This window comes from Lissotriton helveticus, chromosome 5_1 (assembly GCF_964261635.1).
Source record: "Lissotriton helveticus chromosome 5_1, aLisHel1.1, whole genome shotgun sequence".
NCBI lineage: Eukaryota > Metazoa > Chordata > Amphibia > Caudata > Salamandridae > Lissotriton > Lissotriton helveticus.
In genome coordinates, this window is record NC_136065.1 from 1,916,192,698 (window position 1) to 1,916,769,413 (window position 576,716).

Genomic DNA, 576,716 nt, shown 5'->3' on the forward strand with positions numbered 1-576,716 from the left:
GGCATTCAGTAACTAGCCGCACCGAAATTAGTCTCTGTAGTCCGAAAAGAACATTTAACTACAAATGCGGGAACTTAGACCTCAAAAGCAGGTTAATTAGACGAGCGCTCAATAATGCGTCTAACTGCTCAAATATGACAGTTGAAGTGCGCTGTTCAGAATGAACGAGCGCACGAAATGGCGGACATCAAGAGGGCAACTAGAACGCTAACCCCTTGGGCAGACTGGCACAATCAGGAAGTGAACTCCAACCTTCCCCCTGACTGTCGTTTAAAGCCTGTCTCTGCATTAACCCCCAAATAGGGAACTGTGATGAGGGTTTATCATAGATCCTGAAGATTGGACTTGGGACGGATCTGACAGTACCCCCCACCAAAACCCCCTCTCTGGGCTTCTGTGGATGTGTCTTATGGAATTCTGAAACCAATCGAGGAGCATGAACATTGTCACTGGGCTCCCAAGACCGATCCTCCGGACCATAACCCTTCCAATCCACTAAGTAATAGATCTTTCCTTTCTTACTCTTAGAGTCTAGAATCCTCTTGACTTCAAATTCTTCAGTGGATTGTACTACTATTGGAGCTGGTGGCTGATTCTGTCTAAAATTGGGTGGGTTTCTTTTAAGCAAAGAGACATGAAAAGTTGGGTGGATTTTCAAAGACTTAGGTAGCGCTACTCTTACACTAACTGGATTCACCATCTTAATCACTGAATATGGACCCACAAATCTCGGCTGAAACTTCCGATTCCCCCTCAATCGCATATGTTTTGTGGAAATCCATACCTCATCCCCAGGCTCATAAATGGGACTCTGTCTTCGCTTCTTGTCTGCCTGAACCTTATATGCCTCCTTAGCCTTACAGAGGTTAGCAGAAGCTGTCCGATAAGCCCTGTGCAAATGGTGAATCACCTCCTCAGCTGCTGGTACATCTACCTCCACCCTCCCAACCAACATGTTAGGGTGACGACCTGAGTTCAGAAAGAATGGGGAAAAACCAGTGGCAGAATGGACTGAATTGTTATAGGCAAACTCCGCAGTACTCAACAAAGAAGGCCATTCCCCTTCCTGATCCATCAAATACATGCGAAGATATTGTTCTAAATCTTGGTTGACTCTTTCCGTCTGTCCATCCGTTTCGGGATGGTAACTGGTGGACAGGCGAGAGTCAATTCCCAGACCCTTTAAAAAGGACTTCCAGAAGCGGGAAACGAATTGCGAACCCCGATCTGAAATGACCACCTTAGGAATTCCGTGTAATTTAACTATGTGTTCAACAAAAAGAGTTGCCAACTGAGAAGCTGTGGGGAGTGTCTGTAAAGGAATGAAATGACTCATTTTGGAAAACTGATCCACCACCACCCATATCACGGAATAGCCTTGACTGGAAGGCAGATCCACTATGAAATCCATGGAGATTGTGTGCCAGGGAGATGGAGCTACGGGCAAGGGCATGAGGAGACCCTGTGGGGATTGTCTAAGACTTTTTCCCTTAACACACTGCTCACAAGTGGCGATGTACTGTCTCACCTGAGAGTCCATGTCAGACCAAATGAATGTTCTCTTGATTAAGTCCAAAGTCTTCTTGACTCCTTTATGACCAGCCAACTGATGATCGTGAAATTGCTGAATGATCTCTTGCTGGATCTCATCACTGGGCACAAATAGTTTCCCTTGTAAAAATGGTTTCCCATTCTTCACCTCTCGATCTGATCCTTCCAAAACCCAGTTTGAAAACTCCTTCTTAGCAAATTCCTCTTGAATCTGATTCTCAAACTTATCCTCAACCGTGACTGCCACAATCTTTTCCTCTGGAATGATAAAGCCTTCTACTTGAGTTTCCACTTCTTCCCCCAGACTCAAACGAGAGAGTGCATCCGCCTTTCCATTTGCAGCTCCAGGCTTATAAGTCAGAACGAAATCATAATCTGCAAAAAAGAGAGACCACCGCAGTTGTCTAGGTGTGAGTGTTCGAGCTGACTTTAGGAACTGTAAATTTCGATGATCAGTGAAAACTGTGATCTTTTGTCTCGCACCAAACAAATAATGTCTCCATACCTTAAAGGCTTCCTTAACAGCCAAAAGTTCCTTATCTGCAATGGAATAATTCACTTCTGCAGGTGACAGTTTCCGAGAATGATAGGCCACTGGGTGGAGCTGACCGGTGTCCTTCTGACGTTGAGATAAAATGCCCCCGATTGCCAAATTAGAGGCATCAGCTTCGATGAAAAATGGTTCCTTCAAATTTGGATGTTGTAGAACTGGAGCTGTAGTAAAGGCTTCTTTTAAGAGCTGAAATGCCTTCTCAGCTTCCATTCCCCAAGTGAATCGAACATCTTTCTTGAGTAATCGGGTGATTGGACTAACTTTTTCTGAAAAATTCTGAATGAAACGCCGATAAAAATTGGCAAATCCCAAGAAACTTTGCACCTCCTTGACAGATCTTGGAGCAGGCCAATCCTTAATTGTCTGAAGCTTAGAGTTATCCATGGACACTCCCTCTGGAGATAAAATAAAACCCAAAAACTCTACTCTAGACGAATGAAAAACACACTTCTCCAACTTCACAAACAATTGGTTCTCCAGCAGACGCTCCAAAATTGCTCGCACATGGAAAACATGTTCTTCAAGGTTGTTTGAAAATATGAGGATATCATCAATGTATACCACTGCACATCGATCTAAAAACTCACGCAGCACATCATTCACAAAATGCTGAAAGGCTGCAGGGGCGTTGCATAAACCAAAAGGCATCACCTGATATTCAAACAACCCTAGTCTGGTCCGAAATGCGGTCTTCCACTCCTCTCCTTCTGCCATGCGCACCAAATGGTAGGCCCCTCGTAAGTCCAATTTGGTATAAATTGCAGCATCCTTAACCTGATCAAGGAGTTCTGAGATCAGAGGTAATGGATAGCGATTCTTTTTTGTGACTAAGTTTAATGCTCTATAGTCTATGCAAGTCCTCAGAGTTCCATCCTTCTTCGGAATAAAAAACAGAGGCGAAGAGACTGGGGATTGAGACGGGCGTATGAAACCTGAGGCCAAACTTTGCTCGATGTACTCTTTTAGATGGACGTTCTCTGGTTCCGACAGGGCATAAATTCGACTGCAAGGCAGCGAGGCTCCCGGCTCAAGTTCTATCCGACAATCGTACTCTCGATGAGGTGGCAATTTTCGAGCTTCTCTTTCGTTAAAGACTTCCTTTAAATCGCGATATTCCTCTGGAACTTCCGGGACTTCCAATGCACAAATCATCTGAGTTTGATTAACCAAGTTAGATGACAGAGTGGATTTCAAGGCCTTAGGCTGAGACTGGAAGCAATGCTCAAGACAAAAATCTGAGTTCATTTCTACGGTGCGTCTAGCCCAGTCTATTTGCGGATTATGCTCAGTGAGCCAGGGCAACCCAAGAATGAGCTGAAACTGTGGGGCGTCAATGAGGTTGAAATGAATCTGACTCCGATGTTCTCCTGGACCCAACACCATTATGGCTTCTGTATCGAAGACGATTGGTCCAGAGGATAAATTGGTGCCATCCACTGCCCGAACTGGTTCTGGTCTCAATTTCTTTTCGAACTGTATTCCTAAATTTTTTGCAAACTGAATGTCACAAAAATTTCCAGTTGCGCCTGAGTCAACCATAACCGACACTTCTTCGATGCGAGCTTCTCCAAAAAGAATCCGACAAGATATGATCAAATGTGGGGCGGCCGACTGCAGAGTATTTGCCAAAAATTGTGATTCTGGAGTTGTCTCTCCACTCGCTTCCACCAGTGCAACTCCGTCTACTGGTGGAGCCTGTCTTTTACCCATGAGCTGACCTTTGGTTTCTTTGTGCATTCCTTGACAAAATGGCCCGACTGACCACAATACATACACAATCGTCCCACACGACGCTTTTCTCTTTCCTCTTTAGTAAGAGGACCCCGAATGGTTCCCACTTGCATAGGTTCTTCACTAGTATGAGCTTCTTGATTCTTAATCGGTTCAGTCCTGATCCGATCAAACCTTGGTGGGAAAATTCTTACATCTTTTCTCCGTTCACTACGTCGTTCTGCTTGCCGTTGGTCAATCTGCAAAACTAAATCAATCAATTCAGATACATCTGTGGGTCTCTTGGGAATCTGGGCCAACCCATCCTTAAGCTCATCCTTTAGACCTCTGTAAAAAATTGCAGCTCTCTTAGCCTCTGGCCAACTTGTTTCTACGATCAGCTTGTTGAATTGCGCTAAATATGCCACCAAATCCCTGTTCCCCTGTTTTAAGTCCAAGAGCTCATTGTCGGTAGTTTGGGAAATAGTTCTTCGATCGAAAATGCGCAAGAATTCAGCCTTAAAATCCTCAAATTTGTACAACACTGGATCATTACAGGCAACTAGTGGTAAAGACCACGCTGCCGCATCGCCACTCAGGTAAGACAGCACAAACGCCACTTTGGACTGATCCTCCTTAAACAGAATGGGCTTACAGAGGAAATGTAAAGAACACTGTGTGAGAAAGATCTGTGCCTTATGGGGATCTCCTTGAAATCTCTCGGGAGGGGCCAAAGGAATTGTAGGGGACATAGCATGTACTACTTGTGTGGTGAACTCAGAGGAAGAAGAGGAAGATGGCGCGAAAGTGGGGGACTTCATACTCCCAAAATTTGGACTGGGACTCTCGGACAGCTCATCTATCCTCCTACGCAAATAACTAGCTTCCTGATTAGATTTCCTAACTTCCTCCCTGGTTTCACTTAATTGTTTTTGTAATCCCTCTAACACTGAGGCCAAAGCCTTAAGATCTAATCCTTCAGCCATCACGCTCAGACGGAAGGTAAGCACGGGCACTTCAATCTGTCAGAAGCAGTACCTGTTATTTCCTTCTGAATCCGTAGGAGCGGATGACCGAGGACCTTGCGTAGAATAGTTCCCAACTCCCAAACACTCCTGCTCCCGGATTTCTCCAAGCTCAGAAATGGAAGGGAAAGGGGAAGTGGATAACATACAAGAGAGACTGCCACACTGGTCTTCTTCAGCTATCTCTGGTGTTAAGTACTCTGCTGATGACCTGCAAGATTAACACAACATTACTACAGTTCTCAAGGGAAAAAAACTTGACTTTTACTCTAGGTCTTTTCTCCCCTCAGATTGGCTAATACCTGTTAATGTGTGGAGATTTGCCCCTCTCCAAATAAGATAGTACTGGTAATTTGACTTTCTGTGCTGAGTATATGATACTATCTTGTGTAGACTTGAAGTTCTGCAAAGTCTATATAAGATGGTAAATAACAGTATTTCATATGCATATAATTAATACCCCTATTTACTTGATGACATCTTCAGCATTCGTTATGAGGGCACAAAGTCATTGAATGTAATTTCTACTTCAGTTCTGCTTCTTAATTTATTCTATACTGAGAAACAGCTGCACCTCACAGAAGAATGATGACGGCTTTGAATGATAGTTTCCTGTCTGAATGTAAACGACAGATACTCTTACCGCCGGTCTTCTCTCACTTCAAGGAAGGGATTCACTGAGCTCGAGGGCGGAGAATATCTTCATTGGAACTTCTCACTGATAAATTGGGATAGCCGCTGCTGACTCTGCCGCACTCCCCGAATTCACACCTGAGGAGCTGCGGCTGAAGAAGGCGCGGCTCAAATGCTGGAACGGCAAACTCCACACTCAGCGGAATGCTAATGCTGAGCTATGGCGTACTGACGAGGAAGTTCTGAAGCCGCTGCTGAAAAGTCGCACTCCCGGAACACTAAGCGGAGCTGCGACAGAAAAGGGCATTCAGTAACTAGCCTCACCGAAATTAGTCTCTGTAGTCCGAAAAGAACATTTAACTACAAATGCGGGAACTTAGACCTCAAAAGCAGGTTAATTAGACGAGCGCTCAATAATGCGTCTAACTGCTCAAATATGACAGTTGAAGTGCGCTGTTCAGAATGAACGAGCGCACGAAATGGCGGACATCAAGAGGGCAACTAGAACGCTAACCCCTTGGGCAGACTGGCACAATCAGGAAGTGAACTCCAACCTTCCCCCTGACTGTCGTTTAAAGCCTGTCTCTGCATTAACCCCCAAATAGGGAACTGTGATGAGGGTTTATCATAGATCCTGAAGATTGGACTTGGGACGGATCTGACAGAAGGTCTCTTTGTGTTGGTTTAGGGCGTGCCCATACTTTAGTGTCTTAGATTTGAAGGAATCACATCAGCATACACCAGCTCTCTCTTCATGTGAACCGCATCAACTGTTGTGTATGTGTGTTCGGCAAAGCAATATAAAACCCGCCTCATGCCCAGAATTGGCAGAAGTTGCACTTATGTTATGAGTATGAAGTCGTGGAGATCAGACCTCATAACAATTCTGTATCGTGTTGTTCTTGAAACTTTAGCACTCGCTGTACAGATATAGTTTAACAAGCAAAGCAGATAGTAGAGCAATAACATATTATTCTTATGTAAACGACGATGAACTACTAGGTGGAAAGCTAAAGCAACAACTAAGTGTCGTGTGCAGAAGTTGCAAAAAAGGAAAAATGGCGTTTAAACCGGTAATGAGCCCATGCTAACTTAACACTGTGTAAAGATATCCAGGACCTAGATGACACCTCCCCATGATCCGGAAACGAACTGAATAAGATAATAGAAGTGCCATCTCATGAGAGCAGATTGCAAGTTTATATGTGGACGGTCCGCAAGGTAAAGCATTAAAAACTAGGAAAATTTAATGCTAAAGAAAAATAAAACAGCCAAGTACTTTATCGAGTCTTAAGCCAATAGGCAAGGTAAATAATAAAAACTTGACAAATAAGTCAATGAATTGTCAATGAAATGCTAGTACTCAGCATATCAAACATGAAAAAGGTCTATGACATAACTGTGTATGCAAAATAAGCTGCAACAGCCTCCAATAGGAAGTCACCGTCTTCATCCGAAAACAGTTCAGCCATCCAATTTAAAAGCGGAAAAGAACATACGTGCTCTCCCAGCACCGGATCCTCTATTACCATCAGAGGACAGCTCGGTGGGTTTTCAAGAAAGCTCTGTTCCAAGAAAGACTGTGCTGCCGCCAGTAAATTCCAGGGACCAAGTAGTCCATGCATCAATGCCACAGCCATAATCCTTTCGCCAGGACAAACCAACTCGTGAGTAATGATAGGAGTCATCAGCTGATTAAAGTCGACGTCAGGAGAAACCGGTCCGCAGAGACACAAATCAATGGCCCAATCGAAATCACAGGTCAGGCAGTGAAATACAGGCTGGACACAGGTGAAGTAGGAGAATCGAAAAGATAATCCATATGCCGTGCTTAATATCGCCAACGGCATTGTGCCATAATATTCTAGCATGCGATTGCGGAACAGTGTCAGCAGCTGCAGGGTGGGAGGTTGCATAGGAGGGACATCCATATTTAAAAATGTAAAAAAGCACAAGAGCGTCCGCTGGTAATGCAAGTAAAAATGCCAATCCACGAAGCAGAGTGAAGAAAATAGAATGAAAGAAAGCAGGGATGACTCCAAAGATTTTCTCAAATGAAGTCACGAGACCACTGGTAACAACTTTAAAAAAGTGCGCCAGGGCCTTTGTGGAGGATGCGTTAAAGACAGTCCGAACCATCTTGCTGAAATTGAAAGGCAAATCTGAATTGAAAAGGGTCTGCACCTCTGTACGGGTGTTCGCTATGTGAAGCACGAAAGTTTCACGGGCCGAACTCAAGGCCACCTCTCTCTGAGACAAAAGAGCTCTTATTCTTGCCATGCCGTTGAAATGTGCTCCCAAGGTTGGTATTTGTGGCCAGATTGAAAACTCCCTATGTTCATGTGTGGGAGGAAATAGAACATTTCTGCAGCAAATAACCCGTTCACTTACTGTTACGATAAAAGGAATACTTTTAATTAACTCAGAACAATCTTCATTATTGAGCATCAAATAACTACCATTTTCCAACAACTTGAACGTGGGGATGATAGCAGGAACTGGCGTGCCTTGCAACACGCAAGCCATATTTGGTCGGTGTTTGTTGCATGAACCGTGTAACTGTATGTGCCTACACATTAGTGAATGATCTGGCGTCTCAGTGCATTCCTCTCCATTCAGATAAACTTCTTGATCATCTTTGAAACATCTGTATGTGTATGGAAGCGACCAGACCTCATGAAGAAAAGCACTACCTAAAGGTTCATAACGACCTATTGGTATATATTTCATACAATTTGAAAACTTATATAAAGCAAAAGGCAGCGTTATTAAACCGTGGATAAGGCACGTTGCCAAAAAACCCGCAATCCTCTGCTGATGATGTCACTGAGCATGTCATGAATGATGTAATATGTGACATCATCAGCAGTGGATTACGGGTAATAGTATCTCTAGTTTACTCCCCTATAGCTGTCTTTCTTTTAACATAAGTGTCTGTTTCCTTCCCTTATACTTACTGTTTTTGGTTCGCTTCCGGTTCGCGTACCGGCGAGCGAACTAGGAAGCGAACTAAGAGAAATAGAGGTTGGCACAGTTCCAAATATTGTACCAATTTTTTAATAACGGGGAGGTAGTTCTGAAAAGAACTTTTTTTAAATTGTTTTTGTTGTTTTATATTTTTTTTATTATTTTTCAGAACATTTTTTTACTTTTTTTGAATTTTTCTGAACAGTTTTATATTTTTGGGGGTTTTTCTTGGAGGGGGCAATGAAAACGATTCATTGTAAAGGGCTCAACAGGAGCAACAAAACAAAAAAAAAGTATTTATTATTTTGGGCGTTTCGTACAAACTTGCATATGATAGTCAATAGCTCTGTTGATCAGAGTGATGCTTCTTTCTCCGTAGCAAATGAATCCATCGCAAAATACGCAGATGTGTTTTACTTCACCAAATCTCATTTGTATATTTGGCACCATCTCCCTGCCCTCTGGTCCCGTTACTTCCGGTACAACAGATCTTCTGGCCATAATAGGGAGATTATCTAGGTCGTTCCGAAACTGTGCAGCACTGTAGTTGTTAGGATGCCACCTAGTCATATGGCGATGCATTGTGTAGTTTCCGAAACTGTATTTTTTCTCGGTTCCTCTGGACAGTCTATCTTGACATATAAGGCAAGTTACGTATCTTGCATTTACTTTTTTCTGACCTTTGGGAATTTAAAAAAATTGCCAAATGAAGTTTTCTTTCCGGTGAGACGTCCTGGGTTCCTCAGGCAAAAACTGCCTCTCTTCCTGCTCTTCCTCGTCTTCCTCTTCTTCCTCTTCTTGCTGAATTATAACTTGAGCAGGTGGTCCACTCTTCCTTGGATGTGGTGGAGGTGGTGGGGAAGCACCAGCTGAAGCTACTAAAGAAGCCATTGCTCAGTGATCACAAAGGGTCTTTCTCTCACAATGATGAAAGTCAGAGTGAGGAAAGAAGGAGGGATTTTCATCATTTGGGAAAAACAAGAGTTCTCAACCAATGAAAAGTGTTCATTTTAGATTATATGACCTACTCTTACATCATTAGGAAACCAAAAGTGAAATGAACCAATGAAAAGTGTTATTACCAAGTCACATGACTTGCTGTGTTTACGTTAAGCGCTTTGCAGGGCCTCCCGGTTTGCTTCCAGAAACCTGCGCTTTGCGACTCGCTTCGCGTACCAGTTCGCTAACGTAGCACGTCATATGACGTATCACGCGACAACGTGAAACGTCATGCGGACGGGAGGCGTCACGATGTTGTTTTCTAACGCGGCACTTGCGGTAAAGAAACGTTTACCGGCTCGCGGTCTATTTCGCGGCATCAAGGTCAGCTAACGGGAAGCTTCCCGATTCGCGAAGCGGGAACGAAGAAAAAAAAATATTTTAAAAAAAAATTATTCATAAACATATAAAATATATTTTTGGATTTAAAGAAGAATACATTTTACAGCTACAGATATTAGCTGTTAAAAAACCAATGAAATTCACTGAAAAAACCATAGGTTATAGACCATATATAGTTAGGAATTAGCATTTACAAAACCTTGAAAATTCACTGAAAAAACCATAGGTTATAGACCATATATAGTTAGGAATTAGCATTTAGAAAACCTTATTTTACTCACACAAAACCATTGAAATTCCATATATAGTTAGTTGCACTAACTATATATCGCGCACCCGCAATCCACTGCTGATGATGTCACATATTACATCATTCATGACATGGTCAGTGACATCACTGATGACATCACTGATGACATCTCAAATGACATCACTGATGACATCACTGATGACATCTCAAATGACATCACTGATGACATCATGACACACCAATACCAGTTACTACATACGCACTCACTGATTCCTACGTCTACACACACATTCACTCATTCACCCATACAATGACTCATACATACAGTCACTTATTATTACAACACTATCATATGCACTCATACACCTATGCAGACAGTCACACACTGCCACTCATCCATGGAGTTACTCACACACCAAGTCAGTCCTGTAAAGAATCAATCACACTTCCATTTCTTCATCTACACAGTTAAACACAGAACACCATACTTCAGTGACATCACTGATGACATCACTAATGACATCTGAAATGACATCACTGATGACATCTCAAATGACATCACTGATGACATCATGACACACCAATACCAGTTACTACATACGCACTCACTGATTCGTACGTCTACACACACATTCACTCATTCACCCATACAATTACTCATACATACAGTCAGTTATTATTAGAACACTATCATATGCACTCATACACCTAGTCAGTCCTGTGAAGAATCAATCACACTTCGATTTCCTCATCTATAGTTAAACACAGAACACCATACTTTTCACACATATACTAACACATACTTACTCTCTTATACAATCACTGATACAAGTACACATTGATATGCACAGAGTCACACACCTCCCAGCCAGCCACACACACACTCAGTCTTCCATACATCCAGTCATTCTTCAATATGTAAAACGTATTTAAACTTTACAAAAACACACAGACACTAGATGATGTCATCAGTGATGTCATTTGAGATGTCATCAGTGATGTCATCAGTGATGTCACTGACCATGTCATGAATGATGTAATATGTGACATCATCAGCAGTGGATTGCGGGTGCGCGATATATAGTTAGTGCAACTAACTATATATGGAATTTCAATGGTTTTGTGTGAGTAAAATAAGGTTTTCTAAATGCTAATTCCTAACTATATATGGTCTATAACCTATGGTTTTTTCAGTGAATTTTCAAGGTTTTGTAAATGCTAATTCCTAACTATATATGGTCTATAACCTATGGTTTTTTCAGTGAATATATATATACTTATGATTAGTTGAGGGTACTAATCGAATCGAACAGGGTGAACAACATTACCTCGGGGCTCAGACCTTACCAAGTGTGATAATTACCTCTAACTGCCTTTAAACATGCCTCTAAACATGAAAATGGGGAATGACATGCAGAATTGTTGACTTTAGCGGCTCTGTTAGAACGTCAGCAGTCCTGACCTGAAATTTACCTATGGAAAAATGCAGAGTATGCAGTAACTGTTGCAAAACATAGAATTCTAATCACTGTACAAACTGATATTCCTGCAGGGGCCAGAGTTGATCAGGCAATGGAGGCTGTTTGTATAATGCGCTTTGAACCAAGGAACTGACCATAATTAGCTGATACTGAGAGGGGATAGTAGGAAATATCACCCGCAGACGTGGAGGCTGAAAGAAAAAGCTTTGTACTGCTACACCTGTCTGGACTTTTATTTTCAATTCACAATCTAATTTTACCACCAAGTTGTTAACATTGTTCTTAGGCGTGGAGCCTGATCAAGTGGTTCAGGCGGAGTACCTCTAATGATAATATTGGAAAGTTTGCTTTTTAGGTTGAAACAACCTACTGACATTCTTCCAGCTGCTGATTTCAGCAACACAGTGTTGCAGATCTTCATACTTTGTCTCATCGTTGATGTATAATCGAGTTTAGGAGAGACTCCCAGTAACTCAGGCCTTGCTAGCGCAGCCACAGTGACCAGCTGTATCAGGAGCATCCTTTAGTCTTTAATGTTACTGCTGCAGAGAGATCTAGTAGTGAGCTGCAGGGTCTCTCTGTGTCCTTGAGAGACAGGTATCTAACAGTACCAAAGATAGAGTCTCTTGAGGGATTGACCCAAGACGCTTGATTTAACATTCTCTTGCCTATATTGTACAGGTACCACAATTCCTAATAACTTTGAGCAATTAATTAATAAGACAAATGTATTGCTTAGTTGTATGTGGAAGCACAGATACACTAGGTATTGAGTATCACAAATACATTTTTATGCAGAAACTATGCCACATGATACACTAAAATATTGTTTACAGTATTCATTATCTAGTCCAAAAACACAAATGAGGAAAATTCCTTGAACTATTTCATCTGGCCATAAGCTCACTATTTAGTGCAAAATTTTCGTGCAAAATGTTCGTGCAGTTAATGAACGCTGATTCACCAAAATACTAGAGGTAGCGGAAGTGACATCACACACACTTTGACCTTAATGACATCATAAGACGTGACATCATATGACCAATATTCCTTGAAACATCCCAGAGAATGATGTTACATTATCTTACCCCCGAGAACATTAACATGACACAGTTAAAGTTCCATAATAACTGCCTGAGTAAGATAATAACACAACACAAATGTCTATTTCAGATAGCACCCATACTGTGCTGCTGACGTGATCTTTGAAAGTGGTTGTACATAATACTTGTCCTGAACTGTAGGGCACGGGTAAAGCAAAAGTGACAGAGCTCTTTTATGTGAGTTTTGGGGAGGCTCTTCCCCCTGAAAATACTTTTAAGAAATGGGGATAATGAACAATTTTCACATACATTTGCTAAAAATGTAGATGTTTTGAAAACCTGCTCATTAAGGGCCAGATGTACAACCAAAGAATTTGCGAGTCGCTTATTGCGTCGCAATAGCGACTCGCAATTTGCGAGTCACAAATTGGTATGTACAACAGTGTCTGCAACACTTATTGCGATTCCCAATGGGGTTGCAAATTGCATGCAACTCGCAATTTGCGACCCCATTGGGAATGGCTGGACTCAGCAGACCTCCATGTCCGGGACTGCTTTTCAATAAAGCAATAAAGCAGTTTTTTTTTAATGCAGCCTGTTTCCTTAAAGGGAAACGGGATGCATTTAAAAAAAGAAAAATGAAACGTTTTCATTTCATTTCTTAAAGGCAGGTAGTGGTCCCTGGGACCACTGCCTGCCCTTAAAAAATATTTTTAGAGCCAGTCACAAAGGGGAAGGGTGGTAAACTGCGACTGTTTTGCGACCGCAATTAGTAATACATGGCATTTGGGGTCGCTATTAGGAAGGGAATGCCCCTTACTAATAGCGAGTCTCAAAACACTATTTTGTGAGTCGCAAATTTTTGTGACTCGTAAAATAGGGTTTGTACATGGCCAAAAGGATTTTTGCATGCGCAAATGGGTCTAACACCTGCTTACGCATGCAAAAATCCATCGTACGTCTGGCCCCAAAATATTTAAGTCCTTTTATGTGTGCCAAGCTAATGAAACCTGATGCTCCCCACGAGTCAATACAATTTTTTCAATTTTTTTTCAAAATGTCAAAAATTACCTTCATTGTGCCTGGACTACCATTCTTTTATGGGAATTCACAAATGCCAAAATTACGTACAATATGCCTGAGCCAGAATTATGCTATTAATGCCATGCATATAAAATGAGCTGCCCTTATTTCATAAAATCTCTCTAGTATGTCAGCGACACCATTTTAGCATGGTTGAACCTTCCGTGTGCTACAGTTTTCCTACCTTATGATAAGAATTTCCTTCAGCATGCCAGTAGCTGTACTTTACCCTGGGTACCCATCATGCTAAAAACAAACTCCAGTATGCCAGTATTGTATCCCAAGTACCTGTGATCATAAGAAGTGCTTGATTTATGCTTATGTCAGTATTTTTCTGTGGGTGCCTCTGTTATCCAAAATCTACCTTCAGTATACCAAGGACAATGGCAAATTCAGATGAAATACACCACATTCATGTCACACTCACTTACTGTTGGAAAATGAGGCATTAGTTGTGTGGACCGTCCAAGTAATGGGTCTACATTTGTCCTCCAGTGGGAACCAAACACCCCATTGTAGAGCTTGTCTCTCATAGGGTAGCGTTGCAGAGGAATCCAAGGCCTGCTCTATAGAGGTGGTGTGGGCTAGTAATCCCCATTCACAGAGACACAATAATAACACTCAATAAATGACTGTCAAGTCTGTGCTTTTCATTAGAAAAAAGAAAAGTACATTCGTTACACACACACTCCTCAATACTATGCAACAATTTACAAATATACATTAGCTGACGATAACACTCCTTGATGACACTGCGTAAACAGTCACACCCCTCCCACAGGAGGGGGGTATAGTACACCAACTCGCATGTATAGACATTATTCGGTACCTAAATGCACAGGATGACCATAACTTGGAGTGAGGGCCCTTACCACTTGCACCAAACAAGTAGCTGGTCACAACATTATTTCAACAAGCATTCCATAATGGGAACACCTGCAAGAGTTACATATAACACTGACCAAGAGCACCAAATACTGACAATAAAGCATAAAACTTTAATCACAGTCTCCTTATTCAACTAAAGCATTTGCAAGAATAAATGGCTAAGCATGACTGGGAGTGTGGTGTGCATATAATATCTGCTGGCCTGAATAAGGCAATTCAATCCCAGCCCCTAAAGGGCATCACATTTATAATTACATGACTATGCAATTAAAGTCAGACACACTGTCAAGCATGCTAGCAACAAAAAATCAATAATCACATTATGCATAAAACAAGGCATGCAAAACTTTGTCCCTAAGGAACATCATTAGTGTAAGTACACATCTCTGCAATTAACCCCTTAAACCTCTAGAGCAGAGGTCTTCAAACTTTTCGGTGCCTAGACCCCCCTGTCAACAATTTAAGTCGTAAGGACCCCCTCCTGACAAACATTTCTAAGCCTGTAGGCAGGGCTACTAGAATTATGAGGCAGGTGAGGACCAAATTACACAACAGGCTTGACTAAATTGTGTGGGAAGAAAATTTAAATAATGTTATGTGATGCTGCGTTATTTTGGGATAGAATTGCTTCATTATTTTGACATTATTTGCACACAGTAACACTGAGGAAAGATTTCACCCCATCAGTACCAGTTTATAACCAAAATGCAACAATTAATATCAGAAAGATGTCTAGTCAACCTTTGTGATGGGCCTTCCACTCCACATGAATACGTGCTGCCACATTAGAAGCTTGCCTGGCCCTGGGCAGGAGCAGCAGGGGTCCCTTAAAACCCTGGCGGTCTTGTGCAGAGTTAAGCAATTTACCCATGCCGCTTATCTCTCACCCCTCCCTTCTATCCCTCTCTCCTCTCCTCTCCTCTCCCAGTCCCAGATCTCTCTCTCACTTTGCAGGCCATTTTCTTTCACCCCTTTTTACAACTTCTGAACTCTTCCCATTCAACTTCTCACTTCACCCTTAATCACCACTTGCCATTCTGTCTTTTCACTGCCCTCATCTCTAACAGTCTCTCGCATTTATCTCATGGCCTCTCTGGCCCCGTCCCCTCCTGTGCCCATCTGCACTTCTCATTCACCTCAAGTCTCTCCATTCAAATTGTTTTCTATTTGTATCTTACACCTCCCCAGTCCCCCATTCATCTTTCTCATCTCTCCTTTGTTCTTCCACACCTTCTTGAACCAATGTCCCTCACCCCTGTTAGCTCAGCACCAGTGCTTGATTTGAGCAGGTGGTTTCCGGTGCTCCGCACTGGCACCTAATTGTGTGCACTGGCACTATGACCCTCTGCACATGGTGGCTCTGTCTGTGTAATTTAGAGATGAGCAGAACAGCTGTTTATTAATTCAATATACATTATAAACTCCTGACATCCATGCCATTCTTATAGCTTTGGGGGCTTGAAATAGTCACACTTGTACAAGTGTTATGGTTGGTAGTTGCATAGGTATTGTCCTTGGCCGCACAGGCAAGGCAATGGGTGGGTGGTTAAAGTTGCAGGGGCCTACTAATGAGGTCCCTGGCACATGTTTTATTACAAATTAATCACTGCTCAGCACCCACCCCAGTACTCCCTCTCTTCCCCTATCGCTGCTGTCCCTCACCCATGTTGCATGAAATTACTTTTTAGGTCACAGATCATCTCTCAGCTATCTTCTCTCACAGTTTAACAGTAGCCCTCCTCTGTGCCCTCAACTTTCCCTCACACTCACCTCTTGCGTGTCTGCACTTCCCTTCGGCACTTCACATTTCTCCTCATCCCTGACCTCTTCAATCGAATTCTCTCACTCCCTTGCAGTCCTTTCTCATCCTCTCATCTCTTCTCACCGAGCACACGGGTTGGACCTGTATGCTCCTCTTGGCCTCCGCCACTCTGCTTATTGTTCCCTAATTCAGGAAGGCACGAATTGTCTCTCTTGCTGTTTTGGTGCAGGCCACACAGTTATGGAACATGCACCCTCCTTTGCTTCGCTCCACCAAGAATCTATTATCCTTTAAGAAGATATAAAAACCTGGCTCTGTGCTCTGTAGGCCACCCCATTTGGCTGGTACTCCTTCCGCTTCTGAGTGTTTCTCATTTGCCTTCGGGCAGCAGATGGCTATTAGCCCCAGGACACCTTTTGGTAACAGTAGCACACTACCAATGTAAATAATATTAGTAATAGGCAGAAGCAGGGGAGCCACTCGACCAAAACTTCGCAGGGCCTACACTTCCAGGCAGGGCTGGCCCTAGCACTGATTTTGGAAAAAGGGGGTGGTGATGGACAGAGTTTCTGAATGATGCAGAATACTCTTACCAAGTCAAGAGATCATGGTTTTAATCCATCACCTAGCACACGGTGCAACAGTCTTTTTTGGTGCCTCCTCCCCAGTTTCCTCCTTCTCCTTAAATTCCCTCACTACCACTCACCAACAATGCACCTCATCTCTCTGTAGCACCTTTCTGACAAACATTAAAACGTTTTTTATAGCGCTACTCATAGTTTACTCACACTCAGTTCTGTGATCTGCATAGAACATGTTCTTTGTAGCAGGCGCATTAACCCTCTGCACTCTGTGGATGACAAGAGTGCCCATGTGAGTGCACGGTGAGCGATGCAACAGTGTGAGAGTAGGGAAAAAGGAGTGACTGCAGGATGAGTAAGGTGACCATATGAATTTGGGTGCGGTTGTAATTGCAGAGGGGGACGAATTAATGCATTGTTAATGATGGGCTTGTTTGAGTGAGTTGCAAATTGAGCAGTGAGGAGGCAGGTGAGTGAGGTGTCACATGAATGCAGGATGAGTGCAGATGAGTAGTATCACACTAATCATCTGCACTCATTCTGCACTCATGTGTCACCTCATTTACCTGCAGGGTGAGGTACAGGGTGAACAGCACAAGTGCATTGTGAGTGCAGAGTGATCACTGTGAGTGCAGGGTGAGAGGGTGAATGATGTGAGTGCATGGTGATCAGTGTGAGTGCATTGTGATCGTTGTGAGTGCAGGGTGAGAGTGAAGGTGAAGTGCGAGAATGAAAAGTGAGTTCTCTGAATGCAGGGTGCATTCCCAGACACTTGAAGTAACTCAGCATATTATTGACGGTGGAGTAGGGTTTAAGATATAAGTTAAACTATTACTATTATTGCATTAATCAGGGATCGAGGGTGGAGGAAATAAATAATATGCTGATCCTGCAACACATTTCTAGTCCTATGGATAGGGTTGCCTGCTCATTATTTTGATGTCCCATACACAAATAAGGAGTCACCTAAAGCTGTATATTTCAGCACTCATCTGTGCGTACTTGGAACAACAAATATAAATAGAAAGCACTTTTAATTGTGTTCTAGGGCTGTCTTAATGATCCATGACTGATAATTAAAGGGAACAAAGACAGAAAAGTCACATTACGAATGAATGCATATGATTTTATTTACAATCCTATTTAGTGTCAAGGGGAGGCCTTTGCAGGCTCTTTAAACATCAAATGGGTGGTATTTTTCTTTTGGCAACCCTACTTTATATTTATTTTCATGAAATGCATTCTCACACTACTGCAGTAAATGTAAAATACAAATGTAAGGAATAGGTAGAGTGGGGGTCAGGGGGTACTGGAACTGGAAAAAAAATAAGCCTCAGTAACCAGTTTACAAAAGGTATGCAAACATGCAAATGGTCTTTAAAGACTTGTGAAAAACTCAGCCGTGCCGTGCTGCGCTGGATTCAAGATAGCCTGGCTGATGAGGATTATGAATCCGAAACCGGTCCCAGGATGCTTGTTTCCGGTCCAGGGAAGACATGGCTTGGCAGTTCGGGCTGGACTGTTCCCATAAGGCACAGGGTCAGACTGATTTGCATATAGCCCTGTCTGAACTGGGGTGGCTGAGTGAACTAAAGAATGGTGATGGATTAAACCCAGATCATTTGACTGGGGTTGAGTGTTTGATTTGTTCAAACGCTCCGTCCATCATCCCCTTTTTGTATCGCTTTGTTCGCCCTAAGTGTGGCAGGGTATACTCAGACGTGAGTCCCTTGTTCACTTGGCCACTGGATTCAAGATAGCCTGGCTGATGAGGATTATGAATCCGAAACTGGTCCCAGGATGCTTGTTTCCGGTCCAGGGAAGGCATGGCTTGGCAGTTCGGGCTGGACTGTTCCCATAAGGCACAGGGTCAGACTGATTTGCATATAGCCATGTCTGAACTGGGGTGGCTGAGTGAACTAAAGAATGGTGATGGATTAAACCCAGAACATTTGACTGGGGGTGAGTGTTTGATTTGTTCAAACGCTCCGTCCATCATCCCCTTTTTGTATCGCTTTGTTCGCCCTAAGTGTGGCAGGGAATGCTCAGACGTGAGTCCCTTGTTCACTTGGCCACTGGATTCAAGATAGCCTGGCTGATGAGGATTATGAATCCGAAACCGGTCCCAGGATGCTTGTTTCCGGTCCAGGGAAGACATGGCTTGGCAGTTCGGGCTGGACTGTTCCCATAAGGCACAGGGTCAGACTGATTTGCATATAGTCATGTCTGAACTGGGGTGGCTGAGTGAACTAAAGAATGGTGATGGATTAAACCCAGATCATTTGACTGGGGGTGAGTGTTTGATTTGTTCAAACGCTCCGTCCATCATCCCCTTTTTGTATCGCTTTGTTCGCCCTAAGTGTGGCAGGGTATACTCAGACGTGAGTCCCTTGTTCACTTGGCCACTGGATTCAAGATAGCCTGGCTGATGAGGATTATGAATCCGAAACTGGTCCCAGGATGCTTGTTTCCAGTCCAGGGAAGACATGGCTTGGCAGTTCGGGCTGGACTGTTCCCATAAGGCACAGGGTCAGACTGATTTGCATATAGCCATGTCTGAACTGGGGTGGCTGAGTTAACTAAAGAATGGTGATGGATTAAACCCAGATCATTTGACTGGGGGTGAGTGTTTGATTTGTTCAAACGCTCTGTCCATCATCCCCTTTTTGTATCGCTTTGTTCGCCCTAAGTGTGGCAGGGTATACTCAGACGTGAGTCCCTTGTTCACTTGGCCACTGGATTCAAGATAGCCTGGCTGATGAGGATTATGAATCCGAAACCGGTCCCAGGATGCTTGTTTCCGGTCCAGGGAAGACATGGCTTGGCAGTTCGGGCTGGACTGTTCCCATAAGGCACAGGGTCAGACTGATTTGCATATAGCCATGTCTGAACTGGGGTGGCTGAGTGAACTAAAGAATGGTGATGGATTAAACCCAGATCATTTGACTGGGGGTGAGTGTTTGATTTGTTCAAACGCTCCGTCCATCATCCCCTTTTTATATCGGAGATAAGACTGCAGACACATCCCAGCGGAGCCCACAGCAGCTCGAGCTGAGACACACTACGGGGGAGGATGGGGGCTGAATCCCTTGTAGTCCTATGGGCCTGGGCAGAAGTGTGACCGGGAATGCGCGACCCCCTTTCCATCACTCCACGGCCCCCCTGGGGGTCGCTGCCCACACTTTGAAAACCCCTGCCCTAGAGGATGTCACCAATATGATAACTCATATTAAGCCTCTCACATCTGGGTGTAGTCCTAATCTTCAGCTGTCCAAGCTGTAGAAGAAAAGTTTGTGCATTAGATAGGCTTGTGGGGACTTTCTAATTCTTTGATGGGGGATTCTGTGCAGCTCCTGCCGCTCCCTTCACACATTTGCTTCACAATGGTGGTGACCCCCTCCTCCAGGGGTCACCACAGGTCACAAAAGTGATTTCCCCTTTAGGTATGGGCCCAGCCCAGTAGGGCATTATGGGACGCTCCCTTGGGATCGTGTATACTTGAGGGGTGGCTGCCCCGCTGCTCTGGGAAGAGCTGCAGCGGGTTTGCTGGTGGCCCAGCTACACCTTTTCTCAGGGGACCAGGTCCCACCCGGACACTCCGCAGGCAGGTAGGACGCTGGAGAGCAGTTCGGAGAGCCAACCCATGGAAGAGGTGTGGCACAGCGGCCAAGGTGCCTGACTCCGGACCACGGGGTTCATGGTTCGATCCCCGGCGCCGGCGGCAGGTCAGCCAAGCACCATGTGACTCTGGGCAATAGCTTGCTTAATCTTCCCGGGGGCCCCAGCGCTGGGAAACCACTTTGGAGGTAGCTGTGCGCTTTACAAATTCAAGGTAAAAAAAAACTTTTAAAACCCCCCGGCTGCTCTCGTTGGCTTTCCGGGCAGCCAGCACATTTGCGAGCTGCAGCAGGAGCCAGCCCCAACTCATCTGGCCTGACCGCACCTGCATACAAACGCGCTCTGGGCTCTGCTCTTCTGACACGAACTGGGCGGCCAGGTCAGCGGCCGCATGGATTACTTTGCAGAGAGTGCGACCACGCTCTACCTCTCTGGGGTCTAGGGATGGGATCCTGTCCTGGGCTCCTTGGGCACCTTCAAGACAGGCACAACTGCAATATCCAACTTTCCTTCATCAGGGCCCAAGGATGGGATCCTGGACCCCTTAGGCACCTTCACGGGGGGGGGGGCAACGGCGCTTCCCATCTTCACTTCGTCGGGCCTAGGGATGGGATTTTTGGCCCCTTGGGCACCTCTGTTGCGCCCGATTTTTCCTTGGCGTTCTTCCCGGCTCTGTCTTCTTCTGGGGTCAGTCCCCAGGACCTATCCAACCCCAAGGGCCCATTGGAGACCGGTGGCAGAGCCTCACAAGCTTTGTTGTCAGTTAAGAAGAGGTCAAAGGTCACCTATCTTCTGGGGGGCATATCTCGCCCCGTTGGGCCGATTTCGAAGATCTTGGCCTCTTTTCACTCCTGGTGGCCAGCCCTAGCCACCAGTAGCTGTCTCCTTCTTCCTCCTTGCCTCCCAGAAGATGTACTCAGCAGAGAGCTGGTTTCACTGGCTCCCTGCGCCAGCCGCTCACCTGCTTTCCTCTTCTGGGCTTCTCTCCATGCGCAGAAACCCAGGATTTCTCTCACTGGTCCAGGACTGATGCTTCAGCTCGGGGAAGAAGGTAATTAATCCAGGCTGGCATGGACACACAAGGCCTGGGCTCTGGTTCTGAGCTGAATCAGAGGAATATGACATTTCTTGATGACCCATAAGCAGTACCGATATGCTTTTTGACATAGTAGAAGGGTTCTTTTCACACAATTTACAGTGTACAGTGTACGTTCGTGCATGTCTGGAGTTTGTAGGCCCAAGGGAACTGAAAAACACCCTGTGTCGTCTCCTTTTTTATAGGAGTTTAAGGGTGTGTTCCTACAGTAATGCAGTAAAGAACACTGACTATCCCTTATATATGTACCCCCACCTTATAAGGCCTACTTCAGGCCACCACCCATAGTCCCTTCTATGTCAGTCTATCTGTACCCAGCTCCTGGGTAACACACAATATGAATCGCCCCCGCACAGCCCTTACACAAGTGCACACACATGTGCACACATGTCCACATGTAAACAGCCTGGTTCCCCTTACCCTGACTGCATCGCAGTGGCCTTATCTCACAAGGCGGACACTGGCAGAAAACCCATGCAGTCCATTTTACCATGAGTTTACCATGATGACTCTCAGGTTACGGGGCTCTCCCGCAATAAAAAGTCAAAATTAGGTGATCAAAATGCAAAAAATCTAGGCAGCTTTAATATTCAGAACCACCTTCTCAAACTTACATTCAATCACTCACCCTCATTCGCATTCACTCAGACTCACTCATTCATTTGACTTCACGTGAACTCATTAACTCTCAATTGCTCTCTTATACTCGCTCACTCTTTCACACCAACTCTAGTTCATTTCTTACTCTGACGACTCACTCATTCTTTCTCACTCATTCATGCTATCTTGTATTCACTGTCACTTTCAATCTGTCATTCTCAAACACTCACATTTAGTCTCACTCATTCATTTACTCTCACTCTCACTTACCACTCTCTTGTTCTCACACATTTTAACTTATTCTTGCTCACTATGACTCACTCATTCTCACTCACAGTTACACTCACTTAGTCACTCATTCTCATGCATTCTGACTCAGACTACTTAACACTCCCAGACATTCATTCTTAACCATTCATTCTCATTCACTCATTCTCACTCACCTGCTACCACTCTAACACTCATTCTAACTAACTCAAGCAATCTATAAATAAATTCTTTATTCGATCCATTAAATACAGATCATAAAAGCACAGTTTAATAGAAATACAATAGCCAACATAAAACTCCAATTCAATCCAATAAAATATCATTAGAATGGGAAGTCTGAAGGGACACTAAGGTCTTAAAAAATCTGTATTGAAGAATTTGAAGCCGGTCTGTGACCGCCATTACCCCAGACACCTGCCCCGTAAATAGCTGCTTAATTTGTCTTAGCCTGGTAGATCTTTTTTATGGAGATTTGGGGTCTGGCGCCTAACTTTTTGGAGAAGGACATAATAACTGTCATACTTCTCTCCATTCCTAGAGCCCCACTCTCCACAAGGTTTGACCATATTTGATTTTTATCAAAGAGAATGCCCAAGTAAGGAAAGGTATTTACCACTTCTATTTTACCAGAGTTAATGTGGAACTGCTGGACTGTATCACATTTGCTAGCCCCTGCTATAATCACAAAAGATTTCGTTTGGTTAACTTTCAAACCAATGATACCATGAAAGACGCATATGATGTTATAATGCGTTTGAGGCCTAACCCCGCTCTGGTGATTAACACAGCATCGTCAGCGTACGCCAGAATTGGTAGAGAGTGAGAGTCAAACGCAGGGACGTCCAGAGAGGCACCCAACAGAGCTGCTTCAACAACGTTTGTTTAGATGGAAAAAAGAAACGGGGCAAGGACGCCTCCCTGCCTTACTGCCCTGGCGATCTTAAAAGGGTGGGTACATTCCCCGTTTTGGCATAACGGACACATGCGGTGACATTAGAATATAATTGACGGATAAAGTTTATTGTAGCTGACTCAATCCCCATCACTTCCATTGTATGCCGTGGCTTGGAGTGGCTCAAGCAGTCAAATGCTGCTGACAGGTCCATAAAGGCCATGTACATTTTGCCACCCTCAGCTCTGGTATATTTATCTATAGTTAGTGATAGATTTAGGCACTGATCTATTGTGCCCTTTCCCCGTTGGAAACCATACTGCGCCGGCATTAGAATATTCTTCTGCTGGACCCACCCCTCCAAGCCATATAAAATGAGTCGGCCCTTGAGCTTGGCAGTTGTGTCCAACAGGGAGACTGACTTATAATTCTTTGGCCTTCCCCTGTCCCCTTTTTTATGTATCGGGACAATTACACTGGTGTTTGAGGAAAGCCGGGGGTCGGCTATAGCTATATTATTTAAAACATTGGTTAGTAGTGGGGCCCACAGATCTTGATCTACCTGAAAAAAGTCTATCGGTACCCCGTCCGGGCCCAGAGCCTTCCCAGCACTGCATGCCACTGACTCTCTTCTTACTTCTAAGAGTGTAAAAGGCAAGTTACCCTGAGGCGTAAGATCTGTGTTAGTGAAAAGTGGCACAGGAGAGCTACTTGAGGTAAAGATGTGTTCAAAATGTATCACCCATGCTTCTTTGCCTACATGAGTATCCAATGTAGGATCCTCTGGATTTTTGAAGCAGAGTGCATTCATTACCTTCCAAAAGTCGCTACTATTGCCCATCCTGGCTGCATGATCAAGTTCGACCCAGGGCTCCTCTCTTATTTCCCTTTCTCTTTTCCTTCTTGCTACCTTATAGTCTCTGCGTAATGATCTTATTTGCTCCGCATTTCTAGGATGGAGTTTCAGGGCTTTATTGAGAGCTTTTCAGGATTTTGTACAGGGAGAATCGATGTTAGGCAGGTCTCTGATTTATAGCGAATGAGGGCCATTTTTACTTTGCCTAAGAGATCTATACAATGTGGCACTATTAGTGCTAGGCTAGAGTATAATTCTAGGCATTTAAGAATGTTATCCAAAGTATTCTGTACAATTGCGGGGACTAATTTAAGATTGTCAATTTGAGCCCACTTTAATTGGAAACCATTCCTTTTTGAGAGAATTGGGGTTTCTATTATAGCCTTATAGCCCACCATAGCGGGATATACTGGCTATTAAAGGCCCTCTCCAGCGTTCTTTAACAGGGGAGAGGGACTTTAATGGCTGGTATAGCCCAGCTACGAAGGGCTATAAGGCCATTAGAGCATTCTGCTACTAGAGGGTAGAATGTTCTAACAAATAAAACAAAGCCTTAAGGGAGCGTGAGGGGATTGGAATTCCCTCAGGCTCCCTGAAGCTTTTGTTCACAGCCAGAGCTGTGAACAAAGAAACATTGGAATGTTGGAGCTCCAGACTTATACCAGCCATTATAAGCCCAGAGCACTCCATTGTTTTCAATGGAGCTCTCAACATTCCAATGTTCTAATTCCTTTTATTTAATTGCTCCCCTAATGGCCAAACACATCTGTATAGTTAAAATGACGTGGTTGCTAAAACTTGTGAATAAGTTATCTGCGTGGGTAATCTTATCATTAAAAGGAATAGTAGCTCAAATAAAATCAACCATAGATTCGTATCCATTTTGCCGGAACTATCTAATTTTTAACTTACCTGCGCTGCAGGCGAAGATTTCATTCCAAATCCAGGCGCTCCATTTTTATTACTCTAAGAAGGAATTCTAAACTATTATTGACTATTAGTATATGTAATAAACAGGCACAAGAGCGAGCAGCATTGATTCCTCCACATCGTAGGGCAGAGGACACAAAGTCAGTGCTAGGGGTCTCAAAAGTTAAGCGACCCTCCCACCCCTTATGACCCTTACACTATGTCTGGGAAGGAGTCTTTAAAGCAGTGAATAAGACTATCTGCTGGGGATCCTCATAGACATAATGTTCTTTTATCATTTCATTCCCTTCAGGATTTTTGCCTCAGTTTTGTGTCATTTGAAATTATTGGAAAGGCCTCCTCCAAATAAAACACAAAGACCTTACTCTCAACTTGCATAAATGAAGGCATACGGAAGATCATATCTGAGGCAAGCATTATGACACCTCTCACATCAAAGTTTTTCATCATTTTATAATCAGTGCCTGGCACAGAGCCAATCCCTTTATACCCTGGAAAGGGTCTAAGTATGCGTGCGGCCGCTATTTTTGCGCTGCGCGGCTTTTTTCTAAAAAGCCGCGTTACATGACGAGCTGAGCTCGTCATGAGCGTGCGAGCGGCACAACTCATGACGAGCTCAGCTCGTCATGAGCGCAGAAGGGGTTAATATCCAGCTGCTAAGTGCCCTTGTCGCCCTTATAAAGAATTAATCAGGATCCCATGTTGACCTGTTCCGGCTAGTGAGTCTATGCCTCTTCTCCTTCCTATTACTAACCCAAAAACGGCCTGGATATTGCCTTCCACTCTGCTTGGTGTAGGACATGTTACTAGTAATCCCAGTTCAGTTGCACCAGAGGCCATTATTATACAAAGTATCCTGGTAGTGAAAAGGTCATTTTTGCATGCTTCTTCCACCCCTGGGGTACTATATTAATGTAGAAGAGGCTGCAGGCATTTAAACAGCCCCTTCTGTAACGTGGCTCATGCTGGTGTGCTACCTTAAGGCACAGCCCTTATATGCATGAGGTGCAGCAACATGCAAATGTGAGAATCCTTAGCCTTTGCATCTGCACATTAATAGAGACGTGGACACCTATGTAAAGAGGCCATCAGGAGGTGCACTGATTGTGCACTACGAAGAGGTATACAGGCTCCTGCAACTAAACATATGGGTCTCAGGGACTAATAGACACACCCCTGGCGGTACATGCAATCATTCACTGCACCCACCTGCAGAAGGATCTTTAAAATAAAAGCTGGATTGCTGCCTCCAATGAAATGCATACCAGCAGCTTCAAACAGCCAGCCCGCTGTTCATTAATGCACTGTACCCAGTGTAGGTGCAGGTTAACTCCTAGACTAGGAACAGTGCATTTGTTGTAATAGGGTGCCATGTCCTAGTCTACACCCAACACAACCACTTAGAGGCAGCAGTGGCTGCTCCCTTTGGGTTGAGAGGCTGCACTCTTTATGTGCCATCTACATTGGTAAAATATTTAATCACATAGCACGCTTTGGATTGTGATTATTTAATTATTGGTGTGGATGCCACATAAAACAGGAACACTTATAGGCGTCGGGTGTCTGCAAGGTGTCATACTGCCAGTGACTGCTGAGTGCTCACAGTGTTGGCACCATAACGTCAGAGTCAGGAAGACAGGCACTGTGACATGCGCTTGTGAGCATGTGCCGACAATGGTGGAGGTCCAAGGGCTTAAGTCATTACAGCGGTACAGCCCTTGCCTGCCATTATCTGCTGCCATTATCTGGGTCTTTAGTTTCCACCCCTAGATGACGTGTAGTAGCGTCACGTTTTTCAGGAGCCCTGGGCCGCAATAGCATCAGCTAGGGGTGTGGCTGCATGCCAATCATTATTGCATTTCCACCCCACCCCTCCCAAAGTCGTCATAGGGAAGGGGTGGGGTCCATAAGCATCATGGACCCCGCCCTATGAGGCTGTGGGAAACGGTTGGGTTAACTTGCCAAATTTCGACGGACGATAATGAGGGGGAATTAAAGAAATAATGTATTTTCCCTCGTCAGTCTAAATCAGTCAGTGTGTTAGTGCATATCAGGAAGAGGGAAGTGCAATGGCGTGTATGTGGCCATTTTTGCTTGGGACACCAAAAACATGTCTAGGGCCTGGCCTTGTTTACCCTGATCCATATTAGTGCAAATGGAGTCTACCATGTTCAGGAGTGCCAAATAAGGGCCTTACTAGCTTAGCAGAAGTGAAATCCGAAAAATATGTGACAGATGTCTCCTCTGTCATATTACAAGGGCATTGTATTCTATGGCACTTTTGTGATGATGTATCCTTTCAGCCAAACTCTGAATAAGGCCTTTAGTCAAGAAAGGCAATCTGATTGAACCATTTCCGAGAGCTTCTTGGTCTCCCCTGGTGCTTCTGCAGCTGGATAGTGATTGCTTTTTCCAGTATCCTCCTTGTGATGAGCAATCCTATACTTGGTCTGCCCCTTTCGCTTACGAGGCGCTTTTTTCAGCAGAAGAGAGATGGCAGTTTTCTTGAGACCACAAGGGACTATTGGGCATATGTACAAGGAAGTGACGGAGAGCAGTGTTAGCCTTCTTGGCTTAATGCCACGCTCTGCCACTTCTGAAACGCAGGGGCTGCATGGTATCTACAACAATACGGTGCAGTCCTGTTTTTCCCCCTGCGCTGGCGCTAAATTTAGCTGCCTAGTGCCAATGAAGGCACCCGTGCACCATAGTGCAAGGGTGCTTGCGTAGTGGGGAATGACTGTTTATGAGCAGGAAGGTGTCCCTTAATGAACATAAACGATCTTAAATGCAATTTGTAACTTCATAGAAGTTGCAACTCGTCATTTTTAAAATGATTGTTTATGTGCAGGACGGGAGACCTTCCTGCTCATAAACAATCATGCATGGCGTTTGCTGTTTGCGGAGGAACGCCCACCACAACACTCATTGTCTACCCTTTCACACTAAGTATAGCGTGAAAGGGGGGCTTATTTACAAGGCAGCGTTAAGCCACATTTAGTTGCCTAATGCTGCCTTGTACATAAGGCAAAGCCTATATCCCCACCTCAACGTTAAAAAAAAAGTGACGTTATGGTGGCGATAGAGGCTTGTAAATATGCCCCTATGTCTGTCTGATGACAGGAGGCGACCAAAGATCTGTTTAAATAGCCGTTGACATTGGCTAGTGGTTGTGTTGATAGTTGTGTCCAGTTCTGCCTTATGGACTTGATAATAGCTTAGAATCGACCCCAACCCGTTCTTTGCGTTTAGTTTTATATTCTAGATCATATTTATGGGTGCCAAATATAAGTCAGCTTGAGTGTTGTCTCCAGATGGATACCACAACAGCGATCACAAATGTTCCGGTGTTCTCGCACCTAAGCTATACTATCAGAAAAAGCCACCAGTGCAATCATGTGTGCAGGTGTAATGGGCAGAAGCGCAGCCTGAGCCCACCCAACCTCTTGCTGAGTAACCAGTGTAGCTGTCCATACTCTGTAACTGCCTCTACCCCCAGAAAAATCGAACCTCTTCTCACGACAAATACCTGAAAGAAGGCCTCGGCCACAAGGGTAGACCTGGGGGAGCAGGCACCTCCCAGTTCAGCTAAGCCATATGCTGCACTGCAGATCCCTGTTCGCCCCGTACACCACTACCTGTCCCACCAGCCTCTCCACAGCCCTCATACCCCTTTATCAGGTTCCCAAAGCAGGTAGTAAATGGGTGAGGATTTTGGCCCAGTATTCCTGGGCCCACTTGTTATTCATGTTTATGTGTAAGAATAACTTGCAGTAGCCAGATTCCGTTGTGGGTATGTTGTCTAGAAACAATAGTTCTACCCTGTCAATAACCCAGCACTTTAGCCCACCTTCATAACAATCGTTGCCTTAGTTTCGTGGAGTCTGGTTACTACTTTTATTGTTTTTTTAGTTCAAGGATGATCCAGGAAACAATATGGTGTTGAGTACTTTTGGAACACTTTGAATCCAACAGGTTTGTCGTGGTTAAGCATCATTGTTCCACATTATAAGCAAATGTTCAGTGTTGGAATCTGAGGGAACAGCTGCTAGGTTGGACAGGCAATGTTTGGGCAATAGACTGGGGCATTTAAAAGGGAGATGAGGGTGAGGCTTCACCATACATGCCAATAGACACAGTTCAAGAGGGAGACTTCAGATTTTTGAAGCCAAAAAAGCCTTAAATTGCCTCAGCTTCAATAAAAGTCAACTGGAGAAATACATTTCTGTGATTTTTCTTCAAAATCTCACAATTTCCTGTTCTAAAATGTTGGAATGTATCATCATTAACATTTCAATATTAGCTGATATACAATATCTATCCTTTAAGAAGAAAAATCCAACTCCTGTAAACAGAGACTATGTAGCTATCAGGTCTCAGTGGGCAATGGTATTGTTTTTATTTCTAGTAATGGTGGTCTGATGTGTTCCATACAATGAAAGACCTCAAGCTAGTTGATGTAGTGTCTCTGCTGCTTTGGAGTCCACGCATTCTGAACCGAGTTGGGGTTGAGGTGAGATCTCCCATTCAGCTTTAGGAAAGGCCTGCCCTGCAGCAAGTTGTTGCTGTTCCACCACTGCAGAGAGCAATGGGCACTAGCCGCTACCAACATTAGATCTTCCACATTACTCACCGCTTGGGACCTTTGTGATGAGAGACACAGCTTGAACGAAACATGAGTAGCCACAAATTGGATACAATAGAGATAAAACAATCCCATGATGCTCAAGAGTCTCCTTACAGTTCTTACAGTAAGGCAACATTGTGGCTGAAAAAGAGGTATAAGCTGGCCAAATGCCTCAATCCTTTGAGGACTTACGTAGAAGTGGCCAATAACTGAATTCAGAAAAGCCCAACAAAGGGTTGGATGTGGGTGGGTAGGAGATGGTGCTTGGCTATGTTTATGGTGAACCCAAGACTGTGAGGAAGTGAGATGGTCACCTGTCTGTGTTGTAGGCACTGCTGGTAGCTTGTGCTCTTGATCAGCCAATTAATTCTATAGGGAAAGATATGGATGCCCCCCTTCCTAAAGTCAGTGGCCACCACTGCAAGGCACTTGGTAAATACCCCTGAAATGATAATGTCAGCCACTTGCCATAAAATGAAGGTAGCATCAGTGGGCTGAGTGAATGGGGATGTGGAAGTAGTTGTTCTAGAGGTCTAACGCCGCCATGTAGTCGTTTTACTAGAGTAGAGGTATCAGGGCCGGACTGGCCATAGCGGGCACCGGGCGTTTCCTCGGTAGGCCGCTAGGGTTGGGGCCGGTTTTGGGCCCCTGGGGGGCCGGTTTTGTTACCGGGGGTCGGCAATGTCTGCCCCCCGGTAACAAAATCGGCCGAAACCGGCCGTCGCAAACTGCTCAGCTGCACTCCCCCTGACCCCAGGGGGGGGTCAGCTGAGCAGTTTGCCAGGGCCGGTTTCTCTTCTCAGTCCGGTCCTGAGAGGTATGACATCCTGCAGCATCACCATGTGGAAATTATAGCGAGTAATCGCCTGTAGCCTGTTGGTGGATGGGTACTGGCTCAATGGGGCCCTTTTGAAAGACCCCTTGGGCCTCTTCTTGTAACAGATGGAGGTGTTTGCTGATGACAAGGTGTTTGTGGGGAAGAATGTTGGGAGATAATTTGAGACGTTCTAGGCAGTAGCAGTGCTAAATTATGTCAAGCATCCGCTTGTCTGAAGTGATTTCCTATAAGTGGGGAGAAAATCTTGGAGCCTTCCCCCGACAGGTGTTGTGTGGTGGTGGTAGGTGGTAGTAAGGGGAGTCACTGTTGAGCAAATGAGATCCCTTTACCAGAGCTCCCTTGGCCTCTCCCCTTATTGTTGTTGTTTTGATAAGTACTTAAAGAGTTTCCCTTGGACACTGCTGATGGTATGCCTGCTGCTGTCTTTGACAGGAAGATGTGGTGTCTGGGAGGTGGTTTTACTGCCTGCCCTGTACTGCTGCCTCTGAATGGAGCTGCTAGTTGTGGATGTCGACAAGGCACCCATGGCCTTGGTATCTTTGAGTCTATCAAGCATTTTGTCAACCTGTGAACCGAAGAGGTGTTCGTCGTCAGAAGGCAGGTTGAGCAAATGTTTTTGGACTTTTAGTTTAAAGCGAGGTGTGGCATCTTATAAGGATGCTAGTGTTGATACCACAAGTGATGGTGTTAGCAGCATCTAAGACACAGCGAATGGTGATGTTTGAAATAGTTTCCCCTCTGCCACCAACTCTTTGCCCCTCTATCTGTATTCCTCAGGGAGATGTGTGAGGCGGTCTTGAATCTCATGTCATACAAGAAGAGAAAACTGATAGAGCTTGTGATTCTTTAGTATATAGCTGCCAGCAGCACTGTCATCTTTCCTACCACATTAATCTTTTTGCTCACCTTTTCTGGAGGGGGCGTATCTCTTGTAGCCTGGGTATTGGGGCACCGGCACACAGCATGCACGACTGTGAAGTCAGGTGGTAGCCCATAAAGGTAAACAGAGTTGTTAGGAGAAGTTTTGTACTTCTTGTTGACTTGTGGGGTGAGTAACTTATCTTTAACAGACTCCTTTAAGGTAGGTGTCTGTGGCGGTCTTAAGCATCCCTTTACGCTTCAGGAGGAATGGACTGTGTGCTGTGTTTTGGACAACATCCCAACCACAAAGTCGTCGTCTTCCTAGAGAGCATACATATCCACTTTATGGTAAGTGGCTGCCCTCTTTTTAACCTCGTATTAAGAGGGAGTGTCACCTTGTTTGATTCAGATCAGGATCTGTCATGGGAAATCAACGTTATAATACTATGGGTCGTCTGAAGGCATTGGGTCATAAGGTGTGTCATATGGATCAGTAAGGTGCATTGGGCTGCCTTCGCCATATGAGGAATGAGGTGACCCTGCAGGAGAGTGTGGAAGAGGGGTCATGTGTGAGGGAGGCAGTGGTGGTGGAAGAGGAGTTGAGGAAGCAGGAGGAAGAGGGAGAGGAGGTGGAGGAGTATGTGTACGGCGGAGGGGGCTGGTGTTCATGTCCTTATGGTTTTTGAGCTTTGAAGTTGGTGATTTCCTCCACAAAGGTAATCTCTTGTTCTGAGGGAAAGTCTCTGTCAGTTTTGGGGAAAAGTCTCTGTCAGTTTTGGGGAAAGCTTTGTAGTGATTTTGCTTGTACAGGTGTATGAATAGGCGCTTCTGTCTAGTCTCTAACTCTTTATTAAGGAGCTGAGTCTTTGGAACCTGTCGAACAGGGTGCTTTCAGCACCAAGTGGGCATTGGTTGATGTAGGCCTTATTGTTGTTGCAGGCTTCGGTGGCACAGCAGGTGTCGGTGCTGGTGCTAAAGGCCCTTTAAGCTTCAAGGGCCTGTGTAGGATCATCAGACTCAAAGGACAAGATTTTTTGCAGTAGTGTGTGGCCCAAAGTCTTTGGTTGATTTATTTATTTATTTATTTGCAGAGTTTTATGCTTTCATAGGAAGTGGTGGACAAACTCACAGTCTTTTAGGTACTGGGCTTGGAGCTCAGCTCTTTCAGTATCAGTGCTTGGCATCAGCTTGGGGCTGTTGGGGTGTATCAAGCCAAGTTTCAGAGGACAAGGTACTCACTGTTGACGTCTTTACCCATGTCTTCAAGAAACAAGTGTCCCGCTGCTGTTCCTCCTCAGACTTCAAGAAGAATGGGGCCTCCAGGCTCAGGGATGATTAGATGAGCTGTGCTCTTCAAGATCTGACTTCCTCTTCCTCCCTTGTTACGATGCCATGCTCCAAAAAGATTGTTAGGGGTAATTTCCAACTCCTGTCTCTGCAACCTCCGATGGGTCTATCTCAGTAACAAAGTGTCTTTTTGGACTGAAAGGTGGGAGAGGCCATGCATGTGTTATCGGTATGGTCATGAGAGGGACAGAGATTGCAGATGGTGGTTGGTCCATGGAAACGTGAAATTACACCGAGGGCAGCATTGAAAGGGCTTCCTTTCCATTACTGTTGATGCATTTTCATTGAAGTAAATGGTGGAGTGAGGGGCAGAAGCCAAAAAGAGAGGCAGTGGGCCCGTGAGGCATCAAAGATGGTTGCCGTCCATTACACTGCTTCATCAAGGGAACAAAGGTCATCATGCAGATTGTCTTCCAGTGTCGAAAAGAGATGAAGTAGCCCAGAAGGAATGCACTGAGAGTGCCAAACACAGAGCCCCATCAATACACGTCCGAGCCCATCTGAAAAACAATCTAGCTTGGGGTGGATGACCATCATGCACATTGCCAACTAAGGGAAGAGTCCCTATACCTCATGACTCAAAAGCATTCTTCAAAGAAAAGCTACTTGCGAACATCTGATCCCAACATTAGATTGCAGGATTGTGCAACACATGCTATAAACAAATATATATCCATGTCTCATCTGCATTGCTCCAACCCACTGCACCATCCCAGCACTGCTGGGACTGCAGTTCATATTTTGCCTACGATTTAACTACGAATCCTGCAGCTGTGGTTTTCTTTGTCCCTTGTGGATTACAGGCTTCATCCATCACTGTTGTCGAAGGCTGGAGCCAGACCAGAGACTGTCTATACGATGTGTTCCCTCCACAACCCCAATTCCCAGATATATATGGATGAGTGAGGCCTTCCTAAGTCTTAGGCCAATCCTGTAAAATATGACTCTTTGCCCGTTTTGTTCTGTAACGTATAATGTTGTACCTCGTAAGGTCTCAAGGAAGACTGCGTGCTGTTTCCTTGGTGAGGGTAAACTGTATTTCCCTGGCTGGCCTAATAAAAATATGTGATTAAAAATATACTCCTTCTGTTCCTGAGCAAAATCCGGTGTCCCATGTGGTTCTTTCGTATCTCCTGTGATTGTAATTTCTGGACCTCGACAAGGAGTAGGGGAGAGCATGGCATGCGGGCAGAGCATGGCGAGAAAGCAGAAAACAAAAGTTAGAGAAAGTAAAAGTGGCAAAGAAATGCAAATAAAAGTGGCAATAACTGGAAAATAAGAGTGAAAGGAAGCACGAAAAAGTGATATAAAGAAAGGCAAAAGTGTGTGAGAGATAAAGACAGTGCAAGAGCAATAGCGTGAGAAGAACGGTGCAAAGGGGTAAAAAGCACTAAAAGTCACAAAGAAAAGAAAGGAAATGTGGCAAAAAGAGAAGCAAAAGGAGACACAAAAAAAGGAAAGAGTATGAAAGCAAGTGAAAGATTGAAAGAGTGAGAAGAGCAGGCAAACAGGTTGAAAAAGAGTTAAAAGGTGCAGAAAACATTAAAAAGTGCCAGAAAAAGAGGGGCAAAAGGTTCTGAGAGAAAGAGAGAGAGTGAAAGCAAGCAATGTGAGGCTGGTGCTCCGGGTTAGCAACAGCAGTATTTCTGGGTCCGAAAGGGTGGTGCATCGACGGAGGACCATCTCAATCAAGCAAGGCAGTTAGCCAGGGTCACACATTACCAGAGGCTTGACTAGACACTAACCCCCTCCTCATAGAAAGGTCATAAAGGTCATTAAAAGCCTGAGGTGACATCAAGACTGACGTACTACCTGCTCTAAAACTTAGGCATTGTATACAGGTATGACTGAATGTACCCAATTAGACAATCAATCAAACACATTTATAGAGCGCGCTACTTACCCGCTAGGGTCTCAAGGCGCTAGGGGGAGGGGGGATGGGGTGCTGCTAATGCTCGAAGAGCCAGGTCTTGAGTTGCTTCCTGAAGGAGAGATGGTCCTGGGTCAGCCGTAGGTGGGTGGGGATGAAGTTCCAAGTCTTGGCCGCCAGGTAGGAGAAAGATCTTCCTCCGGTGGTAGTTCTGTGAATCCGTGGGACGGTGGCAAGGGCGAGGCTGGCGGATCGGAGCTGGCGGGTGGGTGTGTAGAACGTGAGGCGGTTGTTGAGGTATTTGGGGCCCATGTCGTGGAGAGCCTTGGGTGCGTGGGCGAGGAGCCTGAACGTGATCCTCTTGCTGAAGGGGAGCCAGTGCAGGTCTCTCAGGTGGGCAGAGATGTGGCTGTGACGGGGGATGTCCAAGATGAGTCGTGCAGAAGCGTTCTGTATGCGTTGGAGTCTTTTCTGTAGTTTAACTGTGGTTCCAGCGTAGAGGGCGTTCCCGTAGTCCAGTCGGCTGGTGACGAGGGCCTGGGTGACCGTCTTTCTGGTTTCGGTGGGGATCCACTAGAAGATCTTTTGGAGCATGCGCAGGGTGTTGAAACATGATGACGAGACTGTGTTGACTTGCTTGGTCATCGCGAGGGAGGAGTCCAGGATGAAACCCAGGTTGCGTGCGTTGTCCGTGGGAATGGGGGCGGTGCCCAGTGCAGGGGGCCACCAGGAGTTGTCCCAGGTGGAGGGGGATGGTCCGAGGATGAGGACTTCCGTCTTGTCCGAGTTCAGCTTCAGACGGCTGAGCTTCATCCATTTCGCGACGTCTTTCATTCCTTCCTGGAGGCTGGCTCTGGCAGTCGCAGGGTCGTTGGTGAGGGAGAGGATCAGCTGGGTGTCGTCAGCGTAGGAGATGATGTTTAGGTTGTGTTGGGGTGCGATGGCTGCGAGGGGGCTCATGTAGACGTTGTAGAGGGTGGGGCTGAGCGAGGAGCCTTGAGGAATGCCGCAGATGATCTTGGTGGCCTTTGAGCGGAAGGGAGGGAGGCGGACTCTCTGAGTTCTGTCGGAGAGGAAGGAGGTGATCCATTCCAGAGCTTTTCCTTGGATCCTGGCGTGGTGGAGGCGGGTTGTTAGGGTGCGGTGGCAGACTGTGTCGAATGCGGCCGATAGGTCAAGGAGGATGAGGGCAGCAGTTTCCCCATTGTCGAGCAGGGACCTGATGTCGTCGGTGGCTGCGATGAGGGTGGTCTCGGTGCTGTGTTTAGCTCGGAAGCCGGACTGCGATGGGTCGAGGGAGTCGTTTGTCTCGAGGCAGGCGGTCAGCTGTTTGTTGACAGTCTTCTCGATGACTTTAGTGGGGAAAGGGAGGAGGGAGATGGGGCGGAAGTTCTTGAGGTCCGTGGGGTCCGCGGTGGGTTTCTTCAGGAGGGCGCTGATCTCTGCATGCTTCCAGCTCTCTGGGAAGGTGGCAGATGCGAAGGAGTTGTTAATGATGTTCTGGAGTTGGGGTGCGATGATGGAGTCGGCTTTGTTAAAGATGTGGTGTAGACAGGGGTCGGTTGGGGAGCCGGAGTGGATGGTGTTCATCACGTGGGTGGTGTCTTCAGTGCTGACGGGGGTCCAGGTGCAGAGGGTGGTGGTGGGGGGCGTTGGTTCGCTGGTTGCGTGCGTGGTCTGGGTGCCAAAGCTGTTGTTTATGTCGGCGATCTTGTGGTGGAAGGACAAGGCGAGTGAATCGCACAGGTCTTGCGAGGGCGTGATGTCGTTGTTGCTGGCGCTGGGGTTGGAGAGCTCTTTTACGATGCTAAAGAGTTCCTTGCTGTTGTGGGTGTTGTTGTCCAGTCGTTCTATGAATGCTGTCCTTTTGGTGGTGCGGATCAGCTGGTGGTGTTTGCGGATGGCGTTCTTGAGGGCTGTCATGTTTTCTGTTGACTAGTCGTGGCGCCAGGCTTTCTCGAGGGTGCAGCAGGATTTCTTGGAGTCTTTGAGTTCGTTGGTGAACCACGAGGCTTTCTTGCTTCCGGGTCCGCTGGGGGGATTCTTCAGTGGTGCAAGGGCATCGGCACAGTTGGTGAGCCACTGTGTGAGGTTGTGGGCTACTTCGTTGGCGTCAGTGGTGGTGGTGGGAGGGTTCTGGCTCAGCGAGGTGGTGAGCTGGTCAGTGGTGATCTTGCTCCAGCATCTTCAGGGAGCCTGTTGCGGGTAGTAGTGGGTCGTGGTTTTTCTGAAGTTGAAGTGGACGCAGCTGTGATCTGTCCAGTGTAGTTCGGTGGAGTGGCTGAAGGAGATGTGGTTGCTGGAGGAGAAGACTGGGTCAAGTGTGTGGTCGGCGTAGTGGGTGGGGGTGTTCACCAGTTGTTTGAGTCCGAGGTTGGCGAGGTTGTCCAGCAGGGTGGTGGTGTTGTTGTCATTGTTGTTTTCCAGGTGGAAGTTGAGGTCCCCTAGGAGGATGTAGTCAGGGCGAGCGGGCTGATGAAGTCTGCGATGGCTTCGCTGAATTGTGTGCGTGGTCCCGGGGGTCTGTAGATGAGGGTGCCTCTGAGGGTGGTCTTGGGGTCGGTGTGTATCTGGAAGTGGAGGTGCTCGGTGGCGGTGAGGGTGTCGTCGGAGTTGGTCGTGATGCGGATGGTGTTTCTGTGGATGATGGCGATGCCTCCTCCGGTTTGGTTGGCGCGGTCCCTCCGGGTGATCTTGTAGCCATCCGGGATGGTTATGGCCATGTCGGGGGCTGAGGAGGCGTTCATCCACGTTTCCGTGAGGAAGGCGACGTCCGGCGATGTTCTGTCGAGGAGGTTCCAGAGTTCGACGGCGTGCCTGTGGACGGAGCGGGTGTTGAGCAGGATGCACTTGAGGTGGTTGTTGCTGGTGCCTGGTCTGGCGGGTGCGGTGCAGGTCCGGAGGCAGGTGAATTTGCAGGCTTTGCAGGTGAAGGGTCCGTGGGTGCGTTTCGGGGTGGCTCGGTGGCAGGCGGGGGACCGGCCGGTGTTGAGTGCGCGGAGGGTGGCGGCGGCGGCGTAGTTCCGTCGGGTTGGGTGGCAACGTCGAGGGCCAGGGGTCCTGGCGTTGGGCGCGGTCCAGGCACGGACGGGCGCAGGCAGGCTTGCCTTAGGCCCGCCCGCTGCGGTCGCTGCGCGGCCTCCATATAAGGGGGAGAGGGAGGGAGGAGCAGCTGGGAGGCGGGAGCGGAGCGGCCAATGGGAGGCGAGGGGGCGGGGCGGCGGGGGATGCGAGTGGCGGGAAAAAGAGAGTCACAGAAGGCAAGAGGGGCGGGGGGGAGAGGCGGGCACAGCGGCACAGCTAAACAAAGATAAAAACGGTGGTCACAAGTGGAAATGAGGGTGAGGTCAGAAACCAGCCAGAAATTACAGACAACAGGGGGCAGTGAAAACCGAGCAGCAGACCAGTCTGCAAGGCAGCAGACAACAGGAGCGGTAGCAGCGGTGCACAGGGGGTCTGCGCGGTGGCAGAGGGAGTGACCTGCCTGGTCACAGGGTCAAGGGTCTCTCCTCTCACCACCTCGCGGCCTCCATATGAGGGGGAGAGGGAGGGAGGAGCAGCTGGGAGGCGGGAGAGGGGCGGCCAATGGGAGGCGAGGGGGCGGGGCCACGGGGGATGCGAGCGGCGGGAAAAAGAGAGTCACAGAAGGCAAGAGGGGGCAGGGGGGTGAGAGGCGGGCACAGCGGCACAGCGAAACAAAGAAAAAAACAGGGGGCACAAGTGGAAATGAGGGTGAGGTCAGAAACCAGCCAGGAATTACAGACAACAGGGGGCAGTGAAAACCGAGCAGCAGACCAGTCTGCAAGGCAGCAGACAACAGGAGCGGTAGCAGCGGTGCACAGGGGGTCTGCGCGGTGGCAGAGACAGACTAAAACAAGCGAGTTTTCAGCTGTTCTATTAAATTAAATTCAGAAGAGATGGCTCTAAGTAAGAAAGGTAATTTGTTCCAGAGTTTAGAGGCGAGGAAAGAGAAAGAACCTCCCCCTTTCTGGATCTACGCACTTTGGGAAGTTTCTTCAAAAGCATGTTGGTGTTGCACGGTGCTCTGGTTGGATGATGATGGACAAGTCTGTCCCTCAAGAGGGTCCTGCATATAAAAGGATCTTTGTGTCATAATCAGTCATTTAAAAGGGATTCATTTTTGTACCAACAGCCATTAGAGTCTCTTCAAATGGGAGTAATTGATTGTCAGTGAGGAGAAATGTGGCCCTTATTTATGAGGTCCTTATGATGGAGCAGATTTCATCTGCAGTCAGGCATTATTTTATTATTGTGCTTCAGACAGACTGCATTTAAATTGCCATGCACATTTTGGTACAAGTTAAAAACATGGCACATGAAAAATATGAAAGTGAGGCCTATTCAGTCTGAAATACTTTTGCTGAATTAACATGTGTTTTTGCAATGTAGAGAAAAGTGGCCTTTTTAGCTTTGAAGATTAATAGAATATGTTTCTCTCTTTCCCAGCTCATCCCATATAATCTACATTCACTATTTCTGTCTTAATAGACTTTGACTTGTTGCATATTTTGATAAATATTTTCAGTTAATAACACCTCTTTTTATAATGTGTGCGAATTAATAATGCACAAACACTACACAGGGGGCTAAATGCTTTTAGCATGAAAAGCTATCTAAAACACTAAAGCATGTTGCTGTGTGCGCTGTATTAACTATGTGTGCTTTTAAATTTTACACTAAAGCATGAAAATGCTATGTTGCACATTTCACATTTATTTTGCATGTTGTCATAAATAATAGAAAAGCTGCTTTTCACTAATAGCTTGGCTAGGTAAACATTTATAAGGGGTATTAGTATGAGGGAGGGAAACATAATGGGCTGATTTACATGAAATTAATATTATCTTTGTGTTTGTTTTATTTTTGGGGCCTACACAAAACATGGCTGCCTGTGAATCCATCAAGGCAATGGCTTGCAATTTAATGAGAAGGGAGCATGCGCAGACTGTGGCAGCTTTCCTCATGACAAGAAGTGAAGGACATCTTGAACTGTAGATTCTTGTGACTGTGCCAATGAACCAGTTAGTTAAAAGTATCCATCTGATTGCGCTGAGAAGGGAAGGAAGAGAATTAGAATGAAACATTTTTCCTAGTAAATGTTGCAAATGTTTATAAATGTAGTTATTCATGTATGCTTCTTTTGTTAAAACTGGTAAAGTCAGGATTTTAGAATGAGTCAGGGAAGTGAGAACTCATGCCATCATGGCTGACCAATCACGTACAGGTTTTCCTGAAAGATGCTACATCTTTGTGTAGTCTGCCAATAATTAGAGTATAAAATAATGTCCTCTCTGGATGGGGGCTGGCTTTCTCAGCTCAGCTGGCTTCTAGGCTCATTAGGGGGTGTGTGAGCTCTTGAGAGAAGGAACAGATTAGGCCAGACATCCTATGGGTTAGGTACGAGATCGTCACGGGTGCATGGGTGTCCGAGGAGAGTCAGGGGGAGGTTACTTGCTTCCACGTCATATTTTGGCACTGCAGGCCACATTCCTTTGAGGCCTGTGAAGGGCGGGCTGTCTGCTCCTTGTTTCCTCTTTAGACACAGAAATGCACAGAGCAGCAACAGATAGAAAGGCTCTTTAGATTTAGATGCTAAACTTTAAGTTTATGCTTTGACTAATTAATTAGATCTGAAAAGATTTATTTGTCTTATGCATTTATTTCTCTTTATGGGAGATTTTTGCCAACTATTTAATTATTGATTAGCTTTGCAAGACTATTTTTTTAGAAACTCTTTAAGAATTTTGACTGATATTTTGCGCCACATTTTCTTTCCTACATGTAATGCTTATATGCATACTGTAATATGTTCTGTATTAATGCTATTTTTCCTGTTTTACAAATTCTGTAACCTGATTGATATTTTACTAATGAATAAAGGGTCAGAGAAAAACTTAACTTTTGACTAGAAAATAAAACCCTTTAAATACTCAACAACTCTCTTTATTGGCTTAAAAAATAATAATTGCATTTTTGACTGTTCAGGTTTATTTAAAGTCTCCTAAAGGTAATACATGGTGTGAAGGGCCCAACACCTTTTGAGCGGTAAATTAGAGGTAGCATGAGGGTTTTACATTGAGAAACTACCAGAAGAAATTACCGCCCCATCAGTTTTTGGTAATCAGAGGATGGTTATTATTGATTAGTTTGGTGATTAATGATTATTGATTTCACCATCAACTATTCAACTAATGGATCATTGACCTTAGGAGGGAAGAAAAATAATTACCCAAGTTAGATAAATGTCCAAGTCCTGATTCCTGACTCCAATGCTCAGAACCTGAAGACTGGCAAAGCAGTACTGGCAGGTGATGCAATAAGTGGTGTGAGTATCAATAGGGTTGTGAAATGTTGTTAATATGCTAGCATGTATTTTTGAAGTGTTGAAAATATTAAGTTTTTTTACTGTTGGTAAAATTTTGCTCATTTTGAATTTATGGTGTTATTGATTATATTGGTAATTTCATAGGACATACTTTTTTGGTTATTGATAACATGTTTTAACTCTTCATGTTAAGTTAGTGTCTTGTTCTATGTTGTCTGGAACACGCAGGTATGCACACCTGTGGAATCCCGGGAAGGAATAGCGGGTGGTAAATGGAAGCCACACTGCACTGAGGTTACTCGTCTGTTGGAATAATACTGAGAAGCTAGGTAGGGCTGGCAGTGTTAAATTAGAGACTATTTTCTGTGTGAGTGATTAATAGCAAAGAGTTTGCTGGTGAAACTTTGGTCTGATATCACCTAGAAAGGGTCACACCAAAGGAGTAGCACGTTCTTCTGAGCTTGATTGATAGCAAAAGGGTTGGCTGGTGAAACTTTGGCCTAAGATATATCCTGAAGGATAAGTCCAAAGGAGTAGCAGGTTCTTCTGAGCTTGATTGACAGCAAAAGGGTTCGCTGGTGAAACTTTAGACTAAGATATATCCTGAAGGATAAGTCCAAAGGAGTAGCAGGTTCTTCTGAGCTTGAGTGAAAGGTAAGCGGAAGGGATTTACCTGTAGTGTTTAAAGAGTAAACGGAAAGTCTTACTTTGTGAAGGGTAAGCGGAATGTGTTACTCGCAGTGAATATAAATCTATCCTTTATTTAGCACAACAGACAGAGTAGCAAATGTATTTATGTTGTTACTAATAGAGTTATTGATTAAGAAAATATTGCAGTAAGTTTTTGTGGAGGGTCAGTGGTAGGAGTGAAACTGACTAAAACTGAGACTGACAGCTTTGGAAAAAAGAAATTGCATTGAACTATTGCAAAAATGAAAATGTTTGAAGGTTTAAAGAAGCTGTTAGGAGGTAAAGTGAAAAATTCGTTTTTTATTGGTGATGCTCCTGGAGGAACACCTGTGCATTTTATGTCTACCAGTTTGGGACAAAACACATGTATGTGGGTTCACCAATGGTGCAAGATTACCGAAAAAGAAGGTGCTTTGAGGTTTCCAAAAGATGGTACTTTTGAATTGCAAATCATTGACAAATTAAGGGAAGTGTTATGTGAAATAAAGACACCATCTAAAGCTGCACAATTTGAGGCCTTAAGCATATGGGAAAAGACAGCAAGAGAGAAAGCAAGTGAGGATAAGAAGGTAAAGCACCAGATACAGGAGAAGAGAATTAATGAAGATAAAGAGCTTCAAATAAATATGATTCAGGGGATGAAATAATGGATGCATTGATAACTGAGTGTCCACCACTTTATGTGCTTCCCATGAAAAATACTGAAAATAGTTCACCAGTAAATACTACAGCGGCTACTGCTTCTGTTGAACAGAGAGAAATACAGATTGAGAGAACTGTGCAGACATGTTATATTAACCCATTACCTGTTGATTCAGCACTGACAGTGATACCTCCAGGTGTTACTGCTTCAAATGTGCCTGATTCAGTTCAAGAATTACAAACTGCAGATGCACAGATAATGCTTAGAAAAATTATGACTGTCCCAATTAATATGGTCCTTACTGAAAAGGTTCAAAGAGCTGCAGAATCAGTGATTTTGCAAGGGTTTATTTCAGAAACTCAGAATTCACAGATTGAACAGAAATTACCCCAAGCACTGAAACGTGAGGGAAACATGGTATTTACAACATCTGAAGCCCAGGATAAAATAAATATATTTGAAAATTGGATTTTTCAAACCTGCTCTGAGGAAGCAGCAGTAATTAAAAAGATAGAGAACATGGGAGAACATATTAACACAGGCCCTGAAAAAGAGAAACAGCTTAGTGTTTTACATTCAACATTTGAACATGAAGAAATTAACAGTCCTTGCTGTTTAAATAATGAAAATGTGAACCAGTGTCAGGAAAAAGAATTCATTTCCCTGAGTAAGGAAACATCTGTATGTGCATTAACTACACATAATGGACTGACAGATTTGGCTCAAAATTATGAAACTGATGGTTCAGGAAGTTTTTCATTTCAGAAAAGTGTCAGGGTACACATGGATGATGAAGCAAATGAGAAAATGTGTTCTTCAGGAATGCATTTGCACATTGCAGAAATAAAATACATTTTCAAATGCAATGGGTTTGAGAAATTAGGAGACAAATGGGCAAGAAAACATGAGAAGAAAAAGAAACCACCAGACCTAGCAAGGAAACTGGATAAGGAAAAGAAGCCACCAGATCTAGGTGAGAAAAATAATAAACAGAATGCTGGAGAGGCTTTTGCTTACTCATTGAGAGAAAAGGTGGGAGAAATGTATGTGCATATGCCACAGAATAAAAGTGAACTTGCAGCATTTCTGAACATAATCCCACAATTGAGAGACAAAAGTATGCTATGGTACCCACAATTTGATGGATTTGTTGAAATTTTAAAAGAGTTGTGCATTAATTTGGAAATGTTCTTTTATATTGCCATGCTGACTAAATTGTGGTTTGAATCTAAAGTTGTTGTTCAAGGGCCCGGTGAGGAGACAGTGAAAAGGGTTTCCATGAATGCACCATCATTTTCTGTTGTTATGGAGGAAAATATAGCAGTGAGTACTTTCCTGAAGGGCAGAGTGCCAGCAAAGGATGTTGATTGGGTACAGATTAAAAGAACACAGGATGGAAGTAAAGGTGTTTTGGTTTGTGCAAATTCAGGTATGGATGTTGTACTGCTGGAAAATGTGTCCTTTTGCCATCTTTATAACAGATTTGAGCATTGGAAGAAGAAAAATAAATTTAAACATGCTGCACAAAAACATGGAGAAATGCAGGTGCAAAATATGCCAGTTAAGAAAATGCAAATGTCAGTTCAGAAACAGGTACTTATGGCAGGAATTTTTCAAGCACAGATGGTCCCACAAAATATGGAAAATGCTAAAATTAATTTAAATAAGTTGTCCAGAGCAAATGTGAATTATTTCCAGAGACAAAATCAGAACCCAGTCCAACAGGTTGCTGTGTTTGAATATGAGAGTTTTAACACTCACAATTCTGAATTTACCAATTCCATTGTGAAGGCAGTGGAAAGTCCAGATTTAGTTGCAGGAGTTTTAAACAAAGAAATTACAAACCCAGTTTTAGAAAAAGTTGCCCCAAAATTAGGCCCATATGAGGAAGATTGCAAAACTGTTGTCTGTGACTCAGGCCTACCAGGAAAACAATTGTTTTGCAAATCAAGCAGCACAGATTACTGTACACCAGATAATGTTCTTTTTCAGATTCCTGATGAGGATGTACATTTTAAAATGGCCCAACAAGAGACAGCTATAGCATTATTTTCAGAAAAGACAGTTGAAAAATTACCTTCTGGTTTGGAAAAAATAATAAACACAGAAATAAGAGAGTTCACAGAGAAGGATGACAGATTAATAACATGTGCGGAACATGTCTTATTAAAATTTGAACCAGATGACATGTATTCAGGAATACAATCAGTTGCAGGAATTTTATCAATTAAAGGATTTTTGATGGAATTGATTAGAAGTTTGTGTAACTTTCTGATCATAGGTTCAGAGAAAATAAATGAAAATAACAGAATAGTGCAGGAGATTAAAAGCATATTTTTTCCAAGTTGTCCTGTGGTACCGAATCCAGCCTATATATTTTTTCACATTCCATGTGGTGAAGAATGGCTTATTTTTATTGATTTTTGCAAAGTTCATGTCACAGTGCCATTGGATGAGAATAGTCAGGAGTACTGTCAAAAAGAAGATGAATACCTGGGACACAAAATTGGAAAGGGAGGTAGAAAGGTGTCACCAGAGAAGGTGGAAATGATTTCTAAGAAAAATCCACCTCAAATTCTGAAAGAAGTCAGGACATTTTTGGGAATGGTTAGCTGCTGTAGAGAGTGGTTACTAAACCTTTCCCTAGTGGCTCAGCCTTTACTGAGGCTGACACACTCAGGTGTGTCTGATCCGCTTCTATTGGACAACAATTGCACAAAAGCATTCCTAGAGTTGAAAGAGAAAAAATGTTGCGCCCCAGCACTAGGAATGAAAGTTTATTTGAAAGAAAATACACCAATTTGCAGTGAGAGGGAGGGCTGCGCTTTCTCATTGCCTATTGAAAAAGATGACTGTGTTCAAAGGTCTATGATGTATTGCCCAATGACCTTTGACCCAAACTTCACAGAAATGTCAGCAAATGAATTGGATTGTGATGAAACTGAATATGAGTGTCTAAATATCATGAAAATATGCATAAAGCCAAATTCAGACTTTAAGGATGAACGTCTGAGTCAGCCCAACAATGTCCATTTTGTAGATGGCCCATGTTTGAAAGGTGACACATTAAAAGCAGCACATGCTGTGCTCCTTATACATTATGTTGTCAAAGCTTCATGGCTTTTAGTAATTACCCCAGCCCAAAATTCGAAATTGATTGCCCATACCATAACATGCAGTATATCTGCTCAATTGAGAGTCACTGTTGTCATGGGAGAGAGAAATGCTAATTCAGTTGCACAAATTTGTGTTCTGTTAGCACATACATTCAATAGAATCTTCACAGTTGAATTAAAAGAGGCTCAAGAAAATGTTTTTGAAGCAGCACAACAGGGTTGTATCAGAACTATTTTTGAAAAAAATGACAACTGCAAAGTGACAAATGTGTTATTGCAAAGACTGATGCCCAGGTATAGATTGCCAGTTTCTCTGAAATCAGATCAGAATGTGATCTCAAAGATAATGAGTGCAGAACAACAGATTGGACAAGGAGTGGATTGTAGCTATCTGCCTGAAGTGTCAAGCATAATAAAGCAGCACAATGGCAGCACAGAGTTAACTTTTGCAAAAGACTGTGTTTCAGCAACACCAAAGTGGCTTGAAAATACATATGCAAATGCACTTGCGGAAAACACTGATGAGAACACTAGCCATTGCTGTGTAGGTCTGGTTGATGTACAGTGTGCAGTTTCTCACCAGATTGCAGCTCCTACACAAGATCTGCATAATGGATGGTGCAACGGCTTTGGTCTGAGAGATGCTGTTGTGAAACATCTGAATCTGATCAAAGTGAAAATAAGAGTGAAAGGCCTTGGTTGAAAAAGTGCAAAGGATTGATGGTGCTCTGTCAGAGTTTCTCAGCACCTAAGTAGTCTAATTTGCATGGAAAAAGGTACAGAATGCCACGCTGTATGAGCCATACACCCTTGAGTCATGAACAGCGCTGGGATGCCCGAGGGTAACCGCGCGCTATACAAGATTCCAAATAATAATAATAATACTGATGGCAAGCTGATGACAATGAGCAAAGAAATGCTGAAACTGTCCTGTTGAATTCCTTTTTTATTATTTTAGTTACTTGTTTTAAAGAAGACTAACTGTTCCAAGAAGCTACTTACAGATCTCTGCACTAAAACATTTGAGCTTGGCTATATATGATCTGATTACAGACCAAACTTGTATTTGCCTTAGAAATAGAAGTAACATTGTTATATGCTCAGCTTTTGCAATTTATAAATGTTTACCTAGCCAAGCTATTAGTGAAAAGCAGCTTTTCTATTATTTATGATGACAACATGCAAAATAAATGTGAAATGTGCAACATAGCATTTTCATGCTTTAGTGTAAAATTTAAAAGCACGCATAGTTAATACAGCGCACACAGCAACATGCTTTAGTGTTTTAGATAGCTTTTCATGCAAAAAGCATTTAGCCCCCTGTGTAGTGTTTGTGCATTATTAATTCACACACATTATAAAAAGAGGTGTTATTAACTGAAAATATTTATCAAAATATGCAACAAGTCAAAGTCTATTAAGACAGAAATAGTGAATGTAGATTATATGGGATGAGCTGGGAAAGAGAGAAATATATTCTATTAATCTTCAAAGCTAAAAAGGCCACTTTTCTCTACATTGCAAAAACACATGTTAATTCAGCAAAAGTATTTCAGACTGAATAGGCCTCACTTTCATATTTTTCATGTGCCATGTTTTTAACTTGCACCAAAATGTGCATGGCAATTTAAATGCAGTCTGTCTGAAGCACAATAATAAAATAATGCCTAACTGCAGATGAAATCTGCTCCATCACTTACGCCGCCAGTGTGTCACTTTTTGTGATGCTGCAGCGGCATAAAAAACACACCATACTGTGCCATATTTACAAAGTGACGCATCAGGTATAAGATATGAAGGGTTGGCTTACCGACACAGGAAAGCCAGGTAGAAGTGATGCAGTGAAATCGATGATATTTCACTGTGACACTTCTATGCCATCAGTGCATCAAATCCTTATGCCAGCTTGAAGCAGGCAGAAGGGGTAATGCTGTGCCTTTCACTTGGGGCTTGCCCCATTCGAAATGACGCACTACTGGAGCTGCATCTGTTTTCAGACACACTCCAGCAAATCGACAATTTTGTGCCTACAGATACGTCAGGCATTCTGACGTATCTGTAAATCCTTGCAACAATGAGCACCATACAGTAAATATGGCACATCCATGGTGTCAGAAGGATGGCACTATGGAAAGTGTTGCATCGCTGATTTCCCGCAGCGATGCAACACTTTTCATAAATGAGGCCCTGAGTTATTAGCCTGATTGCCGTATTTTGAGCCCCCTAAAGCAGAGTTCTTCAATCTAGGGGGTTCGACACCATCTCAGGGGGGGCGCGCACTCCACCCTAAAATCTTATCTTTGTTGTTTTACACTGTCCCCTGCATCTCAAGTCTTCACCCATTTCAAATGAGAATTGTTTTCCATTAGAGAACTCTGGTAACAGAGGGTCGGAGGGGGGAGGGCGGGGGAAGTCATGGGGCACGATGTGTCCATGCTTTTGTCTGTTAAGAGCTAACAGTTCACGGTCCCAGGAGGGGGTTAATTGGTAAAGCTGAAGTGCTTCAGCTGCAGTGGGAGGCAAGAAGTCTCCTCTGCTAAAACCGAAAGCAAACGAACAGACAGTCCTGGTCCTTCGTTGATGTCTTAGCAGAGGAGACTCCTTGCCTCCCACTGCAGCTGAAATGACTGATACTTTCTTTCAGTTTTAGCAAAGGAGACATCCTAGCAAAGGAGACATCCTGCCTCCCACTGCAGCTGATGCATTTTAGCTCTACCATTTTAACCCTGTCCTGGGAGGGTTAGCTCTTAGCTGAAAGGAGACAAAGTTTCTTTTAAAATTACACAGGCAGACGTGCAACGCCACAGGGCTAAAAGGGCTTCAAGTTGCCAAAAGAAAAATGCCAGCCAGCCATGTGTTGTTTAAACAGCCTGCAAATTGCTAGTCTTGACACTGAACATGGTTATAAATAAAGAAGTATGTATTCATTTGTAATGTAACTTTTATGCCTTTGTTCCCTTTTATTATCAGTCATGGATCATTCAGGCAAGCCCTAAAACACAAGCAAAAGAGCTTTCTATTTATATTTGCTGTTCAAAGTATGCACAGACACGTGCTGACAATATAGCTTTAGGTGACTGCTTACTTTTGTACGGCCTGGGACATCAAAATAATGAGCTGGCATCCCTAATCATAAAACTGGAAGTCTGTTGCAAGATCAGCACATTTATTTTCCCCACCCTGATCCCCGGTTAATGCTATAATAGCAATAGTTTAACATATATCTGAAACCCTACACCACCCTCAATAACCTGCTGAGTTACTTCAAATGTCTGGGATGCGCCTTGCATTCAGACAACTCGCTCCTCATTCTCGCCCTTCACTTATACGCTTACCCTGCAGACACAGGAATCACAATGCCCTCACACTAATTCCGATGCCCTCACACTAGTCACCCGCTCACCCTGCATTCACAGTGATCACTCTGCACTCACAGTGCACTTGCGCTGTTCACCCTGTACCTCACTCTGCAGTCACACATGCAACTACTCAACCTGCATTCATGTGACACTTCACTCACCTGTCCCCCTCACTGCTCAATCTGCAGTCTGACTCAAATAAGCCCATCACTAACCATACATTCATTCGTCCCACTCTGCACTTACATCTGCACGCAAATTCATGTGGTCAGCTCACTCACCCTGCAGTCACTCCTCTTACCCTACTCTCACACTGCCGCATGGCTCACCGTGCACTTACATGGGTACTCCTGCCACCCACACAGGAGAGAGGTTTAATGTGCCTGCTATCAAAAAGCTGAGTGTGTGTAAACAATGAGTAGTGCTATTAAAAAAATTCAATGTTTGCCAGAAAGGTGCTTTAGAGAGATGAGGTGCATTGTTGGTGAGTGGTAGTGAGGACATTCATGGAGAAGGAGGAAATGGGTTAGGGGTGCCAAAACAGACTGTTGCCCTGTGTGCGACCAGTGCTAGGGCCAGCCATGGCTGGGAGTATTAGCCTCCACCCGAAGTTCGGGTCTAGTTGTGCCCCTGTACAAAAGTATGGGCATGTTGTGCCCCATCAAGGTTTCGTCCTAATTTACAAAAGGACACATTTATACGCACTGCAATACAGCCCTTCAGGGGACCTCTTGATAGAGGCATCTCTCTTTTTGCCCTGATTGCCTGGAATAATTCCTAAACAGATTCTTGTAAATACCATTTTGTTTCATTTCATTTTAATGTGATTAATGTGAGAGGCTAATACTATTTGCAGAGAAATGTGTTTGCTTCATGCAACAACCATAAAAAAGTTTATTTTAGATCAACACGGGTCCTCACATATGAGAAATTGATGAATATTGTAGATATTATTTGCTATAAAATCAGTGGACTGCTGCTTTGTTACAACAGTGAAAACACACATCACCATCTCTGAATATTAGATGTAAATACTTTTTGAAATTCGACCATAGTGCCAGTGCAACGTTAGTAGCCTTTCTAAAGAGGGTATGGCAGAGATGAAAGTGAATCATTTAAACTCAAAGCTGTTCTGAACAGGGGCCCCCAAAATAGTTTTGGCCCAGGGTACCCAACATTTTTAACATGTCCCTGCCACCACAAAGTCTGTCAGACAACATTGCTCTGAAGTAAAATAGGCAACATCATTCATTTATTATCAGTTCTATATTTTTTAAACATAATCCCGACGTGTCCTAAACTCCCACTGCTTCAGGCAAGCAACTTATCGTGCCACTAAGGAATTTTCAATTAGGTGTTCGTTCAGCGCCCTCTCTGTGGACCTTAACATTTGTCTTTGGATCAATAACTGGTTGGTGGGCAATTATTAGGGGTGGGCGGAATATGCGTAATCGCGTTACGTAAATCTCCGCAAAACTGTAAAAATTCTCCGCGAACATGCAGAAATTCAGCGAACACCCAGAATTGCTTGTTCAAGATGCTTTTTTACCGTTTGCAATTGCTGTTTGCGTGCTCGGGGGGAAATATCTCGCGAACACGTATTTGAGAACGCGAGCAAGCAAAAAAATTTGTGAAGTTGCAGAACGCACAATTTTGGGCAATTTTGCGTTCTCCGCGGAATGCGAAATTACCCAAATTCCGCAAACGGAACGGAATTTACCGCCCAGGCCTAGCAATTATCCCATTATAAAGCGGCCAAAATGTTTGTTAATGATTTCTAAAGAAGAATTGTTTCTCGTGTACCAACTCTGAGCTAGGGTGTGCTCGAAAAATCTGATATTACTGCTTCCTTTACAGTCACTGTTTTGGCTGAAAATGTCTGCAGAACATTCAACTTTGAGAGAAACTGCTAACAAAACTCTCTTGCCTTTCAGCTCATCCTATTAATGTGAGATTGCGTTCTCAGCACTTGCTGTATTAAAGACCTAGGGCCAGATGTAGGTAGCCCAATACCGGTCGGTAGCGGCCGAAATTACTGATTTTCGGCCGTTACCGACCGGTATTGGGCATTTGGGATGTAGGGGACCCAAAAACATCCGAATCGGTCAATTTACCGAATCGGTAAAGTTTCCGAATCGGAAACTTTACCAATTCGGAAAAATTACCGATTCGGTAAATTTTCCCAATCGGAAACTTTACCGATTCGGTAAATTTACCATATCGGAAATTATTAAATGGAAAAAATTAATTTCGAGATGTAGGTAACCTTTTAAAATATCGAATTTGCATGAAATTCGGTCTTTAAGAGTGGGTATTTACCATGGATTGAAATCCGGTGGTAACCAGGTGCAGGCTATAAAAAAGGCCCTAAAATGCAACAGTTTCACCAGAATGGCGGCATTCTATGTCATTGCGAAGCGGCTACGGCTACAGGCAGAAGGAGAGAGGGTCTGGAGGAGGGAGGAGCAGGTGTACAGGCAGAGGATCACTCTATTCCAGCTAACTGAGCCAGAGATCCTACAAAGGTACAGGCTGGCCCCCCAAACTATCCTGGACCTTATCAGGGACCTCCACCCACTGTTGGACCATCCAACCCAAAGGCCGCACGCCATCCCACCCCATGTGCAGGTGCTGTGCAGCCTAAACCTGCTTGCATCACTACATTAGTTTCCCTGCAACGCATGCAGAACTGCTCAGGACAAAGACAGACTTTTATCAGATGGCGCATTTCCCAAACATCATTGGCTGTATTGATGGTACCCACATACCAATATGCCCACCTGCTGCCACATAGTACATTTATCGGAACAGGAAGTCCACCCACACCATAAATATACAGGTGATCTGTGATTCCAAGTACATGATCACTGACATAGTAGCCAAATTCCCTGGGAGTACCCACGACTCTTACATCTTCCAAAATAGTGGGATCTACGCACGCCTGACAGCGTGGGAATTCGGCGAAGGATACTTGCTAGGTAACACACTGTGTGAATCTCCCTTGATACGTATTGCAGATGGATGTGTGTGTGTGCATGTGAGTAATGTTTTTTCTTCTTACAATTAGGGTACAGTGCATATGCCCTCCGGTCCTTCATCCTCACACCCTACCTCAACCCTACAACACCAAGCCAGAGGAGATACAACAGGGCACACAAAACAACCCAAAATATTGTGGAGCGCACCTTTGGTATGTGGAAGAGCAGGTTTCGCTGCCTACATAAGAGTGGAGGGGCCCGCCAGTACACACCAATCACCTGCTTCAAAATGATTGCAGCCTGTGCCATGCTGCACAACCTTGCGGTCAAGAAGGGCACCGAAGTGGATATCTCTGATTATGAGGCCCATGATGACGAGGAAGCAGTGCCTGAACCACACACATCTGGAGGTGCAACACCAACTGATGGCAGACACAGACGGGAAGAGATCACACGCAACTTCTTTTAAGTAAGTAAAGAGACACAGACAGGTGGAGTATGCACCCAATGTGGTTTAATTGTGTAATGACGTAGTTTTCTAAAGCACAAATGTGCAACAAAAAGCATTTAACTTCAATGATGTCAGTCCTGGTTCACTTCACCATGAACTGTAATAGTCATTTTTGTCCTCGCTACCCAGTGCCACTTGTATGGTGCTCACCGTGCTCACTTTCTTGCTGGCCTGTGGCTTCAGTGTGGCGCCTGCGGCTCCTCCTTGTCTCTGGGACAAGGGAGCTTGCCATGCTGCTCCTGATTGTGCTCTCCTCACTCACAGGCACATCCAGAGCAGCTGTCTGTGCAGTTTGGGCTTTTAACAGCGCCTCAAGAGCACTGGTTATCCTGCCCATGCCCCCTAGTGACCTCATTGCTGTTTTGTGTCATAGCCTCCTGCATGTTACTGCTTCTCCTGCATAGCAGGGATGTGGCAGAGGGCAGGCGGTTGACCGCTTTATTTTGGCCATGAGCACGCTGCCTTTCCTTGCGCCTTGACTCAAAATCAGTGTCTAGTTTGGTGCATAGCAGCTGCACCGATTGGCTCATTTCGCGCATCCCTGCTGCCATCTCTTTGTTCACTTCTACAAGCTCCCTGATGCCCTTTCCTATGTCTCCTATGTTATTGTTCAGGGACCTCATTTGGCGTTGGCATGACTGGATGGCTCTTCCATGCATCCTCTGGATTCTCACCATGCTCCCCTCCAGGCCACGGAACACACTTGGACCCTCCACAGGTGCATCTGCTGGCCTTTCTACGACTCTGCGGCGTCTTGCACCAGTATGGCCCACCCCTGCACTGGAGTGCAGTGTGCCAGAGCTAACATCCACAGGCAAGTTGTGCGTTTCGTCCCCCTCCATGTCAGCTGCTGATCACTCCATTTCTAGAAGTGGGGCCACAACATGCCTCCTGCTTGGTTGTGATGCAGGTGTTGTGTCATGCTGTGATGCTGGCATTTCTGGGGAGGACAGCAACAGAGGGGATTGAGATCTGCGAGGGGACGCCTGCAACTCTGGAGCCATTTCTGAGTCTTGTGCAGGAGGATGGCTACTTGGTGCACCTGTGTCCTGTGGTTCGTTCTGGGTAGTTGGACCTGGCTCCTGACTCTCCTCCCTCTCTGGTGGTGTGTCTTCAGTCTCCTGCGAACGCCTGCGAGACGTTTCACCTGTGGACATATGAGCGTACATTAGCTAAGCGCTACTGTCTCACAGTCACTACAATTAAATATTTCTCACTTTAGCTTTATTCTCTCTGCAATCATTTCCCTAACTTGGTGGTTGCTGTGCTGTATGACATGTTCTTACATTTCCTGACTACATATACCATGATGCATTGCTCCTGTATAGTGCTAGCAGTACTGGACTGGGGTTCACTTGGCCACAAAGGGTACAGGTAAGGATGATGGTATGGGGGGGAATGCTGTGCATTTGTCTTACCTTTTTTGCTTGCAGCTCTGGCTGAGCTGTCTACTTCTCCCAGTCCGTAGACGCTGTCTGGTTCAATGGTTGAGGCCACTATCTCCTCCAGGTCAGTAAGGGGGGGGTGCTGGGTTCTTGCCTCCGCCAGTTTTTGTTGGCTGCTTGTGGTGGTCAGCCAATTGTTTTTTGGTTTGGCTCCTGAGGTCGTAGAATCGCTTTTTCAGGTCCTCTGTGTCTCTGGTAGTCACCCCAACTGCATTAACTTTGTCTAGTATGTCCAGCCAGAGTTTCCTTTTGGCAGATTCTGCCACAGTGAGGGACTGCCTGCCAAACAGTTTTTGGTGCACCTTCACCACCTCCTCAACAAGGACTTGCAGCTCCATGCTGCTGAATTTGAGTTTCCTCCTCCTCTCTGGCTGCTCTTTTTCTTTGCTGCTTGCCATTTTGCAGTTTTAAAAGTGCTCAAAACTATTTTTGCTGCTCAGGGACTCAGCTCAGCTCCAACTGCCTTTCCAGAAGCTTCTAATTAGTTGCAGCTGCCTGTGTAGCCATTTCCTGGTAGGGAGGGGGAGGGTGGTAGCACCCGATTGGCTGCCTACTTAAGTTTCACTTTTGTTTGCTTTCCGATTCGGATTTTACCGAGTCCGTATTTACCGAATCGGTATTTCCTATTCATTCCTATGGGCCAAAAGGCCCATAGGAATGAATGGGGAATACCGAAACAGTAAATACAGAATCGGTAAATACCGATTCGGTAATTTCCGATTGTCCGATTCCGAATTTTACCGAATCGGTATTTTTTACTGATTTTTTATCTACTTACCATTTACCGATTCTAAAATACCGATTCGGTAAAATTCGGTATTTTAGAATCGGTAAAATCGGATTACCTACATCTGGCCCTAAGTACAGTTCAAGACTGGATGAGGAGCACAACCTGAGTATGGCAGTAGCAAAAATCCATCCACAGATGAGGTGAAAAACAGGCACACCCGTCACATTTATGTTGGTTGTGTTATTATTAATCTATGTCATGTGTAAAACAATGCATCCTAGGAAAAACTATTTGCGCACATTTTATCTTGGAATATTGTGTTTTGAGCTGTGTAATAAACCTCTGTCATTTCACCACACCCACTCACAAACCTGCAGTTTACTAAACACTCTTATTGTGTAGAACATTATTTGCCAGATATTGTCCGTGATATGAGCGTGGCGGTCCATTATGTAGTGTACCAGATTCCAGGAATTTCTGTCAGGTGGTGGGGGGCCCAACATCTAAACAAATTCAGCAGGAGGGGCTCAACCTACAAAAATTTGAAGACCTCTGCCCTAAAGTGATCGAATCAGGCTGAGGGCAAGATGTTAAGTACTGGCACAATCCAGCCTGGTTGAGATCAAAGAAAGAACAATGGTTTGAGGGTATAATCAGGAACCATATCCAGATTTTTCTTCAAAGATCGTAAGAGAGCAAAACATGTGTCAGTTACTGTCAATACTTGTGGGCAGAAGGAGAGATCTTAATCAAATGTAATCCCCAAATTCCTTGCTTTCGTATTATGAGAGGGTGACGCACCTGATTTCATAAGCAACTATAGAGCAAGGTGACAAAGATCTGCCTAAAAAGAGGATTTCAGGTTTCTCCAAGCTTCAAAGAACTTGGTTTGTTCCAACTCACCACTCTATTGAGACAGTCTTTACAAGCTCCTCGCCAGCTTTTTGGGAAGAAATTATGAGCTGAGTGTCATTGGCGAACGACACCACTTTGAAGCCAAAACGACTGGATAATGGGCAAAAGGGGAGCCATATGTACATCAAATAACATTGGTCTTATTGAAGAGCCCTACTGTTTCTAAGTGGGTTGGTAGCCAAAACAAACGGAACAGATGAATCCTCTAGCATCTGTCCAACAGAAATGACTGGAGCATGCACAGTGCTGAAACATAATTTATCATTTCCATAAAAGGTCTAGGAGGATGGTATGAGAAACAGTGTTGAACGCCACTGATATATCTAATTCAACCAATATGGCTGATTGACCTTGATCCACTTCCATCTAGATGAAGTCTGAGCTGAATCTGTGCTGTACCCTGGTTAAAAGACTGGCTGGGGGCTGTTCAGTAGATCACTATCTTCAAGGTAAAGCAAATGCTTTTTGCTCATCATTTTCTACACTATTTTGGAAACAGCCAGGAAGAGCAATAAATGCCTGAAATTACCCAAATTTGTATGGCCAGCATTTTGTTTTATTAGAAAAGGTACTTAATCAGCAGCCCAGAGAGGTTAATTAATCAGGTTATTCAGAGTAAGATTGACTACCTGTAGGGCTTTAGTGAAAATATACGAAGGAAAATGATATGAAGGGGAGCCAGAACAGTGACTGATTTATCCATAGAGATAAAATTAAGCTCTGCTAAAGACTGACCTGTTAAAAGGATAGCCTTGTGGTAGCTTAGATGTATTTCTCTACACTAGCCAACTTCAGGCCTGGGATACACATGCAGAGTATCTGTACCAAACCCACTCAGAGCACAATCTGCTAGTCCTACCAGTTCATAGGGGGGAACCATGAGAACGCATCCCCACTTGAAGACTTCAGGGGTTGTATTACGAAAGTGCCCGGAGGCCTAACAGCCTTTTAAAAGGTGCGCCCAGAGCAAACAATGAAATTTCACCATATTAGCATGCATGTGCTCCCCCCAGGGCCGCTGCGAAGTTGCCTTGAGGGCAGCGCATTCCTGTAGAAAAAGGAAGCAGCTGCTTTAAATCCGCACTGTGCTTTCCCAGTGCAGGCAACACTCGCCTGCAAGGAGATGTCTGGGGGGTCATTGGACCTCCTTTCCACCCTCCAGAAGGCTGCAATCGGGGTGCGCTGAGAGTGTGCCACTCTTATGATAGCACACTGTGCGCCTCGTGAGTTCTTCTTTGTATCTGCGCCCGCATCGTAATACGGCATGGGCACAGAAGCAAAGGCATTCCCTCATTTGCAGGTGGCACATCCCCTGCAAATGAGGGAATGCCCTCTGAAGATGGCGCTGGCACTTTATGTGCACCAGTGCTATCTTTTTTACAGAAGGTGCCGCACAATAATCTGCAACCCCGTCTGTGATACCAAAGTGCCCCGGGGCGCGCAAAGTGGGCGCAAACACTGGTTGCGCTCCCGGGGTTCTTGTAAAATACAGCCCCAGATGTGCTTAGAGCGTGGAATGAGTTAAGTAGGAGAAGAGACGAAAAAGGGATGAACACATAGACAGCGCACAAGAAAGGAGCATAAGAAATAAAATATTGGGATGCATTACACAGCGGGAACAGGGGGCACGGGCCAAGAATTAGGGAATCGCTGAGGCTGTGGGGAGACCAGACACTCTGCCAGAAGCATAGGATGGAAATTGTGGCCTGGACTGTGACGCACCCAATGCGATACGTACAGTGGGCCGGGGCACATTGTCATTTGTGAGGTAGATAGACATTACACGGTATACCTCCCCGTTCAGACACACCAGACAACAGTGCCATTGTTGGTTCGGAGTTCCCCTATAAGCTAACAGGTGGATGGTCATCCCTTCAGTCAGAGATGTTATGAACTTGGCTGCGATGTGGAAAGTGTGGGTGGTTGAATAGTACCCATGGAAAATCTGCACTGATTTTCGTTTTGAGTTCTAAATATCCGCCCCATGGTACAAGTATCGAGGACAACTGTTGCGCGCTCCATCCAGTTATTTGCTGTCTTGTTGTACCAATGTTCATGCTAAACTCAATGAAATGTGTTTAGAAATGATTATGTCATTTTAGGTCAACCACCATCTAAAGTGGGGCGATATATTTTATCTGTAAAGGCATGTCAACTGGTGAGCAACCAAAAGACAGGCTGATAAATGTAATTTCAAAATGACAAGAACATGTGTATTCCAGAGTTACATACTTGTCAACAACTCCTCTGTTGATCTTAGATCGAGTGTGCCATTTGCTTTAGCAGAGGGACTGGTAACGGCCTGAGAGATGGCAGAATAGAAAGAAACGTGTGCACTGTCAGACAAGATAAAATTAACACACAAAATAAAATCACCCTGGAGTAATAGTTGACTTAAAGAACTAAGGAGTTAGGATATATAATCCAAAATAACGTAATTGAACTTGGCGTAAATAGTATTTTAGAGAGGATAGTGGAGTCCGACAGTTTGACACATTTAACAGCTTAAATTGTGAACTATAAATGTCACCATTGCCATCTGAGAGAGTGGTCACTCCACCAATAAACACCTCCAATGCTGTCCATGATCTGGTCATTTTTGCAAAATTTGGTGGATCAGGAATAATCTTAGCGATAGCAGAGCAGACCCGCAGCCAAATTTGAGTGATAGCAAAAAGATCAAGACCAAATTCAAAGAATATATGTAAAACATGTAAGGAATTAGTGGTCAATGGGAAGCATGAGCTGGAAACAGATGGAGAAAGAATAAAGAGGATAATTCATACGTTGGAGGATGCCATATGAAAGCAGATAACCTGACTGACAGCCTTGGGGTTACCCCATCCCATTTAGAGTTGGGAGCACTGCAGGGTTTCTTCTGGTGGAGCCTCAGTCAGCTCAGGCAGCAGAAACCCTTGACATGATGATCTGTCTGTCACTAGACACATTTACTAAAAAACTTTGGAGCGCTGTGTTATGCCATGCAATAGATGCAATTACCACAAAGTGAGCAATTGCCATTTTGCATTACACCATTTGATTAATGCTTCACAAAGGAAAGGAAAAAAACATAAACAATGACATTTACAATGCCAATAGCTAAAAATATTTTGATTGCGAGACCTATTGCCTTGTAAATGCTTGTTTCAATCAGCGTCCCTACTTCTGGAACTCCCTTCAGAATGTGCCACTGTTTATATAACAACTTAATGACCTCATGGTGCTTTATTTTAGAGTAGATGGTGATGAAGGATAAGAGGTCCCTGACTTCTGTTTGGGGTTTAACCTTTAGTGTGTTGGCCCTTTCTGTACTTCTGACAGATTCATTTTTAGTTATCTAATTAGAGGGAATGTGTTGTGCTGGTACACACAGTATTCTGCTACATACAGCCACAGCTCCTGAGAGTGGAGCTGGTCCTATCCTAGCCTCGAGTTGCCATTATCTGTCTATCTAATTGAGCGAATGAGTGTGCTAAGTGCTAACACTCATACAAAGCACAACAATGTTCGGGTCACCTCTAGGGCTCTGTATTGAGTATTATCTATCCAGCACTATAGCAAGGGGGGTAGTCTAGGGGCTTTGGTTGTTAGGTGTTCTGAAGGCAGAGCTCATCCTTTGCAGCTGTCCTCTGAAGAAACTACATCCTCTGAATGGAGTCCCATAGGGGCACTGATGCAATTCACTTGTTTCAGGATGTCTTTTTAACTGGATGATGCATCCAAGAACTGATCAATCGGGGGACAAAGGTCAAGCACCAGATTTGTCCTGGTTTGAAGAATTAGCCCCATGTGAGTCAAATAAAACCCACCTGTAACAAGGTGACAAGCCGCTTCTACAATCAGGGCAAGAGTGAGTGCGGTTGCCACATAGTTCATTCCAATGTAAAGTGAAAGGGGTGGGTATGTATGCTGAACGTTTGCACATCCAGCAATGCGAGTTTGATATCCAAGACAACGTTTGTTTGTTCACAACAGGGGGGCAGACGTTTTTGTTATTGTTAAAACAGCTAAATAGTTATTGTACGTGTATAACCAAGCCAAACCCAAATAATAGTCCAAGATGTCCCAGTCTGCAGGAAGATGAACCACCATGAGTGGAGGCTGTTTGGTCTATGATAACTCAGTATACCTGCCCTGCCTACGACCAAGTTTTACCTGCCTTCGGTTGTCGATGTGACAGCTCGGCATTGATGGGACTGCAAAATTGTGGTCCACGTAGGGCCGGACTGGGAACTACAACCGGCCCTGGCAAAGTGCTCGGCCGGCCCCCCTCCCCACTCGGGGGGCGGGGGGGCGAGGGGGGTTGGAGGTGCCACCGAGCTCTTTGCCAGGGCCGGTTTTCGGCCGATTTTGGTACAGGGACGATTTTGCAGCTATGCTGCAAAAACGGCCCTGTAACAAAAACGGCCCCCTTGGGCCCAAAACCGGGCCCCACCCGTGCGGCGTACTGGGGTTTGCCCAGTGCCCGCTATGGCCAGTACGGCCCTGGGTCCACACCCCCGGGAATATCTGTAAACATACTTTATGTCACAGCTCACAGAGAGGGTTGACTTCGGAACGAGGTTCGAGTCTCGGCGTCGCTTCAACATCCTGTGATTCAGGAAAATTCACTTAATTTCCCTGTGTCTACCAAAAAAAAAATATATATAATAATGAACAAAATATCCTTGAGTAATGTAACTGGAGCTCATGTAAAGCTCTCTAGTACCTTCTAGTAGAGTTCGCGCTATATAAAACTGGAAAAGAAAAGTCAACAAGCATTGGCATAGCCAATAGGTCGCGCCTTTGGGACCTTATAAGTGCTTAGGCATGCAACAGTTGAAGTTGTTGCACCAAGGATATTGTGCTGCATAACTAAACACTTATAAGGTCCCAAAGGCGAGACCTATTGGCTATGCCAATGCTTGTTAATTATTCTCGAAGTTTTACACTTGCAAGTTAAGAGTTGTTGTCGATTTGTAAATATGTATTTTATGCATACCGCCTTTATGGTCCTAGTGACCGAAAAAAAGTGTTTTACTGACAGTAATAGCACAGATATAGAGTTATATATCATATATACTAAACAGAATTTATATCATATTTTTTTCAACGCAAAAATGTATTTTGTTCAGTGCATTTTTAAATACCACTGCACATAATGCAAGAACTACAAGCACTAAGAAAATTAAACAAACTACTATTAAGAGGTTTGTTCTAACTTCATACAAACTTCTTTCCAAAGCAAAATGCTTCTGATGTAGCACTGTCCCTGCCTATTAAACGCCTGTGGATGGAATCTTATGCTGTCCTTTAGCGTACTGCAGGGCATCACTTTGTCTACTTGTGAATGGAATGGCAGAGACACAGTTTTTCTTCCCTGCTGGGATGTCACACCTCTCCCATAGACATTTTAAGCACTCCACATCAGTGGTCATTATGGTTACGCTGAAACAATTAAACAGAGGATTCAGAGCAGCACCGGTCACGGAAAAGGTGAGAATGACAACACTCGTCTCCGAAAACAATAAAAAACAAGTGGTGGAGGATAGAGCTGCCCATTGTTCGTGATGCCCGGGGCATTATCTTTGTAAGCCACGGCCTTTGGAGCGTAGAATAAAGACAGCTGCATCAATGATGGGCTGAAAGGAGCACATTATGAATAGTGTGCTTTTTGATCACCTAAATATTTGCAGTAAACAAGGCGTTCATAAATTAAGTACACATAAAGAGTGCACAACAGTGTCTGTACTGGGCAGCGCGTTATGCCCAATTAAAGCGATCACAATATCCCCTCTAAGAAGAAAGTTACTTTTACTAGTTAGACAATCATGACAACTCCGTCGCTCCTCCCTCGCAATCAGACCTGTCCGCTAAGTCAAGAGTTGCGTACGGAAGAATGTTTGCGCTCAGTATCGCATTACTTACCTCATCAAGTCTGCCAGTCTAGATATAGTGTGTAAGTTTGCATTAGTTCAGGGTGAGGAGTAGTATGGGAATTCACAACTTGGGCAACTTTAAAGCGACAATTAACACTGTCCGTGCTAGGCCATGGTTGAAGTTACTGGACAGACAGGTCATGGTTGAAGTTAATGGACAGACAGGATTTAATATATCATACTGTCATGATTAAAAGCACACCCTATTGGCTTGGAATGCTGTTAATGGAGCCAAAGCAGGGGAGATCCCACATATCTTCTTTCTGGTAAAGCATAAATGTGTCATTTGTACATGGCGTTGCATTTCTAAGGTTTTAGTTGATGCCAACCTTTCTCAGTTATTAGGAAACGGACGAAGAGGTATAACAAACCCACACCACTTCCTGAAAATTATACATTGCTATGGATTGGATTGCAATTACATTTATATACCGCTTATTACCTTCGAGGAGGTATTGGTTGCACTAGAGTTGGGAGAGCTCACGAAGTCAAAAGGTGCAAAGGAAGGTTTCATACACATATAGAAATTTACATAGGTCCGGGCAGCCCTTGAAAACTTGTGCAGGGGTCTGTAAGAGAGCATTATGCTGTATGGTCCCTTTATGCAGCAATGCAATGGCAAAGATGTACTGAAAGTTGCTCCGAGAACTTGGGAGGTGCAGTACTTAGGTGGGGATGCACTACCCACGCCTCAAGATGAATACTTTGAATTTGCATTTAGTGTGCATGGAAACACAATAAAACTGCACGGAAACATTAGACAAACTGGATGCTCACCACCAGCTCAAGAGGTGCACCTTCATAAGGCCAAAGCTGTCAAATCCCCGAAAGGCGGGAGCCAACCCTGCAAAGGGCACCGCGCATAAAGCTACCCTAGTGACACAGAGATGCAGCCCCGTCCACGTAACTCCCACTTACCTGACACACAGCGGCTCTGAAGTCCCGGTAACCCCTACCTCCGCCACCTCCAGCGCTGTCGGTTTGTTCCATGCGACGGTCAAAAACGAACACCTGAACGCCTCTAGAACCCCATCGTTCTCCTGCAGCCTTGTTTACTAATAGTGGCGCCGGCGACGCGGGCTCGAGAACCTGCGCTACCTCCATACAGGGGGAGGGTGGTGGGAGGCTCAAACTGGGGAGGAGAAGACGGAGCACTGGGTGTCAGACCCAGGGCTAGCACGAGCCTTCTATGCCACGCCTTCTTGTGCGCACTCGCCACAGCCCCTGTCAAGTGACCCAGCGACAGCGCACATGCACACTGCCTAGACTCCCATGTCTCGTTGCACGCTCTCCTGTGCTGAAGAGACCCGGGAAATGATTCAAACGTCGATGCAGGAATTTGGGCAATTACCCGTCTAGCTGTCGGGAACGCGCACACTTTCACAGTGGCAAACATAAATCATGGTGGTGTTCCAAGTCCTAAAACACGCGTGCGAGGCAGCAGGCAGAGGGCGCCAGCTGCTCGCTTCCGCGAGTGAATAGCCAGACGTGCATGCGTTTCCATAGGAGGCAATGCAACCTGTGCACGTTTTTCATGGGAAAGCTGTGCCGATGGCTACAGGTCTCTTTCCTAATCAGCGCATGCGCGCTGCGTTGGCGAGACCTAAAAAGTGCCACCTTCCGAACACTCCCTCCTATTCAACTAAGAAAGCAGCTCAAATAACAAAGAAGATACTGGTGTCGAGTTGCATTTAGTTTTAGAACTCTGTTTGTGAGTAGTCCTGCTATTATGTCTTTGTTGTGTCTTGGTATTAGGTTATCAAAACCTGGTCTCCCTGACCTGCCTGGACGTGGAGAAGGCTGGATGTCTGAAGAAAGCAGCGAAGGAGTACAGCGTCCTGAAAGGTATTCTGCACCCCGCCCTTCTCATGTCCTAACATAACAAAAAAGGCCTGGGGCAGGGGCAGCGGCGCACACGGGGAAGAAACACGTATGATTAATAATGGATATAATTGATCCTTTAATGAGCGAGAGATAAGCTGGCAAACTCTGCATACTGATATGGGAAACAGCACCCAGTGAGTTGACACACCCTCTCCAATTTGTATATAACGAGTAACCATTTAGCCAGCAGCCAGTCACCACCTCTGCTACCTTTCTTGAGCTGGTGCACCTGCGATAGTACAGCATGGCAAGTTTACACAGCTCTGGGGGCATGCAAGCTCGTAGTGTTTCTTCTCAGAAAACTAGTGTAAGACAGGGTGCTAGCCAGGGTAGCCATGCTGGGGGTTCTTTCGGGGGCTTTACAGGTGGCAGCTATTTTGGTGGTGCCGGAAGTAGCTTGGCTGGTGCTGCAGTAGGTAGGTTTGTTGGTGGTCTTGTTGGCAGTGAACATGGGGGCCAGTGGGGCCAATCGAACCAGTGGGGTCAGGCTAGCCATGAGGACCAATGGAGCCATGCTAGCCAACAACATAGTGAGGGCCTTCTCTCCGCTGGGGAGAAAGCAACCATGCAGAACCTCAACGACCGCCTGGCTACCTACCTGGACAAAGTCAAGGAACTGGAGAATGCCAACGCTGAGCTTGAGCGTAAAATCAAAGAGTGGTACGCAAAGCACCGTCCAGCTCCTGGAGAAAAGGACTACAGCAAATATTTTAAACAAATTGAAGAACTTAAAGCTAAGGTGAAGTATCATGTTCAGCTCAATTGATTCCTTATTTTAGACAATGTTCTCACAGGTCAAAACTAATTCTTTAATTTTCTCTACAAAATGTGAAGGTACTTCTTTCTCTTCCTCTTTAAGAGTTTGCCTAAACCTATATCGTCCATATGTCTCTCTATGTACTTCTCTTTCTCTAATTTTTTCGATTTTAATCCTAATCTAATCTAAACAAAATTGAATAATTTAACATTACCATTTTCGCCAGAATGCAATAAGAGGTTTAAACATAAACAACTGTCTATAGCTCGTGTAATTCTACTAATGTTCGCTGCGATCTATGTGCCCCATCTTATTGGCAACCTCCCAAATATACCCGAGTTCCTCTGTATAGTATCAAGTACCTCTCCTGGAACTGCACCCTAAACCTTTTCCTCACTAGCGTTCTTCTCTTGATTGCAGGATAAAAATCTAGGAATTTATATCTGGATTCTAGAAAAACATGTTAAATGAAAATCACAAAGTTTGAAAGCAAATGTTTAGAGATAAAGTTGTCCGTGATGGTTAAGCGTTTTTATGTTTTTTCCTATCTGAAGCACACATCAGTAAATACATTGGTACTAATTGCTCTAACAAAGCATACACTGACATCAATGTATACATACTCTTACGCAGCAAATAGCATACAGCCAGAACAGAAGTTGTAAAACAGGTGTCATGCAGTTAAACAGGTAGACACTCGCATCATGATAGAAAAGTATGATAATAGAGATAAGTTAACGGAGAAAACATCAATTTATTTTCTTGCATGGGTAATTGGAAAAAGCTACTTTAAAGCACCGGAAGCAAGCAACAACAACCACAGAAGGAGATGCTAGAGTATGTTTCCCATCCCTGTTCCAACCCAGCATTGGCTGATAAAAAGCAACAAAACAAACAAAACAAACGTTTTCCAATTCAGATTCTTAGCCATTTTCTAACCTTTTTTGGCGAATGACCAGATCATATTGGAGTGCAGCTTCTTACAACAGCCTGACTTTCCGATACTGAACGCCTCAAATAAAATGTTTTCCTTGAAGAAACGTCCCATATGCCTTATCGAACTAAGGTTTTAGAGAGCAACATTGAACCAAAGAACATCTCCGCATGACTCTAAACAACTTTTTAGACCAAGAACAACTCATCAAGAGAGAACGCTGTTTCTCACAGGTCCTTGCAGTTTCTGTGAAATTACATATAACCTAAGGTTCACAACCTCCTCTGTACCCAGCCCCGGGATCTTTACGTAATAGTCTTTGGGAGAGCTGCTCTTGCAGCAGCTTCGTACACTTGAATGTGGATTGTGGCATCGGAAACTGAAAAAGTGACCCAGAAAAGTTATTTTCATCAAGTCCAGAGAGAGAGTCTGTTCAGCAGACCTTGTTAAGCAACTAGTAACAATTACTTGTCTTTTGCAATAAGACTGTTTAAGTTTGTAGTAGCCCTTAAGACGGAAATTAAATTTGTTTACACGTATGCAATTGCTAACTAAATACATAATGTAATTACTTTGAAGTACAACAATAATGTAAACTAATCAGTTGGGATTGAAAAGCAACTTGAAAAATCATGTTTGCATTATTTATTTAAAGAAATCTTCGAGCCAAAAATCCTAATGTGGCAGTTATTTTTATTTCACAGCCTACCAAGGAAGTTCCTGTGTCTACCCAACTTTTGAGCTGATTTTAATATGCTAAATTGGTGAATCATTTACAGGTGATGAGCAGTAGAAGAAGTAGTTAGAAGTCTATGGTTACAGAATTCAACACAGTACTCATTACAGATGACAAAAACATGTCAACTAGAATGTGGAATTTAAGTGAACTAGACTGCAGCCAAATGAAGTGATATTCTGTCTTTTGGCAATGTTCACCAGCACTAAGACCACGACGTGCCAAGCTGATAAAGTGCTGAGATGCAGTTTTTCATGTTTGTATTTGAGAGTGACAGTCAGCACTTTAGGTAGTAGACTTACCCAGTAGCTCAGCACTCACAATAATGGAGGACACCGCTTAGTTAACATAATATGTAACATTGTAATTCCCATTGACAATAACAAGCCCAACTTGCAGCCAATGTTAAATGTAACATTATATGAACGAGTAGGCCTTAACTCTTCCTTATGCCAACTTGTGTTTGCAGATCCTGCAGGCCCAAGTGGCCAAAGCCAGCGTCGTCCTGCAGATCGATAATGCCAGGCTGGCTGCTGAGGACTTCAAACTTAAGTGAGTAAACACAGTAGTGACGTGTCGCATATGGTTCATAGCAGCACACTTCCTATTCAAATTCAGGCAGCGTGGAAGTTCAAGAAACACTGATGCCTCCTAGCAGACCTCAGAGTCTTGTGCCTAAGGCAGATACCTCACTCACTGGCAGCCATGTTACAAGGGTTATACAGGGGTTTTTACAGGTGTCTTCTCTTGTGCATTGAAGGCATAGATGCATGGCTCGGGTAAGTCATCCACTTTACTGACAATGTTCCTAATAAAGTGAGAATTGTCAGTTTTAGCTGCTCACTGTTGTATGATTAAGGTCTGACATGTAGAAAGAGAGTAGGTTAATGTAGAGAACTTGCCCTAGCAATGTGCCTTTATCTTCAACACAGTATTAGCAGCTGGTGACAACCCACCAGAGCAGGAACTCATTGGAGCTCCCTTCCAAAATGCCTAATCCTTACACAAGGCATTTATGTTTTATAATTGCTGCGATATAGCAAAGGAAGGAGCAGTTTTACATGACTACACTTCAAAGAAAACGAGAAATGGGGATAACTCTAGTAGGGGAGGAAGCACTGGGTCCACTGTACCACAATTTCCAGATTAAATAGAGTGGATTAGTACTGATGCAATTTGGCACCAATGTTTGCAGTACCTGACAAGTAGAAAAAAAGATTTTAAATGTTTGACCAGTGTAAAAACAACCATTGGTTCGTGCCAATGTTTGTACAGATGTCAGATGTCCAGAAGTAAAATCAAGGTGATAAAAGAAACTTGGAAAAAACAGCTCCTGAAAAACCGTACTGCCACTTATGTAATATATGTAGCCATGCACACCAGTAATTCGTGGATGCAAAATAACTCCCATATTATGAGTGATTTCCTCTGGAATAGTGATTATCATCACCCAAAATTAGCATTTCCCTATGTCATGCTCAAATGCTGAGTGAAGTTCCAGGAACATTTTCTCATGGTTTCACCTGGCACATTTATCCCTGAAAACACCATAGGTAATTCTGTACATGAAATTACAACATCCATCGTAATTCACTATTCAGTTGGTAACACCTGTTACTGCCGATTAGAGACTAAGGGACCACTCAAAATGAAGGTTTATAAAGTGTTCCTTGAGAAAGCCTTGGGATTTTCTGCCCCAAAAGACACTCAATGATTGTTCTGATCACTTTTACTTAGGCTCGTTCTATGTGTATTCTGTGGTAGCTGACACCATATTTGGCTGGAATGGGTAAAACTTGCTGCGCCCCATAAATCTTCACCACTAGTGTGCCTGTGATCAGACAGCGCCAAAATAATGGATAGAACTTGCTTTATCAAAAGGCCTGAGGCTTTCATTAACATTAACATGTTCCTAGGTTTGAGAATGAACTGATGCTTCGCCAGAGTGTGGAGACTGACATCAATGGGCTGCGTCGGGTCCTGGACGAGCTGACCCTGGCCAAATCTGACCTGGAGTCAGAGCTGGAGAGCCTGACTGAGGAGCTGGCAGCACTCAAGAAGAACCACGAGGAAGTAAGAGATAGCAATGCGTTTTAGAACAGTCTTGGAAGTGATGAATATGGGATAAACCCAAAGTACCAATAATTTTCAGGACCAATCTTTTAGAGGCACCAAATGTTTACATGTACTATAGACCATTATTGTCCGATGGTGGTGCAGTAGGGCTGAGTCCATGCCAGATTTACTGGATAGTCAATGACTATTTAGATTAACCGTATGCTAATTTGTGTTATGAGGATATGCTGCAAATCTGGCATGGATCATAGAGTCTCTCTTAAACATTTTTATGGGACCCTCAACAGCAATGCTCGGTCAGTGGCATACCAGTAACTGGTAGCATCATCATCTAGTCTGTTTTCCACCAGTAGGATGTGTCTCAAGCACCAGAGACAGTGTGGAATCCCTGACATAGATACTGTGTTCTATATTTATCTCCCGCCCCAGTGAAAAATGAATGTATTTATGATAAGGCAGGGGGTAGGTTAAAAGAAAAAGAGATGTGGGTAGGAAAGAACTAGATATTCCGCACACTATTCAAACATATTGCCAACATGTTTCAGCCTACTTGTCCCTGTCAAGATCCGTAAGGACCATAAGGTATGTAACTCGGATCCCTTTAGTAGGACAGAAGGGACACTATCACTTGGTCATAGGAGTCCCAGTTATGTTCTTTCTATGGATATACAGGAGAATGCAGTGTCCTCCCCATCATGATTCATAGTTGGGTCCCCATAGGTGCCGGGGGGTAGGAGGGAAGGTGGAAAAGTTACGCTCAGTTGACAATGGCTCTGCATGCGGATAACAGTCCCTCACATCCCGCATGATTTGTTACGAGAGACTCCTTGATGTAACACTGTGTTTTCCCACTCCTTTTGATGTCTGTTGATACTCTGTTGGGAAGCTGAGGGGGATACTTTCTTCTCTTTGCTGCTCTCTCCCCCTACCGATATTTGTGATGGATGTTAGATCAACCTTAGACACTCCTGTTTAAAAGTGTGTTGATTATGATAGCATGCTGAACATTACTTAGTGGTCAACAGTACTACAAGCAAAACATTTTTTTACATAACCCAATTTCTATTGTTGATCTTCTATTTTTGCATCTTTAGTATGTAAATTAGGTTAAAATTTAGGGTTCATGTCTTATTTTCTCTTTGTAGGAGATGAAGGCTCACCAAAGTGATAGTCAAGGAGACGTCAGCGTCGAGATGCATGCTGCTCCAGGCATAAACCTCCTTGCCCTCCTAACCCAGACAAGGGAGCAATATGAAAGAATGGCGGAGGAGAACCGCAGACGGGCTGAAGAGGAGTTCAACCAAAGGGTATGGACTCCTCTTCCCACTATGTTCATTGTCGAAACAAAACAGAGAAGACCACATCAAATAACCCTCATTTGTCTTTCAGAGTGCTGAGCTGAAACAACAGATCTCATCTGGGGTGGAGCAGGTGCAATCAAGCAAGACTGAGGTGTCAGAACTGCGACGGACCTTGCAATCGCTGGAGATAGAGTTGCAGGCCCAACTGGCAATGGTGAGAGAAAGTGTAGCCCTCAGAAGACATCCGCACTATTACGAACATTAAAAGTGTTGTGTAATAACATAAGTCTTTTGCCAGTTATATAATCATATTAATGATTTATGCAACTGCACGTTTTTTTCTCTAAAAAGAAAACGCCCTTCCATCAATCTTGGAGGGTTTAGTACTCATTTCCTATTCAGTACAATGACCAACTCATGCCTTTGACAGAAGTACATCTACAGTCATTTACAGGATGGGACTGGGTGGGGGAAAATTCTGCAAATATTCACAAACTCTCAAGACTCTGGGTGTTCTGCAATTTTCCAGGGAATCCGTGTCCTGGAATTCCTTCCCAGCCCTGGTATAAGTTTTAACCATGTGGAATATCGCATCTCAATAGTGTATCAATATACCTAGGGAAATTGATTTTCGAGTGCTAGTCCACTTTTTGTGAATTCCTTTAAATCATACATTTTACTATTTGTACACACACGAAGCACGAAGATACAACTTGGTGAATTGAGCTCCGTGCGTTTAGAGACATAGTGAATGCAAGAACAGCCAGCCCATATTAATTCAAACCCTTGTCCTCCACTCTTAAGCACTTTTGGATCATTGCGGTCTATATCTTTGCCATTATTCCAGCTTCTTCTTGAATCTTTACCTATGCGTATGTTTGTTTGTAGACGTGGTTCCTCAATAGGTTTGTCCTCTACTCTCTAACTGTGCTGTTTTTGTTGATCGAACAGAAAAGTACTCTGGAGATGGACTTGGCCGAGACAGAGGGAAACTATTGTTCTCAGCTGGCAGAGCTGCAAGCCAAGATCAGCATCGTAGAGGAGCAGCTGGTCGAACTCAGGGAAGAGACAGAGCGCCAGAGTGATGAGTACAACCTACTCCTGGACATCAAGAGCCGGCTGGAGCAGGAGATTGCGACCTACCAGCGTCTGCTCGAAGGCTCAGGCGGGTAAGAAGGTGGCAGCAAGCTCCATTAAGGAATTCCTTCACTTCCCTTAGCAAGACACCCTATGTAGAAGGATCTTACAGTAGAGAACTATCAGCTAGATTCATCAAGCTTAATTGCGCTCGCAAAGGGCTAGATTCTCAGAATCTGGCCCTTTGCGAGTGCAATTTTAGCATTTGGGATTCACCATCCCAAATGCAAAATTCGCTAATAAAGAATTCGCACATTTGCGAGGAATTGCATTTAAGGAATCTCTATTTGAGATTCCTTAAATGCAATTCATGAACCATTTTGAAATTGCGAAATCGCAATTTAGGACCGCTATTTACCACGAAGTCAAACCTCGTGGTAAATAGCTAAAACTTAGAAAAATGCATTTAAATGCATTTTTCTAAGTTGCATGTTACAGACACACATGTCCTTTGGACATGTGTGTGCACAACATCAGTGTAAATTCACATTTCAGGGGTGCTCCAGGGTGTCCTTTGGACACCCCTGCACCCTTGAAATCGCATCCTTATTTGCGATTAGCAAATTGCTAATCGCAAATAAGGAATAACTCCCCATTCATTCCTATGGGCCTTTTGGCCTTTTGGCCAAAAGGCCCATAGGAATGAATGGGGAGTTATTCCTTATTTGCGATTAGCAATTTGCTAATCGCAAATAAGGAATGTTTAGTAATCGCAATTTATTTAGCAATTCCTACATGAATCCCGTTTTGCAAGTCCTTAATAGCGATTCCTTATGAATCGCTATTAAAGACTTGCAAAACGGCCCTTTCATGAATCTGGCAGCTAGTGTAGTGTTACAAGGCAGTCAGAATGAGGTTAAAGAGGATTCAGCTCTCTTGATAAAGATTCCCTTCACTTTTCAAAATGCGGTACCAAACCTCCTATACTGCGTGCAGTTCTGCTGCATGAAAATCTGTATCGCTCTGTTGTGTGAACAATAAATATTGCAAAGCAGCAATTTTATAAAAAGTCGTGCACTGACTTTTGTCGTCTTCGGTTAAAAAAGCCTTTTTAGAGCGACTTTAGACATTATGTAAATGTACAGGAATTTATATAGCGCAAATCACCAAGCGGTTTCTAAGCGCTTGCTTAGGGAACCCGTCCTGGTATTCCCCTGTAAAATAACCCCGGCAGGGTATCCGCAAGGTGAAAGCCAGGCATCCCGCCGCGAGGGGCCGTTGTGGAGATTAAGCAAGCTATTGCCCAGAGTCACAGAGTGTGACCCCGTGAATCGAGTAGGCACCGGAGCGAGAATTGTCGAGTCCATGGACATTTTAGGACTCAAGACCCCGCCGAGCTGGGAATTGAACCCTGGTCCCGGGCTGACCTCTGCTTCCAGGTTTGCCTCCTCTAACCAGTGAGCCACACTTCTCCACAGGGTGCTAATTTCAGCTAGTGCTGCTTTGAGTGAAATTTGTACTTGAGATATACCCATCAGCATACATTTAAATACAAAGGTACTTGCCTAAGTGTATGCTGTGTAAAATGCGAAATTACATATGTAACGTAGAGGAATATAATGCAATATTCTGCTTGTCCCTTGTTTGCGCATCGTTTCAGTTGGTAATGGGATTTCATGCAAAGTCAATTTTTGCTACTTCGGCAGATTCTGCTTTTTATGAAAACCTATGGGTGCTTTGTGCTGTTCTCACTCTGTTACATTTCCTCAGAAAGAATAACTGAGGGGTTAGTGGTTCGTAATACAAAGCAATTTTGGAGTCTTCTGTTGTCATCTTCTGACACAAAATACTTTTTGTGCATAAAGGTTGATGGTTGCTGCGGTTTGCGCCATTTTAAACAAGTCTGGGCCATGCTAGCTCCAGTGCTAACTGTTAGTAATTCTATATCAGAGATTATAAAAGTCAATGGGTTGTAAAAATGACTGCCACTGTCTCATCTTTTATATTTGCTCGGCGAACGGCTTGCTTCATCAACATGGTTGTGTTCATGGTTGTTTTTTCTGTTGAATGGAATGGGGTAAGCAATGTGGAAATCGAAATTAGGCCCCAGTTGCTTCAGTTGCCCCTAGTCCCAGAATATGCGCAAGGAGTAAGTTATAGTTTGTCAGATGGGTGCTCCGCCACAACGTAAAGGATATCCTGTCCATCTCATTACAACTGCCATAGGACATAATGCACTCTTAATAAGGGGGATGAAATATCAGTCATATTTGTGGTAGAGTAAACAATCCTTCAAACCCTAAATCAGGTCCTAAATCTTTACTAGACTGTTTGTAGATGAATGAACAAATGAATGACGATTTCTAGAGCTCTACCCAAAGGGAGTCTTGGTACTGAAAAACGATTCCAGCCTAAGCAAGAGGTGTGTCCTAGTCAAGAATATGGAAGTGGAAAGAGCCAGGATTTAAGTTGTTTCCTCAAAACACTGTTATGAATGTTTTTCCTAATCTGCAGAGGGAGGGAGCTCCATATCTTAGCTGACAGATAAGGGAAAGCTCTTCCATCTTGTCTAGATCATTTGATTCTGGTATCGTAAGAATATAGAGTGAGGAGGAGTGAAGAAAGCTCAGTGGTTGATGGTGAATGAGCTTTTCCAGATATGGCTTGACCAGACATCTGCCAGGCTTTTGTGCATTAGGCAGACTGCCTTAAGCCTTATCTAGAAAAGCTCAGTCACCATCGACCGCTGCACCATCGGGATTTTAACGTTTTCTTAGGGAGGTATTCAATTGCATTATATTTGTACACATATAGAGGATGCATACTCTGAGAAGTTATATAAAGGTCTTTTAATGTCACGGAAGTGTTCAAGTGGCGTGCACCTGTCACTGGAGATGTTTGCCATTACTCACTGTGACGAAGTTGTAATTCCTTCGTTCCTCAAGAGGGACATTGTTCAAGTGCCAATCCAAAAGGACAATATAACATTCATTGTGTTTCTGGAAACAGGTCCTCACAGGTCTCGCAAACTAAACATCAGTCAGACTCTGGCTCTAAAGGATACGACCTAGGAGAACGCAGCAGTTATAGTAGCAGCAGCCGGTACGACAGAGGCTCTGGCACCGGTTCTTCTTCCAAAGGTAAATGCTTTCTTGTGATACCCAATGTCTGCACAGTTGTACCGCACTCTCACAATAAACAGGCTCTGACATCATCACTAGCATTCCACACAGTCCCTTACACAAGAGTCAAAGCGCTGGGTTGGATTCAGCATGTGGAGGTTATCTTAGAACATATGACTAAGATTCAGGCTCAGACTGGAGCTTTGTAATGCTGATCTTGTATTCTGTCAGTAAGTTCCTTCCTCCATATGGACAAGCCTAGATTTTCAAGAGGACAAGGTAAGACAACAACCTTAAGCACATCCCCTTCAGGTGGTACCAAATTGCTGAAAAAACCCATAATTAAACAGTTGTCTCTATAGTTTGCTGGTCTCAACTAGATTACTTTAGCTACTGTACAGGCTTCCAGATAGAAATACATTATATTTATCACTGAATTAGACTTATGCCAAACTTTATAATGCTGTGTAGATGTAGTGAGCAAGTTTTTCTAAACCTACCTCAATGGACAGTGGATATCATTTTTCTACTTCTTACTGAGGCCCTCAGCACTATCCAAATGGTCGACCTAACCAATGGTGTGGTATTTGAATCTGAGAAAGATGCAGCGCTGCTCTCTCTGTATCAGAAACTGTTCCAGGATCTGAATGTTTGGCAAGGAAAAGAGCTTCCACAGGTGGAGGGTTTGTTGGGAGGCCACCCTGGTGTGACAGGGTTCATAACACTGGTGACATTACTGCATCAAAAGGGAAATTCTACACGGAGTATAGCCAAGTGTGTTAGAGGCCAGAACCTTAAAAGGAACTCTTAAGCTCCCAGTAAAACACTATGGCCCTCATTTTGAGTCAGGCAGAGAAACTCAACAATCTCAACTTGCTGAACTCCCATATAACGTTAGTACTTGGGTCAACATACCTACCTCTTTTCTAAGCTGTAGCATATGTGTGACTCCAGTAACGCGGCATACAAAGAGTGATGAATGGGATGCTTGATTTAATCTCACCCACTCGGGCCACATCCTAATCCATTGTTACTTTGCACATAATGCCACCTCAGTTTTGACCCAGTCATATGCAAATCAGTATTGAACCTGCTCCAGTGGGAACAGTCAAGCCCGTATTGCTAGGCCCGGTGGCCCTCCCTGAGCCAGAACGCAAGCAACCCAGGGCCGTTTTCTCCCTCTCTAATAAGGGCTCATCAGCCAGATATAGCTTAGTTCCAATTACATAGTGTCCACAGGACCCATATCTGGGCTCTGTTCTCATATGAAAAAATCAACTTGAAATGCAAACACGAGAAACTTTCTATATAATTAGATGCCCTGTAGGAAAAAAGACACAACATTTTATGGCAAAAAAGTTTAGAACATTTTGGGAATTTCACATAGCGCAAAAGTTGGCAATTTCACTGTTGTAATTTACATTTCACCTAGGGCTAACTCACTGATATCAGGGCTGAGTCCCCTTAACTTACTGGTAGAAAGCTCCACTGGATGGCTGATTCAAACCCCCATGTTGTAATACACTATTGTGGATGCATTTTAGATTGATCTGCTTTAACTTGCTCCATATTTTGTTTTTCAGACCCTGCCAGAACAACACGGTCATAACAAGTACAGAGGATTTCGTTGATGGCAAACCAGTCAGTGCAAAAAGAGAGATACATGACTAGTAATGAATGTTGAGGAGGAGCTGAAGGTTGTGGACCCAACCAATGGAATATGTGAGGAAAGGATTCCAGATAATGGAGAATGTCAGAATTATTATACTCTTTCTGGACTGCTTGGCACTTTATCCACATGCTTACAGTAGACCCCATGTGTACTACTCTCTCAAAAAAAGTCCCTTTTCCAATTTTCAACTTGAAAAAGAGCATCCAGTGCAGAGCTGGTGAAATCACAATTTCTGAGCAGTTGCCACAACAAAGTTCATGGATGTCACTAAGTTTCACGGAGAATCATACATAGTTAATGTTAAATGTATTAACAATAGAAACCATAGGTACTAGGAGCGGACCGTGCAGGTAAGAGCGGTGAGCCGTTGCGGCCAGGTTGGGGGAGGATTCAACAGACAACCACGAAGGAAAATCAAATAAATAATAAATTTTCCCTTGGTGGCGTCTGTCGAAATCCCCCACCCTCACCACCACCCAAATCCACCCCTCCTACCTGCACAGGCCGCGGCTGACCATGATAATAATGCATTCATTTCACTTGGAGATATTGTAAGAGAGCATACAAGAAAGAAACTTCCATCTGGAAACATTTGATATGTGGTTCCTTTTCAATTCACAATTAAACATCTATTTTTTAAGTTGTGGGGACAGTCGCCTCTTTACATCTGCCTGCTTTGTTGTTCAATTCAATAAACTTTCTCTTTGATGCAAGGTACTATATGTCTTTTCATTCATTTGTGTTGCTGCAACTAACTTCTCTCCAAGTTTCAGAGATGTTTTGCTTCAGAACTTCTTTGCCACTGAAAAAAGTTGCATTTACAACAAAGTTCAACTCTGAGGCAGAAGGACCTATAAGGACAAAAGATGATTTGAGGGTTAAATAAATGGATGGATGATTTGGATACATTTATACAGCAGACAATATATATTGTGTTCTTTTGTGCTGATCTGCATTATAATCTACCAGCCAGAAACTGTAAGTGTTCATTAAGTTCACAACTAATTTAGAAAGACAGATTTGATTATAGAAGGGAATCTGAGCTAGAGGGTGTCCTGACTATTATCCCTGGAAAGGCATTACAGTATCTGGGACCTACGTAAGAGAAAGTCCATCTTTCTCTATCCCTGGCACCTAATGATGAACAGTAAAAAACATTTTCAACAAGAGTGCAGTTGTCTGCTGTGGAATTCAAGGTGAACATTTGGGAATAATATATCCAGGTTTGCTAAAAAAAATTACATCAGAAATAGGATTTTGTAATTTAGATTGTCCTCCATTTGAAGCTGGTTTAAATATTTTCTACGATGAATTGCAATCAAATTGTGGAAAACAGGGGCATGGCAAGCCAAGACACTCAAGTGGACGTGATCCACTGAGGCTCCGTTGCATCAGGTGAAAAAGATGGGGAAAACCCATTGAAGCTGTCAGTTTATCACCTGCGCTTGTTAAAGGGAACATGATTGACAGGGTTAGGGCATTCCTTGGACTGACTGGGTACTATAAAAGATTTGTTCAGAACTATGGGACCATTGCTGCTCCCCTGACAAAATTGACTTCTAAAAAGAGGCCCAAGAAAGTTGATTATACATCAGAGTGTCAGTAGCCTGCTATGTGTTCAGCACCAGTGTTACTGGTCCCTGACTAAACAAAGGAATTTGTTTCTTCGGAAATATTCTTCAGATCAAGGGATTGGGTTAGTGCTGGCACAGGTAAATGAGGAGGTCTTTGATTAGCCACTTGAATTCATTAGCAGACGTCTTCTCCCCCGAGAGCAGAGATGGAGTGCCATTGAGAGAGAGGCCTTTGCTGTGGTTTGGTACCAGAAAAAGCTGAGACCATATTTGTTTGGTACTGATTTTCGTGTTCAAACTGACCACAAACCTCTGAGATGGCTCATGAAGATGATTTGGGAGAAACCCAAGCTATTGAGGTGATGCATTTCCCTACAGGTAATGTACTTTGCAGTGGGACACTAACCTGGGGTTGCACATGCCAGTGCAGATGGACTTTCCAGGTTTTTCCAATTAGCTGACATGGACTACTAGGGTGTAGGTTGGTGACCCATTGCCTTCCATTGGGTGGGCGGTGTGCTATGTTGCAAAGTTATCCTGAATGCCCTGTGCAACCCCATGTTTTGCTGGCCGGTACTGGTGGTAACTGACTGTCTTTGGGCTCTGTCTAAGCAGGAGCAGGGCCAGTGCTCTGTTGAAAACACAGTGAAAACGCACACATCCATGAGGGTACACTATATATTAGGGTAAACGTACAATTGGCATGACCTACTGTATAAGTCCTTAGTATATAATACGGTATGGCAGTCGAGAGGCCAGCAGCCTCTTTCTGCACTTGCATGTGTACACTGCCGACAGTCTGAGGTCATTTTAAAAACAGGCTTACGTAGCAGCACTGATTTAAATGTAGCTAGTGCCCAAACTCAACTTTGGTGGAAGGGACACATAAAAAAGTGATAAACCACAATATTCTAGTAGTTTAGGTACCCCCAGGGTCTCACCTAGGTATCACAGGTGTAGGGGGCATGGCATTATAAGGAGGGGCCTTATAAAAGAAGTTTTATATGCCCTGGAGAGAAAGAAATTGCACATTTCACTTTCCCAATTGTAGTAAAGTGCCTCACAAAATCAGCTTTGGTGCTAAGAGCAGTGTGGAGTGAGGATTTATCCTAGTTGTGCATATTCAGCACCCCTAAAGTCTCCCCTTGGTGTCCCAACGGTGAGGGGTCATGTAACTATAAGCAGAGCCTTTATAAAAGATGTTGTATATGTCCTGGTGATGGAGAAATTGCTCATTTTGTTTTCCCCATTGTAGATACCTGCCCTATAGGATAACATTCCAATAGTTTATGAACGCATAACTATCACTAGGAATTGAATTAGGATATCATTCAAGGACTTAGGAGAATGGTATTGATAAATCCAGCATATGCCAATTCGGAATTTTTCCAAAATTCGACAGAAAATAAGTTATGACTTTCTTGTCTGTAAGCCATAATTCAGCATTCCTGCAGTCCTCCCCGATTTGTCATAGTTAACAGGATTAGCCAGGCTGCTTTGATCAAATGATAAGTGGATCACCCATGGAAAGGCTATCTGGTGGAGAGAGCTCTGCTACACGGGAATGCCAGAGGAAGAAGGGGGGAGGGGATGTAAAGCATAAAGCTTCAAAGGAGGAATGACAGGCAGGGAGTGCCAGGTCCAGCTACCCTCATCCCCCCATCTCCTTTGACTCAGCCAGATGGTAGGCTTAAGGAAGGAATCCACAGATGGTAGGGGAGTAGAGCTATGGAAATTATCCATATTGGAGGTTGGTTTAACTAGTTCTTGCTCCTCTGCTGAGATTTAAGCCGTACAGAATTTTGGAGGACTAGTGCTGTCTGGGAGAAGATTATACCACACTTTGGAGAAAGTGGTCGTGCTCTGGGGTGTTGCCAAGCACCTCATTGGACAGGAGTGCTCTCTAGCTTGACCCCAGAGAACAATAAATACATATGTGAGAGGAGAAGAGGCTCTCAGATCTGCTGTTTGAAACTAAGAGAAGAAGAAGGATTGCCAAGCTGGAAACTTGATTTGTACCACCAGGCCTTGCATTCCAACTGACTGCGCCTACTACATTATCTGAAACTACAGCCCTGTGATGTACCCTGCTTCAAGAGGAATATAGAGTGGACTCCCTGCAAGCTACAGGATAACAGAGCTCAACCGGGCCATTAGCACCAAGAATCCTCTACCAGGAGTGCATCAAGTTGATTTCTAAGGGTTTAGTCCAGGTGTATTGTGGGAATTCTGGTCCCAACCTTTCAAGGACCATCTTGGAGATTCCAGACCATTGGACTGTGTTTTGTATGTCAAGGACCTTCAAGAGGAACTTCAGAGAGAAGTTCCAGAAGTTGTAAGAAGTTGGCAGCAACATTTGGAGAAAAGCTCCATAAGGGGGCGGACTCAACTGCGAGAGCCAAGCTGGCCACCTTCGACCGTGAGCCGAGCTGACCTGCTGGTTCATCCTGTTGAAAAGCTCCGAGGTCTGACTTACAGGGTTTGACTGGAAGCTTCCTGAAAAACAAGCCGGCGAACCCTCACCGAATCCAGACTGGTGAAGAGCATCGAGGGACCCCCGGCAAAAAAAACTCCAGAAACATTTCTAAGTCTGAAGGTAAAATTTGGACCGCGGCCCCCCACAAGGGGGATCTGCACAGGGCACCATCACAGACGACCTGAAACGTTGACTTTGTCCTAGTCAAGCACGACCGGAAGTCCCAGGGTGGCGCTATAGGTTTTCAGGCACTACATAGTGTTAAATCAATAAGTATTCATATCTCCGTTTCCCTATGTAAGATTTTTGTCGTTTTGGTGTCATTTTAAAGATAAAAATATTTCAATTTTTTTTTATAAATTTGTGTTCGTTTTTTATTGTGTTATTGTGTATTAATTATTTATTGAGTTGGTGACTGGCTGACTATTGAATTTGTGTTTTTAAATGCTTTACATACCTGTCTCCTAAGTTAAGCCTGGCTGCTCGCAGCCAAGCTTCCCAGGGGTGAGCATGGGAAAAATTTGTTGAAACCTGTGCTGAGCCCTAGACTGTGTTAGTGGCCCTATTGCCAGTGGTAGATGCCTATGTACCACTACCAATAACCCACTTCCTAACATTCTTTTTATCTTCCTGTTTATTAATGTACCTAAACTTAATGTATCCCTCTTCAGGATTGCAATCTTAAAATCTTAACATAAATATTTCACAAACCATTTCAAAGATGACTTTTCTTATATATGCCAACAGAACCTCCCTTTCTTACATTACACACTTCATATTTACCGACTCTTAAATATTACCGACTCTTAAAAACCGAATCGGTAAAATTCGGTATTTAAGAGTCGGTAAATATGAATTACCTACATCTGGCCCAAAGATCCTTACTTGGTTACCTTTATCCTGTTCCATAATAGGTTCCTGTAAGTAAGTGGATTATTAATTGGGGTTGGTGACTACCCACCTCAAGACCTAATCATAACCCTTGGTAGGGTGAATCTGCACAATAACAAAAAATATCTGAGTTCAACCTCATAGAAGCAGTGGCTTAGAGCAGACAGTTGTTTAACTAAATGTGTAAAGTTTCTATGCAGTACCCAAACGTCAAATGAAAATAAAAATTCCAAACCGAATTTTAAAAATAGAGGATAGTTTAATAAACAAAATTGCACCCAAAATTATATAAATACAATAAGGGGAACCAGAGATATTAATTTTAAGGTTTAAATAGGAATAGCATTAAAAATCACACAGCACCAATGATAGTTAATGGTCGAAGTAAGCCAACTGCGATGGAGTGCAGGTCTGATTTACAGCAGGAGTGTCCTGGTCAAAGACTTTATCTTCTGATTTAGGGCCCTTTTTATATCTTGGCCATAAGCATATTCAGTCACAACAGTATGCTCACTGCCAAGCTAATTGTTTACATGCGGGCAGGCCTTATATTTATTCATGGCGGAGACGACTCCGTCTACACCCTGATTAAGCAGTCATGTAATTCCTCCTACTAATTTAGATGGGTGGAATTATAGATCAGTTTTTGCTGCCTGTCACCGCCAGGAAAGCTCTGACGGATAGGGGTAGTGAAAACTGCTAAATGTTACCCTAGCCATGGTAGAGAACTCCCATGGCAAGGGGGAGCATTGTTTTTTTGAGATTTTATTTTTGAAAATAAAAAAATAAATGTTACTTGTTGATGGAGCCCTGTACCAAACAGCAAACTGCATTGACAAAAAAACGCTGTGACAGTGGTTCCTAAGATGCTTTATAAATGACCGCAAGCTTGGCAGTCATTTATACATTTGGGGGCAGTCTACTCACGAGGGTGACTGAGAAATTTACTCTATAGGCCTTCGGTTCCTTCAGTTTACCTGGAACGATCAGGTGTTCGAGTTCCCTGCCCTTCCGTTCGGACTTTCCTCAGCCCCTTGGTGCTTTACCAAGCTACTGCATCCGGTGGTGGAAGTTCTGCGGAGCCAGGGTATCAGGATAATTGTATATTTGGACGACATCCTCTTGATGGCTCAATGCCCCGAGAAGCTGAACCTTCAGCTTTAGCAGACGATCTCCTTGTTACAAGGGCTAGGCTTTGTCACCAACAAAGACAAATCTGTGTTCTCTCCGTCCCAGAGCGTGGTATTCCTCGATTTTGTCGTGGACTCGCTCAAATCCTCCTTGAGTCTTCCGTCCCGGAAGGTGGCGAAGATTCGACATGTGCTGCGGCAGACAATGGCCAAAACACACACCTCCCTAAGCCAGAATGCCAGTGTGGTGGGGCTTCTTTCCTCCTCCTTCCAGGCAATCTTTCCGGGGCCCCTCCATTATCGGGCCCTTCAATGTCTCAAGGCACACCACCTCAGGAGAGCCGTGACTTACGATCAGTTGGTTCCCCTTTCAGAAGAGGTGAATCGAGAGATGGCCTGGTGGCTCTCCCATATGGAGGCATGGAACGGCCGGGCAATCTTCGGGTCAGTCCCAGACCTTGTTATAGAGTCCGACGCCAGCAGGTTGGGCTGGGGCGCCCGCTGCGGGGAATTCTCCACAGGCGGCGCTTGGTCATCAGAGGAACAGGAGTTGCATATAAACTGCTTGGAGCTCCTGGCAGGGTCCTTCGCAGTTTGTTGCTGGACCAGGGAATCAGCGAGCTCCTGTGTTCTCCTGAGAATGGACAACGTCTCAGCAGTTCGATATGTAAACCACCTGGGCGGTCCACGGTCTCGAGCGCTAGCGAACGTAGCGAAGGATTTTTGGGACTATTGTCTCGACCATCATGTATCCGTGACAGCGGAATACTTACCAGGGCGGGCCTATCAGGTGGCGGATTGGCACTCCAGATATCTACGGGACTCCAGCTTGTGGAAACTGGATGTTCAGGTATTCCGGCGGCTGAACGATCTTTGGGGTCCTTTCTCGGTGGACCTGTTTGCGTCCTGCTTGGATTATCAGCTCCCATGGTTCTTCAGCTGGAGGCCGGATCCTCTCGCGGACGCCATGGACGCTTTTCTCCAGGATTGGAGTTGGGAGAGGGCTTATGCGTTCCCTTCTTTTTCGATGGTAGTGCGGATGGCAGCCCAACTTTCCCGCCAGAGAGCGGAGGTGGTGGCGGTGACGCCTCTTTGGGGATCTCAAGTTTGGTTTCCAGTTCTTCTGGAACTTTCCTGGGATTCTCCGATCCTACTCCCCCGCTTTCTTCATCTTCTTCTCAATCCGGACGGGGAGCCGCATCACCTTCTAATGCAGGGTTCTCGCCACCTCATGGCATGGCGGCTTTCAGGCGACGTTGGTCGCTCCCAAGCCTTTCGAGATCAGCTGAGGATCTTTTGTCAAAGGCATGGGCACCCAGTACCACTAAGAGATATCAATCCGCTTGGACCAAGTGGGTGCGTTGGTGTCTTCGGCGGGATCTGGATCCCTTGGTCGCAGGCGTTGTGCCCATTCTGAATTTTTTGGCGGAATTGGCGTCAGACAGCCGGGCATATCGCTCCATTAACGCAATGCGTTCGGCGATTTCGCCAGCTCACCAACCATTAGAAGGGGTCCCAGTCGGAGAACACCCCTTTGTGTGTCGGCTCCTGCGGGGTATTCGGCTTTCGTTGCCCCCGGAACCGCGATATTCTGTCCTTTGGGATGTTAACGTCATTCTGAATCTTTTTCTTTCATGGCAACCTAACAAATATCTTTCTTGAAAGAATTGTTGGCCAAACTGGCCATGCTTTTGTGTTTGGTGTCTTGACGGAGGGTTTCGGATGTGCGTGCCCTGGACATTTTGGTGCGCGTTTTTTCGCAGGACGGTGTTACCTTTACAGTGGGCCGTCGCACAAAGTCTGCATCAAGGACGATCTCTTATCCAGCTTTTGTAGATGCTCCCAAATTGTTCGTGGTGCAATGCCTAAAGGCATATGAAGACATGACGACAGAACTTCATCCTCCGGGCAAAAGATAATTACTCATTGCCTTGCGAAAGCCACACAAGGCGGTCTCCTCCCCCACTATTGCCAGGTTGGTGCAATGGGTCTTACAAGAAGCAGGCATTGACATTAAGCTATTTGGGGCTCACTCGGCTAGAGGAGCAATGGCTTCGAAAGCTTTTTCTTTAGGCACTCGATTAGAGGATTTGATGCGTGCTGCAGACTCGTCCTCAGATTCCACCTTTAAGAGGTTTTATTTCAAACCGGTGGTGGACATTGCACATTTAGTGGTAAGTAAGCTTTGAACTAGCATAATCTGAAGCCTCCGGTCCTGACATAGAATCGAAATTTGCCTAGCTTAGTAATGGTAAATTTCAATTCTATTAAGGACACGGAGGCGAGGATTATCCCTCCCAGGTCTTCCTGGGGTAAGATTTCCGCCCGTAATGCAGTAAGTAGTCAGGTTTTTTACTTTTCTGGGGTGAATTCAAATTGTTCAAGTGTCATTAAGTTTTGCGTTGGTCTAAGCGTATAGTTTGGTTTACAACGTTTACGCTGTTGTGTCTCTTCGCAAGGGAATGAAGGTTCCAAACAAGACCAGTGAGATGTTGGCGTGACTCGCGCGAAGAAAGAGGAAGATGGCTCAAGGTAGACGCCCTATCTAGATGTTATGGACACTGTGAAAGGACTGATGCTACATTTGTTATAATGGACTGATGGGATTTGTAGTTTTGTCTCTATCAAATTCACGTTTATTTCTTGGATTAATGCTTTTTTCCCTGTATTTTGGGGATATGTAAGCATTTTGTGGGGCTTTTCTGGGCTGCTGTGAGTTTTGTGTTATAATAAACAGCGAAGAAGGAAAAGCATAATCCTCGCCTCCGTGTCCTTAATAGAATTGAAACTTACCGTTACTAAGCTAGGCAAATTGTGATTCAGCAGCACTTACTGCTGGCAACACCATCCTCTTATCCTCATCCCGCCAATCAGAATAATTGATCCTTGACCTGCTAAGTACTTTGCTACAATGACAAGAGGTTGAAATACAGCAATACAATGGAAAGCATGCTTTCTTGTCTACTACCAGCCTGTATCTTGTAAATTGTCATAGTTTATGGTAATGCTCTGCATTTAAAGTATTTGTAGAGCACAAAGCTAGCAATACAGAAAAGGAAGGCATTACACAACTTGGAGCCGGGATATAGATTCATCATCATTTACAGTAAAACAGTATGGGCCTGATTCACAAAAGTAATCTGAGCCAACATCCTAACTTTACGACTTTCGGTATTCACAAATAGCATTTAGTAGTTGTAAAGTTAGGAATCCTAACTTTACTACTATTAAATGCCTTTTGTGAATACCGAAAGTCAAAAAGTTAGGATTTTGTCTCTGTATAGCAGTAGTAAAATTAGGAATCCCAACTTTACTACTACTAAATGCCTTTTGTGAATACCAAAAGTCGTAAAATTATAATTTTGTCTCAGATTACTATGTGAATCGGACCCTATGTTCGTGGTGATGAAGTGTTTTCTCACGGAGAGAGATGACTTCAGCTCCTTTTTCACTGACTGAGCAACATTCAATTCAAAATATATTCTAATGAAACAGCTAGAAGTAATTGCACCTATTTATCATTCTTATAAATAGCTACGGTAATTGTATGTTATTGTTAATTAAAGATTCTCTGCTGACGGTTTAGAACACTGGCCAACGCTCCACACACTCCCATCATGATTTGACAAGAAATCTCTTTTGATTTCGGCTCTGTGATTTGTCAAAATGTTGCAAAAATAAACTTGATTATTTGAAATCCACCAAGGAGGCAGATCAAAGCCTCAAGTTCAAGCTCCTAAAGGCACTCTCAGATAAACAAAAAAAGTAAGAAACTTTTGAATGAGCAATTCTTATCCAATAGAAATTGTTGTGAGGAGAACTGTTTTCCCATAATTTTGTAATTCATCTGTGCAATTGCTAAAGAGGTGCAACTATTTAAAAACAAGCATTTGCAATGCAAAAGGTCTTGCCTTAGGGACCTTATATTATTTAACTATGCAGTACATTAGCTTGGGTGCTGAAACAGCTACTGTTCTTTAAAATGGAGGGAAAGTAAGCACCAAACTGTGTTACACGCCAGGTATGGGAACACATGGAGAGAAATATTGCCTTTCAGCGCGAAATGGCAAATGGTATAGTCCAACACTCTTTTTTAATATAAAATCAGGGCCTACAGTGGTCATACCACTGAAAATACAAGTTTTGAAAAAAATATTATTGTCTACGGGTGCTCGTGGAAGACAATTTCTATGGACTGGAAGCTAGAGAATGCTAAAGTGATTCTGGTATTTTACTAACCTCTGCTGTTCGTTTTCTATCAAGAAAGTTAAATAGAGACAGTTGCCAGAAAAATTTGAAAACTACAGTCCTGCAGCAGAAAGCAATTCTGGTATTTTACTGACCTCTACTGGTCATTTTCTATCAAGACAGTTTAATAGAGGCAGTTGAACAAGCAGAAAGCAATTCTGGTATTTCACTGACCTATACTGGTCGTTTTCTATCAAGACAGTTAAATAGAGGCAGTTGAACAGAAAAAAGCCCCTAAGCGGAGCAGACAAGTCAAAGGGCTAATCTGCAGAGCCCACAAAGTACATACACTTATAAGTGTACACTAAAGTACATACCAGAGGTCTTGAATGCTCGATCTAATCATTAATTGCTCTTGTATTAAAGTAGCAGCCCAGTTAATTGTCATGGTGAGCAAGGGATCTATGCATGACTCAGCACTTAAACTTAGGGAAATTAATTGAGGTAAGTAAATATGATGGATGCAAACATATGCGGTAACACTTTTTTTAACCACTGAAAATTCCTCTTGTTAGCATTCCATTTTATCGTTCTGTGGCTCACTTGTGCTTCTGCAGAAGATGAACATTTCTAAATGGCGCAGTGTACAAGAGTTTACCAGCAAAATAATCCAGTGAGTTACTGACTGCTGCTGAAATCTGCTATGATCTGCAGGTTTCATGTTCAAATCTTGACAGGGAGAATTGGTAACAAGAGCACTGGCATTTACAGCACTCAGAAACCACAAAAATGTGGCATGAAATGCTATTCCTTTGAAAAAAGCCTTACCTTTACAATGACTATGCATGATGAAACCTGCTGTATAATCGGAGAATTCCATTTTTTTCTGCAGAGGGTAAATCAGAAGAAGATAGGAATTTCCAAAAGATGAGGAAAGGCAGCAGCCTTTAGCACTACCAAATAATTGCCTGCAATTACTGTAGAAGAATTTTCAGTTCTGGTGTTAGCCAAGACCTTTTGATTTTACGAAAACTATACATATAATAGGCTTAATTTAAATATAGCTTTCCGCCCGTTCTCTTCATCCATTGGTATTTCTTCTACCCATTCCAGCATAAATCTTGGGAGGGGGGCGAGCCTAATTCAGTCATTGTATATGTTCACATGAAGCACATCCATGCATAATTTCACTTCGGTACCAGGAACTACTGTAGCAATGTGTGCTTTTTAAGGCCAAAAATGCTTTTTGCTTCGAACAATGTTTTTTTAGTATTTGGTGAGGGCCGGCCAGGCAGTTCCTTTAACAATACAGTTTTACATAAACTATTACATAACAAAAAAGGAATTGACAAAGTCAAAAATCAAAGCCCTGGGAAGGAAAATGTTATTCTGCCTCAAGTCATGAGACACCGTGTACAGTTTCAAGAAAATATACGAAAGAGGCAAAAAGTACTACAAGTTATAGAATTCTATCGTTACCTTTGGCAACTGCTGAGCCCGTAGTTGGGTAAAGCTGAATGTGTTAATCACATTGGTATGTCCCTTGTCTCTAAATTGTTCCATCAAAAAGAAAACTCCATCTGCATACTTCATGAACTCCTCCCGGTTTAACTGGACTGCATCACCATAAGGAAGGCCTACGTCAGGGCACACACACGACCCATGTTAACCCATGACAAAAAATTTCAGGGGTCCAAATATCAATGCACATCTGTCAAAATGCAGGGGGTATTTTCCATTACAACAGTACAACGGCACAACGTCAACATGACAATCTCATCATACACATCAATAGCTATATGCCACGCACAACAAGTCTCATGTATCAGAGGTAATCAAATAACAAGATATCTAGTCCATTCAAAGAATCCCCCCAGGGACAGGCTATCAATTTTGAGTGCCTTTGGCTCAGGAAAGGAGGCACACACTTTATCCATTTAGTTGGCTTCCAATTGTGTCAAGTTGGACTGTAGAGGAGCCCAAACTAAAGGTCGCTGGCTCTTGACACTACTGGCTAAAATGTGACATACAATTCAGCATGCATATTACAAACTAAAATATTTCTTAACCATCCAGTTCTAGTCGGTACCAAACCCTAATGAGTGGCAATCTTTCTTTTGATAGCAAAAACAGTATAACAGTCAAATGTCTTATAATTTTAGGGACATCCGCAACATTCCCCTACATCAAGCAATCTAGGCACCTCCTAGTCCACCATTTTGGATATCCTCTCAGATTTCCTCGCAGAAACCTGTAATATTCCATCATGCCCATGCCAAATTGAGGAAACCTGATGGAGGTTTATTACGACAGCATTAATGTGGTCTAGTACTGTAAAATGTAAATGTAAAATGTATTCAGTCTTGCAGGTGTGTATTACAGCCTATGCAGAAACTCAAAATGTATACATGCGTATCTCTAATTCATTGACACCGTGTCCAATTGCACACACTAATGTGGCCACTTACAAACATACCATAGATCACCCAAGTCTTTTCCTACAAATCCATTGCTGGTGTGTGTGGACAAACCAGGCGCTCCTCTATGGTAAATTTACCGAACCCCACCTTTTACTATATTCAATCCTAATGTTGTTTGTAAGTGTCACACAACCCTTTGGATACTGTAGCTACACGGTATAATGCACATTCACTTCATATTTCAGCGTATGCTAAATAAATGTGTCAAAAACATTGCCCTTTATCTCAAAATTGTTTCATTGACAAGAAAACTATGTTTGAAAACATACATGGCCCGGCATAGTTATGTTTTGTTTGTTAAGTTAGATTACCACTAGTTTTTCATGAGTAGCCAAATTGTTTTTAATGGGTGCATATGGAAAGTTGGCACTGTGACAGCAACAGTATCTATACCATCACAAGAGAACGATATATATTCCTAAATAGGCAAGTCTAGAAAGATTGATTGAGAGATGTAGTGTGTGTTTGAATAATGAAAAGGGTTAACAAAACAGGGTTCCTCCCCATGGCTGAGGTTGGATGTCCCAGCAAAGTGTGGGAAACATTGAGCCATATTTACAAGCCCCGATCGCCACAGGAACGTCACTTTTTACGATGTTACTGTGGCGATAGGGGCTTCACCTAATTTACAAGGCCATTTAAGCCACTTAACATGGCTCAACACTGCCTTGTAAATAAGGCACTCTTTCACGCTATAGTTAGTGTGTAAGGGGTGGGCAATTGGTGTTGCGGTGGGCATTCCGCCGCAACACCCATTGATTTTGAAGCTGCCCCAGGGAGTACCAGGTCTTAACATGGCGAAAAGAGCAGATATGCTTCATTTCTCCTTGTTTTTGCTGTTTCTATGTATTGTGCAGCATACATAGAAACAGCAAAACCCCAGGAGTGATTGTTTATGTGCAGGAAGGTGTCTCTTGCTGCACATAAACAGTAATTGTAAGTAGCCAAGCAGCAAAATCACTATTGCATAGTGGTTTGAGCTTCTGCCCAATGGGTAGGGGAGATAATATTAGCAAGGCCAAGGTTGATGTGTTTATATTTGTCACACGCCTTAAAGTTAAAAAACACTTTGCACTTTTCCCATGTACCAATAAAAACAGAATCACACCGCAAATCAACCTTTCATGGGATGATTTGACAATTCAGTATGTATTGGATACTAAGTTGTTAATGTCGATCTCTGAATGTGAGGGGGACTCAGTGACAGTGGATGGACTGCTCTATGAGCTTGATGTACAAACAGACCTGAATATTAGCAGTGGACTTAAATCCGAATCGACATGGACTCCTCCAATGCCTTTTGACAATAAAATTGACATTTTTTTATAAGTTAGTCATGTCAGACTTAGACAAGTATGTAGATTTATGACACTCACACCACAACTGTATAGACAGTCTCATCCATACAGAATTGGAAGCTCTGAACCAACTGATGTCAGATGACCGTATCAGTATTACAATACATGAGGCTGACAAAGGGGGCAGTGTGGTGCTTATGAACCAGGTTGGCTATGATAGAGAGATCATCTCACAACTCAATGACATAGATTATTTTTCTTACGGAGTTTTATATCCCGCGAACTTGACCCAAAGGTATCGGGTATCAGAGTGCTTTACACGAGCACCAGTTGCGTTACATGAGGACACATTCATTTTTTTGTTAGGCACGGGGAGATTAAGTGATTTACCCAGAATCAAAGGATGTTAGGTGTCCCTGCCCACTCAATCCTGGTTCCCCCGCACCAAGGTCGACCGCCCTAGCCGTTAGGCCAACTCCCGTACCCACTTTACTATGAGAAACTATCCTCGAACCCCATCTGGACACTAACTAGTCTCATCAATCAGAAACGTAAAGGTTGGCACAAACTATGACTCTTAGACTTTAATGAGTACACTTACCTCAAATTAGAATACCCTAGACACCCATGCCTGTATACACTACCTAAAGTGCACAAAAATCTCCCTAACCCACCCGGCAGACCCATTGTTTCTGGAATTGGTGGACCCATAGATAAACTATCTGAGTATGCGGATTTATTTATCCAGCTGTTGGTAGCTAACTTACACTCTTACATCAGAGACACGAAACACATACTCTGGCAGACATTACTTGGGAGAATACTATGGGCCCGATTCACAGAATTAACTTAAGACAAAATCCTAAACTTACTACCATTTTGGTATTCACAGAAGGCACTTACTAATTTTGGTATTCCAGAAGGTACTTACTCATTTCGGTATTCACAGAAGTGAGGAGTCCTAACTGTAGTACTCCTAAATGCCTTCTGTGATTACCAAAAGTCTTAAAGTTAGAATTTTTCTCAGTTTAGGAGTAGTAAAGTTAGGACTCCTAAATGCCTACTGTGAATACCGAAAGTCTTAAAGTTAGGATTTTTCTCAGTTTAGGAGTCCTAAATTTACAACTCCTAAACTGAGAAAAATCCTAACTTTAAGCCTTAAAGTTAGGATTTTTCTCAGTTTATGAAGTCCCATACCGAGGTCCAATAAGAGGCGATCTTCGGGCACCACAGGAAAACATGTAGATTATGTGCTAAAGGAAGCCTACATCTTGGGGAATAATAGATGTTACCTGTTATTTTTGATAGCTTTGTTGGAAACCAATACACTGTAGGTAGCAAAAAGATGCTTACTTTTAAGCGAGGCAGGTTTTACAACTGATCGTAAAATGGAAAAGGAATCAAGCCAAAGTTGCTTCACGTCATTATCCCCAAACTCATCTGCCCATAAGTTTGGGATTTCACTTTCCATGCCACCATCCACCTCCAGTAAACCCAATGCCAATATGAGACTTCCTTCGCCCATCGATCAGTTCTCATAACCTGGTCAAGTCTCAAGTCGTCTTCTTCATCTACCCAGTCCTTAGTTGCCCACAAAGAACGTATTCGGTAATACTTGAATCTTGTCAATTGTCTCCTTGTGAGGTTGCTTAGAACTTCCCAACTCACTAGACTTGATCCTGATTTGAGATCTGCCCAATAGTGTAGCCCCCCATATTTTAAGGGCTGACTCAGTTGATCTTTCAGGCATTCTGGGGTTTCCGGGGATTCCCAAATTGGAGCCCATGTTGAAAAGTAAGGGACTTCCAGCCTTTTCCGCAGATTAACCCACATTCTTAAGCCAGATCTCAGAATCTTCAGCCTCACTTTTTTAGAGAATTTTGGGTCTCCATACTTTTTTTTAACACAATTTTATTAGAGTTCTGAGACACATTTCAGATCACAGTATATAGCTTCATTTTTGGTTACATTTAAGTGATCAGATCTTTTGCATATGTTGTTGGACGTCCTTATGACAATGTATTGCTGATTACAGTCAAAAGGTATGTAAACTAGTATTCTATAACACCATTCTTAACCACAGTAATTTGTTTAGAACAATAGATCTTTTATCTCTGTACATCATCAGTTTCTTCCCTCAACACCCACCCTTGTCATACCACTCGCAACTCTTCCCTCCCTACTAACTGTTAACAATAAAGTTAGCTGCTTTATCCCAATCGTTTCCACCGGGACAGGCTCCTGAGGACCAATCATGCTAATGTTAAGCCAATGTGCTCCTGGGCGGGGGGGGAGGGGTGGGGGAGGTGGTCGGATCTCCATACTTGAAAATGATGTTGACCAACAGTCTTAAAGTTAGAATTTTTCTCAGTTTAGGAGTAGTAAAGTTAGGACTCCTAAATGCCTTCTGTGAATACCGAAAGTCTTAAAGTTAGGATTTTTCTCAGTTTAGGAGTCCTAACTTTACAACTCCTGAACTGAGAAACAACATTGCCTCAAAAAGCAGGCCCATTGATGATCCATCTTAAAATGGAAGGCGTAACAATATACCAATAAATCAGGTAACGCCAACCCCCCTGCCTCTAGCATCCTCCTTATCTTTTTCCATGCTATCCTCTGACCCTTTGAAGCCCAAATAAAACTCTCAACTTTTCCCTGAAGCTACCCTACATCCTCTTTCTGAAAGGTTAATGGAATTGAATTGAAATGAAAAATGACTTTGGGGAGGATAATCATTTTTATAAGGTTCACCGGACCATAGAAGCTTAATGAACAAGTTACTTACCTTTGGTAACGATATATCTGGAAGAAACAGTAGTTAGTATTAGATTCCTTACCTTAGAATACCCCCAGGCGTCAGACTGAATCCGGAAACTTTTGCGTAGCAGTACCCCTGCGCGTCGGTAGGCGCCGTCTGCGGCTCCGCGTCCCTCTTCGGCGTCGTTTGCGCCGGGATGACGTCACCGGAGTACTTAGACGCCGCCCTCGAGTGCTGACATCAGTTCTTATACACAGCTTTTCCGCGCCAGAAACGCAGAGCCATGATAAAACCAACACTGGTGCCATGAAACTAACGCCCTGAAAGGGGATGACCTTAACCCTAGATATCAGTTTGCAGAACGGGGAGGATGGGTGGGGCGGTAAGGAATCTAATACTAACTACTGTTTTTTCCAGATATATCGTTACCGAAGGTAAGTAACTTGTTCATCTGAAAGAAACAGGTTAGTATTAGATTCCTTACCTTAGAGTAGATACCCCAGCAATACCAACCCCGGTGGTGGGTCTGCGAACCAATAATCACACCAGAAAGTCCTGTAGGACGGAACGGCCAAAGAAGCCATCCCTCCGGACTTGACTGTCCAGGCAGTAGTGTCTTGCGAACGTGTGCAGCGAGGCCCACGTAGCTGCCTGACAAATGTCCTGCAAGGGGACTCCCCGACCCAGGGCAGTAGTAGCCGCCGTGGCCCGAGTGGAATGGGCCCTCAGCCCAACAGGAGGTTCCTTCTTAGCCAAGGAGTAGCCTGCCTTGATACACAACATGACCCACCGAGAGATGGTCTGCTTGTGTACCGCCCGTCCCTTCTTAGCGCCCACGTAACCAACAAAGAGTTGGTCATCCACCCGGAACTGGCGTGTGCGATCCAGATAAAACAAGAGCACACGTTTTGGGTCCAGGCGGTGGGGCTGCTCTTCCTCCTTTGAGGGATGCGGAGGCGGAAAGAAGGTGGGCAAGGTGATGGACTGCCCGATGTGGAAGGCTGTGACAACCTTGGGCAGGAAAGAGGGTCTTGTCGGCAACACAACCTTGTCCGGATGGACAGAAAGGAAAGGAGGTTTGGAAGAAAGAGCCTGGAGCTCACTCACTCTCTTGGCAGAGGTGATGGCAACCAGGAAAGCAGTCTTCAGAGTAAGAAGGCGAAGAGGACAGTTATGAAGTGGCTCAAAGGGAGCGCACTTCAGATAGGTGAGAACAAGGTACAAGTCCCACTGAGGCATCACGAATGGAACAGGGGGAAACATGTGTGATGCCCTTCAAAAACCTATTTACAATTGGGGACTTGAACAAAGATGGCTGATCAGATAGCATTAAAAAGGCTGAAAGGGCAGAAAGGTAGCTCTTGAGAGTGCCCAGAGCAGAGCCCTGCTGGGCAAGAGAAAGAAGGAAGAGGAGAACCTCAGAAAGAGGGGCAGAGAGAGGATCCACAGCCTTTGCTGTGCACCATGCCACAAATCTGTTCCACCTGCAGGCGTATACCGACTTCGTGGAGGGACGCCTGGCTGCCAGAATCACAGTACAGACTTCAGGAGGCAAGTGAAATGGCCTCAACTGCCGCCGCTCAATCTCCAAGCATGTAGGTGGAGACTGAACAGGTTCAGGTGGAGGACCGTCCCCTGCTGCTGCGACAGAAGGTCCTCCTGAAGAGGCAGACGAACCGGGGGACCGACAGACATACTGAGTAGCTCAGGATACCAGTACAACTTGGGCCCGGTCGCGCTTGATCTTCTTCAGCACTCTGGGCAGAAGTGGTATAGGCGGAAAGGCGTACAACAGACCGCAACTCCACTCGCGATGAAAAGCGTCTCCGAGCGAGTGCCGCCTTGGAAATTCCAACGCGCAGAACTGATGACATTGCACGTTCTCTTCTGTGGCGAATAGATCTAACCAAGGCTCTCCCCACTGCAGAAAGAGGCCTTGCGCCTCGTCCGAGTTCAGACGCCATTCGTGATCCATCATGCACCGTCGGCTGAGTTCGTCCGCCCTGGCGTTCTGAGAACCTGCCAGGTGTTGAACCACCAGGGTCACGCCCTGATGTTCCAGCCACTGCCAGAGGCGTAGAGCCTCCTGGCAGAGGGTCCACGACCCCACCCGCCCTGTTTGTTGGAGTACCACATGGCGGTGGTGTTGTCCGTGAACACCTGCACTACACTACCCCGGACAGAGGGGAGGAATACCTTCAGTGCTAGACGAATTGCCCTCAGCTCCAGAAGGTTGATATGGAGCCGGGACTCCGCCGGAGACCAGAGGCCTCTGATCTCCGCCTTTCCCATGTGGCCTCCCCAACCTAGGAGGGACGCGTCCGTCACAACTACGTGCTCCGGTTGGGGTAAGGAGAGGGACCTGCCGCTGACCCAATCGCGGTCCGTGAGCCACAACTGCAGCTGTCTCGCAGTGCCCTCCGAGATCAGGACATGTTCGGACAGGTTGCCCTGATGCTGGGCCCACTGAAACTTCAGGTCTTACTGCAGAGCCCGCATCCGCCACCGGGTGTGATGCACCAGAAGGATGCAGGAGGCCATCATACCCAGAAGGCGCAGCGTCAACCTGACCGAGATTCGGGATAAAGACTGAAAGATTGGAATCAGAGCCTGAATATCCCGAACCCGCTGTTCGGGAGGATAAATCCGAAACTGCGCCGAGTCGAGAACCTCTCCGATGAAGAGGAGCTTCTCAGAGGGGCACAGGTGTGACTTCGGTACATTGATGGAAAACCCCAGCTAGTGTCACATGGGCCTGAAAGCACGGACTAGGAGGCTTTAGAGGCGGATGCCGCGTGGGAAGGTGTGGACTGGCCTCACCGTTGTCCCCGACCGCCGCCACAGCGGTTTCAACAGCCGCCACCGCGTTGGATGTTAGTCTGCGGTGCGTGGCTGGCAGCACGTGTGGAGGCGCCACTTCCTTGGCCACGAAAGGAGCGAAAGGCACCCGTTTGCTGGCGTGGGGCCGAGAGGCCCAAGGACTTGGCCGTAGCCCTGGAGTCCTTAAAGCGCGCAAGCGCATGGTCTGCCTTATCGCCATAAAGGTGACGGCCATCGAACGGCATGTCCATAAGAGTGTTCTGGGCATCGGTCGAATCGCCACCGTCGTTGCCATCGCTCTGCCCAGTGAGTCGGTGGTATCCAGCCCACACCGGATAGAAAACCGTGCTGCATCTCGACCCTTCGCAAGGGTTTGGGTGAGTTTAGTCCTGACCTCCGCCTGACATTCTGGCAGCACGCCCGCAACCGTGTCCCACAGAGAGTGGGTGTAGCGGCCCAAGAGGCACGCGGTGTTGACTGACCGCAGTCCCAAACTCAGGGAGGAGAATACTTTCTTACCGTATTGCTCGTACCTCTTGGATTCCCGATCGGGCGGGGCCATCGGGAATGCGGTCTGGGAGTTGGAGGCCTGGATGACCAGGCTCTCGGGGGTGGGTGGACTGGAAGCAAGGGTCGCCCGGAGCCGGGCGGTGGCGTCTGGCCACGTTCCTATCTACAGGCTGACCTGTAGCGGGCTTGGACCAAGTGCCCAAAAGAACGTCTGACAAGGCCTCCTTAAACGGCAGCAGAGGCTCAGCCGAGCTTGACTGCGGTTTAAGGACCTCAGTGAGGAGGTTAGTCCTCACGGCCGTGATGGGGAGCTCCAGGTCCAAGGCCTTGGCTGCCCACATCAGCACTACACTGTAGGCAGCCCCCTCCTCCGAAGCCACGGTGGGAGGGGAGACAAAACCAGTGTCTGGCGAGGTGTCCAGCCCACTGGCATTCCCAAGCTCACCTGTCCAGTCCTGCTGAGAGTGACACTCCCGTGCCAGAGGGTCCTCAGACCCCTCCCATCCCCCTTGTCACCCATCTCCTGGTATTCAGGTTCAAAGGATGGGGCCGGTTCGTTGAAGTAAAAATCTTCAAGCGACGTCGAGAGCGGCGCCTAGCGGCGCCGCTCCGGCGCCGGAACCGAATCGAGGGTAGGATCGGGGACGGCGTCGCCGGGGGTGACTCCCTAGGGGCCGGCGCCGGTGAGGTCGTGAGGTCGACTGGCGACAACCCGGATCCGGATCCAGTGAGGGCCTGCGGCGCCAGGACCGAAGTCGCCGGCGGCGCCGGGGCGGAAGCACCCGACGGCGTCGGAGCCGAAGCACCCGACCCGCTAGGCCCCCCAGCTGGGGCCGCTGGGCCTGAAGGCGCCGCGGAACCCGGCGGAGGAGAGAGAGACCTCATGGCCATGAGGTAGCACTCGATCTCCTACGGTGTCGCGTCATACCCGTGACTCCGTCTGAGCCGCGTGGGTGGTGTCACCCGAACCCCCGCCGCATCGCGCGAGCGTCGGGGTGGGTCGGAAGAGCGATGACGCCTTGCCGACCTCTCATGCCTCTTACCTGAGGATCTTGATCCCGAAGACCGATGCCGACTCTCTGAGCTATGATGGCTCCGACCCCGCGACCGGTCCCTCGACCTCCTGTGGGACCGGGACCTCGACCGGCACGGGCCGACTGCCGGAGCTCAAGCCACTTGCGGGACCGCTCCCGCTTAGGCTTGGACATCAGGGCCCGGCAGTCGGAGGAGGCTCTGTCGTCGTGGTCGAGGCCTAGACACTGAAGACACCGGCGATGTAGGTCGGTAACCGGCATCAATCGGCTGCACTTGGAGCAGGGTTTAAACCCGGGCATCCCTATCGGCACCCTCGGAGTCAATCGACTCCAAAAACAGATCAAAAAGATCAAAAGTTTAGTCAAAAAATGACTAAAGGGTACTACTTCTCCGGATCTGCGCTTAGCAGCCGCGGAAAAAAGAAGAACTGACGTCAGCGCGCGAGGGCGGCGTCTAAGTACTCTGGCGACGTCATCCCAGCGCAAACGACACCGACGAGGGACGCGGAGCCGCAGACGGCGCCTACCGACACGCAGGGGTACTGCTATGCAAAAGTTTCCGGATCCAGTCTGACGCCTGGGAATATTCTAAGGTAAGGAGTCTAATACTAACCTGTTTCTTTCAGATGGTAAGTTAGCCCACTTTAACAACAAATTTCCAATCTCTCAACTGATTTTCCTCCAATTTGTTTAAGGAACCTCCTCTAGTTTCTGTGTAATCTGTATTTCTAAATACCGTATTTGGGATCTAGCCCCCGCCATGAGACGTAATGTTACCAAGTTGAAAAAGTTTCTATCTCCATGTGGTCTTCTGACTTGCTTGTGATGTGATCTTTATCTTACTACTACTGTTGAGTTCGAACTGAAGTTTTGAAGTCTGCTTCCATACGCTTATGTGCAAGCTTACCTAGGACTATATGTGCTAACATGGTTTTGATTTCCTCAGCATTATAGGCTGTCACTTGGGTAGCTCATGTGTTCACTAACCATCTATCATGCTCCTTATGCCTTTTCTCATATCCCCTCGGATTTAGGATTCTACTGTCACAACCTCTCTTCTTTATTGTGGAACCATTATGCTTACTCAGGCACCAATGTACTTCCTGTGTATGTTTAACTATCTTAAGGTGACCCACAGGATTATTATGTTATGTTATTTAAATTTATAAGGTGCCCAGCTACCCCAAGGGGTTTCCCAGCACCGGCAGTTCGGAGTGAGAGAAAAAAGTAAGTATGACAGAATTACTGATTGAGCAACCAGGTCTTCACTTGTCTACGGAAACTAAAAAAGACAGTTTCCTCCCGAATAGAAATATATAAGAGAGTTCCACAGGGAGGGGCCCAAGAAAGAGAAGAACCTACCGCCCATCCTGGTCAGTTTGATTCTAGGGATAACAAATTTAGACTGTCCAGCAGAACGCAAAATATAAGAAGGAATGTACAACTGGATAAACGATTGCAAATATTGCGGTGCTGTTCCGGATTTGATTCTAAACATAAAGCTCAAGGCCTTAAATTTAACACGGTTCTTCACTTTTAGCCAGTGTAATTTGTGAAGAGAGTTGGTGCCTGACACCATCCTGCACACCTGACAAAGCAGTCTGGCAGCTGCAGTTTGCACCACCTGCAACCTACCTATTGTAGCTTTATTGGAACCTAAATATAAAATGTTACAGTAGTCAAGTCTAGACGTAATTAGGGCTTGAACCATAGTACGTTGAACAGAGAGGGTTAACATCCACAAAATATTTCTCAGCCATCTCAGAATGGTAAACCATTTTGCGGCCACCTCAGTGATTTGTTGCTTCATTGACAGATGGTCATCACTGATAATACCCAGGTTACAAACTTGACATACTGGTTGGGGTAACAAGCCAATTTCGGTGGGCCAATGTTCCGGTCCCCGGAGGTCTTGTTCTTTTCCTAAAATCATAACCTCAGTTTTATCTCAATCTAGTCTGAGTAAGTTGTTCTGCATCCAAGATGCAATTTTCCTCAGACCAATCTGGAGAGCAGATGAATCATATACTCTAGATGAAGTAAGGGAAAAGATCATCTGCGTGCCATCCACATAGGAAAAAGGGGCCAGCCCAGCCTCTTTGGCAATATATACCAATGGGTGCATATAGATATTAAACAATAGTGGACTCAGCACAGAGCCCTGGGGAACTCCCTAAGGAGATCGATGAATATTAGAACTAGCCGAGGTAGAGAGAACCTGAAAAGTTTGATCAGCTAGGAATAAGCTAAACCATTGTAAGGCTGATGCTCCAAGTCCTAAAGAATGCAAGGCTTTCAACAAAACTGTGTGAGACACTATGTCGAAAGCGACACTAAGATCAAGTATAATGAGAGCCACCATATCACCATGGTCCAAATGCCGTCTAAACATTTCAGTTACCCCAAGTAATGTAGATTCAGTGGAGAAACCTGCTCTAAAACCAGACTGAGATGGATGTGAAGAAAACCCAAAGACTCAACCAAAGAAGTCAACTGAAGATTGACATGCTTTTCAAGAAGCTAAGAAAAAAACAAAAACAAAGAAATAGGATGAAAATTAGATGGCATAGAAGGATCAGCATTAGGCTTCTTTAAGAGTGGGAGCACCATGGCATGTTTCCAGTCAGGAGGAATAAAGCCTTCCTGCAAGGAGGCATTAAGAAGATCCATGATCAACCAGAGCATCGGTGCCTCAAGCTGTTTCAGCACGGAAATGGGAAGAAGGTCTCTGGGAGAGCCTGATTTAATGCTAGCCAAGAGCCTGTAAAAGTACTCAGTTCTAACAGGGGCCAAGCTTCCACCCTAATGTTGTATTTTACACTATCCTGAATCCCAGTAACTTCTGCACTCACAATAGTGGGTGCAGCATTGGAAGTCTGAGGGGAACCAAGCTGGTTGTCATAAGTAAGAGTAGAATTCATTTACTCAACTTTCTACCCAAAAAATCAAGCAAGATTCTCGCATTGTGTAGCAGTTAAGGCACAAGGAGTAGTCAGAGTATTAGAACCAGATAGTTCTTTGACTACTTTAAAAAGGGTTTTTGGACAATGCTGAGCTCAGGAAATTTTAAGAGAAACGAACTCAGCGCAAGCTAATTTACAAGGAAAATTATACTCCTTTAGAGCCTTTTTATAGGCTGTCATAACATCTGTCTTATAATATTTCCTCCATTGCCTTTCCAGATTTTTACACTTAGATTTCTCAATCTTGAGATTGTCTGTAAACCAGGGTGCAGGCAGCCAATGGTTGCGTAAACGTTTATGGGAAAGAGAAAGGCAGATATCTACTGCATGAGAGATCCATTTATAATGGAACCCAAGTCGGAGGTAGCAAGCTTTTTTATAGATGGTCTAGAATCATCTAAAAAATTATTTAAGGCACTAACATCAAGTTTGGCCCAATGTCTGACTTTATGTTTAGGTACTGCCATAACTGCTATGGTGCAGGTAGCAATCTTAAGCGGACATGACCCCAAAAAATGGTCAGACCAGCACAACGGAAGAGCAGGAGGGCAAAAGAAAGTAACAGAGTAGAAAAGATAGGATCAAGGATTGTGTATGTAGATTCTGTGGGCATACAATATATGTTATTTAGATTTATGATAGCTATTATTTTGTATCGTTCTATTTAGGGAGTTGCAGTACACACTGAACTCGGTAATCCCTTTCCCTTGACTCTCCTTTAATGTTGCCATAGAACTATACCACTAGAGACTGCCTTTTTCTTAGAATCAAATATTAAATAACTTATTGTTTCAGGTAATTTATATCCAGATGGATCTGCTACCCTAGCGATGGTTCCCTCTCGTTTCGTTTATTAAAATTGCTGTGGACACACTACAGAAGCACCCATAACTAACTGAATGTTCTCTTGCAATAAGCTGTACAGTGCCAATTACCCTAGATACAAGCATCTGCATTTGGGGGTATCTTTTAAATACTCACCGAGGGGTCAATCTACTTGTGGAAACGTGTAATATTTTGTATTAGCATAAGCAACAGCCATTTTGGCTGTGGCTTCCATTTTGTTTCCTTCATTCTCAGCTGTTCGCCTTTTCACCCTGCTTGTGTCATCTATTTTAGTTGACCTCTTTCGACATGGCTCAGCAATGTACATGCTGGGAGGTTTGTAGTTGCCGGTGCACCTGGTCTTGGATGTTATCTGTGACTGTTTACTGCCGCCATAAGCATTCCTGCTCCCCCTCCCTATTTGCTGACCGAGTGGTCATCCATCTGCCCTTGTTTGCTGATAGCTATTTCTAAACTTGTTCTTTCCATTTCTGTTCATATCCTTACATTGCAACAAAGCTGTGTATAAGGACGATGGTTTGTGAGTTCAGTGTGCCTCCTCCTACAATACTTGAGAGTGTTGTGTGGACGTGGTCCCGCTCATGAGTGATTAATAAACTTGTTGTTTTAGTTTGACTCCAGTGCTGATCTCTGTCTTTGTTAGTGTTCAGGACCCGTGGACGAGAGGTTGACCCTGCACCAGTGTGCTCACTTTTGGGTACATTTCCACGGTTGGTGCCCAACGTAGGACCCAATCGGAGACGCAGCAGTCTGAAGGAGTGGTCTCGACGGAGGATCGAAATATTACTGAGGATGCACACTGCATGAGGAGACCCTTGTCTTTGTAGGCCGAAGTGACTTTTCCGGTTTTCCCGATTCGGCCCCTCCGGGTGGTGGCCGGTCACGACTGGGGCTTTCTTTGGCATGCAGTGACCATTAGGTCGACCAGAGATCGGCAGGTGGGAATTGAAGACTTCTGTTTGGTAAGGTTGCTGCAGCGGCACTCTTGATTCGTTTGGTTTGGTTTTGGTATTCATTCTTTGCAAAGACTGAAAGTAGGTAATGAGGATATTTTTCTCTGTTTGGAATATTTGTTTTCGGTGTAGTGATATTTTACATATGCTTGTTAAAAACATGCCTGTTCTCAACACACTCCGTAAGTGGTGTTGCTGCTCTTATGGTACTAATAATACTTTGGAACAAAGTCAGCCGGCTTCTCCAGAAGGGAAGCCCAATACAGAAATGTATATTAAATATGGTATTTGTATATGGTATATGTATATATATGTATATTGTATATGTATATATATTTGTATATGGTATTTGGTGTCCTAGACCCTAACCTAGTTAACGCACATGACCGCCAATTTTTTGTTGTTGTTTTTTTTGCAGAGTTTTATATAGCGCGAACTAGACCCAAACCGAATCAGGTATCAGAGCGCTTTACATATTTTCCAGTTACGTTACATGAGGACACATTTTCATTTTAGGCACAGGGAGATTAAGTGATTTGCCCAGAATCACAGGAGGTTTTGGCGTCGTTACCGAGACTCGAACCCAGATCCCCAGGTCCGAGATCGAGCGCCCTAGCCGTTAGGCCAACTCCTCTCCCCTCTCCCTCTCTCCTCTCAAGCCAATTGCTTGACCTACTGCTCACCCTGGCCTGTAAAGTAGTTTTATGTAAATGGAAGAACGCCTCTGAGGTGTTCTTTAAGATATGGCAAGAATGGTTATCCTTTCTAAGAGGAGCTGACAACCCTACGCTGCATTCCTCCCCATGGCGCACATCCCATAAGAAGCTTTGGAAATCTCTTGATGCATCATCATTTTCATTTGATCCTCCGTGATGTGCTATGGTCATGTGTAATATTCTGTAGTAAAGTGGAGCTTATGTATTTTGTAGTGTAAATTGGTGTGGCACATGGGTGAACGCCCTCCCCAACGGAACTCATTGTCGAATGAGTACACGGAATGTTGGAATTGGAGATCCAGGGACCTGGACAAGGACATTGTATATTTAGCATTCACTTTAGATTCAGACTTTTACATTCGGACCTCATGGTATGAGTTTTTATGTAACGCCACGAAACTGTGTATTACCCTGCCTTAATTTGTTTTCTTATGATTTTGTTATGATCTTGTATGCAACTCATTTCATGTATTGGAGATTGTGTATCTTTTACTTTGCATTTTCTTTCTTTCTTCCTTTTCTTCTATTTCTTTTTCAATAAAAATGATTTGAATACAAAAAAAGAAATATGGTATTTGTCCCATAATGTACGGTTCATTGTGGAACAAATACACAAAGAAAGAGTCCGATTTGAAATGGCCGTGAATGGGTCATTCGATTCTAAAAAGGTTCAATATGTAGAACAGTGTTTATTTAAAAGAAAGAAAGACAGGAAATGTTTGATTGTGTATGAATGTGGGATAAAGAAGCGAGAGAGAGAGAGAAGAGAGTGAAGGCTATAGCAGAGAAAGAGCAGCGGAAATCGACATAAAAAAACGGTGGAATTAAAAGACATAAAAATTAAGGAAAGAATAGATAAGGAAGATAGGGAACGTTGATTACAGGTAAATGGCCAGTACCCTATTAGGCGCCCTATCTATCGCATACTTAATAAACCACAGGATGATTGCATCCTATTAGAACGACTCCCACCCCAGTATATATTTCCCGCTCCAAGTGCTCCTTAGATGGATGCCTCTGATGAGGAGGTCTCTTCCTCAGAGGGTAAAGATAGAGACAAGCAAGTTGGGCAACAGTCTCGCTCTACTTTGACTAAAGCAGAAAAAGATACATTAAAAAGCATAGCTAAAGAGGAAGCTCGTCGGACTGCTACAGCGACGATCCTCATACATATGGTTCAACCTTGAAAAGATATAGACCAGTTATATTTCGTAGAAAAGTTCTGTTCAGAGGTAATATATGGTTGGTGGCATATTTCTGACGAAACAGAACCAGCTGATCTAAACATTAATTATAAGCGGTTAGTAGATAGAACTTACCTTTTTTCAAATATACCTGATATGATTAGGCGAATAGTTAAATTACTAAATGAAACATTACTTTTACAAAAGGAACAAGAATTAGTTAAAAAGAGTAAAGTCGTAGAAACAGCTCAATCCCAGGCAGAGACAACAGATGTTCCGACGGAAAGAGACAATTCTGTCTGTTATAAAGTTACTATGAAACCAATGCGTGAAGCTGCACCCTTGTATGTTCCCCCGGAGGGTGTGGGAACAAATGATGATAAAACTACGGATGATGCCAAGGGATATTTCATATATAATTGGGTGTACACTCCTTGGAGTAGAGCAGATGTTATGGCTCATAAGGCTGCTTTGCCCGACCCCCGGAAAAATCCCGCCGCCTTCTATGAGGCGGTTGAAGGAGCCATCAGCTTCTACACTATGACCTTGCCAGATATTGATATGTTCTTCAGGCTTATTTTGCCCCCTGATATGTAGAGAACAATACGTAAAATAGATGACAAAGTGGCATTAAGTGATACCTGGGAACATTTAGAAGAAATAGATGCGGGAAGGGAGCCTGCGCAGAAACCTCAAAAGGAGATATTAGATCACCCTAAAGCTATTGTGACTGAATTGAAGACTCTCATACCCCTAAGAAAATAGATTGGACTATGTTAGCTTCTTGTATACAGAAAAGGGATGAGTTCATTTCAGATTTTTTTTGAAGATTTGAGGAGACATTCCATGATTTTAGCGGCCAGTCATTGGCCGATGATACAGGTAAGCATTTGTTTGTCGACAAAATTGATGCTAATAGGTTACCAGAAATATCTAGTTGCTTAAAGGCTAGTGAGAGTTCTTGGACCACGTCTTCTCCAGTTTCCCTTTTGACCATGGCCCAATATTATGAGGGACAGGAACAGGAAGCAAAAGGCAGGGAGGATAAGAAGGTTAAAGCCTTAAAGACAAAAGTTATGATGGCCCAAGTATATGGTCCACCATTTAGGGGAGGTGGAAGAGACGGACTAGCAATGTATACACCTGGAGCGCTACCTCTTCCTCGAGCTAATTTGTCTCCTGATCAGTGTGCCTATTGTAAAGAGACTAGGCATTGGCATTCTGAGTTGCCCTCTTTTGCGAGGTCAGTTGTACCAGCGGGGAAGGGGACGTATGAGAGGAAGCCCAGAAAATTCAGGAAACAGAGGAGGTGCAGGTGCGCGTCCCAGGTTTGAGGCAGTTGAACAAAGACCAAATTACTCTAATACTTTTTATAGACAAAATCAATACCAAATGTCTGATTGTTCTGCTGATGCACTTGCAGATTCCGATTATGCTTAGGGATGCCTAGGATGGGGTAAGGGACCGGTTGAGGTGCCAGTAGATCAAATTGGTCCTAATGTTGATGCAAATGTCTTGGGATTTACTGATAGGTCTCTGGCTGATACAGGGGCTACCCATAGTGCTCTGTCTAAAAGATTGGTTCCTAGGGCTCCCTTGTCCAGCACAATGATAACATCGATAGGGTTCGATGTAACACCTACACCTAGCCTGCTTTCACAGCCACTTGAATTCGGACTTGACAAATTCACTGCAGCATGTCCATTTGTGCTTTCCCCTAACATGCCGGACAACATTGTGGGTATCGATATGCTTAAATATTTTCGTGCTACAATACGTTGTTCTCCGGAAGATATGTATGTTATTTTGAATGACTATCATCCAATGGTTGAGAGGCCCTGTCTCATCAATGAGGATGCCACTCTGGCGTCCCTACCTTGTACACTGTGGGCCACATGAGATATTGACGGGGTCAAATGGTTATTTCACCTGTGCATATTCAAGTAAGGGAAGGTGTCACACTGCCTCGTTTGCCACAATACAAAATATCCAGAGAAGGTGAAGAAGCATTAGCACACATTGTTCAGGATTTGATCAAAGTGGGGGTAGTGGAAGAAGGCCCCTATAATATTTGCAATAGCCATATCCTTCCTATTTTGAAAAAAGACACTGACACTAAAATGTAAAGATTCCTTATTCATTTACGGGAGGTTAATAAAATTGTAGTCCCCCAATATCTGGTAGTTTCTGATATCACAACCCTACTTACTATGGTCCCTCCCACTGCCACTACATTTTCGGTGATCGACTTGAAAAACACATTTTTCTCAATACCTCCTGTCTAAGGAGGGACGTGCACTCACACCAGATCGCATTCAGACCATTTTAGATACTCCTGTGCCCCGTACTCAGAAGGATGTCCGTGCACTGATTGGCCTTACTTCTTTTTGTAGACAGTGGATCCCAAGTTTTTCACACATTATTAAACCTTTGTTATCCCTTTTGACTAAAGACACTCTGGTGTCACTACCATGGACTGCGGAATGTCAGAGTGCCTTCCAAAAGTTACGCCAAACTCTTTGCTCTGCACCAGTATTAGGAAATCCAGGCTACACTAAGACTTCCACACTCTATGTACACGAGAGGGAGGGTTGTGCTCTCTCGGTGTTAACACAGATATACAGTGATAAACAACATCCTTGTGCATATTTCTCGGCTGTCCTTGACCCAGTCGCTCGCGTGCTGCCTGGATGTTTCCGAGCAGTGGCAGCAACGGCTGTATCTATACGTCAGAGTGAATGAATAGTTTTGTCACACAAACTGCTTGTGTTAGTACCCCATTCAGTTGATGCCTTACTAAACCAAACCAAGAAGCAGCATTTGACCAGTGCTCGCTTGACAGGATATGAATTGACACTTTTGGCCCCCCATATCACATCGAAAAGATGTTTGACACTAAATCCTGCTACACTACTACCATTTCCAGCTACACAGCCTCAGTCCCAAGGACCACATGATTGTATATTTCTCACTGAAGATCAAACAAAGGGTTGTGTTGACCTACAGGATACTCCTTTCTCTATTGTTGATTGGGAGTTATGGGTTGATGAGTCGTGTTTGAAATTAACCCATGGCACTACATCTGCTGCCTATGCTATTACGACACTTCAGACAGTAGTTGAGACAGCTCGCATCCCACAGAAGTCAGCCCTCGCAGCTGAACTGACTGCACTAACTAGAGCATGTGAGCTTAGTACAGACTTACTTGTCAATATTTTCACTGACAGCCAGTACGCATTTGGGGTGGCACACAATTTTGGCCGCTTATGTAAAGAAAGGGGTTTCCTCACCTCACATGGGACACAGATAGTGCACAGAGGATTATTACATAATCTTCTTACTGCCCTAACCTATCATAAGAAAGTGGCAATTATTAAGTGTAGTGCACACAAGAAAGTGACTGATAAAATAGGAGCAGGCAATGCCTTTGCGGATCACACAGCCCGCTAGTCCACAATGCAGCGAAGCACCACATCTATGTATGTGGTTAAGTCACAGGCTGAACGTTGGCATGATGCCAGGCAGGAAGTGCTGGACATGCAACAATCTGCCTCTGCTGACGAACTAGACCAATGGTCTAAGGAGGGAACACTGGATGATGAGGGCTGTTGTAGGAATAAAGATATGACCAAATGGAGGTTACCCACAGCATATTTACACGCCTCGATTCACATGGCACATGGGCCGGCACATGTTGTTGCATCCTCAATGGCAAAACAACTCATGCAAGTTTGGATCATCCTGATATTGCCGGCACTGCTAAAAAGATAGTCCAGTCTTGTCTGGTTTGTCTCTATTATAATACTGGAAAGGGAACGCGAACTCCAACAGGAGAGTTTGCAACACCATCTGCACCTTTTGAGGTCCTGCAAACGGACTGCATTCGGTTTGAGTGGTGTAATAATCTGAAATATGTCCTAGTAGTGGTTTGTGCCTTCAGTAAATGGGTGAAGGCGTATGCTATGAAGGATAATACATCTCTCACAACAGAAAAAGTTCTCTTAAAGGAGTTCTTTCCCCGCTTCGGCGTTTATCGGGTCCTATGGAGCGACAATGGACCTCATTTCATTGGGCAAGTTGTAGAATATGTCATGAAAGGGTTGGGGAGTAAGCAAAAATTTCATACTGGTGAAGCATTATAACTCCACCCTGAAATGGAAATTGGCTAAAATACAGGCCTCCACGTCCTTGAAGTGGCCTGATGCGCTACCTCTAGCATTGCTGTCCACCAGATCAATAGCACATACACAATCTGGACTTACTACGAATGAGGTAGTCTTTGGAAGACCTATGAATATTTGGGGGATCCCTAAGCCTCGCCCTATTGATGAGTGACTATTTATCTCAGTTAACTGACAGCTTGTCTTCTATTTATCAGCAGGTGCTGGAAGGTCTTCCAGACAGGTCGCAGGGTGATGGTCATGATCTGCAGCCTGGAGACTTTGTCCTTACAAAATCGTTTCAACGGACAAGTTGTCTGGCACCTCGCTGGCATGGCACACAGCAGGTCCTCTTGCTACCAGAACTGCAGTCTGAGTGACCAACAGGAAGAACTGGGTCCACGCCAGCCACTGCTGAACGATTCTTCATACCTTCGTGAGCCCTGCTGTGTTGACAGATCACCGCAACATTCTGGCCACTGAGAAAGGATGAGCTGCGTCACCTGAAGGGCCTGAGAACGTTTTCCCGGACCACACAATCCCTGGTTCATCTAGATATCTGCTTCGATAGAAGGGGACTTCATCGCAAAAAGAGACTGTTTGAGCCAGACCAGGGTAAATTCATTGAAACGTCACTGCACAGGTATCAATAGCCATCCAACAAAACAACCTTCAAGGCAAGCAGTCCAATTAGACTGGTGAGGTGCATGGAATCAGCATTGATTTCCATCTGGGCTGACCTTAAGAATTATGTTGACAGCTGAGAGGTTGCTGGTCTGCTTGCATTGAGATTTAGATAAAGTTGAACACAAACTACTTGCTGAAAGGTTGCATGACACTTGGATAGAGGATAGAGGATATAGTCCAGAGCTGGATAAAATCCTTTAATGATTTATATTGTTAAGCTATCACAATTGAATTCTTTACCATACTTCACTTCAGGTGATGTTCTATAGGGTTCAACTATTTCAACATAACTCTTAAACTGGTGTATTTTTCATCCTCACCTGGTATAACTTTGCTGATGATACTTAGGTCATCTTAAAACATGGCCAACTCTTGTTTCAAATACATTAAGACTCAGTGATTGTCTATTAGCTGTTGAAGAATGGATTCTAGAGAATCATTCCATGTGCTTTGTGGTAAAACTATAACCCAATATCTTCTTGGCCAAGTCAATGGGACAGCCACCTACCACTACAACTGAAGTGAAAAGCTTTTTACTATGGACTTAACGCTCTCTCTTAAAACCAATCTAAAACAAAAAGGGCGATAGAAACAAAAACTCCCTGTAGACAACATTCGTTTATTTCTACCTAGGGATCTCTTATACGGCACGGACGATAGTAGTACAGGTGAACTTGTTCCTGGATTATGCAAACAGATCCACTTCTAGCTCATCAGAAAACCAACTGCCAAAAATAATGAATACAAAACACTTCAACCAGCTAGCTACTCAACTTAGACAGTGTCCTTAAAAACCTGTCCTTAAAAACCTACACCAGTTATGAGTGGCTAGAATAGTATCCTTCAAATTATGCTGTGATGCACATCGAATAATATATAGGCTCAGACTTAATTTCCTACAAATGAATTTCAGACTATACAAAGAAGAAACCTGTGATGCGATGTAGATTTGTAGAGCACACTATCACCCAGAAGGGTATCCTGGTGCAAAGCAGGTGAGTCTAGCCAAAACTAGGGGCCTAGTGCGACTACTCAATTCAAATCAATTCAAATAAACTTTATTCGGTTTCACATAGATAAAACCATAAAAGTTGCAAAACATCCAAATTACAATTAAAAACATGAATCCCTAAAATAACAGGCCGAGTTAAACATTATTAAAATTAAAATACATTGCACCACCTTCCATAAAAAAACTCTGGCAGTAAAGTGCAAAATTCAGGATCAAGCAGTGTTCCCCATGTGATCAGCACAACCCTATGATGTTATCCTGATCCTCATAAGCATTTATCTCCTTAGTAGGGACTAAAATCATTAGTCTATGTAGCTATTAATAAAGACAAGCCCTGGTCTTCACCGTGGATTTCAGGTAGCAAACAATAAAGAAAATACAATCATCCTTCAGGAGTTGGAGGTTAAAATTCATCTTTTTTAAAATGGGGACTAAAAAATACTTCTTGGGCACCTCATAAAATTTACAGAAAAGCATAAAATGTAGCAGATCCTGTGTATATCAAAGTCCATGAAACACGGAGATCCTGGGAGAATCTAACATTGGCCTTAGTTGCCCTATGAAGATCCTTGAGGAAACTGACAATGTTACTGTGTACCCCCATGTCCTTCATGGACTGCCACAGTTTTGCCCTGTTCACGCAATCAAACGCGGAAGACAAGTCCATGAAATCTAGGTAGACAGTACCAGAATGTGCACCCGTATATATACTGAGTACCATGGTTAAGTTAAGGCACTGGCCACGGTTCACAGACCCGGGCGAACTCCAAATTGGACATCAGAGATTATATTTTGATCCTCAGCCCAAGTGGGCAATCGTTCCAGTAGTTCGTGGCCCACAAGCTTAACCACTGAGTCCAAGAGTGAGATCTATAGCAGTGCATGCTGTTAGGATCACCCTTCTTTAAGACAGGTACTATAGTTGAGGTGGCCCAGGGCTCAGGGCAACCATTCCTGGCCACTGCATTTAAACACAGCCCCAAGGACCGGAGCCCAGAAGAGTGGATCAGACTTAAAAAAAATCCGGGGGAATGCCCTCTGGAGTCAGTGTTTTATTGCAAGTTAACCCGGCAATACCAACCTCAACCTCCGCCTGCTCAATAAACACTACGGGGGGTCCCCATCACGGCCAGTCTGAAAAGTTTGCTCCAACGTGCTTTCAAACATGGTTTTAAAATGGAGCACCCATTCATCCTCAGTGATGTGCAAAACGGTCTGTTAACAATGCTCAAAAACCTGGAGCTACTCCTAAGAGTACTTGACCCAATCAACTCTTTCCAAGCCTCCTCTTTCAGGACACACTTGCATTTTGCCAATGCCTGTTTGTACTCTTTACCAGAAGCTCTAACCATGGTTTGATTTCTCGGGGTAACATTCAGGGCTTCCCTCAACTTTCTCGCCGCCTGAGAGCATGATGTGTCAAACCATCTAGGGGTCGAGGTAACTATTCTGCATGCCGGAGTACTTAAAAGCTCACCTACTTTAGTGGAGATGATATTATAAGCACTGATAACCTCCCCTGGGAATATACCTGAAGAGGTACACAGCGCTAATTCAGTAGCACAAGATTTTCTTACTGCAAAATAAAAAGCATCTGGAGTAATCTATGTCCATTTAAGCCGTCGTCTGCCCTCTGTTGGTCTTAGCGTCCCCTTGTTCACCACACTTCTTTTTTAAACAATAATGGGCCACACATTTGTACACAGAGTGGATTATGGTCACTGTAGATGCTTTCCAAAATAGTGAAACCATAAAATAAAGACTGTAGAGAAGATGAAATTAAAATATAATCTATAAAAGAACCACTACCTCTCACAGTAAAGGAAGAGACAGGTGCTTTGCGGTGCGGGTCAGATAATGACATGAGGGACATGAGATCAAATTCATTTAATAGATTATTCAAAACTCTGAGCAGAATGTTCAAAATGAATTCCCCTCACCCGAGGGCAGCCTAAGTCAACAGTGCTAGAGATCCTTGGGTCTCCACACAGGTGTATATTATATCACCCAAGACCATGAGGTTTTGCAGTTTGGTAATACAAGGCTGCTTTATAAAAGAACCCAGCAATGTAATATTAGAACCACCTGGAGGGCATGCCACAGAACTATAAACACTTATTAAACCTAATTTGTGCCCCCCCGACTTAAAACCAGGACCTGGAGACATAGGCTCCAAGATGACAAATCCTGCAGCTGGCAGTCTACCGTCAGAGATATATATAGATAACACGCCCTCCCTTGGGTCTGCCAGCCACAGAAGGAGAGGCCTTATAACCTTCCAGGAATAAGCTACAATCCACCAACCACGTTTCTTGCAAGCAGATCACACTATATTGTTTCACAAATTGCAACCAGTTGGGATCATGGATCTTGTTGGCCCAACCTCCGATATTCCGCAAAAATATATTATTGTCAGATACACAAGGGCCCCCCTTGACTTGCAAAGGGGGATCCTGCTGTTTTGGCTCTAACTCAAGGGCAGACAGTGTGGGGCTTAGAGATTTTCTCTATTAAATCTAATAGAGAAAATTTGTTAAATAACTCCAAACAGGGAGGAACAATAAACTGACGACCTGTGGCTCGCAGTATTGAGTGAGCTGTGGATGGGGGCAATTATGGATAAACAAGAGGAAATCTCTGTGACCAGCCATCTCGGGGGGCCTCAATATTGGTGTTCCAGTAGGTATACCCTGTTGTATCAGGTGTATAAAAAGAAAACAGTGGTAAGGCCCTAACAGATGACCTGGAGCTTATAGGAGCGGAGTATGGGTCCCTAAACAGGATCCTTTCGGCTATTAAAATTTACAATGACACAATCATCCGTACCTGTTTTACGTGAGCTACCTATCCAGCTAAATCTGCGCAACATGATGATATTTTTTTCTATCCTAGATCCCAGAGTGGTGTTATTTGAAAAGCAGTGAAGTAATTTGTTCTTTAACTGGCCAAAATCCTCTTTAGTTCCCAGGGGGAGAGATGGAACATTTCCCAAAACCACTACATAATGAGTAGATTCATGCGGCAAATTGATAACTGGACTGGACCTCTCTACTCCCCAGCTTCCTACTGACTTCCTTCCATGCCCGGCGCCTGTATAGGCGTATCCCTGCTATTACTTTGTCAAGGAAGAAGAGTCCCTTGCAGCACCCTGTTCCGGATTAACCCTTAACCCTTCTAATAAAGAAGGTAATTCAGTGTGGTTACAAGCTGTTAAGCTTTTCTCTATCAGGGTCAACCTCTCCAGAATGGGTCCCAATTTTAAGTCCAGCAGACTTGTCATCGCTGCCTGGAAGGTTTCTAGGGCAATCAGTAGATCTGTCGTAGGGGATACTGAAGAGGGTACCGAGGATTTTGGAACCAAGTTGGGTTTAGATTTCTTCGCTTTGCCCCCAATTGCTTGAGATTTCCTTTTAGTGTCCACACCTAGCCGCAAACCATCCGTGGCGGCCGGGTGTAAATCATCACGCCTAGTAGCTGGGGATGTTACCGGTTGCTTAGTGATTGAGAAAACCGGATTCCCTTTTAATGGAAGATTTTCCCTACCCCCCTTGTTGCTGATTATGACAACAGGAGAAAGTGGTCGTGGCATAGGTTGAGGGAGGGCTAATGGCTGACTAGAAGTCCCCACACAAGCCTGCGAGCCCTCGTAAATCCCAGTGGTGATGAACAGGCTCAAAAGTTCATCATCACCCTCCGCCAGAGACATTTGAGTATCAGCAAGCGGGGGATAAGAGACAATAGTTGGTGGCTTAGAAAGGCGTCTGTTAACCAACTCGATCTCCTTATCTAGCACCGCTGATGCCTGATGTAAAATTGAATCCATGGAAGATACTGGAGCTGTGGTACCAGTCTTTGCCCTTGCAGTGACAAGTGCTGTCTTACGCCTAACCATAGCTCAGCAATTGAGAGACAAGAGCAGGAAATACAGCAGTCCTGCAAAGTCCCAGATAGGGGTGTCAAAAAAGTCAAACCGGGGCACACAGGGCCCAGCATGATCACTCCAGGCACAAGCTCACCAGCATTCCGTATTAATAAAATCAGTGCAAAGATAAGCCAAAACCGATCTGCAACTGCTATCAATTCATACCTCCTCAGCCGTTGAAGATATCACAAGGAGGTGGCAGCAACTGTAGAGGGACCAAGCTCCTATAAAGGACGAAGCCGCTGTGATCTATTACAACAGAGATTCTAGTGGAGGCCCAAGTGGGTAGGCCCAGCCCACCTTCGGCCAGCCTGGGGCGGGGGCAGATGGGCCAGCCCTCGGCTCGGGCACGCTCACACGGATGTATGACATTACAACGCATGCTTTTATATCGCATGCCGTTACAACGCGGTTTTTACAACGCAAACCTTTATAACGCATAGCGCTTTGGGGTGCTGGATAGTGAATAGTTTAATTTACTATTCCAACTCCAGTCCCCGTGGACACTAGGGAAGGTGTTGGATAGTAAATTAAACTTATTCCCTATCATAGAGCGCCCCCCAGCGCAATGCGTTGTAATGGTTTGCGTTGTAAAAGTTGCGTCGCAAAGGCACTGCGTGGTAAAAGTTGCGTTGTAAAGGATGTTTCCCCGCTCACACGCATCCCCTGCTGGGGGAGCCCTGGCCGCATTATAAGTTCCTACGGGCGCTCTCTCCTTAGGTTGATGTCGTGCCCGCTGCTTGTACTGCTGAGTAATGTGGTCCGTGACAAAGTGGGAAGCAGCGGGTTATAGCGAAGCTTCAAAGACTCCGGCTGCAACAAAGTAACAAGCGGCAGGTTGTAGCAAACTCTTCAAAGGCTCCCGCGCTGCAGGAGCCCTGGCCGTGTTATAAGCGCCTCCGGGCACTCTCTCTTTATGTTGGCGGCGCGCGAGCAGCGTGTACTGCTGGGGAATGTGGTCCGGTGACAAAGTGGCAAGCAGCGGGTTATAGCGAAGCTCCAAAGTCTCCCGCGGCAATAATGTAACAAGCGACAGTTTGTAGAAAACTCTTCAAAGTGACTACTCAATACAAGCAGGTCTTCAGCTTCTTATGAAATTCAAGAGGTGAGGAGGAGACTCTTATGTGTAGTGGTAGGTTGTTCCACGCTTTAAGGGTGATGTTGGAGAAGACTTGACTGCTGGATCTGATTTTCCCTGTGCGTGGGAAGCAAGAGTCTGGATGACCGCAGGTTGCTGGTAGGTTCACGAGAGCAGATGCAATTGTTGCGGTATGCTGAGCCACTGTTATGTAGTGCCTTGAAAGTGTGGATGAGGAGTGTGAATTGTGCTTGTTTGTGTATATGGAGCCAGTAAATATACGTCAAGTGTGGTGTGATGTGAGTGTGGCATAGTAGGCTGAGAGTGGTTCTGGCTGCTGAGTTCTGAATGGTCTGTAGGCCTTTTATGAGTTTATTGTTAATCCCAGCGTACAGGGTGCTCCCCTAGTACAGCTTGCTTGCAGTACTTAATTTGTAAAAGAAGGAGTACTGGTGCCAAAAGTGCAGTCCAGAATCCCTTGGCTAGCGCTATTAAATGTTGTGCAACCAACACCAAGGCTGTGTAGTCCTGAATCCACCTCAGGCCTTTTTAATTCACTACCAGACACTTCCTGCTGCTTTATCTTACTCTTGCAGGTTCCTGCGTTCACCCTTGGTGATCGTTTCACTTCTTTCTTGTCCTCCTTTCCTCTATGTGACTTTTTCCCTGATGAGGGCAAATAAGTAATGGCCCCAGAAATCACTGCTTGTGGCCCCCACTAGCAAACTCCTGCTCAAATTAAGCACTGATTGCTTGTGACGAGGGTGTGCATGATAGTTTTTCAGTTGCTGATTGGCAGCTTTTGAAAATCTTTTTCAGCATCTTCAGTGTGGAAGCATGAGGTGGAGATGGCATTGACTTTGGTGGTCATGTCGAGTTTGCTGTCGATAATGATCCTCAGATTATTGGCGTTGATGGTGGTTGTCGTTCAGAGCTCTGTTGGCCACCGGACGGAGTCCCGCGGTGAAGTGCTCTTTCCGAAGATCACAATTTCGGTTTCATCGGTGCTCAGCTTCACACTGCTAGTCTTTATCTATTGAATGATTTTAGTCATACAGGCCCTGAACCTGATATAAGTACTGGGTGTCTTGTCTGCGAGGGAGCAAATGAGTTGCATGTCATCAGTTTAGGAGAGGGCATTGATGTTGGGACAGTAGTTGATGATGGCTAGAGAGATCATGTATCATTCTCTCCTCATGGTTCAGCTTTCGCAAAGGGTTAGCCACCCCACCCATCAAGGGGGTCATATCTTAGACCCTATCTGCACGAACTTCCCTATCTTGGTTGCCAAGCCCTTGCCTGTCTCTTGGTCGGATCACTTCCCTATTTTCTTTTCTTGGGAAGTTCCGTGGCCCTCACGACCGGCTCGCAGCCTACGCCGCTCAACTTTCAATAAAATTGATCCTTTGCAGTACACTACCTCGTTGGTTGCCTCCCGGCCCTCTCTCCATGAAAACCTTGAGGAAAATGTGTCCCAGTTCTCTGACTGGATTGTGGACTCGGTTTCTGCCCTATCTGCCTCGCGTCCATCTAAACTGTTAAGAGATTCACCCTCTAAACTCTGGTTCACTCCCGAGCTGAAGGTTTTGAAGCATGACTGCAAAGTGTTGGAGAGAGCTTGGCGCTCCAGTGGCTACTGCTGTAAAGCTAAACTTGCTCTTAGAGCTAAACAAAAAAACTATTATGCTGCCATTGTGGTCGCTAAAGGCCAATATTATACGTCACATATTGACCTGGCCAGTAATAACTCTAAAGAGATATTTGCGATTGTGCAAAGCTTCATGCCCCCTACTACTCAGGCATATACCACGCCTGTCTCGGAATCTTGGTGGAACACTCTCTCCAAGTTCTTCCTGGATAAAATACGCAGCATTCAAGATACTTTTGCGGCCCCTGTCACTGGGCCAGTTGCGGCCTCCATAGAGCCGCTGGGGGCTAACCAGGCCAAGTGGTTTTCTACTTTTATGCCAATTGATCCTGCCGGCTCACTGAAAATTCTTAAGGGCCTTAAGTCAGGCTCCCCAAACGACCCTTGTGCTGCTAAACTCTTGGCTGCTGCTGCTGATGTCACCAATCCGGAAGTCAATGCTTTGGTCAATATGTCTCTCCGGGAGGCCGGGGTCCTGGCATCTTGGAAGCAGGCACTTATTCTTCCGCTTCTTAAGAAGCTCTCTCTAGATCCGCAGCTTCCAGGTAATTATCGCCCCATCACGCTCCTGCCTAGATTGGCTGAGGTTTGTGAAAAGGTGATCACGATCCAACTTGCCAATCATGATTAGTCTTCGGGGCTCTTGCATCCGGCACAATCCGGCTTCCAGCCTTTACATAGCACAGAGTCGGCTTTGCTGGAGGTGTCGGAAGCGATCCGGAAGTGTCTGGACGCCAGATGGGAGAGCAGCTCTTGTCATGTTAGACCTCTCTGCTGCGTTCGACACGGTGCCCCACTCTTTACTCCTTGACCACCTCCTGATGATTGGGGTTTCGGGGGCGGTGCTGCGTTGGATCAGATCTTTTTTGCAGGGTCGATCTCAGCAGGTATGGCTTCCTCCATTTGCCTCGGTACCTCAGCAGGTGGACACTGGTGTTCCGCAGGGGTCATACCTTAGTCCCCTTCTTTTCAACATCTATATCACTCCCCTGATTTATCTAACAGAATCATTAGGGGCTAAGGTGATGACCTACGTTGACTACACTCAGCTTTTGTTCACTTGGGGCAGGGATGACAAATCAGTTCTTGTGGCACAAGACTGTCTTTCCTCTGTGTTTCAGTGGCTTGCTCAGGCACAACTGAAATGCAATGAGGAGACGTCCGAGGTCCTTCTCTATGGTTCATTTACTGTTACCTTTAGAGAGAAATTATGGCCCCCAGGCTTCCCCCTGCCTAGTGCAGAGAGAAAGGTTGCAAAGAATTTGTGCTTCTGTTTCAATGAAAATTTTAACTTTTCAACACAGATTAAGAAGCTGGCTGGGAACTGCTTTGGCACCTTGAAGTCATTGAGGAAATGTATTCCTCTTCTTCCTAGACCTGCCAAAGAAACGGTGGTCCGGACTCTGATTCTGTCCCGTCTGGACTATGCGAACACACGTTTTGTGGGTATCCCTGGCTACCTCCTTAAGAAATTGCAAGTAGTCCAAAACTCGGCAGCCAGACTCCTTCTGGGTTTGTCAAAGAGGAGTAGTGTGCGTGCACACCTGTACTCCCTGTATTGGCTCCCAGTGGAGTCTCGGATAAAATTCAAAATGCTGAGCACTGCTCATAAGGCTTTATATGGTCTAGGTCCTGTCTACCTCCAAAAGAAATTTGCTATTTACACATCAGCGAGACAGCTGCGTTCTTCCTCTCAGTTTTTGATGTAGACCCCCAGATTTAACCGCCAAAGGTTGGGTGGGTGCTCATTTGTCAGGTCAGCTGCTCTAGCCTGGAACCTACTTCTGCTGTCACTGTACAGCCTTCCAGACCCAACAATCTTTAAGAAAAACTAAAAACCCTTCTCTTCCAGCCTCATCCAGGTCTTTGCCTCCTTTTTCCATTGCTCGGGCTGGGAGTCTCATTGAGTAGCCATGCGCGCTATGAATAAATATAACATAACATAACATTGAAGAGTGTCGAGCTCAGGAAGGATCCTTGCAAAACTCAGCAGATGAGGTTGAAGGAATCCGAGGTGTTGGGTGCCAGGCAGACTTACCGGGTCCTTCCAGTCAGGAAGGAGCAGATCCATTGTAGTGTGTGTCCATGGATTCTGATGTCATGTATGAGTTGGATGAGGATGGGGTTGGAGACCGGGTCAAACTTAGTGGAGAGCACTACGTCTGTTTTATCGGAGTTAAGCGTCAAACAATTCTGGGCCATCCAGACTCCCGCAGCTTTCATGCATTCCTGCAACCTAGACACAGTATCATGTATGTCTCCTGGTAATAATGTCACCACAATTTGGGTGTCATCAGCGCATGGCAAGGAGAACGATTTGGCTTTGAATTCATCCAAGGTCACTGTTTGACTTCTGTCAGTGAGAAACGATTTAAGAAGATTTGCCGCAGTGTCTTTAATCCCTAACTTGTCCAACAAAGCGTGATGGACCGTATCAAAAGCCTCAGGCAAGTCTAACATGATCAGTACAGCCTTTCCCCATTGATCCAGGATGGTCCTAATTTCTTCTGTGGACTTTAGGAGTGCCGTTTCTGTACTATGGCCCTCTCTAAACCCATACTGTGTTGGATCAAGGGCTTGTGAGTCCTGCAGAAATTTGTTAAGTTGGGTGTTCAGATTACTTTCTATAAGTTTGGCAGGAAGGGGTAACCTGGAGTTTGGTCTAAAGTTATTAGGATCTTTCACATCTAAGTTTGGTTTTTTAAGAAGAGGCAGAATTGAAGCATGTTTCCATTCTATGGGAAAGTAACCTTCTAGAAACATGTTGTTAAAGATATAGGTCAGTTGTTTTGTGACAGGTTCGGCTGCCAATTTTAAAATAGAGCTTGGACAGGGCCCCGTAGGAGAGCCTGATTTAACTTTCTCCAGTAATGTGGGTGTCGGATACGTTGAGGCAGGCAAAGGTATTAAAGGTCAGAGTACCAGTATTATTTATCTGCTGATTCTCTATCGAACCGGTATTGGTATTGGAAGCGGAACCTGAAAAAGTTTGGTAGATACTGTTAACTTTATCAAAGAAAAATTGAGCGATATTGTTACAAAGCTCTTGACTGGCTAAAATGGGAGGAGTACAGGGATGAGCTAAAGAGTTTACTATTTTAAAGAGCTCTTTAGGAGAAATTTTGGCTGGTTTGATTTTACTACAAAAAAAAATTGTTTTGTGTTTTTAAGTAATTGTTTATAAAGTGCCAGACCAGCTTTGTATTCCTTTTGATCATTTTCCTTATATCCCTTCCTCCAAGTTCAGTCCAGGTGTTTGCAGGACAACTTTTGGTCCCTCAGCTCCCTCAAATACCATGGTGAGGAGGGATGCTGTCTAGTGTGACTGAGGCATTTTAAAGGTGCTAGCTTGTCCCCTGCAGCTTCTAGCCATTTAGTGTATGATCTGGTTGCCTCATCCATATTGCCGGGAATGGGGCTTATAGTATCAATTAGCATTTTCTGTAGATCCTCTGCTTTTATATTGTTCCAGGCTCTTTTCTCAGAGTACTTAAGGATACATTTGGTACTGTGCGGTCCGGCACCAAGAGCTCAAAAAAGAATGCTAAATGGTCTGACCAAACTAATGGCAAGATCCTAGTAAAGAAGAGCTGCAAATTATTTGAGAAGATGCAGTTTAGAGTGTGACCGGCTTGATGAGTAGCACCCTTAACCATTTGCTCGAAATGTCTACCTTTTATCTGGTCAAGCAGATTGAGGGTGTCTGGGTGAAGGGGCATTTCAAGGTGATAGTTAAAATCTCCTAGAATGATATATGAGTTGGTACAAATCCCCCTTTCTAGTATACTACTTAGTTGTAATGGAAAGCGGCCTCTAGTGCCTGGTGCTCTATATAAAAGAGTGCCTCTAAACGTGTAATGGTGTGAAAGAAAACAAGTTACTTACCTGTAACTGTAGTTCTCCAGTATTGGAAGCTTTCATAGATTCACATGCCTGAATCATTCCCCGTAGTCGAGACGGGAGTCTCCGGTACATAAAAAAGCAATGCTTAGTAGTATAGCAAACTGAAAAGAGGCCTAGGCCCATTTCCCTTTTGCAACCCATAACCTTTGCTATATAAAAGAGACCAAACTTCTCCCTGAACGAATCAGAGCTCCTCACCCTCTAGAACCCTCCTGAGAGAACCTTTTGCCCCTCAGATTTTCGCGCACTTGTGCCATAAACACTCTTTGTGCTAAATCAGAGGTGAGCCTCTCAGGGGAGGAGTTTGGGTCGCATGTGAATCTATGAAAGCTTCCAATACAGGAGAACTACAGTTACAGGTAAGTAACTTGTTTTCTTACTCCAGTATTGGAGCTTTCATAGATTCAAATGCATGAATCAGAATAGCGAGCAGTAGTATAAAGCACATTTTTTTTCTAATCTAGTATAGTTACCGAAGACATCATCATTCTATACATATTCAATTTAGAATTCTGGATATTATTATTGTAATCACTCTCACATAGAAATAGAGAAAATGTGCATTTGTAACCAAGAAAAAAGGACGGAGGGATGTAAAAGAGGGCTCACCGATACTGGATAATGTTTCTCAGCACCGCTTCTCCCACCACCACCTCTCTCTCCGCGGCTGCTTTCAAGCAGTAATGACTGGTGAAGGTGTGCGTATTTTTCCAGGTCACTGCCCTGCAGATATCCTGGATCGGCACCCCCGCAAACAAAGCAGTGGAAGTGGACAATGCTCTCATCGAATGGGCACGAACTCGTGCATTCAGAGGTTTTCCAGCTGCTTGATGACAGTATTCTATTGCACTGGAAATCCATCGGGCAATTCCACGTTTTGATAAAGGAAAGCCCTTCCTGGGTGTGTTGAAGGCGACAAAAAGTTGTGAAGACTTGCGGAAGGGTCTAGTCTTTTGCAAATAGAATTTGAGACAGCACTGGACATCCAGGAAATGGAGAACTCTTTCCGACGCTATTGTTGGTTGAGGAAAGAACCGTTTTAGAACCAGTGGCTCATTCAAATGAAAGACAGTTGGTACTTTTGGAATAAACTTCGGATTAGTTCTGAGAATCATTCTGTCCTCCTTAAATTGCAAGAAAGGGTCTTGAATAGTGAGAGCCTGTAATTTTCCCACCCTCCTGGCCGAAGTGAGCGCGATGAGAAGTGCCACTTTCCATGATAGGAATTTGAGATCTGCCCTGTGTATTGGCTCAAAGTGCTGCTTCATCAACTGAGAAAGAACTATGTTTAAGTATCGGAGAGGTGGTGGAGGCTTTATTGGAGGAAAAACTCTGAACAATCCCTTCATGAATTGTTTAATGATTCTTGAAGACCATAGAGACGGTCCTGAGGACGTCCTTCTGTAGCGTGATATTGCAGCTAAATGTACCTTTATAGATGCATGAGCCAAACCCGACTTAGCCAAAAGTAAAATGTATGGAATAATCCCATGCGCTGCCGAATTCAGAGGGTGAATGTTACATCTTTGGCACCACAGACAGAATCTTTTCCATTTCATTCTGTAGGTCTTGTTCGTACTATCCGCTCTGGCTTTTGATAGAATGTCTTTGCATTCCTCTGAGAGTTTTAGATGTTGAAACTCACAGTGCTCAGGAGCCAGGCCGCTAAGTGAAATGATTTCGGGTCCGGATGGAGCACTTGTCCCTGGGACATCGTCAGAAGCAACGGTATTGGCAGGAGGCGAATCGGATGGACCTCCGACAGTAGCAGAAGCTCTGTGAACCAGTGCTGCCTGGGCCACCATTGGGCTATTAGGATCATCCTGCACGGCTCCTCCTTGATCTTCATAAGAACTCGTGGCAGGAGGGGAATTGGAGGGAAGGCGTAGGCAAAGACGTCTGACCATGCCATCAAAAACGCATTCCCCCAAGATCCCCGTTGGGGAAGCCAGCTTGCAAAGAACCGGCATTTCCTGTTCCCTGCTGATGCGAAGAGACCTACTGTTGGTTTCCCCCATCTTTGGAAGATGTTGTCTAGAACCCCTTGGTCGATCTCCCATTCATGGCAGGTGGATTTGAGCCTGCTGAGAGTATCTGCTTTGACGTTCTGGTCCCCTGGGAGATGTTCCGCTGTTATGGATATCTCGTGTTGCAGTGCCCATTCCCATATTTTCTTGAGACAGTGAGAATGATCTTGTTCCTCCTTGTTTGTTTAAGTAGTGCATCGCTCTTGTTTTGTCCGTTCTTATTAACATAGCTGATCTTTTTATCTTTGGTAGGAGCGCTAGCAATTCCACGTGGACGGCTCTGAGTTCCAATAAGTTGATGTGCATCTTCTGCTCTTGCAACTTCCAGCGGCCGCTGACTTGGAGGTCCTAAAGGAAGGCTCCCCATCCTTCTAGGGACGCATCTGTAGTAATTATCTGTGGGGCTGGCTCTGTAAGGAATGAAACACGAAACACAAGACGTTCTGCTTTTGGGTCCACCATAGCGCCGCTTGAACCATGATTGGCGTCACCTTGACTATGTCTTCGAAGGATCCCTACGCTTGATGCAAGAGATGTAATTCTCAGCTGCCTTTCTTCGGAGGGGAACGCCTTGTTTACCTCTGTGTCCAGGTGATGTTTCTTGTCGGTTGAAGGGATGATTTTTCCTCTTTTAAAGTCAGCCCTAACCTGGAAAACAACTCCACGCAAGCCGCTGTTGACGATCTGGCTGATGCTGCTGATGGTGCCTTGACCAACCAGTCGTCGAGGTAAGGAAATACTTGTGGGCATATTAGCAAGGACAATATCGCAGCTTTAGCAGGACTTTTTCCCGCTAAAGCGGCAATATTTTTATCGCCCTATTAGCAAGCCGTCGCTAACAGCAGTTAGCGACAGCTTTTAGGTGATAGCTACAGGTTTGGGGCCCGCTTTGCATGTCAGCGATATTTATCGCTAATGACATGCAAAGTGGGCGTACCCAGACTGAAAACAGTCGCTAACACAGCTATCACCTATTAACAAGGCAGGCGAATCGATAAACAAAATCGCGCTAAGCGCAATTATCGCTATAAACTAACGCCTGCTAAAAAGTGGGGGGGGAGTATCAGATTAAGCCCCCATTGGCGATAATGCGAGAATATCGCTGGATTTCCAGCGATATTCTCGCATTTCGCCGCTATCGCTGGATATTTTAGCACAATGGAGAAAAACGTTGCTAATAGCATGTTTTCTCGGCTAAAATATCCAGCGATAAAAAAAAATTCTAACCACGTTTAGCGATAAATATCGCTATTTCTTGGTAATAGGCCCCTTGGTGTTTCTGTTTTCTTAGAACAGCAGCCACTGGAGCCAGGCATTTCATAAATATTCTTGGGGCTGATTTCAGGCCGAACAACAGTACCTTGAATTGGTAATGTTCTCCGGCTACCGAAGGTACTGCCTGTGGGAAGGATGGATGGGGATGTGAAAGTACGCATCCTGTAGGTCTAATGTGGTCATATGATCTCCTGGGTCCAAAAGCAGGAGGATATCTTGAAGAGAAACCTTTCTGAAAGATTGCTTCTTGCGATAGGTGTTTAGGGATCAGAGGTCTAGAATAGGACGGTATTGGAGAGCGTTTTTCTTGACTAGAAAAAATCGAGAGTAAAACCCCCTTCCCCTCTGGGAGTTCGGCACCGGTTCTATTGCTCCCTTACGGAGCATTGTCCGAATCTCCCGACGCATCTGAAGAAAGTGCTTGACCTCTTGATGTTTTGGCGGTGTACAAGGGGGCGTTTGTAGAAGTGTGACCGAATTGAATTATGTTGTTGACCCACTGGTCCGTAGTTATTTGCTGCCAATTTTGGAAATAATAAGTAATCTTTCCACCCAGGGGAACATGTGACATAAGAGGGATAGGTGTAGCCGGATCCTGAAGGTTGTCATTGTCGTCGAGTGTTGTCTTTCCCCTGACGACCCCTTTTACCTCTAGTAGATTTTATGTAGCCTCCTGACTGGCGTTGTGTATACTGCTGACGGTAGGGCTGAGATGAGGTGGAGTAAGACGAATATTTTCCCTGCTGGTATCCTCCTCTGTAAGATGGTTGGCCTCTACCTTTAGAGCCTCGAAAAGGAACTTTCCTATATTGTAGTGTTCCTAATGATTTTGCTCTATCCGTTTCTTTTTTGATACTTTGTAGTGCCTCATCTATATGTTTCCCGAATAAATCTTCTTCATTGAAAGGAAGGTCCAAGATCTTATTTTGGACTTCCGGCCTAAACGCTGTTGCTCTCAGCCATCCTTACCTTCGTAGGACTGCCGCTCCTCCCAACGATCTGAAGGCTGTTGTTGCGAAGTCCATGGCGCAATCTATGACTTCAGCTGAAGTCCTCTCTCCCTCTTGCAGATTTTTCCTGGCCTCCTGTCTATCAGCCTCAGGGATGCGGTCTATGTAAGGCGAGAGGTCACACCACATCTGCCTATCGTACCTGCCCAGAATGGCCAGGGCATTCGCAGCTCTAACTAAAAGGGCAGACATAGAGGAAAACCTCTTCCCCCCATTGTCCAATCTCCTACCCTCTATGTCCGGAGGTGTCGTAGTAGGAGCTGATGGATTCCTTGACTTCTGCTGAGCCGCCTGGGTTATGACTGAGTCCGGCTTGGGGTGGCCTAGAAGACAAGCTAGTGCACCCGAAGGTGCTTTATACTTTTTGTCCAGTCTGGCAAGTACTCGAGTCACCGTTGCCGGTGTCTCCATGACCTTCAGGCCTTCTTTACATAGATGATCGACAATCGGCAGGGACCAATCTGTTTTACGATAAGGTTCCTTGAAGTCGTACAAGGAACATTCTGCTTTGTCAGTGGACATGGTGAGTGTGAATCTGTTTGTGGCTCTCTCCATTAGATTATGAAAACCACCGATCTCCTCTGGTGGTGAATCGACAGGCTTCGGTGAAGGCGTCGGAATGAGATAATCGTCCCACTCTCTGCTAGGGTCCGCTATCTCTCCCTCCTCCTGATCATCATCAGTGGTCACTGGTTCTTGTTGAGATCTCGCTGGTGGAGATCTAGGCATGGGCTCTGGTAAAATCTCTCGCCTACGCACTGGCGTACCTGGTATAGAGCATGGTTGAGGTGTAGCCATCGGTAATTCTTTAGAGGTATGAGGTACAGGATGTCTTTTTATAATCCTCCAGCATGAACTGCAGATCCTTTAGCAATGAAGATGGAACACTCACCATCTCCTCCTGATACTCTTGGCGGTATTGTTGCTGGGGACGATTCTGAAACTCCTCATATTCGTCCTCTGAGTCATCCGTTTGGTACTTCACTTGTAACTGCGACGGGCTACTAGCGTAGCCAAAAGGACCGCCATCATCCTCCCCTTCTTCTGACTCCTCTTCCTCCAAAAGGTGAGATGGTACCAGAGGTGTCATCTTGCTTGGAGAGGTAAATTCTGGGGTAATTGTCCTCTTCCTGGCAAAAACCAGTTTTTCTGGGTTTTTTTCCCTCATCGACGAGATCGTCGCCGAAACCGCCGGTGTTATCATGGTCATCGACGCTACTGTCGACGTTGCAGTTACTGTCCTCGTCATTGCCGTCGATGATCCCGTGGTCACTGTCGTCGTCGATGCCGTCGTCGCCACAGATCTCAGCATCGACACTGCCGTCGAAGGTGCTAAAGTCTTAGAAGTAAGTTTTACCTCAGATTTTGATGACATCGACGTAATTTTCTTCGTCGACGCTCCTGTCGACGGTGTAGATTTCTCCAATCTTCCCGCAGGAGGTGTTGAGGCCGGCTTCTTGACTGAATGTTTGACCTTAGGGAGTGATTTTGAGGGCTCTGAACTTGTTCTTTTGGTATGTTTTACTCCCGAAGCATGACCCTTGCTCTCCTTTTACTTGCTTGGAGGAGATTTAGAGGGACTGCGTCCAGAAGAACCTAGGGTCTTTTTAAGGGCCTTCTCAGGTCTCTCCCCTGAGGTATGAGCCTGAGGAGATCTGCTTCTTGAGATCTCCTGGAAGATGAAGACTTCTCCTTACTGTCACTAGAGATGACTTCCTTCCTGGCTGTAAGCTTTTGAAGCCATAGTAACAGCCTTCATTCACGATCCCTCAACGCTTTATTTGAAAAGGTACAACATACATTACAATCCTTTGCCTGATGGTCTGGATAAAGGCAGTAGATGCAATCCTTATGAGGGTCGTCTGTATAGAGCCTTTTCTTCTAACAGGTGGCACAGGCTCTAAATAAACCTTTTTTCTCCTTGTCAGCCATTGTAAAAGTTGGAGAAATAGTAGGTAGTAATTCAAATAATTAAATCTGAAAAATAAACTCTGAAATCCAATCCAGATTGAGTAGCAAATGAAGAGTTTGAGCAGAGCTCAAAGGAGACTCCCTAGCACAACGTGCAGTAGAAAATCTGAGGGGCAAAAGGTTCTCTCAGGAGGGTTCTAGAGGGTGAAGAGCTCTGATTGGTTCAGGGAGAAGTTTGGTCTCTTTTACATAACAAAGGTTCTGGGGTGCAAAAGGGAAATGGGCCTAGGCCTCTTTTCAGTTTGCTATACTACTAAGAATTGCTTTTTTATGTACCAGAGGCTCCCATCTCAACGATGGGTAATGATTCAGGCATGTGAATCTATTAAAGCTCCAATACTGGAGTAAGGTGGAAACTAATCTCAAGTGCTTCACAATCCTCAATGACTAGAGGATTAAAAAGATGATGTGATAGACTTATGGTAGATGACCGCTAGACCCCCCGCGTCTCTGTTGTCTGTTGAGTGTATGACATAAATAGTCCAGGGGTGTGGCCTTTGCGAGATCGGGTCCGGACACCATGTCTGTTCACGACTCAGTAATAAATGTTGCATGTATTTTCTCCTCACTAATGAGGCACTAATGAGGGAGGCGATTTCTAGACTGTGTTTGACTACCTATCATTAAAAAGAGCAAATTTCCATGGGCGGGTGGGGACAGCCCTTCTAATAGGGGAATGTTCGAGTCTTCTGTCTACTATGGGCTGTACAACAAATTGAGGTATGTTGACGTTACATCCAGAACAATTAGAAAGCCCCTAGGATGTGCCACATCAAGAGAGTAAATGTGACAACTATGATTGGTATTATTTAAATTAAGCTTTCTCAAACTCTCACCTGAGTATCTTATTTTGTTCATATCTGAGCAATTTGGTGCAGGGGGGCTAGCGCTGAGCGCGTTACGAGTGCGGACGGGCGCAGACGGGCTTGCCTTTGGCGCGCCTTCAGCGAGCCGGTGGCGCACCCGCTGCGCGCTTGCCTCAGCGTGTGCCTAAATATCGACAGGGGCATGGGACATAACCCGCTTACCTACTAACTACATGAGGACACATTCATTTTTTTGTTAGGCACTGGGAGATTAAGTGATTTGCCCAGAATCACAGGATGTCCAGCATCATTTACGGAGACTTAAACCCAGTTCCCTAGATTCGAAGTCAAACACTCTAGCCATTAGACCAACTCCGCTCCCTGACACAGCAGTGTCTGTTGATGATTTTCTCATACTAGAGCTTTTCCGGGAATGGTAGCATGAAGATCTGTCTTTAGTTAGGGAGCATTTAGAGGTCCATAACGGGTTTCTTCAGCAATGGGAGGACAACTGTGATTCCTACGGTCTAGGAAAGTTGGAGAAGAGGTGGAGGCATTCAAAATGGCTGTGACCATGGCGCTGATGAGTTGCTATCCTTTGGAGTCGGCGTGGTGAGGGCTAGAGTCTGACTGGATGGACTTCATGGTGACAGTGGTTTCTTCAGGGGATATGACAGGCTAGTGGAAAGCATTAGTTATTTGGATAAGATCAGGAGGCATTTCTTTGCTTGAGCTCCAGTTGTTTGCAGTTGCATTTCATCAGTCTGACTGCCTACGTATACTAACTGGCCTGGGATCTAGATCTAGAATTGCTCTGTTTGAGGTCTGCCAGGGGGTGGGTCAAGGAAGTAATCCAATTGTTGAAATTCTTGATGGCTTTGAGGAAGGTCAGTGAGTGTTGAGAGCAGTGCTCCAGTTCTTGTCAGTCATGCTGTTCCAGTTTGAGCAGGCTGGTCTAGTGGTGGTGTGTGTGTTCTGGAACTGGATGCGGATGTTGAAAGTGATGACGGTGTGGTCTGTCCAATAGGTTGATGTGTGCTCATCAACTCAAATGTTGCAGAAGGTGGTGAAAACTGGGTCCAGGAGGTGTCTAGTAAAGTGGGTAGGTTGCTTTACTCGTTGGGGGAAGTCACAATTTTCAAGGTCTTCGAAGAGTGCTTTTGATTTGGTGTCAGTGTGGTCTTACAGGTGGCAGTTCAGGTATTTGTGAAGGTTGTGAGTGAGTAGTCCGACAAAGTCTGTGATAGCATCGGTGAAGTTGGTGCATAGTCCCAGTGGTCAGTAGAAGACATTGCTGCTTAGGGATAAATTGTCTGTGACGTCGAGCTTGAATGACCAGAGTTCCATGTTGGAGGATGACGCGACCATTGAGGTTCTGCCAGTGATCATATTCTTGTGGGTGATGTAGATTCTGCCCCTGGACTTATGTAGCCTGTCTCACTTGGCCATCTTGTAGCTGGGTAGGAGGGTGGCTCCGGTAATGTCAGGTGCTGATGCGGGCTCATCAGGGTTTCCATGAGGAAAATTAGGTCTGAGGTGTTGTCGTGCAGCAGGTCCTAGATCTCGGCGGCATGTTTGGTGAGTGAGAGTGTGTTGATGAGCATGCATGCAAGTGCTGAGTGTAATGTCGGTGGCTGCAGGATTGTGAGAGTGTGAGAGAGTGCGGTGTGCTGTAACATTGTGCGAGTGCAATAACTGTTGGGTGTGGGTAAATACATGGAATGACTCCATCAATGAAAACTCCTTCTCCTGCTTAAGACGTATCTGCTTCTCAGAACAGACATGAAAACTATGAGCTATCAAAAATTCTTTATTATTCCGAAGTGTTAGAAATGGGGGGGTCTCTAGTTGGCAGAGGTATGCACCCTGCCCAATGAGGGTCCTTTACTCTAGTCAGGGTAAGTAAGCTACACACCAAAGATAACCCATGCTCAACCTCTTGGTAGCTTGGCACAGAGCATTCAGGCTTATCTTCTGAGGCAATGTGTAAAGTATTTGTGCACACATGTAACTACACAGTAACACAGTAAAAAAACACCCAAAAAGTACTCCGCAGCAGTTTAATAAAATAGCCACTATTTATCTCAGTAAAGAAAGACCAAAACAACAAAACTCCAACATGCACAATATATGAATTTTTCAATATTAAATAAAGTTATAGGTCTTAGAAAAGAATAGCTCCAACTGGGGCTATATGGTCATTCTTGACCGGGACAAATCCACTTGTTTAGTGAGACCGCGATGGAGCGCAGGCTGGCTACAGGAGTCATGCAGACTCCGGTACAGTACCTTGGATGCGTCGGAAATCAAAGACATGGTGCAGGAAAGGTGGGAAATCGCTGAGGCAGGTGCTGCACTGGTTCCTTACTGCTGTGCAGGTTGTTGGCACGTCAGTGATTGAGGACAGTGCATTGTGTAAAGGAGGTGAGGCAACATTGAAGCAAGTGAGGTGGTACAGGGTTATGGGGTCATGGACACCCAGGGACGATACGAGGTGCAGGGGAGGTGACCCAGCAGTTGCAGGTGCAAAACCTCACTTCCTTACTGCTGTGCGGTGTCAAAGAGGAAGTCAGCACCAAGGGATGATGTGTTGAGCATGGGAGGTGATGCGTCGCTTTCAGCCAGGTGTCGGTACTGATGGCAGTGCAGCGTTGATGAAGTATTGAGGATCAAGCCACCTGGCATCCACTCCCCGGAATCAATGTCGAAACACTGGGCCAGAGGCGCTGTGTCGGAGTGAGGCGTCACAGACTTCGTTGATGGCGTTGGAGTTTGCTGAGATGTGCCGGATCCAAATTGATGCTCTGAGTCAATGTGTTGGTTTCTTCTTTTAGCACAGAAACTCACTTCCATGGGCCCAGGAAGTGGATTTGGCACTAAAGGTCTTTGAAGTGCACAGGACCTTGCCCTCCCTTGCCCTGGCTACAGTCACTCTACAGCTGGGTACACAGCTCTTTGTGTGGGGACAGGCACCCCCCTATTCAGGTGTAAGTGTCAACTCCTCCCAACATTCTAGCTCAGAAAGGCCCATCAGCCTGGTGATGGGCCATCACCATATCCAGGGCACAACTCAGCTCCATTTGCGGGAGGGGCTAGAGTGAATGCACAAAACCCAACTGTCACCCTGACCCGTACTCAGAGGCACAGAATGGTTACAGTACCCTATTCAGGTGTAAGTGTCAACTCCTCCCACCATTCTAGCTCAGGAAGCCCCATCAGCCTATTTATAGTACTCCATCTAAACAAGGAAATATTTTCTCAATGCATCTAGAGTTAAACATAAAACAATAACTTCATCGTCTTTTCTTCGCCAAGCTTCCTTTTATTCTGAAGCGAAATTCGTGAATTGTGTACAGCTTCAATCTGTAACATGCGTCTTCTTTACAGTCATGAAGATAATGAGTCCCTGCCAGTCTACCACACATAGCACATTTGAACATCTCATAATTACATGACACACAATTAAACTATAAATAATTTAACCCTACAACATTCCATACCACATAATTACAATCCTAAAAATAAAAAAACACATATTTCCACTTCACTCCGTACCACATAATTCCACATCACATAATAACATTTCACACAACCTAATAACACTCCAAACCACATAAATATACTCAACACAACACAATTAAACTACACATAATTCCACTACAACCTATATAATTATACTTCACACAACATATTTACACTCCACTCCAAAACACATAATTATCCTCCACAAAATACAACTCTGCAACATGCTGCATAACTCCACTCCCCATAATTATACACCACGCCATGCCACATAATTCCACACGTCACACAATTCATGCCCACACAATTCATCACACAACATAATTACACTCTACATAATACCACTCAGCACCACATAATTTGCCTCTACATAATTACAGTCCTGTCAAGTATCACGCAACAGCCGTGACTCTAACGCATTTCAGTGTGGTGATCCGCATCAACGCGCTGAAATGCATTGTCACGCATTTTAATGCCTGCCACTCACTGTCTCAATCAGCTACCACCGCTGAACAGGCTGCTAGCGCGTGTGCCCATGCCTGTGACAACCTGTGAGCCGGCGGCGGGCTCTGCATCTCCCCACTGCTGTTTAGTGCCTCAATGTAAACTTGTTTTAGCCCTGCTGGCTCCATTCATTGAAACGCCCGCCCCGGCGTAGATGTCACGTCACTGACTCACTGCCCAATAGTACGGAGACCTGGGCAGTGGTTACGTCGTGGCTGTGACCTCACGTCCTAGTCTGGAAAGACGTGAGGTCGGATATTCAAGAAGCCGTGGGACCCGACTGAGTGAGTGGTGTGCTGTCCGCGTCCTGCGGCATTATACTCAGTGCGCTGCCAGTGCCTGCGCATATTTACGGGGGAGTGGACGGCAGAGCATCACTCAGCATCATGGCCGCGCCTGAGTCGAGGCGGGCGATCAGCGGGGAGCTGTGCTGCGACCGGTGGTGCAGACCGAACTCACGCTCAGACAGTGCCAGAGCAGATTAGAGAGCCTGTATAGAGGCGGACTGTGTCTTGACAGTACGGGCGAGAAGATATACTTGGCTCAATGACACCAGCAATCCTGATCTAGCAATTGCTATTCCAGCGGGCTTCACTATCTTTAGGCAGGATAGACAGATTGGTAGAGGGGGAGGGGTGGCATTGATCATTAGAAGCACCCTCAAATGCCACACATTCAACTTAGGCCCTCTGAAAGGGGCAGAGGGAATAGGCTTTTCCATAAGGTTGAATGCTTCAGTCCCATTCTCCGGAGGTTTGGTTTACCGTCCTCCAGGTAACACTACCTCATTTCTTGACTCAATAGGAGAATGCCTAGGACAACTATTGGTGCGTTACCCTCACTTTACGCTTATGGGGGATTTTAATCTCCAACTGGAAACTAGAAATGATGCGCAAGCCACTAATTTCTATCAGACTCTAGACATATTCGGGCTGTTCCAATTGGTTGAGTCATCTACCCACTCTGCAGGGCATACACTGGACGGTGTCTGTTCCAATTTTCCGGCACTATCTACTCTTAACCCAGTCCCCCAAATTTGGACAGACCACAGTCTTATCCCGTTTAATATTGATCTCTTAGGTCAGATAAAAACATCTAGGGCAGATGTAGGTAATTCTATTTTACCGACTCATAAATACCGAATTTTACCGATTCGGTATTTATGAATCGGTAAAATAGAAGGAGGGAGATGTAGGTAAAATCGGTAATTGAATTACCGAATCTGTAAAAATCGGTATTTACCGAATCGGTAAATACCGATTCGGTAATGCCCATTGATTCCTATGGGCCTTTGAAGCCCATAGGAATCAATGGGCATTACCGAATCGGTATTTACCGATTCGGTAAATACCGATTCCAGCAAGGGTGCAGGGGGTGTCACTTTGACACCCTCTAGCACCCCAAATACAGGCATGTGTGCCATGTGGCACACAGACATGCCCTAAGGGCATGTCTGTCTGTCACATGGCATAGGTGTGCAGGCACACATGTGCAGGCATGCCTGGATTCGGTATTTTACCACCCAATTGGATTGGGTGGTAAAATACCGAATCTGAAAGGCCTTTGGGACTCAGAAGAGTCCCACCTACATCTCGAAGTTACCGAATCGGTAAAAATACTGATTCTGTATTTTACCGATTCGGTAAATTTACCGATTCGGTAAAATTGGCCCCCTACATCCCAAATACCCATTTACAGGTCGGTAACGGCCGAAATCGGCCGTTACCGGTCGGTAAATGGCCATCTACATCTGGCCCCTAGTGTTTCTCAACAGTCAACTGCTAATATCAATTGGAAGAAAGTGGCCGAGACTATAAAAGCTTGGCCCCCACGCCAGTTACAAGCTCCCAGGTTGTTAGGTGACGCTTCTTACGATTCTAGAAATTTCCACTCCTGGATGCATCAAGTCATCACAGAAAATGCCCCGTCTAGAGTACGGCAACATAAGGGCACTAAGTCAAAAACGCATGCCCCCTGGTTTTCACAGGCGCTGGCAGAAAGTCACCTACTATGTAGGAAAATGGAACGTAAATGGAGGAAATCCTATGACCAATCCGCGAAAACTGCCTATGTTCAACAACGAAAATCCTACTTGGCAAACATCGAGTTGGCCAAAAGAGAATATTATATTAAGGCCATTAATGACGCCCAACATAAGCAAAAAACGGTCTTTTCTATAGTCAGATCCTTTACACACCCTAAAACTCTCCAGCGAATATTCCGCCTTCTGAAGCCTTCTGCAATCAAATTGCCGATTTCTTTGAGGAGAAGATTGCGCTTATCCAGAAGGACTTTTCTAGTCCTACCTTGGTCTCCCCTTCTAGTCAACTGGGGAAGGGTGACAATGTGACTCATATTCTGAGCACTTTTCGATCTGCCTCCCTTCTTCAAACAAGAAAAGTTATTTTGGCCTGTAAGTCAGGAGCACCCTCCGACTCGTGCCCGCCTCAGATACTCCATCAGTTTATCGACGCAGTCAACCCCACTATTAATGCTATTGTCAATGCGTCATTAAGTTCAGGGGTAGTACCCCGTGACTGGAAAAAAGCGATTGTCAAGCCGTTAATGAAGAAACGTAACAAATCCACTACTGACTTGTCAAATTTTCGCCCTATATCACTCCTTCCAGTCCTAGGTAAATAACAGAGCAGATAGTGTACCAAGAATTAAAGGACTTTGTAAATACTCACAACATTCTACATCCGCAGCAGTCAGGTTTTCGACCTAGACATTCGACCGAAACTGCGCTCATTGAGCTTTCTGACTCCATCAAATTTCTGCAGGACGAAAGGAGAAGGGCTGTCCTGATTTTGCTTGACCTCACGGCAGCGTTTGATACCATCTCCCATGAAATTCTGATAGATAGACTAAGAGGCATAGGTATAACAGACGTTGCCCTGTCCTGGATAGTATCCTTCTTGACCGATAGATCTCAATCGGTCTCTTTGTCCCCTTTTCTTTCCAATGACAAAAAGGTCTTATCGGGGGTCCCTCAGGGCTCGATACTAAGCCCCTTATTGTTCAATATTTATATGATCCCACTTATTGCATTAATTGAGTCATACGGCATATTAGTAACATCTTATGCCGATGACACCCAACTTGTAGTCTCTCTGGAAAAAAACTCCATCAAAGCAGAACAAAATCTTAAGATCTGCCTGACGGATGTATTCCGCTGGATGGACAACAATCATCTAAGATGTCATGCTAAACCGAGATTCTACCTTTGGGTAACAAAGCCCTCTTTTGTTCTAAGGACCGGTGGCCTGAGGAGTCACCTGCCCCGACTCCCTCAGTCGAAACTGCAAGAAATGTAGGGGTCTTGTTCGACTCCTCTCTTTCTTTTGATCAGCATGTAAGGAACACAGCAGGATGCTGTTTCAGCATTATCAAATCTCTCAAGAAGTTCTTTGACTTCCTGCCTATAGACTCCCGAAAATCAGTTGCAGTGGCTCTGATACTTTCGCGATTAGATTACTGCAACGGCCTAATGGCCGGGGTAAAAAAATCCACGCTAAATAAATTACAAAGTGTCCAACATGCGACAGTTAGACTTGTTCTTAAATTACCCAGAAGATCTTCTGCCTCCACTGCGCTTCAGACCTTACATTGGCTGCCCCTACATAAAAGGATTATTTTCAAGATCTTGTTAACCGCCTTTAGATCCCTCAACAAGACGGGGCCGAAATATCTTACGAGACGTTTCACTCGTTACGATCCACCGAGATGCCTGAGGTCATCGGGGGTTAATTTAATTAACATCCCTAGATTCAAGCTTAAAACGAAAGGTGGAAAGACGTTTACAGTACTGGCCTCTAAGGCCTGGAATGCCATGCCCTTGAACCTTAGACTTCTTGTCCAGGAAAATGCGTTCAGGAGACATTTAAAAACCTGGATCTTCGGTCTATCAGACGGTTTTGTAATGGCGGCCATTTAGAACCTATTACTCTGTTTGCACACATGTTCTCAGCGCCAGGATGCTCCTTCCGGAGCGACAGTTTGCGCTTTAGAAATACCCCATACAAAATACAAATACAAAATACAAATATGGCGTAAGTCTGTTTTAAAAATGACAAACGGTTTCTCTTTGCTACACAGGCAGTTCTCTTAGTTTTTTGACTTGTGAAAGTAAGTTAATTGTGTAGCTGCGCCAGTGCGCCAGTTCCCAGGACCGCTCACTTTACTGGTATTTCATTTTGAAACCATACAGCCTGCCTGGCTGTGACCGCGATGTGTCTCACACAGCCTCTCCTGAGGCTTGCCCAGCAATCATGCTGTCTTGACACTGCTAACTACGGTGGCCGGAGTCAGTCCGTATTCTGACTAATTCGTTCATGGTATCCGTACGAGGCAGCTGAGCTCTCTGCTAGGGCCTCTCACAGCCTGTTATAGAGTACTATGGTTCTGTAGTCTAAAGGCAAGTCTCTATTTGGTGTTAGCAGAGCCATGTGACCTGCTTTCTAGATGTAGGCTTTTTATTTTTTTCTACAGGTGACATCTGAGGCTGATAGTAGTAACTTCACAAGTCTTACTTTCCTGCTAACAGCATTCCCTTATGAATAAGGTGGCCCCTGCAGTAGCAGCTTTACTAAATAAGTTCATCCCACTCCAAGTGATAAACATGTTTCAATCGCATTCATTTTTGCATGACCTCGTCTTGGACAACAAACACCACCTGGTAAAAGTGATTTGTGTTATTCGCCTTGTGCCACCATGCTTCTTATCTTTTATTTTTTCCCAATTGGCATAGTTTCTGCCTTTTTATTCATATTAGTCAATACATTATGCCATCCAAAATTCACAAGTTTATTTTATGATCAGCATTGTACAAGAGAAGCAATGTAATAAAACACATAGGGGCAGATTTATGTTAACTGGCGCATCCCCAGGGATGCGCCAGTTAATGTGCGCGACAGTGCGCCACAGCTCCGCCACCCATGGTGCGCCGCATTTATAATGCGGCGCACCATGGGGCAAAAACGGCACAGATGCGTGACGCATCTGTGCCGTAAAGGTGGCGCATTGCTGGAGTTGTGTCGCAAGCGCGACGCAGCTCCAGCAAGGCTCAAGGGTGCCCCATCTTCACAATGCTGCGTCAAGACCTACGCCTGCTTCAAGCAGGCGCAGGGTTTTGACGCAGCATTGGCCTGAAAGTGACTGAGTGAAATCTTATAGATTTCACTCAGCCACTTTCAGGAGGCGGTCCAGCGCAGAAACGCCCCCCGCCTGCGCAGGAACGCCTCCTTATGGCGCAGGGCTTTACAACGTGACGCATCTCCTAGATGCGTCACGTTGTAAATAGGGCGCATTGTTTGCGCTGCCGTTGCGTCAAATAAAGTGACGCAATTGCGGCGCAAAGAGGCGCAAGGGCCTCATAAATCTGCCCCATACTTCCTATCACTTTTATGAAATATGTAAGTAAAGAAAACTCGGTGTCAACAACAGAAGTATGGGCATGGTCTTCAATGCTATGTCATGTGAAGTGATGCCCGCCCTCTTTCACAGCTGCCAAGCTTTCAGATTGCTATGTGTGATATTTTGATAATTTCGTTATAATTATGAGTCAGCCAACTCAGGCATTTGCAGCAGTTTTAAGATCTTATAGTTTCTTGTTGCTCAAATGAGTCAAATTTCTGACATTTATATGTTTCCCTCGTCTTCATTGCTTGATTTTCTGCTTGCAAGAAAGAGTCACTCATAGTCATTGAAATGTCACTCATAAACACTGAAATTATGAAAATGTCACACATAGCAATTTAAAACCTTGGCAGCTATGTAATTATGCTCTACTCCATATTGCATAAATAAACTCCACATAAATTCGGTGATGAACAACCTTTACAACGAAACTTTTACAACACACTACCATTACAACGCGGTCATTACAACGCAAACCATTACAACGCATTGCGCTGGGGGGCGCTCTAGGATAGGGAATATATTTAATTTACTATCCAACACCTTCCCTACTATCCACGGGGACTGGAGTTGGAATAGTAAATTAAATAAATCACTATCCAGCGCTTAAAAGCACTATGCGTTGTAATGGTATGCGATGTAAAAACCGCGTTGTAATAGCCTGCGTTGTAACGTCAGACATCCAAATCCGGTCTATTCCACGTAGCAACATTCCACATAACTACACTTCACACCACACAAAACCATATATTGCAAATGCGTGTTTACCTCCCAATGCGTCCCAGTAGATCCTGTTCCTGGAGGGAGCTGCAATTCTTCTCCTGCCCCAGTCAGCATTGAGCTGCCTCATCCCTTCTCAGAGGCTGTGCCCTGTGGGGAATGCTGTCTCTGGGGCCCCCACCCCCATCCCTTTGCCGGGCCTGGCTTGTGACTCTGACTGAAGAGAAACAATGTAACTTGTTACTTTGTTTCTCTTTAGTTCTGGGTCAGCATGAGGAGCTCAGAGCAGGCTGCAGACTACACCTGCTTTAGAGCAATTCTCTCTCTCACAGCTCTCTGCAGATGAGCACAGGTGGCCCCCTTCACAAACTGAAGACAGCCCCCCCCCTGTTTGTTACCCCCTGCCTCAAACACTATAAATCCTTTTTCTACTCCAGCAGGAAAGGGGCTACAGAGTTCTCTTTTTTTATTGTTCATCTCTATATAATTTATAGTATCTAGTGTGTGTTAAAGAACTCTATCTTTTTCTAAAAATAAAGCACTGACTGGACATTGCTCTATTAGGGAGTTTACAGCACTTTACAAAAAAGCAGCACATTTGTTAAAGCACTCTGCAAATTGCAAAATATTACTTCAGCAGATGGCCCGGCATCCTAGTTCTAGGACTGGACGCTGACTGAGAAACAATGTTACTATGTTTCTCTTCAGATGGCGGAGCTCAGGGCAGGCTGCGGACTGCAGCTGTTTTAGAGCAAGCCTCGCTCTCTACCGATAGGCTGAGGGGGCCCCCTTCAACTACCAAAGACTGGGGGCGCGCCCACACCGCGGGGGCTGCGGGGGTGTTTGTTAGGCCCCTGCAATCACCAGTGCGGCCGCCATCTTGTGAGACGTAGGTGTCGGGCTAAGCTTCTCTTGCCACTAGGTGTGGGGCGCCGACTCTGCGGTCTCATCCCCGGGACCCTTAAGTAGTACCCCAACCCGCATGCAGACTCCAGGGCCCCAGGATGACTGCAATTGCGGCCTCGACGCCGGAGATCGGCTCTCATGCTGCTGACCCCATGCAAGTCAGGCGGTCACGCCCCACCTGCAAATAATTTTGGTATATTGACAAGAGGGAGGAAACCACAATAGAACTGGTGCAATACAATGCAAAGCATTTTTTGTTGTCAAGTACCTGCCTGTATCTTGTACACGTTCATAGTTTATGGGAGTGCTCTGTATTTTGAGGTATTTGTAGATCACAAAACTAGCTAGACAGCAAAAGAGAGCTGAACACAAGCAGGAAACCTGAGATGAGTTTCAAGTTCACTTACAGTGAAACAGTAAGTTTGTGGAAGGTGAATCCTTTTACACGAAGATGCAGTGTTTGTTGAAAAACAATGTCTTCAGCTCCTTTTCTAATTAATGCACAGCATTGCTTTCGAAATATATTGTAATGAAACAGCTAGAAGTAATTGTTACCTACTTATCATACTAATATATCCCTACACATAATTGAATTGTTACTGTTAATTATAGATTAGTATCTGTTGACTGACTAGGAGACCTGCCACACCTCCATACACTCCCATCATGATTTGCCCAGAAATTCCCTTCAAGTTTTCTGTTCTATTTCCCACAATGTTGCAAAAAATAGCTTGCTTGTTTGAAGTCCGCCTCAAGTGCAAGCTCCTAACAGCATTCTGAGATAACCACAATAAAGTAAGAAACTTTTAGAATGTTCAATACGTAGGCAGAAAGGATTCCTGTGAATTAAATTGTATTTCCATCATTTGCTAACTCGTTTGCCACTACCAAAAAGGAACAACTATATAAAAACACTCTTTGTTCTTGCCCCAAAGGAGCAGCCCATCCTCATTTGCAAAGCCACATTCCCCAAGATGATAATGGGCATCGAGAGTCAGGGGACTCGACTTCATTGTAATGATGAGTATCACGGTGAGCAGGGGATACACAAATTGGCCTTAGCACTCTGGCTTGGGTTTATTTCACTGACGCAAAAACATGATAACTGGAAATTTATGAGTCAATACTTTTTTACAACATGGAATTCTGCTATGTAGTAATCCATAAATCTTGACACATGCCTGGCTTAGACATGCAACAGAGGAGTTTCTCACATCCATGGAGCAGCACCAGAAATTGTATGATGGAACACCTGTATTACAAGGAGCAATACAAAAGCCTATTTGTGGAACTGAAGACTCCTGTCTCCTTGATTCTTTTGTTACGTCATGGGGCGGGATAACACACATCAATCATGTCAAGATTGAGTCTGATGGTAAGGATTGTACAGCTGGATAGGTGGTCTTAAGTTCTCCTGTCGATATGATGTGCATTTTTCTAATTTCACATGTTTTGTTGCATTATGCAATTCATGATTTGATTTCAGCTCTATGCCCACAATTACATATTAGATGCATATTTGTAGCGTATGCATTGACCCCAAGTGGTATCTCTGCGTTTCTGAGAGATAATATAGGTTTCATGTTGCCCTCTTCAAAAGCACATATTTTTGCTAACTTAGAAGCGTAAAAAGTTGAGTAGTCCTACTGGAGTTTGAACCATTGCTCATTAGGTCAAATACACGCTGATGTAATAGTCCACTGAGCTATCTGACCCAATGCTTCAGTACTTGAATTGTTCAGTTTATTGGACAGATTAATTGTTAGACATCTAATGAGAGAGAGGGAATGTGTTATGCTGGTACACACAGTATTCTGCTACATCAAGCCAGAGGTACTGAGAGTGGAGCTGGTCCAATCCTAACCTTGAGCCCTCATCTATCTATCTGATTGAGTGAATGAGTGTGCTTCATACTAACACTCATACAAAGCACCACACTGCTCGGGCCACCTCTAGGGCTGTATATTGAGTATTATGTATCAAGCCCTATAGCACGAGGGGTAGTCTGGGTGCTTTGGCTGTTGAGTGTTCTGAAGGCAGTGACATCACCATTCATCCTTTGCAGCTGTCCTCCGCGGAACCTACATCCTCTAAATGAAGTCCCATAGGGGCACTGATGCAATCCAAGATGGCCACTTGTTTCAGGTTGCCTTTTTAAGTGTATGATGCATCCGGGTACTGACTAATCAGGGGAACAAAGGTCAAGCACCTGATTGAGCCTTGGGTGGGTAACTAGGCTGATGTAAGTAAAATAAAACCCTCGTATAACAGTGACAAGCAGCCCATAGAATCACGGCTAAAAGGGTGTGAGATTGCCACATGGTTCAATACAATGTAAAGTGCAGGGGGAGGGTATGGGGGCAGGGTTGTGGCAATGTACCAATCTAAAGGGGGATAAACCACCATGAGTGGCGGCCGCCTGGTCTCTGGCAAGACAGTATACCTGCCCCCTCTAGATACTCAGCAGTACGAGGGGCGCCTGTCCATCTATTTGTTTACCAGCTGCGCTCTCTAGCCTAGTCAGTATCCCTTGTAAGCACTGTCCCATCTTCGGACAGTTCCACAGTGTGTGGAGAAAGGTTCCACTCCGCCCACATCCTCTCAAGCACTAATAATGGTCTGTCCACCCTATTTTGAGTAGTAATATCCTAGTGTAATAGATCCTGTGCAGGATTTTCAGTTACATCAGATAGCTACCTCACGGGGACATTGTAGGGGGTCCCTCGAGTCTTCGTAGTCGGTGTCCCCCAAGTTTGCCTGCCAGTGCTCTCGTAGCTTGCTCTGATCTCCCAGTGTGTTCACCATTAAGGTTCTAAAGGTGGGAGAGATTGCCTTGGGTTGCGCAGGTCTAGGTCCAACTCTGCACCCCTGTCCTGCCATGCACCCTAGCCGCGGGCTATCCTCCCCACATGTGTTGCGATCAAGTTATACCTGCCTTAGGTTGTCAATATGCCATCTCGGCATTGCTGGGACTGCTCCGATTTATTGTGGTACCTGGCAATTTCCGCAAACATACTTTATGTCCCAGTTCTTAGAGAGGGTTGACTAAGCACAGAAGGAGAGAGTGTTTTGTGCAAGGGTATAGAGAACTCAAAAGGCGCTTCCTTCCGAGCTCCCTCTCTTCTTCAACTCATAAGGAAGCAGCTTAAGCAACAAAGAAGATACCGCTGTCAAATTGCATTTAATTCCAGAATTCTATGTTTGTGAGCAGTCCTGCTTTATGTCTGTGGCGTGTCTTGGTATTAGGTTATCAAAACCTGGTCACCCTGGCCTGCCTGGACGTGGAGAAGGCTGGATGTCTGAAGAAAGCAGCGCAGGAGTACAGCATCCTGAAAAGGATTCTGTGCCTCGCCCTTCTCAGGTCCTGAAATAACAAACAGCCCTGGGGCAGGGGCAGCAGCACATGGGGAAAAAACATGTATGATTAATAATTGTTATAATTGATCTTATAATGAGCGAGAGATAAACTGACAAAAGCTGCATACTGATATGGGAAACAGCACTCAGTGAGCTGACACACCCTCTCCAATTTGTATATAACGAGGAACCATTTAGCCAGCAGCCAGTCACCACCTCTGCTGCCTTTCTTGAGCTGGTGCACCTGCGATAGTACAGCATGGCAAGTTTACGCAGTTCTGGGGGCCTGTCCGCTCGCAGTGTTTCTTCTCAGAAAACTGGTGGTAGACAGGGTGCTAGTCAGGGTAGCCATGCTGGGGGTTCTTTTGGGGGCTATTCAGGTGGCAGCTTTGTTGGTGGTGTCGGGAGTAGCTTGGCTGGTGGTGCAGTAGGTAGCTTGCCCGCTCGTAGTGTTGCCTCTCAGAAAACTGGTAGTAGACAGGGTGCAAGTCAGGGTAGCCATGCTGGGAGTTCTTACGGGGGCTATGCGGGTGGCAGCTTTGTTGGTGGTGCCGGAAGTAGCTCGGCTGGTGGTGCAGTAGGTAGCTTTGTTGGTGGTGGCGTTGTTGGCAGTGAACATGGGGGCCAGTGGGGCCAGTGGAACCAGTGGAGCCAGGCTAGCCATGAGGACCAATGGAGCCATGCTAGCCAACCACATAGTGAGGGCCTTCTCGATGCCGGGGAGAAAGCGACCATGCAGAACCTCAACGACCGCCTAGCTAACTACCTGGAGAAGGTCAAGGAACTGGAGGATGCCAACGCCGAGCTTGAGCGCAAAATCAAAGAGTGGTACGAGAGTCACCGATCAGCTCTTGTAGAAACGGACTACAGCAAATATTTCAAACAAATTGCAGACCTACAAGCTAAGGTGAAGTATCATGTTCAGTTCAAATGATTGCTTGTCTTAAACAATGAACTCACCGGTCAAAAGTAATTAGTTAATTTTCATTGTAGAATGTCAAGGTACTTCTTTCTCTTTTCCCTCTTTTAGAGTTTGCTTAATCCAAGTTCTTCTGTATGTCTCTCTATGTACTTCTCTTTCTCACAGTTTTTTTCTATTTCAAGCCTAACCGCTTTATAAAAATTGAACGTAATATTAAATATTCTTCACATCGTCACTGACAGGTAAAAAGAGGTTCAAATATAAACATCTGTCTATAGCATGTGTTGTCAGTGATGGTCTAGTATTTTTATGTTTCTTCCTTTCTGAAGCAAACATCACTAAATAGATTTGTATTAATTTCTCTTACAAATCATACACTGAAATCAATTAATACACACTCGTATGCAGCAAATAGCATACAACCAGAACAAAAGTTGTAGAGCATGCTGTGTCATGCAGTTAAACAAGTAGACACTCATATCATGATAGAAAAGTATTTTAATAGAGATAAGTTAAGGGAGAAAACATCAATTTATTTTCTGACATGGGACTAAGAAAAGGCTACTTTAAAGCACAGGAAGCAAGCAACAACAAACCACAGTAGATGCCAGAGTATGCTTCCCATCCCTGCTCTAACCCAGCATTGGCTGATAAAAGGCAACAAAACAGACAAAATAAACGTTTTCCAATTCAGATTCCTAGCTATTTTCTAACATTTTTCTGAGAATGACCAGTTGAAAATCTTATTCTGTACAGAATGTTTTCTCCTGTAGTCTTGCAGCACCCTGGTTTACCCAGAGGACACATCATACTTGAGTGCCGCTTCTTACAACAGCCTCACTTACTGGTACACAAAGCCTAAAATAAAATATGTTCCATGTAGAAACGTCCCATTTGCATTATCGAGCTAAAGTTATAGAGAGTAACACAAAACCTAAGAACATCTCCACTCCCCATGACTCCAAACATGACTAATTAGTGAGACCAAGAATAGCCCATCAAGACAGAAAGCTGTTTCTCGGGGGTTCTTGCAGTTTCTATGAAATTATAATCCCAGGTTTCACAACCTCCTTTGTTCCCAAACCGGGCCCTAAGTAACTATCTTTAAGAGAACTGTTCTCGTAGCAGTTTCGCACACTCGAATGTGGATTGTGGCACCGGAAACTGGGCAAGTGACCACGAGAAGAGTTTTTTATCAACTCCAGGGAGAGAGTCTGGTGAACAGACCTTGTTAAGCAGTTCGTAACGTTTACTTGCCTTTTGCAATCAGACTGCTTTAGTTTGCAGTAGCCTTTAAGAAGAAAATTAAACTTGTTTCCACATAGGAAATTGCAAACTAAATAAATAACGTAGTTACTTCGAAGTACAAAATTAATGTAAACTACTATCAGAAGTTTTGATTCAAAATCAGCTTGGAAAATCGGGTAAGCATTTGTTTAGGAACTCTTTGAAAAAAAATCCTTATGTGGCAGATATTGTTCTTTCCCAGCTCACCAAGGAAGGCCGGAAGTCTAACGAACTTTTGAGCTGATTTTAATGTTAAATTCGTAAATCAATCACAGGTGATGAGCAGCAGAGGACGTAGTCAGAGTCTAAGGTTACAGTATTCAACACAGAGCCCAAAGTACTCACAACAAAAGGCAGCAAATGTTTACAATGGCAGCAAACATGAAATCGGATTTTCGGAAAGAGACCTAGAATGTGGAATTCAAGTGAACGAGACTGGAGCCAAATGAAGTGATATTCTGTCTTTTGGCAATTATCACTAGCACTAATACCACGATGAAAAACTGATAAAGTGCTGAGCTGCAGTTTTTCATGTTTGTATTTCAGTGTGACAGTCAGCACTTTAGGCAGTAGAATCACTCCGTATTCCAATTCTCAAAAATATGAGGGCACCACTTAGTTAACATAATATGTAACGTTGTAATTCCCATTAACAATAACTGGCCCAATTTGCAGCCCATGTTAAATATAACATTATATGAACGAGTAGGCCTTAACTCTTCCTTATGCCATCTTCTGTTTGCAGATCCTAGAGGCCCAAGTGGCCAAAGCCAGCATCGTCCTGCAGATCGATAATGCCAGGCTGGCTGCTGAGGACTTCAAACTCAAGTGAGTAAAACACAGTAATGTTGTGTCGCATTTGGTTCATAGCAGCACACTTCCTATTCAAATTCAGGCAGCGTGGAAGTTCAAGAAACACTGATGCCTCCCAGCACACCTAAGTAACTTGTCCCTAAGGCAGATACAGCACTCACTGGCACCCATGTTACAAGGGGGTTGTACAGGGGTTTTTACAGGTGGCTTCTCTTGTGCATTGACGGCATAGATGCAAGACTCGGGTAAGTCATCCACTTTACTGACACTGTTCCTAATAAAGTGAGCATTATTAGGTTTAGCTGCTCATTGTTGAATGATAAAGGTCTGATATATAGAAAGAGAGCGGTTTAATGTAGAGAATTTTCCCCAGCAATGTGCCTATTTCTTCAGCACCTATAGGAATGAATGGGAATTACCGAATCGGGAAATACCGATTCTTAATTACCGAATCCTACCGATTCAGTAAAATTTACCGAATAATTATCTACATCCCATTTAACTATTCTTAAATAACGAATCTGTAAAATTTGGTATTTAAGAATAGGTAAATTGAGATTACCTAAATATGACCTTAAGGAAGCACCCAGAATGAAGGGTTATAAAGTGTTCCTTGAGAAAACCTTGGGATTTTCTGCCCCAAAAGACACTCAATGATTGTTCCGATCACTTCCACTAAAGCTCGTTCTATGTGTATTCTATCGTAGCTGACACCAATTTTTGGCTGGGATGGGTAAGGCTTGTTGCACCACATGTATCTTCACCACTAGAGTGACTGTGATCAGACACCAGCTAAAGTAATAGATAGAACATGCTTTATCAAAAGGCCTGAGGCTTTCATTAACGTGTTCCTAGGTATGAGACTGAACTGATGCTTTGCCAGAGTGTGGAGACTGACATCAATGGGCTGCGTCGGGTCCTGGACGAGCTGACCCTGTCCAAATCTGACCTGGAGTCAGAGCTGGAGAGCCTGACTGAGGAGCTGGCAGCACTCAAGAAGAACCACGAGGAAGTAAGAGATAGCAATGTGTTTCAGAATGGTCTTGGAAGTGATGAATATGAGATAAACCCAAAGTACCAATAATTTTCAGGACCAATCTTTTAAAGGCCAATGAAAGGCACTAAATGTTTACATGCACCATAGACCATCATTGTCCAATGGTGGTGCAGTAGGGCTGAGTTCATTCCAGATTTACAGGATAGCCAATGACTATTTAGATTTACCGTATTCTAATTTGTTTTATGAGGATATGCTGTAAATCCGACAGGGATCATAAATCAACATCGAATACTCCTGGTGTAAAGTATTTGGCTTACACTAGCATGCCGAACATTACTTAGTAGAATAAATAACACAATTGCCCGACCCACAATTACTCAACAAATCGTAATGTTTCTTATAATGTTGTTTGTGATGTATTCAAAATTCTTTTGTAATGTTTGATGCTGGAATTTTCATTGATTGCGTAAATAATGTGTTTTTTCTATGTGTGTACAAAGTATATATAGGTGTGTAAATATTTAATGTTTTCTGTCATAAAGTTTGTGCTAATTCGAAAAAGATAAAAAGATTGACATTGAGTAGGATGTCGAGGGTGATCACAATAAATTGATCTCTTCCCTTTCAAAAAATATTTGTTGAGTAATTGTGGTTCGGGCAAATTGTGTTATTTATTTTATAAAGGGTCTAGCCCCCACCACATGTTAATGGACCGATCCCCTTTTGTTCTTAGAACATTACTTAGTGGCAGAGTGACAATCAGTAATTTCTTTTAAAATTACATCACCACAAGAACAGTTTTTTTTTAACATAGGCAGATTTCTATTGTTGATCTTCTATGTTTCACACCTCTTGCATGAAAATATTTTCAAATTAACGGTACTTGTCTTATTTTCTCTTTGTAGGAGATGAAGGCTCACCAAAATGATAGTCAAGGAGACGTCAGCGTCGAGATGCATGCTGCTCCAGGCATAAACCTCCTTGCCCTCCTAACCCAGACAAGGGAGCAATATGAAAGAATGGCGGAGGAGAACCGCAGACGGGCCGAAGAGGATTTCAACCAAAGGGTATGGACTCCTCTTCCCACTATGTTTATTGTCGAAACAAAACTGAGAAGACCCCATCAAATAACCCTCATTTGCCTTTCAGAGTGCTGAGCTGAAACAACAGATCTCATCTGGGGTGGAGCAGGTGCAATCAAGCAAGACTGAGGTGTCAGAACTGCGACGGTCCATGCAAGCGCTGGAGATAGAGATGCAGGCCCAACTGGCAATGGTAAGAGGAAGTTCACCGCTCAGAAGGCATCTCCACTATTGGAAACCCTAAAAGTGTTGTGTGATAATATAATATGAATTTGTTGCCCTTTATGTAATCAAAATAATGATTTGTGCAGTTGCACGTTTTTTTCTCCAAAGAGAAAATGTTCTTCCACCTATTTTGGAGCGGTCACTACTCATTTCCTACTTTGTACAAGGACGTACTCCTGTCTTTGACAGAGGTTCATCGACAGCCATTTCCAGGGTGGGACTGGGTTGGGGATACATCTGCAGACATCAGCCCGAGAATAAGCCTTACCCAGCCGTGGCCCGTGCAGGTAAGAGCAGAGGGGCAGTAGGGCCGGGTCTGGGGGATTTCGACAGAAGACGAGGGAAAACAATAATTTATTTAATTTTCCCTCGTGGTTGGCTATTGAAATCCCCCCCATCCCGACCGTTCCAACACTCTTAAGTGCAAGGGCTGCAGCAGCTTAACCCATGTGGAATCTCGCACTGTAATTGGGTAACATTATACCTAGGTAAATTGATTTTCAAGCCCAAGTTCACTTTTTGTGAATTTCTTTAGATCATACATTTTGATATTTGTACACACACAACTTTGTGAATTGTGCTTAGTGTGTTTAGAAACATAGTGAATGTAAGAACAGCCAGCTTGTATTTGTTCAAACCCTTGTCCTCCACTCTTAAGCACTTTTGGATCGTTGCAGTCTATATCTGTCCCAGTATTCCAGCTTCTTCTTGGATCTTTACCCATGCCTAGATAGTTTCCTTTCACCTTACTTTAGGGTTGGGTGAATGTTGGAGCACTACCATTCGACAGCCCCCAAAACTGCACATTAAATGTCTATAAAGGGTCAAGAAACACAAGAACCCAACTCAAATTCACTGAACAGTCATCACTGAGCTACTAATAGACAACTCACTACTCTATAAACAGCTTATGCAAAAAGTTGAGTCTGAATGAGATCCTTTGACTGTGAGAACACTGGCAATGAGATGCAGAAACCAAAAAAACAATGTTTGTAGACATGGTTTCTCAATAGGTTTGTCCTCTACTCTCTAACTGTGCACTTTTTGTTGATCGAACAGAAAAGTACTCTGGAGATGGACTTGGCCGAGACAGAGGGAACCTATTGTTCTCAGCTGGCAGAGCTGCAAGCCAAGATCAGCATCGTAGAGGAGCAGCTGGTCGAACTCAGGGAAGAGACAGAGCGCCAGAGTGATGAGTACAACCTACTCCTGGACATCAAGAGCCGGCTGGAGCAGGAGATTGCGACCTACCAGCGTCTGCTCGAAGGCTCAGGCGGGTAAGGAGGTGGCAGCAAGCTCCATTAATGAATTCCTTCACTTCCCTTAGCAAGGCACACTATGTAGAAGGATGTCACAGTAGAGAAGCATGTGTAGTGTCACAAGGCAGTCAGAATGAAGTTAAAGAGGATTCAGCTCTCTTGAAAAAGATTCCCTTCACTTTTCAAAATGTGGGCCCAAACCGCCTATACTGCGTGCAGTTCTGCTGCATGAAAATCTGTATCGCTCTGTTGTGTGAACAATAAATATTGCACAGCAGCAATTTTATAAAAAGTTGTGCACTTGTGATGCCGTCATCAGTTCTTAAAAGCCTTTTTAGAGCGACTCAACACATTGTTCTAGGGTGCCAAATTCAGCTGGGCTGCTTTGTGTGAGATTTGTACTTGAGATATACCCATCAGCATACATTTAAATACAAAGGTACTATGTGCTGTTCCCACTCTGTTTACATTCCCTCTGGATAGATAACTGAGGAGTTGGTAGACTGTCATCTGTTGTCCTATTCTGGCACAAAATACTTTTTGTGTATAAAGGTTTATGGTTGCCTCTGTTTGCACCATTTTAAACAACTCTGGGTCATGCTAGCTCCAGTGCTAAATATTAGTAAATCTACATCAGAGATTATGAAAGTCAATGGGTTGTAAAAATGACTGCCACTGTCTGATCTTTTATATTTGCTGGGCGAACGGCTTGCTTCATCAATATGGTTGTGTTCATGGTTATGCATGACAACATGTTTTTCTGTTGAATGAAATGGGGTAAGCCATATGAAAATTGAAACTAGGCCACAATTGTTTCAGTAGCCCCTGGTTCCTAGAATATGGGCAAGGAGTAAGGGCCTAATTTATAGTTTGGCGGATGGGTGCTCGTCACAAACGTAACGGATATCCTGCCTGTCTCTTTATACGTGCCATAGGACAAATCTTTCAAACCCTAAATCAGGTCCTAAGGGGCAGATTTACATGAAACTGACGCATCTCTGCGTTAGAGCCGAGATGCGTCAGTTTCCCTGCGCTTGCGTGCAAAACCCTTGCACCACCATGGATGCATCATAGTTAAAATACGGTCCACCATAGCGCAAGGGTTGACAGATGTGTCAGAAATTCTGATGTTGATGTATCTGTTGGCAAAAAATCATGCATTGCTGGAGTCGTGTCGTAATCACGACACAACTCCAGCAATGCAAAGGGAGGCCTCTTCCCAATACCCTGCGTCACTCCTCACACCTGCTCCAAGCAGGCGTGGGGTGTTGACGCACTGGCGTCCTAGAAGTGCCTCAGTGAAATCTTTTACATTTCACTGCATCTCTTCTAAGAGGCTTTTTTGCGTGGGAACGTCCATCCTGCATACATTATACCGGACGCAGTTATAATCCGCAGAGGTAGGGTGTTCCACATTTTAGCTGACAGATGAGGGAAAGCTCTTCCACCTTGTCTAGATAGATAGATTGTGGTATTGTAAGAAGATGGAGGGAGGAGGAGTGAAGAAGGCTCAGCGGTTGATGGTGAATGAGCTTTTCTAGATATGGCTCGTCCCGATACTAGGCTTTAGTGCATTACGCAGACTGCCTAAAACATTATGTGCTTATGCACAGGAAACCAATATAAGGTGGTTACTGATCGATGTGGATTTTGGGATGCAGAGCAGTAGCATAGCTGCTGTATTTTGCCTGAAGGCACTGTATAAGATACTAGGAGATGCCCAGACATAGGTCATTTGCTTTAGAGAAATTTGAGGCTATTAGTAGCTGCACCCCTGTCTTGAGTGAGGCCAACAAAGCATCTCAGGTGCAAGGCTATTGGCAAAACCTTTGAGTAATCATTTTAAGTTATGCCTAAGGCAGTCCACGTTGCCCAATTAGTGAGTTTATAGCCGAAATACATGGCTAGGGATTTGAAGTTTTGCTAAGACAGTATTCAATTGCATTATATTTGTACACATATAGAAGATGTATACTTTGAGAAGTTATATAAAGATAATTTGGTGTCATGGAAATGATCAAGTGTTGTGTACGTGTCACTGGAGATGTTTGCCATTACTCGCTGTGAAGTGCGTCATTCCTTCTGTTCTCAAGAGAGAGACACTGTTCAAGTGCTAATCCAAAAGGCTCTTTATTCAGGAAAATATCATTCATTGTGTTTCTGGAAACAGGTACTCACAGGTCTCGCAAACTAAGCAGCAGTCAGACTCTGGCTCTAAAGGATACAGTTCAGGAGGACGCAGCAGTTATGGCGGCAGCAGCGGGTACGACAGAGGCTCTGGAACCAGCTCCTCTGCCAAAGGTAAATGTTTCTTGTGATACCCAGTGCCTACACACTTGTACCTCAGTCTCACAATAAACAGGCTCTGACATCATCACTAGCATCCCACACAGTCTCTGGCACAAGAGTCACAACGCTGGGTTAGATTCAGCATGTGGGGGTTATCTTGGAGCATGTGACTTAGATTCAGCCTCAGACCGGAGCTTTGTAATGCTGATCTTGCATTCTGTCAGTAAGTTCTTCCCTCCATATTGACACGTCCAGGTTTACAATAGGACAAGGTAAGGCAACAGCCATTAGCTCATCACCTTCAGGTGGCACCAAATGACTGAAACATAATTAAACTGTTTTCTCTGTAGTTTGCTGGTCACAACTAGACTACTTCAACTACTGTACAGGCTGTCAGGTGGAAACAAATTATATTTATCACCGAATTAGGCTTATGCAAAACTTTATATTGCTATGCAGATGTAGTGAGCAAGTTTTTCCAAACCTACCTCAATGGACAGTGGATAGCACTTTCCTTCTTCTTATTGGGGCCGTAAGCACTCTCCAGATGGTCGACCTAATCAATATAGTGGTATTTGAATTAGAGAAAGATGCAGCACTTCTCTTTCTGTATCGGATATTGTTTACGGGTTAGAATTTCGTGGAAAGGGAATGAGTTTCCACAGGTGGGGGGGTTTGAAGGAGGGCTACCCTGGTGCGACAAGGGTCATACACTGTTGGCACTGCCCAACCGAAGGGAAATTCTACACGAAGTATAGCCAAGAATATTAGAGGCCAGAACCTCAAATGCACTCTTAAGCACCCATTAAAACACTATAGCCCTCATTCTGAGTCAGGCAGAGAAACTCTACAATCTTAAATTGCTGAACTCCTTTCTAGGATCCTCTCTCTTCCCCTACCACTGCTGCCCCTCCCTCCTCCCTCTACTCCTACTGCTTCAGCTCAGTCACCCTGTAAAGATGTATTAGAAGACTCAGGCACTCAGACAATAGGGGCATCGCTTTAATGTTTTTGTAAGGGATTTATATTTCAGGGGTGTGAATGGGAGAAAGCTAGAGTTATAAAACATAATCACCTGAAAAGTATATCCAGATATTTGTATGTAAACCTCTCATTACGCATACAAATGTGAAAACAGTACTGCAATGACTGTCTGTTAAACATGTACTTGTACCAAATCTTGAAATTATTGATGTTGCAGACGATGTAACCACTGACAGATGTAATATGTCTATACATACACTGAAAACTAAATAAAAGTTGTGTTAAAACTTGATGAACTTACTTCTAAGGTTAGTACTTGGGTCAACGTACAAATCTACCTACCTACCTCTTTTCTGCCCTGTAGCATGTTTGCCACTCCAGTAACATGGAATACAAATCTCTGCCACTGGTAATTATTCGGGCCACATCCCAATCTATTGTTATTTTGCACACCATGCCACTTCAGGTTGGACCAAGTCATATGCAAATCAGTTATGATCCTGCTCCAGTGGGAACAATCAAGCCCGTACTGCTAGACCACATCCTCCCTGAGCCGGAATGCAAGCAACCTACGGCAGTTTTCTCTCTGATTCGGGCTAATCAGCCAGATATATCTTGGTTCCAATGATAGATTCTATGGGACTCATATCTAGGCTCTATTCTCATATGAAAAAATGTACTTGAAATGCAAACACAAGAAATTTTCTATGAGATTCAGTGCCCTGTAGGAACAAATACACAATCTTTCATAGCACCAAATTGTAGGAAGTGTTGTGAAATTCACATAGCACAAAATGTATTTGGCAATTTCATTGTTGTAATTTACATTTCACCCAGGACTAACTCACTGGTATCAGAGCTGAGTCCCCTTAACTTACTGGTAGCAAGCTCTACTGGATAGCTGAATAAAACCCCCATGTTGCAATACGCTATGGTTGCTGCATTTTAGATTGATCCGCTCTAAATTGCTCCATATTTTGTTTTTCAGAGCCAATCAGGACAACACGGGTAATAACAGTTACAGAGGATTTAGTTGATGGCAAACCGGTCAGTACGAAAAGACAGGTACAAGACCATCAATGAATGCTGAGGAGGAGCTGAAGGTTGCCGGACCAAGCCAATTGCATATGGATTCGAGATAATGGAGAACGTCAGAATTATTATCCGCTTTCTTGACTACTTGGCACTTAATCCACATGCTTACCGTAGATCCCATGTGTACTACTCAATCAATAAAAGTATGCTTTCCAATTTTCAACGTGAAAAAGAGTATCCCAGTGTAGAACTGGTGACATCACAATTTCTGAGCAGCTACCACAACAGAGGGTGCTCAGTTCATGGATGTCATAAAGTTTCACAGTGAATCTTACATAGTAACTGTCAAATGTATTATCAATAGAAACCATAGTGACCAGGAGCAGGCCGTGCGGCGGGGTAAGAGCGGTGGGGCAGTGGGGCCAGGTTGGGAGGGAGGAGGGGATTCGACAGACAACCACCAAGGAAAATTAAATAAATAAATAATTTTCCCTCTGTGTCGTCTGTCGAAATCCTCCTCCCCACCCTGCACGGGCTGTGGCTGATAGTGAAGATTACTTGAAGATATTGCAAAAAAGGATACAAGAAAGAAACTTCCATCTGCAAACATTTGATGTGTGGTTCCTTTTCAATTCACTAAAGAACGTTTACTTTTTAGGTTGTGGGGACAGTCTTCTTTTTACATCTGCTTGCTTTTTTGTTCAATTCAATAAACTTTCTCTTTGATTCAAGGTACTATACGTCTTTTCATTCATTTGTGTTGCTTCAACTATCTTCGCTCCAGGTTTCCGCGATTATTTGCTTCAGAACTTCTTTGCCACTGAACAAAGTTGCATTTACAGCAAAGCTCAACTGCGAGGCAGAATGATCTGTAAGGACATACAATGATTTGAGGGTTAAATAAATCGATGGATGATTGGGTTACATTTGTATAGCAGAGAATATATATTGTGTCCTTTTGTGCTGATCTACATTATAGTCTACTAGCAAGAAAGTGTAAGTATTCATTAAGTTAACAATTAATTTAGAAAGAGAGATTTGCCTATAGAAGGGAAACTGAGATAGTGGGTCTCCTGACTAATATCCCCTGATAAGGAATTGCAGTATCTGGGACCTACATAAGAGAAAGTCCCTCTTTCTCTATCCATGGCACTAATGAAGAACAGTAAAAAATAATTTTTAGTGAGAGTGCAGTTATCTGTGTGGACTTCAGGAAAAAGTTTGGGAATAATATATCCAGGTTGGTAACAATTTTTAAATCAGAAACAGGATTTTGAAAATTAAGATTGTCCTCCATTTGAAGCTGGTGCAAATATTGGCTACGATGGATTGCAGACAAAAACAAGTGTAAAATATTTGGGTCTATTTTGTGCAGAACAACAAAGAAAGAATATTAGTGAGTAAAGAACTATAAAGAAGCCACCAACTATAACACACAGACCTAGCTGTGGGGAATTCCCTTTCAGGACGAAATCCCTCACTCACCAAAGGTGACATGCTTCATCATTTGGGCTTCTCCTCTCAAAGGAAAAACCTAGTTCCTTTGAGGGCTACAACCCACTCTCCGAGAGGGAGGAGTTCAGGGATGTTCTTCAATATCTACTCTATTGGGATATTCTAAATACACATATGATGAACAAAATAGTGTGAGCGAGGGTGCAGCGCAAAGAAAATGTAAAATGTGCAGGAAGTGAAAATAAAACTAGGTAGAGGGCGAGAATGTAAGATTTATTCAGGTGCACCGACTGCCAGAATTAAAAACAGTGCACCAGCGACATGGATTTAAGCCGCAATGGTATGGTGGAAGGTGGTGGTCATCATGTTTCATCCTAGATGCCCCTCAATTGGGCGAGGCTTTTGTCAGGACCTATACGGATGCTGCTGCTTCAGTGCTCAAGTGGATAAACAAAAAAAGGATATGAGAACCAGAGACGCTCATGGTCCGTCTGCTAAGGAAGGTGACTTTACCTAATGTAAACAGAACCATTCATTCAGATTGGTGCAACCTGTAAGAAGGTGGTATAACTAGTGGCTTGAAAGAATTATCAATAGAAAAAAGAAACAAGAAAACTCTTACCTGCTATTGCTGGGTAAGGAACTCCACCTCAACCTGGTGACAGCTCAGGATGGGGGCACCGCCCTGGAGGAAAGAACAATAATAGTGCATCTGTCATTTATACGGTATGTACTACCCATAGTCTATTGGCATTATGGATCATAAAACTAGGGTAGGCATGAAAACAAGGAAAAAAGGAAAACCTGATAGAATCGCAGACAGAAGAACCAGGTGTCTGGCGTGAGTTGTCTCTCAATAGTTAGATCCTCACAAACGTACACATACATACCATGGTTACATGTATGGCATAAAAAAGTGTAGGATGTCAGGGATCTACACTTCACCAAGGAAAAGTCAACAGCTAGCCCAGAAAATCCGGGCATTATGGGTAAGAGACTTTAAAGGCAACACCCTTCTGGCCGCTTCTACCCATTACTGATTATAAACTGTCATGAAGGTAGGGAGACCCTTAAGCGGTCTACGTTAATATTGTTATCTTAAAGGAAGTATATTCCATAGTGATAAAAGGCCTCTAAATAAAATTTAGACAAAGCCCCGCCGTGATACTCACCTCTCCGTCGATAACCCGTGCTCAAAATGAGCCTGCAACCGGACGTGAGTGTCTACGGCAGGAGCGTTCTCTTTTGTTGTGCCCAAAAGAGATGAAAATGAAAACAGTTGACTACCCCATTCTCATATGCACTCTGGAGTCTCTAATGAATTATCTGGCAATGTCCTTCAATTGCTCACTTCCTACCCTTCATACACATTGGCATATCTAGGTCACAAATGATCCCTATCAGATCTGGAGTCCCCCAGGATGAAATACTGTTTCCATTCATCTTCAACCTATGCATGGATCTTCAACCCACACATAGACCGACTGGGTGCATTACTTACAGATAACAACATAAAAAAATCACCAATATGTCAATGATACACATATCTACTTGAAAGTCTTCTGTGCTTCAGATATTCCAGTCATCAAACACTGCTTACATATCATACAGACCTGAATGTCTAGCACATGACTAGGCTTTCCTGTTTTCAGTTTCTATTTTTTGTCAATTCTGGTGGTTTTTTTTCAGGGTTTTCAAGTGATTTAATTACCTTTAAAAAACTGTGGATATCGGTGGTTACACATTTTTTCGCCATTAAAAAGAACAGAAACAGTGTTTTTCAGGTGTTTATGGAACTTTTTCCTTTTATTATTGGTTGCTTTCTGCACTGAGTGTGCATGGTATATAGACGGTGTACGTACAGTGCATTTTTACAAATGAAACTTATCATAGTACACCATACAATAGTTCTTCAGTGAGTCGTTGGTCATGCACGCTCCCTCTTTCATTCTCATGTAAATTTTTATCTGTGAAAAAGCCCTCTCAACATTGTCACTTGAGATGGGCTACCCCAAAGCAGCCAGTACACAATTTGATAACTCTGGCCACTGGCATAGCTTTCCATGCCAATACTGGTGCATCTGAAGATTGTGATTCTCTGCGACAGGTTATGCAACATATCCGTTGAACTGGGCGCATATGCTCTCAGAGTTACTGAAGCGGTCAAAAATGAGTCAGCACTTTTGAAACACCAGAGAAAAATTCCCTTTATAGATGGGGTCTAAAGCTTGTGCAGAGTACCACAGTAAGGCTTCATTGACTTCAAATGCCAGGGTTGGTGAAGGGCTATTTCTCATACTTTGTAAAATGAAAAATGTCCTTGCTTACCATGTGGCAAGCACTCTAACATGGAACATGTTGCAGTGCCAAAGTCACTACAAGTATCACCCAGCTTACTCTCAAAGAGATATTTCACATCTACACAAATGTTGTTGAACACTTAGCTGACAAGGGTGTTTTCAGACTCTGTTTTTTTTATTATGTCCACTACAGCAGTCATGCTTTACTGTAAAAATCTAAAAATGCTATAGAGTGTACTTTTTTTCACATCACTCTCAATATGCGACTGAAGATCCTCACATTTCTTGCCTTTGGCATCATCACTCAGCGAAAGTTCTGTAAAAGGTTGCCACTCCGATAATATAGCATTTACAGGCTCTAGGGCTGAGAACCACCAGCTAAGTGACATAGTTGGGATGCCTCTTCCTTTGATGGCACACACAGCATAAAATGAGACATATTTGTGATTTAGTTCCCATGCATTACAAAACAGTGCACCAGAATGGACTAAAAAGTCAATAGCATTCTTTATTAACTCTGAATATTGTAAAGATGCTTTCAGGATAACATCTAGCAAGTGGCAAGGATCTCTTACAGGGAAGCGCTTCAGCTCAGGTATCGATCTTAACAGGTCATCACACAACCTTTTCATATACGTAGCTGAATCACTGCAAATACAAACAATATCACACCAATCTTTGTTGAACTTGGTAAGTACTTTTTGTAGCATCATTCTAAGTGACACTGCATTCCATGTTTTCCAAAAGTCTGGTGTCATGTTTTAACCATTATCCCAGATGCTTTGTGACTGCACTCTTTTCACATTTACATGTCACTATACCTTGCATTGAATGTTTAAAGCCTGGGGTGTTTGGCAATTTACCTACAATCACTACTGACTCATTAGAAAAGGGGGCTGATGCATAAAGGATTTTTACCCATTATCTGTGGGTAAATGTGATGGTAATTATTGTGAACGATTCTTATGACACCTACAATTTTCCTATCAGTGAAAGACTCAAACGAAGCCAAAAAATCAAATATGATTTAGATATTTCCTGATTCTCTAAAGTTTATAAAATAAATAAACAACACCTAAAACATGCTTCTAACCCATGTATCTTTAGACCAAAGACAACAAAACTGTGATCAAATATAGACATCCCTAAACAACAAAACTCAAGCAGAAAAATGTTACTCCAGTTTTTCTTACTGCTATCTTTATAACAAAGTTACATTGTATTGGCCCATTCAGGAAGACATAAAAATGACTCTTTCACTCTACTTTTCCTTTCTTTGAATGGCATTTAGTTTGTGGTTTTGCATGGGCTTTTTCAGTGTTTATATGTTTACACTGGTAAGGGCTATTTCCCTTCAAGTGGGGTTTTATCAGTTATTATAGGTTTAAACCTAAAACCGGACAGCCTACACATAATTGAAGCTCAATGCATCCAAGAGACAATTCTTGTTAATTGCTGAGAACAATAACCAAGATACAGTACAAACCTGACTCAATGACATGAACCTTGACAGCTTCATACCCCTACTTCCACAGAATGTCAAGTCACTTGGATTCACCCTGGAGACCAACCTCTCCCTCAAGGAACACAGTGTCAAAAAAAAAAGATGGCCTGGTATTTGCTTTCTTTTCTCAAAGAAAGTCTAAGTCAAGTGACTCCGGAACTGCTGTTCAATCGCTCGTATTCTTGCAGCTGGATGCTGGTAATTCCCTACTCCATAGCTTCCTAGACAACACACTGGTACCCCATAGGGACATCTTATTTTCTACAGCTCGTCTCATCCAGGGCCTGAAAAAATATGACATATTACCTGCATCTTGATGGAACTCCAATAGTTCTCTCTACTGGCCCGCACCATCTTCAAAAACAGCTGTCACGCGGGTACACGAGGTCCCGTTAAGAAACACCATTTTATGGTTTAGATTCTCAAATGGCCTTCTCCCTAAACATGATGACATTTGACACACATTCATTTGTGTTTGCACGCAGGATAATGTTCCTCGACCTTAGTTTTGCTTACACTACCAATTTGTAGGCACGCTATCAAAACACCTTTAACATTTTGTACAAGGGCTAAGTTCAGTATTTTTCTCAGTTTAGGAGTCCTAAAGTTAGGATAACTTTACTACTCCTAAACTGAGAAAAATCCTAACTTTAAGACTTTCGGTATTCACAGAAGGCATTTAGGAGTCCTAAAGTTAGGAGTCCTAACTTTACTACTCCTAAACTAAGAAAAATCTTAACTTTAAGACTTTAGGTATTAACAGAAGGCATTTAGGAGTCCTAAAGTTAGAACTCCTAACTTCTGTGAATACCGAAATGAGTAAGTGCCTTCTGTGAATACCAAAATGAGTAAGCGCCTTCTGTGAATACCAAAATGTTAGTACGTTTAGGATTTTGTCTTAAGTTAGTTCTGTGAATCGGGCCCGTTGATTTCTCTCCTTGAGAGTAAGGGCTGGCTAAACAACCAAGGGTGAGCTAATTTCCCTTAATACTCCCTTTCCAGTCATCCTACACATTTCATTCCTGGGGCTGCTTTCTGGCTGGAAGGTACAGGAAGAGGGGGTAGGCTTGTCTGCCATTCCCTACTGTCCTGCTCTCTTTGAAGCCCAGTTTGAGTTACCCATCCCTTGTCCTGCCTGGTCGCTGCAACAGCAGAGCTTCCTCCATAGGATAACCTCCGTCTCTGTGCAAGCCTCTTGTCAACTCATCAAAGCAGTTTGGCTAAGCCTGATAAGGGCTGGCCAATCAGGAGAGACTGCTATAAGGCTGGATTTCGGCACACAAAAAAGAAAGTCCTATAACTTATTTTCTGTATTAGTTATGCTAAATGCAACAGTGGCACGTTGTTGGAGTTATCATTACCAATATTGTAAGTCCTTGAAATGTTATTTTATCTCTCTCATGTCAATAGATATGCATTATTACAGTATTCCCATGTTAGCCAATAGACCTAAAAGGCTACAATGGGGGGGAAAGACATTGGTAATTTTTCTGTCACTAAGGCATACAAAACATCTTTTAAAATGCCCCTGCTTAATTGTACAAATCACCCCACCCTGGGTGCACCTATTACACATCAAGTAAGGTCGTTTCTTAAAGGCAGTTACCTTGAAGCACTTGGGTGAGTGCAAGGTAATCAGTGTATGTTCTTGTTAATACTTTAGGTAGCATTTGTTTGTGCAGAAACAGACTTTGTATATCCTTGGACAAATAACTCAGATGCTCTTTCTTTCTTCGTGTCTATGTTGTTTATGGCAAAACTGGGGCAACTTACCAGATGTCTGAGAATCATACTAGGTGACCTATCTGAGAGACAGTACCGTGAACAGCATATAGGTCCTGAGCCAGCTCTTCCTTTTTTTCCCCAAATCTCTCTTTTCCACAGAAGATTATTCACTGACACTTGTTTTTGATGTGCGAGTGTTGAGGTCAATCTAGAAGGGCTTGAGAGAACTAGCTTCACTCTTACAGAAACCATGTGCTCAGTTAAGTGGATCTAGAGAAAGAGCTGTGAGATTGTGGTGGAATGGTGGTTGTGTGGTCAAAGTCCACACAACCAAGAGAAGGGTCCTGTGTTGCTCAACAATGTGCGGAGGGTGGAAAGATTTACAAATCTCCATGTGATTTTTGTCATTCATTAGATTTTACTGCTAATGTGCATTACTAATCTTACCCAAATTAAGAGCATTCCAATAATCTGCAGAGCCAAAAGACTCTAGGAAGGTTTAAAGACTTTGGACCCAATTTAGAAGTTGGCAGTCAGGCTGTCGACTACCAGGGAAATGGAGTATTATACTTTGTTGCCCTGGCAGAGGTCGTTACTGCCAAATTTCGAAATGTCTGTCTGACCGATGGATATTTCTAGCAATCACAGGAAGCACCATCAAGACGGTTCCTATGGATAAATTGTTACTTTGACGTGTGGCTCCGTCAAACATGACAGAGCCGTACGGCAAAGATACAACGTTTTTTATTTTTATTTTCTATAATAAAACTCCCATGAGCGATTGTGTTTTTTGCAATACCACCCCTCATATTAATGTTTTACTGTCCCTTGCCGCCAGGCTTTTGTTGCAGTGCCAGAGGGTAACAACTGCCAATATATCTGCTTATATAAATTGGGTCGCGAACACATAGCCAATTCTCTTAACAGCCCTTACTCTGTCGGGATGTCAGAGTAGTTTGGCCACAGCGTAGACATAGCAGTCTCCTGCGCCCGCACGCTTTTAAATTTGGCGGGCAAATCATTTGTTGGCGGTAAGGATATTCCATTGCGACAGAGTACCCTTTACACCAACATTTAAATCAAGCCCTGTGTTCTTTAGTGACTTTGCTAAAATAAATGTTATTTACTGACTTTACTGAAGGGACAGCTGTTTATATTTTGGTTTCTTATTCCTTAATAAGTTTGTTTTCATGTTTTTTTGGGATATGGTAAGAAGCTGTTGTTTTGTTATGTTCTGAAAAAAGGGAGGTTTGATATAAGCACTAGGTTTCCTTTCTCTCACTCAATTCTGCCAGCCACATTACAATGCTGAACAGTGTGAAGTCATATATTCTAGGTAAGCAGAAAGCAGAGAAACTGGATGACTGGACGCCACACTGGATGAGTGTTCCCATATTTATTTCAGTGGTTTGTTTGTCCTTTGTTTTTTTTGTTTTTTATATTTTTATTGTCATTTGTGTGATAACAGTACATTTCGAAACAAGCATATTACAACACATACAGTGTTCTTGTTTACAGTCAACAAGGATCTATGATCAGTTAACATAGACTAATGGTAATTTAATTTCTTAACTCCGATCAGTATCACACAAATCGCATATGTCATTATCACTTTTTCAACCGTGAATACAGTGAACTTGCCCCCACCGCCACCGCCCCCGCCACACCCTGGTCATGGGTTGCTATGCTCATCTGGGGGCTGGAAAGCCATCTATCCTATCGCTTACCTCACTCATCTAAGCTGTTATCTGGCTCAGGGGGGAAACTCAGTTATAGTCGATATAGCATTCCTTTACTGAGTGGAGTGTAATGAGACCACCTCCCTCTCCGAAGGGTATTTTTCTATGGTTAGATCTATAATCATGAGCTACCAAACCCTTGCGTCTTCCTCAAGTTTGTCATCCCTCCTGACCTATTTCATCCAAACTAATTCCGCGTTAACTCACTCTGTCAGATCCCTAGTCCACATCTCAAGGTTGGGAGAATTTGGACTCAGCCAGTTGATTACGGACGCCTTTTTGCTAAGACATGGCCCAGTTGTATAAATTTCTGTTGTAATCTCATCCTGTTTAAGTGCGCTAACAATTGCTGTTAATGTTCATGTTAGTTATATGCTAATGGTATGTTCCTTTTCCCCCTACTCCCACTATTGCCATTGTAGTATCCCATGGAATGTTGGTAGGGCGTTTGACATAGAACGTTCACTGAGGTGAGCGCAGTGCGAGAGACCAGACGTTAATAAACTCAGCTCTCCTGAAACATCGTGTGGCTGATTATTATCTAACAAATTGGCGACGAGGGTGGGATACTACAATGGCAATAGTGGGAGTAGGGGGATAAGGAACATACCATTAGCATATAACTAACATGAACATTAACAGCAATTGTTAGCGCACTTAAACAGGATGAGATTACAACAATTTCCTAGCAAGTTTTTTGGCTTTTGGGGTGGGTAGCAGTCCCAACACCACCCCTGTAATAGTGGCTGGAATGGTCCACCCCATGACAGTCTGCAGAGTATCTATCACCGCTCCCCAATAGCGCACCAGCGCGGGGCAGTCCCATACCATATGGACGAAGTGTGCGTCCAAGTATTTACATCTGGGACATGAGTCCGCACAGTCCGGGTATATTTTATGGAGTACTCGGGGAGTGAGGTATGTCTAGTGCACCACATTAAACTGGGTTAAATGAAAGTGTGTATTAGAACTTATATGCTTGAAACCTTCATGGACTTTCTGCCATTGCGTTGCTGTAAGGGGCTCGTCTAATACATCGTCCCATTTCGCGTGTACTGGTAGGTGATTAGTGGTCATATCTTCCCGGAGTGCTCTATATATGTGTGAAATTAATCTTCATCCCCCCGCCAAAGTAGTTACCATCTGTAAGACTGTTGTGATCTCTGGCCACCGCAAATATCTTAGCATAAGGCAGGAACTGTCCTTTGCCTAACTGAAATGTATTCTCTGCTTCCTCCCTCGTCATGAACTGCTCCGCAGTGTATAGTTCTCCCATCATAAGACAGACACCCTCCTTCCATTTGGTAACATTCATTGCTTGCCCTATCCGTTTGAAAGGTGTTACCGCCCACAGCGGTGTCTCCGGGGCGTATGGTGCTCTTTTAACTACCTTCTGCACACCTATTTCCCAAACCGATGCAACATGTCTTATGATATAGGGAAGAGTCCCCGGTACCCTGGATCCCATCATAAAAAGTTCTGGGAGGGGGATCTCCTGGTGCATGCCCGCCAGTATTCACCTCTCCCAGTTGTCTTGGTCATCAAACCAATGTACTGCATGTTGTAGTAGTGTGGCCATGTAGTAGCGGTTTAAACGCGGAACCTTCAGACCCCATGACCCCATCGTCTCTGCAAGGTGCTCAACTTAATTTTCTTACGCTTTGGCCCCCACAGCAATTCCACAATCAAGCTGTCAAGTTGGGCAAGAAATGTTTGCAGGACCATATAGAAGGAATTCTGTAGAGTATACATACATCTCGGTAGGATGACCATTTTAGTCAATACCACCCTCCCCATTAATGACAATGGGAGTTCCTTCCAGGAAGCAACCAACTTTCTAATGCCTTCTACTCTCCGCAGCCCAACCGCAGCCCCCAACCTTCCATTTTTGTTCTAAGAGTAACAGCCAGAGGCAACATCGCGATGGCAAACAGGAGCGGGGACAGGGGCCATCCCTGATGAGTATCCTGTTGCAATACAAACCTTTCTGAGACCTGTCCACGTAAGCGCACCCTTGCGGTCGGTCTGTTGTATATGATTTCAATCCATTGTATAAACGGTTGTCTCACTCCTGTTTTTGCCAGTACTTTCCACATATAATCCCATTCCATCCAGTGCCCAATTTTCAGTCTCCAGGCCAGAGTAAGACCTACCCTCGGTCTAGGTCCACTCTCTCCCCGCAGCTCTGCTGTTCCGTCTCTTGCCTCCAGACCCGGACCTCTTCATTGGGAGGTTCGAGGCTGCTGCCCACTCCTGCACTTGCTGCCCGCTCCAGCTGGGACCAGACTGCCTGCAACCACCGGAACCTTTCTCAGCCATTGTTTTTCTTAATTTTTCCCTGTTGTGCCACTGTTATTGTGCCCATCTGTGTCTTTCTCTAATTCGACCAACATTTTTATTTTCTCGTGCCTGCCTGCTCCTTCCACCTTTTGGCCCCTCCCCCTGGAACCACCCCGGGAATTCCCCCATGAAATTCCCCCTGGAATTCTCATGCTCCTGCCTCCCTGCCTCTCCTCCCTCCCACCTCCCCTACTTAATGGCGGCCACTGGGCGATCACTCTGCAGGCACGCCAAAGGCAAGCCTGTCTGTGCCCGTCAGTGACCCGACTGCGGCCAGTGCCAGGAACCCTGTACCTCCCACTACCCATCGCTACGACACCACCACCCTCCTCGTACTCAACCCTGGAAGACTTAGAGAATACCAACAGGCCTCGCCGAACATGACCCACGCCCAGTTCTCCTGCCTCCACTGCCAACAGACAGTCACCGCCACACCGGCCTCCAACATCGTCCACGCCAGCACCAGCGACACCCTAAAATGCATCCTCCTCAACATACGCTCCGTACATAAACACGCCATGGAAATCTGGAACCTAATCGACTCTCTCTCGCCCGGAAATGCCTTCTTCACAGAGACCTAGACCAACGCATCCTCCGCCCCCGACATCAGCACTGCCATCCCAGACGGATACAAGGTCCAGAGGAAAAACAGCCCCAACCACCCAGGATGGGGCCTCGCCATTGCCCACAAGAGCACCCTCCACCTCACCACCTCCAGCGAAACCTTCTGTTCTGCCGAACACCTGCACTTCCAGATCCAGACCACCCCCAAAGCCACACTCGAAGGAACCCTCATCTACAGACCCACCGGCCCCCGAACAACCTTCGCCACCACCATCAGCAACTTCATCGCACCCCACGCCATTACCTCAACAAACTACAAACTCATTGGAGACCTGAACTTCCACCTCGACAACCCCAGTGACCTTACCTCCACTATCCTTCGTGACAACCTCGCCAGCATCGGACTTAAACAACTCATCAACACACCGGCCCACAGAGCAGGACACACCCTAGACCCCATCTTCGCGACAGAGAACAGCGTCCAATTCAGCCACACAATGCAGCCGCCATGGACCGACCACCACTGTGTACACTTCGCCATCAACAAACCCAAGGCACCCAAACCAGCCCCACGCCCCCCATGAAGAAACTGGAGCAAGGTTACAGGCAAGCAACTTCACTCCACCCTCACCCGAGACAATCACACCTGGGCACCCGACGCATACGACGCAGCCAGAGAACTCCACACCTGGATCTCTGACTGCGCAGACGAGCTCGCCCCGCTGCACAACCCCGACAGACAACGCCCAGAAAAGCCGCCTGGTTCACCACCGCTCTCCAAGAAGCCAGACGCACCTGCAGACACCTAGAGAAGAACTGGAGAAACACTAAGACAACCGAAAACCACACCACCAAAACCTCTGCAACAAGCTTGGAACCCAATTCCAGCTCAAGATCAAAAACATCTACGACAACTTCATCGACCATGCACCAGGCGCCACAGACGGCCCCCGCCCCCCAGAAACACCAGCCAACCCACCATTTCCCACTGGACACCGATCACGGCCGAAGACGCCACCTTGACCATGAAAAGCATCCACTCTGGAGGCCCCCACCGACCCCTGCCCCCTCACATCTACCACAGAGCCACGGCCGCCATCGCACCTGAGCTACAATGCACCATCAACACCACCTTCAAAACAGGCACCTTCCAAGACGACTGGAAGTGCGCATAAGTCAGACCTCTGCTCAAGAAGCCCACAGCTGACCCCACCGACCTCAAGAACTATCGGCCCATCTCACTCGCTCCTCCCCTTGTGGAAAAGTAAATTTTGCCATGTTCTGTGTCACTACGTGTCATCCATCATATGTTATGTGTGCATGATTAAATATGCATATGCATTCCCTATGTTCGATTAATGACGCAATTACAGTTGTGTCCACCTCTAGTATGCCAGTTTCCAGTTCTCGTGAATACTACGAATATCAGGCCTATGTAAAGCTACGTTGCCACGTTTCTCAGTGTGCACGTTATTCTATTGAAAAGTCCCCGTTTCTAGGCCTCAAAAGGGCCCGGACACCAGATTCAGCTCCTGTCTCCTGAAGCCTCGCTGAGGAGCGATACAGCCCCCACCTGTATCCTCGACCCTTCACTTACTTCCTGCCTCGCAGTGCCCGGCTCACCCTGGCTCTGCCTCTGAGTCTGCCAAGAATATGTTATGATTCCAGTTATCAGTTCAGTCCTCCTTCTCTGCATTCCTAAAGCTACTGAATCGCATCAATAGTTTCCGTCATTGTCTAGCCTTCACGTCTCCACGTTAGAGAAATACTGCATTTAATGGTCATTTAATATTCTTCATCACGCACTACATGTAGAATAATGCATGGTCCAGTCTTAGAATCAAGTTAGCCTTTCCCCTCTTGACTTCTAGTTTATATCAACATGTTCTCTAAACATCAGATACTAGATACTGTTTAGGTACATGTCGCCCTGACTCTCCAGACTTCAGTCTCTGCTCCTAGCACAGAGTTCATAGCCCCCAGCTTCTCCTAGTAACACGTCATTGCTAGTTTGCGCGCACCCTCAGGTTAGAGGTCCCGGCTCCTCAGGTAGCCCCCTCCATGGTTTCCGCCCCATTCATGACATATTCTGTTACGTTTGCATCACATGTCTATGTATACGCCCTGTTACACCTCTTTTCACCCTTATCTTTCGCGACTGCTACGCGCCACGCCTTTTGCTCCACCCACTGCTACGCCTATTGCAATGTAATGCTATGTGTTTGCGTTATGTATATATGCTCATGCACTGTTATTAAAAAGTTATTCCCTTGTCCCGATCCTGACCCCGGCAGCGCTGCTGGGCCTTGCCATCCTATTCCTGTATTTGCTGTATTAAACCTGCAAAACTCCTACTACCTCGAATCTTGACTCTTATTTATTGAGCTATCTGTTATTCATTTATTCATTCAAAAATAGGGTATTATTTATTTATTTACCACATAATGGCGCCCGAATAGGGACTTGCCCTTTCCCCACGCGTCGGTGAAGCCACGCCGACCCCCTGACCCTCTGCAGTCGTGACGGAACTCTTCTGCGCACCGGCAGATATTTCTGCTTCAAGTATCCCTCAGGCCCACGGAGGAGACGGAGGAGGCGGTCCAGCATCCAGACGAGACGGTGGAGGAACGCGGCGAGTCCCGACCAGAGCCCAAGCCGAGAGTCCAAGGTCCGAGGTATCCGGAGGCCCACCTGTAACAGAAGTCCGAAGTCCGTCCGTCCGGCGTCGAAGCAGTCCAGTCCAGTCTGAGGCCTTCCGTTCTTGCTGCCCGGTGAGTACCGTTACTGGGGTAGTATCTAGACAGGGTCAATTTAATTGACTCTGGTCCGTGGGTTGGTGGTACACAGACCCACAAACGAAGTGTCCACTTCGGTGGATGCGGGTCCTGACGTGTCTCTTTATGAGACCGGTAAGTTTCGTACTGTTTCAGCAGTGCACCTAGTTTCTGTTCCAGTCAGTTCTGTTCTCGAGAAAATTCATGTATTCTGTGTTCCGTATTCCAGGTAGTATTCTGTTCGAACTGTTATTTTTAAATGTTCTTCATGTATTTTAATGTCGTGGTATGAATGGGGAATAAGTATCGTGTTCATTGTGTATTGTATTGTGTCTAGATTACCGTCCAGTCATGCCCTTGTTTTCTAAGTTACGTCAGTTAAAAACTAGAAAGGGTCTGCTGGAAGCAGCAGTTCCAGTTCCGCCTAGGGACAGTCCAGGTCATTTTATGTATCAGAAGCATGGCATAAGTGCCATACTATATCTAGATTTATGGGTAGAGTATACCAAACAGTTAGAAGAAAAGTATAGATGGCCCGTATCGGGTACATGGGATGCCGAGTGCATCATGCGAGTAGAAGAGGCATTATGGAAAAAGAAAGCCAGACAGTCACAGAAAGATGCCATCGAGTTATGGCGCAAAGAAGCTCATAAAAGAACTGAAAAAGAAATCAGAAAGTCAGAATTAAGTAGAGAATCCTTGGAACGAGCCCATGAAAAAGAATTAATCGAGATAGGTGAACAAGTCAAAGCCGAACAGTCAGACAGACAGAGGCATGCCCTTATTAGGGGTATGTATCCTCTCCTTGCCGAGGGCTTGCCAAAAGCGACCCCAGAGGCATCCAGTAATTTCCCGCCACCATTAGTTCCGACCAAGCTACGTCACAAACAGACCGCAGCTGATATTTTTATTTCGTCCTATTTGGACGACACAGTCCCAGAATATGCAAATCCTGTTCGCGCTCCGCCAGTCCCTGTAAATCAGGCACTTCCTGCTCCTCCAGACACCGGAGTACCTGTTACGGTACCCCCGGTCCAGCCCGCCATACAAGTCCAGCCTACATTTCCATTTCCCACTCTGCCAGGACGAAGAGTCTCAGTAGACGACTCTAGTTTAGGGGCCGCAGGGGGAGGTACTCCTCAAACCCCGCCGCCACACAAGCGTTTAACGACAGCCGAATTACATATGCAAGCGTCACAGCGTACGCCCAGACATCAGACTGTAGCAGAAATAAGAAAATCCCTTGCCGAATGCGGCTATGATCCAGTCCCAGGCGAGGATAATATGGTTTTATATTCATTCCGCGTAAGAAAGGTGGCCGAGTATCTAGTCACCTTACCGAATATGAAAGAAGATCTAGACAGAATATATCGTTTCATCCGTACAGGGGATGATCCAGAAAGCATTGGCGAGGCCATGTCTCAAAGGAAAGCTGAGACCCAGCTCATGATATTAAAGTTTCTGATCAATTGTCTAATAAGAGAACAAGATTACCCGTCTAAAGATCCGGCTGAAATGAAAACCCTGACAAGGTGGAGTGATAATATAGCCGAGGGTAAGCACAAGACCGTCGGTGCTATGGAGAGTATGTACAAGAAAATCCGTAAAGAAATAATAAAGTTACACGAACAGCGTAAAGCAGCACAAGTAAGCGAGAAAGAAAGTAACTCTGATCCTGAAGAGTTAGACGACGAGAATCCCGACAGAATAGCGTATGTAGGAAAATCTAGATTTCCAGATCGCCATTTACGCCTAGAACACAAGTCTATTTTTCATCATCCAGCACCAGAACAAGGTTCTCTAGAACAAGTGTTTCAAGCTACCGATCACATTCTGAAATCACGAATCGGTTACAGTGAGTTGAGTACCATGCATGAACAAGAACTAGCCCGATCAGCAGTCCGATGGATTACTGATTCTACCACTTTTCCAGACGAAATAGTGGCACAAATGTTTCTGAAAATGCCCCCAGCCGAGCAACGACTGGCGGGTATGTATATGATTCAGCACCTCATTACATTGTATGAGGGTCAGCACTCTGATCCAGGCCCGTTACACGATATCCTGAACGAGTTACTCCAGTATAGATGGAAAGGTTTAGGTACCGATTTAATTAGTGTCATTCTAGAACAGCGTCACAAATATAGAACGTTTTTGAATCCGCATTTTGTTCATGTCTCACCCCCAGAAAGTAAACCATTTTACATAGAGAGACAGAATCCGTTACGAGAAGTCCACCCAGTTAGAGGAACGGGTGGCGAACTAGAACGAGTGTTTGTTTACACTCCGATTACAAAGATGGAACTCCTAGAGATGAAGAAATTAATTCCCTGTCATGATAAAGATCCAGCAGGGTTCCATAGAGAATTAAAAGACATGCTCCGTATGGGAGAATACACGTATCCAGATATAATTAAAATGTTAAAGGTTCTGCTGCCCGCAGGGGTGTATGAAAAGCTCAAGGAAAAAGAATGGGAGGTGGGAGAGAAGAAGATCGATTGGGCAGTTCTAGAAGCTGAAGACAAGGCACGAGTACCAGGTACCGGTCTTGGAGCGAAATGTAAAGAATTACCAGAATTATTAATACAAGTTTTACCTAGATTATTGACAACTAGAAAAGAAGACTGGGATGCAATCTCAGCCTGTAAACAGAAACAAGACGAAGATATTAGTGATTTTTATTCTAGATTTGAGAAATGTTTTAGCATCAACAGTGGCCTCAAGACAAGTAGTGAGTCATACCCTCACCTTTTTGTTACTAAATTAGTCGAGAATTCAAGTCCACAAATTAAAAATCGAGTTTTGAAAGTCGAAAGTACCTGGCAAGCTAATACCCCGTCCCAGATGTTGCAGATGCTCCAATACCACCAGAATAGGATCAGGGAAGAACAAGAACACGAGAGAAAACGTATGAAAGACACGAAAATGAAAGTACTAGTTGCACAATCTGTTCCTCAAGACAGTCAGAAGAGGGGTTCGAATCAAGCCAGTCATCCTGCAGCTCCCGTTAAAGGGAACTGCAATTATTGTAAACAGCCAGGTCATTTTATAAACGAGTGTGCAGTTCTGAAACACAACATAGCTACTGGTAAGACTAAAGAAAGACCACGTCCGCCTAGACAAGAACAAGTTTCACAGACTCCTCAGCCACAGAATGCACCACAGACAGTTACAGCACCGCAGCCTATTGCTGCAACACAGCACGTTACACAGCAGATGTACCAGTATGCACAGTCTGAGTATCCAGAGTACCAGCAGTATTCATGAAACAGCCTAGAGAGGGAGGTAGGCTTGCCTCTCATCGAGATACCTGTAGATCAAGAAGGTCCCTATGTTCACAGTCAAGTATTAGGGAAAGACAGAAAGTTTTTGATTGATACAGGGGCAAGTAGGACCACAATTAGTCACGCCGAAGTTCCAGGGGCTCCGCTCTCAGGCTCAAGAAATGTTTCCCTTGGATTTTCAGGAAAACCCATTGTAAATGAAATATCAAAGCCAGTTACTCTAGAAGTAGGTCCATTGTCCCGCACTACTGATCTGTTACTTACTAAGTCATGTCCAGAGAATTTATTAGGTATTAAAACACTGAAAGAGTTAGGTGCAGTTATATGCTGTTCCCCAGAAGGAATACGATTGTTCCTACGTGACTTTAAGGGTCACTATGTATTACGAGATTTTGATCCCAGATTGTCTAATGTTCCGCAGCATCTATGGGTGCAAGGTCCAACTGATGTTGGTTATATGCAAATCACACCCTATCGTGTGACTCTCAAGCCAGGTGTGGTGTTACCACGAATCAGACAGTACAGATTGCCACCTGAGGCTGTAGCAGCCTTATCCAAAATTATTGACGAGCTCATGGCTCAAGGAGTGGTTGTAGAAACTGACTCCAATGTATGCAATTCCCCGATCATTCCAGTCATGAAACGTACTGATCCAAATGCACCCCCAGTATATCGATTAGTGATTGACCTACGAGAACTTAATAAATGTATTATTCCTCAGTACCCAGTTGTTCCAGATATCTCTTCCCTATTGACAGCCATTGATTCCGAAGCCACGTTCTTTACTGTAATCGACCTCAAGAACGCGTTTTTCAGTGTCCCTATTCATCCAGACAGCCAGTTCCTTTTCGGATTTTGTTTAAATGGAAGGAGCTATATGTTCACACGCGCTCCTCAAGGTTTCACAGAAAGCCCTAGCATTTACAGTCAAGCGCTTAAAAGACAACTAGACAACATTCACATGCCAACTGACACTGCCCTGCTCCAGTATGTCGATGATCTCCTGATCACAGCCCGTTCTGAACGTGCTTGCGAGCGAGCATCTCTTACAGTCTTGTATTTCCTAGCCGAGATGGGGCACAAGGTGTCCCCTTCTAAGCTTCAATTCTGTGTCCAGCAAGTGGTCTACTTAGGACACTTACTGTCCAAGAGGGGTAGGCAGTTGACACCAGACCGTATCCAGTTAATAGCGAGTCTTCCTCAGCCCAAGACCCAGAAGGAGGTACGTGCTTTTATCGGCCTTACTTCTTACTGCAGACAATGGATTCCTCAGTATGCATTTCTAGCCAAGCCACTGATACAGTTAACGACACAGGAGGCAGCCGTATCGACTGTCCTCCCTTGGACATCTGAACATACACTTAGTTTCAATGAGTTAAAGAAAGCCCTATGCCAAGCTCCAGTTCTAGCGACACCGAACTACAGTAAGCCTTTTACACTTTTCGTCACTGAACGCGAAGGTACAGCATTATCTGTTCTCACACAAGATCAAGCAGGACAATACAAGCCCTGTGCTTATTTTTCGAGCACATTAGATCCTGTAGCCCAGGCTCTGCCTGCGTGCCTCAAGTCAGTTGCAGCCACAGCACTAGCTATCAGACAAAGTGATTCCATAGTCTTAGGACACTCCTTGTCAGTACAAGTTCCACATTCCGTGGAAGTTCTTTTAAACCGAACACAAACTCAGCACTTGACAATTGCACGTTTAACAGGTTATGAATTGACACTGTTCCAGCCACACATAGAAATCAGACGCTGCAACATCCTGAACCCTGCTACACTGTTACCATCAGTTACTCTGAATTCTGCCACACATGACTGCGTGGAAGTAGTTAACATTACGACAAAGCCAAGACAAGATCTGACAGATGTTCCGTTACCAGACCCCGACCTGACACTTTATGTGGATGGTTCATGTATGAGAACAAGTACAGGAGAACTAGTCGCCGCGTATGCAGTGACTACCGACACTGAAGTTATTGAAACACACCGTATTGACACCCTGTCCGCTCAAGCAGCAGAGCTAGTTGCTCTGACACAAGCCTGCATACACGCCAAGAACTTGAAAGTTAATGTTTACACAGATTCACGCTACGCATTTGGAGTTGTACACGACTTCGGAGTGCTCTGGCAGGAGAGAGGTTTCATGACTTCTCATGGAACCAAGATTCAGCATGGTCTCCTTATTCAAGCTCTGTTAGATGCCATACATTTACCGACATCTATCGCTATCATGAAGTGCAAAGCACATACGAAAGTTACTGACACCATTTCTCAAGGTAACGATTTAGCAGATCGCACAGCCAAGCTTACAGCACAGACTCCAGACATTCCAGTTAATCCGACACAGACACACACTCCAGATCCGATTACATGTATGACAGTTAAAGACCCTACACAAGATGTCATAGACATACAGTTACATGCTACTCCTGAAGAAATCAAGAAATGGTCCGAACAAGGAGGGGTCCAGACAGATCAAGGATGGTTAACGAAGGGTAGAGCCACATGGTTTCTCCCCGACTCTATGGTTCAAGTCATTATTAATACCGCACATAGTCCAGCACATTTAGGAGAAAAAGCTATGTTAGACAGTATCCAGAACATCTGGTTCAACAAGCATTTACGAGCTGCAGCCAAGCAGAAAGTCCGTACCTGTATGATATGTTGCCAGTTTAATCCAGGTAAAAGTGTCCCGGTGGAACAAGGTGGATTCCAGCCCCCTGACCACCCTTTTGAAGTCCTCCAGATGGATTATATTCAGATGGAACGATGTCGAGGTTTCAAGTATGTCCTTGTAGTTGTATGCGCTTTGTCCAGGTGGACAGAAGCATATCCAGTCCCAGATTACACAGCCGCGACCACTGCCAAGCAGTTGGTTCGTGAGTTCTTCCCCCGTTATGGACTCCCTAGAGTCGTATATTCTGACAACGGCCAACCATTCTCATCTGAGTTAATGAAGCATGTTTCCCTTTTGTTGGGGTACCAGTGGAAGTTTGATTGTGTACGCCATCCTGAAGCAGCCGGTCTCGTAGAGAGACATAACCAGACTCTGAAAATCCGTATTGCAAAAGTATGTAAAGAGAAAGGTGTGGACTGGCTAGTAGCTCTGCCAGTCGCTTTATTTTATATGCGCATGGTCGCACATTCCAGATCAGGTCTGTCCCCGTATGAGGTCGTTTTCGGCCGCCCCCCTAACATGTGGGGTACTCCTAGACCCCGAAGTATTACCGATGTTTCAAGTAATATGCTGACAGATTACCTAGCTTCCTTGATGTCTGCCCTCAACTCTTGTCGTTCACAGGTTGCCGCCGCATTTCCAGACAATACCGAGGTGGCACCGCATGAAATCGTTCCAGGATCCATGGTCTTGGTTCGCAATTTTGACCGCTCAAGTCCGCTGGAGCCACGCTGGAAGGAGCCCCGACAGGTCCTCCTCGCCACCCGTACAGCCGTGAAGTTGGAGGGTCGCAAAGGCTGGGTGCACCTTTCACATATAAAAAAGTTTTATGGACTGAAACCCGTCTCAAAGAACATTTCCCAGGATTTGAAGGATTGCCAAAATATTGTTCTCAAGGACTGTCCCGCAAAAGACATTGCTACAAACCCTCCCCTGTTAGAGAAAACTCCGCAACAGGAGTATAAGTTGAAACTCCGGTCTAGTAAAATAAGTCAGCCAGTTTGATTGTCTAAGTCCTCCCCTAGGTGAAACGGTTAGACTGTTTCTGACATGTATAAAATAGACCCCCATAGTGAGAGAGTTAGTCAAAACTCAATTCGATGTATCGTTTTTCTATGTTTCATATTATTTCTCAGTATTATGATTTCCTGCACCAGTTATGCATTTTTCTTGTATTTCCCAGTTCTTCATGTAAATAAGTCTGCTAATGCTACAGTAGAGCACACGTTTAGTGATCTGCCTCCTCATGAACTCTCTTACCGCCTCGCTATGAAAAATAATTCTTTCATCCGCATGTTACATTACTCACATCAGACCAGCAATGCCACTAATTGTTGGGTGTGTGGTCGACTCCCCCCTTTCCAGATACCGAAGGGAGTTCTGCCACTTTTTCCTTATCCATTTTCACATAATGGTTCGTGTGGAGCATGGTCCACGTTAACGTCATCCTCAACAGATATGTCTTTTCTTAACAGTACATGTTTCCCAGACAAGCAAGGTCTTCCCCACAGAACCGGGTTAGATCTAGAAAATGAAGTGTATAATTTAGGTAACTATTCTTCGAATTTTATGGTCCTGAATGTTCAGTCTGATACTACTCCAGACTTACCTGCTATTTCAGTACTACCAGTTAAAGGCGAATTATGTGTCCGAAATAATGGTTCCGTACATGTAGGACATAGTGATTGTACTACTATTGTCAAGTATAGTGACAGTGGGAAATCCATTTTCAAAGCTTCACGTCATTCTTATTTTATTTGTGGTCAAACTGCATATGTTCGTCTGCCCCTCGATTGGGAGGGAACCTGTTACATTGCCTTCCTACTGCCACCAGTTTTCCTAGCCCCACCTGATTATCATAGAAACACACATCTAGTACACATTAGACATAGAAGGGAGTCCCCAATTGTCGATTATACCAGGCACCTGGACATGGTCCGGTTGGTTCTGGAATATAATTTCCGCCTGGGGATGGAAAGTCTTGTCCTTTCTAGGTATTGCAGTAGCGATCATATTTAGCTGCTGCCTCTGTATACAATGTGGCCCTGCGATTTGCGGCATCTGTGCTACCTCTTGTATTCCTAGTCCCAAGCCCCGTTCTAAATCCCGTTCCAGGATAATTCGAGACGAGCAAATGATACTGTATGAAATGATAGATGGTATCATGAATATTGATGTTTCCTGATGGAAACGTAGTGACAAGGAGGGAATGTGGAAAAGTAAATTTTGCCATGTTCTGTGTCACTACGTGTCATCCATCATATGTTATGTGTGCATGATTAAATATGCATATGCATTCCCTATGTTCGATTAATGACGCAATTACAGTTGTGTCCACCTCTAGTATGCCAGTTTCCAGTTCTCGTGAATACTACGAATATCAGGCCTATGTAAAGCTACGTTGCCACGTTTCTCAGTGTGCACGTTATTCTATTGAAAAGTCCCCGTTTCTAGGCCTCAAAAGGGCCCGGACACCAGATTCAGCTCCTGTCTCCTGAAGCCTCGCTGAGGAGCGATACAGCCCCCACCTGTATCCTCGACCCTTCACTTACTTCCTGCCTCGCAGTGCCCGGCTCACCCTGGCTCTGCCTCTGAGTCTGCCAAGAATATGTTATGATTCCAGTTATCAGTTCAGTCCTCCTTCTCTGCATTCCTAAAGCTACTGAATCGCATCGATAGTTTCCGTCATTGTCTAGCCTTCACGTCTCCACGTTAGAGAAATACTGCATTTAATGGTCATTTAATATTCTTCATCACGCACTACATGTAGAATAATGCATGGTCCAGTCTTAGAATCAAGTTAGCCTTTCCCCTCTTGACTTCTAGTTTATATCAACATGTTCTCTAAACATCAGATACTAGATACTGTTTAGGTACATGTCGCCCTGACTCTCCAGACTTCAGTCTCTGCTCCTAGCACAGAGTTCATAGCCCCCAGCTTCTCCTAGTAACACGTCATTGCTAGTTTGCGCGCACCCTCAGGTTAGAGGTCCCGGCTCCTCAGGTAGCCCCCTCCATGGTTTCCGCCCCATTCATGACATATTCTGTTACGTTTGCATCACATGTCTATGTATACGCCCTGTTACACCTCTTTTCACCCTTATCTTTCGCGACTGCTACGCGCCACGCCTTTTGCTCCACCCACTGCTACGCCTATTGCAATGTAATGCTATGTGTTTGCGTTATGTATATATGCTCATGCACTGTTATTAAAAAGTTATTCCCTTGTCCCGATCCTGACCCCGGCAGCGCTGCTGGGCCTTGCCATCCTATTCCTGTATTTGCTGTATTAAACCTGCAAAACTCCTACTACCTCGAATCTTGACTCTTATTTATTGAGCTATCTGTTATTCATTTATTCATTCAAAAATAGGGTATTATTTATTTATTTACCACACCCTTCACAGCCAAAGTTTCAGAGAAAACAGTCAACAGGAAACTGACACGATTCATCAAAGAGAACTCCGTCCTCGAACCGTCCCAATCCGGATTCCGAAGCAACTCCAGCACAGAGACCTCCCTACTCGCTGCCACAGACAACATCTGTACCCTCCTGGACCAAGGCCACTCTGTAGCCCTCATCCTACTCAACCTATCAGCGGCCTTGAACACTGCCTCCCACCGCACACTAGTCGCCAGACTACACAATGCAGGCACACAAGGAACAGCCCTGGACTGGATCTGATCATTCCTCACCGGAAGAAGGCAAATGATCAGACTCACACCGTTCCTCTCCAACCCCAGGAAAATCACCGGCAGAGTCCCACAGGGTTCATCCCTGAGCCCCACCCTCTTCAACATCTACATGGCCCCCCTCGCAGCCATCATCTGACAACACGGCCTCAACATCATATCCTAGGCCGATGACACCCAGCTCATCCTCTCTCTCACCAAAGACCCCACCACTTCCAAACTCAACTTCCAGAAATGAATGCAAGACGTCCCAATTTGGCTGACCAATAGCTGCCTGAAGCTCAAAGCGTGAGATCACAGAAGTCCTTGTCCTCGAAAACACCCCTTCTGCATGGGAAAGCACCTGGTGGCCGACCAACCTCGGAAGCCCACCTAACCCCCTCAGACCACGCCAAGAACCTCGGCATTGTACTCAACTCATCGCTTACCATGTACCGACAGGTTAACGCCATCACCTCCAGCTGCTTCAACAGCGTCCGCATCCTCCACAAGACCTTGAAGTGGATCCCCCCTGAGTCAAGGAAGACAGTCACCCCGCACTCCTAACCAGCAGACTGGACTATGGAAATGCACTCTCCGGCATCAACAAGTCCCTACTCTGCAAGCTCCAGATAATACAGAACACCACGGCCAGACTCGTCCTCGGCATCCCCCGACACGAACACATCAGTGAACACCTACGTAGTCTCCACTGCCTCCCCGTGGAGAAAAGAGTCACTTTCAAAATCCTCACTCATGCCTACAATTGCCCACACAACAACCCAAATACCTCAACGACAGAATCAACTTCCAAGTACCCAAAAGAAACCTTCGATCTTCCAACCTCGCACTAGCCAAAACCCCACGCATCGACAGAGCTAGAGGAGGCGGAAGATCCTTCTCTCACATTGCAGCCAATACCTGGAACGAGCTGCCGGCAGACATCAGACGCGCCCCCTCCCTGAACAACTTCAGGAATACCCTCAAGACTTGGCTCTTCGGCTAAACAGATCTGCAGACCCCCACACCCTCCAGCGCCTTGAGACCCTCACGGGTGAGTAGCGTGCTTGCAATTCCCGGATTGATTAATTTGCAGGCTCGGAGCATGCCAGACGTGCGCGAGGTGCCGTAAATTATGTGTGGTATTCCATTTAGGGATAAACCCAGCCTGATCTGGGTCGATCAACTGGGGTAAATACAGCAACAGGTGGGACGCTAATATCCCACTTAGTATTTTGGCACCTACATTTAGGAGCTTGTGGAGAGGGCGTCCCTGTCTGGCTTAAGGAGCATGGATACGATTACTTCTGACATAGTGTTTGGTAGCGTCTTACGATCCAGAGGCTCATTTAACACCTCCAATAAGCATTCCACTAGCAAGGGAGCATATTTTCGATAAAACTCCGCTGAGAGACCATCTCTCCCTGGACAGTTCTCCGGCTTCAATTTACGTATAGACAATAGGATTTCCTCCTTGGAGATTGGTGCCCATAGACCTCCGCATCTGTTTTGTCTAGTAAGGGTAGAACCACACCTTCTAGAAACTCCTGCAACTCCTGCAGATGAGGCCCCCGTGCACGTAGAGTCCAAGTGTGACGCAAATTCCCTTAGGATCGCCCTTTGTGTTTGTAATAGGACCCTGTCACTAGTCTGTAATTGCATTATGGGTGTCTGTTCATTTTCTGTTTTAATTAGCCTCCCGACCCATGCCCCAGATCTGTCCCCCTGCATATGTAACCTCTGCCTATATGCCATATATGTGAATTTTTCCAGACAATTCAGAAGAAATGTGCAGCACACCCATATGTTTACAGTAACGGCCTAAGTAGAGACCTTAGATCTATGAAATCAGTTTTTCATCTACTCATCTCATTTCATGCAAACAAAAATTCTAATGGTCAAGTGAGTTCAAACAAAAAAGCAGAGTCCACATCAGTCAATATCTTAAAATGGCGTTTTTCTTTTATTATTCTTGTTTCTTTTCTCTTGTGGTATTCAATCCAGACAAAAATTCCAATTCAGACAAAACTGCCAACATGTGTTTCGTCTACCAATAGACTTTGTCAAGGCATGAGGTGTAAGTAGATTTAAAAAAAAAGGCCCGGCGGCTCAGGTGCAGCAAATTTCTATGACTTGTCTTTAGTACTACCGTCAATTTGTTAAAATCTCAGTATTTTCATAAGCCGTTGAATATTAGAGATCCAAGGAATGAATCAAACCGGACCCCATTCATGAAATATAAATGGTTTTCAAACTTTTTGCCACCTCGCATGAATAATGTTTGGAAACTCCTAACAAGTCGTAAATTATTGAATCCAATAGTAATAATCTTATAGACCCATGTATGATGAGCTCCACTAGTTTTTAAAAGCTGATGGCATTTAAACCGTGATAAGTTTCAATCCGAAGTATTAGCGGAGCGTCCGTAAACTCCTATCCCTCAGCGCGTTCCATCTCTCTTGTGTGAATCTTTCTAGTCTGGCCCAGGGCTCCAAATGCTCCCCACGTATCCTAGTCCATTCAGTCAGGTGTGCCTGCGTATTATGTATGGTGTCCTCCAGCTTCTGCAGCTGGCTCTCGAGATTTGAGATGTCCCTATTCAATTGTCGTTTCACCCCATAGGTGGTTTTCATGCATACCCCCGTATAACTACCTTCATGGCTTCCCACTCAGTTGATCTGTTGGCAGTTGACCATTAATTCACTTGAAAATAGTGTTGCACGGTCTCTGAGACTACTGCAGCATAGGGTGGATCCGATGGCGCTTCCACTCTGAGCCTCCATAGCGGGATGGCCAGACGGCCCGGCCCGCTCTTCAGAGTAAGCAACAATGGTGCGAGCTCTGATATGTAGCGGGAGGTATGAGATGCCCTCCACATCTGCAAACAACCCAGGCATTGAGACAGCAATGATTAATGTGGCTAAGTGTATTTGCCGCTGTGGTATAGCACGAGAACGCTGTCATCGTTGGGTTTCTAGCCCTCCTCTCATCTCTGAGTTGCATACCCTGCAGCAGCATTTCTAGTGATCACAGCATACGTGGCTTAGTATTGGCTCTTGGGGGCTCCCTATCTACATTTGAATCAAATATACAATTAAAATCCCCCAGGAGGATAAGCTCAACACCTGCTGATGGTATTGCTGCTTGCAGGACAGAGGGGAAAAATCAGGGCAGTCCCCATTCACACCATACACATTGATTAAACACAACTTCCGACCTTCCCACCTGCCATGTAGGATTACGTATCTCCCTTTGGGGTCCAATACATAATTCAAGTGCTGGAATGGAACTCCGGGAGCCACCCATATCAAATCCCCTCTTGCAAAGTAGGATGTGGTATACATCTGCCCTCTCCATCTTTTACGTATCTTTTACGTATACTCACAATAGTGCCCCTATACATGGTACTCCTGCAATCGCTACTTTATACCTTTTCAAAAAAGTGTACACCCTGTGTCGTTTCTACAGACCCGCCATACCCCTAATGTTCTAACTGAGTAATTTCAAAGCTTGTACAGCCATTGGTGCCCGTCTGTTCGATTTGTTGTGCCAGTATAATTCCACTCCATACATCGTGGCCCATTGTGCATTGCCCAGTTACGAGCTCCCCCCCATGACCATATACAAAACCCCTCAACCTTGAAAACATTGAAAACTTAACTGTCCCAAGTCCTTTCCCTCCCCCCTGGACAGTGGCGTGATTTCCGCTGCTAGCAATAAATCCAGTGCAAATTTCAGCACACACCACCGTGAATCTACCCCCCCCCCCCCCATCCCTCAGAATACTGTTCAGACCATTGCATGAATAGCTGTGGCTAAGACAATGTTCCAGCCATGATACAAGCCTTGCGAAATTATATAGAACCTGTTGCCGTGCAAGAGATCTGAACCCGACAAAGGAGCGAGATTGCTCTCAAACGTCCCAGTGGGGTCAAACTCTGTTGGGGGGCGTCACTGCCCCGTGGCAACCCACTCCTGCCCAACCATTCAAAATAAAGAGAGTCCTTAGTAGTGAGTCTGTTGTAGCACTCAACAACCGCACGTACCATATTTATACTAGTTATGTTATGTTATGTTATGTTATTTATTCTTTTATATAGCGCACGGCTACTCAAAAAGAGTGTCCCGGCGCTTTATTGGAGAAGGAAGGCTGCCATACAATAACATAACACAGATAAAAGAGAGAACAGGAATACAGGAAACAAACAAACAGAAAAACCGGCTACTGAGTAAACAACCAGGTTTTCAAACCCTTTCTAAAAGCAAGGAGACTAGAAGCTCCCCGGAGGGCAAGCGGCAAAGAATTCCACAGCTGTGGTGCCAGCAAACCAAAGGAGCGGCCTCCCAGGCGCGCTCTCTGTACACGCGGGACAACCGCCAAAAACAGAGATTCTGACCTCAAGGACCTGGTCGGTTGATAAAAGACCAGTCTCTTTTGAAGGTATTTAGCTCCCACCATGTGGAGAGCTTTGTAGGCCAGAGTCAAAGCCTTGAAGGCAATCCGTTTCCGGATGGGAAGCCAGTGCAGAGTTATCAGCAGGCCAGATGCACTGGCCCGCCTGTTTAATCCAAAGATTGCTCTCGCGGCAGCGTTCTGCACCACTTGGAGCCGCTGCAGCAGGTACTCTGGAAGGCCCAGGTAAAGAATGTTGGAATAATCCAACCTGGACCCAATCAGAGCCTGCACTGTCACTTTCCTGTGCTCCTCGGACAACAGGGGGAGGAACCTCCGCAGCATCCTGAGGATGCCGAAGCAGGTGCCCGCCACCCCCAGGATCTGGGATTTCAATGTTAATCCATTGTCCATCTTGACCCCCAGATTTTTAGCAACATGAGAAGAACAGGATGGGGGAAACATATTAATCGGCCACCAGGCCTGCCAGTCTGGCTCTGTGTCACACCCGAAGAAGAGTACCTCGGACTTATCGGAATTGCACTTGAGGCTGTTCAGATGGAACCAGTGAAAAACAGCCCCAAGGCAATCCCGGATACTCTCCTCCACAAAGTCTCCTCCTCTCTGACAAGAGAAGAGGAGCTGGGTGTCATCCGCGTAAGACACGATCCGGGCGCCATACGACTCCGCCAACGCCGCCAATGGGGTCATGAAGATGTTGAAAAGGGTTGGGCTCAAAATAGAGCCCTGTGGAACCCCGACTCCCAGAGGCGGCATCACGGCGGAGTCTGGTGGCGCCCAGACCGTTTTCCGGCGGCCGGCTAGGAAGGAAGAAAACCAATCGAGCACCGTCCCCCGTAGACCTATCTCAAAAAGTCTTGCGAGAAGGCCGTCATGGGGGACGGTGTCGAATGCCGCCGACAAGTCCAGCATCACCAGCATGACTTTGCCCCCCGAGTCCAGAACACCCTTAATGGTTTCTGAGACCTCAAGGAGCGCAGTCTCTGTGCTTAGATGGGGACGAAAACCAGACTGGGTAGCGTGCAAGATCTCATTGGTTTCAAGAAAGTTGGAAAGCACAGCCTGAACGTGCTTTTCCACAATCTTCGAGAAAGCCGGCAGCAGAGAAATAGGCCTGTAATTGACCGGGGCCTTCGGATCCAGGCCAGATTTTTTCAACAATGGAATCACCATCGCCTGTTTCCAGGTTTGCGGGACCACTCCCCGACTCAACGAAAGATTTAACAGCGGGTTTGCCAGAGGGTTAATCACCTCCGCAACTTTCGCTAAAAATTTAGCTGGGCAAGGGTCGAGGGGCGACCCCGATTTAAGATTGCCCATTATCGCTAAAGAGTCCAAGACAGACATCGGTGGAAACACATTCAGCGTCGCAGCTGGCAGAGCCGGCGGGAATAAGGTAATCTCAGGATTAGTCTGGACCGAAGGTCCAGGCGATGGAAAAGAATCCTGTATGCGTTGAATCTTGCTCGTAAAGAAATTAGCAAGGTCCGAAGCCCAGGTGCCATAAGGTTTATCATCCGAGGTATTAGACCATGGGGAGATAAATTCTCTCACAATGGAGAAAATCTCCTTGCAGGAGTTAGAAGCGGCTTCTATTCTCCTAGCACGATATGCTTTCTTTTCCAGGCGAATGTCCCGGTGATAAGCTTTGACTACCGTCTGATAGGCCAGCTTGGCTGCCATATCATAATGCGCCCGCCAAGCTCTTTCGGCTACCTTACACTGCTGCCGCGAAGCCGACAGTGCAGCGGTAAACCAAGGCGCAGAGACCCGTTTCGGTGTCAGGCGTGGTGTCAATTCCGGGGCCAGATCATTTAGCCTGTCTAGAAGCCAATCTTGCAAGGTCTCCAGATCCCTGTCCAGATCGCCCGAGAGGGAACACGGGTGATCCACAGTGGCCAGGGCCAACGACTCTGGGGTCACTCGGTGATAAGCTCTATGGACACGGCCCTGTTGCTGTGCCAAGGCAACCCTCGGTTTAGCTATGCCTTTGATCGTATATTTGGCAAGCAGATGGTCTGACCAGAGTACAGGTGTAATCTCAATCTCCTCAAGAGGGGAAGACGAGAATACCTGGTCCAGAGTGTGCCCCTTCTTGTGCGTAGGCCCCAGCAAATAAGGGGTCAGTCCCAACGGGGTCATTGCCTCGGAAAGTTTGATGGCCGCAGGGTCGGATGGATCATCCATCCGGAAGTTAAAATCTCCTGCCACGATGCAATGTTCCGTTTTCAGGGCCAGCCCCAACAGCACGGAGTCCAGATCTTCAAAGAACGTGCCGGGTGAGCCCGGGGGTCTATACACGAGCAATCCCTTAACAGATTGGTGTGGAGACAGAGTAATAGAGAAAGCAAGGCTCTCCGAACCTCGAATGTCCCTTACTGGCAAAATCGCACACGGGGTGCCCTTCCTGACCACCAAAGCCACTCCACCTCCCCTGCCCTTAGCTCTATCCTTCCTGAAGATGTTGTAATCAGGCGGAATTGCCGTAACGACATCAGGGTTGGAAGAATCACCCCACCACGTCTCAGTTAGCATAAGACATAGCGGCTTCACGGTATCTAAGAGCTCGAAAATGTCCAGCGCATGTTTGCCCGCTGACCTGGTGTTAAGTAGTAAACAGCGGTAGCCCACACTAAGAGTATTATAGGTAGGGCAAGAAAGCTGAGAGCGATTAGGGCGCCAGCCACAACCCGGGCAACAGGATTTCCCGCGATGACGTCCGGGAAAGACAGTGCAGCAGCCTGTGACCCGAGTGTCAAAAGAGCGAAGGTCCGCAGAGGAGTAGTGCAGCACCAGTCCCCCAGGAGGACACATCCCTAGTGGAAGAGACCCACCCGCCGCTCCGATCGCCTCCGGGACGCTGACGGGCGCAGACGGGCAGGACTCTGGCGAGACTCCGGCGTAGCGAAGGCGCGACCGCTACGCTAGACCGCTACGCTGAGAGCGAGCATTATATAGGCGAGTGGCGGCAACAAGCGCTAGCGCGCTAACCCCCGGCAAGGAAGGAACCAGCCTTCCCAAGATGGCGTCGTCGTCACGTCGAAACCACGTGATCCAGGAACCCAGGAGCCCGGACCCGCTAAGCAGCGGTGCTGGAATTTATATTATATGCGGTAAGGGGTCAGGGGGGGTCGCGGCGATGGCGAGTTAAAATCAGGGCAGAATGCAACACAAAACAACAAAAATACAAAATGGGATTTTAAAATGTGCAGCGCAATCCACAGCACAGCGCTAGTAAAGGTATCGCTCTAAGCGCTCTGAAACGCGGTGGTCACCTTCTCCAGGCTGACCCCGTGTCTAAGCTCACCTTATGTAGGCGAGTGGCGGCAACAAGCGCTAGCGCGCTAACCCCCGGCAAGGAAGGAACCAGCCTTCCCAAGATGGCGTCGTCGTCACGTCGAAACCACGTGATCCAGGAACCCAGGAGCCCGGACCCGCTAAGCAGCGGTGCTGGAATTTATATTATATGCGGTAAGGGGTCAGGGGGGGTCGCGGCGATGGCGAGTTAAAATCAGGGCAGAATGCAACACAAAACAACAAAAATACAAAATGGGATTTTAAAATGTGCAGCGCAATCCACAGCACAGCGCTAGTAAAGGTATCGCTCTAAGCGCTCTGAAACGCGGTGGTCACCTTCTCCCTGTAGTGCGTGTTCGTAATTACTGCCACTTATCTGTACCTCCGTTCCTCCGGAGTCAGAGCACCCTCATTCTTGTCCTCTCTCCAGTGTCTGTCTCTGGGTCCTGTGTCACCACAATGGATTCTGGTACTGTCTCTGCGTCGGATGTTTGCAATGTGCCATCTTGAAGCACTTTATTCCATCCCTGGCTGTTCATTGAGTCCTTCCAGTGTTGCCTTTTGGACCGCCGACGTTCTTGTAGTGTCTCTGTCCCAGTGTGGCTCCCAGAGGACTCCGTGGATGAGGCCAAGCGGTACCCCCCTGATCCCCTGGTATTCAGCCAGTCATTGGCATCCCCTGCCGAGTAGCAGAATAATGTACGTCCTTCATATTCAACTCTCAATTTTGCGGGAAACATGAAACTATATTTCTGGAGGATTGGCTCATTAAGGTGATCGCTCCCAAGACACTCGTGCAGTCTGCGTTTGACCGCGATGTAAGATTTCTTTTGGTCTTGCACCCTCTGAGTACCGCGGATATATTGAAATGGAGTGTCCCTCAAACAGTAACTGGCCTCGGTTACATGACAACTGCAGCAGGAAGTCTCTGTCCCTATAATTGAACAGGCGGGACTAGCGCTCTATGTGCGCGCTCAGTAATAAAAAAAACTTGGAGAATTTCTTGGGAGCAATCACCTTAGTGAGCCAATCCTCCAGAAAGAGTTCCAGGAAGGGGTCTTCTGCTTTTTCGGGAAATCTAATAAGGAGTAAATTGTTCCTCCGTGGCCTTCCCTCGGAGACCTCCACCCTCTCATCCAATTTTATTACCTGCTTTTTCAGTTCAATCACTGTGGCGCTGAGAGATTTGATGTCGGTCTGTAGTGCACTCACATCTTTTTCAGTGATGGCCACTCTGTCCGATACTTTCCGTAGGTCGACCCACAGTAAGTTGACATCTATAGCCACTGCATCAATTCTGTTGACCATCGCGTCCCTGATCATCTGAATGGCTTGGATTACATCTGCCAGCGTGGGGGGATCTTCTTCGACTCTCTCCGGAAGTGCTGGGCCACCAATGGCATTATCCTCTTTCTGCTCCAATCAGTGTGGTATTGGTTGCGCATAGTTGGAGATCTTATTCATCTGTGCCTTGGGGGCCCTGTCGTTCCCCATGTTAATTAGCGTCTGGTCAATCCACACCCCTCGTATGGGTGTTTTTCGTTGCCCCAGTTATGGAGGTCTGAGTCCCAATGCTCTTTCCAAGGCAAACAAGACCTACAAGCAGCCTAGTAGGGGGCCCAATTAGCTTTCTGCACCAAGTGGCCTCTCACTGGAAATGACCGTGCCACTACTGCAATGTGGTCTGGGCTGCCACCCGCATGGACCCCGCCGTGAATCAAGTTGTCACCAGTCATATAGCCACGAGGGTCCATAGCAAATCGGGCTGGGACTTGTTACAGCATTTAGCCCCCACGATGTGCCAACGTGTTTATTGTCCTCCTGAAGAACTCCGCCCCCCCCCCCCCCGGATTGGCATCGAGCTTTGCAGTATTGTGGATCCAGGACCACCTTCGTAACCCTTCCATGGGTCGACTAGTCAGGGCAAATCCTCACCTGTACTATGGCCAGAGTACCCCAGCTCCTACTGTTTTCCTCAAAGGTACATCGAGGCAGATTTTATAGTCCCACACTCACCTGACTGATCGTCAGTGTGAATATTTCTCCTTATTTCGGTGGTGGAAAACCTTCCTTAATAGCCCCTAAGGCGTGATTTATTTTTAATGCGCCAGCCTCTTCGCTCCTGAAGCGGGCCGACCGCCAAGAATCGGATCTCCCCTGCAGCCACCTGCTATCTTCAATATAGAGCCCAGGGCCTTGGGGGAAGCCGCTGCGTGTGTTAAACTGCCCGCTCCCCTTGGGGCTCACGGTCACGCAGCTTCATGTACCTGGTCCCTCCCTGTGATTGCACCCCCGGCGCACTTCTCCACTTGCCAGTCCTCCCCTTGGAGGCTGTCTGAGCGCACCTCAAACAAACACTCTACCGGGGTCCTGGAGCTGGGTTGCAACTCCTGCCGGATCTCCTTCCCCGGCGTCAGTCCTCGGGTATGTCGGGAGCCCAGGCCTCAGTCCCCTGGTATCAGCTGTACAGCCGCGCTTCTAGCCGCGCTCCCGCAGTCGCCAGATAACTCCTCAGAGCCCCGACAGCCTGTTCGAGCCTTGGGTATCCCCAGCGCTTCCCAGCCCATAGAAGGTCGCGCTGTAACCTCCGCTCTTCTTGTTTCCTGGGATGTTGCGGGCCTGAATCACCACTACCTCATTCTTCAGGTGTGATGTTTAGGGCGGGCAGGATCAGTCAAGATTATGAAATTTGTGGGCCGCCGCGAGGAGCTCGGGTGAAAGACGTCTACGCGGCCATGTTACTAAGCCACACCCCTTGTTTGTCCTTTGTTGCAAAATCATCCCATGTGGCCTGTGCACCTCCATTTTCTGCTAACTGGTACTGGTGGTAACCGACTCTGACTGTCCCTGGACTCTGTCTAACCAGGCCCAGTGCTATGCTGAAAACACAGTGAAAGCACATGCATACATAAAAATACACTATATATTAGGGTACAATTACAATTGGCATGACCTACCCTATAAGTCCCTAGTAGATAATAGGGCAGGGGATTAAGACTACCTAGACATCCCTAGTATATAACAAGACATGGCAGTTTAGAGGCAAGCAGCACTTTCTGAACTTGCATGTAAAATAGTGCTGGGAGCCTGAGGTCATTTTAACAGCAAACTTGTGTTGCAGAACAGCTTTTAAATGTGAATTGTGCCCAAACTCGACTTTGGTGGTAGGGGCAATTAAAAAGTGATAAACTACAATATTCTGGATCCCAAAGAGGACAAGATAGGCCGGCCCCTTCAAGGAAACCTGGAACATCTTGGCCTAAGAGCCCTAAATGGTTGAATACTCCCTGATAAACACCTGGACTTAATAATTGCTACACCTTTGTCGGTCTTTGGTGAAACAATGGACAGTGACCTTAACATCGGGTTAGACATGTATGATGTTGCAGTAAATGAAGGGTCTGAAGGTTTCACAATCAACGTCAAACGCATCGAGTGTACCACTAACTCCCTCTCAAGCCTCGTCTCAGGAGCCAAACTACTACTATCTAACACTTAGAAGCCAGAGGGAAACGTAGTTTCCAGCTGGGCAAGGTGCACTGAAAAATGTGCAGGCAAGCACGCAAAGCTGGCACTGGGAAAAACAACGAATTTTAAAACACAAAACTGGCATCCCATAAAAGGAGGGAGAACCAACCACCTAATAAGGATAGCCAAATAAAGGACCAACCAGTAGTGAAGAAGCCTCAAAAGGTCGCCAATGGACCCAAAAATAATATGTAATTTAAGGGAGGCTAGAAAACACCTGAAGGCAGCGAAAAGGACATTAGGTCAAACAACTCTGCACATTTCTGGTGTACTGTAAATGGACTGGATGGCACGATTCCAAATGTGGCTTCCTCCAACATCTCAGAGCCACCATGGTATAATTTTCTGTATGACCACTTTAACAAGCAGCTGTAACTCGATCAGTTCCTTACTAAGGGGGAATGTTTGGAAGCTGGCAATCCCCCTGAACATCTTTCATAGAGCTTATACATACAAGGTCCAGAGCACACGTAAAAGGTCTTTGAAAATGTAGTTACATAAGTAAAAGAAACAAGATCGACCATCAATAGTTAGTGTCTTTTTTTGTTTTTATATAAGTGATTGTGGTTCTCCTTCAAGAGGAGATCCAAAGAGAAAGAACCAGCCGACACGTGTTTCGTCGAACGGGTAGTTGCCCGTGACTCTTCAGGGCTGGTGGTGATACAAAAAGAAATTGTACAGTATAGGTTTGTGAAAAGGAAACGTATAATCAGCAAATGCTAAATGTAGTGGCAGGAAAATTGCACCTCCAAGTGAGTGGAACCCCTATAAGAACAAGTGTAAAGGGCAACAAATGTGACATCAAACTCTAAGATAGAAACTAACCATGGTGTGTGTGAACAACATTGATTCTCAACAATAAATTCAAAATATTGTGATCAAGTAAGGTACAAAAATGACAGGAGAATCCAAGGGGAAGGTAAAGAAAAGGGAAGCAAGGTAGTACCCTTTTTTCGAAATATGTAATTTTGGATATAATCTTATTTTATTTATATGTAACACATGGCACGGGTTTTTATTAATCAAGCAATAACGTCTTTCTTCAATATTCTGGCAGTTTAGTTACCCCCAGGGTCTCCCCTAGGTGTCCTAGGGGTTGGGGGTCATGCAACTATAAGCAGGGCCTTTATAAAAGATGTTTTACATACCATGGTGATGGAGAAATTGCCCTTTTAATTTTTTCAATAGAAAGGTAGATACCTACCTCATAGGATAACATTGCTATAGTTTGTGAACGCATAAGTATCGCTAGGAATTGAATAAAGATATAATTCAAGGACTTAGGAGAATGGTATTGATAAATCCGGCAATATGCCATTGCTGAATTCACCCTAAATTGTACAGAAAATAAGTTCTAAGACTTTCTTGCCTGTCAGCCAAAATGCAGCCTTCCTAATGTCATTTGAAGATGAAGTGTGACAGGACCTTTGAAAGTAGCTGTGTCTCCTGTACTCCCAGTCTAGTGTTTACTAGGCAATGATCTCAAAGCATCTGAGTGGTCAGAGATGGAGACAGGGCTCAATATGAGAACATTGGAGCTCCCTGAGTGGCTATGTGATGTGACCAGGTCACAGACTATCCGGGAGGAAAAATGCTGGATGCCTGGACCCTGGAACAACGGACCAAGCATCCGAGGACAACAGCAATGGGTCTGGTGAGCCAGCCCAGGGAACTCAAGAGGTGAGGGAGGAATTTGACCCTCATAGGGAGGATCTGACCTCTGAGGAAGGCAGTTCATCCATGCCAGAGCTGTCAGGGGGTGCTAGGTGGCGCACATCCAAGATGGCCGCACCGCTGTGAGGCTCCGGTAGCTCGGCCCTATTATCCGGCATTTTTCCTTCTTGCACCATGGAAAGGTAGTCTCAAACGCTCACCACCTGCAGCGATACTTGCCATCCTGCTCCGGTGCAAGTTTTGACCCTCCTGAACCTCCGTAATTGCTCCGTAATTGCTCCGTAATTGCTCCTCGGATGACCTCTTTTCTGCACGGGGCAAGAGTTGTGGTGCGCTCGGAGCCTTGCGTGGCCGCCGGCATTACGCCAGTCCTGAGGTCTCTATGTGGCGCTGGGCCCCAACGGATATCTCGGACAGCAGACACGCTCCGGACCATTATACTGCTGCCTGCCTGTTGTTGGTTTATGTGGCTGATTCTGGATAATCCTTGCCTGCTGCCCATGGCCGAGTGCTGAGGACTCAAGTGTAGAGGTGGGTCTGCCGCGCGTTGAGTCCTCGGACCTGATAATTCTCGCCTCGGTGCCTATTCTAATCATGGGTCCCACTCTGCAACTCTGGGCAATAGCTTGCTTAATCTCCACAACGGCCCCAACAGCGTTGGGATGCCTGGCTTCACCTTGGGGGTGCCCAGGAGTGGACATTTCACAGGGAAAAGCAAGGAAGGGTTCCACAGCGGTATGAGTACAGCACCAGTACGCCCCTTTGCTGGGGCAGCAGTGCGCTTTACAAGTACAAATTCATTCATTCATTCATTCATTATCAGATTTGCGCTCCCCAGCTGTTGAGGGCACTAGTGGCACAGAGCGCTACTGCTCCGCTTCTCACCTGGTTCCCCTCTTAAGCCTTTGGAACATTTGTGGCTTACCGCAAACACATTAGCGGCCTTAAGGCAAACAATAGGGGAAAAAAAGGGTCAAACACAAACAAAAAACACTGATACAGATACGCGCTGTCACATTGGCCTTCACTTTATGCTGACACTGCTTTCATACATTGCATTGAGGCCACTGGGTCTAGCCTATGGTTGTGAACTGTGGCATACTGACTGCCGGGATACCTTGCCTGTTGCTGCCCGGTTTGGTTGGGTCGTCTCTCCTCCGGCTCTTGCGCTGGCCTGCCACCTACCTTAATACTCACCATTACTTGGCTCCTCTACCAGGCTTACGCCACAACAACGCCACCTTTGTGCTACCGCTCATTGCTCCGGCGTGGTGCAGACTGTGATCTACATACGTCCCAGGACGGCTCATCTAAATTTGCTGGTCACATAGTCAGATATAGAGGCAACATTGACTACAGTCTGCAGCGTGTTCTCTGTAGTGCCCTACTGTGCTGCCATGGGGAAGCCAGATGGTTGGCAGCCCAAACTGGTCTTTGAGGCCAAAAAGACTGTCACGCTCTCCTGCACGGAAGATCCTGTCCAAACCACTGAGGAACAGTCGCAGCCACCATCATCCACCCCGGATGATGCAACACAGTCTTACGGCCTTGTCCAGTATTATGGACACCATGAACAGTCGCCTAGACTTCCTGGTCCTCAAAGTGGATAAGCATGATGAAGAGCTCAAAGAGGCGGAAGCCGTATGTCGGATACGGAAGACACCACAGCCCAGATGCAACAACAAAGACGAAAAATGGACAAACTGCTGAAGGTGATTGCCGCTAAAAACGAGGACCGCGAAGCTCGTTGCCACCGTAATAACATATGCGGCATAGGCATTTCAGAAAGCACCAACACTGGGCACATGGAAGACTTTGTTGAGCACCTCCTGCGAGATGCCTTTGAGAAAGATGCCTTCTCTCCCCAACTTATCGTGGAACCCGTGCACCGATCCCTCCGCCCCAGGCCTCCTCCGGGTGGTGTGCCACATCCTATTGTGGCCCTTCTCCTTAATTATCGGGATCAGGACACTGCGCTCTGGCTGGCACGCGAGAATAAAACACTGCAGTACAAAGGCATGGAATTCACCATCTATCCCAACTTCACCATTGCTGTACAGGAGGCTCGACGCAAGTTCCATGTGGTGAAGCAAAAGCTCCGGAAGGTGCAAATTGACTATGCTCTCATGTATTTAGCACGCCTGAGAGTCACTTATCAAGGCAAGCAAAACATCTTCCTGAATCCACAGCAGGTTGAAGACTTTCTTAAAAATATCAAGAGCCGTTCACCTCGACACGATTCCGACGACTGCAACTCCAGATCCCAGTCCCCTGGCGTGGATGGCCCTCCGCAGTGAGGGAAGACACCGGGCAACCTCTGAACTGTCTTGATACTGAGCGGCATGGTGAATAGCCTCATCTTCGCTAGAGGCCTGAACTGCATGCAGCTAGACGGCACCAGCTAAGTATACTCAGCATCTTCAGTACATCATGTTTTAATGTAGTGGGCTAAATGTATGACTCAGACATTTGTATTTCCTGTTTCACCGTATGATGCCGAGCACCCTCCCTCTGCCCTCCCTCCATCCGCCTGCTGCTGGGGTAGCTGCTGCACAGCTTTGGGAGAAGGGAGGTCTTTGTGGCCACCAGCGATCCCCCTCATATGGGTGATCACCCCCATAACTTGTTTCTAGGTTGGTCATATTTGACCTGGGTTGTACTGTTAGGACTCTTTCAGGCTTTGGGTGGGCGATGTACTTCCAGCACATTTGGGGTGCTGTTGTGGGAGGTGGTGGCTTTTTTTTTTCTTTCTTGATGTCAATTTTTTTGTTCAGCAACAGATAGACATGCCAATGCATGTCGGACTTCTTACACATAGGACTTCACATGTGACAATACATACTAGCACTTTCCTCCCTCAACATGTCCCCACCTACTGAAGCTTTGCGCATAAATTTGCTCACGTGGAACGTCAGAGGCCTTGGGGATCTGCAGAAACGCAGGTAAATTCTTACATACCTTGACAGTCACCAGATACATCTTGCTATGCTGCAAGAAACACACATGGATCCTGTCGCCCCGCTCACTTTGGCAGCAAATGGGCTGCAGAGCGAGTGTTCTTCTCCTACTCTACCTATTCAAGGGGGACGCTGATTCTAATAAAAAAGAACACACCCTTCCTCTTAGGTTGGACGTATGGCGACTCTGCTGGTAGGTGCAGTATGTTATGGGGTACACTGGGTACACAATCAGTCACGCTCATCTGCTGTTATGGACCAAACATTAATGATCCCGACTTCTTCACCACGGTCTGGGGGCAGATTCCCAAAGTAGGGTCCACGCATGTCATTTAGGGGGTGATTTTATTACTGCCCTATTTCCTGACACTGACATGTCTAACCCATTTCCTCATCATTATACCAAGACTCAAAACACACTCGCACATGTCCTCTCTGACCACGGACTCCTGGACGCATGGCGTTATACACATCCTGATGGGAGGGAAGGCACATATTACACTGCAATGCCCTCCTCCTGGTCCCATCTGGACTTTTGGGTAGTCTCCAGAGGGATAGCCTCCTTGATACTTTCGGCTGAACATCTGGTCAGGACCTACTCTGATCAAGCCCCTGTCCGTCTGGTGCTCTTCCCCCACATATTCCATCGCTACTCCACGATGCTAGAGGCTCATACCGGAGGCGTTACTAGATACCATCTTGAAGGTGGAGCTAGGGAAAGAAATAGAGGATTTTTTCATGCGTAATAGGGGATCAGTCACACAGATGGGCACGGTATGGGAGGCTTTTCAAGTTACAATGTTCGGCTTGTGCATTTCAAAAAGCTTTTGAAAATTGCGCCGTAATTTGCACAAACTTGAATGAGAACTGAAGCAATTAGAAATGGGCTCGTGGCAGGACACAACTGGGACTCATGAAGTCACACTGAAAGACAAACTTACTGATTTCAAAGACACGGCGGAACCTGAAGCCCGCTTTTGTGGTAAATACCTTACCGCTCGGAAATATGGGGAGGGAGTGAGACCTGGCAAAGCACCCGCGGTGGAATTATGCCTTCCTCGTTTTTCAAATTATGTCCTGGACATAGTCGATAGTATGGGTGTACAACACAGGGATAGCCTCGATATATTGCACACTTTCACCAAATTCTACACTGACCTATAGAGCACTCGAAGAACTGAGCCTCCAGACCTTTCTCGATACCTTGGGGATATCAAATTGGAGTGGCTTGGGGATCACCACAGAGAATTCCTGGCGGCACCGTTTGAAGATGATGAACTTCGTGCCGCAGTTATGCAGGAGAAATCAGGGAAGACCCTGGGCTCTGATGGGCTCCCTATTGAATTTTCCAAAAACTTAACTTGACCAGCTACTCCCTGTTTTGAAGGAGGTTTATCTAGATGCACAGTAATTACAGATTTTGCCTGGCTCGATGAGAGAGGCTCTCATTACCTCACTATTGAAGGCCGGGAAAACTCCGGATTGTTGCGATTCGTATCGGCCCTTGTCCCTTATTAATACTGACACCAAGATTCTTGCCAAGATGATAGCCAATTGGCTCAGCCTGCTGATGGACAAACTGGTTTTGCCGGATAAGGCTGGCTTCATCCCTGGCAGGGCAACTTCCCATAATGAGCACACTCTCTTTTCCATCTTACAAAAGGTCGACCCCCAACTGAAACCAGTGGTGGTATTTTTAGACGCCACGGAGGCATTCGATTCTATAGAGTGGGATTAACTTTTCACCATTCTCCAATGCATGGTGCTTCCCATAGGTTTTATGCTTTGTACAACTCTCCCTTGGCCAGAGTTCTCATTAATGGGCAAATCGCCCTTCCATTTGCCATCACCCGGGGTACGTGGCAGGGATGTCCGCTGTCTCCGTTTCTCTTTGCCCTGGCCGTGGAGCCTCTGACTGCCAGGGACGATAGCATCATAATGACAATGCTTTTTGCTGCTTCTTACATCCCATCCTTGTCTCCCTCTATGCAGATGATATTACTTTATATGTCCGTGAACCGTCGCAAAATCTTAACCCACTACTCTGTGAGTTTGTTCATTTTGGTGGCCTCTCTGGAATCCATATTAACTGGGCTAAGTCCCAACTTTTCCCACTCATTAATTCTGTATTGCAATTTGCCCCCAATTACCCGATCGAATGGTGCAGTGCAGATTTCAAATATTTGGGGATCCATGTTACCACCGATCAAGATGACCATATGAGACTCAATTATGAGAAGACGATGGGACATATCTCCACCTGCATCTCACAGTGGATTGCCCTCCCACTCACTATGGCAGGTCGTATCTCCCTCATTAAAATGTTTATCCTCACCAAATTTTGACATGTGTTTTTAAATATTCCCTATGACCCCGGGTGTCATTCCTTCTCCTCGCTGCGTTCGGAATTAATCAGATTGATCTGGGGAGGTAAACATCTGAGATTACAATGGGACACATTTGCCCGCCCCTATTCGCATTGGGGATTTGATGTTCCTAATTTCGAGCTGTACTACCTTTGTGCTCAGGCGCACTACGCCCATTATTGGTTCCACCCCTCCAGGTTCACACCTCATGTGGCGACCGTACATTGGTTGGCAGACCCTGCTCCATTGGATGGGGTTATACTGACTGCTCTTACCCCACGCACTCGAATCCCAACCTCTGTGGACTGCATGGTAACGGCCCGGCAGCGCATCTCTTCTCGACTGCAGGCCCCTATGTTATATTCGCCTCTGCTTCCCCTTACTTATCATCTGAAATTGCTAGTTCTTCATGAAGGTGCTTTTAAAAAAAGGTAAGGCCAAATATAACATTGCGTGCTGGGGCGAGCTCTATTTGCATGGAAATGTTCACACGTCAGCACGGTTGTTTCTAAATCACCACCCTCCCCCATGGACATTTTCATGTACGTCCGCCTGCGACAAGGCCTCAAAGAGTACAACACTACATATCCACTCCAGCCCCCGATGTCTTGCCTTTATGCCACATACTGTGCACTGGCAGTGCCTCGCATTTAGTTTCCATCCTCTATCACAGTGTATCTACTGAAATCACATATTTGCCCTGCACTGCAAGGGACAGCTGGTCCTTGGAGCTGGGGTATGCTCTCTCTGAGGTCATAGAACACTCATCTAATTAATACAGTGCAATTCAACACAGTGACAAATGTGCATAATTCATTATAAGTATGACCACCTACAAATAAATAACAGAAAGATCTGCCCATGCCTTATAAATTATGAGCAGGGGAGCCGCATCATGATCAGATATTTGTGGAGCAGCTTGGCCATCATACGCCTCACGATCATATTACCATCAACCCTCACCGCTCGTCTTCGCTTCTAGTTAGTATTAGTCATTTAATTGACACCCCTGATAGAATATGTATGATGAATCGATGCTGCGTGTACGAACATGTATTGCTTTTTCATGTATGATAAGCAAATATCGTGTTCCCATTGTAAGGTATTGTTTGAAAACTTTCAAAACCATCTCTAGCTGCCTTTGAATAAATAAAAAATACAGAGCCTCGTCTTCATCTGGAATGTGCAAAAACGCAACTGATGCTTGCAGAATGCAGACCAAGTACTTCATAACTCTTCAAATAAAATTAAAAAATAACTAGAGCATGGTATTTCTAGTTTCAATGTCTTTTTTAAGCGAGGGAGACAGAGAACAAAATATTTCAGCTAGAAAAATCACACACTAAGAAAAGGAGTGTTCAAATTATAAAGAACGAGACAAGGGTTGTTTACATGGATGTCTAGTCAGTGTGGAAATATATTCAGGTTAGACAGCCGTTAGCTATGTCACAGAACTAGGAGCAGTATTTACAAATGAAATAGAGTGAAGCCTAATTACAGAGTTTTGTAATAGTCACATTTCATTACAGTTTGTGCGGGAGGTGTGTAGTGGAAGCACTAATTCTAATTCATTCAATTGGGGTGTTCGGTGGCATAAATTCTACAGATAATGGGAGAATGTGTGAATGCACGAGGCACAGCAGTAGCACGCATTCAGAAGAAGAAGTTGAACCCGCTTTCTCTCTGTTATGTCACCAGTGCCAACAAATGAAAAGAAGCGACAAGGTGCTCCCTCATCAGGCAAAACTGCTGCCATGCCCCCAGTACACTCACTGATCTGCTGGGCAGCCACGATCATCAGCATGTTAGCAGTGGTGGCTGGTGACATTTGATAATGGTGAGGCGTAAGTGTGCTAGATGAGTGCCCAGTGGGAAGTGAGCGAGCCCGACCACCATAAGCAGGGTTCGTGAGGCTTCTTTACCCCCTGCAGAGCAACGTGTGGGGAAAAAGAGTGGCAAATGGTGCATTTCCAAGGAATTATGGAAAGCAAAAAAGTTGATAAAGCACTTGTGAAAGTGAAGTTATGACATTAATAAAGAGATTTCATATGATAATGACATAGGTAGCTGCCAACATAAAGAGTAGGGATTCGCATAAAAAAAAACTTTTCATTAATCAGAAAATAAGTTAGTTCACTTGGTTTTAAACAATCTTTCAGGTGGGACTCTTCCAAACGTGTGAGTGACACAGCTATGTTGTGTTTGTATGTCTGTGACACACATTAAACATATCACTTAGGATACAATGAGAGCATATGGCACCCAGCGCCTGCACTCCACAGAGGAGGGAAGCGGTCCAGCGGAAGGAGGGCAGAGGTGGAGAGGGAGGGCAAGATGGAGGTGGGGTGAAAGGAGGAAAAAAAGTAAGAGGAAAAGAATTGTAAAGGGAGTAACGATAAGGAAGAACGAGAAATAAGAAGGGGTGAGTAATGGGAGACATCAAGGAGACAGAGAGAGGAACATATACTTAGAGATGGTAGCGGAGTGGGAGAAAGTAGATAGTGGGGGAAATCATTTGTGAACTGAGAAATGGTCAGGAGAGCAAGGAAAATAGAGAGAGGATTGGAGAAAAAATGAGCAAAAGGGAAGGCCAGCAGTGATGGGGAGAGAGGAATCTGGTAGAGAGTAGGGTGACCAACTGGCACAGGTGCAAATTCAGGACGGTGATTGTAAACATTCAGGACAAAGGGACAAAATTCAGGACAAAACTTCAGGACAAAAGGTCAAAATTCAGGACAAAACTTTGGGACAAAAGGTAAGTTGTACAGACACGTCAGAGGTGGTCACACAATAGTATATACGTAAGTAAATAGACAACTACCTAAGTACAAGTCAAAATAAGTTTATATTAGGTTGGGAAAATCGTGCACTTCACGTTTTTTCAATATGCCCGCAGCTCGCTACCTTAGACGATTCAAAATTCGCATCTCGCTCCAGCAGGTACATTAGTCACCAGACAATGGTGAACCACACCTGAATATAAGTGAGGCCGCTTTTATTGTCGATTGAAAACTACTGGCTATACACGAACTTTGCAGTGCCAGCCCCCCAGTAACAAAACAGCTCCCCCCCTGCTTTCCAGCCTCCCAGGGAAACACCCGATGCCCGGTCCGGCCAGTCCGGCCTTGCTACCACCCTAAAATGGTGCCCCTCATCTTCACTTTGACCGTCTCTCATGTGCATATCCTAAGTATGTAGAGCAGGGTGTTGGAGTGCATTACATCACACACACATTACATAGAGACAATGACTCATATTAACATGAATGTCAATGTATAGGAAATGTTATTTAAGATAATGGGTGCTACAAGGTGTAATCCTTCTTTCATCTACCATTCAGTCTTTCACCATTCATTCTGTCCTTCCATCTGTGTGACCATCTATATCCGAACATATTCAACCATTTGCAAACCTATCCACCAAATATCCTTCCATCCACCCGTTCACTCATCCATCCATTATTCATCTACCCACCCTTTCACCCCATTCATCAGTACAGTCATCCATCCACTCTTCCACCCATCCATCTATTCACTCATCCATCCAGCCATTTACCCTTTCACCCATCCATTCACTTACTCATCCATCCACCCAGTCACTTATCCTTCCACCCATTCACCCTTTCAGTCATTCATCCTCCCTTTCTCTCTCCATCCCCCTTTCACTTATCCATCCATCCACCCACCCATCTACTCATCCATTCATAAATACATCCATTGATCCTATTACTCATCCATCCTTTCACTCATCCATCCGTTCTCTCATTCAACCACCCTTTCATTTCTTCACGCATCTATCCACCCTTTTGTCCATCTACCCCCTTTAACTCACTCAGCAATCCTTACATTCAGCCTGTCACTCATCCATCCATTCACCCTTTCAAGTATCAATTCATCAATCCATCCATCCTTTCACACACCCATCCACTCTTTTACCCATCCATCTACACTTCCACCCATACATCCGTCTATTTACCTGTTCTCTCATCCATACTTAGACTCATTCACTCATTTATCCATCCTTTCTTTCATTATCTATCCATTCCCCCTTTCATTCATCCATTCAGTAATCCATCCAGCCATTCACACATTCCTTCACTTATTTACTCACCCACCTTTTCACATTATGAGCTGAGCCTTTGTCTGCAGAGTTGTAGACAGAAGAGGCCAGTCAAGAACTTCACCACTGCTGCAGTTCCTAAAGCAAGGGGTGGGGTGTGGTGGGGTGGGGGAGAGTTCACTATGCCCCTGCACATAGGCAATTTTGAAAACGTAGAAGTCATGGGTCATGCATGATGCACAGTGCCAGGATGTGAGGAGACTGTGACATGGTGTTGTTTCCAGGGCCTTAAGTGGGGTTAAAAAACTGGGGGGTCTCTTCAAAGGGGGTATTCTATGTAATTAAGGGCGTGGCTTAAACACCTATAGGAAAAATCTGCGCTTAGCATAATATCCCCCCCCAACTGGTATTATGTTTCTGTCATTGCATCCAGATATATAATACAGCAAGTGTCATTACACCAACAACAAGCCAAGGCTATTGGCTTTGTCAATGGTTGTTAGTTGCTTAAAATAAAAAAGCAGCAACCATGGCTTTGTTGAATATAATATTGAAAATACTTCAGTTCTAAAATGATGAGACTGAAAGAACGATAACCCTTCTTTTTTTATTTTTCAAACACATTTTTATTGGCCTTTACTTCTAAATCCATCAGGAGCCTTAACATTCATCAGTGCATATCATAGCCCAAAGGAAAACCCATCCAAAGCATATTTAAACGTTTGCTTGCTACTGTCCAGCCGTTTATATCATCCCCCGTTTCAAATAACAGAGCTGCACAGGAACTGTATATGCGTTAGATTCATGCTATACTACGGCTCACTTTTGCTTTTCTTAGTATATTGTTGGGGTCATATTCTATAAATGGTCACATGAAGGGTGTCTTCAAATATGCGGTGGCGTCGAGGCTATGTAGTCTTGCCATTGATGCAGATTGATTGCCCGGGGAACGTGGAGTTTAGGGTGGGCAGGGGCGGGCACAGGTCAGCTGACACGCCAGATTTCAAGCCATTACTGCACTCCAATCGTATGCTATTATCGCGGGGGGAGGGGGGGTTAGGTGAATGATATGTAGGGGCAGTACCCACGTGTAGCCTTTGTCTTTCAGAAGGGGTTACATAATAAGAAGAAAATGTAAGACCCTTCCCCAAAGTGTCTTTTCATGACGTCAAGGTACACTATTTAGATTCAACGATGGATTCTTTATTGCCTAGGTAATATGCTTTTAGGAAAAACTACATTTGCATCCATATCTAAAAGAATATCAAATTACTTCAATACTGAAACTACAGACTATCCAGAAAAATTATGAACTCAGATATAGGGAAATGTATAGGGAAGTAGCAGATGAGAGAAAGGGTACGTTTGCAATCGAGCGGAATAATTTTGCATAAACTAGACTTGAAGCTGATCAAAAAGATAAACCTACCATATTTAGACATGACAGTCTAACCTCTTCCAGTGTCTTCATCCTTCGTAGTATTAAGATACTTAAAATGAGTTACAGTTACTTCCATGGTTATACAGAACCTTTGTTTCACAGGCTTCTTTATATGAACTGTATTCTCACATTGCAGCATGGGCGTTTTACCTTTTATCGAACCGAATGCCCTGCTGTACACTGATGCAAAAACAACAGTTGATGGACAGAATGCAGAACAATGTCATACATTCACCCCAGTACAGAGATCTGGGCCTAAATCCATCGTTTTTTTGCTCACCACACCACCCCAATTCATACATGGCCATATGCAAATCAGCCTTGACCCTGTGCCTCATGGGAACAGTCCAGCCCGAACTGCCAAGCCATGTCTTCCTTGGACCAGAATCAAGCATCCTAGGACCGGTTTCTGGCTATCAGCCGTCTTCAGCCAGGATAGCTTGATTCCAGTGGTGTGGAGAGCACGGGACTCACGTCTGATCATACCCGTCCCACTCGGGGTGACAAATGCAAAAACAACAGTACACTGAGGCAGGAGGAGGCCGCCACATGCTTTAACACCCCCCATACTGCCCCATTGACATTCTGTACGTGGCAATCAGCGGCATACAGAATCACAAGGGGCGGGTGGGGCTGCTCTTGTACTCCAGGAGGAGTGTGAGGCAGCCCCATCAGGGGGGGTGAGGCTTCTCACAGGGGAGCAGTGCTGCTCCCTCTGATGGCCAAAATTACGGACAAAAGGCGTCCATAAAAGGGATTCTCACGGACAACGGACGTGAGGTCCAAATTTCGGACGGCCCGTGAAAATTACAGACGGTTGGTCACCCTAGTAGAGAGGTAAAGAATGTGAGTGAGGCAAGAGAACGAGAGGTTGAGGTGAGAGCTAGACCAGCAGAAGAAATGGAATTCGAGAGAATACAAATGAGATGGAGAACAGGAAAAAAGAAAATGAGGGAGTGGTGTGTGGTGCAGAGGACAGTGTGAGAAAGACAGTATAGTCTGTATTATACATAAATAACGAAGATGACTTTCTCCTGCTGTGCTGTAGGAACATAGGATGAGCAGGCTGAAGCAGGTAACAGAGGAATCAGGAGTCCTGAATTTGAATACACTCTTTCGTACTTGGATCAACAAATGTGTGATCCTGGGCACATTACTCGGATACACTGTGAATTGTGAAACATAGTGCCCTATGTTTGTGCAACCCTTGGCCCTGCACCTGCTGGCATTCTTAAACCAGCCAGTACTGCAAAAGTACAACTAAGATAGCGAGCACTGGCAAGTCCAGAGTGCTGCAATGCACAGACTGTATTATGGCAAGGTACGGAAAGTCTGTTTACTAGGCATTTGTGTGGCAAACAAGCCATAAAGCCCACAGTGTGCACACTATGGTTTAGTTAGACAATTACTAAACGACCCACTAGCCAGTAGGATTGCCCTGGACACAAGAACAAATACAACATTGTAAAAAAACTGTTTTTCTGTGATAACATCTTGGTGTTGCAGTTAATGGAGTCTTCTTTTTCAGCATCTTAGACGGGGCGGAGGGTGTCATCAGAGCTGGAGCTTCGTGCGAGTAGAGCACTAAGAGGGAGCAGGGCCGGCTGCCAGCCTCCTCCATGAACAATGCGAGGAACCGATAGCAGCTAGGCAATGGAATAAGTGACCGAGGGGCAGAGAGAGGGTGTAGGGAGAGGGCGATGATCTATGCCAATGAGTCAGCACCACAGACTGATGCACGAGTACGGATGAGCCTTACCCCCAGCGGACACCACGTCTACCCGAGCTGCGGTCTGTTTTGTCACACCCATGGTCAGTTCTGTCCCGTCCTCCCATGGGTCCTCTGCCATAGCACAGAGCGGTGTAGGCTGCGCACAGCCCCCTGCTGCTGCTGCTACTGCCGCCGCTGATGAAAGCAGTGGAATTAAATGGGAGGACATTATGGTGGCTAGTCAGTTTGGCCTAGCTTTGCAACTGCATTATTGTAGTGTCAAACTTCTGACCAGCCGTCAAAGTATCACCTGTGAGGTATGCAGTGCTTAATTTGAGCAGGTGCTTTCAGGTGCTCAGCACCGGCACTTCTTTCACAGGGCCGTGGCTCCGATTTCTGGTCCTGCAGGTGGTGGTCTCAATATTAATTGCCCAATTTAAAATAAAAAGAACCACATACCTTGCATGGTGACAGGCTGGTATGTTTTCATAGGGAGGCACACATCTGTTCAGGCAGGCATGATTGTGTATCATCACTTTAGTGATGATGTCATCATGCCTGTCATGAATCCAAGAAGTCATCATTAACAAATGGCTTGCATTCTATTCCTGGAGCCTGCTGCACCCTGCCACTGCCTGAGCCTAAGCCTCCCATTGGATAATTGTAGTGGGGGCCTGCAGCCCTGCATTGCTACTATCCTCAACGTGTTTGATGTGGAGGTGGCCCACTGCAATTTGTGTGCGCTATGGAGTCACCTGCAGTTTCCGTGCGCTGCCTCCAAGCATTCTAGTCGCTGGGTGTGCTTGAGCCCAGTAGGTGCCATACTCAAGTCTCAAAGGCATTGCAGCATTGTGGCTGGGGACAGTGCTTGTGCTTTAGTAGGCAGGGTCACAGCAAGCTGAGCAGTGGATGCCTATGCCGTCATCATAACTGGACCAAACTAATAACAGGCAGCACTAGCAGTGACATGACCTGCTGTGCTCAAGCAGCCTCCTCACCTGCAAGTTCAAGTTCAAGTTCAATATAGCTTTATTCGATTTTGATTTAAAAATCATAAAAGCGTACAGTTAAAAACCAGTTATAAATAAAAACATACATTTAATGACACAAAATAGCTGCAGGTTGAAAAAACTTTTACCCAACATGTGGGAATTAATATCCTGATTATAGCGTACTTTTCACAGGCTAAGATTAAGTCAAGCAGCAATTATTAGGGGTTGAAATACTTGGGACTATAAAACGACGATTCATGTCAGATATAAGTGGGAAGGCTACGGCCACTCAATACACGATGTCCTCTGCCCATTAACATGTTGCACCCTACCTTTAGACTAGGTGAGGGGATGTGCGGCGTTCTAGGGTAAAAGTCATGCAAATCACATACGGAGATTGGGCCATCTCCCACTTGGGGTGCATAGGTACGCAGGTAAGGGACAATGTGTCTCTGCCTAAATCTAACGAGTACTAGGTCGCCAGCAATATTTTTTGGGAGGGAACCCAGCCAACCCACCTTCTAACACTCATTATTGTGCCCTCGAGGTTCGGTGGCAGGGGTCTATTTTTTGTGAGCCAAAATTTGACTTTGTTCAGCAGGTCGTGTTGTCTTTCGGTTTTTCCCGGAATAAGAACTGGCTCTCCCGCTAGGACACACACAAATGGGGCTGCCTCCGGTGGAAGTTGCATAGGAAAAACTTTGTTACGCTGTGCTCTACGGGCAACGAGCTGCGGACAAATGGGTTTGAAAGAAGTTTTGAGAGCTAGTGGGACTGATGCGTTAAGGGCTATTGATTGTGATGGAACCCTTTTGTCTTGCGTGACTGGCTTAGGATCTTTGGGAGTAGAAGGTGAATGGGAACAATTAGGTGTTAGAGAACATTTATTCGCTAGCAGGTTGGACTTGATAGTTTCCTCCATTTCAGTCAGCCTGTCCCCTAATGCATTTATTTTTTCTATTAGTGGTGAAATAATAGAACTGACCAGTTGTTCAATAAGGGATAGTAAACCCAATTGCATGGGGGATGTTAGACCAACTACTTTCTCGACGGCCTCAGGAGTCGTAGTAGAGTTACTGGTTGGAACTGTGGGGCTTAAGCACAATTTTTGGATTTTTGATTGGTTCCCGATGTTATTGGCCCCATTACATTTCCTTTTAGCGGATGGGAACTGGGTAAATGCAGATCTTTGGGTATTTTCAATATTGACTTTTTTGAGTAGTGGGAGGGGTTGCAAGGGGCTACCTGTGTCAGGCAATGCACAGAAGCTATTAGCAGGAAGCGGTGATTCCACTAAAACATGTGTGGTTTTACACAGGATGTTTAACTCATCTAACCATGAGAAAGCTAGGTCTGTGTCTACTGTTTGTTTGGGCAATTGCTTGGTCCATCTATTTTGTGTGGGCTGGGAAGATGTGCCGTTATTGACGTCTCTGGCAATGGTCCTTGTTGTGCTATTTATATTATCCCCCTTGTCAGTCATAATGTGGTTTGGGTGTAACAATATGAATATCAACAAATAATAAGAATCAGTAGTGAAAATGTCCTTGGAGTAAGGCAAAGTCAATGGGTGGAAAACAAAAATGAATCAAGTGTCTTTCGTTACCTCCTCCTAACAGAGAACCAAGAGGATGGCCCCGTCACATCCTCCTCATGCCTCTGAGGGCCACAGAGGGCCCGCCCTTTGCCCGGGCTTAGCCCGGCGCGTCCCGCGCTTGTCCACGCGGGACGAGGAAGTGGGCAGTGCTTTATGCGCCTCCTGGCGCTGTGTGATGAGGGGGGCGGCGTCCTGCACACGAGGCTGGTGGGAGGTGTAGTCCTGACCGGCGGACCCAAGCCCGGCCAGTCAGGAAGTCCAGTGCAGGTTACTCGGCGGAGCAAAGCCCGGCCGCCACGCTAAACAGGCGACAGGAGACAGATGCGAACACCTCAGCGGAGCTGAAGAGCTCAGCCGGCGTGGAGACCCCTTGACAGCCCACACTTGGTCCTCGGCAGTGGGCAGTGCTTTATGCGCCTCCTGGCGCTGTGTGATGAGGGGGGCGGCGTCCTGCACACGAGGCTGGTGGGAGGTGTAGTCCTGACCGGCGGAGCCAAGCCCGGCCAGTCAGGAAGTCCAGTGCAGGTTACTCGGCGGAGCAAAGCCCGGCCACCACGCTAAACAGGAGACAGGAGACAGGAGACATATGAGAACACCTCAGCGGAGCTGAAGAGCTTGGCCGGAGTGGAGACCCCTTGACAGCCCACCTGCAACAAACCCAGTCAGACTGCACTGATTAATATGTTCAAAAAAAGCATTTTCATTTGGTGTACATTTTGTTTTCGCACTCATCTGTCGGTGTAGGTAAAGAAGTAAAACGCATGTCTTACGGGACAGACAGTAGAGCATGGTTACAGGATAGAGACTGAGGCAGTGCGGGTGTAGAAAGTTGGGCACATGGAGGTAGAAGTGGGCTGCAGCCTCCTTGACAGCATTTTCAGCCCCGGCACTTCATTTTTTACAAATTAAGCACTGGAGGTATGTGTGCTGGCTAGTGCTGTGCATTTTTTACTGCCACCACTTCAGCATGGAGAGGAACAAGCACGTGTTTATGTAGGTCCATGCGATCTTTAGGGACCAGCCCAGGCCTTTAACGAATGCTTGGCAGGTTGAGGTTAAGTAACGATATCTGGACAACACCTAACTGCGTGCTACTCATCAAATGAGCGGGTGAGTGCCCCAGCTAGCTCCACGTATTATGTAATGAGTTCCATTAGTGAGATGGGCAAGTAAGACTGTGAGGTTATAGAGCATGACGTGTTTGCCTGTGTGGGACCCCCATATTCAGTGCTGGCACATGTTGTAAACGTTAAATGTGAAACTCCACTCACCCTTCCATTACCGGACATGAAGGTGCAGTTGAGGATATCGTGCCCTGTTTAATGAGTGTGCAGCCGTTTTGTCATTCGGAAATTATACGTTTTCGGTAGGTATTGTGCCTCTTAAAGTCGCGGCCGTCATGACAGGCGGGTGGCGGGTGGGGAGGGTTGAAATTGGGTCGTCGCGGGGGGAGGGGGGGATGGGACGGGGTGAGGCGGGAGGAGTTTTTTGAATTATAAAAGAATATATAAAATTAAACTTACCTTCCTGCGCCACCACAGCTTCTGCATGGCTCCCGACTCCCGCCGTCCTGCTGCGTTTTCCAATGCCTTCTCTCCCTCCCATCTGCCAATCACAACGCTGCAATGGCAGCGTTGAGTTGGTGAGGCGCAGCGGAGAGCGCCCCAGCCAGCACATTTTCTCTAAGTAGGCTGCATGCAGAAGCCCACATAGAGAATATGGGAGAGTGGGCAGCCCTGCTCGAGGGCAGGGGGGAGTGGCTTGCCCACTGTTGTGAGTATTGGCTGTTTGGTCGGCCTCAGTGCCGACCAAACAGTCGGTACCCACAACAGCAAGCAAGCCACTTCCCCCTGCCCTCGAGCAGGACCGCCCACTCTCACCAGGCACTTCCGCTTTCTCGCAGTGCGAGAAGCAGAAACATAAATTGGTAGTTATTACCATTTATGTTTCTGCCTCCTCGCACTGCGAGAAAGCAGTGGGGCGACGCCCCATGCCCCAATGGGGGAGCCGCCACTACATGTTAGGGCTGCCTCTCCGAGCAGAGCTTCTTGTGTTTCTCCATTGCTCAAACCAAGAAGTGTAAAAAAAAAACAATATACACCAAACACATTTTCCATCGAAAAGTAGCCCAAAACAAGCATATTCAAAACTGAAAGAGCTCTTACCCCTCCCCGCATCCATCCCCATGTATATGAGAGACAGACAGACTTCTGGCCGTGCTGTTTTGAAACTCCCTATGTCTCTTTAATGGGGTTGGTGCGGGTGAACACCGCCACGCAGCCTAGTCTGAGTACTTACTGAACTCTGCGCTCCAAGCAGAGCGATGAGTTGCAAAAACTCTGCGAACTCTGCTGGCGGGGCGGAACTTTCCACCCAGCCCAAGATTTAATGCAGTCACAAAGGCTGATGCTCACCCCATAACTAAAGTTCAATAACAGGTTAGAGGCTGCTAAGTACATGATTTGACTTCAGGCTACTGGCAGATTTCCCTCACAGATGGAGCAAAGGAGAGGTCAGCATTCTCCACCCCAGAGGAACATTATCAGTTCATGGTAATGCCTTTTGGTTTATAGGATGCTCCTGCCACCCTCCACAGTTTGGTGAACAAGGTCCTGTCTGGGTTGTAGCAGCTCAATGCAGCATATATGGATGATATAACTGTATACAGTCCTGCCTGTGACGATCACTTAAACCACCTGAGGGAAGTGCTTCAGGCAATGCATGAGGCAGGCCTGACAATTAATGCCAGTAAGTGCCAAATAGGACAGATTTCTGTTGTGTAACTGTGCCATCTTGTAGGTGGAAGCCATCTATAGCCTCTCCAGGCCAACATTCAAATAATTTTGGATTGGGCAGCTCCTGCTAATCAGACCCAGGTTAGGGCATTCCTTGAACTGACTGGGCACTATAAAGGAATTGTTTTAGAACCATGGGACCATTGTGGCTCACCTGACAAAGCTGACTTCTAAAAAGAGGCACAAGAAAGTTGGAATGTACACCAGAGTGTTAGAAGTCTGCAATGTGTTCAGCATCAGTGTTACTGGACACTGACTACACAAAGGAATTTTTTTCAGAAAGATTCTTCAGAACAAGGGATTAGGGCAGTGCTGGCACAGGTACATGAGGAGGCCCTTGATCAGTGTTGTATATTAGTTCTTCATGTAACATGACTGACAGTGGTCATTAGCCTTTCCTTTGTGTTCTTACCTCCTCAACCTCTCAGAATAACTTCGAGTGTTCTAACTTGTACCGAAGTGTTCTACGCTTGTCAGTTGATGGTCTAGTCAGCTGGCAAAGTGTGTGCTCAGCTGTGTCTACAATAAAGCTATCTGTAACTTAACTAGAATTGTCCTGAGATCTACTTACAACATTTTTCTCGACGATTTGGCTGACCAGAACCAGAGAAGAAGTCATCAAAGCTTTGAGCAGCACCCCGCACCAAGAACTCACGGCGGTCCACCTATCTGCTGCCAGTAATCTGGTCAAAAGAAGCAAGAAACCTACAAAAAATGAGGAAAAACTAAAAAAAAATAAACGAAGGAAAGGAAATGAAGAAGCAAGTACCTCATATGTCACTCGCCCCAACTGTGAGTCAATTTAAGGAGACAAGCTGTTGATGACTATCACAGAACTTCCATTGAGTCATGTTTGGGAGGGGAGCAGCTTTGGGGAACACTCTGGGACAATAACCCACCGATTCCCAGCAAAACGAAGTCATCCGGGAGATGTATTGAAATTTATTATTTAGAAAACGATCCAGAAGAAGCACGGTGATGTCGTCTCTAATTTTAAACAAAAACGTGTGTTTGTTGCTAAGCAGCACTAAGCTTGTCTGTCTTTCTGTCAGGCTTAGAATAATTTACAACAAAGCGCAAGTCAGCGGTGCAGTGATTGTCCCCACGTCATCGCGCCACCGCGTAACGTCCGACGGTCATGTGCAACTTCAGCAAAGAAAAGATCGTTAGTGCAACGTGTTCCAAGTTAGATGCTTATCGGGCGTTATCATCTTCAGGTGCCCGCATCGTTGTTAACAGTTTCCTTTCCGCAATTTCTATTAACTGTGCCTCCACACACAAAGTGTACACTCCTGGCATCTTTGATTTGTCACGAGTGCGCATGCTACGGTAATGCGCACACCACTTTAATCTCTTGTTCAAGTTCCAGCGTAAGTTCAGCTTTACCGGTCCTCCCAAATCTGCCTTCCAATTTAAGGCTGCTATGTGTTCAGCATCAGTCTTACTGGACCCTGACTACACAAAGGAATTTGTTTCTTCAGAAAGATTCTTCAGAACAAGGGATTGGGTCAGTGCTGTCACAGTTAAATGAGGAGGGCCTTGATCGGTGTTGTATATTAGCTCTTCATGTAACATGGCTGACAGTGGTCATTAGCCCTTCCTGTGAGTGTTCTAACTTGTACCAGTGTGTTCTACTCTTGTCAGTTGATGGCCTGGTCAGCTGGCGAGGTGTGCGCTCAGCTGTGTCTACAATAAAGCTACCTGTAACTTAACTAGAAGTGTCCTGAGATCTACTTACAACAATCAGCCACTTGAATTAATTCGCAGGCGACTTCTCCCCAGAGAGCAGAGATGGAGTAACATTGCGTTAGAGGCCTTTGTTGTTGTTTGGTCCCTGAAAAAGCTGAGACCATATTTCTTTGGTACTCATCTTTGTGCTCAAACAGACCACAAACCACTCAGATGGCTCATGAAGAGAAGAAGGGAGAAAGCCAAGCTACTGAGGTGGTGCATTTCCCTACAGGGAATGTACTTTGCAGTGGAACACTAACCTGGCGTTGCTCATGCCAATGCAGATGGACTTTCCAGGTTTTACCACTTAGCTGACGAGGACTACTAGGGTGTAGGTTAGTGACCCATCGCCTTTCAGTGGTGGGGGGGGGGGGCTAGTTGCAATCTCATCCTGTATGCCCTGTGCAACCCCATGTTTTGCTGACTGGTACTGGTGGTAATTGGCTGTCTTTAGGCTCTGTCTAAGCAGGCCCAAGGCCAGTGCTAGGTTGAAAACACAGTGAAACACACACATACATGAGAGTACACTATATATTAGGGTACACTTACAATTGGCATGGTCTTCTGTACAAGTCCCTAGTATATAATTGGGCAGGGCAATCATACCTACCTTTAAGTCCCTTGTATATAATAGGGTGTGGCAGTTTAGAGGCCAGCTGCTCTTTCTGCACTTGCATGTGTACACTGCTGACAGTCTGAGGTCATTTTAAAAGTGTTGCAGCACTGCTTTAAAAGTAAATAGTGCTCAAATTCGACTTTGGTGGTAAGGCCACTTAAAAAGTGATAAACCACAATATTCTAGCATGTTAGGTACCCCCAGGGTCTCCCCTAGGTATCCCAGGGGTAATGGGCCATGTCATTAAAGGGGGGGCTCTCCTAAAATATATTTCATATGCCCTGGGGATAAAGAAATTACACATTTCACGTTCCTAATTGTAGTAAAGTGCTTCCTGAAATCGGCTTTGGTGCTAAGACTAAATATGGGCCAAAAATCCATTCCGCTCGCGGAATTTGCGGATTTTCGGCAATTTCGCGATCCGCGAATCTCGCAAAATTGCCGAATAATTCGCAAATCCGCTCGCGGGCGGAGTTTAAATTTTTTTTTGCACATGCCCACTATGATGGGCAGCTCACTCAAGGGACCTCGGCACCTTTTGGCGCGGTGGCAAAGTTACAGGCACACACGGTCACTGGAGACAAATCTTCTGGCCTTTTACGCAGCTGCAGTGTAGGAAAAGCACTATACATTTCCCCAACGAGGTAGCACTTACTGATTAGCCAGTAGAAGTATAGAAAGTACAGTCTATTTGTGCAAAACTGCAAATCTGCAAGTTCGCAACATTTTTTGCGAACTCGCAGATTTCTTTGCAATTTCGTGCGAATTTGCGGGCCGCAAATCCGCAACATTAACCCATACTTAGCTAAGACATCCCCATTTTTTGCATATTCAGAACCCGTAAAGTCTCCCCTTGGTGTCCCAAGGGGTAGTGTAACTATAAGCAGGGCCTTTATAAAAGATGTTGTATATGTCCTCGTGATGGGGAAATTGCCCATTTTGTTTCCCCATTGTAGATGACTAGCCCTATAGGATAACATTGCAATAGTTTATGAACGCATAACTATCACTAGGAATTGAATTAAGATATCATTCAGGACTTAGCAGAATTATATTGATACATCGAGCAATGTGCCATTGCTGAATGTTCCCTAAATTGTACAGAAAAGAAGGTATAAGACTTTCTTTTCTGTAAGCCACATTTCAGCCTTCCTGCAGTCCTCCCTGTTTGGTCAGGATTAGCCAGGCTGCTTTGATCAAGTGATACATGGCTCGTCCATGGATAGGTTATCTGGTAGAGAGAACTCTGCCACATGGGAATTCCAGAGCAGGGGTGAGGGGTTGTCAAGCATGAAGCTTCAAAGGAGGAATAAGGCAGGCAGGGAATGCCAGCTCTGTCTACCCTCATCCTCCCATCCCTTTTCACCCAGCCAGATGGCAGGCTTAAAGAAGGAATCCACATAGGGTAAAGGACGGAGAATTATGGAAATGAGCCATACTGTAGGTTGGTTTAACTAGTTCTTGCTCCTCTGCTGAGATTTTAGCCATACTGAATTTTGGAGAAATAGTGCTTTCTGGAAGAAGATTATACCACACTTTGGAGGAAGTAGTCATGGTCTGGGGTGTTGCCCTGCACCTCATTGGACAGGAGTGCTCTACTGCTTGACCCTAGAGAACACTGAATAAATATGTGAGAGGAGCAGAGCCTCTCAGATCTGCTGTTTGAAACTAAGAGAAGAAGAAGGATTGACAAGCTGGAAACTTGATTTGTACCATCAGGCCTTGCATTCAGATGACTGTGCCTGCTGCATTATCTGAAACTACAACCCTGTGGATGTACCCTGCTTCAAGTGGAATATAGAGTGGACTCCATGCAAGCTACAGGATACAGAGCTCAGCCAGGCGATTACCACCTAGAATCCTCTGCCTGGAATGAGTCCAATGGATTTCTAGGGGTTTGTCCCGCTGCATTGTGGGAATTGTGTTCCCAACCTTTCAAGGACCATCTTGGAGATTCCAGAACCTTGTATTGTGTTTTGGACACCAAGAACCCCCAAGAGGAACTTCAGGAAGACGTTCCAGAAGTTACAAGAAGTTGGCAGCCACTTTGGAAAAAAGCTCCATAAGTGAACTGACTCAACTGCGATAGCCAAGCTGCCCACCTTCAGCTGCAAGCCAAGCTGACCCGCTGGTTCATCCCATTGAAAAGTCCTAGAGGTCTGACTTATAGAGTTTGACAGTAACCTCCCTGAAAAGCAAGCCGGCAAACATTTACCGAATTCAACTGGTGAAGAGCATCGAGGGACCACGGCTGAAAAAGCCCCAGAAACTTTTCTAAGTCTGAAGGTAAAATTTTGACCAAGGCCTATTGCAAAGGGGTATCCGAGCAGAGCTCCATCACAGTCGGCCTGAAACATTGACTTTGCCGTGGTCAAGCAGGACCAGATGTCCCAGAGTGGCGATATACATTTTTAGGTACTATATAGTGTTAAATCTTTGAACATTCATACCTACGGTTCCCTACATTGGATTTTTGTATTATAAATGAATGTTTGGTTTTTATTGCGTGTTGTGTATTAATTAATTATTGAATCTGACTGACTACTGCATTGATGTTTTAGAAGTGCTATACATACCTGTCTCCTAAGTTAAGGGTGCCTGCTTTCAGCCAAGCTACACAGGGGTAAGCTTGGGAATAATTTGTTGAAACCTGCACTGAGCCCTAGACTGCATTTGTGGCCTTATTGCCAGTGGTAGATGCATATGTACCACTATTAATAACCCACTTTCTAACATCCTTTTTTATCTTCCTGTTTATTAATCTACCTGAACTTAATGTATTCCTCTTCAGATGTGTCATTAGCACAAGTGATTCAACATCTTAAAATCTTAGCATAAAGATTTCACAACCCCTTCAGATATGAATTTGTCTATATATGCCAACATAACCTGAGTTTATTACATTATAACATACACAAACAGATCCTCACTTGGTTATCTTTATCCAGTTAAATAATAGGTTCCTGTAGGAAAGTAGATTATTAATTGTGGTTGGTGACTACCCACCTCAAGAAATAATCATAACCCTTAGTAGGGTGAAACTGCACAATGACTAAAAGACTAAAAATATCTGAGTTCAACCTCATGGTAGCAGTGGCTTGGAGCAGGCAATGTTTAATTTAGGGCAATATGTTAAGTATGTATGCAGTACCCAAACATCAAAATAAAAATAAAAATTTAAAACCGAATTTTAAAAATAGAGGAAAGTTTCATAAACAAAATTGCACACAAAATGATAAACATTCAATAAGGGGAACCGAAGCTATACATTTTAAGGTTTTACATTGAAATAGCACAACAAAGCACATAGCACCAATGATAGTTAATGCTCGAAGTAAGCGAATTGCAATAGAGTGCAGGTCTGATTTACTGCAGGTGTGTCCTGGTCAAAATTTGAATCTTCTGATTGAGGGCCCTTTTTATATCTTGGCCGTAACACATTCAGTTGCAACGGTATGCTTACCACCAAGATAATGGTTTAGATGCAGGCGGGTCTTAGGCTTAATCAGGGTGGAGGCTACTCCATCTGCGCTGTGATTAAACCCCTTGAAAGCAGACCTGTAATTCCGCCCACTGATTTAGTTGGGCGGAATTACTGCATGTCACTGCCAGGAAAACTCTAGCAGTTAGGTGTAGTGAAAATTGCTAAATGCGACCCTAGGCATGGTAGAGGACTCCCATGGCAAGGAGGAGCATTGTTTTTCTAATAATCGGGATTTTATGTTTGAAAATAAAAAAAGAATTGTGTCATGTTGATGGAACGCTATACCAAACAACAAACTGCATTGACAAGAACCGCTGTGACAGTGGTTCCTAAGATGATTCATAAATGACTGCCAGCTTGTCAGTCATTTATAAATTTGGGGGCAGTCTACTCACAAGGGTATCGTAGAAATTTACACCATCCGCCTAGCGCAACAATGTCCCATCCGCCAGGAAATACATCTTTTCTTAGTCTTTTAAGTTGCAATCAACCACAGGACTAAACTTCTAAGGCCACCAGGACTTCAGGGTACCCAGTTATAGACTTACAGGGTGTCAGGCAGAGACAGTCAGGAGGTTCCAGTCCAGTCGAGTTGTCCTTGGTCAAATGGGTACTTCAAGGAAAAGTCCTCTTGCAGCTTGTTGCCTCCGTGTAGCCACAAAGGTTACAGCTGAACCTTGGAGTGTATTTCTTTGCTTTGGGTACAAGAATGAGCAGATCAACTCTTTCAGAGCTCCTCATGGGCTACAGACACCAGGCCCAATCGTCTTTTGCTGGCCCATAAAGTGTTCTCTAGAAAGTACCTGGTGTTGCACCTTTAATGCCTGGCACTACCAAGACAGTGGGGGTAACATCTTGCCCTCCCTAACAAATATGGTAAAAATTCCTGAAGCCAGTCCAACCCACTTTTTCAGTGGTTACCGTCTGACTTACTACAAACAAGCCCAAAAGCCATGTCTCTTGGCATTTTCAAGACGGTGTAAGTCTTCAGCCAAACTAAACTTGGATTCCGAAGTCCGAGGCTGAGGATGTGGATAGGAAATGCCCTATGATAATCTTAGTGTCCACCCACGTTTCACAATACAATCATGTTAGAAGCTAGCACTGTACTAGCAACAAACCCAGAGACAAACATCTGGAAGGACAAAAGCAGGGTCTTTCAGTAAAATGAAAGGTGATACATGAGAATTACCTTGGTATCCTGTTTTCTCTCTTTCAAGCATGATCCAAACATTACCTGTGGCTCCTTAGATCTGGCAAGCAGGATGTGACACTGTGCTCTCATAAGGAGGCACACAGCCCCCACTCTGCATATTCTGTTGAACTCGGATGAATCATCTCTGTCAATTAAGGTGAGCCTACAGTTTGCTCCTGGGAGGCATTTCCAACCTTCTTCACACCTATTCAAGGCTACTCACTGGCTGGGAGAGGCCACAGGCTTATGATAATGTTCCTTTTAACAGTTCAGGTAGGTAGAAGGTAACTTTCTAAAAGTTACTTTTCTCTAATATTTATTAAAAATCTGACTCCACCATTGAATTGAATGTTTAATACCAATTGTTAATAGCTGTTTAATTATTAATCTAGTAGGACCAATTCAAGAGGTCTAATATTGGTTACTAAAATCGCTCCCCAGTGTTTCACTGTGTGCCTATTTAGGAATGATCTATTAATATTCAAAACACATAATTTTAAGAGGCCCTACTGCAGATTTTAATCTGCCACTGTTAGGAAACGCAGGGTAGGCTTGAGCAATACCCGCTCTGCCACTTCAGCACAATAGTGGCACAGTAGGTGTTGCAACTCAGAATTGGCATTTAATTTGCTATCCTTGGGTGCACTTTGTAAACCATATACTAGGGTGTTATAGGTTAGTTAAATAGACCAGTTTGGAGTATGTCAATTCAACCACGTTTGCATTTAAAGGGGGAGAACATGCACTTTACTACTGGCTAATGGGGGTAAAGTGAACAGAGCTCCAAAGCCAACAAAAATATAGAGTCTAGCAACAGGTGAACTATCCAGAATGACCACACAGAAAAGGCAGATTTTCTGCAGATCACTTTAGCACAGTTTCACTGGGGACAACAGAGTCTTGCTTGGTTACCTTTTAACTAGTCTAGTTTGAGTCTCCCTAACTTAATGTTTCGTCTGTCCTAGCCGAACTTACCTTCTCTTACCTGTTTTCACCAGCCCAGCGAAAAATCCATCTTATCAGAGCCACACTCGCACCCCTTTTCACCCATCCTCCTCCTGCACACTCATTTTATTTCATTCTCTTTCTCAACCCAATTCTATCTGCTCCTTTAATCAGTCAAACCAAATTAAATCTCATACATTGCTTGGTGAACCCCTCTTGAATTTTCTCTGATCCTTTCTTTTGTCCTCCCTTAAATCTTGTATGCCCCCTCCTTACACTAAACCATTTATCTTGTATCGTTAAAGATTCCCTATTCATTAACACCTTCATCTCCTCATGAAAAGACTTCACCATCATCTCCCTGTTTACCTCCATTTAATCGTCTTGCACTTCATACTTCAGACACCATCCAATATGGCTTGAAGTATGCTATGGTGTCTTTAATAAATTCCCTATCCTGCTGGCCAGATAATTACAACACCTCCAGTTTTTACCTGCTCGCTCACACCATTTCCATTTACATATCAGTGGTTCCATACTAGTAACACAACACAACTGTTACCAAACAACTGAAAAAATGTCCTTTCACTTCCTTGCAACCTTCTGCTACAATGCTGTCTCTCTGTCTCTTAGGACAATTATCTAATCCACACTTATCAAAAGACTGCTAAAAAAAATCTCCTCCTCCAGACAAGTGTAAAACAGTGACAGAGAATGCCACAATTTACAAACATTTATAGAACTGCCATCAAAAAAGCCAAGAGACCCCACTACACACAAGAAATCTTGGAGGATACATGTTCAACCAAAGAGCTCTTTGTAGCGGTTAATTAATTCTGCAACCCCACTAGTACATAAATAGAAAATATGCTTAAGACCTCTGTTATACCCTTGTACGTAACATCATCAAGAAAGCCAGCAACATTGAAGCTTACTTCCTTAAAACCATGCAACACCCTCCCAGGACCCGTCACGAAATTAGGCCTCCTTTGACCCCCCCATCATACTGTGCTCCTTAAACATACAAACATATAAAGAAAGCACCAACCTACTTAAAGCCACATGCATGGATGGTCGACAGATGATCCTTGCTGGACAAACATTATCAAATCATACTCGAGTCCTCTGGTGCTATAGAGAGATCATCAGTTCCTACCTAATAATTGGTGAATTCTAAGTGAACTGCAAACATCATATAATGAACCTACTGTAAAACTCAAACAAGCTGACCTAGCTGATTACAGACCAATAGCTAATGGACTAGTCTATGGTAAACTCACTGAAATGGCAAATTTTTTACCCAGGTGACAAAATTCATCCAGAAAAACAACACACTGGCAAACAGACACAATGGATTCAAACTGGGAAGACACGTGGAAACAGCACTATTTTCCATCTGGGCTGTGCTTAACGCTGTGGGAGTGGCAATCTACTTGGCTTGGATTGAGCTTTTCATACAGCTGTCCAAAAACTAAACTACCTAGTCAAAGGCGGCATGACACTTAGATAGAGGCTCCAGGCCTCAACTGGATAAAATCTTTCAAGGACAGACCCCATATCGGTGCACTATTACTATTCAATTCTACACCCCACATCAGTTAAGGTGTGGTTCCCCAGGGCTCAAATAGAGCACGTTTGTACTATTGAATTGGGCTATTCTTTAAACCTCCCCTGCTATTACTATGCTAATGACACTCAGATCAGCTTAAAACTTGGCCAACACTCTCAGATCAAAACTTCAAGACTTATAGTCAACGTCTATTAGTTGTAGAGCAATGAATTCTAGAGAATCATCTCAAACTCAACTCTACAAAAACAGGAGTTGGCCCCTGTGCATTATTGCAAATCTATAAACCAATATCTTCTTGCCCCAGGCAAAGGGGTCACCACCTACAATTTCAAATGAAGTGAAAAATCTTTGCGGATTATGGGCTTCAGCATCTCTCTTCATTCTAATGTCAACAAAATGATGAGGAGAGAAAAACTCATTCTATACCATGTGAATTGTATGACAAATGCATCTCTACGCAAGCATCTCATATGATATGGGCAGCACTGGCCCTGGTGAACACATGACTGGATTATGCAAAAAGACTCTACTTCTGACTCATTAGAGAACAGGGAATACAAAAACACTTCAGTCAAATAGCTATTCAACCTAAACAAACTTAATTATATCACATCTGCCCTCAAAGCACTACACTGGTTACCAGTGGCCAGAAGAGTACCTTTAAATCGCATTGTGTTGCACATTGAGTAATTCATGGACTGGGATCTAGCTTTCTACAAAAGAATGTCAGACTTTACAAAGGAGAAACCTCAGATCAGGAATGACTCAATAGCTGATAACTAAAAACTTAGGAGGCAGCTGTATCTCAGCACAGACATGAAAACTATGAGATAAACTGACAAAGAAAATCAGATCTTCAAAAATCCTTTTTATTGAGAAGAGTCTCAAAGTCTTGATTTTTCCCATAACCTAGACTTGAGTACCTCTAATGCCACAGCCCTGACTGGTTTGTATATAATCCACATGACTCTGCATGAAGTTTGGAGCACAGTCTCTGTACATCATAAATGATCCTTTACTCAGTACTTACTGCTGGCAACACTCTTATCTTATCCTTCTCCCTCCGATCACAATCATTGATCCTTGGCCTGCAAAGTACTCTGATACCTTGACAAGAGGTAGAAATACAATAATACAATGGAAAGCATGCTTTGTTGTCTACTACCAGCCTGTATCTTGTACACTGTCATAGTTTATGCTAATGCTCCGCATTTAAAGTATTTGTAGAGCACAAAGCTAGCAAAACAGAAGGGCTAAACACAAGTGGGAGCTGCAGGCTCAGATTCAAGATCATTTTGTTCGTGGTGGTGAAAAGTGTTCTCATGAATAGGCAGGGTTCTCTGAAGAGAGATGTCTTCAGCTCCTTTCTGACTGAGCAACATTCCGTTCAAAAAGTATTCTAATGAAACAGCTAGAAGTAATTGCTACCTGTTTATCATTCTTATAATAGCTACGCTAATTGTATGTTATTGTTAATTAAAGATTATCTGCTGACGGATTAGAACATTGGCCTACGCACCACACACTCCCATCAGGATTTGCCCAGAAATCTCCTCCGATTTCTGCTTCGTAATTTGCCAACATATTGCAAAAATAAAGTTGATTGTTTAAAGTGTACCAAGGAGGCGGATCAAAGCCTCAAGCGCAAGCTCCTAAAAGCACTCTGAGATGAACAAAAAAAGTAGGAACTTTTTGAATGAGCAATTCTTATCCAGTAGGAATTGTTGTGAGGTAAAACGTCTTCCCATCATTTTGTAACTCATCTGTGCAATTACCAAAGAGGCGCAACTATTTAAAAATCACTCTTTGCTCTTGTATCAAAGTAGCAGCCCAATTCATTGTCATGTTGAGGAAGGGATCTACACGACTCAGTACTTTGACTTAGGGAAATTCATTGAGGTAAGTAAACATGGTGGCTGCAAACATATGCAATAACACTTCTTTTAACCACCAAAATTTCCTCTGGTTAGCATTTCATTTCATCGTTTTGTGGCTCACTTGTGCTTCTGCAGATGATGCACATTTCTAACTGGTGCAGTGTGCAAGAGATTGCCAGCAGAATTATCCAGTGCGTTATTGTTAGAAAGTGGTTCTGACACTCTGAGCCGCCCGTATTTTTGAGCAGCTATTTGTTGATCTTTTACTGTGGGAGAGCCTCATAAGTTGGGACTCTCCCACAGTGAACTCATGATGAAAGAGACTGCATGTGGATTTTACTGGTGTCCCACTAGATTGATTAGGCCGCTGCGCAGCAGCTGGAGTATGGGGCACCGGGCAGGTTACATGCAGACACATGTGTACATGCGTGTGCACACATGTACGAGCTGAGCAAGGGAGATTTCTGGCGTGCGCAGTCCAGGAGCAGCTTCAAAATGAATGGTGTGGCAGGACTTATGCAGAATTGGGGGGTGACATGGAATAGGCTTTATACAGTGGGAAGAAACATGCCAGGGAAAGTCAGTGTGCTTTACAGTGTTTATTCCATTATTCTCTTATGGGGATAGGGAGCACATGGGTTAGTTTTACTTTCCTAGGGCCTACAAATTCTAGACACAAACCAAAGTCCACTGTAAACAATGGGCAGATTTACAATAAGTGGCGAATCCCTGTATATCAGCAGGGATGCACCACTTATTGTGCGCCATGCCTCCGCCACCATTGATGCGCCACATTTACAATGCTATTTACAATGCGGCGCACCAATGGGCTAAAACGGCACAGATGCATGACGCATCTGTGCCGTAAAAGCAGCGCATTGCTGGAATTGCGTCGCAGGCGCGACGCAGCTCCAGCAAGGCTCTGGGGGGGCCCTATCTTGTTAATGCTGCGTCAATCCTTACGCCTGCTTCAAGCAGGCGCAGGGTTTTGATGCAGCATGGGCCCCAAAGTGACTGAGTGAAATCTGGTAGATTTCACTCAGCCACTTTTAGGTAGCGTTCCTCCGCCAGAACGCCCCCCGCGCAGGAACGCCTCCTTCTGGCGCAGGGCTTAACAACGTGACGCATCTCTCAGACCGGGAGCAGAGGCAGAGAAGTGATGTGTCGATGTGTAAGAGGGCAAACAGAGACTTCCTGCCAGCCCCTTCCCCAAATCTTTAAAATAACTTTCACAGGAAGAGGAGCTCTCTCTGGGGTGTGGTCTGCTGAGGCAGAGGGTGCTGGAGCCTGGCGCAATGGGCAGTTGGAAGGAGGAACCCCCTCACTGTCCCAGGATCTTGAACAACGCCAGGAGAAGAGACCAGGACCAGTGCGCAGAAGCTAGGGCCTCTGTGCAGAGAGAAGAGAGGCCCAGGAGGAGAGCCATGTGAAAGGCTGGCGCAGGGAGCCAGTGAAGACAGCTCCCTGATGAATCCACCCTCCGTGTGACCAGGAGGGTAAAGGAAAGTGCTCCCAGTGGCTGAGGTGCGCCACCAGGAGCAGGAAGAGGCCAAGGGGCTGAGAGATGCCCCCCAGAAGGTAGGCGACCTTTGACCTCTGGCAGACCGATGACAAAGCATGTAGGGCTCCACCGCCGGTCTTAGATATGCCTCCGAGGTGGATCAGGTCCTGGGGGCTGCCCCCACACAAAGCAAAGACAGAGAGTTCTGTCACGCCCCTATGAAAATGACCTTTTGAGGGCCCAGGATCCCAACTTCGGGCCCCAAAGCAAAGCCGGGGAGCACTGTCTCGCTATCCGTGAAGTAATGCCAAAGGGGGGTGCCGGGAGCCCACCCTGGCCCCCCAAAGTCACAGAAGGAGGGAGAGTGCCATCGCGCTACCCGTGAAGAAGGGGCAGAGGCCCAGGATCCCAACTCCGGGCCCCATGCGTGAAGCGGTGGAGGCGGGGTGCCAGGAGCCCACCCTGGCCCCCGCAGAGGAACCCTAGTTGGGGAGGGCTGTCGCGCTCCCTGTGAAGTTAGAGGGGGAGGAATGGCCCAGGTGCCCAGGACCCCATCCCCGGGCCCCGAAGAGACAAGGAGGAGGAGGGGGCGTGCTGCCGCACTCTCCCAAAGCAGGAAGGAGGAGGGGGAGTGCCGTCGCACTCCCCTGAGGTCCGCCTGCACTGGCGGGAACCTCTGTGTCTGCGTGCAGGAGCAGGCAGATGTGAAGAGGAGTGCTAGCTCCCGCAGCAGCTCGCAAGGGTGCTGGCTGGGCGGGGAGCCAGCGGGAGCCACCGGGGTGGGCTCCCAAACTGTCTCTCCACCGAGCCAGCAGTGAGGGGCCCGGGCCCCTGAAGATAAGCAAGAGCGGCCGGGGGTGGGCTCACCAAGCCGCAGGCACTCACCTGTGGTCCAGGATGGGACCGGCCCCCCCAACGGTCAGAGGACGCGGCCGGGGGCCCACATCGTGGCTCTCCCCAGCACAGCGGGAGCCGCTGTTCCAATATGCACGGGGGAAGATGAGGAAGCGCCCCATAATGCCTTTGCAGGCCCGGACCAGCCTGCAAGGGCAAACTGAGTTTTTCTCTGCTTGTGGTGGTCCCAGGAGGACGGGGTCACCACTACATGGGAGACAGGGTGCAGGGGGAGCTGCAGGAGCAACACAGTCTCCCCCAACACAATGCGAAGAAGTCCCTACCTAAGTATCATGGGGACCAAGAAGAACAACCCCTCAAGGGCTCAGCAAGGAGTCATCTTTATCCCCGTGGCTGGAACTTTTGTTCAACAGCTGGGGGTGCTTTAGGGACTGCCTCAAGTAATGAAATGCTGAGTTGGGGATGTCATGAGAAGGGCATCCCCTGGAGGTGAAGAGGCGTAATTGCACCCGTAGTGCCTTTACTAATGTTATTTCTTCCAGAGGGACTGAAAGTCACATGTGTAATGTGAAGTACCTGTGTAAAGTGAAGTACATGTGTAAGGTGATGTCATAAGCCAAATGGGGTTATGTTGCTCGACATTCCTGCTAGGGTGTCAGGGCTGTATATGCTTAATCCTGTGATCCATCTATGATGCCTTTAAATGATGATGCTTAAACATGTGTTCTTGCTGCTACGCTTAGGTGAAGAACCCAGATTTGTAGCCCTTAAGATGTAGAGGTGTATACTACATGGTCAGAAGGGAATGCTCCGTCAGGGTTGTGTGTCACCAGGGCAGGTGTACCTATTTTAAATGCTTGTTGAGGTTACGGGGTGGGTCACCGCTGGGATGATGCCAGTGCGCAGGGCCCTTGCTCCAGGTTAGGTTCAACTGACTGCATTTGGGGGCAAGATAATGTGAATACATGGGAGTGGTGGTACTAGACTCCACCCCCCTGCAGGAGAGGTAGAGATGTTATGCAATGTCACAAAGTAATTCCAACAGCTTATGTATATTTGTAAATTGGTGCATAGTATTGAGTGGTCTGTGGGTTTAATAAATGTACTCACACTTTTATAGAGCAAAGTATAGACTGGACAATCAATTGTTGAGTGTTATTCCTGCGCACCTGTAATGGTGCTTACTAGCCCACCACACCACCTCTATTGAGTAAGCCTCAGACTGCTCTTCAACACTGCCCTCTGAGAGTCAGATGCTACAATTAGGTATTTGGTTCCCAGTGAAGGACAAATGTAGTCATGTATTTTGGGCAGGCCTCACAGACACTGCCTTGTTTTCCTACAGTTATTGACTGATGCTGACATCTGCTATGATCTGCAGGTTTCATGTTCAAATCTTGACAAGTTGAACTGGTGGGTAAATTGGGTACCATTCTAATTGGTAACAGCTGCGCTGACATTTAGAGCATTCAGAAACCACAAATTTGTGGCATGAAATGCCATTCCCTTGTAAAAAGCTATACCTATGCATGAAGAAATCTGTTGTATAATCGCACAATTCTCAATTTTTCTGCAGAGGGTAAATCAAAAGAAGATAAGAATTTCCATAAAATGAAGAAAGGCTGCAGCCGTTGGCACTACCAAGTAATTGCCTAAAATTCCTGTAGAGGAATTTTAAGGTCTGGTGTTAGCCAAGACCATTTGATTTTACAAAAAATTATACATATAATAGGCTTAATTTAAATATATCTTTAAGCCCATTCTCTTCATCAATTGGTATATCTTCAACCCATTCCAGCATACAGCTTGGGGGGTGGGCCAGCCCAATTTACTCATTGTGTAACTTCACTGTGAGTAAACACAGTCGATCATATTGTCAAAGCCAAAACTCAAAGCTCTGGGAGGGAAAATGTTATTCTGTCTTAAGTACTCAAACAATTTTCACAGTTTAAGAAAATAAAGGAAAGAGGAAAATAGTACTACACGTTATAGAATTCTACAGTTACCTTTGGCAATTTATGAGCCCATAGTTGGGTAAAGCTAAATGTGTCAATCACACAGGTATGTCCCTTGATTCTAAAATGTTCCATCAACAAGAACACACCATCTACATACTATGTGCACCGCTTCCGGTCTAACTAGACCACATCACAATGAGGCAAGCCTCCATCATGGCAAACTCACATGACCCATGTTCACCCATGACAAAAAATCCTTTCAGGGGTCCAAATATCAATGCCCGATGGTCACAATGCAGGGGGACTTTTCCATTACTACACTACAACAGCACAATCTCAACATGGCAATCTCATTATACACATCAGCTTCAATATGGCATACCCAACAAGTCTCGTGTATCACAGGTAACCAAATAAAGAAGACGTCTAGTCCATTCAAAGAATCCCCACAAGCACAGACTACCAATTGTAAGCATCTATGGCTCGGGATAGGAGGCACTCACTTTATCCATTTAGTTGGCTTCCAATTGTGTCAAGGAGGACCACTGAGGAGCCCAGAGGTTCCTGGCTCTTGAAACTAGTGGCTTTATATTCACACACATTTCAGCATGTATTTCACAAATAATAACACTTTTTAACCATCCAGTTCTAGTCAGTATCAGACCCTTCTACCAAAGAGTGGCAATCTCTCTTTTAGATAGTAATAACAGAACAACAATCAAAATGACTTAAAGATTTAGGAACATCCACAACATTCCCCAACATCAAGCCATTTAGGCACCTCCTACTACACAATTCGAGATATCATTCCCAGAATAACTTCTCATAAACCTGCAATATATCAACATGCCCATGCCAAATTGAGGAAATCTGTCAGGGGTTGATTACAATGACATCAAGTATGTGGTCTAGAACTGTAATAAGTATTCAGTCTTGCAGGTGTGCATTACAGCCTATGCAGAAACTCAAACTGTATACGTGGGTATCTGTAATTCATCGAGACAGTGTCCAATTGCACACACCAATGTGACCACTTACAAACATACCATAGATCACCCAAGTCTTTTCCTGTGTTAGAATCGGGGACCCCTGGTTGGCACAGGTAGGTACTTGTGACAAGCAGGGACCCTCTCCTCTAGTCAGGGCAATGGAATTACCCTCTTAAAATATCCCCTGCTCACCCGCTAGGTTGCGTGGCGCGAGCAGCCAAGGCTTATCTCAGAGGCGATGTAAGTTAAGCAGTTGTAATCACACACAGCAATCAAGTGACAACACTACAAATGGACACCACACAGGTTTTATATCAAAAATAGTTAACTTTTATATAAGACTTAGCACAAGACCAAATAACAACAAAAATAACCCACAATACTGTTAGCAATAAAGAGTTTTTGTTAAAATGCTTGGTTTTAGAGTTCTGTATGGTTCGTACTCTTTGTCCGGCTCGCACGGCACTAAAAATAACACAAAGAGTCTATCAAGCGAAGCGGACTCTCCGGTCCGATGAGTACGGCATGTTTGTTCGAGTCGTACAGTACCTTTACTTGGATGCGTCCGGCACAGACGATGCGTTGCAAAAAGAAAGTGTTGCACGATGCGTTGTCCTCCAGTCACGGTGCGAACTCCGGCTCGTTGAAGTCGTCGATACGAGGCGTTGAGCGTAGAGCCGCATTGATCGAGGCGGACGGTGCTTGATGCGGTGCGTTCATCCTACCTTGCGGCGTACGAGCCGTACTGCGGGAGCAACGATGTCCTGTATTTGATGCGGTGAGAGGCGGTACGATGCGAACGTGCGAAGCGTACCCCTCTCCAGGTGTGATCGGTAGACTCCAACTCAGCGGCAGTGGACGTGTCTTTCCATCCAGGATAACTCGATGCGGGGAGGCATTGTACGATGTGTTGTCGGCCAGTCACGGTGCGAGCTCCGGCTCGTTGAAGTTCGTCAGGACGAGGCGTTGAGCGGAGAGCCGCGTTGATTGAGGCGGACAGTGCGTAGTACGGTGCTTGGCGGGATGCGGGTCGATCGTACGAGGCGTACACAGCTCCCGGCCTCGGCAGATACTGAAAACGGAGTTTCCAGCAGCGATTTGAGAGGGGATGAAGTCCACTGGTCCTGGGACTTCGTTCAGGGGGCAAGCTCACTTCCAAGCCCTTGGAGATCTGTAAGCACAAGTTGAAAGTAAAGTCTTTGTAGTCTTTCTCCTCTCCTTCAGTAGCAAGGCAACCACTGCAGGCCATTCCCCCAGGTCAGGGACAGTACTCCTCCTTCAGCTTTCCCAGTTCCTTCTCTTCGGGCAGAGGTTTCGTCTTGTTAATTCTGGATCTAATTTCTTGGGAGCAGGGTCCCAATACTTATACCCCTAAATCCTTTGTTCCTCTGGGGTAGAGGGGCCTGTGCCCAGGCAAAACCAGTTCTTGAGCACTTTGTTGACATAACTCTGACTTTTCATTCAGGGAGCAGGCTAGATACATCAGGCACTCCACAGGAGGTGGAGTCAGCATTGTGGTGGAAAGGCACAGTTCTATTCAGAGTCCAGGTGCACTCCTCCCACCCATCAGGATGTAAATCTCTCTATTCACCACCAGGCTACCTAGCCCTGCCCTCTGGAATTCCCCAGCCCTGTCACTCACAGAACCCAGACAGCAGATACACATCCTAGCAGAGACGGGCTGAAATTGTTAGGCAAGCAAATACCTACTTTCTAAAAGTGGTATTTGCAAACACAGAATATTAAAATAAACTTTACTAAAAGATGTATTTTTCTATTCTGAGTTCAGGCATACTAAACTCGAATTTCTACCATGTTCCCTGAGTCTGTTAGGATCATAGAATGTAACAATTCTAACAGCCCTTTCTGGCCTATGAGAACAGGTAGCCTTGCAATAGTGAAAAACGAAAATGGCTGTAATTCACTATTAGGACATGCCACACACATCAGGGTTTGTCCTACCTTATACTTACAATGCACCCTGCCCTTGGGCCTACCATAGGGGTGACTGATATGAAGAAGAAGCATTTGCAATGAAATAGGTCTCGCATTAGGAACGTTTGAGCTATTGGTACTGTAAATGACACATTTTTTGATTATGTGTTGGTTTTGAAAATAGCGAAATTAATAACTTTGTCATTTACAATGCCAATAGTTTTAACTTTCGCAAATGTGACACCTATAGCATTTGTAATGCAATATGTGTTGTATTTACGTGACTTAGATGTATTGATATTACAAATAAAAATGGCTTTTAATTTTTTAAAGAATACTTAAAAGTTATTGTAATTTATAATGGCAATAGCTTTTGTAAATAACTTTTGTGAAGATTATGTTCATTGTATTTTATTGTGACGAAAATCCAAGAACAGAAGTGAAATATTAACATCTTTTTGTGACATTTGTAATAAAGCTTGAAACATTGAGAGAACATATTTGAACCAGTTGTTGTTGAATGGTTGCACATATTGATGCTGTGGTGGCGCTGAGTGATGTGGTGGTGACGAGTGATGGTATGGCGTTCAGTGATGCTGTGGTAGCGCATAGTGATGTTGTAGTGCCCCTGAGTGATGCTGTGGTGGTGCTGAGTGATGCTGTGGTGATGCGATGGATAGATAGAGTGAGTGCGATAGACAGATAGAGTGAGTGCGATAGATAGATAGAGGGAGGGCGATAGATAGATAGAGGGAGGGTGATAGATAGATAGAGTGAGGGCGATAGATAGATAGAGTGAGGGCGATAGAGTGAGTGTGATAGTTAGACAGATAGATAGAGTGAGGGCAATAGATAGATAGACAGATAGATAAAGTGTATTTATGTTGCATTGAGTAGAGTGTAAGTATGAGGTTTGCAATTATATGGCACTGAGTGATATTATGTGGCGTGTATTTACGTTGCATTGAGAAGAGTGTAATTATGTGGCATGTAATTATGTAGCACTGAGAGGTAATATGGGGAGTGTATGTTGTATTCAGTAGAGTGTAATTTTGTGGCGTGTAATTATGTGGCACTGAGTGGTATTTGGAGTGTATGTTGCATTGAGTGCAGTGTAATTATGTTGCATATAATTATGTGGCACTGAGTGGTATTTGGAGTTTATGTTCCTTTGCAGAGTGTGTGAGGGTGCAGAGTGTGTGAGAGTGCAGAGTGTCTGCGGATGCAGAGTGTGTGCGGGTGCAGAGTGTGTGCGGGTGCAGAGTGTGTGCGGGTGCGGGTGCAGAGTGTGTGCGGGTGCGGTGTGTGAGGGTGCGGTGTGTGAGGGTGCAGTGTGTGAGGGTGTGGTGTGTGAGGGTGCGGTGTGTGAGGGTGCAGTGTGTGAGGGTGCGGTGTGTGAGGGTGCGGTGTGTGAGGGTGCGGTGTGTGTGTGGGTGCGGTGTGTGTGTGCAGTGTGTGAGGATACAGTGTGTGTGAGGGTGCGGTGTGTGGGGGTGCGGTGTGTGAGGGCGCGGTGTGTGAGGGTGCGGTGTGTGAGGGTGTGGTGTGTGTGAGGGTGCAGTGTTTGTGAGGGTGCAGTGTGTGTGAGGATGCAGTGTGTGTGAGGGTGGTGTGTGTGAGGGTGGTGTGTGTGAGGGTGTGGTGTGTGAGGGTGTGGTGTGTGAGGGTGCAGTGTGTGTTAGGGTGCAGTGTGTGTGAGGGTGCAGTGTGGCTACAGACATGATCTATCAGCAATAAACAGGACCAGGCAGCTGTGTTCAGATTTTAAAGGGAGCAAACTTTCCGATGAATGAAGAAAATAACAGATAAGATGTGTGTGAGGGTGCAGCGTGTGTGTGAGGGTGCAGAGTGTGTGAGGGTGCAGAGTGTGTGTGTGCGGTGTGTGTGGGTGCGGTGTGTGTGTGGGTGCGGTGTGTGTGTGTGCGGTGTGTGTGTGGGTGCGGTGTGTGTGTGTGGGTGCGGTGTGTGTGTGTGGGTGTGTGAGGGTGCAGTGTGTGCAGTGTGTGAGGGTTCAGTGTGTGTGAGGGTGCGGTGTGTGAGGGTGCAGTGTGTGTGAGGGTGCAGTGTGTGTGTGAGGGTGCGGTGTGTGTGTGAGGGTGCAGTGTGTGTGAGGGTGCAGTGTGTGTGAGGGTGCAGTGTGTGTGAGGGTGCAGTGTGGCTACAGTCATGATCTATCAGCCATAACCAGGATCAGGCAGCTGTGTTCAGATCTTAAAGGGAGCAAACTTTCCAATGAATGAAGAAAATAACAGATAAGCTTTGTGTGAGGGTGCAGAGTGCGTGAGGGTGCAGAGTGTGTGAGGGTGCAGAGTGTGTGAGGGTGCGGTGTGTGTGTGGGTGCGGTGTGTGTGTGTGTGGGTGCGGTGTGTGTGCGGTGTGTGTGTGTGTGGGTACGGTGTGTGCGGTTTGTGTGGGTGCGGTGTGTGAGGGTGCGGTGTGTGAAGGTGCGGTGTGTGAAGGTGCGGTGTGTGAAGGTGCGGTGTGTGAAGGTGCAGTGTGCGAAGGTGCAGTGTGTGAAGGTGCTGTGTGTGAAGGTGCGGTGTGTGAAGGTGCAGTGTGTGAAGGCGCCGTGTGTGAAGGTGCAGTGTGTGAAGGTACGGTGTGTGAAGGTGCAGTGGGGAAGGTGCAGTGTGTGAGGGTGCGATGTGTGAAGTTGCGGTGTGTGAAGGTGCGGTGTGTGAAGGTGCGGTGTGTGAAGGTGCAGTGTGTGAAGGTGCAGTGTGTGAAGGTGCAGTGGGGAAGGTGCAGTGTGGGAAGGTGCAGTGTGTGAAGGTGCAGTGTGTGAAGGTGCGGTGTGTGAGGGTGCAGTGTATGAGGGTGCAGCGTGTGTGAGGGTGCAGCGTGTGTGAGGGTGCAGTGTGTGTGAGGGTGCAGTGTGTGAGGGTGCAGTGTGTGAGGGTGCAGTGTGTGTGAGTGTGCAGTGTGGCTACAGACATGATCTATCAGCCATAAACTGGACTAGGCAGCTGTGTTCAGATCTTAAAGGAAGCAAACTTTCCAATGAATGAAGACAATAACAGATAATCAGGTGCGGTGTGTGTGTGCGGTGTGTGTGTGTGTGTGCGGTGTGTGTGGGTGCGGTGAGCGTGTGGGTGCGGTGTGTGTGTGGGTGCGGTGTGTGTGGGTGCGGTGTGTGCGGTTTGTGAGGGTGCGGTGTGTGAGGGTGCGGTGTGTGAAGGTGCGGTGTGTGAAGGTGCAGTGTGTGAAGGTGCAGTGTGTGAAGGTGCTGTGTGTGAAGGTGCAGTGTGTGAAAGTGCAGTGTGTGAAGGTGCAGTGTGTGAAGGTACAGTGTGTGAAGGTGCAGTGGGGAAGGTGCAGTGTGTGAGGGTGCGGTGTGTGCAGGTGCGGTGTGTGAAGGTGCGGTGTGTGAAGGTGCTGTGTGTGAAGGTGCGGTGTGTGAAGGTGCAGTGTGTGAAGGTGCAGTGTGTGAAGGTGCAGTGGGGAAGGTGCAGTGTGTGAAGGTGCAGTGTGTGAAGGTGCAGTGTGTGAAGGTGCAGTGTGTGAAGGTGCAGTGTGTGTGAGGGTGCGCGGTGTGTGAGGGTGCGCGGTGTGAGGGTGCGGTGTATGAGGGTGCGGTGTATGAGGGTGCAGCGTGTGTGAGGGTGCAGCGTGTGTGAGGGTGCAGTGTGTGTGAGGGTGCAGTGTGTGAGGGTGCGGTGTGTGAGGGTGCAGTGTGTGTGAGTGTGCAGTGTGGCTACAGACATGATCTATCAGCCATAAACTGGACTAGGCAGCTGTGTTCAGATCTTAAAGGAAGCAAACTTTCCAATGAATGAAGAAAATAACAGATAAGCTGGCCAGCTCGACAGGCGTGGGGATTCCTTGCACAATAAGTGTGAAGAAAGCTAATTGCATTATGAAAGTTAAAAACACGTGGTGGTTGTGGGGTTCATTTGGCTGCTGTGCAGGCGGGCAACTAGAGCCAAATTTCGGGGGGTGGGGCTGAAAAAGATTTGGTGAGGGGGGCTAATTCTGCACCAACACACCAATGTCTAGTGCAGGCCTGATCCTCTTTGGGCTAGGATTTTGGGACCATTTACATTGAATGGAGTTTTAAAACTAGGTTCCTTACAGTCCATCAGGCATCTATCTATCAATCAATCATGTGGCTTGTAAAGCATGACTACTCACCCGTAAGGATCTGAAGGTGCTGGGGGTGGGGGCGTGGGGGGATTGCTGGCCCTTCGAAGGAGCGGTTCAGTCAAAGAGGTTTTGATATTTCCATGTCCAAAATTCTGCCCAACTGCTCTGTTGTTCCCTTACTCTCTAAGCATGTCCTGCGGCTGCCAGTGGGACACGCTCATTCAAGAAATCCAGGTGTTCTACCAGTGACTTTGTTCAGCACAAGTTTCTTTTACCCATTTTCAGGACTCAGTCCACGTTGGGCAATGCCCCCAGAGAAAACAGGGGTGTAATGCCAACCCCTGCAGCCTCTGGGCTGCAGGATGCCCCTCAGCCCTGGTCCCATTCAGCCTAAAGTCACTGGATATCTATCAGATATAGAAGTCTCAGGGGTCCCTCAGCATATTCTACAGTTAGACCCCAATAATGTGCGTAATGCCACTGCGAGAAATGACAGCATCAGGGGAGGGTCTCATCCCTTATGTCTCAGACGTGAACAACCACCTGGATAATTCAAGCAATTTCTGGTGCAACCCTGACGTAGCACAGGTACATTAATTCCCAAATGTCAGAGTGTGTTCAATGAAGGTTCCTAGAATCAAGGCACTATGGATCCCTCCTGCGGTTACAGTGGACAATACACACATGTCTTTAGGATGTCCCCATTATGAAAGTAATATTCAGGACAATATTCCCCCAGAACTGAGCGGACTGAAATGATTCTCAAACATATAAGGATGCCTGACCAGCTTAAGCCCCGTTCTGTGGTTTCCCTACATTTCGACTAAAACTGTGACTTGTCACAGCAAGTTGGAAATGGGACTGGGAACCTATTATGATCCTGTTCTGCCTGCACCTGGCCGCTTAAACGGTAGCTTCCGCAGACTATCACGTTCATAGATCAAGTGATAAATGTACGAATGCGATTGTGTGTGAATGGGGGTTGAATCATGCACTCTAAATGGGAGCGAACGTGTGAAGGGATGATTTGAACACTGGGTTGTGAAATAACAAATAAAATACACGTGCAACCAAGCGTACACATACAGACAGATGCGCGTGTGCGCACGCGGAAACAGACACGAGAACAACAGAGGATGCAGAAGCATAGTTTGCGGCAGGAGTGGACAACGGACTCAAAGAATAAAAATAAAAAAAGAAGCAGACTGAACTCCCTCCCCCTCGAGGGAGGGACAGGTCTTTTGCTCCTGCCGGAATTGTTCTTGGGTGGGCCCCCCTTCTTGACGCCACTGAGCCAGGTCGGGAAGTTCGGGGGGCTGTGCGGACCCCTCTGGGGTTGGTTCCGGGTGGTCGGTATGGATGGAGTCTTCTTCGGGAGCGATCGGGGGAGGAGGTGCTGACCATTCGGGTTCTTCCGGTCTAGGGATGGTGCGGGTGGCCATGGACCGGGTGGTCACGCACGCCCAGTCCGGGAGACCCAACATCCCCAGATGCTCTCTTCTTTCAACAGCTGCCCACGGGGAGCTCTCGAGATCGTTCCCCAGGAGGCAGTCCACGGGGGCATCGTCGCGGACAGTTACTTTTAGCATGCCGGACACTCCTCCCCATTCGAAGGGGACGCAGGCCATCCGACACAGGCTCTCCGAATTGTCTGCCGATCGGACGGGGCAAAGAACGTTTGGCAGGATTTGTTCTGGGGTCACCAGGTGACAGCAGACGGCCGTCACACTGGCCCCGGTGTCACGCAGGGCTTCGGCCTTGCGCCCATTTATGCTCACCCATTGGCTGTACTTCCGAGTGTTGGCTGGCAGGGGAGTCCGCGGGACCATGTCTCTTCCCCCTAGGCAGGCCAGGGTCATGGCGGCAGGTTCCCACTCGAACTGCTCTGACTCGTATGCTTCAGTGTCTTCGGAGACTTGTTCTTCTCCTAGGACGGCGGCCGCCACCTGGCGGGGCCCGGGCGCCGGGTTCTTCGGGCAGGTCGGGTCACTGGCGTAGTGGCCGACTCGCTGGCATCGGTGACACGTAACGTTGGCTCGGAACCCCGGGCGCATCGGGGGGTTTCCCCGGCCGGCTGGGGGCGGGGTGGTGTTGGCGGGAGTGACCGGGACAGCGTCTCTGCCTCGGCCCGGTCCTCCTCCTCCTCCTCGGGGACGATGATGACCTTGGTTGGATCTGTTCTGCTCATTCGGCCCACTCCGGGCCACTCGGGTGCTCTCCCACCGGTCCGCCTCGGTGGCGAGCTGCCGTGGTTCAGTCAATTTACTGTCGAGGAGGTGCTGCCTGAGTTCGACGAAACAGTTGTTGGAGAGGTGCTCCCACACAATGAGATTGAAGAGTTGTTCGTAGGTGGTTACGTTGTTACCCTTGATCCACCCCTCGAAGGCTCGGCTGAAGTAGTTTACGTACTCCAACCAAGTTGTACCTGGGATCCGGGTGCAGTTGCGGAACCTCTGGCGGTACATTTCGGGCGTAAGCCCATATCGGCTGAGGAGGGCGGCCTTCATGTGGTCATAGGATGTCATTTGATGGTCCGGAAGCTGCAGCAGGGCATCACGGCCCTCATTGACGAATCTTCCCCATAGCCCAGCTCCCCAGTCACTTCGAGCGATCCGGTGGGCCGTCATGGCGATCTCGTAGGCCTTGAACCACTGCTGTATGTCGTCGTTCCGGTGGTATTCTCGGACCACATCCTTGGGGATGTGGACCTTCTGTTCGGTAGTACCCGGGGAGCGCGGTGGCTCGGGCACCCCTAGGTTTGTGTTCAGTTTGCGTATTTCTATCTCTGCTAGTTTGCACTCGTGTTCGTATGCCAGTCTTTTTTCTTCGAGATCCCTCTGTCTCTGTTTTTCCTCTCGCTCTTCTCTGAGCCGTAAGTGTTCTAAGTTTATTTTCTGTTCCGCCAGCTTCAATTCTCCGTCTAATTTGAGCCGTGCCAAGTCTAGATCGTGTAGTCTATTTTTTTCCCGCTCCTGGATCTCTTCTCGGGAGGGACCTGTTCTCCGTTCTTCCGTCAGGGTGGTGTTGACTTCCGGGGCTTCGAGGTCCCGGGGTGTGGCGGTATTCGTCTCTATCCAGGCCTCTAGGGCGTTTTTGAAGTCTTCTTTTGTGCTTAGCCCGGTGGTAGCAATGCCTAAGTCCATGCAAAATTGTTTTAGCTCTCGGTGGCTGTATTCCTCCAGCTTTTCCATCTGGAACTTCTCTGCCGATCCGCTCTCTTTGGTCGTCATTGTGGTTTAGTCGTAGGGTGAGTTACTATCTGTACGGTACGCGTTGGTTCGGATCGCGCCGCTGGCCACCAATGTTAGACGGGGACCTGGAGGGTCGGCCGAGCACAAGGGGAGAGGCCTCCGGTGAGGGCCGTCCCCAGCGATCGTACAGACAAGTAACTTCCCCCCCACAGATGGACACCACACGAAGATCAGATTAACACCTTTTATAGGCAGTTCTTGAAGTAAGGTAGTACGATACAATGAGATCAGGACACGATGATCCTCTCAATTCTAGTCTCTATTAGGGAAGGGGGTAGCGGGACAGTCTTGGTACCCGTAGGTACGGCGGTGGAACGGTGATAGCTCACAATCCTCGAGCTCGGTGTTCGGACGGGTCAGACCGCGGCAGCGCCAGCAGGTCCCGAAGAGGTCGTAGGTGGCAACGGGCCGCGGCAGCGCCAGCAGGTCCCACGAGGATGAAGGTTGCAACGGGCCGCGGCAGCGCCAGCAGGTCCCACGAGGATGAAGGTTGCAACGGGCCGCGGCAGCGCCAGCAGGTCCCACGAGGATGAAGGTTGCAGAAGGCCGCGGCAGCGCCAGCAGGCAGGACAATAGTTCACAAGGCAGGGCTGCGGCAGCGCCAGTAGTCCGTCAAGGATGAGTGCGTCGCGGTGTCTCTCGACTCCAGGATACAACTGCCTTCCTGTTCTGGGGCTGCCTCAGTTATAGGTCTGGCACTCTTTGATGTCCGGACCCTCGCTCTTGGAGGTCGGGAGGTCCGGGATGAGGGAGTCCAGACACCCAGCAGGGGGGTGGAGCCAGCGCCCGGGGAGGCTGGGGGTGATCGGCACCTGGCGGGAGAGAGCCATCGACACTTTTTACTCCCATTGACCGGCCAAGTGGTCCGTTCACCTCCTGGGTGGATGGTGGTGCCGGGATGTCGGGGCCTGGCCAGGCCCGGGGTTGGGGTCGAGCTGAGGCCACGCGGCCTCGTGGCGCAGTGTCTAAGATGGCGGCTGGCCCGGGCAAGGGTGCTGACGGTGGCCCAGGCCAGGGACCACGGGATTCCCAGGAGCAGACGTCCCATGGGGGACGGGTTGGGGTTTGCTTCTGCGGGTAGTACCTGGAAGGCCGGTACCAGGGCCCTGTCATGCGGGGAGGGAGCGAGCCCTTCATGGGGCCTGTCCAACAGCATCATATTTAACAAAGGCGAAGGACTTAAAGGCCTTGCACACTGTATGCAGAGGCTAGTAACTGATTATGCACGGAGCAAGGGTGGCCTCATCTTTCCAGCAGAGAGGCCACACACTGAATGGACACGACCCCATCCTTCCAGCTACAGAGACCAAGGGCTAAATGTACACTGGATTCCTTGCCGTGCAAGTAATCCCTTCAGAGATTTATAGCAGCCTGCCCCTCGCTAGTGTTGAATAAAATGTCATCATATTATTTTTTATGAGAATATTCGCCCATGAAATTGGTGCCTGCCTCGCGGGCGGGCTCAGGCGCAGTCACGGCCTCTGTTTATGCTCGGAGCTCCGACGGGCCTCTCTCAGCACGGGATCAGGTATGACTGCAGCTAATAAGCTTTGGTCGCACCGACCTCGGCCCATCCCCCCCGGCAGCCCGTCTGTGCACCGCATACGAGGACGGCGCGTGGACAGGGATCCCTGGCTAATTGAGGCAGAATTCCCCGGGAGTTGGCAGAGGCTGCGTTAATTTCAGTAGCAGATTGGGAGCACCGTTTCCTTCCGTCAGAGTCAGACCATCAGCCCACCAATGTAGCATGCTCTTTTCATATAAGGCTTACTTCAATTGCTGTCTCATTTTATAGCGCTGTGCATATGTTATTGACTTGTATCTACAGCCTCACACAACTATACAATCTATAGACACAAGAATGATTTTAAATGCTTTTTAACATGCACGATTTCTTTACAAATGAAACTAAATGTATAGCCATTGAAAGAGCAACTAGCTTCTGCCAGAGATTCTAACCTGTGTGACCAGAACACTACACAGGCCTGGGCAGATTGTAAATTGTAAATAAATTGTAAATTGATACTTGTATAGCGCACTACTCACCCGCAAGGGTCTCAAGGCGCTTGTACGAATACCGCTGTGGAACCCATCCTGGCTTTCCCTGTGAGGTGTCCACTCCTGGGCACCCCCAAGGTGGAGGCCAGGCATCCTTAGCGTTGTGGAGATTAAGCAAGCTATTGGCCAGAGTTGCAGAGTGGGACTCCATGATTGGAATAGGCACCGAGGCGAGAAATATCAGGTCCATGGAATTTTTTAGCCCAAGACCCGCCAAGGCAGGGAATTGAACCCTGGTCCCGGGCTAAACCTCTGCATCAGGGTCTGCCGCTCTAACCATTGAGCCACACTTCTCCAGATGTTCAGTCTACTAAGCTACAGTCTCCAACTCCGATCTAATTTCCGAAGCTCCCATTGGTGGACTTTCACCAGATAAATATCCTTGGACAAGACATATGCACCTGCCCTGTCCCATTGCGTCCGTGATGTAGCAAAAGTGCCCACCGCTGGTACAAATAAGGAACATTACCACACTACAGTGCTTGGGAAGTAAAACACAAGGTGGGTCCCTAACATTCTTGGAGCCACTACACCTGCTGCACTGTTTGTAGTTAGTGTCTAGCCCAGCACCATAGCCAGCAAGCAGCGAGAGGGACGCTTGAACTCAAGACCTGCATAACAATGCCCTTTCCTCGATTGTAGTGGCTGGAAACGTATTATTTTATACAACATCTGTTCTTAAAAAATAAAAGGAGGGACAAAAATAACGTGAGCTGCTCTTAATCGAACGCATCGTGCCCTATAATAATAAGTTCCTTCCCACGGCGAGGCACCAGCATGGAAGAAATCACAGAACAAGGCTTCCTCCGAGCTGTTGCTTTTCAAGGCCCAGAGATTCTCTCTGCCTCGCTCGCCCCCACCCAACCGGCTCGTCGGTTGTCTGCATGTAATCTCCCTTTCCCTATGTCCCCGGACCACCCACCGAGTTCCCCAGCAACCCGGACACACTGTTGGCAACACAACTGACCTGCTTCTGGGAGCGCGCTTGTGCCCGCCGCTGCAAGAGAAACAAGCATTGGCCGCACGGCAGTAAAGCGCGGCCGTGAAAGGATCGTCTGCATTTAAAAATAAGCTATAAAAAGAAGCATTACCCCTTCCTCCGCCTCCGTTGCTGCTCGTTGTGGTTCCTCCGCCGCTCGTCCACAACTCCCCGCTGCCCTGCTCCTCTTCACACCGGGTCTCTGAGGTAAAAACGAAACCGACGAAACCGAAACTTAAGAAGCTCACGCAGCTCATGCGCGCGACCAAGTCCTAAGGCGCGCGTCGTAATCCGACTCTGCCATGCTGTTCCAATGCTGCGCGTGGTGCGCGTGGCCAGCTCCTGTCTCCAGTCCTTGTCGGCTGAAGTCGGCTGAAATGACAACTATAGTGCTCTCAGCGAGAGCGCGCTTTCGCGCGCTTTTCGCAGCAAGCCCTAAAAAGGAAGGTTTAGGGACTGGGAAGTGGGTGCACTTGCCCAGTCAGCATGACAGTACTAGACTGCATGAAGGCTCTGCAATGACAGGCCTTAGACACATTTTACCGGGCCACTTCTGTGGGTGGCACAACCAGTGCTGCAAGCCCACTAGCAGCATTTGGATTTACAAGCCCTGGGCACTCCTGGTGCACTGTACTGGGGTCTGACAGTAAACCAAATAGGCCAATCATGGAATCCAGACAACATATACAGGGAGCACTTGCACTGTGGCACTGATTGGCAGTGGCACAGTGCTCTGAGCAGCTAACACCAGCAAAACACATGAGGCACAGTAACAAAAAGTGGAAGGGAGACCCACGCCAAGGTGCCAGGTCTAACATCCTGCAATTCCATTGCTGGTGTGTGGACAAACCGGGTGTATCTTCTATAGTCAATTTATATATCAATTTATATATCTCCGAAACCTACCCCTTACTATACTCAATGTTAATGTTGTTTGTAAGTGTCACACAACCCTGTGGCTACTGTAGGTACGCAGTAATGCACATTGACTTAATTTTCAGCCTATATTAAATACATTTGTCAAAAACATTGCATGTATCTCTAAATTGTTCCATTGACAAGGAAACTATGTTTATATACAAATGCCCCAGCATTGTTAAGTGAGATCACCACTAGTTTTTCATGAGTTATGGGCAATGCCAAGTTATTTTTAATAGGTGCACATGAGAAATGCAGTTGGGGTTGTGGCAGCAACTGTATCCATACCATCTCCAGAGAATGATATATTCTTAAATATGCAAGTCTGGAAAGATGGATTGAGAGCTGTACTGTGTGTTTGAATAATGAAAAGTGTTAACAAAACAGGGTTCCTCCCATGGCTGAGGTTTGATTTTCCTGGAAAGTGTGGGAAATATTGAGGCATAGTTACAAACCCCTATCGCCACAGAAACATCTCTTTTTACAATGTTACTGTGGCGTCAGGTCTTCGCCTGATTTACAAGGTGCGTTAGGCCACTTAACATGGCTTAAAGTTGCATTGTGCAGCACACATAGAAACAGCAAAACGCCATGAATGATTGTTTATGTGCAGGACGGTGTCCCTTCCAGGAAGGTGTCAGAATAGCACAATAGGTGTTGCAGTACACTAGTGAAAATTAACTTCCAGGCCCTGGGTACACTCTGTACATAATATACTAAGGACTTATACGCTAAATAAATACACCAATTAAGAATATGCCAACTCAACCAAGTTTAAAGGGGGAGCACAGGCCCTTTACTACTAGTTTGCAGGCATAAAGTGCATAGAGTTCTAAAGCGAGCAAAAATATACAGCCCAGCACAGATGAAAAATCAGGGGTGACATCACAGAAAAGGCTGATTAGCCAACAGTTCCCTTTCTCACATTTTCACTAGTGGCTAGTGCCATAAAGCGTTCCTTGGTTTCTAGTTAATCAGTCTTTTATGAGTCTCTCTTCATCTATCTTAGCAGAATCTCCCTTTTTTAGGTCGAGCCTAGGCAGTGCTTGCGCTGTCGCTTAGCGACCTGTGGTATTTGCTTAGTGGAGTTCCAACTCCACGCATTGCTTGCTCGTTTGTCTATGTCAGTGTCCTTCAAAAATCCTTGCTTGCCAGTGGTCAGTCCTGCCTCTTTGCCCCTCCTTTTTCCCTTCCGTTCCTCCTATGCAGGAGGGACTAAGTACTGTCTTGTCGTGCAACAGTTCTTTATCTGTTCTTTGGGGGATTACTTTTTTCTGGGTTTTCTGCTCTGTTTCTGTTTGCCTGTCTGTACTTTTGGCACCATAGCTGATTACATTTAAATATAGTTTTTCTCCCTCCCAACTCCTCTTAACTACACAGTTGTATTGGGGGTACGTCTTGCACCATGCCTCCTGCTTTGTTGGTTATATTATTTAGGCTTTTAGCTATTTTCAATGTCAACTGTCATTTGGGCATTTTTAGAAGGATGTTTGTTTGGTTTTGGGCTTTGTTTTAAAGAGGATTGGGTTTGTTGTATTTTTTTATATTGGACAGAACGTTTTAGAACTGTTTTACTGCAATGTGAAAGTGTTTACATTTAATAATTTGTATATTTAAAAGATGAGCAGTTATTCTTCCCATGAAAGCAGTGCGCTTTGTGTGCAGGCAGCATACATTAAAGGTGCGCCTACTTGGCACCAGGGGATGAGAGCGTACCCCGCCCCTTTGTTTCTGTGCACGGGGGTCGCAGTAGTTAGGCACCAGGGTGTTTTAGCACCTTAGCGGCCTTGCCTGCTTTGTTGTAACGAGTGGAGAGGAGGTGCCATTGCACCTCACAGTCTCTGACCAACTGGAGTGTTCATGTGTCAGCACTCACTGTACTGTCCACTCGGAGCAAAAGCGCACCTTTTCTGTTTGGGAAAACTGTGATGCTGAGGGGTTTCCCTGACACCAGCGTCTGTTCCAAGGACTTGCGCTGCATGGATGGTGCGCGCTGAGTCCTCCAAGCCGCCTCCAAACATCACAGCCACATTGGGGAAAAGGTATTTTTTTGTTATATTTAATAACTGTACGTTTTTTTATATGCCCTGCTGTGAGCCGAGCTGACCTGCTGGTTCATCCTGTTGAAATGCTCTGGAGGTCTGACTTAAAGAGTCTGGCCGGGAGCTCCCTGAAAAGCAAGCCGGTAAACCCTCACCGAATCCAGACTGGTGAAGAGCATCGAGGGACCCTGGCAGAAAAGGCTCCAGAAACGATTCTAAGTCTGAAGGTAAAATGTTGACTGAGACCTACTGCAAGGGGTATCCGAGCAGGGCTCCATCACAACCTGCCTCAAACATTGACCTTGTCCTGATCAAGCATGACCAGATGTCCCAGAGTATAGGTTTATAGAGCTATAGATTTTTAGGCACTATATAGTGTTAAATCTTCAACATTCATATCTCCGGTTCCCTAAATTGGATTTTTGTAGTTCTGGTGTAATATCAAAGATACAAATATTTCCTATTTTTATAAATTGGTGTTCATTTTTTATTGTGTGTTGTGTACTAATTATTTACTGAATTGGTGACTGACTGACTACTGAATTGATGTTTTTAAATGCTTTATATACCTGTCTCCTAACTTAAGCCTGCCTGCTCACAGCCAAGCTACCCAGGGGTGAGCATGAGAATAATTTGCTGAGACCTGCACTGAGCCCTAGATTGCGTTTGTGGCCTTATTACCAGTGGTAGATGCATATGCTACACTACTAATAACCCAGGGCCCGCTACACAGAACTAACTTAAGACAAATCCTTAAACTTACTTCCATTTTGGTATTCACAGAAGGCACTTATTCATGTTGGTATTCACAGAAGGCACTTACTCATTTTGGTATTCACAGAAGGCACGTACTCATTGATGAGTAAGGGCCTTCTGTGAATAATGAAGTACTGGGTTTTTAAGAACCCAGCGGTGCCAGGGAACACACCCAAAGACTTCTAGTTCTCCTGTCTCAGACTACAGAAACACAGAGTCTTCTTGGTGAAGTCAAAGATCGACTTTATTGGCTGCAGCCAGTAACAGGTATCCTAGAAGTACAACATGGTGTATATTCTCAGGAGACTGCTCAAACTTACAAAGCCAGCCATCCCTTTTATACAAAATATTATGCTTCAGGCAAACATTCCTTATTTACAGTTGACCATTCACATATTTTCACGACAAAGAAAAAGCAGAATCATGATGACAAGCCCATATTTCAGTTTGTCCAGCCCACAATCAATTACCCGGCAAGGCCCAACATTTTTCATCAGATATCGGACGGACCCATAATAAAAATGGGCAACTCCTCCTCGTAAATACGTCATAAAGAAAGGAACAGAGACAGGGATGTGTAAGATTAGACATGGTTGTGTATAATAAAGGGTTTATGGCATGCTGTGCCTTGATCCCTAATCTCGACCGGCCACTGGTAAAGAAACTGGTAGAACAGGTTTGGCTTCGGGCAGTGGAGTCAGCTTGCCCAGGTCACACAAAAGTCAACAAAGGTGTACGTGTCCCTAAGACTCGTTTTGGCCTTAGTCATCGGCCTATGTGAGGGCAACCACAAAATGGCTACCATGCACAAAATGGAACCCGGGGGTTCAGGATGGAATCTCCGATTTCAGGGTGATCTTGTCACTCGAACACGCCGGAAATACTTGTATATAGTATACTCGTCATTTTCGGTCTGCTGATACCAAATTCGTTATGCTACGAACATGTTTATGACATGGGTCCAGAATCCACGGAACCACAGACCCTCCTTTTGGCCTTACATAGGCAATAACCTACACTCACGCTAATCTGAGTCCCGGTCTATATTCATAAAATCATTGAGATGTCGCTGTAGCATCATCCTATTACTTAGCTCGTCTCTCGATACAGGTTTCCTTACACACGATGTAGCACAGAGGCCACATATAGTAGGAGCACACTGTACACAAAGACAGAACAGGAAAAGAATGGCTAAGATCATCCCAATGATCATTAGAATCTTCCATCCCCAGGCGGATAACAGCTCCCAAAACCATCCCATCAGTGACCACTCTCCTTTATCCACGTGTATAGATTCGGAGATCTTATGCAGTTTGGAAATGGCCTGGTACACTGTCGGAGCATTGTCTGGAATGAAAACACAGCAACTTGATTGGATCACTTTACATACCCCACCCCGATCTGCAAGTATGACGTCTAACGCAACCCTTTTCTGAAGAGTCATAAGACGATCCGACTGGAGCTCAGCAGTCAAGTTACTAAGGGCACCGGCAGTTTTAACTACGGTGGACTCCACCACTCTCGTCAATTGCCGAATGTTCCTGCTGTTCACCATAGGTCCCCAAAACGGCAGAAAACCCTTTAAGAAATCTCCCAATTCTTGTCCTGCAGTATCTTCTTTACTGAAGACACCTCTAACTACCCTTGTCTTGTGGTAATCTGCCGCAGCGGTGTAGGTGGGAGGCAACAGGAACGAAACAAAACATGTGCCAGAGAAATCAGGGGGCAACCATGTGTATGCTTTATCGTAGCAGATGAAATAGGTACCCTTAGCTGCTAAGAACGATGGGGAAGTCTGGGACGCAAAGACGTATGTCTCATTGCAGATACTCTTCCCTAGCTGAGCTCTCAGATTCTTGCCATTACCCTGCAGACAGTAGTGACCCTGATGGGGTACAACCCAAATCGGGGAGGATATTTTCGTTCGCTGGTTCTCACTCAGACTAACTCCATATCCGGTTACGTTCCATCCAATATATGCTAGTGTCTCATCTCTCGGGATAGTCTCATAGGGAGTAGTTCCTCTGATCATATCTTCTATACCCTTAACTAGAGCACTATTCTTTGGATTATCTTTTAGAGAACGTAGGGGATGGACTTCACGAGCATAGATGAACATCGTTCTGTATGCCCACACAGAACCATTGTAGCTGAATGGCAGGACCAGATAAGGGATACCTTTATCAGTAGTATGAGGCATAAGACCACACACCCAACAGTTAGTCGTGTTCACTACTAGTTGGTGTTGGTGCAAAAGCTGAACGAAGGAGTTATTGACGAACTCTAATCTTCTAACGGACTCATGTTCATGTAAAGGGTGAAAAGAATGCGAGGAAACAGTAGAAGGAGGTATGGGCTGTGTAGTGGGTGAAAATGTCACTCGAAAATAAAATAAAACATATCCTATTAAAAACATCATTACACAAAGCAACATGAAAATGCATAATATCAGAAAACGTTTTCTAGCCATTATCATACACATTTTGGTTTTAAAGTTCATCTCTTTGACAGGTCTCTCCATCTCAAGAAACTCCATCCTCTAACCTTGCTGCTCGCGGAGGTAGGGTGTTCCGTGCTAAGGAATGCGCCTGTCAGTCCAAGGGAAATGCCCAAGAACCAACCAGAACCGTCGACCTTGTGTCTTCGGCTTGCACTCCAAAGACTTGTCGCCCACGACCCTACAGCTGAACCCGGATGGTGGTTCGAAAAACAAAAATAAAAAAATTTCTCGGATGGGAGAGCTGCACTTTCAAAAATAGCAAGGAAAAGAAATTAGTTTTTATTTGTCCATAGTTCTCGGCCTCAGATTATAACGGCTTTTTCCTGGTAATGTCTGGTCTTGGAACAAAAGTTGAGGCTCTGTAGTGTCCAATCGAATTGGCGGTGGCACAGCTTCTTCCAAAAGATTGTCACTTTCACGTTCAGAATTTGTTCCTTTTACACGTGCATCGCTGAAAGGCAGAAAACGAGGCACGGTCTCAGTCTCAGAGTCAGCAATACCTTCCTGGACCCACCGGTCGTACGGCAGAGGCAAAGGGACCCTCTTACAATGTACGCCGTGGATCCAGTTCTTTTTTCCTTCCACTCGTACTGCGGATCTCGTTGATAAAAGGACTAGGTAGGGGCCGGTCCAACGGGGCTGATCATTCTTTGTCCGCTGGAAGTTTTTAACTAGGACCCACTGTAGAAAAAAGGGTCAGGCAGATCAGGTCGATTACCCCTTTTCAAGGTTTGCCCGGCGTTAGCCGCCTCTCACCCAACTCACGGTTACCAAATAAAGAGGCAGGCGCTGGAGACTGGAAGGCAGGAAACAGGAGTTTATTCCGACGGAGCAGAACACGTCAAATCAGACAACAGGGTATCTTCTCGAGGTGCTCTAAACGCATCCTTGAGGCCTGGCCTCTTATACACAGGTTTATTGCTTTATTACATGAAACACATTCTTGTCAATACTTTGATGTACGGAAAGACATCCTCGGAATCCTCACTTTGGGCCTGTTCCCACACACATTTACAGTAGAAGTCCCCACCCCGGTCACAGTAGGTGATGACTATCGCACACCAGGATATTCCGTCGATTCCCGGAATGTGTGTCTGATCGGATCTCATGGGGTGGGGGGGGGGGCATTGATCAGTCAGAGATCCTTTGAATCGGGGCAGCTGCTTACTGTAAGGGGGCCAATAAATGGTATCCGCAGGGCCAGGTGGCGCCCTGGGAACGGGCAGGAAGATTGGGCACAGAGGAAAGGGGGGTTCATCAAAGGATGGGGAGGTGTTGGCTGGGAGCGGAATGCATTTCCGAGGCAGAGTCGCGCTGGAGGGGAGTTTTATGGTTCAGGTATGAGAGAGCGGGGGCTATCAGCGCGCGGGGGATGCTTGCGAGGTCAGAGGGAGAGACGCGCTAGCTAGCGGCGCTGGGCAGGGAGACCATGGTTTTCAAAATGGCTGCCACTTACGCGCACGAAGGGGCCTAAAAAGGGACAAGATGGTGTGGCCAATGTTTCATGATTTTCACTTTACGCTCAACAGTGGCTATGGTGAACATAAATGAACGCCGCTTATGTATACCGATTTTAGTCATTTTCCACAGTCCCCAGTTTTTATCATGAGTTAGTTCATTTCTGTTCATGTCTGAGGTAAGGACGTACAAGCTGACATTTAGTTATACTAATAAGGGAAGTATGTGGCTGGGCTGTCTATTGAGGTCTTTGGTAGCCCATATGCATTACGGGCAGATGGAAATAATCCTGCTATCAATGCTGACAGAATCGTACATAACCACATGTAGTCAATGCGATAGGCGAGGAGGCAGTGCATACAAAATTACATTAGCTGTGTCATACGTTAGACCTTGGAGACGGGGACATTATTTAGACGATGTAGGAAATTCGTTCGAATACAAACATGATGTCATACAAAAATGTTCTGGCAGAATAAGGGCTATTATTACTTGAGGTCTGGACTCCATGGGGATCAAAACTAGACAGTATGCTCATGTGCATAACTGGTGTTCCACAATCATCATGATACAAAGTTAACGCTTTCTTAGTTATCCATGTACAGTTGAAAGTGACCGATGTAAGGTTTCGAAAGCTCAATTGGGTGATAATCAATACAAGTGGTTGGGAGAGGAATTCAAATTAATACAAGTGTCAGTCAAGGGGTGGCAATGTTCAAACAGGGTTCGTCTTTCCAGTGTCTTATTACAGCGAGCCATCCCTGGTAGGCTCTCATTGTTCTTCTTCTTTCGTTGGCACTGTTGAGCACCGGCGGTGGAGCTATGCGTCCAGCTCTAATTCAGATTTCGCGTTGCAGGGTGTGGCCACTCTTTGCTCTCGGACCACAGTCCTGGTTGTCCTGTTCCCTAACTAATCTATCATAGGTACCTTAGGCGGGGTACCCGCATTCCGTTCTTCTTTCGTGACAAACCCTACTCTATCTTTGTGCTGTGCTTCTTCTTCAAGTCAAGTTCAAAGAAAAACTCCGTATGGAAAAAAGGGGCGATAGGGGCGTGCTTTGGGAGGCCGAGGGAAGAGAGGGTGGAGTGGGATCAGATCTGAAACGGGCCAAGGAGGGCAGAAATTTCAAGCAAGTGGGCCCATCAATCGGGCACAATGGGCTGGGACTTTCGGCACGAGCTCATCAACATGCAGGGGCTTCTGGACAGCCCTTCTTTCCTTCACTTTCTGCGTTGAGAATGGTGCCTTGTCCCGCAACTCTTTGCTCTGTGGCTCCACCTTGGTCGAGGTCATAGATATTCTCTGATCTGCAGCCAATCTGTGCGTCACGTCCGGCCCCTCTCCTCCGACGACCGCATGTTATCCTTAAATGAGTACAAGAAAAACAAGTCTTAGAGAACTGGCAGGGGAAGATGTTTACACACTTTAATTTCTCTCCCAACCCCAAGTAGTTGGGGTAACGTTTATTGGTCACGATAGGGTGGATGCTTAGTAATCCTTACATCGGTGTATGCTGTTAACTCATGCATCATTCCTGTGGTGCAGGTCTGCAAGTATCTTTCTATTTTCAAACATTATGTCTGTCTGGTGTCTATTCCTGTTATATTTGCGAACGTGGCAAGAAGTCTGATATCCAACAATTACATGGTTCATCGAATTCAAAACCGGCTCCTCTAGGAGAGACTCGTGTTTTTCTAAAACAAATCCTGTTGAGCTATATTTTTCTTCAAGGTCTGCTAATTTATAAAAAGTGTGAAGTGCTATCTTCATGGGCCTGCAGCTACTTTTTCCAGGGAAGGACATACGTTAAGCATTTTTTTCTTTCTTTTCTGACAGCAACGGCTAACTTTTATCAGTTTTTTGGACGATTTTTCTTTAAAAACAAGTTCATCAGCTACAGTCTTTAAGATTTTCTGGGACGGCTGGTTACAGAACTGGGACCATTCTGGAAAAACGGGGACGTTTCGGACATTCTACTTTTGTGCAATGGGCGGTGGTAATCTGAATGAGGAAGGTGGTGTTACTAAAGCACTAAAACAAAAAGCCACTAACATATAGTTCCCTTTTAAGGGTCAAATTAGGGGACATCAGTCGTCTTACCTGTCCTTTCTTTCTCAGCCAATTAAGTTTCATCATTTTACAGAAAGGAGAGGCAGTAATATGGCAAAATACGATTGTTTTGTTTCTGTCAATATGTTCAAACACTGTCGTGTCTAAAGCCAATTATGCCTGTACCGGCGAGGTACAGTGTCACCATTTATTAAAAAGGGAGCCCTCAGAGGGAGAGAGCGTCGTGCGCACCAAATAGGCCATTAGTACACGTACAACATAAGGAGAGAGAGAAAAACGTGTATGATAATAGGTTATTCAGTGCACACATATATAGAACAATACAGGTTGGTTTCACGTATAAAACACAAGCTGAGAGAAAACATAAATTCACAGTTTACGTACACACAAATTCCGGATAGGGTGCGACAGTACATACATCAAGTGCGAAAACCTAAGACAAAACACAGAGCTATTTTGGGCAAAAGGACTTTTTCATGCGTGTTGCGCATTCTCAGTATTCCATTTAATTAATTAGGGGGTCGAGCTCTTTATTCTCCTTCCTTCCTAATAGTGGACAATTTTTGTTGGTAACCTCGTTTTTGAAAATACTTACTCCCTCTTAGTTGGTCGGACACTAGTCCAGTCGTGCTTATACTCACGGTGGGGCCTTCCAACATCTAGCAAATGATGATCCAAGCTGAGGTAAAGGAGGGGTGTCAGTCGGACGTGTAATGGTACAATTCTGATTTTCCTACGAGGATGGAAGAAGAAGGGATAAATCTAAAACATAACAATATCCCTAATTTCTGGGCTGAGGGGGATTTGGGATGAACCCCAACCCGGGGTACCATTGACTTCTCTTATTTAGTCAGCACGTAAATTGACTCACTGGTGCGCATTATTTTGGGTGTACATTTGGGATATCGGTTCGGGTCCGAGGTACTACAATAACCCTTCAAGTTTCTGGTGTAGGCCACTCTCCCATTCACTAGCTCCAGAGAGGGAGAGAGTCGTTCCTAGGTAAAGTAAGTGCTATATTCGTTTTCGTCCTTCACATGCAGGTACCATGTTCGGGCTTATTTTTCTTATTCCATTAACCGCTCGATCAACACCTCCGTCATACAAAAAGCATTCTTTTATCGACCCAGACGTGCGCCACACATACGCATTCATACCGTACAAATCAGGGCCCATGCGCACATTCATACCATACAATTTTTCACGCTCCCAGAGATAGCTCCTTCATACAATGTACCGTCTCACAGAGCTAGCCTATTTTCCTCGCGTGGAACACGGTGCGTTTTAGGTCTTCTCCATATTTCAGCTGAAATTCCGATATTAATCCTGCGGAAAAGAAAAAGAGAGGGGGGGGGGGGGGTGGCAGCGTTCATAGCATATCAGCGCGTATAAACACAAAAATGTTTTTACCTACCACGTACCTGACTTATCTCTGTGGGATGCAGTCCCTTTTATCTCGACATTGAAGCCCAGAGGAACCGGTAGTGCGGAAAAGATGACCAATGGTAGTCTGTTTATTACATAGATCGCCCGAGGGCGGTAGTACAGACCGCGTGTAGGAGAGGGTCAAAGGCCAGGGGTATTCAGTATAAGGTGGGGGGGGTGACGGATTCATGTTTTCATTCGAGGAAAAGAAATGGTTTACGGTGGTATAGGGTCGTTCTTGTTCGCAGAGCATGGTATTTTAAAAACCCTATCAGTTTAAATGGCTGTTATGATGCTAGTTACATATATATTTTTCTTTTAAAACCTTGATTAAAAAAGATGTCAGCATTCAAATACGGGCCTCCAACCATACAGGCTGGCCACGGGGCAGACGGGAAATGCATGAGGCAAGGAGAGATTACACTTGTAGTATAGGAGTACGTAATGAGCGAGCCATTTTAATTGGAAAAACTAAACGAGACAAATGGTTGCAGGATCAATGAAGGTTGATTTTATAATTGAAAGTAAAACAGGATCAGTTACAATAAAATCGTTCATACGCATACCATGGGCGAGCATCATGAGTAACATTACTTCGAAAATACAATAATCAATAGTGAATAAGAACCAATATCAGTAGGGTTGTCCGCATGCCCAGTCAGTACCCTTCCCCGCCCGCCACGTGCTCAAGGGCCGTATACATATCCCATAACATCAAGGCTACGTAACTAAAACGTCATAAGGAGTTGCAAGTCTCGCCTATACTGGCGCCATTTTGGGGCGAGGCCGGGTGGGTCCAGAGTATAGTCCAAATGCCTCCAACAACTAGCGGCCGGACCAGAATCCCTTTCGGCAGTTCAAAAAAAGTTCGTTAGCGCCAACAGAAAGAACAGGCTGCATGAACCGTGACTCAAAGGGGAGGAAGGCAAAAATCTTCCCTACCGGGTCACGCTGAGGTCCCACCGGAGCTGATCGAGTGTCTCTTGGTAATTCAGACAAAAGCTGGCGTCATCATGAGAGCACCATCCTCTCGCGGCAACGTCGCGGCCACTCCGGAGAGCGGGACAGCAGGCGTATCCCTCCACCGATGCGCTGAATCAGCCTCTCTCACGGCACCAGATGGGGATAAGGCGGTGGTCACCCGGGGCAGTGGCATATCCATGGGGGATAGTCGAGCAACAGTGGCGGTTGCCCCCACCGGAAGCCCGCGGGAGTCGAGGGCCAACGACTCTCGTAGAATCTTTAAAGCTTGGACAATGTCTTCAAGAGTGTGGCTCATGCCCGAGCAGGCAAGCATTCGAGTTCCAGAGTAGTCCAGAGCCGTTCTAGTGGACCAGGCCCAAATCCAGGGAGCCGGCCGCCATTTTGAGCGTTCCGCAGCAGCAGCCGCTCTTCACCCCGGCCACCAGAGCGGGTCCTCCGGCCATCCAACCGAGTGGAACGCCAATGGCAGTCCTGGTGCAGCTGACCGGCGAGTGAAACGCTAAGGGTCGCCCTGCTGCAGCTGACCGGCGAGTGAAACGCTAAGGGTCGCCCTGCTGCAGCTGCGGAACCTCCCCCTGGGGAGGTGGGGGAGGCCCGTTCGCGTCGCCTCCCCCCCAGGGCACCCCGCGCCGTCTCTCGGTGCAGCATTATAGGATGGCTGGACCAGGCAACAAAAAAAAGGGGGGGGGGGCGTCAGTAAGGCATCCCCTGCCCGCAACTTGTTGGACACTACATCTGGATGATTTGGGGACGTGTCTCTGCATGTTGTGTCGTCTCCGGGCTATCCGCACAACGACTTCCTCGGCAGCTTCCTCCCTCCATCCCAGGCCTCCACCGATGCCACATCGCCGGCTGATGGATTTTGTAGGCTTTCTATAGCCCAAAGCCTACTAAAAAGTAGCCCAAAGTAGCCCAACATTGCTACAGCGTCAAGCAGACGGCGAATGTATTGAGATTGACGTTGCAGCCGGCTGCCATGTAAATAGTTGAAAAATAGTTGTATAATAAATAGTTGTATAATAAAACATTTTAACATGTTACTTTGCTGGAGTGTTGTATATATTTATAATATTTGCATAGGGTTTGTCGTTATTTGGGCGGGGTGGGCGGCGGAGCCGAGCTGTCTTGCGGCCATCATGGCGTCGAGTTCGGCTCTTCTCACCAGTTTCATATTTCTCATGAGGGGTGTTCCTAATGTTTCTATTTTAGCGGGGTCAAAAAGATCCCATCAGTGGCCTACTGATTTTGTTCGATTCCTTTTGTTTTCCCTAACGCTTTTTATGTTATAGTTTGCTAGCACGATACAGCGGCTAATCCGCATTTTTAAATATATGTCCTTTTTATTAGGGGTGTCCTCCAGTGGAGCCGGATGGTTCACCTCTAATAAGCGGTCCGGGCTGAACCAACTACCAACAAACGGGGCAAAAATAGGCATGACGGGTTACAAAGGGGACAAAAGTCTGCACTACCTCTCCTTCACTATCCGCAAAGACTAAACAGAGTATTGCGACTCTGTGCTTATTTGTGAATAGAGAATAACCCAAAGAGAACCAATTCCGAACGATCAATGTTCGGTCAAACAATCAATCAAATGAGGGATAAAAATAGGCACGACGGATTACAACGGGGGCAAAAGCCTGCGTTACCTATCCTTCACTATTCACAAGGACTAAACAGAGTATTGCGACTCTGTGCTTATTTGTAAATAGAGAATGATCCAAAGAGAACCAATTCCAAAACAGTAAATGCTTGGATAACAATCAATCAAATGGAGAGGGAAGTAGGCACGACGGATTACAACGGGGGCAAAAGCCTGCGTTACCTACCCTTCACTATCTGCAAAGACTAAACAGAGTATGGCGACTCTGTGCTTGTTTGCAAATAGAGAATCTCTCAGAAACAATCAAATGAGTAATACTAGTATTTTCAAACAATCAAACAATCAATTCGCAATTCGTCGTGTTACACGACCTTACCCGGACCGCATGGACAGTTTCCTGTCTTCCGAATCCAGCGCCCGATCGTCCTCTATCTTCTGTCGTGGCACTCCTGATGGTTCCCAGTCAGGACCGTAGATCACTCGAGAGAGGTCTGCTCGGAACCAGTGAAGTTCGGATGATCGGCTGCCAGACGAGGGTCTATTGGGCAGGTGCACTTCCCGATCGTTGCAGTCGTTCACTCTGTCGTTGGGACCTCTCCCACTGGATCCACGTGTCACTGATGGGCCCCACGTTTGGGACGCCAATTGTAGAAAAAAGGGTCAGGCAGATCAGGTCGATTACCCCTTTTCAAGGTTTGCCCGGCGTTAGCCGCCTCTCACCCAACTCACGGTTACCAAATAAAGAGGCAGGCGCTGGAGACTGGAAGGCAGGAAACAGGAGTTTATTCCGATGGAGCAGAACACGTCAAATCAGACAACAGGGTATCTTCTCGAGGTGCTCTAATCGCATCCTTGAGGCCTGGCCTCTTATACACAGGTTTATTGCTTTATTACATGAAAAACATTCTTGTCAATACTTTGATGTACGGAAAGACATCCTCGGAATCCTCACTTTGGGCCTGTTCCCACACACATTTACAGTAGAAGTCCCCACCCCGGTCACAGTAGGTGATGACTATAGCACACCAGGACATTCCGTCGATTCCCGGAATGTGTGTCTGATCGGATCTCATGGGGTGGGGGGGGGCATTGATCAGTCAGAGATCCTTTGAATCGGGGCAGCTGCTTACTGTAAGGGGGCCAATAAATGGTATCCGCAGGGCCAGGTGGCACCCTGGGAACGGGCAGGAAGATTGGGCACAGAGGAAAGGGGGGTTCATCAAAGGATGGGGAGGTGTTGGCCGGGAGCGGAATGCATTTCCGAGGCAGAGTCGCGCTGGAGGGGAGTTTTATGGTTCAGGTATGAGAGAGCGGGGGCTATCAGCGCGCGGGGGATGCTTGCGAGGTCAGAGGGAGAGACGCGCTAGCTAGCGGCGCTGTGCAGGGAGACCATGGTTTTCAAAATGGCTGCCACTTACGCGCACGAAGAGGCCTAAAAAGGGACAAGATGGTGTGGCCAATGTTTCATGATTTTCACTTTACGCTCAACAGTGGCTATGGTGAACATAAATGAACGCCGCTTATGTATACAGATTTTAGTCATTTTCCACACCACGATCCAGGATCGATGATGTGCCCTGGATCTTCAGACACCTGAGGCAAAGTATCGTGAACCTGTTGGTGTAAAACACGCAATTTAGCCGTCAAATCATACAGGTAATCAAGCAGTACAGGGTGTTCAATCTCACTGAATTTTGTCGGCCTTGGCACTCCCCATATGTTGGCCGGGCGGCCGAACACAATCTCCTATGGACTAAGTCCCACTCGAGAATGCACAGTCATTCTTGTCGATAGAAGTGCTAATGGTAAAGCATCGGGCCATTTAAGGCCAGAGCTTGCTTGTATCTTGGCCAGTTTAAGTTTTAGAGTGCCATTGTAGCACTCTACTAATCAGGCTGATTGGGGGTGATTTGCAGCGTGGAACTTTTGCCGGATTCCTAGCCCCTCACATACTCTCTTCATCACTCGACCCACAAATTCACTCCCATTATCACTCCAGACCATTCTCGGCAAACCAAATCTAGGGAAAAATTCTTTGACACGGGCTTTAGCTGTGGATAAGGCAGTGTTATCTTTCAGGGGGTATGCTTATACCCATCTTGAAAAGGCACAAACAACAACGAGTACGTATTTCAAATTGTTGCACCTTTCCATGTGGATGAAATCTAGCTGCAAAACCTCGAACGGATACGCTGGAGGCGCAAAATGACCAGCTGGAGTTGGGGTTCCCCTACCAGGGTTGTATTTCAGACACACCATGCAATTCTTGACCACATTCTCTGCACACTTTGGAATTCCAGCATTTTGCCATACTGGAGCCTACAACTTACAAATCCCTTTCACACTGATATGAGCCATTCCATGGGCCATTGTAACCACTGCAAGCACGTACGCATCGGGTAACAACCATCGCTGATGCTCTGACAATTCAACCCAACAACCATTTGCATCCAATTTACCCGTACTCTCTCCCCACACACTCAACTCTTTCTCTGTAGCTTCAGCTTGAATAGACTTTACACTCTCTATCGTATCTTCACACATTCCAACGTCACCAACCCATCTTGCAGGGCCTGCAACATACTTTCGACTCATCACATCTCTTGCTGTTTCTTTCGCCACTTCATCAGCAAACGCATTGCCGCGACCAACGTCGTCAGTAACCTTCTTATGTGCACTGCATTTCACAATCGCGACTTGCAACGGCAAGGTAAGTGACTCAAGAAGCTCATTCACCAACTGACCATGCTGAATCTTGGCTCCATGCGAAGTCAGAAACCCACGCTCTTTCCACAATCGTCCAAAACTATGAGCCACACCAAACGCATACTGGCTGTCAGTATATATGGTCACTTTCATTCCTTTTGATAATACACACGCTCTCGTAAGTGCAATTAACTCTGCTGCTTGAGCTGAATTATGTGGGATACGTGCAGCTTCAACAATCGTATGCAAAGTCGTAACAGCATATGCCGCAGTCGTATCACCATTCGGAAGCTTGAAGCATGAACCATCCACCCATAAGGTACCATCACACTTCACAAGAGGAGTGCCCTTAAGATCTATTCTCCCTTTCGTTTCTTCTTCTGTCCTAAGAAAACAATCATGCTGTTCAGAAACATCTGTCTCTGCTACAATCGGCAACAACGTAGCTGGATTCAACGTGTTGCATCTCTTTATGTGCACATGACTTGCTAACAGTGTCAACTCATATCCTGACAATCGAGCACTAGTTAAGTGCTGTGTCTTAGTCCTGTTTAACAAAGTGTCCACTGCATCTGGAACCATTACAATCAATGTATTATTCATTACCAAACCAGCAGACTGTCGAATAGAAATAGCTGCTGCCGCCGTGGCTCTCAAACAACTCAGCAACGCTCTAGCTACCGGATCCAAAGTCGACGAAAAATACGCGCATGGACGCTGCTTGTCCCCAAAAGACTGTGTCAACACTGACAACGCACATCCTTCTTTCTCATGGACATACAGTGTAAAGGGCTTACTGTAGTCGGGGGTACCCAACACAGGAGCCGAACACAATGCATCACACAATTCAGAAAAACTTTTCTGACAATCTTCAGACCACGGAAGGGGGTTTGGTGTATTTTTACAAGTCAATGCCACCAAAGGTTTGGCCAACAGGGAAAAATTCGGTATCCATTGTCTGCAATATGACGTGATACCCAAGAAAGCGCGTACTTCTCTCTGTGTCCTTGGCACACTCAATTTTGCAATCGCTTGAATTCTTTCTGGGGTCAATTTCCTTCCTTCCTTCGATAAGAGATGACCTAAGTAGGTCACTTCTTGTCGACAATATTGCAATTTTGAAAGAGACACTTTGTGATGCAAATCAGACAAATGACGCAACAACGACAACGTGGCTTCTTTACAAATCTCCTCAGTATCTGCAGCTATCAACAAATCGCCAACGTACTGGAGAAGAGCAGCACCATCAGGTAAAGCAATTGTATCAAGCTGTGTTTTCAAAGCCTGACTATATATTGACGGACTCTAACAATAGCCTTGGGGAGCGCGTTTGAACCGGAAGATTCGACCTCCTAAAAAGAAGCCGAAAATATTCCTGCTCTCTTCGGCAATCGGGATGCTGAAGAAAGCATTCTTCAAGTCAATCACCGAGAACCATGTGCCTGAAGCTGGAATCATGGTCAGTAGGGCAGTGATATCAGGAACAACTGGAAACGGTGGCACAACTATCTTATTCACCTCTCTAAGATCAATCACAAACCTGTAAACAGGTGGCTGAGAAGGGTCGGTACGCTTCAAAACAGGCAGAACAGGGCTATTGCAAACGTTGCCTCTTGTTTCTTCAACTACATCTTTTTCAATCAGATCATAAATGATCGCTAGCAACGCCTTTTCACCTTCACTAGAGATCTTGTATTGGGGAATGCGTGGCATTTTAACATTTTTCTTTAACGTCACAACATATGGCGGTATTTCCAAAAGACCCACATCGTTAAGACCAGTAGGCCACAGAATATCAGGGAGGGACGACAATTCTGCCGGAAGTTTATCCTTTGACAAATACATCGAGGAGACCACCTTCTTACCCAGTGTAAGTTGTACTCCCGAAGGAGAACAATACAATGTTGCATACAATCTTTTCAACAGATCCAATCCCAATAAGTTCTCACCACAACCTGTCGTCAGAATAAGGGGTGCTTCGAATTCACAAGGTCCAACAGAAAGGCACATAGGACTAGAAATCGGGTTCCTAACCCGGGTGCCAGAAAAACCTACTGAAACATTCGTCTCGCCAGACAAAGGTGCGCCAGGGAGTTTAGAGTGCATAATAGAACTCTTCGTAGCACCAGTATCCAACAGAAAAGGCTCTGACACACCTGATGTAATCACCTCAACATAAGGTCCACTCTGATCTACTGGAACTGAAACGACTCCCTCTCTTTGTCTATGGCTGTCCTAGCAATCATCACCTTCCATATTCTCACCTTCTGCATAGTAGTCATTAGCATAGTACTGAGTCGTCCTGCCAGACGCGTTATTCTGCTGATCAAAACTATTCATTGAATTTTGAGGAGGAAAGGAACGCGCGTTCTGGGGGAAATTTCCACGTCCTCTACCTCTAGGAGCTTGTGGAGCACCTCGACCTCTTGCGCTAGAAACACCATTCATACGCTGTGACAAAACAGGGCAGCTACTTTTAAAATGACCCTCTTCTTTGCAATATGCACATTGATTAGGGCCCACAGCAAAACGTGGTTGAGAAAACTCGAACCTTTGCGAGCTTCTCTGGAACTGCTGAGGTTGCTGATAGTCACGCTGGCCACCACGAGGCGGATACGCCTGCTGTAAAGGAACCTTCGTCTTCAATTCTTTAGTTTTCTTGTCTGCTCTATCCTTCTCATCCTTATCTCTATTTTCATAATACTGTGCCGTAGCCAATATCTGTGCTGATGAGGAAACGGCCCAAGAACTCTCTGAATCTTTCAATTTCTTACACAACTTGGGAAGTAAATTGTGCACGAACTTGTCAACGAACATCCGTTGACCACCTTCTGTACCCATGTCTTGACCACTGTGGTCGATAAACGTCTCTTCAAACCTAGTGAAGAAATCAGATACAGTTTCCTCTTTCTTCTGCTTACATGCAGACAATTTATCCCAATTTACACGCATCGCGGGCATTAGTCTTCATGTAAGTAACGATCCTACCAGGGAGTTCTGCAACTAAAGGCTCAGGTTTAGCACCACCAACTTGTCGGCCGTCTGCAGCAGCAATATTAACCCAGGTATCACCTAACTCCTGCGCATGATCCGTATGTCGAATCAATCCCCACAAAGGCTGTGGAACCACATTTCCAAACAACATGTCTATATCAGCTAAATTCATAATACATGAGTCTGCGGTTTGTGATAATTCCTTATAATACCCTGCAGGATTTTTACGGGGGTCAGGCAGTCTGCTTAAGAGCCAAAACTTCAGCCCGTTTCCATGGAACATGTACCCAAACACGTTGAAAATGTGGCGGAACAATTGGATTAGCGTTTGGGTCCCCTTCTCTCCAAACTGGGGGAACTTCTCTCATTGGATATTGTTTCACTTTCCTCTACACAGAAAGATCAGGCTCAAACAGCGGTTGAGAAATAGTCTCACTCCTAAATGACAACAATGTCGCAACTGCTCTCTCAACATCGGAACCCACAATTGTGCCTTTTGCAAATTCGAACCGTACACGGCACAACTCAGGCGGATTAGATTCCAAATCATTATCTTCCAATTCTTCACAAAGAAAAGCACACATTTTATCAAAAACATATCTCTGCTTCGGTGCTTCCCATTGTCGGAAGACATCCATAACAGACTCTAGCTCATATCTTGTAGAATTGGTAACCCAATTACGTGCCAAATGATCCAATACTCCCTTCTCTCTAGAATCAGGCAGTTGGCTACGGAACTGTTTACGCTCTGAAACGGGGGTCGTAGTTAATGACCCAAAGAAAGGAGACAAAAGATTAGTAACAGTATCCGTCATTCTCTGTCGGACAGAAGGAGAAGTCGACAGAACAGGAGATAAAGCAGATTGAGAAGAAGCTAGTGTAGGAGCAGTAGCAGAGGAGGTAGCAAGAACAGGTGAAAAAGTCGTCGGAATTAAAGACGGAGCAGGTAGCAAAGTCGGCGGCCCTTGAGAAGGCTGCGCCATAGCAGTAGGAGCCAACTGAAGAGGAGTTGGCAGCTGTGGATGAACCTGAGGCAAAACAACCGGAGGTTGCACATCTAAAGGTTGTGGAGGTGCTGTAGCACTCTGCGCATAGGGGGGTGGCGAACTCAATAAATGAGACATTAAAGGATCTTTTTCAAGTTCTTTTGCTGCATCTTGCTGGAGAGGCGGCAAAACTGGATAACATTTATCCATCGCCATTTTACGTTGCCTGTGCAACTGTTCATTTGCTTGTTCTACTTCATTATCTTTATACTGCATAGCAGCTTGCATTATCGAGATACCCTTTTCTCTTTTATTCCTCTTTGTTAATTTAATTTCTTTCTGTTTGGCTTCCTTTCGCCATAGGCGGAAAGAGTCAAACATCGCCGGCCGGGCTTTCTTCTTAAAGAGTCTAACCTCTAGATTATCTAAAATCTCCGTGTCAAAACTACCATATCGGGGCCATTATAGTACACCGTCCTTTTTTGTGTAACAAATCCATACTTCGTTATATGCGATGGGGCCCACGCCATGCTTCACATACAGTTCATAGGTTGGAGTTCCAATCGGAGTGATGAAGCAAAGCTTCGCATTTGCGACTTGCTTTTGTCATGAACCTCGCTCATGTGTAACCAAGTAATAATTTGTACGTCTTACTAACCTTTATTTCATGTTTGAAACGAAAATGAATGAAGCTTGCATATGTGTATTTCTAATACGATTAATTCGAGTCAATAAAATGGCCGCTGCTTTGTAATAGCTTCTGCGCATGCGTCAGTCACACTCACGTGTCCTGACGTGTTTGCAGGTTTGGAGGGTAATAGTTGCGCATGCGTAATACATAGCTTTGGCAATAACGTGGTACTGCTCGTGCCATTGCTCTTGTGCCTGTGTATATGTAGCTAACAGTTAGACTGCATAAGTATATTTTATAGTGATAAGTTGAAAGTACAAAACCAATGATGTGTTTTCATATCGTTATTTCTATGTATTAATTTGTTCTCGCTTACTTTTCATGTACCGCGGGAAATGGGGGTCTGACTGAGCCGAAAGCCATCTTGGAGGTCCTTACTGCGCAGGACCGTCCGCCTGGGGAGAAGTCAACCTTGGCTGGTGGAACTCAGCCAGCTGGCAGGGATGGGCAAGATGCTCCTGAGAAACTGACCTGCGAACTCAGCAGGACGGAGTCATGTGTCCCCATTCTGAAACAATGTAAACTTGTCATTGTATTTCCCTGGACTTTCTCATGAGAACCCCAATCTCGCTAGGCGGTACCCAGAGATGCAAAGTAGGCATCGAAATAGTGTGTTCTGATTGGTGTGTTACCCAAATCCTATCTTAGGACCAATCCAAATTGAGGGATTCTGACACTTTGCAACATTGGGGGATGGTACACCGTCCCCAAACTGTATATCTACCCTGGGTTCACCTAGGGAAATTGTCCGACTTGTCTGGTTTAGCTGACCTGTCACTGACCCAACGCACTCAATAGGTGACTGAAGACACAGAGCACTGCGGAGTACTCTGTGCGAAATTGACCATAGACTAAGGTTCTACTGAACCTTAAAGTGCTGGCGAAGCACTTTGCTGGGAGTTCGCTGACCCAATCGGGGTCTTGATCGATAGCTGCAGAGAGGGTGGAGCGCAGGCGTTGCTTCCAAACTGCGGGTGCGGTCCTGTCCTGAGGGGTTTCCTGTCCTGAGGTCCTGTCCTGATTCCTAATCTGAGGGTTTCCTGTCCTGTCCTGGGTGTCCCTTCTGCACCTGCTGTCCATTGAGGGGTATCCTTCCTTGAGGGTTTCCTGTCCTTAACTGACCCGTGGCCAGGGTTTGGTTTCCACACCAGTCTAGGTAAATATTGCTCTAAGTTCTTTAAACTTGCACCTTTCTATTTTTCTGTCTTTTGCTTTAATAAAGACACACCTTTGCATATGTTGATTTTTCCATGCTTTTGCCGTAATTATTGAAACGTAAAGACATTGCATATTTTCATAACGTGTTTCCATGTTACCCTACCTGTTAGAAATCATATTTTGCATTGCAGTTTGTCACTTTCTGATATGGTCTAGAACGGCCTTTCTTAAACTGTCCAAAGAACTTTTGCCCTAAATGTATAGCGTTTCTTGTTGTATCTCATATTAGCATTTCCATGATTACCCTGACTTTATTTCTCTATAGTTATGTACTTTTCATTATCTTGATTATTGATTGCCTTATTCTTGTAAATCTAATGCTTACTGAGAACGAACTTTAGATAAAGAGTTTAAAACTTCCAGTTGTCCGTGGTCATTTTACAACAGTATTGAATGTCATTTTGAGTGGTATTTTGCTGCCTTTCCTTTACAGCTAGCTCCCTGATCCATTGTGGTCATAGGTACCCGTGTCGGTGGATAGTAAGTCGGGTACGCTGAGTAATAACAGTAGGGAATTCACACAAATTGGTAGCAGCCCGTGAAGTCACCCGGTCAATGTATATGGTGAATTGAAATATATGGGCCCGAAGCCGGAAGCGGCGAAATTATTGGTTGGGTGACCTCGCGCGCTCTATCAGTTTTTCTGGTAGCAGAGGTATGGTTAGGGACTAGTTAAAGGTTAGGCAGGACTAGTTAGACTAGTTAAGTCGGTAGCTGCTAGTATATTAATGCTGCTATAAGAGCGGCCGTTCCGAGGGACCTGATCATTCTCTTGAGAATACGCTGCTTTGAAATTTATGAATTGTTTTATCATTGTTATTCTTGTCATTATATTGTTATATGTATTAATCCATGCATTTGTAAACCGTCTCGTTAATTGTTGTCAGAACTCCCCGGGGAATTGAATGGCAAAGTGGTGAATAGAATCCATTTGCCTTGAGGTCGCAGGCTCAAGGAAAGTTAGGTGCAGGTACAACCGGGAAGCACTAACTAGGGTTTTTCTGAATACGTGTGTGAATAAATGTCAGTAACGAGGTTCATTGGCAAAATTCCCATAGTGGCGTAACCTAGTAAGGGTCACATCGGAAGAGTAGCAGGTTCATCGGAGCTTGGGTGAAAGCAGAGGGGTCCGCTAGGAAACCTTAGACTCGGATATATCCCGGAGAAGTGGATGAGTTTAGGGGAATAACAGGTTCACTGATGCTAGAGTGAAGGGTAGGCGGAAGAGATCTACCCGCAGCGTGTGAAAAGTAAATGGAAGTAGTTTACTTGCAGTAAAATAACTCTTTTTCTGTCTAGACACTTGAGCACTGTGGCGAATGTGTATTCGTTGTAAAATAACCAAGCACTAGCACTTTAGAAAGAAAGAAAGTTTCCGTTACCTTGTGAAGGGAGGGAGTCAGCCGCGAAGCGTCTCTGACGTCACTCCGTGCCGCGCTGGGATTGGTAGAAACAGCGGGCGGGTAGCGGGGCTGGAATTGTGAAGGAGGGGTGAAGCGCCGGAGCGTGAAGACTGTCTCACGAAGGGGCCGCGCACCTATTGGTCGAAACTATTTGAACGCGTGCACCCATTGGTCGCGTGGAATTGCAAGGCGCATTCTGATTGGAGGTAACTTTGTAAACAAAGTTAAGCGTAGAAATCGTATGTGGCACTCGTACTGTCCAGAGACTAGACCCGATCCAAGAAACCAAGGGTTCGAAAGGGATCAGTGGAAAGCAAATAGATACGATATTATGTACGGAACTAAGAGAAAAATGTCCCTTGTAAATAAGGTAAAGAATTACTTCAAAACGGACAAACCGATTAAATCCAGAGAGGGCGTTATTGTCCCACCACCCAATACTCCCGCCTCTTTCATGATGTTTGATCGAGGGTACAATACCTGTGTGTGGTTGGAAAATTGGGTAAAGTACACAAAAGATGACGGAATATTGGCTTTTCCGTTAAGACGGTACTTTCAATGGTAGGATTTTATTTAATTTGAGAACCCGAATGAATGAATTGCATCCCAGACCGAGACTAACGCAGTATGAGGCATTAGAGGAATGGGAGATTGAGGCTTTCGAAAGAGAGAAACCCCGAATGGACAAAGGTCTGACCAAGTGGTACCCGAGGCTGAAACAAGAGACCAGGGATAAAAGGATGAAACAGTGGAGACAGAGCATGATTGTTGAGGGTCTGTTTCCCATGATGCCAGCATGTACCCCTTCTGCGGGAGAGAAAAGGACAGAAAAGAGTAAGCATTGGGGAGCTCCTGGGGAGTCAGACGATGAATTATTAGATGACATCTTTACGCGAAGTCCGCCCCCTTATAATGAGGGAGCCCGACCTTCCAGTACAGGAGAAAATCCCCAGCGTCCATCTATTAAGGAGGAGGACAGATCCCTAAGTAGGGGGGAAGGTTGTCAGATACCGCCCTATTTTGAGAATCCCGGACTCGCGGAAGTAAGAGATATATATCCTAGAGTGCCTGTGAGCCCGGAGGAAAAATATTCCAGCAAGGGAGCCTTTTTCCCCAGACCTCTTTATGAAAACGAAGAAAAACCATTAAATTCAGGAATGCCCTTTTTACAGCCTCCGTATGGGGAAGAGCGCAGGTCCTTTGGCACAGGAACTTTGTTCCCAAAACCAAATTATGGTGGAGGACCAAGTGAAACGCATCCTACTGCCCCGAGTTTTACCCCTCACCTGACCCCACAGATGATACCTGACCGAACATTAGGAAGAGTACTAGATGAAAGGGAGCAAGAGGCCCTAGCTAGACAGAGAACAGAAATAATTCAGAAAATCTCCCAGTTAAATAACAGTCCTGAAGCTTTGACTATTCCGGTAACAATCGGACCAGTGGTTCCGTTGTATGGGAATAATCAGGGAAGTCCAAACCCTCCAGTTATTAACCCAATCATGGCCCCACCAAGGCAAGAGCCCCTACTGATAGACGATCAGTCCAGTGAGTGCGAGTCCGAAGTTGTGTTCTTGGACCTGCCAAACAAACAGACCGGGAAGGGAGTGCAGAAGAGGCATAATCCTTTTATTGCGAAAGAAATTAAATTAGAATCAACGTCAGGTACTAGGAGTGTCTCTCTGGTAACTCCGGAAGAAATTGAAAATTGAAGTCGTGAATTAGAAAAACAGACTCCGCAAACGAAACCTTTAGACCTCTACAAACTGAGGGTAGAAATAGAGGAATTAATGGCAGGAAATGTGGGATTAGACAGATTAAATACCTACTCTGAAGAAGAGTTGTTGTTTATGTGTAAAAGCCTTACCAGAAGTACCAGAGTGCTCCACGAAAAGCTGACAGACACTGCAGCTAGTATGGGGGTAGATATTTCAAGATCCAAGCCCTTGCAAAAACCTTACAGAGCTGAATTCTCAGACAAAGATATAGACAACTTGAATGTGTCAGGGAAAAAGTTGCAGATTAAAGAGTTGCTAGCAATTTTGCAAAAATGGGGAGACGTGGAAAAATGGAAAAGCAGGTGGGCACGAAAGAAAGATGAGGCTCGATCCAGACAAACGACCCCTGAGTTCGCTTTGAGAGAAGTAGACAAGCCCGAACAGTTATGCCCCATGCGTGAAGTACCAGGTGGGAGGTATGTGCACGTTCCATGGTCCAGACAGGATATTGTGTCCTTTACTAACGATTTCCCGAAATTGCGCGAAAAGCCAGTTGACTGGTACCGGCAGGTGGAAAGGTTCGTAAAGGTGCAAAAATGCCTGTGGAAAGACCTGGATGGATTTTTCGATATCGTGGTCCCGGTAGATCTATGGACTGAGTGTAAAATAGCCATAGCCTGGCCTAGTGAGGAGTACCCGAGGGACTCTAACACAGGGGAGCCGTCGATTGAAGTGATGAAAAAATACGAACAAGTAATTCAGCATTTGAAAAATAAGGTGCCCGCAAAGGAAACTGATTGGACCAGGATAGATAGAACGACGCAGGAAAGAGACGAGACAGTGCACTCTTATTATGAAAGGCTGTTGCAGGTGTTTAAAACATACAGTGGTATAGATAACATCGAGATGAAGGATATGACGCATTTCATTTACAGGTTTGTAAACGGTTTAAGACCCGAAATTTGTCAGTGGATAAAGGATAATAAGATCTGTTGGCATACCAAAAAGGTAGATGAGGTCCTGCGGTACGCAAAGTACTGCGAGGACGAGATGGCAGAAAAGAAAAAGGCTCTCAAAGAGAAGGTCATGTGGGCTCAAGTGAAGCTCGCAGAACAGCAGGAAAAACAATTGAGTAACATGACCAAAAACACTCAGAACCAAGGTCCTGGGGGTGGGGGAGGAGGTAAGCCCCGGCCCAAAATGAGCAGAGAAGAGGCTATGAAGAAATGTCCCTGTCACCAGTGCGGAGAAATTGGACACTGGCGAAACGAGTGTCCTTATTTGCCTGACGATAACCCCAAAACACCTGATTTAACTCCACAGACGCAGAAAGAAAGACCAAGAAAGACTCAACCACAGGTAAAAACGATTCAGGTGCCCCGAGCTCCAAAGCAAGTATATAAGGGAAAATCCACAGAGGGTGATCAGGTAGAAGTATGGGAAAGCAATGAGAACAGAAATGCAGCAACTTCGCAGTATTTGTTAAATGATACCTTCCTTTGTGATGACCAGTACTGACGGGGCCTGAGAGGGGAGGACGAGGAGTGCGTACTTGGCGCCTCCTTGCCGGTAGACCAGTCCGGACCATACATTGAAGGAAAGGTTGACGGAAATGATGTCACTTTTCTGTTGGACACTGGCGCTACCCGTTCTACTGTGAGAACAGTGGACGTTCCAAACCTACCCCTCTCGGGAGAAGCCATCCAAGTAGTGGGTGTATCTAATCAATTGATTAGTACACCTGTTACCAAGCCCATGGAGATCTCAATCGGAAACTTTAAGGAAGTGCATAGATTTGTCGTTTGTGACACCAGTCCAGTGAACTTACTGGGACGTGATTTGCTGTGCAAAATGAACTGTACCATCTTTTGCACACCAAAGGGAGTTGAAATTCAGACCCCAGATGAAGATGGCATTTATAAATTAATGTTAATCAGACCTGACTCAGAGATTAAACAAATGACTATGCAGGATTTGCCCAAAGAACTCCAAGAAGCAGTGAAGCCAGAAGTATGGGACTTTACTGGGAAAGATGTAGGGTTAATGAAAAACGTGGACCCCATACAGATAGCAATCAAGGACAATGCAGTATACCCCAATACTAAACCCTACAGGATGAATGCAGAAGTGAAAGCAGGTGTCACTCTGGAAATACAGAAATTGCTAGAAGGAAACATCATACAGGAAGTAATGAGTAGCCCATGTAACTCACCGATTATGGGCATCAAGAAGCCTAGTGGCAAGTACAGAGTAGTGCAGGACCTACGCAAAGTCAACAAGATAGTGGTCCCCTGCTGCCCTATTGTCCCGAACCCAGCAGTGATTCTGTATCAGATTCCCTGGGATGCTGAGTGGTTCACTGTGATAGACCTATGTCATGCATTCTTTTCCATTCCCTTGCATCCAGATAGCAAATTTCTTTTCTCATTTGCCTTCAATGGTCACGTGTATGTCTGGAACAGGGTCCCTCAAGGGTACACAGAGAGCCCCTCTATCTTTAATCAGATCTTGAAAAAATGTTTGGAAACTTTAGTCTTACCTGGGAACTCTGTCCTAGTGCAATACATTGACGACCTCTTGGTGGCGTCTAAAAGTCATAGGGATTGTGTGATTGACACCATTGCCCTACTGAATCACCTGAGTAAGAAGGGACATAAAGTGGCCCCTGACAAATTACAGTTCTGTGCAAAATCAGTGAAATATCTGGGGCACCAGATAGAGAAAGGTGTCAGGAAAGTGACATCAGAAAGGGTGAGAATAATACAAAAGATGCAGTTACCCCGTACTCAGAAAGAGATCAGAATGTTCCTGGGAGTGATAGGATACTGCAGGCAATGGATTCTGGGGTTTGCAGTCCTAGCTAGGCCCTTGATAAAAATGACCAAGAGAGGAACACCGGATGTAGTACAATGGGATGATGAAAGCTTAACAGCCTTCACCAAACTACGAGATTGTCTGTGTACAGCCCCTGCGTTGGGAATGCCAGACTATACTCAGGAATTTGCCCTATTCTGTGACACTCGCGATAATTGCGCGTTGTCAGTCCTGACACAAGAACATGGCACTACCAGAAGGCCTGTGGCATATTTCTCTGCCACCCTGGATCCAGTGGCTGCTGGATTACCAGGATGTCTGAAAGCAGTAGCTGCTACCTGCGCAAGTTTAGAGCAGAGTGAGTCCATTGTCATGGGACATCCTGTAACTGTGTATGTTCCACATGGAGTGGTAATTTTACTGACCAGAACCAAATCTCAGTACCTCACCCCTAGTCGGCTGACTAAATACGAGAGGATTCTTGTGGGTGCTGCAAATGTAAACATTGTTAGGTGCAGTATTCTGAACCCCGCCACTTTGCTCCCCGATCCAATGGATATGCAAGAGGGGGTGGATGATGAGCATAATTGTATTGATTTAACAGAATTGAGCACCAAACCACGTCCAGACATTAAAGAAACACCATTGCCTGAGCATGACAAGGAATTATTTGTGGATGGTTCATGTCTAAGACATGAACAAGGAGGCCTGAGTGCTGCCTATGCGGTAGTCTCCTTAACAAAAATTGAAGAAGCAGGTTATCTATTTGACGTAAAGTCTGCACAAGTAGCCGAATTGATAGCTATGATAAAGGCTTGCAAAATTGGGAAAAACCTACGCATAACAGTGTATACTGACAGTCAGTACTGTTATGGGGTTGTGCATGACTTTGGCCAGTTGTGGCTACAGAGGGAGTTCCTGACTTCATGAGGTACCCCTATTCGAAATGGAAAAGTTGTTCAAGACCTTTTAGAGGCAATCCAGTTACCAAAGGAACTGGCAGTGGTAAAATGTGTTGCTCATAAGAAGGGCATGGACACTGTATCACTGGGAAATGATTTTGCTGATCGAGTGGCCCAATGGTGCGCCAGAGATCGATATATCATAAATCCAAAACGAGGGGGGCCCGGAACCAGCTGCCAACTTCAAGTGTTTGAAGAAGTGCCTACATGGGATGAAGTAAAAGAGTGGCAGCAGGCGGCACCTTGGCAAGAGAGAGAGAAGTGGAAGGAAGATGGGTGTAGACCAAGACGTGTGGATGGTGTCATCTTGGGCCCAACTGGTATGCCTGTGTTACCTAGACACTTACTTGGCACAATAGCGAGATTGATACATGAAGGATCACACATTGGTAGGGACGCCATGATTCTAGTGTTCCAACAGACTTGGTACAGTAAAAAGTTCAGGAAAGTAGCAGAGTCCCTCTGCCAGAGGTGCCTGCCATGTCAAAGGATGAACGCAGGCAAAAGAACTGCGGTGGAACTGGGAAAAATTGGGAGGTCCGGGGGTCCCTTTGTGAGAATACAAGTTGATTTCATCACCATGCCACGTTGTGAAGGGAAACGATATGTCCTTGTAATGGTCTGCCTATTTTCGAAGTGGGTGGAAGCTTTCCCTACGCCCCAAAATGACGCACTGACAGTAGCTAAGTGTTTATTAAAAGAACTGATACCTAGGTTCGGGGTTCCAGTCACTATTGAATCAGATAGAGGCCGACATTTTCAGAATGAGGTGATCGACGAACTCTGTAAGGCCTTTGGAATCACGCAAAAGCTTCACTGTGCGTACCGTCCAGAGGCTTCTGGAATAGTGGAACAAATAAATGGAACTATCAAAAACAGACTAGCAAAACTGTGTGATGCATCTGGTATGACCTGGGTGAAGGCCCTGCCCTTGGTCCTGATGGGACTCCGAAGTGTTCCTGACCGCAAGACAGGCCTAAGTCCCCATGAAATCCTGATGGGAAGAGTGATGAGACAAGCATGGGTACCAGGAAGCAAACTGTTGAGTATTACTGATGATTTGGTGCTTGAATACTGCAAGAGATTAGGTGACCAAGTGCGTTCTATCTCTCGCCAGGTCGGAGAAGACGCCATCCTCAATCCAACGACCCCTCTCCACAAACTGGTCCCGGGGGACTGGGTCAAGATAAAGAAGCATACCCGGAAGAGCTGCCTGGAGCCAAGGTGGGGAGAGAAGCGTCAGGTGATCCTGGTAACCACCACAGCAGTAAAGTGTGCAGGGGTTCCACATTGGATACACGCCAGCCACACCCAGAAGGTATTACCAGACGAAGAGCTTGATGAAGAAGGGCGCCCAGCAGAGGACTCTGCAGGAGCCAGACCAGAAGTAGCTGACGACGTACAGCCCAGTACCAGTCAAGCTGCGGGATCAGCAGACGTTGGCCCAGGAATAGTTGATAACGAACTACCAAGAGTCCAGCCTGCTGGAGAGGTCCAAGAAGCTGAGCCAGAAGTAGCTGAAGACGAGCTGCCGAGCATATGGCCAGAGGAGTGGATACCATTGATTGATCTTACCGAAGACCCCATCAGAACAAGTGAGCGACTTTGGGACGGTAGAGAGTGGACTAGAGAGGAAAAGCAAGGCACAGGCGAAGAACCTCAGGATCTTGAGATTCACATCAAAACTGAGGAAGGAGAAGGTCAGACAGGGACAGAACAAGTGATTGATACTCCTCCACTGACTCCTGATGTCGAGAAGGGACAGACTAGACATAGCGTAATAGTTCGAGCAGAAGAAAATCCAGAGATCGAAGTGCTTGAACAGGATCAGATAGGATTAGAAGAACGTGTTCAGGAAACAGAAACAGAGACATTTGAAAAACAAACGCAAGACTGTTCTGAACAAGGCCAGATTAGTAACCAGGCAGAAGAAATAGCTGCTAGCCCTGGAACTAGTCAGATAGAAGAGGGAGAAACTGAAGCAGAATTGCCACCGACTAACGAAAACAAGAGGACAAGAGAAGAAAACGAAGTCTCAGTGCCAACTAAAAGACTTAAGAAAAGAAAGCACATTGAGCCTGGATACATAAAGAAATTGAGACTGAGAATAAAAACAGTAGAAGAAAAACGTGCAGAAGAAAGGAGAAGTGCTCGCATAGCAGAACAACCAGAAGACACTTCCAAAAGAAGGAGTGATCGAATAAAAAGACAAAACAAAAAGTACAAGTCTCCTGAATGGACGCTCGTTTTGGAAGAATTTGAAGATCTTGATATAACTGACGAAAGCGACGGGGAACCAGTCCCTGTGTACTCTGCCGAAGAAGAAGACGAGCCACCGTGAATTTGCACAAAGTAAGCTACTGGTGTAAAGACACAAAGAGGGGTCGAGAAACTTCTTCTGAGCCAAAATGTCTGATTCAAACGTGAATGGTAGACCTAGTTGCAGTCGTTGCAAAACATGCTGCAAAGTATGTGTATGTAGTATAGTTATAGTGATATTACTCTGGATAGGACTAACAGTTTTCATTCCTTTTGCGGTGAGCAAAAATACTAATGTTGACCCTACTGAAAATGTAAATACTGAGACTGAAGAACTAACAAAACAAAGTGTAGCAATACATGAAAGAGCACTCAGACAAACAAAACGAGACCTAGAAGCATCAGATGGAGTAAAGAATAGAACGCATTTAAATGTTTTCGCAAACTTGTTAATACACTATGTAGAGACTATGGAAATTGAAGATTGCTATGTCTGCATGAAGCTACCTACCTCTGTGGCTGAAGGCGTGACATACCATCACCTGCCCCTGACCTATGGAATTTCCTGTAGCATTTTAGCTAGCTTATTTTACAAAAGAGGACCGTTACAGTACTATTACTCAAACAATGACGTGATATTTTCTGAACTCCCTATACGTGGGAACTTGAATCCTGTACATACTAAAAGTGACGTTACTCGCTATATGGGCGAATACTTCCTGACTATAGGTAATATAGACATAGGTGACGCACACAGAGATAACTTGACTTGTTCTTTGCGTGAGCAGGAAAAGATGTTCCTGAACATGGCAGAGAAAAGGAGGATAAAAATAAAAAGAAAGGCAGATGACGAAACACAGAAAAGGCCAAAATGGGCTGAGAACATGGAAGGCACCTCAAATGGTGGAGCGGGTCCTGCTCTGTTGCTGGATTTTGAAAAGAAAGGAAAGTTATGTCTTCACCGAGAGAAGACTAGCTATTATAATAACATTTTCATTGGTTCCAGTGAATGCGAACATAATTACAAGGTAATTGGAGGTTGGGGTTTCAAAAATGGGTCAGAGCCTGTGTTTCCTGGAATCTATTATATATGTGGAGACAAGGCTTATTTCAAATTGCCGGATCACTGGTATGGAAGCTGCTACTTTGGCATTGTCTTCCCGAAAATATACCATGTGAACAAAGTTGCTGGAAGCAGTGAAAATACTAATGGCTTAGTGCGTAGTAAAAGAGAAAGCATAGGTGAAATAATGGGTAGTATTTTCAGTGCACTGATACCTGGAGTGGGAGTGGTTCTGAACACTCACAGAATTTGCAAATTGTCCACCATAGTGGATGTGTTGTCTACTGACACAGCTCATGGATTTCTGCTGGTCAATACCGAAATGGTTGCGATCAGATCAATGGTTTTACAGAACAGACTTGCTCTTGACACCTTATTAGCGAAAGAGGGCGGAGTCTGCCGGATGTTGAAGGCGCAACATTGTTGCACTTATATTCCGGACAAAAGTGTACAGCTCAAAAGATACGTGAAAGACATTACTAATTTGGAAAAGGAACTCAAACCACTCGAGGTTGACAGTGCCTGGAAGAGACTGGTAGATGGTCTCTCAAATGTAGGTCATTGGTTTGCTAGCTTAGGTAAAAGCTTATTGTTTAAGGTACTGATGCCAATTGGAATTATAGGGCTTATCCTATTCTTCATATTTGTCTGTTGCAAATGCCGTAAGCACACCAGAAAACATCAAGTGAATGCGAGAGGAGTGAAACGAAGTGTGGATGAGCTTGAGTTGGAGGAAATGAATAATCAGATATACAAAAGGGTGAAGAATTCTCACCCTACCAAAAATGAAAGAGAGAAAATGAATCGTTTGCTGGAAGAGATAGAGCTGTATAAGGTGTGAAAAGTTGGCATCTGGTTCCATCTATTTTGTGATGATAGTAAATATCATCAAAGAGGGGATTGATGAAGCAAAGCTTCGCATTTGCGACTTGCTTTTGTCATGAACCTCGCTCATGTGTAACCAAGTAATAATTTGTACGTCTTACTAACCTTTATTTCATGTTTGAAACGAAAATGAATGAAGCTTGCATATGTGTATTTCTAATACGATTAATTCGAGTCAATAAAATGGCCGCTGCTTTGTAATAGCTTCTGCGCATGCGTCAGTCACACTCACGTGTCCTGACGTGTTTGCAGGTTTGGAGGGAAATAGTTGCGCATGCGTAATACATAGCTTTGGCAATAACGTGGTACTGCTCGTGCCATTGCTCTTGTGCCTGTGTATATGTAGCTAACAGTTAGACTGCATAAGTATATTTTATAGTGATAAGTTGAAAGTACAAAACCAATGATGTGTTTTCATATCGTTATTTCTATGTATTAATTTGTTCTCGCTTACTTTTCATGTACCGCGGGAAATGGGGGTCTGACTGAGCCGAAAGCCATCTTGGAGGTCCTTACTGCGCAGGACCGTCCGCCTGGGGAGAAGTCAACCTTGGCTGGTGGAACTCAGCCAGCTGGCAGGGATGGGCAAGATGCTCCTGAGAAACTGACCTGCGAACTCAGCAGGACGGAGTCATGTGTCCCCATTCTGAAACAATGTAAACTTGCCATTGTATTTCCCTGGACTTTCTCATGAGAACCCCAATCTCGCTAGGCGGTACCCAGAGATGCAAAGTAGGCATCGAAATAGTGTGTTCTGATTGGTGTGTTACCCAAATCCTATCTTAGGCCCAATCCAAATTGAGGGATTCTGACACTTTGCAACATTGGGGGGTGGTACACCGTCCCCAAACTGTATATCTACCCTGGGTTCACCTAGGGAAATTGTCCGACTTGTCTGGTTTAGCTGACCTGTCACTGACCCAACGCACTCAATAGGTGACTGAAGACACAGAGCACTGCGGAGTACTCTGTCCGAAATTGACCATAGACTAAGGTTCTACTGAACCTTAAAGTGCTGGCGAAGCACTTTGCTGGGAGTTCGCTGACCCAATCGGGGTCTTGATCGATAGCTGCAGAGAGGGTGGAGCGCAGGCGTTGCTTCCAAACTGCGGGTGCGGTCCTGTCCTGAGGGGTTTCCTGTCCTGAGGTCCTGTCCTGATTCCTAATCTGAGGGTTTCCTGTCCTGTCCTGGGTGTCCCTTCTGCACCTGCTGTCCATTGAGGGGTATCCTTCCTTGAGGGTTTCCTGTCCTTAACTGACCCGTGGCCAGGGTTTGGTTTCCACACCAGTCTAGGTAAATATTGCTCTAAGTTCTTTAAACTTGCACCTTTCTATTTTTCTGTCTTTTGCTTTAATAAAGACACACCTTTGCATATGTTGATTTTTCCATGCTTTTGCCGTAATTATTGAAACGTAAAGACATTGCATATTTTCATAACGTGTTTCCATGTTACCCTACCTGTTAGAAATCATATTTTGCATTGCAGTTTGTCACTTTCTGATATGGTCTAGAACGGCCTTTCTTAAACTGTCCAAAGAACTTTTGCCCTAAATGTATAGCGTTTCTTGTTGCATCTCATATTAGCATTTCCATGATTACCCTGACTTTATTTCTCTATAGTTATGTACTTTTCATTATCTTGATTATTGATTGCCTTATTCTTGTAAATCTAATGCTTACTGAGAACGAACTTTAGATAAAGAGTTTAAAACTTCCAGTTGTCCGTGGTCATTTTACAACAGTATTGAATGTCATTTTGAGTGGTATTTTGCTGCCTTTCCTTTACAGCTAGCTCCCTGATCCATTGTGGTCATAGGTACCCGTGTCGGTGGATGGTAAGTCGGGTACGCTGAGTAATAACAGTAGGGAATTCACACAAATTGGTAGCAGCCCGTGAAGTCACCCGGTCAATGTATATGGTGAATTGAAATATATGGGCCCGAAGCCGGAAGCGGCGAAATTATTGGTTGGGTGACCTCGCGCGCTCTATCAGGAGGAACCGGACACGAGTCCTCCAATCGGGAATCCCTATTACAACCAAGACAAAACAAATTTCCAAGTCTGCTAAAACCAGGCATCTTCGCTCTCTAGTCTAGCTTCAAACTTCAAAGGATTATTGAATACGATAGTCTCGTGAATACACGAATCCCTCGGCTTTGGTACTTGCAAGTTCCAAAACAAAGATCCCAAGGGGATACCCAAACTAAGAACCAAACTAAGGACTGGGAGACGCTCCACTCATACTTAACTGAGGTATCGATGATGTCACCAGAAGACTCGTCTATCGTCTCGCTCTACAAATCATCAAAGGGTCCAAGACAGGGCGATAGTCAGGGCAGCAGTCCTTCGTAGCCGTTGGAAAGCGGGGAACCTCGCAGCAAAGACTTTCAGACCACGACGACATACAGGGGTCGATGAAGTGGTTGGCCTTCCTCCAGAATTTCACACGAAGCTCCTCACGAACCTCTGGCTTGGACCGGTACCGCTGAAATCGCCCCACGTTGGGCGCCAAATGAAGTACTGGGTTTTTAAGAACCCAGCGGTGCCAGGGAACACACCCAAAGACTTCGAGTTCTCCTGTCTCAGACTACAGAAACACAGAGTCTTCTTGGTGAAGTCAAAGATCGAATTTATTGGCTGCAGCCAGTAACAGGTATCCTAGAAGTACAACACGGTGTATATTCTCAGGAGACTGCTCAAACTTACAAAGCCAGCCATCCCGTTTATACAAAATATTATGCTTCAGGCAAACATTCCTTATTTACAGTTGACCATTCACATATTTTCACGACAAAGAAAAAGCAGAATCATGATGACAAGCCCATATTTCAGTTTGTCCAGCCCACAATCAATTACCCGGCAAGGCCCAACATTTTTCATCAGATATCGGACGGACCCCTAATAAAAATGGGCACCTCCTCCTCGTAAAGCAGGTCATAAAGAAAGGAACAGAGACAGGGATGTGTAAGATTAGACATGGTTGTGTATAATAAAGGGTTTATGGCATGCTGTGCCTTGATCCCTAATCTCGATCGGCCACTGGGAAAGAAACTGGTAGAACAGGTTTGGCTTCGGGCAGTGGAGTCAGCTTGCCTAGGTCACACAAAAGTCAACAAAGGTGTACGTGTCCCTAAGACTCGTTTTGGCCTTAGTCATCGGCCTATGTGAGGGCAACCACAAAATGGCTGCCATGCACAAAATGGAACCCGGGGGTTCAGGATGGAATCTCCGATTTCAGGGTGATCTTGTCACTCGAACACGCCGGAAATACTCGTATATAGTATACTCGTCATTTTCGGTCTGCTGATACCAAATTCGTCATGCTACGAACATGTTTATGACATGGGTCCAGAATCCACGGAACCACAATACCAAAATGAGTAAGTGCCTTCTGTGAATACAAAAATGAGTAAGTGCCTTCTCTGAATACCAAAATGGTAGTACGTTTAGGATTTTGTCTTAAGTTAGTTCTGTGAACCGGGCCCAATGTTTCAAACATCCTTTTTATCTTCCTGTCTATTAAAATGAATAAACTACCTAAACGTAATATATTCCTCTTTAGATGTGTGATTAGCACAAGTGATTCAAAATCTTAACATAAACATTTCACAAACCCCTTCACAGAGGACTTTTCTTATATATGCCAATAAAAACTCCCTTTCTTACATTTTAACTTACACAGTCAGATCCTTACTTGGTTACCTTTATTCAGTTCCATAATAGGTTCCTGTAAGAAAGTGGATCATTTAAATGGAGTTGATGACTACCCACTTCAAGAAATAATTATAACCCTTGGTAGGGTGAAGCTGCACAATGACTAAAAATATCTGAGTTCAATCTCATGGTAGCAGTGGCTTAGAGCAGACAGTTTTTTAACATTAGGGCAATGTGTAAAGTATGTAAGTAAGCAGTACTCAAACATCAAAATGAAAAACAATAAATATTCCAAACCAAATTTTAAAAACAGAGGAAAGTATAATAAACAAAATTGCACACAATATGATATAAATTCAATAAGGGGAACCAGAGATATTAATTTCAAGGTTTTAAATAGAAATAGCACTTAAAAGCACGTAGCACCAATGATAGTTAATGGTCAAAGTAAGCCAACTGCGATGGAGTGCAGGTCTCATTTACCGCAGGTGTGTCCTGGTCAAAGATTTTATCTGGTGATTTAGTGCCCTTTTTATATCTTGGCCGTAAGCATATTCAGTCGCAACCGTATGCTTACCGCCAAGATAATGGTTTAGATGCAGGTGGCCATAGGTTTAATAGTGGTGGAGACTACTCCGTCTCCGCCGTGATTAACCCCTCTGATGGCCATGTGGTTGTTGGAAGCAGACCTGCAATTCCTCCTACTGATTTAGATGGGCAGAATTATAGATCGGTTTTCACTGCCTGTCACCGCCAGGAACACTCTGGCGGTTAGGGGTAGTGAGAACTGCTAAATGCAGCCCTAGCCATGGTAGAGGACTCACATGGCAAGGGGGAACAGAGGGGCATATTACCAAGCTATAGTGATAATTATCGCTAAGCTTGGTTAGCCGGCAAAAAAATATCGCCGAGCTTCGCCTATTTTTATCGCTTAGGAGCCTTGATATTATCGCGATTATTTCCAAAAGTTGGTAATAGGGGATGGCGATGTTAGCGACTGTTTCCAGTCGCTAACATCTTGGCACGCCCACTTTGTATGTCATTAGCGATAATTATCGCTGACATTCAAAGTGGGCCCCTAAATGCCTGCTATCGCCTATTAGCTGTCGCTAACTGGTGTTAGCGACAGCTAGGTAATAGGGCGATAAAATTATCGCCGCTTTAGCGGGAAAAATTCCCGCTAAAGCGGCGATAAGGCCCTTGGTAATATGCACCATTGTTTTTTTTAATTGTTGGAATTTTATTTTTGAAAATAAAAAAAGAAATGTGTCAGGTTGATGGAGCCCTGTACCAAACAGCAAACTGTATTGACATTAACTGCTGTTACAGTGGTTCCTGGTAATGCTTCATAAATGACCACCAGCTTGGCAGTAAATTTAGGGCAGTCTACTCACGAGGGTAACAGAGAAATTTACTCCATCGGCCTAGCACAACAATGATCCACCCACCAGAAAATACATCTTCTCTTAGTCTTTTAAACTGCAATCAACCACCCCATCCATTTCTAAGGCCTCCAGGACTTCAGGGTACCCATTTATAGACTCATAGGGTGTCAGGCAGAGATAGTCAGGAGGGTCCAGTCCAGTTGTGCATGGTCAGCTGGGTACTTCCAGCTAAAGGCCTCTTGCAGCTTATTGCCTCGCAGTAGCCACAAAGGCTACAGTTGACCCTTGGAGTGCATTTCTTTGTCTTGGGTACAAGAGGGAGCAGCTCAACTCTTTTCAGAGCTCCTCTTGAGCTACAGACACCAGGTCAGTCATCTTTTGCTGGCGCATAAAGTGTTCTCTAGAAAGTGCCTCGTGATGCACCTTTAATGCCTGGCACTATCTAGACAGTGGGGGTAACTTCTTGCCCTCCCTAACAAATGGGGTAAAAATTCCAGGAGCTGAGCCTACCCACTTTTTCAGTGGCTCCTGTCTGACTTACTATAAAGAGGCCCAAAACGTTCAAGGCAGTGCAAGTCTTCAGCCAAACTAAACTTGGATTCTGTAGTCTGAGGCTGGTGATGTGGGTAGGAAGTGTCCTATGTTAATTCTAGTGTCCACCTACATCTAACAATATAATCATTTTAGAAGCAAGCACTGTACTCACAACAAACCAAGAGAAAAAAGTCTGGAAGGACAAAAGCAGGGCCCTTCAGCAACTAGAAAGGTGATAAATGAGAATTGCCTGTTTTTCTCCCTTTCAAACGTGACCCAAGAATTACCTGTGGCTCCATAGATCTGTCAAGCAGGATGTGACACCATGCTCTCATTCTGCATTTTCTGTTGAACTCAGGTGAGTCATCTCTGTCAGTTAAGGTGAGCCTACTGCTTGCTCCTGGGGTGCATTTCCAACCTTCTTCACACATATTCAAGGCTACTCACTGGCTGAGAGAAGACACAGGCTTATGCTAATTTTCCTTCTGATAGTTCAAGTAGGTAGAAGGTAACTTTCTAAAAGTTACTTTTCCCAAACATTTATTAAAAATCTGACTTCACTATTGAAGTTAATTTTTAATAACAATTATCAATAGTTGTTCAATTATTAATCTAGCAGGCCTAATTCAAGAGTTCCAGTATTAGTAACTAATATCGCTCCCCAGTGTTTCTATGTGTGCTTATATAGGAGGGATCCATTAATATTCAAAATGCGTAATTTTAAGAGGCCCGACTGCATATTTTAAACTGACACCGTTAGGCTACACAGGGCAGGCCTGAGCAGTGTCCGCCCTGCCATTTCAGCACAATAGTGGCACAATAGATTCCTGCACCCAGTACTGGCATTTAATTTGCCATCCCTGTGTACACTTTGTAAACCATATACTAGGATGTTATTGATTAGCTAAATATACCAGTTAGGAGTATGCCAATTCAACCATGTTTAAAGGGAGAACACAGACACTTTACTACTGGCTAATAAGGGTAAAGTGAACAGAGCTCCAAAGCCAACAAAATATAGGGTCTAGCAAAAGGTGAACAACCCAGAGTGACCACACAGAAAAGGCAGATTTTCTACAAATCACTTTATTGCAGTTTCACTAGAAACAACAGAGCCTTGCTTGGTTACCCTTTAACTAGTCTGGTTTGAGTCTCACTAGCTCACTCTTACATCTGTCCTAGCAGAACTTACCTTTCTTACCTGTTTTCACCACCCCAGTCAAAAATCCATCTTATTAGAGCCACACTCGCTTACCTTTCTACCCATCCTCCTCTACACACTTATTTAACTTCCTTCTCTTTCTCAACCCTATTCTACCTGTCCCTTTAATCAGTCAAAGCAAAATCAATCTGATACATTTCTTGGTGAACCCTTCTTGTACTTCATCTGATCCTTTGCTTTGTCCTCCATTAAATACTGTATGTCCACCCCTGCTTACATTAATACAGTTATCTGGTATCTTTGACGATTTTCTATTCATTAGCACCTTCATCTCCTCATCAAAAAACGTCACCGTCATCTCCCGGTTTACCTACCTTTAATCTTCTTGTATTTCATACTTCAGACACCATTCAATATGGCTTGAAGCATGCTTTGGTGTTTTTAACAAATTCTCTATCCTGATGCACAGATCATTAGTACGCCTCCAGTTTTTACCTGCTTGCTCAAGCCATTTCTATTTACATACCAATGGTCCCATACTAGTAACACAGCTGTTGCCAAATAACTGAACAAATGTCCTTTCTTTTCCTTGAAACCTTCTGCTACAATGCTGTCTCTTTGTATATTAGGACTATCACCTAATCCTCACTTATCAAAAGACTGCTCAAAAAGAATCTCCTCCTCCACACAAATGCAAAACAGTGACAGATAACACCACACTTTACCAACATTTATAGAACCACCAACAAAAAATCCAAGTGACCCCACTACGCACAAGAAATCCTGGAAGATACATGATCAAACAAAGTGCTCTTTGTAGAGGTTAATGAAATCTGCAACCCCACTAGTACTTAAATATCAATATGCTTAGGACCTCAGTTATACCCTTGTACGCAACGTCATCAAGAAAGCCAGTAACCTTGAAGTGTACTTTCACACAACCATGCAACACCCTCCCAGGACCCGTCACCAAATTGGGCCTCAATTAACCCTCCGATCATACTGTGCTCCTTATAAACATACTAACACATAAAGAAAGCACCAACCTAATTAAAGCCAGAAGCATGGATGGTGTACAGATGGCCCTTGCTGGCCAAACATTATCAAATCATACTATAGTCCTCTGCTGCTATGGAGAGATCATCAGTTCCTTCCTATTAATCGTTGAATTCTAAGTGAACTAAAACATTATATAATAAACCTAGTGTAAAACTCAAAACAGCTGACCTAGCTGATGACATACCAATAACTCATGGACCCTTCCGTGGTAAACTCACTGAAAAGACAATCTTTTCCCAGGTGACACTATTCATCCAACGAAACAACCCACTGGCAAACGGACACAATGGATTCAAACTGGGAAGACACGTGGACACAGCACTATTTTCCATCTGGGCTGTCCTTACCTCTGTGAGGGTGCCACTCTACTTGGCTTGCATTCAGCTTTTCATACAGATGTCCACAAACTAAATTACTTGTTTAAAGGCGGCATGAAAAACACTTCAGTCAATAGCTATTCAACCTAAACAAACAGGCCTATATAACATCTGCCCTGAAAGCACTACACTGGTTGCCAGTGGGTAGAAGAGTACCTTAAAATCATATTCTGTGGCACATTGAGTAATTCATGGACTGGGATCTAGCTTTCTACAAATAAACGTCAGACTATACAAAGGAGAAACCTCAGATCAGGAATGACTATAGCTGATAACTAAAAACTTAGGAGGAAGCTGTATCTCAGTACAGACACGAACACTATGAGATAAACTGGCAAAGAAAATCAGATCTTCAAAAATCCTTTTTATAGAGAGGAGTCTAAAAGTGTTGGTTTTTCCCATAACCTAGACTTGAGTACCTCTAATGCCACAGCCCTGACTGGTTTGTATATAATGCAGGGGCGTAACGGATACCCCCGCAGCCCCCGCGGTGCAGGGGGACCCCACTCTTCTATTTATGAAGGGGGGCCCCCTCAGCTTGTTCGGCCGGGGTGTGTGTCAGACACAGTGTCTCATGTAAAGCAGACGAAGTTTGCAGCCTGCTTTGAGCTGCTCTGCATGTCACGGGCTAACTCAGAAGTGAAGAGGAAAAAAAATAACTTTCTTTCTCTTTCACTCTGAGCCTGCCGTGCCCCTTAGAAGAGCAGACCCCCCCCCACCCTCCCTCCCCCACTCCTCCTCACAGAAAGCGTCTTCCACTGCTTGTCAAAGAGGGGAAGAGGCTGCACAGACCTTATTAGCAGGGGTGTAACAAACGCCCCCCCCCCCCACAGTGCAATCTTCAGGATATGAAGGGGGGGCCCCCTGAGCTCCTCGCAGTGGCGTAACGAAAGTTGAGCCCCCCCCCCTGCAAAGTACACGGAGGGGGCTCCCTACCCAGGCCACCACTAACCACTTTTGCAGAGGAGGCCCCCTGGAGCTTGAGGGCCCACCCTGCACCGAGGGGGCTGCGGGGGCTTATCTTACACCACTGTGAAGATGCCAAAAATGCCTTTTATTTCAGTTATGGAGCTCTCTCATTAGAAAAACAACAGACCTGCAACTTCGTGCCATTAGACATCCACTTTAACACCAGGTAAAAAAACAGAACAAGTTCATTTTGCACTGACATAGCAACAATAACTAGCCCATAGTAAGTTTATTCTATTTTGGCCACAGCACAAAAATAGAAAAACTTTCTCATGTGCCCCGGCGGCGAGGTCTGTGGGGCTGGCAGGTTTCTGTGCCTGGGGAGGTCTGTGGGGCTGGCAGGTTTCTCTGCCTGGGGAGGTCTGTGGGGCTGGCAGGTTTCTCTGCCTGGGGAGATCTGTGAGTCTGGCATGTTTCTGTGCCCGGGGAGGTCTGTGGGTCTGGCAGGTTTCTCTGCCTGAGGAGGTCTGTGTGGGTGGCAGGTTTCTCTGCCTGGTGAGGTCTGTGGGACTGGCAGGTTTCTCTACCTGGGGAGGTCTGTGGCGTTGGCAGGTTTCTCTTCTTGGAGAGGTCTGTGGGACTGGGAGGTTTCTCTGCCTGTGGAGGTCTGTGGGACTGGCAGGTTTCTGTGCTTGGGGAGCCTGTGGGGCTGGCAGGTTTCTCACCCTGGAGATGCCTGTGGGGGTGGCAGATTCTGTGCCTGTGGAGGTCTGTGGGACTGGCAGGTGTCTGTGCTTGCGTAGGTCTGTGGGACTGGCAGGTTTCTGTGCCTTGGGAGGTCTGTGGGACTGGCAGGTTTCTGTGCCCTAGGAGGTCTGTGGGACTGGCAGGATTCTGTGCCCTAGGAGGTCTGTTGGGCTAACAGGTTTCCGTGTCTGGGGAGGTCTGAGACTGGCGGGATTCTCTGTCTGGAGAGGTCTGTGGGGCTGGCAGGCTTCTCTGCCTGGGGAGGTCTGTGGGACTGGCAGGTTTCTCTGCCTGGGGAGGTCTGTGGGACTGGCAGGTTTCTCTGCCTGTGGAGTTCTGTGGGGATGGCAGGATTCTTTGCTTGGGGAGGCCAATAGCACTGAAAAGTTTCTGTGCTTGGGGAGGTCTGTGGGGCTGGCAGATTTCTGTGCCCGGGGAGGTCTGTGGGGCTGGCAGGTTTCTGTGCCCGGGGAGGTCTGCGGGGCTGGCAGGTTTCTGTGCCCGGGGAGGTCTGCGGGGCTGGCAGGTTTCTGTGCCCGGGGAGGTCTGTGGGGCTGGCAGGTTGCTGTGCCCGGGGAGGTCTGTGGGGCTGGCAGGTTTCTGTGCCCGGGGAGGTCTGCGGGGCTGGCAGGTTTCTGTGCCCGGGGAGGTCTGTGGGGCTGGCAGGTTGCTGTGCCTCTGGAGGTCTCTGGGGCTGGCTGGATTCTCTGCCTTGGGAGGTCTGTGAGTCTGGCATGTTGCTGTGCCCGGGGAAGTCTGTCGGACTGGCAGGTTTCTCTGCCTGGAGTGGTATGTGGGGATGGCAGGTTTCTGTGACTGTGTAGTTCTATGTGAATGGCAGGTTTCTGTCTGTGCTTGGGGAGGCCTGTAGCACTGGCAGGTTTCTGTGCTTGGGGAGGTCTGTGGGGCTGGCAGATTTCTGTGCCCGGGGAGGTCTGTGGGGCTTGCAGGTTTCTCTGCCTGGGGAGATCTGAGGGGATGGCAGGTTTCTCTGCCTGGGGAGATCTGAGGGGATGGCAGGTTTCTCTGCCTGGGGAGATCTGAGGGGATGGCAGGTTTCTCTGCCTGGGGAGATCTGAGGGGATGGCAGGTTTCTCTGCCTGGGGAGATCTGAGGGGATGGCAGGTTTCTCTGCCTGGGGAGATCTGAGGGGATGGCAGGTTTCTGTGTAGGTCTGTGGGACTGGCAGGATTCTGTGCCCAGAGAGGTCTGTGGGGCTAGCAGGTTTCTCTGCCTGGAGTGGTCTGTGGGGATGGCAGGTTTCTGTGACTGTGTAGTTCTATGTGAATGGCAGGTTTCTGTGCTACGGGAGGCCTGTAGCACTGGCAGGTTTCTGTGCTTGGGGAGGTCTGTGGGGCTGGCAGGTTTCTGTGCTTGGGGAGGTCTGTGGGTCTGGCAGGTTTCTGTGCCTGGGGAGGTCTGTGGGGCGGCATGTTTCTGTGCCCGGAGAGGTCTGTGGGACTGGCTGGTTTCTGTGCCAGGAGAGGCCAGTTTTGACGGGAAGTGGGTACCACATTGCCTTGACAAAGTCGGGCGAAACCGGGAAACTTCTCCCAAAGTCACAGACGAAGGTGTAAATTCATAGGTGAAGGGTACATTTTCTTGCACCCACAAACTGCAATGACGATTTATGTGTGTTCTGTAAAATCCGCAAATCAACATAAATCGCAGGTGAAACTAATGACACGCACTTTTAATCTTTAATGTGTAACATAACCCCTCCCCCCTCTTTTCCAAACAACCTTCATGTACCAAAGGCACCTTTCTTTTACTAAATCCCTTAACTCTAAACTGGAGACCATACGCAAACAAGTTGTCGCAATGAATTTTGGGTGGGGTGCACTTGTCTGCAGGGGTTGGCATAGACTGGGGGGACAGACTCATCTACGCGGGCAGTAGAAGACAGGGCAAACAAGGCTAGCCAGAGAAATAATTAATTTATGGCCAGCAGTCACCGTAGCACGTTACCTCTCAATTGTCTCCACTCTGGCCTCTGGGATGCCTCCTCGCTTCACCAGTCAGCAATGCGCATGACAATTGGTCACCAGCCCCACCCTGAGGCTGAAGAGTAAGACCGCGCAGACGCGGCGGCGGAGACATCTGCACGCTGCGCAGTGTGCAACATTACAACTTTATTTTATTTTACCATTTAAGTTATGAAGGAAAGCCTAGAGTGAGCGTAAGTTACATAACCTACCTATCCTAATTCATTACCTAACCCAGATGGTCACGGATGTGTAGTGCTTGCTGGCATCGCTGAGGGGGGCCCTGGAGCGCAGCTTCCCCCCCCCCCAGGGGCTGCAGGGACCTGTGTTATGCCCATGGGGCCTGTATCACGCCCCTGCTTATAATTCCACACCACACAATTCAACTATAAACGATTTAACCCTGCAACATTTCATACCAAATAATTACAATCTTAAAAATACACATATTTCCACTTCACTCCATACCACATAATTCCACATCACAGAATAACATTCCACATAACTTAATACCACTCCCTACCACATAATTATAGTCCACACAACTCAACTACACATAATTCCACGTCAACCTATATAATTACACTTCACACAACATATTTACACTCAACTCTAAAACACATATTTAACCTCCAAAAAATACAATTCTGCAACATGTTGCATAATTCCACTCCGCATAATTATACACCACACCATGCCACATAATTCCATACGTCACACAATTCTACAATTCATCCCCACACAGTTTATCACACAGCATAACACTCCACATAATATCACTCAGCTCCACATAATTATCCTCCACATAGTTATGCTCTACTCCATACGGCATACATACACTCCACATAAATCCAGTCTATGCCACGTAGCAACACTGCACATAGCTACACTTCCCACCATGCCTCATAATACCACTCAACATAATTTCACTCAACACCGTAACTTCCACGTCACATAATTCAACCCTACACATTTCCATTCCACACCACATAATTCACAAAATACTACATCATTCAGACTAACGCCACAAATGCACAACACACCACATACATCCAATCTACACCACAAAATTCCACATCATGCTACAATATTTAACAGCACACCACATAAGTAAACTCCACTACATACCACTCCACAACACAAAATACCATTCCAGATAATCCCACTCCAAGACACACAATCCCACTCCACTCAATACCACATAATTACACTGCACACCAGGCCACATTATTTCACTACACAGATCCAATCCACGTAACACAATTCCACAACCAACAATTTCAATCCAAACCATATATGTCCACTTGGCACCACACACATTCCCTCCACTCCAAACAGAAAACGCATAGGTAAAATACATTGTCCATTACAACATCAATAGCTCTAACTCTCACCTTCCAATGCATCCCCGCGGATCCTGTTTCTGGAGCTGCAAACTTTCTGGCTGAAGCCAGCTCAGTGCTGCCTCAGAGGAGCAGTGCTCTGTGGTGAATGCTGTCTCTGGGGCCCCCACCTCAATCCTTGTCCTCTTCTTTCTCAGAACTGTGCCCTGTGGAGAATGCTGTATCTGGGGCCCCCACCCTTGTCCTCATCCGGCCTTCTCATATGAGCATTGCCCTTGAGAATGCTGTCTCTGGGGCCCCCACCCTCATCCTTTTGGGCCTGGCTAGTTGCTCTGACTGAAGAAAAACAATGTAACTTGTTACATCGTTTCTCTTCAGTCCTGGGTCAGTGAGAGGCTCAGAGCAGGCACACTGGCTGCAGACACTGCAGCTACCTCAGCTGCCTTACAGCATTCCGTCCACAGAACCCCCCAGGCAGAGAAGCCTGCCAGTCCCACAGACCTCCCCAGGCAGAGAAACCTGCCACTTCCACCGACCACCCCGGGCAGAGAAACCTGCCAGTCCCACAGACCCCCCCGGCAGAGAATCCTGCCAGTCTCACAGACCTCCCCAGGCACGGAAACCTGTTAGCCCAACAGACCTCCTAGGGCACAGAATCCTGCCAGTCCCACAGACCTCCTAGGGCACAGAAACCTGCCAGTCCCACAGACCTCCTAGGGCACAGAAACCTGCCAGACCCACAGACCTCCTAGGGCACAGAAACCTGCCAGTCCCACAGACCTCCCAATGCACAGAAACCTGCCAGCCCCACAGGACTCCCCAGGCAGAGAAAGCTGCCAGTCCCACAGACCCCCCCCCGGCAGAGAAACCGGACAGTCCCACAGACCTCCCCAGGCAGAGAAACCTGCCAGTCTCGCAGACCTCCCCAGACACGGAAACCTGTTAGCCCAACAGACCTCCTAGGGCACAGAATCCTGCCAGTCCCTCAGACCTCCTAGGGCACAGAAACCTGCCAGTCCCACAGACCTCCTAGGGCACAGAAACCTGCCAGACCCACAGACCTCCACAGGCACAGAAACCTGCCACCCCCACGGACCTCCCCAGGCAGAGAAACCTACCAGCCCCACAGACCTCTCCAAGAAGAGAAACCTCCCAGACCCACAGACCTCTCCAAGAAGAGAAACCTGCCAAGGCCACAGACCTCCCCAGGTAGAGAAACCTGCCAGTCCCACAGACCTCCTCAGGCAGAGAAACCTGCCACCCCCACAGACCTCCTCAGGCAGAGACACCTGCCAGCCCCACAGACCTCGCCGCCGGGGCACATGAGAAAGTTTTTCTATTTTTGTGCTGTGGCCAAAATAGAATAAGCTTACTATGGGCTAGTTATTGTTGCTATGTCAGTGCAAAATACATTTGTTCTGTTTTTTAACCTGGTGTTAAAGTGGATGTTTTATGGCACGAAGTTGTAGGTCTGTTGTTTTTCTAATGAGAGAGCTCCATAACTGAAATAAAAGGGATTTTTGGCATCTTCACAGTGGTGTAAGATAAGCCCCCGCAGCCCCCTTGGTGCAGGGTGGGCCCTCAAGCTCCAGGGGGCCTCCTCTGCAAAAGTGGTTAGTGGTGGCCTGGGTAGGGAGCCCCCTCCGTGTACTTTGCAGGGGGGCCCCCTCAACTTTCGTTACGCCACTGATATAATGCACATGACTGCATGAAGTTTGGAGCACAGTCTCTGGACATCAGGCATGACTCCTGTACTCAGTACTTACTGCTGGCAACACTCTTATCTTATCCTCCTCCCTACGATCACAATCATTGAGCCTTGGCCTGCAAAGTACTCTGATACCTTGACAAGAAGTAGAAATACAATACAATGGAAAGCATGTTTTGTTGTCTACTACCAGCCTGTATCTTGTACACTGTCATAGTTTATGCTAATGCTCCGCATTTAAAGTATTTGTAGAGCACAAAGCTAGCAAAACAGAAGGGCTACACACAAGCGGGAGCTGCGGGTTCAGATTCAAGATCATTTACAGTGAAACAGTATGTTCGTGGTAGTGAAAAGTGTTCTCATGAATAAGTAGGGTTCTCTGAAGAGAGATGTCTTCAGCTCCTCTTTAACTGACTGAGCAACATTCCGTTCAAAACGTATTCTAATGAAACAGCTAGAAGTAATTGCTACCTATTTATCATTCTTATAATAGCTACACTAATTGTATGTTATTGTTAATTAAAGATTATCTGCTGACGGATTAGAACATTGGTCTACGCTCCACACACCCCCATTATGATGTGCCCAGAAATGTCCTTCGATTTCTGCTCTGTGAGTTGCCAAAACGATGCAAAAATAAACGTGATTGTTTGAAGTCCACCAAGGAGGCGGATCAAAGCCTCCAGTGCGAGCTCCTAAACGCACTCTGAGATGAACAAAAAAAAGTAAGAACTTTTTGAATGAGCAATTCCTATCCAGTAGGAATAGTTGTGAGGTAAACCGTGTTCCCATCATTTTGTAATTCTTCTGTGCAATTACTAAAGAGGCGCAACTATTTAAAAATCACTCTTTGCTCTTATATCAAAGTAGCAGCTCAGTTCATTGTCATGGTGATCCAGGGATCTACACATGAGTCAGCACTTTGATTTAAGGAAATCTATTGAGGTAGGTAAACATGATGGATGAAAATATATGGGATAAAACTTTTTTCAACCACTGAAAATTCCTCTGGGTAGTATTCCATTTCATCGTTGTGTGGTTCACTTGGGCTTCTGCTGAAGATGCACATTTTTATATGGCGCAGTGCGCAAGAGATTACCAGCAGAATAATTCAGTGCGTATTGACTGCTGCTGACATCTGCTGCGATCTGCAGGTTTCATGTAAAAACCTTGACAAGTTGATCTCAGCCTGGTGGGTAAATTTGGTACCACTGAAATTGGTAACAGGAGCACAATTCTGCATTTTATCTGCAGAGGGTATATCAAAAGAAGATAGGAATTTCCATAAAATGAGAAAAGGCAGCAGCCTTTGACACTACCAAGTAATTGCCTGAAATTACTGTAGAAGAATGTGTAATGATCAGATCCACAAGTGATCATGTAGTTTAAAGATGGTTTATTTCGGGATAGGTACAAGATGAAAAGTAGATAAGAACAAGACCACAGGGAGACCCCACCAGGAGCAGCCAGCATGCTGCTCAGCCCAGCCAACTGTCATAACTCTCTGCAGATTCTCAACATTCTGACAGCATCATCACATTAACATTCCACTGGTGGTAGAATGGCATTGCATTAGCATTCACAGGATATTACAGAATGTTTTTTTTTTTATAAATCTTTTTATTATTTTAAGACAAGAAAAAAAGGAATAGACATATCTGGTGCCATATATACATATATGATAATAGGGTGAACAGGAACAATAGCAGGATAGACATGGAGCAACAGAGGAATCCCCGAGAGGCCCGCGCTAATGAATTCGAAATATGACTTGCAACATTAAAATCGATAAACAGTTTAAATGCGGACTCTCAAGACCCTCCCATCCGTAGAACCATAACTGCAGAGATTCATGACAGCTAGATACTAGAATGTAAAAAACACAAAATCAGGATATTTCGACAATATTGCTAATAAAGGAAAAACTAAAAAGAGATCGAAAAAAAGGAAAAACCATATGAGCAATAACAGAAAGAAAACAAAAAACCCATCCCCCCACCCTGCACCCCTGCAACGGCTATCGCCTAACCCCCCAAGCAGTGTGCCTGTCGCCCCAACTAACTAGGTTCTAAAAGAAGAAAAGAGAGACTGTGGGGGAGGGCATTTCCATATAAGCTCCCGGTCCCCTCTCCCCTGCCAGAAACAGCACCCCCTATGATGAAAAGTCAATAATATCTATAGTTACCAAAAATAAATTAGGGGGAGCCGTGACGCACCGCCCAACCTCCCGGGAGACAAACAGCCACGAATTCCACATCCATTAGGGCCGTAATACCAATTACAGTTGATCATTCTCAACCCTGGCCCTTCTGAACCATTATGTGAACCCCTCCCATCACTTCAGCAGGAGAATCAAAGTGAAAAAAGAGTCTGAATAAATGCAGTACAATACAAGTGGCCAAGAACTTCAGCAGCATAGGAACACTCCCTCACGGACAGATAGTCCCAATGTAGTTTTCTCCAAGATCGTAAAGTCACTAAAGCGGGAGAGGATGAGACAGAAGTCCAAGGACAATCACACAAAGGATTCTCCAGGGAGGGGACGCAAATCGGTTTTCCCAAAGTCAGCAATGATGGTACGTATGTCAATACGTTCAAAACACTGGGTTCCGGATTTTCCAAGAGACCAACCAAGGGCTGCTGCTCCTCTTGTCGCACGGTGTTCTCGTCGAGAATCAAGATGGTTGTAGTTGAAATCGCAGCTCGTGGTAATACCCGAGATGTAGCAGGGTCCGGTTCCACGCACTCCATCACCAATAAGCCCGTCATCATTTTGTGAATCAGGGCATCCACATGTAAATGAAATGCCCCGATGGCTGCCATTATAGTCTTTAGCGACGGCTCACTCTCCGTCCAATCCATTTCTCCACGCTCAACAACGATCATGTTCACTTCCCCCGAGGAGCCGGCTTCCCCGGGGGGAACAGACAGGAGTGGAACGGACGGCTTTGGAGGGGACTGACCGGATTCTGCGGCAACAATATGCAGCTCGTTTGCACGAGCGAAGACCCCGACCCACCGAACCCCGGCCGGGTCACACCGGGCCCACGGGTCAGGGACCTCCACACACAGCCACTGTCGTGCCACGTCACTCCTCCCTCAATGTTGGTCAGGCAAAATGAGCGCCGTCGAGATCGGGTAAAGAAAAAACCTCCACTACGGTAGACCCTGACTGGCTCCCAAAGGCCGATGTTGTTCAACTACGACACAGGCAGATCAAAACTCGAGGCCCGGCACTCCTGCTGGATTAGGCCGCAAACTTCCACTCAACGCAGCTCCGTCGCCCAAGCGAATTAAATCTTCGGAATTGCACCATCGGAGTGAGCAGCGGTTCATCTACACGGAGGTCGGGCGTTAAATCAGGATTATCGGCAGGATCTTCTGGCAGGATACGAGGTCGGCAGAGCCGGGAGCCTAAGCGGCCATCTTGGTTGCTAGCGTAGCTCCTCCTCATATTACAGAATGTTAACGTGTAGTGTCAGCCAAGAGCATTTGATTTTATGAAAAATATATATATAATACGTATAATTTAAATTTAGCTTTCAACTCATTGTCTTCATCCATTGGTATTTCTTCCACCCATTCCAGCATACAGCTTGGGGAGTAGACCAGCTCAATTCAGTCATTGTGTATCTTCACCATGAGTAAACACTTTCAATCATATTGACAAAGCCAAAAGTCAAAGCTCTGGGAAAGAAAATGTTATTCTGTCTAAAGTACTGAAACATTTTGCACAGTTTCAAGAAAATATAGGACAGAGGCAAAGAGTACTACAAGTTATAGACTTCTACAGTTACCTTTGGCAATTGATGATTCCATAGTTGGGTTAAGCTAAATGTGTCATTCACACAAGTATGTCCCTTGTCTCTAAATTGCTTCATCAACAGGAAAACTCCATCTACATACTTTGTGCACCCCTTCCGGTCTAACTAGACTGCATCACCATGAGGCAGGCTGACGTCATGGCAAGCTCACACGACCCATGTTCACCCATGACAAAAAATAATTTCCAGGGATCCAAATATCAATGCACGCCTGTCACAATGCAGGGGGACTTTTCCATTACAGTACTACAACAGTACAAACTCAACATGCCAATCTCATTATACACATTAGTTCCTATATAGCATGCCCAACAAGTCTCATGTATCACAGGTAACCAAATAAGAAGATGTCTAGTCCATTCAAAGAATCCCCACAAGCACAGACTACCAATTGTAAGCACCTTTGGCTCAGAATAAGAGTCACTCACTTTATTCATGTAGTTGGATTTCAATTGTGTCAAGGAGGACAGTAGAGGAGCCCAGAGGTCACTGGCTCTGGCAACTATTGGCTGAATGTTCACATACATTTCAGCATGTATATCACAAATAATAACACTTTTTAACCATCCAGTTCTACTCAGTATCAGACCCTTCAGCCAATGAGTAGCAATCTCTCTTTTAGATAGTAATAACAGTATAACAGTCAAATATCTTATAGATGTAGGCACATCCACAAAATTTCCCAACATCAAGCAATCTAGGCACCTCCAACTACACAATTCGGGATATCACTCTGTGACCAGGAGGCGGGGGCGGGTCCCCTTTCCCCAACACCCCCTCGATGTCTATTACCTTCTTTGTCTCAAATGCAGCGAAAAGAGGACTGGAAAAGTGAGACTCCTTGGGCTCCAACCGACCCACGCGAGGAGGAAGGGCACTGTTTCTTTAACTGGGCGGAGTTCGAGCCCGGACGCGCCCCCTGGTCAGCTGGGGCAGCGGAGGTAAATGCCGGCTCGCCCGAGACTCGAGTGTGTTCATCACCCGGAGGAGAAGAGGTCGTGTGGACCGGATGCGGAGGTGTGCAACGTGGCAAAGATCGAGAAGGCGAACAGCGAGAGACCGAAGGGGACACGGCAGCAGAGACGAGACTACTGACGGGAGAGCCAGGAGGCCAACAACAAGGCGTTTCGCCGAGCCACACTTCAAGGGAAGTGTGGCTCAGCCAGGTACGTGATCGTATCGTGGGCTGGGCGGGTAGACGAGGTCTTAAACCTCCGTAGAGCACCCGACAGCGATATCCCTACACTGAACTCCCTTCCCTCTTTCACCACCGGCACAACGCAGTTGTTTGATGCACGCGTGTTATCCTCACTCTCTGTCCCTTATCACGCTCATAACCCGAGTGCTTGCCTTAAAGCGGGTTTTCTTTTCTTTTGTTGGTTCCCGAGACCCGGCGACCACGACGGACGCGAGAAGGACTACGACTCCACGGGAGGGAGGAAGACCAGGCTTGGACCAGAGGAAGGAGAGGAGTTCGCCAGCGCATCGAGACACAGAACCCCCCCTACTGTACTATAGAAACGGGACACGGCGAAAGCGATTGTTAAAAGCAATAAAACCGGGGTTACCAAAACCACAAGCCTACGTGTATTCATCCGTCCTGCCACACACTCCCAGAATAACTTCTCATAAACCTGCAATATATCAACATGCCCATGCCAAATTGAGGAAATCTGTCAAGGGTTGATTACAATGACAGCATTCATGTGGTCTAGAACTGTAAAATGTATTCAGTCATGCAGATGCGTGTTACAGCCTATGCAGAAACTCAAAATGTATTCTTGGGTATCTGTAATTCATTGAGACAGTGTTCAATTGCACACACCAATCCAACCACTTACAAACATACCATAAATCACCCAAGTATTTTCCTACAATTCCATTGCTGTTGTGTGGACAAACCGGGTGGTCTTCTATGGTCAATTTATATATCAATTTATATATCTCCGAAGCCCACCCCTTACAATACCCATTGTTAATGTTTGTAAGTGTCACACAATCCTTTGGCTACTGTCGGTACATCGTAACGCACATTCTCTTCATTTTCAGCCTGCAATAAATAAATGTGTCAAAAACATTGCCCTTTATCTCTGAATTGTTCCATTGACAAGAAAACTATGTTTATATATATATGCCCAAGCATTGTTAACTGAGATCACCACTAGTCTTTCATGAGTTATGAGCAATGCCAAGTTATTTTTAATGGGTGCACATGGCAAGTGCAGTTCGGGTTGTGGCAGCAACTGTATCTATACCATCTCCAGAGAACGATATATTCTTAAATAGGCAAGTCTGGAAAGATGGATTGAGAGATGTAGTGTGTGTTTGAATAATGAAAAGGGTTAACAAAACAGGTTTCCTCCCATGGCTGAGGTTAAGTGTTCCAGGAAAGTGTTGGAAACATTGTGGCATATTTACAACCCTCTATCACCACAGGAACATCACTTTTTACGATGTTCCTGTGGCGATAGGGGCTTCGCCTTATTTACAAGGCGCGTTAAGTCACTTAACATGGCTTAAAGCGGCCTTGTAAATAAGGCATCCTTTCACGCAATACTTAGCATGAAAAGGGTGGCCAATCGGTGTTGCGGTGGGCGTTCCGCGGCAATACCCATTTATTTTGACGCTGCTTCATATTTGCAAGGGTGACATAAATATGGGGCAGCGGCAAAATTAAAACCAGGGAAAACCTGGTATTAACGTAGCGAAACGAGGAGAGATGCTTTATTTCTCCTCTTTTTTGCTGCTGCACACATAGAAACAGCAAAACGCCATGAATGATTGTTTATGTGCAGGACGATGTCCCTTCCAGGTAGGTGTGCTTACCTTCACATAAACAATCAGTACAAAAAGGATGATTTGCGATTAATGCAGTAGCACACGCTGCACATGCAGCACACATAGGAGTGACAAATTGCCATTTGAGATGGTGAATGTACAGGAAGGCATCCCTTCCTGTACATAAACAATCATTCTCCCCAACGCAGGCACCCTTGAACTATGGTTGCCACTTACATTCAGAGAGGTAGGGCATGGTGTTAGAAAGTTTTGCTTAATGCCACCCTCCGTCATTTTGTATTGACCTTTCCATTGTGTGCCTCAGTGCTAGAAACGTCCCTTTGTTCATGTGGACTAGATGTGAGATTTGTCCGGGAACCAGAGCCCAGGAGTCTTTTGGTTTTCTTCACAGATGTATTTGCTAAGGAGGAGTTTTCAGGTGAACTTCTCTCTGATAAAGGAGTGCAATTCGTCCCTTTTGGGAGATTTTGGGGGGGGGCAGGGATTAAGCACAAGAGAAGTAGATTGTATCACACTCAAAAAATGATCTGGTTGAAAGAATGAACAGAGTAGGAGTGTGAAAGAGGTGAAGCTGACTGAATGTTGAATGATGTCTTAATTCTATGCTATGGGCTTACCACAATGCTCCAAATAGTGTCACAAGGGTTTCGATTTTCAAAGCACTGAGGTGGAGAATCACTTGTGAAGCTTGTATCCCGAGTCGTTGAACAAATTTGTGAGAGTTGCGATAGTGGAGGGTGAGGAAAAAAGAGAAGAGATGCTAAACATTAGGAAAGAAAAGATTCTATTAAACCAAAGTAAGAGCAAGACTAGGTTTGATGTAATTAAAGTGGTAAATGTGAGAAGCATTAGGAGACAGGATTTTGTGTGTAGTAAGTTAACAAAACCCAAGGTAGGGAAGGAAGAAAGAAGGCTTCGTCCTGCATGTGAGGTTGAGGATGTGAGTAAGGATGCAAGAGTTGTGGGATTGCCCAATGGCCAGTGGTGGAATTGTGGCTGAGTGGTCAAATTCAGAAGAGAAGTCTCCTGAGTTGCTAAGGGTGGAAGTATTTCCTAGTTTCCCTGTGATTGATGTCACCCAATTCTTCTGCTAATGTGCAAAAACAATGTGAGCTGATTTGACACCATTCAAATAATCTGCAGAACCAAAAGAGTATGCTCCTTATTAACTTTGGTAAAAGTAATGTTATTTATTCACTTTTCCGAAGGGGCAATGTTTTCTGTTGTTCTGTTTGAGTCTCTTATTCATTTGATACGTTTATATTCATTTTATTTTGAATACGGTAATTAACAGTTTTTTTGTTATATGTGGAAAATATGGACAAGTGTTATGTCCACTAACTTTCCTTTCTTCCACTCAACATTTTAGAATGAACCAGTGGGAAGTCATACATTCTAGGCAAACAAGGAGTGGGGAGACTGGAGGCTAGAGGCCACAATGGATGGGTGTTACTCTATGGACTGCAGTAGTTTGGCAGCACTTTTTATCTTCCTGGTTATTAAAATAAATCAACTACCTAAACTGTATGTATGCCTCTTTGGATGTGTGATTATCACAAGTGATTCGACATAATAACAAACATTCAGAGACGACAAATCCCATCAGAGACGACTTTGCATACACTTTCTTTTATGCCATCAGAATCTCCCTTTTTATATTTTAGCATGTGAAATCCGATCCTTACTTGGTTACCTTCTACCCAGTCCTAACATAGGCTCCTGTATGAAATTTGATTAATAATTGGGGTGGGTTACACCCACATCAAGAAATAATCACTTCCCTTGTCAGGATGAACCAGTAAAGTCAGTAAATAAATATGGGCTCAACCGCCAGTAGCTACGTCACTGAGGGCAGAGGTTGAACTTAGGGAAATGAGTAAAGTATTTATGCAGTACCAAAACAAAAATAAAGTGGAAAAGCAAAACAATATAAATCCCATACCAAATTAGAAAAACCGAGTAAACTTAATTAAACAAAATAACACAAAGATGATAAAGCCGTATGAGGGGAATCATAGATATTGATTTTTAAAGTTTTAAGTAGAAATAGTGCCAAAGATCACAAATCATCAATGATAGTCAATGGTTGCAGTAGACCAGGACCTGGGAGCATTTTGAGGCCCACCTCAATTGAGTATAGGTCAGATACACCAACCAGGCTTGTCCTGTTCAAAGATTTTACCTTTGGACTCAATCTATTAAGTCTGAATTAACTACAGGACACTTCTAAGAACCTCAAGCGATGCACAGGTTGCCAGGAGGAGGCCAACACCAGTGTCCAGTCTGGGTCCAGTTGCCGCTGGGCAGCTGGGTACTTTTAGGAAAATGTCTCCGGGTAGCCACACAGGAGCTCTGACAACTGACACTTGGAGACCACTTCTTTGTCTTGGGTACAAGAGGGAGCAGGTCCACAGGTTTCAGGTTACAGGCAGCAGAGCCAGTACTCTTCTGATCTTCCACAGGTACAAACAGTGTTGTGAAGAGGGTGCCTGTGGATGCTTCATTTACACCTGGCAATAGCTTAACAACTGAGATAACTACTTGCTCCTCACTAACATGGGGTAACGGTTACCGAAGCCAGTCCTTCCCAATTTTTCAGTAGTTCCTGTTTGACTAACTGCAAAAAGGCCTAAAAAGCCACGTATAAGGGCATTTTCAAATCTTTGTCCACACTAAACTTGGGTTCTGAGGCTGGAGGTGTGAGCGGGGAGTGTCCAGTGTCAATCCAGGATTCCTCCCATTTCAATTCTAAAATCCAGTTTGAAGCAAACACTGTACTCAAAACAAATCCAGAGACAGAGGTCTGGTAATATAAAAGCAGGGTCCTTCAGCAACTAGACACGTGATACACAAGAAGTGTCTTGGTATCCTGTCACCCAACCTTTCACGAGCATCCCAAGTGTTACACGTAGTTCAACAGACATGTCAAGCAGAATTTGACACTCCTTTTGATACTCTGAGGAACTCAGATAAGCCATCCCTGCCCATTCAGGTCAGCCATATTGCTTCTGGGAAGCATATACAACCCTATTCACACCTATTCAAGGCTAATCACTGTCTAGGAGCTGGCAGAGGATTATACTAATTAGCCTTCTGACAGCTCAGGCAGTTAAAGTGTATCTTTCTAAAAGTTTATTTTTCTTAATATTTATAAAAAATCTGGACACCATTAAATTGTATTTTTAATAACTATTTAAAATAGCTGTTTAATGATCTTTCTAGATGGTTTACTTCCAGGGATACTTTATTCATAATTAATATTGCTTCCCAGTTATTCTCTATGGGTTAGCCAGCCTTACTTCAGTGAAAATAGATTGTGGGTTTAAGTCACTGGAAGGACATTAACTTTAAATGTGTACATGTTCTGCTTTAAAATAACATGTACCCTGCCTTATGGGCTGAAAGTCTTACAAATGTGTCACTTATTAATAGGGTTTCTCCTGATAAAATGGGTTAACTTGACAGGCCAAGGTCCAGATTTTACACTGCCACAGATAGGCTGCACAGGGTAGGCATGAAGCCATATTTGCTCTGCCAATATAGTGGATGACACAATAGGTGTTGCAGTCTACTAGTGGCAAAAAACTTTCAGGCCCTAGGTATACTAGTACACGATATACTAAGGAATTATAGACTAAATAAAAATACCAGTTAAGAATGTGCCAATTCAACCAAATTTAAAGGGGGAGCACGGGCCCTTTACTACTAGTTCGCAGGCATAAAGTGCACAGAGTTCTAAAGCAAGCAAAAATATATAGCACAGCACAGGTGAAAAATCAGGGATGACATCACAGAAAAGGCTGATTACCAACAGTTCCCTTTCTCACATTTGTACTAGTGGCTAGTGCCATAAAGCCTTCCTTGGTTTCCAGTTAACCAGTCTTTTCTGAGTCTCTCTTCATCTATTCTAGCAGAAGCTCACTTTTTTAGGTCGAGCCTAGGCAGCACTTGCGCTGTTGCTTAGCGGCCTGTGGTAATTGCTTTGTGGAGAGCCAACTCCACCCATTGCTTGCTTTTGTTTTTCATTTGTCTATGTCAGTGTCCTTCAAAAATCCTTGCCAGTGGTCAGTCCTGCATCTTTCTCCCTCCTTTTTCCCTTCCGTTCCTCCCATGCAACAGGGACGATGGACTGTCTCATCACGCTACAGTGCTTTATCTGTTCTTTGGGGCACTACTTTTTTCTTGGTTTCCTGCGCTGTTTCTGTTTGCCTATGTGTACTTTTGGCTCCATAGCTGATTACATTTAAATATAGTTTTCCTCCCTCCCACCTTCTCTTAATTTGACAGTTGTATTGGGGGTACGTCTTGCGCCATACCTCCCACTTAGTTGGTTATATTTTTTTAGGCTTTTAGCTATTTTCGTTGTCTACCATCATTAGTTTTTTTTGGTAGGATGTTTGTTTGGTTTTGGGTTTTATTTTAAGGAGGATTGGGCTTGTTGTACTTTTTTATATCGGACGGAAGGTTTTGGAACTGTTTTACTGCAATGTGAAAGTGTTAAAATGTAATCATTTTTATATTTAAAAGATGAGCTCTTATTCCGCAAGTGAAAGCGGCACGCTTTGTGTGCAGTCAGCATTCATTAAAGGCATGCCTACTGGGCACCTGGGGAGAGAGTGTGCCCCGCCCCTTTGCTTCTGTGCACGGGGGCCGCAGTGCTCAGGCACCAAGGTGGTTTAGCGGTATAGTAGTTTCGCCTGCTTTGATGTAACGACAGGAGAGGAGGTGAAGTTGCACCTCACACTCGCTGACCAACTAGAGTGATAATGTGTTAGCACTCACTGTACTGTCCTCCCTGGGCACAAGCCTGCCTTATTTTTGTTCGAGAAAACCTTTGTGCTGAGGGGTTTCCCTGAGACCAGGGTCTTTTCCAAGGGCTCACGCTGCACGGATGATGCATGCGCGCTGAGTCTTCCAAGCCGCATCCTGACAATACCGCTGCATTGGGGAAAAGTTTTTTTTATATTGAATAAAGGCAAGTTTTTTGGTATGCTCCGCCCTTGCCACCACACACTGAGCCAACATATACCAGGTGTAATTTTACAGAGTACAAAATTAGTGTACTTAATTGTGGTCATTTTAAAAGGAAACACTATGGAGGCAGATTTACAAGCCCCTTCCGCCTCTTGTACGCCGCCGTTGCGTCACTTTTGTGACGCAGTGGCAGCGCAAAAGATGCGCCATGGTGCGGGGTATTTACAACGTGACGCATCTGGGAGATTCATTACGTTGTAAAGCCCTGCGCCATAAGGAGGCTTTCCGGCGCAGGGGGGGGCGTTCCTGCGCAGGAATGCCTCCCAAAAGTGGCTGAGTGTCAGTCAGTCAGTCAAAGAAACTTTATTCGGTTATTTAAAACCATAAAAGCAAGACATGGTATACAAAACAAGTTTAAAATTCAATTAAACTTATAAAAAAAGACATTACTACACCTTCATAAAAAGCACAAAGAACCGAATATTATTAAAAATAAATGACTGTAAGAGCAAATTTACATGGTGTCCAACAAAAGTTATACAAGTGTCAAAATTTGGTTGTTAGAAATAGCAGCCATTCTTAGTTTATTTTGTCTGGCAGCTGCTGCCAGAAAACAAGCTACCCCATATGTTGTCTGTACCGAGTTCAGCATCTGTAAATATAATAATGCTGGCCGTACCTAGACAAAGTTCAATTTTTTCAGGATAGGTACCAGGAATTTTTTGCGAGCCACCAAATAATGTTCACAAAGCATAACTAAGTGGAGGGTGTCCTGTATGGAAAAACAGTCGCAGGTACAGAGGGGTAAGTTCTCTGGTAAGCCCCACTTTGATTGTGAGCCAAGCACAAGATGTATTAGATTGAACCTGAACCTTATGAGTAAAAAGCGATGGTAAGGCTTAGTAACATATTTCAAGTAAGGTTCCATGGCTAAAGTTGAGGAGAGTTGAAAAAGTGATCGTACCATTGGTTTACCTAATTCAACCGTTTCCCTTTCAGCCTCCAACAGGTTTTGGAAATGCAGCTTGACCCACTTTACATCCTCTTTTTTTAAATTATGGGGTAAAGAGTACATTTCTGGACGCCCAAGTCTCGCGCATGCCGCTCTAACATACGCCAGCCACGGGATGTTATTGGCTTTATCCAGAGACAGACAATCTTTGAGGATGCAATGATTTAGACTGATTTCCTCGTTTGTCCACGTTTTAACCCAATATATCACTGGGGCCATTTTTAAGAGGTCAGTAACGTGACCCAAGCCTAATTCGTTATGAATTGTGTGTATAGGGGAAGATTTAGGTAGTGATAATAAGGCTCGCAAAAAAATATTTTCTGCAATCTGAATGCCTGGGCATGAAACATAGCCCCATATGGCAGCCCCATAAGAGGCAATTGCCAAACATTTAGCTTTATAGATGCGGGTCATAGCTTCCCAGCTTTGATCCCAGTTTTTTAGAGAAGTGCAGGAGGGCTGTAGTGGATCTAGTAACTCCATTCTGTTTTAATCTCATTTGTGCACCCCATGTTCCTTTCTCATCGAAGGTGACGCCCAGATAGCAAAAGAAAGGGACCCTGGAAATTGGTGAACTATTACAGCTAAAAGATCTGATCTTCGTGTGTTTTTTCCGTGAGCCTGTAACCATAACATGGGATTTGGTCGAGTTGATTTTAAGATCGAGAGCTTCCATGAAGAGGCCAAAGTGATCTAAGAGTTTTTGAAGGCCTATGCCAGTCCGAGCTAAGAGGACGGCGTCGTCCGCGTATAGGAGGACCGGAATAGGAACCCCCCCATACGCGGAATATCTGGGGTGACTGAGTTCAAAGAATTACCTAGGGAGTTGATGTACAATGTGAAAAGGAGAGGTGCCAGAATGCAGCCTTGTCTGACACCTCTTCCAGACTTAAACTTTGCTGTGCACCTTCCCTCCCTGTTCACCCTAACAGATACAAATAAATTTAAATGAAGGTCGTGCAGAAAATTAACCAAAAATGAAGGTCGTGCAGAAAATTAACCAATCTACAAGATTTCACTAAGTCAATTTTAGGCTGATGCTGCGTCAAAACCCTGCGCCTGCTTGAAGCAGGCGTAAGGCTTGACGCAGCATTGGACAGATAGGGCCCCCCGAGCACTTGCGACGCAACTCCAGCAATGCGCCGCCTTTAAAGCACAGATGCGTCACGCATCTGTGCCGTTTTTGGCCCATGGTGCGCCGCATTGTAAATGCGGCGCATGTTGTGCTAAAACTTAGCACAGTTGACATTGTGCCACAAAGCTGTACCGCCTGATTTAACACAAAACAATAAATGAGGGCAAGAGACTTAAGTTGTGCCCGATTTCCATTTTTAAACTCTGGTAACTTTAGGTGTGAACCTTTGGGGACAAAAAAGAAGTAAGGGAACCACTGTTCATGTGCGTGACCAGCAATTGTGGCACAGTGACGCTACTTCTAGCACACAAGCCAGGTGTGTTGTGATAGGTCTGCTTTCTTATCACAGCAGCGATGTGGCATAAAGGCCAGAGCTGCTGACTTTGGAGCTGGGGGAACCAGGTTTGAGCATCGGCTCAGCACCCAGTGATTCTGGGCAAATCACTTAATCTCCCCGTGCCTACCAAAAATGACACGTGTCCTTGTGTAACATATCTGGCGCTCATGTAAAGCCCTTCAATACCTTCGGGTCGAGTTTGTGCTGTATAAAACTGTAAAAATGGTGCTGAGGATTGTGCTAGTTGGGGGTCTCCTCATAAAGAAAACAAACTTGCTGGAGGGGATAGATTATATAGGTTCCGAGGAAGTTTTTCTTCATTTCTTGTTAGCTGCTTGCCATCTAATAAGTAGGGTGTTTCGCACGCTTATAGGGAGTAGTTATTGCTAAGTAGATATGGTCGTTGTGTTTCAAGCATGAACAGAGATGCATGCTTGAAACATGCCACCAAACAGATGTGCACTCCACGCTGCTTCGGCGACTCTATGTGTAGTTGGAGAGCTACTGGTCGCTCACGAGCTACTCATTGGGGAAGACTGGATTGGACAGACACTTTTATTTTTTAGTAGATAGCATTCATCCCCCATTTTGGGCTAATATTCACACAAAGGGATGTTTGCACTAATCTGTGGGCAAACCAAAATGTAATCCCAAGTAGTAATTGTAATAGTTAATTATCATTATTTAGTCTGGTGTTTGTCATCAGTCCAGAGGGTCCTAATTACCGTCTGGGGTGGATGGTGGGGAGTGGTTTCTGAATTTCACAAACTGGACAGTAAGCATCTTACCTGGCCTGCAGCCATATTACCATAGACAATGTCAGCAACCAGAAACTGGCAGCATGGGTGGTGGCGAAGTTAAAGTGGCTACCCCTTAATGCTAAAGAGTTGGGTAGACCAGTTTAGAGTCTCCCAAGTCTCGAAGAGACACTAGCAGTGTCCCCAGGGCCAACTATATTTTCTTTATGCAGGAGCCAGGGTTACGTTTTGGACCCAAGCTACACAATCAGAAATACAGGGACATGGGAAAAAATTATGGAATGGAACATCTTAAGAGAAGAGCTGCAGCCCTTTGTTCTTACACCACCACTCTCTACTTTCTGCTAGACTCCTACATTGCTCTCTACTCTCCGGGTCCTGCACACAAGTGGAGAAGCGTGGCTCAGTGGTTAGAGGCGGCAGACCCGGAAGCTGAGATCGGCCGTGGACCAGGGTTCGATTCCCCGCCTCAGCGGGTCTCGGGCTCAAAATTCCACGGACTCGACAATTCTCTCTCCGGTGCCTACTCGACTCACGGGGTCACACTCTGCGACTCTGGGCAATAGCTTGCTTAATCTCCACTACGGCCCCTCGCGGCGGGATGCCTGGCTTTCACCTTGTGGATATCCTGCCGGGGTATATCACAGGGGAATACCAGGACGGGTTCCCTAAGCAAGCGCCTTGATACCTTCGGGTGATACGTGCGCTATATAAGTCGCAATACATACAATACTCCATTTATACAAACTCCTTAAGCACTGCCTCCAAACATTCTGGATACATGCAGTGCCTCCTCATATCAAACGCTAGCATATTTCCCTCAGTGGAACACTCCATCATTTCTGGATTCTAGTTCTCCATTCATTAACGCTCCTGCGGGACCTCATACAGATTTGTGTGCATTCCCTTTTCCCTAGCTCCGGCAGCTCTCCCTTCCTCTGTCTGATAGAAGTATTCCCCTTGTCAAACACTTGTAATTCTTCTTCCGTTCATATGCCTGCGTCCCAATCTCCCTTCAAATTCCAGTAGCATCCAGATTAACCACTTGGATGCTAATGACAAGGGTAACTCGTCATGGAGTGCCCACTCATTTCAATGGAAATTACATTGAAGTGCCAGAAGATGCTTAGCATCCAAGTAGGTTCCTGCTGCTGTGTCACCCTCCAGGCATTCGCAGCACTTGCCCCCTTTGGGTGTCTGTAGCACTGCATCCCACCTAGGTCATGCAGGACTACCTTATTTTGGATGCCACTCAGGTGCATGCAAAACTCGCCGAACCCTCTCCCTTCCTTCAGTCTTCAGCAGTAACTACATGAAATGCAACGGAAGCACTCCTTCCCTCCTGAATTGTTCCACCTAGATGCACCATAGCTCTAAAGCATGTATGACAACTGCAACCAGTCCTGGCCTTTTAGCCAATGCCACTTTGGATTACGAGGTTTGTAAATTTCATTTTACTGTTATTTGTATCGGGAGCAAAATGATACATTTAGGAGCACTTGGCTGTTTTGCGGCCAGCACAGATCATGCAGCATCACTCGCTGCTGTTGTTAGGAGTAATACAGTTCCTAAAACATTGGTAGAACAGTGAAAGAAAGCAGACAGGCTACCTCACTAGGACCAGGCCCTTACAAGTTGAAGGAGGGAGTTACCTCTCCTTGGACTTTTTTGAATACTATTGTGGACTTCCTTTGTCTTCATATTTAGGCAACATCTACCCATACTCTCTTCCTTCATCCTCACACTTTAATACAAGTTTGCCAATACGTTTTTTTGTCCGAAATGTGATTATGGTTGTCTGTTGGATCGCCTGTTTGGGTCATCATCTTTTCCTGGCTTGGTCCGTTTCAGAAAGCCATTCCATGGCTTAGTCTGGTGGTTAGCGGCATGAGCCAACGGTTTGAGATATGAGGCGGTGGAGGGAACATTTAGTTATAGATGACTGGCAGGCTTCCTTTACCAAAGTATGACTACCAACCCCCCCCCACCCCCCCAAATCCCCTGTCTTTTTTGTGCTAAAAAAAACAGAACATTCCAATACCTCAATATAGGAAACGTATTGTGAGTTTGTATATCTGTGTCTGCCTGTACCGGCTGGCATGGTATAATTGTTGATTTCCAAAAAGGGTGGTTCTACAGCGCAGTAAGAAAACAAGCATTTGCAATGCAATATGACTCACATTTGCGGGCGTTTGAGCTATTGGCATTGTAAATATCAATGCCTTTTATGTATTTAAAAACCTGCAAGCTGTGCGTAAACACACACTTTGTACTTATAGTCAGTGCTTATGAGAAGCATTGCTGGCAGTAACTACACCTCTTTTACTGCCAGTCTTCCTTTTCGTAAGCATGGATTATAAGTACAAAGGGCGTGTTGATGCACGGCTTCCAGCTATTCCAAACACATAAATAAAAGGCACTGTCATTTACAAAGCCAATGGTTAACACTCGAAAAATGCAAGACCTATAGCATTGCAAATGCTTGTTTCCTTTTTTCACCAGTCAAGTCAAAACCTCACTGGGTTATAATTTTGTTCAATCTATCATGGCCACACTTGCTTACTTTTTTAATAATCTACTTCTAACACACTCATTTTGTTTCTTTTTCTCCCTCAGCTCTATTTCATCTGCCACTTCAAACACCCAAACCTAATTTAATCCAGGTCATTGCTCTGAAAACTCCTTGTGGACTCTCTTTGATTATTTGTCATCTCCCAAATAATGTATCCCGACCTCCAACTTACACTAATATATTGATCTTGTGTCCTTGCAGATACCCTATTGATTAGCGATTAGCACCTTCATCTTTTCATCTCAAGGCTTTTGTTGTCATCATCTTCTCGTTTATCCCCATTTAATCCGCTTGTACCTTTTCATTCTGACACCATAAAATATGGCTCACAATATACAATGGTGTCCTGATCAAATTCCCTAGGCTGCTATACAGATTATTCCATGGCCTCCAGATATCCCCTGCTAGCTCAAGCCATTTCCTTCTACATAGTGGACCCCCATTAGCAACACCACACAACTTCTGCCACACTCATGAATAAATGTCCATTCTCTTCCTTTCAACTCTCTGCTAGAACGCTGGCTCTCTGTACCTAGGAATATTATCTCCCCCTCACGTATCAAACAACTATTTAAAGTGCATATCTTAGTGCATAAAGGTGTTAAATAGTGACAAAGAGCTCCAACCTTCACAGAATCAGACACAAGAGGCCCCTACACACAGCACATCTTGGAAGATACATGCCCAACAAAGGAGCTCCTTGTAGCAGGTAATGAATTCTGTAACTTAAACAAAGGTAGAGGTACAGGTAGTGCTACATTTAACGGGGTCCAGTGTACATGCCGAGAGACTATGTAAACAATACGAGGTACGCTGTTCCCCAAGTTGAAAGAAAATTAATGAACCGGTCAATGAAAAGAGGCCCCAACAAGGGATGGGAGGGAGGGGGAATCCTCCTTTTCGGGACTAAAACCCTCACACACCCAGCAAGCTAGATGTCATGCAGGGCCAGACTGGCCGTAGTGGACACCGGACAATCCCCCGGTGCGCGGCACGGGTGGGGGCCGGTTTTGGGCCCCTGGGAGAAGCTTTTGTTACAGGGCCGTTTGCAAAGTAGGCCCTGTAACAAAAACGGCGGAAAACCGGACCTGGCAAAGAGCTCGGCCGCACCCCCAGCCCCAGGGGGCGAGAGAGGGGGGGGGGATTACGGCCAAGCACTTTGTCAGGGCCAGTTTTTGTTCCCAGTCCGGCCCTGGTGTCATGCTTCATCATCTGGGTTTTGCTCCTCGTCAAACTGGCGGTGCAATGTCTGACGGACACCCGAAAAGGGGCTCTTCATCGGAGTTCTTTTGTCCCTGCCAGTTGGTGCTGTGGGTGTGAGGGCTCTAGGGGAAGTGTAGATGTCAGGAAGTAGTGGTAGTTAAAAAAGGTTAGGTAGTACACAGGGATACTTTAATGATGTGGCTAGCTACCTTATTAAAAACAGTGTGTAGAGGCTACTACCTGATGTAATGATCCAGGCTGGTACGCTCTAATTGTTGGTCAACATGTTTCATGCTAAGTAATCATATAGATTCAGTGCAATTCATCAGGACCTAAACAGTGGTACGCTATCTACACGCCGTGGTAGGTCGAAGTACCTACATCACAGGAGACTGAAGGACAGACCAAGAGTCCTGCCACTTCTTAGTGGGACCTATGATAGGATGTCAAAAACAAAGGGAAGGAGAGTCACAGGAGAATATATTGTGTAATCCAATTATCAACCAGGTCAGTGGGTCGCGAGGGCTACTAAAGCTGCCTCAAACGCGGGTACTTAAAAACAAGCATAAAAGGGTCAGTACTTTAAAAACTAAAAGGAGTCTACACAAGAATAAACAATGCACATTGTAATGGTAAGGGGAGAAACAACCAGAAACTGGATCTCACCCTACTGAGTGGAGGAATGTAGCTTCAACGGTCTTCTCACGTGTCGAGCACCCCAAGAGTAGGTACCCTAAAGGAAATTAAGTTAAAAAACATGTACAGTTCTAAGCCCGGGTGCCTTGAGGGTTCATTCCTGCTACAGAGAGGTTTGGGGGGCGCCTGAGCTTTACGCAGTCCTGCACGCGGCCAGCGGCGTATGCTGAGCATGGCTAGTCCTGCGGTGGCCTCGCGCAGAGGGGGGGATTTACCCTGTGGTGCCCTGGCACAGGGAGTGGGTTTACCCCTCTCGTGGCCTGGCGCAGAGGGTGAGTTTACACCTCTGGGGGCCTGGTGCAGGGGGGAGGGGGTTACCCCTCTTCTGGAAGCACTGGCCTGGTGCAGGGGCGTCATGATACCCTCCTGCTGCATGAGGCGCATTGTGGACTCTGTCTTTATGGGTCCCTTCACATGGCCGGCGTCGGATGCTGAGCGTGGCTCGAGTCTCCTCCTTTCCTTGAGAGGCCGTCAGTAGCTCACACGGAGTGCATTCAAACCTGTGAACTGTGAGCTTCGAGGACATCCCCGCAGCGCAGCGCCGAGACTTTGAAGAATAACTTCAGTTTACCTTCCCTGGACCGGGACTGCGGAGTGGCCGCTCGGGCCTGCTGGGGCCTGGTCCTGGCTGGGGGGCAGGGGGGCAGTGGAGCGCGTGAAGGGGGCATGGGCCTGCAGGAGGGCTTCAGGGATGCGGCTGGAGGGTCCTCCCAGTGATGGAGTGGACAGGGGAGAAGAGAAGGGGTGCAGCAAACAGGGAGGGGGGAGGCTTAGGTGCCAGGGTTTCTAAAGGGGGGGGGGGGTGTTGGTGAGTCTGGGCTGCTGGTGCCAGGGGGATAAGGGGGTTCATGCGAGGGAGCGCCTGGATCCCGGTTTGGATGAGCTTCGAGTGGTGCCAGTGGAAGGGGGATCCTGGAGAGGGGGCCTCTGGCCTCCAGGGTTGTCTGCACTGCTGCTGGTAGGGCTGGGGCCGGCCCGGGATCCACACCAGAGGAGACAGCGTTGAATGTGCAAACACTCGGTGTTTTTCTAATCTAGAAACACATCTCTCTGATGTAATTCACAAAGTCCAGACTGTCCAGGGCTTTAGATCACGGAGACAACAGGCTTTGCCTAATTCCCGACGAATCTTGCGGTGACTCGCGCTGAGGCCCTTTTAATGTGTTTATTTCATGATTTACTCCAGATGCGCACCCTTTCCATGCACTCTGTTGCGGATGTTTATTCTTTAAAAAATAACACAAAAAAAAAGCTTTCATTTTAACACGATTTCTAGTTTTGAAAGTCTCTTGCCATACATTTTTTATACGTGTGTGCGCCAGTACGTGAACTAATTTATTGGAAAAATGTTTTAATTCAAAAATTGCAAAGAGCCTCACCTAGGCCTCAAGAGAGGGAAGTTGTACTTTTGTCATGCTGGTATGGTAGATGAACTAGGGGTTCACTTTGTCGTCGCCAGTCTTCACACCTCGGTGGTGTTACCAAGCACCGTCGCCTCCTTACACACTGGGCAGTGGCGTAACGAAACTTGAGGGGACCCCCCGGCAAACTACATGGAGGGGGCCCCCCTCCCATTCTCCGGGCCAGGCTAGAGCTCTCAGGCCAGCGACCCGCCGTACTGCAGGGGATGCGGGGTTATTGTTATGCCACTGTCACCATTCCAGCCGTTATAAGTAACACTGGATGGTGGAGTTAAAGGTTGGGCTTAGTCTGCCAGCAGGCTATCATAGGTGGCGGTCCATTCATTACAGTCTCACTCTCTATGTCAGCCAGTCTCTCTCTCTCAGCCAGTCTCTCTCTCTCAGTCAGTCTCTCAGCCAGTCAGTCTCTGAGTCAGTCAGTATTCAGTCTCTGAGTCAGTCAGTCTCCCTACTCTCTCTCCACTCTCTCTCTACTCTGTCCACTCTATCTCCACTGTCTCACTCTCTCTCCACTGTCTCTCCACTTTCTCTCTACTCTCTCTCCAATCTCTCTCTACTGTCTCTCCACTTTCTCTCCACTGTCACTCTCTCTCCACTCTCTCTCTCCAACCTCTCCTCTCTCTCTCCACTGTCTCTCTCCACTTTCTGTCTCTCCACTCTCTCTCTCTCTCCACTCTCTCTGTCCAACCTCTCCACTCTCTCTCTCTCTCCAACCTCTCCACTCTCTCTCTCCACTTTCTGTCTCTCCACTCTCTCTCTCTCTCTCCACTCTCTCTATCTACTGTCTCTCCATATCTCTCTCTCTCCACTCTCCACGCTCTCTCTCCAGACTCCACTGTCTCTCCGCTCTCTCTCTCTCCACTGTCACCCTCCACTCTCTCTCTCCACTCTATCTCCACTATCTCTCTCTTTAGTGTCTCTCTCCACTTTCTGTCTCTCCACTCTCACTCCACTCTCTCTCTCTCTACTCTCTCTCCACTCTCTCCACCGTCTCTCCACTCTCCCTCTCTCTCTCTCCACTCTCTACTCTCTCCCTCCCTCCGGTCTCTCTCCACTCTCTCACTCTCTCCACTGTCTCTCCACAGTCTCTCCACTCTCTCTCCTCTCTCTCTCCACTCTCTCTCTCCACTCTCTCTCTCCACTCCGTCTCTCTCTCCACTCTCTCCCTCCACTCTCTCTCTCTCCACTGTCTCTCCTCACTGTTTCCTTCCACTCTCTCTCCACTCTCTCTCCACTGTCTCTCCACTCTCTCTCTCCACTCTCTCCCTCCACTCTCTCTCTCCACTGCCGCTCCACTCTCTCTCCACTCTCTCCCTCCACTCTCTCTCTCCAATGTCTCCCTCCACTCTCTCCCTCTACTCTCTGTCTACTCTCTCTCCACTCTCTTCGCTCTCTCTCTCTCTCCACTGTCTCTCTCCACTCTCTCTCCACTGTCTCTCCACTCTCCCTCCCCACTCTCTCTCCACTCTCTCGCCACTCTCTCTCTCCACTGTCTCCCTCCACTCTCTCCCTCCACTCTCTCTCCACTCTCTCCCCACTGTCTTCACTCTCTCTCTCTCCAATCTCTCCACTCTCTCTCTCCACGCTCTCTCTCTCTCTCTCAACTCTCTCTCTCCACTGTCTCTATCCACTTTCTGTCTCTCCACTTGCCTCTCTCTCTCTCCACTCTCTCTCTCTCGCTCTCTCTCGCTCTCTGGGGGGGCATGGGTAAATTACCGGCAAGGTACGCAGGCCATTATGTTGCACCCTCGTTCTGGTTAATTATAATGTTTAGAGGAACAACAGTTGTTGCGTAAATATGATAATTTTAGGACGTCAATCACCTTGACATAAACCATTGCTTGCTAAATGAGATAAAATATATTTCAATATATATATATATATGTATATCTATATATTTCATTCAGGTATGTGATTCATTTTGTAACACTCACTTTTTGTAAAACCCTTTATAAATATAACTTTCAAAAGCAATGTTGAGTAACAGTGACTCAAAAGGCAGCATTATTCTTATATAAATAACTTTTTGAAAGCACACTGTCGTCCGGAAACATTTTAAATTCGTAAGCCCAATACAATACCTCACAAATATCTATGTATTCTCAGATGGAAAATCCCTGGTGGCAAATCCATCTGGCTACTTACTAATGTTTTTACTCGGGTCAGTTACAGAGCGTGAGATTTAAAAGGAAGTACACTGGAAAATACAACCCCAATAACCAGTTGCAGGATTGCAGGTGTCAAAAAACCAATATGGTAGCTACTATGTCTAGCAAAAACTCTATGCAATCGGCCAACGGGGATTGTCACTTGGGTTGTGAAGAGGCACCATCAGGGTTCAATCAATGCAGAGCAGAGAGCATGGAGGCCACGGGCTCTAAAACACACACAAATTAAGCTTGTATTAATTATTCTACCCTGTCGAAAGTCACGTGCATGTGCTATATAGCTCAAGGTTAGGGGGTGATCAGGACACCAACTGTAAACACTTTACCACACCAGGGTTTTTCAATTGTAGCTATCAGGGTATTTTGAAATGCTTTACATATGCAGGACATTGTAATGCGTGTGCAGACCACCGTGGCCGCCCATCAAATACTAACTCCACACAATATCTGCTACACGAGCAAATAATAAACACAAGTGTTTGTTCACACTTCCTAAACGGGCCAATCCCAGCTGATGAGGCACAGTTAGACGAAGGGGCCATGCAGACTTCAAGGTCACAGTGTGCAAATTCCAATAGGGAACTGAAGGACACACTAAGCTAGAGCACTTACTATGAGGGTTACTTGTAGTTTTGCAACATATAAATGTCACGCTCGACTGGTTTTAGCATCCACGATTTACACAGTACACAGACCAGGGAATACATTCACGCCTATTTACCCCACATAGCTCCTTCCTCCCTCGCTCCCCGAGGTACATATGCACCTTATTTTGTTTCTGCAATGCTGTTTTACCAAGATTGCATGCCTGTGGATTGCATGCCTATGGATTCAGTACATGGTGCAGAATTCATTAAAAAACTGATACACGGACATTCTGCACATATAGATCGAACGATCCATCCATCCATCACACATCCTCTCTAAGTTGCTTACATTTATTTTTTGACGTTTTTGTTTGTGCGCTCAGTTTAAAATTGTCACTTCAGTCACACAAGTTTTATATGTCTGGCGTTTTTACCCTTTCCCCGATCTGCGCCCTGGAGGGGCGGAAAGGCTGTGTCTCAGCGCTATAATTCCACATCGAAATGAAATAAGAACCGTACTGAACCGGATTGAAGAGCCCAGACCTCAGGCATCCAGAACAGTCAGCAACCTTCGCAATTCGCGCTACAATTTTTATTTTATTTTAGATTTTTATATAGCTCGAACTAGACCCGAGAATATGGGTATCAGAGCGCTTTAATGAGCAACCGTTTCATTACAGATGGACAGACTACAGACACATTCATTTTTGTTCGGCACGGGGAGATTTGATTTAGCCAGAATCACAGGATGTTGAGCGTGGATGCCAAGACTCGAACCCAGGTCCCCAGCTTCGAGGTCGACCGCTCTAAGTTCCACTGACCGTTTCCATAAATACAATAACTGAGTGTAGCCGCTGTGGTCACACGGCAGTGATTGCCCGGTGTGTAAGGAGGCGCCGGTGCTTGGTAACACCACCGAGGTGTGAAGACTGGCGACGACAAAGTGAACCCCTAGTTCATCTACAATACCAGCACGGCAAAAGTACAACTTCCCTCTCTTGAGGCCTAGGTGAGGCTCTTTGCAATTTTTGAATTAAAACATTTTTCCAATAAATTCGTTCACGTACTGGGGCACACACGTATAAAAAATGTATGGCAAGAGACTTTCAAAATTAGAAATCGTGTTAAAATGAAAGCTTTTTTTTCTTGTGTTATTTTTTAAAGAATAAACATCCGCAACAGAGTGCATGGAAAGGGTGCGCCTCTGGAGTAAATCATGAAATAAACACATTAAAAGGGCCTCAGCGCGAGTCACCGCAAGATTCGTCGGGAATTAGGCAAAGCCTGTTGTCTCCGTGATCTAAAGCCCTGGACAGTCTGGACTTTGTGAATTACATCAGAGAGATGTGTTTCTAGATTAGAAAAACACCGAGTGTTTGCACAATCAACGCTGTCTCCTCTGGTGTGGATCCCGGGCCGGCCCCAGCCCTACCAGCAGCAGTGCAGACAACCCTGGAGGCCAGAGGCCCCCTCTCCAGGAGCCCCCTTCCACTGGCACGACTCGAAGCTCATCCAAACCGGGATCCAGGCGCTCCCTGGCATGAACCCTCTTATACCCCTGGCACCAGCAGCCCAGACTCACCAACAACCCCCCCACCCCTTTAGAAACCCTGGCACCTAAACCTCCCCCCCTACCTGTCTGCTGCACCCCTTCTCTTCTCCCCTGTCCACTCCATCACTGGGAGGACCCTCCAGCCGCGCAGCAGGGCCTCATCCCTGAAGCCCTCCTGCAGGCCCATGCCCCTTCACGTGCTCCGCTGCCCCGCTGCCCCACAGCCAGGACCAGGCCCCAGCAGGCCCGAGCGGCCACTCCGCAGTCCCGGTCCAGGGAAGGTAAACTGAAGTTATTCTTCAAAGTCTCGGCGCTGCGCTGCGGGGACTTCCTCGAAGCTCACAGTTCACAGGTTTGAATGCACTCCGTGTGAGCTACTGACGGCCTCTCAAGGAAAGGAGGAGACTCGAGCCACGCTCAGCATCCGACGCCGGCCATGTGAAGGGACCCGTAAAGACAGAGTCCACAATGCGCCTCATGCAGCAGGAGGGTATCATGACGCCCCTGCACCAGGCCAGTGCTTCCAGAAGAGGGGTAACCCCCTCCCCCCTGCGCCAGGCCCCCAGAGGTGTAAACTCACCCTCTGCGCCAGGCCACGAGAGGGGTAAACCCCCTCCCTGTGCCAGGGCACCACAGGGTAAACCCACTCCCTGTGCCAGGGCACCACAGGGTAAATCCCCCCCTCTGCGCCAGGCCACCGCAGGACTAGCCGTGCTCAGCATCCGCCGCTGGCCGAGTGCAGGACTGCGTAAAGCTCAGGCGCCCCCCCAAACCTCTCTGTAGCAGGAATGAACCCTCAAGGCACCCGGGCTCCTTCCAATGCTCTTTCAGGGATGATGCCAAGCAGGGAAAGGACTCATTTAAGAAGTGTTTATGGGGACAATCCTGTTGCATAACTTTAAATATCTGTGCAGAGCACAGCCTTCCGACACATCGACAACTTTTTTTTTTAATCGCTCCAAAGTCTTATGCTCAGACGTGAGTCCCTTGCTCACTTTGCCACTGGATTCAAGCAAGCCGGGCTGAAGATGGCTGTAATGCCAGAAACCGGTCCTCAGAAGCTTGTTTCCGGTCCAGGGAAGGCATGGCTTGGCAGTTCGGGCTGGACTGTTCCCATGAGGCACTGGGTCAGACTGATTTGCATATAGCCATGTCTGAACTGGGGTGGCGGAGGTGGCTAAAGAACGGTGATGGGTCAAACCCAGATCTTTTGACTGGGTGTGAGTGTTTGATTGGTTCAGATGCTCCGTCCATCACCACCCCCTTTTGTACCGCTTTTGGCCGCCATAAGTGTGGCAGGGTATGCTCAGACATGAGTCCCTTGCTCACTGGACTCAAGCAAGCCGGGCTGAAGACGGCTGTAATGCCAGAAACCGGTCCTCGGAAGCTTGTTTCCGGTCCAGGGAAGGCATGGCTTGGCAGTTCGGGCTGGACTGTTCCCATGAGGCACAGGGTCAGACTGATTTGCATATAGCCATGTCTGAATTGGGGTGGCGGAGTGGGCTAAAGAACGGTGATGGGTCAAACCCAGATCTTTTGACTGGGTGTGAGTGTTTGATTGGTTCAGATGCTCCGTCCATCACCACCCCCTTTTGTACCGCTTTTGGCCACCATAAGTGTGGCAGGGTATGCTCAGACGTGAGTCCCTTGCTCACTTTGCCACTGGATTCAAGCAAGCCGGGCTGAAGACGGCTGTAATGCCAGAAACCGGTCCTCGGAAGCTTGTTTCCGGTCCAGGGAAGGCATGGCTTGGCAGTTCGGGCTGGACTGTTCCCATGAGGCACAGGGTCAGACTGATTTGCATATAGCCATGTCTGAACTGAGGTGGCGGAGTGGGCTAAAGAACGGTGATGGGTCAAACCCAGATCTTTTGACTGGGTGTGAGTGTTTGATTGGTTCAGATGCTCCGTCCATCACCACCCCCTTTTGTACCGCTTTTGGCCGCCATAAGTGTGGCAGGGTATGCTCGGACGTGAGTCCCTTGCTCACTTTGCCACTGGATTCAAGCAAGCCGGGCTGAAGACGGCTGTAATGCCAGAAACAGGTCCTCGGAAGCTTGTTTCCGGTTCAGGGAAGGCATGGCTTGGCAGTTCGGGCTGGACTGTTCCCATGAGGCACAGGGTCAGACTGATTTGCATATAGCCATATCTGAACTGGGGTGGCGGAGTGGGCTAAAGTACAGTGATGGGTCAAACCCAGATCTTTTGACTGGGTGTGAGTGTTTGATTGGTTCAGATGCTCCGTCCATCACCACTCCCTTTTCTACCAATTATTAAACAGGCCTGAAGGCAGGCGCAAAGTAGTGTGCCTTCTAGCAATTGTGCTCACCTGAGGGCACCGACCATTTTGCTGCCTCGTCCGTTCACATATGGGCATTGCCCTATGGAAAATGCTCTCTCTAGCGCGGGGCCCCCACCCCCATCCTTTTTCCGGTGTCCTGGCACGCGCTGACTGAAGAGAAACATTGTTTCTCTTCAGTCCTGGGTCAGCGCGAGGAGGTCGGAGCAGGCTGCGCACAGCAGCTGCTGCTTTAGAGCCTGTCTCTCTCACAGCTCTCTGTAGATGAGCTGAGGGGGCCGGGGGCCCCCTTCATGTACTGGACCCTGGGGGTCCCCCCGCACCGCGTGGGCTGCGGGGGTGTTTGGTACGCCCCTGACACCGGGCAATCACTGCTGTGTGACCACAGCGGCTGCACTCAGTTATTGTATTTATGGAGACGGTCAGTAGAACTTAGAGCGGTCGACCACGAAGCTGGGGACCTGGGTTCGAGTCTTGGCATCCACGCTCAACATCCTGTGATTCTGGCTAAATCACTTAATCTCCCCGTGCCGAACAAAAATGAATGTGTCTGTAGTCTGCCCATCTGTAACGAAACTGTTGCTCATTAAAGCACTCTGATACCCATATTCTCGGGTCTAGTTCGCTCTATATAAAAATCTAAAAAAAAAAAAACATTGTAGCGCGAATTGCGAAGGTTGCTGACTGATCTGGATGCCTGGGGTCTGGGCTCTTCAATCCGGTTCAGTAAGGTTCTTATTTCATTCCGACGTGAAATTATAGCGCTGAGACGCAGCCTTTCCGCCCCTCCAGGGCGCAGATCGGGGAAAGGGTAAAAACGCCAGACATATAAAACTTGTGTGACTGAAGTGACAATTTTAAACTGAGCGCACGAACAAAAACGTCAACAAATAAATGTAAGCAACTTAGAGAGGATGTGCGATGGATGGATGGATCGTTCGATCTATATGTGCAGAATGTCCGTGTATCAGTTTTTCAATGAATTCTGCACCATGTACTGAATCCATAGGCATGCAATCCACAGACATGCAATCTTGGTAAAACAGCATTGCAGAAACAAAATAAGGTGCATATGTACCTCGGGGAGCGAGGGAGGAAGGAGCTATGTGGGGTAAATAGGCGTGAATGTATTCCCTGGTCTGTGTACTGTGTAAATCGTGGATGCTAAAACCAGTCGAGCGTGACATTTATATGTTGCGATACTACAAGTAACCCTCATAGTAAGTGCTCTAGCTTAGTGTGTCCTTCAGTTCCCTATTGGAATTTGCACACTGTGACCTTGAAGTCTGCATGGCCCCTTCGTCTAACTGTGCCTCATCAGCTGGGATTGGCCCGTTTAGGAAGTGTGAACAAACACTTGTGTTTATTATTTGCTCGTGTAGCAGATATTGTGTGGAGTTAGTATTTGATGGGCGGCCACGGTGGTCTGCACACGCATTACAATGTCCTGCATACGTAAAGCATTTCAAAATACCCTGATAGCTGCAGTTGAAAAACCCTGGTGTGGTAAAGTGTTTACAGTTGGTGTCCTGACCACCCCCTAACCTTGAGCTATATAGCACATGCACATGACTTTCTCTGCTCTCTGCTCTGCTCTGCATTGATTGAACCCTGACGGTGCCTCTTCACAACCCAAGTGAAAATACCCGTTGGCCGATTGCAAAGAGTTTCTGCTAGACATAGTAGCTACTATATTGGTTTTTTGACACCTGCAATCCTGCAACTGGTTATTGGGGTTGTATTTTCCAGTGTACTTCCTTTTAAATCTCACGCTCTGTAACTGACCCGAGTAAAACATTAGTAAGTAGCCAGATGGATTTGCCATCAGGGATTTTCCATCTGAGAATACATAGATATTTGTGAGGTATTGTATTGTGCTTACGAATTTAAACTGTTTCCGGACAACAGTGTGCTTTCAAAAAGTTATTTATATAAGGACAATGCTGCCTTTTGAGTCACTGTTACTCAACATTGCTTTTGATAGTTATATTTATAAAGGGTTTTACAAAAAGTGAGTGTTCAAAAATGAATCACATACCTGAATGACATATATAGATATACATATATATATATATATATATATATTGAAATATCTATTATCTCATTTAGCAAGCAATGGTTTATGTCAAGGTGATTGACGTCCTAAAATTATCATATTTACGCAACAACTGTTGTTCCTCTAAACATTATAATTAACCAGAACGAGGGTGCAACATAATGGCCTGCATACCTTGCCGGTAATTTACCCATGCCCCCCCAGAGAGCGAGAGAGAGAGAGTGGAGAGAGAGAGAGGCAAGTGGAGAGACAGAAAGTGGATAGAGACAGTGGAGAGAGAGAGTGGAGAGAGAGAGAGAGAGTGTGGAGAGAGAGAGTGGAGGGAGTGGAGAGAGAGAGTGGAGAGATTGGAGAGAGAGAGAGTGGAGACAGTAGAGAGAGAGTGGAGAGAGAGTGGAGGGAGGGAGTGGAGGGAGACAGTGGAGAGAGAGAGTGGCAAGAGAGTGGAAAGAGAGTGGGGAGGGAGAGTGGAGAGACAGTGGAGAGAGACAGGGGAGAGAGAGAGAGCGGAGAGAGAGTAGAGAGAGAGAGTAGAGGGAGAGAGTGGAGGGAGACATTGGAGAGAGAGAGTGGAGGGAGAGAGTGGAGAGAGAGTGGGGAGAGAGAGTGGAGAGAGAGAGTGGAGAGAGAGTGGAGAGGCAGTGGAGAGAGAGAGAGGAGGGAGAGAGTGGAGAGAGAGAGTGGAGAGAGAGTGGAGAGAGAGTGGAGGGAAACAGTGAGGAGAGAGAGTGGAGAGAGAGAGTAGAGAGAGAGAGTGGAGGGAGAGAGTGTAGAGAGAGAGTGGAGAGAGAGAGTGGAGAGAGATAGTGATAGAGATAGTGGAGAGAGAGTGGAGAGACTGTGGAGAGACATTGGAGAGAGAGTGAGAGAGTGGAGGGAGACCGGAGGGAGGGAGAGAGTAGAGAGTTAGCGAGAGAGAGAGACAGTGGAGAGACGGTGGAGAGAGTGGAGAGAGAGTAGAGAGAGAGAGAGTGGAGTGAGAGTGGAGAGACAGAAAGTGGAGAGAGACACTAAAGAGAGAGATAGTGGAGATAGAGTGGAGAGAGAGAGAGCGGAGGGTGACAGTGGAGAGAGAGAGCGGAGAGACAGTGGAGAGAGTGGAGAGAGAGTAGAGAGAGAGTGGAGTCTGGAGAGAGAGCGTGGAGAGTGGAGAGAGAGAGACATATGGAGAGAGAGTAGATAGAGAGAGTGGAGAGAGAGAGAGAGAGTGGAGAGACAGAAAGTGGAGAGAGAGTGCGGAGAGATTGGAGAGGTTGGAGAGAAAGAGAGAGTGGAGATAGTGGAGAGGTTGGACAGAGAGAGTGGAGAGAGAGAGTGGAGAGACAGAAAGTGGAGAGAGACAGTGGAGAGAGAGAGGAGAGGTTGGAGAGAGAGAGTGGAGAGAGAGTGACAGTGGAGAGAGAGTGGAGAGACAGTAGAGAGAGAGTGGAGAGAGAGTGGAGAGAGTAGAGAGAGAAAGGAGAGACAGTGGAGAGAGAGTGAGACAGTGGAGATAGAGTGGACCGAGTAGAGAGAGAGAGAGTGGAGAGAGAGTAGGGAGACTGACTGACTCAGAGACTGAATACTGACTGACTGAGAGACTGACTGGCTGAGAGACTGACTGGCTGAGAGACTGACTGAGAGAGAGAGACTGGCTGAGAGAGAGAGACTGGCTGACAGAGAGAGTGAGACTGTAATGAACCACCACCTATGATAGCCTCCTGGCAGACTAAGCCCAACCTTTAACTCCACCATCCAGTGTTACTCATAACGGCTGGAATGGTGACAGTGGCGTAACAATAACCCCGCATCCCCTGCAGTACGGCGGGTCGCTGGCCTGAGAGCTCTAGACTGGCACGAAGAATGGGAGGGGGGCCCCTCCATATAGTTTGCAGGGGGGCCCCCTCAAGTTTCGTTACGCCACTGGGCAATAGGACCCTAAGTCAGCGACAGGGCATGGGCCACAATACTCATAGCCGTTGTGGGGTGGGTGGTGAGGAAGAAAAACGTCATGTTACCAGCCAAAGGAGACTCCGTGGTCAGTAAACCAAAACGGAGTAGAAGCCAATGTAGCACACATCCCTGGACGCAAGACAAGCTAGAACGAATTGGGGAACCACTGGGGCCACGGTGAAACGGGCATAGCAGGAGTGAACCATGGTCCTGTGCCCCTCGTTTACGTGTCCAGGAGCCTTCACCCTACTTCACTTCAGGTGATATTTTCTAGGGTTCAGCTATTACAACATAACACTTATACTGGTGTATTCAGTCAGCCTCACCTACTATAACTTTTCTGAGGACACTCAGGTCATCTTAAAACATGGCCAGCCCTCTTGGGTCAAAAACTTCAAGACTCAGTGAATGTCTATTAGCTGTTGATCAATGGATGCTAGAGAATCATCTCACGCTTAACTCTATTAAAAGAGAAATACTTCTATGTGCTTTGTAGTAAAACTATAACCCAATATCTTCTTGGACCTAGTCAAGGGACAGCCACCTGCCACCACAACTGAAGTGAAAAGCCTTTGACTATGGACTTAACGCTCTCTCTTCAACCCAATCTAAAAAAAAAGGGAGAACTCCTTGTATACATGAATTTTATTATTTGCTTATTTCTACCCAGGGACCTCTTATATGACACAGACATTAGTAGCTCTGGTGAACGCATGGCTGGATTATGCAAAGAGAGTCCACTTCGAACTAATCCAAAAAGCAATTGCCAAAAAACAAGGAATACAAAACACTTTAGTCAGATAGCTTTTCAACTTACACAGTACAATATTGCAACTGCCCTTAGAGCTCCACACTAGTTATAAGTGGCCAGAAGAGTATCCTCTAAATCCTGTTGTGACGCACATCGAATAATACATGGGCTCAGAACTAGCTTTCTACAAATGAACTTCAGACTATACATAGAAGAAACCTGTGATGTGATGTAGATTTGTAGAAGGGTGCTAAGCATGTGTGAATCTAGCCAAAACTAAGGCCTAGTGTGACTACTCAAAAAGCCGGGTCTTCAGCTTCTTCTTTGTGCATGGGAAGTCTGGATGAATGTAGATGGCTGGTAGGTTTGTGAAAGCAGAAACCATTGTTGAGGTATGCTGAGCCACTGCTATGTAGTGCCCTGAAAGTGTTTATGAAGAGTTTGAGTTGTGCTCTTTTGTGTATAGGGAGTCAGTGAAGTTACTTCAGGTGTGGTGTGATGTGAGTGCTGCATCGGAGGTTAAGAGGGATTCTGGCTGCTGAGTGTTGAATGGTCTGGAGCCCTTTTATGAGTTTATTGTTGATCCCAGCATACAGGGTGCTCCCCTAGTACAGCTTTCTTGCAGTGCTTAGTTTGTAAAAGAAAGAGTAGTGGTGCCCAAAGTGCTGCCCAGAAACCTATGGCTGGCACTATTAAATGTTGAGCAACTAATACCAAGGCTGCATAGTCCTGAATCCACCCCAGGCCTTTTTAATCCACTACCAGACACTTCCTGCCACTTTATCTCACTCTTGCAGGTTACTGCTTTCTCCATTGTTGATCGTTTTCCAGTCTTTCTCTTTCTCCTTTCCTCTTTGAGTGTTTTCCCTGATGAGGAAAGATAAGTTATTGTCCCCCCAAAAGTTAGTGCTTGTGGCCCCCACAGGCAAATGCAAGCTCCAATTAAGCACTGCCTGCTTGTGATGAGGGCGTGCATCATAGATTTTCAGTTGATGATTGGCAGCCTTTCAAAATGTTCCTCAGCATCTTCAGAATGTGGAAGAATGAGGTGGCGATGGCGTTGACTTGGGTGGTCATGTAGAGTTTGCTGTTGATTATGATTCTCAGATTGTTTGCGTGGGTGTGAGGGGGTGGTTGTCGTTCAAAGCTCTGTAGGCCACCAGGTGGAGTACCACAGTGAAGTGCTCTTCTCGAAGATCACAATTACGGTGTTATCAGTGTTCAGCTTCAGACAGTTGGTCTTTATCCACTAGGCGATTTCAGTCATACAGGAATTAAACTTGATACATGTGCTGGGTGTTTTGTCTGTAAGGGAGAAAATGAGTTGCATGTCATCAGTTTAGGAGAGGACATGAATGTCGCGACAGCGGCTGATGCTGGCTAGAGAGATCATGTATGCATTAAAGAGTGTTGAGCTCTGGAAGCATCCTTGCAAAACTCAGCAGATGAGGTTTCAGGCATCCAAGGTGTAGGGTGCCAGGCAGACTGTGTTCTTCTAGTCAGGAAGGAGCAGATCCATTGTAGTGTGTCCCCATGGATTCTGATGTATTGTAGGAGTTGGATGAGGATGGAGTTGGAAACTGTGTCAAACTTAGCAGAGAGGTCCAGCAGAATGTGCCCTTAAGTCTCCTGCATCCAGAGTCATACAGATGTAATCCGTAGCTGTATTTGGGTCAAAAACTAGACTGAGTAGTGTTGAGGAGTTGGTAGGCGTTGAGGTATTCGGTGCAGCATCTATTAAAGATTTTCTCATCTCGAAGACCTTGCCCGGGAATGGTAGCAGGAAGATCAGTCTTTAGTTAGGGAGCATTGAGGGGTCCACTATGGGTTTCTTCTGCAAAGGGAGGACAATTGTGTGATTCCAAGTGTCTAGGTAAGTAAGAGAAGAGGTGGAGGCCTTCAGAATGGCTGTGACCATGGCACTGATGAGTTGCTATCCTTTGGAGTTTGCGTTGTTAGGGCAAGAGTCTGATTGGATGAACTTTATGATGGCAGTAGTTTCTTCTGGGGTAATGACAGGCTATGTGGAAAGATCAGGAGGCATTTGGAGAGATCTGTCACACCCAGTTTAGGGTTGAAGTTGCTGTAAATGACTGTAACTTTGTTGCTGAAGAATTAAGAGAGATTGTTGCAGACATCCTGAGAAGGGGTGATCGAGCTGGAGGCTCCATCTGCTGAGGGAAAATCCTTCAAAATAGCAAAAAATGTTTTGCTTCTGATGGTGTTGACATCGATTCGGTCCACCAGAGTGGCATGTTTGGTGGTTGGGATCATTAGGTGGTAGCTGTCTGTCTGCCTTGCCCATTCTCCTTTTGCACTCTTAGTTGTTTGCATTTTGACTGCCTCCATATACCAACTGGCCTGATGTCTAGATCTGGTATTGCTGTGTTTGATGGCTGCCAGGGGGTTGGTAAATGAAGTGATCCAACTGTTGAAATTCTTTATGGCTTTGAGAAAGCTGTTGCTGTGTTCGTGTCAATGATTGTTGAGAGCAGTGCTCCAGTCTTTGTCAGTGATGCTGTTTCAGTTTGGGCAGGCTGGTCTAGTGGTGGTGCGTGTGTGCTGGAATTGGACGGGGATGTTGAAAGTAATGAGGCCGTGGTCTGTCCAATAAGCTGATGTGTGTTCATCAACTCGAATGTTGCACAAGGTGGTGAAAATTAGGTTTAGGAGGTGTCCAGTAAAATGGGTATGTCGCTTATCATGGTGGGGGAAGTCACAGCTTTCAAGGTCATCGATGGGTGCTTTTGAGTTGGTGTCAGTGTAGTGTTAGAGGTGGAAGTTCAGGTCTTTGCGAAGGATATAATTGCTAGTGTTGAGAGGGAGTAGTTGGTGTATAGTCCTGGTGGTCTGTAGAAGAGATTGCTGCTTAGGGAGAAGTTGGCTGTGACGTCGGCCCTGAATGACCGGTGTTCCATGTTGGAGGATGACATGCCCATGGAGGCCCATGGAGGCGGTGCAGTTGATCGCATTCTTGTGGATGATGGCAATTCTGCCTCTGGGCTTATAAAGCCTGTCTTACCTGGCCATCTTGCAGCTGGGAAAGGGGGCAGAAGGGTGGGGGTGGTTCTGGTGATGTCAGGTGCATATTCGGGCTCAGCAGGTTTTCCATGAGGAAAAATAGGTCTGAAGTGTTGACGTGAAGCAGGACCTAGATCTCTGTGGTGTGTTTGGTGAGTGAGAGTGTGTTGATGAGCATGCATGCAAGTGCTGAGTGTTGTTTGGGTGGCTCCAGTACTGTGAGAGTGTGAAAGAGTGGGGTGTTTGGTGGCATCAGTGAGAGTGCAATGAGTGTCGGGTGTGGGTAAATACATGAAATGACTCCATTGCTGATAACTCATTCTCCTGCTTAAGACATAGCTGCTCCTCAGTGCAGACATGAAAACTATGGTATAAACTGCCAAAGATAATTGAGCTATCCAAATTCCTTTTTTATTCAAAAGTGTTAGAAATGGGGGGTCTCTAGTTGGCAGAGGTATGCACCCTGTCCAATGAGGGTCCCTCACGCTAGTCAGGGTGAGTAAGTTACACACCAAAGATAAACCAGGCTCCCCCCCTTGGTAGCTTGGCACAGAGCATTCAGGCATATCCCCAGAGGCAACGTGTAAAGTATTTGTGCACACACACACACACACAGTCAAACGGTGAAAACATCACAAAAGTATTCCACCGCAGTTTAATAAAATAGCCAATATTTATCTCAGTAAAACAAGTCCAATACAACAAACTCCAACATGCACAAGTTAAGATATTAATTTTTCAATAGCAAATACAGTTACAGCTCTTAGAAAACAATAGCTCCAACTGCGGCTATCTGGTCGAGCTTGACAGGGACAAATCCACAAGTTCAATGCAGCACCGATGGAGCACGGGCTGGCTACAAGAGTCACGCAGTCCCAGGTACAGTACCAAGGATGCGTCAGAAATCAAAGAGGATGCGTGACGCAGTGAAGGTGGAGAGTAGCGGAGGTGGGTGCTGCATTGGTTCCTTGCCGCTAGGCAGGTTGCTGGCTCATCGGCGATCAAGGACAGTGCTTTGTGTAAAGGAGGTGAGGCATCAGTGAGGCATTGGTTCCTGGATGCAGTGCAGGGTCATGGGGTCGTGGATGCCCGGGGATGATGCGAGGCGCAGGGGAGGTGATAAAGCAGTTATAAGTGCAATACATTGGTTCCTTACTGCTGTGTGGTGTCGATTATGAGTTTGGCGCTAAGGAACGATGCCTTGCGCATGAGAGGTTATGAGTCGCTTACGGAGAGGTGTCAGTTCTGATGGCAGTGCAGCATTAATGAAGCTTCGAGTGTTAAGCCATCTGGCATCAACTCCATGACGTCGATGTCGAATCACTGGGCCACAAGTGCTGTGTTGGAACGGGCGTGTCAGACTTCGGTGATGCAGTTCTTGAGACTCATGCAGTGGCGATTCTTTAGAGGAGCTGCTGCGATATCAGAGCTTGTGTTGTAAATCTTGGTCATTGCGTCAAGCAGGGACCACGGATTTGGTGCAGGCAGCAGCGCAGCATTATAGTGTGCCCAGATGTGCCGGATCCGAAGTGATGCTCAGAGTCAATGTGTTGGTTTCTTCTTTTAGCACAGAACAGGAGAGGCCCATGCAGGTAAGAGTGGTGGGGCCAAGTTGGAGGGCATTTGAAAGATGACCACAAGGGAACATTAAATAATTAATTTTCCCTCGTGGTCGTCTGTCGAAATCCCACCAACCCTCACCTGGCCCCACCGCTCTTACCTGCATGGACCGTGGATTTATTTATTTATTGAGCTTATAAAGTGCGACAGCTACCCAAAAGAGTTTCCCGGCGCTAACGAGACAGTGAGCTAAGAAGCTAAAAAATTACTATCATGCAAAAACAGGGGGAATTATTGATCAAACAACCAGGTCTTGATGGCTCTGCGAAAGCGGACATAGCTTGATTCCATTCGGATAGTCAAAGGGAGAGAATTCCACAGCTTAGGGCCCAATAACGAAAAAGACATGCCTCCCATCCTGGAAGGTCGGATCTTAGGCAGGCTAAAGAGGACATGAGATGAGGAACGCAAACAACGAGCAGGAGTATACATATGCACCCAAGATTGTAGGTATCTCGGGGCAGTACCCCATTTTTTTTGTGCATATAGCTGAGAGTTTTAAACTTGACTCTACTCTCGACCCTTAGCCAATGTAATGCACGGAGAGGTCCTGACATGTGTTCCGTTCTATGACATTTACATAACAGCCTCGCGGCGGCATTTTGGACAAGCTGAAGGCATCTAATGACCACCTGTAATGCCCCTAGGTAGAGAACATTGCCATAATCTAACCGTGAGGTAATCATGGCATTATTTACTGACTTCTGTGTGTCTACTGGCAGCATCCAAATGATTTTCCTTAGCCAACGCAGGATGGTAAAGCATGAGGCTGTTAACTTCCTAACCTGGGGCTGCATAGTTAGGCCTTTGTCAATGGTCACCCCCAAATTTCGCACCTGGTCAGATGGAATGGGGAGGGCTACCATTTCTAATGGCCAGTGTCTGGGACTCCAGAGGTTTTGCTTGGGACCCAATATAAGGACTTCCGTTTTTCCACCATTCAATTTGAGCAAATTATCACTCATCCATTTGGCAATTTTCCTGAGACTGGATTGAAGGGGGGAAGTAGATGTTTGATCTGAATTTGACAGTGAAAAAGTAATTTGAGAGTCGTCTGCATAAGTGAACATATTCAGACCTTCCCGTTCAGCAATCTGTGCGAGTGGTGTTACATATAAGTTGAAAAGCAAAGGACTGAGTACCGAGCCCTGAGGTACCGCATGCGGAGAAAGATAAGTATTGGAGGAGGCCGTATTGGAGAAGATTTTGAATGTTCGCTGAGTTAAAAAGGATGCAATCCAGTCCAGGGCTAGACCACAGATGCCCATTGCAGAGAGGGACTTTAATAGTATGGTGTGGGAAATGGTGTCAAATGCAGCGCTGAGATCAAGAAGTATCAGCGCAGCTGTGACACCTCTGTCCAGCATGTGGCGTAGATTCTCTGTGACGCCCAGCAATGTTGTCTCAGTGGAGAAACCTGGGCGGAAGCCTGATTGGGATGGGTGGAGTATAGCATTCGCCTCCGAGAAACTGGGCGAGGTGATAGTGGACATGTCGCTCCAAAATTTTGGAGAAAGCAGGCAGAAGGGAGATAGGTCGAAAATTGGCAAGAATCTTCGGATCAGCCAATGTTTTTTTCAGCAGTGGTGTTACCATAGCATGTTTCCACATGGCTGGAACATTGGCAGTTTGTAGCGACCGATTGAGAGCTCTACAAATTTCAGAAAGCTGAGGAATGTCCAAGAGTTTGAATACAGAGATTAGGAGTGGATCAGCTGGTGATCCGGGTTTTAGTTTACCTAAGATATCTTTCAGGCCTTGCACATTAATCTCAGGCCAGGAATTAAGGGGCTCATAAATCAGACATGGTTGGGAGGCGGTGCCCAGATAGATATTATTGGCATCGGGCGCCTGATGCTGATTTGATATGTCCAAATAAATAGTATCAATCTTCTTAGTGAAGAACCGGGCAAGTTCATCACATTGGTCACTGCTCAGAGGCGGTGGTCTGGCAATCGTTGGGGAGCCCCAAGTTCTTTGACTACTTTAAAAAGTATTTTAGATTTGTTTGTTGCCTCAGAAATGGTCCTAGCAACGTAGCCAGCTCTAGTTGTCGTACAGGCCTTGTGATATTCCTTTAGTTCATTCCTGTAAGTGAGCCCTGCTTCTGAGGAATAATCTTTCCTCCAGATGCGTTCCAACCGTTTGCATTTGGATTTCTCCGCTTTTAATGATTCATTAAACCACAGCGCAGGGGATTTGTGGACATTAACTTTTTTATGTGACAGGGGAAGACAAGTATCAATCGCCTCCGTAAACCACGTGTTTAACTTGAGTGACACTGTTTCCATGTCGTCGGAATCTCTGACGTCGCACGGTGGTTGGGAATCCGTGGCATACTTTACGTGATTCATATCAAGCTTTTTCCAATCTCTTTTACAGATCCTTAATGTCCTATTAAAAGGAGTAAAGGCAACAGGGGCGACCATGAGCTAAATGTAGATAGAAAATGATCTGACCAGTGTAGAGGCAAAGAGGGAAAACAATGTATATGTGGGAGGTTGGACAAAAGTGGGTCCAATAAATGGCCACCGTTGTGGGTGGGTCCCGCATTCCACAGCGTTATGTTCATTGCCGCAAGGTAATCGATAAGATTTTTGCCTATATTATTCTTAGAATCTTCAAGGTGAATATTGAGGTCATCCAAGATACAAAAATTACTGGAGTTTACCAAGATTGATGCAATAATGTCAGAAAATTGTGTTACCCATGAATGTACAGGGCCAGGCGGCCGGTAAACTAAGAGATCAGTAAGAGTAAAGTTTGGAAGCAAAGTAAGTTTAAAAAGAGCAGCCTCACAAGTGCTCAAGGAGATTGGTTAGAGCGTACACTGCAACGAATTTTTAAATATGATCGCAATGCCCCCTCCCCCCCCGATTTTATTCAGTCTATCCCTCCTGAAAATCGCATAACTCGAAGGAAGAGCTTCTGCGATGTCCGGACCAGAACTGTCATGCAGCCACGTTTCTGTAAGAAACAAGGCATCAGGTAGCTCGTCAGATAAAAGATCATAGATGGTTCTTTTATGCTTGCTTAGAGATCGGCAATTCAAAAAGCCAAATAGCCAATTTGGAGAGGATTTAGGGCCCAGAGAAAAACGTCAACATAATTGGGGAACATCAAGATGGAAATGACAAGTAAGGCAAGAACTAGGGCTTTGCCGATTGCTGGGGGAAAGTATCACAATTATGATTCACCTTAGTTCGTAGTGCATGCAGTGTGTCCGAGTAAACCGTACGAGTCGATGAATTTTGACCAGAGGTCATGGGCCCAGGGCCCGGCCTGGCGTGGACGGGCGCAGACGGGCTTGCCTTTGGTGCGCCTTCGGCGTGCAGTCGGCGCACGTCCGCTGCGCGGTCGGGTAATGATGGCCATATTATGCAGGTGAGGGCGGGAGGGGCGAAGAAACTAGAGCGTAGCCCCTGTCAGCTTCCCCCAAGATGTCTGCCACCCTGACTGTTCCCAGCACCAGCGCCTAGTCGGCTGAGCAGGGAAAACTAAAGCGTGTTAAGGTGGGTAGAAACTCCAAAGAAAATAAGAACAGTTTTAAAAATACATTGAGCAACAAGTAAAATTCCAGCGAACTCGCTTTCCCGACCTTCGCCTCAGGAAAGGTGCATGCTATTTCGCAAACGCGCGAGGATTCAGCCTCAATTTATATGCAGGTGAGGGCGGGAGGGGCGAAGAAACTAGAGCGTAGCCCCTGTCAGCTTCCCCCAAGATGTCTGCCACCCTGACTGTTCCCAGCACCAGCGCCTAGTCGGCTGAGCAGGGAAAACTAAAGCGTGTTAAGGTGGGTAGAAACTCCAAAGAAAATAAGAACAGTTTTAAAAATACATTGAGCAACAAGTAAAATTCCAGCGAACTCGTTTTCCTGGCTTCCGCCTCAGGAAAGGTGCATGCTATCTCGCACAGAAACTCACTTTCAAGGGCACAGGAACTAAATTTTGCACTAAAGGTCTTTGAAATGCACATAACCCTGCCCTTCCTGCCCTGGCCCCAGATACTCTACAGAGCGGTAGGCAGTTCTTTGTGTGGGGCCAGGCCTGCCCTATTTAGGTGTAAGTGTCAATTCCTCCCACAACTCTAGCTCAGGAAGGTCCATCGGTCTGGTGATGGGCCATCACCATATGCAGGGCACACCTCATCTCCCTTTGCGTGACTGTCTAGAGTGAATGCACAAAAGCCCAACTGTCACCCTGACCCAGACGTGTATTCAGAGACAGGCAGAGGCACAGAATAGTTGCAGTAAGAAAATGCAAACTTTGTAAAAGTGGCATTTTCAGACCTGGAATTTAAAAAACAACTTCACTAAAAGATGTGTTCTTTAATTGTGAGTCCAGAGACACTAACCTTTAATTTTCTCTCCGCTCCCAATTGGGAATTTACACTTAAAAGTTGTTTCAGAGTAATCTCCAGGTTACCCTATGAGAGACATACAAAAGTACATACCCTACTTTTTAAATACACTGCGCCATGCCCTTCGACCTGCCTAGAACCTACCTCACGGCTGTCTTAAATGTATTAAAAGAGAAGGCTTGGGCCTGACAAATGGGTGTACTTGCCAGGTCGAAATAGCAGTTTAAAACTGCACACACAGGTTCTGCAGTGGCAGACCTGAGACATGTTTGCAGGGCTACTCATGTGGGTGGCACAATACGTGCTGCAAGCCCACTAGCAGCATTTAATTTACAGGCTTTGGGCATACATGGTGCACTACACTAGGGAGTTACTGGTAAAATAAATATGCCAATCATGGAGAACCCAATTACTATCATATTTTAGACACAGGTCACATAAACCTTAGCACTTGTCAGCAGTGGTAAAGTGCCCATAGTCCTAACACTAGCAAAAACGAAGTTCAGCACACAGTCAAAAATAGGAGGTAAAAAATAAAAAGGCTGGGAAAACCATTCCCAAAGATGCTAGGTCTAACAAGAAGAATCACAGTCCTGGCTTTTCCCATAACATAGCGTCAAGTACTTATATTGCCACTACCATGAATCGTTTGGACATGTGTAGTTTGGAGCACACTCTCTGGGCATCATGCACAACACCAGAAGCCAGTATTAACAAATGACACTACTGGTAACGCCCTTATCTTATTCACATACCTTAAAATCAGAATTATTGATGGCTGTTTTGAAAAGCATTTTAAATTAAAATGTTATTGATTTTTAAGTATTACATTGTCAATGGCAATGTGGTCACCATGAAGCTGTTTATCAAAGCAACACAAAATACAACTATAAACCGTGCATTGTCCCACCCCATCCCTTCTCCCCCGTGAGTCTACCTCAACTCTGGTTACCACAGCATCTCTTTAGTCCCTTCAGGCATAGATCCGGGTGGCAATCAGTCTCTACTGGTGGATTGACGAACATAAGCAGTTCATCCCAGGCTTTGGTGCTGTCATGCTTCTTGCTGTTGCAAAACACCCACGCTACCCCACCCTTCCTGGCTGTGCTAGCCTTCTTCCATGTCCCAGCTATCCCACATTTTCCCAAACCTCTTGGGGAATCTTCTGCCCTCATAGAATATACGTTCTAATAAACGCCATTTATTTATTTCCTCCACCCAGTCATGGATTCATGGTATATATATCCTTCCCCACTTCTGGAATATTTCCCTTTTTGCCAACAGCAGCTCCAGGTTAGTAGCACAGTTTGGTAGGATGTAATGTCTGACACCCTCCAGATACTCAGCAGTACCAGGGGTGGCTGTCCATCTATTTGTTTACCAGCTACGCTCTCTAGCCTATCAGTATCCCTTGCCAGTACTGTCCCATCTTCGGACAGTTCTATAGTGTGTGCAGAGAGAAAGGTTCCGCTCTGCCCGCATCCTCGCAAGCACTAATAATGGTCCGTCCACCCTATTTTTGTAGTAGTGTCATAGTGTGATAGATTCTGTGCAGATTTTTTAGTTACATCAGATAGCAACCTCACAGGAGAATTGTAGGGGGTCCCTCCAGTCTGTGTTCACCATCAAGGTTCTATAGGTGGGAGAGATTGCCATGGGTTGCGCACATGCAGGAGCAGGTCTAGGTCCAACTTTGCACCCCTGTCCAGCCGTGCACCTTAGCACCGGGCCATCCTCCCCACAAGTTTTCCCTCCTTCCCAGTCACTGCCCCTCATTTATTTATTTATTGAATTTATAAGGCGCAACAGCTACCCAAAAAGGGTTTCCCAGCACCGGGACGGACTGGGTGCAAGACATAACGGCGGTGGGGTGAGATTATTGGTTAAATAGCCAGGTCATCAGGGAACTGCGGAAACGAGTGTAAATAGTTTCTTTGCGGATAGCGAGGGGAAGAGCATTCCAGAGGGATGGGCCGAGATATGCAAAAGATCTTCTGCCCATCCTGGCGAGTTTGAACCTGGGTACCGTGAAGTTTTTAAGAATTGCAGACCGTAGATGGCGAGTGGGAACGTAGGGGCAAACAAGGGATTGAGGGTACTTAGGTGCCGTGCCTGTTTTGATTTTGAACATGTAGCGCAGGCCTTTGAACTTGGTACGGTTCTCCACCCTGAGCCAATGTAAGTCACGAAGGTAGCCAGAAATGGGAGAGGCTCTGGGAACCCTGCAAAGAAGTCTTGCTGCAGAGTTCTGTACCAACTGTAGTCTACAGATCACTGCCTTGTTGGAACTTAGATACAGGACGATTCCGTAGTCCAGCTGTGAGGTGATAAGGGCACGGACCACTGTTTTTGGGTGGCATCTGGCAGTATCCAGATAATCTTCCTAAGCCAGTTCAGGATGGTGAAACACACGGCTGTAACCTTGACTGCTTGATGGTGCATGGTCAATGAGTCGTCAGTGGTTAAGCCCACGTTACGGACATGGCTGGAAGGTTGCGGGAGGGCACCCATCTCGGCTGGCCAGTGTAACGGGCCCCAGAGATCTTTTCTCTTACCAAAGATCAGAAACTAGGTTTTTTCACCATTACGTTTGAGATGGTTGTGATTCATCCATGTTGCAATTTTCCCATGGCCCAGCTGAAGGAGAGATGTTGATCAGGGGTCAGTGTTAGAGAGAGAAAAAATTATCTGGGAGTCGTCGGCATAGGTAAAGAGTGTCGGACCAGCCTGTTCGGCTATATCAGCTAATGGCCTGACGTATAGGTCAAAAAGCAACAAGCTAAGGATAGAGCCCTGGCGTACCCCATAGGGTGATAAGTGGATGGTGGAGCTAGCCGTGGCAGAGAATATTTGAAAAGTGCAGTTGTCTAGAAAAGAGATGATCCAATCTAAGGGCAACGGATGCCTACAAAACCTCAGTGTATTGTTGAGTAGAGGATGGGAGATAGTGTTGAACGCCGCGCTGAGGTCCAACAATATGAGCGCAACAGTCTCTCCAGCATCAAAATGATGTTGCAGCCTCTCTGTGACACTCGACAATGTACTTTCTGTGGAGAATCCGGCTCTGAAACTGGATTGAGAGGGGTGGAGGATTTTGTTGGTTTCAATGAACTGGGAGAGATGGGAGTGAATATGTCTCTCAAGAATTTTGGAGAAGGTTGGCAGCAGAGAAATCGGTTGGTAACTAGAGAGTACATCAGGCTCCGCGGTGGGCTTTTTTAGGAGGGGGGTTCACCATGGCATGCTTCCAATATGAGGGGACTGTCGATTCAAGTAAGGAAGAGTTAGGAGCATTCAGGATGACATGTAAATTGGGAGGGTCAAGCTGTGTCAGTACTGAAATTGGTAGAGGATCTTTGGGGGAACTGGACTGCACTTTATCTAAAACTAGCAGCCCACCCCAGCGTTGCTTGGGGCAGAAAGGGGCTGGGGGCAGCATTTGAGGCTTGCGTGCACTTCTGCCCCCGGCCCCCTCCCGCCCCCTCCCGCCCCCTTCCCGCCCCCCTCCCGCCTGATCCTTACCTCAGCCGCCGGTCCCGCTCCAGGAGCCCCGCCCGCACAGGCCGCCACTCTCCAGACGCCCCGCACGCACAGGCCGCCACTCTCCAGGCGCCCTGCCCGCACAGGCCGCCACTTCGCCCAGCAGCAAACAGGGCCGCGGCAGTCCTCCCAGCAGGTCGCGATCTTCGGTGCCATTTCCGGAAGTGTTGCCAGGGAGCGCAAACGCAAATGATGTCATCACGCAGACGTCGCGGCCGGCGCTACTTGCAAGGGACTACTTTATTTTTATTTCGACATTTTTTAAACAACGTATATTTTTTATTTTTAATAGCTTATGTCCTTCTGCTTGCCCTGAGGTTTTCAAAGATGTCTTGGGTGTTTTGATTGGTGGTGTACTTTTAGAGTTTACCTGGCTCAAAGGTTTGTGTTCTCTCTTTATAATAGTAGTATAGATGATTTTAAGGGAGTCTATGTTAAGCGGGGGCCAGGAGTCTAAATAGGAGGTGAGGGTGCTGGACTCCATAGAGGGTTCCGTGTGGGGTGTGACCATCAGATAGGGAGAGGGTGTTTTCTGGGGTGAGATTATGGATTGGGCCTGCAGGAATGTGAATTAGCGATTTCTAGATACATTTTCTCTATGTTGTGCATGAAAAAGCGGGCGAGATCTTTGCTCTGACATTTATTTAAGGGCAAAGGATTTGCTAGGGTCTCTGAGCAGGTGAGTTCTTTAACTAGTCTGAAAAGTGTTTTTGAACAGTTAGCAGCTTCAAAGATGGTTTTAGAAACAAAACTGGCCCTAGCAGAATTACAGTGGTTATGGTATATTTTGTTGCCTTATTATAGGTATTTTTGGATTTGGGCGCAGAGTCTCTCCTCCATCTCCGTTCTAATGCTATGCATTTAGATTTCTCCTCATAGGGGGTCAGATGCCTATGGGCTTCAGTCGCACTCCACACCCTCGGACTGGAGACCTCCGAATATGCAGTCTTTCCCCTCTCAGGCGGGAGTCACCAGTGCCGCGTGCGGCCGCCATCTTGTGCGTAGCAGGTGCCAGGCTAACTTTGTTTCTCGGGCCACCAGGTGAGGGGCTGCTGACTTTGTGGTCGCCTCCCCGGGCCCCTCAATCCTTATGTAGTCCTGTTGTACACAAATGATGATCCGTAGTCCAGGTGTAGTTGTAGACAACACTTTATTGACAGGATAGGTTAGTCCAAGAAACGTCGTCAAACTGTGGTACACAAATGATGATCCGTAGTCCAGGTGTAGTTGTAGACAACACTTTATTGACAGGATAGGTAGGTGGCAAGATAGCAGGAGAGAAGAGACGAGGAAGAAACCCCACCAGGAGCGAGCTACCAGCTGCTCAGCCTGAGATGACTAACTGACAATCTAGCTCCAGAAAGGCACTCAAACATTCTATGATGTCACAGGACATTCTGATGAAGTGGTAGAGAGGGAAGAGACATAGAAGTCATTTACCACAAGTCCCCCCCCACCTGCAGTCTCACCAGGGCCCCTGGGTATGCAGGATGACTGCAATTGCGGCCTCGGGCGGCGTAGCTCGGTTCTCAAGCTGCTGACTCTATAAATGTAAGGCTACGTCCCTCCTGCAAAGAATAGTGGTATATTGACAGAAGGGAGGAAATCACAATAGAACTGGTGCAATACAATGCCAAGCACGCTTTGTTGTCTAGTACCTGCTTGTGTCTTGTACACTTTCATAGTTTATGGGAGTGCTCTGCATTTAGAGGTATTTGTAGATCACTAAACTAGCTACACAGCAAAAGAGAGATGAACACAAACAGGAGACATGAGATGAGTTTCAAGCTCACTTACAGTAAGTTCATGGGAGGTAAATCCTTTTTTAATGGAGTTGCAGTGTTTGCGAAAAACCATGTGTTCAGCTCCTTTTTCAATTAATGCACAGCATTCCTTTCAAAATGTATTCTAATGAAACAGCTAGAAGTAATTGTTACCTACTTATCATACTAATAAATCACTACACATAATTGAATGTTACTCTTAATTGTAGATTATTATCTATTGACTGACTAGAAGACTGGTCAAACACCCATCCACTCCCATCATGATTTGCCCAGAAATTTCCTTCAATTAATTCTGCTCTGATTTTCCATAATGTTGCAAAACAATTGCTTGCTTGTTTGATGTCCACTTGAAGTGCAAGCTTCTAACAGCATTCCGAGATAACCACATTAAAGTAAGAAACTTTTAGAATGTGCAATACTTAGGCAGTAGGAGTTCCTGTGAATTAAATTGTGTTCCATCATTTTGTAGCTCAGGTGTGCCATTACCAAAAAAGGAACAACTATTTGAAAAAACACTCTTTGCTCTTGCCCTCAAGGAGCAGAACATGCTGATTTGCAAAGCCACATTCCCCAACCTCATAACGGGCCTCAGGAGTCAGGGGACTTGACGTCATTGTAACAGTAAGCATCACTGTGAGCAAGGGATCCACACATGGGCAGAACACTCTGGCTTAGGAAATTTTCCTGAGGCAAAAACCTAATAAATCGAAATGCATTAGCCAATACTTTTTTACAGCTGGGAATTCCGCTAGGTGGCATTCCATTTAATCGTTTTATGACACTAGCAAACCTAAATCGAGAAATGTCTTAAACTTCTCAAATAACAAAAATTGGGTCTTCTAGCACAAAAAAACTTGACGCATGCCTAGCTTAGACTTGCACCAGAGGAGTTTCTCAAATCCATGGAGCAGTACCAGAAATTTTATGAAGGAACACCTGTATTACAAGGAGCAATACAAAAGCTTGTTTGTGGAACTGAAGATTTATGTCTTCTTGATTCTTCTGTTACATCATGGGACGGGAGAACCCACGTCAATCATGTCAAGATGGATTCTGATGCTAAGCCATATTTTGGAGACTTGCAGTAGCTAAACAGACTTTTAGAACAGGATTTGTACGGCTGGATATGTGGTCTTAAGTTCTCCTGTCGATCTGATGTGCATTCTGCTAATTTCACAATGTTATGTTGCATTATGCAACTCATGATTTGATTTCAGCTCTATGCCCACAATTACATATTAGATGCATATTTGTAGCATATGCTTTGACCCCAAGTGGTATCTCTGCGTTTCTGAGACATAATATAGGTTTCATGTTACCCTCTTCAAAAGCACGTATTTTTGTTAACTTAGAAGCATAAAAGGTTGAGTAGTCCTACTGGAGTTTTAACCATTGATCATTAGGTCCAATACACACCTGAGAGTGGAGTTGGTCCTAACCTAGCCTTGAGTTGCCATCACCTGTCTTTCTGATTGAACGAATGAGTGTGTTACGTGCTGACACTCATACAAAACACAGCACTGGTTGGGTCACCTCTATGGCTGTAAATTGAGTATTATGTATCAAACACTGTAGCACGGGGATAGTCTAGGGGCTTTGGTTGTTAGATGTTCTGAAGTTAGTGATATCACCACTCATCCTTTGCAGCTGTCCTCTGAAGAACCTACATCCTCTAAATGGAGTGCCATAGGGGCACTGATGCAATTCAAGATGGCCACTTTTTCAGGTTGTCTTTTTAAGTGTATGATGCATCCGGGTACTGCCCAATCAGGGGAGCAAAGCTCAAGAACCTGATTGAGCCTTGTGAGAGTAACTGAGATGATGCAAGTAAAATAAAACCCTCCTATAATAAAGTGACAAACAGCCCCTAGAATCAGGGCAGAAAGGGTGTGGGATTGCCACATGGTTCAGTACAATGTAAAGTGCAAGGAGGGAGAGGGGACAGGGTTGTGGCAGGGTGCCCATCTACGGGGGGTGAACCACCATGAGTGGCGACTGCCTGGTCTCTGACTACAAAGTATACTACCCCGCCTGCGACCAAGTTATACCTGCCATAGGTTGTCAATATGCCATCTCGGCATTGCCGAGACTGCTCCGATTTATTGTGGTACCTGGCAATTTCCGCAAACATACTGTATATCCCAGCTCTCAGAGAGGGTTGACTAAGCACAGAAGTAGAGAGTGTTTTTGTGCGAGGGTATAGAGAACTCAAAAGGCGCTTCCTTCTGAGCTCTCGCTCCTCTTCAACTCATAAGGAAGCAGCTTAAGTAGCAAAGACGATACCGGTGTCGAGTTCCATTTCGTTTTAGAACTTTGTTTGTGAGTAGACCTGCTTTTATGTCTGTGGTGTGTCTTGATTTCTAGGGTCAGGGTGACCAAAACCTGGTCACCCTGACCTGCCTGGATGTGGAAAAGGTTGGATGTCTGAACAAAAGAACACAGGAATATAGTGTCCTGAAAATAATTCTGTGCCCCGCCCTTCTCAGGTCCTAAAATAACAAACAGTCCTGGGGCAGAGGCAGCAGCACATGGGGAAGAAACATTTATGATTAGTAATGGTTATAATTGATCTTATAATGAGCGAGAGATAGGCTGACAAATGCTGCATACTGATATGGGAAACAGCACCCAGTGAGCTGACACACCCTCTCCAATTTGTATATAATGAGTAACCATTTAGCCAACAGCCAGTCACCACCTCTGCTGCCTTTCTTGAGCTAGTGCACCTGCGATAGTACAGCATGGCAAGTTTACGCAGTTCTGGGGGCCTGTCCGCTCGCAGTGTTTCTTCTCAGAAAACTGGTGGTAGACAAGGTGCTAGCCAGGGTAGCCATGCTGGGGGTTCTTTTGGGGGCTATTCAGGTGGCAGCTTTGTTGGAGGTGTCGGAAGTAGCTTGGTTGGTGGTGCAGTAGGTAGCTTGCCCGCTCGTAGTGTTCCTTCTCAGAAAATAGGTGGTAGACAGGGTGCTAGTCAGGGGAGCCATGCTGGGGGTTCTTTCGGGGGCTATGCGGGTGGCAGCTTTGTTGGTGGTGCCGGAAGTAGCTTGGCTGGTGGTGCAGTAGGTAGCTATGTTGGTGGTGGTGTTGTTGGCAGCGAACATGGGGGCCAGTGGGGCCATTGGAACCAGGCTAGCCATGAGGACCAATGGAGCCATGTTAGCCAACCACATAGTGAGGGCCTTCTCGATGCCGGGGAGAAAGCGACCATGCAGAACCTCAACGACCGCCTGGCTACCTACCTGGACAAGGTCAAGGAACTGGAGGATGCCAACGCCGAGCTTGAGCGTAAAATCAAAGAGTGGTACGAGAGTCACCGATCAGCTCTTGTAGAAACGGACTACAGCAAATATTTCAAACAAATTGCAGATCTGCAAGCTAAGGTGAAGTATCTTGTTCAGTTCAATTGATTGCTTGTCTTAAACAATGAACTCACCGGTCAAAAGTAATTAGTTAATTTTCATTGTAGAATGTGAAGGTACTTCTTTCTCTTTTCCCTCTTTTAGAGTTTGCTTTATCCAAGTTCTTCTGTATGTCTCTCTATGTACTTCTCTTTCTCACAGTTTTTTTCTATTTCAAACCTAACTGATTTATAAAAATTGAACGTAATATTAAATATTCTTCACAGAGACACTGACAGGTAAAAAGAGGTTCAAACATAAACAGCTGTCTATAGCATGTGTAATTAGACCAATGTTGGCTGCAATGTGTGTGCTCCATCTTATCGGAGACCTCCCAAATATACATGAGTTACTCTGTGTCGCACCAAGTGTCTGTCTTGGAATTGTGTCCTAAACATTTTACTCACAAACGTTCTTCTCTTGATTGCAGGATAAAACGCTGGTAATTATATATGGGTTCTAGAAAAACGCATAAAAAGCAAAACACAAAGCAAATGTTTAGAGATAAAGTTGTCGGTGATGGTCTGGTATTTTTATGCTTCTTCCTTTCTGAAGCACATGTCACTAAATCAATTGTACTAATTGCTCTAACAAATCATACACTGCAGTCAATTAATACACACTCTTATGCATCAAATAGCATACAACCAGAACAGAAGTTGTAGAGCAGGTGTCATGCAGTTAAACAGGTGGACAATCCTATCATGATGGAAAAGCATTATAATAGATCAAAGTTAAGAGAGAAAAAATCAATTTATTTTCTGGCATGGGAATTAGAAAAGGCGACTTTAAAGCACAGGAAACAAGCAACAACAAACCACAGTAGGAGATGCTAGAGTATGTTTCCCATCCCTGCTGTAACCCAGCATTGCCTGATAAAAAGCAAACAAAACAGACAAAATAAACATTTTTCAAATTCAGATTCCTAGCCATTTTCTAACTTTTTTTTCGAGACTGTCCAGTTGAAAATCGTATTCTGTACAGTATGTTTTCTCCTCTGATCTTGTAGCCCGCAGGTTTACCCAGAGGCCAAATCATACTGGAGTGCAGCTTCTTTCAACAGCCTCACTTACTGATACACAAAGCCTCAAATAAAATGTTTTCTATGTAGAAAGAAACGTCCCATTTGCATTATCGAGCTAAAGTTATAGAGAGTAACACAAAACCTAAGAACATCTTCCCATGAATCCAAACATTACTAATTAGTGAGACCAAGAATATCCCATCAAGACAGAAAGCTGTTGCTCGGGGGTCCTTGCAGTTTCGGTGGATTTATAATCCCAGGTTTCACAACCTCCTCTATTCCCAACCCAGGGCTCCCAAGTAATAGTCTTTAGGAGAACTGTTCATGCAGCAGCTCCGCACACTCCAATGTGGATTTGGCACCGGAAACTGAACAAGTGACCACGAAAAGAGTTTTTCATCAAGTCCAGAGAGAGTGTCTGGCCAGCAGATCTTGTTAAGCAACTCGTACCATTTACTTGGCTTTTGCAATCAGACTGCTTTAGTTTGCAGTAGTCTTTAACAAGAAAATTAAACTTGTGTACACGTATTGTAATTTAAAAACATAATGCAGTTACTTTGAAGTACAACATTTAAGTAAACTAATCTCAGCTGTTTTGATTCACAATCAACTAGGAAAATCATGTTCGCATTATTTTAGGTCATCTTCGAACAAAATTCCTTATGGTCCAAGCTAATTTTTCTTTCCCAGATCACCAAGGAAGGCCGGAAGTCTACCGAACTTTTGAGCTGATTTTAATATTTTAAATTCGTAAATCAATCACAGGTGATGAGCAGCAGAGGACGTAGTCAGAGCCTAAGATTACAATATTCAACACAGAGCCCAAAGTCCTCTCTAAAGACGGCAGCAAATGTTTACAATTTTCGAAACATGAAATCGGATTTTTTGAAGGAGAACTAGAATGTGGAATTCAAGTGAACGAGACTGGAGCCAAATGAAGTGCTGTTCTGTCTTTTGGCAATTGTCACTAGCACTAAAACCACGATGTGTCAAACTGATAAAGTGCTGAGATGCAGTTTTATATGTTTGTATTTCAGTGTGACAGTCAGCACTTAAGCAGTAGACTCACTCACCAGCTCAACCCTCACATATATGGAGGACACCACTTAGTTAACATAATACGTAACCTTGTAATTTCCATTATGAATAACCTAGCACAACTTGCAGCCCATGTTAAATGTAACATTATATGAACGAGTAGGCCTTAACTCTTTCTTATGCCATCTTCTGTTTGCAGATCCTGCAGGCCCAAGTGGCCAAAGCCAGCGTCGTCCTGCAGATCGATAATGCCAGGCTGGCTGGTGAGGACTTCAAGCTCAAGTGAGTAAAACACAGTAATGTTGTGTCGCATATGGTTCATATCAGCACAATTCCTATTCAAATTCAGGCAGCGTGGAAGTTCAAGAAACACTGATGCCTCCCAGCACACCTAAGTGCCTTGACCCTAAGGCAGATACACCACTCACTGGCAGCCATGTTACAAGGGAGTTGTACAGGCGTTTTTACTTGTGGCTTCTCTTGTGCATTGAAGGCATAGATGAATGACTCGATAAATAATCCTCTTTACTGACACTGTTCCTAATAAAGTGAGCATTGTCATGTTTAGCTGCACACTGTTGAATGATAAAGGTCTGATGTAGAGAACTTGTACCTATTTCTGCAACACAGTATACGCTGCCAGTGACCCCACCGGAGCAGGAACTCATGGGCACCCCCCTCCAAAATGCCCACACCTTACCCAAGGCACTTATGCCACATTAGATGAACATACTTCCTTAAAGTGCAACATATATAAGGGATTAATTGCTAGAATATAGCAAAGGAAGGAGCAGTTTTACATGGACCACACTTCGAAGAAAAGGAGAAATGGAGATAACTCTATTAGGGGAGGAAGCAGACACAGTGCACTGGGTCCACTTCACCACTATTTACGGATTAAATAGATTGGATTGGTACTGATGCAATCTGGCACCAATGTTTGCAGTACCTGACAAGTACAAAAACAAGTGTGAGTGTGATCAGGCAACAGCTAAAGTAATAGAACATGCTTTATCAAAAGGCCTGAGGCTTTCATTAACATTAACATGTTCCTAGGTATGAGACTGAACTGATGCTTTGCCAGAGTGTGGAGACTGACGTCAATGGGCTGCGTCGGGTCCTGGACGAGCTGACTCTGGCCAAATCTGACCTGGAGTCAGAGCTGGAGAGCCTGACTGAGGAGCTGGCAGCACTCAAGAAGAACCACGAGGAAGTAAGAGATAGCAATGCGTTTTAGAACGGTCTTGGAAGTGATGAATATGGGATAAACCCAATGAACCAATAATGTTCACTACCAATCTTTTAAAGGCACCACATTTTTACATGTACTATAGACCATCATTGTCCAATGGTGGTGCAGTAGGGCTGAGTACCTGCCAGATTTACTGGAGAGCCAATGACTATTTAGATTCACCGTATGCTAATTTGGGTTATGAGGATATGCTGCCACCTGGCATGGATCATAACTCAACATTGGATACTTTTGTTGTAAAGTGTCTGGCTTACACTAGCATGCTGAACATTACTTAGTGGTCGGATGACAATCAGTAAGTTCTTTTAAAATTACAGCACTACAAGATTTTTTTTTTTAAAACATAACCCGATTTCTATTGTTGATCTATTTTTTTACACCACTTGTATGTACGTTATTTTCAAATTAAGGGTACTTGTCTTATTTTCTCTTTGTAGGAGATGAAGGCTCTCCTAAGTGATAGTCATGGAGACGTCAGCGTCGAGATGCATGCTGCTCCAGGCATAAACCTCCTTGCCCTCCTAACCCAGACAAGGGAGCAATATGAAAGAATGGCGGAGGAGAACCGCAGACGGGCCGAAGAGGATTTCAACCAAAGGGTATGGACTCCTATTCCCACTATGTTGATTGTCGAAACAAAACAGAGAAGACCCCATCAAATAACCCTCATTTGCCTTTCAGAGTGCTGAGCTGAAACAACAGATCTCATCTGGGGTGGAGCAGGTGCAATCAAGCAAGACTCAGGTGTCAGAACTGCGACGGTCCTTGCAAGCGCTGGAGATAGAGATGCAGGCCCAACTGGCAATGGTGAGAGAAAGTTTACCTCTCAGAAGGCATCTCCACTTTTACAAACCCTTAAAGTTTTGTGAGATAATAAAATATGAATCTGTTTCCATTTATGTAATCAAATTATTGATTTGTGCAACTGCACGTTTTTTTCTCTGAAGAGAAAATGTTCTTCCACCTATTTTGGAGCAGTCACAACTCATGTCCTACTCTGTACAAGGACGTACTCCTGCCTTTGACAGAGGTTCATCGACAGCCATTTTCAGGGTAGGACGGGGTTGGGGGGAAACTTCTGCAAACATCCACAAACCCTCAAGCTTCTGGGTGTTTTCAAATTTTCGGGGGCACCAGTTGTCCTGGAATTCCCTCCCAGCCCGAGAATAAGCTTTACCCAGCCGTGGCTCGTGCAGGTAAGAGCAGTGGGGCAGTAGGGGCGGGTCGGGGGATTTCCACAGACGACAAGGGGAAAATTAATTATTTATTTAATTTCCCCTCATGGTCGTCATACCGTTCCACCACTCTTACCTGCTGGGATATGTGGAATATCACATCGCAATGGTGTAACATTATACCTAGGTAAATTGGTTTTCAAGTGCCAGTTCACTTTTAGTGAATTTAAATCATACATTTTGCTATTTAGACACACACACACACACAACTTTGTGAATTGTGCCCAGTGTGTGTAGAAGCCTAGCGAATATAAGAACAGCCAGCACATATTTATTCAAACCCTTGGCCTCCACTCTAAAGCACTTTTGGGTCATTGTCTTCTATATCTTTCCCGGTATTCCAGCTTCTTCTTCTTGGGTCTTTACCTATGCCTAGGTTTTTTTCCATTCACCTTACTCTAGGGTTGGGTGAGTGTTGGAGCACTACTATTTGAGAGGCCCCAAAATTGCATATTAAATGTCCATAAATGGTCAAGTGACACAATAACTCAAATCATCTTCACTGAACAGTCATCGTTGAACAACTGATAGACAGTTCACTACACTCTAAACAGCTTGTGCATAATGTAGGGTCAGAATGAGATCCCGTGACCATGAGAACGCCGGCAATGAGATGCATGAACCAAAACAAAACCAATGTTTCTACACGTGGTTTCTCAATAGGTTTGTCCTCTACTCTCTAACTGTGTCCTTTTTGTTGATCGAACAGAAAAGTGCTCTGGAGAAGGATTTGGCCGATACAGAGGGAATCTATTGTTCTCAGCTGGCAGAGCTGCAAGCCAAGATCAGCATCGTAGAGGAGCAGCTGGTCGAACTCAGGGAAGAGTCAGAGCGCCAGACTGATGAGTACAACCTACTCCTGGACATCAAGAGCCGGCTGGAGCAGGAGATTGCGACCTACCAGCGTCTGCTCGAAGGCTCAGGCGGGTAAGAAGGTGGCAGCAAGCTCCATTAATGAATTCCTTCACTTCCCACACACTATGTAGAAGGATCTTACAGTAGGGAAGCATGTGTAGTGTCACAAAGCAGTCAGAATGAGGTGAAAGAGGATTCAGCTCTCTTGAAAAAGATTCCCTTCATTTTTCAAAATGCAGGACCTAGGGGCAGATGTACGACCATATTTTAGCGCCCGCAAACTGAAAATCGGCCAGTTAGCGACCGCAACATTGGTCTGCCCCATGTACAAACCCTATTTTGTGAGTTGGTAATCTATTACAGACTCGCTAAATAGGGTTTGCCACCCGCTATTAAGAAGGGGAGTGCCAAGGGTGTACCTTCCTAATAGCTAGTCTCATTTCAATATATGATTGTTTTGCGACCGCAATTCAGGTTGCAAAACACTCACAGTTTACCACCTACTTCAAGTAGGTAGTAAGCCACTCGCAAATGGGAAGGGGTCCACAGGGGAACCCTTCCCCTTTGTGAGTGTGTGTGAAATTTTTTTTTAAGATCAGACAGTGGTCCCACGGGCCCCGGTCTACTCTTAAAAAATGAAACTGAAATGTTTCATTTTTCTTTTTTAAATGCATCCCGCTTTTCTTTGAGGAAAACGGGCTGCATTTTTAAAAAAAAAAACTGCTTTATTTAAAAAGCAATCACAGACATGGTGGTCTGCTGACTCCATCAGGGCACCATCCCTGGGAGTGCTAGCCATTCCTAATCGGGTCTCAAATTGCACCTGACTCATAAATATTAATGAGGCAGGCAATTTGCAACCTCATTATGAATCTCAAACAGTGTCTGAGACACTAATGTAAATTCCTATTTGCGAGTCTCAAATTGCGAGTCGCAAAATGGCTCAATTTACGACTCGCAAATTGATAGGGTCGTACATCTGGCCCCAAATCTCATAAACTGCCTGCAGTTGTGCTGTATGGCAATCTGTATTGCTCTGTTGTGTGAACAATAAATAGCAGCAATTTTATAAAAAGTTGCGCACTGGTGAAGTCCTGGTCTGTTCTAAAAAGCCTTTTTAGAGCTATGCTACACATGGTTCTAGGATGCTAAATTCAGCTTTGCGTGAGATTTGTACTTGAGGTATATATCCATTAGCATACATTTAAATACAAAGGTACTCGCCCAAGTGTATGCTGTGTAAAATGCAAAATTAAATATGTAACGTGTAGGAATATCATGCAATATTCTGTTTTCCCCTTGTTTGCGAATGGTTTCAGTTGGCAATGGGATTTCATGCAAAGTTTAATTGTGCTACTGTAGCAGATTCTGCTTTTTATGAAAACCTGTGGATGCTTTGTGCTGTTCGCACTCTGTACATTCCCTCTGAAAGAATAACTGAGGGGTTGGTAGTTTGTAATACAATGTAAGTTTGGAGAGTGCTGTTGTCATCTTCTGACCCAAAATACTTTTTGTGCATAAAAGTTGATGGTTGCTGCTGTTTGCGCCATTTTAAACAACTCTGGGCCATGCTAGCTCCAGTGCTAAATGTTAGTAAATCTACATCAGAGACTATATGTGAAAATTACTGACACTGTCTCATCTTTTATATTTGCTGGGCGATCAGCTTGCTTCATCAATGTGCTTGTGTTCATGGTTACGCATGAAAACATGTTTTTTTTCTGTTGAATGGAATGGGGCAAGCCATGTGAAAATTTAAACTAGACCAGAGCTGTTTTAGTCGCCCCTAGTCTTCAGAATATGCGCAAGGAGTAAGGGTGGCGGATGGGTGCTCCGCCACAACCTAATGGATTAGATATCCTGTCCGTCTCATTACAACTGCCATAGGACATAATGCACTCTTAATAAGGGATACAAAATATCCGTCATATTTCTGATGGAGTAAACAATCTTTCAAACCCTAAATCAGGTCCTAAATGTTTACTAGACTGCTTGCAGATGAATGAACAAATGAATGACAATTTCTAGAGCAGGGACAACTATTCAAAGGGCGTCCTGGCACTGATAAACCATTCCAGCCTAAAAGAGAAGTGTCCCCTAGTCAAGAATATGGAAGCAGAAAGAACCAGGGTTTAAGTTGTTTCCTCAAATGACTGTGAGGAGGTTTTTCCTAATCTGCAGAGGGGGGGAGCCCCATATCTTAGCTGACAGATAAGGTAAAACACTTCCTCCTTGTCTACACCGTTTGATTCTGGTATTGTAAGAAGATGGAGTGAGGAGGAGTGAAGAAGGCTCAGCAATTGATGTTGAATGAGCTTTTCTAGATATGGCTTGGCCCTACATCTGTCAGGCTTTTGTTCATTAGGCAGACTGCCTAAAACATTAGGTGCTTATGCACAGGAAACCAATGTAAGGTGGTTGTTGATGGTTGTGGATTTAGGGATGCAGAGCAGAAGCCTAGCTGCTGGATTTTGTCTGAAGCCACTGTATAAGAGGCTGGGGGATGCCCAGACATTGGACATTCGCTTTAAATGGGTTGGAGGCTATTAGTACCTGCACCCCTGTCTTGAGTGAGGCCAACAAAGCATCTCAGGTGCAACGCAATTGGCTAAACGTTTGAGTAACCATTTAAAATTATGCCTAAGGCAGTGCACGTTGCCCAATTAGTGAGTTTAAAGATGAAATACATGGCTAGGGATTTTAAAGTTTTGCTAAGGAAGTATTTTATTGCATTCTTTTTGTACACATATAGAAGAAGTATACTTTGAGAAGTTATATAAAGGTTTTTTAATGTCATGGAAGTGTTCAAGTGTTGTGCACGAGTCACTGGAGATGTTTGCCATTACTCGCTGTGAAGTGTGTCATTCCTTCGTTACTCAAGAGAGACATTGTTCAAGTGTCTATCCAAAAGGCTCTTTACTCAAGACAATATCATTCATTGTGTTTCTGGAAACAGGTACTCACAGGTCTCGCAAACTAAGCAGCAGTCAGACTCTGGCTCTAAAGGATACAGTTCAGGAGGACGCAGCAGTTTTAGCGGCAGCAGCGGGTACGACAGAGGCTCTGGAACCAGCTCCTCTGCCAAAGGTAAATGTTTCTTGTGATACCCAGTGCCTACACACTTGTACCTCAGTCTCACAATAAACAGGCTCTGACATCATCACTAGCATCCCACACAGTCTCTGACACAAGAGTCACAGCGCTGGGTTAGATTCAGCATGTGGGGGTTATCTTGGAGCATGTGACTTAGATTCAGCCTCAGACCGGAGCTTTGTAATGCTGATCTTGCATTCTGTCGGTAATTTCCTTCCTCCATATTGAAGCGTCCAGGTTTTAAATAGGACAAGGTAAGGCAACAGTCTTGAGGGCATCACCTTTTGGTGGTATCAAATTACTGAAAAGGCATAAATAAACTGAGTTCTCTGTAGTTTGCTGGTCTCACCTAGACTACTTCAACTGATGTACAGGCTTTAAGGTAGAAATAAATGATACTTATCGCTGAATTAGGCATATGCAAAACGTTATAATGCTGTATAGATGAAGGTAGAACGTTTTTCCAAACCTACCTCAATGTACAGTGGATAGCACTTTCCTACTTCTTACTGAGGCCGTAAGCACTCTCCAGATGGTCGACCTAACCAATGGTAGGGCATTTGAATCACAGAAAGATGCAGCACTGCTGTCTCAGTATTGGATACTGTTCCAGGGTCTGAATGTCTGGAAAGGGAATGAGCTTCCACAGGTGGGGGGTTTGGTGGGAGGCCACCCTGGTGCGACAGAGTTCACTGCCTAGTCAAAAGGGAAATTCTAAATGAAGTCTGGCGAAGTGTGTTACAGGCCAGCTCCCAGTAAAACACTTTAGCCCTCATTATAAGTTAGGCAGAGCAACTGTACAATCTTAAGCTGCTGAACTCCCTTCTAAAGTTAGTACTTGGGTTCACATACAAATCTACTTCCCTATTTCTTTGCTGACATGTAGTATGTGTGCCACTCCAGTAATGGGGTATATACAAACAGTGACAAATGGGATGTTCAAATTAATATCGGCCACTGGTAATTACTCGGGCCGCATCCCAACTCATCGTTGTTTTGCACAGTATTGATGAAGCAAGGTCTCGGAGAAAAGAGACTGAGGGGCATTTTGAGCCATCACTATGCCACCTCAGTGTGGAACCAGCCATATGCAAATCAGTCTTGATCCTGCTTCAATGGGAACAGTCCAGCTCGAACTGCCAGCTCAGGTCCTGCCTGAACAGGAACACAAGCAACCTAGGACCGGCTCAGACCTGATTATGGCTCATCAGCCAGTATAGCTTGGTTTCAATGCCACAGTGTGACACAATGTTCACAGGACCACTGTCTGGGCATACATGTCTCACTTAGAGAGACACACTAAATTATACAGAGATTGATTAAATGGAATGCTTGAATTAATCTGAGACACTGGTAATTACCCAGGCAAATACCTATCTATTGGTATTTTGCACACCATGCCACCTCAGTTTGGACCCAGCCACATGCAAATCAGTCTTGATGCTGCTCCAATGGGAACAGCCAAACCTGAATTGCTGAGCCAGGTCATCCCTGAACCGGAACACATGCAGGCTCGGACTGGTTTCGCCCTGGTAAGGGCTCATCAACCAGTTATAGCTTGGTTCCAGTGACACAGTGTGCATAGGGCTGTGTCTGGGCTCTATTCTCATATGAAACCAGTCACTTGAGATGCCAACACGAGAAGTGTTCTCTGCAATTTAGTGCCCTGCAGGAAACAAATGCAAAAAAAATCTAATAATACAATATTTCAGGAAATGTTGGGAATTTCACATAGCACGGAATTTGGCAATTTCACTATTGTAATTTACATTTCACCTAGGCCTAATTAACACAGTACACAAAGCCAACTCACTGGTAGCAGGGCTGAGTCCCCTTAACTTACAGGTAGCAAACCCTACTGTATGGCTGATTCAACCCCCCTTGTTGCCATACTCAATGGTCGCCGCATTTTAGATTGGTCCACTCTAACTTGCTCCATATTTTGTATTTCAGAGCCAGCCAGGACAACACGAGTCATAACAATTACAGAGGACTTAGTTGATGGCAAACCAGTCAGTACGAAAAGACAGGTACAAGACCATCAATGAATGTTGAGGAGGAGCTGAAGGTTGCCGACCAAGCCAATGGAACATACGAGGAAAAGATTCAAGATAATGGAGAATGTCAGAATTATTATACGCTTTCTGGACTGCTTGGCACTTTATCCACATACTTAAAGTAGAGCTCTTGTGTACTACTCTCGTAACAAGAGCGCCTTTTTTAATTTTCACCTTAAAAAGATCATCCTAGTGCAGTACTGGGGACATCACAGTTTTTGAGCAGCTGCCACAACAGAGGGTGCTCATTTTATGGATGTCAGTAGATTTCACAGTGAATCACACATAGCTACTGTTGAATGTATTATCAATGGAAACCATAGTGATACTGCATTATCATCACTGGAAGATATTGTGAAAGAGGGCACAAGAACCTTCCATCCGGGAACGTTCGCTGTGTTGTTCCTTTTCAATCCACTATTGTATGTTTCTTTCTTAGGTTGTGGGGATGGTCTCCTTTTTACATCTGCTTGCCTTTTTGTTCAATTCAATAAACTTTCTCTTTGATGCAACGTACAATATGTCTTTTATTTCATTTGTGTGGCTTAAACTATTTTATTTCCAACTTTCAGAGATTTTTGCTTCATAACTTCTTTGCCAATGAACAAAGTCGTATTTACAGCAACGCAGACTTTAGTGGCAGAAGGAACTATGAGGACATAAGACGATTTGAGGGATAAATACATGAATGGATGATTGGGATACATTTATATAACACACAATGTATATTGTGTCCTTTTATGCTGATCTCCATTACAGTCTACCAGCCATAAATTGTTCATTAAGTTAACAATTCATTTAAAAGGAGGGATTTGATTATAGAATGGAATCGGAGATAGTGGATCTCCTGACTAGTATCCCCTGAAAGGGCATTCTAATATCTGAGATCTACACAAGAGAAAGTCCCTCTGACACCTAATGATGAAGAGTGCATTTCTTTAAGTCAGAGTGTAGTTGTCTGGTGTGGACTTCAGGGTGAATTTTGGGAATCAAATATCCGATCCCCGGGTTTTGCAAAATATTTTAGATCAGAAATAGGATTTTGAAATTAAGATTGCCTTGAATCTGTAGTTGGTGTCAATATTTGCTACTATGGATTGTGATCAAAATCATGGAGAACTATGACTAATCATGCCACCAGATTTTGAGTTGTACACGGATTCCTGCAAAGGTCCTCATTATGAGTGGCCAGGGTGAGTCTGAGGCAACAATCGCACCAGATGAAAACCATTATTTCAGAGTTCACAACTTACACGGTGTGATAAATACCACTAATTACAAATTGCTCCACTGAAAATGGAGAGTGACATGCAGAATCTTGCACTTTAGCACCCCAAGTCAATTTCAGCAAGCCTAACTTGCCAAGAATTACCTGCGGAGAAATATGAGGATGCAGAAATTGATGCAAAACCAATCATTCTACTGTCTGTGCGAAGTGGTGTTGGTTGATATTGAGAAGGGAGGATATTAACTATCAGCTGCCGAAGAGAAGGTTGTAAGAAAATGCTTTGTGTCCCTTCACCAACCTGTGCTTTCAATTCCAATTCACACATTTTACCCCCTAGTTTTTAACATTGTGCCTAGGCTTCGGAGCCTGACCAAGTAGTTCGGGTGCAGTACCTCTGACGATAGCTTTGGAGAGTTTGCTGTTTAGGCTGAAACAAACAACAGGCATTCATCCAGTTCTTGATTTTAGTAAGACAGTGATGTAGATTTTCATACTTTGTCTGGTCATTAACTTAGATCGGAAGCAGTTTAATTGGTGTAGAATAGAAACAACAGCCTTTTATGTCTGATCACGTTTAGAAGAGGCAGGTTGTATACATTAAGCAACACTAATGACAGTGTTCAGCCCCACATCTTTGGTATTCTGGGGTGAGCTAAAGATCTTTCTTTCACTGTCTACACAGTATCTGACAGTAAAGAGTGTAACGACCAAAACTCGGATTTTTTTTAGCCCACAAACATTGACCAGCTGTGTCAACAGCCACCTTTGTTCCGCAATCTTAAATGCTGCAGAGAGATCCAGTAGTGAGTCGTAAAGTCCCCCCTAACTCTTCAGAGATGGTGACCTGACAATAGCATACAGTCTGTCGAAGAAATTCATCAAGAAGCTTTGTTTAAAAGTACCTTGCCAATAATTTTCAGGTAACAGTTGCACCGCTATTATACATTGGACCAATTATTTTATGTAGCAAATATACTGATGAGTTGTATGAGGAAACAAGGATAGGCTGGAAAGGCTCTCTTACTCCTACTTACCATAGTCAATGCCATACTCAATCAAGGCATCTTCCCAGAAGCTCTCAAGATAATCTAGGTTTTTCCCCTCCTAAAAAAATCTACAATAGACGCTGATGACCTCGCCAACCACTGGCATTCAATCACTCACCGACCATTCATTGGCAATGTTAGAAATGGGGTCTCTAGTTGGCAGAGGGAGGTAGCTATGTCCAAATAGGGCCCTTGCTTCTAGTCAGGGTAAGGGGGATACACTTCTAAAATAATCCCTGCTCACCCCCTTGATAGCTTGGCATGAGCAGACAGGCTTATCTAAGAGGCAGTGTGTAAAGCATTTGTGAACACATACAGTGATACAGTGAAAACACTACAAATGGACACCAAACCAGTTTAGAAAAATAAGTAATCTTTATCTAAACCAAACAGAACCCAAAACGGCAAAGTTCCACAATACAGTAATAAAAGTATGACTTTCAATTGGTAGAAATAGCTCAGTTCAGAGCAAACTGCAGATGCAACACTTTTCACACAAAGTACCTTGTATGCGTCAATCAAACAAACAAAATGGGTGGCAGGGAAGGTGATTCATCTGTTCCTTACACTCATGGAAGGTGATGCGTCGGTTCCTTTCTCCGGGCGAGTTGATGTTTCGGTTCCTTACTGCTGCGCAGGGGAGGTGATACGTTGGTTCCTTACCGGAGAGGAGGTGATGCGTCGGTTTCTTTCTGCGTGGGGAGGTTATGCGTCAGTTTCTTACTGCGTCCCCAACAATGTGAAAGACTTGGTTCCTCGATAGGATGTGACGATCAGGGACGATGCATGGATTCTTGTAGCCGCACAACAGGGCTTGCATCGGAATCGATGCAGTGATCTTGGACTTCGGAGATCATTGCATTCGATGCGATGTGCGGCGATTTCTCAAGCAGCGGCAAGCGCTGCAACGTTTTTTTCAGCGATGCATCGAAAACAGGTACAGATGCATCACGCTTCTCGATACTGCGTTGATTTTACAGCTCCCAGCAGAAAAGAGTCTCTAGAGGTCCAAAACAACAGCAGGCACCACTTGGCATGTCAGAACTCAAAGCAAAGCAGTTCAGAGGAGCTGGTGGTGAAGTCTTTGTGTCCCTGAGACTTCAGAAGAGGCAAGCTCAGTTTCAAGCCCTTGGAGATCTTCTTCAGAGGGGTAGGTGTGGCGCAGCAGGCAGGGCAGCTGCCTCCGGAACCAGAGGGCTCACGTTTCAATCCCCGGCGCCGGCGGTAGATCAGCCCAGTACCATCTAACTCTGGCCAGTAGCTAGCTTAATCTTCCCAACGGCCCCCAGCGTCTTGACATCCCCAGGTAATTGTTCGCGCTTTACAAATACTGGACATTCACATTCATTCTTCAAGCAGGGACAGAGCAAACAGCAAAGTCCTATTCTCCTTTCCTTGGCGGCATGTAGCCACTGCAGGTTAACCCCAGACAGCAAATAGCACGGGACAGTATTCCTCCTCAGCTTCTCCGGCTCTTCTCCTTGACAAAGGTTACTCTTGATTCCCAGAAGTGATCTAAAGTTCTTGGGTCTGGGCCCCAATATTTATACTACAAAATCCTTTGTTCACTGGTGGCAGAGAGGCCCTGTGCTTGGTCAAAACTGGTTCTGTCCTCTCTGGTGCAGCTTCCCGCCAGGAGGTGGAGACAGCATTGTCCTTGGCAGACCAGACCCATTCAGGTGAAAGGAAATCTCCTCCCCCTACTCTAAATGCAGCCCAGGTCTATTCAGCCCAGCTCTGAGTCATCAGGCTCTCTGGAGCCACTGCTACTCCCCAGCCCCCGTCATCTAAAAGCCAGACATGCAATACACAATCCTAGCTGAGGCACACTACAAGGCTAAGCAAGAAAATACCCACTAACTAAAAGTGGCATTTTCAAACTCTGAATGTAAAAATCACCCTCACTAAAAGATGCATTTTAACATTCCGAGTTCAGACATACTAAACTTTATTTTCCTACCTTGTTCCCAGTGGTAGTTATGTTTATAAGATATTATAAGCATACTCCCCATTCTAACCTACGGGAACAAGTAGCCTTGCAATAGAAAAACTAAATTGCAGTATTTCACTATCAGGACATGCCACACACACCAGGGCATGTCCTACCTTTCACATACACGGCAACCTGTCAACAAGGGTACATTGGGCCTACCTTAGGGGTGACTAATAGGTAAGAAAAGGGAAGAGTAGGGCCTGGCAAGTGGGTGCACTTGCCAGGTCGACATGGCAGTACTAGACTGCACACAGGCTCTGCAATGGCTGGCCAGAGTTACATTTACAGGCAGCTTATGTGGGTGGCACAATCAGTGCTGCAGCCCGCTAGCAGAATTTGATTTACAGGCCCTGGGCACACACAGTGCACAGTACTAGGGACTGACTAGTAAATCAAATCAGACAATTATGGAAACACCAATCCATACATATAATTTACAGGGAGAGCAAATGCACTTTAGCACTGATCAGCAGTGGTAAATGTTCAGAGTCATAAAACCAACAAAAACAGGTCAGAAACAGGAGGCCAAAAAGCAAAAGGTATGGAATAAACCCGGTGAAAAATCCAGGTCTAACAGGCAAGATCATTGAAAAAGCAGACCATGTTTAGTTCCAAGACCACATCAGTGTTAACCATTTCCGCACAGCTACCAGTTTGGCTTCAGATCAAACAGCAGCATGGAGACTGCTACCTTACATATCACAGGTGAGGCTTTCTACCAAAGAGGAACATGACTCCTGCTTTCTGATACAGCTGGGTCTCTCACTTGCCTTTGACACAGTTAACTACCCCATCCTCATACACACCCTAGAGTCACTAATGGAATTTACTGGCAATGTCCTACAATGGTTCTCTTCCTACCTTTCCTATGAATGGGAACATCCAGTTCAATAAAGATCCCTATCTCCTCTAGAGTCCCCAAGGATGCCAAACTATTTCTTGTCATGTTTAACCTATACATGGATCTTCAACACATACATGAGCCGACTGGGTGCTCTACTTATGGAAAACAGCATAAAAATTCACCAATATGTGGATGATACATACATTTATTTGAAAGCCTCCTCTTATTTAGATATTAAACTCCTCAACCCCTGATTACACATCATTTAGACCTGGATGTCCAGCACGCCATTGAAGCTCCTAGGCAGAATTCCTGTTATTTGCTGAGAACAATGGACACAATACAGTACAAGACTGACTCAATGACAGGATGGCTTCAAACCCTTACTTCCACTGAATGCCAAGTGACTTGGATTAACCATGGACACCGCCCTCAAGGAACACAGTTCAGCTTTACTCTTTCTCCCTGGCGCAGGTCCTGACTGCCAAATTTAGAAATGTCTGTTGAGTGAACAGACCTTTCTAGCATTCACAGTTCCTCGGTGGTATACCAAATGGAGTTTACAGGCACATATGTACCAGCCCCTTCAAAAAATGCACCACTACTGGTGACTTGAAGAGAGATAGGTGGTCAGGTTAACGTACACAGGCCAAAAGGGCAGTGAGGTAACTTTTAACTGTTGCCACAGAAGGTCTTGCTGGGATAATGACTTAACAGAACAGGAAAACCTCCAATAGCTGCACATTGGTTCCATTGTTTGGGAAGACCACCAGACAACAAACTTCTCCCAGCATACTGCATTAATTGATTTGATTGAAGGACGTCCGGCTGCCAAGATGACACCCACCACCTCTAGAGAAAGAGCGTTCGCCATCAACTGTAGGAGCAAATTGTACAGGCTCAGCTGCATGACTAAGCCCTGTTGCTGCAACAGGAGGTCTTCCCAGTGCTCATGGTCAGAAGTTCCAGGTACCACACTCTCCTTGAGCCACTAGGATGACTTGGACCGGGTCTTTATTGACCTTCTTGAGTACTCTGGCAGGAAAGGGAGGCATGGAAAGGCGTACACAATGCTAGCAGAAGGCATCTCTGAAGAAGCACTGCCTTGGGAATTCCAACGTGCAAAATGAAGACAGGGTTCTTCCCATTCCTGGATGATCTCCTGTGACACCTTCAATTGTAACTTCTATCTTAGACCCACTAGGCAATGTCGGATGAGGTGGTCCACCTTGACCTAACCCTACCAGGTGGGAAATCAGTGAGATGCCCTGAGAGTTTAACCACATCCAAAGGTGCAGATCCTCCTCTCACTGGACCAACAACTCCACTCTACCCTGTTTGTTTCAATACTACATGGCAGTAATGTGGTTTGTGACCTTCTTCCCTTTGATGTGAAGAATGCTTTCAGTGCCAATCAGATCACTTGCAACTCCAGAAAGTTGTTGTGGAGGTGAGCCTCCATCGGAAATCAGAGTGCTCTGATCGCCACCTCTTCCAGATGTCCTCCCCAACCGAGCAATGATGCATCCGTCACAACCCTAAGCTCTGGATTGAGTAGGAAAAGGGGTCTGCCACTGGTCAGCTTACAGTAAATCTCCTTTGACACCTGGAAGGACTCCAACAGGTTCCCTTGAGGTTGAGCCCACTGAGACTTCAGATCCACTGTAGAGCCCACATGTGCAACCCTGCATGGTCCACAAGCACGATGCAGGAGGTCAAGAGTCCCAGAAGCCTCAAAGTCACTCTAATAGAGACGAAGGTTAAGGGTCAAAACATTTGAGCAGAGCTTAAATGTCCTGAACTCGTTGAGGCACAGGGAAGGCTAAAAAAAGCACCATGTCCAAGATGGCTCAGATGAAGAGGAGCCATTGTGAAGGAGTCATGTGTGACTTGGGAACGTTGTCTGGAGATGGCTTGCAGATATCTCAGGCAAGTCTGTCTTCAGGAGCCAGTCATCGAGGTACGGGAAGAGTGGTATTCCCAACCACCACAGTTGGGCTGCGACCACTAATATCACCTTTGTGAACACCCGAGGTTTGCTGGTGAGGCCAAAGCATAGTGAAATGAAAATTCTCCTGGCCTTCCGGAAACTGCAGGAAACATCTGTTGGACAGGGATCTGAAAATATCTGTCCTGCAAATCCAGCGTTACCGTTCAATATCCTGGATCCAGGGCAGATAGAACTTGGGGCAGGGTATGCATTCTTCCCTTTCCGGATAAAAACAAGTTCTGAGGGCAAAGATCTAAAATGGGACAGGGTCCTCCATCCTTCTTCAGCACCTGAAAGTAACTGGAGTAGCAACCAGTCCTGAACTCTGACTTCAACACCCTCTCTAGGTCTCTGTTGGCCAAGAGAGCTTGAGCCTCTACATACAGTAAGGACAAGTGACCCCCAGGATGAGTTATGGTGCAGGTGGCATGTCTATGGGTTCATACAGAAGAGGTAAGAAGTATACCCCTTGCATGATCTGGAGCACCCATTGATCAGCCACGAGGCTCCTTCAGCCGAGAAGGTGGAGTGTGGTGTGACATCCTAACGGCTGAGTGTTTACCGCCAAGGGAAAGGGAATGTGGCTTTGCAGTGGCAAAGGGGAGGCATTGAGGTTTGGTTAGCACATTGACCCAGGGAGCCTGGATGCTGTCGGCTAGATCCTCGGTCCCAACCTCTAAAGGAGTGTTAGGCCTGTTGCTTCTGAGGCGGGTATTATCTCTGCATCTACTGGTTGCCTCGAAAGAGGTACTGCTGGTGGAGGAACCGCAGTGCTTGCGAAGACAAGCCTAGAGAGTGGGCAGTGACCTTTCTCTCTCTAAACCTCTCAAGGGCTGAGTCTAAATGTGCTCCAAACAAACTAGATTATGACACCAAACAGGAGATTCAGGTGAAGAAGTCAAAATAAACAATCAAACTTTAAACATAGAGAAAATGAAAAGAAAAGGAAAGAAACCTATATACACGGATGTATGACGTTACAATGCATACTTTTACCACGCATGCCTTTACAACGCGGTTTTTACATCGCAAACCTTCACAACGCATAGCGCTTAGAGGTGCTGGAAAGTGGTAAGTATAATTTTCTATTCCAACTCCAGTCCCCGTGGACACTAGGGAAGGTGTTGGATAGAAAATTAAACTTTTTCCCTATCCTAGAGCGCCCCCCAGCGCAATGCGTTGTAATGGTTTGCATTGTAATGCCTGCGTTGTAATGGTAGTGCGTGGTAAAAGTTTCGTTGTAAACGTTGTTTACCATATACACACATGGGCAAATTTACAAAAAGAGTTATAATTTATTATGCATATACTTTTTAAAAAAGGTTCCAAGAAAGAACAATAACGCTCAAGGAAAATGTTGGCAAAACAAAAACAAACAATTCACGTGCCAAACAAGTGGCAAACAAACATAATATGTACAGAGAGAACAACAGAAACAAAATAATGTGTCCTTCACAAATTATTGCCACAAAAAGCGTCGACGGCGTTTCAACCGCTAGGTTACTGTGCGGTCATCATCAGGACAGGAGATTATTTGAGCAATAAATTTCTATATAATAAAAAATAAAATTGCTTAAATTGCATATGAGGAGTAGGCTTCTTCAAAGGAAAAGACGGGGGGGAAGGAAACCACCAAGTGAAAATTCAGAAAAAGGAGTGGATAAAAGTTAGAATTAAGACACAGAGACAGGGGGAACTAGCACCACACCGGTCGTGATTCCATCAACCACAAAGATAAAAAATAATGATAAAAATCACCTTGATATAAGACAAGCCAGTCATAAATGGAATGGCGTTTGGACAGAAATTCCAGCTCTACAAATAAAGCGGATATGCACTTAGTAATAACCCGCCAATGCACTAAAAGCAGAAAGCCACAGTGATAAGTTTAAGAATTAGTATCATGAACTTACTCGAAACGGTCAATGATTAGAGCAATCCCATGCTATAGTTCCTGGCGTATAAATACTGCCTTCAAATGTCTCCAATCGAGTGGATGAGGTGGTTAGCCTGTAAGTTGCGCCCACCAGTATGCCCAGTGAATCGGCTGCAAAACGAAAAGAAGGATAAACTAGCTAAGCTTGTACAGCGCATAAGTTAACTTAAAAACAGAAATTTTAAGACATGGAGCGCTCAAGCATTGGCTCGATAATAACCATGGAAAGGCCAATTACTCACTTTAAAACTTCGATTCTCCAGAAAGGAGGCACGTCGCTTTAAGGCATTTCCCGTAATGCCTACTTCCTTCAAAGGGTGGAGTAGGATCTGATAGGCGCAGTATCAAATGCAGCACTTAGATCAAGGAGGATCAGAGGCGCTGAGCAACCCTGATCAAGGACCATTTTAAGATCTTCAGTGGCCTTTAACAACCTCACCCTGAGAGGACACCTATTTGAGTGAGGGGAAGGATGTTATCGGCTTCCAGGTATTCTGTGAGATGCCTGTTTATTGTCTTTTCTAAAATCTTACCAACTCCAGAGTGTAATGACATGGTTATGTAGTTTTCGGCCCCCTCAGAGTCCAGCATGGGCTTCCTAAGCAGAGGGCGAATTATAGCATGTTTCCATTCTTCTGGGACACTGCAATTTTTCAGGGGCAGATTATATATATCTGTCAAAGCGGAAAACGTAACATCCCCCTTTTAATGGAATATCCATTGGAGCAGGGTCAAGTGGCGAACCTGATTTAAGTGAACTTGTCACTTCAATAACTTCCTCTTTAAGCAATTGTGAAAATGTAGGAAGTTTGGTCTACCGCTATTAAATATAAGCATTCCTTCTGGCCTGTCCTTGTGGCCTACTGAACCCGATAGAGCATCGTAAATGTTCCTCACTTTTAACCAAGAAAGCAGTTTGCAAGTGGTTCACAATGTTCTACTGATGAGGGCGGAACGGCCTCTGGTAACTCGGCTTTATAAAGGAGTTTACAATATTGTACATTTCCTTAGCTGAGTTTGAGGATTGCTTAATCCTCTCTGCAAAGTCATTAATCCTGACTCTGCGAACAGCATGCTGATATTTTTTCAGGGATGCTTTGTAAACCTGTTGTTTTTGCATTCTTTTTTAATTCATGAAAGACAATTAAACATTTAAATTCATAATGGGCAAATTGTCTCGGGCTAGGTGGTAGAGCTGGGTCTACGAATCCAAAAGCATAATTGATTCCACCTTCAGGGAAAGTTAGGTCGGGATTTGCGTTCATATGTGCGCCGGTGGTGTTGATCATGGAACTAAAAGGGTAAACAACGTTTACAACGAAACTTTTACCACGCACTACCATTACAACGCAGGCATTACAACGCAAACCATTACAACGCATTGCGCTGGGGGGCGCTCTAGGATAGGGAATACGTTTAATTTTCTATCCAACACCTTCCCTAGTGTCCACGGGGACTGGAGTTGGAATAGAAAATTATACTTACCACTATCCAGCACCTCTAAGCGCTATGCGTTGTAAAGGTTTGCGATGTAAAAACCGCGTTGTAAAGGCATGCGTGGTAAAAGTATGCGTTGTAACGTCATACATCCAACTAAAAGTGGTTTCGTTCATGGAGAGAGCGTGTGGCTGTGGATGGCATGGGGCTGGATTCGCAGGAGCCGAAGTCAGGGACAGATTCAGAGTCATAGCGAGGTCAAGGGGTGCAGGAAAGGACAGATCTGCTCACTTCCTACTCCTAAAACTGTTTTTTACAACATTGACAAACGGGAGGGGGTCCTTAAGGGACCTCTTTCAGTTATAGAGTGGGTTACCGCCTCATTTGAGTAGTTAGTAACCTTTCAATTAATTGCGACTGAAATTACGGTTGCAAACCATTGATATATACCATAAGAAATCGCAAATAGGAAGGGATCTCCTTACCACGCACCTTTCAATTTGTGATTCGGTGTGTAGCTGCAAGCTACTTTTGCATTTCGGTAATGAGTTATAAATGTAGGTTCTAAACATACCAATAAGTTATTTTGTGGTTGCAAAGGCTCCGATTTTGTGAATCAGTGGTATTTGCAGAATCTCAAAATTGGATCCTTTAAAACCGCAAAATAGAGGCGCGCGACGCGGCAAAACAAGATGGCCGCTCCCTGACGAGCTCCGAGATGTCGAGCAGCGCTCGTTGAAGAAGGGTATTAATTAAGTCGGCGTTTCTTCGCTAAAACGGCGGATTCCTCAATCGGAAGCACCCCTCCACATATGGGTATGATCACAGAGCACAATATGCCGTTTTTCATCTGCATTTTTGATGGATTGCTCCTTACTCGATAACGGCCGCCATTTTGTTTTTTACACACAGCGTTTTTTTTTCTTTTCTCTTTTCCCTGTTGCTGCTTTACTATATGGCTAGCCTTTGAGTTGCCATTTCTGATGCAATTGTTGCCTTTTGTTTGCTGAGCTTATTCCTTATATGAAGCTTCGCCTGCTCATGTGTGTTTTTCAACTTCCTCAAGTTCACACATGCGTCATGGTCTCTACCTTCATATGATTGTTCTACCAGGTACTGTTATGTATCCTCAAGATCAGTAGAGGTACTGTTTTTTTTTTTCAGCTGGGATTTATTTTCATTTGACTCATGCCTCAATTTTAAGTCGCTTTTATCGGCTCCTCATCTTGACGGCTGCTGCCTCCTGTGCTATTTCGCTATCGCCCCACGTGCTGGTGGCTCCTTCATAACTCTTTTTCTTGTCATCATTTGATCCTACTGGTATTTGCTGCACAATGTAACAAGTACATACTTCTAAGGCTCATGGCGTCGCCTCTGCTACACGTAAAGACTCTGTTGCTGCTGGTAAACGCCTTAAAAAAGACCCCCCATCTCCATCAAAGTCTTCACTTCCTGTTACGCTGGAGGATATTATGGAAGAATTACGCCTTATACCCCTTTCATGAATGAGACCACTACTACTCTTCAGAGACTTGATGATAAGTGGTCCAGTCTGGATAAGAGAATAACTGATGTGGAGCAGGAAGTTAGTGATGCTCAAGATTTTGGAGATAGGGTGGCTCGTCTTACTAAGGAGGTTTGAGCAGCTCAAGAAAACCTCTGAGGATTTAGAAAATCGAAACCGGCGTAACAACCTGGGCATTTATGGCATTACGAGAATTCAGAGGGGTCTGACATTATCCAGTTTTTGAAGTCTCAAGTCCTTCCTATTACTGGTATTCCTAAGCACCTGGATGTCAACATTCAAAGGGCTCACCGTCTTGGACCAAGGAATTCTTCCTCCACTTCAAAGCCAAGAGGCATCATTGCTTACTCCCTCCTTTACTCAGACCTCATGACTATTCTTCATTCTGCTAAGCAGCACAAGCAGCTGCTTTGGTAGGGCCATAAAGTATTCTTCACACAAGATGTCTCTCGACCAACTGCGGCGCGACGGAAGGAGTTTTTGGACTTGAGGCCCACTCTCAGATCAATGACTGCTCGATACGGCCTTATCCACCCCTGTTTTTTCAAAGTGACTTACAGAGAACGAACTTATAGTTTTGATGATCTGGCGGATCTTCGAAAGTTCATCCACACCCATAAGGAGGAATCCATGGAGCTCAGCAAACCCTAACTTTTATGTTTTCATGTTTATTGTCTTATTTTATTCGGCATCTTGTCGCTTGTGGTAATGCTGTTCCTGTTCTTCTCTTTTTGTTTACAAATCTCCACCTCGTAGTTCTCGTTGTCCACTCCATGTTCTGTGCTGCCCCGATGTTTGTACTTTACATCCGATATGCTGCCTTTCCTTCCCACTTTCTGGTAAGTTCCCTTAATTTGTCTTCCATGGTCACTTTTGGTCTTCTTTTTTCTTGTGTAATTGGCGTTGGTGTGATCATATTAATTTTTCTTTTCTCCTCTCGTCTGCCTGTGCGGTTGTCTTATCCTTCGCAGCTCCCCCTCCCACTTCATTGTTCTTAGTTTCCACGTTCTGTCATGGCTAAAGCTTTTCGGCTTGCTGCCATCTTTTTTTTCACACTTTACCTCTTGGGAGTTTTGGTCTCCCACCCTTTTCTTCCTGTCTTCATTTACCCTCATCTGTTCACTATTTCTTCTCCTTCTTTTCTCACTTCTTTCTCTTTCTCTTTTCTGGATTTCTTTCCTCCTATCAACTTTCTCTCTTTTTTCAAGGCACTCTTTGTTTTATCTTGTTCCTTTCACTCTTTCTTCCTTTGTTACAGATGTTCTGACTTTTTTTTCTCTTTCCAACCTCTCCACAAATTGCTAATTTCTCTTCTTTTCTCTAGGGTGGTTACGGTTTCTACTGTTTCATTTGCTATTTTCCCTCCAATATTCTTTCTTCTCTCTTCTCTATCTTTTTTTATCCTGTGTCTCCCTATTATGCTACAATTCCTCTTTCCTATGCTCTGGCCTATTCTTCTATGATTTCCAGTGATGTTTGGTCTTCGTGTCATTTCCTGGATTGTTAAAGGACTCCGCAACCCGGTTAAGAAACAGCGAGTCCTCTCTCATTTAGCTAGACTGAAATGTCAAGTTGCTCTGTTGCAAGAAACCCACCTCTCCCTTAAAGATTTGTCTTCTTTATGCAAACAATGGGTGGGCGACATTTTCTGTTCCCCTTCAGTTGGCAACAAAAATGGTGTTATCATCTTGTTTCACAAGTCGTTATCTATTCAGTTAAAACATGAGTACTCAGAAACTAATGGTAGATGGTTGGTCTTGGATGTACAAGTTAATAATATGGATTTATCCTTTTGCAATGTCTATGGTCCTACAGGTGTAGATTTAACCTTCTGGAATTATTTCTCTACGCTTCTCTCCTTGCATGCATCTGTTGATTTAATTGTAGGTGGCGACTGCAATCAATTGATGGATCCTTTTCTGGATCGCAAGTCTCAATCTAAATTTATTACCAACAAGCTGCAAAAGTCCTTTTACAAAGCCATATCCTCTAGAGGCTTAATTGATTCCTGGAGGTTGTCCCACCCTGATACTTTGGAATGTTCCTTTTTTTCTCCCGTACATGCATCACACTCTCGCATAGATTACATTTTTCTCACCCAACACACCTTACAATTTATGACTAATGCGGAAAATGGCTCCATCCTTATTTCAGACCATGCCCCCATTATTCTTGATATTGATCTACCCTGTCCCACCCCCAGTTCCCGTCGTTGGCGTTTCAACAACTCCCTTCTTTTGGACCCTCAATTTACTGAACAATTTAATCTTTTCATGGAAGAATTTTTCCACAATAACCTTAATTCGGCCTCTCAATTTAATTTCATATGGGATGCTTTTAAAGCAGCGGCTAGAGGGTATATTATTGATTTTGTCTCTCGTAAGAAGTAACAAGCCCTTTCTAAATCCTCCCTTATCCTCAAACAAATAAAGGAACTAGAACATCTCTTCTATACCTCCAATTCTGCAGATGCTCTTTCCTCCCTTGTAAAAGCTAAAATTCTATTTAATAAGCCTTCTTGGGATTCGGCTTGCAATAACCTCCTTAAATTCAATTCCAAAATGTACGGCGGGCGTAATAAAGCTGGCAAATCTCTCGCTAATTATCTCAAAATTAAGAAACAGAAATCCAAAATTGCTGTTATTACTGATGCTAATGGTAATCGTCATTCTTCAGATGATAAGATTCTTGACTGTTTTGTTCAGTATTATTCCTCCTTATATACACCTGAATCGACTCCGACTTCTGCTCAAATCGATTCATTTTTCCAGTCTATTCCCAAATCTTTGAACTCGGATCTTGATTTCTCTTCCCTTGATGCACCCATCTCCGAAAAGGAGATTCTTAAGGCCATTACTCTGTTACCTAAAGATAAGTCCCCGGGCCCTGATGGTTTCACTGTTCGTTTCTATTTTCACTTCAAGAATGTTTTAATTCCATATTTATCCTCCTTGATTACTAATTTCCTGTCCATGTTGGAATCCAAAGGTTCTTTTTCACAAGCTATGTTATGTTTACTTCCTAAGAAAGATAAAGCTCCATCACTTTGTAAAAATTATCGGCCCATTTCCCTAATTAACACTGATTGCAAAATATACGCCAAAATTCTAGCCTCACGATTAAATGTTATTATTCCCGACCTTGTTAATATTTATCAATCCGGTTTTGTCAAGGGTAGATCCATCACAGATAATTCTAGAACCCTTCTAAACATTATTCACCTTGTTTCTAAAATGACTTCTCCACTCGCCGCTATCACCCTTGATGCTGAAAAAGCTTTCGATAGGGTTAGCTGGGATTTTATGTTTGGTGCCCTCCGTTGGCATGGTTTTAGTCCTCACATTATTAAACGTATCCATTTTTTGTACTCAGCTCCCTCTACCTCAATTTGGGTTAATGTTGTTCAATATTCTTATTTTCCTCTTCACAGAGGCACTAGACAAGGTTGTCCCCTTTCCCCTCGCCTCTTTATTTTGGCTTTAGAACCCTTCCTCAAAAAAATACGTCGTTCCACATCATACTCTGGTTTCGTACATAAGAACATTGATATTAAATTCACTGCTTATGCCGACGACATTCTACTTTATATCTCTAAACCTAATACATCTTTACCTGCTCTTTTCTCTTTATTACACAAATATTCCTCGGTCTCTGGTTATAAGTTGAATATCGATAAATCCAAAGTATTGCCCCTTAATAAATTTTGTCTCCCCCATAGGTTTCAAGGCTCTGGCTTTGAATGGAACCCACTGCACATTAAATGCCTGGGTGTTATTTATGCTAACAATAATAAAGAAACTATTAAAATTAATCACAAAGATATTCTCTCTAAGCTTTCTGCACTTATAGACCGTTGGTCTCCATTATTCTTATCTTGGTGGGGGAGCTTGGCAACCATTAAAATGATGCTTCTCCCTATTGTCAATTTCTATTTCTCAATGCTTCCAATCTCCCTTCCTGCCTATTTTTTTATGCTCATCAACCGCATTCTTATTCGGTTCTTATGGAATAATCGCAAGTCTAGGATTTCTCTATCTCGCCTTCAGCAATCAAAGAATTTGGGAGGGGTTAACTCTCCCAACCTTTCCCGTTTTCATTCCTCCTTTACTTTAAAACAAATATGGCCCTTTTTAGAAGATTCCTCCCCTCTTCCTGTTACAGCCTGGAGTGCCATAGAAACGGCTCAGCTTTCGCCTTTCTCTTTTCTTATTGCTACTCGCTTGTCTCAACCCCCCAAAAGATTTCTTTCACCCATATTTAAACATTCTAGGGCGCTCGCACTCTCTTTATCTCGTTCCTACTTTTCTCAATCACGCCTCTATTCTCTCACCCCGTTATGGTATAATCAATCCCTAAAGATCAATAATAAAGCACTCTTTTGGAAAGAATGGATTGATAAAGGCATTATCTATGCGGATACACTCTTCGTTGATAATTCCTTGTTGGATTTCTCCGTTATCCGTACATCCTTCAATCTATCAAACACGTACTCTTCCCAATACCCCGCTCTTAAATCAGCCCTCTCTACCCTCATGTCACATCACAATTCCCTACCTGATTCTGTTCCGTCAGATTCCTCTCCACCAGACTTTTCTACTCCTCTCAAAGCTGCTGTTATTTATAAGATTCTTTCCCGTTCTACCTCAGATCGTCCCAAATCCAAACCTGAGCTTGCATGGGAAAGAGATTTATCACAAGAATTTTCCCTTCCTGTCTGGGATTCCATTTGGTCTAAAATTCACACTGCCTCTCGCTCTGCTAGCACCACACAGACCTTATATTTTTTTTATAATCGTCTTTTCCTGACCCCCTCAGATTTATTTCAATTCAAATCTTTGGAATCCAGTCAATGTTGGTCTTGCCCTCATGCAGATAGTGATCTTTTTCACATGTTTTTGCACTGTCCACTAGTCAAATCCCTTTGGCAACAAATATGGTCCAAGTTGAGTGATATTTTAGGCTTTCAATACAATTTTGATATTGTTCATATTTTCCTTGGTAGTTCCTCCCCCATTTGGAATGTTGCAAGCAATGTTCGTAACTTTATAGATTTGTTTATAGCTATTTCCTTGCAGGTGATCACTACGAACTGGAAGGATACATCACAGATTTCTTACAATGCTTGGTGGAATTTGATATGTCATCACCATAGACTTGATCGTGCCTATGCTACCACTACTCCCCTTTTGATTAAAAGGGATTTGTTATGGTTACCTTTAACTGATTTTCTTTCCAAACGTTTGCCTTAATTTTTGTCTATATATTGTTAATATATAGTTTATGACTTGTTTGCATTTTTTCTTTTCTTCTCTTTCCCCTCCCCCTCTCTTTTTCTCCTTCTCCTCTTTTCTTTCTCCCTTCTCTCCTTCTTCACAAAAACCTTTTTTCTTGATTTCACCTTTATACTGTATATCTTAATTGTTTTTTTCTTATTGCTAGTGATTTTGTACTGATGTTTTACTTGGTATACTTGGTTCAATAAAGCTTTCTAAACTAAAAAAAAAACGCAAAATTGTTTTAAACATAAAGTCTCATGTCATATGTTGCTCTTCTGTTATAGAAAATAGAGTATTTTCCATCTCCTCAGTTAAGTGCCGTCTTTTAATCCATTATTCTTTGGGTAATAGTCAGGTTGTAAAGATCAAAAGTCACACTATCATTTATGAGCACCCAAGGCATTTACCGGGTTATAAGGTTTGCAGCGCCCATTTAGCTGTTTAACAGGGCGCAAGTGAGCATGTCCATCTAGTAAAAGACCTGGTGCCTCATTTATGAGAAATTACGCATTGCTGCGTGAAAGCAGCGATGCGTCACTTCTCAGTGCGCACTCCTTGCATCATGATTGATGCGTCATATTTATAATATGACGCATCATGTCGCAAGGAGTTACAGATACGTCAGTATTTCTGACGTATCTGTAGGCACAAAAGTGACGCATTGCTGGAGTGTGTCACAAAAGTGATGCAACTCCAGCAATGTGTACTTTCACATGGGCAAGTCCCATGTTGTTAGTGCCTGTGTCAGTCTTACGCCTGCCATGATGCAGGCGTAAGATTTTGACGCATTAGCGGCCAAAAAATGGCGCAGTGAAATCTTATAGATTTCACTGCGTCACTTCCATGACCCTTTCTTGCGTCAAAACGATCCCCCTTGCATACATTATACCTGGCGCAGGTATAATGTGGCGCAGGGGTTTACAAAGTGACGCATATACCTAGATGCGTCGCTTTGTAAATATGGCGCAACAAGGCGCATTTTTTATGCCACTGGTGCGTCACAAAAAGTGACGCACTGCCTGGGTAAAAGTGACGCACAGCCTCATAAATGAGGCCCTAACTTATTTTAGAAGGCAAAGGGCTACTGACGTTTCAGAAGGAAAAGGGCTGATGACGTTATTGAGCTAATAGTGTATACTCATTTGTGAGTGTTTGCATGCTATTGTGAATAACGTGGAACGTAGTTTGCATTATTTTGCTTTAAGTTTCTCTAATTCGTCAAGAAACCTCTTTTTCTGAGTATTTCTGCATTCCTGTATAAATAACATAATCTACTGCAAATATGATTCGCCTAACTTTGGTGGGATGTGGTCCCATGAGGAAATTATTAAAATCAATATCTTCACTAATCGTGGACAGATGTTCCATCACAGCCACTGGGCTGGCATATGACAGCCAACGTTGGCACACTGCATGTGGTAACAGGTAGAGGTGTGAGTCTATTATACGTGGCGTCTGGGTGATTACCTAACGGACGTTAGGCCAGATGTACGACCATAGCGTTTTACGAATTGCGTCAAATTGCGAATCACAAGACTGGGAGTCTGAGACACTGTTTGCGATTTCAAATGGGGTTGCAAATTGCATGCCTCATGAATATTAATGAGGCTGTCGCAGTTTGTGACCCCATTGGGAATGGCCAGCACTCCAAGGGATGGTGGCCTGCTGGGGTAAGCAGACCACCATGTCTGGGACTGCTTTGCCAACAACGCAAATGTTTTTTTAAATGCATCCCGTTTTCCTTAAAGGAAAACGGGATGGATTTAAAAAATGTAAATGAAACTCTTCAGTTACATTTTTTAAGGGCAGGCATTGTGTCGCCTTTGGGTATCAAGTAGTGAGCCATGGGGTGGGGTATTGGAGGAAAGCAGACAGTGGTCTAAAAGTTTCATCGCAAAATTATAGGCAGGTCGCAAAGCCTTGGTGCACAACTTACATTCACTGTTTGTGATCTACATTTACGTACAAAATGCCAATAGTTCTATAAAATAAACAGTCAATTAGGGATCTGCAAAGCTGCATAGTATTTCAATGGCAAAATTAATTTAAACTGTGGGTAATAAAACTCAGCAAAAGTATGTTTTTCAGGAAATACAACTGAACAAAACTTCATCCGTAAAAGGAGACGTCTCTCTCAAAATGTTTGAGAAACTTTTCATGTCAATCTATTTCTTCAAGGATTTTCTTGCACAAGCAAAGTTTTTCAAAGTTTACAAACACTTGCAGCCTATGGAAAACACATTATTTGTAAACTTCGCCCAACTCCCCAGGAGAAGTCTTAATTTTTCCCACCCCTACTGTCAAGATATACAATCTGTTTTTACTGGAGTGGAGAAGCGTGGCTCAGTGGTTAGAGGCGGCAGACCCGGAAGCTGAGATCGGCTGTGGACCTGGGTTCGATTCCCCGCCTCGGCGGGTCTCGGGCTCAAAAATTCCACGGACTCGACAATTCTTGCTCCGGTGCCTATTTGACTCACGGGGTCACACTCTGCGACTCTGGGCAATAGCTTGCTTAATCTCCACTACGGCCCCTCGTGGCGGGATGCCTGGCTTTCACCTTGTGGATACCCTGCCGGGGTATCTCACAGGGGAATACCAGGACAGGTTCCCTAAGCAAGCGCCTTGATACCTTCAGGTGATACGTGCGCTATATAAGTCGCAATACATTTACATTTACTTGAGTGCAGAACATCTGTTTTGACTCAACAGGAGTATTTCCCCTTATTGCCACAAGGGATTCACGATCCCCTGTTCTCAATACAGGTTAATACCCACAATGTGTTATGTTCTAAAGAAAGATGTCATACCAGCTCCAAGATCTCTGGTCCAAATACACTAAAGCAGATAAGGTCATAGTGTGAGAAAATGTTTTGTTCAGAAGAGAAAACAACCATCTCGCCATTATCCTCATCTTTTACCTCTGCGCTGTCTTTAACACTGTTTCCAAACTCGCCCTAAATAACAATGTGCAGAAGGCCACATGAGCCTCTGATCCCTCTCTGAAGTAGTATCGCATATTACTCTGTGAATGTGAGCAATGACTAAAAACTGACACCATTAAAGTCGATCACACAGATCAAGAAAGTAGAAAAATTTAACACAATCTACAAAGTGCAAATTAGATTAAAAAAACACGCCTGCTGTTGCCATAAAACAGATAACATTATTAAGACAAAGTAGGGCATTTTATAGGCTAAACACATTTACAATTTGCAAAGCAATCCACTAGTTTCATCTCTATTATAGCTGCTCAGAGGTGGCTACCACATCTTATGAGCACTTGGAGCGTCTTATCTAGGATGCCATGAAAAACGTTGCACACTGAAAACATGGGACCCGAATGTACTGTTACTCAAAATTCTAAAAGCAAAGTGGTATCTCCTAGTATCAAGATTCTTGCACAGTAGAACAATCCACTTTGCTTGCAAACTACTGTACGGAGGGCAAAAGTACAATAAGTATTCCAGTGACCCTTCCCCCTCCCCACACCCCTTCAACATACCCGACATTGGCCATCACTATCCTCACTCCCTGCAGACCAATTAGAAATGAAGGACTTGACCAAAAGGATACCATATCTAAACAGCAGATAACGTTTGTGTGCAAGAGAAGGTTCAATTTAATCGATTGATACATCAAAACTCATAGATGATTTTAAATCAATAAAAGACAATGTGGGCTGCATGTGCTATTGGTCACTATATCCATAGCTGCTGCTTCCCAATAAATATTTTTAATCTTTTCTCTAGCTAACTATCACAATTGCTCCGGTAAAAACTAGTAAACATTTAGACTCAACCTTAGAGGGTTTTACTAGTATGAAACCAGGGGATTTTAATTACACCCGGACGTGTCATCAGATCTCTGACATCTTCACAATAGGGTTTAAGATAGGCTGTAGACTACAAGCGATAACAAAACAATAACATTCAACATTAAATTTTATGCAATAGCTTCCTCTGGGAAAGGTCTAGGTACAGGGGGACAAGAGGCTTACTTATTGGGAGTTAGAGGATAGACCTCATAGACCTATGCTCAGCAATAGCAATGCTATTATTGTTTGATGAGCCCGATAATGGAAAATTTCCTAGTACCCATGATGGAAAGTTTCAATTCTATTAAGGACGCGGAGGCGAGGATTATGCTGTACTTTCTTTATTCCTACAGCCAGCAGTATTCAACTTGAACAACTCTTTCTTTTTTTGTTTTGTTTAATTAACAAAAAAAACAAGCACCTGTATTCCACCCATCATTCTCTAAGTACTTTATTCGGTTAAGATTATTAACCATAAAAGCGTACAATATACAAAATTCATTTACATTAAGATAGCAATAAAATTTTAGATAAAAATACATCAGATTTCCTTACAATCAAACAATACAAAGTTGATAGGAGTAATACCCTAGGTCTATCAGAGTAAGATATCTGGGCCAAGGGGTAGGTTCTAGTAGTTATAGGGGGTAACTGCTTATATGTAGTTGGTTCAAGACCCCTCCTACCCTCCCGGTGGTATCCCTCTACACTCCACCTAGTGCTAGGCGAGTATGCAGTTCTTGGGAAGAAATCGCACAGTTCATGTGTTGATATAGGCCCGTCTCCTATTTGTGGCTCCCAGCTTTGCAGATAAGGGACAACCCGGTTGTCCCGGAAATTGAGAATGACCAGGTCTCCCGCTATGTTCTTAGGACGGGAGCCTATCCACCCCACCCTTCTGACATTTAAGATTGCCCCGTTGATGTTGGATGGAAGTGGTCTATTTTTTGTCAGCCAAAACTGGACTTTGTTTTTGAGATCCTGGTGACCTTGAATCTTCCCGGTGGCAAGCACGGGCACTCCCAAGAGGACAGATACGTAGGGTGCTGCCTTTGGTGGTAAACTTATGGATCTATTACTCCCGGCAAGCCCAACAGAACATTTACCTACTTTCGACCGCCCAGCTCTGGAAACAGAACTATGTGCCAATGTCAGTTCATTGGCTACCTCCTTATTTTTAATAACTGATAGTACAGGATCAAAAGGGTTATTCTGGGCAGTTTTGCTGTGTGCAGTCGTGTCAGAGATTTCTGAGGCAGCAATTCTCTGAGATTGCTTGTTTGACTTAGTTAGCTTGGTATTATTGTCTATTGTTGAGAGCTTTTCCCCAATTCTCTCTAACCTTTTGATAAGCGGGGATAATAGGATTTTTACCAAATCTTCAAAGTGGGCCAACAAAATAGATGGTAAAAGGGATATAGGGGTTTCCAGTATTTGACCCACTTTAGGTGTCACGGGGGTGGTGGTGGCGGTAACAAAAGAGGGGTTTAAGGTTGTTTTTCGGTATTTCGATGGTTTCCCCTTATATTTCATACCTTTACGTTTTATGCTCTGGGTGGGAACATTAGGATGTACTAACCCCTGAGTGGTAATTTTATCTGTTGTTACAACTGGGATTTCCAGTGGACTTTTATTAGGTTGGTGCAGATTCCTAATCGGAGGGCTTCCAATACCCATGGGGCATGTTGTGAGACTGGGTTGTTCAATTCCCTGTTCAATGGGGATATACCTGGTTTTGCAAATAGCGTTTAATTCCCTCCGTAATAAAGAGTTTGGCGAGTCAATTAGGATTGGAGGGGATCGTTTGCTACCCATGGTGTCTTTAGGGAGACTATGTTCTATTGACTCAAAAGCCAATGTTACCCTAGTTAAATAAAGGTCAAGTGTTCCCTTAAGTGACCCTCCTTGCGAGGCAAATTGTTTGGCTGATCCTTTAGAGCTCATGATGCGACAAGCTAACGACCCAGCTGCACACACCTTCTGTGAGGCCAATGGATCGCTACAGAGACTAAGGAGGACTAAGGGGCTGCGGAATAACAATAAACAGGAACATTCGTTGGTAGGCTCTAAATGGTTGGTCTCTAGTTAGGCATACCTAGTTCATGTCTTTAGTCCCAAAAGACCAGCCAAGAGGAGTGACCCGACCTGACCTCCTCTGGCCTCTGAGGGCCACAGAGGGCCCGCCCTTGTCCCGGGCTTCTCGCGAGGCGAGGGACCAGGCGTGGTTATATGCGCCTCCTGGCGCGCAATGAGGGTCGTCCTGGCGCAAAGGATCCTGGTTGATGGAGTCCCCAGCAGTGCCGGCGGAGCCAAGCCTGGGTGGACACCAGCAGCAAGACTGAGGTAGGATGCGGGAGGGGGGGAGGAACAAAGCCCGGCCGCGAGGGCAGCAGCAGCGGGAGAGTCACCAGCTCGCCTCAACCCCCAGCTCGCCTCGAGCCCCAAGCCCCAGCCCCAGCCCACGTAGCTCCCAACAGCGTCTTATGCTGTACTTTCTTTATTCCTACAGCCAGCAGTATTCAACTTGAACAGCTCTTTCTTTTTTTGTTTTGTTTAATTAACAAAAAAAAACAAGCACCTGTATTCCACCCATCATTCATTCTTGGCTCCATCAGATCCTGAAAGAAAACAGAGACCATGACTCTGTTCCCATAGCAAACAAGTAATCAATAAGAACCAACATCATGACGATTACCAAGAGAACCTGCAGTTCATGAACACAACCAGCAAGAAGGTTAAATATACTTATACCATACGAGGCCTCGCTCATCCAAAGAAAACACACCCGGGCGGGAAACAGGAGTTCGTTAGAGCCCTGGGCGGGAATAATCCTCGCCTCCGCGTCCTTAATAGAAATTAAACTTTCCATCATGGTTACTAGGAAATTTTTCATTCTGTGGCAGGATCGGAGGCGACGTTTATGCTGCTTCAAAGCTTATCCACCACCAGCGAGGCCATATCCACAACTGGTTTGAAATAAAACCTCATGAACAAGGAGTCCGAGGACCAGTCGGCTGCGCTCAAAATGGCCTCCAACCTGGCCCTCAAAGAAAAAGCTTTGGACGCCATAGCTCCTCGCACTGAATGGGCTCCAAACTTCGAGACATTAATGCCCACTTCCAGCATCACCCATCTGACCCAGCGCGCAATAGTCGGTGGTGAAACCGCTTTGAAGGGCTTACGTAAGGAAATCAACAATTGCCGTTCATCCGGCGGTCGCGTGTCTTCCGTCATGGTCTCATATGCCTTGAGGCATCTGACCACACACACAGCTTAGGGCTACGATCGAAAGCCGGATAAGAAATGATCATGGAATCGGATTTCGCCCTACGCACCACATAAAAGGTAACTCCCTGAGGAGTATACACCCGGCCTGAAATATCTAAGGCCCGAACATCCGATACTCTCCGACAAGAGATCAAGCATAAGAGCATCGCCAGCTTTGCTGAGAGTTCTTTTCGAGACAAGAATCTATTGGCCTGACAGGACATAAACAAGCGAAGGACCTTGTTAACATCCCAAAGAGATGAATGCCGAGTCTCCGGCGGAAGAGTCAGACGAATACCTCTCAACAATTTGCACACCATAGGATGTTCCCCGACAGGATGGCCCTGAACCGGCATGTGCCCAGCGGAAATTGCAGAACAATAAGAATGAATCGTTCTGGACACCAAACCTTGGGCTGCCAGAGAAGCCAAAAAATTAAGAATGGCTACCACCTCACACTCCATGGGATCATGGTCGTTCCGTACACACCAACTAACCCATCGAGCCCAGGCCGATTTGTACCGCTTGTTGGTGCTGTCCGCCCATGCCCCTCCCAGCAGTCGTTAAGCATCCTGCGATAGGCCACCGACTCTGCAACGACACCTGAAATCCGCCACGCCACCAGAGGCATTCGTCCTTGCTGGAGGAGCGGGTGAGGGAGACCTTGAGGATCCTTCAGAAGAAGAGGATCTCGGGGTAGAAGGATTGGAATGTTCCAGAAGAACTGAAAACCAGACTTGAGACCTCCAGTAAGGCGTTATCAAGACCACTCGCGCCTTCTGTCTGTGGACCTGAGTCGTGAGCCTCATGATCATCGCAAAGGGAGGAAAAGCGTAACCCACGTCCATGGACCAATCCTGCAGAAAAGCATCCGTCGCCGCTGCAAGAGGGTCCGGCTTCCAACTGTAAAACTTCGGAAGTTGGTGATCCAACCTGGATGCAAATAGGTCCACGGAGAATGGGCCCATTGTGTCGTTCAACCGCCGGAAAACCGAGGTTGAAGCTGCCACAAGCACATGTCCATCCAAGTCCTGGAGTGCCTGTCCGCCACCACATTGGACGCTCCTGGGAGATACTCCGCTGTCACCGAGATATTGTGGGCAAGACAAAAGGACCATAAATCTTTGGCCAAATCTGCCACAGCCTTGGACTTCGTGCCCCCGAGGTTATTGATATAGCGCACCGCGGAGACATTGACCATTTTTAGTAGGACATTGCACAAGACCCTTTTCTTGGTCCAATACCGAATGGCGAAGGACCCTGCCATCAATTCCAGACAATTGATGTGCAATTGGCTTTCCTCGGCAGACCACTTTCCTAAGGAAAAGGAGTCCCGCAACGAGCACCAAAGCCAAGTTTGCTGGCGTCGGACTCTATGACCAAGTCCGGCTCGCAACCGAAGATGGCTCTGCCATTCCAGGCTTCCATATGGTCCAGCCACCATCTCATTTTGTTGCTCACCTCCTCCGTCAGGGGAACCTGATCCGCGTACTGGAGACCTTTGCGGAGGTGGGCGGCCTTGAGGCGCTATAGGGCCCGGTAGTCATCGAGAAGACCGTCAACAAGCAGATGGCCGCATTCCTCGAGACGAACGGATCCCTCGACCCCTCACAGTCCGGCTTCCGAGCCAACCACAGCACCGAGACCGCCCTCATCGCCGCCACCGATGACATCCGAGCCCTGATGGACAATGGAGAAACAGCGGCCCTCATCCTCCTAGACCTCTCCGCGGCATTCGACACGGTCTGCCACCGCACCCTAGTGCAGCGCCTCAGCAACGTCGGAATCCAGGACAAGGCGCTGGAATGGATCATCTCCTTCCTCGACGGAAGAACACAGAGAGTCCGCCTACCACCGTACAAGTCAGAGGCCTCCGAAGTCATCTGCGGCGTCCCTCAAGGATCATCTCTGAGCCCCACCCTCTTCAACGTCTACATGAGCCCCCTCGCGGCCATCGTACGCAAACACAACCTCAGCATAATCTCCTACGCCGACGACACCCAGCTGATCCTCTCCCTGACCAACAACCCCGCCGCCGCCAGAGCCAACCTGCACGAAGGGATGAAGGAGGTAGCCGAGTGGATGACGACCAGCCGCCTGAAGCTGAACTCGGACAAGACGGAGGTCCTCATCCTGGGCTCCTCACCCTCCGCCTGGGACGACTCCTGGTGGCCTCCCGCCCTGGGCACCGCACCCAAACCGACAGACCATGCACGCAACCTGGGCTTCATCCTGGACTCCTCCCTCTCCATGACCAGGCAAGTCAACGCCGTCTCCTCGGCATGCTTCAACACCCTACGCATGCTACGGAAGATCTTCTGGTGGATCCCCACCGAGACCAGGAGGACCGTCACCCAGGCCCTCGTCACCAGCCGCCTGGACTACGGCAACGCCCTCTACGCCGGTACCACCGCCAAGCTCCAGAAGAGACTCCAGCGGATCCAGAACGCCTCAGCCAGACTCATCCTCGACATCCCACGAACCAGTCACATCTCCGGACATCTCAGAGACCTGCACTGGCTCCCTGTCAGCAAAAGAATCACCTTCCGCCTCCTCACCCACGCACACAAAGCCCTACACGACCAAGGCCCGAGCTACCTCAACAGCCGAGTCAACTTCTACGCTCCCAGACGCCACCTTCGATCAGCCAACCACGCCCTCGCCGCCGTCCCCCGCATCCGAAGAGCAACTACAGGAGGAAGGTCCTTCTCCTACCTGGCCGCCAAGACCTGGAACTCCCTCCCGACCGACCTGCGCCTGACCCAAGACCACCTCTCCTTCAGGAGGAAGCTGAAGACCTGGCTGTTCGAGCAGTAGCGGCACCCCCCCCCCCCAGCGCCTTGAGACCCTACGGGTAGGTAGCGCGCTTTACAAGTGTCATTGATTGATTGATTGGTAATGAAGCGGCCCCAGGAAGATGGCCTGTATCGACGAGGACAAGAGGCCTACCACCCTTGCTATCTGACGAAGCGAAAGTACGCCTGAGTTCCTATCGGATCTTGACAATTTACTGGGGGAAGACTCAGGGTACGCGCCACTGAATTGATGGTGAACCCCAGAAAGGTTACCTGCCTGGACATAATCAAGAGACTTCTTCTCGCTGATGACAAACCCCAGGTGTTGGAACAAATCAGACGCCTCCTTGAGACGGGCTGCCAATTGTAAAGGGCACTGTTCCAAGAGCAGAATATCGTCCAAATAGACAATGAGCCGCAGGCCCCGAGCTCGGAGCGTCTCCACGACCGGCTTCAGAACCTTTGTGAAACACCACGGGGCGGAGGAGAGCCCGAAGGGCAGAGTTGCGAACTCGTAAACCTGACCGTCCCAAATAAATTGCAGAAAACGTCTGAGAGGGGGATAGACCAGTACCGTGCGGTACGCATCCTTTACATCCAAGCGCACCATCCATTCGTTGGGCTGGAAGAGATCGCGGAGATGAAGAATCCCCTCTATTTTGAAATGGCGATAGACAAGCCATTGATTGAACTCTTTCAGATTTATGACAGGGCGCTGACCGCCATCCGCCTTCTCTACCACGAAAATATTGCTGATAAAGCCCCTCGGGTGTAAGAAGGTGGGAACTATTGTCCCTTTCCGCAGGAGATCGACCACTTCCTTGTCTATAAGGGCGGCCGGGTCTCTCGCAAAAACCAGCAGCCTGGGTCGAACTACCTGCGAGGGAGTCCCATAGAAATCTATCTGAAAACCTCTCACCGTCTGTAAGACCCAGGCATCTGAGGTAATAGTCCTCGAATTGCTCTCAAAAAAATGCCAGCCTGCCCCCCGTTTGTACTGCCCCCCACCCAGGGCAGATGTGAAGGAGAAACCCTCACCTGTTGCGGCCATGTGCTGGCCCCGGCCTCTGCCTCCTCGACCTCTGCCACCAAAGCGGGACTGGAAGAACTTCTGACGTTCGGAGTCCGCGGTCTTTTTACCGCTCCTCTGAGGGCCTTGTGTGAAGAACTTGCCGGCCGAGCGCCCTCTGCCACAGCCGGCACCGACAAAAACACGCAGATTAAAGACCCTCTTTATAGAAGATTGCGCCTTATCGATGGAGGTGAAAGTAGAGACAAATTTGGTGAACTCTTTAATAAACGGATCACCAAATAATCCACCTTGTGCCACCGAGCCCGCCTCCGAAGAGGCCAAATCCCCGAGTTTAGGATACACTTTCAGAAGGAAGGAGCGGCGCCTCTCCCTAGAGAGGGGGCAATTTGCATTTCCCAAGAAAACTATAGCCCGTTGGATACACAATCCGGGTACAAGGTCGGACCAGACTCCTTCGCTTCTTCAGTCAACTCCAAAATCTTCTTAGAGGCCCAGTCATATCCAGGAGTTTATCCTGGCAGTTCTTCCAGGAACAATCTATGCCCTTTGTCGGATCCCGGACATATTTTTGCAAAAAGGTTGCCATCCTTGAATCGTCATGGCCACTTTGCCTGGGAGGGATGGTCTAGGGCACTCCCCCTAAGGCAGGCCTTAACCTCCTTCTCCAAGGGCTTGCGGAGTCTACTAGCCACAAACGCTGACACCTTTGCAGAGGGAACCCAGGCTGAGGACCTGGGATGGACCAGGTCTTCCGGGACCAGCATATCTGGAGGCACTGGAGGCTGAGAAGAGGGCTCCGAAGAGGGATCAGGCGGACACCAAGGAGCAGACGGGCCTGCTTCATCTAGAGATTCCCTCGCTGAATAATCATCATCACCTTCGTGTGGAAACTGCTCCTCCGGTGCTTCAGGGGCGGGATCTTGCTCCATATGCTGAGATTTCACCAGGAATGCCAATTTTAAGCGTTCAAACGCATCCTGCGCCGGCGTAGCGGTCAACTTACGCTTTCCTGCGCGTTGGGTCTGGTCGGCCTGCTCGGCCTGAATGGTGAAGGCGTATTTCATTATACTACGCTCAAAGGGCCCCAACGCCGCTTTAACTGCCCAATGGATGGACGTATCCACCGCATCGCAGAAGTCATCATCCAAGGGAATGACCTGGAGGGACTCCTCTTTGTGGTATTCTGCCTCCATAGCAATACAATGGCCCTTTATGACACAAAGCGTGTTTAAAAACAAAACCAAAAGGCAGCGATGGCAGACTTTGAAAAGCGCAAAGCGCGAACTTATTGCACTGCCCGGCAGCTGGTCAGAATAATGGGGCAACTCACCCAGAAATCAGAGGGTGTCAAAGAGGTCTTGGCCCGCCCCACCACAGCAATCAAGCGTAGATGGCAAGCTTACAAATAGAGGAAAAAAGTGCCTCACGGCAAGTCATCTGACCCGATCGGGTGTCCTGCTGTGGTTTGTCAGCAAATCCGACCTGCGAGCAGGTGTCAGGGTTCCTCAGACCTTTTCGCGTTCAGGAGCGCAGAAAACCCCCAGGGAGTCGAGGGCGTGGACAGACTCGATGATCCCCGCTTCAAGAGCGGCACGAATCAACGAGTTTGCACCCGCGCCCCCCCACGAGCCGACGCGCACTGCAACACAATCGGGGCCGCGAGCAGAGCTAGTTCGACGTTGATCCCGCAGCCCCGCCAACATACAAACACCAAACTCAGCACCCCAGAAGAAAAAGCTGCCCGAGGCAAATAAACAAGCGCAGGAAAGAAAACCTGAAAAGAAACCACTGCGGGAACCGCGTTTAGTGCGGCATCCCGCCCGAACACCAGAAACGCTGAGCAAAGCAGCAACAGTCACAGGCAACAATCAAGAGCCCCAATATCACATACCAAGCACAATGTAAAGTAAAACATTACATATATTTCAAAACAAATCCTGAGAGAAACGAGAAAGCTACTTAACTGACTGGCAGCAGGAAAGAAAGAGGAGGATGACTTAGGAAGCACACGCCTTCGGGAGGAGTGGAGAGACGTGATTGGTGGAGATTGTGGACTGCTTGAAGCACCATGGGAGTGCTAGTTTTTTTGTTAATAAAAAAAAAGAGTTGTTCAAGTTGAATACTGCTGGCTGTAGGAATAAAGAAAGTACAGCATAATCCTCGCCTCCGGTCCTGCCATAGAATTCAGCACCACACGACACAGACCTGTTAGAAATGGGGGTCTGTACTTGGCAGGTAGGTACCTTTCTCCAAATAGGGACCCTTGCTTCTTGTCAGGGTATGAGGGATACACTCCTAAAATAACCCCTGATCACCCCCTTGGTAGCTTGAAACGAGCAGACAGGCTTATCTCAGAGGCAATGTGTAAAGCATTTGTGAACACATACAGTAATACACTACAAATGGACACCACGCCAGTTTAGAAAAATAAGTAATCTTTATCTAAATCAAAACAAAACCAAACAACAAGAATCCACAATAAGGTATCAAAAATATCCTTAAGAATAGGTTATTAACTCAAATCAAGCTTCTAGCAACAAATAACTCCACCTGGAGGTATTACGACGTCGTGACAGATGTAAATCCCAAAGAACACCGACAGGCCCGGAGTCAAGCAGACCCACAAAGAACAGTACCTTGGAATTGATGAAAGCAAAGACAGTGCACGGTGTCGGGGAGGTGACGCTTTGTTGGCGTGTGCGGCGTCAGTCCCTTATGACCCATGTGGAGGTGATTCCTCTTTTCCTTACTGCAGGGGAGGTGTAGTGTAGTTCCTATATTCCCAATAGGCTCTGCGCATTGGAATAATATATACTGTAGTTTAGACGTAGGACTGAGGTCGACTAGGTCTCTACCGAATATATTAGACTTAATTGTGAGTGCCAGCTAGCTCAGAGGTCACTAGAAACTTTCTCGAATAAACAAGGAGGAATTAGTCTCTGACAACCATATAACATGACAACTTTGTTTCCCCAGAATGAAACGTATCTCTAGAGTCGCGGAAACAATAGATGGGTATATTACTCAGTTAATCGTGCATGCTTAGTTTCACCAGAATTGCTTTAAAAATAGAGAGACGGGCATTTTCAATAAAAGTATTTATTGAACAGTCTTATTTCTTAAGCATAAAAAATGTACTGCTACAATTGAAATGCTAGTTAAGAAGTACGAGGCATATAATACGAATGGTATTATAAAATAGTACTGTAAGAGCATGATATGGTTTCTAAGCCATAAACATAAAATGCATAAAATACATGCAGTGATTAAATGATGGCTAAAAGTACTCAACTGGTGCTTCTAACGTACGCCTACCCCAGTGTACCTAACCTAAGCCTAGTACGAGGAAAGAGTAAGTGAGGAGTAGTTTAAGTTTTAGTATTTCTCTGCCAAGAATCTGTTCAAGAATTCTCTAGGGATCTAATCAGCTCCGTACCTTGGTTTTAGAATGATTGAGGTCTGGTATCTATCTCTCGGGACTCGATCTCCCAGCAACCCGCAAGGGTAGCCTGTAAACACTGGAGCTGGATTTCTCGGCAGGAGAAAAGACAGCGTCTTTTCAGTGCGTCAGTTGGAGGGTCGGCTTCCTTCAGCACTTGCATCAGCAGAATGTCGGGCAAGTAGTTAGTCGATCTGCTCTGGAACCACCGTGTGTTTGACTGGGCAAATGTAGGCCTATTTATACCCCTGAAGGTGCCGAGTCTGACGTAAGATTGGACATAATGCACAAGTTACTACTTGTGTAACGATATATCTGTAAGAGACATTAGTTAGTATTAGATTCCTTACCTTAGAATATCCCCAGGCGTCAGACTGGATCCGGAAACTTTTGCGTAGCAGTACCCTTGCGCGTCGGTAGGCGTCGTCTGCGGCTCCGCGTCCATCGTCGCCGTCGTGGGCGCCGTGATGACGTCGTCGGAGTACTTAGACGCCGCCTCCGCGTGCTGACGTCAGTTCTTAGACACAGCTTTTCCGCGCCAGAAACGCAGAGCCATGTTAAAAACCAACAATGGTGCCATTGAAACTAGGGCCCTGAAAGGGGACAACCCTAACCCTAGATATTGGTTCGCAGAACGGGGAGGATGGGTAGGTCGGTAAGGAATCTAATACTAACTAATGTCTCTTACAGATATATCGTTACACAAGTAGTAACTTGTGCATCTGAAAGAGACACGTTAGTATTAGATTCCTTACCTTAGAATAGATACCCCAGCAATACCAACCCCGGTGGTGGGTCTGCGAACCAATAATCACACCAGAAAGTCCTGGAGGACGGAACGGCCAAAGAAGCCATCCCTCCGGACTTGGCTGTCCAGGCAGTAGTGTCTCGCAAACGTGTGCAGCGATGCCCACGTAGCTGCCTGACAGATGTCTTGTAAGGGCACACCCCTGCCCAGGGCAGTGGTAGTCGCCGTGGCTCGGGTGGAATGAGCTCGCAATCCAGCCGGGGGCTCCTTCCTAGCCAAAGAGTAGCATGCCTGGATACACAAGATGATCCACCGGGAGAGGGTCCTCTTGTGCACCGCTTTCCCCTTCTTAGCGCCCACGTAACCAACAAAGAGTTGGTCATCCACCCGGAACTGGCGTGTGCGACTCAAATAAAATGAGAGCGCACGTTTTGGGTCCAGACGGTGGAGCAGCTCTTCCTCTTTGAGGGATGCAGTGGTGGGAAGAAGGTTGGCAAGGTGATAGACTGCCCGATGTAGAAGGCCGTGACAACCTTGGGCAGGAAAGAAGGTTTGGTACGTAGCCCCACTTTGTCCAGATGGACAGAAAGGAAAGGTGGAGTACAAGAAAGAGCCTGGAGCTCACTCACTCTCCTGGCAGAGGTGATGGCAACCAGGAAAGCCGCCTTCAAGGTCAGAAGGAGAAGAGGACAGTTGTGAAGTGGCTCAAAGGGAGCGCACATCAGAAAGGTAAGAACCAGGTTCAAGTCCCACTGAGGCATCACAAACGGAACAGGAGGAAACGTGTGTGTGATGCCCTTAAGAAATCTGTTTACAATAGGGGACTTGAACAAAGAAGGCTGATCAGGTAGCCTGAGAAAGGCCGAAAGGGCAGAAAGATAGCCCTTGATAGTGCCCAGAGCAGAGCCCTGCTGGGCAAGAGAAAGAAGGAAGAGAAGAACCTCAGAAAGAGGGGCAGCAAGAGGATCCACAGCCTTTGCTGTGCACCATGCCACAAATCTGTTCCACCTGCAGGCGTATACCGACTTTGTGGAGGGACGCCTGGCTGCCAGAATGACGTTACAGACTTCAGGAGGCAAGTCAAATGGCCTCAACTGTCGCCGCTCAATCTCCAAGCATGGAGGTGGAGACTGGACAGGCTCGGGTGGAGGACCGTCCCCTGCTGCTGCGACAGAAGGTCCTCCTGAAGAGGCAGACGAACCGGGGGATCGACTGACATATTGAGTAGCTCTGGATACCAGTACCTTCTCGCCCAGTCCGGAGCCACAAGGATGACTTGGGCCCGGTCGCGCTTGATCTTCTTCAGCACTCTGGGCAGAAGTGGTATAGGCGGAAAGGCGTACAACAGACCGCAACTCCACTCACGACAAAAAGCGTCTCCGAGCGAGTGCCGCCTTGGAAATTCCAACACGCAGAACTGATGACATTGCGCGTTCTCTTCGGTGGCGAATAGATCTAACCAAGGCTCTCCCCATCGCTGAAAGAGGCCTTGCGCCACGTCCGAGTTCAGACGCCATTCGTGATCCATCATGCACCGACGGCTGAGCTCGTCCGCCCTGGCGTTCAGAGAACCTGCCAGGTGTTGAGCCACCAGGGTCACGCCCTGGCGTTCCAGCCATTGCCAGAGGCGCAGAGCCTCCTGGCAAAGGGTCCACGGCCCCACCCCGCCCTGTTTGTTGCAGTACCACATGGCGGTGGTGTTGTCCGTGAACACCTGCACTACGCTCCCCCGGACAGAGGGGAGGAATGCCTTCAGTGCTAGACGAATCGCCCGCAACTCCAACAGGTTGATGTGGAGCCGGGCCTCCGCCGGAGACCAGAGGCCTCTGATCTCCGCCTCTCCCATGTGGCCTCCCCAGCCCTGGAGGGACGCGTCCGTCACAACTACGTGCTCCGGTTGGGGAAGGGAGAGGGATCTGCCGCTGACCCAATTGCGGTCTGTGAGCCACCACTGCAGCTGTCTCGCAGTGCCCTCCGAGATCAGGACATGGTCGGACAGATTGCCCTGATGCTGGGCCCACTGAAACTTCAGGTCCCACTGCAGAGCCCGCATCCGCCACCTGGCGTGATGCACCAGAAGGATGCAGGAGGCCATCAGCCCCAGAAGCCGCAGCGTCAACCTGACCGAGACCCGGGATAACGGCTGAAAGATGGGAATCAGAGCCTGAATATCCCGGACCCGCTGTTCGGGTGGATAAACCCGAAACTGCGCCGAGTCCAGAACCGCTCCGATGAAGAGGAGCTTCTGAGAGGGACACAGGTGTGACTTTGGCACATTGATGGAGAACCCCAGCTGGTGCAGGAGATCTGCCGTAGTCTGGAGGTGGCTGACGACTGTCAGGGGCGAGCCCGCCTTCAACAGCCAGTCGTCTAGGTAGGGGAAGACTGAAACCCCGAACCTGCGCAGATGAGCTGCGACCACCGCCATCATCTTTGTGAACACCCGTGGGGCGCTGGTAAGGCCGAAGGGGAGCACGGTAAACTGAAAGTGCTCGTGGCCAACCGTGAACCGCAGGTAGCGCCGGTGGGCCGGCAGGACGGGGATGTGGAAATAAGCGTCCTGCAAGTCCAACGCTACCATCCAGTCTCCTGGGTCCAGGGCAGCTAGGACCTGAGCCAGTGTCAGCATCTTGAACTTCTCCTTCCGGAGGAAGCCGTTGACGTTCGTAGATCCAAGATAGGACGTAGGCCCCCTTTGCCCTTCTTGGGTACCAGAAAGTAGTGGGAGTAGCAACCACACCCTACTTCTGGCCCAGGAACGCGCTCGATGGCCCCCTTGGCCAAGAGGGCCGTAACTTCCTCCTGCAGAAGTCGCAAGTGATCCCCCGATACACGGTGGTTCTGCGGTGAAATGGCTGGAGGAGTCGCCTCGAAGGGGAGGGAGTAGCCCCTTCGGACGATTTGCAGCACCCACCTGTCCGAAGTGACAGTGCGCCAGTGGAGGTGGTGATGGCGAACCCTGCCCCCTACTGGCGTCACATGGGCCTGAAAGCACGGACTAGGAGGGTTTTGAGGCGGATGCTGCGGGGGAAGGTGTGGACTGACCTCGCCGCTGCCCCCGACCGCCCGGACGGCGGTTCCCACGGCCGCCACCTCGTTGGGTATTGCCCTGCGGAGCGTGGCTGGCGGCGCGTGTGGGCGCACCCCTTCCGTGGCCACGAAAGGAGTGAAAGGCAGCCGATTACTGGCGCTTAGCCCGAGAGGCCCAAGGACTTGGCCGTAGCCCTGGAGTCCTTAAAGGGCTCAAGCGCATGGTCTGCCTTGTCGCCAAAGAGGCGACGGCCATCGAACGGCATGTCCATGAGTGTGCTCTGGACATCAGCCGAGAAGTTGGCGGACCTCAGCCAGGCGTGGCGTCTGACCGCCACCGTCGTTGCCATCGCTCTACCCAGCGAGTCGGTGGTATCCAGCCCACACCGGATGGAATACTTGGCTGCATCCCGGCCCTCCACAAGGGCTTGGCCGAGTTTGGCCCGTACCTCCAACGGACACTCTGGCAGCACTTCCGCGACCTTATCCCACACAGAGTGGGTGTAACGTCCCAAGAGGCAGGCGGTGTTGGAAGACCGCAGGCCTAGACTAAGGGATGAGAAGATCTTCTTCCCATACTGGTCATACCTCTTGGATTCCCTGTCCGGCGGGGCCGACGGGAATGCGGTCTGGGAATTGGAGGCCTGGATGACCAGGCTCTCGGGGGTAGGGTGGGAGGACAGGAAACATGGGTCGCCCGGGGCTGGGCGGTGGCGTCTGGCCACGTTCCTATCTACGGGCGAACCCGTAGCGGGCTTGGACCAAGTGCCCAGAAGAACGTCGGTCAAGGCCTCATTAAAGGGCAGCAGAGGCTCGGCCGAGCTTGACTGCGGTTTAAGGACCTCAGTGAGGAGGTTAGTCCTCACGGCCGCGACGGGGAGCTCAAGGCCCAAGGCCTTGGCAGCCCTCATCAGCACCACACTATAGGTTGCCCCCTCCTCCGAAGCCACGGTAGGAGGGGAGACAAAACCAGTGTCTGGAGAGGTGTCCAGGCCACTGGCCTCCCCAAGGTCTCCTGTCCAGTCCTCATGAGACTGACACTCCCTGGTCAGAGGGTCCTCAGACCCCTCCCAGTCCTCTTCATCACCCATCTCCTGAAACTCAGGGTTCTCAACTAATGGGGCCTGTTCATAAAAGTGAAAGTCACCCAACGGCGTCTGGAGCGGCCCGAGGACGGCCCCGGAGGCGACACCTGCGGGTCCGACGCCGGGGAGGTCGTAAGATCCACCGGCGACGAACCAGATCCCGAAGGAGGGCCGGCGGAGTCCTGCGGCGCCGGGACAACTGAACCCCCCGGCGCCGGGCCCGAAGGCGCCGGCGGCGGCGGGATAGAGGGGACCTGCGGCGCCGGGCCCGAAGGCGTCGGCACCGAAGCACCCGACGGCGTCGGGGCTGGAGCCGCCGACCCGCTAGGGGCCCCAGACGGGTCCGCTGGGCCCGAAGGCGCCGCGGAGCCCGCCAGAGGAGAGAGTTTCCTCATGGCCATGAGGAAGCGCTCGATCTCCTCCTGCGACGCGTTCAGCCCAGGGACCGGAGGGTGTGGAGCTGCACGTGGTGTCACCCGAACCCCCGGCCGCATCGTGCGAGCGTCGGGGGGAGTCCGAAGAGCGATGATGCCGCTTGGACTTCTTGTGTCTCTTACCTGACGACGACTTCGACCCGGAGGAGAGCGGCCTACCCTCGGAACTGTGGTGGCTCCGAGCCCGCGACCTGTCCCTCGACCTTCCATGGGATCGGGACCTCTCGCGGCGCGGGACCGACTGCCGGAGTTCGAGTCGCCTGCGGGACCGCTCCCGCCTGGCTTTCGAAGAGAGGGCCCGGCAGTCGGAGCAGGCCTTGTCGTCGTGGTCGACGCCCAGACAAGATAAACAGACGCGGTGAAGATCCGTGACCGACATCAGGTGGTCACAATCGTCACAGTGCTTGAAGCCGGGCATCCCTACGGCACCGTTCGGAGTCGAGAGACTCGAAATACAATCAAAAAGTGATGCAAAAAAGTTAGTCAAAAATTGACTAGGGTTACTGCTTTTTCCAGATCTGCGCTTGCTGGCGCGGAAAAAAGAAGAACTGACGTCAGCACGCGGAGGCGGCGTCTAAGTACGTCTACGACGCCGACGACGGACGCGGAGCCGCAGACGACGCCTACCGATGCGCAAGGGAACTGCTACGTAAAAGTTTCCGGATCCAGTCTGACGCCTGGGGATATTCTAAGGTAAGGAATCTAATACTAACGTGTCTCTTTCAGATATCGTCACTAGTGCCTTAGTTCCTTGAAAACTCCTGGATTTCTTGGAAAAATCAGTATTCAAGCAGGGGGAGGTTCCTGACTGCTGAGGGCTGGTTTTACCACGAAATCAATGTGGATTCTCGGAGTTTAGTGGAAGTAGCCATGCCGTATTAGGGCTGCGCCGGCTATAACTAAATAAGGCAATGATTCTTTATGCCTATATAAGGGCTGGATGGTTTATACGTATATATGGGCATGAATCGGGAAATGTTACACTAGGGTCCTAGATTCCCACATAACACCCACCCCACGAATGTTAAGTTCAATAATACACAAGCACTGAACATATTTCAAAGCAAAGTGTTTACAATCCCACCCCAAAATACAAAAAATGCAATAGACTTGCCTTCAAAAATCATAGGCATCATGAAATCAAATATAAAATATGAGCATATATCTTCAAATTATATAAAATGAAAGTACAGTCATTAATCGATACATGAGATCAATCCCATAGCATAATTGTCTAACTATCTTTGTAATCGAAGTTGAAGCCAAATATTGTTAATTAGGAAGTATAGACATGAAATCTTGTTCTCTAAGAATAGTTCTACTTTAAGCAGATTACTCTGTGCCAAAAGTTCTATTTTGGAAAAATAGTTCAAATTGATGGATTTGTTTTGAAAAAATGAAAAATGAAGGCCGAATTGCAGAGTTCAGGGAACGCTGTGTGAAATAATCAAAAGTTATTCTCAGGAGTGTCAGGAGAAAACATCAGATCATCTAGGGCTCGCAAAGAAACCATCTACCGTGGTAGGTGAAAGTGGAACCACTTCAGTTAGCAGATCAAAAGTGCAGAAGTGTGGATCATCGCCGTCAGCGTTTGATGCATTAGCAATGTCCGTAGTAGATGGTACCTGTATCCCTGTAGTTTCTCGTATCTCACCCTCAGTTAGACTTGCCGGTGAGACCTCAATGAATGCCGTCATCAGAATTGGAAGCCGTTGGGGGCAACACGATGCATGAGCCGGTACTGGACTTAGCAAAGCGTCAACATCCGATGGCAGTACTGATGGAAGTGTAAGACAAATGCCCAACACGCATTCCTGTCCGCAAAGCAGGCATCGAAGAACAGGTAAGATGCAATCTTGCCAGATTGGTCTGAACGAAAGAAATCTGTGAAATCCTTTCACGATATCTCATTGCAAGGAGGCATTGTTCCATTGTTGTTTTGGTGTTGCTGGTGACCGGACTTGCCATATCGGAGCAGAAGGAATAAAAATAGGATTCCTGCTACTAGTCCCAAGATGAGAGGCAGGCCGCCGAACAAAGAGTGCACGAAATTAGGAAAAATGCCGAGGACTGCTTCAAATGGTGTTAATAGTCCCAAATAAACTGTCTTAAATACATGTGCGATGCCGTTGCTATCAGACATGTTTAAGATTTGGTGTAACATTTCTGCGAAATGCACTGGGCAGTTTGTTGATAATAATGCATGTATCGCTGCAGAAGACCTTGCTACTTGCAGATCATACGTTTCTCTAGACGAGGTCAGTGGGACATTGTTTTGTAAAAGAATGGCTTTCATTCTGCTTAAAGTATCAATTTGTATAGAAGAGATATTCAGTGAAGGCCATATAGCCGTCTGCCTCTCTGTCTCTGTTTTTGGATACAATACTTGCATACAATAAGTGACCGTGGACGACAAAGAGATAACTTTTTCCTGGCAACATGCCACAACAGCTGTGATAATTCAACATAACGTAACTGCCATTGGCTAGCTGCCTGAAAACCGGTATTATCGTAGGAGAGGGCGAGGCGTGCAGGTGGCATGAGAGGTTATTTGCAGAACCGTCACAGGCCCCGTGTAAATTAACTTCATTGCACAGAAGTGTACCACTTAGTGACTTTTTGCAATTATTGGGACTAAGGAAAACTTAAGTTCAAGTTCAAGTTCAGGCATTTATAAAGCGCACTACTCACCCAGAGGGTCTCAAGGCGCTAGAGGGAGGGGTTCATTGTTTATCGAATAGCCAAGTTTTCAGTTCTTTTCTGAAGGAGATGTGATTCTGAGTAAGGCGGAGGTGGGTGGGGAGTGAGTTCCAGGTCTTGGCAGCCAGGAAGGAGAAGGATCTGCCACCCATGGTGGTTTTTCGGATGCGCGGGACTGCGGCGAGGGCTTGAGTGGATGATCTTAGTTGGCGGGTGGGATAGTAGAAGGACAGTCAGGAGTTGAGGCATTCTGGTCCTAGATTATAAAGGGCCTTGTGTGCGTGGGTAAGAAGGCGGAAAGTAATTCTTTTGTTGACGGGAAGCCAGTGGAGGTTTTTTAAGTGACCGGTGATGTGCTCTTGGCGCGGGATGTCTAATATGAGTCTCGCTGATGCGTTTTGGATGCGCTGGAGCTTTTTCTGCAATTTTGTTGTAATTCCGGCGTAGAGAGTGTTGCCATAGTCCAGTCGACTCGTGACCAGTGCATGGGTGACAGTCTTTCTTGTTTCGAGGGGGATCCAGCGGAAGATCTTTTTGAGCATGCGAAGGACGTTGAAGCAGGAGGACGATACGGCGTTGACTTGTCTGGACATTGAGAGAGAGGAGTCTAGAATGAAGCCAAGGTTACGTGCATGGTCAGTGGGTGTGGGCGCTGATCCCAAAGCGGAAGGCCACCAAGAGTCGTCCCAAGCTGAGGGGGAGGATCCAAGGATGAGCACCTCAGTTTTGTCTGAGTTGAGTTTTAAGCGGCTCTGTTTCATCCATTCGGCTACTTCTTTCATACCTTCGTGAAGGTTGTCCTTGGCGGTGTTGGGGTCTTTGGTGAGTGAAAGTATCAGCTGGGTGTCGTCGGCGTAGGAGATGATGTTGAGGTTGTGTCGACGTGCGATGGAGGCGAGGGGACTCATGTAGACGTTGAAGAGGGTGGGACTGAGTGAGGAGCCTTGAGGTACGCCGCAGATGACTTCGGTGGGCTCTGAGTAGAAAGGGGGGAGTCGGACTCTCTGTGTTCTCCCGGCTAAGAACGAGATGATCCAGTCCAAGGCTTTTCCTTGTATGCCGATGTTGTTGAGGCGTTGTATGAGGGTGTTGTGACAGACAGTGTCGAAGGCGGCGGAGAGGTCGAGAAGAATGAGGGCCACTGTTTCACTGTTGTCCAGGAGTGCTCGGATGTCGTCGGTCGCCGCGATGAGGGCGGTCTCGGTGCTGTGTTTGGCTCGAAAGCCGTTCTGTGAGGGATCCAGGGAGTTGTTGGATTCAAGGAAGGCTGCGAGTTGGCTGTTGACGGCTTTCTCGATGACTTTGGCCGGGAAAGGGAGGAGGGAGATGGGTCGGTAGTTTTTCAGTTCTGAGGGGTCTGCTGTTGGTTTTTTCAGAAGGGCGCTGAGTTCGGCGTGTTTCCATGTTTCTGGAAAGGTGGCTGAGTTGAAGGAGCAGTTGATGACATCGCGGAGTTGGGGAGCGATGATGGAGTCAGCTTTGTTGAAGATGTAGTGGGGGCAGGGGTCAGAAGGTGAGCCAGAGTGGATTGAGTTCATGAGGCGAATGGTATCTTCAATGGTGATTGGGTTCCAGGAATTGAGGTAGTTAGTTGGAGGGGTGAGATCAGAAGGGGGTGGGGTGAGTTGGTCATTGGGAGTGTTCTTGAAGCTGTTGTGGATGTCGTCAATTTTGTTGTAGAAGAAGGAGGATAGCGCGTTGCAGAGGTCTTGGGAGTTAGTGATGTCGTTGGATGCTGCGGGAGGGTTGGTGAATTCTTTGACGATATTGAAGAGTTCCTTGCTGTTATGAGAATTGTTGTCGAGACGGTCCTTAAATGCTGATTTCTTGGCGGATCGAATCAGTTGGTGGTGTTTGCGGGTGGCTGTCTTGAGGGAGGTCATGTTGTTTGAGGTTGGTTCTTTTCTCCAATTCTTCTCCAGGGTGCAGCATGTCTTCTTGGATTTTTTAAGGTCATCATTGAACCAGGGAGCCTTTTTGCTGAATGATTTCAACTGGTGTTTTTTCAGGGGTGCTAGTTCGTCCGCACTGTGTGTAATCCATTGCCTGAGGTTTGTGGCCGCTTGGTCTGGGTCCGTTGTTAGGGTGGGAGTGTTTTGGCTGAGGGATGCGAGGAGTTGGTCGGTGGTGATTTTGTTCCATTTTCTTCGGGGAATGGGTTGTGGACGGTTGTGGGTCAGGGTTGTTTTGTAGCTGAAGTGAACACAACTGTGATCCGTCCAGTGGAGAGCTGTAGTGTGATCGAAGGAGATGTGCTTGCTGGAGGTGAAGATAGGGTCGAGCGTGTGTCCGGCTGTGTGAGTGGGGGTGTCAACCAGTTGTTTGAGTCCGAGATTGGACAGGTTGTCCAGGAGGGTGGTGGTGTTGTTGTCGAGAATGTTGTCAAGGTGGTAGTTGAGGTCTCCTAGAAGAATGTAGTTCTCGGAGGCGAGGGCGTGCGGGCTGACGAAGTCAGTGATGTCGTCGCTGAATTGAGATTGGGTGCCTGGGGGCCTGTAGATGAGGGTTCCTCTAAGGGTGGTCCTGGGGTCGGTGTGGATCTGAAAGTGGAGGTGTTCGGCGGTTGCAAGATTGTCGTCAGAGCTGGTTGTAATTTTGATTGTGTTTCTATGGACGATGCCTCCTCCAGTTTTTTTAATGGTGCGGTCTTTTCGAATGATCTTGTAAGTGTCCGGTATGGCTATGGCGATGTCGGGGGCAGAAGATGTGTTCATCCAAGTTTCAGTGAGGAAGGCGATGTCAGGTGACACAGTGTCAATTAGGTCCCAGAGTTCGGTTGCTTGTCTGTGGACCGAGCGGGTGTTCAGTAGGATGCATTTTAAGTCGTTGGGTTCGGAGCTGAGTGTGGAGGAAGTGTGTTTGGTGAGGGTCCTGAAGCAGTTGAACTTACAGGAGAGGCAGGAGAATGGGCCGTGGGTACCTCCTGGGGTAGCTACGCAGCATAGTGGGGTGCGTCCTGCGTTGAAGGCGAGGAGAGTAGCGGCATCATAAGTTACTCTGGGGGGTTGGGAGCGGCATAGGGCAGGGGGTCTGGCGCTGGTCGCGGTCCAGGCGCGGACGGGCGCAGACGGGCTTACCTTTGGCGCACCTTCGGCGCGGCCGTAGCGCGTGGACGCTGCGCGTGGGACCATCTGATTCAAATGGATGGGGGGGGCGGAGCGTGGGAGGGTCAGCTGGGAGGCGGGATCGTGGAGGCGGGCCAGGGGATAGCACAACAACAAAATGGAGGGCAAAAATGAAAGTTAAAGCAGCGAGGGCACAGCACAATGCTCGTCAACAGGCAACCAAAGGCTCCCAACTCCAACAGAATACCTCCTGCCAAAGCGCCACTCACATAACAACCAACGTTGAAAGCACAACACAGCAATGATGTCCAAATGATAAACACAGAGCGCAAAGCAGATAAGTACAACCAGGTTTCAAAAGTGCCAAACGACAATCAGCTCCAAAGCGCAACTGCAGAAGCTAGGATACACGCGGTTTATTTCGCAGTGAATGAGGCACAAAGCGCGATGAAAATACGTGAAAGTGAAATAAAGTTTTCAAAGCGCTGCGCGAGCAAGAGCTTCAAAGCGCGATTATTCTCTCAGAGGCTACAATACCAGGCGCAGTCAGGAAGTCGCGGGTGCAAGGGGCTTCAGCTGCGGTGCAGGTGTTGTTAATGAATCTAGCAAGAGAGCGTGGGGGAGCGACCATTCAGGAAGGAATCCCAGCGGTCACAGCTAGGTACGGGCTGAGGAGAGTCTGCTCTTCGTGTGTGGGAGGGTCAGCTGGGAGGCGGGATCGTGGAGGCGGGCCAGGGGATAGCACAACAACAAAATGGAGGGCAAAAATGAAAGTTAAAGCAGCGAGGGCACAGCACAATGCTCGTCAACAGGCAACCAAAGGCTCCCAACTCCAACAGAATACCTCCTGCCAAAGCGCCACTCACATAACAACCAACGTTGAAAGCACAACACAGCAATGATGTCCAAATGATAAACACAGAGCGCAAAGCAGATAAGTACAACCAGGTTTCAAAAGTGCCAAACGACAATCAGCTCCAAAGCGCAACTGCAGAAGCTAGGATACACGCGGTTTATTTCGCAGTGAATGAGGCACAAAGCGCGATGAAAATACGTGAAAGTGAAATAAAGTTTTCAAACTTCATGCCCCCCATTCCCAACACTTGTGTGTATATGGTAAACCCAGGTCGACTTAATGTATTCTTTACCCAACCTTTCATACAGGCCTGCTGGTACATGCTCTAGACAATACTGAAACTGGAATGTCATGACTAGAATATGAAATGGAGCCATGAATTATCCACTCAATCACAGGCTTCTCAGAAACTGTTAATTGTAATCTAATCTTTCGAGTTTTTCAATGCTCAGCACCGTATAGTCTGCTCCTCTTTGTGCCAAAGACGTTGTATTGATTAGATGCCATGGCACATAGCCAGAACGCAGATTTTGCAACGTCCAGCCTAACAGCATGATACAACGTAATTGAGACTGACCATGTTGTAACTTTAGTAAGTCTTGTTCTATGATGTCTATAGCAGATGACACGATGCTGTCCATAGAATATATTCTGGAGGACAGAGTCGTTAACCCATTGTCCACTACAGAAAGTGCTTTCTCCAAATTAATACGATCAATTTCCCCTATTTTTTCTGCAGTTTCTATTTGTGTCACTTTCCAAGTTTCATTGTAAGCCGCATATATACCGGCGTATATGAAATGTTTTTGCCTTGGCTTGCGAGGTCCCATTAAGAAATCTCGCAAATCATTGCTTTCTTTAACACCATCAATGCTACAGAGATTCATCCCCCATGCTGATCATCGATGAATCCCATTGTTCATGACGAGCTCAGCTCGTCATGAGCACACAAGCAGTGTACTGCATGATGAGCTGAGCTCGTCATGAGCATGGAAGGGGTTAAGTAAAGACAAGTGTTGTTTTATTTCTGGAAGTGTAGATTTCTGAAGCCATTCAAGCCAAACCTTCCCTACACTGTAAGTAGTACCATCCCTGGATGTTGTCTCTGGGAATATCTTGGATCTGGCCTATTCCATTTGAATCCTTGTGTTTTGTTCAGGAATCTTTCATGACAGTCTGTTTGCCAGATTACCCACCTTTTCCAGTTAGGTTTAGTTCTGTTCTGTTTTAATATATAAGTTACGTCTACCTCCTCATCCGAATCGTTATTACCGTCAGGTGCAGGTTTTGGTAAAGACGGTTTATTTAAATCTTTTATCTTAGCTAAGCCAAGATTGTTGAACAGTGTCATTCAAAAACAAAATTTGTTCTGGTATAATGCAGGCTCTGAATAGTGCTTCTAAACCTTGTACCTGCCAATCTTTCGTGCCCCAGACAGTTTTTGTCTCTATGTAGTCTTCCCAAAAGTCAAAACCTAATGTAGACAGCTGAGCATACAAGTTTGCAGAATACATTTGTTTAGTATTGTTCAACATTGTTTTCATACCTGTGTTATTTATATATTTAAAATAAAACATTTTTGGATTTGTAACATTAAACCCTGAGAAGTACGGAAATTTTTCCAAGAATTTTTTCGAACTGCATTTTGGAGGTGTTGGACAATGTTCCCATTGGTTGTAATATAAAACATCTCTAGGGCTTGCAGATCTATGCAAATAATGATGACCATAATGATTTAAACAATACATTTTTTCATAATTCGATGACCCTTCTAAGTAGTCATGTTCTGTAAATTTAGCTGATATTTCCACATTTTTCATCATGTTGTTAATAGTCTCAAAGTCCCAATCATCAGAAAATTAACTGGGTGCGACAAAGTCACTCAAAGAAACCTTAAATTGGTGTAGAAGCTTCAGAAGCTCAACCGGACCATAGATGTCATAATCAGTTCTGTCCCATGCTATACCACCAGGTATAGGAACAGCTGTGATGTTCACTGCTGACAGTCCTCTTTTTTCACGATGAGTTGATTTGTAAGGTTTCAGGACCAAGTATATTTTCTTACTTGCTGTGTCTATAGTACTGTATGTTCCATCAATCATCCTTCCCAAGCTCAATACCAGCACAAGCCAGAGCAGGAGGAAAAGTACACCCAATCCAATCCAAAATTCCACCCATGGTGAAACCAGATATGTTTTTTCTAGTAGATACAGGAGTTCTGTTACTTTTTCCTTGATAGTTTTGTTTACTGGCTCATCTTCAGGTTCACTGGGATCCTCAGAAAAGTTATCGAAGTTGATAAAGTAGCCAGAAGCAGTTCTGTAAATTGTTGGGATTGCATCAGGATTACTTGAAGTCACCGGAGCTGTCTCTTTCCTTGTCATATTTGTATACTCAGACGGTACATCATTGTAGACAGGTGTTTCTTGACGAACTGTTATTTGGGTTTCCAGAGGTACAAAATCCATGGCTTGGTTGCATAGTTCTTCTTTTTTTCTGTTGGATTATCAAATGTGATAAGTCTTTCAGTTTGAACCTCTTGGATTGTAGCAAGGTTTGGTCGTCTGCTACTTCTCTGGAGACCACTGGGCCTACTACTTATTATTGGCCACATGATGGTGGTTTGACCAAGTCGATAGATACATCTCTGTTCTCCCTTTTACCAGCAAGGGGCGGTAGTACAACTGATCTAGTTCCTTGGACGGCCAAGACCGGTACTGCTTTTCTGTAAGAAGGCCCAAATTCCTTCTTCACCGCAATTTTCTCCCTGACCAGATCCCCAATTTTTGGAATCCAGACAGGCCTTGCAGGGACAGGTGGTTTTTCTTCAGTGGGCGTTTGCTTCTGTTTGGTATTACTCAGACTTCTTCTTGTTTCATTTAAGTCCTGTAAAACAGTCAAACGATCTTTGACATCAAAGGGTTTTTCTTTCACCACTGAAGTCTGACTATCGAGGTCTTCGATTATCATTCTAGTACCAAATAGTAATTCATATGGAGTGATTCCACCCAGAGAATTTCTTGGCAGATTATTAAGACTACGTTGGACACTTATTAGATGTTTGACCCACCCATCACCCGAACCTAATACCTTAGCTGTTATGGATTGCTCTATGTCACGTTTTTTTCTTTCCACTACCGCATTACCCTCAGGATGGAAGGGACTAGAATACCGCAATGCAACGCCCAAGCTAACCATGGCCTTTTTGTAAGCTCAAGAGCTAAACGCAGGACCCTGGTCAGAATGTAGTGTGCCAATTGCGTATGTGCCGATAAAGACTCGCAAATCCTTTATAACAGTTCTGGCGTCAGCCTATTCCAAGTCCAGCGCTTTCCCTAGGGCAAGTTGTTTTAATGACTCGTATACTAATGGAACGAGTGGTAAAGATGCAGTCATTGTTCAGACTGCGTTGTTAAGGTATGTGTGGTAAAGGCATGCATTGTTCTGTAATACAACCTACACTAAGTGTTCACCAGGTGGGAGGCAACCTGGTAGCCCATTGGCTACCAACTGATTCCTGTCCAAGGGGCATGTTCCGAACATAAGAGGGGCACTCCTGGCACCCAGACCTAAACTGACTTGGAAGAAGAACCGAAGAAAGACTGCCTTGCTGAATCAGAAGACCAGCAAAGAGTGGCTGCACTGTCAAAGTCTGCGCCTGATGGCTAGCGAATAGAGGGACTGTGCCTGCTGGGTCCTGCACAAGGGGAAGCTGTCTCCACAGCCCAGTCAAGCCAAGAGAATTCCAAAGTTCAGCTGACTGGCATCCTGTTCAAAGCACAGCTGAAGAATCCTGCTGGGGAAAGCTGGTAGCCAAATGTCTTCAAGCCGCTACCACCACTGCTGTGCAGCACCAAGACCCATTGCACAGAGTTGTACCCAACTCTGGGGACAAATGAAATACCAGATGAATTAGATCAAAGCTATGCAGCGTCTCTTGAACCCAGCTGCCATGTATGCGAGAGTCCTAGAGAGTGGCTCCCACCCAGACCATACTAGGGAATCACTTATAGTTTGGTCCTCCAACCCAATGGTGATTCCCTTTACTTACAAGCCTTCTGCCAGCTCTCTATGTTAAATTTATACTACAAAATCCTCAGCAAAGTATTGTCTACCCAGCTGCTGCCACACCTAAATACATCGGTCCACCCTGACCAGAACAGCTTCATCACTCATTGCAGTACCTCCCCCAATATACAGCAACTGTTTAGGGTCCTGAATGATACCCCGACCCACACTGGCAGCCCTCAAATTTTGAACAACTGCAGCACTCAACCTGGGATTGCACAGTACCTGGTGCGCATGAATTCAAAATCGTTTAGAAGAGGTTGCCACTTTTAGATCATGATTAGTTGTCTATAGTGCACAAGTTCCAAATATCACTGGCCTAATAGGTGTCATCTACTTCTCCATCTCAGTACATGAAACATGAAACAATCAACACAAACAGCTTGGTTCCAACTGATGGCAGCCTTTGAGAATGATGACTTGGAATATCAACCAATCGTGAATGTTTTCAATCTTGTGCATTCACTCCCTCCAGTTATATATTCATCGCAGTAACTTGAGCACCCACACCAGAGATCTTTTTGTAACATATCTCACTCATGCCTTAACTTAACGTGCACTCTGATGCATGAACTCTCTTTTCAGTAGGACATTGAAGATTGAACATATTGCCTTCTGTTAGAGAATTAAGCTTGCTTTGCCAATTCCACACAGTCTCAGTTCTGTGAGGAAGTAAAGCTTGCAATGGTGCTGCCCAATTGCATCATGTCCTGTGACAAGAAAGGCTTGCTACCCTAGCTGTACCTGTCATCTGAAGTTGGGATGCTTGCACTGTTTCTGACCAAACAGTACTTTTTTTACAAAGTGGAATATTTCCAATTATGTTGTCCCAGCTCATATAAATACAAAAAATATGTTGAATGTACTTGCCTAATAGGCCCAGGCCAGTCGTAAGCTATTGTTGGATCCAGGGCAAAAACTAGTTGTGGGGCCCTTACCCTGCCCTTGGTTTCAGTCCCAGCTTTCCAGTTGGATCAAACTGCGTAATCCTGGGCAATTACTTTTCTTCCCTCTGCTGCCCTTTCTGTGACCAACACATTTGAGAGCACCTTGAAATAATTCAGTTCTCTGTTATGAGTTTTTTTTTGTTATTGTCTTTTTAGTAAACAAACGTGATTGTACAGTGGTGGGCCACAAAGCCACACAATACTAGTACACAATGATAAAGGCTCATAAACATGTTCACAAATTGAATCCTGTCTCAACACATCTCTGTTATAAGGTTTATTAGACAATAATGTTGCTTCATCCATAAAAACAATAAGGGCTTTGTGTAGGTGGCACAACACAACTGCCTCTTGGGTTGGGTCACTGTTAAACCAGGCATAATTGGTGTCGCTTTCCGTGACTTCTTGCCTTCAGACCTCCTGTGTTTACTGTTTTTGTTGACTTGGTTTTTGCTGGCTTTTGGAACTGGGCACTTTACCACTGCAAATTAGTGTTAAAGTGCATATGCTCTAAACTTAAAACATGGTAACATTGGTTTATCCACAATTGGCATATTTAATTTACTTAAGTTCCTAGTACAGTGCACTACATGTGCCCAGAGCTTGTAAATAAATGCTACTTCTGTGCCTGCAGCACTGATTGTTCCACCCATTAAGTAGCCCTTTAAACAAGTCTCAGGCCTGCCAATGCAGAGCCTGTGTGTACAGTTTCAAACTGCATGTCCATCTAGCAAATTACCCCACTTACCAGGCCAAAACCTTCCTTTTATTACATACAGGTTACCCCTACAGTAGGCGCTGGACAGCCCATGGGCAGGCGCAGTGTATTTAAAAAGTAGGACATGTACTTTTAAGATTTACATATCCTGGTAGTGAAAAATACTCTTAATATTGGTTTTTCACTAAGGCAAGGCTTATCTCTCCTATGGGATACCATTGGGTGTGCCTTATTACATTTTATAAGTGTAATTTCCAAATGGTAAGAGATCGGACACCAATATTTGGTGTCTCTGGAATAACAATTTGAAAACACAACTTATGGTGAAAGTGGATTTTAAATTGCAACTCTGAAAATGATAAAAAGTTGGCATTTTCTTACTGTAATCATTTGTTGCATTTGCCTGTCTCTGACTACAGATCTGGGATGGGAGGCAGCTGGCTTTGTCCATTCCCTTTTGACTGCCACACACAAAAGGAGCTTAGGTGTGACTGATGGCCTATCCACATCCTGATGGGCCATCCTGGGCAGGATAAAAGGGAGGATCTGACACACTTGAAAGGGCTGTGTTCTGTCCCCACATAATGGGCTGAATCACCCCCACCCGCCCAGTGAGTCTGGAGCCAGGGAAGGAAAGGCACTGCCTTATTCACTTCGAAGGCATCTATTTAAAGTCTGCCCCACTTAAAAGGCCCCTCTGGGTATAAGTACTGGACCTCTGACACCACCATCTCAAAACACTTCTGGAACTAAGGACATTCTACCAGGAAAAAGAACTGCTGTGCTGCTGGAGGGACTGCCATGCTGCTGGCCTGCTTTGCTGTGCAGGCCTGCTGCCCTCTGCTTAGGAGGGAAAAGGGCTGGACCTGCATCTCTACATCCCAGTACCTAAGTATCTCCAAGGGATTGTTGGTTTGCCTCCTGTTCTGAAGTCTCAGGGATATCAAAGACTACTCTTCAACCTACATACAGCACATGGACCTTGCTTGCTGCAAGTCTTGCTCAGCCAAGTGGTGTCAACCCAGTCCTAGGGCCCTTGGAAGTGATTATAAAGTGCTGCATCTGCCAGGACACACGCATCAATATTCTTGCGCTGATCAGTGTCAACATATCACCGCCACTGCGGGAACCAGATCAATGCATCACACTTTGAACTACCACATAAGTTCCGGAACCACTGCTTTGGAACCGACACATCGCCCCCACTGCGGAGAAGATTGACGCATTGCCTCTCCAATGTGGGGAAATCCAGAACTTCGCGTTCAGAACCACCGCAACTCGGATACCTGGGCATCACTCACGGAACCGACAAATCACCACTGTTGCATGGAGAAATCCAGCGCATTACCTCAACTGCGTGGGGAACAGTGACGCATAGCTTAGCTGCACCCTGCAACTCATTGTTTGCAACCAGGATCAAGGTACTTGTGCTCAGCGGGCCCTGGGTGGGTCCTGTACCGGCCCGCGCTTCATCGTTGTCGGACTGAACTCTTGACTTTATGTCATAATCCGAAATCAGAGGTCTCATATGGTATCCACCCTAACAAGGAAGTCGCCAACTTTACAGTGCAGAAACAATCCAACTTGCAACAATTGGAAGATGTAGGTCCGATCGCAGAATTCCAAGATGGCCGCTAAACTCGATTCCGAGTTAGCGGTCTAGTCTATTGAAAATCCTCAGGTGTTTGAGCTAAGGTGAAGCGCGCGAGTTCAACTGTCAGCGCACTTCACCTGAGATATTACCGTGTTTGGTCGTGTGTTTTGAGGCTCTAGAAATAGAGTTTACCTTTGCTATTTTCAGTGCGTTTTAGCGCATTCTAGAAAGAGAGTGCACCGGAGGTTTGCGGAGGAGAAATCTCACCCGAGAGAATCCAGTTATTCTTCACTTGAGGTGACACATATCCAGCGTCTCCAAGAGGCCTCCAACGTTGGAAGAGTAGACAATTTAACCCGAATAAAGGAAGACTGCAAGGAAAAGAGATAAGTTAAAGAGACATGTTATAAAAGTGTAGGAAATTTGCGAAAGTATGATAAAGCTCATGATAAATTCTTGCGCACTTACCTGAATATAAAGACTACTTCTATTTCCTTAGAAGAGAAGAAGAAGATACCGAAGAAGACTAGTCATATAGAGATAATAATTAAGGGCACCTTAGTATAGGAGTTAGTTAGAAGTAAACACATAATAAGAGTTCATTACTAGGTAGGTTACTCATAGGCACATATTAGTATTTCTTAGTTATAGCATAGGGCGTATTTACTAAGGAGAGTTTACATTGGTACACAACTTCAACTAGTGGGAAAAAGTTAAGGAGAATACTTAACTAAGGTACTGAAAACAAAAGAAGAAATAAATATCACAGAATACCACATTCTATTTTCACACAGAAATCCACAAGGTTGAAGGGCTGAAAGTTAGTAAGACGAATAGGAGAGAAGAAAGAGCTTTGTTAAACTGGGTAAGGAAAAAATCAGAAATTAGTAAACACCTAGAAGATAGAGTAGTATAGGGAACTTGATTAATCTCCTGTCATTGTTGCTTCAGGTTCTCTCTGAATACGGAGTCTGCGGGTCGGACGCTCAAGATAGCCCAGGAGGAAATATAGAGCTGTCTCTTCTTTGTCAGTTTATTATTTTATCCACTCCCCTTTCCCCCTTGAGGGTTTCCTTGAGCCAAGTTTAAACAACTGGCTCGGGGGGAGCTTTGAGAGGGAGTTGGGAATTATCAGCTTCTGTTCCTGCGTTAGTGGGAACTATCAGCCTCTGCTCCTGCGCAAGTTCATCAGTGGTAAGAATTCAATTGGGGCTCTTGACACTTTATCATGGTGCACGGCAGCCTGTTAAGTCTTTCCGCGCTTACTGCTTCTAAGCACTGTTTTTGTATTTAATCTCTAAAAATTAATCTCGACTTCTATTGATTGGATTTTTATTGTTTTTGCCTTTTTTTATAAGTTAAATTATTCTCTATTTTTCTAAACTAGGTGTGAAGTCTTATCTTTTTGTGTTTTTTTTACTGTGTTAGGGTATGATGTGTTGCGCATATACTTTACACATTGCCTCCTGAGTTAAAACTGACTGCTCGGTGCCAAGTTACCGGAGGTGTTAATTTATGGTGTGTTTGTGATCTATATTGACTGGGATTATGGTTCCTACTTGGACAGGGTGAATACCCCTGCCAACTAGAACCCCAATTTCTAACAGTCACTAATAAAACTGTCATCAGGGCAGAAGAGGGAAAGAATGTGATCTAAATCCAGGATCAGAATTGCACAATGTCTAGTCAACAATCGGATTTCAATCCTGGCTTCTAAGCATGACTCAATAGTGTAATCCTAGGTAATCACTTTTCTTACCTTTGTCTCCATTTCCATAATCATCACACCAGAGAGCACCTTCTCATAATTCAGTTAAGGATGCACAGTGAACAACAATCTCTTCTGTGTACAGTGTAATAGACCAAAATGTTGCTCCAATTATCAAAATAAAGACTTGTATAGTAGAAACAAGACATTTGACTTGCCTCTTGTGTCAAAAATATATAGATCATGACAGAAAGGGTGTGGTTTACTAACTAACAATAAAGTTCACTCGGTGCCTGATATAATCTAAGGTTCTAAAGTGTAACAGGGCAAAAGAAAAAATGATATGCAAAGGTTTGTACTTCAACTATTAAGTGGAAGTCACCAACACTTTCATAAGACCATGAGGTCCAGGATGAGCTAGGAGCTTGTACTGCATGGATCTTCTACACATGATGCAACATAGACAAGGTTGCAGAGAATTATGGGACCAAGCCATCACTGCTTTACTAACTCTACCCTATTGGCGCAGGTAGTTAAACAGGAGATGCTTTGGTATGGGTGCTTGGTTCACAGTCTCAATGCTTATGCACTCTAGCTTGCTACACCTAGTCTGCTGAGAGTATAGCGAGGTAGCGATGGCATAGTCTGTTCCATAGCACAGACTAGGATTACAGTGACTCGAACTGTGAAACATGCTGCACATGTGGAGAGCCTTGCATATGGTACTCTATAGCTCAGGATACCAGACTCTCCATACCGAGTCTGGAGCCACAAGGATGACTTGGGACTGGTCATTACTTATCTTCTTTAGAACTCTGGGCAGGAGGCATTCAGGAGGGCTGAGCTCCACTTGAGATGAAAAGCGTCTCCGAGCGAGAGCTGCCTCGGAAACTCCAGAGCGCAAAACTGATTATATTGTGCATTCTCGGCAGAGGCAAACTGATCTAACCAAGACTCTCCCCACTGCTGAAAGAGACCTTACCCCACCTCCAGATGTAGACGCTACTTTTGATTTGCTGGGTATCAATGGCTGAGCTTGCCTGCCAGGTGTTGAACGACCAGGAATATGCTCTGTTGTTCCAGCCTTGTCCAGAGACTCTCGGCAAAGAGTCCATGACCCCACTCCACCTTGCTTGTTGCAGTACCACATGGCGGTGGTGTTTTCTGTGAACACTTAAACTAGCCTTTCTGTGATGCAGGGTAGAAAGGCTTTCAATGTCAATCGCATCTGTCGGAGCTCCAGCATCTTGATGTGAAGTCAAGATTCCGCTGGAGACCAGAGTTATCTGATCTCCACCTCTCCAAGATGGCCGGCTCATCCCAGAAGTGATGCATCTCTCACTACTGTGAGATCTGGTTGGAGAAGGGAGAGGGGTATGCCACTGACCCAATTGCGGTTCGTCCGCCACTTCTACAGGTCTTGTACACAGGGCCGGACTGGCTACTGGGCATTTGTGTGTGCTGCCGAGCTAGGGGCTAATTTCTCTGTGGTGGGGGCTTATTTCGTTGATGGGGACCTGCGTGCGATTTGAAATAAAAAAAGCAAAACGAATTTCGTTTTGCACACGCAGGTCCCCATCAACGAAATTAGCCCCCAGCACGGCAGCACACATAACTGCCCCGTAGCCAGTCCGGCCCTGCTTGTACAGTTCTGGACCATGTCAGAGAGATTACCCTGATGCTGCACCCACTGGAACTTCAGGTCCCACAGCAAAGCCTGCATATGCCATCAGCCATGTGTCACTAGCAGGATGCATAAGTCCATGAGGCCCAGCAGCCTGAGTCATTCTCACCAAAATCTAGGATAGAGGATGAAACATCAGTATCATAGCCTGAATATCCTGGACTCGTCACTCGGAAGGATAAGCCCAAAACCGAATTGTGTCCAGAACGGCTCAGATGAAAGGGAGCGTCTGAGATTCAGTCGGTGTGACTTCGACACATTGATAGCAAACCCCAGCACATGCAGGAGGTTCATCATAGTCTGGAGGTGGGAGACGACAGTCTGGGATGAGCCTACCTTCAGCAGCCAGTCATCGAGATAGGGGAAGCCTGGCAAACCTGATCTGCACAGATGAGCTGTAAAGACCACCATCACCTTAGTGAACTCCTGAGGGGCACTGGTAAGGTCAAAAGGGATCACAATAAACTAAAAATGCTATTGGCCTATTATCAACCGCGGGTAGCGCCAGTGGGCAGGTAGGGCAGGAATATGAAAATAGGTGTCCTGCAAGTCCAAAGCTACCATCCAGTCTCCAGGGTCCAGAGCAGACAGGACTTGAGCTAATGTGAGCATCTTGAATTTTTCCCTTTTGAGCAAGAAGTTGAGGGCTCGTAAGTCTAGGGTAAGAAGATGGCCCATGTCCTTTTTTGGAACCAGAAAGTTGCGAGATTAACAACAAGAGCCTACTTCTGGCACTGGAAGTCTTTCTACGGCTCCTTTGGCCAAAAGAGTCATGGAGCAAAATCAAATGATTCTCCATCAGCCGGTCAAAGGATGGAGGCATGGAGGGAAGGGTGATCTGGAAGGGGAGGGAGTAGCCCCTTCGGACTATCTGGAGAACCCAACTGTTCTATGTGACAGATTACCAGTGGTAACGGTGATGGCTGATCCTGGCACTAAAGGGATGCCCATGATCTGGAAGTGCGAGACTAGGAGGGTTTGGAGGCTGAAGCTGCCAGGGGGTCATGGCTTGACCGGACCATTGGCCGTCCAACCCTCGTGGTAGGAAGGAACTACACCCTTGGCCGTGCAGGGATTGTGGAACATGCGTGGCTCGGTGGCTGGGATATGGCTGGCGTGGCTGAAAACCCCTTCCGTAGCCACGAAAGAGACGAAAGGCAGACTGGGGACGTGTGGCCACTGAAAGGCCCAAGGATTTGGCTGTATCCTTTGAGTCTTTAAAGTGCTCCAGAGCCATATCTGCCTTGACTCAGAAGAGCTGGTTGCCTTCAAAGGGTATGTCCATGAGCAAGGCCTGGACATCCCCTGAAAAGCCAGAATTTCTCAGCTTTGTGTGACATCAAATAGCCACCGTCAATTAAATTCCTCTGCACAGCGAGTCGGTCGTGTCTAAACCACACCTAATGGGTAACTTTGCTGCTTCTTTCTTACAGATACTGCCTGGGAAAGGACGGCCCGGGGCTGGTCCGGAAACTGTGGCAGCACTTGCACAACCATTTCCTACAGAGTGTAGGAATAACAGCTCAATAAGCATGTGGTGTTCAATGACAGCAATGCAAGGCTGGTGAAAAAGAAAACTTCTTACCCTAACTGTCCAGCCTCTTGGATTCCCTGTCCAGGGGAGTGGAAAGGAATGGGTTGTGGGATGTAGTGGCTTGGACTACCAAGCTCTCCGGGGTTGAATGGGTAGTGAGGATGTTTGGGTTGCCCGGGGCAGGGCGGAGGCAGCTGGCTATTGTCCTATTCACAGGATCCCCTGTGCTGGGCTTGGACCATGTTCCGAGTAGGATGTCCGTGAGGGCATCATTAAATGGGAGTAAAGGTTCCAAGGAGGACACTTCCGGCTGTAGCACCTCTGTCAAGATATTAGTCTTGACCACCACTGAAGGAAGCTGAAGGCCAAGGACCTCAGCCACCCTTGGCAACGCCGTAGCGTAGGATGCTCCCACCTCCGTAGTCACAGGAAAAGGAGAAAGCATTCCAGTATCTGAAGAAAACAACTAGTCCACTGGTTTCACCCAATTCCTCAAACCAGTCCATTTCTTTGTAAAGCTGGTCTTCTAGAGGGTCCTGGGACCCCTCTTAATCTTCTCTCAACCCTAGCCCTTCAGAAGAGTGCTAGGACTGTAGGTCCTGTCGGTGCCAGATTCGGCATTGGTCGATGCAGTACTGGCTCCTGATCATCTGGAATCACAATAGAGCTGACATCACCGGTCGCTGCTGGCGGCATCAGGAGCATCAGCGTCGGGGCCAACATCGCAATGAAACAACCGGTGCTGGGCTGGATCCATGTCCGGGAGCCATCAGAGCCAGGGCCAAAGCTGCAGGTGCGGAACCAGATGGGCCACCCACCAAACCCACCGGGCCCAAAGGCATGCCAGAGCGTTCGGACCGTTCAAAAATGAGACGCAAGGCCTCATAAAATTCTTTAATTTGAGCTGGGGTCACTCTGGCTCCTGGAAAAGTGAGGAGGCGCTGAGTCAATCTAGGCTCAGGTTCTGGAGAACGAGGCTTTGAACGTCGATGCTCCTCTGTCATGTCGGTCAACAGATGGGGAGAAGTTGAAGCACACTTCTACTTCTTGCGTTTTTTATTACCCTTATCTGAATATCCCAACTATTTCAAATGGGGCAAAGAGGACTAGAGACCTGGAGCCATGTCAGGACCTTTCTCTCGACCGTGACCTCTGAGAGAAGCACGACAAGGAATTGACTGCCAGGCCGCAAGCAGCTTTAGGGAACGCTCCCTCAAAACCTTCGGACCAATGGCCTGCCAGTGAGAATAAAACATGGAGTTGTGGTCGAGCTCCAGACACCACAAACAAACCAAATGCGGGTCCGCCACTGGCGTGGTGACAGGCGCTGCACGGCTTGAAACCTGAAGTCTTCCTCGACATGACTTCCTACACACCAAAAAGAGGCAGCAAAAAGTCTAAAAAATCCGGTCAAAAGGTGAAAGAGGGTAGCTCTCTTCACAGATCGGCGCTTCAATGACACAGAAAGAAAAAAACTGACCTCAGCTCACCGAGGTGGCGCCCAAATAGGTGATGCAGATATCAATTTTGGGGCGGATGACGCCTTTGACGTCACACGGAGCCGATTGACACCACCTTCCGGCATGCAGGGGTATTGCTCAAAGAAAAACCTTCCGGATCCAGTCTGACACCTGGAAAATTCAAAGGTAAAGAATCTGTGGCTAGATGTCTCAGTCAGATACAGTTGTATGAAGGAAGGGGATGCCTGAAGGAATGGGAGGAGGCTTGGGTCCCCTGGCAAAAATACAGAGTTATTAGCTTAATTTCATGAATAGCAACAGAAAGGGGAAAAAGTGTGAGCTTGGAGGGCGGGTGGGGATGTGAAGGGGGGACAAATGGGCTCCAGAGGGGGCAAGAAAACAAATTCTGCCAACGTGGTGTACTATATTTTGACAATACTGGTTGTAATAGAGGCTGTTTATGTTTTTTCATGTTGTAAATTCAATACAAATATTTCAAAAATAATAAATAAAAATACAGTGCATCCAGTGGTGATCTCCATGTCCCAAAATCAACTCCAAATGATGCCCATGAATGGAGACTTCTACATGATATTTTATGTTAATATATTTTATAGCACAAGATTACGAAAGAGGCGTCTTGGCACTAGTGTCATTTGAAACCAAAGGAATGAAATAAGCAAAGGGTTTTGCCAGCAGCTAAAAGAACTATTAGACTATGGTATACTAAACAAAAAAAAATTCAGTTCCTTCCTCAAAGTTAATAGATTAGGCTGACTTCTAAGATGAGTGGGTAAATAATTCCACCATTTAGCGGCGGAATAGGAGAAGCTTCTTCTTTTTATTCTGGGTACACATACCTGTCTGGCATTGCTAGACCACAGAGTACGTGAAGGGACGTACCATTTAAAATAATCCTGAAGAAAGCAAGGGCCAACTTGATGCAGTGCCTTATGGGCCCAGCATAGAGCTTCAAATTTGATCCTTTTGAGTGGGCAGCCAATGAAGATCTTTAATGGCTTTAGAGACGTTTGCAACTTTTTGAGAAGGCGTAATTGGGAGCCCACATTAAGAGCATTACAGTAATCTATTTTAGATATAACACAAGCTAGCGTACGATAATGTCCACCTCAAAAGGTGGTAAGTAACGGTATGCATAGCTACTTTTTTTACACTCTCTGCAGCACCTATGGTTATGTATACTGACACACAGCATAGTGTGCCCCCACCACCTCATGGAACCTCATCTGGAAGACGATGCAAATGGAAAAGATCAATAACTTCACCAGTGTTATGCAGCATGATGTGAATAAATATATATATATATAAGCAAGATCCTGGCTCACCACATATTCTTGTTGAGACCACACAGCCACACAGGTACGGACCACAAGGCGTTCTCGTCCATTTGTAACAGTACTTTATTTCAGAACAAAGAAAGCACATACACCCAGATTCATCAAACTAAAATCGGCTCGCAAAGGGCCAGATTCTGAGAATCTGGCCCTGCGAGCGCTATTTTTGCATTTGGGATTCATCATCCCAAATGCAAAAATTGCAATTCTAGAAATCGCAAAATTGCGATTAATTGCATTTAAGGAATCTCAATTTGAGATTCCTTAAATGCAATTCATGACCCATTTTAAAATTGCGAATTCGCAATCTGGAGCCGCTATTTATCGCGAAGTCTACCTACGTAGTAAATAGCAAAAACTTTGAAAAATGCACTAAAGTGCATTTTTCAAAGTTTCATGTTGCACACACACATGCCCTAAGGGCATGTGTGTGCGCAACATATGTGCACACATCAATTTCAGGGGTGCAACAGGGTGTCCTTTGGACACCCCTGCACCCTTGAAATCGCAATCTCAATTTGCGAATCGCTAATTGCGATTAGCAAATTGAGATGGTCTTTCCATTCATTCCTATGGGCCTCTAGGCGCGTTATATAAATTTCAATACGACACAATTTGATATGCACCACAGCAAAGATGCGAGAATTCTACAATAAAACTAGTCAGTTTTTAGATCATAAATTATGAAATTACAACTGAGCTACAAAGATGTATAAGTGCACCGCTGTTTAAGAAGCAGTAAATCAAATTACATTTTTACGCTTTGTTTGACAGTATCTTTCCACATACGACCAAAAATCCCTTCTTGCCTAGTTCAAACCGAAGTGCTAGATTAGCATTCTGCCACCGCGGACGGGGAATAAAATGGTGATGGGGCGCCCTCTACAGGTCAATTGTTATAGTTATTACGGGAGCCTGGTCAAGGAAGTGATTGAGGCTTGCTGCGGGATCTCCCACCATCCTGCGGAAATACATTGGACCGTGAAAAAGGGAGTGGGCAGCCGTAGCTAGAGGAAAGAACGCCTGGAAATTACACGAGTCTGGGCTACGGTCGATTATGCGACGCCTGAATGAACATTTTAAAGTAGTGCTGAGAAATATACGAGTGAGAAAATATAAAAGTAAAAGGGAGGTATGAACGGTATTTTATTTATTTATTTATTTATTTGTGCGATTTTATATAGCGCGAACTTTAACCGAAGGTGTCAGAGCGCTTTACATAGGATCCAGTTGCAAACATAAGGACTGAAGGTTACATGCGGAAAAAAATTGCAAATTTTTGACTTACATAAGAACCAGTTGAAAACATACGGATTTAGGATTACATGCGTTATAAAAAAGGTACAAACAGAAAAAATTGCAAATGTACAAGAGATAAAGTCACACAAGGAGGAGATACAAATGGATAAACTCTAGGCATATACTAGTGATATCTCTATCTACTTAGGGAGGGGATACACATGGATATACTCTAGGAGTCACATAGGAATGGTAGAGAGCACAGCGGACTCCTAACTAGTGATTAGAGTTATCTCTACGTACGGGAGAGTTCTGCTCCTAGAAGCAAATTTGTATGCCCCATTTTACGAGCCCATGACAGTAGTTCTGCTAGAGAGTCTGACATTTTTGCAGGGTCTACCATCTGTCTTTGTATGTCATGCAGTCATTCGTGTTATACGCTCTTCTAGTAGGATTAGGCAATAACAGCCTGATTCATGAAGCTAAATTGCGGGCGCAATAGCTGCGAAAATGGCATTGCGCCCGCAATTACCCAAATCGGCATTCATGAAGAAAATAACCAAAGCGCTAAACACAGATTGCGAATTCGCTAATAATTTGCGCCATAGCACGGAATTAGAGAATTAAGTTAGCGAATTCGCAATACTAGCGCAATCGGAATTCATGAAAATTCTCTAATAGCGAAAAACCTCAAAATCTCCATTAGCGCCGCGCAAATTAAGGACAACCCAAAGCAGGTGGTAACCATAAAAGTGATTTGCGAAAATTTTGAAAAACTGTTGGCCAATCAGGAACAGGGACAGGGCTGACCAAACACACATAAGGAGACACAGCAGCAGCAGTTGGTGTCTCACAATGCCAGGAATGTACATGGTGGTCAGGCGGCGAAGGCTACAGCGAGCAGCACGGAGGAGACGCAGAATACAGGAGAGGATATTCCGCCAGCGGATCACCCTGCTGGGACAAACCAGGGAGCAGATCTATGCGAAGTACCGGTTGAATGGGGCCATGATAATTCAACTCATACACGACCTTGACCCCCTGATGCAGCACCCAACAAGGCGGACCAATGCTGTGCCTACACATGTACAGGTATTGTGTAGCCTGCACCTCCTGGCCTCTGGTAGCTTCCAGGGGATAGTAGCCGCAGCAGGGGGGATATCCCAGCCCACCATGTCACGCTGCCTCCGGAGTTTTGTTGACGCAATGCTCACACAGCTACACCGACACATCAGATTCCCCACCAGCCAACAGGAACTGGACTTGACAAAGTTACACTTCTACAATGTGGCCCATTTCCCATCTGTGATAGGATGCATAGACTGCACCCACATTGCCATCTGCCCCCCAGCTGCGACGGAGTACATGTACCGGAATCGGAAGTCATACCACTCCCTCAACATACAGATGGTCTGCAATGCCAAGACTATCATAACTGACATCGTGGCCCAGTACCCAGGGAGTACCCATGACTCTTTTATATTCCGGCACAGCGGCCTCCACACACGACTGGCCAGGGGAGAATTTGGGGAAGGACACCTACTTGGTAAGTACACATTGTCAACAATTACACATTGCAATGATGTAGCTGCGCAGCTCAGGCACTCACCCTCTGCTCCTCACATGCAGGTGACAGCGGCTACGCCCTCCGGGAATACCTCCTCACCCCATACCTCAACCCGGCTACACCACAGCAACGGCGGTACAATGTTTCTCACATACGGACAAGGAATTGTATAGAACGGACATTCGGCCTACTCAAGAGCCGGTTCCGCATACTGCACAAGACAGGTGGGGCCATGTACTACAGTCCTGATGTGTGCTGCCGCATTGTGGCTGTCTGCGCAATATTACACAACATTGCAACCAAGCGCCGGATACCAGTCGAGATCTCTGGCAGTGAGTCTGAAGGGGACGACCGTCCACCAGCACATGTGCGGCATGCACGCGGGGAGAACCCTGCTGAAGGACACAGACGGCGCAACCACATCACTATGAAAGTTTCTGAAGGCCACAATCCACTCATCCAACATTCACTCCTGCATGGCAATGTAAAAAATGACAGGAGGCCCATGTATGTTGCATGAATAAATATTATTGTTAAATCCACAATAATAACGTTAAGTATACATTCATAATATTGCAGCAGTATTGCGCCATACTGCTCCTAACTAGCCACTGGACATGCTTGTATCATCAGCATTATCTAGGCAACTTGCAAGGAACTCAATTGCGCCTCCGCCGCGCAGCCCCCAAACGACGCTCTGGCTCTTCCTCTGGGACGGGACGTGTCCCTGCAGTGGGCCTGGTGCTGCGGCGTAACACGCCAACCATTGAGGCAGACAAGCTGCTGGCACTGGAGGCGCACTCACTGGTGTCGTCCCTCCCCACATTGCCTTCACCAGTAGGATGGAGTGCCAGTACGGCAGTGGTGACCTGCTCCAGCACCCGTCCAACATCCTCGACACATTGTATCAGCTGCTGCTGCTGCGCCAGGCACCGTCGTGATAGCTGGGAGGTGGCATTCCCCATTATGTAATTTGAACGGGTGTAGGCTGTCAGGCGCGTTAGGAGCTGCCGGTGGCGTCGGCGGGCGGAGGTGCGCTGCGATATAACTGCAGCAGTGTTGGCCTCCATGGCCGCCGCCATGCGCTCAACACTATCACCCACATTGGCCACATTGCGGCCAATTTTATGTAGTTGCAGCTGGATGGCCGCTTGCCGTCGTGCCTGCTGTTGGTGAATGCGTAGCATCCGGCGCTCAGTGCTCATGCCTGGCTTGCGCACAGCCATCCCCCTCCTGCTGCTGTGTGATGTGTCATGGTGGGAAGCCCTGACATGGCTGCTCTGCTGGCTGTCCACAGTGGGTGTGTGCACAGTCACCGCAGTTGATGCACCAGAAGTAGATGGTGCCACGGGTGGTGGAGTTGTGCTTGGCAAAGGTGCAGCACCTGATGGTGCTGAAGCTGTTGGTCTGGCCCTGCCTGCAGGGTTAGGTGCAGCACCTGATGGTGCTGAAGCTGTTGGTCTGGCCCTGCCTGCAGGGTTAGGTGCAGCACCTGATGGTGCTGAAGCTGTTGGTCTGGCCCTGGCTGCAGGGTTAGGTGCAGCACCTGATGTTGCTGGCGCTGTAGGTCTGGCCCTGGCTGCAGGGTTAGGTGCAGCGCCGGATGTTGCTGGCGCTGTAGGTCTGGCCCTGGCTGCAGGGTTAGGTGCAGCGCCGGATGTTGCTGGCGCTGTATGTCTTGCCCTGGCTGCAGGGATTGGTGCTGCCAATGATGGTGCTGGACCTGTTGGTGTTGGCCTGGCTGCGGTGTGTGGGGCTACGCCTGATGGTGCATGAGGTGTTGGTGTTGGCACCTCCTCCGCATCCTCTTCTGACTCAGCGATCTGCAGCATGTCGCTGTCGCTGCTGTAGTCGCCGCCACCTGTGAGGGGAATTGGACTTACATTAATGCCATGTATCTGTCACACGTACAGCTTAGCGATAGCTCATTTTGGGTTACGTCTGGCTGCTTTGGGGTTATTTTACATTATTTTTTTACATTATGGGCAGTGTACATGTCCGACATTGCTTGTGGCCATGATCTCATGTGCATTGTTTGTATGACTTGGAATGCATATGGGAGGCTATAGGGCCATGGCCATTGGTAGGGGACAGGGTCGCAGTCGCATGCCACTTACCTTGGCTGTCTTGGCTGGGTCGGGATGAGTCCAGGTTGGTGACACCTATGCATGCCTCTGTCTCGAGGGTGTCCTCCACGCGGTCCTCCATGGGGGTATTGGGAGGGACAGTAGGGTCTCCGCCCCCAGTACCAGATGTCTCGCCCAGCCTCTCTGCCACCCTTTCCTTGGCACGACCTCGGAGGTCGTACCACCTCTTCTTTAATTCGTCCAGTGACCTGTGTGTCACGCCCACAGCGTTCACTTTGGCAGAAATTCCTAGCCAGATGCGACGTCTCTCCATCTCTGGCACCCTCCGGGAGTCCTTTCCGAAGAGTTTAGCGTGGTTTTCAACCTCTCCCTCGATGAGGTGCTCCAACTCCGGCTCGGTAAACTTGAGCTTTCTCTTGCGCCCGCTGTCACTGGGCCCGGGTGCAGTCTCCTCTGTCATTGCTACTGTCGCTAAAGGGTGACTAGCGCTACTTTGGAGGTGTCCCGGTAGGAGCTCTCAGTTTCGCTGCAGACTCGCGGTCAGCCTCGCAGTTCAGAATGGGTGTGGCAACTGGCTGCTTCCTGGTTGCGACGTCATCACGGCGCTCGTAAAGCGACTTCCCGTTGGTGAGTTCTCGCTACTGGCGAGATGTCGCAAATGTGGATTTGCGTGGCGCTAAATAGAGACGGAATATCTGGGTTTTTGCGACTTTTTCGGCGATTTCATTTTCTCGCTATCGATTTTAGCGCCCGTGTGCGAATCGCTTAGATTACTCGCTATCTATGATGAATTCCGATCTGCGCCTTTCCATTTGCGATTCGCTGTGATTCGCTAGTTGAGAGTCGCTGTTTCCTTTCTTGATGAATCAGGCTGTAAGTGTCTTTGACATGTTTTTCTTTATGGCCTTATGGCAGAATAAAGTTACTTGAAAGTGCTACTCATCAAATCACCATTTTTGGTTTCTCTGCAAATATGATATTTCTGTCTACATACTGATTTTGAAATAGTGGTATATCATTTAATTTCAATCGTTACATATCGTTGATAAACAAGATCCAAGTAAAAAATTAAAAATACAAACAAAAAGAATATGTCAAAATCTGACATTGCAAGTTTCGTTAAAACACGAAAAATAAAGTTGAAACAAATACTAAAAATGTGAGTTCCTAATTTGGCTTAACAGTAGGGATCCTAAAAAGTCATGTTCTTTGACAACATATTTCCCAGCAAAGCATAGGTCGTGCAGAAACACCCACGTTTATCAATTTTAAACCATAGTTGAATAGCAGCATGAGAAACTCACATTCTGTTTTTAGTTCCCTGCACACTCGTCTCAAATTGTGGAATTATTCAGCTTAATTCAGTGGGTAAATACATTTAAACATATTATTCGTGTTTGAAGTGCTGGATTATCTAGATTTTTTGCATGTGACTCCTATTTTCTTACAGCTGTACCAAATATCATGGATATTTGCAAAGTAGCTGGACCTGTGGCTATTAAAGAATACCAGTTCCTGTCAACGTTCTCTTATGATTCTTCTATTATCTATAAACAACAAGCATTAGCATGGCCAATAGGTCTCGCATTTGCGACCTTATAAGTATTTAGTTATGCAGCACAATATCCTTGGTGCAACAACATCAACTGTTGCGTCGCTAAACACATATAAGGTCCCAAAGGCAAGATCTATTGGCTATGCCAATGCTTGTTTTTTCAGTCCACTTAAAGCCCTGCCAAGAAGGATACCTTATTCCAGAGAGATGAACACAGGACTAAATCTTGCTGAATAAAAAAAAACTGATCTGGGAGAAAAATCAGCACAATATCTGTCAGACAGAAACACCCTCAGAGACTGAAAGGGCCCAGGTAATGCAATAAAGCAGTCTTGAAGTTAGAGCATATAACAGAGAAAGAGCTAGAGAGAGATATAGGGGGGGTGTGCGTGTGTGTGCATGTGTGTGCGTGTGTCAGAGAGAGAGAGCGTCTGTGTGTGCGTGTGTGAGAGAGAAAAAGGGGGTAGAGGGGAAGGCAGAGAAAGGAAAGATACGGAGAGAAATCACTGGAGCAGTCATATGAGAGAGTGGGGGGTATTGCATTAAAATTACAGCAGAGCCCTTACCCCTGCTATGCACCTTTTTGCTATAATGATTATTCTTTACATTCAGTGCACCAATTATCTCATTTATTTCCAAAGTCCTTATTTCTCTGACTTCTATAAATATATTTGATTTTCTTTCTGTTTTTTTCATGACAGTGGTTCAAAGTATGATGTATCATCATTGTCAATATCATCCATTGAACGTTCCATCAGAGGTACCTCCTTTTTAGGTTTTGCCTGGCGAAAAGATGCGCTCTGCGCATCTTTTTCGCGCAGGCGAAATCCTGATGAGTTCTGTAGTGTGGCTTTGGGTCGGCCCTCGTCATTCATTGGCTGGCTCCATAAATGGAGCCTAGCCATTGGACGAGGGGCCTGTCCGTCAATGCCGGACCAGATTCGGGGGCGTTCCCGCGATTCTTTGGCTTTTGCCGACGTCACGCGACGTCAGCCGAAAGCCGGGAACGCCCCCGAATCTGGTCCGGCATTGCCGGCACTTCTGCGTCTCTCCACCCCCCCTTTCCCGCCCCCTCCCTTTTGCAGCCTCCCGCCCCTCGGTCAGGAAACTGGCCTGGCAGGTATGAGGCATGTCCCTGCAGAAGCAAACAGAGCGAGGTATGTGGGAGCAGAACCAGACGGGGAGGGGCACGGTGCGGGTGCACAGAGACTCCCTTCCGAAGGCCCAGTGCAAGAGCCTGGAATCCGAGCTCGCTCCCGAGAAGGTACCTTAGCCCTGAATCATCAAATGAGTTATGCGAGTATGACACACGCAAAACATCTCCCAGATTTCACAATCCTCTTTATGTGTGAGCAGATGCTTCTTCAGTAGAAAGGCGGGGATGGCTTCCGGACTGGGAGTGAAGGCCCAATGCCATGTTATTGTAGAGTTCACTTATAAACAAACGTAAATATATGGCGTAATTAGTACTCGAATACCTCAAGGGTGTGTGAAGTATACCATTCCACCGGGAATTCATACCAGTGACCCATTTTAGACTAGAGACAGCTCTCTACTGCAAGACGCAACCCACTGAGCATTATTTTGAGGCAGTTTTCCCGCTGGTGACGTGGTTGTACCACTGACACGTTAAATACATCAGAAGTACACACGGGTTCATGTTTCCAAGTTTAACATGCTTCTTGCACGTATTCTCTGATAGAGGTGTTACGTCCCGTCCCAGTAGCTGCTGCAGGTCACCAGCAGCGCAGTAACCCCCGGTGCAGCGTCTGCTATCTCTGTGCTTTCTTTATTTGGCCTCCATTGGTAGTTGCTCCTCTCCTTCCGAAAGACCTTCCCTCGAGCCAAGCTCTCTGTGCTTTCCTTCGTGTTCGAGTCTTGCCGTGCCTCGGCCCCTCCCACTTCTCTTCCGCTTTGTTTGAATTGGTCAGTGACTGTGTGGCCACAGGGTTCTCTGTCCCTGATGTTATGTCGCCATCCACCCCCCCTTTCGTAAAGCAAATAATGCAACCCCCACATTTTTTTATTTTCTTTATACCCTCCCCTTAACCATTAGGCTATGTCAGGGCTCGAGTCGGGGTACCACGCGGGTGGACGGCGCCCCCCCACTTATTTTACCGGGGAACGCCGCCCCCCTGCCAAACAGCTGGACTTAACTCTTTGGCCTCTCTGGGACGAGGAGCTCGGCAACTTTCGTGACGTCACTTCCTGTCGTGACGTCACTTCTGGTGACAGCTTCCCCCCCCACTTCTATTTTTTACGACTTGTGCCCTGGGCTATGTACAGTACTGGATGGTTGGCGCAGTGTAGAAGGCTGGGCCGGCTTCTTGCTTTCATTGTAGACCACTGGAGATGAGTCGCATTCTTCTGGGTCAGAGATGTCAGACATGTTTCTTCTTCTCCTTCATACTTTATGAAGTGACATGCATTTCTCGTGATTGCACTGCTGTTACCTTGCATTTTCACTTGTGTTACCTTGAGCGGTTGAGTGTAAGATGGGACGTCTGTCTTCTTCCTCTGCAGCTGATGCACCAGTATCAGAGTTTTACCTAGAGGCCTCTTTATTTCGCTCACCAAAGCCAGTCAGTACATAACTTCATCTTTTCTCTCGGTGCACTGTCCTCATTGGGATCCTCGTCTGGGCCTTCCCTCCAAATACCAGGTCAGCTGGTCATTTGCTTGCAGTGCTGTGTCTGGTCGTGCTTCTTGCTTGCAATTAAGACCACTGGAGTAGGGTTGTGCAGGTCGCACATCACATCGAGAACTATGTGCGGTCTATTGGTGCTCTCCTTAGTGCCCCCCCCCCCCGATCTCTATGTTGTAGTATTGGCTTGTGGACACAGCTGTGTTATCTTCTGATAGTAAATGTCCATTTAGTCCCTGAATATTTCAAATTCATTTCTGTTGAATGCGGATCCATTGTCTTTCTTGGTGATTTTGAGAATGATGCATGTAGGGAAGCCATCCTGTAGTACCAGGATCATCTTGTTTACACTGATGTTTGGGCTCGCAGTGTGGTGGTGCTTGCAGTGTGTGTGGGAAGGGCGCAGTGTGGGTGTGTGTTGGGGGCTCTCTGTAGGTGTTTGTGGGTGTCATTTGCAAAAGATAAAGCTAGTGCCATTGCAAATAACAATGCCATTTAGTTATGTTAAAAAAAAAAAGGTCAAGAGCTTTGCCAACAGCTCAAACTTTAACAAAGGCAAAACCATTGCATTGTAAATGCTTGTTACATATCTCATCAATACTAGGAATGTTTGATGATTACGTTCCCCCAAACAATGTACGTGTAGCTTACAACTTCAGAATATGGCAAAATTCGTTGACTTTCCATAACTAACGCTGTATGCAAAATTCCTCAAAAATAAGAATATTTTCCAGCACATTTTTTGAATTTTTTATAGAATAAGGATTTTAGGGCAAAAAGAAGCTTTTACCAGAAAATGTGAGCTTTTTTTAAAATGACTTTTTTTTAAAGTACTTTGTCTCCTGAGCTCATTTGACAATCAATTAAAAAGCCTTACAGACTTCATTCACACAACGTATGTTTTTCTGTTCCAAAGGACAATGGTATATAGAAAGTGGCATTCTAAATATATAACATTCAAATATGTCAAATGCATTATAATATTGGGCAATTGAAGAGAATGTGTCCCCATAATTAATATTACTGCCCACCAGCTACTAAAGCCCTGATAGTGAGTTGCAGCGTGCTGGTGGCATGCACACTCCACCCAAGTAATTACTAGCACTCTGATGTAACACCTGTTGCAAGGTGCCAGGAATCTTGTGGGGTGGGTGTCTAGGAGCAAGTTGTAGGCAGAAAGGGGTGTAATGCACCCCCCCCTTTATGCCATAGCAAGAGATCGAACTCAGGGGCCCATTCGGATGTCGGGCGGATCGCCACCGCCATGCAGGCGGGGGGAACCGTGGCGGAAGGAAACACCGCCGCTGCTTTTCCGCCAAGGTCGCTTTTGCGGCCGGGGCGGAAAAGGGTTCATATGCCTGGCGGTGTCTTCCAGACACCGCCAGCCATATTAGGATGGCCTCATGCAGATGCCTTTCTGGCATGCGGTCTTTACTTTGGGGCCCCCTACGGGCCCCCATGGTGAAGGCGAGAGGTGGGGTGCACATGGGGGGTACCTGTGGTACCTCCATGCATTTGCATACACAAATTTGTGTATGCAAATGCATGCCTGCATTTTTAACATTGCGGCGGGCAGTGCTGAAAGCACCGCCCGTCGCAATGTTAAAAATGCATGATGCGCCCGCCAGTGTGGCCGGCGCATCATAATTGGCATGGCGGGACCGCCGCTAACTTGTTCTAGAAAGTTGTTCCTTCAGTGGTCATATGTATCTATAAACAATATGCTTCAAATAATTAAGAAAGGTGACAGAATTATATAAAGGTGTTTACTTTATCATAGTTTTTATTTTCATTTTTACTTAAGTTTTTTTCATTTCAGTTTTTCATATACAAAATACATAATTCATCATAAATACATTTTTCAAACTCAGAATTTTTTTTTTGCTTTTTAGAGCACACATTATTAGTAACACATCAATAATAGAAAGAAACTTTCTTATACACGATTATAATAAACAATTAATTTTTAAGAAGGCCACCTGATATTTACATATTCGACTCAATTCACAAACATACACACATGCATACCACAACCACACTACCAAAAGGGGAAAAAAGGGAGAAACTAAGTATTAATTGACAAGTTCACAAGTTGTCAAATTCTAGGGTCTCAGAAGAACTTGAGGCCCCCGCACATGATCGGTCGACGCGCGTTTCGGTGGTTAAACCACCTTCCTCAGGACCTTTTTTCTCTCTTGTGGATCAAAGATATCAGGGGACCTAAAAGGGTTTATTTACAAGAAAAGAAAAAAATATATCTGTCACCAACCCTTCTCATAGTGATTTACAAACACAAACCAACAATATAACACATGGCTTAGATCTAGCATGGCTACTCCTCACATGACCGGTAAAGGAAGAATATACTGGAGACAATTACTACAACACAAGTAGATCAAATATGATCAATTTACTGTGGTGTTGATCGAAAATCATTTGGATATAGGACTCTAGTTGCATGAGAATAAAAAACAGATATTGCCCGTGTTGTTTATCTAAGAACCCTTAGTGCTAATTTAAAATACAAGGGACGTTGTCATCCAAACCAAGACATAGTGCTACTCACAAGAAAAGATAAGCCGATTTAATTTCCTCTGGTGCTCTGTTGCTAAATTTTAGGACCGGATACTTGTTGAAAGACACCTATATGGAGGATACAATGCTCCTTACTTTATCATTTATAGCTAAATATGCGCAACATATAATACTCAGCGGACAGTCAGTCTTACCGATTTTCATTGCATGACAGGGTACAGTTACTCCAACCTGTTCTGAGATGGTTATCCGTTCTCCAGGGAGTCAATTAAAAACTACAAAGCAAAAGAATATCTGTATATAATATTTGGTTTCTTCTTGAAATTTTTGAATACGCTATATGAGCGGGGTATAACCTGCCTAGATGGTGTGGTGTTTAGCAATATACCTTTTAGTGGCTGATAATGCCCTCAGCGGTACAATACGGATCGATAGGACGTGGTCTCAACAGCTACGGTCTACACGGGTAAAAAAAGGAGGAAACACAAAAACCCCATTTCGTCAGATATATTCCACTTTAGTACAACAAGTACTACCAGAGAATGCTAATAAGATGGACTTACGTCTTGTTAGTGGCGCAGATGAGGAAAGCATTCCTTTCTTTAGCTAAAGATATGACATCATTCTCCAGACAGGGGGTAGAGATATTACTTTCTTCAATTCGGTAAATGACCCCGTTCTTTATACTGCATCCATCTGATGGGTAAAGAGGTTGGAAACATTTGTACAGACAGTACGGTGAATTTAAACTACTGTGCCGTCTATGGTCTCTCCAATTTGTAGCAGGAAAGACTCCGTGTGATTTGAGCGCTAAGGTTGAACGGTTGCAGCAAGCTAACATTCAGGTTTTAATCGAGTAAGATTTTTAACAAGGTAGTCTCCCCTGCTTATGGAACGAAGACCGCAGTAAGGTTTAACGCGTTAATTTAGGGCAGTTGATGCACGATAACATAAGGACTCTAGTCGTGTAAGAGTTTAAATGAGGCGAGCGCAGTGCGGTTTAAGCGCTAAACTGAGACAGTTAATGCACGATAGCATGAAGACTCTAGTCGTGCAAGATTTTTAACGAAGCGAGCGCGGCAGAGATTTTGATCGAAGTAACACTCAGACAGCGTCTCAGATGGCTACATACCTGTGCATACAAAGTCTCGGAGTCTATTTTGATCTTCTTCAGCAGTCGGCGGTGAAAGACGTACAATGTCACCAGTCCGGTTTATAACGCCTCCCCAGTATCTCGCGAGAAGACGACTCTCAGATAGTAATTAACATAGAAGATGGACTCTTGTTTTGAAGTATCAGCAACATAAAGGATGGACACTCGTTTGTTTACTCAGCTAAGCGGGACCGAACACAAAAGATGGACACTGATTTCTTATTTTGGTCGGATCCACACAGAGGTTGAACGATCATTTATTAATCAGTTTCAAAAACATTTCAGCATCGCCTATGTTCTAATAAGGCGAAATAGCCATGATTGTTAATGACTGTAACGCTAGTACTTGATCGGGAAAGGAGTTTAAAAATTAAAAACGATAAGCCAAAAGAGTTGACACGATCAATTGAAAGTCGGTGATAGGAATCAAAGGATTTGGTGGATACACACAGCATGGTCCGCCATAAATATAGCATGAGTAAAGTATCATGCGGGGAAGACCCTTTATATACAATTTAGGCATAATTCTACACGATGATTATATGTGCATAATAACACAGGGGAAGAAGAGGGTACAAAATAACGCAGAAAGGGAGAGAGCCAGGGTTATAAGGTGTGATCAGTAGAGGGGCATTCGGGCTAAGTACTAGAACACGGATATCGGATGAGAATGAGGTATGTATATGTTTATTTTGTTACATACCAGGAAATTTCCTCATTCAGTCCATGTTTCACACTGTCAAGATGGTATATCCAGAATGTTTCTCGTTTCTTGCGAGTCACTTCATTGGGTTGACCTATTTTAGTGATTACTTTCTCCAATATCGACCATTTGATGTCTTGCTCAGAGTGATTTTTATTCAAACAGTGTTGGACCAAGGGTGCCAATACTTTTTTTGTCTTAATGGCAGACTTGTGTTCGCTATAACGGACGCGAAATTCACGACCCGTTTCTCCCACATAGGCCAGGCCGCAACTGCAGAACAGAATATAGACAATGTTGCTACTGCGACAATTTGTCAGATGGCGTAATTTAATCTTTCTGTCATTATAATTTATGGTGTCAGAGGTAATCGCTGCATCACATGCGTGGCATGAACCACATCTGTGGTTGCCTAGAACAGCCGGTAAGCCAGTAATCGAACGTAGGTTTTCTGAGGGGACAGTTTTGTTTTGTCTAGTGTGTACTAGCATGTCCCTAAGGTTTCTATTTCTTCTATAGGCTACCAAAGGTGGTGGTAAGGAGGGAACGTTTTCATCACAATTTAGGATTCTCCAGTTTTTATTAATAATATTCCTGATTTTGAAATTCAGGGTGGAGTGATTGATTACACATGTAATTCTATTCTGTTTCATCCTTTTGGTGCCTTGAAGTAATGCTGACCTGTCATAATATTTTGCTCTTTTATAAGCATGCCGCACCAAACGGTGGGGATATCCTCTTTTGAGTAGTCTATCCTGGAGAGCATCTCCATGCTTATGAAAGGATTTCATGTCCGTACAATTGCGACGGATGCGCAAGAATTCCCCAAAGGGGATGGATTCCCTTTGACAGTTAGGGTGAAAACTGTCAAACTTAAGAATAGTGTTCTTGGCTGTGCTTTTTCTGAAGAGGCTTACTGTCAGGTTGCCATTGGTGTCCTCAATACTGATGTCTAAGAAATCCACTTTATAGTTGTTAAAGTTCGCTGTAAACTTCAAATTTGTGTCACTGGCATTCAACCAAAGAATAAATGATTGTAAAAGTTCTTCCGGGCCTTTCCAAATAAAAAAAATGTCATCTATGAAACGTTTCCATACGGAAACACTTTCAAAGAATGGGGCCAGTTCGTTGTAGATGTTCTTGAGCTCCCATTCTCCCATGAAGGCATTAGCCACACTAGGGGCACAAGAAGCCCCCATTGATGTCCCTTTAATCTGTTTGTAAAGGCGGCCATTACACTCAAAGAAGTTGTTCAGTAAGACGACCTCCAGACATTGTAATATAAACATGTCAGGGCGGTCCGACGGGTACCTCTGTAAAAGATCTGAGACCGCCTGTAACGCTCGACATTGGGGAATGTTGGTGTATAATGCCTCAATGTCGAGCGTCACTAGGATGTCTGAGTTAGAATTAAATGGTAGGCCCTCTATCTTATTGATTATGTCCCCAGTATCTCGGATGTAGGAGGTATACTTCTGAGTCAGGGGGCAGAGGAATCTATCCACATATTTTGATAGTGGTTCCGTGCAGGACCCAATGGTCGATATTATGGGTCGCATAGGTGGATTCACTTCTGATTTGTGAGTCTTGGGCAAACCATAAAGGGCAGAAGTCACAGGGGAGGATTTATTCAAAAAGACATATTCATCATCACAGATGAGCCCATCTGTGAATGCCTCACGAGTTAGTTCTTGAATATGCTTATCTAGTCTTATCAATTCTTTTCGTTGAGCTGGTCTATAATGGTCTGTCACTGACAACATCTCCGACATTTTCTCATCATAGGTGGTTCTGTCAAATATAGCGATTCCCCCACCTTTATCACAAGGTTTAATAATGACTGAAGGATTAATTTTCAAGTCATTAAGAGATGTAGTTTCTGAACTGGATAAATTAGGTTTGGGTTTGTATGGGTTTTTCACAATCTTTGCAATATCCTGAAGAACGGTTTGCTCGAATATCCTAACGTCAGTACTAACCATGTCCAATGTCGGGGTGAAGGTCGATGGAGGTTTGCAACCTGAGAGATTATTATCTTCCTCCGGTTGAGGTCGATCAGAGAAGAATTTGTTTAATCTCACCTTTCGGAAGAAGGAAAACAAATCTTGATGTAGTTTAAATTTGTTCAGATATGTGCTTGGGACAAAAGATAGTCCTTTGCTTAGAATTTGTATATCCTCAGGTTTAAGAGGTAGGGAAGACAAGTTGTAAATGGGTAGATTCTCTACAGTGGTGGAAATAGGGTCCTTTATGTTACCTACCACCAGTACTGCTGATTGCGTGTCCTCACGTATTGTTGTGGAGGTTGAGGGCTCATTTGGGCTTGTGCTTGGTCCTGCCATCGTACGTTCCTCCCTCTGTACTGGCCCCGGGGTAAAAAACCCCTTCCATTAAACGGGCGTTGAGTGGATCTACCTCTAAATGGTCTGGAGTTGTATTGCCCATTGTTCATTTCCTGATAGTTATCTCCATCTGATCCCGAGGAGCCAGAGTCTGAGAAGTTAGTATATCTCCTCCCAGGGTGACTATTGAAGTGAGGATTGTAATTACCTTGTGCTCCTTCCTGGTAGTAGTTGACAGTAAGATAAGGATAGATTTTTTCCTTGGTGAACCACCTAACATCCTTTCTCAACTTCTCCGTCTTTTTGTTAGTTAAGTAACCCTCAAAGTCCTTCATTTCGATTTGTATTTTTTCTAGGCTGCTCTTAGCCTCATCCACTGCTGTAGATGAATTAAGTTTAGTCTCCAAGTCATTAATTTCCTGTGAAAGTGTAGATGCTATATCTTTAGCTGTTTCTATTATCAGCATCATCCAGTCCCTGGAGCAGCGGTTGGAAATGAGGGACCACCGCTCCAGGAACTTTCTGATGTCGACAAATAGGGCTGGGGCATTACGTACTCTCAGTCCTGTAGGGATTACTCCTGCCTTTAGGTACTCAAACATATAAAATGCATGAGACTCTATCCGTTTTAATTTTTTCCGCATATTAAGGAGATTTTGCCAATCGCTATTACCTAATTGATGCGAGGAGCCGGGTACATCATCACCCGTAACCGCCGCTAACGTCGCGGACGGTCCTGTTTTCCACAGGGATGGCGGGCGGGCAAAGTCCGTCCGCCATCCTAATCAGCCCCTCAGTTGGGTTTTTGTCCACATCCCTGGTCTTATACTTAAGGGATTTTAGCAACCAGATATTCCATTCAGTAAAATCAGATGTGGTCTTCTCACAACCCAAAAATCTAGATTACAGTAATATCACCCAAAGTTGACCAGCTGTAGCTCCAACTAACTTGTAATTAAGTCTCCATTTTTACTGATTTTTACAAACAAATAGACATAAAACATTTTTTTCTTGTCTGTATTTATTTTTAAATGTGGATATAAAAACAGAAATTGGGTGTTTTTTGAGTGATTCTAAATACACTTTGCCATGACTGCCAGGCCAATACCTGTATGGATTGATAGGTAAGAGATTAAAAAACAAAAAAAGAATTTTAGTAAAGAGGCTTAAACAACAGTAGACATGCACATGGTTGATACTGAAATGTCCGTATTTTCATATAAATGCATTGATTTATCTTCTGCGGGTGTTCATATCACTGAAACAGGCATTCAAGCATGACTACATATTTATTTGTTAAATAAATGTGGAAATATACCAGTTTCAAAAACCCATAATAAATATGGATAAATACAGAAAGTTGACAAAAAATAAATATGGATAAATACAGACGGTAATGTAAAAAAAGAAATACCATAAAACTCGGAGCCCTACTTGTAATTCACCTACCACTCAGGCTCTATGCCGTCTATAGGCCATGGTGGTGCTCTTCCCCACAGTGCCAAAGTATGGATGTCATTATCCTTAAGCAAGAAAGGCAAACATGTGTCTTAACCTTTAGTTGGGTATTAAAAGACAAGACATAATGGAGGGCAGTAATACTGAAGCTGCTGCATCAATCATAGCTACGCCCTTTCTTAACACAAAGCTACACTCTGTCCAGCACTTGTGGTAAATAGCAATAATAGCACCTGTCCAAATAAGCATTGTTCACTGTTTCACACACATCATGTCATGGCTTAGCACTGTCACTAATCTTTGAATTCATGCAAACATCATTAGTCAGTACCTGCTTTCTAAGTCCTCTGATTAGCTGACTCAAGCTGCACAATCTATGCAAAACACTAATATCTTCATGGAGTTTTCAAATGATTCACCTTTTCTTATAAAAGGCTACTATAAGTAATAAAACACAAAAAATGAAATATAGTAACACGATTTACTATCGGTAGAGTTTGAAAGACAAACAAATGTCCAAACACAATAAAACAATTAACTTAAATCAGAAAATTAAACATATAAAATTGGCAGACAAGACTAAAATAAAAATCAATACATCATTTTTAATAAACAATAAATTGCCGTTCCATTCTCCACTTAGTATGCTGTACGCCTAGTAAACATACTGAAGGATTTACTTGTATCACAATACCATACTTAACAAGCACAGACATCATATTCCCAATTCTAGTACTAGAAAACTCTAGAAAAAAAAGAAAATGACACACCTTACTATGAGTGTTGAAAACACAACTGCAGTTTTATAGGTTTTCAATATTAACATTCACTAATGCGTAAAACAGGTGCGGAACCCCTTCAGGCCATCAAAATTATGCGGAGCATTATCTAATAAGGCACTGTTTAGTACCCTTCAGAACACGATTGTGCCTTAGATAGTTTAAGCCATTGTGAATATCCCTTTTTTCAACATAACTAAATCTACTTATAAAAGAGAAGTCTTCAATATAATAGTAATGTGTTGTTTACCAAGATTGAGGCATGAAGAACACAAAAGAGGACACATTTACAGCGTACCTCTTCTTTGCAGTAGCCACATTGCTTCCAAAAATTGCTCAATACACAGGGCAGCAATTGAAGGCAAATCCTCTCCAATCAATCTTCCTGAAAGCCTGTTTTGGAACAAAACCAGATTTGCGTATTCTCACAAAATCACCTACAGTAAAAGAAGGTACTCTAACATTCCATTTAGCATCATGATATGATTTCATTTTATTCTGGTACTGTTTAACTTTTAGAGAAGTACTGTGACAATCGTTAGAAACAACCTTACTTAACTTTTTCTTAATCCACCACGGACACAACTTAGAAACAGGATCTCTACCCCTCAGAAGACAAAAAGGGCTAAGCTCAGTGGCCGAATGAGGAGTAATTCTATACATCCACAATCTTTCTCTCAGAACTGCTTTCCACTCACTACCAGATTTTCTGGCTCATTCCACAAACTCCTTAAGGACACATTTGAATTTTTCCACTTGACCATTACCTTGTGGTTCGTAAAGCGGCTAGTAATATGTTTAACACCACACAAGCAAAGAAATTCTTCCATATCATGAGAAATCAACTGCACATGATTATCTGTAATAAGGGTTTCCGGAGTACCTTCACGAGAAAAAACCTTCCCTAAGAAATTCAGTAATAGTCTGAGAAGTCGCTTGGGAGACAAATCTTACTTCCGGCCATTTCGAGTGATAATCAATCAACACAAGGGCAAAACGAGCATCTTTTGGCAAAAAATTCAACGGACCAGAAATCTCAAAAGCTAACTTTTGCCAAGGGTTCTTTGGCCAAGGAACAGGAATCAAAGGAGCGGAATGAGTTCTCAACATATTGTCACTGGAAATGCACCTAGAACACTCTCTCACAACTCTATCAATCATTTTATCCATGCCACCAGAAACTAGATCTTACCAACCTCTTCATTGAAGACATACCAAGATGACCTTCATGGGCAAGCCTAAGGATTTCATCTTGCATAAGCTCAGGCGAAACACATTTACCGTCATTGAAAATTAAATCCCCTTCTACATCAAGATCATTAGACACTTGTAGAAAAGGTCTTAACTCCACGGTCACATCACTTGCCTTTGGCCAGCCTTCCAAAATATATATTTTAAACTGATTCCAATATTTGCCTTCCTAAATTCTGTTCTTCCATGAATCCTCGGACAGAGCAGAAAATTATTTCACATCATGGTCTTCTAAAGAGGTTACAAACTCAACTTCATCACTCATAACAGGTTTCTCATCAGCAGGGCAAGGTAAACGAGAAAGACAGTCAGCAGTTACATTACTCTTACCAGGAAGATACTCTGCAGCAAAATTGTACTCGTGTAACTTGGACATGAGTCTCCCAATACATTCAGTAGCATTCCTTCCACCTCCAGGAGATAGAATGGAAACTAACGGTTTGTGATCTGTTCTCAAAAGAAATCTGTTACCCCACAAAAAGTTACGAAAATGTTAAATTCCTCATACACATCCAAGGAGCTCTCTTTCAATAACCGAATATTTTCTCCCAGTGTCACTAAGTGTGCGAGAGGCAAATGCAGCACACCACTTATCCTTACCGCATCTTTGAGAAAGTACTCCACCTACACCATACAAACTGGCATCAACAGTAACAATGCACAATTTGTTTACACAAAAAGGCCTTAAAGTGGGTGCTTTTAAAATCTCATCCTTGATCAACTCAAAAGCATTCTGTTGTTTGTCTCCCCAAAGGAATTCAACATTTTGTCTAGTAAGTTCTCTAACGGGTTCCATTTTTGTAGCAAATCCCTTAATGAATTTGCTGTAGTATTCACATAAGCCTGCGAACGACAGAAGTTTATCTTTGTTGTCTGGAGCAGGAGCTTTGACAATAGCGTCAACAAGTGATTTTTTGGGCACAACTCCATCTCCACAAAGAGTGTGACCCAAATAATCAACAGAACTACAAAACATCGTACATTTGTTATCCTTAAGAGTCAAACCATTCAACTCTAGACACTTGCAAACTTCTATGACATGTTCTCTATGAATGTCATTGTTAGGAGAAAACACAAGAATATCATCTTGGAAACATTTCTCAAAGGAATATAGATCTTTGAAAATGTGATGCATGGCACGTTGAAAAACGGACACCGCTGAGGCTAATCCAAAAGGCATCCTCTTATATTGGAAAAGTCCCTCATCCGTAAGAAAAGCAGTCAATCAATCAATCATGGACATTTATATAGCGCACTACTTACCCGGAGGGTCTCAAGGCACTTGGGGGGGGGTGCTGCTACTGCTCGAACAGCCAGGTCTTGAGCTTCTTCCTGAAGGAGAGGTGGTCTTGGGTCAGGCGCAGGTCGGTCGGGAGGGAGTTCCAGGTCTTGGCGGCCAGGTGGGAGAAGGACCTTCCTCCTGTTGTCGATCTTCGGATGCGGGGGACGGCGGCGAGGGCGTGACTGGCTGATCGGAGGTGGCGTTTGGGAGCGTAGAAGTTGATGCGGTTGTTGAGGTAGCTCGGGCCTTGGTCGTGTAGGGCTTTGTGTGCGTGGGTGAGGAGACGGAAGGTGATTCTCTTGTTGACGGGGAGCCAGTGCAGGTCTCTCAGATGTCCGGAGATGTGGCTGCGTCGGGGGATGTCGAGGATGAGTCTGGCTGAGGCGTTCTGGATCCGCTGGAGTCTCTTCTGGAGCTTGGCGGTGGTTCCGGCGTAGAGGGCGTTGCCGTAGTCCAGTCAGCTGGTGACGAGGGCCTGGGTGACCGTCTTCCTGGTCTCGGTGGGGATCCACCGGAAGATCTTTCGTAGCATGCGCAGGATGTTGAAGCATGACGAGGAGACGGCGTTGACTTGTCTGGTCATGGAGAGGGAGGAGTCCAGGATGAAGCCCAGGTTGCGTGCGTGGTCTGTCGATGTGGGTGCGGTGCCCAGGGCGGGGGGCCACCAGGAGTCGTCCCAGGCGGAGGGCGAGGAGCCCAGGATGAGGACTTCCGTCTTGTCTGAGTTCAGTTTCAGGCGGCTGGTCGTCATCCATTCGGCTACATCTTTCATCCCTTCGTGAAGGTTGGCTCTGGAAGCGGCGGGGTCGTTGGTCAGTGAGAAGATCAGCTGGGTGTCATCGGCGTAGGAGATGATGTTCAGGTTGTGTTGGCGTGCGATGGGCGCGAGGGGGCTCATGTAGACGTTGAAGAGGGTGGGGCTCAGCGAGGATCCTTGAGGGACGCCGCAGATGACTTCGGTGGCCTCTGACTTGTACGGTGGTAGGCGGACTCTCTGTGTTCTTCCGTCGAGGAAGGAGACGATCCATTCCAGTGCCTTCTCCTGAATTCCGACGTTGCTGAGGCGCTGCACTAGGGTGCGGTGGCAGACAGTGTCGAATGCCGCGGAGAGGTCTAGGAGGATGAGGGCCGCTGTTTCTCCGTTGTCCATCAGGGCTCGGATGTCATCGGTGGCAGCGATCAGGGCGGTCTCGGTGCTGTGGTTGGCTCGGAAGCCAGACTGTGAGGGGTCGAGGGATCCATTCGTCTCGAGGAAGGCGGCCAGCTGTTTGTTGACGGTCTTCTCGATGACTTTGGCTGGAAACGGGAGGAGCGAGATGGGGCGGTAGTTCTTGAGTTCGGTGGGGTCCGCTGTTGGTTTCTTAAGTAGAGCGCTGAGTTCGGCGTGCTTCCAGCTCTCCGGGAAGGTGGCGGTGTCGAAGGAGGTGTTGATGATGTCCCGCAGGTGGGGTGCGATGACAGCGTCGGCCTTGTTGAAGACGTGGTGAGGGCAGGGGTCGGTCGGAGATCCGGAGTGGATGGAGTTCATCATGCGGACGGTGTCATCGGTGCTGATCGGAGTCCAGGCGCGGAGGGTGGTGGTGGGTGGCGTTGCTGCGGTCGTTGTGTGCGATGGTTGACTGCTGGAGCTGTTGTGTATGTCCGCAATCTTGTTGTGGAAGTAGGAGGCGAGGGAGTTGCAGAGGTCTTGCGATGGGGTGATGTCGTTTTTTCCGGCGTTGGGGTTGGAGAGCTCTTTCACGATGTTTAAGAGTGTCTTGCAGTTGTGTGCGTTGTTGTCCAGTCGGTCCTTGAATGCAGTTTTCTTGGTGGCGCGGATCAGTTGGTGGTGCTTCCGGGTGGCAAGCTTGAGGGTGGTCATGTTGTCCGGTGTAGGTTCCCTTCTCCAGACTTTCTCGAGGGCTCGGCAGTTCTTCTTGGAGCTCTTGAGTTCGTCGGTGAACCATGGGGCTTTCTTGCTGCCGGGTCTGCTGGGCGGGGTCCTCAGAGGGGCGAGTTCGTCCGCGCAGTTGCTGATCCACTTCGTGAGGTTGTCGGCGGCCTGGCTGGGGTTCGCTGAGCTGGCGGGAGGGTGCTGACTCAGGGAAGCGGCGAGCTGGTCGGCTGTGATCTTGTTCCAGCTTCTTCGGGCAACCTGTTGCTGGTGGTGGTGGGTCGTCGTTCTTCTGAAGGTGAAGTGGACGCAGCTGTGGTCCGTCCAGTGGAGTCCTGTGGCGTGGCTGAAGGCGATGTCTTTGCTGGATGAGAAGACGGCGTCGAGTGTGTGTCCGGCGAGGTGGGTGGGGGTGGTCACCAGTTGCTTGAGTCCCAGGTTCGCGAGGTTTTCCAGCACGGTGGTGGTGTTGCGGTCGTCGTTGTTCTCCAGGTGGAAGTTGAGGTCCCCGAGGAGGATGTAGTCGGCTGAGGGGAGGGCGAGCGGGCTGATGAAGTCGGCGATGTCCTCGCTGAATTGTGTGCGTGGTCCCGGGGGTCTGTAGATGAGGGTGCCTCTGAGGGTGGTCTTGGGGTTGACGTGCATCTGGAAGTGCAGGTGTTCGGCGGGTGCGATGGTGTCGTCGGTGTTGGTCGTGATGCGGATGGTGTTCCTGTGAATGATGGCGATGCCTCCTCCTGTCTGGTTGACGCGGTCTCTCCGGATGATCTTGTAGCCGTCCGGGATGGCGATGTCGGGTGCTGAGGAGGCGTTCATCCAGGTTTCCGTGAGGAAGGCGACGTCTGGGGCTGTGGTGTCGAGCAGGTTCCAGAGCTCGACGGCGTGTCTGTGGACGGAGCGGGTGTTGAGCAGGATGCACTTCAGGTGGCTGCTGCTGGAGTTCGGCTTGGTGGGTGCTGGTGCAGTGCAGGTCCGGGTGCAGGAGAACTTGCAGGCCTGGCAGATGAAGGGTCCGTGGGTGCGTCTCGGGGTGGCTCGGTAGCATCCAGGGGTTCGGCCGGCGTTGAGTGCGTTGAGGGTGGCGGCGTCGTACGTCCGGCGGGTGGGCTGGGGTCTGCGGGGGCCAGGGGTCCTGGCACTGGGCGCGGTCCAGGCGCGGACGGGCGCAGACGGGCTTACCTTTGGCGCACCTTCGGCGCTCAATCGGTGCTCCTGCTGCGCGCGTCCGCTGCGCGGTCGCTGAGGGGGCGTCATAAGAGGGGAGCAGGGAGGGCGGGTCCGCTGAGATGCGGGAAGGGGTTAACCAATCGTGTGGCGGGGGGGCGGGGCCGCAGGCAGGAGGCGCGGGAACGGGACCGGCAGAGCGGGCGGCCCAGCGGCGGCTGGGGCGCTGCTGGCGGCGTCGGCGAAGGAACTCTGTCAGCAGGTAAGCAGGGGCTGCAGTGGCAGGCGTGGAGAGGAGCAGGGGGGCGACCAGGCCAGAGGCGCAGTAAGTTCTTTAGAGTAATTGGTTAAGGCAATCTGATGGTACGCTGATCGCAGGTCAAATGTGGAAAATACTTTTGCTCCCTCTAGCATACACACAACTTCATTTATTTTCGGAAGAGGATGACAATCTAGTACAAGGTTAGCATTTAATGCTCTCAAATCCACACAAAGTCTTAATTTTTTATCAGCCTTTCTTGCCAAAACAATGGGAGAAACCCACTCAGAAGATTCTATCTCCTCAATAATGTCATCCTCAATTAATTTCTGTAACAAAAGTTTCAGCTCTCCTCTCACATTAATTGGTACATTCCTAAATTTTTCTTTAACTGGAACTGCACCTTCCTTCAATCTAATCCTATGACTAAAATTATTAAGTATACCTAAACTTTTAGAAAACACCTTAGGAAAAGAACAAATAATATCATTAACAACATTTTCATCTTGAAATTCATTTGTTATTATCATCACAGGATCAGATTTCCTGGGATTAAGGATTATTATTATTATTATTATTTAGCATTTGTAGAGCGCCTGGCTACCCTTAGGCATCCCCACGCTATTTGACTACAAGTAAGGACCAAGCCCATGATCAACCTTATTGAGGAAGATTCTGGAAGAGCCACGTTTTCAACTGTTTCTGGAAGGATAGGTGGTTGACAGTTGCACGCAATTGCTCCGGGAGGGAGTTCCATAACCTAGCTGCATTGAAAGAGAACAGCCGACCCCCTGATCAGGCTCTCTTTATTTTGGGGAGGGGATTGAAGCCAAAAGCTGGTTGGCTGATTGGAGGCATCTTGAAGGCTGGTGGAATTTTATAAGAGGCTGATTTATCTCGGGGCCTGTCTCCCAAAGTGTTTTGTGTGCTATACATAAAGGTTTAAACTTAATCCATTCTGCGATTGGCAGCCAATGGAGTTTCCCAAACTCCACTAGTCTCTCCAACCAAGTACATTCACACTTTATCGCAACATACAATTTCACAAATGCAACCCGTCCTTTAAAATACATATCAACTCAAATATAACCAGCTATATCAATAATGGTACCATCAAACGCCTTGGCAATTATGTCAGATTTCCTTAAATCTTGTAAACTCACAACACCTTTGAAAACATCCAAGAAATAATCCTTGGTGATGATAGTTCACGGAAACCCAGAATCTGCCATAAGGTTTAAAGTTAAACCTAACACAATAACAGAACATTTAGGAGATTTCAGACAAAACAAATCTTCTTGGTTATTATCATCAGTAATGCTTCCATATCTGAAACAATGAACATTTTTGTGAAATTTCTTAAAATTTTGTTGGCCAGAAGAAGTGGAAGTATCAGTTTTCACAGCGCAAACATCTTCAACTCTTTCTTTGGACTCTTTATTAAGAGACTTCATCCATTTATCGGACTGTTCCATGGCTTTGGCAGTAGTAATGACATCTTTCAAATTCAGATCTCCCATGATCCATAACTGTTCTTGGACTTTTTTGCTTTTAGTGTGCACAATGATTTGGTCCCTAATCATCTCATAGGTAATGGGACCAAAGTTGCAATTGATGGATAAGTGATGTAAAGCTGTGAGAAAATCGTCAGAAGTTTCAGAACTTTCTTGGGCTCTAGTATAAAACTTGAATCTGTTTAAAGTGACACTTAATGTAGGTTTGAACTTAGCTTCAATACGAGCCATAGCATCATCAAAGACATTTCTATCTCCACTTCCATCAGCTTGAGGAAGAGTTCTGAAAACAAGTTGACCATCTGAACACAAAGAGTGTAACATAATGGTTTTTTTCTCTCTGCAGAGAACTTATCCCCATCAATGGCTTTGAGATACGTAAACAATTCTTCTCTCCATCTGTACCAGGGTTTAGGGGTTCTCCTTTTTCTTGGAGAAACTTTGAAGGAGGATCAAATTGCATCATCCCAAGCAAAAATCCACAATTAAGAAGAACTGAAGTGTCATTTATTTATAATGGAAAGGTATTGAGTTTCATAGAATGTCTCATAAAACAAAGCAAAGTGAAAATAGAAAAAATAAAACAAAACAAAAACTTTTCACTTACTTCTAGAAATAGAACACAAATTGCTGCATCAATGTACACATACTTGAATACATTTCGTTTCCTTCGAAAATTGCAGGAAGAACGGTGAAATTGTCCGGTGACTCTGGTTTTTCGATTGCTATGGAAACCTAACTCTGTAAGAAACACAAGATTGCTGCTGCGTAGGCGTGAAAATGTCACTCGCAACGTCAGGCAGCATTAGAGGACTTCAGAGAGTAGGAGTTGCAACACACGCGCTGCGAACGATTGAAAGAGAGGGCTCGCGCTCGCGCTTTGTTGTTGTTCAAACTTCCTACAGAACGAAGACAAACTTAAAACAGGTACAAGAGAAAAAATAATAAAAGGTACAGTTTACCTTGAAGAACGGCACTGATGAAATGTTCTCAAATATTGATGTAGGCATTCAATGAAACAAAATTTCACCATAGATACTGTTGGTAGACACAAACTGCAAGCACGATGAAAACATCCCAAAAAATCGGCCAGAGTATATACTAAAAAAAAAAACCATGAAGTAAGTGAAACGAAGGAATGAATACATACATTCACAAATGAGTAAGATTAAAAATAAAATAAAAACAATAACTGCAGTCACAAAATTGAGGTTCATGAAACTGGTTGCTCCTGTGCTGGAACATAGCAGTCCAGTAAAATCGTCGCCAAAATTGTAAGAAAAAGATATCCAGGCAAAGGTATAAAAATATTTAAATGTTGGTTTATTTAAAGACAGCACAGTACGTCTGCCCAGGAGAAAATCCTCAGGTAGTCTGTTCATTGGAACATGGAATCCCATGCACCATAGCAACAGGATACATCATTTGAAAGAAAGCATTAATGCAATACAGGAATTAAAGAAACATGGGGATGAGAATATAACAGCCTGTCAGGCCTAGCCGCTATCGCACACATTTAATACTACCCAACATCGGCAAGTGTAATGCTTTCTGTAGACATTTCCCTCGTTGTTTAATAAAACTAGGACTGCAGTCCAGATGAGAGCTGCACCACCATGCAGAGCAATTGGGGTACGTTACTGCTTGTCCACCTTAATGTGTAATGTATGAAATAGCCACCAAAGAAAATATGAAGGGGCAGATTTACAAGGAACTGATGCATCTGCATAGATCCATCAGTTGCCTTGCGCCAGCGACAAATGTTTGTTTCCGGTCCAGGGAAGACATGGCTTGGCAGTGCGGGCTGGACTGTTCCCTTGAGGCACAGGGTCAGACTGATTTGCATATGGCCATGTCTGAACTGGGGTGGCGGAGTGAGCTAAAGAATGATGATAGATTTAACCCTAGTCAATTGACTGGGGGTGAGTGCTTGCATTGTTCAACATTCCGTCCATAATCCCCTTTGGTTTTGCTTTGTTTGCCCTAAGTTGCCAGAGTATGCCCAGACGTGGGTCCCTTGCTCACTTTGCCACTGGATTCAAGCTAGCCTGGCTGATGATGGCTGATTAGCCAGAAACCGGTCCGAGGATGCTTGTTTCAGGTCCAGGGAAGACATGGCTTGGCAGCTCGGGCTGGACTGTTCCCATGAGGCACAGGGTCAAGGCTGATTTGCATATGGCCATGTCTGAACTGGGGTGGTGTGGAGTGCAAACAAACTATGGATTTAGGCCCAGATCTCTGTACTGGGGTGAATGTATGACATTGTTCTACATTCTGTCCATCAACTGTGGTCTTTGCAGCAATCCCACTAGTAGCATTTAATTTACTGCCCCAGGGTATATGGGATACCACTGTACAAGGGGCTGGTAGGAAAATTAGATATGCCAAACAGGTGTAGACAGATCTTACCAAGTTTACCATAGAGAACACATGCACTTTAGCACTGATCAGCAGTAATAAAGTACCCAGAGTCATAAAACCACAAACAACAGGTCTGAAAAAATACAGGATTAAGGCAAAAACTTCTGGTATGACCCTGCAAAAAGGGCCAAGTCCAACACAACCCCCTTCCAGCCTAAAGCCAGTGTAGACCAATCAATTCCTTGATGGGCTTCCCTGATTGGTGCGATAGTACATGGACGCAGGCCCACAACTGCAGGGGCACACTCCAGTTCTACGCCAATCTGAACCCATGTGGATCCCTCTGTCTAAGCTCTCAGGACTAACTAAGCTACCCCACTGGGTCTCCTTAACTGTCCACGTTCAGGACTAGGCCCCAGGCCATCCAGAAGTTTCTGGTCCTTGCCATCTCACAGAGTGGGGGGCGGTAGCCCCAACTACATAGTATCCATACCTCTCATCAGTGCAGTTCTTCTCTGCCACTGTTCCCTCAACCCAGGGGCTGCACCCACAGGCTGTCCAGGGGTCATTGGTGAGGCTATCTCCCCTCTGCCCCGCCCCCTGGAGTTCCTCACTCTCCTCCTAGGAGAGGCACCCTCAGAACATAAAACTGACAGTATCAGCACTCCCACACAATTCTCCCTCCAGTTCCGGATTTCTACCCTGCAATTGGTCTCCCAACCCAGGGACCAAACCCTCAAGATAAACCGGAGCCAGGGGCAAGTACTCCCTCCCTCTGTACCCCCTTCCAAAGTTCTGCACCCTCACACTTGGAGTGGTACACCCAGAAGAAAAAATGGTAGGGACACTGCAAGCAGATGTTCTTCTCTGTAGGTCAGGCATTACCTCCTGAACCTGGCCTCCCAACCCAGAGACTAAACCCTGCGGTTGAGCATTTGCCTGGCAAGCTAGGACTTCCTGGGGAACACGCATGCCCCCCAAGGGTAATACATATCATATGTGTTGCATGACAGTCTGCCTGGGGCTGATTTCCACTCGCCTTGAGGTTTTCAGCGTTTGTACTCTGCCCTGCGCTACAGGAGTAGCCCGTCAGCTTTCCAGCTCTTTGTGCCACGGAGGGAGGAGAAAGTTATCTGCGAGGCCGCAGAGGAGGTGAGAGGCGCGGCCCCGGGACTGCGAGGTACAGCGTTCAATACCACCAGCTGTTGCCTCTTCCCGCGTGAGCCGCGCCCCCTCCCAGTGCCCGCCCCCACCAAGGTCTTCATAACCTCTCGCGGCCCCCGCTTCGCGGGAGCCGCTCGCCTTGAGGTTTTCAGCGTTTGTACTCTGCCCTGCGCTACAGGAGTAGCCCGTCAGCTTTCCAGCTCTTTGTGCCACGGAGGGAGGAGAAAGTTATCTGCGAGGCCGCAGAGGAGGTGAGAGGCGCGGCCCCGGGACTGCGAGGTACAGCGTTCAATACCACCAGCTGTTGCCTCTTCCCGCGTGAGCCGCGCCCCCTCCCAGTGCCCGCCCCCACCAAGGTCTTCATAACCTCTCGCGGCCCCCGCTTCGCGGGAGCCGCTCGCCTTGAGGTTTTCAGCGTTTGTACTCTGCCCTGCGCTACAGGAGTAGCCCGTCAGCTTTCCAGCTCTTTGTGCCACGGAGGGAGGAGAAAGTTATCTGCGAGGCCGCAGAGGAGGTGAGAGGCGCGGCCCCGGGACTGCGAGGTACAGCGTTCAATACCACCAGCTGTTGCCTCTTCCCACGTGAGCCGCGCCCCCTCCCAGTGCCCGCCCCCACCAAGGTCTTCATAACCTCTCGCGGCCCCCGCTTCGCGGGAGCCGCTCGCCTTGAGGTTTTCAGCGTTTGTACTCTGCCCTGCGCTACAGGAGTAGCCCGTCAGCTTTCCAGCTCTTTGTGCCACGGAGGGAGGAGAAAGTTATCTGCGAGGCCGCAGAGGAGGTGAGAGGCGCGGCCCCGGGACTGCGAGGTACAGCGTTCAATACCACCAGCTGTTGCCTCTTCCCGCGTGAGCCGCGCCCCCTCCCAGTGCCACGCCCCCTCTCCCCTTGCACAGTCTTATGCAAGGCCTTTGACGCGCATCGCGGGACGCGCGCGGGTCGTAGCCCGGGGCGAAGCCCGGGCCAAGGGCGGGCCCGTTGTTGCCCGTTCGTGCCCGGGAGTGACCGGACCGGGCCACCCCCCTTGGTTTCCATTTTCAACCCCCACCTGTTCCAACTGTTACTGCTGGTAACTCTTGGAACATAGGCCTCCTAAAACATGTCCACCATGCATGGTAGAATATCTAAAATTGATAGACTGACGTCGCTAATTAATACAAAATGGGCTAGCATGGCAAGTGGGAATGTGCCTATCCAGACACACGGGAAAATTAAAAATGTACCCCCGGCTAACCCATTGGGTAGCAAGCCTCCGAGAGATTCTCCTACCAAGGCCAAAATCCCATCTGATAACCGAGGAACACTGACACAGCATCCGGTTCAACCAGGGGGCAAATCTGTTGTATCTCCCCCAACCCTTAGCGTGACTGGTCCCTCCTCGGAGTTGCAGACATCCTCCAACCATAAAAAAGTGAGCAATCAGCCAGCAAAGGGTCCTAATGGCTTGGATGCAAACCCAACATCAACTTCTTCCTCGAATAAGTCTCAGAATTCAGGGGCAAGGCCGGCCCGTTTCAAGACAATCAATTTACCACCTGAAGTCTCCCCCTTTGTGGTTGTCTTGACGGGCGTACCCCCACTGAAGGAGGGAAGAAGAGAAACCTTCACTGAACTGAGAAATAAATGTGCCCAGTGGCTCCAGTTGCACAAACCTCTACCTGTTCATATGAGTGGTGAAATCCTCACAGTGCGCAGAGGTGATTGGGTGGGTAGGAACACTAAGACCATAGCAGGGGATGTTATTACTGTCAAATTTAGGGACATAGGGGCGGTGAATTATATATGTAATGCACCCTCTTGTGGACCTCCTACCCAAATTAATTCTTTTCCCCTGTCCTATTTTCTACCTATGCCCCCAAGACAAAATCCTCCTAGATTTAGCTTTCCAACTACTAGATGGTACACGCATGTTCCACATCATATCACTCACCAGTGGCAGCAACCATGGCTTGGTCCACCTCCTCCATTTGACCCTTTTCTTTCCCAGTTTGCCCACTGGAATAGATTCTGTGCACTGGACGAAGTTGACTGACTCAATTCTGACGAAGCTTCCTCCGCACACCTTGGTATTAATAGAGGTGAGGAGGAGGCCTCCCCGGTCACATCCCACCCCTTACGCCCTAACCTCCCAGTTGTGGTGGGTACCAGTCTGACCAAGTCAACGCCCCCAGTTCTAGATGCAGTAAGCACAGCTCCCTGTAATCCTAGAGACACCAACGGTACTGGAGGAGAAATCACTAAGGACAAAATAAAAATTCTTAGTTGGAACCTCGCGGGGATTTACAGGAAACTAGGTCTGCCTGAGTGGAGCGATTTGGTTGAAGCACACAAGATATGTGTGTTTCAGGAGACCTGGAGCATTGAACCACTCCATCGAGTTGGGTTTGTCACCTATTTTGTTCCAGCAGCAAAACCCAGGCAAGGGAAGGGGCGTCCCTCGGGGGGGCTAATTATTTGGGTAAGTGTCTCCCTTAATTGCCGGATTACCTCTAAGCAGACAAATAACCCAGACATCTTGGGTATTTCCCTGTCTAACCACTGTAGGGGCCTGACTTTAGATCTCTACAACGTCTATGCTAGAGGCACTAAGAATGGGTGCACCTCGTCTGTGATTTCTGACCTTGAAGTGCAACTTAGGGATTTCAAAGAAGCTGACCACACCATAGTAGCAGGCGATTTTAATTGCACTTTTGAGCCACTTCCACTGGATGGAATTCCTGACCTAGGCGAGGAAGACAGCAGATGGGGTATCCCTACACTCTCCATCCCCCCGATCAAACGGTGGACTCGTAGTGCAGTGCAGTTAAATGCACTGACCTTGGAGTTTGGGCTAAGAGCCACCAATGGCCGTACATCTTCTGACCGGACGGGCGCCCCAACGTTCAACAGGGTTGGTCATACCTCAAGGATTGACTACATCCTGCTGGACTTGGGGCTCTGGGGATCGGTCGATGATATGGTAATTACTCCGACTGTGGAGAGCGACCACAATTCGCTCTCCTTAACCATCACGAACCCTTGGTCTAATGGAACACTCTCGGCATCATCTAAATGTAGACAAAAGGAGACCGTCTCCTCTTGTGGGAGACGCCTAAAGTGGAACAAAGTTGCCTGCAATGCTGACAAACTTTCTACTATAGAAGAGGTCCTTATATCCTCACTAGCTGAGATCGATGCCATTGACTTAGCCACGGTAGTCGATAGGGCAACACCCATTTTCGAGGCAGGTGTAAAGACTATAGGAGAAGTCTTTTGAGCATACCCTTCCACACTTGTGGTGGCCAAAATATTTCAAAAAGGGGGTGGTGATGGACAGAGTATCTGTGTTAATCAGAACACTCCTACCCAGTCAACAGATCAGGGCTTGATCCATCACCGTTTTTTAGCTCAGACATGAGTCCCTTGCTCACTGCACCATCAGGATTCAAGCAAGCCGGGCCGAAGACGGCTGTAATGCCAGAAACCGGTCCCCGGAAGCTTGTTTCCTTTCCAGTAAAGAATTGGCTTGGTAGTTTGGTCTGCCCTGTTCCCATGATGCACTGGGCCAGGGACAGACTAATTTGCATGTAGCCAGGTTCTGAACTGGGATGGTGCAGTGAGCTAAAAAACGGTGATGGATCAAGCCCTGATCTGTTGACTGGGTAGGAGTGTTCTGATTAACTCAGATACTCTGTCCATCACCACCCCCTTTTTGAAAATATTTTGGCCACCATAAGTGTGGAAGGGTATGCTCAGATGTGAGTCCCTTGCTCACTGCACCATCAGGATTCAAGCAAGCCGGGCCGAAGACGGCAGTAATGCCAGAAACCGTTCCCCGGAAGCTTGTTTCCTTTCCAGTAAAGAATTGGCTTGGTAGTTTGGTCTGCCCTGTTCCCATGATGCACTGGGCCAGGGACAGACTAATTTGCATGTAGCCAGGTTCTGAACTGGGATGGTGCAGTGAGCTAAAAAAACGGTGATGGATCAAGCCCTGATCTGTTGACTGGGTAGGAGTGTTCTGATTAACTCAGATACTCTGTCCATCACCACCCCCTTTTTGAAAATATTTTGGCCACCATAAGTGTGGAAGGGTATGCTCAGATGTGAGTCCCTTGCTCACTGCACCATCAGGATTCAAACAAGCCGGGCCGAAGACGGCTGTAATGTCAGAAACCGGTCCCCGGAAGCTTGTTTCCTTTCCAGTAAAGAATTGGCTTGGTAGTTTGGTCTGCCCTGTTCCCATGATGCACTGGGCCAGGGACAGACTAATTTGCATGTAGCCAGGTTCTGAACTGGGATGGTGCAGTGAGCTAAAAAAACGGTGATGGATCAAGCCCTGATCTTTAGACAAAGTTTTGAGAAATAATTATCAGCACTCCTATGAACAAATAATCATAACAATTAGGGCATAAGTTGAAGGCCCTGCCAATCTCAAAAAAAAAATTCTATATCAGACTCTATTAATTCTAGAGTTGTTTAAAGATATCAGCATGTGTTTTTATCAAGACAGGGAGTCCAAAAATGTATAGTCCACTTATTTGTTTTTTCTTCAATCTTTATTCTTTCAATTAAACAGGTATTTCCAGCAACAAGTAGAGATCACCAGAGATCACCAACACGTGTTTCGTCCTACACAAGGACTTTTTCAAGGCTGGAAAATATATAAATAATGTGCATTGTGAAATCAGTTCATAAAATAAATTCTACAAATATATACATTTCCTACACAGATTCCTAAGCATTAAAAAGGAGCTACATATGTACATACTCTAATCCATATAAACCATATTTACAGTGAGACATGGCACAAGATTGTTTGTGATGTACATTTGAGTACACAATGTAATAGCTCAAACTGCAATGAAAACAATTAACACAATAGTCTAAAATTATACAGATTAGAATAAACATTCCCACCATAAGTGAGACAACCCACCATGAGTGGGGCTTCAATAGTTTTGTGAGGCCAATCTTACTAAACACATAGAAGCTTCATATTAGAGGAGCCAACATGCAGTAGAAGGTGAGTACGAATCATAATTAAAAACCTATGTCAGCTGATGCCTTTGTCAGAACCAAACAAACGCTTGTCACTCTCAAGGCCATGCAATATAATAAAATGCAGAAGGCCAAAACAATCACTGTATAGCGTGGACTGAAAGTATGCATAAGCCAAACAGCCTAAGAAGTGAAGCGAACTGAGTGGAGAGACGATACGCAAATATACGCCAACTCACCAAAATCATAAGTAGTAAGCAGGGCTGGAGATGCGGGCCGTGGAGTATGGAGCAAAAGGATCACCACGTGTAATGGCTGACCTTTAAAAGACAAGTAAGCGTGTCAGCATAGTGGTTTAAAGTAGGCAAATGAAAAAAATGAACAAACGTGAGCAATATATAAAGCTCATACCATGTTTTCAGCTCAGATAGCAGAGGAAACTGCCCATAAGCATATGAACCATTACAGGTTACCAGTATTAACCTGACCAGGTTGTAAATTAAATGGAGACCAAATGAACCAAATATCACGACTAATGTAGAGCGATATATAAGTAACGACTATATCAGCATCCATGTATGCAAGAAAGCGGGCTGCACAGAAAAAACAATTTATCACATGGGACTCACCTAATTATAAGTAAAAGGTTGACAATTACGCATATAGAGTGTGCTACCGGAATCCGAATACGGACAAACGGTGCCAAGTAGTGGTTCAAACAAACAACCATGGTAAGTTGTAACGCTGAAACGACAAAAGAGACCCAAATAAAAATATTGTCAATGAAAAACACACAAGGCCCCCTAATGTCAAGCACACGCGAGCATTCACACATGCTTACCATAATATTTTCCGTCACGAATATAAGATGTGCTACCGGATTCCAAATGCGGACACTCGGTGCAGACTAGTAATTCAAACAACCAACCATAGTAAGTTGTAGAGCTGAAACAACATGAAAGACAACATACGATAATTGTCAAATTGGACACACCTAGCCCACTAATGTCGAAAGGACGCAAATATTCATGCGTGCTTACCATTATAACTGTTATAGCTGCCGTCACATCTCAATACCCCAAGCCGTCTTGGTAACGCGAGGCGAGGCCTCGTACCTACCGCATTAAATATCCCAGCCAATTATCCGGCAACGCCCAAACCCGCGTGGAGACAAAATCTCCCAGCGTTTAGATGACGGACTAGCCCGTTGAAAATCGAATAATTTCCTTAAATAGCGGGCTCCATGTTTGAGTGTCAAGAAAGAAATGCACACGCCTGTACGAAATAATTAAAAGCGTGCCATGGGGGCTAAAAAATACATCTTATAAGATGCTTTCAATAATATAAACACAAGGAGTGTGATCTCAGGGCCAAAAATATGAGCCTAAGCACCAAATCACGATCATTTCGTTCTAACACTGGCAACAGCGGACATCAAGCACTCTATAGTCTGTCACAATAATCAGACAGACCATAGTAGACTGAAAACGTAGAGGAAATAGCGAAAAGCACAAATTTATCCAGTTTGACATCATGAAAATACAGACAAGGCACGAAACAAATATCATAGCTGTGTCGCTCATTTACACGAAAATGATACATGGATTGTACATTGCTAATTTCAATGGGGTTGGTAGAGACAATCCTATATATTTCTGTGACAAATAAATATTTCATCATAACAAAAATATAATTCAATTCTTCAATAAACATACTACAGTACAAATCAACACTAAGTTAGTCTTTAAGAAAGACATGAAGCTCACGATCAGAATTAAGCCCCATGTCAACCGCTCGTAGTTTGATAAGCCATTGGGATTCACATTTGCGTAATGTGAGGGTTCTATCACCTCCTCTCGGGTTTGCTTTTATCTCAGTGATGCCATGAAACTTGACAGAAATTACTTCAGAACCAGCATGGACTGTATTATAATGAACGGCTAAAGGGTAACTTTGATTGCCGTTACGAATGGCTCTTATATGTTCTTGAATTCTCTCTTTGAGTGGTCTGGTGGAACTACCAACATAAATAAGTCCACATTGACAAACTATGCAGTATACAGTAAACTTAGTGTTGCAGTTCATAAATTGATCAATTTTATGAGTTCTTTGTGAATTATATTTGAAGCTTTTCTTTTTGTCATCTGCAAATTGACAAACACAGCACTGTGTGCATTTGAAGAAACCCTTCGGTTTGTCTGGAAACCACAGGGGAGGTTTTCTAATTGGTGCGGGTTCCTTGATTATCGATGGACTGATCTGATTTCTGAGCGTTTGTCCTCTCCTGTACACAATTCTAGGATTACTCGTTAGGTATGTTCCAAGATCCGGATCCATCCTAAGAATATTCCAATGCTTTCTCATAGTTTTATATACTTGATTACTATGAGAATTGAATTGAGTGATTAATGCAACCTTATCTGTATTTTTGTTTTTTCTCTTAGATTTTCGTTTAAGGGTTTCAGATCTTGTCACTTTGTTAATACGATCCTGTGCTTTATCTAGTAATGCTCTATCATATCCTCTTACCATAAAACGTTGTTTCAGATTACTTATTTCATCTATAAACTCCTTATCACGACTGCAATTACGTCGTAATCTCGTCATCTCTCCAAATGGGATTGCATTAATTTTTGCAGAAGGATGGGCACTGCTGGCATGTAGCACTGCATTGGACGCAGTGCTTTTGCGGAATAGCTTACTTTCTAATTTGTCATTGTTCACAAATAAAGTAATATCAAGAAAATCTACACTGCTTTTACTGTGATGAGATGTGAAACTCAAATTATAGGAGTTCTCATTGATATACATAACAAATTCGTTGAGGGATATCTCGTCTCCTCCCCAAATTAGAAAAATGTCATCTATGAATCGACACCAAAAAATGATGTGATTCGACAAATCTGGGGGGCCATTTTTCCAAATATGGAATTCTTCAAAGAATCCCATATATATATTAGCGAAGGACGGGGAAAATTTAGCCCCCATAGCAACACCTGAGTGTTGATGAAACCATTTTTTATTATGAACAAAGTAGTTGTTATTGAGAGCAAATCGAGTAAATTCCAAAATCATTTCAGTGTGGTAGTACAAAGTAGCATCACGTTTAGCAAGAAAATATGTAAGGGCCTCCATACCTTTATCAACCGGAATACTGGTGTACAAGGCACAGACATCTAGTGTTACCAGTATCGCATCATCCATCCATATCATATTTTCAAGTTTATTGAGAAGATCTTTAGTATCCTCTATGTAAGAGGGCAAGTTACGCACAATGGGTTTGAGGGCGATGTCTATATACACAGAGATGTGTTCAGTTGGACAACCAATACCTGATATTATGGGTCTTCCAGGAGGCTTAATCATGCTCTTATGCACTTTTGGGAGCGTATAAATATACGCTGCCATAGGATTGGGGTTGAATAGATATTTGAGTTCTAGATCCGATAAGACACCTGTACTATGCCAGTATTGCAACATTTTCTTTAGACAGGAATTAACTTCAGAAGTAGGATTATTTGCAACACAGGTATATGAAGTAGTATCCATGAGTTGTCTATCTATTTCAGCAAAGTAGTCATTCTTGTCCATAAGGACAATATTTCCTCCTTTGTCAGCTTCTCTGAATACTGTATTATCATAGCCCTTTAGTAGTTTAAGAGCTCTCCTCTCCTGAGAGTTTATATTGTCACATTTGATAGTGGAGGACCAATTAAATTTGTCCTCCAATTTATAGAGTTCTAAAGTGACTGCTCTATAAAAATTATCAATCAAGTTGTCATGTGGAAGCTGTGGGACAAAAATAGACTTTTGTTTTAGACCGCTGTTAGTTGTAAAATTATCCTCAATACCCAAATCTGTCATAATGTCATGAATACCTGGTGGATGCTCAATACTATCATCAAGTTCTAATAACATCTGTACATTCTGTAAATCTTTGATCGATTGTCCACTTTCAGCTACATTATACACAGGAACGGATGACACTTTTTTATTTGTTTCAAAAAATTTCTTTAATTTCAATCTTCTGGTAAATCTAAACAAATCAATATGTAACGAAACAAAGTCTGGTTTAGTCATTGGACAAAAATTTAAGCCCTTCTTTAACACACTTAATTCTTCAGTGCTTAATGTAGTTGAGGATAGATTAATAATAGACACATCATTAGATTGCACAGAGGATGTCACCATATGACTAGCACTGGTGTTGTCAGTATTCTCCACTATTTTCTCTGTACTCGTGAGGCTGATCTTGTCACACGTTTGCTCTCGTCTGAACCGGTTCTTCCTCCCACCTCTTCTGGTTCGTTTCCTGTGTTTTTTCGGTTGTATGTCGTTTTGGTTCCCTTGCGGAACCTCTCGAGCTCTAATAAAAAAGCCGAACCAGTGTTCTCAGTATTGGGAATTGCATCATTGGGCATGATCTCACTTCTAGTTTCACTACATCCACTAGCACAGCTAGAGAGATCAGAATTACTAGTTGATGTGATGGTATCAGCTCTTTTTTCAGTTAAGGAGGCTGTACCGGCTCTGGGTTTCACTTCATCAAACTTTTTTGCAAAAGTGAAGATTCTCCCATTGCGATAATCATTTTCATCTCTCTTCATTTTTCGGAATTTCTTATTTCTAGTGTAGATCTGGTGAGCGTTAAGTATTCCCTTTAGAACATTATAATTTTTCTCTGTATTTTCAGGAAGGTTCAATGATTTAATCTCCTCTTCTATGGCCTCAATTTCAACCAATAATTTAGCTCTTTTGCGTTCTGCATGCCGGATGAGAATGTCAATCATCCCAAAGGATGAGCCAGATATTAACTTTTCCCACTCACTAAGAAGATCTGGGTCAAGATCCTCAAAGGTGGGAAAAATTATTACACGCAAGCCCCTAGGTATTTGTTTCAGTTCTATGTACTTAAATATTTTGGCCACCATAAGTGTGGAAGGGTATGCTCAGATGTGAGTCCCTTGCTCACTGCACCATCAGGATTCAAGCAAGCCGGGCCGAAGACGGCAGTAATGCCAGAAACCGTTCCCCGGAAGCTTGTTTCCTTTCCAGTAAAGAATTGGCTTGGTAGTTTGGTCTGCCCTGTTCCCATGATGCACTGGGCCAGGGACAGACTAATTTGCATGTAGCCAGGTTCTGAACTGGGATGGTGCAGTGAGCTAAAAAAACGGTGATGGATCAAGCCCTGATCTGTTGACTGGGTAGGAGTGTTCTGATTAACTCAGATACTCTGTCCATCACCACCCCCTTTTTGAAAATATTTTGGCCACCATAAGTGTGGAAGGGTATGCTCAGATGAGAGTCCCTTGCTCACTGCACCATCAGGATTCAAGCAAGCCGGGCCGAAGACGGCTGTAATGCCAGAAACCGGTCCCCAGAAGCTTGTTTCCTTTCCAGTAAAGAATTGGCTTGGTAGTTTGGTCTGCCCTGTTTCCATGATGCACTGGGCCAGGGACAGACTAATTTGCATGTAGCCAGGTTCTGAACTGGGATGGTGCAGTGAGCTAAAAAACGGTGATGGATCAAGCCCTGATCTGTTGACTGGGTAGGAGTGTTCTGATTAACTCAGATACTCTGTCCATCACCACCCCATTATTGAAAATATTTTGGCCACCATAAGTGTGGAAGGGTATGCTCAGATGTGAGTCCCTTGCTCACTGCACCATCAGGATTCAAGCAAGCCAAGCCAAGCCAACCTCAGTTCAGACATGGCTATATGCAAATCAGTCTGACCCTGTGCCTCATGGGAACCGTCCAGCCCGAACTGCCAAGCCATGCCTTCCCTGGACCGGAAACAAGCTTCCGAGGACCGGTTTCTGGCATTACAGCCGTCTTCAGCCCGGCTTGCTTGAATCCAGTGGCAAAGTGAGCAAGGGGCTCACGTCTGAGCATGCCCTGCCACACTTATGGCTGCCAAAAGCGGTACAAAAGGGGGGTTGTGTGGCAGGGTATGCTCAGACGTGAGTCCCTTGCTCACTTGGCCACTGGATTCAAGATAGCCTGGCTGATGAGGATTATGAATCCGAAACCGGTCCCAGGATGCTTGTTTCCGGTCCATGGAAGACATGGCTTGGCAGTTCGGGCTGGACTGTTCCCATGAGGCACAGGGTCAGACTGATTCGCATATGGCCATGTCAGAAATGGGGTGGCTGAGTGGGCTAAAGAATGGTGATGGATTAAACCCAGATCAGTTGACTGGGGGTGAGTGTTTGATTTGCTCAAACGCTCCGTCCATCATCCCCTTTTGTATCGCTTTCCAGACCCTTTGGCACTCACCCAGAGGTCTGCCTCCCCTGCAAGTTACTTGGGATCAGAGAACTCACACTCCCAACAGGGTTTGGCGAAGCCTGTAAAACAACAATAGAACATGTGCTCTCTGACAATCAGATTGAACAACCCTTCAAAATTGTTTGCTGTGCTACCCGTCACCCAACCTTTCAGTGCATCACAACATTCACCCACAAACTCCCCCCAAGAATGGTGAGACAGTTTCCTACTGCCCCTAAAATGCAACCTATACCTTTCAGGTGCGACACCCTCTTCCTGGGAACTAGGTACCATGCTCCGGGATCTGGGAGTGGAACTTCCTACACTAGACACAGCATTGCTCTCACCACTGGACTCCACCCTCACTGGTGAGTCCCAACCACTGAAACTACACTCAGGGGACAATAAAGTCCACATTTGTAAAGCGCACAATCACCCGTAAGGGTCTCTAGGCGCTGGGGGCCGTCGGGAAGATTAAGCGAGCTATTGCCCAGAGTCACATGGTGCTGGGCTAACCTGCCGCCGGAGCCGGGGATCGAACCGTGGTCCCCAGATTCCAGCGTCAGTCGCCCTGGCCGCGGCGCCACACCTCTTTCTATCCACACACAATCTATCCTCAAGAGCTAGTTTCTCTCTGGTGAAATCCCTCTCTGCCTCTGCCATCCTCTCCTGCGCTAGGACCCTTTCAGTCTCTAGATTTTTCTCCTCCACCGCTAGCTGCGCTAATTCTGCACCCAGCTTGGCATGCTCTAATTTGAGCTTCTCTAACTCCAGCTGGTGCTCCCTTTCCTTCTGCCTGTCCACCAACTCCTCTGGGGAGCAAGAAAGGGATAGGGAACTACCCCTGGCACTAGACCCAGCAAGGGACTCCCTCTCTACGGGGTCCTCACTACCTACTGGCATCCCTGCTCCGTCATTTCCATCCTCCCCTTCAGACACTTCAGGATCTCCCTCAAAACCACCACTTCTTCCCTACGGCCAACTTGAAAAAGGAACAGTTTTCTGCAGAAGTTGCCTTCTAGTGGTATTCCCCTTTCCCTACAGAAACCCTTTAACTCCTCCTCAGTGTACTCCAGTAGGTCATCTTCATTATAGACTAACCCCAGGAGTACACAATTAATAGTGACAATTTTGGGGGGCATGGCCTGGCGGCAACCAAGATGGCCGCATAACATCGCGGCGCTGCTGAGGGCGAACCGAAGGCCCCGAAAATCCTGAACACATCCAGCCGTTGCGTCTAGTTAAACGGTGGATTCCACTGGAGGGAGTGCTCCGGAGTAGGGGGAGTTGTCCCGGTCCCTCTCCGACAACGGACGGCACCACAGCGGCGCCCAGCGGTGAGGAGTCCCACAGGGCCTACGCGAGAGGCGTGATTGGCAAGGAGCACCGGCCTTGCGTGACAGAGCGTGCCGGGCGCAGCAGGGGCGCATCAGCGCCAGAAAGCAGGAAGCGCGGAGGCCCGGGGGCATGGAGAAGCGGGCCCAGTCTGGACAGTGGCCTCTCCGAGCTAACGCTGCACTGAGCCTGCCAGCGGAGGGTGGAGGCCGACCACAAGGCGCACACATCTGAAGGGCGGAGGACCCATGGGAAAGGTCTCTGATCTGCGTGGCGGCGAAGAGAGGTAGCCCGAACCGGCCAGGAACCGGGGCAAGCACAGAGACTGAAGATCACGGGATCCAGGCGAGCCTGGTGGCTGCTGGAGCGTTGCGGTGGACCCCGGTTCCGTGAATACAATGGGTGAGTCGTGTGGATTGCCGGGGGGGCCCCCTAGCGGCGGCGGCTCCCGGGAGTGGTCGGACCCAGGGACGGAAGGAGCCATATACTGATGCACTGCACAGTTGGCCCCCAGCAGGAGATCCAGGGGGTGAGCGACACCGGCACACCGGGGGGACGCCCCCACGTCCTGGAGGAGGCAGATTGAGACTCAGTGGCCCACGCGTGGAGACCTAAAGAACAGGCGGTCCAGTCGAGAGCCGCGGCGGTGTACACGCAGACACGTGGCCGGATAGGGGTGGACGGCGCCAGGAGCACGCGGCTGGAGTGGCGGTGGGGTGACCCTGGACGCGGTGAGTGTCCCGTTTCCTCCGTCGCCTTCTGGGCACCATCTAGGACAGTCATGAAGCCCGAAAAATCGACCACCACACAAACCAACACGATGGACAATTATACGGCCTCAGCAGGAAGCAAGAAGTTGGCCAATGCGGCAGAACCCTCCCTGGCCTCCATCATGCAGGCCATACAAACTCTGGTCACTACGCTGGAGTCTAAGATTGACAAAGTAAGCATTGAGATGGCTCTGCAAATGGCGGACCTAAATAAAACATCAAAGAAGGCCACTCAGAACGCCGCAGACATTACAGAAATTCAGCCTAACACTAACCTGTTGCAACAGCAGGTCCAGCACCTGACCCACCAACAGAAGCAAACAGCGGCCAAACTGGAGGATCAGGAAAGAAGGGCCAGCAGGAATAATATACGGGTGGTGGGAGTTCCGGAGAAAATGGAAGGGTCGAGTGTTGATCTGTTCCTGGAGGACATTATCTTAAATCACCTTAAGCCAAAACGACTTTCAACGTTTTTTGTCATTGAGAGGGCACACCGGGCGCCCATTCCTCTGCCTCGTCCCGGACCTCCCCCGAGAACGATAATCGCCCGGATCCTCAATTATATGGACCGGGACGCCATTTTGCAGGCGGCCCGCCAACATGGAGACCTCCGTATGGACAACGACACTATTAGATTATTTCCCGACTTTACCCTGAAGGTCCAACAGGAGCGCCGCTCGTTTGATGGAGTCAAGAAAGAGCTTTGTGATCGTGGAATTAAATATATGATGTTCTTCCCGGCACGTCTCAAGCTTCTAGCGAACGGGAAATTCTTCTTCACGTCCCCAGAGGAGGTACATGCCTGGCTGGAGGAGAACGTGCAGCCACCAGATGTTCCAAGGCCGGGAGACAGCTGGAGGAACACGGTCGCACAGTCTCCGACTTCTTCTACGGGCTCAACGAGGAGGGAGCGATGGATGCAAGGCGGTCCTCGAGCGCCTGGTAGGACCAGGGCGCTGAGCCTGTCTGCCTCGCCGGACATTGGATGAAGCTGTTGAAGGCATTCAGGTGTGAAGGGCCCAGATGGAGTGCACGTAAAGTATACTGACTCCCCTGTGTGTAAGACTGCTGGGACACTGATGTGGTGAGGGGAACCTGACCTAAAAGACTAGTAGAGGGGGCGTCTGATCTCTGTCGGACATGTCACAGCAGACTCTTAGCAATAAAAAGGGGGGGGCTGGTTCAAAGTATCCGATCAGGAGGCTTACACTTCTTGTCCTGTCTCCCCTATCACGAAATGGTGGTTCGGCTAGATCGATATGGTTGTGAGCCGGGCGAGACCCTCAGGTTGCCAGACTGGATGTAGCACACACCCCCTAGGTTTTCGTTGTATGGGCGACAGGCGCTACGCTTGTTGGGGTATGTCGGACCATGTTGGCCTGAGAAGCAGGGTAGCAGGGAGGGGGGAGGGCGCAGGTGGTTGGGGGGGAATGTTGTATGTTTGCTTTTTGCATTTCTGCTTATGCACAGTATAGTTCTTTTGGCTCCGACGGCACTAAAGGTGGGCATGCGGGCGGTGAGAGGCGGTGAGGATGGGTAATCGTCCCTAAAGTTCTTTCTGCTAGATGTCAATGATGCACACATCGAGGACGCAAAAGTTCACTATATTGTCTTGGAACGTTAACGGCCTGCAGAATAAGATTAAGTGCACCATGGTCCTCCAATATCTCCATAGGCACGCCCCAGATATAGTCCTCCAACAGGAGACGCACCTGAATAAGGCCCTTAATAGATTCGGATACACGTTACGGGCCCAGGCGGGTTTCACCACTGGCTCCAGGGGCGCAGGGATTCTTGTTAAAAATTACCTTCCCATGGTGATTGGGCGACAATGGCAAATCCACTGGGGAGCTCTGCGGCGGTTTCTGGGCAGTGGGAGGGTCAAACGATTAACCTCTGCTCAGTTTACATTCCCCCAAAGTTGCACAGCACCACTCTCCCCGACATTGGAAAACTGCTACTGGATATGCCGGTTGGGGTCCTGCTCTTAAGGGGGGATATGAACGATGTCATGGCTAGGGACATTGATATGTCACTGTCTACGCCTGACCGGGGGGGATGTACCATCTCCGGGACTTTGTGCACGCGATGGGCTTGGTGGACCTTTGAAGAGCGCATAATCCTCACCTTCGACAATACACACATATCCGCAGCGCATGGTTCAGGGTCCAGGATCGACTACCTCTTCACACAGATTGGTCACTTGGGCCTCTTTCACGATGGTTGTCATAAGGCAAGAGGTATATCTGATCATTCCCCGGTGTGGGTACAGTTACGGGGCCCAGAGAGGGAGTGGACTAATCCCCCCAGGCTTGATGCTTTTTTGCTTAAGGACCAAGAGTTTCAGGAGCAGTTCCGGGAGCGTGTAGACCGATATTTTGAGGAGAACGTGGGCTCCGTTAGATCACACGGCACTCTATGGGAGGCCTTCAAGACTGTGGCTAGGGGATTTGTACAGGCGGAGATGGGGAAACGTGGAAAGGACAGGCATGCACAAATTGACAGACTGGAAGCAGAGTGTCACGCCTTAGAGGGCGCTAGGAGGGAGACGCAATAGCTGGAGCAGGAAAGAAGACATAGACTGCGGCTCAAAGAAAAAGAACTGAAGGATGTGCTATCTGATCAGGCAAGATCGCGCGCAATAGTTACCCAGAGGCGTGTTTATGACTTAGGGGATAAAGCCAATAAGATGATAGCCTGGCTCGAGAAATGAGACAAGGAGCGTAATTGGGTGCCTGGGATCCGATTGACAGATGGGACTGTGAGAGACACAAGTGTAGGCATGGATGTATGACGTTACAACGCATACTTTTACAATGCCTACCTTTACAACGCATTTTTTACAACGCAACATCCATTACAACGCATTCCATTACAACGCATGCATTTACAACGAATATTTAAAAACTACCTTTACAACGCATTCCATTACTTCGCATACTACCTTTACAACGCATACCATTACAATGCATAACATTACATTGCATGTAAGGTAAGTATTGGATAGTGTAGGGATAAAAATTACTATTCTAACTCCAGGGGTTGCAACAGTAGGGTAAGTGTTGGATAGTGTAGGGTTAAAAATTACTATTCTAACTCCAGGGGGTACAACAGTAGGTTAAGTGTTGGATAGTGTAGGGGTACTATGTGTTGTAATGCTAAGCGCTGTAATGGTATGCGTTGTAATGACTGCGTTGTAATGACATGCGTTGTAGTGGTGTGCGTTGTAGTGTCATGCGTTGTAATGGTTGCGTTGTAAATGCATGCGTTGTAATGGATGTTGCGTTGTAAAAGTTTTGTTGTAATGGTAGTGCGTTGTAAAAGTTGCGTTTGAAAGGTTGTTTCCCGTAGGCATAGTAGAGGAGTTCGCACTTTACTATGAGGCGGTTTATCGGCCACAGACTAAAAGGCGGGAGTGGGAGTGTGATGAATTTTTGGCTCCCTTACAGATGCCTACTCTGGATCCGGCAGATAGGGATGTCTTGGAGTCCGAAATCACAGTGAAGGAGATAGAAGATGCCATGGGAGATTTGCAGGCAGGGAAGGCACCGGGCCCCAACGGGTTCCCGGCGGAGGCGTTTGGATGTGTGTCAGGTAGAGTTGCTCCACATATGTTACGGATGTTTAACGAGGCTAAACAGGAAGGGCTGCTTCCGAAGGACCTCAGGTCTGAAACGATCGGAGTAATCCATAAATCCGGCAAACCGCAGGATTTGTGCAGCTCATACAGACCCATATCACTCCTTAATTATGAAACCAAGGTCCTCGGTAAGATCCTGGCCACCAGACTGGGGGCGGTCGTTCAGTCCTTGATCCACCCGGATCAATCGGGCTTTATGCCGCACAGGAGCACGAGGCTTGACTTGCGGCGCTTTTTTGGAGTGTTGCAGGCGGTGTCTGACCGTCCAAGCGTACCAGCGGCCCTGCTGTCTCTGGACGCCCATATGGCCTTTGATAGTATGGAATGGCAGTATATATATGCATTTTTGGCCAAACTGGGCTTTGGAGTCAACTTCCAAACTTAGGTGAGGCTGCTGTACACCGAGCTACTTGGGAGGGTCCGTGTCAACGGCGCCCTCTCCAGGGAGTTCCAACTGGGGCGGGTCACGAGCCAAGGCTGTCCGCTTTCCCCGACCCTGTTCGCCTTAGCCCTGGAGCTGTTGGCAACCTGGGTATGGACGGACCCCATGGTATGGGGCATTGACCTGGGGGGCGGCTGGGAAGAGCGTATATTGTTATACGCTGACGACGTTTTACTGTATGTCCAAAGGCCAGCCGCCTCAATCCAGAGGCTGATGCAAATCTTGCGCACGTTTGGTGAGTACTCTGGATATCGTATCAATTGGGATAAGTCCCTGGGTCATTTATTGACGGGGCCGCTGCCGAGCTTAGCTGAAGAATGTAGGTGGCTGGTTTGGAAGGAGTTATTCCAATACTTGGGTATCTGGGTTACGAAGTCGGAAGCGGAGTTCCTGCGCCTAAACGTGTCAGCTCAGTTGGAGCGGTTACATGGGGATATCGAGCATTGGAGAACCCTCCCACTCTCCTTGATGGGGCTCGCTGTCTTATTTAAAATGATGGCCCTTCCTCACCTGCTATATGTTCTGCAAAGTACGCCCCTTTCCGGTCCTGGAAAAGATTTTTCGAGTGATTGAATCAGGGCAGCGCACACTGCAGTGGGGTGGGGGATGCCCGAGAATTGCTCTCATGAAGCTACAGCGGGGGGGCATATGAGGGAGGGTCCGCCGTCCCCGATGCCTGAATCTATTATTGGGCGACGCAGTTAGTCAACGTCAATGGGTGGGTCTTTGCCCCAAAGGAGGAGCCGGTGTATAGGGTGGACCACATGCTCTTTGGGAGTGGTACCTACTTGGCTGCTCTCTATCGCAGGGGTAGACGCTGCTTACCTATGCCCCCTCAAACGGCTGCGGTGGTGGGGGCGTGGAAGCGGGCAACAAAACTGTTGGGTTGGGAAGCGAAACTTCCAGTACAAACCCCGTGGTGGGCTGGGAATTACCACCCAGAGGTTGCGAAATTGCAGGGTCTTCGCCAATGGAGCTTAATTGGTATTGATGTGCTGGGCGATATATGGAAAAGAGGTGACATGTTGGAATTCACTACCCTCCAGGCGGTATTTCAAATGGGGAACGGGGAGTTCCTTCACTACCAACAGCTCAGACATGCCCTACACCAACATCTACACCACGGGGAGCAAATACCAGACTATGCCCCACTGGAAGATAGGTTACTGATGGGCCCCATGATCGACAAAGCCATTTCCCTTACTTACAAAAAGCTCACCAATAACTTGACTGACCCCCTGGGGCCTCTGCGGGAAAAATGGGAATCTGATGTTGGGCTATTGGAGGAGGATGACTGGAGGGAGGCCCTACAGAGTCCCTGTGAGGTGGCGATTCGTGCCCGGTTTAGTCTGGTTCAGCTACGCATATTGCACCGCTCATATACCCCACGCACGACACAACACCGGATAGGTTATGTAGACTCACAGTTTTGCTTGAGGGGATGTGGGGAGGTGGGTACTTTTTTCCAAATTTTGTAGGACTGCCCCAGGGTCCGGGCATATTGGTCCAGGCTAACAGACATAATGTCGGAAGTGGTAGGCGCAGAGGTTCCATTAGAATCCAGATGGCATATTTTGGGTGTGACGAGCGACATCACCTGGCCGAAGTGGGATAAGGTTTGGCTGGCATTAGCGAGTATGGTTGCCAAAAGAAACATAGCAAGACTATGAGGTAGTGATGTCTTGCCAATAGTGGAGGACTGGGGACGAGATCTGGATTGGTGCCAGTGGGCTGAAAAGGTAACATATAAAAGCAGAGGATGTCCCAAGAAATGGGAGAAAATATGGGCGGCGTGGAGACTGTATAGGGGAGAATCAATGGATACTCAGTCTGTGTCTGACCCCGGCTAATATCGTGTGTGTATTTGGGTCTTTATTTGCAGACCGCATTGTATATGATGATTTTACGAGTCCCTCTGCCTCTTATATGCCCACTGAACTCCGGACGCTGACTAATGGGCGACTGTCATGGAGCTGGGTTTTAGGTATGGATCGAACTGTTATTGATGATTTTATGATGACCATATCCATTTATATGCCCTCCGGGTGTCAGATGCTGACTGATGTGCGAATATAAGGAGCTTGGTCTTTGTATGCGGGTCAACTGTTAACAATGATTTTATGATTGATTCTGCCTTTTATGTGCCACTGAATTTCAGATGCCAACTAATGGGCAATTATTATGGAGCTTGTAACTTCAATAAAAAGATTCCCCCCCCCCAAAAAGTGACAATTTTAGGAAACAAAAAAAAATTTAGGAGAAATCCGAAACACGTGATTTGTCTAAATGCAGAGTTTGTAGTGCAACCGTGTGTCACTTAGGTACTGCGCAAACAATGTTAGAAATTGGGTTTATGGTTGGCTAGGGTATGCACCTAAGCCAGGCAGAACCCACCACTCTAGTCAGGGCAAGGGAGTTACACGCTGAAGATAACCCCTGTCCACCCCGTTGATAGCTTGGCAGAGCAGTCTGACCTATCCCGAAGGCAATGTGTAAAGGGTTTGCGCAATACACTCACACAGCAGTGACACACTCGGCACACCACAAAAGAAACTCCACGTAAGGTTATATAAAAATAGCCTTTGTATTATCCATAAAAACACGAGATCACAATCACATATAATACTATGTGCCATCATGCAATTGTCATGACTTCACAGGGATTAAATAAATGACTAGGCCAATCGGGCCATTGTCATAATCATCACAATTAGTCTGACCAGTAACCACTGGTAAGATTGCACTTAGCACAACACGTTATGCATGCACATTATCCACAGTGCACCACGGTAAACACTGGTAAGTTGCACACATTATAAATGTATCCCCACTGGGAATATCCCTTCCATAGGCAACATTACATCAGGGCATATGACAGGTGAAACATAGGAATTTATCAGATGTCACTAAAAGACCTAGGAGGCAGTGCAGCTGCACTCCTACTACTGTTTAGGCGGCAATTTAGTCACCAAGCGCAAAGCATAACCAAACCTGCTTGCCTATTACTTCCACTACGGTAACTTTACTGTTCCCCTGAATACCGGTGGTTCTTTGTGAGGGAGGGGCCTGAGGATTCACCCCGTAGGACCACCACAAAGAGTCCGGTGCCCCAAAAGTACATCTCACTGGGAGAATGGGGGAAACCACCCACACTATCCAATCCAGCAGGGAAACTTTGGGCGAAAATTAGGCAGGTCTCTGCCCCTCAGGACAGGGAAGCCAGGCGGGACGATACAGAGAAGAAAATGAGGCCAGCGACGGTCCCGTGTGTCAGCCACCAATAAACTACTGTGCCCCTTCCAAGGTATGTCACAATGGGTGAGGGGAGAGGGCACACGCGCAGCAGGCTCAGCGGGGACCTTGCTAGGTCACCTGCATTCAGAAACATTTGAATGCCACTGCCCGTGCACGTGCGGGCAGCTGCTTTTACTGGTAGGCTGGCAACCCCCAGCAGGGAGGCAGGGCTGCAATGCTCAGGATCCGCTCTGCAGGACACCGAGGGCTCTCCAGGGCCTTGTGAACAGCCGACTAGCCCTGCCGGCATGGACCGCAGGGCAGTCAGTGGGAAGACCTCACTAAGGGTTCCTCTGGAGAATTCTGGACAGCGGGACTGCTGAGTGATCCCACTAGGCTTCCTCCTTTAGCCTTCACAGTAACTGCACACAGCCTCATAGGAGGCGGGAAACACAGTGCTGACGTCAGTGCCGTTGTAGGGCTCTACCCTCCCTTGCCAGTCACAACTAATGGGGGAGGGGAAGGGGCAACCATCAGGAAAGAGGGACACAGCCACAAAATGAAGTCAGACAAGCTGCCCAGTGCTTCTGGGGCACCAACACCCACACCGCAAATTCCTGCAAGGCAGCATTCACTAAGAGGAGCAATTGGCAGTGCTCCCACTACTTTCTCCAAGGCGTCCACCACGTGCTTCAGCCCAAAGTGCTCTACGCACACCATTTGTAGGCAAAAATTGCTTCTGCCAGGTTTCCTTCTTTTTGGGCAACAAAATGAAGCACCAACCGTAGGGAAAAACAGCTAGGAGCAGTCCACAGCGCTCACTCTGCGCTGAGCTCCTTTTGAGAGTACTGGGTGACATGCAGATGAAGAAGGCATGCTGCAGGGCAGCACACAGGATCCTTGGGGCAGAGATGCAGTCCTTCCAGCAGGTCAGCACAACAAGGCAATTCACAGTGGCGGTTTCCTGCTAGCATAGCAATCCTCTGGTCACCAGTTCCATGCAGTGTCTTCCTTTTTACATGGGGTCACAGCCCCTTACTTATAGTTCGAGTGTCTTTGTTCTGGGGGCACTTAAAGTACAATTGCAAGTGCACAACACCCCATTCACAGTGTAAGCCTTGGCCACAGACACATCACAGGGGGGTGGAGCCAGCATTGTGGAAGGCAGGCACACCCCTATTTAGGTGCAGGTGCTACTCCTCGCACCACTCCAAATGCAGACCAGGCCTATTCAGGTGCAAGGGAAAAATCCTCCTGCTACTCTAAATTCAGCCTAGGTCTATTCAACCTAGCACTGAGTCACCCAGGCAGTGCAGGACACACCCCAAACCCCCGCTCCCTCCCCTAAGACTGGCTGGAGTGAATGCACGTCACCTCTCCCCTGTCAACTGTACCAGATGGTCAATACATATCCAGGCAGGCACAAAGACACATAGCACACAGAAATGCCCACTTCTAAAAGTGGCATTTCTAAAACAGTAATAACAAATCTGCTTTCACCAATAAGCAGGATTTATAACTACTATTCCAAATATACCAAACTTGATCACGCTACCCCTCTCAGATCAGCAAATACCACTGAAGAACATATCAGGGAATCCCCAATGCATCTTAATGACAGGGCAGCCTCACAGCAGTGGGAAACCAAATAGGCTGTTTGTCACTACCAGGACATGCCACACAGTTAAGACACATGTCCTACCTTTTACCTACACTGCACACTGCCCATAGGGCTAGCTAGGGCCTACCTTAGGGGTGACTGATATGTAGTAAAAGGGGAGTTACAGATGTGGTAACAACTTTATGTGCCATGTCACAGAGGCAGGAAACTGCGCGCACAGGCCCTGCGGTAGCAGAGGCCTGAGACAGGTTTGAAAGGCTACTTTGGTGGGTGGTGCAAGCAGTGCAGCAAGCCCACCAGAAGCATTTAATTTACTGGCCCTGAGCATATGGGATACCACTGTACAAGGGACTGGTAGGTAAATTAAATATGCAAAATAGGTGTAGACCAATCTTACCAAGTTTACAATAGAGAACACCTTAGCTCTTGATTAGCAGTGATTAAGTGCCCAGAGTCATAAAACAACCAACAGCAGGTCAGAAAAAATAAAGGAAGAGGGCAAAATGTTCTGGGATGGCCCTGCAAAAAGGGCCAAGTCCAACATATCTTGCGTAGAATTGGGCATGTAGAGAAGAAAGCCCTGTGTGCCAATGCACCTTTTTATTCTCTTTCTGTTCGAGGAAGACGTTTTTGTCCGTGCAGAAATTCTTTCCCCCTACACCGCTACCAAATGTGGGGACTGGTTCGTTCCCCTTTCCATCCTAGAAAGACAGTGGTCAGATCAGAGTTTGAGAATGCACACAAACAAATAGAATTATGAGCATTCCTAAATTTACAAGGTAGACCAAATCTTGGATTGTCATTTAAAAATAAGTGAGATAGCATGACATTGCATTAGTCACTTTGTTTTGCTTCTTAGGCCATGGACTTGTGAAGGCCATTTTTTTTTTTTACAAACAATGTAACGGTGGAGGAGCAGAATACTGAATGGAAAATATTGTATCAAACCAACAAAACAAAACAAATTTCAACAAAGTAAGTAAATATAAACAACCGTAAGTGTATGTATGTATATACTAGCAGCCCATCCCGACGTTGTCCGGGTATGAATTGCTGCCGGCGAGTAGTATATTGTTTTGTAGGATTTCGTTTTGATAGCATTTCTTATCTGTGACAGGCCTGTGAAACGCTCCGATTCACAGTGCACTGCTGATGCACTTAAGAGTGCGCTTTCAGTAGTGAGTGAACTCGAGTTTCCCTACTTTATTTTTCCTTGCAATATTATATAGCGCGAACTCGACAACAAGGCATGAGCACAATTTACATTACAGAAGAACACATTCATTTGTGGTAGGCACGGGGAGACAAAGCGATTTGCTTGGAATCACAGGATGTTGAGCTGATGCCGAGATTCGAACGTAGCTCCCCAGCTCTAAAGTTCGCAATTCTAGAACTTGTGGCGGGAGGTGTGTCTAAAAGTGTATGTCGGTGCTGGCCATCAATGAGAGAGACCTTTGCATTTTTCAAATCGGTGGTGAAAAAATATGAGTATATTGCTGGAGATGTGGGCCGCCATGTCACCAATGTGCTTACCGGGGGAGGGTAAACACCCATTATTCCGGAACTTTCTTTCCGCATACCATCACTCTGCATACTTTCATTACGAAAGTACCATGACTCCGCAATGCCATTATAACGCATGGCATTACATTTTATAATGCTTTTACCACGCATACATTTACAACGAAATTCGTTGTAAATGCATGAATGGTAAAAGCATGTTTTTTTATTAATGTTTGGATGAGGTAAGTATGAGTATAGGGGTATATGTTTTGGGGTACTGAGGTATATGTTTTGGGAGGTTTGGGTATTTTAAGGGTTCCGATATAGTTTTGGGTTTTGGGGTACAGGGGTAGTTTTAGGGTTTAGGGATAGGTATGGGTTTTGGGGTACAGGGGTATTTTTAGGGTTCAGGGCTAGGTTTGGGTTTTGGGGTATAGGGGTATTTTTAAGGGTTCAGGGGTAGGTTTGGGTTTTGGGGTACAGGTGTATTTTAAGGATTCAGGGCTAGGTTTGGGTTTTGGGGTACAGGGGTATTTTTAGGGTTCAGGGATAGGTTTGGGTTTTGGGGTACACGGGTATTTTAGGGTTCAGGGGTAGGTTTGGGTTTTGGGGTACAGGGGTATTTTTAGGGTTCAGGGGTAGGTTTTGGCTTTGGGGTACAGGGATATTTTAAGGGTTCAGGGCTAGGTTTGGGGTTTGGGGTACAGGGGTATTTTAGGGTTCAGGGGTAGGTTTGGGTTTTGGGGTACAGGGGTATTTTTAGGGTTCAGGGCTAGGTTTGGGGTACAGGGGTATTTTTAGGGTTCAGGGGTAGGTTTGGGTTTTGAGGTACAGAAGTATTTATAGGGTTCAGGGCTAGGTTTGGGTTTTGGGGTACAGGGGTATTTTTAGGGTTTAGGGATAGGTTTGGGTTTTGGGGTACAGGGTATATTTATAGGGTTAAGATGGGTTAGTGTTTAAGGGTGTTGGGGTATTTTAAGGAGTAAGGTTGGGTTATGATTATGGGGTGCAGGGGTATTTAAAGGGAGCAGGGTGGACACCCGGAGCTGGAATGTACAGAACCTGGGAAGAAAAAACAATGAAATATTGGGCACAACGCTCGCTTTTTTTTCCGTAATCCCGCGCCCCGCACACGCCCACAGCACACGATATGAGACATGGCATGAAGGGCGGAACGTACCACACGACCCCAGCGTTTGTCACGCCCCAGGACACGCCCATAGAACAACACAGACACGCCCACAAGGGACTACTTTGCTGGCATGGTTCTTTTACCTTTTAAATGCATATGGTGGGCGTCTGCATAGCCTATGTCCTTCTGCTGCAACTGCCCTTTCCAACGCTATATTGGGTGTTGAGATTGGTGCTGAGATTACCAGCCTCAAAGGTTTGGGCTCTCTCTTTATTATATTAGTATAGATATATATATATATATATATATATATATATATATATATATATATTTACTGAAAAAACCATAGGTTTCACACATGTTATAGTTAGCTGGACATTTCACTCATACAAAACCATTGAAAGTCCCCCGTATAGTTAGTTCAGCTAACTACAACTCGCGCGCCCGCAATGCACTGCTGATGACGTCACATATTACATCACTCATGACATGGTCAGTGACATCACTCATGACATCTCAGATGACATCACTGATGACAACACTAATGACATCATCCTTGTGAAAGAGTGGCAGACCTCCTCTCAGCGTACGCATATAGTACGGTACGCGTACCGTACGCGTACGTACCCGTACCCCGCGATTTTTGTCAAAAAGGAAATTGGGGGGGCCTTGGGGGTACTTGTGGGACCCCCTGAGCATGCCTAGGGGGTCAGGGTGCTTCCACACCGCCCCCTTTTTGAGTTCTACACGTTTGTTTTTCTCCTTTCTTGTGCCTCAGTCTACCGAGGCACAAGAAGGCTGCCAACAATTTCTGGTTTGGAGTGTTGACAGACAGTTGACAGCCAATCAGCATGCAGCTCGTGCTCGGAAAGGTACGCATATGGTACGCGGACCTTTACGCGTACCGTACGCGTTCCGTACGCGCCTATAGATATACTTATGATTTTACTTATGATTTTCTCAGGAAATACTGAACGGATTTACACAATTTAACAAAAAGCGTGATCTGCGAACCAAACTCTACCTTTTTGCCAAATTTGGTGTAATTCCGTCAAGCCGCTCGGGCTGTAGCCCTCGCTAAAGGTCCAATGGAAAATTGCATGGGGAAAACACGTTTTGGGACCCCCGTTTTTCTCGGCCCCCACTTGACGAATCACCCCCAAACTTTCAGGGAAGGAGCGAAACCGAGCAGGCCATTTTGGAGAAATTCAAAAAGATTCGGCCACCGGCGCCAAAATTATTCCCAATAGAATGTTGTGGATTTCCTATGGAAAGTAGGTCCTAACTATAACTACCTACTGGCGACCGCCAGTAAGTAATATGTATGTATATATATATATATATGTTCCACAAGTTGTTGCTCGAAGAGGTTCTGTACAACAAAGAGCCGACCCAAAGGAATGCTGGTGCAAATTCAAGATTTATTTCCGTGAAGCCAGCGCTGCCGCCATGACGCGTTTCGCCTCCAGGGAGGCTTGATCACATGACAAACTACACATGGTGTGTGAGGCTATTTAAAGTGACAGTGCAATTGAATTACATCATAGACATAGACAATAAACTATGAAATGAGCACGCCGCTAATGTGCAAGCTGATCAAACCAATAACAATGGTACAACATAAAATGTATGTAAGGCTGACCGAAGCACAATCCATAAAGTCTAATAAAACAGAGTTCATGGGGACAGAGCAGGTTAGTCGGGCAAAAGTACAAGTTAAACAAATAAAGTATTTACATGATAAGCAGTGTTATCCATGTAGCAACAATGTACATTTCCACAATATTTGTGTAAAAAACCCTTAGACAAGTTGCTCCACAATAGATCATAGCAGCGTTTTTATCCGATGTCCTGTGAAACTATTTCGCAAGAATAAAGCCCAAGTGGGCAAGTCACTTCAAGAGAGCTTTAGATAGCCAACACAGTGCAAGAAGCAATAGTGCAAATATTCATAAAGTGCTAATAGTGAAAATATATAACAAGTGTTAAAATAGTTAAAAACAAATACCACAATATTACAGTATGTAGTAGATTCAATTCATCAGTATATACAGTTTTGCAGTGCAGGAAGGGAGCATACCAAGATCAATGGAAAATTGCTATATCCGGACAGGTCTTAAACATTCTAAACTCCTATAATTCTAAAGACAAGTGTAGAGATCCTCCCTATCATTGAGGCCATAGGGGTTCTTGGTGTTGAGCTCCAAGATGTATCTTGTCTCAAGGAGGCGGAGTTTGGCCTCGCGGTCACCTCCCCTCCTTGATGGCTCAACACAATCAATTAAGAAGAATAGGAGTTTGTCAGGGACACCGAGATGTTTCTCCTGAAAGTGCCTGGCAACCGGATAGTTCTGATCATGTCCCGACACTGCCCTTATGTGTTGGAGAATGCGCCTGTGGGCGGGCAGCTTAGTGCTGCCCACATATTGGAGCCCACACGGGCACTCCAACACATAAATGGCGAACTCAGTTTTACAGTTCAACCATTTTGTGATGGCAGTGGGGTGTTGTTGGAAGGGACTTTGGAAGTGTGTTTTGTTGATGCCATAACGACAGGCTTTGCATTGAGGGCATGTTTTAAAGCCCTTCTTCAATGCCCCCCAAGTAGAGGAAACCTTGGGCTCTAAGGTGTTGCTCACCAAGGATTTGGACATAGATGGAGATTTCCTGAAAGTCAAGATTGGTTTTGTGCCTATTGAGTGACCAATTATCGGGTCACTACGGACCAAATTCCAATTCTTGTGTACAATCTTGCGTAAAGCACCCTGTTGGCGATTGAAGGCCAAAATAAGTCGCGGTGCACTCATTTCGCCCTTGTCCGTTGTTAAACCCAGGTGGTTCCCTCTTTTGGAGTTGGGGATTAACGCTTCTTGCCTGCTTATGGAGTTGGAGCGTTTGATAGCTTTCATGATGGTTTCTAGAGAATAGCCTCTTTCGAGAAACCGTGCTTTACATGCCTCTTGTGCGATGGCACATTCGGCATCAGTGCTGCAGATCCGCCGGATTCGAAGCATTTCCCCAAAGGGAATGCTTCGAATCAAATGGGCAGGATGTTGACTGTTGGAATGCAATATAGTATTGCCAGCACTGGGCTTACGATAGAGCCGAGTATTCAAGGCACCGTTGTTCACAAATATCTCCACATCCAAAAAACAAATCATAGCAGAACTCAAATTAGCAGTAAAATTGAGATTGACATTATTTACATTGATCAAGTTCACAAAGGCCATGGCACTGTTCTGATTGCCTCTCCAAATAATAAAAACATCATCAATGTAGCGAAGATAGAGGGCGATATGATTGCCTACCAATTCTTGGTGCTCTGTGGCGAGGACCTGCTCCTCCCACAGCCCGACGTGTAAACACGCGTAGCTGGGTGAGAAGCAGGCCCCCATAGCCACACCCCTTATCTGCTGATAAATCACGCCATTGAAAAGAAAGAAATTTTGCTCTAAGCACATTTTAGTCATTTCAATCAACATCTTGTTGTGTGCTGTTGGATTAGGCAAATTGCTGTTAAGATAATGATCCAAGGCCTTGAGACCATCCACATGCCTGATAGAGGTATAGAGGGATGAGACATCCAAAGTCATGAGTACCATATCATCCTCCCATCTGAAATTAGCGATTTTTTCAAGAAAATCAAACGTGTCTTGAACAAATGAAGACAAGTTCCTAACATGGGGCTGAAGAAAAAAATCAATGTACTTGGACATATGTTCCAAGGAACTGTCTATTGCCGAGATAATCGGGCGTCCAGGAGGTGTAATGAGGTCCTTATGAACTTTCGGAAGTAAGTAGAAGGAGGGAATTACTGGATGTTCTTTCTTGAGGTATCTGAATTCCTCATGCGTTAAAAGCCCTGCACTTCGCCAAATCTGGAGCTTGCCGATTTGCTCACTCCAAGTATTCTTCACGATCTGTATGTTACTTCTGCGATAGCATGATGAATCATTTAATTGCAGTTCCGCTTGTTCAAGATACATTGCTCTTGGCTCACTCATGACATCTCAGATGACATCACTGATGACAACACTAATGACATCATCCTTGTGAAAGAGTGGCAGACCTCCTCTCAGCGTACGCATATAGTACGGTACGCGTACCGTACGCGTACGTACCCGTACCCCGCGATTTTTGTCAAAAAGGAAATTGGGGGGGCCTTGGGGGTACTTGTGGGACCCCCTGAGCATGCCTAGGGGGTCAGGGTGCTTCCACACCGCCCCCTTTTTGAGTTCTACACGTTTGTTTTTCTCCTTTCTTGTGCCTCAGTCTACCGAGGCACAAGAAGGCTGCCAACAATTTCTGGTTTGGAGTGTTGACAGACAGTTGACAGCCAATCAGCATGCAGCTCGTGCTCGGAAAGGTACGCATATGGTACGCGTACCGTACGCGTTCCGTACGCGCCTATAGATATACTTATGATTTTACTTATGATTTTCTCAGGAAATACTGAACGGATTTACACAATTTAACAAAAAGCGTGATCTGCGAACCAAACTCTACCTTTTTGCCAAATTTGGTGTAATTCCGTCAAGCCGCTCGGGCTGTAGCCCTCGCTAAAGGTCCAATGGAAAATTGCATGGGGAAAACACGTTTTGGGACCCCCGTTTTTCTCGGCCCCCACTTGACGAATCACCCCCAAACTTTCAGGGAAGGAGCGAAACCGAGCAGGCCATTTTGGAGAAATTCACAAAGATTCGGCCACCGGCGCCAAAATTATTCCCAATAGAATGTTGTGGATTTCCTATGGAAAGTAGGTCCTAACTATAACTACCTACTGGCGACCGCCAGTAAGTAATATGTATGTATATATATATATATATGTATATATATATATCCAAACAACGCTGCACCGCTCTCCCAGCTCTTCTGGCAAGTTGTTTTATTTAATATCATCACACTATATATATATATATATACATATATATATATATATATATATATATGTATATATATATATATACATATATATATATATATATATATATATATTTAGCCCACATTGACAGACAGACTATACAGTTTTTGGATGTAGAAGTTTACATTGCTAACTCCAAGTTAAACACTACATTGCACCGAAAATCTACAGCCGGGAATACGACTCTCCATGCGGCTAGTATGCACCCTAAACACACCATAGCAGGGATACCATATGGTGAGATTCTCAGGCTCAAGAGGATATGTAGTTCTCCCTCTGACTACGAAAACTGCCTCAAAGATTTGTTGGCACGTCTAAGGGTCAGGGGATACTCTGATACTATTTTGAACTTGGCAGTTGAGAAGTCCAAGTTGAGATCTAGACAAAGTCTTTTTCCCGAATCTCGGCTAGAATTAGATCAGGAGATTAGCCTTGGAACTCAAGAAGATTGTCCACGCATGATTACAGCCTTCAGTAGTGAGGATAGAAAATTAAAAGCAATATTAAGAAAGAATTGGCCTATCGTTCTTAGTGACCATATTTTGAACACTAGGTTACCGGCCAATCCTATTATCACTTTCAGAAGGGCCAGAAATATGGGTTCTGCTTTGGACAAAGCGGCCCCTGAATTAAAATCGAAAATTCCCTGGTTAACACCATCTAGGGTTTTTTTCAAATGTTCCAGCTGTCGCGCATGCAGGTTCGGCATTAATACCTTGCACTACTCTACTCCCTTTGATGTGGAACCAAGATCCATCACTGGTAACTTTAATTGCAAGACCGACCATGCTGTTTATGTCCTGACGTGCACCTGTGGGCTAAGATATGTGGGAAGTACCAAGCTCCAGGTGCACGTCAGGATTTTACAACATCTACGCGCTATCTTACATAATGACCCGGCCTATCCGGTAGCTCGTCACTTCAAGAGAATCCACAACAACGACCTCTCTTGTTTAAAATATTTTGTGATTGGAGCTATACCCCCTCTTAAAAGAGGTGGGGACCGGGAATCACTTTTAAGACAGCTTGAAACAAAAATGATTCTGGAATTAGACACTCGTTGGCCCAATGGATTGAACAACATTGAAGAGATGCACCATTTTCTATGATGCCTTTGCTTATCTTGCTGTTCCTTCTTATGTAGAAATCTAAGACTCAGCACCCATGATTTATTCCCTCTTAGTTAGGTTCCCTATTTCGAGGTTGAGGCTGGGTCTAAACACTTCTGTGTGTATATATATCTGTCCTCCTACTCACATATTTAATATAATCAGTACTTTCTGTATTTTCTGTCTATCATGTATTTATTTCTTCCTCTGTGTAAATTCTTGTAATTTTATACATGTATATAGAAATATGAAATGAGACTTATGTGTATGGTTCTTAGGTATTTCATTCCTTGATATTTTTCTATTGACTGCTTATTTATTGATGATAGGAAGCCATGATGATTTATCACAATTTTATTCTCATGTGTATATATATGTGTATATTTTAATGTACATATATATATTATTCCATTACAATTTAGGTGTATTTATTGGGTTTCTAACAAAAAAATTATTTTTGATATTATTTTTAAGAGATGATTTATGCTCATGGATGATATGCAGTCTATTGATCTCAGGGATCTGAGAAGTTTCTTATATCATGATTTTTTTTTCTCTTTTATGATGAACGATATTGCACTTTCTCTCTTGCATTTTTTGCACATATTTCACTCTCACATAGCACTTTATTATCTATCACTGTTTTTAAGCTGAATTGGCACATGTTGCGTAACTCAGGTATTACCACAGGCGCATTTTATATAGGCTGTATTTACCGTCATACTATATATGTCTAAAGGTACTTTATATCATTGTCCTGTATTTATACAGCTAATTTCTTTTGAACTTGATGATACAGTTGTGTGTGTATATATACACATATATATACTATCAATACCTTGAGAGTTATACACGCGAAATTTGGATTCATCCAGTTATATGATAATGTGCTGACTCAATTGTACTAGCTTCAGTGGTAGTATTTCTTCACTGTTTTTTCATCACATGATGCATTACGTCATTGTGAGGGGGTGTTTCCTTTACACTGCATAAAAAAGCATTCTGTCTGTTGTTCATGTTGCAGCGTGATCAAGGGCATAACTTGCCAGCAACGCGTAGCTGATCTCTGTGATTCAATAAACTCACTGATGCTGATTCGTTGTGGTCCGTCTCCCTTGTTTGCTGGTGTGCGAGGCTGTGCCTGAGACATCGAGAGATTCGAGGAGGAGCTACATGGTTATATATATATATATATATATATATATATATATATATATATATATATATATATATATATATATATATAAATCCAAACAACGCTGCACCGCTCTCCAGGCGAATCACAGCTGAAAAAACAGTAACCACGAACTCTTGAGCTATAAAGCAGTATTTTTTATTTGGCAAATCCACTCAACGCATTTCGAGACCTTGTCTCTTGGTCACGAGTGCTGTTAGTGGTATCTCATTGGTCTAAATAAACATGTGGTGTACATCAAATCATAAACACTGAAAACAGACCTCCGTTTTCGAAACACAATCGTGACAGCGATAATTGTAAACCGGCTGAAGGGAATTACACCAAATTTGGCAGAGAGGTAGAGTTCGGTTCGCAGATTGTGCTTTTTGTTAAATGTATATCCGTTCAGTATTTTCTGAGAAGATTACAAGTAAAATCATAGCGATATCTAGAGACAGAGTTCTACACGCGGACGGAGATCCGTTCCATTACGAGCGCGAACTGTATGCTGATTGGCTGTCAACTGTCTGTCAACACTCCAGGAAGTGTTGGCGGCCATCTTGTGCCTCGGTAGAACCGAGTCACAAGAAAACAGTAAAACAAAGTTGAGAAATAAGGAAAGGGAGCAGGCCAGACGCATCATATAGGCTTGCTCAGGGGGTCGTACATGGATGTTTAGGCTCTATTTTTTTAAAAGAAAAATCGCGGGGTACGCGTAATCCGTACAATTACGAGCACGAGCTGCATGCTGATTGGCTGTCACTATTCCAAACCAGGAAGTGTTGGCAGCCATCTTGTTTGTTGCGAGAACCGAGTCACAAGAAAACAGTAAAACAAAGTTGAGAAATAAGGAAAGTGGGCAGGGTAGAAATATTCTGACCCTATAGGCTTGCTCAGGGGGTGGTACATGGACCTTTAGGATCAATTTAATTTTTTTTAAAATAAAAAATCGGGGGGTACTCGTACACGGTGGGAAAGGTGAAAAAAAACTAGAAGTCAGTTTTATTCATTAGGTCCGGGGGGGGGCAAATTACGAGGGCAATTTTTTTCCATAATGAGGGGCTTGTAAGGTTCGCCGAGCACTGGGGAACGCCACTCGTCTGGTTTTATTTTGAAGTATGCGGGGGTTACGCTCCTACTCCCCGCAGTCTCAGGGAGCCCCACCCCTGGGGGCTTTTAAAAAATATATATGTTTTGAGCTCTCCCTCCCTCTCTCCCCGTAAACGTCGCAGGGAACGCCACCTCTGTGGGGCAGTAATATGTAAAATGACCTCCCAGCTCTGGGTACCTGCACTGTCTGGGTTTTTTTATTAATGTTGGCAGGGCGTCCTGGGGAGCACCATTTCTCAGGGCCGGCTCTTGCAGTGTATCGGGGTGCGTACTCCCGGGAAACTGCTGTTGGTATGGTAGGGGGGGTACTGTCGCCGCTCCCACTTTACCATAGCAAACCGTTTTTCTATTTGAAAGAGAGAGCAAGTTAATCTTCTCTCTTTCAAGTAGGAGAACTAGGGGGCATATTATCAAGGAAAGGTGATAAAATTATTGCCATTTTATCGGCATGAAACTGCCGATAAAACGGCGATAATGGGCTTGATAATACGTCCTTGTTAATTCCCATAGAAGCCCGTGTTCTGGTGTTAACATGGGCTTCTATGGGAAATAACAAGGCCGTATTATATTGCCGTTTTATCTGCAGTTTCATGCCGATAAAACAGCGATAATTTTAACACCGGTCCTTGATAATATGCCCCTAAGTTTACTGGCCAAAAAAAAAAGTATATTTCTATGATAGTATGTAAAACTTTCCGGGGGATTTTTGTGCAGCAGTTGTACTCTCTACGCATGCCCAGCCTCGTTTCGAAGCCCACGTTTTTTTTTCTTCTTCAAGTTGAACAAGCAAACCTTTCTTTATTTCAGGTATTAAATTTGCTGCTTTCTTCTCCCGGGTCGTGTGTGTCATCCGCTGCTGTACTTTTGTAATATATTAATAATCATATTTTATCTATATTTATTTGAAACGTAGTGCAGAGGCGCCAAACGCTGATTACGTACTCCGTCCACCGCCATTTTAGTAGTTCTTCACAGTTATTTTTATTATATCAGTTACTTTCATTTTACCGTCCTCCTATTTTCTCTGTGATCGATGAGATTTCCTGCCACAGACACCACGGTGTTTGTCCTTGGCATCTGATGTTATCAGACTTGGTCACACGTATACCTATGAACTAATTTGAAGCACGTAAGCCACAGCCATTAGAACGCGTGTTCGTCAACAGAAAGACATTATTATGATTATGCCTTTATCATGCGTGGTAAATGTATAATAGTTGTAAAAGCATGCGTGGTAAAGCTATATGCGTACTAATGGCTTCGTGGTGACGATCACGCGTGCTTATGACCACGTTGTAATGGCTGTTTCCCCCCAATGGACAGTGCAGCAACTGGGTCTGGGCGTCGTGGAGTGCAAGGCAGTAGGCGGAGGGCCACGCAGCCCCTTATACAATATAGAAATCTTTGTGGGGTGATTGTTTCTGTGGTTTGAGGGTCGTCATTGAGGCCCACACACTTAATTTTGTATGGGGTAAGGTTTGCACGGGAAAATGTGGCATGAGGTTTGTAAATGTGGTACACATTGTTTCGTATTATTTTGATTTCTTTTGTAAATTGTAGTCTATCCAGAGGAAATATAACTCAGTAGTTTTCAATCCTAGTCTTGAACATCTTACTATAGTATTTCAACATTATTTTTATTGTGGACCGTCATACCCCCACACAAAATAAAAGAAGTATGTAGTTTTTTTTATTAACTTTTATTAAAACAATAACTGTAAACGAAACTTAATTATAACTATTAGAAGCAACTAGAAAAATAACTTTAACCCCTTGTATGCGGGGCGGATTCCCCCGCTGTGATCCATGGTGCTCGTGTGGTTATGACCAGCTGAGCTCTTCATGACCACACCCGTTTGTGGAGAACGTTCGCACTGCAGGGGAATTTCCCCAGCGTGCGGGCGTTCTAATGGTCTTGACGAGATGAGCACACGAGCACCGTGGCTCATGACGAGCTGAGCTCATCATGAGCGTTCAAGGGGTTAAAAAAACCCATTATAAACAAATTGTGAAATGGACTCCAAAAGATGTCCGATTGGTAATCTGCAACTGCAAAACAAAAAAGAAAATTAGAGTTTAGAATTATGAAGATATGAGTGAATGAGCTGAAGCATTACAAGTCAAGGTAACTCTACGGTTTTACGTGTTCAGTGTGCCTGGTACATTTCACTTGTTATAGTGGCGCGTTCAAGTGGTGTCTATATGGAAGTGCCTACTGCGTTACTGACAGAAAAGTGGCACAACGGGATTGTAAATATGCGGACTTATTTCTAATGCATTCCTATGAAGCATTTGTAGATCTAGGCCTCTGTGCTTACCGTTGTATGAACACTGCGGCCAAACACTTCAGGCAGTGGAATTCACAACTTGAGTTGGGCTGTTCTTCTACATGTGCATGTAGACAGTAGTGTCTATAAGTTTAAGAGAGAAAGAGAAATTATGTCACAGAGAGTGAGAGAGAGAAAGAGAGAGAAAAAAACATTGAAACTGTCTCATAGAGTCTGGAGTTGAGATTTTTTCTTGAAAAGTGAGAGGTAGATTTACAAGCTCCTTGCGTCACTTTACCCATGTTAAAAGTGACTCAAAAGTGGCGTAATAAGGTTGTAGATCTGTTTGTCAGACTGTTGTAACCTATCTGTTGTCACTGCTCGGAGGTAATTATAGGTTTTACAGAGAGAAGCTGCTGTACACTACACACTCTCTCCTTTCACAAATAAAGGTAACACTACTGTTTTACGAGTGCAGTGTGCCTGGTACATTTCAGTTGTTATAGTGCTGAGTTCAAATGGTGTCTATATGGAAGTGCCTACTGCGTTACTGACGCAAAAGTGGCACAACGGGATTGTAAATATGCCGACCTATTTCAAATGCATTGCTATGAAGGCATTGTATATCTAGGCTGCTGTGCTTACCTTGTATAAACAGTGCGGCCACCGGACTTCACAACTTGACTTGAACTCTGCTTCTCTACGTCATAGTATATTCAATACGTTGCAGAGAATTCCATTGCTGTTGCTCGATAGGTCGTAATTGCTTCTGAAGGATGTTTGGTGAAGGATACAAAAGGACATTTTGATTAATCATCGTAAACTGAGTAGCGAAACTACTGTCAAAAGTGAATTTTAATGTGGGTTCTATTCCGTACTTAGACTGTTGCATCCCATTGAGTCGCAGAGTTTGGAGTTGAGAGTTTTTCTTGAAAATTCAGACGCAGATTTAGAAGCTCCTTGCGTCACTTTCCCCATGTTAAAAGTGACAGAAAAGTGGCGAAATAAGCTTGTAGATCTGTTTGTCAGACTGTTGTAACCTGTCTGTTGTCACTGCTTGGCTTGGAGGTAAATATACATTTCTACACTGAAGCTGCTGCAGACTACCTAGTCTTTCCTTTCACAAATAATTTGTTGTTGTTTCGGAAAGAAAGGGCCATATTATCAAGCAAGGGCAATACATTATCGCCTCTTTTATCGGCAGGAAACTGTCGATAAAGCGGCGATAATGGGCTTGGTAATATGCCCTTGTAAATTCCCATAGCAGCCCAGGTTAACACAAGAACCTGGGCTGCTGTGGGAATTCACAAGGGCATAATATCAAGCCCATTATCGCCACTTTATCGGCGGTTTCCTGATGATAAAAGCGGCGATTGATCGGAAAAGTTTGCTATTTGCTATAGGACTTCCTGATCCCATAGGACTGCTTAGGGGGATTTACAATGATCCCTAAGGTCAAAATCTTTGATGGCCTTTGTTGAGCCTTTGATGGCCCTGGGGAGCACCATCTCCGAGGGTCGGCTCCTGTAGTGTTATAGGGTGCCTATCCCTGGGACTCTGCTGTTTGCTGTGGAAAGTTGGAAAGCAGATTGTTTTTCGTCTGAGAGAGCAGTATGTAAGCTGGTTTATCTGACCAAAAACGATTGCGGCTCCCGAAGGACACAGGGAGGGGTTTTGGGGGGTTTTGGAGCTCTCCCCACGGTCTTGAACGTTATATTTGAGCCCTGGTGGATGGGGTCTCCAGGGATTGTAAAAAATTAGTGATAGTTGATAGATGCTATTTTATTTTTTTTACGGTATATTTAGTGTGCGCGTACATAGTGCGAATTCTGAAAGTTGTTCCATAAGCGTACATAAGCAAGAAAAATTAATTAAAAATATATTTTACAGCTATCTATCAAGTATATGTGTTTATATCTTGGTTGCTTGTAATGAGAGCTTTTTGCTTTATTGGTACTTATAAGTAAGTGCTTATGCATAGTGTAAATTTGTTGAGGAGCAGTGTTTTATACAGTGCTGAACTTTTGACCTCTGTTGACAGTTGACTTTTGCATGATTTGTTGGGGGTAGGGTGGAAACATATGTCAGTTGGAAAGGTTTGGAATGTTAAACCAATAGAAATGTGTGTTTTGTTTTGAATTATGGTGAAAAGGATTTTAATTGGTTATTTATATGTATGTATGTGTAAAATGAGAGGGAAAATGTTCCATTTCACGGTTCTGCTGGAAAGACTGAACTAGAGAGATTCTGTATAAGAATATCAACTGTGTGAGTGGTATTGTTCTTAATCTACAAATCAATTTGAAAGGTGAGTTGATAAGTTGTATGGGAATGTGTGCGGTGCATCTTTGTACATTAAGCAATTATGGGGTACATCAAGACAGGAGATAAAATTATCGCAGCTTTATCGGCAGAAATCTGCAGATAAAGCGGCGATAATGTTATCGCATGTCTTGATAATATGCCCCTATATTCGTCCGTTGTTAAACCTTTTATAGTAGTAAATGTGTTTTGCTATAATTCATGCTGTTATGTTTTTTTGTTTATTATCAGTTTGTGCGTCTGTGTACATTAAGGGATTATGGGCCATATTATCAATAAAGGGCGATACATTATCGCAACTTTGATCGGCAGGAAACTGCTGGTAAAGCGGTGATAATGGGCTTGATAATATGTCTTTGTGAATTCCCATAGAAGCCCAGGTTATGGTCTTAACCCTTTACTGATAATATGGCACTGACGGGCATATTATCAAGGACCGGTGTTAAAATTATCGCTGTTTTATCTGCAGGAAACTGCCGATAAAACGGCGATAATGGGCTTGATAAAACGCCCTTGTTAATTCCCATAGAAGTCCATGTTCTGGGGTTAACATGTGTTTCTATGGGAATTCACAAGGGCGTATTATCAAGCCCAGACACGGCCCGTGGAGGGAGTTGCCGTGGGACAGGCGGGGCGGTGGAGGGGCAGGGTGGGGGGGGTGATAAACAACAGAATCTGGATGATTACAGGAAAGTAAACAATTAAATTAATAAAATGAATTTCGTTCCATGCCCTGCATCGCATTTTGCATTACAAATTTTGTAGCTGGTAAATGTTCAATATCAGGAAGAACTTTTGTAGCTGTTGCAATTATTTTTCATGATGGACCTTCTACCACATCTGGACAATACATTGTTTATTTAAAATGTCTGAAAGGTTGGATACATTGTAATGATAGTCAATTAGTTTTTAAGCAACGTTTGCTCAAATAGTTACCAAATTCTTACCTAATATTTTTAAAGGCAAAATTTTAAGATCAAAATTTGCCCTTTAGGATTACTGCTGTTAAGGTAGATTAGTCTGGTGTTGTAGAGTATTTTGTAAGTGAGGGTGAGGAGCTTGAAGGGGATCCTTTTGTTGATATTGAAGCAGTGTAGGTGTATCAGGTGGTGGGTGATGTGGCTGCAGCAGGGGACATTGATGATCACTCAGGTGGAGGTCTTTTGGATTTGTTGTAGTTGTTGTAGGAGTTTGGCTGGAATTCCTGTGTAGAGTGTTTTGCCACAGTGTAGTCTGCTGCTGATGAGGGCCTGTGTCACGGTTCTTCTTCTTTTGGTTAGGATGCACTTGTAAATGTTGCGGAGCATGTGGAGGGTGTTATAGCAGTACGAGGACACGGTGTAGACTTGGTTACACATGGAGATGGAGGAGTTGAGGTTGAATCCTAGGTTGTGGACATGGTTGGTAGGTGTTGGTACTGTTTACAGTGTAGTCAGGTAGCAGGAGTTGTCCGAGGCTGAGGGGGTGGGTCTGAGGATGAGTATCTTCATCTTGTGCGAGTTTATGTTTACAGTGCTGCTCTTTATGTAGTTGGTGACGTCCTTCATTGTGTTGTGGACGTTGCTTTTGGTGGTATGTGACTTCTTGGTGAGGAAGAGGATGAGCTGGGTGTTGTTTGTGTAGGAGAAGTTGTTGAAGTTGTGATGGTGGGCTACTTGTGTGAGGGTGGCCATGTAGATGTTGAACAGCGTCGGACTGATGGATGTGTCCTGGGGGACCCGCAGATGATGTCGGTGGTTTTGGATCAGAAGGCTGGGAGGCGGACACTCCGGATTACTATTGAACAACTTCCAAACAAGAATTTGATGCATACTATTTGGCCGTGAGGAATAGTATGTGAAACCATTAAGGACTTTTTGTTGTGTATTTTGTCAGCATATATTTGTAAGTAACTTTATTTACAGTGTATGAAAATTAATCATAATGTTTTGTGATTTTATGGCTGTTTGAGATGTGTCATATTTACGTAAGAAATTGCTGTTAGAAAAAACCATTTAAGATATGTTTTATTTCTATTTTTTAAAGTGTTATTGAGAATGTTGAATGTTTTTATTTAAGATAATCTTATTGATTGTCTATTTTGTGCCCGCTGTTATGTGATGAGTACTTTTGAACTCACTGTTTCTAGTGAAATTCAATATATTTTGAGAACAGCAAAAAAGGCAAATGAAATGCTTTACAAATTATTTTGTGTTGTAAAATATATATTGTAACTGTATTTTTTTGTGTCTTCCACAGGTGATAATTTTATAATATATAATGTTTTTAATATTTATTACGCTTAAGGTAAGTACAAGTAACTGTTAAAAATTGTTGATGGAATGTGCTTCAACCGAGGTGAAGTAACAAAATATTTATGGAGAACATAAGTGTGTAAAGATGGTTTGTATCTTTTAAAGACATTTGAAAAAATTATATACTGAGTGTACCTGTCAGAACCCCTAATCAATCAGTGGATACGATAATGACTTATCTAAACTCTAGCTGGCGCAGGAGAGATAAAGAATCTGCAAGGAAACAGACTTGGAGTGCTTTAGTGCAACAGAGGAATTCTAAGATAGCTGCCTCGAGGAAGACGCAGTGGCGATCGAGTCATTTACCACACACCTGTAGGGAATCCTTGGTGAGGCACGTGCTCACTAACGAGTGCGCACTTCACCGAAGACGTTCCCGGAGTTCAGACCCGTTTTCAATTGCTCCTTAGACATTCCTGAAGAGAAAGTGCAAATATTTCTGTGAGAGTTAAAGAACGTTGCATGACAAGTTAGTGAGTAAGTAAAATTACCTGACATTATAGACAATATTGAATGTACTCAGTCGACGTATTTTCTCTAACTTAAAACAAGAAACGATATTATTCGTGTTAAGCAAGGTCTTAAGGGAAAAGAACACATTGAGTAAGGAATACTAGAAAGACTTTTGAATTAAGAAGGAACATTAGTGAAAAACACAAGATATTCAAGGATTGACAGAATAGATAACAAACAACTGCATAAAGAAAGGTTAGTAGAAGAACTAAAGGAAATTAATAATATAAAAATTAGATAATATACTGAGAGGCCTAGGTTAATGAATGTTACGTAATTATAGGTTATAAGCAGTGAGAAAAATAAAGAACCGCAAGCTACAAGGTTGCAGATAAATACTAGAGGAGAGGCTAGTTCGAAAGTCAAAGGGGTAGGTAATTAGTAAGGTTAGACTAAGTTATAGATGAGGAATAGAGATAGAGTAAACACATGAAGTATTCAAAAATGTAGTGTGATAATGAAGTCTAAATATACACAGATACACAGTGTTATTCTGGACAATAAATAGTATCTATTTTGGAATGGGTAAGGTGAATAGACATATTCTACATTTTTTAGTACTGCATTTTACTATAACAGCCTGAGTCTTTTCCTATAGTCATAAGGAGTGACTGGTTTCAAAATTTAAGAAAAGCTAAGAACAGGATATCCTTATAAGTAATTATATGTATATAACTTTGCAAAGAACTAAAACTCTACTAATTGAATGTTATTAGATAATAGTATTTATATAGTATTTTTTGTAGGCCAAAATAGGTGAAAACTGTAGTTTTGTATTATATATTACGAAAAGTGATACAATTAACTGTTTATATTTTTGTACAAGGAGCAAGAACATAAAGGAAAAATTATGGGAAGAGAACAGCCTCATACTGAGGAGATTTTGGATATTGCCTTGAGTATAATTGAAGAACTAATCGTATCTGTCACAGGCAATGAGAATGAAGAAGGGGAAATTCGTGCTGCAGACATGAAGTGTGATTTCGAAGACAAAAGCTTTGATGGAGATTTTCTGGAAGCATTAAATTATGTTGAAAGTTTAGAACAAATTAATTCAGAAACTGCTAACGAGGGAATTGATCTGAATGAGATATCGGATGAACTTGTATTGGAATGTGTGTTAAATTATGAGATGTTACAAGAATACATTTATTGTTTGAAAATATAAAAGGTTTGAGCACTATCTACTAATGTATTTATTGTACTAAAAATAAAGCACTTATAGATTCAGGTATATATTCTTTAAGGGCCGATTTCGGCCGTTACCGACCGGTACAAGCCTGCAATTGGGGTGATGCAGGGTGTCAAAGTGACACCTCGTTCCCCCTGCCAGGATTCGGTATTTACCGATTCGGTAAATACCGAATCGGTATTTCCCATTGATTCCTATGGGCTTCAAGGCCCATAGGAATCAAAGGGAAATACAGATTCGGTATTTACCGAATCAGTAAATACCGAATCTTACAGAATCGGTAATTATGAAATAAAAATTACCTACATCTGCCTCCTTCCAATTTACGTACTCTTAAATACCGAATCGGTATGATTCGGTATTTAAGAGTAGGTAAATCGGAATTACCTACATCTGGCCCTTAATCTTTGTATTGATTTAAAATATGCAAAGTGGGTCTGAGGGTATGGATTGCTTAAAATCCATATGGAGTATACATGCAGTCTTGTATGCACCTGCAAACTTGTGTTTTATGCCTTCAATTCCCCAGTCTGTATCCTTAGACTTCCTCCAAACACTCTGACCCTGCTGTTTTAGTATTTATTTATTTATTTATTTATTTATTTATTTATTATGCATCTTGTAACGCGCAAACTAAAACCCGAAGGTGTCAAGGCGCCTAACAAAAAAGATCAAAAAGCGGGCACTCATGCGCTTAATTCATACGCTTGAACAAAGAGGCGTGTTTTGAGGGCAGCTCTGAAGGTTTGAAGGGAGGGGAGGGACCTGAGCTCTAATGGAAGGTCGTTCCACCATTTGGGAGCCAAGAGGGAAAAAGCCCTACCACCCCATCTGGCTTTCCGAATGCGAGGGATGTGGAGAAGAAAATGATTGGAGGAGCGGAGGTTCCTGCCTGGGTTGTAATAGGTCAAGATGGATCGAATGCCTGTGGGGCTGCTTTTTGCCAAGGCCTTATAGACCATACACATGGACTTAAAGACAATCCGCTCCTTTATCGGAAGCCAGTGAAGCTGCTTCCTGGCCAGCGTGGCCGAAGAGCGTCGGGGAAGATCAAGGACAAATCTGGCTGCCGCATTCTGGACTACCTGCAAGCGCTGCAGCTGACTTTTATTCAGTCCAGCATACAGCGCATTGCAGTAGTCCAGACGAGACCCCAAAAGGGCAAGTTGCCTTCTTGCCTGCAGGGAGAGGTAATTCCTGATTTTCCTGAGAACGTGGATTATACCCCAACAGGTAGATACCGTCCTGTTGACCTGTTGGCGCATGTCAAGAGTAGGTTCAATCATCACCCCGAGATTTCTAGCCGAGGAGGTAGGCTTAGGGCAGGGGCCGAACGAGTCAGGCCACCACTCCATGGACCAAATATCTTCCCCTCCGCCGAACACCATCACCTCGGTCTTCTCCCCATTCAATTTCAGTGAGTTGTAAATCATCCACTGGCCGACGGCCTCCATGCAAGATCTAAATCTGGAGGCCGTCAGCTCAGTTGACTGGGAGAGAGACACGAGGATCTGGGTGTCATCCGCGTAGGAGACTACCTCCATCCCAAAAGATCTAATAAGTCTGGCAAGGGGGGTCACATAGATGTTAAAAAGGGTGGGACTAAGTGCCGACCCTTGAGGGACCCCACAATGCACAGACAGGGATGGAGATAAAAATTTTCCCAGCATTACCCTCTGCTCCCTTTGATCGAGAAAGGAAGAGAGCAAACCCAGGGCTGCCCCCCGGACCCCAATCTCACCCAGTCGAGATGTTAAGACGCGGGGAGATAGGGTATCGAAGGCAGCTGTAAGGTCCAGAAGGATCAGGAGGGATGTCCGACCCTCGTCCACACTCATACGGATGGAGTCAAGGACCAGGGTGAGGGCGGACTCGGTGCTATGTTCCCTCCTGAAACCGTGCTGGGAAGGGTCCAAGCAGCCCGACTTCTCCGCAAAGGCAGCTAGATGCCCATTTAAATGGGACTCAAGCATCTTTGCAGGGGCCGGAAGCAGTGAGATGGGGCGGAAGTTTTTTAATACCCCGGGATCTAGGGAGGGTTTCTTAAGAAGAGGTTTTACCACAGCATTTTTCCACTGCTGTGGAAAGACACCATCCCTCATTACCCCATTCAAGATCTCAAGTAAGGGGGGTAAAAGAGATCCTCTACATTGCTTCATGATCTTAAGAGGGCAAGCATTTAGCGGAGACCCTGACTTGGTTTTCTCCAGCAGCAGGTCAAGATCTTGTAGGGAGATTGGAGTAGTATTGGAGTGAGCCAGTTAGCAGTATGTTCTTTTCCATTGTACCGTGGTAAAACTGAAGCTGTAATAAATTTAGTGAGGAACTTTATTTGCAGAAGTGTAATGATCCAGTCAGTATCTAGATACTCGTGGATTAAAATAGGCCTTAGGGCATAGACTGTTTCAAACACTTATAGAGTATGTATGCAGTCTTCTATGTACTTGCAAATTTGTCTTTTATACTTTCAATTTACCAGTTTGTATCCTTACACTTCCACCAAACACTCTGTCACTGTTGTTTTAGTTTGGAAGTGTGTCATTTATCGGTATGTAGTAATGCATTCACTACATTAAAACACTAATGGGCACATATATAATAACTGGCATATCCCCAGGAATATGTTAGTTATTGTGCTCCGTGATACCACCAACACGGATGTGCCGTATTTACAATGCGGTGTACCATGGGACAAAAATGGCACATATATGTGATGTATCTGTGCTGTAAAGGTGGTGCATTGTTTGAGTTATGTTGCAGGTGGAACGCATCGCCAGCAATGATCTGGGGGCCCTATGCTTAGAATGCTGTGTCAATCCTTATACCTGCTTCAAGCTAGTGCAGGGTTTTGACACAGTATGAGCCCAAAAGTGACAACGTGAAATCTTGTAGATTTCAGTCAGCCACTTTTAGGAGGTGTTGCTGCGCCGCAACGCCCCCCTCCCCCTATGTAGGAATGTCTCCTTCTGGTACAGGGATTTACAATGTGACACACCTCCCAGAGATGTCACATTCTAAATACCACATACCATGGCGCATCTTTTGCACCACTGCTTCATCAGAAAAGTGATGCAACGCCGGTGTAAAAGACGCACAAGGGTGTTGTAAATCCGCCCCTAACAAACACTTACAAATTCACCCTGACAGTTTCACTAGCAGTGCATTCTTTTTGAATTTACTTTTGTTATTATTTTACATTAAAAATATGAAATGTGACTTTAAAAATAAAATAAATATAAGTATTTATAATAAAAATGTAGGAAATTACTATAAAAAGAAAGAAATATAATAATTAATACATTTTAAAATTATCATTTACAAAACCTTTGAAATTCACTGAAAAAACCATAGGTTTCAGCCACGTTATAGTTAGGAATTAGCATTTAAAAAACCTTAGAAATTCACTGAAAAAACCATAGGTTTCAGCCACGTTATAGTTAGGAATTAGCATTTAAAAAACCTTAGAAATTCACTGAAAAAAACATAGGTTTCACCCATGTTATAGTTAGCTGGACATTTCACTTATACAAAACTTTTGAAATTCCCCCGTTGTAGTTAGTTTAGCTAACTATAACTCGCGCACCCGCAATGCACTGCTGATGACATCACATATTACATCACTCATGACATGGTCAGTTACATCACTCATGACTTCACTGATGACATCTCAAATGACATCATTGATGACATCACTGATGACATCATCTTGGTGAAAGAGTGGCAGACCTCCTCTCACCCTAATATTACCTTTGATACACACATTCAAAAATAGGAACTTAAATTTTCCAAAAAATGGAGATACCAATACCAGTCACAACAACCTATTCAGTAATTCCATCATCTACATCCCCATCCACTCATTCACCAACAGTTCTATATAGTCGCTCATATATGTACTCAATCATCATATGTACTCATACACCTATACATCCTGTTACACATACTAATCCATAGAGTTACTCACACATATACTCACACATGCAAATAAACTATCAAACATCCATTTACTTGCATATACAGCTATACACGCACCACTACACTTACTTCTACAGAAACGTACACATACTTACTCTCTTAAACAATCACTTTTACAAACACATACTTATTTATACAGGAACTCTTCCATTCTCTCACTCTCACATATACTCATATACATCAATACTCAAATATACTAGTTTAAAACATATATAGTTCTCATAAAGATACTATTGAGACAGTCATTCACACCCATACACACACTCATCCACCCATACAGTCCTGCACACATGCTGTGTTCAAAACACATACAAACAGCGAGTCAGTCATTCATGCATCTGTGCGCTAAGTAATACTCCCACCAAACCATACAGACACTCATTCTAATACTCAAAAATCCAACTAATAACCCATATAGACACTCATGTAGCTACTCACCAACCCACTTATACACAAAGTGAGACACTGATACAGATATTTACATATTTAAACATTACTTGCTAATACATGTATTCACTAAGATACACTTAATAAGTCAGTTATACAATTAATTTTACCAAAAAAAACATCCATTTAGACACTTATTTACCCATGTATTATTCCATCGACCTTTAGATATACATATATAAAAAATATTTATTTTTCAGAAAGACACACATTCACTTGAGGATGTCATCTGTGATGTCATTTGAGATGTCATCAGTGATGTCATGAGTGATGTAACTGACCATGTCATGAGTGATGTAATATGTGATATCATCAGCAGTGCATTGCGGGTGCGCGAGTTATAGTTAGTTAAACTAACTATAACAGGGGAATTTCAAAGGTTTTGTATGAGTGAAATGTCCAGCTTCCTATAACATGGGTGAAACCTATGGTTTTTTTCAGTGAATATATATATATATATATATATATATATATATATATATATATCTATTACCACAGGATTTCTTCACAGAAAGGCTTGCACTAGGGAATATTTGAACCAAAGTTTATTCCAGCAAAGTAACGCGTTTCAACAGCAAAAGCTGTCTTGATCACACAATTTGCAATCTGACCAGGAAGTCAATACATAGATGACAGAAACAGACAAAGGACTTTGCTTGTTAACTAGTGTCCAGATTCAGACTTGGCGGCCATCTTATAGTGGCAAGTATATACATGTGGTGTTTTATAAACAAATCATGATCTCTGCATATTTACACAAATATTTACATTTTGGGGTTCATTCATAGACATGTATATTATGTACACAAATTATATATGTACAAAGAAACAATTTGTCGTAGGCTTAACCTGGAGACGTGATATAGTCGACATAGTGTCAATATCACTCCATACCTACGTGAACCCAAACCATGTACTTGGCATAGTGCCCGTCTCCACCTACTTGGTTGGAAACTACTATACAGATTTTGCGATCTAAGGAGCACAACACCCTACATCCTAAATTACACTGTATTAAAGATAAGCCATTAACACATACAATTACTGTCCAGAAATGGCTTCCTGCGTCGGAGAGAAAAAAAGAGAAGTGAAAAAAACCACAAGTGAAAATAAAAATAAAAATTAATTCCTCCTCAATAAAGTGCACACAATCTTATCTGATAAGTAGGACCCTCGGGAGAAAGGAATAGGTTATCAGGATCATTGTTCAGGTAACCTGTCCTTTTCTTCCTACAGTGAAAAAAAGGGGGACTACATAAGTACTTGAAAACTATACACTAAGACAACATGTTTCGCAAAATGATGTACAATATTTACATTTTAAACAGGCAATTGGTAGATCAATAGTCCAAGAGTACTCGAGATCAGATATTATTCTTTTAGATGATAGGCAAGTTCTTCGTCCAAATTATGACCCTTAGGGTATTTGGTCTCGAGATTTATTATCCACTTCGATTCTCGTTTTCGAAGTGCCAGAGTTCTGTTTCCACCTCTCGGACCCATATGAACTTGTTCCAATGCAAAGAAACTTAATAGATTGCAGTTTGAATGATGGAAAAGTTCAAAATGTCTGGCAATTGGATAGTGGGGGTCTTTATTGGTTATCGCCCTCATATGTTCGAGTACTCTTTTTTCGTTGTGAGTGTGGTACTTCCTACATATTTCATTTTACACGGACACATCAGTACATATACACAGTAGGTGGAACTGCATGTTAGAAATTGGTTGATACTTTTTGGAGTTTCCAAACCAGGAATTCTAAATGATTTCACCATATTGCTATTGCGACAGGCTTTGCAGTGCCCACATGGGTAGAAGCCTTTTAAGTCATGGTCACTTTTAGTTTTCTCAGATGTGACATCATTTCGAACAATGATATCTCTTATGCTTCTCCCTTTCCTGTATGTAATTTTGGGCCTGCGTGTCATACTAGGACCGATGATGGGGTCACTGGTTAGCACATCCCATTTGTCTGCTAGAATTTTAGATATTTCAATAGAATTGCTGTTAACGGTGAATATCGCTCTCAAAGTGGTTTCTGACTCTTGGTTAGGAACTTGTGTGTTTTTGTGAGGGTCAAGTAATGAGTTTCTTTCCACATTCTTAACTCGTTCCTTGGCTTTATTGATTACCCAGATCCGGGTAGCCTCGGACTCTGAACCTGTTGATCATAATCTCCATTTCTTCTTCAAAGGCAGATGTGGTACTACCGTTTCTTTTTGCCCTCAGCAGTTCCCCATATGGGATACTCCACTTCAGGGTATCTGGGTGACTGCTGAGGGCATGAAGAAGAGTGTTTCCTGCTGTTGCCTTTCTATATAGGCTAGTTCTGAGGGTGTTCTCTTCAACTGTTATGAGTAGGTCTAAAAACTCAATAGAGGTATTACTGATCTGGTTAGTTAATTTGATGTTGTGATTGTTGGTATTTAGGATGTTAATAAATTCTAATGCCATTGCTTTCCCTCCTGTCCATATAACAAATAAATCATCGATATATCTGAGCCACACCTTCACTTTAGAGAAGTACAAGCTCAAGGTGTGGTCAGATCTAATCTCCTCCTCCCATTTTCCTAGAAAGAGGTTGGCAAAGCTAGGCGCAAAGCACGTGCCCATAGCTGTGCCACGGATTTACTGGAAAAGATTTCCATTAAACATGAAGATATTACTGGTTAGACACAATGACATCATATCTAGTATCATTTTGGTATGATCCAAAAACTGTATGGACCTCTGTTGTAAAAAATGATGACTAGCTTGTATACCCTCTTTGTGGTCTATTATAGTATACAGGGAATTTACATCCATAGTAATTAGCAAGTCATCAGGTTCCCAACGCACATCCTGTAGTTTGCAAATAAAGTCAGTACTGTCTCTCACATATGATGGTAGACTGATTACATATTCTCTCAAAAAGAAATCTACATACTTCAAGACATTCTCTAAGGCGCTCCCAATCGAGGACACAATGGGTACTGGTGGAGAAGTGGGGTTCTTATGTACCTTTGGGAGAAGATACAGTATGGACAAATTTGGATAATCCCGTTTTAAAAAACAGTACTCCTCCCAAGTTAATAAACCTGTTTGCTCCCACTGTTTCAATCTTTCCCATATGTCAAGGACACTGTTGTTGTATACATTTGTATTCACCGGAATATAGAACTGATTGTCATCTAGCTGTCTTTGTGCTTCAATCAGATACAGGTCTTTTGGCCAGAGGACAATATTGCCCCCTTTGTCCGCAGGGCGGATGACGATGTCTGTATCATTGGCTAATTCAATCAGGAAGAGTCTTTGTTCATATGATAGATTGTGGCAGACTTTTTTGTTATTCGATTTTCTTTTTAATTTCAAGAGTGCTTGAGTAACAACATCCTGAAAAGTATCTATATTATCATGAGGCAAGTTGGGATAAAAAATGGAGCGTGGTTTAAATCCAGTGTACGGAGTTCGATCAGTGGTCATGCCCAACTCTCTGTTATCATCCAAACTTACAATAGTGTCATCCACAATCATTAGTTCCTGTATATTTTGAATTCCTGATGCATCACCTACAGTGAGGTTGGGGAAGGTACTGGGAATGTTGTCTCTTTCTGTGGTTGTTTCTGCAGAATTTTGTTTATATAGGTAATGCCACTTTTTAAGTTTGACTTTTCTCACAAACCTATATAGGTCAATTCTTGCATCTGCATAGTTAAAAACCTCAGATGGACAAAAGGTAAGTCCAAGACACAAAGTACTTTTTTCAGAAAAAGTTAATTGTCTACTACTCAAATTAATAATAGTTTGATTTACCGTAGTAGGATCCATTATTCTTTGTTCATTGAGCCTCTTGTTCTTGTTCCCACGGACTCTTTTGTGTTCTTCTTTACTTTGTTGTTGTTTTCTGCGTTTCCGCCTTTGTTTGCTCCTCCCCTCCCTCTTCCTCTTCCTCGGCCTCTGCCCCATGTTTTTCCTCTCGTTGGTGGTGATTCGGGGATTGATCCTGGTATTGAACGGCCCTGTCTCAGGACCTTGAACTCGTCTAAAAAATTTGCTCTCCTCGTTGGCATGGGTCTTTCCGAGTTCGAGCTCACAGTTGAGAATGAGAGATCAGCCTCCGATCCACTTACATCCACTGTCAAATTTTCGTTGGGTGTTACACTACCTGCCTGTAGGGATTTATGTGGTGATAGGTCTTCGTAAAGATGGTCATAGTTTGGACTGTATGTTAAAATCCGGCCGGATTCATAATCTAAACAGTCTCTATGTAATTTTCGTTGTTTCCTGTTCTTTATATCCTCCTCATGATGTTCTAATTTTGGTTTTAGGTCTTTCAAAAATTTCTTGACCATACCCTGTTCGGCATTTTTCATCACTTCTTCTTCCAGTGACTTTATTTCTGCCATAATAACCTCACGGTCTTCCCATGCATATTTTATCAGAATGTTCATCATGATTCTCGAGCCGTTTGCAGAATGTTCTTGCCAATCCAAGAGCATTTGTGGATTTAAAGATTCATATGAAGGCATCACATAAATACGTAGACCTCTTGGAACCATCTGTTTATCTACATAGTCCTGTAGAGAGATGGCCTCCCACCATTTTGATGTCTCGGATTTTTTAAGTTTCTCCAATTTCGTAAGTAGTGATGTGTCCACTTGGCTATTATTCCTCTGGATATTGCCTGTGCCGATGCCCAGGGCTCTAGCAAACAATGCTGCTGCCGCTGCACGGCGTTCTGCTTCCATGTTGTTGAATAAAATGTGAGTCCTTGTGTATCAAAGAAAATACACCGGCGTAGTGCTACAATAGATGATATATTCAAGCAATCTTCTTTTCTCAATAAACTGTGGTTCTGTTCCCCCTTCTTTTTAGAAGGTTTCTGTTGCCGTGTACGTTTCCACGTATTCTTTTGATTCGGAAATTTAAAGTTTATTCAGTTGTGCGTGGATTATCACAACTATCCTGTTGTATACCACAGTCTGTGGTTGCTGGCTTATGGTTTTACACGTTGTATATACAGAGTCCGGTAAATGGATCCTCTTTCCAAAATATTGTTCCTGTTTCAACGTGCGCGCTGCACAAAGCGCTATGCCAGGAAGGTTGCGAGTTTAAATAAACCTGTTACCGGAGCCAGCGTTTTCCTACAGTAAGACGGAAGGCAGACGAGCGTGCGCGTCTGCTTCCAAATGTACCCGCTCTCTCCCTCCGTATACTCCCCGGTGAAGGGCAAAAGGAAAACGCTTACCTCTACGGTAAAATTATGCAGGTTTACACCATCCGAATCACTATCAAGTGGAACATCATCCAAAACTTCATGTCGGATACACGGCTGGCCAGTGGACTTCTCCGTTTGTATACACACAAGAAAAGACCCGTTTTCTGAAGTCCGTGTCCCATAGACAGATGGCGAGCTGAAACCGAGCGGGTCACTCGGTAATTAAATTACCACAGGATTTCTTCACAGAAAGGCTCGCACTAGGGAATATTTGAACCAAAGTTTATTCCAGCAAAGTAACGCGTTTCAACAGCAAAAGCTGTCTTGATCACACAATTTGCAATCTGACCAGGAAGTCAATACATAGATGACAGAAACAGACAAAGGACTTTGTTTGTTAACTAGTGTCCAGATTCAGACTTGGCGGCCATCTTATAGTGGCAAGCATATACATGTGGTGTTTTATAAACAAATCATGATCTCTGCATATTTACACAAATATTTACATTTTGGGGTTCATTCATAGACATGTATATTATGTACACAAATTATATATGTACAAAGAAACAATTTGTCGTAGGCTTAACCTGGAGACGTGATATATTCGACATGATATCAATATAAGTTGAAACATTTTCATATAGTCCTCCGCAACTGGATATAATGGGTCTCCCCGGTGGCTTGTTAAGAGTCTTATGTACTTTCGGAAGAAAGTAAATGGTGGGTGTGATGGGGTTGTCCACCATTAAAAATGTTCGCTCTTGTTCTGTTATGAGCCCAGCTTTTTTCCATTCCTCCAGTTTGTCACGTAAATCAAGGATCATATCTTTTATTGGATTCCTTGGAAGGATTTTATAGTTGTTGGTGTCTGCCAGTTGTCTCATGGCTTCATCTATGTAGTCCTGTTTTTCCAGGATTACTATGTTCCCTCCCTTGTCAGCCCGCTTGATCTCGATGGTATTGTTGGCTTTGAGAGATTGTATTGCCAGTCGCTCTTTTTCACTCAGATTTTCGAATTTATCTTGATGGACATTTTGCATGTTTTCCAATTCACCTAGGACAAGATCTTGAAAAATATCTATTTTGTTGCCCGGATATAAAGTAGGGCAGTATTTTGATTTCGCTTTAAATTTGGTTGCAGATCTTTTTCCAATTTCTATGTTCATCTCCTGTAGTATTTGTGTATTGTCTATTGGTGTGGCAGAAATTTCATTTGCTAGTTCATAAGAGGTGCGTAGTTGTGGTATTTCAGATATTTTGTATTGTGCTTGATCGATTGGCACTTCGATAATTTTAGTTCCTTTGTATTGTGGATATTTTTTTAAGTGTTTTTTCAACTTTAGTTTCCTGATATACTTATACAGGTCAATTTTGGTGTCAGTGATGTCATGATGGATTTGCGGGCAGAATGATAATCCTTTGTTTAAGAGATCTGTTTCGCTTTTGGTTAGCGTATATCTTGAGAGGTTTATTACCAAATCTGATGGCTTATTTTTCTTTCCTGATGTTTGTTTCACTTTTTCACTATTGTTCGGTTCCTGAGATTGTAGCCTCCGCTTTGATTGCCTACTTCTCCTTGTTTTGCGGCTTGATTTTTTGATTGGAAGGAGCCCCTTCCTCTTCCCCGTGTTCGGTTGTACCCTCGGCTTGGTGGTTTTGTTTTCGGCGTTTGCTGCTCTTTGTAGAGCAGTTGTAGCTCATCTAAAAAAGTGAGTTTCTGTGCTCCTCTTGTTCTTTTTTCCTCTTCACTCCAATCGGATTCCGTTTCACTAGCCAATTTCTCATTGCTTTTGCCAGTGTTTTGTTTCCATTGTTGTTTATAGGCGTCATATTTCTTCGCGAAGGTCAGAATTGTTCCGAACTCGTAATCGTCCTCGTCTCTCCTAAACTTACCTTGTTTCCTGTTTTGGACTTCTTCTTCATGTTTATCTAGATTTATTTCCATATCTGCCCTCATTTTTTTCACTGTTTCAATATCCTCCTTCAATTCGGTTATATGTTTTTCGGTTTCCGCAATTAACTGGTGTAACTCTTCCACATCTTTACGAGCATATTTGATTATTATTAATAACATGTTTCTGGAGCAATCCATATTATTACGCCCCCATTCCTCTAGCATTTCTGCGTTGGTGTCAGGATGATTCGGTAATGTAAAGATCCTGAGACCTCTTGGAACCATGTTACATTCTACGTATTTTTCGAGGGTGATAATTTCCCAGGACCTCGAAATTTCTTTTCTCAGCAGTTTTTCCAGCTTAATGAAGAGTTGTTTTAGGTTTGTTGCGGTTGTTGCATTTTTTTTGGCTTCTTCGCCCCGTCGAGTTTTGCCTACGCTTCTTTGAAACATTGTTTCTGCTTTTGTTGCTCGTTTCGCATTATGTTCTTCCATTCTGTTGACAAATTGTTTCGGTTACCCGTACTCCTATCACAAAGCCGCTCAGTAATATAAGGTTGTTTGTTTCTTCGAGTTGTAGGGAACAAACGTCTAAGACTTTGTGAAAAATATTTTTATAGCTTTTGGAATCTGCTATAAGATTCCTGTCACAGTTTGCGTTGGTTACTGAGTGAGGTTTAATGTCTCTGATTCGTTCTTTCTGAGACTTCTATCGTCAGGCTCCTGTAGCCACAGTACCTTTTTATTCACCTCGCTGCGCACACATACAACAAGCTTCAGCTGCCTTAGCTTACCAGGGAGACTCCCGGCCGTGTCCGTGTCCTCCGACCCAGCACGTCGGCGCTCAACCAGTTGGTAGCGGGGCGGTGTGTTTATTTTGCTCGTCTGATCCAGCAATCCCGTTATTTGCAATGGCTTCTTCCTCCGGTTTACGCTTTACGGCAGGTTACGCCTCTCGAGCAGCTCCTGCGGCTTTTCCGGGTCTTTTCGTTTTGAGGGTTGCGGTAAATGTGTCAGGTTCTCCCCGGTACGTTCCGTACTTCTCCACAACTTGTCCTGTTGCTGGGGGAACTCTTGTTAGCTGGTGCCACCGTCGAGACCAGGGCAGTGTCCCGTTGAATATTATTTTTATTTATTATAACACTTATAAAGCGCGCTGTTACCAGTCGGTGTCCTGGCGCTGAAGTGATAATCCATAGGGGAAAGCTACAGGACCTAAGAGGAAAAGAGCCATGTTTTTAGATCCCTTCTGAATGCCAGCAGATTATCATTCTGTTTAAGGGAAAGAGGAGGGAATTCCATGCCACCTCTGCTCCCTTAAAGAAACTCCTTCCGCCCCAACGCATCTTCCTGATCCGGGTCGTTTTGACCAGCCCTAGGTTGGCCGACCTAAGTTGTCTCCCTGGTCTGTACCATTGAAAGCGGTCCTGAAAAAACTGGGGACCAAGACCATGTAGAGCCTTGAAGACTATACAGAGGGCCTTGAACAGAATCCGCTTCCGCACCGGGAGCCAGTGCAACTTCTCGAGCTCCTTGGTAACCGAGGAAAATTTGGGCAATCCCCCAATCAGGCGGGCCGCCGCATTCTGTAGGACCTGGAGTTTATTGAGCACCCCCTGTTGTGCCTCAATGAGGAGACCATTACAGTAATCAATGCGCGAAAGTATAAGAGCAGTCACCACCGTCTTTCTACTTCCCTCTGGTAGGAAGGGGAGGATCTTCCTAATAATTTTTAAGATCCAATGTATGGAGGAGCTCAAAGCATTGACTTGGGGTTTGAAGGAGAGTTGATTATCAATAATGACCCCAAGATTCTTCACCTTCGTGGCCGGGCAAGGTGGTGGTCCCATATCAGTGGGCCACCAGCTAGGACCCCACAAACTGGTATTTGACCCAAAGATGAGCACCTCTGTCTTGGAGGAGTTAAGTTTTAAACAGCTTTTAGCCATCCAGGAGCTGACTGCAGACATACAGTCCTGAAACCTGCTTGCAACACCCACCTCTGTCCCAGGGAGCACTGAGACCACAATCTGGGTGTCGTCCGCGTAAGATGTTAGCTCAAATCCAAAGGATCTAATCACCGGGGCAAGGGATGATACATAGATGTTGAATAAAGTGGGGCTTAAGGAGGAGCCCTGCGGGACCCCCCCTGGGAGTTGAAAAGGTGTTGATTCAAACTCCCCCATCGCCACCACTTGTGCCCGGTCTGTTAAAAAGGCTTTCAGGGTATTAAGTGCTTGACCCTGGACCCCGCAGCCCTCCAATCGATCCACCAGCAAAGCATGGTGGACCGTATCGAAGGCTGCCGACAGGTCCAGGAGGATCAGCACTGCCTGGCCACCTTCATCAAGTACCTTCCGGACCTCCTCTGTAGATTTTATGAGAGCGGTCTCGGTACTGTGACCCTCCCTGAACCCATGCTGAGCAGGATCCAGGCCCTTGGATTTACGCAGGAAAGAGCAGAGCTGGGAGTTCATGATTTTCTCAACCATTTTAGCTGGCAGAGGCAACCTGGAAATTGGCCTATAGCTGTTGGGATCTACCATATCAAGGGAGGGTTTTTTAAGAAGTGGGTGAATTGAGGCCCGTTTCCATAGTTTAGGAAACTCTCCTCTCTCGAACATTAGATTGTAAATGCTGGCCAAGTGGTCCGCAATAGGGACTGCTGCTAACTTTGCAATTGCGGTCGGGCAGGGGTCTTCAGGTGAGCCCGATTTAGTGGCCAACAGAAGTTTCAATACCTCATCTGTCCCGACTGGCTCAAAAGTAACAAATTTAGCTCCCGGGTGTCCAGCCGGACTATTCCCGTGGGGCATCTCTAAGAGACTCTGGGCCACCAAAGGTTCCAGAGAAGTAAAGATCAGCTGGACTTTACTCAGAAAGAAACTTGCTAAGGATTCGCAAAGTTCTAAATTAGGCGGCGCAGTCACGGTTTTGGGAGAGGCCAAACTTGCCACTGTCTCAAAAAGTTCTTTGGATGAGTTTTTGGCCTTCTCGATTCGCTCCGAGAAATAGACACTCTTGGCTTTTCTGATGTCATCTTTGTAGGCCCTTTGACCCATTTTCAGTCTCTCTTTGTCAGTCTCCGAATAATGAGCTCGCCAGGTCCGCTCTAGTTTTTTGCATATTACTTTGGCCTCTCTAAGCGCATTGGTATACCAGGGGGCAGAAGGAGCCAACCTGGTGGGTCTACATCTTTTAGGAGGGGCTAATTTAAGACAGGCCTCATTAATCCACTCCGTATAGTTGGCGGTGGCTATATCTACCTCCACCGGCGGGGCCGGGTCGGTGGCCAGGAGCAGCTCCTCCAGAGCAGTCCCGTCGATATTTTTCCACGCCCTACACATCCTACTTGCCTGCCCCTCGCCCTGAGCCGACTTAATCCGCGGGCTTGACATGGAAAACAGCACCACTCGGTGGTCAGTCCAAATGAGAGGTTCCGCCTTCAAGAATGTCAAGTCAGGATTACTAGAAAATATCCCGTCTAGTGTATGGCCGGCCTGATGAGTCGGCTCTACTACCGACTGAAACAGACCCGCCGCAGACATCACATCGACTAAGGCCATAGTGTCGGCTTCAGTGGTATCTTCTAAATAGAAGTTAAAATCACCCAAGATGGTATAAGAGTTGGCACACAAAGCTTCCTCTAGGATACTACCAACTGAATCAAGGAAACGGGCTTTCGACCCAGGGGGTCTATAAAGGAGGCAGCCTTTGAACGTACAATGGTTGGAATATTAGCCTGTGTAGACCCCCATATCGACACGTGCATTCACGGACACCCATTAGACATAAATAGATGTCAGGGACCATGCAAACTGCGCATAATCTTGCAGTCATGTAAAGAGTGTGAGCTGCACCGCTAGGCCAACCCAGGGTATACAGGGTTAGAGAAGGGCTGGATAATTTAGACACACGCACATACACAAATGAAAGGATGTGAGGGAGCCAAGTGGGGATAACAGGGCACTCAGCCAGAGAAACAATGTACTGCATAAAATATGGGAGGCACTGGCAGCGGGTAATAGCGCATCCACGATAAAAATTGCCTTAAGCAAACAGTGGATGTTTAAACTAAACCGCACCGCCAACAATAGCCATCATAGAGTAAACACATTGTGCACTAAACACCGCAAGCCCCTCTAAATATATAAAAAAGATGTAAAAAAGACATAAACGCTATTACAAAGATGAACGGAGAAAAGGCACTTTGTAAAAGAAACAATTTGCAAATTAAGTTTGTTGTATGTTTTTGAATCAAACTACGTGTTCCATAATGCAATGCATGGACCAAGTGTGTATAAATACTGAAAGAGAAAAGGGACAAACTGTCTGAAATCTGCCGTGATCAAGAACGTTTGTTCGAAACGCGTAGGCGACCACAGTTTGGAATAAAAACTTTGAAAAGTTACTGAGTGGAGTGCCATCATCATTTTTTGAAATATTGTGGCTAATATTCAACGGGACACTGCCCTGGTCTCGTCGGTGGCACCAGCTAACAAGAGTTCCCCCTGCGACAGGACAAGTTGTGGAGAAGTATATATATATATATATTCATACAAAAGTGCCCCAAAGCAACGAGGACGCACACAGCCGCTGAAGGAACCATCCGGTTTATTCAAAAGGAAAAAACAAGCGTCTGCATGACATGTAAAAAATCCTCCGGCCTGACGCGTTTCGAGGCTCGTCCCTCTTAATCATAGGCCAATTAGCAATCACTCGCAGATGTCTCTGATTGCATGCTTCATTTAAATACCAACAGTGGGGTTTGCTCAGTGCGTTATTTCCATGCATGCTGGGACTTGTTGTCCATTCAGAGTCCTTTTTATTACCTTTTGTAGGCTCTGTTTCGTAAATGACAAGTATTTCACTGTATTGCCCTCCAGTGGGCCATGGTGCAGAGCTTGTTTATATTTATCCCCTTCTGCGGCGCTGTGTGAGCATAGACATCGTTCCACGCTCCCAGCCTCTCACCAATTTTGTAGATGGTGCAATCCTCCACGGCCAGGCTGCCGTGCAACATATTCATACAAAAGTGCCCCAAAGCAACGAGGACGCACACAGCCGCTGAAGGAACCATCCAGTTTATTCAAAAGGAAAAAACAAGCGTCTGCATGACATGTAAAAAATCCTCCGGCCTGACGCGTTTTGAGGCTCGTCCCTCTTAATCATAGGCCAATTAGCATTCACTCGCAGATGTCTCTGATTGCATGCTTCATTTAAATACCAACAGTGGGGTTTGCTCAGTGCGTTATTTCCATGCATGCTGGGACTTGTTGTCCATTCAGAGTCCTTTTTATTACCTTTTGTAGGCTCTGTTTCGTAAATGACAAGTATTTCACTGTATTGCCCTCCAGTGGGCCATGGTGCAGAGCTTGTTTATATTTATCCCCTTCTGCGGCGCTGTGTGAGCATAGACATCGTTCCACGCTCCCAGCCTCTCACCAATTTTGTAGATGGTGCAATCCTCCACGGCCGGGCTGCCGTGCAACATATTCATACAAAAGTGCCCCAAAGCAACGAGGACGCACACAGCCGCTGAAGGAACCATCCGGTTTATTCAAAAGGAAAAAACAAGCGTCTGCATGACATGTAAAAAATCCTCCGGCCTGACGCGTTTCGAGGCTCGTCCCTCTTAATCATAGGCCAATTAGCATTCACTCGCAGATGTCTCTGATTGCATGCTTCATTTAAATATCAACAGTGGGGTTTGCTCAGTGCGTTATTTCCATGCATGCTGGGACTTGTTGTCCATTCAGAGTCCTTTTTATTACCTTTTGTAGGCTCTGTTTCGTAAATGACAAGTATTTCACTGTATTGCCCTCCAGTGGGCCATGGTGCAGAGCATGTTTATATTTATCCCCTTCTGCGGCGCTGTGTGAGCATAGACATCGTTCCACGCTCCCAGCCTCTCACCAATTTTGTAGATGGTGCAATCCTCCACGGCCGGGCTGCCGTGCAACATATTCATACAAAAGTGCCCAAAGCAACGAGGACGCACACAGCCGCTGAAGGAACCATCCGGTTTATTCAAAAGGAAAAAACAAGCGTCTGCATGACATGTAAAAAATCCTCCGGCCTGACGCGTTTCGAGGCTCGTCCCTCCTAATCATAGGCCAATTAGCATTCACTCGCAGATGTCTCTGATTGCATGCTTCATTTAAATACCAACAGTGGGGTTTGCTCAGTGCGTTATTTCCATGCATGCTGGGACTTGTTGTCCATTCAGAGTCCTTTTTATTACCTTTTGTAGGCTCTGTTTCGTAAATGACAAGTATTTCACTGTATTGCCCTCCAGTGGGCCATGGTGCAGAGCTTGTTTATATTTATCCCCTTTAGCGGCGCTGTGTGAGCATAGACATCGTTCCACGCTCCCAGCCTCTCACCAATTTTGTAGATGGTGCAATCCTCCACGGCCGGGCTGCCGTGCAACATATTCATACAAAAGTGCCCCAAAGCAACGAGGACGCACACAGCCTCTGAAGGAACCATCCGGTTTATTCAAAAGGAAAAAACAAGCGTCTGCATGACATGTAAAAAATCCTCCGGCCTGACGCGTTTCGAGGCTCGTCCCTCTTAATCATAGGCCAATTAGCATTCACTCGCAGATGTCTCTGATTGCATGCTTCATTTAAATACCAACAGTGGGGTTTGCTCAGTGCGTTATTTCCATGCATGCTGGGACTTGTTGTCCATTCAGAGTCCTTTTTATTACCTTTTGTAGGCTCTGTTTCGTAAATGACAAGTATTTCACTGTATTGCCCTCCAGTGGGCCATGGTGCAGAGCTTGTTTATATTTATCCCCTTCTGCGGCGCTGTGTGAGCATAGACATCGTTCCACGCTCCCAGCCTCTCACCAATTTTGTAGATGGTGCAATCCTCCACGGCCAGGCTGCCGTGCAACATATTCATACAAAAGTGTCCCAAAGCAACAGAGGCAGAGGCAGTTTGTTCAATTTGGGAGCAGAAGGGAGAGCGGCAGCGAGGCTTAACTACCGGACGGTGAGAGCACCGTGGTGTGACCTCTCGTTGCTTTTGGGAAAACTTGGTATGCAGAATTCTACACGGCTGCCCACGTCGTGGAGAGGAGCACCGCTTCGCGAAGAAGACTGTGGAATGGAACGTTTTCCATACCAGACGGCACGGCGCTCTAGTGCACAATTTCGCCCTTCCTTTGATGCTCCGCTTCCTACTAAAGGTGGACAATGAACTGTTAATTATGGCATAAACTGCAAACCTACTAAAGGACATTAATACATCAAAAACCCCCCCAGGACTACAACTTCCAGCATACTATCGTGCTGATGAATTTTGCCACGCCCACTGAGGGCAGTACTAAATAAAGGCTATGGAAAATGGAGGTTTGATTTGTGCATTTATGTCAGCCCATGATGAAGAGGCGTATTGGCCTCGAAACGCGTCGGCAGAGGCAGTTTGTTCAATTTGGGAGCAGAAGGGAGAGCGGCAGCGAGGCTTAACTACCGGACGGTGAGAGCACCGTGGTGTGACCTCTCGTTGCTTTTGGGCAAACTTGGTATATATATATATATATATATATATATATATATATATATATATATTCACTGAAAAAGCCATAGGTTTCACACCAGTTATAGTTAGGTGGAAATTTTACTCGCATAAAACCATTGAAATTCCCACGTTATAGTTAGTTGGACTCACTATAACCTGCGCGTGCAATGCACTGCTGATGACGTCACATATTACATCACTCATGACATGGTCAGTGACATCACTCATGACATCACTGATGACATCTCAAATGACAACACTGATGACAACATCCTTGTGACAAAGTGGCAGACCTCCTATAGCATAAAATAACCTTTGACACACACATTCAAAAATAGAAACTAACATTTTCTTAAAAAAGGAGAAACCAATACCAATTACAACAACTTATTAGGTAATTCCAACATCTACATACACATCCACTCATTCACCAACAGTTCTATATAGTCACTCATGCATGTACTTACTCATCATATGTACTCATACACCTATACATCCTGTTACACACTAATACTCATCCATATAGTTACTCACACACAAATTCACACATGCAAATAAACTATCAAAAAACCATTTACTTGATAATACTGCTATATACACACCACTACACATACTTCTACAGAAACGGAAACATATTTACTCTCTTAAACAATCAATTATAAAAACATATACTCACTAACCCACCCATACACACAATCATCCACCCATACAGTCTTGCACACATGCTGTCTTCAAAATACATACAAATAGTGAGTCACTCATTCATGCATCTGTGCTCTAAGTAATATCCCCCACCGAACCATACAGACACTGATACTGATACTCAAAAAAACAGCTAATAACCCATATTCCAACTCATGTAGCTACTCACCAACCCATGCAGCCACTTATACACAAAGTGAGACACAGATACAGATATTTAAATATTTAAACATTACTCGCTAATATATGTATTCACTAAGATACGTTTAATAAGTCAGTTAACCAATCAATTTTACACACAAAAAACATCCATTTAGACATTTCCTTACCCATTTATTCTTCCATCAACCTTTAGATATAATTATATAAAAAATATTTATTTTTCAGAAAGATACACATTCACTGGATGATGTCATCAGTGATGTCATTTGAGATGTCATCAGTGATGTCATGAGTGATGTCACTGACCATGTCATGAGTGATGTAATATGTGACGTCATCAGCAGTGCATTGCACGCGCAAGTTATAGTGAGTCCAACTAACTATAACGTGGGAATTTCAATGGTTTTATGAGAGTAAAATTTCCATCTAACTATAACTGGTGTGAAACCTATGTTTTTTTCAGTGAATTTAATAGGTTTTTTAAATGCTAATTCCTAACTATAACTGGTGTGAAACCTATGTTTTTTTCAGTGAATATATATATATATACATATATATATATATATATAAAATTTCTATGGCAAAATGAAACCCCTCATTTTATTCCTTTTCAAATTAAATGTATTAAGTGTTATCACTTTATTCCAATCAAGATAACTTCAGGTGTGCCATACTTTTGTCATAAGTAAGACTGTTAGCGTTCTAGTTGTTCTTTAGAACACTCTGGGGCATTCTGTCATTGGGCTATAGTTGGGCTACATCTGGCTGATATTTGGGCTACACTTGGGCTCTTTTGTCTCTGGTGGCCATCTTGGGAGACTGCATATCAGAATTTTTTTAATGAAATATAAGAGGATTTGAGAAGTCACTCAAAATGTGCCCTAATTTTTTTTTCTTCATCACTAATCATAATTTCTATGGCAAAATGAACCCCCTCATTTTGTTCCTTTGCAAATTAAATGTTTTAAGTGTTAACACTTTATTCCAATCAAGATGACTTCAGGTGTGCCATACTTTTGTCATAAGGAAGACTGTTAGTGCTCTAGTTGTTCTTTAGAACACTCTGGGACATTCTGTCATTGGGCTATAGTTGGGCTACATCTGGCTGATATTTGGGCTACATTTGGTGTTTTTTGTCTCTGGTGGCCATCTTTGGGCTACATTGGGCTACATTTGGGCTCTAACATATATATAGCCCAATGTAGCCCAATATATATTTTTTCAAAGTTAATTTTCGTAAAAACCACTGGAGCATATATCTTGAGACATAGCAAAGGCACATTGGGGTACCAGTCCCTACAATTTTGCCAAGTTTGGTGGAAATCCATTCAGCCGTTCGGGCTAAAAGTGAGTCCAACCGCCCTATGGAAATTGCCATGGGGAAAACACGTTTTGGGACCCCCCTTTTATCTCGGCCCCCGCTTGACGGATCCCCCCGAAACTTTCAGGGAAGGAGCGGAGCGCAGCGAGGCGAAGTTAAGGAAAATTACAGGCAGATCCCACATTCGGCGCCAAAGTTATTCCCAATAGAATGTTGCGGATTTCCTATGGAAAACAATCCTAACTATAACTACCTACTGGCGACCGCCAGTAGGTAATATGCATATATGTATATATATATATATATATATATATATATATATATATATATATATATATATATCTGCTGCCAAATTCTTCTCACCGGAAAATAACTGAGCCACACTGGACCACAGGGAACGTAGCACCTTTATTAAACAAAACGGAGATGAGCGGCATGACGCGTTTCAGCGTTAAATGCTTTCTTCTGATGCCTTCTTGGTTGTAATGCTCATGGTCCACTGATTTATGTAGAGCGCCTCCCATACGATTGGTGGGGGCACTCTGTCCAGCACGGAGAGGAGGTTTTGCCGAACTCGATGCTCTGAGTTCTTGCTGCAGACACAAACTCGTAAGTACAGACCCAAGTGGGCGAGGTCTGCAGCTTCACTCAATCCACCTGGAGCCAAGATGTAAAAGGGTGCCCATTCTTCGATCCATCGTCCCGCCGCTTTTTTACCACCGCATTCACGGAGGTAAGACCAAATCTTGGAATTTAATTTAAAAATAAGTGAGATAGCACGACATTGCACTAGTCACTTTGTTTTCATTCTTAGGCCATGGACTTGTGAAGGCCATGTTTTTTTTTACAAACACTGTAACTGTGAAGGTGCAGAATATTGAATAGAAAATATTGTATCAAAACAAAACAAATTTCAACAAAGTAAGTAAATATAAGCAACCATAACTGTATGTATATATATATATATATATGAAACCACATGTGCAAAGTTACAACTGCCGCGTCTCCAAATCAAATGGCGCGTCTTCCAAACGGGCTTACTGGGCAAAGTCCGTAATTCATTTTCAACACTCCTTTACCAAAGTATAGGCTGACGACGCCATGTCTTGCATCATAAGGAATTTTATTTTAGACGGCTGCTGGACGCGTTTCGCCTGACCTGCAGGCTTGTTCACCAACAATGTGGCGAACTTTATTCACATTTTTGGTGAACAAGCCTGCAGGTCAGGCTAAACGCGTCCAGCAGCCGTCTAAAATAAAATTCCTTATGATGCAAGCCAATACTTTGGTAAAGGAGTGTTGAGAAAAAAATATATATATACCCTGTACCTTCACAATACACATTTCTTCAAGGTACATAGATGTAGAATTAAGAGTACTAAATCTATAATTCCCTATGTGCATTTCCATCAGCAATATGTTGTCAGTAATATTATGGAATTACGTTATTTCCTACTCTATATTCCAGACTATAGCCAAATGTAGCTCCACTGTATGACCTATGAATTGTTTCATCTGTTGTTTTGGGTGAAATTGGTGCACCCATTCAATTTGATATTAACATTTTGACAGTTATTAACTAGGGGAAAAATGGCTGACATTGCATATTGATTTTCCCAATAAAGGCTCTTTATGTTTCAAATGCTAAACTGCATGACAATTTTGCTATTTAGTGAAGAAAAAGGAGACATTATGATGCAAGTGTCACGTCCACAGGCTCCTCATTTTTGCTGGAAAACCACTTTTGAAACGCTTTCAATTTTGGGGAGTTAGATAATTGAGTCACAAGGAGCAAAGTGTTTTTTATAGTTTTTTATAGTATGTTCACCCTACATAAATTTGAACCAGAAGAAACAGGAATATTTTCTTGCCATTCACAGTAGATTGTTGCATGATATAATTGCCAAAAACATGACAGAAAGTAAAGTACACTTGTTCCATTATATGCAGATTTGCGCTGTAAAAAGTTACCATCTTTTTTGAGAGGTGTTCTCCAAAATGTTTCCCTGTTTTTGCTGGTTGTAGAACTCTGCGCAGTTTACCCTTGCTAACCAGAAATAATGTACCTGTGTTGGGAGTCCAGCTATGCCTGCTGACTGTCTGCTGCGGACAGACTTGAAGAAAACTATCTGGAGCGAAGCAGAGCTCAGGTCACATGATGAAATGTTGAGACTGCCCAAGCTCATGCCCACATGGTCCATTGCAGCCTGTCATGTCAGTCAGAAGTACTTGGAGCCTGAAACAGTGGCCCAGGTGCCTATCAAAAGGAGATGGAGGATAGGGTGTGGTAATCCAGCTCCGAAGATTCCCACAATCTTGAAGGAATGCAAACCAGAGGGGAAGAATCCAGTACCTACTGCAGAGGATGTGCCTGCCTTGGGAGACCTGACTGAGCTGACCAGATGGCAAACTACAGGAGGGCCATCCCAGGCAGATTTCTGCAAGGTGCAAAGACAGTGCTCCATTCTCCAGGGTCTTAGGTGACATGCAGAAGCCCAGAAAAACGAGGAGACTTCTGTTGAACACCTACTCTATTAGTACAATAGTACAACAGTGGACTCCATTCAGTCACCAACACTGATGGACACCCCATACCCAGAGCTGATAAACTCATTGATAGATTAGGGGCTGCTAGAACCTTTGACTTGCAGTCTGGGTTTTGGCAGGTTCCACTAACCTTGCCCGGGATGGATGAATTTAGAGCCACCTATGTGGATGACACTGCAGTCTTCAGCTCCAGCTGGAAACACCACCTGGCTCACCTCAAGGAAGTGCTTCAGGTCCTGAAGGAGGCAAGCCTGACTATCAACGCCAGCAGGTGCCAGATAGGGCAGGGGTTCCTGGTGTACCTGGGCCACCAAGTTGGCAGAGGACATGTACAGCCTCTCCAGCCTAAGATTCAAACCATCCTGGCCAGGGAGCATCCCAAAACAGAGACCCTAGTCAGAGCATTTCCGTGTCTCACTTTGTATTCAAAGAGATTTGTGAGGAGGAAGGAACCACTGTTGTGCCCTCTGACTGAGCTGACTTCCAAAAAGCAGGCCAGGAATGCAATCTCAACAGAGGTGTGTCAAAAAGGATTTGAAGCCCTGAAGAAGGTTATATGCATAGCACCTTTACTCACGGCACCTGCTTTCAACAAAAATCAGCTGCGCACATAGAGGCTTCAGAGCATGGTATTGGGGCTGTTCTCTTACAACTGAATGAGGAGGGCCTAGAACAACCTGTAGCCTTTATCAGCAGGAGGCTACTACCCAGGGAGTAAAGATGGAGTGCAACCGGAAGAGAAATATTTGCAATGGTCTGGGCATTGTAAAAATGGACACCATACCTGTCTGTTTTGGGGCTTATTTCTGAGTTCAGACATATCAAAGGCATCTTAAGGGGCTGATGCAAATGCAGGGTGAAAATCCTAAAATGTTGAGGTGGTCCATCTCCCTACAGGGTATGGACTTCACAGTAGAACATGGCCTTGGGTCTGACCATGCCAATATTGATGTTCCTTTCAGGTTTTTTTCCACCTTATTGATTAAAACGCCCATGGGGTGGGTGTTATCTATGCCTTTTACTCGGGGACGACCTTTATAGGAAATGTTAATCTTTTGTGTTGTGTGCCCCCATATTTTTGCCCTATATATTTTCACTGGCTGTAGAACTCTGTGTACTTTACTCCGGCAAACCAGAAACCATTTTTCCCACAATGAGAGAAATGGTTAATCTCTTCCTCAAGACAGGCACAGTGCCCCTCTCCTGGAAATATGCAATGGTCAGAGCTGACCTTAAGAAGCCCAACCTAGACCCCGATTGTTTAGGCAACTGCTGCCCAATTTCACTACTCCCAGTTCTTAGCAAAGTGACAGAAAAACATTTCAACAAATGTCTGTAAGATTTCCTGGAAGCAAACGCCATTCTTCACCACACGCAAATGGGCATCCCGCCCAAAAACAGAACTGGAGCTGGTGTTCTGGCTGTGGCTGAGGAGGCAAAAAGGAGACTAGCTTGAGGGGCCATGGTTGCCATCATACTCCTGGACCCCTTTTAATATCGTAGGCCACTCCATTCTCAAAGATAGGGTTGGCAAGGCCGTAGTCACAGGAAAAGTTCCTTTTTGAGGGAACAAACATTTCTGGCCTTTGACAAGGACTGTTCACTGGAAAATATACTGGTTACTTGTGAGGTCCCGCAAGGGTCCTTACTTAATCCTACACTCTTTAATATATACCTGCAACCACTGGAGAAATGTATAGCTACTTACGGGATCTCTATAGTCTCCTATGCGACAATACCCAGCTGGTCTTCTCTCTTGCTCTAACCTCGTATACCTCTCTATCCACACGTGGACCTTGCTAGTGCAGGTTGCCAGCTGGATGAACAAGTATTTCCTTAAACTCAATGGAGCTAAAAGAGAACTAATGATTCTGGGAAACAACTCTGCCACTTAACAAATCCTAGACAGGCCTACTAGCTTTGGCTATCCCCCAGTCTCTAAGACAGTTATAAAAAGTGTAAGGATGTGGCTTGAAAACATCCTAACGATGGAAGCCTAGGCCAGCAAAGTTTCAGCTGGGTGCTTTGGAATGTTAAGGATTCTGCACAAGATCCTGCCCCTGCTATCACAGAACTCTAGACGGTTGTGGTACAGGTCCTTGTTCTCTTGCGTTCAGACTGTGGCAACTCACTGTACCTAGGGTCTCCTAAGGAAGTGACACGTGTACTACACGCATGCATCCCAAGATCACAATTAGTTAGGCTGGGCTTGAGAGACCTTCATTGGCTCTCCATCTCAGAAGGAATAGAATTTAAGTCACTGTACATTTTCCACTGTGCTCTGCAGGGACAAGACCTACCTATTCTACACCAATTTACTCACCCGTACACCTCCAACAGATCTCTTTGATCCTCAAATCTCTATCTAGCTACAGTTCCCAGTGTTAAAGGAGCCAGAAGCGGAGGATGACCTTTGAGCCTAAATGCAGCCAAGCTCTGGAACTCTCTCCCCCTAGCTATTCGGGCAACAGATACAGAACCACGCTTTTGAGAAACTCTTCAAATTGTCATCTTTCCTAATTGCTACCCATTCTTAAAGAGTTACTCTCTGAACCAGCGCTGGGATGCCTTCGGGTCGCCATGCGTTCTACAAATTATATAGTATAGTAGTAAAGGGCCTACACTTTCCATACATTTGCCCTTTGAACATGGTTCAATTGTCATGATCCCAATTGGTATATTTAAGTTACCTATAAGCCAAGGGTATATGGTACATGATGTAAGCAGGGCCTTTAGGTTAAATGCCACTAGTTGAGAGTAGCACTTATTGGGCCATCCACTACAGTGGAAGTATGAAAATGGCTTCAGGCCTACCATTGTAGCCTGACTGGAGAAGTTTAAAAACTGAAATGTAACCGCTCGTACTAAACCCTTTTGACATTTCTAAACTTTCCTTTTAAATATCAACAAGCCACCACTAAGTAGGCTTTAAAACCTATAAGGAATGGTGTATGGTATTTAAAAGTAGGGCAAGTAGAAAGGTAATATTAAACTTGTTGTAAAAAATTGGGCTATTAGCTGAGAGGGGTCTAAATCCCATTCAAATAATAAACAAAATCCTTGTTAGGGTGAACCACAAAAGTCACTTAGTGACAGAGATGAGCTACCTGTAATCCACACCCAGCGCCTTGAGACACTAACGGGTGAGTAACCCACTTTAAAGGTCCATGATTGATTGTGTTCTGGTGTGGCACCCATCGGGTCGGCTTGTGGAAGGGCTATCACTGGACTGGACCAAGAGCTGTTGGAGTACTTAATCCCCTCGAACGCCACTATTTTGAAAACCCATCCTTAATACTGGTGCTGCTCGCCTTGTCTGACAGCCTGTAATTGTTGTTTTTGACAGGCATGATGTCCCCACTCCGGCAATGTCATGGGTACACCAAGTGGCGAGCCCGATGGTAAGTGAGAAAAGTGAGGCAAACTGCCCAAGCAAGTTGCAGTAGTCCTCTGCTGCTCTGGGGTCAGGGTAGGAGGGAGGGCACCTCCTTCCACTGACCCATATTTCTCCTTGGAAGACAGGATGTTAGGGAGGGACTTGCTCTCCTCCTGTACATCTTTATCTGTCACCAGGAGATTGATTACTTCAGGCCTCTCAAAGTGGGGTTTGAGGCAGTTGACAGTTGACTCTTAAGCGTTTCCTGAATGTCTTGAGGTTCACCAACTAAGCAAACTCCCCTTCTGGTCTTTCACCTCATGGGGCCTGGCAAACCGGTCCTTTAAGGCCCTGGGCTCAACAAGCTCCATGACCCACACCTTTTGGGCAGGTTGGTAGTGCACCAGATCGGCCTTCTGGTTGTACCAGCACTTCATCACTTCCCGGCTGGACTCCAGGTTCTCAGTTGTTTCTTTCCAGAAGTGCTTAATATGAGACCTGTGTATCAACATATAACTCACTACATCCTGAAGCAGTTTCTTGGGAGTTTGCTCCCACCCTGCTTGACAAGACTAAGAGGTCCATGCACAGAATGGCCAAACAGAAGTTCAAAGGGACTGAACCCCATTCCAATCTGAGGCACCGCCCTTTAAGCAAAAAGAAGTCATGGCAAGAAAACATTCCGCCTAGGCTTCATGGGTTCTGGTACGCCCATACACTTGTGCTTCAAAGTTTTGTTGAACCTATCAACGGGCCTATTGATCTTAGGGTAGTAAGGTGTGGAGAACTTGTAGGGTTTAAGCTGTATTCTCTCTTTCTTTCCTTCCTACCCTCTTGGTTGTATTCCCTCCTCCCCCCCGGTTCAGAATGTTCCTGTGGCTTGCTTTAGAACGTTGCCTGTTGGTAACGCATACGAAGAGTGAATGACTGATAATAAATACGCATCTCTTTAACTGCTGCCTTACGCGTCTTCTTTACATCACTGGTGACGAACAGGCGTAGGAGGCCTTGCAGTCATCTCCCCTTTCAGTGCTCTCTCCAGTGTGCCTTTGTGAGGAGTGAACTACACTGCTGTGAAGGGACGTGAAGGGCACAATCTGTCCAGTGTCCGTGTGCTCTGTGGACATTGTTGGGTACACAGCCACCCCATGCCTCAAGCAAGCCATTGTGGAATTCAAGTGTCACAGAATCACAGTGAGTCCAGGGTCAAAGGTCGGGAATTTATGGCCCGCAGCCTTCGGTGACAGGCAGCGCTGCAATACTTTTACCACAGCTGAAATGTGGTCTGGCGGAAGCGGGAGTGTCGCAAGGAGCCTGTGCTGTCAGGCAGTCTCCGCAGTGACCATTGATGAGCGGTGTCCAAAAGTCTGGATAAGTGCCTGAGAAGCCCGAATCCCAGCTGCAGCTGCGACGGGTGGTACCTGAGGCTTGATCGGATTTCCTCACAGATGACTGGTTGTGCTGTTGCCAATCTTGATGTGAGCATGGTGAGCAGGACTTCCTTGTGGTGAAGTTGTCACCCTGAGGTAAACCTGCCCCTTCTCCGATGTCGTTGGCAGTCATCGTAGCGGAAAGGGAGAGTGGTGCTCGCAGTGAATCTTCTCCTTCATCCTGTCAGCGGAGCATTTCCTCACCGGACCAGCAAGTACACTCCTAAACCTGCGCATGCTGAGGAACTGCCTTCTCCTCATTTCTTTCCTCTAAGATAAAGAGTAGCCTCAAGTTAGTTTCCTGTCAGCAGAGAAATGTGCTGTCCCAGGAACAGACGAGGAGCCCGTAAGCAAGGTACTGTGTTTCATTATCCTCCTGGGGGTGGGGGTCATCCTGCTACACCTGGTAGGAGTACGCTTTGCTGTCTACCCAGTGGGGGACCTACATTATCAGTTTCACTGGTGGCAATGTTTGTGTGCCCACGATACACGCGGCGACACACACACCTTGGAATTCATCTACCACACATCGGAACCCTGCCTAAGTTGTCTGTGCTTAATTAGACGCTGTGCTTATACGCGCTCTGCGGTGCGGCACACCCACCTCTAAGATATCACTAATTTGCAGCCGGTAAAGTACGGACTCCAGGAGGACCCCTCTGTGATTTAGGTTAAAAAGTACTCTGCCTCCCTCATCCTCCTGCACTCCTTAATTTATCCCCGGTAGTTCATTTTACTGAGGTACCCTCTGCTAAGCACCTGCAATGGCAGTACCAGCAGCGAGCCAACCTCCTGCTTTCCTCAATGAGATTGGCGAACTTGAAATTCACTGGAAGGACTGGGTAAAGCTATTTGAGCCCTATCTGATTGCCATGGGGGGTGAGCGTTTTTCTTCTGTTCGGAAACAACACATGCTGTTGCACAATCTAGGTGTCCAAGGCAGAAAGATTTATGAGACATTACCGGAACTTCAGGGAGAAGAAGAGGATGATGAGAAAGACGTATTCAGTGTCACATTGGTAAAATTAGAATTACATTTTGGGGACAAAGTGAATGTAGTACTAGAGAGGTACAAGTTTTTCAATCGTATTCAAGGGAAGCAAGAATCGGTCACAAACTACGAGGTCTTGCTATGTTGAGCGAGTTCGGTGAACTAAATGATTAACTGATCAGGGACCAATTGGTGAGATGCACAAATAATAGTCTCATACAAGAAAAACTGTTGGCTAAAAATCTTACTCTGAAGGAGGCAATTAGCATAGCCAGGTCTATAGAACATACAGCTAAGTGCGTCAAAGAGATGAGAACCCCTAGTGAAGTTGTTGCCAGCATCCAGTACCATAGTGATTCCCAGAGTAATGATAAGGAGAGCAAAGTACTGAAAGTCATAACAAAGGAACAAATCGTAACCAGACAAAATAGAGTAACCAACGGCCTAAAATGTTTTAGATATGGCAGTAACAACCATCTAGAAAACAGTCCCTTTTGTTCAGCACGTAATGTTACATGTAAGAAATGTAATAGAAGAGGCCACTTTGCAAGAGTGTGAAAGGAGGATGGGGAGACTAAGCAAGTGAAAGCTATCTACAGCGGGTGTGACCAAGTACCAAAATATGTTTTTCAAGTGAAAGATAGAGAGGGAGAGGATACCCCCACATTTCCTAAGTGAACTGTATACCTAGACAGTAGACCCATAGTTATGTTTGCTCACCATTCACATTGATTAACCAGGTGGAGTTCAACAATTCCTTTGATATATTCAAACTGGACATGTCAAAACCAGACATATCACCAAAAGGGTACACTAAGGAATCAATAACTTTGGTCAGAATGGAAAAATGACTATAGATTTCAAAGGCAGGTCCACCTACGGGAAAGTGTATCTCGCAAAAGAAGGATCCAACCTGTTAGGATGGCGCCAACAGAAGGAGCTAGGGATAATACTGGATCCCAACAATAAGGAACAAGTTCTCCTTGTTGCGCGGGATGAAGGAGCAAATGAGATCTGCAAAGATTACCCGAGTGTATTTTCTGACAAACTGGGGTTACTAAAGGATTTCCAGCACAAGATTAAGGTGAAACAAAGTGCTAAGCCAGTGGTGCATAAACCCCGTCCAGTTCCCCTTATGCTGAGGGAGCCGCTAAAAAAGGAGTTGAACAAACTATGCGAACTGGGAGTAATACAAACCATAGAACCTTCAGAATGGCTGGCTCCGATTGTCCTAGTGACCAAAGCCATTGGTGAAGGGATCCGTTTGTGTGTGGTTCTGCGCAGCCTTAACAACAACATATGGGTTGAGAGGTTTCCCCTTCCACACATTAACGAGATGCTTAGCAATATGGGCGATGCTAAGATATTTTCTGTGATCGACTTATCCATGGCGTACCATCAAGTGAAGTTACATCCACAGTCCAGACCCCTCACTTCATTCACCACTCCTTTCGGGGCTTACATGTTCAGGAGAATGCTGTTTGGCCTAGCATCAGCCGCGGCAGTGTTTCAAAACATAATGCACAAAATCTTAAGTGGCATAGAAAAAACGTTTTGCTTCCAAGATGACATCTTAGTATATGGTACCCCCGTAGAAGAACATGATCATTCCTTGCGAACAGTGTTCAGGAAATTGATGGAATCTTGGTTGACTCTGAAACAGAACAAGTGTAAAATTAAAGACAGTTCTGTAGACTACCTGGGACACAGCATATCTCAAGGACGGTTCAAACTTAAGTACAGCCTTATTCAATCAGTTAAGGATGCCTCCTATCCAAAAAACAAAGAAGAACTTAAATCCTTCCTGGGGTTAATTGAATATATGGCCAAGTATGTCAAAAGATTTTCGGAAAAAGTGTGAATGTCTGTGTGATCTCTTAAGGAAAGACAACGATGTTGTTTGGGAAACAAAACACAGCATCACAGTAGACAATATAAAATATGAAATAACGAGGTCACCTGCCTTGGGGTCATTTGACCCCATAAAAAAACATACCTAACCACTGATGCATCCAATAAAGGACTGGGAGCCACTTTATCGCAAAAAGGAGAACAGGTTGAGACCATTATTGCTTATGCTTCAGGGTGCCTAACTTCTGCCGAACGCAATTACTCTGTGGTGGAAAGAGAGGCCCCAGCAGTCTTCTGGGCGGTACTACACTTCAAATTCTACCTTTGGGGCATAAAATTCACCATCCTAACCGACCACAAACCGCTCACATTTATGTTTTCAGCCAACAAAACCAATTGCGGATCTCCCCGCATATCCAAGTGGAGATTAGGTCTGGAAGGCTATTGTTTCACAATTGAGTATTTAGCTGGGGGTGACAACGTAATTGCAGATTTCCTCTCTAGATCACCACTAAAAGGGGAAGTGCAAGATGTACCCCTGTATATGCCTGTCTTTGCGATACAACTACAACCCATAACAGAACACGAATGGAATGAAGAGATGGGCAACAACATAACGTTAGGTTTGCTCAAAGAATTACTCATCAAAGGCTGGCCTGAGAAGCACAAAGATGTGAGAGAAGAGCTGCAAAGCTTCTGGGAGGTCAGACATGAAATATCCATGATTGATGGGAGGATATACAGGAATGACATGGCCATACCGCCTACCGGTTTGAGAGACAAAATCATAGACTTACCTCATGAAGGGCATTTGGGCAGGAGTCTGACAAAGAACAGAGTGAGGAACAGTTTTTGGTTCCCCAACATGGACTCTTGGGTAGAGTAAAAAGTAAAAGAGTGCACGAGCTGTGCAAAAAGCGACAAGACTAAGATTGTGCATAAAGTACCATTATCCCCAGTCGAAGTACCTAGTGTGCCATGGAACAAATTAGCAATGGACATAATTGGTCCTATGGAAAACATAGGAGCGCAGCAGAGATTCATGATGGTACTCATCAACTACACCTCCCATTGGATAAGATATAAGTTTGTAACACACACCCCTGCAAAAATCCTCATTGAATTTTTGAGTGACTTATTCAGCTGTGAAGGAATTTCCCAAACTTTAGTCACAGACAATGGGGTACAATTCGTGTCTGGGGAGATGAAAGAATTCCTAAGTAATTTGGGGTTCACACATGCAAAAACTGCACTGTATTGTCCCAAGGCTAATGGCCTTGTAGACAGGATGAACCGCATGACTAAAGACAACATCCAATTAGCCCTGGTTAATGGTCATGATGTAGACAAGTCCCTACGTGAGTGCATGTGGTCTTACCACACCTCCCCCAACCTAATAACAAGAATCTCCCCTTTTGTATCCCTCAAGGGTAGAGAGCCTTGCACCAAGATAAACCCCATGTGGTTGGGCGGAGGGAAGCCAGTTTACACTAATGCACCCCAAATCCGTGAAAGAAAGAATAGAGACCAACTCAAGTACAAATGATGGTATGACTCTAAACATGGTGTCAAGAAACAGGATTGGAAGGTTGGCGATTCTTTAAGAGTCAAGATACTCACCTGAGAAAAGATGAACCACAGCAAGTTTTACCCTACCCACCAATTGACTAAGGTTAAGAAAAATGTGGTCCATCTTGATAATGGCCAAGTCTGGAGTGGGGATAATATTGTAAAAGCTAAAGTCAATTAAGCATAACTTGCCTGTCTGACACATGTACAGTTTTCTCAGCCTTATTGTACCTCCCTTCCTGTCCCTGTTTTAGCCTCCTCCTCCTTCTTCACCTTCCTTCTCTCTCATTCTCTCTCTTTTCCGTGCTCATGCTTTTCCTCCTCCCTTCCCTGCGTAGGGAGATGTGTTGTATTCCCTCTTTCTTTCCTTCCTACCCACTTGGTACATTCCCTCCTCCCCTCCGGTTTAGAACGTTCCTGGAGTTTGCTTTAGAACGTTGCCTGTGGGCAACGCATACGGAGAGTAGATGACTGATAATAAAGATGCATTTCCTTACCTGCTGCCTCACGAGTCTTCTTTGCCTCACTGGCGACGAACAGACGTAGGGGGCCTTGCAGTCATCTCCCCTTTCAGTGCTTCTTTACATCAGTTTACCCCACACCCATCCCACATGGACTTTACGTAGGCAGACACGTAGCTGGTGCTCATGTCTGACACAAATTCCTTCGGGAAACCCACTCTGGTATATATCTCCATCAGGGACCTGGACACTGAGGGTGAAGTCACTATTCTCAGGGGGATTGCCTCTGGTACGGTTTGACATGGTCCACAAAGACCAGAATGAATCTGTTGCCTAAGGCGGTTTTGAGGTCCAGTGGCCCAACAATATCTATACCCACTCTCTCAAAGGGTGTTTTCAAAAAATGTAAGTGCCAGCATGAGGGGCTCTTGCTTTGTTCCCGACACAGATCCTGCAAAATGCATTTGAGGCCATTCTCATTCTTAGCCAATAAAAGTCGCCATCAACTTTGCAAAGGTTTAGGCCTGTCTGAGATATCCTGCTAGGGTATGTCATGTGCCAACCCCAGTAAGGAAGGCCCTGTAGAACTGGTGAACCACCAACACATGGGTTTCTCTAGGCTCACTATACATCAGGTCATTCTCACATTAGATAAGGCGATCACCAGAAGTGTCACCAGTTGCCTGGGCCTCGACCAGGCTCTGTGGGCCCTCGAGAGTAGGGCACTCCCTTTATGCTTTGTTGAACTCTGCCCGGGACAGCCCCTCTCCAGCTTGCCATCTGACCAACTCAGGTAGGCCATGCTTCCAGTCTCCAGGTCCTATTGCTTCTTGGGCTCCCATTGACAGGCACACATACGCAGGCAATCCTAGAATCCTCGAGTCGGATCGGAGATCCACCTTTTTCCTGTTGGTGTGCCCCACATCATTTCCCAGCAGGTAATCCACAGTCATAGCCGGACTCACAGCTGCACTTAAGGAACTGTGACCTCCCCTCCCCTCCCCATCTAAAGGGAAACAGAGATACTGGATAGTGACCCTTGTGGCTGTCAGCTCTCTCAACCTGGTGGACTATATTAGTGATTACCTGCTCTGAGGACACCATAATGCATGCCTTAAGGAATCAGTATCTGGAAGAGACGCACTTAACAGACACCTTCCAAATACTGAGTCGGTATGTATTCGCAAACCCCAAATTGCGATTTGGTAACGTGTTAATGAATAGTAGTTTGGGTTTTGTGAATAAAAAAATACCATTTAGGAGCCTTTTCAACTACAAAATAGTTTTGCACATGACAGCCAAGGTTCAGAAAACCTAGAAAAGGTCTCTGACCCATTGGAAAACCAGAACACTGCCAGAAAAGACACAGCTAGCAGGTTTTTGCCAGTGCCAAAGATTTTGAAATCTTTTTAATTCTCGCCACCACAAGCTCACAAAAGCCTTAGACAAGCCAGCCAAGCTCTGCTTGATCCTAGCTTGCTGGCTCTACTCATTAGAGGGAGAAATGCTCCATAATTCCTGCAAAAAAGAAACCATCCATTGCATCCAATAACCGTGAACGCTGACTGGACTGTCAAAAGGCATCTTAAACTGCCTAGTGCATTTTTTACTTTGTTCATCTTCACCACTGTCATCTGACCAGTATATCTGGCCCTGCAGACTTCTTATAATATGAGGCATGTGACCCATCTAACTGTTAGGTTTGTGCTAAAGAAAAGCATCTAAGGGCCTCCTTTAGAGTTTGCCACCAAAAACCTGGTCGCCACACCGCATTTAGAGGTGCAGCAACTTGTGTGATTCTGAGAGCAGACCCTCAATGGAGCACCTTCATCACAGGGTTGCCAGGTCACAGTAAAAGTAGTTTTGCTCTAGTGTGGGTGGGCTGCTGCTATACATTTCTTCCCTCCCTTGTGTGAGGTTGTGGGGGTCTTTCCAATTAACACGTCAGCTCTTTGGGGGCCTCTCACATTGACATATAAGTCAGGTTTGTGACTAGAGTTCTGGCCATGAATTAAAATTGACCAAGCTGGGGAGGTAACCATTTCCAAAAGGAAAGGGCCCCCCTTTGAAGCCCTTCCACTTTGTGAATTGGGGTTAAACTTCAGGAGAGGTAGGTAGTGGTCCAGGGGACCATTGCCAACTCTTTATGAAAATGTTTTAAAAAGGAAATATTTTTTAAATAAGTGCTGACTTTTGCAGGCCACCATCCCATAATTAGGTAGTTTAAATTGTGACTCACTTTAATTCCTTATATTACAAAACAACCTATCAGTACATAGGTCAATACAAAATAAGTTACTGTTCGCAAAATCTGGAGCACAAAATGCAACTGCTTTTTTTCAACCAGGTTTTTAGTACATCTGGCCCATGCTACAGCTCTTGGGAGTTCCATCATAAGCCTGGATTGTTTGGCGATTGTGGTCTGGGTTGAGTCCATTAAGGAACACATAGTCCACGATTAGGGTGTTCTGTCACATGTACATATATATAGTGGAGATGGGCAGGAAGAATGGGGAGCCGCATATAGTGGGGGTATGCAGACAGAGACAGTACAGGGGTCTTCCAAGAGAAACAAAGAAGTTAAAAAAAATGAAAACCAGAGACGAGTACAAGGGAGCAACTGACAAGTGATGAGCGACAGCAGAAAGAAAGTGTGGGAGAAGCTGAAATGGGATTGAGAGAGCAAGGAATGAAGATAATGTGCTACTATTGGCATGCTGAATGAGGAACAAAATACGTTTCCTAAAGTCGAGTGGAAGGGTACAATACGTATATAGCAGAAGCATTGTACAGAATAAATGAACATGCAAGAACTAGTAGGTAAACAAAGCCTTTGAATAAGAAACAGAAAACTAAGACAAGAAAGCCATCCAGTGCATGAGCCAACTGCTGGGCAAAGCCCTCGAATTGTGCTGTAGACAATTAATACTCCTTCAACAATAATCAGGTAAAGCTACCTTCAGCCCAGACCTAAAAAAGAAAGTGTAATGGAAACAGCAGGGCATTAATACAGCAGTAGCCACAACCCCACCATTACTAATAGTGCCATGCACAGGCCCGGTAATGCTTGAAAACAGGAACACCGCCTGCTGCTAACACCGTTGTTGTTGTCAAGCCTGTGCAGTAATAAATACAGGAGCTGAAAGGACACCAACATACTCTGTTCTGGAACCACTCAATGCCCATGTACCATTGTGACTAGTGTACACTGTTTACCTCGAAGTTGAAATGCCGCGCCGAGGTGTCTAGAAAGGCAAGCCATGACGAACGCCATAACGAGGGAGAGCCATGAATTATCGAATTATTAGTTAAATCATTAAACCAGATAGCGCACGCACTCATTCCTGAAATAAACTCTGGCGTCATGCACGTGTAAGAACGCCAACGTGCCCATTTAACACAGTGCATTTTCTTTAACCACAAACGTTTGTTTCCAGCTTTCGCGCGCCTTACCAACTCTGACTAAAGAGGCCGGTCCGGAGCCCTTCGGGAGGATGTCCGGTCTTTCACGCGCCTTTCGCGCTCAAAACAACCGAAGTCTCAGAAGATTCAAGATTCCCCGCTCTCACGAGATCAGGAAGTCATGTCGGAAGTACTTAAACTGTGCTTTTTAGGTTCGCAGCTTTGGCAGCCGGTTTTCGAGGATGCGGTGCAGAGGAGGACTTCTACCACAGCACCACAGATAAAAATCAAATTTAATTGCCCAAGAGTTGGCTCTTCCCCAAGTAACCACCATGCTCATACATAAATATATGTCAGGGCCACTGGAATTATGAGGCAGTAGAGGGCCAACTTATATGGCACATTTTGTATTTGTGTTACTTCATAACATCGTAATTTTTAAACTTGTTAACACTATCTGGGCATTGGTTGCACCTTATTAGTACCGTTTGCGAAGGTCCTTTCACTGCATGGCAATACGTGCCGCTGCGTTTTAAGTAACTTTTGAATCGTTGTAGCTAGAAACAAGTTTTTTTGTTAAACTCTACAGACAGATGATGGATGATGTGGCCAATGCAGTAAATCTATAATTATTTGAAAATCGCTTTGGCTGCACAATCACGTAATTCTAGCAACCCCTAATAAACAACAACATATCCCTGTACATTTAAACATTTACTTGGATTATATATATGTGTAATGAGATATGTGTATTCCTTGTTTGAATGTGTATAATAATCATGTTTATAAATATATAGATATTTGTTAGTTCTGCTTAACAAATGTACATGTTACTTATGGCTATATTATTCCATGTTTAAAATGTATGTAGGTCACTGCATAAATAAGTACTTTTTTATCATAGCTATTCATCTACAATTGCTCACTACTGAATTAAAAAAAAATATTATAAAACCAAATTAATTAGCTCAAAGTAAAGCAACACTTGAAGGTCTGAGTTTATTACATACAACTTAAATCTAGATATATTACCTTCCTTATAAATGTATACCTTCTATATACTTACGTATCTTTATATTTATTACTTTACACCTAATTCAGCATCTCCAATGCACTACCCTATATCTCACCCTATACCTCGCTCAATATATCCTCTACCTCCACTCTCTGACTCATCCCCAACTTCATTCTACTACTGTCTACAACGCACTACCATATTTATCACCGAATACCTCTCTCAATGTCTCATCTACTCCACACTGTGACTCATCCCAAAACCCATTCTACTACTTTGATCCCCCTAATAACCCTTTCTAGACTCCTCCCTCCTCTACCCCTCCCTGCATCATCTGAAACCTCCTTTACTATTCAGATCTCTCAAACTAGCCTCTACTGTACCCTTCCTTCCGACTCTTCCCCCCTACTCTCTACTCATCCCAATCCTCCTCCTGCTGCTATGATCTCCAAATAAACACTTTCTAGACCCTTCCCTCTTCTATCCCTCCACTATCCTTTTCAATGCAACTAACAGCCTCACATGTCCACCGCTCAAATTAATTATATATTTTCCTATACTAATTCACCACTAATACTTTTGGGGTTCCGGAGTAGCGCGCTACTCACCGAAAAGTGCTTCGATGCCTCATCAGGGGTAGTTAAGGTTAATGATGTTTATAAAGAGCGCTGTTACCCTAGGGTGTCCTGGTGCTGAAATCAGATGTCCTACAGAGGCCTAAGCGCGGGGGAAAGTAGGTCTTTAATTAGACTGGAAAAGCCAAGTCTTCAGGGCCTTCCTGAAATCGAGATGATTTGTTATACATCTCAGATGAAACAGTAGATCATTCCATGCCTAAGCAGCTTCAACCAAAAAAACGTCTACCTCCCCAGTTGGATATCTTTACAAAGGGCACTGATACCTGTTTTGCTTCTGAAGAGTGCAGGGTTCTCCTAGGAACATACCACTGGAAATTCAATCTAAGATGAAGGGGTCCATATCCTTGGAGGGATTTGTGGACCACACACAGGGCCTTGAAACATAAGGGTTGTTTCACGGGTAGCCAGTGGAGCTTTTTAACCTCAGCTGAGATTGAGGCATGTTTGGGTGTGCTGGTGAGCAGTCTGGCTGCCGCGTTCTGCAGTAGCTGAAGTCTTTTCATAAGCCCTTCCTGGATATTAAATTATAGGCTGTTACAGTAATCCAGATAGGACATAACTAAGGCAGTAATGACTGTTTTTTCGCTATCTTTAGGAAGGTACGGCATAATTTGTTTGCAGGATCTCAGTGTATAAGATGTTGCCGAGACCACTGCGTTGACCTGATCTTTAAGACTGAGTTTATTGCCAATGTAGACTCCTAAGTGACACTACAATTTGGTTTATCTGGTTATATTATCTGGTGGCAGGAATATGGTCATGGGAGCCCATGCTATCTCCACAACACCGCAGAGACGAAGGAATTTGCCCACTGTGATTTAAAATCCAGAATCATGGCCAGAGCGTGACTATGTCCCCTCATTAAGAGTTTTTGGGAAAAGGGTGGAGTATTAACCACACATTGTAAGTACCATACGATAGGTACCACGTGAGGTAAATGTGTCCTATTCTGAGTTTTTTAAAGGAAAATAGGGTATAACATATACAGAATTGTTTTATTTACATAGTGTTCTTCTGTTAAATATTTTGCATGTTTTATCTAACAGAATTAATTAGGGGAAAACTGCAAACGTGTGATAGATATCACACAACTAGTTATTCTAATCCCTGTGCAAATGTGTTTGCAAGGGGATCAGAATGTACTCCTTAACTCATAATGGGGGCTTAGGAGTAGAAAGTGACTGAAGGGGACAAATCATTGTTTTTCATGACACGAGGAAAACCTGGATTTTGTTTTAATCAAAGAATGAAACCGCCCTGCCGTACGACAGCAGAAACACAAATGGAGGATGAAAACCAGTCAGGATAAGGCGCACAGGTACCAGAAGAATTACAAGTAGACCATCTAAGAATCAAGCGGACAGTGAGTGAGCAATGGTGGTTGCAGAGATGGAGACATGTGGCAGCGCTGACATCCCCATGTCATAACTGGAGATGCAGGCATGCCAGGCCCAACCCCCGATGGCTGCTGAAATGGCCCTGTGATCATATGCTCACAATATCATTTTGAATGATCAGCAGGCCTTTGGTTGAGAGGCGAGGGAGCAGGGAATATTGTTTTGATGACTTGGTATGCACACTGAATCTGAATGCTTCAGCTTGATGTTTAAGAGTGTTAATGCTACAATGAAATGCTGCTTTGTAAACTCAGCCATTTAATTATCCGCGGGATCTCGGTCCAGCTCAGCGGGTTGTAGTGAGCCACACTTTATTTGTTCCAGGCTGTCAGTCTCTGTTAGTGTTTTTCTTAAGGTATGCATTCAACCACCCCAAATTCAAATGTATTTGTTCCTGCTTTAGTTAAAACCGTACATGAAAAGTAAGCATGTGTAAATAAAAAAACATCTCCTCTCATTAAAAACATATACGAAACTACAAGTGAAAAGCGCTGCAATGCACATACAATCAAGGTACTTAAAATACAACATCTAGAAAGAAGAAAATGCATGCTTTACTGATTAAAGGACCTCAAACGTGACGCATTACAAAGCGTAAGAGGTCAGTGTAATTAAAATGCCGTCAGCTAACAAACTGGTATTCGACTGCCTCGCTCAAGACTGAACTAAAGCCTTACAGGTTTTCTCATCAATTAGCCTGTAAGGTTTCAAGGGGACACTTTCAATCTTAGAGCTCCTGCTTGCCATGGAGCTGCAGTTGTTGAAACACTTCACCATAAAGTGAGGGTTCCTTCATGGATCCTTACTAAGTACCAACCTGTGTATACTGTATGTCCTCTCATTGACTGAAATCATACAGGCTAATGATTTCACCACAATACTGTATGCAGATGGAACAGATCATCATCTTCCTCTCCAATCAAGCCAGTGCTTTAAATGGGCCGGTACTCACCAGTACTGAGTACTAGCACTTCTTACATTTACCGAGCCAAGTACCAGCACTTCTCCACTGTCAAGGAGAGTACTGGTACTCAGGGTCAGATTGATAAGGTGGGCGCTGGACTGGTGCCCGAGTGCCAGCTGCATGCAGTTTTTTTGGCAGCATGTTGTCCATTGCAGATTATCTGTATTATAAAGCTGTGGCAAGTTTGAGGCCTGCCACAGGGGCAAGAGGGCCTCTACTTACTTCCTACCTAGATGGAAGCTCTTTATCTTCACCACCCGCTGCCAGGCGTTGATGCTGGGTCCGTGGAGGAACGCAGGTACAAAGGGCCATTTTCACCCCTTGGCCTCCCGCTAGGGTCTGATTTTCTTTCCCCAGCCTCACTTGCCCTGCGAATCCCCCCCACCCCGCCCGCCTGCTGGGACATTGAGTCCATGATGGTGGTGAAAATGGCCTAAGCAGCCTCCCTGATGCCCAGGTGAGGTGGGAGGAGGACAACAGGCCTTCCCATTGGAGGCCAGTGTTGTTCTTCCCCTGAACTCCACCCTGCTGGTCTCTGCACGCTCTCGGCATCCTGCGGTGCTCACTGTCTGCCACTGCAAGCTCTCTGGCCATGGGAAAGTAGGAAAAGATAGAGAGGAAGAAGAGGTAAGTGCAGCTAGAAATAAGGAAGAGATCCAGACAGCTATGGAAAGAGGTAGTGTGGCGCGGAGATGGCAGATTAAAAATAGAAGGAGTGATGGTAGAGACAGTGATAGGATACAATTGCGGTAAAGAAAGGACAGAATTAGCTACAAACGGAAAAGAAGTGAGTGCGGGAGGGATCTCGTGGTTAAAGATATGAAAACAGAGAGTGTATGTTTGAGTGGAGCAAAATCGGGAGGTATTTGAAAAGAAAAGCATGTAATACTTGTTTGTGTGCGTGCACTCTTGAATTTTTAAGGATTGCAAATGCAAGCAAGTAGGAACATTAGAATTATTATATTAAGAAGCTGCAGATATTTAAATAAAAACAAGGAAACATGAACATTTGGTGTTTGGCCTTCATTTTGTGTAACACATTAACACATTTTGTTCAAATTGATAAATTTCTCACGTTTTGTTCTGTCCCACAACCAGTGCAAGTGCCAGAGTCCCTCTCGTCCTAGAGCACATTGATTATTTGCCTGAAAGTGCTGTTGATGGCTTAGCTCATTCAGGGTTTTAGTTGTTAATCTGCCCTTACGGAAAGTTTGAGACCACTATCCAGGGCAATACAAGGACAACATGAATACTCAATAGAAGTGTTTTTCTATCGTGTCTCACTCCGCCTCTAACCCCGCCTACTAGCCACACTTCTAGCTCTGTTTAATGAGTACCTGCACTTATTTCTTTCCCTTTAAAGCACTGAATCAAACAGATAAAACATCTAACCATCTTAATAACTGCCTTAAGAAGATTGGATGGCAGCAAGCACATTGAAACTAAATAAAGAAAAAACTGAGGTGGTGGTGGTGGGAAATAAGCCAGGGAGGTGGCTAGATTTGAATTGGCCTGACTTTCTTGGCTATCAACCTACTCCTAAACCACAGATCAAGAGTCTGAGGGTATGGCTTGATAACAAGCTGTCAATGGCAAATCAATCAAAAAAGCTAGCATCAAGTTGCTTTGGCTTACTAAGGGCCTGAGATGTCTATCAGAATCCTCGAGAAGGATTAGTCATATCCCGACTTGACTATGGAAACTTCCTGTACCTAGGGAGCCCCAAGATGATCATAAAAAGACAACAAGTTATCCAAGATGCTGCAGCTCGTATATTGCTGAAAATACCTAGATGTCATTCTGTTACTGCGACACTGGCTAATCTGAACTGGTTATCAGTGACTAAGGGCAATATGTACCAACACATTTTCCCATAGACACAGAATGGGTAAATCCCTTTGATACATCTGGCCCTAAAAGAATTCATTTTGAGGCACTGTGCATGGCTCATCGAGCGATGTACCCAAATGGTTACAGATTGATTCAGAAATGTCTCGCCCCTTACAGATCATTTTGCTCCACTAGCCAACAATTGTTCAAGAATCTCAGGATTAGGAAATCCAGGAGTGGGGGATGCTTGTTTGCGTGCCTGGTCCCCAAGCTGTGTAACACTCTCCCTGAGTATATAAGGAATACTCAAACTTCAGAAAGGTGTTAAAATCAATAATTTTTTGAGTGCTAGAAATAGTATCCCTTCCTATTGCTGTGAGTACTTGGATGCCCATATGGGTGACCATGTGCTTTATAAGTCCTAAAGAATAGATTCCTAAACAATAGTTTATTGCTTTGGTACATCTGCCTGGGCTGAGGCTATTGTTTGCATTTTTACGAGTACTGTGTTAGTATGAATGTGACAGTTTTTCATGGTGTGTTACATCCCCAGTGGATCTCAGCTGTTACACTATGCCATCTCATTATTCTTTCGAGCACACGGCTAATCTTGATAAGTTCCGCTGTAATAAATAATGACGACGAGGTTCAGTGTTTCATTTCAACAGCTACAGCGAATGCTGCAGCAGCACACACCCGGCCATGAAGACCGAGTACCAGCTGCAGCCCATGCAGGTAAGAGCGGTGGGTCGGTGGAGCTAGTTGGGGGGGTATTTTGACAGACAATGATTTTAATTTCCGTGTCATCATCGGTAGAAATCCCCCACCCCCCAACACGGCCCTACCGCTCTACCGATCTTACCTGCACGGGCCACGGCTGCTGAGTACCCATTAGACCAGAAAACTATCTGCCATGCAATATTGTGCAACAAAGCATTTTGTAAACATGCAGTAAATGCTCATGAAAATGCAGGAAAGTGATTTATTTGCAATGAACGACCATTTCACATTAGCGCATTCGGCTGTATCACTGCCCCAAGAGTCAATTATTGGAAGGGAGAGTTTTAGAGATGATCTTAGTCACATAACAACTTCCCACCCTCACTGCACCCCCAAAAGTGAACCAAGGGGCAAGTGGTCATGTGCCCCAGAGAGGTGGAGCAAGGGTATATGTTACAATCTAGTGATAGTTTATCCAGAGCAACTCGACTAATGTGCGACAAACATCAAATATGAAACTTGAAATAATTTTTATATTGGTTATATCCGATTTTCTCCTGGGAAGCTCTCTTGTCTTGTACTTTGTGAAACACCTATACATCATAGCTGGCTGAAAAGCTTACAAATTAGATAAATACAAAAACAGTTTCAATGCTATCGGTCTCGCCTTTGGGACCTTATATGTATTTAGCTATGCAGCACATTAGCCTGGGTGCTGAAACATCTACTGTTCTTTAACATGCAGGAAAAGTAAGCCCAAACCGTGACACACCAGGTGTGGGAACACATGGAGAGAAATATTGCCTTTCAGCAGGAAATGGTATAGTCCAAAGCTCTGTTTTTAATATAAAATCAGAGCCTTCGGTGGTCATATCACTGAAAATACAAGGGGGCAGATTTATGAAGGCCTTGCGCCGCCGGTGCGTCACTTTTTCCCATGTTAAAAATGACGCACCGGCGGCGCAAGGTCTTCATAAATCTGCCCCAAGATATGAAAACAATATTTTTGTCTACGGGTGCTCGTGAAAGACAGTTTCTATGGACTGGAATCTAGAGATTCACTTTCCATTCCTCGATTCTTCCTCCCTTGCCAAACTCGCCTCTCGAGTCAAATCTGGCTCCCCCAATGATTGTTGCCCTCCCTCTGTTTTCAGGGACATCTGCGTGGCCCTGCCGAACTGCATCTTGCCTCTACTAAACACCTCTCTTGAGGCCGGCATTGTACCCAACTCCTTTAAGGAGGCTGCCTTGGTACCATTGCTAAAAAAACCTGGAGCTGATCCAGAGGACCTTGCCAACTATCGGCCCATTTCTCTCCTGCCTTATCTCTCTAAGATCTTGGAGGCACATGTCACCAGCTGCCTCTCTCAGTTCATCGAGTCCTCCGGCCATCTCGAGCCTAACCAAGCCGGCTTCAGACCTGCCCATTCTACTGAGGCTGTGATCCTGGCGGTTATGGACTCTCTCAGGAGCAATGCCGATAAAGGGTCTCCTCAGGCTCTGATCCTCCTGGACCTGTCGGCAGCGTTCGACACGGTGGACCATAACATCCTCCTCCACCGTGTCGAGCAAGCCGGCATCCGGGGTTCGGCCCTGGCCTGGATTCAATCCTTCTTGACAGGCAAAACCCAGGCTGTCCACTTGGGTCCTTTCACAGCCACCCGGGAACTATTCACCTGTGGAGTGCCTCAGGGTTCTTCTCTGTCTCCCCTGCTTTTTAATCTTTATCTTCGCCCGCTCATCCACTCCTTGAAGAGCTGGGACATCACCGTCTTCAATTACGCAGACGACCTGCAAATAATTTTTCCTCTCAACATTTCTAACGCAGCTCTCAACTGTCAGGCGGTCATGTTACATATCCAGCAATGGATGAACCTCAATCAGCTTAAGCTGAACCCAGGGAAGACAGAGCTAATTCTCCCGGGCAGCAGCTCCACCCATTGGGGCCCACAGTTCTGGCCTGTAGAGTCGGGTTCCCCGCCCATTCCGGCCAAGTCGGCAAAGAGCCTGGGGATTATTATCGATCCTGAGCTCTCCCTCAAGCCTCAGGTTGGTGCAGTCGTATCCTCCTGTATGTTTCAGCTTCAGAGAATCAGGAAAGTTTCCCACCTCCTATCGCCTGAAGCCTTGATACAAGTTCTGATCGCCCTAGTGCTCCCCCCGCCTGGATTTCTCCAACTCCCTGTACTATGGCCTACCGAAATATCTGCTTCATAGGCTGCAAATTGTGCAGAACCAGGCGGCCCGACTAGCCTATAAGATCCCGACGTGGCAGTCTGCAAAACCATTGCTTCGCAAACTCCACTGGCTGCCGGTCGAACAGAGAGCCGCATTTAAGATCGGCTGCCTGACCTACAAAGCTGTGACTGGTACGTCTCCCGCCTTCCTAAGATCTCAGTGACTCCTTACCGTCCAGCACGTAACTTACGTTCCTCCCATCGTCAACTTCTGACTGCAGTTCCAATCAAACTTAAAAAATATGGTGGCTGCAGATTTGCCCATCTAGCCCCCAAACTTTGGAACCAGCTGCCGTTATTGCTCAAATCTTCCATGTCTCTGCTGGAATTTAGAAAATGTCTTAAACCCAATCTCTTCACACAGTCTGGCTAGCTCCCCTCCTCCACATCTCTCAGCACCACCCAGCGCCAGGAAACCTAGGTGACAGAGCGCTATATAAGTCCCCCTTAAGATAAGAAGATAAGAGATAAGAATGCTAAAGTGATTCTGGTATTTTACTGACCTCTGCTGGTCGTTTTCTATCAAGAAAGTTAAATAGAGGCAGTTGCCAGAAAAATAAAAAAAGAAAGTCCCTCAGCAGAAAGCAATTCTGGTATTTTACTCACCTCTACTGATCGTTTTCTATCAAGACTGTTAACCCCTTCAGCGTGCATGACAAAGCCAGCTCGTCATGGGCGTTACCTGCGCTACGCACATGACGAGCTGGCTTTGTCACGTAACGCGCGATTTTCAAAATCGCAGCGCGCAGCGGGAAAACCGCTAGCGCGCATGCGGTTAAATAGAGGCAGTTGAACAAGCAGAAAGCAATTCTGGTATTTTACTGACCTCTACTGGTCATTTTCTATTAAGACAATAAAATAGAAGCAGTTGAACAGAAAAAAGTCCCTAAGCAGAAGCAGACAAGCCCTAGGACTGATCTCCAGAGCCCACAAAGTACATACACATATAAGTATATACTAAAGTATATACAAGAGATCTCGAATGCACGACCTAAAAACTCAAGCTGAGGATTCATAAATTAAATGATCCAGTTTCGGCCTGTGCGTCCCTGTGCTGCAGAGACAGATCCTTCCTTCTGGCATCTTCCCCTACGCCTCACAGCACCTCAGTGAAACGAAGAAGATAATTGGCTGCTCGCTCAGGCACCGCCACCCTAGACTGAGGCCTGGCTCATTAATTACGGTCTGTCTTGAAAAACAAACAGCAGCAAAGCCAATAGGTTTCCCCAATGAGAAATCTATTGGCTTTGTCAACGTTTTTACATGGCTTAAAGTAAACTAAGAAAGTGCAATGACGTGGCTAGCATTGACCGCGTCATAGATCTTCTTTTTTTTTTCTTCTTAAGGCTTGTTGCACAGCAGCGCAACTGCTAAGCGACATGTAAAAATAAAATTGACAGAGCCAACAGCTTTTGCAAAGATGTTGCCAATGCTTGTTCTTTTTAGAATCCACTCCTTGGGGGAAGATTGGCTGTGCCACAATGCCCTTACAGATATACAAACCTGGCCGCAGGTACATATAATGTTGTGACCCGGAACATGAGGGGTATGGCCACGGACACAAAAAGAAAAAAATAATAATGCATATCTGAAGCAGCCTCGGATACATGGTGCATGCTTACAGGAGATTCACTTCATTACTGAGGCGCTGAATACGCTCAGCAAAAGGTGGAGAGTCAGAATGGTTGAGACTTTCATACTCGGGATCACCAAATGGGTACTTATTTAGATAGCCCCTCGAGTACCTTTTGAGATGCAACATTCCAGGATTGACGCTGAGGGCCAATATGCAGTAGTTGAGACAAAATTGGGTGAGGTAATGCTCACGTTGATTACCGTAGAGACACCAAATGTGAACCAGGCCTCCTTCTTTGCCACACCGACACTGTCAGTGTTCCGTTATATACAGGTGGACAAAATCTGGTGTTTGTTAGACTTAGAACAAGATAGACTCAGCCGATCATGGCAGTTCATCAGTTGTGGTGATGAGCTCCGAATACTCAGACCATGGACACATGGTAATTGAGCAACTTGGGAATAGGAAACACTCATTTTACTCCGGACTTAATGCGCTACACACCAGAATCGACATATTGGTTTGCTTAGGAGTGGCAAGCCAGAAGGTGGCCGATGTGGAATATCTGGGAGGAAAATTCTCAGGCCACCACCCCTTCAAGATATTTCTTGCATGAGGAAGACTACACCCGAGAATACCCACATGGGGTCTTCAGCCAGAGGCACTACTTGAACCAACGTTTTGCACAAATGCAAGTGAGTCTGTCAATCAGTGGTTTACTGAAAATGCAGGTACAGCCTTGATCGCAGCAGTAGAGTACAATGCATTGAAACCTGTGTTAAGAGGTCATTGCATGAACATCGTTTATAGGACTAAGAAGGTCCGAGTCAAGACCTACGGGTTAAGGAAGGAAACTAAATGGGTGGCGGACCTCAACATGTCTCAGGCCATTGCCAGACTTAGGTTGGACTACAACAAATCCTTGAACATGTTGGATAAATTAGACTACAAGGACATGTGGCCTGGCAACATGCAGAAGGAGATTAATCAGGAAGACTACTTACATGGCTTTTAAAATCGGGAATTCCTAGAATTTCGATACGCGTCATTTGCAGCCAACATGGGTTATTACTAAACACCCAAATTGAAATAAACCATGTATTTGAGGAGTACTATTGAGGGCTATACAAAGTGCCAGCGGAAGTAGAGGTTAAATCAATTGGCCAATATTTAAAGCAACTCCCATTGCCCTCTATAAACCCAATTTCATGCCAGGAACTAGAAGAACTGCTGTCTGTAGATGAGATAAAATCGAAATTTTCTCAGATTGTGAGAGGTAAGAACACTGGAATATTTAGCCTTCTGGTAGAGTTTTACTTCACATACAAACAATGCTATCCAGCACGAGGATACTCTCACAGGTAATACACATAGCGTAGCATAACATAACATGCTTGACTTTGGATTTAATTGTTTCAACTGCTTGTTTTCCAATTGGATATGAGGAATCGGGGTGGTGGGATTTCACTGAGGATTAAGGGGTATGCCTCATTTTGATTTGGAGGCTCCGGGAATATGTACCCAACCGACCTATATGTGGATTGTCTTCCTGATCTATAAAAACTGGAAATAAAGATTTAAAACTTGGAGAAAAAACCAAAGCATGCTTGCTCCTCATTTGCTACAGGTATTTGAGACAGCTATAAGAAAAAAGATTTTGCTATAAACAGTAAGGAAGGCACTGCTAGTAATCCACCAGAAGCCAGGGAGGGACCTACTAAATGTTTGATCCTACTTTCCCCTGTCCCTCTTGAACCTAGATTGCAAGATACTGGTAAGGGCAATGGTGAATACGCCAATACCAGTAGATTGCACTGTAGTATGTCCGGATCAAAACAGTTTTATTTCAGATAAAAATACTTACCTCAACCTGTGGAGTCTACTACAGATTTTGGACTGGGTCAAACAAAATGCGATTGACTGCTGGTGGCCTCTTTGGACATTGGGAATGCTCCACAGGCATGGGATGAGCCTGGGATGGGTGAAACTACTATACAACCAGCAGCTAGCGTCTGCACAGGTAGGGTGTTCCCGAAAGTCAGTAAATATTGAAAGAGGGACTAGGCAGGGATGTTCCCTCTCTCCCATAATCTTTGCGCTGGCCATGGAACCACTGGTGTGGCATTCACGTTTTAAGGACCAACCTGGGGAATCACCATAGACCAAGGGTGTTATATAGTTTCATTATATGCAGATGGGATGTATGACGTTACAACGCATACTTTTACATTGCATGCCTTTACAACGCGTTTTTTACATCACATACCTTTACAACGCATAGCGCTTTGGGGTGCTGGATAGTGAATAGTTTAATTTACTATTCCAACTCCAGTCCCCGTGGACACTAGGGAAGGTGTTGGACAGTAAATTAAACTTATTCCCTATCCTAGAGCGCCCCCAGGCGCAATGCGTTGTAATGGTTTGCGTTGTAAAAGTTGCGTCGTAAAGGCACTGCGTGGTAAAAGTTGCGTTGTAAAGGATGTTTCCCATGCAGATGCTGCACTGGTATATTGATAATCAGAGGAAAATAAAGTTCAGTTTTTGATAGAATTGTTGAATGAGTTAGATCTAATATCAGGCCACAACTTTGGGACAAATTGTGTTTGCTCCCTTAGGTTGAACTAACAGATGAGCAGAAAGGATACTTCTCACCACCCAACTATAGTGGAAACTAGGGGGAACATCCTTTACAACGCAACTTTTACAACGCACTACCATTACGACGCAACTTTTACAACGCAAGTTATTACAACGCATTGCGCTGGGGGATAGGGAATAGTTTAATTTACTATCCAACACCTTCCCTACTATCCACGGGGACTGGAGTTGGAATAGTAAATTAAACTATTCACTATCCAGCGTTGTAAAACCTGCGTTGTAAAGGCATGCGTGGTAAAAGCATGCGTTGTAACGTCATACATCCGGAAACTAGACACCATAAAATATGCAGGTGTCAACATATGACACTGAAGGCGAACTCCTAGATGGAACTTGGGCAAGGCACTGACAGCGGCACGACATTCGTTATCATTCTGGTGTATGTTCCCTCTTTCACTGATGGGCACGGTAGTGATCCTCCATGGTAGAGGAGGAGCACCAGCCCCCTCACAGTGCTGTGCAAAAAGCTAAAAAGATAAAATGGTAATAAAAGGATTTTATTACCATTTTATTTTTCTGGCTTTCTGCCAAACAGAGAGGGTAGGGGGGGCCAGTGCATCATTGCTGCTGATTGGCAGCAATGACAAGTGACCCTTTCAGTATGAATTGCGCGTGTTGGTTTGGCCAGCTACCTTGCTACGGCCAAATCGACATGCGCAATTCAAACTCTCCAAAGTTGGAGAGCAGCACAGGCCTTCAGTGTTCTTCGGAGCGCTGAGGCTGCTTGCTCCAGCCAATCTAGACACTTCACTCAAGCAGCATGAGAGCAGTATCTGGATTGGATAGTGACCTGTGGGAGCTGTGGGTCCTCGCGCTCGAGATGCCTGGAACCGGGACTGGAGAACACCAAGGATGTGCTGCAGGCTAAGCTTAGTGAAACTTTTTTTTCATATTTAAATGTTTATGTTTATTTTTATGTATGTTTTATTAATTGTATTTATGTTGGTGCACCATTTTTGTGGTGATATTGAAAATGCTACTGCTCCCTAGTTTCCTGTATTATCTTGCAGCATTGGTGATAGTATTAAAGAAGCCTTTTTTTAAGGGATCTGCAGTCACTTCTATTGTCAGGTAGGGAAAAGGTAAAGCTGACGAAGTTATATATCCCAATGACAGAGGGGGTACGAGGAGCACCAAGCTAGGAACTGCTATGTCGCAACACAACTACAGTGTCCAATGTGTTTGAGAGGGGCCTATAGGTCAGAGTGTGGAGACATACTGGCAGTCAGGTGGAGAGGGCATATTGGATTAGTTAATGGGAACTAGATCACAAACAAACATGCTTATGATGGTGGGCTACTGGTGCTGAAGATCATATATCCAAGTGAAGTAAAAACCGCCACCCTGTGCCTCTGTGTGCATTATCTAGTTGAGCATTCTTGGAACCACTACGCAATGTTGTAGCCTGGACTGAAGCATGCCTGACCGTATTGGGGACATGTCTGTACACTCAAATCTTGTGAAAACCTGATGTAAGGGATGCATGAACTGGGACCAGGTCGTTTTCTCTTCAACACTACACTACACTGATTTGCCAGCTATGGGGAATGGCGAATGAGAAGCAGGGTGCCTCCCCGTGCCCTTGGTGTCCTCTTGACCTACAGAATTGGCAGAAAAGCAAATTTTTTTTTTTATTTCAACAGTTTTTATTAGCAAATTTTCATATATACATACAGTACAGTTACACAGAGCACTGTTGCACTGGACAGACACAGGCTTGGGGACTCTTAAGGAGTTGTGGGAGACTACGCTGGGACAGGAATGATTTGCTTTGGAAGGATAGCTCAGCTTGGTAAAACAAGGAATACCAGACTGATGTACCTTCAAGTCAGTTATATACCTGACACCTAATTTTCCTTCAAACACATACAACATATGAATCAAGGTACTTCTAGTGACTGCCCTGGGTGGCAGAGACAGAGACATACTTCATCCACATGGTCTGGCAATTTCCGTTGATATCCCAGTTCTGTGCCAAAGAGAGTATCAAAGGTAGCTGGTGCATTGCTTCCACTGGGCTTGTTTCAATGTATATTAAATATAAGGGATTGTACGAAGAAAACTAAACATGCATGTGGATTTGTGAGCCATGCAGTGATTTTAAAAAACAACGCATTCCCCTGGCGTGGAAATCCACCGTTGTCCCATTACTGTCCAGCTGGCAGGGTCTTCTGATAAAGTGCTCGTATCCAGAGGTTGACGAATGGTCAGGGCCACGGGGGACTGAAGGACTGGACAGTCATTACACACAGTAGGATGAACATCTTGAAAAACTATCAGTCAAAACAAATGAACGACCCCTGAAGTTATGTCTGGGTGAAAGCGAAGTTAATGATTGTTGTATAGAATAAATTTAAAATATGCCACAAAACTCCCACTCATATGGGTGCACGTGTTGTGTGAATGGGTAGAGGTAACAGGGCAATTTATGCCAGAGACTGACAGATGTTAGGTGATTCTATGTAATATATGACATTGACACAACTCTGCTCTAGAAAATTATTCATATGTTGACAAGTACTTGCCAGTTCGTTTTTATTATATCAATATAAGTGGGACATAATCACTAGGACACTTGTGTAATTAGAACTCAGTATGGCTCAATATCCTAAACGTTTAGGAATTATTTTCACAAATGTAATATGTGTTTTGTTGCTGGCTTATAACCTGAAATAACAGATGACAGCACTCTAAAGAAAAATGTAATAAAGACATTTACAAACGAAAGATTTGTAGGTTGGTTTTATATAGCCATCTTACCTGCTATCGCCCTTGGCTGTTCCATACATTTTTGAGCAGGACCACTGTTATCCTCATATCAGGAGAGTGATAAATAGGTCCTCCTACAATTTTCAGTAGATATATAAAAAATTAGCAGAATCTAACAACTATACCTACACGATGACATTACAGTTTTTTCAACAATGTTCAATTAATAGAAATGATGCCTAAAGTTAACAGTTTCTTGTTCAAACGTAAAAATGCAAATAAAAATTGATTTAAAATGACATGCTGAGAAGATACACGTATTACATAACTAGTCTGTGTATACTTCTCTATATTTCACGATGTACAAGAGCTCGGCAACAATTAGTAGATTAGTTTAGATTTCATTCTATGATTCAATTGTAAGTCAAATTCCAGATCTCCGAGGTAAGTTATTTTGACTATTTCCAAATGAGAACTTGTTCACTAGGAAATGTATCTTCATTAAGGAAATGCTACAACATAATTGGTATGGAAGTTACTTTATTTTATAATATATTTGTAATAGTTTTGCAAGCCATGAACAACAAAGTACAAATTCGAGCCATCTATTACAGTTCTAATTAGTATCTTTCTGCTGCTTTTCGCCTCTCCCTCCCCTCCCACTCCACCTCCTACCCAGTCCGTGTCTCAGAGTGTTCGATTCCTATGTTATTCAATAGTGTTTGTGGGGCAGGGTGCGTGTATCATCTCCGGGCTGGTATGTAAGGTACTTATTAGAGTCTATATTAGGTTCCCAATTTATTTTTAAATTCAGTTATCATGAGACCATAACACATAGGAAGTCACAATGTCAGTTTTACATCAACACCTTTGGTGGATCTGAACAAAACGTGTTTATTAAATGGGGCGATTAAGGCAAATATAAGTTGGCTATCCAACTATGAGGTATGAGGTCCTATGCAGAGTGTTTTCTTTCTGACGTAAAGTTGTGGGAAGCTCTTGATGTGTGTACAACATTAACTGGTTTACATTTACCTTCACCCATCCAAACATTTTGCTCGCCTAGCAAAATACATTTCACTGCTTCTGAGGACAATTTTCAGTTATTCAAATCCAGCTAAACATGCATGCTGATTTTCTCAGCATGTTTATCTTGTAGAACAGAGCTTCCTAAACATTTGACTTCTGTGTACCCTCAATTAATCATTACTGGAATCCAGGGACTCCCACTGAATCATAATTGGAATCTGCTAATCTTCATTGAGTCATTACTTGAAGCAGAGCAAGCTGTTTTAAGCAATTTAGATGGTTCCAACCTCAAACAATACAAAAACACTATAGAAAAAAACATAATCAAACAAATTCACAAACGATGACATATATTATTTAGTTCACAAAGAAATGAAGCAATATCAAAATTTTAATATGAATGGGGAAGTTGTGACTTTCTTAAATTCAACTGAGGACACCCATCGTCCATACTATATTTGGATTCATGAATTTGCACTGCTCCCACAAATCACTCCGAGGACAACAACCCTGTAGCCTCTAATTTTAAATGTCTTCACATTTACGGTTTTCTGTAATTTTCTACATGTTATTAATCTGTTAATATTATTTAATTTTCTATGAGTAGCGGGCCCCGAGAGTCAGTGTCAGAAACCCCCTAAGTCGGTGTTAGGGACTTCTAGGAGTCCCCGTCCTCAGGCTTAGAACCATTGTAATAAAGAACCTTTCTATAACTATTAGCATTTTCCTACAAGAGTATCTTTTGTAGATCCCAATTTTAAAAAAAACATCTTCAACCATAAAAGTATTTCTATGCTTGAGTGCAGTTTTACAATTGTTGTATAGTGACAGAACTTTCCAAAAAACCACATGGGCAGCTGTACTGTGGGGGAAGCCAGTACCTTTCTGCAACAGAACATTTGCTCCTATCTCTTTTCTCTATAGAGAAAATATTTCCCCCCATAGACGGAACTTTTCATTTGTTAACCAAAAATCTTTGCAGTGTGTTCCTATACCCTCAATGCTTTGGAAAGAGGTGTACACAAGAGTAAATCCCATACCATTTTCAGGGTAAAAAACTGTTGGAGAGATGTTTCTGAATGGCCACAACCTGACATGTTTGTGGCTCGTTGCATACTATGAAGCATATGTATATCACACCTTGAAATACTAACTTCCACTAATTGCATGGAATTTATTCCCATTTAATATTACGCAACTGTGAGTTAATATTCTATGAGAGTAACAGGATTTAAGAATGTAAGGCATTCTCCTGCAAACATTGCAATCCAATAATTTGCACTCATAGGATAGATTCCAAATGCAAGTAGCTTTGCGAATCATGCTTCATGCAAAATCATTTTTAGAATAAGGACATATAAGAGTTAGGATTGGCATGCAGAGGTGAAGCAATTAAAAACTGTTTGCCTATATCCATTATTTTAATTTAAGTCTGAATTGATAATTACACATATCAAACAGTTACTTGCACATTCATTTTCTGTTTTGAGTATAACAACAATTTCTAGCACAGCTTCGACAAGCACTCTTATGATGCCGTCTTATAAAATATTTCCACCCACCCTCATTAGTTGAGGCATATTACATTTATTAAATCACTTACTCTGTAAGTATTTTTGTCAATGATTGTTATAAATAATCACAGTGATGAAATATCTATATTAGTTGCAGTCAAATAAAGTGTAAGAATGCACAGAGTCCAAACATATGGATAAAGTCAATACTTTGAGAAAATCAAGAGGAAAAAGAACCTAGCTAAATTGGAGAGAAGGCACAATTCTCAATTTTCTTTAGAGGTAGGTTTAAATTTGCAATCAATATTGAAAGAAATCGTATATAAAGTATACCTTAGATTGAAAGTCTCCAGTACAAATTCAGTAGTTGTGCATGTACATAGAACACTGTTTAAATGTACAATGTCTAATTATGTGCCAAAGAATTTATCAATTAATTCCTTTAAAACTCAATTAAAGGTGCAATATTCTCTTGTTTCCTTTTCCACCAGTTTAATCACTGGTCTCACTAAGAGACGCCTAACTTCGATAGAGATATTTCAACAATAAAAAGGTGTCATCATTATTACAAAAAGTCTCGTAAGTGATGAAACCTTTCACATGTATATCAGGCTCATTAATATAGCAGAACTGTAAACAAATACTATTAAAATAAGTCTGTTTGGTTTAATTTATGGAGAGCTGTGCTTTAGGAGAAGGTAGGGTCTTTTGCAGGAATCTGTGTGAATTAGAGAAAACAGAAGAAGTATACATTTTGTGCCATTTTAAGAAACAGTGAGCAAAATTAGGTTGTCTGTCAGCATAATTACTTAAATTACTAGTGCTGTCCCTTCCTACGTCGTTTCCCAGTGATCCATGTAGTGATGGTGCAAGCTGAGGGGGGTGCGGCTGTGAAAGGGTGCGACATTATTATTCATTAGGCATAGCTCCCACTTTAATGCAAGCCTTTCATTATCCAGAAATGGTCGTCCTGTCATATAAGAGACAATTAAGGTTTATATGAATCCTAAGCATTATAGGTTTCACCTGGTGTATTCAATGCAGCTCTCTCACTTCAAAAAATTGTGCAAAAATATATAATAAAAGAGGATTACTCAACTCAATTAAAGGGATTATTTCAATAAAACAGCATCAGTACTCCGCCTGTCTCTATCCTTTATCAAAGAATCCACCCCTAGGCACTTACTTGTGCGGCTCCAAGAAATGACCCAATGGAGTTAGTTATTAACTTAAAAACTCATCATATACAATTATGGGCACAAAAATACTACGTTGGCAAACCCCCTTTTGATGAAAGGCGCCGTGGACGGCAGCCATGAAACACCTTCCTAATTTGGTATATAATGAGAGAAACATCACTCAGTTGCACATTCAGCTTGCTAGATCCTAGTACCGCTTTGCCAGAGTTTCCCCACTCGCTGTACGCCATGTCTTTGAAATCTGCATCTCAGCATGGTTCTTCACATGGCACCAGGTCTATCAGGACCTCTGTGCACAGCGGTGGATCATCTTTTGGGGGATTGCAGAGCATGGGTTCTGGGCTAGGTAGTGGCTCTCTCTATGGTGGCACTGGTGGTTTGGGAAGCAGTTCCACTGGTGTCTATGGAGGAGGCCAGAGTGTGGGCTTACAAGGCGGATCTGGAGGGGGATTCACAGCTGGCATTCCTGGTGCCAACCTTGGTGGTGGTTTTAGTGGAGGCTTCAGCAGCACCTCTGCTGGTATGTTTGGTGGCAGTGATAGCGTGGTCTTTGGTGGTAGCTCTGGAGGAAGTTATGCTTATGGGGACAGTCTACTCTCGGGCAGCGAAAAGGTAACAATGCAGAACCTCAATGACCGCCTAGCATCCTACCTGGACAAGGTGCGCTCCTTGGAGGAGGCTAACACCGAGCTGGAGTGCAAGATCAAGGACTGGTATGAGAAGCACCTACCTGGAGCTATCTATGGACCCAAGGTTGAAGACTACAGTAAATACTACCAGGTCATTGAAGATTTGAAGAACCAGGTAGGAATCCTTTCTCTCATTAGACTGTTTTTATCCCAGGCAAAGCAGTGAACTCAATTGGGGTGAGCTTGGAATGACCACACAAGTGGTCCACCGTAAGTATGAAGGTCTTTGGGAGAAAAAAAAATATTAGTATTTTATTTTAAAAAGTTTGTACACATGTACCAAATGGAACAGAATGTTAGGAGAAAAAAAGAAGGCCTCGTAGTGAGATTTTTAGAAGTACACTGCACTATGATTTTCTACTCTAAACCCTAAAAATGCACCTCTGCGACTGCTCCTGGTCAGGTGTTGGAGATACCTTTCTGTTCCATATTTCCTTGTGGACATGGAATATTGGGGGTAAGCGTTTACAAAAAACTTGATATGTATTTAAAATAATGAGTAATGTGCAGCACTTACCACTTTTCAAATGGAATTTTCTTCGGGTGGTGTCCACCTATATTTGCCATAACATCGTGGAATTCGTTCAGTACCCAAGGGGGTGAAATTGATGAGGGATAGATATCTGTCTGACCCTAGGTCCCAGCTAACCAAACTAGGAGGGAGTTGATCAGACATAATGGAGGATATGAATAGAATGTTTCAATAAAATGCAAAGGACCAGTGAGATTATTGGATTTTTCCAATCCTGATGAACAGGGAACGTGCCTGATTTATGCCTCTGGGTCACTGAGTATAACACAGGTCCAAGATTTGCATTTATCATTCAAGAAGAAGGACAACTTATGTGTGGTTCTCCCATTGTTGACTTGTTCTCCTCAGATAGGAAATAAGGTTTTGAAAGACAGTGGTTGTGTCTAGTGAAGGAAGGCATTACAAACTAAAGAGGTGAAACCTCCTGTGACATCATAATGGAAGGACAGTAGAAGTGCCAGTAAAATCCAAACACTGATAGTGAAATGAGGTCTGACAGTGGAGTTTAGAGCTAGGTGTATTATAATATTGAACTATAATGGTCTTCACAATATGTATATGAGGGAAAAAACGCAGGAAAGTGAAAAACAAAACAGAAGGCTGTTGTGCCAGGTAAGAGAATACCTGCTTGAAGAAAACTATTTGAAAACCTTTTCAAAAAAGCAGTTTTAAAGAATAACTGATGATCGAGCCTTAATTAGGAAAATGACACAGAAAGAAACTAAGGGGCATATTACCAACCAATAGAGATAATTTTTGTCTCTAACTTGTTTAGAGACAAAAATTATCGCCGCACATCGGCGATTTTTATCGCAGATAAACCTTGCTATTATCAAGGTTTATCGCAAATGCGATAAAAAACGGCCGCAATGCATGAATATCGCTGAAAAGTCAGCGATATTCATGCATTATCGAGCAAATGCTCTTAGCCATGTTATCCACCTCCCATTGGATAACATGGCTAAGAACTGCTCAGGGCAGGTGTTAGCTTTTGGAGATATTCGCGCTTAGCGCGAATATCTCCAAAAGTTGGTAATAGGAGATAGCGATGTTAGCGACTGTTTTCAGTCGCTAACATCTTGGCACGCCCACTTTGCATGTCATTAGTGATAAATATCACTGACATGCAAAGCGGGGCCCAAGATGGTCACTATCTCCTATTAGCTGTCGCTAACTGGTGTTAGCGACAGCTTGGTAATAGGGAGATAATTTTATCTCTGCTTTCTTGGCTTTTAAAGCCAAAAAAGCGGAGATAAAGCCCCTTGATAATATGCCCCTAACTGTTTCGCGTGGAGTCTTGGTTAGGAGAGGGAAAAATAATTTAAAAATAAAACAGAAGTTTTCGAGAATTAGCCAAACTAACGAAAATAAAAGCCAAGCAGGAAAATAACTCAAGCAGACAAAATAGAAACAGATACAAGAAGTAAACTGGGCCGGTGTAATCTCTTTTCTATTTCTACAGCAGTCACAGTTTGAATAGGACACAGGGGAAGAGGAAGGATGGAATATTGACAGCACTGAAAGAGTGAAAAGAGCACCGGCATGGAATAGTAGGGGTGAGGCATTTGAAGGGAGGAGTTGGTGGGAGGGGCAGGTTAAACAAAGCAAACAGTAATGAAAATATATTTTTTTTAAATATAAACCGTTTACTTTGGTAAGAGACAGTGTAGAAGGAGGGAGTGTGGAACGAGAGAACGGAGGATTAGAGATTAATGAAAAAAATAAACAGTTAAGAGAAAAGGAATAAAGTGGTAGGGTTGAAATTGGAGAGTAAATAACGGGTAAATGTTACTTCCCCTATAAAGAACATGTAAACAAAAGAAACACATAAATGAATTGAACTAGGAAGTGCATTTGTCAAAAAGATGCAACGAAACTGAACTGATTTTCGTTATGTCAGATACTTCAGATCCTGTACGCTACTTGTTAGTGCACATCAGACTAATGCAGCAATGGAAAAGAGAAAGGAAGCTTTTTGACACTTTACTAATGTTTCTGCTGCTACTGTGTCATTTTGATGATGTGTCCCATTCAAACAGATTCTGAAATATTAGGTACAATCCCCCACATGCATCATTGTGTCTTTTTGCATTTCTTAATTTGCGAAAAATAAGGAATCGCAAATTAAGAAATGCAAAATGATATGCATCAATATTTTCGGTATTCTTTTGGGATTCGGTAAAAATCGCAATTTTTACCGAATCCCAAAGAAATACCGATTTCTTAACTTAATTTTCGCAATTCCCATTGATTCCTATGGGCCAAAAGGCCCATAGGAGTCAATGGAAATTGCGAGTGGCACTTAGAAAATTTCATGGGTGCAGGGGGGGGTCCAAAGGACCCCCCCATGCACCCCTGAAATGTATTTTTCGCATCATGTTGCACACACACATGTCCTAAGGACATGTGTGTCCGTAACATAAATGTTGAAAAAAAAAAATTTTACACATTTTACACACTTTTTCCAAATTTACCGAGTGGTTCAACCACTCGGTAAATTTGGCACCCTATTTGCGAATTTTCACTTTTTAAAAAAATGATGCATTGCTTTTAAGAAATCGCACATCTGCGACTTCTTAAAAGCACCCGCAATTTTAGAATTCGCACACATGTTACGAATTCTAAAATTGCTTCATGCATCCCAAAAAGCACTTTTGCATTCGCAAACGGCCGATTTTAAGGAATCGCACCGTTTGCGACTACAAAAATGCTTGATGCTTGTGGGGGTAAATCACGTTTGGATAACAAATTATTTAATAGAAGCAGCTGCGCGCTGTACAAGTGGTATTCATTCATTCAATATTCCTCTAGCTCAGGAGAGGCCAGCGCAAAAGAGCTAGATCCAAGATAGGCTTTCAGGATTTCCAAATAAAATAAATTTGCATTAAATGATTTCAAATACAACTCATTTTTATAGGCAATCTTTATATTGAACATCTATTGAAAATCTGGTCCTCCTGGAGCCCCTTCTTTACATCTATGGTATTACTGGATTACAGTAGAGTTCATACTGTATGCACACATGTACATTTTAGTACTGCAGATGAGTAAAGGGCCGTTTTTTGTTGTATTGCTATTGATTTGGCCTAGATACCCCGCAGTTCTTACCTCTACCCTGTCCCTAAAACGCTCTGCCCATCTTTCATTTATAGAAAACTTTGAGCAATAAACTCCAGTGCTCAAGAATGAGTTCGCTTCTTTCATGATCTTAAAAATATAAAAATTAATAAATGTTGGTCACATGATGCAGCATTGGTTAAACATTTCTTCAAATGACACACTTGCCTGAAGAGGCAACCCGTGTGAGCCATACCACATATGTTCACATTGTCTTGGCCAAATGAAACGTACCCTGCATACAACAAAAATAATCGTGAGCAAGGAGAGTCTTCAGATTGTAGAAAAGCAGACTGCTTTTTTCACATCTACTGAATTAAGTTGCATAGGATATCATCATGTGTTAGTTGCCAAAAGGGAAGAACCTATTTCTGCGAGTTTCCTGGAGATGAGATCACCACCTCTATGTCTTTTGTTCCTTAGATCATTGCCGCAAGCTGCAACAACGCCCGGGTGATCCTCCAGATTGACAATGCCAAGTTGGCATCTGAGGACTTCAAGATGAAGTAAGTATAACAATCAACAGAAGCTCATCATCGACAAGGGAGGAAAGAGAGAACTGGGGCTTGGGGCAATTTTCAGGGGAATGAGATTATGAAGAACAGTCATACATTCAGAGAGTTTCTTGAGACCCCCACAACAACCCCGTAGTTCTTTATGACTGTACCTTTTCTCAGACCCTAACTTGATGTGCCTTCAAACTAATGTCTCTTCTGCAAAGCCTGCCTCATAGGGATATGAGCTGGTTGGAAAGTGTTTTCCAGAGTGGCTCACCTCACAAACTTCAGTATTTTTCATTCAGCAATGTTTCTTTACTGTGGAATTATCCTCTCTCAATGTGCTTGGCTCGCCATTTCAATTTGTTTCTATGGCCTCCCTTGATGTTACAGAGATCCTTTGCGAACAATATGCAAATTTCCACTTTGGTTGAATAATATCGAACAGTTTCTAACTCATCTCACAAAAATAGGTTTTATAGGGAAAGGGGGGAGGGTGTTCCAAGTACCTCTGCAATTACAGCGGAGAAAGGTACAGTTATTGCGCCAAGATTACTTTCAACAATTAATTCTGGAACTAAGATTACATTACATTACATCAAAGGTCACTTGAGAAGAGTCACCAACTTCACCTCATCTCAACCAATGCAAAGGCTTATTGGCCTGCACGGAAGCAGGAGGTTACAGAACTGGCCAGTGCCTTTAAGAATGGAAGAGCTGGGCCAGTGCCTGTCACATGTGCTGGCCACATGACTGAGAGTGTCTAGACAAGACCATCCTTTAAGCAGCCCACTCGGCCTCCACTTAAAAAACAGTAAGACACATTAAAATCCTTGGGCCTTTAAATTCACATGTTACGTAGGTTTTAATTAATCTATAACATGTAGCTCCATTCTGTTTGAAACAATTTTGGGATATCAGGTAAGGTAGCTCACTTAGTTAGGCAATTACTGCTGAGCAGTTCTGTGTCTTGCTCTCCTTCGTCAATAACTTAATTACCAATGGGTTTGCTTATTTGAAGTGGTAAGTTTTGCTAATATGCACTACTGGATGAAAAGAAGGTATTTTTATTAGAGCCAAATTCCAAATGTACGCCTCATTGAAGCACATTAGGTAAGGCTACTTGCCAACATCCCACTTTCCACGCGCAGAATGTCTGCTCCTGGACCACACTTCATGACTGTTGACCCAGTCAACATCAGCTCCTTGGCTCACACCATCTCATGCCATTGCTGTGTGCTTTCCCAACAGGTACGAGAGTGAGGCGCTCCTACGCCGCAACGTGGAGTGTGATATCAGTGGTCTGCGTAAAGTATTGGATGAGCTGACCCTCTCCCGGGCAGATTTGGAGTCAGAGATCGAAAGACTGACCGAGGAGCTGCTCTGCCTGAAGAAGAACCATGAGGAGGTAAGTACTAGAGATCACCAACCCACCAAGGAAACCAGGTGCGAGTCTCCTCTTCTCATCTGAAGAATCCAGTGGTGTCTATAGTTATATGGATTAGCTTTCATGTGAATAACGTCCAAGGACTTTAGAAAACTTTCGGTGTCCTGATAAATTCACAGAAACGCAACCCCTCTCAGGAGATTTGTACGCAAGCAGAGGGCTGGCTAAGGAATACGGTATCAGCCATGGGAAGCGTGCCGTGTTATATTGTACGTTTTTACAGCAGGTTTCTATTTCCTTGGTCTGTTGGTGCTGCTCGGAGTTCCAGTTTGCAGATTGCTGTCTGCTAAAATGTGTGGGGTTTCCAAACGTCAGTGGCTCTGATCGGGAAATTGGACCTTGCATTAACTTCCTCTCTTGGTGTCTGTCAGTATTGTGTGTTTCTTGATTGTGTACTTCCTGACTGGGTGATTTCCATGGCCCATGTCATAATTAGGTATATTCAAAGTTTCATGAAATTACGATTTCAGAATGATGTGGTTTGTTGGTATCCCACATGACATTTTTAAGTGAGCACACACCTCAAATAATAACATTTGTAGGAGACTGGTTATAGCAGAAAATCTCTCTCGGCAAGACATTTTCTGTGCAAAACAGTCTTCATCTAGTATCTAGTAACTTTTTATGCCAGGTGTGTGCTCTCTTAAAAAAGATATGCGAAATTGCATAATGGTAATTACTGAGAATTTTGCTCATTTAGCATAATGAAAAATGTAGTAATTTTATGAATTTTTATCTTCACTGCCCCGTCCTGTGTTGGGGTGGGTAACTGTTCCAATGTGTTCTATCCCTCAACAGGCTCTCTGATCTAGCAGCAATTTAGCCCATGACCCAATGTGATTTTGTTCCCTGTTCCAGTGTATGTGTTTTCTCTCTGTTGTGTCCCCTGTTTTAGTTATATTGTTCCCATCTTAGAGCCTCATGTAGGCTTTGGTCAGCCAAGGACCCCCATAAACCACCAGTTCTCCGCCTCTCCCCACCCGCAGGTCCTCCATTCTATTAAGAGAGTCGAGAGAACCACTGAGATATCATTAGCTGAGCCTTGCTGCCGACTGTGATCTCTCACTCAGACGTCCATCTACCACCAGAGCAGTGGGTCACAGTGATGGTCGTCCCACCCATTTGAAGGTGGGACAAGGATCACTCGTTCTTTTTTCCCATGAGTGCGATGCAAGGCATGATGGAAACTGGCAGGGAAAATATTAAATGGTTCCCACGCACAGAGAAAAAGCTTCTTATGCATCTGGCCATTTACTTGTTGTTAGAAAAAGAAACAAACTCCTATCTTGGGATTATTTTCTCCAAACAAACAAAATGTGCTGGACATGCGCTTAAACCATGGCGCCCACTCGGGCAAACTGCAATTCTGTGATGGAGCCACCATTGCAGTGGTTCCCTTCACTGCATGTAGATCCATGTAAGGCAGACGGGGATCTCAAAATCAGGTGGACAGTCCTCTGCTAGGATGATGGGGGCATGAACTGCCCGTCCCTGGCAGAACAAAGGTCTGTCCGCAGGGTCGAAATAAAGCCCCATGTTCCCTATGCCCTAGGGTTATGTATCAACCTTCCACAGACTTTCAAGCAAGGTATTATCTTCAATATTGCTTGGATGTGTTTGACACAATGTACTTAGTTCATTCTAAGTGACCTTTTGAGAGGTCATTTATAGCTTGGTGGCCGCCTGTCCAATGAAGTCAGCAGACACTATGGCCACCATTCCTCTGGCGGAGTACCATTCGCCTTACTAAGAGATGTCTGCTGTCAGAAACCTTGTGGTTGCACCACCTCTGCATGGGGTATCCACCTGGATTTTGAAAGAAATCCACATATATGTAATACTTTAAACATCTCCCCAAATTTCTTGCTGTTCCCATGCTTGACATGGTACTACTGTTACTGGGGTCCACACCAGATGGTGCTCCATCTATGAACATAATACAACAGGATGAACAGTAATAGGGCCAATCAGCTGGTGGACTGATCAGTGGAAAGGGTACATTTGATTATGAGATGAGGCAGCAAGGTGTAAGAGGTGTCCTCCTTTTTCTTCTCAAAAGTGAAATATCACATTGAAGAAGTGGCGTCTAGCCTGAATCCATAAGGGCCGTATCTATGCCATATTTTATGATATCCACATAAACATTTTTTTGCCAAAAATACATTTAAATGAGAATCCTTGACAGGGTCAGTGGTTAGCCGAAAGAGTCGGTCTTAATAGCTCTACATGAGACAACCCTTTCCTGCACTTGATTAAAGGGGATGAGGAAAGCTGGAGGATGGGCAAGACAGCCAGAAAGTAGGCGGTGCACTGGGTGCAAAAGGGCAGCTTCGTAAAAGGGGTGAGGCTGAAAAGTGTAGAACTTTAATTCGTCTGGAGTGCACAACTTTACCATGGCCAGGCTATCTGCCAAACAATTCCTTTCAAGTTTACAAGATAATAATTGGCCTGCGTAAATCAAAGATTCCCAAAATTCTATAAAAACATGTCTGCTTTTTGAATTGCAGCAGCCACTTGTTCAGACAAGATCGAATGCAATGCACCAAGTGAAATAGAAAGTCTCTGTCGGCTATGAAAAACCACGAGTGATTTTGCTCTGAAAGCACTATATTTTTTCCATTATAATATTTTTTATATGTTTTAGATGGTCTTTAAAAATGGTCTTCTTAGTGTTATTTTATTTGTTTGATATTTTTAAGAATATTTTTTATGTTTTTTTTAAAATTATTAAACTGCTTTTATAAATTCAATTGTTCTTCATTTCCTGTATAATTTTGTCTTTCTCGATTGTCTCTTAAACTTTTCCAGGATATCAAGGCTTACCAAGGAAACAAGGGCGACGTCACTGTGGAAATGAATGCGGCGCCGGGCATCGACCTGCTGAAGATTCTCAATGAGATGAGATATCAATACGAAGAGATGGCTGATAAGAACCGCAGGGAGGCTGAGGAGCAATTCATCCAGAGGGTAAATACATCTTGCAAATCGTACCAGGAAGTTTTTCTAAAAACATAAATTCCATATACATAGAATGGCCACCTTTTTGTGCTTTTATTTTGCCTGTAGACCAGTGAGCTGAAGCAAGAGATCACCAGCAACACTGATCTGATACAGACAAATATAAACCAGATCACAGAGCTGAAGAGGACCTTCCAGACCTTGGAAATTGATCTGCAGGCCCAGCTGGCTATGGTAGGTGTAATGTAGATCAGTTGAAACCTGTATTCATATAGTGCTTGCTCCACTGTAAATAACAAGATTTAACCCAGCTCAATGGCATTCACTGTATCAGCCTTGTAAGGATGAAACGTTGAATGAATGCACCTAGAATTTTACCCTGTGGCTGTCTTGTTTGCCCTCAGATATCCAGATCCACTAAGGGGCATATTCACAAGGAGTTAACTCCAATTTATCTCCACCTTAACTCAGCAAACGTGGAGATAGATTTAACACCCCATTCACAAGCTGGTGCAAACTGGAGACAACGCCATTATTCCCGTGATAACTGCCCCCAATTTATCTCCTCGTGGACACCACCAACTAACACTAATGAGATGCAAAGTAGGCGTTCCTGTGCAAAACACACGAGAAAACCACAACACCACTTTCAAAGCGAACTGCCAGATCTGCGAAGCGAAGCAAAGACAGGGGATAACCCGCTGTAGAACAAGGGATTTTACACCTGCCTTTTACTGGTGCTAAGCAGGACGACTACCCACAGCATGAAAGGGAGCCCAGCCAAGAGCCACACGTAAAGACCCATAGATTCCATGGAGGAAATGATCATGCAGCTCCGATGCCCATGAGGGTCACAACACCCACCGCTATATTTGCCTTCTGTTGCCAACCACATTAACAAGGCCCCCCAGGGCAGACCCAGAAGGAGTAAACAAACAATGCCTTGCTAGTTGGTGCATAACTAGTCCATGTTTCAGAAACAGCTGCTTTAGGTGTTTTTTAATAACCTGCCAACCCCTCAGCATTCACCCGTGAATGCATTTTCATCTATCACTTGTATGTGCTGGCTGGCGCGGTCTTTCAATAGAGCGGGGGTACAGAGGTCGGGGAAAGGGCCTCTGTTGACACAGCAGTCTTTCAGGCTGCCTGCCAATTGTTAAACGAACCAAACAATGTCTTCTGCATTTGTTATTCACTTGACATCCTAACCCTCACATCCTAATATTTGTAGGGCCATGTTCGCAATGCGATATCGCCTGAGTTGAGATGGGAGTTTTCTGGCACTGATGTGCCGATCCACAGGTATCGCCTGCTAACGCAGAAATACCTATCACTACTGCGATGTTGTTGTCGCCTGTTTTTTCCGCCGCTCACTGTTATTATCGCCATGTAGCGCGGGCTTGAGAATACCCTGATATCACGGCGATAATAATCGGGGTTAGGCAGTGCTTTTCTGCCGATAATTGACTTTGGCGATAGTTATCGCCTGTCATTGTGAATATGCCCCTTACACCCACATGCATCATCCCGGCCGTTTGCGAATTCTAAATTGCGAAAAATAGCGAATCGCAATTTAGAATTCGCAAAACGGGATGCATGAATATTTGCTAATAATATTAGCGATTCGGTAAAATTCGCATTTTTTACCGAATCGCTAATTTTATGCTAATTCTAATTTGCTAATTCGCATTTCCCATTGATTCCTATGGGCCAAAAGGCCCATAGGAATCAATGGGAATTGCGAATTCGCAAATTAGAATTCGCATAATCTTCATGCATTCCATGGGTGCAGGGGGGGTGTCCAAAGGACCCCCCCCTGCACCCCTGAAATGTATTTTTAAGTGGATGTTTCACACACACATGTCCTATGGACATTTGTGTCTGTAACATGCAAGTTTTAAAAATGCTTTTTTTTGCTTTTTTAACAATTTTCGCAAATTAACACAAGGGTCAACCTCGTGTTAATTTGCACTTCCAATTTTCAAATTCGCTATTTTAAAAAAAATGATGCATTGCATTTAAGGAATCGCACAAATGCGATTCCTTAAATGCATTCGCATTTTTTAGAAATGCTAAAAATAGCGAATTATGCACAAAAGTTTGATGCATCCCAAAAACGGATTTTGCATTCGCAAACGGCCGATTTTTCCGAATCGCACCGTTTGCGAATGCAAATAACATTGATGCATGTGGGGGAGTGGGCCTTAAATAGGTCCTGATTAGAAGTGTGTCAGAGAAATTGGTACTATTTATCGCACTTGAAAAACACTGACTCCCAGAGGTTCATACTTTATTCGGTGCAATAAATAGCACCTATTCCCAGTGTTTGGGTAACACGCAGAGTTTTGTGCTGTCACACTAAAATCCACGTGTTATGATAATGCTGTATACTGTTTTCTCCTGTTAAATTAGGGCAGGCTTTTTTTTTTTGTTAAATGTTTTTTATTTAAGATTCAGAAAGCAACAACAAAATACATAGTAAATTCAATGTAACAGTAATAAACATTACAGAGTATTACACGTACTGAATAAATTAGAACAGAGAAGAGCAACTTATGTAATATAACAAATCTGTATTTATATTAAAAGAGAACAATGTAATGAAGAGTTGACTTGTTTAACACACTTACCCCCAGATGAATCAAAGTTATGTTTTGCGAGTCCTTAATAGCGAATTTTAAGGAATCGCCATTAAAGACTCTCAAAACGGGAAGCATGTAGGAATCGCAATGTTATTTGCGATTCCTACTGATTCCTTATTTGTGATTCGCTAATTGCAAATAAGGAATGGCTTACCCATTCATTCCTATGGGCCCAAAGGCCCATAGGAATGAATGATTAGCAATTAGCGAATCGCAAATGTGCCGCAATTTCAAGGGTGCCAGGGTGTCCAAAGGACACCCTGTTGCACCCCTGAAATGGTAATGTTCACTGGTGTTGCGCACACACATGTCCCAAGGACATGTGTGTGTGTAATATGCAACTTAGAAAAATGCACTAAAGTGCATATTTCTAAGTTTTTGCTTTTTACCACGTAGTTTGGATTCGCGGTAAATAGCGACCCCAGATTGTGAATTCGCAATCTTGGAATGGTTCATGCATTGCATTTAAGGAATCGCAAATTACGATTCCTTAAATGCAATCGCAATTTGAGAACTCGCAATTATTTGCGAATTCTTAAATTGCGAATGCATGAACCCTTGATGCATCTCAAATGCCATTTTTGCGGGCGGAAACGGCCGAATTTTGCGATTCGCACCGTTTGCGCTCGCAAAAATGCTTGACGCATCTACCTGTTAGTGATTATCGGGTGCAGTAAATACCAAACAACCCTGAATTCCTAATCCTTGTCAAACACTTACAAAGTTTACTCAGTGGTTGGAAAACATCGACACATTTGTAATCAGGGCTGTAGAAGCCATAAAATTCAGTGTAAAGAACTTGCACCCTGAAAAGAAAGGTAGGGGAATATTTACAAGGAAATGGTGGAGTGCAGAGCTGCGTCAAAATTTGCAGAGCTGCGCTCCACCATTTCCAAACGCAGGGATGTGCCGTATTTACAACAATACGGCGCACCCTATGTTTTTCCTAGCGCTGGTGTTAAAAATATTTGCCTAGCACCAACACAGACACCCTTGCGCCATAGTGCAAGGATGCCTGTGTTGCAGGGAGTGCTTGTCTATGTACAGGAAGGTGTCCCTTCCTGCACATAAGCAATCAATAATGGCGATTTGTTACTTCTATTCTGCAGCACACATAGAAGTAGCAAATCATCATTATTTAATGAGGGGAAGGGACATTAATGCTGTTTTGCTCTTTCTATGTGTGCTGTAAAATGCATTGTGCGCTGCAAAAGTATTGCTGCTCGTTGCCCCATTCTAACACCTGCTTTTGCAGGGCATTTGTTTTTGGCGCTGCCTCAGATTTACACAGCCTTGAAACTCTGGGGCAGCGTCAAAAATGCTTGATGGAACGGCCACAGCAACACCCATTGCATGCCCCTTTCATGAAGAAAACTGCATGAAAGGGTACCATATTTACAAAGCCACGTTAAGCCACAAAAAGTGGCTGAACACCCCTTTGTAAACATGGAGCAGGGTATTGCACCACAGGAAGTCAGTAAAAGAGATGTTTCTGTTGCGCAATCCCCTTGCAAATATGCCCCGAATTGTGTAAGGCATCCTTCTGGCTACAGACGTCATTCTCTTCTTCCCTTGCTGATACCGTAGGCACGGATGATACATGCAAGGTGCCATCATTCCTATGCTATGTTTGCCTTGAAAACAACCTGTTTAATCCATTATTGCTGGAGGAGGAATACATTAAGCAGCCCATCTGAAGAGAGGAGATTTTACCCAATGCATTGACTGCCACCAAACTCGAAGTCAACGTCGGAGTAGCAGTCTTTGATGATAATAATAATAATAATAATAATCCACATTTATGAAGCGTGAATAATCACTCTTAAGGGTCTCTAGGCGCTGGGGGCCGTCGGGAAGATAAAGCAAGCTATTGCCCAGAGCCACATGGTGCTGGGCTAATCTGCCGCTGGCGCCGGGGATCGAATTGTGATCCCCAGATTCCTCAGTCAGTCACCCTGGCCGCGGGGCCTCACCTCTTCCTATATACAACATATATGACTATAATATCTGAAAATATTATAATGCTTCCCTGGAAAAAGTACTAAGCAAGGGCATTGCTTGAGACTATGTAGAATCTTTGACTAAAGAACAAATATGCAAAGAGAAGATACCTTAAACGTCTTAATAACTGTCAAATGGCAGATTTTTGTAACATTCTTTCCACCTCATGAATCTTTGTATGCACTTAAGCTGGATATTTATCAGAACACTAAAACTTCACGTGCATCATCTACTTGTTTGCTACAGGCTGCAAACTGGTTATGACACCGCAGCATTCCCTACTGAATTTGAAGGCAGGAATGCAGAAGTATAATAGTGTGTTACTGACATCTAGTGGACAAATATAGAAAGGCGCATACACTTTTGAAAGCTATACACTGGTATTATGCATATGGAGTGAGCAAATGCATTTTAGGGGACAGACTTCCTCCTCACTTAGGAAAAGTAATTATCATGAGAACCTCAATTAATACGTGTGTTTAGGGGGTCGTCTGAATCACAATATGGTCCTTTGTGATATTTATAACCAAGATAGACCCATTGTTATCATATCATGAGATGAAATCTCTCTTTTCTGTCTTAAATAATTTTAGACCAATATCGCTGCTAAATTATTAGTATGTATAACTCGCCTTCCATCAAATTCCAAAACATGTGGAAGAAAACTTGTATGAGAACACATAGTTATACACTGGACAACATTCTCCCTCTATTGTATCTGGCTGATATTAATAGCCCACAAAGACGTCGTAACCCAAGTCACTACAAAATTGCATCCTGGACTCTTCCCAGGTGTGTTTCAGGGCAGATTAAAGTGAGCTGTAGGCTTGGTCTTGGATGACCTTTGTGGGCTGGTGGACGATTAGTTGTACTGACGCCCTGGTCCTTTGGACCTTTCTGAAGCACTTGAAACCACTGATCGCACTATTCGGTTGTTCAAACTTAATAGCTATTTCAGGCAATATCCTGAGTAGATTGATTTATTATATGACAGGTCGCCATATAATAGTTATACTTCCACCCTACATGTCTAAGCCCAAAGCTCTCATTTGTGATGTCCTCAAGGATCAATATTATTGCCTCTTGTATTCAACATTTACATGTGTCCACTAGCGCAACTTTTAAATCAAGGTGATGCAAGAGTCTACATGTTTGCAGATGACACTCAGTTGATGTTTGGGTTTGTTCTGGGTGTCCCTCATCTCTTGCCCTACCGCACAGCTTTCAATTAGTACGCTGGTGGACGCCACACAATTTCATAAAATTGAATCCTATAATCAAGGCCATGGTCATTGTCCATAGAGTTGTTTATTAAACTTCCCCGGATGTTATTGTATTCAAGTTTAGCTGGTTAAAGTATATGCAGGCTTTAGGATACAACATTTAACACCTATTACCAACCACCAGAACAAAAAATATAACTTTTGGGGATCATGCCTTTTCAGTTACTGCCAGAAGAACTTGAACTTCTCTTCCTTTGTCTCTCTGGTCAGAACCTTCCTTATTCACTGCAGGAAGCTCTTCAAAACGTTCCCATTTACTAATTAACTGATTCAGTTCAATATTTCAAGGACAGGTTATTTCAGTGCCATGACATTTTAGTGTATGCACGCTTTAAAAATAACTCATAGCATAAAAATCATGCATTTTCTTGCACACCTTTCTCTCACAGCTGCCTATCATTGTGAGATATTTCTGCTTTAACAAACTCGACGTACTGTGCTACACATCCGACTGCACTAAGTCCCAAGGAACAAAATAATTAATTCAATCCCTTAAAGACTATTGTGTTTTGCAGTGGATACTTTGAAAACCTTTCATTTTATGTATATATGTTGTTTCATCTGTCAAACTCACGACCTACACACCTTGTGTATTCACAGTATATGTTTTTTGTATATTGGACAGCACACCTAATATTTTGTTGAATTAAGATCTAAGAGAGATTTGAATACTAAAGATTAACTTTCTTTCCATTGGGATCAGTGTTTATTTATTTGTTTGTTTAATCCGTGTATATCCTTTATGAGATATATAAGTAAATTGTTGCATTAATTGCTGTGTTCAATTGAAATGCTCTTCCCGACAGAACCATCATTGTTTGTTTAATTACTCGCCCGGGTTCTGAGGGTTACAGGGTTACCCCATTACACTTAATGGTTAACAAACTCTCCAGCGCGAAAAGGCTACATGGTGAGCGTAAGCAGAAATAAAACAGAAAGCTACGCGAAATATAGTTACCACAATAGTTACGACAATAATCTATGCACGAATACACTTTCTTTTTAAAACTCAAACCGGGGCTCAAAATTGAGGTGTCTCTCACCAGCTTTCTTTCATGAGCACTAGTTATCACTTTTAAACTATTCTTTGAGCATGCATATGAAATTTACTGTAGCAATCGTGACCCAGCACATGTTTAAGAGGATTATATTTTTCAGCTAGTTAGGTGCTTGTTATAGCACAAATTTTGATTGAAAGGTCATATCCAGGCTCTCTGGGCCCAATGCACAAAGTAAACATAGACCTGAAGTCTAAGTTTAGACTAGGGGTAGGCAAAAAAAATGTGGTTACACTGGCAGAATTCGCTGACTTTTAGCCACTCCCCGTTACACCTGTAATAATGAGCTCCAGAAAAACTCGGCTAACTGCCCTATGGTGGAGTTTTTTCTGGTGTGTGGCTTGCCAAAGGTATGTTGGCAAACACAATTGAAAATTGCCATTCCTTAGAGTGATTTTCGGGTGCTGGAGGGCACTTGACAAGATTTTGAGCTTCTGCTCGAGTAGAAACTCTACTCAAGTGGCAGCAGAGTAGCAGCACCGTCTGGTGCACTGCGTGGTGCCATTTGCACTCATTTTGCAGCATGGAACAAGCTCCAGGTGCTAAGAATCAGTGAAAGCAGCACAAAGTGCCGATGTTTGTCCATTCACAGAACACTGTGGAATATCGCTGCAGAGTTTTCATGTACCTCTGCAGAATTCCGCGGAATGAAACTCCGCGAGTTCCGCCCATCTCTATTTTAGACCTTAAGTCTAAGGGTCCAATTCACAAAGGTAATCTTGGACTTCAGGTTTATCTTTGTGAATTGGGACCTTGGACTTTAGGTATAAACCTAGACTTCAGGTATAAGTTTACCTGTGAGAGTTGAGCCCAAAAGGTGGTTGGTGAAGGATTTTAGAAGCCATCTTAGAAGCGATGTATTGAGTCATCTCCTGCTCTGGATGCCGTAACCAGAATTTTTTCCAGCTCTTGAAGCTGTTGCTGGAGTATTTTTTAATCCACATCAGGAGTACTGTGTCAATTTTTTTAGGGCATTTCTTGACTATTGCGTTCAGTTCAATAGATCACACCTGGACTATTTTTTCAATTCTGCAAGTCATTCATAAATTATTCCGGACAGCTGGAGATAGTGCTAAGTTGTGAATGCATCATCTGGTGATGATTTGCAGTTCTAGAAGCTATATAAACATTGTCTCCAGCTCCAGATTGGTCCACTGGGCTTTGTCTGTTTTTGGTGTTTATGTATCAACATGTATATATGAAACAGCATTTCTAGACATGCCTGAGAACTCAATTTATCAAATGACTAACTTGACTTCAAAGCGCTATGTGCTAACCCTATCAAGATATAATGAAATGTCATAACCGAATGTACCATTCCATTTGCATCTCCTTCACTAACAGAAATCAGCACTAGAGTGCACCTTGGCAGAGACGGAGGGGCGCTACTGTGCCCAGCTGGGGCAGATCCAGACCATTGTAGGAAGCCTGGAGGGCCAGCTGAACGAGCTGAGAGTGGACATGGAGCGTGAGAGCATGGAGTACAAGCTGCTCCTGGACATCAAGACCCGCCTGGAGGCTGAGATCGACACCTACCGGCGCCTGCTGGGCGGCGAGGAATGGTAAGGACTCACTCACCCTGGGGATGTTACTTCTCCATGTCACCAAAGTGTGCGTGAAGGAAGTCTTTAGAGGAGTGGGTGTAGTGCGTAACACTGGGGTTTAGTACTTAACCAAGACAGGGGCGGCCTTAGGCATGTGCAAGCTGTGCACCTGCACAGGGGCCACCAAACTCCAGGGGCCTCCACGCCAATATATATCCTTAATATAATAATCCTCTGAGGATGGATACATATTTGCGTGGCGGTCCCTGGCAGGGGATTTGGCGGCCTCCGGCTCTGTTCCACTTCCTAACACCCTGACCCCACCCCTCCTGAGCTCCGGGGGGGCTCCGCCCCACCCGGACCCCCTCTTCCGGGGGGCCCTACCTATGCTCCCTGCTCAGGGCCACCATGAGCCTAGAGCCGCCCATGACCAAGAGCTCCTGAGTTTACCAAGTAATGGAACGAAGGGACCTGGAGATGAACGAGTGTCCCCAAGACCACACAATGTAGCCAAGGCGTGCAGCCAGGATTGGGACATTGGTTTCACAGCTGACACTGTTGCCACTAGGCTACGAAGGCAGATGGCAGACTATGCAAGAGCAATAATAAAGCTGAGCTAGATCGCGAAGCTAGGGCCCTGAGAGTTACAGTTTTAATATACCTTTAATGTTTACGTTTGCACATGACATTGTCAAGGTGGTTCAAGATCATTTGACTGGGACTGCACAACTGTTCACTTCCAATGGGCAGTCACCTCCCCACTCTCTCGAGGAAACACCCACCCACCTTCCAACCCCTAACCCTGCACCTATGACTGTGGATGGGAGTTTACGGGTGCGTGTGTACGTGAAGAGAATAAACTGTGTGCGCCCTTTATCGAATGTTGGGGACTGGCCAGCCAATCAGAACGCTCATTTCGTGGCTGCCAGCCTCCTGCCCCGCTGGGTGTCCTGACCCAGCACCCTACTCACTCATTGGTGAATTCAACTAGCCCTGGGAGAGGGAATAAACAACTCCTGCAAAGCACCGGCTCTTTTAACTCAGGCTGCTGGCACTAACAGCCAGCAGAAAAGTGGAAAAAACCGAAACAAAAAGATCATTTATCTACTAGCCATAATGAGTACATTCCCGTTAAGTGAGGGAAGTAAAGGGGCGAGCGAGTGTTTTGATGAGCGTGATTTCTTCTGGCTACTTTAGATTGTCACTGGAGAGCTGACAGGGTTGGCCTCAGCGCAGTGGGGACCCAGCCATCTCCACAGGCCCGATTCAAGCTCGCAGTGGGATTATCAGACAGACCGCTCCTAGCAGCTGGTCTTTATGGTGGTATGTGATGAACCTCAGGGTTTTTGTACCAAGGTGTTTGTTGACCACTGGGAAGACCTTCTCATATTTGAGATCAGAGAACATTCCACCCTTCGGGTCCATGCTTGTGCTGTTTCCATCTCATGAGCATTCACCCAGGGGACATGCTTCTGACACCTCTTACTGTGGCAATAACCAATGCTCCTTGTTTCATCATTCACAGGAGCAGACCTGTCGAGCAAGTCAAAGGTAAGCAGAGTTACAACTTTAATTTCAAGCTTGTGTGCTGTTCCCTAAAGGGATTTCTGCTTTCAGAACAAACCTACCACTCACTTTATGAAGTATAAGTGTATGCATATATTTGTCATAGGAGAACTATTGCAGAAATTAGAGGGGAGAGAAAGTGAGGTTCTAAGGAAGAGAAGGCATGCTTTTCTATTTATTGTTGGACTTTGCAGTTATTCAGAACACTAAAAGAACCTGCAGCAATGTTAATCAGTTCTAAGAATCTTACTCCCCCATAGCCGAGGTGAGTGTCACTGGCCTGGTGCTGATGCAGAGGTTTCGAACTCAAAAGGGTGTAAAATAAGAACCAGGAGTGGAAGTCAATATTAATTATGGTCACAATATATGTGCAGGGCGATATTCGACATCTCAACAGTGATCTTGAAACTAACAACTGTAAAAATGCTCTTTACAACAGCTTGTCTTCTGCAAAGAGTGCTCTAGTAACACCAAGGTAGTTGTTCTTTAACCACTTGTTTATCAGTTATCGGGTTTTAATGTATTAATGCGAGACCCCAGGAGAACAAGGTAAACTCTACTATGAGGGTGAATCATGAAAGGCTGTCAACACAGTGATCTAGTACTAAAGCTGGAGTCGGACGCAGTGACCCATGCAGTCTAGGTACACCAATACAACAATGTGTCCTGTACTACAGCCGAAGTCGGACGCAGTGACCCATGCAGTCTAGGTACACCAATACAACAATGTGTCCTGTACTACAGCCGAAGTCGGACGCAGTGACCCATGCAGTCTAGGTACACCAATACAACAATGTGTCCTGTACTACAGCCGAAGTCGGACGCAGTGACCCATGCAGTCTAGGTACACCAATACAACAATGTGTCCTGTACTACAGCCGAAGTCGGACACAGTGATCCATGCAGTCCAAGCACATCAGTGCAGCAATGTTTCCTGTACTGCGGCTGCAATATTTTCTGTACTATGACTGGCATTTGACATAATGATCCATGCACTCCTGTACTGTGACTGAAGCCGGACAAAGTGGTCGATGCACAACAAGTACATCCGCACAGCAATGTGTCTTGTAGTATGGCTTGGGTTGGACGCAGTGATCCTTGTAGTCCAAGTACTTCCGCACAGCAATGTGTCTTGTAGTATGTCTTGGGTTGGTGGCAGTGATCCTTGTAGTCCAAGTACATCCGCACAGCAATGTGTCTTACAGTATGGCTTGGGTTGGACGCAGTGATCGGTGTATTCCAAGCACATCCGTACGGCATTGTGTTTTGTAGTACGGCTTGGGTTGGATGCCAGTGATCCTTGTAGTCCATGTACATCCGTACAGCAATGTGTCTTGTAGTAAACTTGGGTTGGATGCCATGGTTCCTTGTAATCCATGTACATCCGTATGGTAATGTTTCTTGCAGTACGGCTTGGGTTGAACGCAGTGATCCTTGTAGTCCAAGTGCATCCATACGGCAATGTGTCTTGTAGTATGGCTTGGGTTGGACGCAGTGATAGGTGTATTCCAAGTACGTTAGTTCAGCAGTTTTCTTCTGCCATGCCAAGGGTCAGACACAATGATCCAGGAGTATTAATATAACAGAAGAGCTATGGGTCTTGGGTTGAACACAGTGATTCAAGCACCCAAAGGGCAAAAATAGAGGTACAGCTCCTGTAGTCAGACATGAATTAAGGCACTCAAGAGCATTGGTAGAGCCATCGATCCGCTGCCACATGTTCGGAAATGGATGAACACAATGGTGCACAGTATCGTAGTACAATATTATAAGAAGGATAAGAACGCAGGTTGTGTGGTATGATGGTCTAAGCAGTGGCTCTCCATTCAATAATTCTATGATTCTAAGTTTATCTCTTGAGCAAATTTTCCTAACATATGCAAGTTCTCTTTTACATAAGAGCGGAGACACTGAGGACAAATTTAAAATCTTCTGCAACAAAACAATGATTTCCTCGTACTGCATTTAAATTTGTTTTTTTCCGAATAAATATGAAAAGTTAGCAAAAGTGCGGGTTGACGAGATGTTCGGAAGACTGAGCCCCTTTGTTTCACTCTCTCATTTTCAGAAATAAACCGATCCCGCCACGTTACAACAATCGTTGAAGACTTGGTCGATGGCAAAGTTGTTTCTTCTCAAAAGAAGACAGTACAGGAGAAGTAGAGGAGGCCTAGATTCCCAAAGAGGTTGCTTGTCAGTGAATCTGTCGGAAAAGAGCGCTATAAATGCTTTCATAAATGTGCACTTTCTCTCTTAAAAAATGTAAGATTCACTTCGAGGTCAATGTTTTATATAATTGTGTCACTCCAAACAAAAGTTAACAGCATGTTGCTTCCTCTCGCTCTTGCTTTTAAATAAACTTTTCCTACTGCAATTTCAAGTCCGAATTATTGTTTGATCTTGTTTAAATATCAATATTTGTATAAGACACGGGAAGACAAGTGTTTTCTTTTGAGCTTTGCAACAGGAAATTCTCTGCAGAAGGGAATCCTTGATAAAGGCAGTGTTAGAGTGGTCTGTGAAAGGTACATTTTCCCGATGACTCTAGATTTACAGCTTTACTTTTGGATATGCAAGCTTTGACATTGTAGCAAAATTAGGCAGAGAACATGGCCAGGCAGGCCTTTTGTTCCTCAGGGCATTTCCCTGGTGGGTTGGAGCCATTAACGGTTGGTCTTGAATGCCTACTCCTGGTGCCTCTGTCTCTTTCCCCAGCTCACCCGTCTGAATTGCAGCTGTAGTAGGGTGGTTTCAAGAGAAGGAGAAGAGAGAAGAAGAGAGAGAGGATAAAAGGATGGATAGATAGGGTGGATGGATAGGGAGAGATTGCGCGAGGAGACGCAGGGAGCGTGACTGGTTTTAACATTTTTGCCAGGGCTGCTTTTGGTTCCACAGTCTGGCCTTGGCTGAGAATTCTGAGAATAATAAAAGCTGGCATATTTGGAACATAGATAGTCGCATGAGTCAGAGACATGTCTGGCTCTGCCTCAGCCTTTACTGGCAAATCAGGAAATCTTTTAACTTTCCCACACACTGAACATATATTATGTTCCTCAGTCACAAAAAGTGTAACGTTAGAAGTCGTGTGTTAGGCAAGAATCCCATGTACATACCTACATTTTACTGTTGTGTTTCCGTGGCCCGATTTTGCACCAGTGGAAATTCCACCAATTTAAAATTAGAGTTAAGGTATTTCTTTTGGTAAGAGATACCATCCTCTAGTTCAACTTAAAGTGTCAGCGTGTGTATTTTGAGCACCTAAAATGCACACGTGCTCCATAATTTCTTGCTACATTGTACAACTGTACAAATTGGGTGTGAACAAACTTTGGATAAGTCTGTGAACACCCACACAATTATGAATCAGGAGCTGTGCACTACCTTCCCAATGGCTAAGCCTCGCTCCTTTCCTGGGAACGACAATGTTCTCAACCGATACTCTCCACCTATGAATGTTAAAATTCTTCCATGTGCCAAAATGCATGTGCAAAGATCGTACTTTTGTGATTCAGAATTTCCAATTTGAGCTTGCAGTGTGTTACTTTTTATGGCACTAATCAGACCTTTGGTACTCAAAATATTTCGTGAACTGTTGGTTTGTTTTCTGGTTTGTGGAATGAGGGGGGTCCAATGTGTTCATACCATAGTTTATTTTTCAGATGCATCACACATTTTTAAATGTACAACAGCAAAGATGGCAGTAGAGTGATTGTGTGATGAAAAGCACCATAAGTTACTGCGAGCAGTTTAATTTACCATCCAAAGGATATTATTAAGCCGGTGTGTGACTTTTTTGTGCGCAAAGGTATGAGACATTTTAAAAAAAAATAGATTTTCATGTACCCCACAAATCAGTGATTTTGCAAATGTTGGTAGGATAATTTACATTTTGCCCATCTCTACTATTAAGGTTTGCAAGAAGGAATTACACTCTGGACTAAAGATTCAGAAATATCTGCTTCCTTTATCGATAACTCTTTCTTAAAGTGAACCGAAGAATGTATCCCACTCTCTCTGACCACCTTAAATAAGAGGAAAGAGTTAATTGCAGGAATCCGCCACAAAACACAAATGCAATAAATACCTGCCCATGAATAGATACCCAAAGCCTATTACGTATCTCATGTAGCCAGCCACTCAGATATGCAGTACCCACGAGGAAAAATGCACATCACCAGAACATGCCACTCATTGAACATAAAAGCCATTGCATGCATAAATATCCAGTTTTATGTCACTAAACCCCGAGCGTAGTCTAATGATAATACATTTACATGCCAGTTTTCTAAAGACAAAATCCTAACACAGTCTCTTGAACCCAAAACACTAAGGGCCTAATTTATGAAAGCCTTGCGCCACCGGTGCGTCACTTTTTGCCATGTTAAAAGTGACGCAACGGCGGCGCAAGACCTTCATAAATAAGTCCCTAAGAGCATTGTGACTACGAAATCCAACTACAGTCTCATGATTTAAATACTCTAATACAGTCTTCTGCCAGCAAATTGCTAACGTTCTCATAACCAGGAAAAATTCTAACAGACCCTTGAGTCCAGGACCCTAACACAGTGTATACCACCAGAACACTCATACAATATTAATTCAGATGAACAAGGAAAAGCAAGGCAGACAAATGGAAAAATAACACTTAGTATGAAGAAAGATTTAGAAACCAGACGATTTAAAATCTGCAGATGAAGCCTACTGATGGCACTTGAGTCCTGTGGCTGGTCTAAGTTCCCAGTGAAAGTGGCTTTTCTAGTTAGTTCTGCAATGTAAGTTATAACCCCTGGTGTCCGGTCCCAATACACGTACTGAGTTCAATGGTGAAGTCTGTGACACTGTACGGACTGCCGGTTCCAATGCAGTATCAGCAAATAGTGAAATTGCTCACAACTTTCGCATTGTGTCTACAACACACAAGCACCACGTGGCTCAGGAGCGAGTGCTCCACAAAGAAAGGCATGCTAGTCAGACTATCCCATACAGCATTCCTCCACAGAGCACCCAGATGAGGACCTGGAATTCCAGGGATCCAGTGTGAACAAGATCATTGTCTGGCAGGAGCCAGCACTTCAGATACAATTCCCCTTCTAGTTGTGCTCTAACTTTGGCATCCACAAGGCCTAGGCACCTGTAGAATTTCTTCAGAAAAATCATGGAGTAACTGGTTATAATTTCATATACCCTTTAACTCACGTCCCTTATTGAAAAATAGAAGCTTCTGTAATTCAGTAAATACCGATGATTAATCAGCACAAATAGCTAACCTTAAAAAAGTCGCTGGAGCTAAAGGGTTATTTAAAAGAATGTTAATGAAATTGGTTAAATCGCAGGATTGGAGAACAACCGGTGCAAGCTGCAAAATTGGGGACATGAGTGCTACCCATATCAGTCTCCAAAGACCAGGAATGTTGTGCACGATATTTAAAAGATGGAACTGTGAGGACTAGAAGGTGATTGCCACTCTGTCAGACCAACAGACAGGGGCAAAGAACAGGAGATATTAGTGGAGGATAACATAAGGAAAAGGAAGGAATAGAGGGCAACTGTATTTATAATGCACTTTGATAATGACTCCTAGGCTGAATACAAGAGAGGATCCTGGTGAGCCAGAGAAGAACCGCCATCACTTGGCTGTCTAGTCTTAGCCTCTGGTCTCTGAAGGAACGCCCAGCAGCCAATTGCTCCTAGACTTGTAGGGAAGCTAGAAATGACTCCTTTCACGGTTTAACAAAACCTCTAAGGAAATTAAAGCCACAGAAGTGTATTCTTTCACTGACTTTTCTACCAGGCACAGATTCTTACTTTCTACATCGGGCTCAAGGCAGATAAAATCTGGGCTCCAAAAGCTGGCAGGAAATGGCCAGTCAGTAATGGTATTGTACGTTTTTTTTGTATTTCAAAAATGACTAATATTTCATAGCTTGAGAAAGTGATCTTCAAGTATATTTCAACTGTTCCACAGAGCACTACAAGATCCTAGAACTTTAGAAATCAGTGGGAATAGACTTTATTCTGGAAGAAAATCTAATTGTGGCAAAAAAAAAGACAAAGCACAGACAATCTGTCACTAGATACAGACTTGCTGACAGGAGCGGGGAAACAAAGACTGACTGGGACATATAGAACCACAAATCCGAAGAAAACAGAGGGGCATATTACCAAGGCAGGCGGAATGAAGTTATCGCCGCTTTTGCGGCCGTTTTCTGCCGAAAAGCAGCGATAATTTCATCGCCCTATTAGCAAGCTGTCGCTAACATCAGTTAGCGACAGCTTTTAGGTGATAGCGAGCGGTTTGGGGCCTACTTTGCATGTCAGCGATATTTATCGCTAATGATATGCAAAGTGGGCATATCCAACCTGTTAGTGACTGAAAGCAGTCTCTAACATCGCCTATTATCAACGCAGGCGTAGCGATTAAAAAATGTGCGCTAAGCACGAATATCGCTGAAAACTAACGCCTGCTCAGACCACTTCTTAACCTGTACATCCAATGGGAGTTGGATATTCAGGTTAAGACCCTATTGGCGTTAATGCCTGAATATCGCTGGATTCCCAGCAATATTCACACATTTCGCCGCTATCGCCGGATATTTTATCGCATTGGAGATAAACGTTGCTAATAGCACGTTATCTCTGCGATAAAATCCGGCGATGCGCAGCGATAAAAAAAAATGTCGCTAAGCTTATTTAGCAATAAATATCGTTAGTTGTTGATAATATGCCCCAGAGTCTTTTACCATTGTGATTTGACAGAAGCACTTACTGAGATAAATGTTCTTCTCTACCACTAGTTTACATAGATATATAAGGGGCAAATGAAAGTATTTGGTAGTAAAGCATAAGAAACAAACTGTATCATCAAAGCAGATTCAGCTGAAACAGAAAACCGAGAAGCAAACTACACTCGTGCGTGTGTGCCACCAAGAGTGACAGATTGAATAAAACATGCACTTTGAAATGGGCTGAAATTGAAAGCATCACTACTGATTTCTACAATAACTCTTTTATCACAATAAAGTAGTCATGCCCCACAGATTTTGCAGTGGATTGCTACATTGTAACTTGGATCATGAGATGAACATAGTGTACAAATCATGGAATAAAAAAAAACTACATTTGTTTGGACTTGATGAGCAGACTAACTACTTAAGTGAGGGACTTAGGAGCCATGCGTCTGAAAGTGACGTGGCTTCTAATTATTTTCCACCCATAGTTTTTAATTTGGACTTTGAATGTTATTATGGTGTAATGCTTTGGGTGTTACTCTCGTCCTCATTTTATCACAACTTATTTCTGGTGTGATACTCAGACTCAGCCCAGTCATACCGAGACGTGACACAAACATACAATTAAATGAAGGTGGTTCAGGAATCCCAGGATTTAAAATGTGTCCAGTTGCTGAATGTAGCCATCAAGAATGTAGACAGTTATTCAAGCTCCATTAAATATGTTTACCTTATAAAGGCACAGCCCACATCCCATGTGACCTCACCAGAAATGAATGCTCCACAAACATACTCTCTCCCATTCAACCCAAAAAACTGCTTCTCAGAAAGAAATCAAGTATTCTCCTTTAAAAAAAATATCTGACAGTCCGAAAACATTCCTCTACGAAAAAAGAAACTAGAAATTGTGCAGCAAATAGGTTTGTCTGTGTATGGTGAAAGGTGTTCTCAGGCTTCAGCTGAGCCACATGTACAGTAAAGAGCGCAACAAGCGCAAAACCACTACATGCAACCGTTGCATCACTTTATGTTGTGAATAAGGTTTACTATAAATATGCAATCAATATAAATGTAAAACAGTTTTAAAATGCGTTTAAATTGCTGGATCTAATGTTTTGTTTGACTGCATTTTCTGATGGTGTATTTTTAGTATATTTTTGAAACACATGAAGCACAAATATTCTGCTGAGGGTATATGTAACTTACTCCTGCAGTACTCCAGACATACACCAATACCCTGTTAACTTGAGGAACAAGGCTACCTCCAACTCAACATGTAGCAAAACTAGCCAATATAGACCACGGAGTAAGACAAAGTTATTTGATGTGGTTTGTCACTTTCAAAATTCGGATCAGCTCATCATGTAACAGAAATGCAATACATTACCCCTACTTGCACTAATGCACCACTAGGCACAACTATAAATATGCTCACCCTTTTGTCATCTCACTGAGAGCATAATATGAGCTTTAGTTCCACTAGAGGGAGCCAGCAGCATATGTACTGACAAGCAAATTGGCCTAGAGGCAGGGTGTTGGAAGGAGCATCTTTCCTTTTGTTCTCCTGGTTACTTTGCATGCATGGCGCCATTCAAACAGCCCCAAGCAGTGGGTGTAACATAATTCAAAGCAGTTGATCAATTTCAGTCCGTCTACTCTTTTAAAGGCTATAAAGTGTTCAGGCAGAAGGGTGGCACAATTCAGTAATTGAGTCTAGTGAGCTAACCTATGCCTAAAGCATACACTATCTGCACTAAGGTGGAGGATAGTACTGCGTATGGAGGCCCTGTGGGGATAGGAGAGTACAGACCCAGTCCACTAGAGTGCAACCCAACCCCTCAGCTGATCGCATGCCTTCTGCTTTCATCCATCTTTCCTCCCTCCTCCAATGTTGACCGAACAGTGCATCTGATAGAACATCATTTCACACTGGCCTATTGAGAGCTGAAGTGATTTCTCTTGCTTGGTGAGTGTCTCTAATGAGAATGCCATTAAAGGGAGAAACCACTACATCTAAGGTATGATATAAACAAGATATCCACTGAGCATTTATTTACATATAATTTAGTTAGTATAAGAGTAAGGCACCCCTCATGCCTACTTAAGACAGCTGCCCCTTGATACAGCCTTTTCATGGGTGCTTTGTACTAAGCTTTTCTCTTCACCAAATTGTGGATCAGTTTGCGGTCCGTTTCTGTGGCCGCAAAGACTCCAAATCAGAGTTTACAACCGTAAAAATTGGGTTTCAGATGTACAAATCCCATTTTAGGATTCCTAAAATGGGACGGCAGCTGGATACTGATTTGTATGTGTAACGGACTTGTTTAGGGCATCCTTTCCAAATACCCACTCAGTATCCAATGTATCAATGGCTTGCAGTTCGAATTTACGTTGCAAACTATTGACAAGTTACCTACTCCCAAGGTAGGGTTGTAACCCATTCGCAAAAGTGAAGTGGTCACGTTTGACTCGTTCCCCTTTGTTAATGTTTAAAAATGTTTCGTTGAGAATTAACAGTGGTCCCTTGGATTCTCCCTGAGACTCCTAAAAAACATAGTCCTGTTTCCTTTTAGGAAAACAAGTTGCATATAAAATCTTCATTATAAACAATTTGGAAAGAGCGTGTTTAGTGCTATGTATCAATGGTCTACAAACGCAAAGTTGGCAGGGTATGCCCAGATGTGGGTCCCTTACTCACTTTGCCACTGGATACAAGCTAGCCTGGCTGATGAGGGCTGTTAGCCTGAAACCGGTCCCAGGATGCGTGTTTCCGGTTCAGAGAATACCTGACTTGGCAGTTCGGGCTGGACTGTTCCCATGAGGCACAGGGTCAAGAGTGATTTGCATATAGCCTGGTCTGAACTGAGGTGGCAAAGTGAGCTAAAGAATGATGATGGATTTAACCCAGATCAGTGACTGGGGGGGGGGAATGTCTGAAAAGTTTCAGCGCTCCGTCCATCATCTCCTTGTGTTTGCTATGATAGGGGACAAGTCTATTGGTCATGTACCTGGGTCCACTATCATTAAGAGTTTTGTGAATCAAACAACACATTTTAAACTTGATTCGACTCCGAATAGGAAGCCAGTGTGGGCTTTTTAGTAATGGCCGGGAAGAAGTTCTGGGTGGTTGATTTAAAGCCAGTCAGGCTGCTGTATTCTGCACTACCTGAAGCCTATTTACTAGTGTCCCCTCATTCGTTGCACCCAGAAGTGCATTAAAATAGTCCAGTCTACTAACTACCAGGGCTTGGAGCAGGGTCTTGCATGCCGATAGGGGGAGAAGATAGAACACTCTCCGTAGGAGTTTTAGTAAACCAAAACAGCTACCTGGCACGGCTGCCACCTGCTCCTTCATAGCTAGAGAAGGGTCCAAATACACTCCTAAGTTTTTAGCCTTGTTGGTAGGCACAGTAGCGGGGCCTAATTCTGCCGGCCACCACTCTGGGGACCAGAGAAGTTGAGCTTTGCCAAAGAGGAGGACTTCGGTTTTGTTGGCCTTCAACTGGAGAATGTTCTTTGACATCCAGTTGGAGATTGCACGCATGCCCTCTGCAAACTTCTGCTTGGTAACATCCGCGTTGTTATCAAATGGAAACAGGAGCTGTGTGTAATCTCATATGAAAAAGGGACACAGCTATAATCTCTGATGATCTTTGCCAGGGGAGCCACGTATATATTAAATAACGTGGGACTAAGGCACGATCCCTGTGGCACCCCTTTGTTCAGAGGTTTAGCTCCAGAGTGAAAATTCCCCAGGTTCACAGTTTGGATGCATTGTTCCAGGAAGCTGAAAAACCACTGAAAGGCAGACCCCACTACGCCGATTTCCGTTAATCTTTGTAGCAGTCTACTCGACTCCACCTCCCCAGACGTTGCCTTCCTGACGGAGACCTGGATGAACCCCCTCCTCGGCACCCGACATCACCATAACCATCCCTGACGGCTACAAGATCACCCACAGGGACCGCTCCAAAGGAACAGGAGGAGGAATCGCCATCGTCCACAGGAACACTCTCAGAGTCTTGACCAGCACTGATGACACCCTCAGCACCGCCAAACACCTGCACTTCCAGATCCACACCGATCCCAACACCACCCTCAGAGGAACCCTCGTCTACAGAGCCCCGGACCCCGGCCACAGTTAATCGACTACATCGCCGACTTTGTCAGTATACACACCCTTGCCTCCACAGACTACATCCTCCTCGAGGACCTGAACCTTGATTGATAACCTCTCCAATCTCGGACTCAGACAGCTCATCACAACACCCACCCACTCTGCCAGCCATACGTTTGTCCCCATCTTTGCCAAAGCCCCCACGTCTCCTTCAGCCACACCACCGAACTCCACTGGACTGACTATCGCTGCATCTACTTCACCTTCCGGACACCCACCGCACCCAACAGACCTCTCGCCACTGCTGGAGCAAAGTCACCGAAGACTAGCTAACCACCACCCTCGTCCGGAGCCCACCCGCTGACCCCGCCGCCCGCAACCTCAGACAGTGGATCACCGACTGCGCCAATACCCTCGCCCCGATCAAGAAGCCCTCCAACAGACACCCCAACAAGAAAGCAAGCTGGTTCACCGAGGACCTCTAGGCCTCCAAGTAAACCTGCCGAAAACTAGAGAAGAAATGGCACCGTGATCAGACACCGGACAGTCACGCAGCCCACAAGAACGCCACCCGCAGACACCATCGCCTTATCAGGCCTGCCAAAAGGGTCTCCTTCAAAGACCGCCGAGACAACAAATCACACAACAGCAAAGAGCTCTTCAACATCGTGAACGAACTCTCCAACCCCAGCTCTAACACCAACGACATCCCACCTTTGCAAGACCTGTGCGACTCAATTGCCACCTTCTTCCATCGCAAGATCACGGACATCTACAACAGCTTCAACGCCATGACTGGCCCGACAGCCACCGAGACCTCTGACCCCAGGGCCACCATCTGCAACAATCCCCTGCTCACCTGGACCAACCTAAACGATGACAACACCATCAAAATCATGAACTGCGTCAGACCCTTGCCCTCACCACATCTTCAACAAAGCCAGTGCCACCATCACACCCCACCTCCTCAAAGCCATCAACATCTCCTTCGAGACAGTAACCTTCCCAGTAAGCTGGAAGCACGCCGAGATCAACGCCTTACTCAAAAAACCCAAGGCTGACCTTAATGACCTCAAGAACTTGCGATCCATCTCCCTGCTCTCGTTCCCGGCGAAGGTCATCGAGAAGACCATCAACAGAAAACTGACCCGCTACCTCGAGGAGAACAGAATCCTGGACCCGTCCCAGTCTGGGTTCCGCAGCAACCACAGCACTGAAACTGCCCTCATCACCGCCACCGATGACATCAGGGCTCTGCTGGACAACGGTGAAACCGCAGCCCTCATCCTCCTAGACCTGTCAGCCGCCGACAACACTGACTGCCACCGCACCCTATGCACACACCTCCACGACGCTGGGATCCGAGACAAGGCTCTCTGGCAGAACCCAGAGCGTCCTCCTCCCCCCTTTCCGCTCCAAAGCCACCGAGATCATCTGTCGCGTACCCCAGGGCTCATCCCTCAGCCCGACTCTGTTCAGCATCTACATGTTGCCGCTCGCCCAAGTCGCCTGACGGCACGAGCTCAACATCATCTCCTACGCCGACGACACCCAGCTGATCCTCCCCCTCACCAAGGACCCCCTCACCGCCAAAACCAACCTCCACAAAGGAATGAAAGCCATCGCAGAGTGGATGAAGAACAGCTGTCTGAAGCTGAACTCGGACAAGACAGAAGTCCTTATCCTCGGCTCCACCCTCTTGGCCAGGGATGACTCCTGGTGGCCTACCGCACTGAGAACGGCACCAACACCCACCGAACATGCACGCAACCTGGGGTTAATCATCGACTGTACTCTCTCCATGACAAAGCAGGTCAACGCTGTCTCGTCCTCCTGCTTCAACACCCTCCGCATGCTCCGCAAGATCTACAGGTGGATCCCCAACGAAACAAGAAGAAAGGTCACCCAGGCCCTCATCAGCAGCAGACTGGACTACGGAAATGCCCTCTACGCAGGCGCCTCGGCCAAACTCCTGAAATGACTACAACGCATACAGAACACCTCTGCGCGCTTGATCCTCGACATCCCCTGCCGCTGCCACATCACACCCCACCTAAGAGACCTGCTCTGGCTTCCCATAAACAAGAGGATCACCTTCAAGCTCCTCACCCATTCACACAAGGCACTCCACAACACTGGACCGGAACACCTCAACAGATGACTCGCCTTCTACACCCCAACCACCAGCTCTGCTCCACCTACCTTGCCCTCGCCACCGACCCCCGCATCCGAAGAGTGACCTCCGGTGGCAGAACGTTCTCCCACCTCACCGCCAAAACCTGGAACACCCTCCCCATCCTCCTGCTAACATTCAGGAGACTACTTGAGACCTGGCTATTCGAGCAGTAGCAGCATCTCCCCCCAGCGCCTTGAGACCCTCACGGGTGAGTAGTGCACTCTACAATTGTTCTGATTGATTGATTGATTGATTGATGTGCCACAGTATCAAAAGCAGCGGAGAAATCCAGCAGCACCAGGGCTATAGGTTTGTCCTTATCTATCTAGGACCAGCTTCATAGAGTCTGTGACACCAAGCAGGGCCTTTTCAGTTGATAGTTTAGGTCGAAAACCGAATTGTGAGGGATTCAAGTATAGCTGAGCTTCCATGAATTTCATGCGCTACGCATTGATATGTCCCTCCATAAGTTTGCTCATAAGAGGAAGGAGAGAGATAGGGCGATAGTTGAACAGTTGAAAACTCCAGGATGGTGCAGGACAAAATACATCTGCACTATTGCTGCCTGTGTTGTATGTGTGAATCTTGCCCTATGCTGCACTATTTCTGTCAAAAAGAAGCTTGCATTGCTACTGCATATTTTAGAATTTTTATATACATAACAGGAAAGCCTTTACTGCTGTTGCACATGCTGTAGAAAGGGCGGTGTGTGTGTGTGTGTCTTTTGCTCTGCAGTTTGTGCGCTGTTTGTTCTGTGTAGAAAGGAATGCCCATACTGTGCCTACTGCTGTGTGTATGAATGAAGCGTGCACAGCTGCTGCTGAGGCTGTGCCTGCGTAGTATATTTCAATGAAGCTTTTTTTTACAACTTTTTAAATAATGTTCTGAGGCTCACTTGGGAGACATTTGCCTGCATAAGTTAAAATTAGGGAAATATATATAACATATATGAATGTGTGTGCCTGTGTGCATGTAGGATCATTTTTCCAAAGCATTTTTTGTTGTTAATAACTTTGCCACAGTTTGATGAATCTTCACAAAACCGCTCGCCTTGCTGAATCTCCAAAAAAAACCTTGCCATGCACTGCTAATTACCCCACATATTACATAACTTATGATATCTTCTATGACATCATTGATAATGTCACTGCAACGTTTGCAATAAAATTATTGATGAGAAAACTGTGCATTGCGGGGGTGCAAGTTATAGTTACGTTAGTGCATAAGTTATAGTTACTTGAGATAACTATAATTGGTGAATTTCTGTGATTTTTAGAGTTTAAAACATTACGTTGTTACTGAACATTTCACCTAACTATAAGTCACTCTAACCTTTGTTTTTTTCAGTAAATATATATATCATATATGTTACACAGTGGCGGTCGCTTCCGCCCGGAGGGAGCAAGAGAAATAGCTGCTCCCTACGTCGGGAGCAATGAAGGCTCCCGCAGCATGCAGGAAACCGGTTGGGGTCCTGTGGCTCCCCCACGGCACCCAACGAGTGTATGGTGCGTGCCCTGGATTGGCACCAGGACACGCACCTCAAATTAATCCGGGCCCCAAGGGATGAGGTCTACGGGGCCAAAAAAGGCATGCCCCTTCCCCTTTAAGATAAGTACTGCCCCATGGCCCCTCCCCTTTAATAAAAAATAAAAGGCCTTGAGAGATGGTTACCACAGGCCGGTGAAATAATAAAAACGGCCAGGGAATGGGGTCCCTAGGCCCTAAAGAGGCTCAGGGAGGAGCGCCACATGGCCCCCCCTTCCTTCTAAAATATATATGGTCCTGAGGGATGGGTGATGTGATCCCCAGGGCCTAATGAGGCTCGACAAGTGGGGCTATGTGGACCCCTTACTCTTTCAAATACATAGGGCCCTGCGGCACGGGGTACCCAGGACCTAATGATGCTCAGGAAGGGGGGCATAGCGGCACCCCTTCTCTTTAAGAAAAAAAAACTGACCTGGTGGATGGGGTCCTCAGGGCCTTTGAGAGGCTAGGGGAGGGGTACCACATAGCATCCCTCTCCTTCAAAACAAAAAACAGCAATGTGGGATGGGGTCCCCAGGGCTTAGGAAGGCGCAGGGGGGGGGGGCACATGGCTCACCCCGCTTTTATTGGTTGTTCTCCAGGGGATGGGAATGCATGCCCCCCACCTGGGGCGTAAAGGCCAACTTTATGCTGTGCACGGTAAAGGCCGTGCACAGCGTGGGGTTGGCTACCTGCTGGGGATTTGGCTGCATGGCCTGGCGGGGGTTAGCTTTATGACTTAAAATAAAAAATCTATTTAAGTTAAAAACACTAGAAATTCACTGAAAAAACACAAAGGTTACAGTAATATTTTAGTTAGGTGTGACAAGCAGTGCATGGCGGAGGCACACGTTATAGTTAGCCCTGGTTAATTTCTGTGTTTTTTTAGTTCAAAATGTTAATGTTGTCACTGACATATTCACCAAACCAGAACATTAATTTAACCTTGGTATCTTCAGTAAAAAATATATGTCAATGACGTCAAGAGACAATGCCTTCCACCGCGTCGTCTTTTTTGGCAATGTAATTGTATACACTGCTACTCACACACAACACATTTTTCATTCGATGTGTTGATAGATTTAGTGCTCGATCAAACGCCAGAAACTATCGCAATTATAAACAGTTACGAAGAAGTTTAGTGTCTAAACTTGTTGAACGTCGCTAGTTTAACGCGCGTGGCCTTGAAGTGGTTACTTTTCTTACAGTCATTCCCCTCCCTGATTTTGAGCTGTTATTAATGTGATTATTATTTTAATGGCATCTCCTTTCTTTGCGAGATACAAGTTGGTACGGCACCAAAACGTGCTGGTTTGGGAATAAATCCTAAATCCTTGAGGCCCGAGGTGGACCTGCAGTTCAGCGGAATGTCCACCAGAGAGCGCAGCTAGTACTAGGCAGGCACCTGAGAACAAAGGAGACATTTACAAGGCGGTAAAAAACGTTATATAAAGACTGGGGCCTTTAGTTCTGCACACTTCTTTATGTTATGTGATAATCCAGTTTATAAACGTTAAGAATGAAAAAAACATGTAAAATAGGATCAAAAATTGGTCTCGCGGAATAAAATGCAGCAAAGTGCTGGTTTATTTTGAGTAAAAACAGTTGTTTTAACTCGCCTGTATGAGTGAATATGTTACTGCCTATAGTATTGTTTTTGACAAAACATTACCGAGGCTCAAAAAGGTTGTTTAAAAGTGTACAATTTCTTGAAGTGCAAAAAAAACCAAGCTATTGCGGAAATTCTGCGTGCAAAAGTATAACTTGCCCAACTCTGTGTTAAAGCATGTACGTTGCAAAAAATATGTTAATGTTCATTCTTGCTGGAAAATAATAGTAATGCTTAGTTATTCTTACTAATATTGTATTATCACATCATATTGCTGCTGGTGGTCTTGTTATTTATGTAGCTGTTAATACAACCACTAATAAAATAGTGCTATACAGTTTCAAAGCATAGCATGGCAAAGGTTATTAACTATATACTAATATTATAATAATTATAATATCCGAAAATATGATTATTACTATTAGTATTAGAAGTAAGTAGTCAAGTGTTTGTTAAAACATTACAAATGTATTCATCGAATTCACTCATGAATTCAACATTACAAATGAATTCAAAGATGACCATCATGGAGGTACACACATCCACAGTGGCCATCTTTGAATAACATAACAGTATGACATTCAATATCTCAGTTCGAATTAAATCATGATATACAGTACTACAGTAGGACATAACATGACAGGCTGTATCATTTCATTACTTAATATAGAAAAATATGAACTTCCAGCAATACATTCCATGAACGGCATAATAGAGCAAAATGACAACATAGAACAACTGAACACAGTGGGCACGATTCACAAAACTAACTTAAGACAAAATCTTAAACTTACTACCATTTTGGTATTCACAGAAGGCACTTACTCATTTTGGTATTCACAGAAGGTACTTACACATTTCACTATTCACAGAAGTTAGGAGTCCTAACTTTAAGACTCCTAAATGCCGTCTGTGAATTCCGAAAGTCTTAAAGTTAGGATTTTTCTCAATTTAGGAGTAGTAAGGTTAGGACTCCTAAATGCCTTCTGTGAATACCGAAAGTCTTACAGTTAGGATTTTTCTCAGTTTAGGAGTAGTAAAGAAAGGACTCCTAAACTGAGAAAAATCCTAACTTTAAGACTTTCGGTATTCACAGAAGGCATTTAGGAGTCCTAAAGTTAGGAGTCCTAACTTTACTACTCCTAAACTGAGAAAAATCCTAACTTTTAGACTTTCGGTATTCACAGAAGACTTTTAGGAGTCCTAAAGTTAGGACTCGTAACTTCTGTGAATACCGAAATGAGTAAGTGCCTTCTGTGAATACCAAAATGGTAGTAAGTTTAGGATTTTGTCTTTAGTTCTGGGAATCAGGCCCAGTAACACTGCTAAAACATAACATGCATAACATAGAGTAACAAAATATTATAACGCAGCTTAAAACACAATAATGTAACATATACATAATGGATTTATATTATAACATGCCAAGGCACAGCATGACATTATCAATCAATCAATCATGCAGGATTTATAGAGCGCTGGTCGGATTAATTAAACAGCCAGGTTTTGAGTCCCTTTCTGAATCCCCGAAGAGAGGGTGCGGTGCGGAGGTGGAGGCGGAGGTAGTTTCAGGACTTTGCGGCGAGGTAGGAGCTGGAGTGTCCTCCAATGTTGCTTCGCTGGATGCGAGGGGTGTGAGTGAGGTAGAGGGAGGCGGAGCACAGAAGTCTGGTGTGTTGGTGGAAGCTCAGGCAGCGGTTGATGTCTGCTGGTCCTTGATTGTGCAGGGCCTTATAGGCATGGGCCAGCATCTTGACTTGACATCTCGTGTAAATGGGGGGGACAGTTGAGTTTCTTGAGGTGTTGGGTGATATGGGTAGTCTGGGTAGGTGGATGATGAGTCTGGCCACTAAGTTCTGTATGGTCTGCAGTCTCTTCAAGAGGTGTATGGTGATTCCTCCATAGAGTATATTGCCGTAATCCAAGCCACTGGTGACAAAGGCCTGAGTGACGGTACGTCTGGTGCTAATTTATTTTACTTTATTTTATTTAATGCGATTTTATATAGCGCGAACATTACCCAACGCTGTCAGAGCGCTTTACAAAAGAACCAGTTGCGTTACATAAGGACTTTGGATTACATGAGTTACATAAGAGATATAAACAGAAAAAGAAACGAAAATTGCAAATGTACAAGTGGAGCGAATGGAGGGAAAAATTGCAAATGTACAAATTGTAGAGTCACTGAAGGAAAAGATACAAACAGATAAACTCTAAAATCACATAGGAATGGTAATAAGTACAAAGGTCTACTACATAAACTAGTGGTTGGAGTTATATATACAAGTGGAGTGAAAGGAGGGAGAAAGTTCAAATATACAAGTTGTAGAGTCACTCAAGGAAGAGATACATACAATTAAACTCTAAAATCACATAGGAATGGTAGTAAGTACAAAGGTCTACTACATATACTAGTGATTAAAGATAAATATATAGACAAATTGCAAATTCACTCAGAATTACATTTTAACAGCGATTAGGCTTGGACAATTATATATTAAAAATGTACAGAATAGGAAATTCTTGCCATTGTTCAGCCAGGTGTTCAGGTGGTGTTGCACTCAAGGGTGGTGGTCTTGGGTGACTGAAAGTCTTTAGTCCAGAAACACCTATGATTCAATTAAAACATTAACTTGCCCCACAGGCTAACGTCTGGTGGTCTCACAACTTCCCAAATCATGTTGAGAGGGTGCCATGGCAGAGGCAGCTTGCCGAAAACCGGACCACGAGTTGGGGGGCTCCCCTGCAATGCTGAGATGGCACTTGACCGCCGCCATCTTAAGATCAGGCACCAGTTTAATGGGTGCTTCTAATGACTGTGGCAAGCTTAGTTTAGGGAGCCCCCCGCCTCTCTTCGCAACTGGAGATACACTCACTGCTGGGAGCCATCATGCCCCTGAAGGTCCTCTCCAGCTGGTGGGGATCCCGGATCAGAGCGTCACCGTCCGGTGTCGGGGATCACCATGCGTCTCACTCCAGCAACAGAGCTGCAAGGGGGACCGGTGGTGGAGTTGGGGGGTTCACAACGCAGTGCCTCGGCATCCGCTGTCCGCTGCCTCGGTGGATATCGAGGGGCGCCCCTAGTGACTCAGGGCCACTGCACTCGGAGCGGGAAGTAGAGTCGGTGTCAGCTGCCATTTAAGGCAGCAGCGTATGCTCTATTCTCCCTGACGCTCCCCTTTCAAATCTTGACCCCCGGTGGTTGCAGGTTGCCTCCGGGGACTCCCCTCACCACCAGTCGCACTCACACTTCAGGTGAGGTGGTTTTGGGAGCCAAGGGTGCCATATACTGTGTAGTTACTGCAGGGCTTGAGAGGAGGCGATCGGAGTCACGTCCGATCGCCTCCTCTCTTCTACAGCACGCATCGTGCTTGGCTCGCTCTCCTTCACGCAGCTCCTTCACACACCCCACCCAATACTGACAGCCCGCAGATGTGCCCGCTAACCGCGAGCCATTTGAATATCTTTCAGGGCATGCGAAGATGGTGGAAGCAGGAAGAGGAGACTGTGTTGATCTGTTTTTTTATGGTGAGTTTGCTGTCCAAGATGATGCCGAGGTTCTGGACGTGGTCTTTAGAAGTTGGTGAGGGTCCTAGTTGGGCAGGGCATCAGGTCCCATGGGGAGGTGTTGTTCCTGAAGATCAGTACTTCTGTTTTGTCTGTGTTGAGCTTGAGGCAGTTGTTTTGCATCCAATTGGCAATGCTGACCATGCACTGTAGAAGTTGGCGCTTGCAGTGGATGAGTTTTCAGATAGAGAGAGGATGAGCTGGGTGTCATCTGTGTAGGATATGATGTTCATTCCATGGGCTCTGATGATGTTGACAAAGGGTGTCATGTATGCGTTGAACAGAGTAGGGCTGAGGGATGAACCTGGAGGGATGCCACAGAGGATGTTCTTGGGTTCCGAAGTGAAAGGTGGTAGGTGGATTTTCTGGGTCTTCCGAAGGCAAGGGATGTGATCCATTTGAGAGCATAATCTTGGATTCCGATCAGAAGAAGCCTCTGGATCAGGGTGTTGTGAGACACGGTGTCGAAGGCTGCTGAGAGTTCAAAGAGGATCAGGGTGGCCGTTTCTCCCCATTCTGGGAGTGTTCTGATATAGTTGGTGGCTGCGATCAGGGCGGTTTTGTTGCTGAGATTCATACGAAATCCGGATTGGGATGAGTCCGGCAGATCGTTGTTCTTCAGGTATTCTGTGAGTTGGCAGTTGATGGACTTTTTGAGGTCATTGACAAGGTTCGGGAGGAGAGAGAAGTGGTGGTAGTTCATGAGCTCGTTGGGGTCAGCGGATGGTTACTTGAGGTGGGGTTTGACGTCATAGTGTTTCCATTCTTTTGGGAAGGTGGCCGAGGTGATGAATGTGTTGAAGATGGCAGTGAGCTTGTAGCTAATTATACGGTTTCTGAGGTAGAACATATGGTGAGGGCAGGGGTCTGTGGGTGCTCCGGAGTGAACAGCATGCATGATGTCTGTGGTGCTGTGTGTGGTGTACTGGTCCCAAACGTTAATACGGTGGTTGGAGTTAGCGTCTGTGGGAGAGTGGGGAGGCTGAGGATGTAGGAGTCAGGGGTTTCATGTACAGCGTATTTGTAGATGGTGCAGCTCTTGTAAGGGAAGAAATCTGCCAGGGTATCGCAGAGTTCTTGGAAATTGGTGATGATATTTTTGGTTGCAGAGGGGCTGGAAAACTCCTTGACAATGCTGAAGAGTTCTTTGCTGTAGCTGTCGATGCAGTCGGCTAGAGTGTTCTTTTTTGTCTCTTTCAGGAGTTGGTGGTAGATGTTGAGCGATATCTTAAAGGTGATGCGGTCTATGGGCTCCTTGCTGGTGATCATCTCACAAAGAGGAGAATAAGAGGAAAAGAAAAAACCAGGACGCCCGCCACTCATAACGTTAAAAAACAAAGGCCTTTTAAATGCTAACAAATATATATTCAATCTTTAATTTATTTTAATGAGCGTCACACCGTACTTCTTCGGCAAGGCAACACTGCCTATCTAGTTACGCCTGCCCATATGTGTTATTCCAAGTTATAAAATCAACCAACCCACACAAAGGCAGGAGCCCACCAGTGTATAGTCTCAGAACGGGCTAACAAAGTATAAAAATTGTGAGGTGAGTTAGAAAGTGTCTCACGTAAGCAACACCCATGGAGCTACAGGTAAGTACTCACCCGTTTGCTCACTATGTCATCATTGGCACTTTGCTGGCAGAAAAGAATGTGGCCTAACTATAATTAATGTGGAAAATAAAAGAAAGAGGTGTATCACTGAATGTGATATCTATCTAACATATAAAAGCCCAGTAGTGTAAGGGAGGTGAACTATACTCTTCCCAAGTTAAAATTGAGTTGCGGACACCTGTCACACATATTCTTTAATTTTAGATGGTGTTCGCACTCAGTTAAAAAAAATGGCATGTTTAGACCATTTCCTTTCTAGTTGTTTGCAGTTGTGTTTCGCCTATCTCTGTTCTGAGGTGCATCAATTAACATGTTTTGGTGAATCTCTTCAGCTTGGTGGGTTTGATGGGGGAGACTATGTTGGTACAGTCAGTGATCCAGGAGGTAAAGTTCTTGACTCTTGGGGTCCAAGTCTAAGAGCTCGATGCTGGTGTAGCTGTGGGTGGCGGGAGATCCAGAGATCCTGGCACTGAGTGTAGTCCAGGCATGGACGGGCAGAGACAGGCTTGTCTTTGGTGCGCCTGTGGCGTGGCCGTGCTGGGACCTCTATTAAGTAGGTTTTGGGAGGAGGGAAGGGAACCGGATGGAGGGAGAAACAGTGGGAAAGCGAGTGGCTTGGCGGGCCTGCTTGCCGAGGACTACAAAAAAGTGCAAATTGCAGAATGGGGCTGAAAGCTGTACAAAGGAAAAAGAAACAAATAAGAAAAAGGGCACAAAGTGTGAGTGACAAAAGGATACTAATGAAACAGTATCAAACAGTGAGAGACAATACAGTAAACAGCTGAGCAGTCACAGAGAGGGGGAGCAGCAAGCGGCAGCAGGCAGGGAAACAGAGGAGCAAGCGGCAGAGTCAGGGAGACCTGCTGGAGGCAGGAAGGGGGTCGCTGGCACAAGGACGTGCTCCCTGTTACCCTGTTACCTTCTGTGACACAGCATACTATAGTACAGCATAAATGGCATGTGAAAGCACATTGTAAACAAGACTCTCATAACATAGCATAACACAAAGTGACATTGGTGCATAAGGCACCATAACACAGTGTGACATACCATAAAGCGATATGACATAATAGCACAAGTGTCCATAACACAACATGACATGCTATATACACCTTGACATATCCTTCCGAAGGTAATCTAAGCTTTCACAAGGACACCCTATGCCCCCCCGGTTATCCAAATCAGAACCATCAGTACGGAGTCTAATTTTTGTTAACAGTTTGCTTGGTAGCCGTACTGACAAGCTGATCAGTAATGCAACAGCCAAGGCACCGTTTTTGTCGGTACTTTTCTTCCTATCAAAAACAAGAAAATCCACCTCCAGAGTTCTACACTACATGCCTTTAAAGCCAGGGCCAAGACACCTCCGGGTAATCGAGCTCTTTAGAAAACTATTTCAAACACAACAGCTGAGCTCTGATAGATCTGCCCTTATTGCCATCAATACATATACATCTGGTTCTGATCGCTACAGCTGTACACCCAGATATCTAAATATGCACACTTCTCACCTCAGAGACTGACTTTCTGTGTGCCCCTGTCTTGAATCCATTCTATAATTCACCAAAGTGGAAATACACAAGATTTTGAACAGTTTACTTTAAATCCAGACATCCTTCAGAACTCCATCAAAGTCGCTATAGCAAGGTAAAGGTATGTGTCAACGGAACCCATAACGTTGGCTGGGATGGACAACCAGTGCAGGTGCCATGAATAGCCAACTAGTAATCACCTTCCCTAGCACCTCAATGCCCAAGCTGAACATAAATATGGGACAGAGAGAAGTACAATTTATAGCATTGTGCTCAGGACAGGGAAGTCATGTTATCAGTGTCATCTTGGTCAAGGGAGGCAAAATGCCAGCAACTCCAGCATCTAAGCCCATATCTGCTAGGTGGAGGCCCTAGATCTCCTTTTACATCTGGTAAAACTTAGAGGAAAGACTATCAGACCCTGAGGATTTCACCGTGGCCTGCTCTTAGATTAACTGGCTGATTTGTCAGAAATTCATTGGAGCGTAAAGGGTCTCCACCTAGCTCTTTAAGAGCTATTGTATAGTGGTCTTTCTCAAATGGTTAGACAAACTTAGTACGAGTAGCACCATGTAAAGTTAGGTGCAATACTCAGGAAAGACTTGGCTAGTCTCCCTCCCATGCAGTACGATTGCTCATGATAGGGGTATCCTTCGAGTTGCACCTTACTAGCCATGTCTGAAGTCTCCTAGCCTTGTCCCTCTCGCTGTATTTCCTCGTCATCAAGTTATCTCAACTGACCCACCTAAGCATCGGAGAGATCCACACCCACTCTGGGCTGTTTGTACGGCAACATCTAAAACTCTCTGCCTGATGCCCAATATTCTCAGTTCTCATTCCAGTTCTCTATTAATTCCATTAAACGTGGTAATGCTCCAGCCTTGGACCGTTTCCATAAAGGCATCTCATTCCTCCAGAACATCTGGCGCCTAACCTGCAATCTCTGTAATGGAATTGCAGCTGTCAATTTTTCACTTGATTACTTTTCAGCATTTCACATAAATTGTGCTGTTAAAGTCTCCAAACCAATTCGCGGTATGTGTATTTAGGGTGCCATATGTGGCAATCATGTATGTAAGAACCCAACCAGGCTGACTGGGTTTTGGTGTAATACCTCATGCCATCCAGGGTACATCTCAGCAAAACATATTATGCCTGATTCACAAAGGGCTTCCACGCTCGTGGCAGAGACCCCGCAGTCCTGGAGGGTGGTGGTTGTCTCTGCACTCGGGGCGGGATCTACAATGAGAAAATCATGAGGGAGTCTCCACACTCGGGACTAAATCTCCGCAATGAGAATTCTCTTTCTGGAGACTGCCCCACGAATGCAGGGACTCTGCCACACACACAGAGGCCCTATGTGAATCAGGCCCATTATGTTCAACTAGTGACACCATTTCAAGCATATAAGGAACACCAGGGCGGATCCAAGTCAAAGCCACCATTGAGCAAGATAGCGAGAAGACGGGGTAGGCCCGATAGCCCTAGGAACCAGGGCAATTATAGTGCAACAAAGAAATGGGTCATTCTGGGGAAGGGAATAGTTCACTATATTAAAGTTCAAGTTCAACAAAAAAGGGCCAAACATGAACCATGGGTATGAAGCCAGAAATTTAAGCAAACTGGCATGTAAAAGTTATAGGTACGCCACCAAGTAAAAAAAAACAAAAAACAGACGGGTCAACAAAATCGAAAATTCAACAAGCCATTCTTTCCAATAATGAGCTCAGATTTTTGTAATAGTCTGATTAACAAATGAGGCATGGTGCAACGGCGGAATGGTCTCAAGAGGATTCAGTGGAAAAAATAATATAAAAGCAATGTTAATAGAAGTGAGAAATAGGAAGTCCAAAAGATATGATATCATGTGTTAAAATACAAGCATAGCTTCAGTAGATATTATCCATCTATAATATAAATATTGGAGCAGTCCATATTTTTTAGAGAGTCGACATTTCCGGCCCTATGGTTGCCTCGACCAGGGTCATCATGAGAATGAGAACAGCGTTGAAAGACCATTGGAAAAGCAACCTATAGGAAGGGCCTTAGGACCAGAGGAGGTCTGAGAACGTCCAGTTCTACAATAGAGGTGCCAATTCTTCCGAAAAGAACCTAGCTAGTACAGGAAGGTTCCAAAGGGGTCACAGTGGCAGCAGGCACCAAGATGCATCCAGTGGTGTAATGGCATACCTGGACCAGCAGCCGTTGTAGGTGCCTCACACCTGCCAACTTGCAGAACAATCTCACTGTGTGAGGAGTGGGCGAGACCTTGAAAGAGGCGGGCCTCGTGCCGAGAACTACCTACTAGGCCCTTTTGAACCCTCGCCCCAATCCGTCTCCTCCCCCTCAAAAAAGCTTGCTGAGGCTGGTGCAGTGGCATAGCTAGACCTTTTGCCGCCCATGGCGGTCCCTGTGTTTGCTGCCCCACGATGGCTGCAGGTAAGAGTGGGGGGGCCACCCCCCCCTAACCCCCTCCCCCCCAATGCCACTGGGGCTGGTGCTTATGTCCTGGGTGTTTTCACAGCCCCTAATGGACGTTGGCAGTTCAAAACTTCAGACAACGAGCTGGGAAAAAACTATTTACAGGGGTTTTCAGCTCGTTTTTCCTTCCACCGTGTGATGTCTGCTCCTCACTGGAAGACCGTGTGATGGGAGCCGACATCCTGTGTCAAATGGGGGGAGAGTGTGAGTTGGCAGGTATGGTGCCTGGTTGTAGGCCAAAATGAGGTCACCAAAGCAGAGCTGAGTCACATGACACAGTTGGCGCAGGCACCGACTGTCACGGTGGAGGAATGTGCTCCATACCCTATTCATTGTGGAAGGATTCTCTATTGTGCGTCCGGTTGCATCAAGGCCTATGATAGGGTTTTCTTCCCTGCCCGCCTTGGCCCGAACTTGGCCCGCACCTGACCCCAGTATGCAGTTTTTGCTACCATAATTATTTGGGTCTTGAATGGGGGGTGTACATCCAATCCACCTTCCATAACCCAGTTGCTTCCAGCTCATACTCAGTTTTCCATAAAGTCTCGAGAGAAGGGGGAAAATGATGCATACAATGCAGTTTTTTCTGACTGCGTGAGTATGTATGTACATATATATGTATATATGCATGCAGTATTTATGTAGTGCAAATCTAGCCAAAAGGCAGCACAGCTCTGGCTAGAACCCAAGACAACATCTTAAAAATGTGAAGAAAGCTTGGCTGTTGTTGGCTAATTTGTGTCACTGTTATTTTGGTGAACCATCATCCATGAGGAAGAAACCCTTCTCCACCTGTTCCGCATTGCTTACAATTAAACCGTCTTCCTCTCCCCTGCTCCATTCTTCTCCTTTTTCCCTGTTACGGCTATGCACTCCCTGCCCTGTCCAGGTATCTGCCTACTGTCCTTTTGTTCTAGCACCAAGAAACTGTATAGTGTATGTTGCGCTTTATAAATGCCTTTCACATCACATCACATCACACACCAGAAATGCAGAGGCCACCCATATTTGAAGGACTTAGCCAACCCACTAAGGGAGAAACAGTGACGGGGGACCAATTATCGTAGGAGTTATTTTGGAGAGTGCCATTATCCAGGAAAATTGTTAACCTGTTCATTTGTCCTGGCATCAGTACTTTTAGAAAAGTGTGAAGTCTGGAAAATAGTCACTGCGTAAACTCCAGCCACAAGTAGTGTAAGTAATCTCATAGCAAAGTGCAGAGTGTGGCTGCCCTTCCTCAGACTTGATCTGGGGCTGAGCATGAGTTAAAGGTTTCACTAACACCAAACACACCCTGAAGCCTAGCCTAAGTTCCTTGCCCTGTCGACAGCCGCCGACAACATCTCAAACTGCCACGAAGGAGCTGCACCCTCCTGCAAGGCAACCGCCGGCTACAATCAGTCTTATCTATACTTGAGAGACACCTCACCTCAAAAGCCCCACCCATGTGTGCCAACCGTGTTGTACGCAGGGTTGGGCCAAACTTGCATTCCGCCAGTGAACATGTGAGGAGTTCATAGCTTTAGAAAGTTGGACAGTTTGTGTACTTCACACGATTGCAGATCCTGCACAAAAACGTTTTTGAAAGAAACCTAGCCCACAACATTTTCATTGAGATTACACATGAAAATTCAGTGTGCCTTTTTTTCTCCTGCAGAACCCACGTAAACATTGAATGCAAATCCACATTTTTTGTTTACTTTTTGGACACTTTCAATGTGGTGTATTTGTGTCAACTTTACTTCAACATCTCCTTGCAGTCTGAAGATAAAATGAAAAACGCGGAGATAGTTTAATATTTTTAAACATATTTTCTCAAATTTTTTAGCATTACTAAACAAGAGAAACACAAACCTTGAAATACTAACCAAGGAAATGTTGCACTAAAGGTCTGGTTATTGGTAAGAAGGATGAGGGGTTACTCTGAGCCAGTTCAATGTACAGAGGCGAACATTTACTAGGAGTGAGCACAGGAGTTGAAGAGAGATGGTATTGGCAACTGTTCAAAGTGTACACAGGGAGGTAAAGAGAGAGTGTTCAAATACCAGTTGTGCATAACTTTCAAGTGTATGAATCAAACACGAATGCATGCACATGGTGTGAGGACCCAGAATAAATTAATACATTCTTACTCTAATTGGGCTAGGTTCACCCGCTCGAAGACGATCGGGGCAGATTTATGATGACTGGCGCATCCCCAGGGATGCGCCAGTCATCCTGCGCCGCTGCTCC

The 576,716-nt window shown here is 45.3% G+C and overlaps 4 protein-coding genes and 1 long non-coding RNA gene across 5 annotated transcripts; 4 read left to right on the forward strand and 1 right to left on the reverse strand.

Moving 5' to 3' along the window:
- The first annotated feature begins 63,413 nt into the window (after window positions 1-63,413).
- LOC144756012 (keratin, type I cytoskeletal 12-like) lies at window positions 63,414-75,600 on the forward strand. Its single transcript, XM_078645487.1, has 8 exons — window positions 63,414-63,947; window positions 66,105-66,187; window positions 67,552-67,708; window positions 68,857-69,018; window positions 69,101-69,226; window positions 69,964-70,181; window positions 73,099-73,229; window positions 74,795-75,600. The coding sequence occupies exons 1-8, from the start codon at window positions 63,453-63,455 to the stop codon at window positions 74,818-74,820; spliced, it is 1,398 nt and encodes a 465-aa protein (XP_078501613.1). The 5' UTR covers window positions 63,414-63,452; the 3' UTR covers window positions 74,821-75,600.
- Window positions 75,601-140,849: 65,249 nt separating this feature from the next.
- Window positions 140,850-152,261, forward strand: LOC144756015 (keratin, type I cytoskeletal 12-like). The gene is made up of 8 exons (XM_078645489.1): window positions 140,850-141,537; window positions 143,585-143,667; window positions 144,508-144,664; window positions 145,558-145,719; window positions 145,802-145,927; window positions 147,019-147,236; window positions 149,389-149,519; window positions 151,480-152,261. The coding sequence occupies exons 1-8, from the start codon at window positions 140,890-140,892 to the stop codon at window positions 151,572-151,574; spliced, it is 1,620 nt and encodes a 539-aa protein (XP_078501615.1). The 5' UTR covers window positions 140,850-140,889; the 3' UTR covers window positions 151,575-152,261.
- A 26-nt stretch (window positions 152,262-152,287) lies between these two features.
- Window positions 152,288-420,394, reverse strand: LOC144756016 (uncharacterized). The gene is made up of 3 exons (XR_013595003.1): window positions 420,316-420,394; window positions 153,604-153,666; window positions 152,288-152,395 (listed from the first exon to the last, which is right to left on the reverse strand). It is a non-coding gene; the product is annotated as an uncharacterized LOC144756016 (long non-coding RNA).
- On the forward strand, window positions 332,838-344,611 carry LOC144756013 (keratin, type I cytoskeletal 12-like). Its single transcript, XM_078645488.1, has 8 exons — window positions 332,838-333,520; window positions 335,800-335,882; window positions 336,657-336,813; window positions 337,290-337,451; window positions 337,534-337,659; window positions 338,797-339,014; window positions 341,899-342,029; window positions 343,989-344,611. The coding sequence occupies exons 1-8, from the start codon at window positions 332,882-332,884 to the stop codon at window positions 344,081-344,083; spliced, it is 1,611 nt and encodes a 536-aa protein (XP_078501614.1). The 5' UTR covers window positions 332,838-332,881; the 3' UTR covers window positions 344,084-344,611.
- Window positions 420,395-529,985: 109,591 nt separating the features above from the next.
- LOC144756017 (keratin, type I cytoskeletal 12-like) lies at window positions 529,986-551,505 on the forward strand. The gene is made up of 8 exons (XM_078645490.1): window positions 529,986-530,601; window positions 534,559-534,641; window positions 535,884-536,040; window positions 538,888-539,046; window positions 539,146-539,271; window positions 547,366-547,583; window positions 549,091-549,116; window positions 551,200-551,505. The coding sequence occupies exons 1-8, from the start codon at window positions 530,026-530,028 to the stop codon at window positions 551,292-551,294; spliced, it is 1,440 nt and encodes a 479-aa protein (XP_078501616.1). The 5' UTR covers window positions 529,986-530,025; the 3' UTR covers window positions 551,295-551,505.
- The last annotated feature ends 25,211 nt before the right edge of the window (window positions 551,506-576,716 follow it).

Bases quoted from the DNA above. Each gene is read 5' to 3' on its own strand.
- LOC144756013 (XM_078645488.1), top strand. From the start codon at position 332,882: ATGGCAAGTTTACGCAGTTCTGGGGGCCTGTCCGCTCGCAGTGTTTCT. The intron at 335,883-336,656 runs GTGAGTAAAACA...ACATGTTCCTAG, and splicing joins GGTGAGGACTTCAAGCTCAA to GTATGAGACTGAACTGATGC. The intron at 337,660-338,796 runs GTGAGAGAAAGT...TTGATCGAACAG, and splicing joins TGCAGGCCCAACTGGCAATG to AAAAGTGCTCTGGAGAAGGA.
- LOC144756015 (XM_078645489.1), top strand. From the start codon at position 140,890: ATGGCAAGTTTACGCAGTTCTGGGGGCCTGTCCGCTCGCAGTGTTTCT. The intron at 143,668-144,507 runs GTGAGTAAAACA...ACGTGTTCCTAG, and splicing joins GCTGAGGACTTCAAACTCAA to GTATGAGACTGAACTGATGC. The intron at 145,928-147,018 runs GTAAGAGGAAGT...TTGATCGAACAG, and splicing joins TGCAGGCCCAACTGGCAATG to AAAAGTACTCTGGAGATGGA.
- LOC144756017 (XM_078645490.1), top strand. From the start codon at position 530,026: ATGTCTTTGAAATCTGCATCTCAGCATGGTTCTTCACATGGCACCAGG. The intron at 530,602-534,558 runs GTAGGAATCCTT...TTTGTTCCTTAG, and splicing joins TTGAAGATTTGAAGAACCAG to ATCATTGCCGCAAGCTGCAA. The intron at 539,272-547,365 runs GTAGGTGTAATG...CTTCACTAACAG, and splicing joins TGCAGGCCCAGCTGGCTATG to AAATCAGCACTAGAGTGCAC.
- LOC144756012 (XM_078645487.1), top strand. From the start codon at position 63,453: ATGGCAAGTTTACACAGCTCTGGGGGCATGCAAGCTCGTAGTGTTTCT. The intron at 66,188-67,551 runs GTGAGTAAACAC...ACATGTTCCTAG, and splicing joins GCTGAGGACTTCAAACTTAA to GTTTGAGAATGAACTGATGC. The intron at 70,182-73,098 runs GTAAGAAGGTGG...TTCTGGAAACAG, and splicing joins CTGCTCGAAGGCTCAGGCGG to GTCCTCACAGGTCTCGCAAA.